Genomic DNA, 573,449 nt, shown 5'->3' with positions numbered 1-573,449 from the left:
CTCCTGCCAGCAAAACCTCATGCAAAGCCCCTTGCCACTGCCCCTTCAGCTGATGTCCCCCCAGAGTGGCAAGATGGTCAAGGTGCCAATGTGTTTGGGGTTCCCTACCAGCTACCACCGCACAGGAGGTTCAGACTCTGAAGCCAGGCCAGGCTGGGCCTGCCCATGCTGCTCTTTGTCTTTCCCTATCTTTCTCTCTCCTCCACCCCTGACCGCAACACACCTAAATCTGCTTCCTCAGGACCCTTTTAGCATGTATTCATTTACCTGTTCATCACATCAACCTGGCGGTTCCCGAGAAGTACTCAGCAGGCATCACCACTCTGACTCAGTTCTACAGCCGAATAAACATAACCCCCAGTGGCCCCTTTCCCTGGACTACACCTGGAAAAAAGTGTCAGAAAGTTTACCTTTACGACCCCAGCTTCTTACAGGCAAAGGGCGAAAGGACTGTGAAAGAAATTGCTGCGTGTACTTTAATTGCTGAGGTATTTCTACTCTTATGTTACTAAATGTAGACAGCATTCAGCATAGCACCTCTCGATAGACCGTGTTATTCGGTGCTAGGTAAGCAAAAGCTGAATATAAGAATGTATCTCTATGCGATAAGCTGAACGGAGTGAGATCATATTTGGGAAACCCAGAAAGGGGGTTGAATTTGGAAGAGACGGAGTCTAGGGTGATGTTTCTTCTTCCTTTCTTTTGCTTTCCATTAGAGCTGATTGAATTTTTCTTTTTTCTTTTTTTTTCTTTTTCTGTTAAGATCCATTGAGATGAGAGGAGTATTGACGGTTGAGTGGTTAACTCAAATTAATGAGCACGTACTTATATCAGAATGATAACCAGGCCCTGTTTCCTTACAACCTCCTTCCCTGAGAACAGGGTCCTCTTCTCAGGCCACCTTCAGGCTCCTTGAACCACTCGACATAGACTTACAACCTGCTTGGTTGCTGCTTTTCATTCAAAACCCTCGTTCTGGCCGCAGTTATTATTATTATTTTTTTAATTTTTATTTATTTATGATAGAGAGAGAGAGGCAGAGGGAGAAGCAGGCTCCATGCACCGGGAGCCCGACGTGGGATTCGATCCCGGGTCTCCAGGATCGCGCCCTGGGCCAAAGGCAGGTGCTAAACCGCTGCGCCACCCAGGGATCCCCGCAGTTATTATTTTTAAAACTCATTTATCAAGTTGAAGCTTATGTGGCGATTGAGCCTGTAAAGGATACTTAGCCTTGGTGCCATTGCTGGGAGAAAAAATGTACATGTCTCTCCTGATTGTACCCCTATCGTCCTCAAAATAGGGCTGGGCCCCTCAGTGGGCGGCCTGGGCCAGCACTAGCCTAATCATCCCTCCTCCTCCTCCTCCTCCTCCTCCTCCTCCTCCTCCTCCTCCTCCTCTGAAATCTTTAGCCTTCACCATGTTGCCATGTACCTTTCTTGTTTCTTTTTTGCTTTTTTTGGTAAGATTTTATTTGTTCGTTTGAGAGACAGAGAGCAGGGGACCAGGGACGGCCCAAGCCAGGGGAGCAGCAGAGGGAGGGGAGGCAGGCCCCATCCGCGGGCTCCACCGCAGGGCCCAGGAGCAGCCTCACCGCCGAGGCCCCCACGTGCCCCTGGCCTGTGCCTGTCCAGCAGGAGGTGGTCGCTGGCAAGGACTTTCTGTGCCCCGCCAGCAGGAGGGACGGGGCGCCCGCCTGCCAGGATCAGGGTCCCTGGCTGAGGACCAGGGCTCCCCGTGTGGGGACTCCCCGTGGGTCTCTGCTCTTCCCCGCCCCAGCTTGGCCTCAACCTGACCAGGCCCTGCCACCGGGAAGGAGGGAGCCCTCAGGGCCGGCGTTCAGGTGCCCCTGAGTAGGGGCATTCGCTGGGGAGAACGCAGAGGCCCCCCCTTTGCGGTGGGGGAGCCTCCCCTGGGGTTTCCTTATACCCTCAAAGGGAACAACCTGGACCAGCCGTTTCTGAGCAAGATGTAATAATCCTCTCCCACCCGAACGCAGCCCCACGCCCCAGCGTTGACGGGTTCACCTCCCTTAATCGCCTGCTACGCGCTGCCAGCTGCTAAGTGTCGTGCACATGTCATTCCATGTCGTCCCCACAGCAGCCCCGTGGGGTGGGCACTCGACCCGGCTCCTCCCTAGAACGGCTGCCTGCCGGCACCCGGCGCCCGGCACCCACAGCCCCACCATGCGTGGCCGACACTCAGCTCTGTGACGTCCGCCAAGCTAGCAGGTGCACGGGGTGGCCTCTTCGTCCCGTTAACTTGTGTCGCCCCGATGACTGGTTTAAGTACGTTCGCCTTCTGCCCGTGGGACTCTCGGCTGCTTGCTCTTTCCTCTCGGGGATCCTCAATTGAAAGTGTTTCCCAGACTCTTTTTGGAGCTCCCCACAAGTACATGCGGTCTTTCTGCCTGGTTTATTGTCGTCGCTCAGGACAGTTGGTTGGAATCGGAGGCCAAGTGTTTCCTCCGGTCGTTGGCCTGCGCCTGAGCGAGCCTGGAAGCACGCGGGCGCCTGAGTTCCACGCCGAGGTCCGCCAGCAAGGCTTCTGCCGCCTTGGGGCTTTATGTTGAGTCGCAATAAGTGACTAAACGGCAAGACTTTTCAATCAGCATATTTGGGGCTCGGTCCTCAAGAGGGGCAGTCGGTCCCCTGGTGTTCGCCAGGGTAAGGGAACTGGTAACGCCCCCGGGTCATCGGCCTCTGTCTCCTGGGGGACGGAGGACTCAGGTCCCAGGCCGAGTCTGGAAGGGGGAGCACGTCTGTGGGGAGCGTCTGGCCTGTGCTATGGAAGGAGCTGGCTCAAAAGGAAACAAATGCTCTCTGAGCAACAAACCAAACCCCAAACGATACAAGCGTCCTCTAACTACGCTAAGGTCTCTAAGCACTTTAGGTTTGGGTGAGATGCCAGGGCTCACAACACGCAGCTGGGCGGCAGCTCAGCAGGACCAGGATCGGGCTACGTGAACCCTCCAGGGATGGATTCCTCTGAGCCAGATGTGTGGTCAAATTTCCCTCTGTGAGTCCCCGGACTCCTGTGACCCAAGCGCCACAAACTGTTGGGCAACCTGGTCCTCGGTGTCTCTGCCGCCGGGCTGTCCCGGGCTCCGGCTCGATCTGGCAGCACAGCGTCGGCTGCTGGAGGAGCTGCGTGCAGGAGGGACAGTCGGAGGCTTCGAGAAGCCGGTAGTGTCCCTGTCCACCCCCGCCCCCCCGGCGCCATCACCTCAGCCATGGGCGTGTTAGAGAAGAGTAGGCCTGCCGTGATTTTAGAAGAACGACTCTTTGGCAGCCACCCCACTGTTTAGCAGCAGAGGGGGCCGTTGTGTCCGCGCCCACAGTGTACAGTTGTGTAGTTTATACGCTGCACACGAAGGCCCAGCAGAGCCGGCAAAGAAGGTCCGAAATCCAAGCTGGGTGTCCTAACTCAGAGATAGGACTTCCTGGAAGAGGTGGCACACAGGTGCCCCGCAAGCTACCGCAGGGCCCACGTTAGATCCCATAGGGCCGGACCCAAAACTCGGGGAAGGATGAGAACAGGCTGACGTCATCCCGAGCCGAGGCACTGTGGCCTTTGTTGCGCCCTATAGAAGTTATACACTTAGGAGGCTGCCTGAAAAGCCTCTGCGGATCCTGCGAGAAGAGGGCTGTGGAGCAGCTCCCGGCGAAGGCAGTGGAGATCTTGCCCCCAAGGGACATTTGGCAATGTCCACAGATTTTTTTATTGTCATGACCGGGGGGCTGCGAGCGGTGCTTAGAGGCCAGAGATGCTGCTAAACACCCTACAGTACACAGGACCTCCTCCCACAGCGGAATTATCTGATCCGAAATATCAATAACGCCCCTGTTGAGAAGCCCTGGGCTACACGATAGTAAGAGGGAGGAGCTTTCTCCATTGGTGGATGTGTGGTGATAATGTGATTATTTTAATCTAATATTTAAGAAGAGCCAGCTGTAGGGGCACCTGGGGGGCTCAGTCAGTTAAGTGTCTGCCTTCGGCTTGGGTCACGATCCTGGGGTCCTGGGATCCTGTCCCCCAGTCAGTCAGTCTGCAGGGAATCTGCATCTCCCTCTCCCTCTGCTCCCCCGCCCCCGCCCCGCTCCTTTTCTCTCTCTCTCACTCGCTCTCTTCCTCTCTCAAATAAATAAAATCTTTAAAAAAGAAAAAAAAAGAAGAGCCAGCTTTATACTTTAAATTTTTCCCTTGAAGTAGATGTTCCTCCCCTACCCCAAGCCTACCCCACCACACCCTCATTTCCTTACCCCTGTCCCCCCTTGTCACAGAGGACAGGATGCTCAAAAGAAACTGCTATATATGATCGTGTGCATGTCCATGTGTGTATGAGAATCAGAAACAGACTAAGAAACAGATAAAAGCACCTAGAGATGCAGAGAGAGATGTGCAGAGAAAAGCAGATAGTAAGGGAATCAAGAAAGGGGTAGATGGAATGAGAGAAAGAGAAAAACCCACAGCGGAGTGACACCTAACTACATTTTTTTAAAGATTTTATTTATTTATTCATGAGAGACACAGAGACAGAGAGAGAGGCAGAGACACAGGCAGAGGGAGAAGCAGGCCCCATGCAGGGAGCCCGACGCGGGACTCGATCCTGGGTCTCCAGGATCAGGCCCTGGGCTGAAGGGAGATGCTCAAGCACTGAGCCACCCGGGCTGCCCTAACTACATTTTTTTTTCCAACAAATACCATCTATAACCTGCCAGTGTGGAAATCCAGTGATACCAGGCGAAGGTCCCTGCATTCTGCAAGCCCACAGTCCCCAAGAGGCAGAGGTAACCGGTTGGACTACCTGGGGAAAGCGGAAAGTTTGCTCTAAACTCGTAAAGCTGGAGGAAACTCAGAGGAGAGGCTGCCATTCTGCAGGATGGGGGGATGCAGGGCGGCCTGGGGGAGGGGGATGGTGGAGGTTTACCGGGAAGAAGCATTTTGTGAACAGGATGAGACGTGAGGATTCTTGGCAGGTGGTTTAGGGAACGGTAGTGGGTCAGGGGGTGAGGATGTGGATGGACTCAAACAGTGGAGAGGGAATGAGGTTGAAAGGAGCAGCTATGACTCCCCATCGTCCCCCAGAGCAGGGTCCCATCATGAGGCCACACTTGCTGTCGTCTACCTGGAGGATGCCCAGAGTTTCTCGTGCAGTATTTCCTCACTTCTTTCAACTTTTACTCAGTGTTTCTTGATCAGTGAGGCCTACCCTGAAAAATTTCAATTCAACTTCCCAGTATTCCGACCTCCCTTCTCTCTTTTTCTATCGTACTCATTATTTAAAAACATACTATATAATTAACTTACTCATTTCAGGTTTGTAGTCCTTGACTAGAGATATAAGCTTCATGAGAGCAGGGATTTTCTCTTTTTGTATTAATGTATCTAGAACAGTGTCATGGACTGGTAAGTACTCAATAAATATTTGTTGAATGCATGAGTGAATGAATGAATGAGCATCGGGATTGGAGGCATACCACCCCTTCCCGAACTTTACATTTCTTTCTTTCTTTTTTAAGATTATTTATTTATTTATTCATGAGAGACAGAGAGAGGCAGAGACACAGGCAGAGGGAGAAGCAGGCTCCCTATGCGGAGGCTGATGTGGGACTCGATCCCGGGACCCCGAGGTCATGCCCAGAGCCGAAGGCAGACGCTCAACCGCTGAGCCCCCCAGGCGTCCCCAGGACTTTACATCGCAGGAGGTGTAATAGTCCTCATTTGGTGCATACCAAAGTACCACAAAGTCCGGTTTAAAAACAGCACACGTCTTTATCCCACAGTTCCTCTGGGTCAGGCATCCAGGCACAGCTTGACTGGATCTTCTCCTTTGGGGCTCACACGGCTACAGTCGAAGTGGCTTTCCGGGGAAGGGGCTGCTTCCAAGCTGCCTCGGATTGTTAGCAGTTCCTGTGTGACTGAGGGCTCCGGTTTCCTGCTGGCTGTTGGCCGGAGTCTACCCTCAGCCTCCAGAGCTCCCCCCACTGCCTTGCCATGTGTGGTTGCCCAGCACGGCCACTCGCCTCCCCAAAGCCAGCAAGGGACATGGAGACTCTAGCAGGATGGGTGCTATGGCTTTCGGTACCGTGGGAATGTCACCGCATACACGCCTTCACCCGCATCCTACCTGCTTTGCGATATTTTATCGATTAGAAGCAAGTCACAGGTCCCACCCACACTCGGGAGGGGATCACACAAAGAAGTGACTAGCAGGAGGTAGGGTCGCAGGGGCCGTTTTAGAAGAAAGCCCATCACAGGAGGTGACAGGTGGATGTGATGCTTCTCCTCTGAACAGTCCCTTGGTTTTATGCACACCCAACCTTTGCCCGTGTTAGAGCTATTTATGTACGCAGATGCATGCATACGTCCCACGAGGTTGGGGACAGGGACTGTTCTTGCTCATCTTTATTTTTTTTTAATTTATTTATTTATGATAGTCACAGAGAGAGAGAGAGAGAGAGAGAGGCAGAGGGAGAAGCAGGCTCCATGCACCGGGAGCCCGATGTGGGACTCGATCCTGGGTCTTCAGGATCGCGCCCTGGGCCAAAGGCAGGCGCCAAACTGCTGCGCCACCCAGGGATCCCCCTTGCTCATCTTTAGAGTCAGCTTCTAACACAAAGCCTGGCACATATGTCGTCAGTTTTGGATGAATGGGTAGAAGGCTGGATGGATGCATGGGTGGACGGATGGACGGAGGGACAGATAGTGAACGGATTTACGACAATGGATGATGGATAAATGGAAGGAAGGCAGAAAAGAAGGAAATGTGGTGAAACAAAGGTGAAGGCAAAGCCCCTAGGCAGAGCGAATGCGGCCCTGCCCTCGCGGACAGAGAGGCCACCCACTGTGAAGTAAGGAGATGTGAGCACTGAGCTACGACCTGCTCACAGTCCCAGCCTGGTTCCTGCAGCTGCTCCTCCTCCGAGGCCTTGTATCAGGGCTGCCAAGACACCAGAGGCAGGCGGTTCCTCTCTCCCAGATCTTCTGTTTCCTACTCAGGAAATAGGAGTGCCAAAAAATCATGAGCGACGTCCAAGTGTTCCATGTATGAAGACCCCAGTGAACCCCTGCAGTTCTTTGTGACTCTGGCAGGTCTGGAGGTAATTTCCTAAGAAATGAGCTGGGAGAAGAAAGCATTCCTTTGTAATCCTGTCCAAGGCTCTAGGCAAAAGCTTTCGATAACAAAGTGCTTTGTGCAATAAATACTGAGTTTTGAGCTAAACTTCTCTGAGCTCCGGCTACAGTGGGACAGTGAATCCAGGCTATTCCAGGCCGCGGCCCCTGAGACCGCGATGGAAGCCCGGGCGCCGGCACTCCCAGTGCTGCGGGCAGGCGCTCAGGCTGTCCTCTCCCCGTGGGGACCGCGGTAAGGCCAGTCACAGGCCCCTGGGGCCAGACTTCCCTGACGATGCCTCGATGCCTCCTGCCTTTTCCACCCGGGAGTGCCTCATGGGCACAAAGATTCTGACATTTTTTTCTGTTCGGTACTTTAGATGCGGTGACCTTGGGTTAAGCCTTTCATTCCCCCCCCCCCTTTGCGTGAATTTTTATGATTTATTCTGCTCACCTGTTCCATGACAGGTAATTTGCTTTATGTCAGACGAAGGTCGTGAGTAGTCGAGGTGAGTGAATTGTGACATGGTCACACTGGAGGCCATGATATTTATGTCTTTATTAATTAGAGCCAGACTCTAAACCTGAGGAACACTATTGTTTTTTTACCAGAGATGGCTGAGCTTTTGCATGGGTCCACGTTTGTAAAAACCTCTGCGTTTTGTGAATCTGGAAAATGTTTGGTGCTTAGTCTCTGGCGGGGTAGATGAGCTCAGAATCTCTGGACAGGGATCCCTGGGTGGCGCAGCGGTTTGGCGCCTGCCTTTGGCCCAGGGCGCGATCCTGGAGACCCGGGATCAAATCCCACATCGGGCTCCCGGTGCATGGAGCCTGCTTCTCCCTCTGCCTGTGTCTCTGCCTCTCTCTCTCTCTCTCTCTCTGTGACTATCATAAATAAATAAAATTAAAAAAAAAAAAAAAAAAAAGAATCTCTGGACATTCTGACCAGGAAGAGAATGTCAGGTTCCAGGGTACGTTACTAACTTTCAAATAAAAATTTTACCTTGGAGTTCTCGTCCTGCATTTTTTTTATAACCCATCAACAGGCCGGCACCTAACTAAAGCAATTTAAAAGAAACCTGGAGAAGCCGCTGAATAACAATGGGATTTTATTTACTGAAGTTGCCCTGAGAGCAAACCAGTAAGAAGAACTTGGAATTTCTAAAACACAGTGTTCATCCTTGTTTTGACAGCAGCGTCCTTGTTTGACAAGAAAGAGGCTTTAATCTGCTCCTCCCCACGTTGGCTCGTCTCCTAGGGTTTAGCTGGGGCTCCTCATCTCTTCTGTAGCATCCCCAACAGAAGGAGCACAGCTCCTCTGGATCCAAAGCCAGTAACCAGGCCTGGAACCACCCTGAGAAACATTAGAAGACCCCATCAGGTCCCTGCTGGGACCTTTGCATCGGAGTCCACACATCAGTCCCTTTTAAAAGCTTTAAAAGCTGACTCTGCACAGGTGGAGAGCTTTTGCATAAAGGCCTCGAGAAGGAGAAGGATCAGGTCCCTGCTGGGCGCTGTGAGGGGGCACAAAAGGAGTAAAGTCCTAGTACTTACACTCTGGTGACAGAGAATTGTTCCAGAGTCAGCAGGAACCCTTGACCAGGGCACTGACCCTGGGGAGTCAGGGAGCAGTTCCAACTTAGGTAGTACCTGGTGCTCATAGCCTGTCTGAGCAATTCATCTGGGGTTCCAGGGCAACATTAGAGAAAATGCAGAGCCATCACCCCGCTCAGCTCCCCAGCACAGGCTGGTCGAGTGGGTTCTCTGTGTAGGGAAAAGGGTGCGCACGTACACACATGCCAGTCGCCTGTCCCAAGCATACCCTGCGTGTCCTCAGCGTCCACCTTTAGCCCAACCCTTCACCCGACTCCTATCCTGTATAAGGGGTTCCATGGCACAGCCCGGGCTCACTCTCGATAAATCATTTGCAGTAGTGTCTGTTAGAATGAAAGACTTGCCTCCCATAAACTTCCCCCTTTCACCAACAGAACAAAAGGAAAGAAAAAGATGAAACTCAACGGCTCCCATTCTCCCACGGAATCTTTTCTGATCGTCTCTTTCCCCTTGAACACGGGTCTCTCGGACCGCTAGCTTTCCATCCCTACTCATATTTCCTCTTAAGAAATTTAACCTCTATGAAGTATCTTTCAAATACACGAAACTTCTAACAAAAACTGCTTTCTTAATCGGTCCATATCCTTTCGACTTTCTAATATTTAAATTTTTTATTTATTTATTTATTTATTTATTTATTTATTTATTTATTTATTTATGATAGAGAGAGAGAGAGAGAGAGAGAGGCAGAGACACAGGCAGAGGTAGAAGCAGGCTCCATGCACCGGGAGCCCGACGTGGGATTCGATCCTGGGTCTCCCGGATCACGCGCTGGGCCAAAGGCAGGCGCTAAACCGCTGCACCACCCAGGGATCCCAACTTTCTAATATTTAAAAATGCATTTGGATACAACGACCTTCTCCCTCTATCTTATCTAGAGCAGGTCCTACCCTCCTGTCCACCCCGGCCCATTTCTCTCTATTTACACACTCTTTTTGTTGTTGTTGTTGTTTCATTTGCGTATTTGATTTTTTTGGTCTGTCCTCCCCTGTTGGGCTGTAAAGCTTCATGCAAGGAAAGACCCCATTTGTTCTGCTCTTCACTGTACCGCCAGAACCTAGCAGAGCACCTGCCATTTAAGATAATCTCATTAAAATATTTGTTGGATGGATGGAGGAAGAAAGGGAGGAAGGAAGGAAGGGAGGGAGGGAGGGGAAAGTTCACAATAAGTGATGTCTCATGGTTTCCTTAGCTAGTTAAAGTGAAATGCAGGGTGCAGCAGAGCAGAAGGTAAGCAATGCCAGATAGGTCGGAATGGGATCTTGGGAGGGAGGAGCAGAGTGCAAAGGAGCTGATAGGACTGATGAGTCAAATAAACGTGCCTGTCACTGGAGGGAACTGTCCACAGGTGGCCCAGAAAGCAGAGAAGCTGAGGGGGCGTCCGGGAGGGTGGGCACTGCGTGCCTGGTCTCAGCTTCATGCCAACGAGGCCAGCTGCTAGGTAAACGACGAGGTATGTGGCTACCGAATGGCTGCTGGTTCACCTCCAGCCTTCAGATCTCGCAGGAGAAGCCTCTTATGTGTGCCCTACCCTGGCCAGCAACAAACCGGGAAAGGGAAATGTGGTTCGGCCTACCCACGCGCACACCCACCATTATTGTGTGAATAAACGGATGACCTCGCGTGGCAGCAAGAGGCACTTGGCCGCTTGGTCTCAGCAGCATGAGAGCTCCAGGACGATGGGCCTGCTGCGTGCCAACTCCTGCTGGGTGGATACCCACCCGGGCTGCCCAGGACATGCTTCGTAAGTGCGATGAATATTGAGTGGATCTGGCCCAAAGTCTAAGGAACCTGTGTGGAGTCTCTAGAAGACCCCACCACCAAAAAAAAAAAAAACAAAAAACAAAAAACAAAAAAAAAGACCCCACCAAATGAAAACTTTCCTACACCGTAGAGCGTGGGAAATCCGTGAGGAACCATTTCCACCCATTCAGCATAAAGGAGCATAAAATGGAACCAAGGAAAAAGCATATTTCCTTCTCTCACAACGCATCCAAGGGGAGCAAGATATACAGCCATCGTAGGGACAGTAGGGCAAATATCATAAATAATTAGTCAATTAAGGAGAAGCCTGGTTCCTGGGAGTCAAGAATCCTGGCTAAAGGGGGAAAGAAGAGAGAGGAGAAGCTAAAAGCATTTTCTTCACAGCTTTCCTCAAGGTCCGTGTGGGGTGCTACACAGCAGAGTAAACCCTAGGGGCCTGGGGAGCTGTGAGCCACGGACGGGTGGGCGCTGCTGTGCTGCTGGCCTGCAACAGCGTCGTGCAGTTAGAGCCAGGCTGCACCCAGAGGTAGCCGGAAAGGCCAGATTCCTGGGATTTTGTCCTGGGAGGGCCTGAGGTTTAGCTCAAATACTCCACCTTTCTCTCAAAAGGTCTTGCCTGAATCCTGGTGCCACCGCACTATCTCTCTCAGCTTTTTGTCTCCCTACCCGTCCGTAAGATCTCAGCTTTGTTTCAAGAGACGTCTGCCTCTCTCCCTCTGTGACTCTATCTCTGTACGTCAGAAATACTGAGTGTTACCCAGGTTCTGTCCGACTGCTGGGATCACTGGCTCCTATAGATGTTTCTCTTTGGGCTCTCCAGCGTTTTCCACATTTTTTGCACTGACTATGAATTACTTCTATGATCACACACACAAAAAACAGTTACAAAAATGCTTTAAAGTACTTTAACTTAGGGTGAGTGGGGCAATGAACAAGAGAACTATTTTTTGATATTTTTAAAATGAATATTAACAACATCTTGGAGCGCCTGGGGGGCTCAGTTGGTTAAGCATCTGACTCTTGATCTTAACTCAGGTCTTGACCTCAGGGTCATGAGTTCAAGCTCCCTGTTGGACTCTATGCTGAGCTTGGAGCCTACTTAAAGATATATATATATATTTATTATATATTATAATATATATATTAGCAGCATCTTACAGCTCCACATGAGCAACTTGAAGTAGATGCTACTTCTAAGACACAATATCATGAGTGAAATATCTATTGCATATCAACAACATGGTGCTTGTACTTTCTCTAGGCATAGCACCGTGGGGAAGGTCATCATCTGCCAAATGTTGTTGGTTATCAACCTGAATTAGACTTTCTTTGATCTTTACACCTTATATAAACTATAAGACTATATGCTCTATTTGTGTGCAAAAAATGCAACAAGAAATTAAAAGGAGTTAACTTTCCATTTATTATGTGTGGCATCTGCAGAATTGCATGGCTAAGAATTAAAGATGTCAGGACATGAAGACATGAAAGATGCAATTATCACCGTGTCCTGGATCTAATAAGCAGTATAAAGTAAAAAAAAATAAAAACCAAATTGAATATTTGAGGCATATTTGAGGACTAAGCTTTCTCTTTTTTTTTTTTTTTAAGATTTTATTTATTTATTCATGAGAGACACAGAGCAAGAGAGGCAGAGACACAGGCAGAGGGAGAAGCAGGCTCCATCCAGGGAGCCCGACATGGGATTCGATCCCAGGTCTCCAGGATCAGGCCCTGGGCCGAAGGCAGGCGCTAAACCGCTGAGCCACCCGGGCTGCCCAGGACTAAGCTTTCTAATTCAACCCTATTTTCAGGGCTGGTTGAAATCTATGACAATAAAGGGGATCAAAGTTTCTTTCACCCAAATCTCCCTAAACAAAGTACTAGAGGTGGCCTCAGAAAAGTGGATATGGAAGATTAAGATCATTCTAGACCTTGGAGAGCCAAGTTTTGTAAGTTTCTTCCTGCTCTAATTCTTGGTAGAGGTGATTCAATAAGAGGTACTTCTGTCCCCAAGTCATAGTCCTGGTCTTCCTCTGCTCCTCTTTTCTCAGGTTTCTTCCTGATTTTATCATGGAGTTCAGCTAGTTTGGTTGAGCAAGGTCCAAAGTCCTCCGGAGGAGTGAAGGCTAGTGTGGGGATAAGCTCACTGCCCTCTTCCATCATTTATATCCAGCTGATATTGGATAAAATGAGCACCTTGGGAAGGGGGTGAGCGGCAAAGATAGAGGGAGAGTCAGGAAAGGGACTCTTGCTGCCTGAGTAGCATGTGGACAGGGAAGGTCCAGCCCTCTTGTGAGGGAAAATCATGGAACCATTGTATGTATGTGCCTGGATTCCAGGTTTGGTTTGTACTAGATGAGAGAATGACCTTCCCCCCATCCCCCACCCCCCACCCAATAAAAAGCCGGGCTAAAGTCACCCAGGCACTTCTCTCTGCCTTCTCCAGATTGACTCAGGGCTCTCACTAATATCCCAGGCCAGTTCTGACCTGATCACTAGAGGCTTACCATTAAAAAACTGCCTTCCTCCTGGAGTCCAAGAGCCTGAGCTCTTAGTGACAATGCTAAGTCATGTGTCTCCGATAAACACTTCCCCTCAAATAATCAGTTCTGCAATTTGGGAGAAAAACCAACCAGATAATTTGGATCCAACAAGTAAACTCACCTATGGAATCATGGACTGTTCCCATCCATTCTCAATCCGTGATTTTGTGCTGGAGAGACAGACCTTTACATTCACCAACTGTCCACTAGATTGAGTGTTGAACAAGCTCATGGGGGTAAGACCATGAGGATGACACAGAAATGAAGTTCTTCTGGTGTCAAAAAGAACTCTGTGAGGACAGGATCCATTTAGAGTTTGACTCCATCTCTTCTGTGTTGTGGTGGGTTACTACAGTTCATCGGGAAAACTGTTCAGAATTTGCAAAATCTCCAAATCCTGCCTTGGGGAGTTTGTGCCTCTTGGCTTCCTTACAGAGCTCCTTTGTGCTTCTAAGATAGGTTTAATAACCACACTCTTGGTTGCACAACTGGTATTGCTCCCATCAGAATAACATAGTGCAGAAAAACAGAACCAGTGTTTTGCATTTCCTTTTCTGATAGACAATTTCATCCGAAGAGAAGAGCAGATGCTATTTATCCATGACTATAGTCCTATCCTGATGTTGGGGCTGAAGGGTCTACAGGACGATTTCAAAACAGAAGCAGCGTCCCCTTGTTCTTTCCAAATGCCTTCCCTCCTCACCCACTAGTCTCTCTCTCTGGCTTTCCTCCCCCATGGTGACCGCATATAGAAAAGAAACAGGGACCCAGTGATTCTTGGTGCTTCCAAGGGAGCCCACAGGCCCTGGTGAGAGCTGATGGTTTGGGGGGTAGAAAACAGTCAGTGGACTTCAGACATTTAAAGATGTAAACAAGTTATGTAAGGATCCAAGGATTTTTACTAGTTCTCAAGCTAATATGACCCTCCCCTGGCCTCACTTTCTGACTTCCCTAACCTTCCTTCTTCCCATGACCAAATCACAGTCATAGAATGTTAAAGTAGCAAGAAAGAGGATGAAACCTTGACATAGGCAGAAAAGGTGCCTTGCCAAGGTCAGCTGCAAGGTCATGACAAAGCTGGGTTTAGAACTCTCCTGTCTTGATTCACAGACCTGCGCTCTTTCCAGAAGCCCTAACGCGAAGAGGATTCTTAACACAAGAAGCAACAGGTGTTAGCAAGGATGTGGAGAAAAAGGAAACTCCTGCATTGTCGGGAGGAACGCAAATTGGTTCAGCCACTATGGAAAACAGTATGGGGCAGCCCGGGTGGCCGCCTTCGGCCCAGGGCGTGATCCCAGAGTTCCGGGATTGGGTCCCACATGGGGCTCCCGGCATGGAGCCTGCTTCTCCCTCTGCCTGTGTCTCTGCCTCTCTCTCTCTCTCTCTCATGCATAAATAAATAAGGTCTTTAAAAAAAAAAAAAGTTTTTTTAAAAAAAGGAAAACAGTATGGAATTTCCTCTAAAAGTTAAAACTAGTATTACCCATGACCCAGCAATCAGACTATTGGGTATTTATCCGAAGAATACAAAAACACCCCTATTTTACAGCAGCATTATCAGCCAAGATATGGAAGCAGCCCATTATTCATTAGTTAATGGATAAAGAAGATGAAATATATATATGTATATATATGGAATATCATTCAGCCATAAAAACTATAGTATCAACTATGATGGCCTGTCAAGATACCAAAATTGGAATAAGGCAAGCTAGCACAAACTTAGTGTATATCGCATCATTGAGAGGAGACTACAGACTGCCAAGCCCAAGGGTCCCGGGGGATCAGAGCACGGTTTAGGGACACAGCGGACATGTGCAGTTACACAAACTCTCCCTTCCCTCTTCCATCTGCAGCGTGATTCATCCCAACACCATTTAGCTCCAGGTCTCTGGGGGCAAGAGGGGCCTTAAAGAGCATGCAGGTTAAGCCACTGTCTAGGCGCACAGAAGACCACACGTGTGTGAAGCAGCTGCAGGCCCAGAGGCGGCCTCCTGATATTCACGGCCACACGTGCGTAGGTCCTGCTGAAGTCTGCAGATTTGGCAGCGACCTGCTTATCTGGTTCGTTCATCAGAATGGGTAGCAGTGGAGCTGAGTCTGTCACATTGGAATGTTCACTCTGCCACCTGAATTATTCTACCGGGCAGGCTACGCTGCAGGCTCCCTAACGTAGACCCGGGAGGTGCCCTCCACTTATCTGATTTTCCAGTCCAAAGTCTTGTGTGTAGCCCTCTGTTCCACAGGATGTCCGAACGTAGCCGTTTATCTCCTGGACCAGAGATGCGCTTCCTCCCAGCTCCCACGGATGCTGTGGGAGGCCTGGTACAGCGACCTGGGCCGGGCTGACCCTGCCACTCCATCTGCTCATGGGGACAGTGCTTCCTTTGTACCATTGTTTGGGGTTTTTTTTGTTGTTTTTTGGTTGGTTTGGTGGTTTGTTTGGTGGTTTTTTTTTTTTGTTGTTTTTTGTTTTTTTTACTTTTCCTTCTCCTCAGTTTCAAATCCAGTCCCTTAGGACCTCAGGACCTCAGCTGAAGCCAGCCCTACCCAAGCACACCCTTGCTCCAGAACTTGTAATTATTCCCTAAGCAGGCCATGACATCTTTCAAACGATCCTCCTGAAGCAGGAAGGTCCTGGGAAATCCAGTCACTTCCCCTCAAATGGAGACACCAGCCTCTGAGAATTCCGTGGCCCTGGACCCTGGTTAGTGGAGAAAAAGGGGCAAGGGGTGAGTTAGGAGGTTGGTGCCTAAATCTTCAGGCCATCAGTGGGGTTCTCTTGAGCGTTAGGGTGAGTCTCCAGGACGTGAAATTCTCAACCCAGGGTGGTTACCGTGACAACAGGAAGATCATCTCAGGCTACATTGTAGAGAAAAAGGCAAAATGTGTGTGTTCATCACCTAGAGTTGTGAGGTGGGAATCTCCTTCAGGCCCCGGGGTCTTTCTTTAGATGAGTCTCTTGAGTCTCGGGATCACTGACTCAGTAGAGAAGTTCCTTCAATGAAGCCCCAGGTCCCAACTCCCACTGACGTCTCGTCACAGAGCATGAGTGTAGGGACACGTGAGCCTTCCCACGGCAATCTCGGGGGTGGCGGGCATTGAGGCATCACCCCTGGGCAGAGGGGATGCGACAGAAACTCAGGGGGGCCGGCGGAAGAGAATGCAGGGCCTAGGTGGTGTTGAAGAGTGACTCAAGGTGACCCTCGTGGGCTGCTGCAAGGAGCAGAGTCGGCGAGGAGTCCCCGCAACGGTGGCGGTGGCGGTGGCGGTGGCGGAGGGCCGGTGGCAGGTTCCTAAGGGGAGCTGCTTTCCTCCTCGTCGTCCCTCTCCCTTTGCACCCACGGTGAGTCTCTCCCACGTGGAAACCTCGAGTTCCCGCCCAGGAGCCTTTGCCATCACCGCCGAGCCTGAATCTCGGGGCCTGGAGGTCATCGAGCGCCTCTGCCTCTCCTGGTCCCCATGGAACAGACAGAAATAAAAGCGGCTTCTCTCCAGAGCTGCACCAAGAAAACCCTGAAAGCCCTTCTCTCACAGCCAGAATGTTCCCTTTGTTACCCTGAGACAGAAGCCACACTTCTGCGAGGCACAAAGAGCAGCCCGACGCGGGAGCCCGCAGACGCCGAGGGATGGGGCACAGGGGGCCGGGCTGCGGCCTGGGCTGGCGCCTTCTCCTTCTTCACAACTGGGCGTAACCAGTTCCGAGTGTCAGGGTCACACTCAGCCTCAGTCTCTCCCACACACTCCCGCCTGAGCGGGCCGGACGCCCTCGGGGCCCTGGGGAAACTAGACGGAGTCCGAGCACGGTCCTGGTCGTCCCCCCGCAAACATCTCGGTCCCCACTTGCATTCAGCAGGTATTCGGCCCGCTCGAGCCTCGGGCCGCATCCCCTTCCCGAACAGCCTCGTAGGGCAGACACGCAAGCCACAGACGGGTGCTGCGTGATGTGAGCCCAGCAGGTGCGCGGTCCTGGGGCCCGGAGGGGGCCTGCAGGGGAGGCTCGCGGATGACAAGCAGGTGTCCGAGCTTCCCAGGTAAAGGAGCACGAGCGCAAAGGCCGGGCCAAGAGACCATGGCTCAGTGGTTCCTCCCGGCTGTACCCTGAGGCCGCCGGCAGAGCTCCCAACAATTACTGTCCCCCAGGCTCTCAGACAGATGTATTAAGTCCGAGTCCTTGGAGGGGGGCCCGGGAAGCAGTCTCGGCCAAAGCACCCCGTGTATATGCCGGAGTTAAGGACCAGTGGGTTAAGGGGGTTAAGGAAGAGTCACTAACACAAGAGCTTTAGAAAAGGAAAGCACAGAGTGTGTTATCAATAGCTCACTCTGCAGGACGCCTGGGGGGCTCGGGGGTTGAGCATCCGCCTTTGGCTCAGGGTGCGATCCCGGGATCCTGGGATCGAGTCCCACGTTGGGCTCCCTGCGTGGAGCCTGCTTCTCCCTCTGCCTGGGTCTCTGCCTCTCCCTCTGTCTCTCATGAATAAATAAATAAAATCTCTAAAGATTTTTAAAAATATTTTAAAAATATTTTTAAAATAGCTCACTCTGCCAATTCTTCTACAACACTGGCTCCTAGACCCTATGCAAAGCACACAAGGCCAAGGGATGACTGGTACACTCCTGGGTCTACAGCAGATCTGCTAGAGAGCCCCCTCTGGGAGATTCAGCCCTAAAAAACCATTTGCCATTCTTAAAGGAGTGTACTGTGGCTCTCAAATCCAATAATACTCTTTTCATGGCTCTGATAAGGACCTACTTACAAATACTAGGTTCAGAAAATTCTAAAGAATGCTTTCGATCAAGCACAAAACTCCGAACACACTACAACACTGCTTTTGACAAAGTATATAGTAAGTCAATGACTCGAGCTTGGCCATCTTCTTAGAGGCTTGGATGAAGACACAGAAGTCCTGCCCTTCAAACTGGGGCACGTGCCAGTCTGAGAGGGAGAGAGAAGACCTTGAGCCAGGAGACCGGCCAATGGCTCCCATCCATGGGAAGCCGAATGTGGAAATGGGTGTGAATCCCAGTTCAGCCACTCCCTGCACCATATTGAGCAAGTTGTTTAACTTCTCTGAGCCTGTTCTCTTCTCCATGAAATGGATATAATCATATTTACCTCACATGGTTGCTCTTGGCTTAAAGGAGATAATGTGTGTAGGGCGCCCAAGGTGCCCAAGATCTATCTAATAGGTGGCTTATTGGTCAGTGACAACTCTTTTAACCAGGATCTATTCTAGCATCATAATTCTAGTATCAGAAACTGTATTATGGGAGTGGAAATAACACAGGAGGTAGAAGGCCAGGCCAGGTCATGGTTCTTCTTCCTCTCCTTCCTCTCTCGAGGCAGCAGCACATGGTTCTCGAGACATCCAGTTGGCAGGGAACTCCTGCCTCTCAGGGTGGTCCCCAGATGCACAGCGGGTGTGTGGATGGTGCAGTCCCCCTACTCAGATGACGAGAGCGTGTGAGAGCCAAGAGTCTGGGTTTCCCTGTCTGCTGGTTGGGGCCCCAGCCCTAAGGTGATATTGACCCCTCTGACTAAAGTTGGGAAACCGCCCTTCACTCTTCCACATTCAGTTGGACTTTGTTAAAAGAAAATTAGTTCCCAGAAGGTATGTTAATCACACTTAACATCAAATTAAACAGGAAACCCAGAGATCCTCTGAGAGTATCCTACCCTTTTTGTGCCATGACCCCTTTGGCTGTTTGGCAAAAATGTCCATGAATGCATAAACTAAAAGACCACAAGACCACAAAGGAATTCAATTATACCGAAATACAATTGCATCAATTTCCCACGGAGTCCCACCCATGCTCTACTATGACCCCTTGAGAGTCAAAGCCCTCACTGAAAGCTTGGGAAGCTCTCCAAGGTCAGTCACCCAGCTATGAGGTGAAACAGCCAAGGCAAGGGCCTCATCTCTCCGCTCCTGAACCTAGGCTCTTTCCACCAATTCACTTATTATTTTAGACAGTTGAGAAAAGGAAAGCAGAAATCTTACAGCTCTGCATGGAAAAATCCTGAATTTTATGCGAGTTGGAAGGTATGGATGACCCCCTGCTGCCCGATATGTATTCAGAAGATCCGACCTTATTTTATAGAGGATTGCAAAACCGGACAAAGATTGTTTCCCAGCAAACATCTGGAAAAACCTAAGGTCACAAAAATTTGAGGATTTATCTAATGCCCGGGTAACTGGCAGCAGATGTCCCAGGTGCACAGATGACAGTGTTGGACTACAGGCTTAGATGGGTGTGTTCAATCCTTCTGCCTCCACACAGAAGAGTCTAAACATTAATCTCTGAACCTGCTACAGAAAATTCAGCTCTCCTGCTTCCCTTGGCAATTTTTAGGAACCAATGAGCAATTATTGTTGTCTCTATGGAGAAGGTTGAAAGGTATTTAACCTGAGGAACCCTGACCCTCCTAGCTGAGCCCTTTCGCCCCTTCCCCTGCAGAGACAATAGAATACAAATGGCCAAAAGCAGGGTTTAAATTTACTTCGGGGTTTAAATTCTCACTGCATCATTTTAGAAAAGTTGCTTGGCCATCTCTTCCTACCTCAGCTTTTTAATCTCTCTCATGGGAACAGTACTAAAGCCTGTCTCTCAGGGTGTGGTGGGGACAGGGAGGGTGAATTTATGGAAGCCCTCATGTAGGATCTGATGTATAGTATTCAGTAGTTAGGATCTATTATGTAATTAGCTCTAGGCTGAACCCCGCACCTTCCCCACTAGGCCTCTTACTGAATAAAGCAGATGTTCAGGCAGGTGTAATTAGTGGAGTGACTATGTAAAAGAAGCACATTCAGCATGATTGGAGCGGACCTGTTTAGTTTTTCAACATATGTTGGCAAGGTAAGTGAGTCAATCACAGTCACACACAGGGAAAATCCTGCATCTTCTTCTCACCAAACCCACATACTTCCCTGTGCCCGTTTGCCTCCCTGCTGCCTCCCTTCTGGTTTCTATGGGCCCAGAACCCTCCTTCTCTCCAAACCCAGCCTCTCCACCTGTGCTCTGGGTCCCGTGCCCTCTCTTCTGAGTAGAAGGTTCCTCCTGCAGTCCCCACCCCTACGTAGTCAACACTTCTCCTCTACTGGATCATCCCCATATGCATGCTCTTAGCATCTCCCTTAACCCCCACGTCTCCTCTCAGCTACTACCAAATTTCTTTACTTTCCTTCAATTTTTCAAGAGGGTTGTTGTCTCCATGTCCCCTCTTCAATGCACTCAAATTGGGCTTTCAGCCCCACTATCCATAGAAACTATTATTGTCCAGGTCACCAATGAACTCCATGTTGCTAAATCCAGAGGCCACTTCTTTGTTCTTATTTTCTTTCTTCTTCTTCTTCTTTTTTTTTTTTTGTTCTTATTTTCTTTGACCTTACAGCAAAAGTTGATTATTTCCTCCTTCTTGAAATGTTTTCTCTCTTGGCTCTGTGATCCCCTGCTGTTCTCTTTTCCTTCGTCTCCTTTTCCTTCTGTCTTCTTTATTGGCTCCCTCCCCTCCCTTCTCCCCTACTACTACCTTTGGTAACCCCATCTAGTCTCATGGCTTTGGAGACCATCTATGTCCTTATGATCCCCAAATCTCCACATCCAGCCCTGATTTTTCCCCAATGCTTCACTTGGATATCCAACTGCTTTCTTAACATTTCCATGCAAATGTCTGATACGCAACTCAGCCATAATTTATCCATGAAGAACTAGAATTTTCCTGCCAAACTTGCTCCTCAGTCTTCCTACTTTTAGTCATTAGCACGAGCATCCACCCATTTGTTCAACCTATGAATCTAGGATTCAGTCTTGAGTCCTCTCTTTCCTTATCTTCCATATTTAATCTGTCAGCCAGTCTTGTCCACTTTATCTACAAAGCATATTCCAAAAAGTTCATCCACTTCTCTCCATTTTCATTAAGATCACCCTAACCCAAATCCATGCTGCCTGAATGACAGCAATGCTCTCAGCTCATCCCTCTGTAATCATCCTGAAATCAGTCTATTCTTGGAAGGGCAGCTTGAATGATCTCACCCTCTTGATTAAAACCCTCCAGTAAACCCTGGGTGGCGCAGCGGTTTAGCGCCTGCCTTTGGCCCAGGGCGCGATCCTGGAGACCCGGGATCGAATCCCACATCGGGCTCCCGGTGCTTGGAGCCTGCTTCTCCCTCTGCCTATGTCTCTGCCTCTCTCTGTCTGTCTCTCTGTGTGGCTATCATTAAAAAAAAAAAACAAACAAACCTCCAGTAGCTTCCCATTGTACTGGAAATAAAATCCAAATTCCTCAAAGCAGGATATATTATGGCTTCCGCCCACCTCTTCAAACTCATTTTCAATCACGTTCTTCCTCACTCACTACTCCAGCCACACTGGTCTTTCTTTCCCTTGGAAACACAAAGTCTGTTTCTACTTTAGGACCTTTCCCCTAGCTGACCTTTCCTGGAATGATCATCCCAATGGTCTTTGAATGACTGGCTCCTTTTATTACTCACATCTCACCTGAAATGTCAGTTCTCAGAGACACCCTTCCTGACCACAAAGCTGAAGCAGCCACCCAGGTACTCCCTATCACATCACCTTTTACTGTCTGGGTGTTGGACTCTCCTCCTCTGGAAGACAGGAGTTAGGACCTTGTCTTTCTTCTTCACCACTACATCAGCAGGATTTAGAAGAGTGCTTGACATACCTTGTTGAAAGAGTGAATGAATGCGTAAATGAATTAGGACCGGAACCTAGGTCTGCAATCTCCTGGTTCAGTGTTCTTTGCCTGGGCCAGAGAAAGTTGCTGCTTCACTCCTTTTTTTATTTTTAATTTTTTTTAAGTAAGCTCTAGTCCCAATGTGGGGCTTGAACTCACAGCCCCAAGATCAAGAGTCACATGTTCTACTGACTGAGTCAGCCAGGGCCCCTCAGCTTTAACAACTTGATTGTTTTCTTGCTGTTCACCAGATGCTTGGCACCATTCAATTGTCAACAGCTTCCAGTTCTTAGCAAGAAAGGAAATGGCTATAAGGGAACAGGAAGGAGAGGAAAGAGGGCATCTGAATAAATCATGAAGTATGTAATCATCCCCACAAAGAATGGGAGTGGAACGTTCTATTATTCATTCAACCATCCAGTATTTAGTAAACATTTACTATGTATCTGGTGTTACACAATTTACTAGGGATGGAAACCCAAACCTACTCTGGAGGATCTGGCCGTCTCCTGCAGTGATGCCTGCCTACCACGCTGTGGTACCCTGAGGACAAGCACCTACGTGCAGAGAGTGAGAATGGCCGAACAGAGTGGGCAGGAAGACATCCCAGAGAGTGGAACTCGTGAGCGGAGTCTCAAAGCGTGAATATGTGTTAGTGGAAATCTTAGTCTGAGTCTTCACATGAAAAGTACAGTTGTATTTTCCCTTGAATTGACAAAAAAAAAAAAAAAATTACTTTAAAAGGGCAGGCAGGATGACCCCGGTATTTGAGAGAACCCCTTATTAATGACATTTTCACCAATGAAACACTTAACAAAAAATGGAATCGTTTTCTATTTTTTTTAAGGATTTAATGGATTTAATTTATTTATTCATGAGAGACATAGAGAGACAGAGGCAGAGACACAGGCAGAGGGAGAAGCAGGCTCCACGCAGGGAACCTGATGTGGGACTTGATCCTGGGACTCCAGGATCACGCCCTGAGCCTAAGGGAGATGCTCAACCGCTGAGCCACCCGGGGATCCTTCGTTTTCTATTTCTCACTACAAAAAGTCCAAAACCAATTCATCTTCCCTGAGGATCTTATAGTGAAACCCTTGAAGCAATCGCTGTATGATAAAAGATCACCCAACCAAAGAAGAACCACTTCCCTGTAAAACCACAGGCAGTGTCCTTGAAGAAATATGTTGTCAGGTAAAAGCAACGTTGGCAGCAGGTAAAAGAATGAAGTAGATCTCTGTGTATTGATAGACAAAGAGATATGTTAGTACGTGAAAACAAGCAAGTTTCAAGATACTGGATATTGTGGCTCCTATTATTATGTTAGGATCTGTGTAGGAATTCCAAGAAGAATAAATGCAAACATAACAACGGTCATCTCCAAGGTGTGGGATTATGAGGCACTTCCCGTTTTTGAGTCCTACATTTTGGTACTATTTTAACGGTTTACAATAAATGTGTACTATTTTGGAATTTAAAAATAAAGGTTCCTTTAGACCATAGGTCTGATTTGTTTTATGAAACTCGTGCTCGGCTCTACATTCCAGAAACATGCAAAGAGAGGATTTCCCTAAATTATATCATTTGCCAACATTTACAGGAAAAAATAAGCTGAGACTCCGAAAGATAAAGTGATTTTTCTTAAGCTGTGACTCCTAGACCAGTACAGTCAGCTCCACAGTACTTGATTAAAGCTGAGGAATAAAAGATAAAATATATTGGGGCACTCGGGTAGCACAATCAGTTACCGGACAGACTCTTGGTTTCGGCGCAAGTTCTGACCTCAGGGTTGTGAGATTGCGCCCTGCATTGGGCTCCACCCTCTGTGCAGAGAGTTGGCTTGGGACTCTCTTTCCTTCTCCCCCTACCACTCCCCACCCTGCATTCTCTCTTTCCTTCAAATAAATAAATAAATCTTAAAGAAAAAAAGATAAAATATATCAATTTCCAACTTACACATTTGGAAACTTTAGCAACATTGCTTTGTAGAAAACCATGTAGCTATTTAAAGGAAAATATCCTTTTTATGAGGTTAAAAAGAGGTTTATTGTGTATTTCTTTAGTGACAGGCAATTCCTGGTGACAAATGTGATGCAGGTAAAGAAGACACAGAGATTTGCAGGCTAGGAGTTTCCCAGAAAAACAATTCAAATAAAGTCTCTAGAATATTACCTCTAGTTCCTTCTGTAGATCTTAGAATACTCAGCAAAATCTTGTTTTCGTTTGTTTGTTTGTTTTTAAGTAGGCTCCACGGTCCAACATGGGGCTGGGATTCACAACCTCCAGATCAAGAGTCACATGCTCTACGGACTGAGCCAGCCACATGCCCCTCAGTAAATTTGAATAGATAGATCCCTTCCATCCAATTTATTTATTTACTTTTTAAATTTTTATTTATTAATGATAGTCACACAGAGAGAGAGAGAGGCAGAGACACAGGCAGAGGGAGAAGCAGGCTCCATGCACCGGAAGCCCGACGTGGGATTCGATCCCGGGTCTCCAGGATCGCGCCCTGGGCCAAAGGCAGGCGCCAAACCGCTGCGCCACCCAGGGATCCCTCCAATTTATTTATTGAGTGCTTATGACGTGGTCTTGCACTGAGGGTACAGCAGTGAATAGGTGAGACGAATTCTCTGCACTTGCGGAGCTTATACACTAGTGGGCAAACACAATTAGCAAAAAATACATAAAATCAGGGGTATGATTTCAGGTAAAGCTATAATAAAGCAGGTAAAATGGTAGTGACAGGAGTACTGTTTTTCAAAGGTCAGGAAGGCCTTTTAAGGGAAGTGACATTTGAGCAAGGACATGGAAGGAGGGAGGCAGAGGGCCAGCAGAGCTCTGAGGGCAAGCCTTAGAGGAGCCCGGCAAGTCAGGGCCCTGAACGAAATCAGAATTCCTCCTTTTCTTGAAAAGGTAAGGAACATCCCAGAGAATGAGCTCTCCTGGTCTGGCATGTCAAGGATTCACTTTTGTTCTTGCTGTTGCTTTTTATGTTTATAAGGCCTGGTGCTAGAAGTTTCTCTCTATTGCTTAGACATTGGAGAATGCATTTTATTTGGGAATAGAAGTCTGCTACAAAGGTACTGTCTTATCCACGTCTTAAAGCATCTGCCTTGGGGCGCCTGGGTGGCTCAGTTGGTTAAGCATCTGCTGGTTCCCCTCAGGTCATGGTCTCAGGGTCCTGGGGTCTAGCCCCATGTGGGGCTCCCTGCTCAGCAGTCTGCTTTGCCCTCTGCCTCTGCCCCTCCCCCTGCTTGTGAGTCCACACACACACACACACACACACACACACACACGCTCTTTCTCAAATAAATAAAATCTTTAAAAAACAAAAACCAAAAATAAAAGTAAAAATAAAAAACAAAAACCACCTCCTGCCTTATCATAAAGGCATAGAATCCAAGTCCTAAGATTCAACGCTGCTCATTCCACAGAGAGAGATGAGGCCCAGCCCAACCTCTGTGGATTGAGCAGCTTAAACCCGCTCCCACCCTAGGCAGGAAGACGCTGCGGAGAAGGTGCTGCTGGGAAGGGCCTGAGGGTGCAGGAGAGGAGGTGCAGGAGATACCTTTGGCGTCCTCAGCTCTTGGCCCCAGCTCTTCCCTCACTAACTTCCCTGTAGGCCCAGGTCCGGCGGAGGCAGAAAGGACAGTCTACTTCACAGTGAGGCGCCCGAGGCCCAGAGAAGTGGGTGGCTTGTCCAGGATCACACGGAAAAGCCATCTCTAGTTCTTAACCTTCACTCCTTTGCCTGAGCCACATTCCAGGGTGGGGACCACATGGGGTGGAAATTCATGCTCCATTTCAGGAAATGAGATTGTTGATCTTTCATTTACACAAAAATGAAAAATAAATACCAGATGCTTGAAAACATGTTGCAACTCATCTTCCTGGAACTTAAAAGTGCATTCTGACTGAGAAAATTAAATTAGAAAATCCACACAGCAAAAAAGATGTTTTGAATGAAACGCACTTTGTCTTTCCCTGTCTATCTCACACACACAGTCTCTCATTGTTTCTTTTTCAGGGAGCAGCTGTGAAGGAAATTGGGGGAGGGAGGGAGATGGACAAAACATCCCATCTTTGTGTTTGGTACAGAGCTAAGCTTTTAGGCCAGCCTTCCTGAACTGGAGGGGGTGTGGCATGCATTAAAATTAAACATCAATGACCCCACGAAGCTTATAAAAAAGCTTGGGAAAAGCCAGTCAACAAAAGAAGGCATCCTCATTTGGATGAGTTTGCATGTGGAAACTGCCTTCATCTTGACAAAAAAGGTAGGTACTGAGGTTTTCATTTTCATTTATGACGAATGATGCTTCAAATAGACACAGGCTTGACTGTTCAGCTAAAAATAGTGACTAACACGGTGGAGGGTTCGTGCCAGCTGCTTTGCAATTTTAGTCTCATTTTTTTCTCAAACACCTTTACAGAGTAGACACCAGTGGTGCCTTTTTCAGTGATGACATTGACAGTCAGCTATCCCAAGCCATAAGTCTAAGGGAAGACGCCGCCAGAGGCCAGGCCGGGGGTGCCAGCCCAATGTTGACTCACCTCAAAGTCTTCTGCTTGCCCTATGCAAACTCTTTTGTGCTACAGAAACAATAAGAAAAGGTTCCCTATGCCGATGCTGTGCTGGATGAAGTCTCAGGGAGTGGTCATCCAACTGGGAATTACAGTAAAAAGTAACTGAAAAGTGAACTGGAGTTCATCCTGTGAATAGAAAATGCGTTTAACAATATGACCCCAAAATATTTTCTTCAAAAGACATGTTTTCTTCTTTTTTTTAAATAATAAATTTATTTTTTATTGGTGTTCAATTTACCAACATACAGAATAACACCCAGTGCTCATCCCGTCAAGTGACATGTTTTCTTCTTAGATCCAATAGTGAAATGGGTTTTTTTCAGACCCATTTACTTGTGGAAATGTGTTTTGTTTTATCACGTGAAATCTAAAAATCTAGTACTTAATGATCTGCTGCTCTTTGAAATCAAGTACTGTGTCCTCACTAAGATGCAGGTATTAAGAGAACAGGCTCCCAGGAGACCTGGCATAAGTTCTGGCTGCAGAGCTACCAGGAAATAGCCTGGGCACGTTAACACCACTGAGTACAGAGAACGTCAATGTAGGATCCTTCCAGATATAGGGCATTGTGGAGATGCAGTGTGTGGCACATTTAAATACTGAGGCCAGGGCTTCTCCGTGGAGAAGTTCAATGAGCGTGAGTACCGGTTCAGAGAGTCAGTGCTGGCCCAAGGTGGATGCACCTTAACTTTAGTAGAATTATTATTAAATAATTTAATATTCAGTTAAAATAGCACCTAAATTATATTTATGTTTAAAATATGTAAACTCCCCTCATTAAGGCAATCTTGCCATTAGTATTAGAAGATGATGCAAAAATATAGGTCACACATACCCGAGTTCACAAGTGTACTTTAATAATGTCATTTACCTTTGATGTCGGATGGAGCTGAGGCCCCAGAGGGAGGATTCTCGGCTTTGTATAGGAAAGAATTCAAGAGCAAGCCATTTAGAGATCTCCCCTCCCAGTTGAGGAAGAAGACACCACTTCGCCTCTAATAAAGGGTTTTAGAAGTTTTTTTTAAATTAGCTAACCATATAAGGAGGGGCTTACTCGTTAACGTTGGCTTTATCATTTACTACGGGGGAGGAGGGGGGTTGGTTATTCCATTGTTTTAGGATCGTGAAATTACCCACAGGGAGCAATTTTAAGAATGTCTGACCTCTGTGGCTTTACTACCAGAGAGAGTGGGGTCTTACGGTCTTCCGTGAGTCAGATCTTGTAATTCTTTTTATGACCTGCCGACCCTTGGGTTAAACAGCCTAAAACTGAAATGGTTTTACTTTGCTCACCTGGTCTCCCGAGTCCTTTCCCTCCTGCCTCACCTTCCGCAGATGCTCACTAAGTGTGGGGTGAACCGGCACGGAAGGGGCCTGGAAAAGAAATTAGGGATGCCATCAACCCTCTCTCTCACAAAAAGTTTTAACCATAGGAATGAAACTACTTCAATAAAGAGGCATCTTTGGAAGAGATGCGAGCAAGAATTAGCCTTGCTATGAAATCCTCCTACGGAGCTAAAGCACAGGTTTCAGCCCACAATAGAACATTTTCTAGTAAGATATTTGTCAGAGGAAGACATGGAACTGACTTTTGCTGTAACTGTCACTGGTGAGATGAGACTCACCAGGTTACGGAGGGAGGTGTTTATCGAAAGCCACCAAAGGTGGGGTACAGAAGGAAGCATGGCTCACAGTCGCTGCAGGACGGACAGCTGGTGATGGCACCCGAGTCCCGGCTCTCTGCCTCTTCTGGTACTCAGCTGCCATCCGTACACCTGCGGGCTCGGGGTTTGGGTAAAGGACCCCTCAATCCCTGCCAGTTTGGGAAGTCCTGTAGAACGTACGTAATGTGTGACCATCCTTTGAGGTTGGATCTTTTGGGCAAGGCACTGAGCTTGGAGCCTACGGAAGACCAAGAGTAAAGCTCCATGGTTCTAAGAATTTCTCGGAAATGTGTGAATTTTTCTAAGTTCAGGCGAATCCATCATCTCCCATAAGGTTAAAGGACAGGTGTTGTGTACGTGGTGGTAGGAGCTGATGGGGAATGGACTTTCAGAAGGCAGGGTCCCACCATAGACTTGGCTTGCTCAAGGGAGGCTCAGCAACCACCCTGCCGCCGCCCCTCCCCCCAAGCTGGCAGCTTTGCTCATTATGTAACTGTTCCTTTGAAAACGGGGCAAAGAAACCTCCAGAAGAAAAGCTATTGATTATTAAAGGTTATTTGGAGGTTTAACCATAATAAAGTGGTTATAGTTATTCGTGTTATGACACATCCTTTTAAATGCTCAGATCTGAGAACATTTTGCTTGCATTGATTCAGTCCTCTTCATTGAGAGGGAGAAAGGCGGAGAGCTGGAAATAGCTCCTGTGCAGCTACAGGCAAGGAGTCCCAAGGGAGAGAACAGTCAGGGCAAGAGGCAGGGAGGGGTGCTTGGGCCGGAATGCCTGCTGCCAGCTCCCGGTCCTCCTCTAGTTGAATGCACATCCATGTCCCCGTCTGTGCAGGGATGAAATAAATAAATAAATAAATAAATAAATAAATAAATAAATAAATAAATAAATAAATAAATAAATAAAATAAATGCATGTCTATGAAAAAATATCCCCAACAGAAGGCCAAAACGAAATTCAAGAAATAATTCGCTGTTTCCGCTTTTCATGGTAACATAGAACTAGCCTTCCTGAAGCCCTGTGCCTGTGTCCGACACAGTCCTAAGGGCTCTCTCCATAGCATCTCATTTAATTCTTGTAAAACTTCGTGAGGTCGGAATGATCATCATTTGCAGTTAATAGACGGGGACACTGGAGCGTAAAGTGGACACGGTTCGGTTCTGCTGAGTGTGGGACAAAGCAGCCTCAGACCAGCTGGGGCCCGGGGCGGGGGGGGGGGGTCCCCGCACTTGGCCTGTTGGGGCCTCGGGCCTGGGGAGGGGGGACGGCCCCCTTGGGAGGCTCCTGAGGCCCCGCACATCGCGCTCCTTCACCTCCACCGCCTCCCTGGCTCCGCAGACCCCGCTGGCCTCCGCCTGGCCCGCCGCGCCCCCCTGCACCTGCGCGTGACCCCGCGGGGTTCCGGGGCGCCCGCCCGAGCAGCGCAGGGCCGGAGGCAGCGCAGCCAGCAGGCCCAGGAGCTGCAGCCCAGCCGGCTCCCCGGGGTCGGAGGGCGGGGGCCGGGGCGGGGGGGGGGGCGGGGGGTGCGGCGCCCTGGGGATGGAGCCCCGCGGCCCTGCGGAGGGTCCCCTGACCCAGGTCCCCCACAGCCCAGGATGCTGACGGCGCTGCTGCTGCTCCCCGCGCTGGCCGGCCTCCTCCCCGCCGCAGACGGACAGGCCTTCCACCTGGGGAGATGCCCGACGCCGCCGGTGCAGGAGAACTTCGACGTGCACAAGGTACGGCGGGGCCGCGGGGCCGGGGCTCGGGCTCCGCTGCGGGTCCGCATCCCCCAGGACCCCCGCCCCGGCTCCGCTCCGCTCCCCTGCGGGTCCGCATCCCCCGGGACCCCCCCCCCCACGGGCTCCGCTCCGCTCCCCTGCGGGTCCGCATCCCCCGGGACCCCCCCCCCCGGGCTCCGCTCCGCTCCCCTGCAGGTCCGCATCTCCCAGGACCCCCCCCCCCGGGCTCCGCTCCGCTCCCCTGCGGGTCCACATCCCCCGGGGCTCGGGCTCCGCTGCGGGTCTGCATCCCCCGGGATCTCCCGGGGCTCCGCTCAGCTCCCCTGCGGGTCTGCATCCCCCGGGACCACCCCCCCTCCCCGGGCTCCGCTCCGCTCCCCTGCGGGTCCGCATCCCCCAGGAACCCCCCCCCCACGGGCTCCGCTCCGCTCCCCTGCGGGTCCGCATCCCCCGGGACCCCCCCCCCCGGGCTCCGCTCCGCTCCCCTGCGGGTCCGCATCCCCCGGGACCCCCCCCCGGGCTCCGCTCCGCTCCCCTGCGGGTCCGCATCCCCCAGGACCCCCCCCCCCGGGCTCTGCTCCGCTCCGCTCCCCTGCGGGTCCGCATCCCCCGGGACCCCCCCCCCCGGGCTCCGCTCCGCTCCCCTGCGGGTCCGCATCCCCCGGGACCCCCCCCCCCCCGGGCTCCGCTCCGCTCCCCTGCGGGTCCGCATCCCCCGGGACATCCCCCCCGCCCCGGGGCTTGGGCTCCGCTGCGGGTTTGCATCCCCCGGGATCTCCCGGGGCTCCGCTCCGCTCCCCTGCGGGTCCGCATCCCCCGGGACCACCCCCCCCCCGGGCTCCGCTCCGCTCCCCTGCGGGTCTGCATCCCCCGGGACCACCCCCCCCCCCCGGGCTCCGCTCCGCTCCCCTGCGGGTCCGCATCCCCCGGGACCACCCCCCCCCCCGCCCCGGGCTCCGCTCCGCTCCCCTGCGGGTCCGCATCCCTCCGGGACCTCCCGGGGCTCGGGCTCCGCTGCGGCTCCGCATCCTGCCGGGACCCCCCGACGGGAGCGCAGGGCTTGGGGCGGCCCCCCGGGAGGCACCGTGCGCACCTGCGAAACGGCCAAGCCCGGGGCAGCACAGGTGCTGCGTCTCCTGCGGACCACAGGCCCCTGCGGGCCCCCGAGGATGTGCGCGGCGCCCCGGATTGGGCCCGGCGCCAGGGGAGCGGCCCTGGCTTCCCCGCGGGGCCCGCAAAGCCTCAGGTCGAGGTCGCGGTGCGGGCGGCGGAGGGGGGCGGGGGCTGTCCCCGGAGGCCGAGGCAGGCCGGGGGTGGGGGGGGCGTTGGGGCTGCTCCCGCCTTCTGTGCCCCAAGCAGCTGAGCCTCGGAGAGCTCGCGACCCACCCGGGCCTCCCAGCCAATGCATGCACAGTGGGACCCAGAACTGCCTTCCCCAGGTGCAGGGCGCCCACGAATTGCTCACGCAGGGCCTGGAAGGGGCCAGGCCTCCCCCAAGACACTTGCTAGGCACCTGCTCGGAAAACATCCGCATGACCAGACCCCGCACATGCGGTCCTTCCTGGGCTCAGGCCCAGCCTTGCTGCCAGTACGTGCACAGGTGCAGGGAACAGCAGAGTCAACCGGCCCAGGGGAAGCACTTCCACCGCTCAGGACTCACGCCCAGGGGCTCCCTCTTTTTTTGAGGGGCGGGTTTTAAAGATCTTATTTATTTATTCATGAGAGACACAGAGAGAGAGAGGCAGAGACACAGGCAGAGGGAGAAGCAGGCTCCATGGGGGGAGCCCAATGCAAGACTCAATTCCGGGACCCCGGGGTCACGCCTTGGGCCCAAGGCAGGCGCTCCACCCCTGAGCCCCCCAGGCGCCCTTAGAATCTCCCTCTTAAGACATTTTCTCCTTCATAGAAAGTTTGGATCTTTTGTAACAGGCAGGACTCGTCATGAGTAATATTAAAGTTATCAGTCACCCACTCCTCAGTGTGAATGAGTGTTGGGACCCTTCGGGGATGGATTAGATAGAGGAGTGAGGGAGGACAGCTCAGAGCCTGAGGGCTGTGGGGAAGCAGCACTGTCAACAGTAACCCCGGGGAGGGAAGAAAGGAGACACACAGCACAGTCCACCTTGCCTTACTCCGGAACTATGATGGGCCCGTCCCTTTATTTCCTGAAAAAAATCGGGAACTTGAATTATATTTCAATGTGGGGGTAAAAATCCCAAGTCATTTCAAAAATGATAATTGATCTATATTTACAAAAGTCCTTTGAGGAGTAAAGCAGGATATCTAAAAAAAAAGTTTTATTGGACTATAAGCCATATAGTTCACCTGCTTAACGTTCACTTTCATTGGGTTTTTCGTATAATCGCAGAGTTATGAAACCATCACCACAATCAATTTTATTTTATTTTATTTTTAAAGATTTTATTTATTTATTCATGAGACAGAGAGAGAGAGAGAGGCAGAGACACAGGCAGAGGGAGAAGCAGGCTCCCTGCAGGGAGCCCGATGCTGCGGGACTTAATCCCAGGACCAGGATCAGGCCCTGAGCCGAAGGCAGGAGCTCAACTGCTGAGCCACCCAGGTGCCCCAAGCTCTGAGGGTTCTTTATATGTTTTAGACACGAGTCTCTTATCAGAAACATGATCTGCAATTATTTCCCCCCATGAATTGTCTTTTCACTTTATTGACAGCATAAAGGTTTTTAACAGTAATGAGATCCAATTTATCTTTCTTTTTGTTGCTTGTGCTTTTGGTATCTAGAAAATCATTGCCTGGATATCTGGGTGGCTCAGTCAGTTAGCGTTTGCCTTTGGCTCAGGTCATGATCCCAGAGTCCTGGGATCAAATTCCGAGTCAGGCCCCCTGTTCAGTGGAGAGTATGCTCTCCCTCTACCCATTCACCCTCATGATCTCGCTCTCTCTCACATACTCTCTCTCAAATAATATTTAAAAATCTTAAAAAATTAAAAATAAATAAATCATTGCCTAATGCAAGGTTATGAAGATTTATTTCCATTTTCTTATAAGAGATTTATAGTTTTAAAGTTTGTCGTCAATTTTACGTTAAACTTTGTATATAATATGATATAGAAGTCCAACTTTACTATTTTGCTAATAAATATTCAATTGTCCCAGAGCTATTTGTTGAGAAGACTGTTCTTTACCCAACCAAATAGTCTTGGCATCCTTGCTGAAAATCAATTGGCCATATATGTAAGAGTTTATCTTTGGACTCTCAATTCTATTCTGTTGTTCTATATGTCTGCCCTTATGCCAGCACTATATAGTATTGATTACAATAGCTTTAGAGTGAGTTTTGAAATTAGAAAATATGAGGCCTTCAACTTTGTCCTGGCTATTCGGGGTCCTTTGCGTTTCCATATGAGTTTTAGGATCCATTTGTCAATTTCTACAATGAAGCAGAGTTGGGTTTTTGTTGTTGTTGTTGTTTTATTTTTTATTTATTTTTGTTGTTGTTGTTTTAAATAAAGACTTCACTGAATCTAGATCAATCTGGAGAATATTGTCATCTTAAGAATTTTAAGACTTGGGGATCCCTGGGTGGCACAGCGGTTTGGCGCATGCCTTTGACCCAGGGCGCAATCCTGGAGTCCCGGGATCGAGTCCCACGTCGGGCTCCTGGCATGGAGCCTGCTTCTCCCTCCTCCTGTGTCTCTGCCTCTCTCTCTCTCTCTCTCTACGTCTATCATAAATAAATAAATAAATCTTTAAAAAAAAAAAAGAATTTTAAGGTTTCCAATTCATGAACATAGGTTATCTTTCCATTTACTTAGGTCTTTAATTTTTTTTTAATTTTTATTTATTTATGATAGTCACAGAGAGAGAGAGGCAGAGACACAGGCAGAGGGAGAAGCAGGCTCCATGCAGGGAGCCCGATGTGGGACTTGATCCCGGGTCTCCAGGATCGTGCCCTGGGTCAAAGGCAGGCGCTAAACCGCTGCGCCACCCAGGGATCCCCAGGTCTTTAATTTCTTTCAACAATGTTTTGTACTTTCCAGAGTATAAGTTCTGTTGTTTCTTTGGCTCAGTTTATTCATAAGTATTTTCTTCTTTTGATGCTATTGTAAATGGAATTTTCATAATTTAATTTACAGAGTTTTCATTGTAAGTGTAGAAACCCATTTGATTTCTGTATATTGATCTTGTATCCCTTAACCTTGCTGATTTTATTTATTAGTTCTAATAGTTTTTGTGTGTGTAGATTCCTTAGGATTTTCTATCATAAAATCCTGTTGTCTGCAAATAGAGATCATTTTACTATTTCCTTTCCAGGATTCTTTTTTCTTTTCTTTTCTTTCTCTCTCTCTTTCTCTCTTTTTAAGAGAGAGAGTGAGAGTGAGTGTACACAAACGGGGAGCGGCAGAGGGAGAGAGAGAGAGAGAATCCCAAGTGAGAGAGAATCCACGACCCTGAGATCATGACCCAACCCCAAATCAAGAGTCAGAAGCCCAACCCAGTGAGCCACCAAGGCGCCCCTCCAGGATTCCTTTTAAACATTGCATTCTCCTTATATGGGCAGAGAAACTGAGACCCAAAAACATGAAAGGGCTTTCACAAAAATATTATGAAACTATAAGGGAACATGACATAAAAAAACAATCTTCCACCTCTGAGTTTCTTCTTTTCTGGAAAATCCACTTCCTCAGTTTTAATTATGGAGCACTAAAGTCACCTTAACAATAATAGAACTATTTTAAATGCTCTTTGTACATTGGAGCTTTTTTTTGAGAATGCCTATGAAACCAATTGACCTTTAACCTTATTTTTTGGTGGTGCTTTAAATGAGTGTTCATTTCAGTGGTTTTAATTGAAAGATGTGCTTTAATAAATGAGTGGAAAATTTAGGTCGTAAACAAGGGTATACGTTTGAGCAAAGAGCCATGTGACTGAAGCAATACTGCCACCTGTTTGCAGTACACTCTCAGTTCAAATTCTGAATTTTTGAGTAATAGATTTTTTTTTAAAGATTTATTTATTTATGATAGACACAGAGAGAGAGAGGCAGAGACACAGGCAGAGGGAGAAACAGGCTCCATGCCGGGAGCCCGATGTGGGACTCGATCCCGGGACTCCAGGATCGTGCCCTGGGCCAAAGGCAGGCACCGAACCGCTGAGCCACCCAGGGATCCCCAAGTAATAGATTTTTAAGTTTCTAAAATGCTTCCAATTAATATATTGACTAAGTAAATATATTCACATGGGTCCAAATTCTAAAGGTGCCAAAGAACATTCAATGACAAGTTCTTTGTCATTGAACCTACCCCTGGTTCCCTCCCTAGGAGCAACCAGTTAAAAACAGTTTATTGTGTATCATTTGGGAGATAGTGTATACGTACACAAATACATACATAAGTGCAGTAGGCAGAATGATGTCCACACCCTGATCCCTGGAACCTGCGAATATGCTACTTTCCACGAAAAGGAGGATTTTGCTGATGTGAATAAAGTTATAGACTTGGAGATGGCCAGAGAGCGTGGATTACCCAGTGGGCTCAGTCTAATTATTGAAAGCAGAGAACTTTCCCCAGCTGTGGTCAGAGAGGTGTGATGATGGAACAAGAGAAAGAGAGATACAATGTGAGAAGGATTTCACCCACTTTTGCTGGCTCTGAAGATGGAGGAAGGGGTTCAACCAGCCAAAGAATGTGGGTGGCCTCTAAAATGTGGACAGGGGGATCCCTGGGTGGCGCAGCGGTTTGGCGCCTGCCTTTGGCCCAGAGCGCGATCCTGGAGACCCAGGATCGAATCCCACATCGGGCTCCCAGTGCATGGAGCCTGCTTCTCCCTCTGCCTGTGTCTCTGCCTCTCTCTCTCTCTGTGACTATCATAAATAAATAAAAATTAAAAAAGTAAAATAAAATAAAATGTGGACAGGGCAAGAAGACAGAGTCCCCTAAACCCCCTAGAAAGGAACACAGTCCTGCCAACACCTTGATTTTAATCAAGCTCACTTGATGTACAGACCCATGAGACCATAAATTTGTGTTGTAAGCTTGTGGAATTTGTTATAGCAGCAATAGAAAATGAACATAATAACCTTTCCCCCCATTTTCCATATACTCTTATTTTTCACCCAGCTCTTTTTTTTCCATTGAATGCATCTTGGATATAGTTGCATGACTCCTTTAAAGGAGGCTATATAACATTCGGTTGTTTGGTTGTGCCATACACATTTATGTACCCAGTCCCCTACGAATGCTCACTTAGACTCTAATTTCCTGTCTTTTGTTCTTACAAATAGCACTGCATCAAATAACCTCATAAATGCACTAGATGTATTTTCTTTGCTAGATATTGTCAGATTGCCCCCCATGCAGGTTGTAAATTGGAGCAGTCTCCATGCAAGGCAGTGCATGGAAGCATGAAAGTACTTGTCTCTCCTTACCGTCACCCACACCATTGCACACTTCCTTTAATGTTGACTCTGTACACGAAGCTATGAACGGAGACCAAGTCCCCAGTGAAAGAATGATATCAATCTTCTGAATCCTGATCACTTGCTAAAAGCCTTTGTGACCAACTCCCTGTCCGGGGTCTTATGAGGAGAATCAACCAACTCTGGAGTCCCAGTTCCCCAGAGTGACCATATCTGGCTTTGCACACAATTCAAAGATGCCTCGTAGAATCACAAAATATTTGAGATGGAACCTTACATCATCTGGACCGCTCCCTCTCCTTTACAGAGCCTAAAATTTCACATAGATTCTGGCTGGAGGGCCCACTGACATCATATCTAAATAAAGGTCACTTTAGGAATAAAATGTGGCATTCGACCAATGCCTGCAAATCTGACTCACTTACTCTCATTTGAATCAATATCTTGCTCAGTTGCTGTCGGGAACAGTGCAGCCCATTTTGCGTGGTTTCCCCAGGAAAGGGCTCTGCTCTAAAAGACGACAATAGGGAAGAGTTAGCAGGTCCCCAGAGAGCCACAGGGTTTTCTCTGCTTATTGTTATCTCTGCAGTATCTTGGACGATGGTACGAAATTGAGAAGATCCCAGTGAGCTTTGAGAAGGGAAGTTGCATCCAAGCCAACTATTCGCTAATGGAAAACGGAAACATCAAAGTGATAAACCAGGAGTTGAGGTGAGTGGCTGCGGTTTCAAAAGCAACACGGTCCCAGAGCCAGCCTGCAGAGAGCTGTCCCCGGGTGACTGGGTGTCCTTGCGGCCTAGCTCAGCGGGGAGGCAGACGTGGCTGCGTCTGCGCTGACTACTCGCAGCAGGTCCTGAGATGAAGGCTTTTGGCAGGCAGGATGGTGGGGACTAGAGGCCACTCGCTTATTTGCAAGACCTCTTGCTGGGCATCTTACTGTATTGTGTACTTACTGTATTGTGTGTTCCCGGCGAGCACTTACACTTATTCTGGGCCTGTTGTGTGTGTGCCCCTGTAAAAGGTACTGGGGACTCAACGGGAATCCAAACTGCAGGGTTCCTGCTCTCCTTGCAAAACAGACACGCTGGTAGCAAAGGGCAAGTGAGACTTTGATCTGATCTGATCTCCAAACCAAGAGAGAAGCTCTTTCTACCTCATCGACTGACAGAGGGCATCCAGCTCGGCTTGAACCCTCCCAGGAACTGGTTGCTCATGGCAATTCATTCAGCCGTGACGACTAGAAGACGCCTGTTCTCATTAAGCAAGAATCAAATACATTCATAGCCACACTCTAGGGTTCGTGAACAGGATAGCCTTTAGAAGTATGCTTTTCTGTTTAACCGAGTTCTATTTCGATAGAAAAATTCATACTTTAGAAAGCAAACATAAACTTTAAAAATGCCCCAGGAAGACCTCCTACCTACCTTCCATCAACAAAGATAAGAGCAGGGATGCCTGGGGCCTCCGTGGTTAAGCAGCTGCCTTCAGCCCAGGGCGTGACCCCAGGGTCCCGGGATCGAGTCCCGAGTAGGGCTCCCTGCAGGGAGCCTGCTTCTCCCTCTGCCTGGGTCTCTGCCTCTCTCTCTCTCTCTCTCTCTCTCTCTCTCTCTGGGTCTCTCATGAATAAATAAATAAAATCTTAAAAAAAAAAGATAAGAGCAACAGTAAACAATAGTGGCAAATATTAAGCATTTCCTGCGTGCAAGGCGCTATTCTGTGAGTGTACGTGTATGTGCACGCGTGCACCTGGGTGGATGTGTATGTAAACGAGCATGCGCCTCCGGGCCCTGAGGCAGGTACTCTTAGTAAGGCCACTTTTCTAGATGAAGAAACAGAGGTACAGGGAGGGAAGGGAACTCGCCCGATGGCCGCACCGCTTATAAGCAACGAGGCCGACGTTCAAGCCCAGAGAGCAGGGGAACGTGGAAGACAACAGCCGCCGGGAGAGAGGGCTGGGACCAGGGCCGTCCCTCCTGTCCCCTGCGGGATCTGGGAACTGTGTCGGCTCCAAGGAAACCGCCACGGCGCAGCCTGGAAGACCCTGCGGCTCCGGGAGGCTTTGCGGCCGTCCTGGTCCCCACCAGGCTTCCTGTGCCCGACCGGGGGTGGCCCCTGGCCCTGCAGGAATCCGGGAAGCAAAGTCACATCTTAGCGGCCTAGAGAGAGAGAAAACCGGCTCATCTCAGAGCCCGGGCACGGCGACCGGGCCCGGGTGCAGGCGCATCGAGGCTGCGCCCCAGGAGTTGTCCTGGTCTGCGACGAGGGTCAGACACGGCCCGGATCGGCCGCTTCCTGACGCTGGGCCCATCCCTGGTCAGGGAGTCAGGGCGACGAGGCCTGTGTCCCCCCGTAAGCCGGCGACCACCGGGGACCCTCCTTCGTGGCCTTGGGGAGCCTGGGCCGGGCGACACGCGGCGTTGGTGCGGGTAACCCTGAGGAAGCGCGACCCGACCCGTCTGTCACCCGCTCCGCCTGAACACACAGACGCGTTTTCTCCATGAACCGATGCTGAGTTTATTACGATCAGAGACGGCGCCTTGGAACTGTTCCGGGCGAAACAGAGCCGGAGAGGGAGGGCGTCCGTGGGGACAGCTGCCGCGGGCTCGTGGGTGGCCCAGCGTGTGTCCCCCTCGGGCCTGGCCTGCAGCAGCACCTCCCCCTTCCCACCCTTCCCTGTCGGCCTCCTCTGCCCCGCCTCGGGCTGCCCTCGAGGGACAGACAGGTGGCCGACAGCCTCCTAGGAAGGGCCCCGACAGGCGGCCCCACACCCCCCACACCCCGTCAGCCTCCTAGGAAGGGCCCCGAGCCCCGGGAGCGCCCTCCTCGCCCTCCTCGGGTGTAGCCCGGGCCTTCGCCTTCTGGCCCAGGCCCAGGCCCAGGGGTCCCGGCGTGCTCCCCCGAAGCGGAGCCAGCTCCCTGCAAAAGGGCACAAGTGCCTCATGCGACCCAGGGCCACCAGTCCTAGACCCCTAGACAGAAATGGCCCTGCCAACGCGAGTGTCAGGCGGCACCGGAGGACGTGCACTTCTCCCCATTCAGTGCCTCTGAGCATCACATGCCTCCCCTCCCCACTGCCCGCCTCCCGGCCTGCGGCCTGCAGCAGGTGGCCCGCACTCAGGCAGGGGCTGCGTGGGCTGCATAGGGGCCTGGGAGCTCGGCGAACGCTCGCCTCTATGGGACACGTGGAGTCCTGTGACGTCACTGACACCCCAGGAGCGGGGAGAGCTTGCAGACCCCCAGCCTCTCAGTAATCACATCAGACCTTGTTTTCTCCTTTGGCTCCGTCTCATTTTTCAAGAGGCGAATCTTCTCAGTGCTTTGGGTTCTTCTGTTGGTTTCCCCTTGTCTTTCATTCCCTCCTTCTGGAGACTGAGAGCAGGAAGTGGTCTTGCAAAACTTAAAAAACAGTCCTAAAGCGCAGGGGCCTAATATAGGATCCAGTCCTAGAGCATTTCAGTCGTCGCTTCCTCTCACTCCTAGGCCTTCTTCCTCCGCTTGAGTCTCAGAGACCGTGACAAAGGAAAGGGGACAGAACCTTCCGGACTAGAAACCACAGCCTTGAGCCCCTGGTCCTTGGTGTCACAGATCTTACCTTTCATCGATTTGTGGCTTCCAATGAGTTAAGGGTCTTTGTTTGGTTTGTTTGAACTCATTGCAGATCTGATGGGACCGTGAATCAAATCGAAGGCGAAGCCACCCAGGGCAACCTTACAGAGCCTGCCAAGCTGGGAGTTAAGTTTTTCTGGTGTAAGTATTCACTTCTCTCGGGAAGTTTCAGGGACAGGAGATATGCAAACTGAAGGCTGCAGCCCTGGGTTGGAGTACTCCTGTCACATCTGAGTGACTTAATACATAATTATTTGTCGAGCACCTACTACATGCCAAGCTCGGTGCTGAGCACCGGAGATGTGCTGATCAGCAAGACAGAGCTGGCTCCTGTCCCAGGGGGGGCTTACACCCCAGTGTGGATATGGACAAGTGCCCCCGCAATTTAGTATAAAAACTACCATGTTTCTATAGAGGAAGCACAGATTGCAGCACATCAGGCCTGAGCAGTAAGAGACCCAGTCCTGTCTTGTTTCCCAGAGGAAAGGGAAGCCTGAAAAATTAGTAGTTAGTAGTGGTATTATTAGCATAACAAGTGATGGGTGCAAAAGCTTGGAAGCAGGAGATGACAAGAGTGAAGGTAAGTTTGAGCCCTGGCTCTGTCTGCCACTTTCTCGCCACACGGTGGGGTTCCCCGAGGGATATCCGGTCACAGGCATTTGCCCTCTGAGCCTTGGTCTAACTGAGGAATGAACACAGGCAACAGAGGAAGCACCAAATACCGGCTTTCCTGTTGATGTAGACACACTGAAGAAGCCAGCTCAGAAACGTGAGACTTCCTAATGCTGGGAGTGCCTGAGGGTCCCTCTCCCCACCAAGTGGCGGACACTGAAGTCACAGCTGCAGAGGAATAACCACCTCCTACCCCCATCAAGACCCCGGAGTGGAGCAGAGAGGAAGCTAAATAGGAATGCTGGGAGATGAAAATAGTTCTTCCCACACACGTGACCATGGGCAACTAACTTCACTTCTGCGCCCAGTGTTGCAAAGATAAATGGCATGACGTGTGCCCCATGAACCGTGGGGGGCATTATACGTGTCAGTTTCTCTTGTTTATTCTTGCAAATAAGAAAGTCAAAGTGCAGAAAAGCTAGATGATGTAGGCAAGGTCACTGGAGACTTGGGACTAAAATGTCGGACTTTAAACTCTCATGAAGGATGGGGATGGGAGTGGAGGCCAAATATTATGTGTACAACCTTCCGAAGGAAGGCTGCAACAGGAGCTAGAAGAGGCAGGAGCTGCCAGCAGGGCAAGCAGAGGAGGAAGAGATTTATTCCAGTGGAAGGGACCAGACGTTTGCATTGGGTCTTCCAGGATGTGTGAGACTTACAGGAGAGGCTGCCCTGAGTGCAAGAAAGGCATAAGGAAGGGCCCCGAGAGAGGAGCCGGAAGATGGGGGCAGGTACATGGAATGTGAGACAAGACTGGGCCGAGCCTCAAAAGCCATGTTAATGGGTTGAAGAGCCTTCCATAAGCAGTAGGAGGCTGTTGGGGTTTTCTAATACAGAGACATGGAAGGTTTCTTCGCTAAGAGGAAATGTCTGGGTAAATGTATCTTGAGAGCTAGACCCCGTGGGAGGAAGACAGCATGTGAGTGCCTGGCTGTGTGCAGGTGGGGCATGATGCCCTCACCAGAGGAGGTGGGAGGACATACGACACGACGCAGGGCTGCGGAGCTCTCAGTCCAGCTGGGAACACACAGTGGAAATCCACAGGTAGCAGCCCCACGGTGAATACGAGCCCTCGTGGGTGAGCCCGGCAGGCAGGCAGCAACAGTGCTAGAAAGGGAAGGCAGAAACAGTGCTCGGTACGGGCCCTACAGCCTCGTACGGGCTTCTGTCCACATGTCCTCTGAGTGTCCTTCTGTTTAAATATTTATGGACGGGTAGAAGTAAGAGCTAGGAGGGGCCGTGTTGGGTGGTCATCTGGACTAGGCCTCTGGTGTTATCCTGACAACCAGTTGGGTCCTTGACACCCAGCCAAGCTCTAACCTCTTACACATCGCCTCCTTTGTCCAGCTTCTCATGGTCCTTCACAAGTGTTGAGATCTGGTCTGGCTGGGCAATCAGAGGGATTATTTTTGAGTGGAGGAGGTGGGATGCTTGAAACCCAGGAAAGCATACCTCACATGACTGCATAGGAGTCCAAATCTTTGGTTCGTATGAGGTCAGCACGCATTTCTTTCTCCCATTTGGCTGTAATTTTTTTACTTAACTTTAGCAAGTTGGGCTATGAGTTTCCCTTACTGTGGACCTTGGCTGTGGAGGTAGTAAGTTCACAGAGGACAGTTTCTGGATTCAGATGGAGAAGGTAAATCCTCCCTCTCTTTCCTTAAGGACCCTTTAATGCTGGGCTTTCGATACTATACAGATGTCAATCAATGCATCTTTGTAGGCCCTTTGTGAGGAAGAGTAAACCTATTACCATCTGATTGACCTTAAGAATATTCTTAAGAACAGGGGAACTTTTGCAGGTCACACAGGAAAACAAACAAAGGGACATTAGCCCTTAATTCCTTCCCCAGGCAGATTCTAGAGGAAGCTGGGAAGTACTGAGTGGAAAGCCTGGGGCCTCTGACCTCGGGTTCTTGACTCTGCTTAGCTAAGTGGCATCTCCACTGGTACCCGTGCTAAGAGCCGGGCCTCCTACAGACCGACCTGTTACCAGGGAGGGAGGAAGGATCTAGAATGATGGCTCTGAGCTCTGGCTGCACGTGGGAATCACGGGGGAGCCTTCAGGGGTACCAGTCACCTCCACATCAGAGTCTGGGGAGGCCTGGAGGGAGGTGGCCAAGGATTTTTCAAAGCTCCCATAGGATTCCCACATGAAGCCAGATTTAAGAGCCACTAATATAGAAGAACCAGGACCCTGGCTTCCAGAGTCCTGGAGAGGAAGGTTCCTCTTGCCCTGGTCCTTCTTAATGCTTAATGTCCCTCCTCTGGTTCTCAGTGATGCCATCAGCTCCATACTGGGTCCTGGCCACCGACTACGAGAACTACGCCCTCGTGTACTCCTGCACCACAATCGTCTGGCTTTTCCACATGGATCATGTTTGGATCTTGGGAAGAAACCCTTATCTCCCTCCAGAAACAGTGACCTATCTGAAAGATATCCTGACCTCTAATGACATTGACATCGAGAAAATGACTATCACAGATCAGGTGAACTGCCCCGAGTCGCTGTGAGAGGCTCGAGGGGGAAACTGCGTTCACTCCACGTTACTTCTTTTGCTTTGCTTCCCCCCCCTCCACCCCCCATAAAGACAGACCGACCCCTGCAAACCGTTGCAAACACCAAAGGGAAATTGGGCAGCGGAAGCCCATGGAGAGAAAGTCAAGGAAAGTTGGCCCAAACACTTAGCCATGCACCACCCTGTTACCCTGCCCGTCTAATAATAAACTTGTTGCTGACCTGCTGTGCTCACAGTAGATTCTGAATTGATTATTGTGGGGTTTTAATTATAAGCTTATGTTTGGAGATCCCCGAACACTTCTGTTGAAAGAAACTAAGCGCTGTGCAGTTGGAAGGTAGCAATTCTGTTTCTGGAAGGGGAAAGCTGATGGCAAAGGCCTCTTGTGGGTGGCCTATCCAGCTGTCCCCGTCCTGCAGTGGGCACTCCTTTAGGCGGAATCATTTGGGTTTTTTGAAAACACTGTAAAAGGTACTAACTATAGTCACCTTCATGGTCTTTGATGTTACTGGACAGCTGTCACAACTTATTTTGTCCCATGAGATAAGAGATAGGCAGGTAACACTCTTGGGGATGACAGTATTTGAGAAGAGGGGCCAAGTGCCCTCTGGTCGGTGGGCAGCATGACAAAGCACAGGACATAAAGGCAGGCAGAGCTGGGGAGAGAGTCTTCTCGTCTTTCAGGACCTACCTCGTTCTTACTGCCTTTTTGCCTGGTAGTTTTCAGACTTTGGGAATGTCAAACCGGAAGCTACAATTTGATATCATATTTATTTAGTAAAAGGAAAATTGTACATTTTAAGATGCTTGGGTTTTTTTGTAACCTTAAATATAGAACATCCAAGAGTCTGAAGAGCTCAAGGAAATTCATACCTTAGCTCAATATTCATGCTCAAAAGCAAAAATCTAGGGGCACCTGGGTGGCTCAGTGGTTGAGCGACTGCCTTCGGCCCAGGGTGTGATCCTGGAGTCCCGGGATCGAGTCCTGCATGGGGTCCCCTGCGTGGAGCCTGCTTCTCCCTCTGCCTGTGTCTCTGCCTCTCTCTCTGTGTGTCTCTCATGAGTAAATAAATAAAATCTTAAAAATATATATATTTTGGGAATCCAGAGGGAAGCATGAGGGCACCGAGTAGCACAAGGAAACATGAGGAAAAGAACAAAAATTCCAGAAGGGAGAGGAAAAGAAAGGCAGAGGGAGAAACAGCAAAATACACAGAGACAGTAGTGGAGAATAGATCCCCAGTTACCTGTGGTCGGCTGGGAGTCAACGCCTCACCAATCTGGTTTTGGCCATCTCTCATTGCCCCCCCAGTGTTTTTCCTAGAGGGTTTGAAGAAAATCCCAGATATCACATCCTCTTATTTTGCCCATAATTGCCCATGTACAAATCTCTAGCAAATACGGGTACTTTTTAAACAAAAAACATAAGGTTACGTGTTATATCCTTTTTTAAATATTTTATTTTTTTTTTTACTCTTTTTTTTTTTTAATTTTTGTATTTATTTATGATAGTCACACACAGAGAGAGAGAGAGGCAGAGACACAGGCAGAGGGAGAAGCAGGCTCCATGCACCGGGAGCCCGACGTGGGATTCGATCCCGGGTCTCCAGGATCGCGCCCTGGGCCAAAGGCAGGCGCCAAACTGCTGCGCCACCCAGGGATCCCACGTGTTATATCCTAAAGGTGCTCAGAGAATGCAATTTCAATGTGATTTAAAGATTGATAAAATGCAGATGACAGGGAAGAAGCATGACAGAAGGGTTCATCATCGGGGCCCCTGGCTGGCTCAGTGGTTCAGCGGCTGCCTTCGGCTCAGGACGTGACCCCGGGGCCCCAGGGCCCCGGGATCAAGTCCCATATGGGGCTCCCCACATGGAGCCTGCTTCGTCCTCTGCCTGGGTCTCTGCCTCTCTCTCTCTCTCTCTCTCTCTCTCTCTCTCTCTCTGTCTTCCATGAATAAATAAATAAAATCTTTAAAAAAATAGGTTCACCATAGTTTTACTTGTAGCAGCCCCCAAACCAAAAGGAGCTAAACCGAAGCTGCCACGAGCAGCCGAGGAACGGGAGCATGAATGGTGGAGCTTGATGCAGTACGTTCACTACAGTCCGTAGTTATGAAGACAGAGCAGCCCCGAGAGAGCTGGCGCCTGCCCACCCAGCCACACTGCCCTGGGGGGGGGGGGGAGGAAGGTCCCTGCACGCGGCCTTGCTGCCTGCAGAGCTGGTAGCTGGGGCACGTGCCTCCCTCGCCCCGCTGGATCGCACCAAGGTGTGTCCACCTGAGCCAGCGACAGCCCATCCACGGGCTGAGCAGCCACCTCTGACTCTTGTGGCGTAACTGGACAGAAAAGATAAATGAGGCCAATTGAATCAGGATTTGACTTTAAGAGATTGGGAGAGAACGACTGAAAACTCCGGAACTGCAAGGTCGTGTGGTTTGGGGCGCTCATCGTTGGTGATGCACAACTGATGCTTACGAGAGTGTGGAAGAGAAATACGGAGACCAGCAGAGACCCCCCCCACCTGCCCTCCCGGCCCAGGGCCCCTAACGAGCAGCTCCAGTAGCTGAGGGCGGGCCACGCCCAGGATCCCATTCCTGTGGAGCTTAGCTGTCTTAGGTTCCTCTCCTGGGATTTGTGCAAGATTAGCCACATTCACATCTTTTTTTTTTTTTTTTTTTTTTTCAGGTAATTTAACGTGACTGCGTGAATGTTCCTTGCAACCAAAATAGCACTAAGACAAAAGTGTTCACATTATGATGTTGAGTGAAAAAAAAGAACGTAGCATTGTCTCTGTGCTATAGTTATGTGAAATGAAGGCATAAAATCAAGGACTAAAAGTAACAGAGAAAATGAAAGCGATTAACGTTGTTAGAATGCTAGAATTCCGAGGTGATCTTCCTCCTTTGTAATTTTTGCTTTCGGTGTTTGTAGCAAAGGCCCTACAGTTCAACCTGCCCTCTGGCAAGGCTAGCACCGAACATGAAATAGGCCTTTTCTTCTAGTAACTACTTCAGACTTCTAGACCCTTCTGGACTGTTCTCCTATCCCACCATAATCCTAATACATTGGAGGGGATGGTTTGTTGTGTGAATATAGGATGTGGTACTAAAGCAATCCTTATTTACTACAACAAGGTCCTCTGTACACTCCTAGGAGACATGAAGGAGGTTATCAAGTAATTCGAAAGTTTGTATTTGCACAGTTGTCTAAACATTATGTAATTTAAAAAAATATTTTGTTTATTCATGAGGGACACAGAGAGAGGCAGGGACACAGGCAGAGGGAGAAGCAGGCTTCCTGCGGGGAACCCGATGCGGGACTCGATCCCAGGACCCGAGCATCAGGCCCTGGGCCTAAGGCAGGTACTCAACCGCTAAGCCACCCAGGGGTCCCTAAACATTATGCAATTTTATAAAAGATTCTCCCCAAAAGCAATCATTTTTACCTTGATAATTATGAAATACTATTAAAATTTTTAAATATTTGGGGGATTTTGTTTGTTTCAAGATTTATCTATTTTATTTTAGAGAGAGAGTACGTGGCAGCAGGGAGTGAGGTGGAGAGGGAGAGGGAGAGAGAATCCCAAAGCAGACTCCCCACTGAATGCAGAGCCCATCATGGGCCCCAACCTCACAACCCTGAGATCATGACCTGTGCCAAAATCAAGAGTCAGATGCTTAACTGACTGAACCACCCAGGTGCCCCATGTTTTGTTTTGTTTTTTAAGTAGGCTCCACACCCAGCATGGAGCCCAACACAGGGCTTGAACTCATGATCCTAAGATCAGGAATCAGACACTTAACTGACTGAGCCAGCCAGACACCCCTAAATATTTGTTAAGTATGGTCAACTTTTTTTTTTTTTTTATGATAGTCTCACAGAGAGAGAGAGAGAGAGAGAGAGAGGCAGAGACACAGGCAGAGGGAGAAGCAGGCTCCATGCACCAGGAGCCCAACGTGGGATTCGATCCCGGGTCTCCAGGATCGCGCCCTGGGCCAAAGGCAGGTGCCAAACCGCTGTGCCACCCAGGGATCCCCAAGTATGGTCAACTTTTAAAAATCTTTTTATTTAAATTCAATTAATTAACACATAGTATATTATTAGCTTCAGAAGTAGAGCTTCCTGATTCATCGGTTGCATATAACACCCGGTGCTCCTCACATCCCGTGCCCTCCTCAATGCCCACCACCTGGTTACCCGATCCCCCACCTCCTTGCCTCTAGTGACCCTCAGTTTGTTTCCTAGAGTTGAGTCTCTTATGATTTATCTCCCTCTCTGATTTCAACCTTTTTTTTTTTTTTAAGATTCTATTTATTTATTCATGAGAGACACAGAGAGGCAGAGACCCAGGCAGAGGGAGAAGCCAGCTCCATGCAGGGAGCCCGATGCAGGACTCGATCCTGCATCTCCAGGATCACGCCCTGAGCCAACGGGAGACGCTCAACTACTGAGCCACCCAGGCATCCCTCAACTTATTTTATTTTTCCCTCTCTTCCCCTATGATCCTCTGTTTTGTTTCTTAAATTCCACATATGAGTGAGATCACAGAATTGTCTTTCTCTGACTGACTTATAATTCCCTCTTAGCATAATACCCTCTAGTTCCATCCACATCGTTGCAAATGGTAAGATTTATTTTTTTGATGGCTGAGTAATATTCCAGTATCTTCTTCTTTATCCATTCATCTGTCAAGGGACATCCGGGCTCTTTCCATAGTTTGGCTATTGTGGACACTGCTGTTATGAACATTGGGGTGCAGGTGCCCCTTCAGACCGCTATGTTAGTATCCTTTAGGTAAATAAGATAAGGTCAACTTTTATGCTAAAATCAGTATTTTGACTAAATACCAAATATGAAATTGAAATGGCCTCACCAAGAATTATCTAACATTTTTTAGCAAAATAAGTGATCTGAAGGCGCTGGCAGCACCGAGGCGGCGTGGCGGCAAGTGCCATGGGGTGGGGGAGCGCTGCTCCGGGCCCAGGTGAGTTAGCAGCCCACTCCAGCGGCCTCTTCCCCGGGCAGCCCCGTCCCCTCGCCTGTATGCTCACTTCTGCGCAGACTGTGGGTGCTGCTGCTTGCATGCTGCTGGCTGACCCCTCAGCCCTCCCGGGGGCCCTCCCAGCCCAGTTTCCCCCCCTTCTCCCCTCGCTTATTCTCAGGCACCCAGTCTCCCGGTCTCAACCAAGGCACGCCACAATGACCTAAGAGAATACATCCATTTTGGGGAGACATCCCGGAATAGGGAGATGGTGGGCAAATGTGGGCCAAAGATTACAAGAAGTCCCCTCCAATTCAGATTTGCTTTCAGGCTTCAAATGGGACCTGCTGCTTTGTCAAACAGAACTGAGTTCTTAGCACTCCCTGTGTTTCCCACACCTACACCTTTGGCACACATCATTCCCCTTACTGAAATCTAGTGCTGTCAAAATCCAGCCCACCTAGTGTACGTTGGTACTTTTGCAGAGCAATTTGGCAGAGTCTAGCAAAATTGAGGATGATATAAGCTCTGACCTAGTAATTCTACTCTTTGGCAAATATTCTAGAAACACCCCACACACGAGCACAAGATGTGTGCAAAAAATCTTCAATGCATCACTGTCCGAAAGACTAAAATAAAACAACCTAAATAAATATCCATCGGCAGAAGAATTGATTTTATTTTATTATTTTTTTAAGATTTTATTTTATTCATTTATTCATGAGAGACACAGATAAAGAGAGAGAGGCAGAGGGAGAAGCAGGCTCCATGCAGGGAGCCCAACATGGGACTCGATCCCGGGACTCCAGAATTATGCCCTGGGCTAAAGGCAGGCGCTAAACCGCTGAGCCACCCAGGGATCCCCCCAGAAGAATTGATTTTAAAATTGAAGTATACACACACACACACTAAAATACTATGCAACAGGGATCCCTGGGTGGCGCAGCGGTTTGGCGCCTGCCTTTGACCCAGGGCGTGATCCTGGAGACCCGGGATCAAATCCCACGTCGGGCTCCCAGTGCATGGAGCCTGCTTCTCCCTTTGCCTGTGTCTCTGCCTCTCTCTCTCTCTCTCTGTGTGACTATCATAAATAAATAAAAATTAAAAAAAATAAAATAATAAAATAAAATACTATGCAACAGTAAAAGTGAGCTAGAGCTACATATGTTATCATATATATAATTTATAATATATATTTACATATATAAATTAAAATATGCGGAAGTATAAAAGCAAAAGGCAAAACATGGAATAATATAGTAGAATACATAAGATGATACTATTTCAGAATACACACATATGTAGTAAAAGTATAATGAAATTCAGAGAATTGTAAGTGCCAAGTTCAAAGTCTTAGTTACCTCCTGAGGTAGAAGCAGTGGGCTGCAGTTGGGCAGGGAAACCCCAGTGGCTTTCATTGCATTGGTAATGGCAATAATTTTCCATGGCTGCTGTAAGAAATTATCACAAACTTGGTGGCTTCTAACAACCAAAATGTATTTTTTCACAGTTCTGTAGGCCTAAAATCCAAAAATCAAGATCACTGAGCCAGAATGAGGGTAACGGGAGGACCATGCTCCTTCTGGAGGCTCTACAGGAGAATCTGACTTGTCTCAGCTTCTGGCGGCTGCTGGCATTCCTTGGTTTATGGCCTCCCCACTCCAATCTTCCAATCTCTTCCTCCTCTGTCTTCACTGGGCAGGTGTGTGTGTGTGTGTGTGTTTGTGCCACCTCCCTTATAAGGATACTGTGATGATATTTAGAACCCATCCAGACAGTCCAGGATAATCCCCTTATATCAAGATCCTTAACTTAATCATACCTGCAAAGACTTTTTTTTTTCTGCCCAAATTTAATATATGTAGGTTTTAGGGATTAGGACCTGATATCTCTGGGAGAGAGGGAACTTGTAGCCTACATAGTACTGATTTGTTTCTTAAGCTGAATGGTGGGAAACAGCAGACATGGTCTCATGGACCTCTCTCTCTATCTTGAGCTCCTGCTATCTGTGTCTTACATGAGACACACTGTGAACCAGTCATGGCAAGAGAGGGCTCTGGGAGGCTGAAGAGCAATGTGATGAGAGTAACTCAGGGGGTGAGTCAAAAGACTAGGAGTTCTGTTCAAAGAGTAGAGTGTATGAATTTGTCATTTCAGAGATGGGGTAATTCTGGATAAGTCACTTATAAACGGACTCTTGTCATTTTTAGAATTTTTTGTGAGTCCCTTTTAAGATGTTAAATTAGAATCTTTGGGGCTCCTGGGTGGCTCAGTGGTTGAGCACCTGCCTTGGGCTCAGGTGGTGATCCCAGGGTACTGGTGTCAAGTTCTGCATCAGGGTCCCCATAAGGAACCTGCTTCTGCTTCTCCCTCTGCCTGTGTCTCTGCCTCTCTCTGTGTCTCTCATGAATAAAAAAAAAAAAAAATTACAATCTTTTAAGAGTGGCCCCTCCTCCAAAATTGAGAAAACTGAAGACTGAAAACAAACAGAAACCTTTCAAAGCGGAGTGGATTGTCTGCTCACTTCTGGCAGTCAAGTTTCAAGCACTGAGGACAGGTCAGAGGAGAAAATTCCAGTTGTATGACATAGGCGGTCACCAGCTCCACCTGCCTTTTATCCAAGCCTGTTTCCAACCGCTCCCAGGGCAAACAGGAAGCCAATGCCCTGAGTCAGCTCTATTCCCACGAGATGACAAATGGGCTCAGAAGCTCCTTGGCCAACGTGAGCAGAGCTGAGGAAGCAGCAGGTGGTCACTCTTTTCTCAGCACGGTTCAGTTATGACTAAGCAGGTGTTTGTTCTTTGCCTGCAGCCTGGTGGGAGCGGGACTGAGGAAGCCAGAGCATGCACCACAGTCAGCGGACTCCCTGCATCCTCCATCCCCAAATGAGGAAGCAGTTGGTGGGAAAATTAGTAACAGGAAACCTCTTTTAGGAGGAATCCGGGGCTCAGCAAGGGGAGCTCTCAGGCCCGACCACTCAGTTGCAGACCCAACGGGAAGAGCGGGGACCTTGCACATGAATTCCAGCAAAAGGAAGAAAGTTTTTACTCCTCCCCTGGCAACAGCCCAGCCAATGAAAGACTGTCACACTCAGCCAATGAAAATCCACTCTATTGTGAACCCCCAGTTTATTCCAATGAACTTTTTAATTTTTTAAGATTATATTTATTCATGAGAGACACACAGAGAGAGGCAGAGACACAGGCAGAGGGAGAAGCAGGCTCCATGCAGGGGCCCTGATGCGGGGATCACGACCTGAGCCAAAGGCCGACTCTCAGCCACTGAGCCACCCAGGTGCCCTCTAATGGATTCTTGATTTTTAACAGCCCTCCCAACTTCCCCCTTTCCTCCATAAAAGAGAATTCTTCTCCTTTTTCTCAGGACTTGTCCACGGTTTTGCAGTAGATGGCTTGTCCTGGACTGTGATTCTCTGTCATTCCCAAAGAAACCCACTTTTGCTGGTAAAATAACCGACCATTTTATTTTTATTTTTATTTATTTATTTTTTTTTCCATTTTATTTTTAAACTTAACTTGGTAATGGGCAGGACCAACCCTATTGGAGGAGGCCATAGACATCTAAAACCTTGAGGCTGACATCTGTGTTATCCTGTCTGAGGGCATTTTGCCCATTTTGTACAGCGTGTTACTGGTGCACGGGAAACAGTCTAAACAGGTCATCTTTGCACTTACAAATTACTAGGATTACTAATGTGAATAACTGTTCTACATTGTCAGGCTTAGATGCTTAAGTCTGGCATGTCATTTGTCAAGTCTCAGCTCAGATGGTATCCCTATAAGCATCTACCTGCAAGCATTGGTCTCCACGACCTTCAATTGCATAACCCTTTCTCTTTCCTTCTTAACCACTTTTTCACTATTTGCAATTTTCTTATATCTTATTTGCTTATGTATTTATTGTCCATCTTTCCCACTGAAATGTAGGCTTTCTGAAGTCAGGAGCCCTGCTTTGATACATAGATAGATAGACAGACAGACAGATATCTTGTATCCTCAGAGGTTAGGATAGTGCCTGACATATAATACACAGCAAATGTTTACTGAATGAATAAGTGAATGAGTGAACAATGAATGGATGAATGCAGAGACTGAATAAATGCCTCAGGACTCAAAAAGAATCAGTCTTGGAAGTGAAAACAGAATCCAAATTAATATAAATATCCCATATCCATGTGCTTCAACATATTCAGCTAAGATTCCTTCCCAATTTACTATTTCTGCTTTGTTCCCATAATATACCACTGTATGCACATTCATATGCACATTTGCACATTCATCATCCAAATGGAGAAACTGAAGCCCAGCAAAGTGAAATGCCTTGAATAAAACTATGTGGCTAGTTATAGTTATGACTAGGACCCTATTTTCTATCAGAGAAGTAATTTACTCATAGAATGATTTGGGATTTTTGCCTCATTTTGTTCCTTCCCTCATAAATAAAACAACAAAACATCTCCTATGAGAAAAGTGTACCACAGTTTTTGTCTCACGGAGACATGGTACAAAGTCAGCGTTACACTCGGCAAGTAAATAACTACATCGGAGGTTGTATACAAGGAACAGTTATCAAGAAAGCAACTTTGGCTAGGCTTGATGACACTCTATGTCATTAGAGATGAGTGAGAGGAGGACTCCCGGGGCTACGAGGTACACAAGATGACCAACATGGAAGTCTTGGACTCAGACACTGGTTATTTTTAGCATTAGGGATATTGTTTCACATAGTTAAGGGGCAATTCTGCTAGGAAGCAAGACACCGACTGATTTTGTGAGGCCTTCCCAGCATCCAGGTCCAACTGGACAAGGACAGATCAGGAAGCATGAAAAATAGGAGCTCCTAAAACCCACTTACCCTCCTCCCATGAGATTAGGCTGCCTCCTTTTGACTGGAGGGGCAAAAACTGATTGCATGTACTTAGTCCATTGATTGAGAAACATTACTAATTTTTAAATATGTCTGAATGTTTTATCTGTGTCCACTTCTCATTTTCCATTTCCAGAACTCATTCACTCATCCTTTCTATCTTCTTGTTCCTTGAAAATGCTGCCCATTCTGAAATCGATTTTGAACTACAATAGAAAAGCATAGCTGTCATTGAAAGGAGAAAGAATTTCAAATAATTTCAATTTCAATAATTTCAAACAAACAAAAACCCTGAGGTGCCCTATCTTCCCATACATAAGTTCGCCATTAACCAACAACGAAAGAATTACACACGGTAAGGGAAGACTATGAAGATGAGAGATTAACCAAACAATAGCCTATCTTTGAGAAATTTTCTTATCTTTCCAACAAACTTCATAATTAACTGATAGTATTCATTATAATTAATAGTATTGCAGCAACCACCTCTAACCACCATCTTAAAGAAAAGCATCTCCTGTAAAGCCCAAAGAGCAACCAATAGCTGGCTTTCTAAGAGTGATTTTAATACGGAATGATGGTACCCTAAGTGTTCAACGCAAGACACACACACAAAAAAAAAATCACAAAGCAAAGCAATTTAAAATTAAGCATACTTATTATTTCATTTTTAAAAAATATTTATTTATTTATGATAGACACAGAGAGAGAGGCAGAGACACAGGCAGAGGGAGAAGCAGGCTCCATGCCGGGAGCCTGACGGGGGACTCGATCCCGGGACTCCAGGATCGCGCCCTGGGCCAAAGGCAGGCGCCAAACCACTGAGCCACCCAGGGATCCCCCATAATTATTATTTCAGAAAAATAAAATAAACTATTCAGATGGTAGAAAAGCTAAAAACAGAATCCACAAAACACGCCAGAAAATATTACAGTAAGCCACCACATTCAATAATAGTCAAGAAATAGCGTGATAGTTTTCTCCCTGAGGGACAAAGAATGGCAACCTGTGCAATGTTTTCACTTACCTGCTCTGAGGACTGGTTTGATTCATTATTTGAATCATGCCTAAGAACTCCAATGGCTCACATATTAGCTGTGGCAGGAAGGCATCTAGTCTTCTTAGAATTACTGCCTCCAAAGATAAATCCAATGTGTCCACTCTAAAAATTGACCTAAGTTATCTCCTTGACTCTCTGCTGTTGGTTGGCCAGCACACCTGTCCTACTAGATAGTGAGGGCCTATTGGGAAAAAACTCTGACATTCATGTTTACATTCTCCACTTCTAGCACAGAGGAGTAAAGTTAACACGTGATTGAGTGTGGAGCCTGGCTCAAAAGTCAACCCTTTTTTGAGCACCTTTTTATTATATCTGTTCTGTTCTTTGTTCCTATATTTTTGGCATTTTAAACACTTTAAAAATATTTTTATCAAAAGCAACTCAAACTTTGTATTTCAAACTAGCTCATGACAGATTTGGAACATCTTATGAATAGTGTTATTGCTAGTTCCCTTATAACTGTTATTTTTCTTTTATTTACTATGAGCCAAGATTTCAAAATCACCATAAAATATACTGGATTCTGAAATGTTCATTATAAATAGTACTTTTTACCAAATATATGGGTGACACAAAGCAAGTTATTTCAAGCATTTATACTTGGGATCCACCAAGAGACAACAGTCTTCAGAGTCTCCATATCCCAATATGTCATCCACGGCAATGTTTCCAGATGTCTGCTATTTGCTCCATCTCCACGCCATTCAGACTTTGCCGCTCAACCTCCATCACGGGTATCCACAAACACTACCTCTTTGAAGGGGAGCGCCATAGAGCCACATCTAATGTCTATGGAAAGCCACCAATTCCGTCAAGAAAAAGCAAACTAAATTGCAAAAATCAAATTCCATCAAGAGAAAACAAAATAAAAATGCCAAAAATAAGGGGGAGGAAGCACAGGATACTCCCACAGATGCCAAAAGGGGTCAGTATGTTAGGCACGCTGCTTTTAGGAGAACTGACCTGAAGTCTACTTGAGTTCCCCAGAATCTACAGAGATAAACAAGAAAATCAATCATCACAACATAGGATTGGGAGACCACATAGGAATAGGAGGCTGTAATTGAGGTTAGAAAGGGCCATTATGGGAGCACAGAGGAAGGTCACTTGACCCTAGCCAAAGAGTCAAAGAGGGTTTCACTCAGGAGCAAATCCTGAGCTGCATTCAGAACAAACTAGAGCAAGCCAGAACTAGAAGGGGGAAGAGGTGGCATCCCAGGCAGGAGAAAGACAGTCACCCAAGAGAACTCCCGTAATTCAGCAGCATCTGGGGTCCAGGGTTTGTGGGGGAGCAGTGGAATATGAGACTAGTAGGTGGCCAAGGGTCCACTCCCCATGAAAACCATGACAAAGAGTTTGGGATTCAATGTGACTGTCAAGGGGAACAATTTAGGAAGTAATTTAACTTGCATTTTAAAAATAAAATCGGAATAACAACTTGTTGATTCACAGTGAAAAGGAGGAAAAAAAAAATGAGTCAAAGTTCTTGATGAAATGTGGAGATTATGGGGCACCTGGGTGGCTCAGTGGTTGAGCGTCTGCCTTTGGCTCAGGTCGTGATCCCACAGCGCCTGCCTCTCCCTCTGCCTATGTCTCTACCTCTCTCTCTCTCTGGTGTCTCTCATAAACAAATAATAAAATCTTAAAAAAGAAAAAAAGGGAAGTGTGGAGATTGGCAAAAGCTTATGAGATGGCAACCACTGAAAGGGGTGGACAGAGATGCATAGTAGCTCAGGAGGGAGTTTTTACCTGCAGAGGTGGGTTGGGGTGGAGGAGTGATGAGGAAGGAAGCAGCACTGAGATGCCTGAAGATGACAGAGAGAAAGAGGCTGCATATCCAGGGAAGCTAAGGGTGACAGGGCTAGGAGACTTCGTGAGTGGAGCAGGCCTTGAGTGTGAAAGAGCTGGCCCCCGTGCCCTTTGAACTCTCTGACAGCTCGCAGAGCTGGGAGAGAAACGCTGCTAGCCTAGCTGGCTCCTAGGTGGCTCCCTAGGAGGGAAGAGCTCAGCCAGGTCCCAGAGCCTGGCAAAACTGAAAGCAGAGGGATCCCTGGGTGGCGCAGCGGTTTGGTGCCTGCCTTAGGCCCAGGGCACGATCCTGGAGACCCGGGATCGAATCCCACATCGGGCTCCCGGTGCATGGAGCCTGCTTCTCCCTCTGCCTATGTCTCTGCCCCCCTCTCTCTCTCTCTGTGACTATCATAAAATAAATAAAAATAAAAAAAAAAAAACTGAAAGCAGAGTTCAATGCCTGGGGATGGGTGGGGGGTAACATTTGTGCTAAATTCTACTTAGAGTTCTTTCAGCATTGACTTAATTTCATTATATCCTAATTTGTAGGTATTGTATCACATTTAGTAGGTATGCTAACTTGATTAACCAGAGGATTTTATCCCTACCCACTTCATATAAATTTTCTTTATTTCTATTCACCCCCCCCATGTAGACAGAGGAAACATTAAACAAAAGCAGTTAATATTTATGCATTTGCTTCGACTTTAAAAAAAAAACACAGGGGCAGCGGACACCTGGATGGCTCAGTCAGTTAAGTATCTAACTCTGTCTCAGCTCAGGTCTCTATCTCACCTCAGGTCTTGATCTGAGGGTCATGAGTTCAAGCCCCACCTTGTGCTCCACATGGGGAGTGAACCCTACTTAAAAAAATTTTTTTAAAGTCAGACGGAATTTATTCTGTAGCCTTAATTCATTGTTTTCTATTTGAAGAGCTCCAATAAGATCAAAGCGAGCTTCAACTATGATTACCCATAAACCTCCACAATCCTACACTGCAGCCCTTTCTAAGCAGAGAATCAAACATGCTTCTGGACCCTTGTGAAATGTGGCAAATACAATTGTTTTTGACAAGTACACTTGAGCAGTGTACTTAGGAAGACCAGAATATTAGGGGTGGGGTAGACCTTCATAACTGAGAAAAAATTAATGTGAACTAAGGTCTTATTTTGGATAGAATTGGGTTTCCAAGTCAGTAAACTATTAATGACAGGCAGTTAGAAGGAACTTTCTAGTTAGTTACCTACAATACAACAATATAGGTACCATAGTTAAAAAAAAAAAAAAATTCTGGGGACGAAACTAGTTTTTACTTTGGCTTCATTTTTAGTTCAATTTAGTTCAAGACGCTGGCCAGAAAATCCCATATGAGAAATGGTGAGAAGCAGATTCTTTTGCACCCTAGAAGATTCTTGATAAGAGATATAAAAAAAGATTATTGGAAACCTTCACCATTTCCTGCTTTATGTTTCACAGATGAGAATGTTTGCACAAAAACCACCAACCCACGTGACTCTTGCTGTTGGTTTCCCCAAACATGAGCTTCTCTCTGCAGTGTCCCTTGTCTTGCTTCCTCCTGACTTTCCTGTCCACAGGGGAGAGAGCTAGACATCAGGTGCTCTTGTGAGAGCTGTGTGTGTCCTACTGAGGGTTTCCCCCCACCTGTGTTGGCCACAGGAGAGCACCGAGGGGCTGGAATCCTATCCAGAGCACCTGCCCATGTAATAGAAACCTGACTGTCACAAAAACAGCAACTTTACTCTTAGAGCAGAGGACCAAAGCTCGGAGAGACCTAATTAAAAGTAGATGTGCGTTTAAAAAAAAAAAAAGTAGATGTGAGCATGTGTGAGCACATGGATGTGAACATGTGTTTTTAATGATGAGTTTTTGTTTGTTTGTTTGTTTGTGTTATTCATGACAGACACAGAGAGAGGCAAAGACAGAAGCAGGAGGAGCAGGCTCCCTGTGGGGAGCTCCATGTGGGACTTGATCCCAGGACCCGGGATCACGCCCTGGGCTGAAGGCTGATGCTCAAACGCTGAGCCACCCAGGCATCTCTTTGGGGTTTTTTTGGGTTGTTTTTTTTTTTTTTTTTTTTTTTTGAAAGCATTCTGAATCTAAAGTGAAAAGAAAGAGGATGCCTGGGTGGCTCAGTGGTTGAGCATCTGCCTTTGGCTGAGATCGTGATCCCTGGAGTCCCAGGATTGAGTCCTGCATCAGGCTCCCCGCAGCGAGCCTGCCTCTGCCAATCTCTCTGTGTGTCTCATGAGTAAATAAATAAAATCTTCAAAAAAAAAAAGAAAAAGTGAAAAGAAAGAAACTACTGCTGTAGTTCAGTTACTGAAACCAAGCAACATCGGGCTCCCTGCGAAAAGTCTGCTTCTCCCTCTGCCTGTGTCTCTGCCTCTCTCTCTCTGTGTCTCTCATGAATAAATAAATAAAATCTTTTTTTTTAAAAAAAAAAGGAGGGGACACCTGGATGGCTCAGTGGTTGAGCATCTGCCTTTGGCCCAGAGCGTAATCCCAGTGTCCTGGGATCGAGTCCCACATTGGGCTCCCTGAATGGAGCCTGCTTCTCCCTTTGCCTGCGTCTCTGCCTCTCTCCGTGTCTCTCATTAATAAATAAATAAAATCTTAAGAAAAAAAAAAAAAAACCCAAGCAACAGGTAGTACCTAGGACAGGGCCTGGCACATTAAAAAGTCCTCAATAAAGACTTGACTGGTTGTTGGCAGGACAACATCTTCCTCAATGCCTCCTCCACCGTGTTCAGTAACCTTCTTTTCTATAATTTCCTTTCCAGCATTACAGCTGTTCATACCACAATCTGGCATGTGGAACAAGATGTACCATCACCTTGTTTTCCATGTTTTTAAGGGTATCACCATTTGGATGGCGAATTTCAGAACAGTTTACTCACTGCTTTGACCAACACTGGTTGAGAGCCTCCTCTGGGCAGACACCACATGAAGCTGTGCTGTTGGCAAGTGAAGGGAGAAATACACCTGCCCCAGGAGGCCCCCAGGAGACAGACAGACACAGAAATATGACCCTATGAGATATAGGAACGTGAATCATTCCTGGGGATCTCCGCGGAGGCAAAGACTGACTCGGCCCGAGTGGAGTGGGAAAGAAGGTGACTTCTGAGCTGGGGGCAATCCCAGGAGGATGGCATTTCACACAGATTGAGAAAGGCATGGAAATGTGAAGGCACGTGGGGTGCTCTGGCACCTTGAAAAGGGTAGTGTGTCTGGTGCAAAGGGCAAAGGAAGGGGTGTGAAAAGAAACAGATGGGGCCAGATTGTGAAGGCCCAAGGAATTGGACTTTATCTTATGCGATGAGCAGTCCCTGAAGACTGAGCCCTTTGAGCAAATGATAAAAGCAGGGAAGGGTCCACTTGCTCCATGCTCAACACCACACCTGGCAAAGCAGAATTGAACTTATAAATTCAGTCTCGTTATGTAACCCAATTTTTGTTTTATTTATTTATTTATTTTTTCAATTTTTTTTTTTTTAATTTTTATTTATTTATGATAGTCACATACAGAGAGAGAGAGAGAGGCAGAGACATAGGCAGAGGGAGAAGCAGGCTCCATGCACCGGGAGCCCGACGTGGGATTCGATCCCGGGTCTCCAGGATCACGCCCTGGGCCAAAGGCAGGCGCTAAACCGCTGCGCCACCCAGGGATCCCTATTTTTTCAATTTTTGTTTTAACATGAGACCAGTGGAATATGGAGACTGGAGCCTAGACCAACCCGGAGACTGTTAACAGATACAAATAAGATTAAATATTTGAGAAATTTCAAAGTAGAACAAATCCAAGGGAGCATAAACATAGTTATTAAAGGAAGGAATCTTCCTAGCATAAACAATGACTGTGCAGACTTCAAAATACATTTCAGGTTTCCCATGAAGTGTTTATACGGACATCATATGTATTCTGAATTAAAATCTATATACTCCCGATTCCATTATGAGTTCACAAAATATTAAAACACAATAGGGCCTGGCGACATTAGCACAATGAAATTACAGTGTATGGCACTGCTTGCTTACTTCTTGGGATAATTTATAAACCAGACCAGTTGACACGTATGGGAAATTTATAGTCACAAAAAAACTGAGTGATTTCTGGCAAGGCACAAAATAAATTTGTGGCTTAGCCAAGAAAATAATTCACATTTCCTACTTACCATTCCCAGGCTCTCCACGATAGTTCTTCTGCCTTCTTTTATCTTTCCTTTTTTTAGCCTGAAAGGTTTTGAGAAAAGTAAATGCTTCTTGAGATTCCCTCAATTTAACCAGTTTTTAAAGGGTCAGGATACATTTGGAAACTAACAAAACCTCCGTATACCTGACACATCTACGTTCTGTATTTGGGCACCCCGGGGGCTCTTGGGGTAAGGCTAAGGAATCTTCTTGGTAGATGTCTTTGATGAGAACAGTGAAAAGTTCCAAATCAAAGTCATTTTTTTAAAGCAGAAAATGAGGAGTGCTTGGTGGCTCAGAAGGTCGCAGTAGTCTGTCTTGGGCTCAGGTCGTGATCCCAGGGGCCTGCTCAGTGGGGAGCCAGCTTCTCTTTCTGTTGCTCCCACCCTGCTTGTACTCGGTCTCTCTCGAGCGAATAAAAAAATATTTAAAAATAATAAAGCAGAAAATGCTTCATCTTTGTTCTCGGCTTTTTCTCTTTTTGAACACTTTTTGTATTTTATTTAAATAATCTTGTCCCTGCTACTATGAATTTCTACCACGTATACTACAAAATCTGTGATTCTCCTGTCCTGTTGGAGGGATTACTTGAAAAGGAAATGAATAATGTGCTATTCTTGGCAGGGAAAGAGGTGCTGCTGACCCGTGGTCATTAAGGCACAACTTTTGGATATTGTTCCAGAGGTCGGGAGGCAAGTACTGTCATTTCTCTGCTCATGGAACCTGGTTGATGACTTGGGCAGCCTGGGTGGAGCCAGCCACTGAAGCCCTTGCTAGGTTTGAAACTCTGTTCTTGGTGAGAAACCAAGCGGTATTGGCCTCAGTTAGCCAATTTCAATGAGCAGAGAACCAAGTGGCTTCGCCACATTAAAAATATCTCCTGTCCTCCTTTCCATATGTAGCATTGAATCAGGCAACCATGATGACGTCTTCAAAAAGAAAGCAGGAATAATTGTGAGATAATCCTTAACCATGACTGTATTTTTAAATACACGATTTGCCTTGAGCTCGCTAGTTACCTCCAGAAGCTGGATCCACGATGGAAGATTCCATCCACAATCCATCTCTTGGCAGCTGAACCCTCAACATTCAGGAAATAATACAAATCCAGCCAAATTTAGTGTTTGGGCTGTTTTGTCCAGATGACTTCCTGTCCTGTAAGAGTGGATCTCGGCGAGGTATAGAAGGAGAGGTCTATTTAGAGACACTTGGAAATCTCTGGGCTACCCTGAGCAATCAAGTGGTTCAATTATTTTAAAATATAAGGAAGGAAAAGCTGTACTGGCACTCACAGTCTTGCAAACGAACATTTTATTATTTTATTATTATTTTATTATTTTTTATTTATTTATTAAAAAAAATTTTTTTTAATATTAAGAAAGTCCTCTTTGTCTGCATTCACTTTGAGGGGGTTGGGATTGGAAGAAATAATACAAGAGACAAAGTTTGAATTTTGATGAGGGAAACTTTTTTTCAAGGTTCTTCAGATAACTCTTCATTACTTCCCATTACAATGTATTTTAATTTATGAACTGTAATAAAACGCATTAGGTCATACTATGGCAGCCCTTTTCATGAGAGGGTCTCAAAGCAAGGCAGTGCTTAATTAGGGGCCAAGTCACAGGTTCAGGGAGGTGACTGTGGGCCCAAGCAGGAACAAAGCAAGTCTGCCCAATAATTTAGAATATGATAGGAGGTTTTGTGTATTCCCTTGAAAACAGGATTACCACTGCTGACCTGGGCTCCTGCTGACAGGGCAAGAGAGGCAACACAGGTGTGAGAAAACGTGGTGGAAAGGCCTCCGGAAGGGAGGTGGCCATCCTGCTTCCCCTTTAATGAGAACCTTCCCTCTGCCCCAGGAGCTGGGCAGGGCTGTTGGGGTGTGAGGTCAGATCCAACTGTGGCGAGGGAAGAGGGCCACCGGGAATCTGTGGCTTGGAACAGAGGAGGGGCCCAAAGTGGCTGTGGAGGGCTCTCCTGGGGAAATCCCTGCGGGCAACCCCAGGGGGCCCTTGGCTGACAAAGCTATTCCTTTCTGCCCTTCCTGCTCACTTCCCCTCCATTATCTTCACTCAGCAGGCCCAGTTCCATGCTGGGATCTCAGCGAGATGCTGGGGGCCAGACAATAGAAGCAGAATGGTTCTCAGGAACCCTGAAGTCATGTCCCAGGAGCAGGGTTCTAAGGACCTGAATTGTGTTGCTCCTTAAGGCACAGAGCCTGTGTTAAGGAGGATGAGATGTGGGTCCCAGAGATAGGAGTTGACGAGCAGGCTGCCATTGGGGTAATTACCCCCGGCCACGTTCTCTCACCCTACTCCCTACCCCGGTGGCCCAAGATTGCTCAGAACCAGGTGTCAGCTCAACCTGAGGAAGAACTTTCTGAGTCAGAACTGTCCACAGATAGAGTGAGCTGTGTTGGCGGGCATGGCAAGCTCCTGGCCTCTGGGTACTGGAGAAGAGGCTAGGTAGCTACTGGTGGGATTGACAAGATCCCTTCCAGACCTGTGGTCTATGAATCCCCAAGGGGCCGGTCTCTTGGAGGCGGCAGCTCTGGGTGAACTGGTCTGCTCTGATCTGGTGGGTCATGAGGATGATAAGGCCTGACCAGGAAATGGTGGTAGGAGAAAGCCTGGTGATGAGGGAGTTGGGAACTGGGGGTTGGAGGAGGAGGAGGAGGGAAAGGGGTGCATAGGGCTGCCATAACAAACTGGGAACCTTTCAACAGCAGAAATTTAGAGTCTTACTGTTCTGAAGCTAGAAGTCCAAAGTCAAGGTGTCAGCAGGACTGGTGTCTTCTGAGAGCTCTAAAGGAGAATCTGTTCCCTCCTGCTCCCGGCTTTCGAGAGCCCCTGGACTTCCTTGGCTTAGAGATGCATCACTCCACTCCTCTGTCATCACATGGTGTCCTCCTTGTCTTCATATGGCCAGCTTCTTCCAGGGACATATCTTATGAGGGTCCCACCCTATTCCAGTATGACCTCGTGTTAATTTAACTAATTAGATCTGCATTTATCCTATTTCTTTTTTTTTTTTAATTTTTATTTATTTATGATAGTCACACAGAGAGAGAGAGGCAGAGACACAGGCAGAGGGAGAAGCAGGCTCCATGCACCAGGAGCCCGACGTGGGATTTGATTCCGGGTCTCCAGGATTGTGCCCTGGGCCAAAGGCAGGTGCTAAACCGCAGCGCCACCCAGGGATCCCCATTTATCCTATTTCCAAATAAGTTTTCACTCCGAGGTACCCCAACATATCTTATTTTTTAAGGTGACACAATTCAATCCATAGCAGGAAGAGACTTGCTTAATCTCTAGCACCTCAACTTTTCCCATCTGTACAGCTCCTGGTGCTGACACTGAATGGAGAGAGGCTGGGTGGCCGGAGTGGACACACTCCCTCTGCTAGCCCTAGCTTCACTTTATTTACAGCGTAGTTCTGAGGTGGTTCCCAGGGCTTCAAAGTTCTGTCCTTTCCTGTTCTCCACAGAATCCCTGTCTCCTCACACCATCCACAACACTCCCAACCTGGACACCCACTTTTCCTGACACCCTAGAATCTGAAGCTCTCTCCTCTCATCAAAGTCCTCTCTGAGATCTTTCCTTCACACTCAGGCACAGAATAACTTGGACTTGGGGAGGGTGTGTGTGTGTGTGTGAGGTTTTGGTGTTTTGTTTTGTTTTGTTTTGTTTTGTTTTTCTCCTTTGGGATTCTTCTGACCCAAGTACCTAGACAGCATCCAAGATTTCTGGCCTATTTCATCCAGTGTTGGACAGCTGAGTACCTTAAGTGAATTTCCTAGATTTTTTTAGGAAGACAGAGTTATGTACCACAATTGTACAAATTTATGCCTGGGATACCTTCCATAGGATCAGGAGCACATGGGGAGAGACCAGACTCCCAGACCCCGGAGGTCCCAAGTCTCCAGTTGTAGGACCACACGCTATGGTTGTGTGACAGTGATGGCCAGGGCGCCCTCCTCGGCCCCTTAGCCGCTCCGACGGTAAACCAGGTCAGGCTATTTCCAGGCTGGCATTCTATGATCTCACAAAAGTCAGTATTCCGTGATTTCATGCTAGGTCTCCAAGGCCCCTGCTAGTGCTGATCTTGCATGAATTTATGGTAGCTGAAAGTTTGCGGGTAAAGGGAAGGGAAGAGGTGGCCCCTACGTGATCCCCCTAGAAACCAGGCAACGGCTTCGTGGAACAACGTCACCGGGAACACAGACTCGGGACGGGGGCAGCGCGGGGGCCGGGAGGGGCCCTGATCCGCTGCGCTGGTCCTGGGCGCCCCGGCGGGGGCGTGGCCAGCGGGGCCGGGGGCGTGGCCAGCGGGGTCCGGGGGCGGGGCCCGGGGCGTGGCGGGGGCGGACTCTGCGCTGGCCCCGCCCCGCCCTAGATATCGCGAGAGGGCGGGTCCGCGCGGCGTCGGCGTCGGCGTCGGCGTCGCTCCCGCGCTGGGGCGCTAGGCCGGCTGTGCTCGGCGGCGGCGGCGGCGGCGGCGGCGGCGGCGGGTCCCTGCGTCGCCACAGCGCTCCGGGCCGTCTCCGCGCAGCGGGCGCGGCCGCCTTGGCCCCGGGCGGGCTCCGCGGCTCCCGGCGAGTGCCTCCCCCTCCCGGCCCGCGCCGGGCAGCGACGCTGAGCCGACCGCCGGAGCGCCGGGCAATGGCGGCCTCCACGGCCTCGCACCGGCCCATCAAGGGGATCCTGAAGAACAAGGCTGCCGCGGCCTCCTCGGTGCTGGCCTCGGCCGAGCAGCCCGGCAGGAGCGTCGACGACGAGCTCAGGTGAGAGCCGGCGCGGCCGCCGCGGGCCCGGGGCGCGCTCCCTCCCCGCCCGACCCCGACCCCGGACCCGGACCCGGACCGCGACTCCGAGCCTCCCTCCCCGGACCCCGAGCCCCACCCCCGGACCTGGACCCGGACCCCGGACCGCGACCCCGGGCCCTGACCCCACCCCCGGACCCCGGGGCTCACCCCCGGACTCGGACCCCCCGACCCGAACCTGGACCGCGACCCCAGGCCCCTCTCCCCGACCCCGGGCCCTGACCCCACCCCCGGCCGCGACCGCGACCCCGGACCGCAGACTGCCCCCCCCCCCCCCGGACCGACCTCGACCCCGGGCGCCGACCCCACCCCGACCCAGACCCTGGGCCCGACCGCGGACCCCCTCCCCCGGCCGCGACCGCGACCCCGGGCCCCGACCGCACCCCGACCCGGACCCCGGACTCCCCTCTGCCCCGGCCCCGCCCCGGCCACCAGATCCGGACGCCACCCCCGGCCCCGACCGCGGACCATCCCCCGGACCCGGCCCCGACCCCACCCGGTCCCCGCCCCCGGGTCCCCGCTCGCCAGCCGGGCCGCCGGTACAGGGACCAGGGACGGTCCAGGCAGGAGCTGTGACGTTGGCCGCTTTCTAACCCTCTTTAAAAGGTGTACGCGCGCACGGAGTGTTTTTTAAGCAAACACCTGACCTTTGAGCTTTGGGGAACTGGGACTCAAGAAAGTTTCAAAGATTCACCTGTTAAGCGTTTGCTGTTTCTTAACCTCGTGTCCGAGGCATCTAAAATTCTTCGGGAATAAAAACCTTTGCTTGGCTTGAGAACCCTTTAGGATCTAGTCTGGGGCCAATACGAGACCCCTCCGTAAAAGAGACCCTTTCCCCCCGTTTGTCTCATGGAGCTTCCACAGTCGTTCCTTTTTAGGGGAGCATTATCGAAGCATCAAGCCACCCCCACGTCTTAGATCGTGGTTTGTCATTATCTCTACGCTAAGAGAAACCGAGAATTTTCGAGTCTTTGGTCTGTATTTAATGGAAATCTGCTTATTGCTGATTAGTTTCGCATCTGCAACGAGTTAGGAGCGTTTTCTAGTCTCTGTTCCTCTTGGAAGACCTAAGCTCAGAACAGTCGGGAGGAGCAGCTTGCAGTGGTCCGGCGGTGTTGGACATACTCACCCTGTAAAAAATGCCCCACAGCATTGTGTGTGATAGGAAATGATCGGAAACGATCCAAGGACTTAAGCAATTAAGAAGGACTCCTGTTAATTATGGTACATTGATGTAATGAAACCACATACCACTCTTTTAAAAAGAGCAAGGTAGGGATCCCTGGGGGGCGCAGCGGTTTGGCGCCTGCCTTTGGCCCAGGGCGCGATCCTGGAGACCCGGGATCGAATCCCACGTCGGGCTCCCTGCATGGAGCCTGCTTCTCCCTCTGCCTGTGTCTCTCTCTCTCTGTGACTATCACAAATAAATAAAAATTTAAAAAAAAATAAAAAGAGCAAGGTAGATGTCCATGCACAGCAGATACCCCAGGTGCAATGCTCAATGGAAAGAAAGTAGTACTGTACGCGTAGTGTAAAATACACCCCTGGATTAGAAGTGCTAGGAGCCTTGGGTGTTACAAGATACTAAAAACACAAAGATTCTATATTCTAGAAACCAGGCTTAAGAGAAGTCGTCGTCGAAATCTGTAAAGTTGTAGAGCTAAAACGACGGCATTTGTAAAAACTTGGAATATTGCAACTGGAGCACACCTGTTTAAATAATCAGTTTAGGACTATAAAAGGAGCCACTCGGGGATCCCTGGGTGGCGCAGCGGTTTGGCGCCTGCCTTTGGCCCAGGGCGCGATCCTGGAGACCCGGGATCGAGTCCCACATCGGGCTCCCTGCATGGAGCCTGCTTCTCCCTCTGCCTGTGTCTCTGCCTCTCTCTCTCTCTGTGACTATCATAAATAAATAAAAATTAAAAAAAAAAAAAAAAAAAAGGAGCCACTCCTTGGTGGTGGTAAATTTATAGAGATTTGTTTTACCTTGAAGAAAACATTAAGTAGGATGACAGCTTAGAATCATGGCCCCTCTGGGATTGGAAAGGACCTTAATGTGTCTCACAACTCCTGCACTCCCACTCTCTTGGATGCTTGACTTAAATTCTCTAACAAGAAATTTTCAAGCCTCTATTTTGGGTACACGGCTTCAAATGGGAATTGGTGAGGAATGATGGTTGTAGGTTACTGAATTAAGAAAACAGAATCTCCCAGGAACATGGGGAAGGCAGGACGACTAAGATAGTTAACAAAGCCAACTTTAGAAAGCTCTTGCACAGTTTCAGAGTATTGGACAGCAAGAGTATCCTCCTCACGGGCATTATGTTATTTAGTTATTCTTGGTGTGAGCTGCTTTTTGTTTGGCTACCAAGTGGCTTATTGTTTTCTTCTCTTTCTCTTCCTTATCTTTACTTATTCTTTTTATTTTTTTTTAAGATTTTATTTATTTATTCATGAGAGACACAGAAGCAGAGACAGAGGGAGATGCAGGCTCCCTGTGAGCCCAATGTGGGACTCGATCTCTGGACCCAGGATCACGCCCTGAGCGGAAGGCAGACGCTCAACTGCTGAGCCACCCAGGTGTCTCTTATCTTTACTTATCTTTTCTCAACTTTCATCTGCCATAATTTCCTGGTCTTAATGGGTTAGCCTCTTTCTGTAATTGGCTAAGGTTTACTTCCAGGTCTTTCTACCTTGAAAGCCACTATTCTAGGCTGCCAGAAGGACAGATTCACATAAAACAGGCCATTTATGCGGATCCCTGGGTGGCTCAGCGTTTTAGCACCTGCATTTGGCTCAGGGCTTGATTCTGGGATCTCCAGATCAGTCCTGCATCAGGCTCCCTGCATGGACCTTGCTTCTCTCTCTGTGTCTCTGCCTCTCTCTCTCTCTCTCTCTCTCTGTGTGTGTGTGTCTCTCATGAATAAATAAAATCTTAAAAGGGGGGGACTATTTGCAAGGTTCCAAGGTGGATGATTTTGATTGACTTATCTAGTTAGAGGGTTAGACAGCACTTAAATCTTCAAAAGGAACTACTAAACTCGAATTCATGGAGGTTCATGAGGTTTGTAATTAACTAGTAAAAGGGGATGGACTTTTTCATTAGTGTTATCTGACTAAAGCAAAGAAAACTTTTAATACAGTACATATTATTTATGTCACAGCTTATGCAAACATAATTAGCAACTTTATGAGAGCCTTTTTGAGCAGAAATGATAAAAGTATAATTGAACCCTCTTTGTAATGTTTGTCATTTAATTACGAGTATTCCCCTTTTCCTATAAAAATGACTGAGAAGGGCAGCCCCAGTGGTCCAGCCCTTTAGCGCCGCCTTCCGCCCGGGGTGTGATCCTGAAGACCTGGGATCGAGTCCCTTGTCGGGCTCCCTGCATGGAGCCTGCTTCTCCCTCTGCCTTTGTCTCTGCCTCTCTCTCTCTCTCTCTACCTGTTGTGAATAAATAAAATCTTAGAAAAAAAAATAAAAAGGATTGAGAATAAATAGTTTTTTTAATTACAATACACTTAAAATCCAGAAACTAGTGAGTGTAGTGTAATGATTTAACTTTAAATGTTGGAACAGAGTATAAGGCAAAAGACTCCTATTATGAAAATGACCAGGATCTAAGTCAATTCTTGTTATTCTCAGTAGTTCTGTTCTATATAATCACCACAAATTCTGAATTAGTGAATACTGAACCATTGCGCCTAGGGGAAGTACAGAGTTAGCTTCCTTCTTGCTCTTAGAACACTCGACAGCACTTTAGCAGTACACTTGGGAGCCGTTTAAAACAACGCAGTCAACAAAACACAAAAAAGTAAAAAAATGGTACTAAATGGACTGCAGAAGAGATACTTCTAGTTGAGAGCTAGAACAACAAGAAAAATATCAATCACCTTGTTTAACAGCTGGGAAGATATAGTGACTCAGAATTTTTCTGGTCCTGTGCATGTCTGTGAGAGAGAAAGTACCTCACGTACTGATTTTGGAGGTAACAAATTTTATCAAGTAGGCAAATTTGCAAATACAGAATCTGCAAATGACTCTTTATTGGTGCCTTTATCAAGTAAAATGCAGTGGTAATTTCCTTTTTCTGTACATACCACTTCATCCCCTCTTCATTAGTTCTGAGGATATTGTTCAACATATCATTGTATTTAACATGAATAGATGTTACCAACGGATTTTTTCTAAGGTCAGAAGTTGAGTTGTCTTATTCCAAGTACCTCTAAGCTTTTTTATTATGTATCTTTTTAGTAGGAAAAATTCAAATATTCTTCAGATATGTTTGTTTATAAAATATCTCATATATTACTATCATTAGATAATGTTTCAAGGCTCACTGTACACTTAAAGTGAGATTCGTATAATGCCATATTTCAAATAGTCTTAAATTTTTTTTAACCTATTCTTGTCAAACTTTTTTTTTGTCTCAGTGCTGTTATTTTCTATTTATGCTTTGCATTGGTACTGTTACCTTCAGTGAATGGTCTCTTGTCATGCCATTTTTTGAGGGTTAGTTCAATTACAGCTGGGTAGAATCTGTAAATCCCCATAATCAGGAATAGATAAATCTCGGTATATTGTATCACAGTATTAGTTAGAACATCAGTGTCATCTCCTATGATGTTAGAACTCCCGTGCTATCAGGATACCTTGAATATGGTGTATAACTTACGAAGGTCTAAAATAATAGATGTATTGAGTAGCTATGTGCATTTCATCAAATACAAAAAACCATTGATTCTAAAATATACCATGATTTTATGTACCACCAGAAAAGAAAATACTATCAGTTATAAGATGCTATCCATTTTAAAATGTTTTCAGAGGGATTAAAATGAGAATGTGCATTTTGAATTGAAGATAAGAAATTAAATGTTACTAAAATCTATTTTATGAGAAGTGTTATTACAGATTAGTGATTAATCTGGGGTAGAGTGCCTAGGTTTGGATACTTTTTTTTTTAATTCAGTTAGTCTGTCTACTACTTAGTAGTTCTGTGACTTCCAGTGACTTGTACATTGTATCCATGCATAGTTTAATTATTAAACAAGTTAACAAATGTAAGGTGTTTAACTCAGTACCTCATCCTCAAATGTTAATCTTATTCAAGTAGAAATAAATACAGGAATCTAATTTTTCCCCCATCTCAGTAGGTGGTTTTATACAATATGCTTTGACATCACTATGTTCTATTCAAATTCTATAGTACTCTTAGGTAATGTAGGCAACTTCTGCCTGAAAACATTGCACTTGAATTAATTTCCTTTAATATAATTTTAAATAAACATGCTTCAACTTCGTCTTTTTCTGCCTCTAAAGGGATACAGGTTCTAAAGCCTCGCTGAGTAAAGTTTTCCAAAAGTGACTTTTTGATTACTGATTGCTTTTATTGTCAACTGTTACTTTAATTGTTCAGTAATTGTGCCAAGCTTCAAAGTCTTGTATTTTGTCAACTTATGTATGTTGAATCTTTATATAAAGAAAAATACCATTTCTTGAAGTGTGCAATTAAACACCTTGAAGCAAAATCCTGCTTCCTACTTCAAGCATGGCTTAAAACTTATCAAATGAGCAAGTCACAAGCAACAAGGAGTACAAGTAGGTCTTTGAGGTGGTATCATATGAGCTATCAGAGTGAAAGTGAGAAGGGGTGACTTTTTCTGGACCAAATTTGGACTGCAGGATATCCAGTCTTCCAAGAGGGAGAGGGAACATGAAACACCAGCGGGTGCTTTCATCCTCCCAGCAGATCTGTGATGTAAGTGGTGGTGCCCCTGTTTTTTCTAGGTAGAGATAATGAACTACAGAAGGTCATACAAGCAGCTTGGCATTAAACTCGCTTTCTTCGCCTTTTGGATTTTGCTACTCTATAACTAACATTAATTCTGCCAAAATGTTATAGATGCTAATTTCCAGATTTAGTGTTCTCTGCTGACAGTTTTCTTCTACTTCACTACTTTCAACCTAAGAATTCCTGGCATGCTTTGTAGCCTAGTGTTTTATGGCCTTATTTTAAATTTATGTTTTTGCAAGATATTGTTCTCTTCTTTAGAGCTGAATAATTCTAAGAATTTCTATTGCTCTTAGTATTGTGTTGAGGAAGTGGAGTAAATCTTTGAATATATGAAACTTTAGTTTATTTATTTATTTTTTACTTTTTTTTATTACTTCTTTTAATAGTGGAAAGTAAACTGCAGGACAGGAAGAATTTGAGTTACATACAATGTGATTATAATGTTAATATCTGACATATATCTTTGGTTTACATGTACATAACATGGTTTAAGTCTTTAAGTTTGAGTAAGTTCTTTATGTTTTCCTACAACATTGTAAGTCTATATATTAATGTATGAGAACTTGCTCATATTTAAATGTAAAGAACTTAGATATATAAGAGAAGGTTTTCAATAGAAAGGCAAAGGATATTAACATAATTCATAAAAGGAAGGGAAAGTGACCAGCATTTTTTCATATTTATAAGGTAATGATCAAAGAAACATAAAATAGTTTTTAAATGATGATTTGTTCCTGCTCAGGTGGAGATAACATATACACAAATACCCAATCTTGGCAAAGTTTTGGTAACTAGTGGGGGCATTACATATTGTTCTCTCCTTTAAAACTATTTGGCAATGTGGAGTGAACCCTAAAGCTCTTGATAAATGTTAACCCAGATATGCCGATCTAGGAAATTATCCTAAAAATATCATTGAATAGAATATGCACAAGTGGGGATCCCTGGGTGGCGCAGCGGTTTGGCGCCTGCCTTTGGCCCAGGGCACGATCCTGGAGACTGGGATCAAATCCCACCTCGGGCTCCCAGTGCATGGAGCCTGCTTCTCCCTCTGCCTGTGTCTCTGCCTCTCTCTCTCTCCTCTCTGTGCATTCTCATGAATAAATAAATAAAATCTTTAAAAAAAAAAAAAAAAAGAATATGCACAAGTATGTTCATTTCTGCTTCGTTCTTGATAGGAAAAACTTGGGTTCAATATAAATATCTAAGATTTGGTGAATGGTTTATTATTGAGTATTATGCAGTTTTTAAAAACTAAAGACTTGAGGGCAGCCCAGTGGCTCAGCGGTTTGGCGCCACCATCAGCCAGGGGTGTGATCCTGGGGACCTGGGATCGAGTCCCATGTCAGGCTCCCTGCGTGGAGCCTGCTTCTCCCTCTGCCTGTGTCTCTGCCCCTCTCTCTCTCTCTCTCTCTCTGTCTCTCATGAGGAAATAAATAAAATCTTTAAAAAAAAAAAAAACAAAAAAACTAAAGACTTGAGATGCCTGGGTGGCTCAGCAGTTGAGCATCTGCCTTCGGCCCAGGGCGTGATCTTGGGGTCCCGGGATCCAGTCCCATGTCAGGCTCCCTGCAGGGAGCTTGCTTCTCCCTCTGCCTGTGTCTCTGACTGTGTCTCTGTGTCTCTCATGAATAAATAAATAAAGAAAATCTTTTTTAAAATAATTAAATAAAAACTAAAGATTAGAAAATACAAATGGCTTATAATAAAATATGTATACTAATAGCTTCCATATTAGTATATGCATTTTTATATGGTGTGTCTATTATTTTATATATGTACATAGTATTTATATTTTTATATATTTTGATAGCGTATATATTTTATGTAATATGTGTTATATAATGAAAGAATTTGCAGAAGTCAAAACTGTTAGTGGGTTAGGGTGGTGGGATTATATCATTATTAAATTTTATCCTCAATTTTTAGAAAGCCTTTCTACTTGTATCCTTTAGTTCTGTTTTTCCTGTTATCTTACAAAACAGATATATGGAGTATTTGGGTTTCCACCCATTAGAGAAGCCTTTTAAACTCCTAATGACCTATATCATTCTTCTATCTTAATTGGTAATGATGAGAAGTTTCCACTTTTAATTCAGTATTGTTAACATCATTTAGGAAATAACTTGTTTCATTTTGAAGTTAGGGAGTACCTAACAAGGTTATTAATATGTGTATATTTTAAAGTTTTTTTTTTTTTAAAGATTTTATTTATTTATTCATGAGAGACGCAGAGAGAGAGGCAGAGATACAGGTAGAAGGAGAAGCAGGCTTCCCGCAAGGAGCCCAATATGGGATTCAATCCTGATCCCAGGATCATGCCCTGAGCCGAAGGCAGACGCTCAACCCCTGAGCCATCCAAGTATGCCTATTTTAAAGTATTTTAGGGCAGCCCAGGGGGCTTAGCGGTTTAGCGCGGCCTTCAGCCTAGGGTGTGATCCTGGAGACCTGGGATTGAGTCCCATGTCGGGCTCCCTCTATGGAGCCTGCTTCTCCCTCTGCCTGTGTCCCTGTGTCTCTCTCTCTCTCTCTCTCTCCCTCTCCCCCTCCCTCATAAATAAATAAAATCTTTTAAAAAAAAAAAAAGTATTTTAAATGTAATGTAATACAAACATGGGAAGGTGTGTCAAATGTAATTCTAAAGTTTAAGAAATTATAAAATTATAAATTATGCATTCTATAAAATGCCCTCTGTAATCGCCTTCCTAGTCAAGAAAAAGAATGTTTCCATCACTTCAGGAATGTCCTCTGCTGTTTCCAATCTCAGTCTTTCCTCTCCTGGCCCCCAACATAACTGTCTTGACTTTTATGGTAATCACATAAGTAAGTATACATCCCTGTACTCTTTAGTTTTGCCAGCTTTTGAACTTTATATAGAGATGTGCTGGCTTTGTTTTACAGTATCTTTACTAGGAAATCTTAATAGGACTCTATTAATACAGGTTTTATGAAACTTTTACCTGTCCTTCTGTTTCTGACTGGCATTTATCCTCAGCTCTCATTTCAGGCATTTGTCTCAGGAGGGAATGTTTTTTTTTTTTTTTTTTAAAGATTTTATTTATTCATTCATAGAGACAGAGAGAGAGAGAGGAAGAGACACAGGCAGAGGGAGAAGCAGGCTCCATGCAGAGAGCCTGGAGTGGGACTCGATCCAGGGTCTCCAGGATCATGTCCTAGGCTGCAGGCGGCGCTAAACCGCTGCACCACGGGGGCTGCCCGAGGGAATGTTTAATTACAGTATCCTGGGTCTCTCTTTGCTTATTAATTGGATTCCTTTCTTCACAAACTTTTTTGAGGGTTAGTTCAATTACAACTGGATAGAATCCGTACCATAATCAGGAATAGATAAATCTCAGTATATCATATCACACTGTTCATCTAGTTAGAACATCTCTGATTTTCCTAAAGCATGTGTACATTTCACCATGATTCATGTCTGCTGTCTGAATCTTTAGAAACCGGGATCCCTGGGTAGCTCAGTGGTTTGGAACCTGCCTTCGGCCCAGGGTGTGATCCTGGGGTCCCCAGATCGAGTCCCCCATCGGGCTCCCTGCATGGAGCCTGCTTCTCCCTCTGCCTGTGTCTCTGCCTCTCTCTCTGTCTGTGTCTCTCATGAGTAAATACATAAAATCTTTAGAAATGTATCTCTTCACTATGAGTTTCCTTATATAGTGCGAGTAGACCTAGCCATTTAGAAAGCAAATCTTTCTAAAATATCACAGAAATTTGTAGATAAGAACTAGTTAGCCAAGTGTCTGAAACTAGACTTAGTTGAATACGAAACTGGTTGCTTTTTAGAAAAATTCATTCTGAATTTTGCATGGCAAGGTGGAAGGCATTAAGTACAAAAGCAGTTTTAAACATTTCTTCAAGACCATCCCAGCATTAAGGGATATTCCTGTTAGTGAAGTAAATAAACCAGATGTTCTTCCTTGCAACCAAAGAACATTATGCCAAAAACTAAATTGTATGTAGACTCACATTACACGCATTTAAGTTTTTGGTGTAATGATTTTAACCATAATTATTTTGATTCTTACACACCGTATTGAAATGTTAAAAAGAAAGTTGGTTCTTTTAAACCAATTTTTTAAATATTAGTAATGAACAGAATAAATAAAATACTGCATTACCATATAGCAGACTTTTTAAAAAATAAATATCAGCAAAAGCAAGAAGTCTCTCCAGAGAAAAATTAAATAAATAAATAAACATTTCTTCAGAATGACCTTTCTCAACCCATTCTCTGCAGTGCTAAGTGAGATAGTTTCAGGAATTTTAACCTAAAACTTTAGATTTTAAAGTCCTAAAACCTTCTTATGTTTGTACGGTACTTTTAAATTTTATTTATTTATTTATTATTTATTTATTTATTTATTTTTATTTTATTTTATTTTATTCTATTTTTTGTATAGTACTTTTATAATTTGATTTCACAGACATTATTTCAGTTGATTCTCACAACAATCCTGTATTATAATAAAGGCTGTTACTAAAACTCCCATATTATAATTTCCATGTAGAGTAAATATAGCCCAAGAGTGGGTGTTGTTGGACTTGCCTGTAGTCACAGGACTAGTGAAAGGTAACTAGAACTTGAACCTTAAACATCTGTCTCCCAGTTAAGCTGTTGTGTTTTTTTTTTTTTACTACCACAAGACCAATTATGTATTAACTCAGCAGCTACACACCTAAAGAAATCAATATTATAAAGAGGGTTTAATTTTCCCAGTTTAGTTCACTCAAGTGTTGTATTTTTGTTTTGTTTTGTTTGTTTGTTTTTTTTGTTTTCTGGTACTAGTAAGATTTAAATTTGATTAGTTGAAATTTCAGGTCCATTCCATGCTGAGTTTAAAAAGGGGAAAAAAAACTAATAAATATTGTTTCTGTATTTCAGTTAATGACTGATATGTCTTAATTTTTAGCTTCTTAACAAGCTTTTAAGATTTTGACTGTTTCGTGGTGAGGAGACATTAGGTAACTTCTGACTGCTTTTTGGGGAAAAGTGGGAGTTGTAGTTTCAGTCACTTGTGGAGTATGTCTGGACCAACCTTTGCCTCTTGATAAAACAAAAGATAGGTACCTGAAGTTGTAGTTGAAGTGTACTTAGTCTGTAGTGGAATATTAATCAGCTTTGAAAAGGAAGGAAATTTTGATTTGTGCTACTGCACAGATGAACCTTGAAGCCATTAAGTGATATAAACTAGTCACAAAAGAACAAATGCTGTATGAGTCTATTTATATGAGGTATCCGGAATAGTTAAATTTGTAGAAACAAAATGGAATGGTGGTTGCCTGGGGCTAGGAGAGGGGAGCATAGAGAGTTAGTGTTAGTGTTCAGCGGGTAGTTTCAGTTGGGGATGATGAAAAAGTCCTGAAGATGGATGGTGGTGGTGGTGGTGGTTTCACAACAATGTAAATGCGCTTTATGCTGCAGAACTACTATACACTTAAAGATGGTTAAAATGGTGAATTTTATGTTATGCATGTTTTACTGCAATATAATATGAAGAAGAAAAAAGTGCTTGGTCTGAAATAGGGACACTGAATACTTTGGAGAAGAAAGCAAGAGAACATAAAAGGCTCACCTGTCAGGAGCAGGCACCTGTATTTTTAAGGTGGCTCAGGGCATGGAGAAGGGAATATGGTGTTAAGGTTTAAGTATGTCATTTTTCAAGAGCATTTCAGAATCTGGGTGTTGGTAGATTTAGGAAGATTAAAAATATCTACGGTAAAACCTCCAATGTGGGCAAATGCAGAAAAGATGTGAATATGTATAAACTCTACATTGATTCTTTTTTTTTTTTTTTTTAAGATTTTATTTATTCATGAGAGACAGAGAGAGAGAGAGAGAAAGAGAGAGGCAGAGGGAGAAGCAGGCTCCATGCAGGGAGCCTGACATGGGACTCGATCCCGAGACCCCAGGACCATGCCCTGGGCTGAAGGCGGTGCCAAACCGCTGAGCCACCGGGGCTGCCTGCCCTACATTGATTCTTACAGTAGTTTTATTTTCAAGTAAGCAACCAACCTGTACACGTAGCAAAATATTGTTGGTTGGCAGAAAGATCTTTGATGTCCTTTTTAATGAGTAGATCTGAAAAGTTTGTAATTAAGTCCTCTAATTACTTAGCACCTTAAAAGCTGTGTAAATATTTTATTGAATGGATATTAATATGGATGTTCATAAAACATTTTTAAGTAGGTTTATCTCAAGTAACCTGAATGTACCATTTCTTAGCACATTCTTATTTTTCTAGATTAAAAAAAACTGAACTGTAATTTTGTTTGCAATCTAAATCTTTATTAATGGTATTTAAATTTAATGAGGTATTCCCTGTAGTTTTATTTTTTTAATCTATATATATTTATTCTATCAGCTTTATTTTTTTTTTTTTAAGGATTTTATTTATTTGTTCATGAGAGAGACAGAGAGAGAGAGAGAGACAGAGACACAGGCAGAGGGAGAAACAGACTCCACGCAGGGAGCCCGATGTGGGACTCGATCCTGGGTCTCCAGAATCACGCCCTGGGCTGAAGGCGGTGCCAAACCGCCGAGCCACCCGGGCTGCCCCCCCTGTAGTTTTATGTTCTAATTCTTTTGATTGTTTCTTGGATAGCTCTGAAAAAATTAGGTGAAGGAAGTATTCTTTTTTTAAAAAAATTTATTTTTTGTGTCTGTGTCGCAGCCTTTAAGAAAGTTTTGAGTGATATGGGGATTAAAAACAAGAGCATCCCTGAACTTCACCTTCCCTCCAACCAGTTCCCTCCAAATTGCCTGCCGCCACAACCTTTGCATTCCCGAGTCCTTTCTTGGTGAATGAAGAACTTAATCCCCAAGCCCCAGGTCCTCTCTCACTGGCTCTCCCCTTTCCTCTGGCCCCCATTCCTGAGAAAGGCTGGCATCTTAGTTTGAACCCATGGGAGAGCCCAGAGTGGTGACAGACACAGAGGGAAAGGCTTCACTCTCAGGGAGAGGGACTGAGAAGTACAATTCAGTGAAGTGAGGGGCCCCATAGCTTGGGGTACCCAAATGGAACCCTGGTACCCCTGAGAAAGGGCACACAGCAGCCTCAGAATCCTCTCATTGCTAATGGTCACTGCTTGATTGTTTGCCCTTCTGCCAACCATTGCAGAACCATGCTCAGACCACATCCTTCTCAAGCCCGAGCTGCTGGGCATTGTGGTTGATTGGCTGCAGAGTGGGTGTCAGGCACTGCAGGCATGTGTTCTCCAGGTTGCCTCTCACTTGGTTCTCAATCCTTGTTAGCTTTCTCTTTCAGGCCTGCACAAGGGTCTCTGCTTTGCATATCTCTTGTAGATTTTTGTTGTTGTCAGCTTCCCCCACCCACTTCTGCAGCAAGGGCCATAGCTTACACATGTTCTTGAAACTGAGCTGCAGAGCCTCAAAACGGCAGATTTGATTCAGCTAAACACCTTCCTGAAGAAAACCCCCCCCAGGGTGAGCCCACATGGGCCTGAGTATATCCCAGGGTGATCTTCTTCTGCCTTAGGCACTGGCAAATTGTTCCTCTTCCTACAGAGATTTGACGCCCTGGGATTCCTCAGGGTTTTGCTCCATCTTCTCCTTATCCAGCTTTACAGCCCCAAGTGGAGTGGCGCTGGGCTGGGCAGGGGTGGGGGAGGCCCCTTCAGAGTCGCTCTCCACTTGAGCTCTCTGTTTGGCTCCCTGGTTGCCCTCCAGGCCACTTTGGGGCACTAAACCCACTCCAACCTGAGGTCCACAGTAGGCCATCCTTTCAAAGAACTCATACGGCAGAAGGGCACAGGGAAATCCCCCACACCTCAGTGCCTGGCTCAGCCCCTGGCCTGATTCCTGACCCATCAGGAGGAGGGTCAACCCAGCTAGGTTCTGATCTTCCAGGCTCATTGTCTCCACCACTAGACAGGGGTGAGCAGGCCAGATTGGAAGCCTGGTGTCCTGCCATGACAACAGAAATGGGAACGGAAGCACCCCAAGCCAGGGGTGTGGAAAAATCTCGTAATTTATTAAACTGTTACCAATATAGAGTAGATGAAAATTTTTCAACTACTGAGATCATGTAGTGTATAAGTAATTTTGCTATTATTACTTCTATAGGCCAGATGAAGACTAAGCATGTCATAATGTAATGGTGTCTTGAGTGTCTGGTAAAAATTCTGAATAGGGTGTTTTTAATATGTGGGCACTAAGTATTCTATAAAATATTTATTTGATTGTAATTACTTATGGCTTTTACCCTATGTCAGTTTCTTTTCCAAGAAAGTATATATAAAAATAGAAGCTAGCAAATAGTTGAATTGTGGGATTTGGATGTTTGTCAATTTTAGATGTGTACATTTTTTATCTTTTACTTCACTGAGGACATTTTTTTCTTTTTAATTTTAGTAAAAAATCCCAGAAGTGGGATGAAATGAACATCCTGGCAACATATCATCCAGCAGACAAAGACTATGGTTTAATGAAAATAGATGAACCTAGCACTCCTTACCATAGGTAATGTTTTGTAGGCATCCTTCCTTTTGTACTTCCAGTTTGCATTCCTATGAGCTTCTAGATAACAGCCGGTTTAAGTTTTTGTTTGATTTTATATTTGTTACCGGAGCACTAATCAATAACCAACTGCATATTTCTGTAATATATAACTTTAAAATTTTGGAGATCTAAAAAAATAAATTAATTAAAAAATAAAATAAAATTTGGGAGATCTAAGAGCGCCTGGGTGGCTCAGTCGGTTAAGCCTCCTGACTTGATTTAGGCTCAGATCATGATCTCAGGGTCATGAAATCAGGCTCTACACTGGGCATGGAGCCTGCTTAAGATTCCCTTTCCCTATCACTCTGCCCCTCCCCCAGCCTCCCTTCTCTCCCCCTCTCTTTAAAAAAAAAAAAATTGGGAATCTATTTTGTACATTATAGTAGTGGTAAGTGTTTATTTGTAGCAACTCAGTGGTCCCTAGCCACTGATGATGCACACAAATTAGTAACTTTTGCCTTCCTTAAAATAATCTTATTTATAAAAAGGAAGATCTGAGGATTGGGCTTGTTTGCTTTCTAAGAAATCAGGGGCTTAATCTCTGCAGAAAAGGATAACTTCGCAGCTTTTTTTTAACCCATTCAAAGATCAAGTGGTCATTATTATTATTCTATGTCCTTATTTTTAAACTGAGATAATATTGAATTTCCGATAATTACGTTATGATTATTGGCAGTTTTGAATCTTCCAGAATTTTTTAAATGAATTGTAAGATTATAGTGTGTGGCAATAATTAATATGAAGACAAAAATACTGTACCAGTAAGCATTATGAAAAGATACAGATTCTAAGTAGTAGAAATACCTAATACAGATCATGCCCAAATTTGCATTGAAAAAGATTTCCAGGAATGAAATGCCTTGTCTATGAAGGAAGGTAATATAAATCCAAGAGTTACTATTAAAGTAGAGTTAAGAAAAATAAATAAATAAATAAAGTAGAGTTGAGAAAGTCTATATTTTGAATCAGTGAATGAAAACTTTGGAAGATAACTTGAGATAACATAACTTGATAGTAAAAACAAGAACAAAGATTTTGACAAAGGTAGAAATAATGGAATAGGTACAGGTGCTGAAACAATACTAATAAAGCTTGAGGGGAGAAATAGACATATCATTTATGAAAAATTTATACCCTTACTTTTCTTCTAATTACAATAATATACTTTAAAACATATATTAAAGCTCTTATTGTGCCAGAAGCCACACTTAGAGCTTTCTTCCTTTTCAGTAGTGGTAGTAGATAGATTTCTCCCATCCTCCCAAAGATGACAAGGGTATCATGTGATGCTTAGCATCCTGGGACCTAAAGATAGAGTGACACTATAGCAGACTTGGTAAGTTCTGCTTATGGTCATCTCCCCATGAGGGTGAAACAAAGAGAAGCATCTACCTTTGTATGGGGATTTTCTATGAAATATTGTTACGATCATCTCCCCTTGGGGATTAAAAGATACCTAAAAGTTATCCTGGCCATGTTTAGTTGAAGTTTTGTGTATGTTTTGGTTTTAAAATGCACCGTGTAAAAAAACAAAACAAAACAAAACAAAAGATAACTATCTACTGGTTAAGCCCAACCAACTAAAGAAATAGGTCTCTTGAATGAAATAAAACAGTTGAACTGAAAAAAAAAAAAAAACAAAAACAAAATAAAACACCCTTCCTTGTCTGTGTTGATTGGAAATCTCTATCCTAAAAGAATTAACATTGAACATGACTCAAAAAAATAGTCGTAGGCATTATTTTTAGACTGTTTATATTTATTTATTTATTTATTTATTTTTTTTAGACTGTTTATATTTAAAATATAATAAATCTGAATGGTATTTACTTGGTACTGCTCCCTCCTCCCCCCACCTTTACCTTACGCATTTCCTTCCCCTGGGAGTTGCCAAAGTTACTTGGTTCCTAAGTAATTGAGACTATATGTATGTGCCGATATATGTGCCCAGCTTTTAATAATTTAGTGCTCAGTTTTACCAATTTCTTTCAAGAGTTTTATTCAATAGAAGAGGATGCTTTTAATAGATCATGTTATATTATCTAAGAATTTCAGTTAGTATACAGAAGTTATTAATGATTTTATATATTGTATGTTTGTATATACTCACACAAACACACACATAATATGTCTATAAATTTTATAACCTAGAGTTGTCTTTAAAATTTCTACAAATTGATAGATTATTTTATTCTCTGTTTAATTATATCCAATAATATAAATGAGTTTATTTCAGCTTTGCATGGAAAAAAGAGCATCATCTAAACTGTAGCACTTATTTTAACATGTCTCCTAAACTAACCAGGATTTTTTTTTAATATAGGTGACTTCTGCTTTTATATACCTTTCAGTGGCTTGAGCATTAAATATGCTCATGTCTGCAATTAAGTGGGGAGAAAATTTTTTATTAGAGGGTAGATTGGGAAAGCTAATAGCTTTTAAATGTGTCCTGAATAAGGTCTTTAGGATCTAATTATGGTATTTTACCTAGACTTAAATACATATTCTAAAACCAGACAATGGTTTTGTTTTATTTTCCAAATATTTGTTCCTTCTCACTAGATGGAATAATTGAAGTATTTTTATTTTTTACAAATGATTCAAGTTCTTAGTATTTATTTTCATGGTTGCAGTAGTGGTTTTTTAAAATCCTCTGGAGGATTTTCTTGATGCTGTATTTTCAGATACTTGCATGGAATAGAAACAATTTAAAATTAAGCCTGGAAGATGACAACAGAGCTATAAATAGGTTGATATTATAACTAAATCAATAGGATTATCATTATTATACCTTGTTTTTCTGCTTGAAACATTATAGTTCAGGTATTAATTATAATGTGCTTGTTCTTCTAGTATGGTAGGTGATGATGAAGATGCATTAAGTGATTCAGAAACCACTGAAACCCTGACTCCAGATATCTTAGCTAAGAAGTAAGTACTAATGACTGTGAAGTATTTTCACTTACACAGTTTTACTTGTTTTTAATTGGACAGAGTTAAAGGTATTCTGCTATATTTGTACACATGTAAATAAAAAGCATGAGCCAAATTTATTTGGGTTTTTCATAGCAACTTTTGCAGTCTTGTTTCTAGATTAAAATCAAAGTATGCAGGTAGCAGAAAGATTAGAGTACTAGAGCCTGGTACACAGATTCCTTATGTCAAATCCCCGTGCTTTTAGTGATTTTTTTTTGTTGTTGTTTTTGTTTGTTTGTTTGTTTGTTTGTTTTTATTTATTTATGATAGTCAGAGAGAGAGAGAGAGAGAGAGGCAGAGACACAGGCAGAGGGAGATGCAGGCTCCATGCACCAGGAGCCCGACATGGGATTCGATCCCGGGTCTCCAGGATCACGCCCTGGGCCAAAGGCAGGCGCCAAACCGCTGCGCCACCCAGGGATCCCTGTTTTTGTTTTTATTTAAATTAACATCCTATGTTTTAAAGGTTGAAGTAAGATGGAGCTGGCTCAGAAGAGCATGGGACTCTTGGGGCTGTGAGTTTGAGCTACCTAGAGATTATGTAAACATAAACTTTAAAAAATTCAAAATAAGAAAGGCAAAATAAGTGGATTAATAAACAAAAAGCTCTATTTCTTTGTTGTACACTGATTTCTGTCATTCTCTGCTGTTGTTCTTTTTGCTTACTGGTTTCTATACTCATTCCTACTTTCTTGCTTTTTATTTTCCTCATCAGGTTATAACTGGCATATTAATGATCTTTTAAATGTTTTTATGAGACTCAAGAGTTGAATGAATGAGACATTCAATAAAAGAATTCAGTGTTGATTTCTTTGTAAATGATTGTTGTATAGATTAGCTGCTGCTGAAGGCTCGGAGCCAAAGTATCGGGTTCATGAACGAGAAAGCAGTGAAGATGAAGATAGTGACCTCTCACCTGAAGAACAAGGTAGTTGATTTCCTTTACTGCTCTCAGCAGTGTGCTAATAATTTTTGCTAAAATAAATCTATTATTTGAAGATTGCCAAGTGGTTTTCCTTTTGAGGAAGTGGATGATGGAAGGTTAGGGAGCAACATTTTTAAAATACAGATTCTACTTCTATGGGTTTATTGGATAGCAGCATCCTTCTCCCCTGCATACACACATCACCCTCCTTGGTTTTACGAATTTGGGAAAAGGTGTTAATTTATCTTTTAAGTAATTATAGGTGCTTCTTTCTTTTTACTTTTTTCTTTGTTACTATCTGTTATAGAATAGATGCTCAGTAAATATTAATGCTTTTAGAGTCATTGAGTGTTTGGATGATCTTAAAATGGATAGTAATAAGAGCTAATTTCCAGTTGCTTGTGCTTTTCTGTTTTAAAATAGTGATGAAGTCTACCAAGTGAACCAAGATGATCAGATGTAGAGTGAAGATCTTTTATAGGTCCCATTGAACAACAACAAAAAAACCAGTAATGTCATAGGCAAGGAGATAAAAGAGCCTTCTCAACAGGGTTGGAAGATCCTCTTGTAGCCCATACAGTTAAGGCATTGCCAGCTACTCATGGTTTCTGTTTTTATAAGTAACAGTGGTTATCTGTGGAGGTAAGAAGTAAAGGAAGAGATTTCACCTTGTTGCTTTTTCCACTTTTTGAACCATGTTGAATGTAGACTCTTTTCAGAAAATAAAATTATATAGTTCTTAAACAATTTTTAAAAGGAAAAACCAAAATAAATAAATAAATAAATAAATAAATAAATAAATAAATAAATAAATGGAAAAACCAAGCCTATTTATAGGAAAAAAGATGCAAGAAAAACACACACCCTCACAAAAAAGAAGAAGAGTTAGTAGTGTGCCTGAAGCCTTGAAATGTGGGTGAAATTTGGATGTTACCTGTAACTATAAAGAAGTTCAAAAACTTTAGAACTGCGATTCTGAATATTTGCTAGTTGTCAGGATCTTTGTCATGTGTAACTCCTAAGATGTAATTTGCTACTCCTGTCTGTCATCTTCAGAGTATAGCTTATTCAACAAACTGTAATGCTCTGAGTGTTATTGTTGTACAAGAGAAAAAAATTTTACATATAGTCTAATCCCAAGTTTTATTATGTTTTGTACCCTCAGTGACTTCCTAACTTAGTATCCAAAAATATACCCCAAAGACCCTTGAAAACAGTTTCAAGTAGAAGTGGTTTCTGGAGCTGGTTTTTAATTTTTTAATTTTTATTTTTTAAAGATTTTATTTATTTATGAGAGACAGAGAGAGAGAGGCAGAGAGACAGAGAGAGAGACACAGGCAGAGGGAGAAGCAGGCTCCATGCAGGGAGCTCAACATGGGACTGGATTCCAGATCTTCAGGATCACACCCTGGGCTGAAGGCAGCGGTAAACCACTGAGCCACCGGAGCGGCCCTGGAGCTGTTTTTTTTTTTTAAATTATTTTCGTAAAAATATGATCTATTGAGAACAGGAATTTATTATTAGCCTGTATTGTCAGTATTTGTTAAGGGATTCCCCCCCCAAAATTGTAATTCTCTGAATTAGCCAGCAGGGGGAACAGTTTGGTTACAATTTCAAAAGTTCTATTCCTACTGGTAGAATTACTCCTGTAGGTGTTTATTGCTTTTACACAATTACATATCTGAAAGTCCTTGTTTATTGATAGAAATGCTTAGAAAAAAAAAGAAATGCTTAGAAAAATTATCTTGTAATTGATAGCATAACAATTAAGATATTGGTTGTAGAGTCAGACAAATATAAGTTGGTACTCCAGGTATAGGTCACTTGTCTAATTTGTAATTTCTCTGAGCCTGTTTCTTCATGTCAAGTTGGGAACTATAAAATTATTTAGAGGTATTGTGAGTATTAAATGAGATAAAGAATCTAAAGGACTTAACACTGATTCCATCATACTGTGTTTAGTAAATAATAACTTCTAATAAATAATTGGTGTATTCTCCATTATTTTACAGAATAGTAAAAGAAAGTATAAAAAAGGTAATTCACTTGTGAAATTTACCTGGAGAGTTGATTATTGTTAGATTCAGGCCTAAAATCTTAATGTCCTTGTACTCTTTGTAGTATGTTGCTCTGCCATACAAGGTTATAGATAAATGAACATGAATAAAGAAGATTAAGACCACTTGTATTACCATCATTCTACAAAATGAATATATTGTGTATTTTAAACTTACATAAAGAATTTGAATATTCCAAAATTAAAATGTATCTATAACAAGCAAAACCAAGTTCAGCATCTCTTAGAATAAAAAAGAAATCATTTTTTTAGACTATAAATATTATTCACAGGAGAGAAATACTGTAATGTCAACTCCTAGGAATAAGAAACTGCAAATTAAAACAGCATCATGAGGATGCCTGGGTGGCTCAGTTGGTTTACCAGCTGACTCTTGATGTCAGCTCAGGTCTTGATCTCAGGGTTGTGAGTTCAACCACTTATATTGGTTGAGCATGTGGCCTACATACATACGTACCTAGTACGTACATACATATGTAAATAAGCAATATTATGGTCTCTGTCTTTATTTTCAGATTAACAAAGATTAGAAAAAATGAGTTTCTCTTTGGGTGTGACTGTGGAGAAATAAGTTACTCATATACTATTGGTGGACATGAATAATTGGCTTGGCTTTTCTGGAGGGCAGTTGAATATATGAGCCAAAAGCTGTAAAAGGAAATGACACTCTTTGATCTAGCAGTCAGTTTCTCAGAGTCTATTCCAATTTGTAAATATTTCTAAGTTCATATTAAGAAAATAGAACCAAAACATAACATGTATTTGTATACTATAAAAACTATAAAACATTGAAAATATACAGGAAGAGATTAGAAATCTTTGACCCAAGAATAGAGAATTAAATGATAACTCAGTGCATTATAACCATTTAAAAATTAGATAAATCTTTTATGTGCATTGCAGAATTTTACTGTATCTTCATGTACCTTATTGTCTAGACTCTGGATCTCTTTATGGTAAAAGAAAGGGTCATACACTTTCTCAGATGATAGGCATAAACTGAACCTTCCCTGGGCAAACTGGGACTTCTGTAATTGTGACTGTATGGTGAGTGAAAAAATAGCATATATAAAAAGTTATTTTTATTTTATTATTATTATTTTTTAAAGATTTTATTTATTTATTCATGAGAGACACACACACAGAGAAAGGCAGAAACACAGGCAGAAGGAGAAGCAGGCCGCATGCAGGGGGCCCGACTTGGGACCCGATCCCGGGTCTCTAGGATCACACCCTGGGCGGCAGGCGGCGCTAAACCACTGAGCCACCGGGGCTGCCCGATAGGAGTTATTTTTAGAAAACTTTTTAGAAAACAGTCTAAAGTCATAAGATGTTTATTTCTGTCTGAGGAAATCAAGTGTTTTTTTTTTTTTTTTTAAGTTTCTATCGCATGTTACTTTGTAATGATAAAAAGTGTTACCTTTTTAGTGAATAGATCTGGTATTAAAGGCAATTAGAACCATTTTTTTTTTCAAAGATTTTATTTATTTATTCATGAGAGAGAGAGGCAGAGACACAGGCAGAAGGAGAAGCAGACTCCATGCAGGGGGCCCAATGCGGGACTTGATCCCAGGTCTCCAGGATCACACCCCGGGCTGAAGGCGGCACTAAACCGCTGCGCCACCCGGGCTGCCCAATTAGAACCATTTTTAAAAATTTATTATTGAAAAAAAGTTATTGAAGTATAATTGATGTTACATTAGTTTTCAGATGTACAACATATCTATTCAATTCTGTACGTTACTTAATGTTCATCATAACTATAGTCACTGTCTGTCACCATTTAGTGTTATTACAGTATTTTTTACCATATTCCCTATGTTTTTCTTGACATCTCCATGACTGACTTTGTTACTGAAGTTTGTAAAACCATTTTGTTTGTTCCTTAATACTGTTTTTTTTTTTTTTTAATACTGGTTTTTATATCATTTGAATACTTGAAAGGCATCACTAAAAATTTATGTGATGTCATGTGGATTTGGTCTTTTTACTGGCCTCTTTTTTTCAATTTGACTTCCCTCTACCATATGAAGTTCTCAAAGAGTAAAACAGATTACAAAAGTAATTCATAAGCCGAGAAGAAAGATGCCTGGCAAGATCTTGGTTGTTTGAAACAAATGTTTATGGAATAATACTGAGATAGATGGTGGTTGGTGGTCTCAGAACTTTTCTTCTCCCAACCCAAATAGAGGCTGAAAAGTGATTGATCAGTATTAACAAGAACTATAAATGTCTGCTTTTGAAACATAAATAAGTGTAAGTCATTTATACTTACAGGTGATTATAAAAACTTGGAACTAAATTAAAGGAGATTGAGAGTACTTTGAGTAGCCTTATTCAGAGATTTCTCCATGCTTTTGTGGCATTAAAGTACTTTCATGAATACTATAATAAAACTATGATAAATGAATTTTAATGCTCTCGTTTGAGAAAATAAACACTTGGCAATTTTATGTCACCTCCCCTTTTATTTACTGATATAAGAAATTGTAAAATCTTAGAACTGTTTCTTTGTAAGTAGTCCTTAAGTGCTGTTAATAAAATATGATCAGTTAAAATATATATATATGATCAGTTATATTGATTTGCTGCTAACCTTATGTTTCTTTGGTGAAGACTATAAATAAAAGAATAATCTAGGATTACTTCACTGTTTCTTGTAACAGCTTTTCCTTAAAATTACTTAGGGAATGAGGTTATGTTTTCAGCTAGCAATGTTTTAAATCGTGGCAGTTTCTTAATGGATAATGAGAATTTATTTTGCTGATAAGCATTTTTAAAGGAATTTTAGTTAATTATAAAAATGGAAGGCTCAAATACTAAAGTTACCCCACAGTTCCTTGACCCAGAATTATTATTTTTTATTTTTATTTTTTATTTTATTTTTTTAAATATTTTTAATTCTTTTTTTCAATTTTTTTTTTCAATTTATTTATTTATGATAGTCACAGAGAGAGAGAGGCAGAGACACAGGCTGAGGGAGAAGCAGGCTCCATGCACCGGGAGCCCGATGTGGGATTCGATCCCAGGTCTCCAGGATCGTGCCCTGGACCAAAGGCAGGCTCCAAACCGCTGCACCACCCAGGGATCCCCTATTATTATAATTTTTTAAAGATTTTATTTATTTATTCATGAGAGACACAGAGAGGCAGAAGACGCAGGCAGAGGGAGAAGCAGGCTCCATGCAGGGAGCCTGATGTGAGACTCAATCCTGGATCCCAGGATCACACCCTGAGCCAAAGGCAGACGCTCAACTGCTGAGTCACCAGGTGTCCCAATCCAGAATAAACACTTAATTTTTGAGTCTTATTTTCTGTGTGTATGCATACCCATGCATGCAGACTTTTTACCTGACATGTATATGGTATTACATAGCTTGTTTTTCCCCATTCAACTCTTTCTGGAGATTTTTCTTATGTCTTTAAATTTTCTTCACAGATATAACTACCAATGGTATTTATTCCTATTTTCCCATTAAGTTGTACTTGAACTGTCTAAAGCAGAAGTGTGTAAACTTTTTCTGTAAAGGTCAAGATAGTAAATATTTTAGGTTTTATGGGCCACATGGCCTCAATTGCACCTACTCAACCCTACCATAGAGCTCAAAAGTAGCCATAAGCATTACAGAAACAAATGAACATGATTTTGTTCTAAATAAGGTGTTTTGTGTTTTTTTTTTTTTTTTTTTTTACGATTTTATTTATTTGGGAGAGAGAGAGAGGAAGAGAGAGCATGAGTGGTGGGGAGAGACAGAGGGAAAAGCAGACTCCCCAGTGAGCAAAAAGCCTGATGTGGGGCTCTATCCCATGACCCTGGGATCATGACCTGAGCTGACAGCAGATGCTTAATCGACTGAGCCATTCAGTTGCCCCCAATAATAGTTTATTTACCAAACAGATGCAGGCTGTAGTTTGCTAATCATTGAGCTATTTCCTAAGCCTACTTTTTGTATCTTGTAGAAAAAAAGCGACAGTTTGAAATGAAAAGGAAGCTTCACTACAATGAAGGACTGAATATTAAATTAGCTAGACAATTAATTTCAAAAGACCTACATGATGAAGAGGAAGATGAAGAAATGTCAGAGACTGCAGCTGAAGAAAGCATGAACACGGAAGAGTCAAATCAAGGTTAGATGTTTCTGAAATTATCACTGAGACACTTGTGATTCTTTGTGCCTAAATAACAACTTTCTTTTGCTTTACACGTTTGAAAAACCTTAGAAAAAAATTTTTGATATTGACTTAATTTATTATGCCAAACTTTCTAAAATTTCAACCCCTTTGGCCAATTTCAAAATAAAGTTTTTATGCCCAGAGTTGATATGATTGAAGACCATATGTATATGGCTGGGATTTTTTGTTTAGTTGGCTTAAACAGTGATGTTTGTCTTCACCTTTTTTTTTTTTTTCTTTTTCAAGATTTTATTTATTCATGAGAGACATAGAGAGAGAGAGGCAGAGACACAAGCAGAGGGAGAAGCAGGCTCCATGCAGGGAGCCTGATGTGGGACTTGATCTCGGGACTCCAGGATCACGCCCTGGGCTGAAGGCAGATGTTCAGTCGCTGAGCCACCCAGGCGCCCTTGTTTGTCTTCACATTAAGCTGTGTTTTGTTTTTGATGTTTCAGATTATATTTTATCTAAATTAAGGTTTAAGCTTTTTAAAAGAAGAGTATTTTTAATAAAACAAGATCTGTTATTTACCATCTTTTCAAGTACAAAGTGTGTAATTTCTAATGTTGATTCTTTTGACTGTTGGATTGACAAAATATGTCTGATTTTTGTTTTTTGTTTTTTTTAAGATTCTTATTTATTTATTTATTCATGAGCGACAGAGAAAGAGAGAGGCAGAGACACAGGCAGAGGGAGAAGCAGGCTCCATGCAGGGAGCCCGACATGGGACTCGATCCCTGGCCTCCAGGATCACGCCCTGGGCTGAAGGTGGTGCCAAACTGCTGAGCCACCTGGGCTGCCCTGATTTTTATTTGTTTTTAAGTCTTGGACAGTCAGTCCTTACAATCTGCCAACTCCTGATCCATCATAGCTAATAGATTTTATTTATTTTTAATTCTGGTATTTAATGAAGGTGAATCTTCTTTATTGCTAATGCACATTTTGTTCCCATTTACCTACTCTTTGTACTTGAAAACTAATGCTTTGTACTGCAAACTGGAGATGTAACTTACTTTATTTGTGGTGCCTCAAATACTTAAGTCTTAGGAAAGTAGATCATTATTATATTATTGTTTTGTTGAACATATAAAATATGAGTGATTTTGTGATAGAATCTGATGACTCTGTGCCTTATTTAATATCCTAATTACAGTATTTTTTATTCCATATTATACGTTAGCCTTTCATTTTGTTTCATATATATAGCATTTCACTTCAGTTTTATTCACCATAGTTTTTTTTAGCTTATATTTAAGTGAACAAACTTCATTTCAAGTAATTATTGTCATATATCTCTCTCTCCCTCTTTTAAAATTTATTATCCATTTTTAGGTGACATACCTTAATCTATCTTTGTTTCCCATTTACCTGTATCTTGATTTATTTTGGGTTTTTTTGTTTTTTTGTTTTAAAGATTTTATTTATTTATTCATGAGACACAGAGAGAGAGAGGCAGAGACACAGGCAGAGGAAGAAGCAGGCTTCATGCAGGGAGCCCGATGTGAGACTCGATCCTGGGTCTCCAGGATCACGCCCTGGGCTGAAGGAGGCGCTAAACCGCTGAGCCACCCAGGCTCCCTCTTGATTTATTTTGATGTATTCAAAATGAATGTTTCTTTGGTTACAACTTTTCATAAATTTCTGCTTGGACTTTCAATATTGATTTTTAGTGACTCTGTTCAAAAACACTAGAAATGGGGCAGCCCGGGGTGGCTCAGCAGTTTAGCGCTGCCTTTGGCCTAGGGCGGGATCGAGTCCCACGTCCGGCTCCCTGCGTGGAGCCTGCTTCTCCCTCTGCCTGTGTCTCTGCCTCACTCTCTCTCTCTCTCTGTGTCTCATGAATAAATAAATAAAATCTTAAAAAAAAAAACACTAGAAATGTCCCTTGTTTGCTGCAAATTTGTACCAGTACCATTGTGTCAAAGATTAAAAGGATTTTTTTTTTTTAAGATTGATTGATTGATTGATTGGAGGTGGAGACAGAGGGTGAGGGGAAGAGAATCTTAAGCAGATTCCACTCTCCGTGCAGAGCCTGACGTGGGGCTCGATCTCATGGCCCTGAGAATGTGACCTTAGCTGAAACCAAGAGTTGGAGACTTAAGTGAATGTGCCACCTAGGTGCCACAGATTTCGTTGTTTTTTTTTGTGTGCTTTTTATTTTTAAGCCATTGCTTTTGTTTTGTTTTGTTTTGTTTTTAAGCCATTGCTTTTGAAAAATAACTTTGGCCTTTTGTCTATCATTGCTGGTAAGATACTAGATTTCACACATTTAGTACATAAATACATTTTTTTCTTTTAAATATAATAGATGGGGGCAGCCTGGGTGGCTCAGCGGTTTAGCGCCGCCTGCAGCCCCGGGGTGTGATCCTGGAGACCAGGGATCAAGTCCCATGTCAGGCTCCCTGCATGGAGCCTGCTTCTCCCTCCGCATGTGTCTCTGCCTCTCTCTCTGTCTCTCTCATGAATAAATAACTAAAATCGTTAAAAGATAATTTTAAAAAAATAAATATAATGATTAAAATTTGTGTTAGCTCAGTGCCTTATTTTTCTTCAGTGGAGACATTTTTTTATTTAGCACCATAAAGTCCACAAGGATAGTAAAGACTATGTAATAAGGCTTAGGGAAGTAAGCTCCTTATTTCTCCTGTAGTCTTTTTGAGCCTTAAAAAATCTCTATGTTCTATGTAGCCCATTACTTTATGAGCATTGTCATTCTCCTCCTCTGCCCATCCTCATCTGTTTTTTTTTTTGTTGTTGTTTTTATAAAAAGAAAAGTAGTATGTTTAGACTCTTAGGGAAATATTTTCTTGTTTTGAAATATTTTTATAACTTTGGATATTTGAGTTAACTGTCTAATTGTGATTTATTCACAGAAATGTTCAGTCTGAAACCTTTTGTTCCATCACCAAGTAGACACTCTTGTTCTGCTCTTTAGAATATTTAGGAAGTATACAGATTCTTTTATGTCAAACTAATCAGCCTACATCAAATATACCTTATTTGTTTATTAGATTTCTATGTTTATCATCCATGGCAGTAAAAGAGGACTTTAGCTCAGGTAGTTCCAAAGTTGGCAGTACACAATAAATTATGTTGATTTTTTTTCTTTTATCTTTGCAGGATCTACTACAAGTGACCAACTGCAAAACAAATCACAGAGTTCGTAGAAAAGATTTGTTCAACACTGTAATTGTTTGTCAGATACAGACCCTGTTACTATAATACACTGCTTCTTGTTCTCAACAATTCATGACTTAAGTACCAAAATGCATACCAATTATTATATATTGCCAAGAATTAAATGACTTTAGAGACTAATTAGACTGAAAATGCCTAATTGATACATATATTCTTGTGCCTAGTACTTCACCACAAATATAGCATAATATCATCAGTCCTAAACTGCGTTACTTTTGTAAGAACACTGGTTAATTTGTATAAGATATTATATAGCTTTTTATGCTTTAGAGGTTAAAATAGTATCTTTTGGGGGGATCTAATTTATTTTCTTCACTTCTAGGTGTGATAGCTCTTATAAAAAGGTTTTTTCTTTTTTTTTTTAAATCAAAGTCCAGTTGGAACAACAGATTATATAAGCTGGTAAATACTCAATGCAAAAAGTATTTTAACATGTATCTTCAACTTGATTTGTCTGTTTAATTGAAAAGGATTATAAGAGTAACTGTTGCATTTTCTGGCCTACTATCTTTAAAATTCCCCTTGAATTTCTTTATGTTTACAGGGGCAGGATTGAATTTTTCCTCATCAAAACTAGCTTTTTTCACAAATAAATTATCAGGTTAAACTTGCACTAACATCTGCTCTGACTGTTTTTTGTACAATTGATGGGCAGACTTTGAGATCAGTTTTTTAAATAAATAAATAAAGTTCTGATACAGTCTCAACATTCCCTTTGTACACCTGTCTTAACCTCCTGCCTTTGTTTCTTACTCCTTTCCACATATACACACATCGTCCTTTACCTTTATAAAGGATCATAAAGATTGTCTTGAAATTAGGAACTCTTCCTTCTCTCACATATTCTATCATTTGCTGCTACAATGAAATTTTTATTTGACTATCAATGCCTATTCTTCTAATACATGGAGAATATTAAAGAGCAGCCATCATATAGACAGGAAACACAATTCAACTGTGGAATTTCTGCACCTCTTTGATTTACAGCTTCTAAATAAATTGCTGTAACTAGTTTATTGTTTGACTTGATTAGACCTTAGAAAACAACAGATTTTTTGCATGATGAGAGAATTGTGTGTAACCAGTGATATGATAGTTCCTGAATGTACAGACAGAAGTAATCCTGAATACTTTTTAATTTAAAAACTTTAAATAGTCCCTGCTTTAAGGGAATATGATAATGTAAACTATAACAAATGTGCTTTATTCTTCTAACACAGTAAGATCTGAATTTTTTTTTCCTGAAATGAAGTGTAGCTCCTGCGTATCTTAGTGATAGTTTCATTTCTAGTCAATTATTTGTATCTTAATTTTTTGTCAGTACCAAAAGAACTCATTATATGAACAGACTTTTAAAATAATTTCTGTATATTGTGTATATGAAATGGCTTTTATTGAAGAGCTTATCTTCCACTTGCAAGTTTATGAAAATACCAATATGTCAAAATAAATAAAAAGTGGGAGAATTCTTTGCTGTTAGAAGAATGTGCCTATCATTTTGAATGACTTTTTTTAATGGGATCCAATCAGAGTACTTCTAAACTATATAGTGTCCTAACTAAACTTACTAGCTCGTTATACCTCTGATATATAAACAAAAGAGCATTTATATCTGCTTTTTGAATTTAGAATGTTGAAGTATTCTTACTGGTTTAAATCCACTTTGGGGAATTTAAGCTTATACATATGTGTATATATATGTTCATGCCACATAGATTTCTGTTCTTGGTATTGTCATTTTGAGTTCTGAGAAAGTATCCACATACTCTTTATGTGGATAAGTGAAGAAAAGGTAAGACCTTTAGTAACTCATTTGTTTGGCTGTTTTCTGTAAACTGTCTTGAAACTATAATCACAGGCAAACTCTCATTTCTGGGTTCAGGAAGTAGGTAATTACCTCAGGAATAAGACATGAAAAATGACAATGCTCAGTAGGATGAAGACTGTTTTCATCGTGTCATGAGTTCCTCATTGATGGGGCATTGGACTGTTATAAAAAATGAGTCTAGGATTCAAGTTAGATTTTCCTTTGGAGAAAGTTATATGTTAGTGTTCAGTTAGCCAAGGTAGATTTTATTTTCAACTTCTTAGTAGCACTTCTACTTAATCCTTTTGTTATCATCTTTTTTGTTTATTCATTTTTCAGTCTGAAATTGAGCAGTGATCCTCTTTAAAATCAATATAGTGGTATGAAAGATTGTTAAGAATAAATTGAATATTGAGGAAAAGAAGCACTATTTTCCCCTAGACATTCACAAATATTTTTTAGTACAGTAAACACATTGTAAGAAACTATAGTAGAATAACAGTTTTCTACCTGTAGATTTTATTTTCTTGCTGTCCGACTGTGTTGGGACCATGTTCTATTCGCCAGATGTTCTGGAAACCATGAGAGGTTCCTCGACTATATCGTTGCAAACTAGTTGTTTTTTGTGATGGAAATGATAACAGGAGCTACCATTTCTTGAAAACCTATTATTTGGGTAGCCCCAGTGGCGCAGTGGTTTAGTGCTGCCTGCAGTCCAGGGCGTGATCCTGGAGACCGTGGATCGAGTCCCACGTCAGGCTCTCTGTGTGGAGCCTGCTTCTCCCTCTGCCTGTGTCTCTGCCTCTCTCTTTCTGTGTCTCTATGAATAAATAAATAAAATATTTAAAAAAAAAAAAAGAAGAAACCCTATTGTTTGTTGTTATCCAGCATGTGTTCCAAACAACCACACAAAACAAGTATTCTTACTAATACTTTGCTGGGAGGAAAAAGCTCTTGGCCAAGTTATTTAGTCTCAATCTCTCATAAATGCTAAATGACAGGATTCAAATCCAGACCAACTTAATATTCTGCTTTTTTATCCATGTTTTTTTAGATGTTGAAATTCTCTTATTTTAGAAGTTCCACCTTACAAATAAACTTTATTTAAATTATTGATAAACATTCTGTGTTTTAAGGAGTAGTATATTTCAAGGGATTGAGTTTTTGTTTTCTTTTTTAAACTGAAAACTTGAGAGTAATTGTATTTTGTTTGAGTTTAGTATGCCATTTAGGAAAAAGCTCAAAAGCACAAATAATCAATGGCAATAGATATCTAAATATATATGATTTGGTTGCATTTGGCAAGCTCATCTTTAAGTGGGTTTCAAACTCAGGACATACTTTTTTCGTAGAACTAATACTATGAAGTAAGAACCAAGCTAGCCTATAAAAATGTAACATGTACCTAAACCAGTGTTTTCCAGTGTGTTCCATGGAACCCTTATCTCAGTATGTTCCATGGAAAGGATTCCAGGAGCAAATAAGTTTTGCACATCATACATAACTTTATTCCCCTACTCCCTTGAAGATTTAAAATAATGTTGATCATCATATTAAAGAGTCTGAGGCATCCTGCACAAATAACCTGTTTAAAACAGTTTAAACTACCATTTTCAAATATATTTCACTGTAACTTCCTTTCCCTCAAGTAACATAGCAAATAGAGGTAGGGGAGCATGATAGTTGGAACTTTCTCCTAATAGAAGAAGAGAATGGTTTACCAGTGAAAGAGGGAAGGCATGGTAGCAGTAACTGTACAGTATTTATAGGTTGTATGTAATTTGTAAAACATAAGACTTTGATTTTTGGTAACTTATGCAAGAAACTATAAAATACATATCCAACAAGTGGATATGTGAAGGTGTGGTTTATGTGGTTGGTTATAAGCTGCTATACTTCAGTATTTTTAAAATTGAAATATAGTTGACATACAATATTCTGTTAGTTTTAGCTGTACAACATAGAGATTTGTCATTTATGTACATTATAAATTGATCGCACCGTAAGTCTGTCACCGTATGTAGTTATTACAGTATTATTGACTGTATTCCCTATGCTGTACCTTACATCCCTGTCACTCGTGTGTTTTATACCTGGAAGTTTGTGCCTCTTAATCCACTTTATGTGTTTTGTCCATCCCCCTGTTCTCCTCCCTGTGGGCAACCATAGTTCTCTGTATATGAGTCTCTTTCTGTTTTGTTTATTCATTTGTTTTTTAGATTCTGCCTATGAAATCATGTATTTGTCTTTCTCTAACTTATTTCACTTAACATAATATCCCCTCGGTCCATTCATGTTGTCACAAGTGGCCAAATTGCTTTATTTTTTATGGCTAACTAATACTCCATCGGATACATATACCATATTTTTATCGATTCATCTATTGATGGACACATAGTTGCTTCCATATGTTGGCTATTGTAAATGCTGAAGTAACAAAGGAATACATATGCATTTTTGAATTCATGTTTTCATTTTCTTCAGGTGAATACCCAGAAGTGGAACTTCCGATGTTAACATTTTTATTTTTATTTATTTATTTTTTAATTAATTAATTAATTTTTTATGATAGTCACAGAGAGAGAGAGAGGCAGAGACACAGGCAGAGGGAGAAGCAGGCTCCATGCACCGGGAGCCCGACGTGGGACTCGATCCCGGGTCTCCAGGATCGCGCCCTGGGCCAAAGGCAGGCGCCAAACTGCTGCGCCACCCAGGGATCCCCGATGTTAACATTTTTAATTTTTTGAGGAACCTTCATACAGTTAGTCGTAGTGCCTGCACCAATTTACATGGCCACCAACAGTGCATAAGAGTTCCATTTGTCCACATCTTTACCAACACTTGTTCTCCTTTTTTTTCATTTCGTTTTTTTGTTTTAATTTTAATTCCCATTTTTAATTAATTAGTTTCATGAGTACAATACAGTAATTGAACTGTTCCATACATCACCCTGTGCTCATCACAAGTTGTTCTTGTCTTTTTGATACTAGTTACTGACTTGTGTGAGGTAATTGTGGTTTTGTGTCATTTGTGTCATCTTCAGTTTCTTTTATCAGCATCTTAGAATTTTCAGGGTATAGGGCTTCCACCTCCTTGGTTAAATTTATTTCTTTGTATCATATGCTTCATGCAATTGTAAATGGAATTACTAATTTCTCTTTCTGATACTTAATAGTGAATTAAAATGTAGCATATTTATGTATATTTTGTATTTTGAAACTTTTTAAAGATTTTATTTGTTCATGAGAGACACAGAGGCAGAGACACAGGCAGAGGGTGAAGCAGGCTCCCTGTGGGGAGCCTGATATAGGACTTGATCCCAGACCCTGGGATCACACCGTGAGTCAAAGGCGGACACCAACTGCTGAGCCACCCAGGAGTTCCATAAAGATTTTTTTATTTAGAGAGCGAGCACTAGTAGGATGATGGGCAGAGGGAGAGGCCGACTTCCCACTGAGCAGGGAGCCCAACATGGGCTCAATCCTGGGACTCTGGGATCATGACCTGAGCTCAAAGTGGATGCTCCACTGACTGAGCCACCCAGCCACCCTGTATTTTGAAACCTTACTGAATTCATTTATTCTAATATTTTGTTGTATGGAGTATTCAGGGTTTTCTATATATAGTATCATGTCATCTACAAATTGCGACAGTTTTACTTTTTCCTTACCAATTTGGATACTTTTGTATCTTTTTTCTTGTCTGATTGCTGTGGCTAAGACTGCTAGTACTATGTTGAATAAAAGTGATAAGAGTGAGGGGGGTTCCTGGGTGGCTTAGTGTGGTTGGGCACCTGCCTTCAGCCCAGGGCGTGATCTTGGAGTCCCGGGATCGAGTCCCGCATTGGGCTCCCTGCATGGAGCCTGCTTCTCCCTCTGCCTATGTCTCTACCTCTCTCTCTCCCTGTGTCTCTCATGAATAAATAAATAAATAAAATATTTTTTTTTAAGTGGTAAGAGTGGATATACTTGTTTTATTCTTGATTTTAGAGGAAAAGCTTTTAGCTTTCTACTTTTGTGTGTGCTGTTAATTTTAGGTTTGTTATATATGACCTTTATCATGTTGAGGTATATTCCCTCTATACCTACTTTTTTATCATAAATGGATGTTGAATTATTTCATGCTTTTCCTGCATCTGTTGAGATGATCATATGATCATTTTGTTAACGTGTTAAATCACATTGATTTGCAAATATTAAACCATCTTTGCATCCCTGAAATCAATTGATCATGCTACCTGAACCTTTGAATGTATTGTTGAATATCCTTTGCTAATATCATATTGAAGACTTTTGCATTAGTGTTCATCAGGCACATTGTCTTGCAGTTTTCACTTTTATAGTATCTTTCTGGTTTTGGTATCAGGGCGATGCTAGCCTCATAGAACAAAGAACAGCTTTGAAAGTGTTCCTTCCTCTTCAGTTTTTTGAAATAGTTTGAGTAGTACAGGTATTGTTAATTCTTTTTAAAATATTCGGTAGAATTCACCTGTGAAGCCGTCTGGTCCTGGACTTAGGTTTGTTGCGAGATTTTTTTTTTTATTACTGACTCAATTTCATTGTTAGTAATCTGTTCAGATTTTGTTTCTTCCTATTCATTCTTGGAAGATTATATGTTTCTAGGAATGTATCCATTTCTTCTAAGTTGTTCAATTTGTTGACATATAATTGTGTTAGTCTCATAGTTGTTTGTATTTCTGTGGTGTTGGTTGTCACTTCTTCATTTTTGACTTTGGGCTCTTTTTTTGAGCCTTGTTTCATCAAGAAAAATGATGGGATCCCTGGGTGGCGCAGCGGTTTGGCGCCTGCCTTTGGCCCAGGCCGCGATCCTGGAGACCCGGGATCGAATCCCACTTCAGGCTACCGGTGCATGGAGCCTGCTTCTCCCTCTGCCTATGTCTCTGCCTGTCTCTCTCTCTCTCTGTGACTATCATAAATAAATAAAAATTATTAAAAAAAAAAAAAGAAAAATGAGTCTGACTAAAGGTTTATTAATTTTGTTTGTTGTTTCAAAGAATCAGCTCTTATTTTCACTGATCTTTTCTATTGCTTTTTCAGTTTTTCTTTCATTTATTTCTGCCCTAATCTTTATTATTGCCTTCCGTCTACTAATTTTGGGCTTTATTCTTTGTCTAGTTTCCTTAGCTGTTCCCTTTGATTATTTTTCTTATTTCTTGAGGTAGGTCCGTATTGCTTTGAACTTCCCTCTTAAAACTGTGTGTGGGGACGCCGGGTGGCTCAGTGGTTGAGCATCTGCCTTTGGCTCAGGTCGTGATCTTGGGGTCCTGGGATCGAGTCCTGCATCAGGCTACCCAGAGGGAGCCTGCTTCTCCCTCTGCCTCTGTCTCTCATGAATAAGTAAATAAAATCTTAAAAACAAAAAACAAAACTGGGACGCCTCGGTGGCTCAGTGATAGAACGCCTGCCTTCGGTCCGGGGTGTGATCCTGGGGTCCAGGGATCGAGTCCCACATCTGGCTAGCAGCATGGAGCCTGCTTCTCTTACTGCCTGTGTGTCTGCCTCTTTCTGTGTGTGTCTTTCATGAATAAATAAATAAAATCTTTAAAAAAAAACTGCTTTTGCTACATCCTACAGATTTTGGAATGCTGTGTTTCTACTTTTATTTATCTCAGGCTATTTTGTTATTTCCTCCTTGATTTCTTCAGTGACCCATTGGTTGTTTAATAGCATGTTATTTAGCCTCCATGTGTTTTGTAGCTTCCATGTTTTGTTCTCGCAATTGATGTCTGGTTTCATATTGTTGTGGTCAGAATAGATACTTGATGCGATTTAGATATTTTTGAATTTATTGCGATTTATTTTGTGGCCTAGTATGGTCTATCATGGAAAATGTTCCATGTGCACTTGCATATGCATTCTATTGTTTGGGAATAAAGTGTTCTGTATATTATCTGTTAAGTCCATCTGGTCTAATGTGTCATTCAAGACCGCTGTTTCGGGATCCCTGGGTGGTGCAGCAGTTTGGCGCCTGCCTTTGGCCCAGGGCATGATCCTGGAGACCCGGGATCGAATCCTACATCGGGCTCCCGGTGCATGGAGCCTGCTTCTCCCTCTGCCTGTGTCTCTGCCTCTCTCTCTCTCTCTGTGACTATCATAAATTAAAAAAAAAAAAAAAAAAACCACTGTTTCCTTGCTGGATTTTCTGTCTGCATGATTTATCCACTGATGTAAATGGGGTGTTAAGCTATTCATTATTGTTATCTGTCAGTTTCCCCTGTATGTCTGTTAATACTTGCTTTACACATGTAGGTGCTTAGGTGTTCGGTGTGTAGATACTTAAAATTATTCTATCCTCTTTTCAGATCGATACCTTTATCATCATATAATACCTAAGATTTTATTTATTTATTCATAAGAGACAGAGAGGCAGAGACACCGGGAGAAGCAGGCTCCCTGCAGGGAGCCCAATGCGGGACCCCAGGATCACGACCTGAGCCAAAAGCAGACACTCAACCACTGAGCACTCAGGTGTCCATATAATGCCCTTCTGTGTCTTGTTACAGTCTTTTTCTTTTTTTAAGTCTATTTCGTCTGATAAAAGTGTTGCTATCCCAGCTTTATTTTTGTTTCCATTTGTATGTAATATACATCTTTTTCTATCCCTTCACTTTCAGTTAGTATGTGTCTTTAGGTCTGAAGGGAGTCTCTTAAAGGAAACATAGATAGGTCTTGGTTTTTTTATTTATTCAGTCATCCTGTGTTTTGTATTAAATTGATTTTATAGCCACCGTTTTAACGAGCTGGCTGGAGTTAGCTTCTCTAACTTTCTACCAAGAATGCTAACAACTCCAGTGAGTGTTCAGAAATGGGCCAACGAGTAGAGAGGCCATTCTCTAGGCATAGCGCACCGTAGTAGTGACAAAATCGCTAATTGATTTTGTCCCACAGGTGCCGACATGTTACACAAAGTTCTTGAACATCAAGTTACACACCAGAGAAATATGTCAAATTGGATGTGTTTTACCTGTGGAGGAGCTGACATCTCAAGTCCATTTATGCTTGAGAGAATTATTGATAGGTGTGTACTTTTTAAAAAATATTTTATTTGGGATCCCTGGGTGGCGCAGTGGTTTGGTGCCTACCTTTGGCCCAGGGCGCGATCCTGGAGACCCGGGATCGAATCCCACATCGGGCTCCTGGTGCATGGAGCCTGCTTCTCCCTCTGCCTGTGTCTTTGCCTCTCTCTCTCTCTCTGTGTGACTATCATAAATTAAAAAAATAATAATAATAAATAAAATATTTAATGTATTTATTCACGATAGACACAGAGGGAGAGGCAGAGGGAGAAGCAGGCTCCACACGGAGCCCGATCCGATGTGGGACTCTATCCCAGGACTCCAGGATCACACCCTGGGTCGAAGGCAGGTGCTCAACCGCAGAGCCACCCAGGCGTCCCAGGTGTGTGCTTTTATTGCCATTTTATTAATTGTGTTTTGATGGTTTTTGTAGTTCTCTCTTCCTCTCTTCTTTTCTTGCTGTCTTCCCTTATGACTTGATGACTTCCTTTCAGTGTTATACTGGATTCTTTTCTCTTTATTTTTGTGCATATACTACAGGTTTTTGGTTTGTGGTTACCATGAATTTCGTATGTAACACCCTATGTATATAGCAGTCTATTTTAAGCTGGCAGTCACTCAAGTTCAAACACATGCTAAAAGCACTACATTTTTCGTCCTCCCCAGTCAGGTCTTAGTAATTGATATCAAATGTTACATATTTTATCTTGTGTATCTCTTAACTAATTATTGTAGATATAGTTGGTCTTACTATATACTTTTATCTTTTAATCTTCAAACCAGTTTTATAAGTGGTTGATCCACTATCTTTACTATATGTTTGCTTTAACCAGTGAGATGTTTTTTCTTTCATGATGTGCTTCTAGTTTTGACCCTTTCTTTTCTGCTTAAACAGGTCCCTTCAACATTTTTTTGTAAGGGCAGGTTAGGTAGGGGTGATGAACTCCTTTAACTTTTGTTTCTTGGGGAGACGATCTCTCCTTCAATTAATTGCCAGTGATAACCTTGCCAGGTAGAGTATTCTTGGTTGTAGCACATATCATGCCGCTCCCTGCTGGCCTGCAGACTTCCTGATGAAAAATCAGCTCATAATCTTATAGGTGTTTACTTATACATAATTAGTTGTTTTTCTCTTGCTGTTTTTAAGATTCTCTCTTAATATTTAACTTTTGACATTGTAATTAGTATGTGTCTTTGTATGGACCTTTTTGGGTTCATCTGGTTTGGGGGCTGTTTACCTCCACAGGTTAGGGGAGCTTTCAGCTATTCTTTCAAATCAGTTTTCTGCTCCTTTCTATCTCCTCTTATGGGATTCCTATAATGGGAGTGTTAGTATGATTGATGTTAGCCCAGAGTTCTATCCTCATCTTTAAAATTTATTCCTTTTTTTTTTTTTTTTTTTTTAATCGTTCAGCTTGGGTTATTTCCAGTACCCTGTCTTCCAGATCAGTGATCTCTTCTTCTGGAGCCTCTAAGCTGCTGTTGATTTCCTCTATTGTATTTTTCATTTTAGTTATTGTATGATTCATCTCTGATCAGTTTATTTTCTTTTTTGAAGTTCTGTGTTCATGTGTATGCTTTGCCCCAGTGTGGTATCTCTATGATCTTTACCTTGGTCTCTTTATCAGATAGATTGCTTATTCCATTGTATTTAGTTCTTTTTCTGAGGTTTTTCTTGTTCTTTTGTTAGGAACTTATTCCTCTGTCTTCTCATTTTGCCCACCTGTCTGTGTAGGAGTCCTGTGAGGCCCAGAAGCACAATCACCCTTGGTAACCAGAACCAAGAGCTCCCAGGGCATTCCCTTTGTGGGCTGCATGTGCCCCCCTGCTGTGGCTGGCTCACAACTACTGTGGGTATACTGTTGGTCAGGGCTGGCCCCTCTTCATCCTGGGCAGGAGCCATTAAATGAGCACTGGTCCCAACCAAGACTGTCTACCAGATGTGACAGGGCAGGAGCTGTTTTGTGCTGTGGTTTACTGGTGATATGAATAATACTCAAAGACTTGGTCTTCTAAACAATTTTCCAAAATGCCTTCTCCCTATCAGCTCTTACATAACTGGTTGACAGGAGCACATCTGCTACACATTAGGAAAATAAAAGAGCAGATAGCAAATGTCTCTGGTCTGTGGCTTACACCCCCAGGCCTTGGTTAGCTGCCCCAGCAAAGTGTTTTGGGGATTTTGGTGGGGGGGTTGACTCATCTAGTTTTTTATTTGAGGAATTATTTGGGGGAGGTAATGCTGAAAGTAGGTAACTGAGGGTGGATTTGGCAAGTATTTAGTCATGATTTTATCTCAACTGCCCAACCTGAAGTTTTTTTCAGTAAATCTGCCAAGTGAGTTCAGCATTTCAGTTTTATTACCAATAGGATTATTGAAATGAAAGAGAACTATAAATTTTTGTTCTCTGTTTAATTCGTTTTGAATTGATAACAGAGTATTTGACTAGAAATAGAAGAGGATTGTGCAGACTAATCTTTTTTATCTTAATATCATTTGACCTCACTTTTTAAGCAAAAAGGGATTATAAGCAGCTTTGCAGTATGAATTGTTCTAAGAAAATGGTTCAGCCTGAAAAAGTCTTAGCAGTAATAGAACTAGCAAACATAGGAATAAGAAAGCTTAGTTATACTTCTTGTTTAGTTTTATTCCCTGGTATCTGGAGTATCTCTTAATATAGGCAATTACTTACAAGACAGTGTATAATTGGCCCTTGAATAATGCAATGGTTAGGGGTGTCTACTCCTTACACAGTTGAAAATCCATGTATAACTTTTGACTCCCCCCAAACTAACCACTAATAGTTTACTGGTGACCTGAAACCTACCAACAATATAAACAATTGATTAACACACACTTTATGTATATGCATAATACACTGTAGTTTTACAAATAACGTAAGCATGGAAAATGTTCATGCAGTTCAAATTGTTGTTCAAGGGTCAGCTGTATTTTCTTTCATCTTCCGACGTAAAAGAGGTACCCAATTGAAAACTAAACAAGCACTTATTGTAGGGCACCATGCCAAGCTGGGAGCTATGGACATGAAAAGGGGTTTCTTCCCTTTAAAGATCTTCAAGTTTATGTGTGCATACAGAGCAGATTTTTACGCAGTTTCCTGAGGACCAAAGTACAGTCTATCTACCACAAAATTGTTACTAAGCAAGTTAGGTCCCACAGAAATCAAAATGTCAAATGATTTTTTTTAAGCCAATTCTGAAATGTTGGATTTCAGAACTTGAATTTGAAGCAGATTATGAACTGTTGTCCATTAAGCCATCCCTAAGTCAGTTTATCGAGGGTAAGGGGAGGATGGGATAAGAAGGTCTGGGTCAAGATCCCAGTTATGGAAGTCCCACTCTAGCTTGAAACTATCAGGAAATGTGCTGTGATCCAGTGCTAACTTCAAGAAGCAAATTACTTTCCGCTAACCTAGTGGGAGCATCTTGAATGTTCCATGGTAAATCACAGAAGTATAGAATCTAATCTAGGAGTCATAAAAACAGCCCTTGGGGGGAAAATTGACCAGATCGCAAAGTTAATTAGACCCAGAGTAGCATTCTCTGTCATCGTAAGCTTCAAGCATTGTACTGTAGACCTAGACTGGAGTTACCCAGAATTTTAAGTTTTGGATGAGAACACACTGATGAATATAAAGTTGGGGAAAGATGTTTATTTTTGAGAACATTATTAAACATTTATATCTATCATATACCCTTTGGTCACCACTAATAGATGATCATGCCAATTTTTTTATTTTAAAGGTTTTTTAACACTATATGCCAAAAAAAAAAAAAACCCACTATATGCCTACAAATGTACTGAGCAATGTGCATTAAAAAAAAGTAAATAAAAGATGGTTTTAGAAAAAAGATACACAATTACTGTGACCAAAATCAAAACATTAAGATACAAGAAGTGGGGGGGGGGGTTCGGAATGTCTGTTGCTTGCAGATGTCCCCACATCGAACAGCACATCCAGAACTGAGCTCTTTTTATGTCCTCTAGCTAACCTTACTTGCACTGTTCCCCAACTCAGCATTCTTCCTCTACGTCATTTCTCAGTGTTGGTTTTGCACATTCTCTCAGATACATAAAACCAGTCCTTTAGTGGACATTTTTGATTATTCCATGATGTAGCTTGTATCTCTTCCCTCTCCAGTTATCTCTTCCCTCTCCAGTTCTGGTCAAGCTCCACTATAATTTGTACTATCACAATTTCTGATTTCCCCACTTTCGTTCTCTCCCTTCCCCATCTGTAACAGCAAGCATCGCTGCCCCACTTACAGCCCCTCAGTGATTGCCGCTTTCTCTGCATGTACTAGTGCCCACCTACCCCTCAGATCTTCCTGTGCCGCTCTCCCACACAATGTCCACAACTAGTGACCCCAGACATAATCTTTACGTATTGACTCCAATTTGTTTTATGAGCATTGATCATGGTGTTTTCTGAAAGTCTTACCCTCCAGGGCCCATTGAAGGAATTTAAGTAAAATATATAAGGGTAGTTACCAGCTTCTGGGTGTGGGCTGTATGACTCTTCCTTGATGCCAAGAGGGTTTTCATTTCTGGTTTACTGTCTTTGTTTCTGGCTGTAATTGCCAAAAATTTCACACGAGGGTGAATAGGTTATTACTGTAATGTAATACTCCTTGAACTGTGCCCACCCCGACCTGTTTCAATAAGGTCTTGAACACTTTTGCAAAAAATGCCAAGTTCTGTAGTCCAAATAAGAGCATGAGTCAAGAAAGTTCTATGAATTTTGAGAACGAGATTTTGAATACTTTGAACGCTTAATGTTCTCTTTTGCCCAAATTCTGGAAAACTATATGTTGATAAGATTCTTTTGAAGACTTAAACTGGAAGAGCATACTTTACCTTATAATTTTATTTTCCTGGTGTAGCTATATAAATACAAGTGAGTGTATATGTGATGGCTTTTCAATTATTTTAAATAATGAAAAAGAGTGCCTGGGTGGCTCAGTCGGTTAAGCATCTGTCTTCGGCTCAGGTCATGATCCCAGAGTTTTGGGATCCAGCGCCGTGCCAGGCTCCTTGCTCAGTGGGGAATCCTCTTCTCCCTCTGTCCCTCCCCATCGCTCGTGCTCTCTCTCTCTGTCCTCCTCCTTCTGTCTTGCTCTCAAATAAATAAAACCTTTAAAAAAATAATGAAAAGATCCATTTGCTGGATTTACCTGTAGAAGATAGACCAATAAAAGACATGTTTGGAACATATGTTTAACATTTCACTCAGTACTCAGTATAGAATTATTCAGTCCCCAGAGCAAGAGGGCTAACATGACCCAGTCTTCATTAGATTAAGCGTCATCTAGATCCTGGTGATCTTGGCGAGAACTGATTTCACTGGGCTTGTGAAGGTGGGGTTGGGGCATTACAGGGGGCTGAGGAGTGAGTGGAAAGTGTGGACACAGAGTTTGATGTGTGGGTAGCTTGTTCCAAGAAGTTTGGTTGTGAAAGGGAAGATGGAGATAGAACAGACAAGGTGGAACAGAGATTTTTATGTTTATATTTTAAAAATTAGTATTGAGTTAAAAGATCGGAAGAGAAGGGTCACCTTTTGTATATAGGTATGAATGTACACATTACTAGATGAAGTTTAAAAAAAATTTTTTTTAAAGATTTTATTTACTCATGAGAGACAGAGAGACAGAGACACAGGCAGAGGGAGACACAGGCAGAGACACAAGAGGCTAGACCTTCCCCTGGGCTGTCCCCCCCCCCCCCCATGGAGTGATTGGTACTGACTGGCAGTTTTCTGGGCCCTGGGTTCCTTGGTGGCCAAGGACCCAACTTCTAGTACAAATGAATAAAAGTTTTTGTATAGTCACATAAAAAAAAAGGGGGTGGGGGGGAGGCTCCATGCCGAGAGCCCTATGTGGGACTGGATCCCGGGTCTGCAGGGTCACACCCTGCGCTGGAGGCGGTGCTAAACTGCTGAGCCCCCCGGGCAGCCCTGAAGGTTAAAAATTTATCGCCAGCAATAACAGTGAAATACCTAATTAGTAACTGTGCTTACAGCTCTGTAGCGTAGCTGCCGCCTTGTCTGTGCACACTGTAAAGCGCACATACTCTTTATTAGGCATCTCACTGCAGCATCTTCTCAGCCTGTTCTTTTAAAGCAATGCCTGAAGCACACCATTGTTTTCTGTAGCGTAGGTTTATGAGAGCCATATTTTCTATTATTTTCATGTCATTTGCCTTCAAAAGATTATCTATTTTTAAACCATTAATTAGTTTCTAAACAGATGGCACAACAACTAAAAAATATGTTTTAGAGTCAGAGGCTTTGGTATAAAGTTAGAACCCCAAACTTTATGGTTCTTTTATTGCATGCAAAATTTTGTTGTAATAAAAATTCTACCGATGGTAAGGGAGGGAAAGGCTATTAAGGAAAACATTTAAAATTACTACTTCCAGTTTTTTGGGTTTTTTTTTTTAATGAAATTTTGGACAGTAGAAGTGGCAGGTCTTAGAAAAAGGGGATATTTTAATGCCCCAAAACAAAGCACTTGAGCACAGAGCTAGACACCTCAGAGCTAATTTTGGAACTCAACAGTGAAAGCAAAATTTTTCAAAAGGCTATCAGAAAAAAAAATACGGATTTAAGTTTGCATCCTTTTATTTAAACTCAATGTGTACAAAACTAAACTCAAAAATTCTCTACCAAACAATGCCATAATGGTGGAGCAGTGTCTTCCTGTCAGCCACGCTGTGCAAAGTCCTACTTGATGCCCTTCTTGCCCTCCTCCTACATCTTCTAAATTACTAAACTGGGAATATTAACTTTCAAAGTTTCACTTTAATGTCTCCTTTTCTAGCTTCTCTGTAACTGTCCTCACTCTGATCCTTTAGTACCCACCTTCCAGCTGGTCTCATGCCTTCAGTACCTCTGTCACCCGTACTAATTTATATTCTACTCCTGGATGTTAATCTCCTTTTAAAATGGATGTAATCATACGTTAAAATATTCCCAGTTTGGAGACCCCGGGCTCCCTGTGGCCTGCAGGATAAAATAAAAACTCAGTGTCCTCAGGTCCTTTATGCTTTGACCCTGGTATACCTTCCCAGGCATATTTCTCTCTACTCTTTGTATGTCCTCTGGGTTGGATGAAGCTGACAGCTCTTTTTTCTCTAAGATAGCGCTTGCTTTTTTTTGTTTTTTCTCTCTCTCTCTCAACCCTCTATCATTCTGACCATTTCTGTCTTTTAGGTTGTTTCACCTCTTTCAATAGCCTTCTTTTTCCATGTGATTTCTTTCCCCTTGAGTCCCTATTACATTATGCTTATTTCTCCCTAATCATGTTCTGTGTTACAATTATTTGTGTACCTATCTTCTCTTTTCTTGGACTAGTCACATCTTATGTGTTCTAACATGTAGGAAAGTGCATGACAGATGTTTAATAATTCTTGATGGAGCCTATGATGTAATGATTTTAATAAATATATACGTGGTCACTCAGATGACCAAAATAAGTTTCTCAGACATACTTGGTCTTCATCCAGTGTTCTGGAAATCCTTCAGAGACGAAAAGATGAAGTAAGTGTCTTGTTATTAATGAAGGTAGCTTTTGGGCGCCACCCTCCAAGGTGAGCCTGGTTGCTGGGAGGATCAACCATGTGATGATTGGGAGGACAGAGCTGGAAGGTGCATCAGCCAATGGCTAATGGCAGTCTATCGTGACACATAAAAACCCAAAAGGACCGGGTTTGGAAAGCTTCCATGTTGATGAACACATGGCATGCCTGGAGAGAGCATGGAAGCCCTGCGCCTTTTCCCGGGCCTTGCCCCACGTATCTTCATCTGGCTGTTGATTCATATCCTTTATCCTATCTTACAACAAGCTGGTAAATACAGTGTTTACCTGACTTCTGTGAGCTGCTCTAACAAATTAATCCAACGTAATAGGAGGCTAGGGATTCCACAATCCATAGCTGTTGGTTGGAAGCATGGGTAACAGCCTGAGGCTTGTGACTAGTGTCTGGAGAAGGGGGTGGGGAGCAGTCTTAGACGACTCTGAGCCTCAGCATAGGCTCTGATGTTCTCTCTGGGTATTTAGTGTCAGAATTTACTTGAATTGTAGGACACTGAGCTGATATCTGGTGCATTGATTGGATGTGGGGGGAAGCCTCCCACCTCCACACGTCGGAGTTGGGTCCAGGAACTCAAAAGAGCCCTAGTGTCAACTTCTAGCTGGATATGGGCGAAGGGACCAAGAAGAAAGATTCCAGTGCCGTGGACCTGTTTCATTATTGGGTGTAAGAAAACATGTCAGCGAAGTTGCCCTTCCTTCCTCTTTAGATCTAGGCACCAAACAAACTTGCTGGATTGCCAAGGTGTGATCTATATGTGGATTCCGACAGATGGGATTTGGGCTGCCACAGACACCCTTATCCAGTGTGGCTTGAGCTATTCAAGTGTTCGAATCCTTACAGTCTTCAAAGGAGATAGGAATTAGTGATAACATAGCCCGTCTCTTGGAGGACTGGAGTAGGTTTGGCCTGAACAGCTGCTTCTGAATGCTGGTTAGCAGAAAACGCAGGGATATTCATATTTTTCAGTAATGTGTGGGTCCAGGGGGATCAGGATGTTAATTGCAGCAGCTGCGTCAATTTTACTTTAGAGCAAAGGTGTCGGAACACGGTCCCATCACCAGAAAGAAATAGCTTCTTAAAGGCACTGGATGCCTGGACTTAGAAAAGTTAAAAATAAAAACAAAAACATGTTTGCTTTTCAAATGGTGGTAAAAATATGTTATGCTTCACACCAGGACTTACTCAGTGTGCTTATTTATCAGGATGTTTTCCTGCGTGACCCAAATGATAAACATCTCTGCCAAGTTTTTATAAATTCCTAGGGATTCTTCACCTGCCTCTTCCATCTCAAGCCATTTACTGATATGAGGAGACTTGTTTCCCAGCATTTTGTTTTTCACATTCATCTTAATCCAGTTTTGAAGAGAATTCGTTTTTGGCTGTTGCTCAATTCCAAGAGAGCAAATTAAGTAAGGTGGGTGACCGAGTAGCTGGTTGGCAGCTGGGTTTTAGAACCACTTTGGTCTTAATCTGTTTACTTCAATTACACGTTACTCTAATTTCCTTTCTACATTCAAACAGCAAAAATAAGACTTTTCTAAATATTGTAAGGGGAAAGTTATAAAAATATAAAATAGGGTTGAATTTGTGGATATGGAATCACACAACTGAAAACAGATGTTGCCTTTTTATTATTACACAAAGATGCAAAAATAGCATCGCCATGGTACACTTACTAGTTTTTACTGATACTGAAGTAACTTTCTCTGAAAAGTAACAAATATAATGAAAGCTTGATATGACAGGTCATTCCTAAGATGCCTCGACTAGCACGAGGTCCTCTGTAGACCTGAAAGCACGGGTTACCAACAGTACTGACAAAGTCTGTGCCTTGGTTTATCAGCCAAGCTAACAATTGATTTCTAACTTCCATCGTGACCCATCCTGTAACAGCCGTATTGAATTTTTAAAATGTTTTTTAAAGATTTATTTATTTATTTATTCATGATAGACATAGAGAGAGAGAGGCAGAGACACAGGCAGAGGGAGAAGCAGGCTCCATGCACCGGGAGCCCGATGTGGGGCTCGATCCCGGGACTCCAGGATCGCGCCCTGGGCCAAAGGCAGGCGCCAAACCGCTGCGCCACCCAGGGATCCCCATTTTTTTGTTTAAAAATAAGTTGTAGGGCACCTGGGTCAAGCATCTGCCTTCGGCTCAGGTCATGGTCTCAGGATCCTAGGATCAAGTCCCACATCGGGCTCCCTGCTCCGCAGGGTGTCTGCTTCCCTCTCTCCTCCTGCCCCTCCACCCCTGCATGTGCTCTCTCTCTCTCTGCATTTCAAATAAATTTTTAAAAATTCAAAAATCGGGGGATCCCTGGGTGGCGCAGCGGTTTAGCGCCTGCCTTTGGCCCAGGGCGCGATCCTGGAGACCCGGGATTGAATCCCACGTCGGGCTCCCTGCATGGAGCCTGCTTCTCCCTCTGCCTATGTGTCTGCCTCTCTCTCTCTCTCTCTCTGTGACTATCATGAATAAATAAATAAAATCTTTAAAAAAAAATTCAAAAATCGTAGATTCTTAGAGAACTGTGCACCGCCGAACTCAGGCTGTTGCACAGCATGGCAAGTTAGTAGTGATGGCTAATGTATCCTGAGCACGTTACTGTGCTCTAGAAATTATTCTAAGGGTCACACACACAATGTCTCATTTAACCTTCAAGGCACCTCTAACACGGTAGGTGCTGTTATTACTCCTGTTTCACAGGCGGGGATCCCCTGTCCGAGGCTACACGTAGCGGTGCACGCAAGATTCTGACTCGGGCTGTGCGGAGCCCGTGCTCTCAGCAGGCGCGCTCCTCCTTTGCTGTTTGTGTTCTTCTCACGTGCGTGATACCCCGGACCTTAGCCACGACGCCGGGCCGGACTTCTCAGTATTTATTAAATGAATGAGTTTAGTTTCTCCCAAGAGGCTGTGACGTAAATAAGGTAGAAATTATATCCTCTTTAGAGTCGAGATGGTCTCAGAAAGATGACCTAAGTACCTCAAATATAGTGGCTAAGAAGCGCTTGGGCTGGAGCAAGGCCGCCTTAGGCCTGGGCATTTTCCACTGCACCGCCCTGGTCTCCTGACGTCGTCTGTTTTCTCCTCTTTGCCTTCAGAGCGGTTACAAAACATTTCTGAAATGATCACCTGCAGCACTCACTGCAGCAGCCAACCACAGGCAAGTTGACTACACTTCGAGAATTCGTACGTCAGTTGTGCTGACTCTTGCTGTTTCTGGACATGGTTGGTCCGTGGCTATAACTGAGCCGTTTATAAACCTGCGTTTCTTTCCCTCGTCTCTCCCGTTCCACGTATGGTCACAGTATTTAGCTAAACCCAAAGTCTGATTAATTTGAATTAATGTATTAACTCCGTGTGGATTTAAATCCTGGCTCCTCTATTTATTTATATGTCATTTCATCTTTCTGGGCCTCAGTTTCCTCATTCGGCAAATAGCGGGAGTAATAGAGGCCGTTCTAATGATTAAATGGATAAAGCACCTGACACATGGTGGTAGTTCAATAAGCAGTGATCCCGAGCTGTATTGCGTGTTCCGCGCACTTGGCGATGTAGGATGCCACCGTGAACAGGCCAGATTCGAGCCCCCCTTCCCTTGGGACCCTCGGTCTAAAAGGGAGTGTTTCTGTCAAATACTTTAAGTCGAGCAGAGAGTATCAGCCTTGGAAATACCCTTGACTTCTCTCACATCCCACACCCAATCCGTCAGCAAATTGTGTCACCTCTACCTGCACAAAACATCCAGAGTTTGACCCCATCTCTCCACTCCCGGTGGTAGTTCGGCCCGGGCCTCCATCGATCTCACCTGTAGTATTCCAATGGCTTCCTACCTGGTCTCCCTGCATCCACCTGTAAATATGCTGTCAAAGGACTTTGCAGATGCGATTGAGGACCTTGAGATGCGGAGACTATTCTGGATCATTCAGGTGGGCCCAATCTAAGTCACATGAACCCTTAAAAGTAGCTGTGGTCAGAGGCGGATGCGGCCACAGAAATGGACATTGCTGGCTTTGAGGATGGAGGGTCTCTGGGAGCTGGAAGATGCAAGGAAACATCCCCCCGGAGCCCCCGGAAGACCCGCAGCCCTGCCCCGCCGACACCCGGAGTTTAACCCAGGGAGGCCTGTGTCTAACTCCTGACCTTCAGAACTATAGACAATCGGGCCACTAAACTTGTGGCCACCGGTTCCAGCGGGAACACACAGCTGACACACTACCCTTCCGCTCGGAGCCGTCCAGTGACTCACGGCAGACGACAGTGACCAGCAGGGCCCCGGGCCGCCTGGCCCCTTCCTTCTAATCTCGCTCCCTTCCAGCCACACTGGCCGCCTTACTCTTCTTGGACGCTCCAGCCGTCGCTCCACGGCGGGCACGTAACCGGCGGTTCTCTGTGGCCGCGTCCTCCCCTGGAGAGCCCCGTGGTGTCTCTGGCCCCTCCGATCTGTGCGCAGAGGTCCCTCCTCGGCCAGCCCTTCCCTGCCGCCTCCCTTGCCCTGCGCGTGCCCTGTCCGCTCGACTCTGCTCTATTTGTCTCCTTCACACTATCACCACCTGGCATCCTATTTAGTCATGTATTATCTCCCCCCTCACCTACCCCCTCCCCGTACCCCCCGCTCCCTTTTGGGAAATATGAGCTCCAGAGGCCAGGGACTCGGTCACATCTGCTCCTGTGTCTCCTTGCACGGAGTCAGTGCTCAGTAGGTCTCATCTGGGAGGGAGGGAGGCGGAGTCCTGCGGGAGCTCGGGGCCTAGGGCCCTAGGGAATGAAGGACACCTGAAGGGAGGCTCGGGTGCAGGAGGGGACTCAGGCCTGGGGAGCAGCACGTGGGAGGTCGCATGGTGGGTCTGGAGGTGGGCGCCCGCAGGGTGGCTCGCTGAGGCTCGGAAAGTATTCTCAGTAGCGGGGCGCGTGTGCCCTGCCAAGGGGAGCAGGGCCTAGCGGCCCACAGTGCGGACGCTGGGAGCGGACGCTGCTCGGGTTCAAATCCTAGCTCGCCTCGGCCTGCCTGTGGGTCTTCGAGTGGGTCCCTGGTCATGGTGAGATGGGCCAACACGCTGGCCCAGAGCCGTCGTGGGGACAAGTGAGTGAAGCGTGTGAAATGTGTAGAAGAGCGAGGCCGGGCTGCGGGAAGCAGGAGCGGCGGCCGCTCTCCTTATCGCTGGGGAGTCGCATGCACAGGCCGGGCAGATGGGCCCTAACGCGGGGACAGCGTGGCGGGGCCCTGCGGCAGCCGAGGCAGTGGGGCGCCCGGGCTCAGCGGTTAGCGCCGCCTCCGGCCCAGGGCGTGACCCCGGGCCCGGGATCGAGTCCCCATCGGGCTCCCTGCGTGGAGCCTGCTGCTCCCTCGGCCTGGGCCTCTGCCTCTCTGTGTGTCTCATGAATAATAAATAAATCTTAGGGAAAAAAAAAGAAATGGAGTGATGAGCCGGGAAAATAATTGTTTTCTGAAAAGGGCTTTACGCAAAGTATGAGACCTCTTGAACTAAGCGGTGATTACTCTTATTTTCAGCGAAGTTTACCCCGTAATTAAGAATGGGTGAGGTGGCTCAGCGGGGCACAGGGCTTCTTGCTTGCGTGGGAGCTACTTTCCCAGTGCGGGAGGGACTGACTCGGGGGTCAGAGACCAGTGCGGCGGGTCCACGCCCGGCGCCCGCCAGGCCCGTGGCCCCAGGGCAGGGCGTGTCCACCCAGAGGCAGCCGCTCGGCCTTGGTCCCCAGGCGTCGGTCTCTAAGCGTCGGTCCCTAAGCGTAGTTGGCCCCCAAGCATCGGTCCCTATTGTCGGTCCCTAAGGTCGGTCCCCAGGCGTCGGTTCCTAAGCGTCGGTCCCTAAGGTCGGTCCCTAAGGTCGGTCCCCAGGCGTCGGTTCCTAAGCGTCGGTCCCTAAGCGTCGGTCCCTAAGGTTGGTCCCTAAGGTCGGTCCCTAAGGTCGGTCCCCAGGCGTCGGTCCCTAAGTGTTGGTCCCCAGGCATTGGTCCCTAAGGTCGGTCCCCAAGCGTGGGTCCCCAGGCGTCGGTCCCCAAGCGTCGGTCCCTAAGCGTAGTTGGCCCCCAAGCATCGGTCCCCAGGCGTCGGTCCCTAAGGTCGGTCTCTAACCGAGCTGTGCCGCCCCGGCCTTTCCGGTCCTGCAGCTGCTCGCGGCGGAGGGTCGTCGCGGTGGGGGGGGGGGGTGCGGGCTCTCGGGCGCGTGGCCCCGGGTCTGGCGGCGGTCAGGGGAGCCCCGGGCACAGCCCAGCCAGGGAGGGCCGCCAGGTGCGCCGCCAGGTAGGGCCCAGCGCGGGCCAGAGCCTCGGGGAAGGAGGCGGTGCAGCCGGCTGCGGGCCGCGCGGGCCAGGTCGCGGCCAGGTCAGGGCCCTGCTCTGGCACCTGCCGGTGGCCTGCGGCGTCGAGGCGGGCGGCGGCGGCGGCGGCGGCGGCGGAGCCGGGCTCTGCCCCTAGTCGGGACACGCTGGGTCCAGGCGCCGAAGCCCAGGCTGGGGGCCCCGGGCTCTGAGCCGCCCGCTCCTCGCGCCTCTATTCTTTACTAAATTGCAACATCCTCCCTTATCTTCTCAGAGAGCACAATTCTGGTGTTTTGAATGTGCAGTTTGGGATTTTTTTTTTTAAACATTTTATTTACTTATTCCTGAGAGACACACCCAGAGAGGCCGAGACCCAGGCCGAGGGAGAAGCAGGCTCCACGCAGGGACCCGCTGGGGACTCGATCCTGGGACCCGGGGTCACCCCTGGGCTGAAGGCGGATGCTCAACCGCCAGGCCACCTGGGCGGCCCCAGTTCGGGATTCATAGCACTTTGGCAAGCATTTGTTTTGGTGCAAAAGGCTATTAGTAACGGCGACATGACAACATTTTAAAAAATGAGTACCTCAACTATAATCCTATAAAAATAAAATATAAAAATGAATACTTCCCTCTGGTGAAACTAAACCTCTATTTAAAAGATGTTTTTGAAGTCATAATTATAATGTAGATCTGTACCGTGCTGTAGGATTATATGTTCAAAGGACTGATAGGTAAAATTTGTCCTCTCCGTTCCCAAACCCTACCTTTTTCTTTTTCTTTTTTTTTTTTAAAAACAAGAAGTCACTTTGTCATTAGGAGAGATCCAAGAAGGGCGCCTGGGTGGCCCACTTAGTTAAGCTACTGGGCTCAGGTCACGATCCCAGGGTCCTAGGATTGAGCCCCACATCGGGCTCCGTGCCCCATGGGGAGTCTGCTTCTCCCTCTGCCCCCTCACTCCCCTTGCTCCTGCGCGCTCTCTCTCTCTCTCCCTCAAATAAAAAAAAATATTTAAAAAAGAAAAAGAGATGCAGGAATGAAGTACCCATAAACCATGCTGGGCAGATCGTTCAGTATAGGTAGCTTCTTAGCTTTTAAGGGACATACTCAACTCTCTTTGTACTATTGATAAGAATTGAAGAAATGTTTTAAATTTCAACCACAGAAGCCAATAGCTTGGTTTATCCATCAATATCAGGTTTATCACATGAAAGAAGACATTTTTTTTCTATTGCCTAATACATCCCCTAGCACCTCCACCTACAATCTGGAGGCTATTAAAGGGAAAGGAAAGATATTCAGAAAAAAAGCAGTTCAGGGGTTCGTGCTGAGGGTTGTCGATGGTTTGGCATTTAAGGAGAGAAACAGTGAAGTTGGTTCAAGTCAAGGCTTGAGTGACCCCCACTTCAATGGCAGCAGGAGAGAGACCTGTTCTTTGTTGCATACCCCTTTGTACCATATGCAAATATTTAAACGTATTTAAGTCATAAATAATAATAGCAACAAGACTAGAGTCCCCAAATATTTCAATTTAAACTTCATTTTCATGTTTGGGAATGCCAAATTTTCTTAATAAAAGCAAAGATAGGGATCCCTGGGTGGCGCAGCGGTTTGGCGCCTGCCTTTGGCCCAGGGCGCGATCCTGGAGACCCGGGATCGAATCCCACATCGGGCTCCCGGTGCATGGAGCCTGCTTCTCCCTCTGCCTGTGTCTCTGCCTCTCTCTCTCTCTCTCTGTGACTATCATAAATAAAATAAAAATTAAAAAAAATAAAATAAAATAAAAGCAAAGATAATAGGGTATATGTTTTGGTGCCCACCAAAAGGAAGTGCTGGAATGTTCTGTGAGACCATACCACATCCTCATGTATAAGCACTTTTCAAGCTGTGGATTCAGCATCTGAGACAGACTTCAGTGGAAGAGCTGCTTAGCTGGCTAACAGGAATAGAAATTAGGCTTGTAGCAATTCCTCCTGGAACTTGAGAAAATATCTTTCTTAACAGGCTGCTTTGAATTCTTTCTTTCACTAATTAGAACAATTAGCCTTGTCCAAAACAAAACCTAGGTTTTTGGCATTACTTTTTACTCTCTTCCCTGTAAGGTGTTAATTGTTTTAAACTTTCATTTTAATTGCCTTATTATTTAATATTTTCAATTCAAGAAATATGCAGGATATAAATAATTAAAACAAATAGATAAAATTTGAAACTCTTCAGGATCTACTATTCTTGGAATAATTAATCTGAAAAAAAGTTTTTCTGATTGTAATAGTAATATAAGGCGCGCCTGGCTGGCTCAGTTGGAAGAGCATGTGACTCTTGATCTTGGGGTTATGAGTTTGAGCCCAACAATGCATGTAGAGATTACTCAAAAATAAAATCTTTAGGGGGCCCCTGGATGGCCCAGTTGGTTGAGCTTCTGACTCTTGGTTTTGGCTCAGGTCTTGATCTCAGGGCTTGAGACTGGGCCCCAGGACAGCTCAGTGCTCAGTGCTCAGTGCTCAGTGCATGGTCTGCTTAGGGTTTCTCTCGCCGTCTCCTTCTGCCCTTCCCCCAACCTAAAAAAAATAAACAAATCTTTAAAAAAGTAATAAAACCTTAAAATATATATAACTGTCTACAACAAAAGAAGAGATAAAGGAGTGAAACAAAACATATAATCAATCATTCCTAGCACTGGATTTTTTTCCTTTTTTTTTTTCCCCAAGAGTAACTTACGTAGTAAGTTACATAGTATTCTACTGTATGAATATATTGTGATTTATTCAACCAATGTATTAGTAAAAAACTTAGGATATATCCTTTTTTCCTCTGGGAACAACACTGCAGCTAACCTGCATATGTATATAAGTCCTGTGTTTTTCGAATTGATACACCTATTTAGCCTTTTGATACCTATGGGCCTAAATGTCCAAAAAAGTTCTATGCTCCTACTATCAGCTTATGAGAACCTCTGTCTGCACAGTGTCACCAATTCTTACTAAAAATTTCCCCTTATACATGTTTCCTGTTTCCTTTTTGAAACTAGTTTATCTTCTCGTGAGCCAGAGCTCTCAGAACTTGTAGCATCGCCAGCCATGCTTCTTTGGAAGAATAGGCATTTCCTCCTGTGTTGTGTGTGCCAGAAGGCAGGCCGTGGGCTGGGATTTGCCTGCTTCATGTAAAGCAAGCCCCATCTCATAACTGCACATAAGTGCTAGTCATGTATTTAATATTATTATTATTATTATTATTATTATTATTAATTTATGATAGTCACACAGAGAGAGAGAGGCAGAGACATAGGCAGAGGGAGAAGCAGGCTCCATGCACCAGGAGCCCGACGTGGGATTCGATCCCGGGTCTCCAGGATCACGCCCTGGGCCAAAGGCAGGTGCCAAACCACTGCGCCACCCAGGGATCCCAATGTATTTAATATTAAATAGTAATTGAGCTCCAACTATCTGCCAGGCCTGTGCCACTTGATAGGAGAATAGTGGTGAGCAAAACAGCCGGCTTTTTTTTTTTGCTTCTCAGGAAGCTTATACTCCAACGGACCATTTCCTAAGGCATTCTTTTCTATCTGTACCATCTGAGAGGGGAGGACAAGTGTATCTTTCTAACTTGCATGTGTTCGATTTCTGAATTCAAAATTTTTTTGCCCTTTTGCATTTCTTCCACTTTTTAATATAACCATTCTTGGTCTGGTCTTTTTCTTTCTGATTTGTCAGGATTAATTACATTAATCCTTTGCCACTGTGGCAGATTTCAGTGCCCCTCTTTGTCTTTGCCAACTGGCCCTTGACTTAGTTCAGGTCCTAGATGACCATGGTAAGTGGAGCTGGACTTGGTGCTTTTAGGAGAAACAGGAAACAGGGTTTCTGAGCCCTGGGCACTGAATCCCCACCTGGTCTCATAAGTGCACAGATCACTCACTCACTGGGCCTTCATTTCCTCACCTATAAAATAAAGGAGCTGGACACAACACGGTTTTTAGGTTCCTTCTAGCTCAGATAATGTTATGGATTTTAGAGTACATTTGCAAACTCAACATGTATTGGATGTTAATGCAAGGAACTCTGCTAGACTGTGAATATACACGGATTAAGGGCTAATAAGGGAACATAGATGTGTAAACAAAGTAATCTATCAGGATGGAGTGTTGAGTGCACAGCCCTGAGACAGTGAGCTCTCAGTATATATATATATTTTTTAAGGTAGCTATCTTGCACTATTCACAAATATTGAGCCCACGTGGGATTAAAGATTTACACGAGAGGAACAAAATTTTGAAGCTTGTATAAGAGAATGTCTTCATGATTTCAGGGTATGAAAGGTTCCCTCAAATACAGAAAGCACAAATCATAAACAAAAAGATAGATTTGGCTACATTAAAAGTAATTACTTCTCGTTATTAAAAATCACCATATAGAAAGAACAGCATCCACAACTGAGAGAAGATAGTTGTAACACATAATTGACAAAAGATATAACGATGTTCTGCAAGTAAAGAAAAAATAACTCTAATAAAGACTGGGCAAGACAGACACGACTAAACGTTTCACACACGTGGCCAATAGCATGCAAAAAGCTGTTCAACCTCATCAATAAGGAAACCTTGTATATGTAAGTTGTAAACTCAATGAGATGATGTTTATACCATCAGATCGGCAAGAATCAAAACATTTGGCAGCACCACATATCAGAGAGGGTAAGGAGTAACGGGGCCCACGCGGGGTGGAGGTAAGACAGCGGTTTAACACTTGGCCATGAGCTATCTCCAGGGTCTACATGCTCCGTGGCTCAGCAATTCCACTCCTAGGTATGTGCCCTGCAGCTATTCTTGTAAATGTGCGCATATCTGTGTGCACGTGCATCCCTGCTGTCCCTTCCTCTTGTTAGAAGGACACCACTCATGTCAGATTAGGGCCCCAGACTTAGAGACAAGAATGCTTACAGCAGCATTGTTTCTGAAAACAACTGTAAACAACTTAAATTCACAGGGGGAATGGATAAAGTATATTCATACTGCAGTGAAAATGAATGATCTAGAATGATCTAGAATTATAGACATCAATATGGGTAAACTCCATAAACATGATTTTGAGCTAAAAAAAAAAAGTACAGGAGAACATATGTAAAGTTAAAATATCCTACAAAAGTAAACAGTATGTTATTTGGGGAGACAAATACAAGTGGAACACAAAGTGAGGGAGTAACAAATGCAAAATTCAAGATATTTTCTGAGAGGGAGGTAATGAGACAATCCGGGAGGAACTTAGTGTTGGGAACGTTCTGTCTCATAACCTGGGCAGTGGGTACAAGGCATGTATTATTCTTTATGCTCTGTATTTCCAGATAGCATGAGCTCACACACACACACATAACACGGGTATGTGGAGTGGGGAGGAGGGGGCAGGTTAGGAAGCAGCATGAGGTAGCACATGCAGGGGCCCGGGAAACGGCACGGTACACCTGGGGAACTATAAGCAGTTTGTCGTCACTTGAGCATAAGGTGTGGGAAGAGGATTGGAGATAAACTCCTTCAACACACACTTGTGTTGCGTCTACTCGGAGCTGCGCGCTGGGCCGCACGGGGGTCACACAGATCACGGGGCCAGTTCCCGCCTGTGAGCCTGTGGGCCGCGGCCTGCGGAGGAGGAACGCTGTGTATTGGGAGCACGGCCGGGGGGCCAAATCCGGAAGGGAGGCTTCCTGGAGCCCTGACCTCTGGAGCGCATTCTGGAGCATGAGTGTGAGCAGCAGTAATCCTGCCGAGGACTGAGGAAGGCTGGTCCCCGGGCGGGGAAGGCTGTGTGTTGGTGAGCCAGATGTGAAGGCCTCAATGAACGGTGGCGCTGGGGCTTGGAAGGTGGGTGCAACGTGGGGGAGACGCGCAGGAGAGCTCAGAGGCAGGCCACAGCCAAATCAAAACGTTAGGAAGCAACTGCTTAGAAACACCGTGTTTCGGGCCCCCGGGGATGGTACTTGGGCGCAGACTGAGCCTCCCACTGCGTGAAGCATGCAGGAGGGTGGGAAGGGGGTGGAAGGCAGGAGGAGCAGGAGAGGGCTCACTGAATACACAGCCAGCAGTGAGAGGCTGAGCATTAAGTTGTGATCTGGGCCCCTCTAACCTAAATCTATCTTTTACCTCAAACCCGTGGCTTGTTAGATGTAAAAAAATGTTATATTCTAAACACTGAAAACATTATATGTTCCAGTTCAATCTCCTATTCTTAGTGAGCTCCTACTACACTGCCAGTGTCTGTGCCAGATCCTGGAGTTACAGAATGAACACTAGCGTTTGCTGAGTTTCAGTGAAGGCCGCGTGCGACGCTTGCCCGGCACCCCCTCTGGAAAATACGACTTAGCCCACGAATCCATATTAAAACAAGCACAGCAAACCTCTCCAGGGGATTCTGTTACATATGGAGCCAGGCACTGTCGGGCACTGTCGTGTGTATCTCACATGACCTCGGATCACCCCGACACATGAGCATCATTCTCTGAGCTCGTCATCTCTGGAGAAATCCATGCACGTGCACAAGTAATCATGCGGATGTGAGTAAGGAAAAGCTCACTCTGGAGAGAGATAACATCCATTTATCCCTTTACCAGACACTAAGTGCCAGCCACTGGGCTCGCTTCTAGAGCCACAAAGACGGAAATAAAGGCTCTACCCAGACGTGCCAGGCCTGAAGATAATCTGGGCATAAAAATCTCAACTTCTAATACCGAAGTCTCTGCTACTAGTCAGGTACAGCAGGTGAGAGAAGGCCCAGGACACAGGGAGCCGGCACGTCACTGTGAGCACTGTGAGCGGAGCACCCGAGGAGATTCCGGTTGAGCCAAGTTTTAAATAATGGACAGGAGCTCGGGGGCAGCGCCCGGCACAGGCCGCCAGCAGCTCTCGCACGGGCTGAGACAAGCCCTCTGCGGGCGGAGGAAGCCCCCCGAGTTGTTGAAGACAGGACAGGTGGATCCAACGGCCTAGGAGATGGGGTCCTGGGGTGCGGTTGGGAGTGTGAAGTGAACGTATGCGAGTGCCTCAGCGGGAGACATCTGAGGTTGAGCCTGTCTGTGTATGGAATGTGCTGGGTGAGACGAGGTTTAAGGTGGGGACATTTAAGGACCGTTTGAAGTGACTTTTTTTTTTTTTTAAGATTATTTATTTACTTATTTGAGAGAGAGAGAGAGAGAGAACAGGAGCAGGGACAGAGAGAGAAGCAGAGTCCCCGCTGAGCAGGGAGCGGGATGTGAGCCCAATCCCAGGATCCTGGGATCATGACCTGAACCCAGGGCAGATGCTTAACCAACTAACCCACCAGGTGCCCCTGAAGTGACAGGAGACAGAGATAAACTTTCTTCTCTTTATGGATAGTACCGCGTCCCACCAGTCATTCTCCAGCTTGAAAACCTGTAGGAGCTTATCTTGTTTTACTCCCTCACATTTGGTGGACCATCAGATCCTTTTGATTTTGTTGCCTAAACATCTTTTGATTGCAAAGGTCTTGGTTGAAAACCTCTCAGCTGCTAACAGTGTTTTTGGTCTCAGTCCTCATAGCTCCGCCCCCTGGATACACTCTCTTTTAAAATTCAAACTGAATTGTGTTACTCCAGGCTTAAGTTCTTCCGATGGCTTCCCGTAGCCTTAAGATAGAATTCCTTAGGGTGGCAAAATGCTTTGTGTCTGGTCACCGTTTACTTCTGGAACTGCGACTAAAGGTCCTTGGGAAAACCTTCCTCACTTTCTCTTGGTTCTTACTTTTTCAAGATTCCTGATGTCTGGAAGATACCAGAACCCTTGTTCCTCCTACAGAAGAAATGACCGTATGAGTCGCTCCCCGGGCTCTAGAGGGGAAACACTGTTTATTTCACCTGTAGACCTCAGAGCCTGCTTTGTGACTGACCTGCATATCTGCTTAATGGACATTATTAAATGAAGAAAGAATAAGTGAATGTTGAAATCACCTTAGCTGGTGGCAGGAGTTGGGGTGGAGGACCGTGAGTCAGAAGGCAAACATGGGTTTACTAGCTGTGTCTTATGGGACCACATCCCTGATACTCTCTTTTAGGGAAATTGCCTTGTCTACTAGTCAGTCACCTGTCCTGCAGCCTCCGTCCTGATCCCCGTTCCTGTACGGATGATTAAATTGGGTAATCCGACCCTCCTATTTGCTCACTGTGGACCTGTGTGACCTGTCATGAAGGATGAGCTGGGTTAATCTGTTTTCTCCTGGGATCTGGGAATTAGGAAACAGATTAAAGTGATAAGCTCCAGGAGCATAGGTTGAAAGGATACATCAAGAATTGTCAAAAAAAAAAAAAAAAAAAGAATTGTCAAAAATATATGAATTGCATAGTGGCCCTGAAATTTATTTTTCTGACCTGCGTAATGTTTTCTAGTATTTTGAAAGTGTTGCCAACATTTGAAAATTGGGGAGGATTCACATTAAAATCTAGCTGTTTGGCTTCTCTTATAAAATCTGAAGGCTTGATATGGCAAAAACATACTGGAGCTGAGCAGTACACAGGGCATACGCTTGCCCCTTCACCTTCACCTTGCCTCTCCCCCGCCCCGCATACTGCTTACACCTGGCCAGCTTCATTCACTTACATTATCTGCTTGGCCCCTGTAGCTGTCTGACAACCAACTTGTTGAAGGAACCAGTAGCAATGAGGATTGTATCCAGGCCAGGCTCACAGGGGAACAGAACCCACACAGAGCAGAGTGGATACCTGGTGAGACTTGGGCAGTTGGTGAGAAAAACTGAGGATAGAGCCACTAGGGGAGGGAAACCAGTTCCCACAGGTGTGTGGGTTCTTCGGCTTCCCAGTTCCAGAAGCTACCCACAGCTACCCTCATCAAAACGCCTGGTTCTTGACATAATTTGCAATGCACTGAGCCAGGCTAAGTCAGCGATTGAGTGGGAAACTGGTAGAGAATAGCAATGAGGACAGTAAGACAGTAGTGTAGCGAGATGACATTAGCCACCCCCAAAATAAGTTCTTGTATGAAGGTGGAATGTCAATTATAAGTTCTCAAGAGTTAGATTCTTGCTAAGTATCCTGGCCAAGGTGGATCAGGGAAGGGGTAGTAAACAACTTCTACTGAAGAGCATACAGTTAAAAGTATCCTCACATGGGATGCCTGTGAGCATCTGCCTTCGGCCCAGGGCATGACCCCAGGTCCCGGGATTGAGTCCCACATTGGGCTCCCTGCGTGGAGCCTGCTTCTCCCTCTGCCTCTCTCTCTGTGTTTCTCATGAATAAATAAAATATCTAAAAAAAGGTATCCTCACAGAGGGGCCCCTGGGTGGCTCAGTTGGTTGAGCAGTGGACTCTTAATTTCGGCTCAGGTCATAATCTCAGAGTTGTGAGATGGAGCCCCACGATGGGCTCAGTGCTCAGCTCAGAGTCTACTTGGGATTCTCTCTCCCTCTTGCTTGTGTGCACACCCCCCTGCCTCCCCCTGCCCCTGCCACTCACACTCTAAATAAATAAAATCTTAAAAAAAAAAAAAAAGTATGCTCAGAGACAATCCAGAGTGTCCTGGGAAGGATGGACTATGGGCATACAGGGTTCCAGAGGTTTTGGAGGAAGGTATTGGGAGGTCTGGGGAGAAGACACTTGTGAGATTTAAGGTTTGATCATTTATATCCCTTACTAATTCTCACTGCCTGTTGAAAAGAGATGTCTGTATTTCAGCAAACTGAGAAGGCTTCCTGAAAGAGGTGGCATTTGAGCCGCACCTCTGAAATGAAACACATGAAAAGGAAATGTTTCATACGTAAACAGAGCCACACCCATAAAGGCCAAATTCTAAAGGAGAAGCAGGCAGTTTGCAGTTAGAGTCTTTATTTGACACAGCAGCAAGGGTAACAGCAGGCAGGGAGACAGGGAGAAGCAGACTCCCCGCTGAGCTGGGAGCCCGACGACGCAGAGCTCAATCCAGGGATCACGACCTCAGCCGAAAGCAGACGCTTAGCTGACTGAGCCACCCAGGCACCCCTACTTCTAATATTTCTTAATTTAGAACATATCCTACAATTGACAACCCCCGTGTGCTTGCTTTACCACAGGGCAGAAAAAAATTTTTTGACAGTGTTATCACTGACTGGATGTACATACATTTAGCTGTCCACATTAAGAAAATGTTCATTATTGACAATTAGCTTATTTGAGTTACTTTCATTGAAAGTGGCATACAGCTGAATTTTAATTTGAATCTCAAAGTGTCATATTAGGCCTTTTCTAAAAGGTTACATTGTGTTGAAGCATTGAAACAATATTATCTTACACACAGATTAGTTGTCATGCATTTGGAATACAATTAAATGTAGAAATGGCCAACTCTCTAAATTTGACACAGAAGGTATAAGTCCGGCAGAGGTTGGCTTGACCAACTGAAATGTCTGAGGACACTGAAAGCTTAACTGTCAATAGTTTCCAGTTATCAAAAGAAGCTGTGCAGATTCCAGGCATATGCAATTTATTTTTTTTTAAAGATTTTATTTATTCATGATAGACACAGGCAGAGGGAGAAGCAGGCTCCAGGGAAGGAGCCTGACCTGGGACTTGATCCCCAGTCTCCAGGATCACAACCTGGGCTGAAAGCGGTGCTAAGCCACCCAGGCTGCCCAGAGGCATATGTAATTTAAAAAAGAAACCAAATTACCATATGATTTCACTTATACATTTAAGTATGTAAGTATGTTTCTTTTTTTTAAATTTTTATTTATTTATGATAGTCACAGAGAGAGAGAGAGGCAGAGACACAGGCAGAGGGAGAAGCAGGCTCCATGCACCGGGAGCCCGACGTGGGATTCGATCCCGGGTCTCCAGGATCGTGCCCCAGGCCAAAGGCAGGCGTCAAACCGCTGCGCCACCCAGGGATCCCTGTAAGTATGTTTCTTAAACTCCTTAAGAATTCCTTAAGGAATTTAAGAATCAAAACAAATAAGCAAAGAGAAAAAATAAGAGAGAGAGATCAAGAGACAGCCTCTGAATTATAGGGAACGAATTGATCGTGGGGTGGGGGGGATAGGTTAGTGATGGGGACTAAGGGGTGCACTTGCCCTGAGGAGCACAGGGTGATATATGCAAGTGTCGATATCTATACTGTACATCCGAAACCAATATAACAGCTGTGTGTTAAGTAGGATTATTATTATTTTTTTAGAATTTTTCTTATTTATTCATGAGAGACAGAGAGAGAGAGAGAGAGAGAGAGGCAGAGACACAGGCAGAGGGAGAAGCAGGCTCCATGCAGGGAGCCCGATGTGGGACTCGATCCTGGGTCTCCAGGATCAGGCCCTGGACTGAAGGCGGTGCTAAACCGCTGAGCCACCTGGGCTGCCCTGTTAAGTAGAATTAAAACAAAAGGTTAAGAAAATAAAAAAAGGGGATCCCTGGGTGGCGCAGCGGTTTGGCGCCTGCCTTTGGCCCAGGGCGCGATTCTGGAGACCCGGGATCGAATCCCACATCGGGCTCCCGGTGCATGGAGCCTGCTTCTCCCTCTGCCTGTGTCTCTGCCTCTCTCTCTCTCTGTAACTATCATAAATAAATAAAACTTAAAAAAAAATAAAAAAAACTAAAATTCTATAAAAAAAAAAAGAAAATAAAAAAAGAAACCCAGTTTAAAACCAAGGCAGAAACATATATACTGCTTGTATAGTCTCAGAAACGTCTCAACATGACACTATTCCTTTTCTTTTTTCCTTTCCTTTTTATACTGTTAATTTCTAATGGTGCAAAAGGAGATCAAGATGCAAGCTCTGGTTATGTAAACCATCATCCCATCATGCTACACTTAGCCAGACGGGCGACACGGTTATGTAAGACTTGAAGCAGTGGAAGTGAGGAGGCTTACATTTATTATTTATTCATTTATTTATTTATTTATTTTTTATAAAATTTATTTATTCACGAGAGACACAGAGAGAGAGTGAGAGAGAGGCAGAGACCCAGGCAGAGGGAGCAGCAGGCTCCACGCAGGGCCCCGAGGCGGGGCTCCATCCTGGGTCTCCAGGGTCACGCCCCGGGCTGCAGGCGGCGCTAACCGCTGGGCCACCGGGCGTCCCCGGGAGGCTTACACCTAGACTTTGACCACAGCACTGAAGAGAGCGGTACCGGGATGCTGGCAGCCCCCGCTCCCGGCGTGGCTTCTCCGTGGCCTCGTGTCCTTGGACTTCTTAGTTCGGCTTCGGGGCAACTGCATCCCATCAGCGCTTTCCCTTCACTTTACAGCCACACAGACGTTCCCATCTCTTTGCCTTCAGGCTCTCGCTCGCAGCCACTCTGCTGCCGTTGCGTTTTATGGACATGCTTCAGCTTGCGCTGCATTTAAGTGTAATGCTTGTTTTTTTTTTTTTTTAATTTTTATTTATTTATGATAGTCACACAGAGAGAGAGAGAGGCAGAGACACAGGCAGAGGGAGGAGCAGGCTCCATGCACCGGAAGCCCGATGTGGGATTCGATCCCGGGTCTCCAGGATCGCGCCCTGGGCCAAAGGCAGGCGCTAAACCGCTGCGCCACCCAGGGATCCCTAATGCTTGTTTTTTTTAAAAAATATTTTATTTACTTATTTATTCATGAGACACAGAGAGAGGGGGGGGGCAGAGACGCAGGCAGAGGGAGACGCAGGCTCCACGCGGGGATGCGGGACTCGAACCCGAGACCCGGGGTCACGCCCCGGGCTGCAGGCGGAGCTAACCGCTGAGCCACCGGGCTGCGCAGGTATAGTGTGTTCATCGTGGTTTCTTCTTCTGCTTTTTTTTTTTTTTTTTTTTTTCTTTTCTTCCTTTTCTCCGGCCACTGGCATCTTAGGCTGGGTCCGACGCCGGCAGCCTGCAGGGCTCCGGGGGCGAGTGTGCAGGGGGGCGGCGCGGGCCACGGGGCAGGGAGCCCGGCCGTCCGACCCGCCGCCTGCGAGCCGGGGAAAGCCCCGGAGGTCTCGGAGCTGCCCCCCCCGCCCCCCCCGCGCGACCCCTCTCCTACCTGCCGGGACCCTCCCGAGCGAGGCCCGCTCGCCCCGCAAACCGGATCCGCGGTCCCCTGCGCGGCAGACGCCGTCGACGAGAGCCACGAGCGCCCCCGGCCCGCCGCCTCCCCGCCGCTCCCGGCGTGCCCCGCGGCCCCACGCGCTGGCAGCTCGGCGGGGCGGGGCCTCCGAGGGAAGCGCCGCGCTCGGCCACGTGACTTCCTTCCGGGGGAGCCTCCGCGGGCCTCCCAGCCACCGGCGCGGCCCGCCCCACCACGCCTGCGCGCCCGGCGAGGGGGCGGGGCGCGCCCACGACCGCGCCGCTCATTGGCTCGCGCTGCCGTCGCTCGGCTGCGTTGCCGCGGCGCCCGCGGGGGCGGGGCCGCCGGAAGCCCCGCCCCCCGGCCGCCGGGCCCGTGGCTGGCTGGCGGAGGCTGTCACTCCCGGGCGGCTTCCCTGCGGCCGGCGCTCGGCTGGGGGCGGGAGGAGGAGGGGCCGGCCTGGGGCCCGACCAGCCGCCGCCGCCGCCGCCGCCGCCGCCGCCTGCGCGGGGCTATGAGCAGCGGGCGACGCGCCCTCCGCCGCTCCGCGCAGCGCTAGTCGCCGCCCGGGTGCCCAGCGCCGCGGCCCGCGGCCCCCTCGGCTCCCCCCCCAGCGCGGCCGGCGACGAGGCGGGGGCAGGATGAGGATGGCGGTGGACTTCGAGGAGTGCCTCAAGGACTCGCCCCGCTTCAGGTACCGGCGGCCTGCCAGGCCCCGAGCCCCGGCGCGCTTCCTCCCGCCGCCGCGGCCCTGCCTGCGCTCCGCCCCCGGCCCCGCCGACGAGGCCCGGCGCCCGCACCCCCCGCCCCCCGTCCAGGGCCCGGCCGCCCGGCGGGTCTGCGGGGGGCGGAAGTGGGAGCGCCCTGCCTCCTCCCGGCGGCTCCGTCCCCGGCTGGGCTGGGCTCGGTCCTCGGCCCGGGGCTCGGTCCTCGGCTCCGTCCTCGGCTCCCGGGCTCCATCCTCGGCCCAGGCTGCGTCCTCGGCCCCGGGGCTCCATCCTCGGGCCGGGCTCCGTCGGCCGAGCCGAGCGGCAGCCCTGGGCGTCCCGAGCCCGTGCGCCCCCGCCTCCGCCTCCGCCTCCGGTGCGCGCCCCTCGGGGCTCCAGAGCGGTTTCCAGGGGACCCCTTTGCTGGGTTCTATCTCCCGGCGCGTTCGTACGGCTGCCCTCGGGCCGCTCGGGAGTAAGGGGGGCCTTGGGACGAGCGTTAGCCGGTGAGCCCCCGGGTCCGAGCCTGCCCAGCTGCAGGCCGAGCGGCGCTCAGGGATGCTTGCCTGCATCCTTCTGGGAGCTAGCTGTGCGCATCCTTTTTTTTTTTTTTTTTAAAGATTTTATTTATTTGTTAGAGACCCAGAGATAGAGAGAGAGAGAGGCAGAGGGAGAAGCAGGCTCCACGCAGGGAGCCCGACGGGGGACTCGATCCCACGACCCTGGGGTCACGCCCTGGGCTGCAGGCGGCGCTAACCGCTGGGCCACCCGGGCCGCCCCATGTTCTCTTTCTTACCACGGATTTCCCCATTCCCTTTACAGTGAAACGCAAAGAATTGGTAAAACCGAGGAACTCCCACTTCTAAGAACATTTTGTTTTGTTTTGCCTTTTTTTTTTTTTTTTTTCCTTTGGAGGAGGGTGTTAATTTTATTCGCAGCTTAGAGCTGTTGTTTGTAAAAAGCTGCATCTGGTTTGATCGCGGTTGTTGGCATTCGTTTTTTGACAGTTTTATGGTCCACGTGAATTAAAAGGACCCAGAGGGGACACGCATGGATTGCCTAGGACAGCTTCTCAGGTTGGAGTGCAGACTGTGGCAGATGAAGTGATTTTTAAAGTATACCTCAGAAAACCCTGCTTTTCGTGAATTTTTGTTTATATGACTTGGCTTTTTTTTTTTTTTTTTTTTTTTTTTTAATGAAGCAGCACAGTATTTTTCCTCTGGAGAATGTGGATTTATACTCAATTTGTTTCACATATTAAGTTTTATTAAAAAAAAAAAACAAGTTGAGAGAAGGGATATGGAAATACTTGTGGCCACTGATGTTCAGAAACTTGTGATGTCTTTGTTTTTGAAATAAAGGAACCATTGAATATAAAATAAGAGGGAAAGATACTGATTAGATCGTATGGAATATTATGGTGAACTTTGTTAAACTTGAGTATATTCTATTTTAATTCAGTATTAGAGATTTTTCAAGCGTTGCTTCTGGTATTCCAGTTATTGTTGGCTGCACATTGGGAAGAGAAGTCAAGCTTGAAGGAACTCCAGTATCTGGTATACGTTTTTTTAAAGCTGCATTAGATTTGCGATAGAAGGGGGGTCTCCCTGGTGACTAGATCAGTTAAGCATCTTCCTTTGGCTTGGTCTTGATCTCAGGGTCCTGGGATCCCCTCCTGAGTCTGACTCTGCTCAGCAGGGAGCCTGCTTCTCCCTCTCTCTTTCCCTCTCTCTGCCTTCTGCTCTGCCTGCTTGTGCTCTTTCTCTTATTCTCTGTCAAATAAATAAAATCTTAAAAAAAAAATGATTTGCAATGGAAGTATGCCAAGAAATAAAAGTCTCATCGCTCACATTCCTAATTTTTCCAGTCTCTATGTAAGTTTGTATAGCATTTGAAAATAATGTTTTAGAATTCTTTTATCCATATGCTTCATGTATAAGAGAAACTTGACTTTTAAGAGTATCTGCATGTTGTGAGTGATATGTTGAAACTTTCGTATTAGAACAGAAGATTTGTGAGGGGTGAGCTTGTTAGTGGTTTTGGTTTTGTTTTTGCTTTTTAAAAAAATCTTAGATTTTATTTAAGAGAGAGTGTGGGAGAGCATGAGCAGGGGCATAGACCGGGTGGGGGGAGCAGCTGCAGAGGGAAAAGAGACTCCCTGCTGAGCAGAGAGGCTGCCTCTGGTCTCCATCCCAGCACCGCGAGGTCACGATGTGAGCCGAAGGCAGACACTTAACTGACTGAGCCACCCTGGTGCCCTGTTTATGCTTTTTTTTTTTTTTTTTAAAGATTTTACTTATTTATTCATGAGAATACACAGAGAGGAGAGAGAGGCAGAGTGTGGCAGAAGCAGGCTCCATGCAGGGAGCCCGATGTGGGACTCGATCCCGGGTCCCCAGGATCACACCCTGGGCTGCTAAACCGCTGAGCCACCAGGGCTACCCCCTGTTTATGCTTTTTGATTGCAAGGCAGCTGCACCATTTATTCCTTGTGGGGTTTCTGATCTGTTGTGCTGCTTTTAAACTAATTCTTACTTTTATGTTCCTTCATACACAAATCTTATGGCATTTAAGTCTGGCATGGGGACATGCCTTAGGTGTTGTAGAATTGATGCAGAAGGCAGATCTTGCTGAAGAAAAATTTCACCAGTGTTCAAGTTTTAATCATTAATTGTCCTGCTAGGTTGTAAAGGAAAATTGGAGGGGAGATTGATGAAATAGGGGGAGAAGGATGTTGCTATTGCAGCATTGTCTGTAGTAATTTGAATAAAGCCAATGGTTACGTTTACATTCCTATGAACATTTTTTTGTTTGTTTTGTTTTTAGATTGGAAGGCACGTTTCATTGTGTAATTTTGTGCATCCAGATTTAGTTTTTTAAAAACCAGTCTAAAGGTCAACATCTTGTTCATCTAAAAATCTATCAGAAAGTACATGTGCCTAAGTATACTTTTTTTAAGTGGGAATTTTCCATTTTGATCAACATTTGTTTGAACAAGTTTGAATTTGTTTGGACCCTAAATTGTATATGCAGTTGGTCTTTAAAATTTTATAAAATTTTAATAAAATTGTGCTTTTATTTAAACATGTGGTTCACACAGGAAGTGAATATTTTATTTTTAAAGGTTTTATTTATTTATTCATGAGAGATGCAGAGAGAGAGGCAGAGACACAGGCAGAGGGAGAAGCAGGCTCCCTGCGGGGAACCTGATGTGGGACTCGATCCCCGGTCTCTAGGATCACTAAACCGCTGAGCCACCCAGGGATCCCCGAATATTTTGTTTGAAACAAAAAGCTGAATTAATTTGTGCTTTCTGAATTGTAAAACATTTTTGCTCTAACTAGTGTTCAAATATAAAAATACTGGCATTTATAAGTCTTCAAAACTTTAGTTTTTACCTGACGCACATTTATGTTTTATCCTTAACACTGTTTGTTGTGTGCCGTTCTGAAAGTTTTTTCATTTGTAGATTTTGTTTCAGATATGGTCTTTATTGGAGAACTTAGGAAAAAAATCTTAAAAAGGTTTTTTGGGGAGAAAGGTTTTAATGGGTGAAGGACTTTGATATAATATTTATCTATCTATTTAGGTTATGTTTTGCTCTTAAATCGCAAATTTACCTTCCATCTTTAGAACAGATAGACTTAACAACTGATGCTTTATGCATGGCAAACATAGAGGGCGAGGAATGTGGGGAAACATCCTTTCATTTCTGGAGTGGTAGAATGGAATTATTAAGTAGATCTATTGTGAACTGAAATACAGGTATCCTGCTATTCCTCATTGCAGCTTGTAATTCCTCATTTAGTGTAATACCAATTTAAGTTGAAATAAGGAAGAACAAGCTGCTATAATATGGCAGACAGATTTCTTTTTTTTTTTTTTTTCAGAGAGATTTCATACTAGATGCTTTTATGGCTATTCTCTCATTTAATATTAAAATATATTGTGAAGTAGGAATTATCTTCATTTTTAAAATTCAAAAAAGAAATCCCAAACTTGATATCTTGAGAAGTTAAAATTAACTTTTTTAATGGTGGACTTTCAAATGTTCGACCTGGTGAATTCACTCTTTTTATGCTGTCTCTCAAGCCACAGGGTTTAGTTGTGTTAATTAAATTTGCATTAAGTTGGTTTATGGTGTTTTTTTTTTAATCATACAGAAAGTTAAAAACTGGTTTTAGGGTATTGCCTAGAAAAGTCTCCCCATCCCATTATTATTTATAGGATATTTTTCTATCATTTCATAGTAATTTTTAGTTTCCTGTAATAAAGCTGGATTTTAGTTTTGAGAGAGTTCAATTTTATTTTCTTCCTAATAGAAGTCATTTGTCCTAACACTTTTTATTGAATAGTTAATATTATTTACACACACACACACACACACACACACACTCCTTTGTATATTTTTCTGGGTTCTACTCTTTTTCACTAATATATTTGTCTATTTGTCAAATACCATTAATATTTTAGTTACAATACTTTTCATAACTAGTCTGTTGTAATATCTGGTGGGACAAGTTTTCCCTTGTCTCCCCCCCCCCCCCAATTTATTTTTCTTATTTATTTATTTATTTTTTTTTATTTTTTTATTTTTTTTAATTTTTTATTTATTTATTTATGATAGTCACACAGAGAGAGAGAGAGAGGCAGAGACACAGGCAGAGGGAGGAGCAGGCTCCATGCACCGGGAGCCCGATGTGGGATTCGATCCCGGGTCTCCAGGATCACGCCCTGGGCCAAAGACAGGCACCAAACCGCTGTGCCACCCAGGGATCCCCCCCCCCCCCCCAGTTTAATGGCTATTCTTAAATATTGTGTTTTTGTAGTACTTTCTTCAATTTCAGAAAAGGGTATGTCATTCTGGTGTATTTTGCCCTTCTTTCTTTTCTTTTTTTTTTTTTTAAGATTTTATTTATTTATTCATGAGAGACACACACAGAGAGAGAGAGAGAGACAGAGACACAGAGACACAGGCAGAGGGAGAAGCAGGCTCCATGCAGGGAGCCCGACGTGGAACTCGATCCCGGGACTCCAGGATCACGCCCTGGGCTGAAGGTGGAAACTCAACCACTGAGCCACCCAAGGCTTCCTGCCCTTATTTCTTTAAAAACTTTTTCTTCTATAAAATTTCAGTGTTGTTACATACAAAGGTATGTTTACAAGAAACATACTTTAGTTTTTTTAAATTTTTAAAAAATATTTTAAAAACATATTTGACAGCACAAGCAGGGGGAGCGGCAGAGGGAGAGGGAGAAGCAGGCTCCCTGCTGAGCAGGAATCAGGTGCAGGGCTTGATCCCAGGACTCTGGGATCACAACTGGAGCCAAAGGCAGATGCTTAACTGACTGAGCACCCAGGAGTATTTTTCTTTTTGTTTTTTAATGATAATTTGCTTTTATTTATTTATTTTTAAATACTCTCTATACCCAGTGTGGGGCTTGAACTCATACAGGAAACATACTTTAGATTCAAAGACACAAATAGGTTGAAAGCAAAAGGATAAAAAAGATAAATCATGCAAACAGTACCCAAAAGAGAGTTGGAATCATATACTAATATCACTTAAAATAGACCTTAAGATAAAAATTACTAGAGATAAAGGACATTTTATAATGATAAAAAGGTCAATCCATCAGGAAGACCTAACACCTACACACTTTCACTTAGCAGATCCCCAAATACTTGAAGCAAAAACTGACAGAATTCAAGGAAGAAATAGACAATTCAGTAATAAGAGTTGAAAACATAAATACTTTCAATAATGGGCGGAACAATTAGGAGAAGATCAACAAGGAAATAGATGTGAGTTATAACACAATAAGCCAACAAGATAATAATAGGTGCATAATAAATGATAGATGTATAATAGATATAATTAAAACATAATCTATACAACATGTCATACAACAAAAGTGAGTTCACATTCTTCTCAAGTACATGTGAAACATTTTTCAGCATAGACTGTATGTTCGGCTATTAAGCAAGCTTCAGTAAATTTAAGTTTTGAGACCATGCAAAATATGTTCTTTGACCACCATGAAATGAAACTAGAAATCAGTAACAAGAAAATCATGGGACGCCTGGATGGCTCAGCGGTTGAACGTCTGCCTTCGGCTCAGGTCCTAATCCCGGGTTTCGGGATCGGGTCCCGCTACAGGCTCTTTACGGGGAGCCAGCTTGTGCCTGTGTCTCTGCCTCTTTCTCTCTCAGTGTCTCTCATGAATAAATAAATCTTTAAAAAAAAATCCAAAAAAATCAGAAATATGTGGAAATTAAGTAACACAGTCTGAAATAACCAATGAATCTAAGAAGAAATCATAAAGGAAATTAGGAAGTACTTTCAGGGTTCCCTGGGTGGCTCAGTTGGTTAGCATTGTCTTTGGCTCCAGTCAGGATCCCAGGGTCCTGGATGGAGCCTAGCATCCAGCCTATCCAGCCCTGGGCTGGACGGGCTGGGTATCATCTCAGGCTCCTTGCTCAGCTGGGAGTGTGCTTCTCTCTCCCTCTGCCTGCCACTACCCCAGCTTGTACACTCTCTCTTGATCACTCTTTCTCAAATAAAAAAAAAAAAAAAAGTCTTAAAAAAAGGAAATACTTTGAGACAAATAAAAACAAAACCATGTATAAAACTTATGGGATGCAGCTAAAGCAGTGCCTGGAGGAACATTTATACCTGCAAACATCTGTGTTAAAATCATCTCAAATCATAATCAAACCATAGAAAGAAACTACAAAAAGGAACTAGTGAAGTGATCTCAAAGCAGGAAGAGGGAGGAGATAAAGACTAGAGCAGAAATTTAAAAAGAGAATAGAAGAACAGGAGAAAAAGTAATAAAACCAAAAGTTAGTCTTTCAAAAAGATCAGTAAAATTGACATCTTCAGCTAGACCGAAAAGAAAAAGAAGACCCAAATGACTAGATTCAGGAATGGAAGGGAGGACATTGCTTTTGTCCTACAGAAATACAAAGGGTTATAAGAGAATATTGTGAATAATTCTATGACAATAAGCTAGATGAAATGGATATAGTCCTAGAAAGATGCAATCTATTGAAACCAACTCAGGAAGAAATGGAAAATCTGAATAGACCTAAAAATATATAAAATATATAATTTTATAAAATAATTTATATAATTTTATGTATATAATTTTACATGTATATGTATATATAAAGAGATTGAATTAATACTCAAAAAGCTTCCTCTAGGGGGCGCTTGGGTGGCTCAGTTGGTTAAGCGTCTGCCTTCAGCTCAGGTCAAGATCCCAGGGTCCTGGGATGGATCCTGACGCTCTGTGTTGGACTCGCTCCCTGCTCTTTTTTCTCCTTCCCACTACTCATGCTGTCGCGCTTTCTCTCTCTCTCAAATAAATAAATAAATAAATAAAATCTTTAAAAAGACAAAAGCTTCCTAGGTGGTTCAGTTGGTTAACTGTGTGCCTCCTGCTCAGGTCCTATCTAAGGGTCCTGGGATTAAGCCTCATGTGGGGCTCTGCTTGGTGGTGAGCCTGCTTCTCCCTCTTCCTTTCCTTCTGTGATCTCTCAAATAAAAAATCTTTAAAAAATTAAATAAAAAAAAAAGTGCCTCAGTTGGTTCAGCATCTGACTCTTTGTCTTGGCTCAGGTCTTGATCTTGGGGTTGTGGGTTCAGGTGTCCTGTTAGGCTCCATCCGGATGTAGAGCCTACTTAAAAAACAACAAAAACAAAAACAAAACTTCCCCCAAAGGAAAAGCCCAGGGTAAGATGGCTTTACCAATGAATTCTTCCAAATGTTTAAAGGTCAGTAAGCAATAATTCTTTACAAACTTTTCCATGAAATAGAAGAGGAGGTATCTCCAAGTCATTCTGTGAGGTCAGTGTTATTACCAAAGCCAAAGATATCACAAGAAAACAACAGACTGATAATCCTTTATAAATACAGATACAAGAATCCTTAGCAAAATATTAGCAAGCCAAATATAGCAACATATCAAAAAGATTGTACATCATGACCAAATGGGATTTATCCAGGAATGCAAAATACCAATGAAAGTAGAATAAAGGACAAAAACTATATAATCATCTTAATAGACACAGAACAAGCATTTGGCAATCCAACACACTTCCATAGTGAAAATATTTAGTAAAGCAGGAATACAGTACTTTCTTAACTTGGTAAAGAACATGTATGGAACATTCCTATATAACATCATATTTAAAAGTAAAAGACTAAAAGTTTTCCCCTATAACCGTGAATAAAAGTCCACTCTCTCTACTTCTATTCCACAATGTAGTAGGGGTAATAGCCAAAGTGTTTGGCAGGAAAGAAAAATAAAAGACATCCATATTAAAAAGAAGAAAAAAAAAAGTAGTGCTACAACTATTTTTACTTTTATTTTTTTAAAGATTTAATTTATTCATGAGAGACATAGAGAGGCAGAGACATAGGCAGAGGGAGAAGCAGGCTCCCTGTGGGGACCCCGATGTGGGACTTGATCCCAGGACCCCAGAATCATACCCCGAGCCAAAGGCAGAGATTCAACCCTGAGCTGCCCAGGTGTCCCTATTTCTACTTTTATTTATTTTTTAAAAGATTTTATTTATTTATTCAAGACAGAGAGAGAGAGAGGCAGAGACACAGGCAGAGGGAGAAGCAGGCTCCACGCAGGGAGCCCGACACCGGACTCCATCCCCGGCCTCCAGGATCATACCCCGGGCTGAAGGTGGTGCCAAACTGCTGGGCCATTGGGGCTGCCCTCTACTTTTAGATTATGTATCTTGTATATAGAAAATGTTAAGGAATCCACCAAAAATCTGTTGGAGCTAATAAGTTTAGCAAGCCAGCAGGATGTAAGGTCAGTGTACAAAAGTCATTTGTATTTCTATGTACTAGCAAAGAAAATCATTCTATTGAACAGTGGCATCAATAATAAAATATAAAGGCATAAATCTGGCCAAAGAAGTACAAGACTGTACACTGTATAGGATTGTACAGGGATCCCTGGGTGGCGCAGCGGTTTGGCGCCTGCTTTTGGCCCAGGGCACGATCCTGGAGACCTGGGATTGAATCCCACGTCAGGCTCCTGGTGCATGGAGCCTGCTTCTCCCTCTGCCTGTGTCTCTGCCTCTCTCTCTCTCTGTGTGTGTGACTATCGTAAAAAAAAAAAAAAGGATTGTACAGTGAAAACTATATAACATCATTGAAAGAAATTAAAGACCTAAATTAAGGGAAAGATATTTCATGTTCATGGATCAGAAGACTTAATATTGTTAAGATTACAATATCCCCAAATTCTCTTCCCTTATAGGCTAAAGGCAACCCCTATCAAAATTTCCAGCTAGTTTCTTTGAAGTCTGGCAAGTTCATCCTAAAATTCATATGGAAATGCAAGTGACCAGAATAGCCAAAACAACCCATAAAAAGAACGAAGTTGGAGGGTTTACTTCCCATTTTAAAAACACTACACAGCTATTGTAATCAAGACAGTGTGGAATTGGCATTTAAGTAAGATATATATAGATCAATGGAATAGAGTCCAGAAACCCTTAAATTTATGAAAAACCAGGTTTTGACAAGGGTTCCAGTACAATCAGTGGAGAAAGAATAGTCTTTTTAACAAGTGGTGCTGTAAACAACTGGACATCCACATGTAAAAGAATGAAGTTAGACCCCTGTATTGGATCTTATCTGAACATTAGGTCAAAAGGGATCATAGACCTAAATATAAGAGCTAAAACTATACAATTTTCAGAAGAAAACAAGAGTAAATCTTTGTACCCAAAATATTTACTTGAATTGTCTTGTTTCCAAAAGATTTACCTTGAATTAGGCAGTGGTTTTTTTAGGTACAATGCCTAAAGAACAAGCAAGTATAGAAAAAATTGGCAAATACGATTTCATCAAAGTTTAAAACTTTTGTGCTTCAAAGGACACATCAAGAATGTGAAAGGATGGGATCCCTGGGTGGCGCAGCGGTTTGGCGCCTGCCTTTGGCCCAGGGCGCGATCCTGGAGACCCGGGATCGAATCCCACATCCCACATCGGGCTCCCGGTGCATGGAGACTGCTTCTCCCTCTGCCTGTGTCTCTGCCTCTCTCTCTCTCTCTCCTCTCTCTCTCTGTGACTATCATAAATAAATAAAAAAAAAAAAAAAAAAAAAAGAATGTGAAAGGATGATGTATAGAATGGTAGGAAGTATTTGCAAATTATGTAAGGGATATGTATCCAAAGAATATAAAGAACTCTACAACTCAGCAATAAAAATGAGCAAATAATCCAGATTAAAAACAGGCAAAGGGGGACACCTGGGTGGCTCAGCGGTTTAGCGCCACCTTCGGCCCAGGGCATGATCTTGGAGACCCAGGATCGAGTCCCGCGTCGGGCTCCCTGCATGGAGACTGCTTCTCCCTCTGCCTGTGTCTCTGCCTCTCTCTCTCTCTCTCTGTCTCATGAATGAATGAATAAATAAAATCTTAAAAAAAAAAAAGCAGGCAAGGATTTGAATAAACGTTTCTCCAAAGAAGATATACAAATGGTCAATAAGCACATGAAAACTACTCAAGATCATTGTTCAGCATATATTCAGTAACCATCTTGGGATTCTGTATTCTGAATCTTCTGGCTTCAAATTGGCTTTACCAGTGCACTTTGAAGACTTAGGTTTTGGCTTTCTCTGGTCTAAATGAGTTCCCATTTTTTTACCTGCCTTTCAGTTTCCAGAATAGTGTTGCTACTGTTACTCTTCTCTTCTTTGTCTTTGTGAATTAGTGCTTTAAAAAAATTTTTTTCTGTCATTTTAATTGGATTTTTGGAGAAAATGGAGGTAAATGGGTATGGCTAACCTACGGTGTTTAACTGGAAGTTTCTGGTGCTGTTGATAGGCAAAGCATAATTCATACTGGAGAACATTGTTTTAGGGTAGTAAATATGGACCAAGGATACAACCACTGGAGGCAGATGACCTGTTGGACTTCTGTCTTTTTCATTTATTGGTAGTGAAATCTGTGGGCAGATTTCTGAATTTTTCCCAGGCTCAGTGAGTGAGAACAATACTGTCTTTCACGGAAGTAGATAGGGAACAACCCACTTAATGCTAATTCCCTTTCCTCTTTCTCTTGTGTCCTTGAAAAGAAGTTTGGATGATTTAGTTAAAGATGCTGGCTTTCCCATGTGGAAGTAGACTATTAGTTGGGAGCGTCTAGAATGCATGAAGAATTAGAATTAGGCATGTTACTTGTATATACGAAAATCGTCTAAGTTGGTGGATTAAGAAAGAATGCAAACAAATGGGCAAACTTCATTGAACTTTGTAGAAGTAAAGCAGTATAGGTCTTTAAAAAGAGCCATTTATAGATTTTATGTGTAGAGTATTTAAGAAAGTAGAGTGAGCAAAAGTAGAGGAAGAAAACAAAACGGAGGACATGATGCCTTGAAGATTTATATCTGAATGATGTCAGAGCAAAGGGTAAGTAAACTGAGAGGTCATGAAAGAAAACTCCCGTGAGGAAGTATATATATGTTTATTTGGGATTATGTGAAGTCTCTTTCCTTTGAATTGTATCTCTAGGAGGATCTGGACATTAAATGAGAAGAAATGTGAGTTAAATTAGTATATCATTATTCCTATTCCAGAGATGAAGAAATTTTCATAGAAAGAGTTGAATTGATTGCCATCTTGTAGTAATTTGTATCTTTTTTTTTCTTTCTTAAGATTATATTTATTTATTCATGAGAGACACAGAGAGAGGCAGAGAGAGAAGCGGGCTCCTCGCAGGAGCCCGATGTGGGACTCGATCCCAGATTCTGGGATCACGTTCTGAGCTGAAGGCAGATGCTCAACTGCTGAGCCACCAGGTGTCCCAAGTAATTTGTATCTTAAGTAAGTCAGGGAGCACCTAGATGGCTCAGTTGGTGGAGCTTGTGACTTTTGGTCTCAGGGTTGTAAATTCAAGTCCCACCTTTGGTATAGAGATTACTTAAAGGAATTTATTATTATTTTTTAAATAAGTCAGGATTCCTTAATGAAATGTAGTCAATTTTCCTTTTACAGTTTTTATATTTTCTGTGATGTCCCAGATATACTCATTTAAATATAAAAACTTTCACTGCTAAAAAACCCAGTGCAGTATTGAAATGTAAAACATGATAAAACAGTTTAATCCAAGGCAGGCAGTGGAGAGAGTCACTTAGATGATTAATATCAAGGATTTAACTTTGTTTTTGTATGTATTTTATTTTTTTAAATTAAAAATATTTTATTTATTTATTTGAGAGAGAGAGAGAGCAGAAGCAGGGGAGTGGGAGCCTGATTTGGGGGCTCTATCCCAGGACCCTGGGATCACGACCTGAGCAGAAGGCTCAGGTGAAAACTGGTTCCCTTGTATGTATTGTACTGTATTGTATTGCATTGTATTTATTTATTTATTTATTTTATTTATTTATTAGTGAGAGAGAGGGAGAGACAGAGACAGAGACATAGGCAGAGGGAGGAGCAGGCTCCATGCAGAGAGGCTGATGTGGGACTTGATCCCGGGTCTCCAGGATCACACCCTGGGCCGAAGGCAGGTGCCAAACCACTGAACCACCCAGGCTGCCCACCTCCTTGGATTTTTGAGTCAATGTTTTGCACTAATATGATAATAAAGAGACTGGGTTTTATTGGTTATTGTCAAGTAATAGTTTTGCATGGATAAAAACAAGATACTTCCTAGCACATTTATCGTTTAATTGAAGACACTCTTTGGTATTTCTTTTAGGGTTTATCTTCTGGCTAAGAGCCATGTCAGTTTTTTTTTCTTTTTTTAAAGATTTTATTTATTCATGAGAGACACAGAGAGAGAAGCAGAGACATAGAGGGAGAAGCAGGCTCCATGCAGGGAGCCCGATGTGGAACTTGATCCAGGACTCCAGGATCACGCCCTGAGCTGAAGGCAGATGCTCAATTGCTGAGCCTCCCAGGCAATCCCCATGTCAGTTTTTGTATGAAAATAACTTTGTTTTTCTTTGATATTAGAAGGCTATTTTACTGAAGTATGGAATAGTAGGTTGGTTTTTTTTTTTTAAAGTACAATGTCATTTCATCATCTTTTGTTCTTTTGTTTGTTTTTTAAGTCATTTGTTACAAGTTTTATTAGATTTATTGTTGCTATTCAAGGATAATGTATCTTTTTCTCTACTTTTTTTTTTCAAAGGTGGGGGAGGGAGAGAGAGAAAGAGGAGAGGAGAGGAGAGGAGAGGGTAGGGGCAGAAGGAGAGGGAAAAACAGATTCTCCAGTAGGCTCCACACCCAGCGTGGGGCTTGATCTCACCATCCTGAGATCATGACCTGAGCTGAAATCAAGAGTTAGATGATTGACTGAATCACTTCTGCTTTTTAAAACATTTTTTTCTTTGACTGGTTTTCAGCTGTTTTACTATTATATGTGTAGGTAGGGTTTCTGTTTTATTCATCCTCCTTGGGACTTGTAGAGTTTCTTCAACATGTGGGGTATGTAGGGTATGTCTTTGATCAGTTTCCAAAATTCCTGGCAGTTATCTCTTAAATATTGTTTCGCCTTTTTCTTTCCTTCTGGGCACTCAGTTACACATGTTAGAGTCTCTTGTGTCCTACACGTCTCATATTCTTTTCTGAAATGATAAGCTTCACAGAAAAGTAGAATATTGGGGATCCCTGGGTGGCTCAGCGGTTTCGCGCCTGCCTTTGGCCCAGGGCGCGATCCTGGAGTCTGGGATCGAGTCCCGCATCTCCCGGCATGGAGCCTGCTTCTCCCTCTGCCTGTGTCTCTGCTTCTCTCTCTCTCTCTCTCTCTCTCTCTGTGTCTATCATAAATAAATAAAAAATAAATCTTTAAAAAAAAAGAAAAGTAGAATATTATCTACTGATCTATATTCCTGTTTATTAAGCTCATCTTCCACTGTATATAATCTCCTGTGAAACCTATCTGTGGAGTTCCTTTTTTTTTTTTTTTAATTTTTATTTATTTATGATAGTCACACAGAGAGAGAGAGAGAGGCAGAAACATAGGCAGAGGGAGAAGCAGGCTCCATGCACCGGGAGCCCGACGTGGGATTCGATCCCGGGTCTCCAGGATCGCGCCCTGGGCCAAAGGCAGGCACCAAACCGCTGCGCCACCCAGGGATCCCTGTGGAGTTCCTTTTTTTTTTTTATTTTTTATTTTATTTATGATAGTCACAGAGAGAGAGAGAGAGAGAGAGAGGCAGAGACACAGGCAGAGGGAGAAGCAGGCTCCATGCACCTGGAGCCCGATGTGGGATTCGATCCCGGGTCTCCAGGATCGCGCCCTGGGCCAAAGGCAGGCGCCAAACCGCTGCGCCACCCAGGGATCCCCCTGTGGAGTTCCTTAATTGTGTTTTTCACTTTTGGAAATTTGATTTGGTTTTGTTTTTTATTGACTCTTTGGTGAAAATTGGCACCTTTGTATTTGTTCCTTGCCTATTTCTCTCTAGTTTCATGAACATATTATTGCCACTTTAAGTCCCTATATAATGAAACCAGTATTTAGGTAATTTGTGTGTCTATGTCTATTTGTTTTTTATTCATTCATTCTCGTCCTCCTCTTCTTCATTTCTTTTAGTGGGCTAGCATTTTTTATGTAATATTATAAGCTGTGTATGAAAAACTGTAAATGCTCTGGGTGATGTTCTCTTTCTCTTAAGATGATTCACTCTTTCCTTTGTTAGGTAGGTAGGGTAGTAGATGATCCTCTTAGTCCAGTCGTGGAATAAGCTTTATTAATTTCCTATTGCTGCTATAACATATTATCCCAAACTTTGTGGCCTAAAACAATACAAATTCATTCTTATAGTTTCAACACAGATCTAACTTGGCTAAAATCAAAGTGTTGGCAGGACTGCATTCCTTTCTAGACGTCTAGAAGAGAATTTTTTAAAATTTTTTTTATTTTTTTTATTTTTTTTACCTTTTCCAGTATCAAGAGGCTGTCCACATTATTTGGCTCATGACACTCTTCTGTCTTCAGAGCCAGCAATTACTGGGGCACTTTCTGTTCTGCCTCCCTCTTTCACTTTTATAAAGATCCTCATGGCAATGTTGACCTACTTAGATATTTCCAGCATTTTCTCCCCACCCAAGTAATATGGTTATTAACCTTAATTCTGTGTGTTGCCTTAATTCACTTTATAGTGTAACCTAACATATTTATAGGTTCAGGGGAATAGCATGTTGACATCCTTCGGGGCCATTATTCTATCTACCACAGTTCCTTCCTCTGGCTTCCAAAGATTAACCTCTGCCCTAAATTTTTTATTTTTATTTTTATTTATTTATGATAGTCACAGAGAGAGAGAGAGAGAGAGAGGCAGAGACATAGGCAGAGGGAGAAGCAGGCTCCATGCACCGGGATCCCGACATGGGATTTGATCCCGGGTCTCCAGGATCATGCCCTGGGCCAAAGGCAGGCGCCAAACCGCTGCGCCACCCAGGGATCCCTAACCTCTGCCCTATATGCAAAATATATTCACCCCATCCCAGCATCCCTATAAGTCTCAAGCCATGTTGCAATTTATATCATCTTCTTATAATCATACTGCAAAATTTTGGTAGTTTTGCTACTTTTTTGTTTAGTGGTATGTGGTACATTTTCTAGATTGTTAGGAAAATTCTTTTTTTTTTTTTTTGAAAATTCTTATGATTTAAAAACGGTTGTATCCTGTTTTATCAAGATGTTACAGCATAACACTTATTGCTTATGCCTGTTTTGGATGTGTTGCTCCTCCACTTTCCTGGATTATAGATAATATGATAGCTAATAATCTCATGCTAGTTACTTTCTTGAAGAGTGTAGGCAAATGATCTTGTAAAATACCCCACATTCTGAATTTGACTGTTTACTCTCGGTAGATTCTGTTTACATATTTTTAGCAAGAATACTCACAGGTGGTAGGTGTTGCATTATTTTCATCAGGAGACCAATGATGTTTGTCTTCTTGTTGGCATTGCTAATTTGGGTCACTGGTGCCATGGGTGGGAGACCAGAGGGAGTGGAGGATTGAAGATCAAAGGACTTGAGCTTGAGAAGGAGCTTGATCTTCAAGGAGCAAAAAGACTAGTGTAGGTTGGAGCAACCTGAGCAGAGGGGATAATGGTAGGAGGTAAGTTCAGAGAGATAGCAGGGACCAGATCAAGTTAGGCCTTATAGGTCATCCATAGAAAAAAGTTTGGATTTTATGATACATAGTGCAATAGGAAGTGCAGTAGGAAGTTATTAGAAAGCTTTTAGCAGTCATGAGCAATTATAAGGCTTACATTTTAAAAATATTTTGACTGCTGTTTGGAAAATTAGTCATAGGGGGCAACAGTGAATATAGAGAGACCAGTTAAGGAAGCCATTGCAAGAAACTAGTTATCAATGTAGGGGAGGCAAGAGATGATTTGGTAGATAGTGGAGATAATTTTTATCATAGAATCAATACAAATTGCTATTGAATTGTTTGTAGGGAATGAGAAGAATATAAATAACATTTTTGGCTGTAGCAACTGGGTGGATGGAGGTATTGCTTTAACTGATAAGGGGAAGGCAAGGGAAGATTAGGTTTGGGGTAAAAAAAAAAATCAAGAATTTGATTTTTGTACTTGTTGAGTCTGAGATAGACACCCAAGTGGACCTGTTAAGTAAAATTGGCACTTCTGCATAGCCTTTTGTAATTCTACTTTACAAGCAGATGCAGTCACCTCTCACACTCTCTTTTAGACTATATGTAAACTGTAACCAAGCTTACTAGCGTTATATCCTTTGAGCATACTTCCTTGCATATGATACTTAGGCTATAGACTTTTATTGCCAAAAATTACTTTCATAATATAGTCATAGATTCTTTATTTTCTTTTTTTTTTTAGATTCTTTATTTTCATGTAATATGCTCTAATTTTTATTTTAGGACTTTCTGTGTTACTGTACTATTGATGAATTGCAAAACTATAAGTAGTATATGAATTGTTTAGGTTTTCTTTTCCAATGTAGTAATTAGAGTCAAACCAAAATCTTTAGGTCCTCTTGGATAGTTTGTCATAGTTGAGAGACTCTGATTAATCTTTTTCTAGGCTTCTTCTCCCTCTGCCTGTGTCTCTGCCCCTCTCTCTGTCTCTGTGTCTCTCATGAATTAATAAATAAAATCTTTAAAAAAAATGAGCTCTTTGAAAAAAAAATGTAACTAAAGCTCCTTAAAAGCTATAAACGGCCATAAAAAATTGTTCCTAAGATGCTTATAGCAATTGAGAAATCAGGAGAGTAAGTGTGTTTTTTCCAAGGTAACTTTTGGAAGTGCATGCTTGTTTGGAGATATATTAAAATTTTTACCAGTGGTTACTTAATTTTTTTTTTAAGATTTATTTTAGAGAGAGAGACAGAGGAGAGAGGCAGAGGGAGAGGGAGAGAATCTCAAGCAGACTCCTTGCTGAGCACAACCCTGGGATCACCACCTGAACCAAAATCAAGAGTCACATGCTCAACTGACTGAGCCACCCAGGTGCCCCTCACACATTACTTTAAATTGTGTTCTAGGGATCCCTGGGTGGTGCAGCGGTTTAGCGCCTGCCTTTGGCCCAGGGTACGATCCTGGAGACCCGGGATTGAATCCCACGTCGGGCTCCTGGTGCATGGTGCCTGCTTCTCCCTCTGCCTATGTCTCTGCCTCTCTCTCTCTCTCTCTCTCTGTGACTATCATAAATTAAAAAAAAAAAAAAATTGTGTTCTAGTTTATCTGTTACTCTGTAACAAATGAAAACTTAGGTACTTGAAACAACCATTAAAAAAATGAAACAACCATTTTATTTTGCTCAAGGTTTGTAGGTCAGGAGTTCGGAATGGTTTGGGCTGGATGGTTCATCTGTGGTCCATGGTCTGATAGTTGAGTGGCTGAGGCTGTAAGATCCACTTCCATATCTGATGTCCTGGCTCTTGGTCTTTCTGTCTTCTCTTCACATGGCATTTCATCCGTTAGAGCTTTTCCTTGTGAATAGGCTTCTCACAGCATGATAGTATTAGAGTAATTGCACTTAAATGGCAGCTAATTTTCTTTTTGTTTATTTATTTTTTAAAGTAATCTCTACACCCAATGTAGGGTTCGAACTCATGATCTCAAGATCAAGAGTAACATGCTTTTCCTACTGACCCAGCCACATGCTTCTTGGCAACTCATTTTTAAGAGACAGGAAGTTGAAACTAGCAGGCCGGGATCCCTGGGTGGCGCAGCGGTTTAGCGCCTGCCTTTGGCCCAGGGCGCAATCCTGGAGACCCAGGATCGAATCCCACGTCGGGCTCCCGGTACATGGAGCCTGCTTCTCCCTCTGCCTGTGTCTCTGCCTCTCTCTCTCTCTCTCTGTGTGACTATCATAAATAAATAAAAAAATTAAAAAAAAAAAAAAAAAGAAACTAGCAGGCCGATTAAAGGCTAAGTTTAGAAGAGATACATCATTTCTACCATATTCTTTTAGAGCAGTCACAGGGGCCACCCAGATTCAGGAGAATAGAGAAATAGAAATATTGATATTTTGCTGGGGGAATGACAAGGTCATGTGGCAGATGACCATGTGTAGCCATCTTTAGAAAATACAGGCTGCTGCACATTGTGTCCAAACGTGTCTTGGCAATCATTATGAGGAAAATTAAGGTGCTGTAAGATTGCATATTTAAAGCTAAAAGCAAGCAGGTTTTGTCTGTCAAACTTCAATTTTAAGAGTTCCTACTCCTGGGAAAGTTTAGGGAAACAGTCCTCATACTGTTGGAAAGAATATAGTTTGGTAGAGCTTTTTCAAAGGGCAAAGTAGTAAAATATCTCAGAACTTAAATATACACACTTTGCTTCAGAGTTTTTATATCTAGGAATTTCTTCAAAGGAACAATAGGAAAAATATGCAAAATTATATGAACAAGGATACTTATCAGATTGCTTATATATAGAAAAAATTATGCAAGTAGAATATTTGCATCGCTACAAACAGTGCACAAAGTTCCTTTTTCTTCTACATCCTTGCCAACACTTGTTGTTTCCTGTGTTTTTGATTTTAGCCATTCTGACAGGTGTGAGGTGATAGCCCATCGTGGTATTGATTTGCATTTTTATGATTAGTAGTGATGTTGAGCATCTTTTTCATGGTCTGTTGGCCATCTGTCGTCTTTGGAGAAATGTCTATTCGTGTCTTCTACCCATTTTTAATTGGATTATTTGGGGTTTTGGATGTTGAGTTGTATAAGTTCTTTATATATGTGGAATACCAACCCTTTATCAGACATGTCATTTGCAAATATCTTCTCCCATTCGGTAGGTCGCCTTTTAGTTTTGTTGGTTGTTTCCTTTGCTGTGCGGAAGCTTTTTACCTTGATGTAGTACCAGTAGTTTATTTTTGTGTCTCCTTTGCTTCAGGAGACATGTCTGAAAAATGTTGCTATGGCTAATATCAGAGAAATTACTGCCTGTGCTCCCTCTAGGATTTTTATGGTCTCAGGTGTCATATTTAGGTCTTTAATTCACTCTGAATCTATTTTTGTGTGGTATAAGACAGTGGTCCATTCTTTTGCATGTAGCTGTCCAGTTTTCCCAGCAGCATTTGTTGAGGAGACCATCTTTTTTCCCATTGCATATTCTTGCCTCTTTTGTCGAAGATTGACCGTTTTTTAAAGAAAATTGTTATTTATTTATTCATGAGACACAGAGAGAGGCAGAGACATAGGCAGAGGGAGAAGCAGGCTCCCTGTGGGGAGCCTGATGGTGAGACTGAATCCCAGGCAGACCTCAGCCATTTAGCCACTCACGTGCCCCTAATTAACCATTTAATTGTGGGTTTACTTCTCTGCTTTCTATTCTGTTCCTTTGATCCATGTCTATTTTTTTTTGCTAGTACCATCCTGTTTTGATTACTACAGCTTTGTAATTTTTTAAAAGAGATTTTATTTATTTGATAGAGCACAAACAGGGGGAACAGAAGAGGGAGAAGCAGGCTCCCTGCTGAGCAGGGAGTGTGATGTGAGGCTTGATCCCAGGACTCTGGGATCATGACCTGAGCCCAAGGCAGATGCTTAACAGACTAAGCCACCCAGGTGTCCCTACAGCTTTGTAACATAATTTGAAATCTGGGACTGCGATACGCCCAGTTTCATTTTTCTTTTTCAAGATTGTTTTGAAAAATACTCTTGATATTTTGATAGACATTGCATGAAATCTGTAGACTGCCTTGGGTGGTATGGATATTTTAAATTTTTTTTTTTTTTTTTTTTTTTTTTATGATTGTCATACACAGAGAGAGAGAGAGAGAGGCAGAGACATAGGCAGAGAGAGAAGCAGGCTCCATGCACTGGGAGCCCGACGTGGGACTCGATCCCGGGTCTCCAGGATCGCGCCCTGGGCCAAAGGCAGGCGCTAAACCGCTGCGCCACCCAGGGATCCCTGGATATTTTAACAATATTTGTTCTTTTTTAATCCATGAGGATGGAATATCTTTTTGTTTGTGTCATCATTAATTTCTTTCATCAATGTTTATTATAGTTTTCTTTTTTTTTTTAAAAACTGGGGACTTTGTGGTATTTTATTTTTATTTATTTTTAAAATTTATGATAGTCATACAGAGAGAGAGAGAGGCAGAGACACAGGCAGAGGGAGAAGCAGGCTCCATGCACTGGGAGCCTGACGTGGGATTCGATCCCGGGTCTCCAGGATCGCGCCCTGGGCCAAAGGCAGGCGCCAAACCGCTGCGCCACCCAGGGATCCCTATTATAGTTTTCTAAGTACAGGTCTTTCACTTCCTTGGTTAAGCTTATTCCTAGGTATTTTATTATTTTTGGTGCAGTGGTTTGTGGGATTATTTTCTTAATTTCTCTTTCTGCTGCCTCATTATTAGCACATAAAAATGTAACGGATTTCTATGCATTGATTTTGTATCTTGCAACCTTACCAAATTGATGTATTGGTTTTATAGTTTTTTTGGTGGAGTGTTCAAGTTTTTCTATATATAGTATATCATCTACAAATATTGAAAGTTTTACTTCTTCCTTGACAATTTGGATGCCTTTTATTTATTTTTTTTTGGGGGGGGTGCAGAGAACAAGAGAGCAAGCAGGGGAGGGGCAGAAGGAGAGGGAGAAAGAGAATCTTAAGCAGGCTCTACCCCCAGTGTGGCGCTTCATGCAGGGCTCAATCTCATGCTCTGAGATCATTACCTGAGCCAAAATCAAGAGCTGGATGTTTAACCGACTGAGCTACCCTGTTCCTTTTCTTGTCTGATTGCTGTGGCTAGAACTTCCAGTACTATATTGAAGAAAAGTGGTGAGAGTAGACATCCTTGTCTTGTTCTTGGTCTTTGGGGAAATGCTCTTAGTTTTTCTCTCTTGACTAAATGTTAGCTGTGAGTTTGGTACATACGAGCTTTATTATGTTGAGGTATGTTCCCTCTAAACCTACTTTGTTGAGGGTTTTTATCATGAGTGGGTGTTGAATTTTGCCAAATGCTTTTTCTGCATCCATTGAAATGATCATATACTTTTCTTTTCTCTTGTTGTGATTTATCATGTCGATTGATTTGTGAATTTTGAACACCCCCCACAGCTTTTTATTTAAAAATTATTCAAAAATTATTCAGACTTAAGAGTTGAAGGGATCAACAAACACCTGTCTAACCTTTGTCTGGATTTTATCAGTTGTTAATATTTTGGCATATTTGTTTGCTCTGTCTTACATACATAAACACATACACACACAGCACATGTGTATACACATACACAGCACATACATTTAAAAGAAAATAATTTGGAAGTGTAGCATGCATCTCCTGAAAATAAGGACATTCTGGGCAGCCCGGGTGGCTCAGCGGTTTTAGTGCCGCCTTCAGCCCAGGGTGTGATCCTGAAGACCCAGGATTGAGTCCAATGTCAGGCTCCATGCAGGGAGCCTGCTTCTTCCTCTGCCTGTATCTCTGCCTCTCTCTCTCTCTCTCTCTCTCATGAATAAATAAAATCTTTAAAAACAAAAAAAAGGACATTCTCCCTCAGAACCACATTATAACACTAATAGTAATTAGTGATACTCACATTTTTCCAACTGTGCCAATAATGCTTTCTATAAATAATTTTTTCCCCTAGCGTCTAATCAAGGTTTATGCAGTGGATTGGTTTTTCATTACCTGTAGCCGACTATACATTTTTTGTTCTTTTAATCCATCATCTCTCACTGGGATGAATTAACTGTTAAAAAAATACTGGATTGTCTTAGTCATCTCTGAGGCCTTGATTTGGGTAAGGGCAAAATTTTCTATCATGTTAAAGACTTTGTTGGCTCATCATAGAGACAATGGAAAGCTCTTAAAAGAATGTGATGTGTTCAAATTTGGTTAGTATATGTAGCATTAACTTCTGAGGCAAAATAGTTTATCAAACTATTTGATACAAAATGAGATAGCCTTGAACAAAACTGTAAAAAATACATTTTTGAGACAATTTGGGAAAGTCAACATGAAATGGGTATATTTGAAGGAATTATTGTGTGATAATGATAGTCCATTAAAATTCTGTATCTGAAAAAAAATTCCATATCTGTTAAAGATCAACAAAATACAATATCTAGGATTTGCTTTAAAGTACAACAGGAAAGGGATAGGACTATATGAAATAAGAATGATCTTGTTTCATTTGTTGAAACTAGGTGATGGGTATGTGTGTTTTATTTGTTTCATAAGAGGCTAAAAAGACATGTCCTCTGACATTTCATGTTTTGACTTGAAAAATGAACTAGAAGGTTTAATTTGCAATGTGAAAGTTGTCTGGTATTGAAAACTTTTATTACTTTACAGGAGACTTCTTTATATAGAGTGTCAAGATCTATATCAAAGAAACTTATTTTAAATATTTGATTAGAAAAAAATAGCAAAAATAATGTTTCTGAATCTCATGAGAAGAATCCAACATTTTAGGATATTAAATAATCTTATTCTTACAGTATTTAAAAACTGCCATCTTTTATGTATGGCAGAAAGCTAGCTATGACAATAGAAAAATTCTGTACAAATTACAAAACTTTAATTCAAACCACCACTCACAGTTGTAGAATGCTGTTGTGGAGATTTCTTGCTTATCAATCAGCTATTGTGTAAATTATGTGTAATCTTCCCTTTGAATACAGCATTAATGCATTACTAGTACTGCTTTACTATGATTCCAAGAGACATAAACAATGGCATCTCTTTTGATTTGAATCCAGCAGCTGCATTCTGGTCGCAGGTGCTGATAGTAGTCACTGAAGTAAAAATATGACAATGTTAGAAGGTAGTGTTTGATTCTAAGTAAGTTAACAGATGATTTAGTGTCAAGGCCTTTGTCCTCTATATTAAGGATGTTTTCTTTTTCTTTTAATGTTGCATTGATAATTTGAGAAGCCATCCATGTGATCAAATAAGCAATTTTTAACCAGAGGTGCACATTGGAATTACCTGGGAAGCTTTTTCTACAATACTTTTGCTTGGACTCAGATCCAGACCTACTGGATCAGAACTTTGGGGACAAAGGTAGTTTGAAGAACCTTTATAGGTGATGGTGATCTCACCCTTTACTCAAGGACTACTGCTCTGTGTTAGAATTTTTCTTTAATATATGTAAATAGATAATGATAAAGCATAGTGATTGTCAGTCTTCTTGTTTTTTACTTTTTAAGATCTTAATTTTAAGTAATCTCTACACCCATCATGGAGCTCAGACTTACAACCTCGAGATCAAGAGTTGGATGCTCTACTGACTGAGCCAGCCAGGCACCCTTCTCCTTGGTTTTTTAAACCTAGTGCTTTCAGGCAAGGGAGTTTTCCACCAGCTGTGTCTACAACTCTATTTCTCCTTATTCTGTTTCTCTGGTACAAGTAAATCATTTACAGTTGCAATGGATAGGCATTAAAGTGTTTTTATGAGGCAAGTGATACAATAGCATTTGTATCCCACTTATTAGTAGCAAAAGTATTGTGTCATACCTCAGCTCCATCTCCACTCCCATGGTAGACAGCCTCATTATAGGACTTTGCTAGATAACCCGTTCTTGTCCAACACAATGCTTCCAGGTATTGTTATTGTGGTGTATTAACAGTAGTCTTCCTAAGATAGCCATTTCATCATTTTTAATTTTATACACAAAAATTCTCAGTCTTTACATTGCCTTTGAGGTACACTTTGCTAAGGCCTTCTAATTTACTTCCTTCTGTGTATTCTGCTCTCTGATTTTTTTTTGTGTGTGTGTGTCACCTAAACTTTGCCATAGCACTTCAAACTTTTATATGTAATGCTCTTTTCTTTCTTCTGTCTTAAAAAAAAAAAATTAGGAGACTTTATTTTTGTTGTACAAGTTTTAAATTTGTACGGTTTATATGGGAAAAATAGTACAATACAAACATTTAAAATAAACTCATACTGCCAACAACTTAGTTTTTCTGTTTTCAGATATTCTGCTAACATTTATATTTTTCTTGTGTGAATGAGATCAGATCCTATTCAGTCTGCTGCACCTTGCCTTTTTTCACTTAACAATGATTTTCATATTTCTTTGTCAGGACATGGAAATCTGCCTTTTTTTTTTTTTTTTTTAAAGATTTTATTTATTTATTCATGAGAGAAACAGAGAGAGGGAGAGAGGCAGAGACACAGGCAGAGGGAGAAGCAGGCTCCATGCAGGGAGCCCAATGTGGGACTCGATCCTGGGTCTCCAGGATCACGCCCTGGGCTGAAGGCGGCGCTAAACCGCTGGGCCACCCGGGCTGCCCGTGCCTTATTCTTTAAATGGCTGCCTACTCTTTAAATGACAGTGTAATAATTATTGAATAATTTGAATAACTAGTTACCTGATGGGTTTTTCTTTTCTTTTTTTTTTTAAGAGCTTCCCTTTGGTACTCCTGGTATATTTGGCTATGATCCTAAAAAGGATCATAATTGTATCAAAGAGAATACATGCCTAAAATTTTAGAAAATATTGTTAAATTTTGCTTCAATAAGAAGAAAAATGAGGGAGGACTAATTGAACCAAATACTAGTGCTTGCTTTCCCTTTTTTTTTCTTTTCTGTATGTGTATGTGTATCATCTTAAAGAAGTAACTTTATTTTTAAATAGGATTTTAGATCAGGAATGGATGTTTAATTTTGTCTTATGCCTTTTTCTCATTTGAGACTGGCTTAGTCATTTTGGGCTGCCATATCAGAATACCGTAAATTGAGTGGCTTAAGCAGCAAACACATATTTTTTACAATTCTGGAGGCTGGAAGTTCAAGATCAGAGTGTCATCATGGTGGTTCTTGATGAGGACCTTCTTCATGGTGTACAGGGAGAGCTGTGGTCCTTTCATCTCCTTATAATAGGGGAACTAATCCCATCATGGGAGTTCCACCCTCATGACATAATCAAAGTCTAATTACCTGCCAAAGGCCCCACCTTCAAACTTTGGAGATTAGAGTTTCAACATATGAATTTTGGGGGAATACAGACTTCCAGTCTATAGCAGAATCATATTGCTCTGACTTATTACCATATTAAATTAAATTAATGGATTTCTTAATATTTAAATATTATAGCCATAAATAATCTTCATTTGGTTATAATTTTTAAAAACATAGTAGCATCTTACTTGTTAATATTTGTTATTTTGCATTGATATTCATAAGTTATAATAAACAATTGTTCTGTCTTAGGTTTTGGTAATAGTGTAATACTGACTTTTAAAGATTTTTAAAATTAATTAATTAATTAATTTAAGAAAGAAGGAAAGTAAGAAAGAAAGCATAAGCAAGGAGTGGGGCAGAGAAAGGGAGAGAGAATCCCAGGCAGCCCAATACGGGTTTCAATCCCATGACTGTAAGATCACGACCTAAGCTGAAATTAAGAGTCAGCCACCTGACTAGGCCACCCAGGTGTCTATACTGACCTTTAAAAATGGACAAATCTGGGGATCCCTGGGTGGCCCAGTGGTTTAGCTCCTGCCTTCGGCCCAGGGCATGATCCTGGAGTCCCGGGATCGAGTCCCACATCAGGGTCCCCGCATGGAGTCTGCTTCTCCCTCTGCCTGGGTATCTGCCTCTCTCTCTGTGTCTCTCATGAATAAATAAATAAAATCTTGAAAAAAAAAAAAAAGAACAAATCCACAAAACCAAATGCCCATTTCTTTTTTCCTGCTGTGGTGTAATTTGATTTTTGAAATTTTTTGTTCTTGAAGTTGTTTTATAAATCACCTCCATAGGACCTTTCTGACTGCCACTTTATGTTAATTTGTCTTACCAAAAAGTATCTGTTATGGGTTGAATTGTGTTCTCCCAGAAGATATTTTGGAGTACTAATCCCTAATATCTCAGTATGTGACCTTATTTGGAAGTAAGGTCATAATAGATGTAATTAAGATGAGGTCATACTGAGGTATGTTGGGCCATTTCTCCATTATAACTAGTGTCCTTAGAAGAAGACAGAAGACAATGTGAAGATAGATGCACAGAGAGAAGCTAGGAAGAGGCAAGGAGGGATCCTCCCCTACAAGTTTCAGAGGGAGCATGGCCCTACCAACATTTTGTTTTCAGACTCTAGATCTGTGAGAGAGTAAATTTGTTGTTTTAAGTCACCTTTCATGGTAATTTGTTACGGGAACCTTCAGAAACAGTATGTATTTCTTTCATGCTTTCAATTTGTACGACGTAGGGTCATGTAAAATATTGTGGGTTTTTTGTCTTCTTCATTCTTTACTTTTTAGTTGGTGCTTTTTTTAAAGTTTTTTTTTTTTTTTTTTTTTTTTTTTTAGCATTTTATTTATTTATTCATGAGAGACATAGAGAGAGGCAAAGACACAGGCAGAGGGAGAAGCAGGCTCCCTGCAGGGGAGCCCGATGTGGGACTCGATCCTGGGACTCTGGGATCATACCCTGAGCCAAAGGCAGATGCTTAACTGCTGAGCCACCCAGGCGTCCAGGTGCTTCTTCTTCTTTTTTTTTTTTTTTTTTTTTTTAATCTTGTTAATGTGGTGTCCCATAATATTTGTTTTTTTATTTACCTTTCCAAATTAGTTCTTGAGTTCAATTCTTTTTTTTTAATCCTGTTTTTTATTGCTATCTGCCTTAGTCTTCATAGTTCTGTCTACTTTTTTTGAAAACAAAATAAATCTAACTTTGTCTAATATTTAGTAAAAAGTCTTCAAGAATATAAGTTTTTCTTTGAGCTTAGCTTTTGTTGGATTTCCCCATTTTAATGTGAAATATTTTTATTATTATTTATCATATTACTGTGTTACTGTGTAGTTTTGATTTTCTCTTTAACTCATTACTGTGGGAGAAAATTTAAAAATTCCTAAGTGATTGGGATTTCTTTTTTTTGTTTACTTCTGCCATTTGTTATTTTCTTGACAGTGTTGGTCAGTCAGTGTGGTTCATTTTATTTCTATTTCATGAAACTTATGAAGTATCTTTGTGGATTAATAATTGAGTTTTCTTTTCTTTTTTTTTTTTTTTTTAATAATTGAGTTTTCTAAAGTGGTCCATGAAATGTTTAGATAGAATGGTATACTCTGTAGGGTGCAAATCTTAGTTGATATCTGTCTCTTGGATCAATTTTATTGATAATCTTATTTTGTTCCTCTCTAGCAGAGGTTGCAAACTGGCTAGCATAATCTTTTTTTTTTTAAGATTTTATTTATTAAAAAAAAAAGATTTTATTTATTCATGAGAGACACACAGAGAGGCAGAGACACAGTCAGAGGGAGAAGCAGGCTCCATGCAGGGAGCCCGATGTGGGACTCAATCCCGGAACCCCAGGATCACGCCCTGAACCAAAGGCAGACAGACACTCAACCACTGAGTCACCCAGGGATTCCCTAGCTTAGTCTTATACGGTCCCTAGACATATATATATATTTTTTTTTTTGTCATGTAGTGTGTCCGTTTGCATAATGTAAAAGTTAATATTGATTAAGAAGTTGCCAATGTTGCAGAATTTGAAGATTTTATACACATATGTTGGTTTCTAGTTCATCAGAAGACCTTATTTCAGCTTCAGAGAGAGAGGCAGAGACATAGGCAGAGGGAGAAGCAGACTTCCTCTGGGGAGCCTGATGTGGGACTTGATCCCAGGAACCCGGGATCACAACCTGAGCCAAAAGCAGATGCTCAACCACTGAGCCACGCAGGTGTCCCATATTTTCTTTTTTTAAAAAGAACTTATTTATTAGAGAGAGGACATGAGTATAGGGAAGAGCAGAAGGGGAAGGACAAGTAGACTCCTGCTGAGGGGGTAGCCTGATTTGGGGCTTAGTCCCCGGATCCTGAGATCCTGACCTGAGCTGAAGTCAGTTGGTTAACCAACTCAGCCACTCAGGCATCTCTTTCATATTTTCTGTTAATTAAATGGGAAATTAAATCAACTTGGAGATGCCATTATTTTAAATCTTTCAATTGACAAAGATGAAAATGATAAATACCCAGAATATAAAGAGATGAGTTTACCAATATGTAGCTGGTGGGAGTGTAATTTGATTCAGCCTTTTTGAGGAGTTAGAGGGTAGATAATATGTCACTGTATAATAACAACAAAAAACTCTTAAAATATTTACCCTCATAAAATATTTGTTTCAGCAATTCCATTTTTAGAATTTTACCCAAGGCTTTTTTCACTTTTATAGTCTATTGCAGCTATCTGTTATATAATGTCTCAGTAGTTTAAATGGTTTCATACATACATACATGTGTTTAGAGGGTAATATTGTCTACAAAACACTTAGATAAAATTAATGTTTCTATATGGACTTCTTGTTTATCCCTTTGATCAGATATTTGTGTAAACACCATTTTTAGGATGGGTTTTAGGGAGACTAAGTAACCACTGAAGAACAAGATAGTTGCAAATTGCAAGGAATTGTAATTTCTTCCTTTTTGAAGAAAGTTCAACCTGTTAAAATCCTTTACGCTATGTTTTGGAGTTTTGATGGTGAACAAGACTCAATCTCTGTTCCATGGAGCAAATGGACACTTAAATTGCAGTATATTATGTGATACAGTTGAAGTTAATCTTATGAGCATATAAAAAAGTTCTCTGTCTTGCATGGTCAAGTAAAGCTTCCCAAGGTGAGGAATGTTTAAGATGACAGATGAAGGACAAGTTAGGAATTGCCAAGGTAAAGAAGAGTTTATGAGAAGAGCTTCTGGCACAGAGCTACATGTACAAAGTTCCAAATATAGGTGAGAATGTAGAGTGGTGAAGATGGGGGCATAAATAAGGGCCAGATTATGGGCCTTTGAGTCACATTAAGGATTTTAAACTGAGGATAGTAGAGAGCCATAAAAAAAAGTTAATTAGGAGGTTAGTGTGTCTTTTTTTTAAAATTTATTTTATTTTTTTAAAATTAATTAATTAATTAATTTATGATAGTCACAGAGAGAGAGAGAGAGAGAGAGAGAGAGAGAGAGGCAGAGACACAGGCAGAGGGAGAAGCAGGCTCCATGCACCGGGAGCCCGACGTGGGATTTGATCCCAGGTCTCCTGGATCACGCCCTGGGCCAAAGGCAGGCGCCAAACCGCTGCGCCACCCAGGGATCCTGGTTAGTGTGTCTTGATCATGTTTTTGCTTATTAATAAAAAACATGTTGATTCCAGTGTGGTTTTTTTTTTTTTTTTTTTTAGATTTTTATTTATTTATGAGAGAGAGAGAGAGAGGCAGAGACCCAGGCAGAGGGAGAAGCAGGCTCCATGTAGGGAGCCCGACATGGGACTCGATCCCTAGACTCCAGGATCAGGCCCTGGGCTGAAGGCGGCGCTAAACCGCTGAGCCACTGGGGCTGCCCTGACTGCAGTGTGTTGATGCAGTTAACTTCACTGGAGCAGGATAGTCCTTTAGAAGGTGGTTGCTGCAACTCAGGTGAGAGGAAGTGATGGTCTACTCTAGATTGTTAGTGGAGACAGAAGTAGGGTAAGCATCAAGGTAGTTAGGTGGTAGAGCGTTAGGACGTTGTGTTTGCTTGGCTGTGAGGATGAGGAAGAAAGAGTCCGGGATGATTCTAGGTTTATGTCTTGATCAAGTATGACAATGTTGTTACTACTCACTGAGATAGGAAAGGGCAGATTTGATGGAGAAGACAGTGCTGAATTTGTTTAGTTATGGTCCATTTAGGCAGAGATGTGCAGTAGGCCGTCTGAAGTGGAGATAAAGATTTGAGATCTTGATACCTATTTCCTTGAGGGTAAGTTGATTTTGTAAGTTGGGATAATTTCCTTTTATAGTTTATGACAGATACGTAATCAGCTTGTGCTGAAAGAACTGCTTGCCAAATAGCAGGCATTTCGAAAATGTTTTGTTGAATATGTTTATTTATTTAAAAGATTATTTGTTTCTTTATTCATGAGAGACAGAGAGGGAAGCAGAGACACAGGCAGAGGGAGAAGCAGGCTCCCTGCAGGGAGCCCGATGTGGGACTGGATCCTGGGACTCCAGGATCACGCCCTGAGGCAAAGGCAGACGCTCACCTGCTGAGCCCCGCTGGCATCCCTGTTGAGTATGTTTATATGTCTGGTATTATAATTGTGAGATTCAACCTAATTGATACTTGCTCTTTTAGTTTCTTTTCAAATTTTTCATAGCATTTGGGAACCCATTGTAAGAAAATTCTTTACTGAAATTTATCCCTTCTGTGGTTAGACATTTAAATTATTTTCTTTTTTTCTCAGCACTACCATGTTCATATTATCTCTGAAATTGCCTGTGGATATCTGCATAAATGTGAGAGCTAGGGAGTGGATACGTATCTTCAATTTTATCAGATATTGCCTAACTGATTTATATAAAGGGGTTATTTCAATGTACACTCCCACTAGCTGTTATTTCAGTGTATTCCCATTAGACATTATGTGTTATATATCTTCTCCTATCTTTGGTATTGTAAGACTGTAATTTTTTCCAAACTGATGGATGTGAAATGGAATTTTGTTATTTAAAAATTTTTTCTTAATTGCTAATAAAGTTGGGCATCTTCTTATGTTGATTATTCATTGAGGTTTCTTCTATAAGTTACTGTTCATAATGCCCCCCCCCGCCCATTTTCTCTTGGCTCATTCGCCCTTTTCTTTTTGACTTATAGAATTTTTGTACAAATGAACTAATCATTTGTCAGTGAAAATCTCGCTACCCAATATATGGTTCATCTTCACTGGTTTTCATCTTAAAACTTGACCTTTTGTGACTTGAGAATTTTAAAATTTACTACTTCATAAAAAACACTTACTTTGCATATATATGTATATACACTCATGCACACATATATATACTTTTAAATAAATGTCAGGCTTTTTTTTTTTTAAGATTTATTTATTTATTCATGATAGACACACACAGAGAGAGAGGCAGAGACACAGGTAGAGAGAGAAGCAGGCTCCACTCAGGGAGCCTGATGCGGGACTCGATCCCGGGTCTCCAGGATCATACCCCGGGCCGAAGGTGGTGCTAAACTGCTGGGCTACCTGGGCTGCCCAATGTCAGGCATTTTTGTTTGTTGACTATAATTTTCTAATTAATTGGTTTGTGTCTTCACATAAATCTTTTTTAAAAATAATTTTTTATTTTTAAGTAATCTCTATACCCAACATGGGGCTTGAGCTTACCACCTGAAAATCAGGAGTCTCATGCTCTACTGACTGAGCCAGCCAGGTGCCCCACATCGATCGATCAATAGATCGGTTTTAATAAGTTTTAATTTTAATAGTGAAAGGGAATAAAGGGGAAAGGAGAGAAAATGAGTGGGAAATATCAGAGAGGGAGATGGAACATGAGAGACTCCTAACTCTGGGAAACGAACAAGGGGTGGTGGAAAGGGAGGGGGGTGGGGGGGCACTGAGGGGGGCACTTGATGGGATGAGCACTGGGTGTTATGCTATATGTTGGCAAATTGAACTCCAGTAAAAAAAAAAAAAAAAGAAAAAAAGTTTTAATTTTAATAAGTTTACTTTTAATTTTAGTAAGTTACTTTTATCTTTCATATATATAAGTTTTTGATCAGTCAATGGTTTTGAATGATCATACATTTTAAAATATTTTACAGTTATAAATGATACAGATAGCACAAATATATGTGTGTTCTTTTTTTTTTTTTTTTAAAGATTTTATTTATTCATTTATGAGAGACCCAGAGAGAGAGACAGAGAGGCAGACACAGGCAGAGGGAGAAGCAGGCTCCATGCAGGGAGCCCGACGTGGGACTTGATCCTGGGACTCCAGGATCACGGCCTGAGCCAAAGGCAGACGCTCAACCGCTGAGCCACCCAGGCGTCCTTGTTCTTTTAAATAGACTATTTTTTAGAGCAGTTTTAGGTTCACAACCGACTTGAGCAGAAAGTACATAGAATTCCCATGTTATCCTTACCCAGCATACTTACAACCTCTTCCCCCGTCTATTTTAGGCATCCAAGTATGGCATGTTTGTTGCAATTGAAGAACCTATACTGACATGTCATTATCACCCAAAGTCCATGGGTTACATTAGGGTTCATTCTTGGTATTGTGGATTCTCTGGGTTTGGAAAAATGCATGACTGCACCCACCATTGTAGTAACATGCAGAATAATTTCACTGCCCTCAAAATCCTTTGTGCTCTGCTAATTTATCCCTCCCTTCTCCTTAACCCTTGATTCTCTTAACATCTCCATAGTTTTGCCTTTTCTAGGATGTTGTATAGTTGAAATCATTCAATGTGTAACCTTTTCAGATTGGCTTCTTTCCCTTAGTATGCATTTAAGTTTCTTGCATCTCTTTTCATGGTTTCATAGCTCATTCCTTTTTAGCTTTTTGAATAATATCCCGCTGTCTAGATGTACCACAGTAGTAAATAAGTAAATAAAATAAATCTTGGATGCTTCTGAAGGACATTTTGGATGCTTCTAAGTTTTGGCAATTAAGAACAAAGCTGCTATAATATTCCTGTATAAATTTTTGTGTAGACATAAGTTTTCAACTCATTTGGATAAATACCAAAGAACATAATTGCTAGATTGTATGTTAAGAGTATGTTTAGTTTTCTAAGAAATGAGCAAGCTGTCTTCCAGAATGGCCATTTTGCATTCTTACCAGCAATGAATGAGAGGTCCTGTTGCTCCACATTGTTACCAGCACTTGTTAGTATTTTGGCCATTCTAATAGTTATATGGTGGTGTCTCATTGTTTTAATTTGCAATTCTGTAATGATTTGATGATATTCATTGTAATGTGGAACGTCTTTTCTTTTTTTCCATTCAGATGTGGCAGCTAGTGCCACAGTTACTTTATTTTTTTTAAAAAGATTTTATTTATTCATGAGAGAGACAGAGAGAGAGAGGCAGAGATACAGGCAGAGGGAGAAGCAGGCTCCATGTAGGGAGCCTGATGCAGGACTCGATCCCAGGACTCCAGGATCACGCCCTGAGCTGAAGGCAGGCACTAAACCGTTGAGCTGCCCAGGGATCCCCCTGGAACGTCTTTTAAAATACGCCTTTTTGTCATCTGTGTATCTTCTTCAATGAGGATTCAGATTTAGGTCCATTTTTGAAATGGGATGCCTAACCAGCTGAGCCACCCAAGTATGCCAAGCAACACTTACTTTTAAATATATGTCAGACATTTTTGTTTGTGGACTATAATTTTCTAATTAGTTGGTTAGTGTCCTAACATAAGAAATGAAGATTGTGGTATATCCCATCAAATAAAGCAGAATCAATAAAAAATTTTTTTAAGAATCAATAAAATTTTAAACTACAAACACTTCCAACCAAAAATATTTATAAAACTAAATCTTCAGGGTCGCCTGGGCAGCTCAGTTGGTTGGCTCAGGTCATGATCAGGTCATGATCCCTGGGTCCTGGGATCAACCCCTACATTGGGCTCCCTACTCAGAGGGGAGCCTGTTTCTCCCTTTTCCTCTGCCACTATCTGCTGCTTGTGAGCTCTCTCTCTCTCTCTCTCTCTGTCAAATAACTAAAATCTTTTTTTAATTTTTTAAATTTTTATTTTTTTTAATAACTAAAATCTTTAAAAAAAGGAAGAAATCTTAAGTGCTTTAAGATCTAAATTTAAGTGTGTGTGTATGTCTGTATGAAACTTCCTTCTCTGGAATGTAACAAATTGCATTTATTCAATTATTTTCCTTACTATTTATGTTGGTTTTTTAAAAATTAATTAATTAATTAATTAATTTATGATAGTCACAGAGAGAGAGAGGCAGAGACACAGGCAGAGGGAGAAGCAGGCTCCATGCACCTGGAGCCCAACGTGGGATTCGATCCCGGGTCTCCAGGATCGCGCCCTGGGCCAAAGGCAGGCGCCAAACTGCTGCGCCACCCAGGGATCCCACTATTTATATTGTTGAAGCAATTTCTTTTCATTCCTCAGTATATTTTGATGATAGATATTTTTTCTTAAATATTAACATTTGAACCTCTTTTCATCACTTTGTATCCTCATATCCTATTTTTTAAAAAAAGTACTTATACCACCTAATATAACATGTATGCATATTTTATATGAGATCCTTAATTGTCCTAATAATCCCCTGTAGATTCCATGAGAGTAAAAACTTAATTATTTTGTTTACTACTATATCCTGGTTTTTTGTACAGTGTCTGGCATCCAATAAGTGTTAAAGAAATATTTATTGAATAAGTAAAAAACATGACTCATATTTTAGTATATAGGCTATTTAAAAAACTTATGGCTGATTTCAGTGGAACAGAATAGAGAGCCCAAAAATAAACCCATGATTATATGGTCAATTAATCTTTGACAAAAGAGGCAAGGATATGCAAAGGGAAAAAGATAGTCTCCTCAACAAATGCTGCTGGGAAAACTGGACAGCTACATGCAAAAGAATGGACCACTGTCTTATACCACACAAAAATAGATTCAGAGTGAATTAAAGACCTAAATATGACACCTGAGACCATAAAAATCCTAGAGGGAGCACAGGCAGTAATTTCTCTGATATTAGCCATAGCAACATTTTTCAGACATGTCTCCTGAAGCAAAGGAGACACAAAAATAAACTATTGGTACTACATCAAGGTAAAAAGCTCCCGCACAGCAAAGGAAACAACCAACAAAACTAAAAGGCGACCTACCGAATGGGAGAAGATATTTGCAAATGACATGTCTGATAAAGGGTTGGTATTCCACACATATAAACAACTTATACAACTCAACATCCAAACCCTCAAATAATCCAATTAAAAATGGGTAGAAGACACGAATAGACATTTCTCCAAAGATGACAAACAGATGGCCAACAGACACATGAAAAGATGCTCAACATCACTAATCATCATAAAAATGCAAATCAAGGGGATCCCTGGGTGGCTCAGTGGTTTAGCGCCTGCCTTTGGCCCTGGGCGTGATCCTGGAGTCCCAGGATCGAGTCCCACGTCGGGCTCCCGGCATGGAGCCTGCTTCTCCCTCTGCCTGTATCTCTGCCTCTCTCTCTCTCTCTCTCTCTCTCTCTATCTGTGTCTATCATAAAAAAAAAATGCAAATCAAAACCACGATGGGCTATCACCTCACACCTGTCAGAATGGCTAAAATAAAAAACATAGGAAACAACAAGTGTTGGCAAGGATGTAGAAGAGAAAGGAACTTTGTGCACTGTTGGTGTGGATGCGAATAAGTGCAGTCACTCTGAAAAAACACTATGGAATTTCTTCAAAAATTAAAAATGGATTTGCCATCTGACTGGATGATTCCACTACTGGGTATTTACCCAAAGAATATGAAAACACTAATTCAAAAAGTTAAATGTACCCTATGTTTGCTGCAGTGTTATTTACAATGGCTAAATTTTGGAAGCAGCCCAAGTGTCTATTGCTGGATGAATGGATAAAAGAGATGTGGTATATGTATGCAATGGAATATTATTCAGCCATAAAAAAGAATGAAATCTTGGGATGCCTGGGTGGCTCAGCAGTTGAGTGTCTGCCTTTGGCTCAGGGCGGGGATCCCCCGGTCCCAGGATTGAGTCCCACATTGGGCTGCCCGTAGGGAGCCTGCTTCTCCTTCCATGTCTCTGCCTCTCTCTCTGTGTCTCTCATGAATAAATAAATAACAATCTTAAAAAAAAATGAATGAAATCTTGCCATTTGCAACATCATGGATGGATCTAGAGGGTATAGAGCTAAGTGAAATAAGCCAGCCACAGAAAGGCAAATACCATATGATTTTCCTCATATATGGAATTTAAGAAGCAAACAAAGGGAGAAAAAAGAGACAAACCAAAAAATAATCTCTCAACTATAGAGAACAAACCGATGATTATAGAGGAGGAGTGGGTGAGTGGGGAGATGGATGAAGTAGGTGAAGGGAATTAACAAGTATGCTTATCTAGATGAGCACCAAAAACATATGGAATTACTGAATCACTGTATTGTACACCTGAAACTAATATAACACTGTTGTTAAGTATACTGGAATTAAAAAAATAATATTTTGTGACATGAAAATTAAATAAAATTTGAACTTATTTCCATAAATAACGTTTATTAGAACATAAAAAATTACTGCTGATTTCAAAAACAATTGTTACAGTCTTATTTTTTTGTTATCCCCAAGACTGATTTTACAATTACTGCTGATTTCAGATGATTGTTATGGTCTTAATATGTTCTTCTTGCCAAGATTAATTTTATGAAAACTTTGTATAGCTGAAAAGGGCTTAAGTCTCTGCTCAGATTTTCAAATTTTATATTCTGAGCCGAAAGTTATGCTACTTTACTTAATAAAGTCTGATTTTTATTTTTTTATTTTTTATTTATTTATTTATTTTTTTGATTTTTATTTTTAAGTTAAGCATAGATTCTTAAGGAGTTGACCAGCAGGTTTAGGTTGTATATGATGTAATCCTTTACCATCAAGACCTAGCTTTAAAACAAATTTTGACATGCACTATCAGTTTTAATGCAGTATAATTATTATGTTACTTATCTGTAAATCTCTTAATGATTTGACCCAGAAATTTCTCTGAAATTGGTTGGTATTAGGAATATGCCAGTCACAGGGAAAAGACTAATGATTAGAGGTTATTGAGGAAATAGCTAAGTAAAATGTGTATGATGTATTTTGATGTGTAGAAATTCTTATTTAATTTATTTTCCATTTTTTATGGTGGTAAAGTACTTATAACATAAAATATTGATTTAACCATTGTTGAGTGCACAGTTCAGTGGTATTAAAGTACACTTATATTGTTGTATACCTATTATCACTATTATCTCCAGAACTCTTTTCATCTTGGAAAAGTGAAACTATGTACCAATTAACAGTAACTCCCCATTTCCACCTTATGTGTTTGTTTTTCTTTTTGAGAGGAGGAGAAAAGCACAGGGAGTAGCGGAGGGAGAATCTTAAGCAGTCTCCATGCCCAGCAGGGAGCACAACAGGGGGCTCCATCTCATGACCTGGAGGTCATGACCTGATCTGAAATCAAAGGTTGGACATTTACCTGACTGAGCCACCCAGGCACCTAGCATTTATTTTTCAATGGACACTAAAGATTTTTTACTGGTCTTGTCCAGATGATGGGTGCTATCTTAACTCTTGCCACTGGGAATGACTTTACTCTTCAGGAATCTGGTTTTATTCCTGTAGTTTTAAATAATATAGTCTCATCAGAATATGATACAACTCTGTGGTCATACAATAAATACATCTATTTAGTGTTGGGCTGTTTCCTTAAGAAACATACTTTTTAATTTTCCTTTTTTTAAAGATTTTATTTATTTGTTCATGAGAGAGAGAGAGAGAGAGAGAGCGCGAGAGGGACCAGAAAGCACAAGCAGGGGCAGAGGGAGAGGGAGAAACAGACTCCCCAACGAGCAGGGAGCCTGATGTGGGACTTGGTCCTGGAATCCTGACCTGAGTCGAAGGCAGATGCTTAACTGACTGAGCCACCCAGGCACCCAGCTTTTTACTTTTCTATAACAATGTTGGACACAGTAATAATAGTTTAAGGTAGTCACTAGAATTTTAAAACTAGGTGATTTCTGCTTCCAACTCATTAACATATGTATTATATCTTGTTATTTAAAATGTTAGGTGTTTTATAAGAAAAAGTTAATGTTTATGTATTACAGTGTATTTTTATTTTTGACCGTGAGGGTAGTGACTTTCTCTGTGGCTCACTGCATCCTAGATTTACCTGGGAGCTTAATGAAGATTAAAATATGTCAGAGTAAAAAAAAAAAAAAAAAAAAAAAAAATATATATATATATATATATATATATATATATATATGTCTGTCTGAGTGGGTTAGAGACCTAGGAGTCTGTGTTTTGTCATATTCACTATTTGGTCAGGGATAGGTGTGGTTACCAATAACTCCAAGAGACTTTCTTACTGCCATCTTTATATGGCATTTACATCTTTTTTTTTTAAAAAGATTTTACTTATTTATTCATGAGAGACAGAGAGAGAGAGAGAGAGATAGAGAGAGAGAGAGAGGCAGAGACACAGGCAGAGGAAGAAGCAGGCTCCATGCAGGGAGCCAGGGAGCAGGAAGAAGCAGGCTCCATGCAGGGAGCCAGGGAGCCTACGCCCTGGGCCGAGGCAGACGCTCAACCACTGAGCCACCCAGGCGTCCCAATATAGTTTAGATTTTAGTGTGCATCATATATACATGTATTTCCATTCCCCAGTATTAGACTCAAAATAGACTTGTCAACAGTTGAGACTTCAGTAGAAACCTTTTATAAGATGGGTTATTAGTCCCAAATTTATATATGCTGCATGTCATCACATAGCACAAATAAGATTTAAGCCAGTTCTTAGGTCTGTAAAGTTTAAGTAGTAGTTTGTGTTTCTTTCCTCCTTGAATTGTGTTAAACACAAAATAATTTGAACTTGTAGGGTGTCTCAGTTTATATTTACTTGGAAATGTCACATTAGCTTGTTCTCTGAAGGTAAATACATCGTCATTGTACACATTGGTTTATTTAGTTCTCCTTTTTTTTTTAATTTATTTATGATAGTCACACAGAGACAAAGAGAGAGAGGCAGAGACACAGGCAGAGGGAGAAGCAGGCTCCATGCACCGGGAGCCCGACGTGGGACTCGATCCTGGGTCCCCAGGATCGCGCCCTGGGCCAAAGGCAGGCACCAAACCGCTGCGCCACCCAGGGATCCCCTATTTAGTTCTCTTAGTTAAGTCATCTATGTCTTTGAATATTTTCCTGTTATTTAGATGGTAACATTAGGTATCACCAAGAGTGTGCAACTAAAATGCTATAGGTCCGCAGGTGTTTAATGGGCATCCATTGTATTGGTAGTTCATTCTTAGCCATTGTAAATCAGTGGATTTAGATCTCTTGAACTATGGAATATGAATAAATGCTCAGCTTAAATATATATATTACTGAAGTTGTACAATCTCTTACCTAAGTTGTACAATCTCCTTTAAAGTGTAAGGATGGTTAAATGTGAGGATCATGACTTGCTTATAGAAAATAAAATTTGAAAAAAAAAAAACAAAAAAAAAAAAGTAAAAAAAAAGAAAATAAAATTTGAAGTATAAAGACCACTGGCTTTTCAGCAATATAGGTAAAATGATTATATTAAGGTTACTATAGCTGGATTATTCACATGAAAGTAACCCAGACTTCTAGTTTTGTTTAGTGCTGAGAAACAAGATTGGTGAATTTGTGGGACAGAATTATAACCCGTCCCTAAAGAGGTAATGAAAATAATTTGAAGTGATTGGTCTTGTGTATATGTGTTGTTTTTAATTTTGAGAGTTTATCAGCAAAGGATAATTGTAGCTATACAAAATGAGTGGTAGAGTAGAATGAAATCAATCCTAATTTTATAGAAAGACAAGTGCAAATTTTGATGTCAGTCATCTCAGGAGTTAGAGCTGGATTTGCAGTTCTTGTATTTATAGGAGTTAGACTGTGTTTAATATTAAGAGCTTTTGCCCTAGACTTCCGGAGAAAGACTGTGAAGATTTCTTTTTTGTATAATTAAGCACCTCTGGGTTCCAGAATGGAAAGGGAAAGAGGGGAACTTACCGATTTGTCATCCTTGTTGATTGTTAAAATGTATTTTCAGTTTCTATTTGAAATTTTTTTCCTCATTTTAAATTCTTGTGCCTTATATTCCTAGGAAATTTTCTGAACTTCTATTTTAAAATATTAAATTAAAAATATTTTATTTATTTATTTGAGAGACAGAGATAGCATGAGAGCACAAGCAGGGGAGGAAATGGAGAAGCAGGCTTCCCGCTGAGCAGGGAGCCTAGGACCCTGGGATCATGACCCAAGCTGAAGGCAGACACTCAACTGATTGAGCCACCCAGGCTCCCCTTAAAATGTTAATCTTTTCCATAGGAGCACAACCTTGGTTCATAAAAGCATCAGGGCAGAAGTGTTTTTTCAACATTTAAAAATTGTATTCCTAACCATTTTGACTTGACTTAAAATTGATGTTTATTCTCAGCCCTTATCTTATTTGATGTGTCTGTAGCTTTTGACATTGTTGATCATTTCTTCTTCCTTGTTAACATTTTCTTGATTTTCCTTCTACACCATACTCTCTTGGTTTTGCTATTATCTCCTTCTTTGCTTCTTCTGTTTGTTTTGCTGTTTCTCCTTGTTTTGCCTGACCTTAAATACTGGAGTGCCCTGGAACTCAGTCCTTAATTATTTTTTTTATCTTTACTTTTTTCAATATTATCCAGTCTCACAGCTGTAAACACGGTTTATATTCATGATTCCTAAACTTACACCCCCATCTCAGACTCCTCTAAACTCTAGACTCATATTTATTCACCTCTTTGGTGTCACCGCTTGCGTATCTAATAAATATTTCAGATCAAGTCCAAACCTGAACTACAGTTCTTTTCTCCCCAGACCTGTTCTTCCCATAGTCCTCTCCATCTCAGTTGGTTGCAACTCTGTCTTTTTGACTGTTCCAGCTAAAAACTCAGAATCCATCCTTAATTTCACATCTATCTGCTTACTGGCATACTTGTACATGTACTCACACACCACATCAATTCATGAGGAAATCCTCTCGGCTCTAACCTTCAAAATCCATCCAGATTAGCATTTTTTTTTTTTTTTTACCAGTGACTGGTGTTTAGTTTAAGCCACCTTCATTGCTTACTTGGATGATATCCAGCTTCCTAACTGGTCTCTTTGCCTTTGTTTGTTTGTTTGTTTGTTTGTTTCTCTACAATCTTCTCCATATAGTAGCCAGAATGATTCTTGAAAGAGTAAGTCATATTGTGTCTCTTCCCTGCATCAGATCCTCAGTGTTAATGGTGATGGGGCTTTCCATTATTTCTCTCATTTCCTCTCCTGCGTCTCTCTTCTTTGCTTGTTCTGTTTCAGCCATGCCAGCCTTCTTGCTATTCCTTTAACACACCAGGGTAACCCATGGCATTGGTTGTTTTTTCCATCCATGACATCCTTTGCATGATTTACTTCTTCAGGCTTTGCCCAAATGTCACTTTGTCAATAAGGACTGGCTTGACCATCCTACTTAAAATTGTAGGTATCCTTGCCCCCTGCACTGCATCTCCTGATGTTTTGACTTTTTTTTTTTTTTAATAGCACTTACCATCTTACAGAGTACTATCTAAATGATGTATTTATTATGTTTGTTGTTTATTGACTTTCTTCTTCTTCTATTGTAAAGTCTAGAGGGCAAGGATCTTTGTTTATTTCATCTGGATATCCCAAGCAATGGATATTTGCTCCTGTTTGTTGTTAGAGAAAAGGAAGGCAAATCTTTTTTCTTCATTTGTCTGAAATTTTCTGGTAGTGTTTTTTTTTTTTTAATTTTTATTTATTTATGATAGTCACAGAGAGAGAGAGAGAGAGAGAGAGAGAGGCAGAGAGACAGGCAGAGGGAGAAGCAGGCTCCATTTACCCGGAGCCCGACGTGGGATTCGATCCTGGGTCCCCAGGATTGCGCCCTGGGCCAAAGGCAGGCGCCAAACCGCTGCGCCACCCAGGGATCCCTCTGGTAGTGTTTTTTAAAGTTGTTTTAAAAAAAATCCTCCTGCGCCATTTTAGTGTAACTATTTTGATTTTTCTTTTTAAATGTTCAGGGATTCTATTTGATTATAAGTTGAATGTAGTTATGGAATCATGTTAATGTAATTTTGTGGTGGTGTTACAGTGAATTCCTCCTTAGAACCTTTGAGGTTTCTTTCCAGCCCTGTTTTAGAAATCCAAATCCTGTATTAGTGTATATTCTGTCTAGAGTGTTACATTACAAGAATTTCCTCTTTCTTTCAACTGTAGAAGAAGTTGTAGGTATTATAATAATGGTTAGGTAAAGGTATATAGACTTATCCTTATATATGGAAAGACCTGACTCATTGTAAATCTATTTTGACATTTGTGCAATTATTTGTGGATTCTTTTTTCTTTTATTTTCTTTAAAGGCTTTTATAGTAACATCTGTATGAAGCTCTAGAGGCAGAGTGGAATGACTAAAATTTGGAGAAAGAGGGAACTGGGAAATTACACATAAACACGTGTGCACTGAGATGCAGGTATAGCCATCATGAGTGGTCTTGTGCTCCAGATTAGGTAATTTTTCTTAATGATGCATTTATCCATCCAGTAAACAAATGTAACTAAATAAACTAGGGATAGATAGCTAAATGGACTATAGTCTCTACTCATGTCTCTCAGTTTAGGCAACAAGACCAAAAGTTGAATTATCGTAGTGAGAGCCAGGTGTTCTATTTGATGTGAATATAGGGTGCTTTGTGGAGCTGGTAGTGGTAAGGTGCTCATTCCACTGAGAAGAAGGCACTTCAGTGTCACAAATTTACTATGTGAACAGTGTCTCTAAAACCCCAAGTCTCTTTATTAGGCTCTTAAATTTGTGTTCTTCTGTATCCTGTTTACAGACCTTATATTGCAGGGTTTTAATGGAGATGAAATACTACATGAAATGCTTTTCTAAACACAGCTGTTCTACTTCCATTAAACAGTTCTGACATTCAGCAATTTGCCAAGAGTTTCTTCCAATTCAAGATTCTGGGGTTGTAGCTCATTTCCTGTTAATGGTTTTTCTCTTCATTAGTTCATATTACTATTCTGTGCTATTAATATAGCAAATGCTATATCATACATGCAGGTGCCCCATGCGAATTGTAAAACACAGTGAAAATATATGGCAGAATTATTTTCATCATGTACTAAAATGGATTCTTTTGGTAACAGGGAACCTGGAAAAGTTATAGATGTGATTTGTTTAGCAGCCTAAGCTATGTCATAGACAGAACCCTGAAAGACCCAGTATGCGGATCTTTACCTTCTCCAATTTGCAGGATATCCTGTGGCTTAAGTGCCATTTTCAGTTCCTGAAAAGGATGAAGGGGAACAGCCATGAAAGGGCAAATATGGTCTCTGATTATAATCTTTGACAGTTTTGTCTGGGCGTGGCCCTAGATGTCCCCTACCATCTTGCTCCTTTCTTCCATTGTGAGTCTGCTGAGAGTCCCAACTTATTTGAAATACGTGGTTGTCTTGACAGTATTATCAGGCACAGTGTTCTTTCCTCAGAGCTGCCTACTGTACCCCGGTTATGAGCCGTGCAGGGGACCGTGCTCTCTCCTCCCTAAGGTACTGACCATGGTGCCGCCAATAGGGTCAGCATTGTAGTTTAACTGCTTTGGGTGAACATTTGATTTTAATTCTTTCAACAGTGATGGTAACTTTTATTTCTCTATGGTCTCAAACTTAACTGCAGTGATACGATTCTTGGGAATGGACTGACTGTAGAAAGTCAACATAAAAAATTTTTTTTTAGAGGTATATCTTCCTAAGTTTATTGTGATTTCACCACAGAAATACCTTTTTCTTCAGGTTTTATTTTTCTGGGCTCATTTGAAGACAACATTATGTAGTAGTCTCCACGTTTGTAGTTTTTTAATCCTCTTTTTTTCTCATTAAAGTGACCTTACCCCTTTTTAAATGACTAGTATCTTCATTCTAACTTTATACCCTTTACTTGCTGGAAGGGACTGTTAACCAGTTACTCAGCACTGTTGATTTATTGATCCCAGCACAATAGAGGCTATCTCTTCCCCCACCTTCTTTTGTGGCACAGTAGTATGATATTAATTCTCACTGTAATTATAGTGGCATTTCACCTGCTTGAATAAGCTAACCGCCTGGACAAGAAATTCAGGCTGTTGGAGGAGGAGGGTGAAATGGAAACATAGCTTTCTATCATAGTACTGATTTTTTTCTGTGGAAAAGATGTAATTTCCCATCTGATCAAAATAAAACATTATTGGTATTTCCTTTCCCTCTCTTTCTCTAATAAATGAATACAATCTTTAAAAACTTTTCATTTACTTAAGAGAGAGAGCACAAGCAGGGGGAAGGCCAGAGAGAGGGACAAGCAGACTCCCCAGTGATCAGGAGATTAAAAACTTTTTTCAGTAAATGTTACCAGGTAGAGAAGTAGAATTACAAGCTGATAAAAATGGTTATTCGGACATGACCCCGAGGTTAAGTGGGTTCTTCTGGGAATAGAGCTTATATTTTAGCCATCTTTTTCTTAGATTTGTTATCTAACTGAGAATTTCTTACTCAGAGTTCAAAATAACTTTTTTGGATGGTTAATCCCCCACTGTTGTGTCCTTTGAAACAAATTTGGTTAATTTATAAAATAACTACTGGGATGTTGCTAGTTTATCAAGCAGGTACCTGCAAGTGGGTTAGATGGCTTAAAGTAGATGAATTGTGTTTTGTTATATCTTAACTCTTAAGTGTAAAATCTTGTTATCCTTAGAAGTTCTAGTTGCTTCTGTTTTGTTCCAAATTTCCAATTTTGGAATGTTGCCTGTGGTGTGATACCAAGTACTAACAAGTATTAGAATTTTATAATTCTCCTGACAATTAAGAGTATCTACTGATTTCTTAAAAATACGTGGGAAACAAAAGGCTTAAACAAGGCTGACATTTTTCTGAACTATTTATAAAAGTAAAAAGCCTTTCCTTTTTGGTTGCCAAGGATGCTCTGTTACTTGGTTAGGTGCGCTTTATTGAGTAGAAATCTGAGCTTTGTTAAGGCTCAACTTTTAAAATTTCTTCCTCATTAAAAAAACCCACAAACGTGCTAAATACTTCAAATTAGTGTTATTAATTTGAGTAACATGATTGCTTTGAATCAGTCTAATGTGTTCTCTCATTACCTTAAACAGTAATAGTATTAATCTGTTACATCGCGTGTTAATGGAGTATTTACACTTCATTCTAACGTAATTATTACTTAATGTGAAGTGTAGTTTTTAAGTATTCATATCTTTTTTCATTGAGTTATTTTCCAAAAGTAAAGTAACATTTAAACACATGATAACTTAGAGGGGAGGAAGGAGGTTGGAGGGTGGACCTGGGGGGACAGGTACCTGAGAAGAGCCAGCACATGGTAACCTGTTTCGTGTATGATTTTTCTAGGGCTGCTTTGGAAGAAGTAGAAGGAGATGTGGCCGAATTGGAACTAAAGCTCGATAAGGTGAACTTTACTTAAAGATTTTAAGACATTAATAGTGATTTGTGCCTTTAGTATTAGGTGATTCATGTTACTTTTTGATTTTATCTCTATGAGGATAAATGTTACTATCATCCCAATTTTACACGCAGGGAGATTGAGGCTGTAGACACGAGAGACTTTGAAAATACAAGTGCCAGAACAAGAACTTGAACAATCTGCCTTCAAAGCTAACTAGATACCCTTGTTGTTTTCTTTTCCATCCAAAAGGTTGCCTGTCTTTTCAGTGCTCAGTGGTTTTCATATATAACCTGACTGTTCTTGTTTATAAGTGTGAATCTGGATACATTAAGTATAAACGAAATTTAAAATACTGATTCCATTTTTTACAGCTAAGGCCAGAAATGCTTAGTGTATATTTAATAATTGATATTAAACGTTCATATTCTATTCAACGGTGAATGTACATTGATTCCTATCTTCTGTATTAATTATTAATCATCTTTCCTTTACCTAAGAAATATTGCTATAAAACAGGAAGAAATATGAAAATGAGTAACACATGGCTTCTGGTTTCAAGTAACCATTGTTTACTGAAATCTCTCTCTTACAATTTATGGAGATAAATCAGATGCACATGCTTGAAGTACCTTTTCTGAAAATAGCTTCTTATTTAATTATTGTAAATGATATGCCGTGTAAAGCAGTGCTTCTCAAACTGTACTGTGCATAGGAAACACCTGGGGATCTTGCAAAAATGCAGATCCTGATTCAGTAAGTCTGGGGTACCTGAGATTCTGTGTTTCTAATCAGATTCCAGATGACACCAATGCTGTTGTTCCATGGGCTGCACTTTGAATAGCAAGAATATAAAATATGCTGAAGGTTTTAAAATGTTTTGAAATTGTGAAACGTATGTGTATATATATATAATGTAAATAGTGTAGAAACTATATAAAGTAGTAGTATCATGTATGTAAAACAGAACTTTTAGAAAATATTTAGTAATAAGTTATTTTTGTATTGTACACTGTAGTTTTCAAAAACACTTTGATTTATATGCTTAGTGCTTATATGCTTAGTTCTAAGCATCTAAATGCTTAGAACGTGTCTATGTTCTTTGATTTTTACAATAATTTTGGGAGGTAGTTGGGACACCTTGGTGGCTCAGAGGTTGAGCATCTGCCTTCGGCCCAGTGTGTGATCCTGGAGTCCTGGGTCGAGTCCCACGTCGGGCTCCCTGTGTGGAGCCTGCTTCTCCTTCTGCCTCTCTGTGTCTCTGCCTCTCTTTCTCTCTGTGTGTCTCTCATGAATAAATAAATAAAATCTTAAAAAAAAATATTGGCAATCAATACTAAGATCTCTAAGCCCTTTCTAGAGTGCTTATTACCCAAAGGGCTAATAAAGGCATCATGGAAATTTTGACATTTAAAAAAATCTTATTTTCCATCTGAATAGAAGGTCCATACTTACTTTTATATTTCTCTAGTTATGATCTTGATTTCTTATAAAATGTCCCTCTCCCAATTCATAGGTTAGTATCTGTCATTTTCCTTTAGAATTCTGAGGAGTTCACAGAGAGGAGAACCAGAGAAGAGGAAGAAATGGTTGTCATGGAAGGTGATGGCACCGAAGGACTAGAGGAGGGGACGGTTGCCTAGGATTAGTATGTGATTTCATAACTTTGTGCGAGGCTAGTTCCACCTGTAATATCACTGTAAATCATGCCACCAGCAGGATAAACTGGCTTGATGACTTAGCTTACATTATTTTGCTTATAATATATGTTACCAGTACTTTTCCTCCTTGTGGAGAGTAGCGCTGCATGCCTGGCTTCGTTCTGCTGGGTCCAAAGACACATCCTTTCTGTCAGCTGTCCTAGCCTTGGCAGCACCGAGGAGCACCTTGGTGCTCGAGACGTGATTTCTGTGTCTGTTGCTTCTTCTCACTGGAATGCTTGTTCCCTGTATGTTAAGCAGATACTCTTTAAACCACAGTTCAAGTACTACCATACCTAGGTTCTTTCATACTTAGTATTCTTTCTTGCACATACTTCCATTTAGATTTACTATATTATTGTAGTCTTGGGATTGTAGCATGGCCTGATAGTTAAGAACACAAAGCCTGGAGTAAGACTGCCTGCATTTGAATCTGGCTCTACCACTTACTAAGCTATTTGGTGTTGAGCAAGTTCCTCAACCTTCCTGTGCCTCAGTTTCTCATCTCCAAAAAGGGTAAAATTAGAGTTATCTGTCTCAGAGAGTTAATATGAGAATATGGTGTTTTAGTATATTTTAAATGCTTTTCGTGGTTCTTAGCACATGGTATGTTCTAAGTAAATGTTAATGATGGTATCTCTTCAACAAATTATTAGCTCCTTGAAGACAGTTTTTGAAGGGAAAAAAACCCCTCATTTGATGTGCACTTACTATGTATCAAGTGCTAAGTTTTACTTCTATTATCTCCAACTGTCACAACATGTTGCAAAGTTGGTATTACACCCAGTTTGCTCATGAGAAAAATGAGACTTAGGTTGTTACTTACTCCGGGACAGTCAGGGATAAGTTGTTTATATTCTCATCATCTGGAAAAGTGCTGTAACATAATGTTTATCAATTTAGTAAAAAGAACTTTTGAATGAATTGGGGCTACTAGCTTGATATTTTTGACTATTTTGATATTTACTCTTAGGGAAGATTTGTAGGCTTGTATTATTGGGTTATACCTGCCATCAGTGTCATCTACTAAGGATTTTTCAGCTGGCAAATTTTCTATCACCAAGTCAGCCTTTCCCCCTGAATAGCTGCAGTATATGTGTGGTTATGCTATATGCAATTCCATTGTCTTTCCAAGTCCGGTAATGGTGACCTCTATTCTAATTCTCATACCTGTTTTCATGGTCATAGCTATGCCTTCCCATTCAAAGTTCTCATCTTGCAACTCTGGAATGCTAATCTCTTAATTTCTTACCTGAGACTCTAGTCTTTCCAGTTCTCATTTCACTTCTGCTTTTGATCTTCTTCTTTTTTTTAAGATCTTATTTTATTCATGAGAGGCACACAGAGAGAGGTAGAGACATAGGCAGGGGGAGAAGCAGGCTCCATGCTTGACGTGTGACTCGATCCCAGGACTGGGGGTTCACGACCTGAGCCAAAGGCTCAGATGCTCAGATGCTCAACCACCGAGCCACCCAGGGGTCCCTGCTTCTGATCTTCAAGCCTAGCTAGCCTTCTAGTATTCCAGTCTATAAACTTCTGATATTTTAGATCCCTTTTAAACTCACTTCCCTTTCAGTGTGGTTTTTTTTTTTAGGGGGGGGGGGCATTTTTAGAGGTAAAATTCACCTAATATAAAATTCATCATTTTAAAGTGTACAATTCAATGTTTTCAGCATATTCACAGTATTGTGCAATCCTCACCACTGTAATTCCAGAGCATTTCTATTATCTTCAAGAGAAATCCTGTACCTGTTGGCAGTCACTCCAAATTTTCTTTGTCCTTCGTCCTCTGGCAACCACTAATCTATTTTCTGTCTATGGGATTTGCCTATTTTGAACATTTCATATAAACAGAATCATAATATGGCCTTTTGTGACTGACTTCTTTCACTTAGCATGATGTTTTTAAGATTTGTCTGCACATGTAACATGTTCCAGTATTTCCTTTTTATGGCTGAGTTATATGCCTTTGTATGGATATGCCACATTTTGTTTATCCATTCATCACTCAATGGACATTTAGGTGGTTTCCACTTTTTGGCTAGTATGACTAATACTGCTGTGAACCCTTTCAGTCTACTCTTAATTTTATTCCATCATATTTTTCTCCTGAAGGCCTTCATTTCCCTTCCATAAGACCCACTCCACAGAATTTTCACTCTATTAATCTAACCATCTGTATTTTCTCTGTGTCATATCTGGGCTACAGAACTCTATAGGAGAAGTTACACAATTGGTGAAACCAACTGGTGGAGCTTCACATTTCTGGAATTTTTGATGTTAAACAAATTTTCCAAGACTTATTCAGGTTATCTTGTTATACTGTTAAACAGCTGCTATACTTCTCTGTTTTCTTATGATTTATCACTTTGTTCTTCTTTCTTAGTACATGACTTTGACTCTATCTTCCTTTTGGTGGGAACACTTTTATTTCTTACTCCTAACCTAGAAATTTAGAATCTGTCCTTTTCTTTTTTCACTTTTCCTCCCATTTGAGTGATAAAAGTATCGTATCCCCTTTCTTATGTAATTCCAAACTCTTAACTTCTCAGGACTTTGCTTTAGCCATCTTTTTCCTTTTCTTTCTCTACCACTCTTTATTTTAAGTAGAAAGTGTTCAAGCTTCCCTGCAACAGAAACAAAACAAGACAGAAAACCAAAAGCAAACAAGAAAACTCTGACAAGAAAATGTAAATCTTTAGTAATTACCATGTGCCAGTAATGGTTTGCCCTAAGATTTTTATGTGCATTATTTTAATTCTTTTTTAGTAACTATATAGTTTGGTACCATTCTGATCATTTCAGAGAGAAGAAACTTAAGTTTACTAAGGTTGAGGTCATTCAGGATCGTTTACGTGGTTAATATGGCAGGATTTTTTTTCTTTTTTTAAGATTTTATTTATTCATGAGACACAGAGAGAGAGAGAGAGAGGCAGAAACACAGGCAGAGGGAGAATCAGGCTCCATGCAGGGAGCCCGATGCGAGACTTGATCCCAGGTCTCCAGGATCAGGACCTGGGCTGAAGGCGGTGCTAAAACCGCTGAGCCACCTGGGCTGCCCTGGCAGCAGGATTTGAACCTAAGCTAACTAAGCCCACAAGCCTTTGTTTTTAACCGTAATGTACCAACCTCTCTGTTTTTATGGAACCTTTTAGTTTAATTTTAAAAAATTATTTAATTTGTGTTGTGGAACCTTTTAATTGTTTTTTAATTATGTAATTTGTTGAATAAGTAGTATTTCTTATGTGATATAAACCTCAAAGTGTGTACCCAGTGAAAAATTAATCATCCTTTAATCTCTTTCCTAGAGGAGAACACTGCTTTCTGTCTAGGATATAGCACTGTAACACTGATAACTGTATATTTGTTGATGACTTCTATATCTGTATCTACAGCATACTCCTCTTTTTTGTTTCAGACATCAGCTTTCACTTGTGTTTGATTAACTTTCCACTTGGCTAATATCACAGGCCCATTAAATTCAGGGCCACCTCACAGGCCTAACAGTGAAATAAAAAATCTTTGCTGGCCAGTTTAATGTATCTTTGTGGAATTAGCAGATGTAGCTCATGGCAAGCAGAGCTCAGGCTGGATTTCAGCTCCTATTTTTACCCTTGGTGGGACGCAGTCTACATAACTGTACACGGGTACTTGACTGTAATTCTTGAATCTGTCTCCTAGTTTTTCTCCCTGCTTACTGCCTAATTCAGCCTGTCATGGTTTTTGGTCTAATCTCCTTATCTTCTATTTCCTTGTCTTTACGTTTTATCATTTTACATCATCATTCTAAGATGGAACTCTGGTGAACTCACCAGTGTCTTCCCATTTTCTTTTATACAAAATGTGAACCTTTTAGCATTGTATACAAGGCTTGTCCTGATCTGGACTTGCATATATTTTCAACATCACACTTTTAATGCCCTACATTTTCATACTGCTTTAAGCTACTTAGTGCCTCTGGTTTGCCCTGCCCACATAGCTGCTGGGCCTTAGCACACACTCTTCCTAGAGTAGAATCTTCCCATTACTCTTGTTTGATTGGCTAATTCTTGTTGGCCTTCAGGGCTTTTTTCAAGTGTTACCTTTTCCAGGAATCCTTCCCTGATGTCCAAAGTCCTGGTTAGGTGTTCTTCCTTTGTTTGATCATGCATGGTTTTTTTTGTCATGCATAGCAGTTGTGTTGCTGCATAGAATTTATCTGCTTGTCTGCTGGTTAGAATAGAGCATCTGAGAGCAGACCTTATGTTTTTAATTTCTGTTCCTCTAGGTCCTAGGGTAACAGTTTTAAATTATACTTCTGAGATCCTTTAGATGTTTTCTAAAGGGTTTATTTTTTCTCTTTACCCCCTTTTTAGTGTTCCCTATTGTCCCTTCTGTATCCTTCTTTCTCACTTCTTTTTTTTTTTTATTTTTTTATTTTTTTTTCTCTCACTTCTTTTTTAAAATATATGTATTCACCCAAGATTTTATTTGTTTAAAGAAAATGTTCGGGAAGCCCGGGTGGCTCAGTGGTTGAGTGCCTGTCTTTGGCCCAGGGTCTGATCCTGGAGTCCTGGGATCGAGTTCCACATCGGGCTCGCTGCATGGAGCCTGCTTCTCCCTCTGCCTGTGTCTCTGCCTCTCTGTGTGTCTCTCATGAATAAATGAAGTCTTTAAAAAAATAAAAAAAAATAATAAAAAAAGAAAATATTCTGTTTGAATGAAAGTAGAAAAATAAGGTTGGAAAAAAGAAAGAGAGGGAGGAAAAGAATTACAGAGTAAGAAAAATGAAAGTCTCAATTTTATGATTAGCACAATGCCTAAAACAGTAGGCATTGGAGAAATATGGTTGGTTAATCAATTCAGGTGTTTGTGTTGGTAGAGTGACACTGAAATGCCTAGCATCACTAATCGAACACACCAATTTGCTCCCTTTTCCTCCAACATACCACAGGTTTTGTTTTTAATTCATGTATTTTTTAGCATACTGCTTGTTCTGCCTGAAGTTCCCTGTTTTTTTTTTTTTTTTTTTTTAATTTTTATTTATTCATGATAGGCACACAGTGAGAGAGAGAGAGGCAGAGACACAGGCAGAGGGAGAAGCAGGCTCCATGCACCGGGAGCCCCACGTGGGATTCGATCCCGGATCTCCAGGATCGCGCCCTGGGCCAAAGGCAGGCGCCAAACCGCTGCGCCATCCAGGGATCCCCCCTGTTTTTCTTCTAAGAGGGGCTTAATAAATTTTTATGGAGTTAATTTATGGGATCAAATTTGACTTAATAAAATGATTTATTGTTGTTACCATATAGCCTCTGGGTTCCAAAGGGTCAACTTTTTTTCAGTACAAGCCTCCTATGAATTTGCTTTGTAAGTCAGAGTTAAAAAGAACAATTTTCAGTTAGTCTTTTTCGGCCTTATTGATGAACCATTATTTATCTTATCTAGGCTAACTTGTAGCTATTGCTAGCACTTGTTCAACTAATTTGTATAATTATTTTCAATCTGGTGTAATGATTTTCTTTTTCAGCTTGTGAAACTTTGTATTGCAATGATTGATACCGGAAAGGCCTTCTGTGTTGCAAATAAACAGTTCATGAATGGGATTCGAGACCTGGCACAGTATTCTAGTAATGATGCTGTAGTTGAGGTTAGTATTTCTAAAATTATTAATATGATAAGTTTAACAAACTATTAAAGAACTATGCATCCATCTACCTTATTAGTAGTTATAATGGTCCTTAAATTTGCAAATAAAAAAAGCTGTGACCTACTGGTATTGTATAATCCTGTTTTCTAGCATAGTTAGAAATTGATGGTTGATTTGCATTGTGAATATAGGTTTACTTCTGCCAAGTGAGCTGAATCATCTACAAGAGGACATGAGGAGGGAGAGAAGGATTATACTTATTAGTAGGAGCTTTTAGGGCAAGCAGAGAGCATTTGAATCTTAATAGTATCTAACTGTATGTATGGGGCTGCCTAGGAAAGTTCTTATCAGGTAGCTATGCTGGGTTAACTTAGACCCTTTGTTATATTATGTGGTATTATGATATTTCTTCCATGAGGGAATAATATCTGGTTAGGTAATGGATGTACTTTGATGTTTCTTTGATTCACAGATTCCTAAGTGGGCACTGATATACTCAGTTTTACCTTTAGGTTTATATGTACCATTATTATTTGTTAGCCTACTGCTATTGATATGACAATACTAATTCTTTGACTATTCTGGGGTTTTATGTTACCTACCACATGTACACTTGTCCTCTTTGTAGAGCATGACCATGAAGTAATGCCATGAAATCATCCTCGGAAGTAAATGTTATTATTGTTTACATTGTAACTTGATCTTTCTGTTAGAAATGCTGAAGTAACATTTTTGTGACCTATTTTAGTGGTTCTTTAATGACCTGTTTTTCTTTTGGTTTCTTTCTCTTAGACAAGTTTGACCAAGTTTTCTGACAGTCTTCAAGAAATGATAAATTTTCACACAGTAAGTGTCAATAAGTAGGTGTTACTATGACCATGTAAATATTTAGTACTTTCATTGAGTGGCAGCATTTTATAAAATTACTTAAGTTGTAATTCAGTTACTTTGATTTGCCAGCTTTTTAGTTGGGGAATTAAAATGTGTGTATGTGTGTGTATGAGAGAAAGAGATATTTTATTTCTCATTCTAATATAGTGAAATTAGTATCAATGAAGTATATACCCATAAAAATTAATTCTTGGTTTTAGTTGTATCTTTGTATTTTTTTTAAAGGTCTATTTATTTATTCATGAGACACACACACAGAGAGAGAGAGAGAGAGAAGTGGAGACATAGGTAGAGGGAGAAGCAGGCTCCTTGCAGGGAGCCCAATGTGGGACTCCAGAATCACGCCCTGGGCTGAAGGCAGCAGCCCAACTGCTGAGCCACCCAGGCGTCCCAATCTTTGTGGGTTTTTAAGGAATTATTTTGAGAATGAAGAAGTAAAGCCATTATTCTAAATTTAGCTATTTCTTTTAAGATACTTACAAATTGGGCAGCCCCGGTGGCACAGCGGTTTGGCACCGCCTGCAGCCTGGGGTGCGATCCTGGAGACCCGGGATCGAGTCCCACATCAGGCTCCCTGCATGGAGCCTGCTTCTCCCTCTGCCTGTGTCTCTGCCTCTCTCTCTCTGTGTCTATGAATAAATAAATAAAATCTTAAAAAAAAAAGATACTTAAAAATTTATCCCCTTTGTCTAATCAGTTGCTAGTATTAAAGACTGCTGTATTCTTTGAGCTATTTATATGTGCATTTAAGATTTGAGGGCTTTTATCCTTTAAGAATGAGGGATGTATACTACCTTTAAAATGTCAGTAAATTTCCTTATAAATTGTGTAATAAAAGTTTACTAAAAATGTGATAGCTTGTAAGTTATATACTTCTTTAAAAATTTTTTTTATTGAGGTATAATTGACATCATAATAGTTTCTTTTTTTTTAATTTTTTTTTAAATTTTTATTTATTTATGATAGTCACAGAGACAGAGACAGAGAGAGAGAGAGAGAGAGGCAGAGACACAGGCAGAGGGAGAAGCAGGCTCCATGCACCGGGAGCCTGACGTGGGATTCGATCCTGGGTCTCCAGGATCGCGCCCTGGGCCAAAGGCAGGCGCCAAACCGCTGCGCCACCCAGGGATCCCGACATCATAATAGTTTCATGTATACAGTGATTCTCTGTAAGGATTCTACATTTGCATATTTGCAAAATGATCACTACATTAAATTCCAGTTAACATGTGTCACCATATATAGCCATACATTTTTTTTCTTGTGATGGGAACTTTCAAGACCCACTCTTTTACCTACTTTAAACATATGCAGTACAGTATTTTTTTTTAAGATTTTGTTTATTCATTTATTTGATTGAGAGAGAGCAGGGAAAGGAGCAGAAGGAGAGGGACAAGCAGACTCTACACTGAGCTCAGAACCAGATGCGAGATCACGACCTGAGCTGAAATCAAAAGTTGGCTACTTAACTGACTAAGCCATCCAGGCACCCCTGCGTTACAGTATTATTACTGTAGTCCTCATGCTGTGCATTACGTTCCCACAACATATTAACTAGAAATTTACACCTTTTGACCCCTACGTCTGCCTCAGGCAGCCACTAGACCCATCTGTTCTCTATATCCTTAAGCTTATTTTTTGTTATTATTTTTAAAATTTTACATCTGAGTGGAGTTGTACAGTATTTATCCTTTTCTGTCTGATATATTTCACTTATCATAATGCCTGCAGGGTCCATCCATCTTGCTGCAAATGGCAGGAGTTCATTATTTTTTTTTTATAGCTGAATAGTATTCCATCGTAGGTGTATGTGTACATATACATACATTTATCTATCCATCTTTGTATCTGTATCTTCTTTATTCATTCATCCATTTATGGACATTTAGGTTGTTTCTATGTCCTGGCTATTGTAAATAGCGCTGCTGTGAACATGGGGATGGAGATACCTTCTCAAGTTAGTGTTTTCACTTTCTTCCGATAATACTCAGAAGTGGAATTGCTGGATTATAGTGGTTTTAAGTTTAATTTTTTGAGGAACCTCCATACTGTTTTCCATAATGGCTACACCAATTTGCATTGTTACCAACAGTGCACAAGGTTTCCCTTTTCTCTGTTTCCTCACCAATATTTGTTATTTCTTATCTTTTTGATAATAGCCATTCTAACAGGTGTGAGAGGATGTTTAATTGCATTTTGATTTACATTTCCCTGATGATCAGTGATGTGGAACATCTTTTCATGTATCAGGCATCTGCATGGTTTTTTTTTTTTTTGAAAACATGTCTATTCAGATCTTCTGCCCATTTTTTAATCAGTTTTTTTTTTTTTTTTTGGCTCTTGAGTTGAATTTTTTTGTTTTGTTTTGCTTTTGATGTTAACCCCATATCAGGTATATGATTTACAAATATTTTCTGCCATTCTGTAAGTTGCTTTTTCATTTTGTTGCTGGGTTCCTTTGTAGTGTGGAAACTTTTTAGTTTGATGTAGTTCTCATTTGTTTATTTTTGCTTTTGTTGCCTTTGTTTTGGTGTTAAATCCAAAAAAATCATTGTCAAGACTTATGTTAAGGAACTTACTGCCTATGTTTTCTTCTAAAAGTTTTATGGGTTCTGATCTTACATATAAGTCTTTAGTCCAGTTTGAGTTAATTTTTGTGTTATATGCTTTTTAAAATTTTTAAAAAAGATTTTACTTATTTATTCATGAGAGACATGGAAAGAGAGGCAAAGACATAGGCAGAGAGAGAAGCAGGCTCCTCACAGGAAGCCCAGTGTGGGACTCGATCCCAGGACCCCAGATCATGCCCTCAGCCGAAGGCAAGTGTTCAACCACTGAGCCACCCGGGTGTCCCGTGTCACATGCTTCTTATAATTTTTAAAAAAGCTTAAAATATATGGCTGTCATATAATTATTTGGTGTTTTAAAAATTTATTAGCAGCTGTTTAGAACAAGAATATCAACGCTTAATATTTATAAAATTTGCTGATTTTTGGTTCTTAGTTTATTTGATTTTCTTTTTTTGTTTTTTAGTCAACAAATTAAGGATAAAGTTATCTGATAATATGTACTTTAACTGTACTTCAAATTTTATCTATACAAAAATTAGCATGTACAAATAAATGCTTCAGTTCCTGACTTCAGTTCTTTTGAATATTCCAGGTGTGGAATTACTGGTTCATATGGTACTTCTATACTAATTCCTTTTTGAGGAACCACTAAGCTATTTTTCACAGAACCTGTGCCATTTTACATTCTACTAACAATGTATGAATGTTCCAGTTTTTCACATCCTTATCAACATTTATTATTTTCCATTTTTTTGGTCATAGCTATCTATCCTAGTAGGTATGAAGTAGCGTCTCACTGTGGTTTTGATTTGTGTTTCTCTGATGCTTAATGCAGTTGAGCATGTTTTCATATATTTATTGGCTGTTTGTGTATCTCTTGTCATTGTTATCGTTGTTGACCATTCAACTCTTTTGCCCATTTTTAAATTGGAATTTTAAAAATTGAATTCTTTGTATTTTGTATATTCAACTCTTATCAGATAAATGATACATAAATATTTTCTCCCATTCTAGGTCTTTTCACTTTTTTGATAAAGTCCTTTGATACACAAAAGTAAATGACAAAAGTAAATTTTTTTTTTTTTTTTTTTTTTTTTTTTTTTTTTTTTTTTTTTTTTTTTTTTTTTTTTTTTTTTTACAAAAGTAAATTTTGATGAAATTCAATTTATCTATTTTTTTCTTCTGTTACTTCTGCTTTTGGGGTCATATCCAAAATCCAGCGGTGCCTGGGTGGCTCAGTATTTAGGTGTCTGCCTTCGGCTCAGGTCATGATCCGCAGATTCTGGGATTGAACCCCACAATGGGCTCCGTGCTCGTTGGGGAGTCTACTCTGCTTCTCCTTCTTCCTCTGCCTGCTACTCTCCCTGCTTGTGATCGTTCTTACTCTCTGTCAAATAAATGAAATCTAAAAAAAAAAAAAAAAAAAAAAAATCCATTGCCAAATCCCAGATCATGAAGATTTATTTATGTATTTTCTTCAGAGTTTTATGGTTTTAGCTCTAATCTTTTGCACCAGTTTGTTTTTTTGATGACTTCTTAATCTCTTTTTACCTTCTAGTGGATTTAGATACCAGCATATAGTCTGTCTGATTTCTTTTTAAATCAAGTGATTGTTTGTATTTAAACTTCTTTAAAAATTTAATATAGTGAGAATTAATTTGGGGTGATAAAAGCTATTGATTTGAAATTAACATGAAAGGTTAAATGTTTTGTTCACAATATGGTGTCTTTTGAAATAGTCTTGTTTCTGATATTTTCTTTAAATCAGTGTAAGTGTTAGGGTGCCTGGGTGCTTAGTTCAGTGTCTGCCTTAGGCTCAGGTCCTAGGATCTCAGGGTCCCAGGATCAAGCCTCACATTGGGCTCCATGCTCAGCAGAGAGTCTGCTTCTCCCTCTCTGTCTGCTCCTCTCTCTGCTCATGTTCTCTGTCTCTCTCAAATAAATAAATAAAATCTTAAAATCAATGTTAAGTCTTAAATTATTGCTTTACATAAGAATACCTTACTCTTTGTTATAGTTTTATATGTGAAAAGTTAATGGTTACGGTAAACACTTGGTAAATAAATTGTTTAAATGTGTATTACATTGAAGCTTTTTTTGTCAAGAAATCTTCAAAGTATTTTAATAATCACTTTCATTTTTCAGTTTTCTGTTTCATATAAAGGGAATAATAAAATTTGCCCTGCCTATATGTAAGGGTGTTATGAGGAACACAGTATGTGAAAGTAGACTCTGGAGAGGGATACTCCTTTCTTTACTGTGTCAGTTGGCATAGATTCAGGAAAACAGAAACCACTTAGGATATTTCTGGGAGATTTTAATGCAGTGAATTGGTTACAAAAGTGTTGGAAGGGCTGGAGGAATAAAAAGTAGTTAAGGTGATGCCACCTAGAGATAAGTAAATATGGGAAGGAGTTAATGCACCTGGGGCTGGAGAAACAAGGGGGAAAGTGGTGTCGGCCAGAGCTGCTAAGGATTGCACGGTTGAGAATACGGTCACTGCTACCTGGCCAGGGGGCCGGGAGCTTGCCTTCTTGCGGCTGCCTGCAGGGCCAAAGGAGCCCGCAGTCCATTGAAGCTGCCCAGATGGGTCACCAGTGCCGCTCAAAGTTGGTGTGGCCCACAGCTGGTCGCTGATGGCTGTGTCGGAACGGAAACAGAAAAGCCAGTGGCTTCCTCTGTGCCCTGCTCTTGGTCTAACATTGGCTTCCACTGGCAGAACCTAACCTCTTTGTACGCAAGGAGGCCTAGGAAGTATCCTTCACAGGTTTCCAGCACCCAGCCCATGGGAGGGTGATGCAGCGGTGAAAACCAGCAATTAACCAGCACACCAGCCATAAAGGCTATAATTTGAAAATATTTTTGGCAGGCATGAGCATTCTGTGTCTTTTCCAGACAAATCTAGTTTTCACCTTCACAGGACGTAACAGGAAGGATCTGGAGTTGGGTGGGAGGGTCATGGCAGGGTAGGGGGACGGCTGTTTTCCAATCTTGGCTTTAATACTAAGAACCGGTTGCACTGAGGAAAAAAATATTTTTTTTGGCAGGCAAATTATTGTGCAACTTAATGATTTTTATCCTTAAAACTTCTTGTATGACTTTTCTTCTTTCCTATCCTCCATATCCAACATATTAGCAGAATACGCCCTAACAATGGTCTCCCTGCCGCCTCCAAGTCTGAACTACTACCATCTCTTGTTGAGGCTTATATCATAGCTTCCCGGCTTGTGTTTCTGATTCTTTTCTTACCCTTCTATAAGGAGCTCTGTATACAGCAGCCGGGGAAGAACTCTTGTTTTATTTTGTCTTACTTATTTGGGAGAGAGCATGATTGCGGGGGAGGGTGGCTAGGGACAGAGGGAAAGAAAAAATCTAAGCAAGCTTCATGTTCCACACAGAGCCCAGTGCAGGGCTCGATCTCACAACCCTGAGACCATGATCCCAGTCAAAATCAAGAGTCAGTTGCTTAACCAACTGAGCTACCCAGGGACCCTGCCAGGAAGAACTTTAAAAATAAAAATTAACTTATAGTATTCCATTGTTCTAGCTTCCCATCACTCTCAGAGTAAAATCCTAACCGTGGTCTACCAAGCTCTGTGATCAGACTTTTGCTGCTAACTCCCTGATCTCATCTCTGCTCTCTTAGCTCTAGCTACTTGGACTCTTTGTTGTTCGTTAACACATCAGAGTAGTTTTCATCTTAGGACCTTTGCACTTGCTGTCTGTTCTGTGCAGAATATTCTTCCTTCATGTCTATGTGTGGCTATTTTCCTTACAATATTCCTTCTCTTCCTACGGATCTCCTTTACTTTATTTAGGTCACAACCTCTCAGAGAAACCTTCCTTGGCCATGCTGTGGTCACTTTATGTTGTTTTACCCTGCCTTACACACACACACACACACACACACACACACACACACACACACACACACGTGAGGATACACACGCACACACAGATGATGTACAAATGTGTGGTTTGCTTCTTAAATGTATGTATGTACTTCATTTATTGTGTCCTCTAAGTTCCATGACTGCAGGCACTTTGTTGTATTAATTTCTGCTACTACCACCTAGAACATTCTTGGTAGAAAGTACAGGATGCCTGGTAGCTCACTGATTGAGTGTCTGCCTTTGGCTCAGGTCCTGATCCCCTGGTCCCAGGATCGAGTCCCACATCGGGCTCCCTGCAGGGAGCCTGCCTCTCCCTCTGCCTGTGTCTCTGCCTCTCTCTGTGTCTCTCTTGAATAAATAAAATCTTCAAAAAAAAAAAGAGAAAGTAGTTACTCAGGGCAGAGTTGAGGAAACTGAGGTTATGAACTTAGTAAAACTCTTTTATTTTTTTATTTTATTTTTTTTAAAGATTTTATTGATTTATTCATGAGAGATACAGAGAGAGAGAGAGAGAGAAAGAGAGAGAAGCAGAGACACAGGCAGAGGGAGAAGCAGGCTCCATGCAGGGAGCCCAACGTGGGACTCGATCCTGGGACTCCAGGATCACGCCCTGGGTTGAAGGCAGATGCTAAACGGCTGAGCCACCCAGGGATCCCTGAAAACTCTTTTAAGTGTTTTTTAAAAAATCATTACATGAATAAAAATTTGTTGAATCAGTGACAGCACACACTAGGAAGATAATTAATGCAATGTTTAAAAATTTTTTCTTTTATTATTTCTGGCACTTGAAAAACTTCAGAATCTCTGTTTTGACTGTAAATTTATGTTGCTTTAAAAATAATTTGCAAAAGGGGAGCCTGGGTGGCTCGATCAGTTAGGCATCTGCTTTCAGCTCAGGTAGTGATCTTGGGGTCCTAAGATCGAGCTCCATATTGGGCTCCCTGCTCTGTGGGGAGCCTGCTTCTTCCTCTCCCTCTGCCTGCCAGCTCAGGTAGTGATCTTGGGGTCCTAAGATCGAGCTCCATATTGGGCTCCCTGCTCTGTGGGGAGCCTGCTTCTTCCTCTCCCTCTGCCTGCCACTCAGTCTGCTTGTGCTCTGTCAAATAAAATCTTAAAAAAAAAATAAAATGCAAACCAACAGGAGATTACTTTGCGTGTCTTAGAGGTCTTAAGACAATAGGTTAGTGAGCTTGTGTGTGTTTATATGTATACTATATATGTATATATAGAAAACTCTTTGATACTACACTCAGATGTTCAGTGCCTTTCTAATTTTATTTGCATATTTTCCAGAAATTTTCCTACTATTAGATACAAGTATGAAATTGTAAGCCTTTTCTGTTTACTTTCTTTTAATTTCCTTTCCTTTTATAAAGTTGTTATGCTGTCTGCTCTATCTGGCCTTTTTATTTCTTGTTAACAAGTACTTTTATTTTTTCCCAGGAGGAGTGACTTGTATGTACTTGTGTCAGAGTTCTTATATTTGAGGCAAAGATTCTTCATCATAATACTGCATACTTCACTTTAACTAGAATATGGACAAGGATGACACATCTCTTTTTTACTATAATATCCCTAATACTTGCCTAATTCTTATCATAGGGAAGTCATTCAGTTTTTCTGAGCTTTATGTTTCTCCTCTATAAAATGAATGGACTTTACTAGATGACTTTTAGTTATAAACATTCTAAGATTATAAAGCATTACTTATTATAAGATTTAAGTATGATCTCAGAACCATTTGGTAAAGTGTGGGAAATGCCTACGTACATGAAATGCTTTATTTTAGTACCATTCTCTACAATGAATTTTAATTACATAGCATTATAGGGTGAGGAAGTTTTATAGGATAAAACAAACTGCTTTCCTAAAATGTAATAATCACTGGAATCTGTGTACATTCCAAAGCAGACTTTGTAACGCTTAAGTTTTGGTGTATCACTTTGTGTCAGGATAAAAAGCTGGGTATTCTATGGATGTCATTTATGAATAGCATTATGAGTTTAAATAAATGTTTGAAATAATAGAGCCATTTGGGTTTTTAGCCAAGTAAGATTAAACATAGATTGGAATGAGATTATCTGGTCATTTAAACAATTATTTGGATTCTTTTGTGGTTTATTTCTTCTGTAAAAATGGATATTGGTGTTCCTTATAGAATGAGAATTTCCTAGGGTTGCTCTTTAACTCACGTCTTTGTAAGATACCAACTCATGACTTTTCCAGAGCAGGTCATGTGTGTTACATTCTATTATGTACTGGAGTTAGCTTGAATACTAACTTGTTTTTCTGGAACATAGAGATTTCTGTAATTTTACTGATGACTCTCTTGGATTCTAATTTGCTATTGATGTAAGGAACTTGAATATCTATTTTACTATTTGCTGAATGAAGCTTTTAGGTTGAATTGCTGCATAAATTCTATAAAATGTGTAATCCCTTTGCTTTGTTTTTTTTATAAGTTTGGGTTTCCATATTATAATTCACTCTCATTCACTCAATAGATGATTTCATGAAACTGTCCTGTCCTATCTGGGTGTTGATGAAAAATGTTTAGATTTTTATTTTTATTTTATTTTATTTTTTAAAATTTTTATTTATTTATGATAGTCACACACACACACAGAGAGAGAGAGAGAGAGAGAGAGAGAGAGAGAGGCAGAGAGACAGGCAGAGGGAGAAGCAGGCTCCATGCACCGGGAGCCTGACGTGGGACTCGATCCCAGATCTCCAGGATCGCACCCTGGGCCAAAGGCCGGCGTCAAACCGCTGCACCACCCAGGGATCCTTGTTTAGATTTTTAAAATTAAATTATGTTAAAATACTAACATATTTAATATGTCACTCCCTGAGCAGAAGGCAGAAGTTCAACTGCTGAGCCACCCAGGCATCTCTGTAACTAGTTTCTTAATCTGATATTGTTGTGACTAATCTCATAAAATAACTTTGTTTCTTATTTTGTGTTTACAGAAGTTTAGAGTACAAATATTTTTCTGTGTGTTATGTGTTGAAGTCCTGTATGGGTTGCTTCTACCATTGATTCATTTAGTAACTTTGATATAAAAAGATAGGTCAAAGAGGAGAATTTGGACCATTGTGTTTGTATTCTGACTGTAATGACTTTTTAGCACTATTTATTGAAAAGTTGGTTCATTATGGCGGGCAAACAACAATCAGTAAAATAGCTATTTAAGTATGAAAATGAACCAATATATGTTTTAAGATTCAGAAATTGATATGTGTGTGTATATTTTTCTACATTCTTAAAACGTTTAAAAATATGTTGAAAGATAATAAAATGAAACCTTTAATAAATAAAATAGGAAATATGAATTCATTTTAGTTAATGCAATAAATGTTACCCTCAAAGTGTTTTTAAGTCTGCAAATGCCCACAATCCCATCTAAGTGATTATGTGCATTTATTTGTTTCAAGTTTTTATTTAAATTCCAGTTAGTTAACATATAGTGTAATATTAGTTTCAGGAGTGGAATTTAGTGATTCATCACTTGTATATAACACCCAGTGCTCATCATAAAGATTATGTGTTCTTAATTTCATCTTGAGAAATAAATGTTTTTTAATAATTAAAAATAAAACAGTGAAATTTCATCAGGAGTCAGAGTTTGGCTAATTAACATAAAAATCCAATAATAATAAATATCAAGAAGTAACTGAAATAAATAATTGTATTCTAATAGAAATACCTCATAACAAATGATATGAAAGAAACAGTCATACATACCTTCTTAGTGGGAAAAATGTGAAAAAGAACTAATAGCAAACATTTGTGAAAATAAAAGCCAAAGAAAGATGAAATATTTTAACAGTGGGTACAAATCAAAGAAGTGATGACAAGCTGTGACTAAAATAGTTTTGGATGATTCAAATGGTAACCCAGGGGAAAGTTATGTAATTTTGTTAAAAAGTAGTTACTGCATTTAAATACTTTACAGAGCAAAGCAGAGAAATAATATTAAAATCTATTTTTAGCAAAAAAATATAATTTTAGCAGTTGGTAATTTCTGAATGATTGTACCAAATAGTTTACAATTTATTGACTCACTATGAAAACTTATAAACACTAGGGCACCTGGGTGGCTTAAGTTTAAGTGTCTGATTCTTGATTTCAGCGAGGTCATGAGCTCAGGGTTGTGAGATTAAGCTCGGTGTTGGGCTCTGTGCTGACTGTGGAACCTGTTAAAATTCTCTCTCTTCCTCTCACTCTTCTTGTCCCTTTCCCCTCCCTCTCTTAAAAAAAACGGCCCCCCAATACCATTATAAACACTAATATCTTATGTATGACTGTTGACATCTTATTTATCTCTGGCTGTTTAACAACTACCCCAAAATGTAGTGACTTAAACCAACTACTGTCATGTGTTTGAGTAGGCCTTGGAGGGTAGGGGGGCAGCTTGTCTCTACTTCAGTTGGTGTTGGCTGAGTGGCTTGTGTGTGGCTGGAGGATCCAACATATTTGGTACATCAGCTGGGGTGGCTAGTATGTCTGGAGTTGGCCAGGCTTCTGTCCGTCCATCCTTCCTTCCTTCCTTCCTTTTATTCATTTATTCATTAGAGACAGAGAGAGAGAGATTGAGAGTGAGGCAGAGACACAGGCAGAGGGAGAAGCAGGCTCCATGCAAGGAGCCTGACGTGGGACTTGATCCTGGGACTCCAAGATCACATCCTGGGTTGAAGGCAGGCGCCAAGCCACTGAGCCACCGAGGGATCCCCATCTCCTGTCCTTTCTAGTCTTTTTTCTGGAGCTTTTCTCTTAAAATGTGCTCTCTCTCCATCAGGGTAGTCAGACTTAATATGATGGCTGGCTTTCAAGTGGGTGAAATCAATAGGTGTAAGACTTCTTAAGGCCTAGGTCTGGAAATCACACAGGATCACTTCTGCTTCTTTTGGTCAAAGCAAGACACAGGGCTACCTCAGATTCAAGGAAAAGGGAAATAAACTCTACATTTTGGCGGGAGAGTGCCATGCACATGGAAGAATGAGAGGAATTGTTGGTGGCCATCTATGTATACTGTCTACTCTATCTTTGAACACACCAGTAGTGTGTGCCATGACCCAAGTGTTTGGAACCTTTACAGTAGAATATTTGACCCCTTCCCCAGAGATTTCAATTTATGTCATCTAGAGTATAGCATCAGAATTTAAAAATTTCTGTAAGTGATTCTGACATGTAGTTAAGTTTGAGAACCACTACTTTAAATCAGTGATTCTCAAACTGTGATTCATGGACTAATAGCTTCAACATCACTTGGGGATTCAGCAGTTCTGGAGTGGGTGGAAGGGAGCCAGCAATCCGTGTTTGAACAAGCCTTCTAGGCAATTCTGAGGTACCATAAAGTTTGAGAACCACTGTTTAGAGCAGGGGCTGGCCACTTGTGTTTGAAGGTCAAAACTAGCTCATCATCCTCCTTTTGCATATAAAGTTTCATTTATATGCAACACATTCTGTTTTTCTGTATTGTCTACAGCTACTTTGCACTACAAAAAGAGTAGTTGTGAGAGAGACCACATGGCCCACAAGCCTAAAATACTGTCCAGTCCTTTACAGAAAAAAATTGTGCTGACCTCTGCTCTAAAGAAGTACTTTATTTTTTGTGTACTTCCAGGGACTGTATCTGTCACGACACTTACTGAAGAGAGACCTTTTTCTGCTTTAGTAGAAGCGATTTAAAGACTAGCTACCTTGATGAAGTTTTCTCAGTGGAGTGGTAGTGGGTGAAATCTGCAAGGCTGCAATCCAGACTAGCTAATACCAGAATCTCTGGAAATAGGAACCAGGCATCAGTAATTTTCAAAGGTCTCCAGGTCATTCCAGTGTGCAGCCTAGTTTGAGAAATAATGCAGTGCTTCCCCCAAACAGACTACTTGGAAGTCTTGGTAAATGAGGACTCTGATTCTGAGTCTGGCTTGGTTTTGGAAATTCTCCTTTTCTAACAAGCACCCAGGTGATATGAATAATGCGGGTTCACACCTGGGGAACTTTAAATTTACTGATTCTTGAGTCTCCCCAGTGTTTCTGATTATCAGCATTAGGGTATTTAAAAGTTCCCTAGGACATCCTAATGTGCAACCAATTTAACCCCTGGATTAGAGCAATTTGTCTCAATCTTTAAGTAATAGGATCACCTAGCAAACTTAATAAAAATACAGAAGTGCGCAGCCCCGGTGGCTCAGTGGTTTAGCGCCGCCTTTGGCCCAGGGCATGATCCTGGAGACCCGGGATTGAGTCCCACATTGGGCTCCCTGCATGGAGCCTGCTTCTGCCTGTGTCTCTGCCTCTCTCTCATTCTCTCTCTCTCTCTATGTGTCTCATGAATAAATAAATAAAACCTTTAAAAATAAAAATACAGAAGTGTGTGTGGTGTTTTTTTTTTTTTTTTTTTTTTAGTAGGGAATGGTATTGGGAGGGAGGGGCAGAGGGAGAGAATCTTAAGCAAACTCAGTGTCAAGCTGGAGGTGGGGTTCCATCTCCCTATTTGACATCATGACCTGAGTTGAAAGGGTTGAAATCAAGAGTGGGATACCCAACTGACTGAGCCACCCAGGTGCCCCAGGGATTCTTTCTTTCTTCAACAAGTTTGGATCTTGGTATTTTCTCTTAGCTTTACAGGTGATTTTCATACTTAAGCTAGTGAAGAATCAATGCTTTAGAGGAATGAAGGGAGAAAGAAGAATTTAGAGAAATGGATAGATCAGGACAGGCAGAGAATGTAGAAAAGAGAAACAAATAATAAACAATCATTTGTATATTGGGGCCTGTTCTGATGATAGCAAAGAAGAGTCCTCTTGATTTATTATTGGCCTGTTTATTACAGTCCTAGTGAGATTAATGAAAAGATTCATTGAGTCTAGGGGTGCCTGGGTGGCCCAGTGGGTTAAGCATCCAACACTTGATTTTGGCTAGGGTTGTAGGATTGAACTAGGAGTCTGCTTGAGACCCTCTCCCTCTCCTTCTCTATCATACTCACTCATGATCTTTCTCTCAAGTAAATAAGTAAAATAAGTAAATCTTTAAAAAAAATTCAATGAGTCCACAGCCATAGCTTCTATATAGATTTTGGAAAGGACAGGAATGATTGTGTCCTGTAGAATTATAGAAGAGGGTACTATGGTAGCTGAATAATGTTTGAATGGATGACAAAGACTTTAAACTACAAAATTTATACTTTGAGCCATTGGGACCTAAGTGGTAGGAGCTGGAAACTTTTCAATGTCAACTATGGATGTGTAGTCTTCTTCCACTAACCTTCCTAGAATACTGTTTGCCATGTGTAAAGTGCATCTCAGCTTTCATCCTTTCCTGAAAGCAGGTGAAATAGTGTTGTTTTAACTGGATTCAGACATGAATGGGGAATAAATGCGAGTATAAGCCATTGGTTTTAAAGATTTATTTATTTATTTTAGAGAGAGAGAGAGTGAGAGAGAACAAGTGAGGGACGGGGAGAGGGAGAGAGAGAGAATCCTCGAGCAGAGTCTCCACTAAGTGCAGAACCTAATGTGGAGCTTGATCCCATGACCCTAAGATCATGACCTGAACTGAAATGAAGAGTCTGCTGCTTAACCTACTGAGGCACCCAAGCACCCCAAAGCCATTGGTTTTAAACAGCTATATGTTGTTTGTGCACCATAGTCCGATCCTTTTTCATTTTTTAAAAAAGATTTTATTTATTTGAGAGAGGGGGAAAGGGAAGGAGCTGAGGGAGAGGGACTGGTGGACTCTGCCAGAGCTCAGAGCCTGAGGCAGGGCTTGATCTGACAACCTGAGATCACGACCTGAGCTGAAATCGAGAGTTCTATTTAAACAACTGAGTCATCCAGGTGCCCCAAAGCCATTGGTTTATTTTTATTTTTATTTTTATTTATTTAAAGATTTTTAAAATTTATTTATTCATGAGAGAGACACACACACACAGAGGCAGAGACACAGGCAGAGGGAGAAGCAGGCTCCATGCAGGGAGCCCGACGTGGGACTCAGTCCTGGGTCTCCAGGATCAGGCCCGGGCTGAAGGTTCTGCTAAACCGCTGAGCCACCAGGCAGGGCTGCCCAAGCCATTGGTTTCAAACGGCTGTACATTATCTGTACACTAAAGTCAGATCCTTTGTATAATTAACAGGTTAAATAATGTATTGTTGATTATTTGTTTTATGTACATGTTGCTAGGAATAATACTGTTAATTTCCAGAAATGGAACTGAACCTTAGCTTTTGTGTTGGTGGCTTCCCTCACCCTCCGAATCTCCCACTGTGGCTTTATTACACTATTCCAGGTTTTGTGGTATAGAAACAAAAGAGAAGACCCGAGATGTATTCAGTTCTGAGGATAAAACCATATTTTTTTGGTCTAAAGCCTAGGTAAAGTTTTTGGGTGGTCCTGAGCACTTTAGATGAGATCTGGATCAGAATCTGCAACTAGTGAAGATAGTAGAAGGCAACACAAGGGAAATGGGGAAATCAGATAAAAGGTGAAAACTTAGGAAAGAGTCTTACAAACTTTATTTGGTAGCTGGCTTCCAGGAACACCCACAAGGCTACTTTTATTTCATTCTCTAGTTCTCTGTAGAGCTTTTTATGTTCTGCATATGAAAAGGACTGCTGTGAATTCAGCCTCAGGCAGAGTACAGGTTAGTGACTAGGAAATGGGACCAACGGGCAGCCCTGTGGAGAAGTTCTCCACAGGAAGATACAGTAGTTAGCTGGAGGTGACCAGGTGGCATGCCACTGGCCAGTAGGAGACCGCTCTTTACTCAGGTGCTTTTGCATTAACAATGTACTTTTCGCTGTAATAGAGGTGTTGAAGATATGTTGCCTAGATAATTGGCAGATTCCTAAAATACTTCTTATCCTTTTCAAATGTATTTAAATTTAGTTTAGGGTAATGCTGTGTCTTCAAGGATGTAGATGGTAATGTTTCTATGGTTGTAAAACAATGACAGTGCTACAGGAAAACATTGTGTTTTTTCTCTCTGGAATACATTAATTTTTTAGACAGCGTTATTGAGGAATAATTTATATAAACAGCGTATTAAAGTACAATTTTGTACATGTTGACATATATAAACCTCCATGTCACCTGAATGAACAAAGTTTTCCTTTGCCACTTTGTGATTCTCATTTCTAGTCATTCGCTGATCTGCTTTCTATCATTATTGATTAGTTTGGATTTTCTATACTTAAATGTATAGAAATGGAATCATTGTATTTTGAGTCAATAGTGTTACGTTAATCATTAATCCATTCTGTTTTATTGCTTAATAGTTTTTACATTGTATGGATATATCATAATTTTCATTTGCCTGTTGATGGATATATTAATTATCTATTGCTATATAGTGGATTACCCCAAAATTTAGTGGTTTAAAACAATAAACATTTATCATCATGGTTTCTGGGCCAGGAGTTTTTAGAGAGGCATAGCTGGGTTGCTCTGACTTGCTGTTAGGGTGTTGGCTGGGCCCCAGTCAGTTGAAAACTTTACTGGGGCTGGAGGATCCAATTCCAAATAGGGCCATGCACATGGCTCTTGGATTCAGGCAGGCCTCAGTTCCTCCCAAGGAGCCTCCTCCCTGGGCTGCCTGAGTGTCCCTGCTACCTGCAGTGTGGTTACTCCTTAACAAGTGATCCAAGAGCAAGGGCAAAGAGAAAGCTGCAATACTTTTCATGACTTAGTCTTAGAAGTCACACATTGTCACTTCCTCCATATTACCATTTGGTAGAAGTAAGACACTATATGACCAGCCTATTCTCAAGGTGAAAGCATCAGACTCTACTTCTGAAGGGAAGAGTGTTAAAAAATTTGTGGACATTATTTTAAAGCCACCACAAGGAACATTTGAGTTGTTTCTGGGTTTAGGCTATTACAAAATAAGGCTGCTTATAAAAATATATGTAAAGTTTATATAGATATATGCATTTATTTCTTCTGTAAATAGCTAGGAGTAGAATGGCTAATTCATAAGGTAGGATTATGTTTAACTTTTTACAAAACTTTGTAAAGTGAAGACTCTACAAAGAAAAAACATCGCTAAGAAAAATTAAGGGAAGAAAAAAACTTATTTTATTATTGTTGTTTATAATAATAATGTTAATATTGTTTCCTGTGTTAAAGTTCTAAAAAGTTTTAACTTCTTCAAAGAAATTAAAGAAAACCTCCCCAAATTTGGAAATTGTTTTCCAAAGTTGGTTATATATTTTACAGCAGCCAGGTATGAGAGTTCTACTTGCTTCAGATGATCAACAACTCTTGGTATGGTCACTTTAAAAAAATTTATTGTAGTGGGACACTTGGGTGGCTCAGTGGTTGAATGTCTGCCTTCAGCTCAGGGCGTGATCCTGGGGTCCTGGGATCAAGTCCACATCGGGCTCCCTGCAGGGAGCCTGCTTCTCCCCCTGCCTGTGTCTGTGCCTCTGTCTCTGTGTCTCTCATGAATGAATAAATAAAATTTTTAAAAAGTAATAAAAAAATAAAAATTGATCATAGTTTTAATTTTCCTAATGACTAATGATGCTGAGCATTTTTAAAAAGATTTAAATTAAAAGATTTATTAGAGAGAGAAAGAAAGCAGAGAGAGTAAATGAGTTGGTGGGGGCAGAGGGAGAGGGAGAAGCAGACTCCCTGCTGAGTAGGTAGGGTCAGGTGGGGACTCCATCCCTGAATTCTAGCGTCTCTGGGATCATGACCCTAGCCCAAGGCAGACTTTTGAGCCACGCAGATGGCCTACTGAGCATCTTTTTTTGTGTTTATTTTCCATCAGCATATCTTTGGTGAAATGTCAGATATGTTGCTCACTAAAATTTTTTGGATATTTAAAATCTTACTACTTAGTTGTAAGAGTTCTTTCTATATTCCAGATGTGTCTTTTGGATAATTGTTTTGCAGATACTTTCTCCCAGGTTTTGGCTTGTTTTTCACTTTTATAACAGTATCTTTTAAAGAGCAATATTTTAAATTTTGATTGTCAATTTATCATTTTCTTTTATAGTTTTCTTTTTGTGTTCCACCAAGAAATGTTTGCCTAGTTTATTCTGTGTTTAGATTTGTGATCCATTCTGAGTAAATATTTCTGTATGTTGCATGGTGGAAGGGTCAAATTTTATTATTTTTTTGAGCATATGGCTTGTCTGTTGTTTGTTCTAACATCATTTGCTCAAAAAATTATCTTTCCCATATTGGCACCTTTCGAAGGCAGCTATGCTCATCAGTATACCACCAGCACCACAGTGTTGGTACCTTTTGTCTAAAAAAAGCGTGTGGGTCATTTTTGGGTTCTGTTTTGTTTCACTGATCTTTTGCCTGTCTGTTCTAATACTACAATAGCCTCGATTACCGTAGCTTTCATAGTATGAGTCCTAAAGTCAGGTAGTGTTAACTATTCCAGCTTTGTTCCTTCTTTTCAAAATTGGCTGGGCTATAGAACACCTAGAAGGTTTTTTACATTTTGGTATAAATTTTAGAATCAGATTTTCACCTTCTAGAGAAAATCTTTTTTTTTTTTTTTTTTTTTTTTTTTTTTTAGAGAAAATCTTACTGGGATTTAGAGTGGTATTGCATTGGATGTATAGATCAATATGGTGAAAATTGACATCGTATTAATACTGAGTCTTGAAACCATGAACACAGTATATCTGTATTTAAGTTTTCTTTAATTTCTCTTGGTAATGTTTTGTAGTCCTAACTGTAGAAGTCTTATGTATCTTTTGTCAAATGTATCCCTAAGCATTTCCTATTTTTTGATGCTATTGTAAATGATATTTTTTAAAGTTCAGTTTCTAATTAGTTGTTACTGGTATATAGACATAGCACTGATTTATGTATATTGACTTTTTTTCCTGAGGCCTTGCTAAATACCAACAGTCTGCTAGACTGTACTAGTTCCAGTAGAGTTTTCTGTAAATTTCGTAGTATTATCTATGTAGCAAATCATATCATCTGTGGATAAAGAGTTTTATATTCTTCCTTTTTAGTATTTTCAATTTTCTTGCTTGATTGCACTGCTAGGATTCCTAGTACTATGTTGAATAGAAATAATGACATTCTTGCCTTATTCTTGATCATTGCTGATAAGAAGCTTTTCACCACTAAATATGTTAGGTTTCTCATATGTGCCTTTTATTAGTTTAAGGAAGTTCCCTTCTATTCTTGGATTCCTGAGAATTTTTTTTTTTTTTTCAGGAACGGATGTTGGATTTTGTCAAATACTTTTTTGTCTCTGTTGAGATAGTCATATAGTTTCTTTGTTTGAATTTGTTAACAGGGTAAATTATAGTCATTAATTTTTGAATTTAGTTAAATCAATCTTGCATTTCCAGAATAAATCCCAATTAGTTATGATATGTTGTCCTTTTTATATGTTGTTGTTGTTATATATCATTGTTATAAAGAATTTTTGCATCTGTGTTCATGCGGGGTATTGAGGGCTCCCTTATCTCCATATCCTCACCAACACTTCTTGTCTTCTTGGTACTAGCCATTCTGACTTGTGTGAGGTGAGAGCTCATTGTGCTTTTGATTTGTATTTCCCTGATGATGAATGATGTTGAGCTTCTTTTCATGTGTTTGTTGGCCATTTGTGTGTATTCTTTGGAAGAATGTCTACCTAGGCTCTCTGCCAGTTTTTAAACCAGATTGTTTTGTGTATGAGTTCTTTTTTTTTTTTTTTTAAAGATTTTATTTATTTATTTGAGTGAAAGTGAGAGCAGCAGAGATCACAGAGGGAGAATGAAAAGGAGAAGCAGACTCCCTATTGCTGGGGAGTCCAATACGGGGCTCGATCCCAGAACCCAGAGACCATGACCTGAGTTGAAGGCAGATGCTTGACTGAGCCACCCAGGCTCCCTTGTGTAGGAGTTCTTCATGTATTTTGAGTATTAACCCCTTATCAGATATATCATTTGCAAATTTCTTTTCCCATTCAGTATATTGCCATTTTTTTAAATTGATGGTTTCCTTTACTGTTCGAAAGCTTTTTAGTTTGATGTAGTCCCGTTGTTTATTTTTCTTTTGTTTCCCTTTCCTGGAGAGAGAAATTGAGAAAAATATTACTAAGGCCAATATCCAAGAATTTACTGTCTATGTATTTTTTGGATATTTATGGTTTCGGGTGTCTCATTTAGGTTTTTAATCTACTTTGAGTTTATTTTTGTGTGTGGTGTAAGAAAGTGGTCCAGTTTCCTTCTTTTGCACATGGCTGTCCGTTTTCCCAACAGGATGTGTTGAAGAGACTGTTGTCCTTGCTGTACATTCTGCTTCCTTTGTTGTAGATTAGTTGAGTAGGAGTTTATTTCTGGGCTCTTTGTTCTGTTCCACTGATATCTGTGTTTGTTTTTGTGCTAGTACCATACTGTGTTGATATTTTGTAGTGTAGTTTGAAATCTAGGGATTGTGATGCCTCCAATTTTGTTCTTCTTTTGCAAGATTACTTTGGGTCTTTGAGGTCTTTTGTGGTTCCATACAAATTTTAGGATTTTTAATCCTAATTCTATGATAAATACTATAAATTAGCTTTATGAATTTTGACAGACTCATACGATTGGATCTCTATATCACTATCTATATGCATGACAGTTTCAGCAACCCTAAAAATACCCTTATGTTACTCCTTTGTTAGTACTCTTCTACACTCCTTGACCACTAGAAATTACTGATTCATTCTTCATCTGTATAGTTTTATCTTTTCCCAAGTGTGATATAGATGGAATCATATGGCTTGTATTGTAGCCTTTTGAAGATGACTTGTTTTAGTTAGTTAAATCCATTGAGATTCATCTATGTTGTTGTATGTATTAATAATAATAATATTAATAATAATAATTAATAAAACGGTTGTTCCTTTTTATTGCTGAGCAGTATTCCATGATGGATGTACCATAGTCTATTTCTTCAAGGACATTTGGATTCTTTCCAGTTTTTGGCAATTAGGAACGGAAGTGCTATAAATATTTGCATACTGATTTTGGTGTAAACCTAAGTTTTTCTTCTGGGGCAAGTACCTACAGTGGGTTTGCTAGGTTTTATGTAAGTGTAGCTTTAATTTTATAGGATATGGGAGTTTTTTTTTTTTTTAAGACTTTCTTTATTCATGAGAGACACAAAGAGAGAGAGAGACAGAGACATAGGCAGAGGGAGGAGCAGGCTCCATGCAAGGAGCCAGATGTGGGATTCGATCCCAGGATCCTGGGGTCATGCCCTGAGCCAAAGGCAGACACCCAGTTGCTGAGCCACCTAGGCGTCCCTGCCACCCAGGCATCCCAGATATGGGAGGTTTTTAACTATAGATTCTATTTCTTTAATTCTGTTTAGGTTATTGATTTCTTATTGAGTGAGCTTTGGTAGTGTTTGTTTTTCAAAGAATTAACCCATCTCGGTTGAATTTATAGGCATTAAAATTATTCTTCAATTCCTTTGATTATCCTTTTTAATATTTGTAGACTATGTGGTGTTGTTATCTCTCTACTTCTTGATATTTGAAGTGTTTTTGTTGTTGTTGTTGTTTTAGTGTTTTGGGGAGGGACAGATGGAGAAGGAGGGAGAGAATCTCTAGAGGCTCCATACCCAGCATGGAGCCAGGGATCTCACAACCCTGAGATCATGACCTGAGCCAAAATCAAGAGTTAGACACTTAACTGACTGAGCTTGAAGTTTGTGTTTTAAAAGTTTTCCTTGGTCGCTTTGACGGTAGGTTTATCAACTTTAAAGATCTTTTGAAAGAACTAGCTTATGGTTTTGTTGAGTTTTGGTTACTGATTTTGTTTTCTGTTTAGCTGACTTCCAGTCTTCTTTCTTTTCTTCTTCTTTTTTTTTTAAAGATTTTATTTATTTATTCGTGAGAGACAGAGAGAGAGAGAGAGAGAGAGAGAGGCAGAGACACAGGCAGAGGGAGAAGCAGGCTCCATACAGGGAGCCCGACGTGGGACTCGATCCTGGGTCTCCAGGGTCAGGCCCTGGGCTGAAGGCGGTGCTAAAAGCTAAACTGCTGAGCCACTCAGGCTGCCCCCACTCTTCTTTATTATTTCCTTCTGCTAATTTAGATTTAAAACTTTGGGTTTAACATATTACAAAAAACCATTTTTTTTTCTCTCTGGAAGTAAATTGTCAGATTTTTGAATCCTGTAATACTCAATTCAGGTGGTGTGTGTGTGTGTGTGTGTGTGTGGTGTTGGTATCTAGGCAAGAACATGACACTTTGCTAGTAGCAAGATTTCAGAGACAACGATATTGGTACTGTTTTTAATGAGGACATAGGAGTTTCTTTTTGTTTTGAATATTGATTTTTGTCTGTTCATCTGACATCTGTTTCAAACTCTGAAGAGTATCTGTAAATTATGAAAATAGTCAGAATTTCCATGACAAGCCCAGTGAAATTTCCTACACATGGAGCTCCTAGAGTTTAATATGTGGAATTATTTAACTGGGGCAAAATATTGTCACGAAGAATAAAATTGTATTCTTGTTTTCCAGTCTTAGCAGTCATGGAAACTAAAGGACTATATCACGTTTACTTGAATTAAGAATGTAAAATATTTAAATCCCTAGGTCTTCCCAAATGAGTAACCTCTAACTAAGATATAAGGCGGTTCTGGAGTAGTTTTTACTTGATGTGTTTTGATATGTTAAAGTAAAGAAATTTCTGTAGTAAATGAAGTAGAATTTGTATTACTCTTTCAGGTTGTTTTTCAAGGCTTGAATTAAAATCGAGAAAATAATTGCTCTGTTGTTTGAACATTCTATTTAAATGGTAATGCAGGTTTGATTTTCCCTGTAATTAGAAATAAAATTATTTTTTAGCCAGATGGAATTGGCTTGAACATCAGTTTCAGTTTCTTTTTTGAAATGCTTATTTTTTATGTAGTTTTCAATAAGAAATAGAAGTGTTATTAGAATTGGGGTACTGGTGGAAGGATGTGTTATTTATCAACCTACATGAAAATTATTTTTTGTTTACTTCTCTGATTGTTTTATGTTACATTTTATCTTTTAGATCCTATTTGATCAAACTCAGAGATCAATTAAAGCACAGCTTCAGAACTTTGTTAAAGAGTAAGTCAATTGCAGTGAAGAGAAAAGCAACCAGTTAATGATCACATCTGGGAGTTGGTATCTTTTGAGAGGAATTTTATGGGTTATGATTTATTGAAAATATTGGAGTTTTTGTTTGAAATTTTGGTTTGTGAAGTGTATATTGCATTTCTTCCTGAATTACTATGTAAGGGAATCAGATTTTGTGCCTTTCAGGGAATCATTTATACTATGAAATTTGTATTAGGATACATAACTACGATTGTTATAGATTAAAAAATAAAATAAATTAATTACCTTTCAAAATCAAAGCAGACTCCAAAAGTGGTTGAAAATACTATTTCTTATTATAGTGGACGCTAAGTTTTCCATTGTCTCAATATGATATTTTCTTTGAAGAGAAGATAATAGAATGTTTGAGAATGAATCATGAAAGTGCATGCTTTTTGCAACATGTGAGCCTTTTGTGTCACATTCATCCCATCTTATACGTGAAATAAAATTAAACTAGAAATAAAAACATCTGAACTTTCCAGAGAGGAACATTTTCCTTTCCCACATTGATAATTCAGTTTTTCTCTTTTAATTCCTGACTGAGGAATATATAAAACTACAGATAAAGTTGCTTATGATGCAGTATTCATGATAAATTACAGATGTTATAAGCTATAAAAAAAGGCACATCTCATGAACATAACACACTGCTGTTTAGTAGGTTAGAATTTGTTGTCCCGTTAGTGATGTGTCAGAGATTCTTTCCAAATAATAGACTAACATTCAGAATCTCCTTCTAGAGTGTATACATGAAAATTTATGGCTTCTTACAAAGGGTTTAAAGTCTTTATCAGGTCTACTTTATTATTATTATTATTAAGGTACTTAACTAAGATGACTAATGAATTAAGGATTTCAGATTTTCAGAATACTGAAATGGAAACCATTACCCTTTATGTGTTTACAGTTCTTTGACCAAAGATTATATGTGTGTTTTAAGAATATATTCATGCCCTTAAGCCCAATAATTTCCCTCAACAACAACAAAAAATGATATTTCTTAAAGTATGGTTTGTAGCTCAGCCATAGTAAGATTTATGGAAGTTTTATTATTTTCATTTTTTAGAGATCTTAGAAAATTCAAAGATGCCAAGAAGCAATTTGAAAAAGTCAGTGAGGAAAAGGAAAATGCATTAGTAAAAAATGCTCAAGTACAAAGAAACAAACAGCACGAAGTTGAAGAGGCCACGAACATTCTGACAGCAACAAGAAAATGTTTTCGACATATAGCCCTCGACTACGTACTTCAGGTATATTTATTATATGTTTTCCAAAAATACTTAACTAAACATGTCATTACTTTTGAATTATTTTACTGAAAAGACTAATGCTGTTTCTTTGAGTTTAAAATTAGGCCATCATCTTTTATGAAGGTTTTTCACTTGTCTGTGTATCTGTGTATGTACATATATATGTGTATACATGTGTCTACCTTTGGTTCTGATTTCTTCCCCTTTTCATTTCACATGATACTTTCTCCCATTTTTAAATGTTGTAAAAAGCATTTTTAATTGCTGTATTTCATTCTGTGGAGTGGCTGTGTTAATTTAATTAATACTGATTATCAGACATAGTGTTGCCAGTTTCTACTGGCAATAGTGAAAATACTTTACAATAATTGTAAATGATAATGACATCTTTCTTTATAAATCTTTGGCCACATTTCTGATTATTTCTTTAGAGTAGATTTTTAGAGGTACCAAGGTATATCATATTGCCAAATGAAAAAATTTCTAGAAATAGTGTTCTCATATTTGCTTTACATGCTGGTTTTTTTTTTTTTTAAAGATTTTATTTATTTATGCATGAGAGACACAGAGAGAGAGAGGCAGAGACACAGGCAGAGGGAGAAGCAGGCTCCATGCAGGGAGCCCGACATGGGACTCGATCCCCGGTCTCCAGGATCAGGCCCTGGGCCAAAGGCAGGCACTAAACCGCTGAGCCACCGGGACTGCCCCTACATGCTGTTTTTTAAAACTAGAGATCAGTATCTGTTGAGTTGCCTGCAGATCTTCTGGTCTTCTGTATAATTGAAATCAGTTTGAATATGATAGGTCTCCAAAGGGATTCAAGAGACATGAAAAGTGAAGGAACACATAAGTTATTTCACGTATACTTGATGTGTTCCTATATCAGGATTTGAAAAACTTTAAAGTTTAGGGGAAGTTTGTCTAAGTCTCCTTTTACAAAGCGGCAGTAAACTCCCCAGAGATTGTTGACTTAATAGCAATTACAGATCATTTCTTTAAAAAAATACATAAATAACCATATACAAATTAGTGATTAAAAACTACTTGGGTAACTTTGCAAAACGGTAGAAAGTGATTTTTTATTTTTTAAGTTTCTATTCAGTAAGTGGGAAGTTAAATTTTAAAAAATGAAGGACATTCCATTTATTAATGAGAGTCTTGTAGAATGGAATGGTCTGTGTTTCCTAGCTATCTCCCATTCACTCCACTTCCTACAGTGGTGTGAGTACTGTCTTCCTATCCCATTCCACTGAAATAGCTCATGCTAAGGTCTTACTCATTAGATACAATTTAATTTTTAACCCATTTTACTATTGTGTTTCACTTTTCAGTGGTAGACCACTCTCTCTTTCTTGAAATACACTTTTGTCTTGATTTATCTCAAACCAGTTTTAGGTTGCATTAACTTGTATTAAGCTTCTATTTTCTTATCTTTCATTAACTTTTGTTTCTTTTCAGTTTCCATGTTGGGCTTCTCTCCTTTGTCCAACTTTCCAACTGCTTTTTCAGTGTTTCCTCTTTGGTCTTATTCTTTTTCTGATCTTTTGAATTCCCTGACAGTCTCATGTCCTTAGCTTGAATTACTGTCATGTATAGATGAGAGAATCTATTTTTCTCAGACATCTCTCTTTTTGTATCCACAACTGAAAATTGTCTTGTTCCAAATGGCTTCTTTCTGCCTTTCCCTAACTGAATGGCGACACCTCTCACTGAATCCTAGAAATCCACAAAGAGAATTGCATCAGATAATCTCATTCTCAGCTGCTGTATCAGAACTGCCTTAAAAAGTTCTGTGTACTGGGGCACCTGAGTGGCTCAGTTGGTTGAGCATCTGACTCTTGATTTCAGCTCGGGTCATGATCACAGGGTCATGAGGTGGAGCCCTGAGTCAGGCTCTGCCCTGGGTATGGTGTTTGCTTGGGATTCTCTCTCCCTCTGTGATCCACACCCCCACTGCCTGCTGGTGCACTCTCCCGCCCTCCTAAAAAAAAAAAAAGTTCTGTGTACTCTTAAGTCTGCTCTTTCTTACCCCTGCTGCAGCACTAACACCGGTCTGTATTGTTTCCTGCCCTCTTACCAATTTGTTCTGTTCTGTGGTCAGTTACACAAGTTTCTCTGGGCAAAGTGAATCATTCTTGCTTCTGCTTCCTCTGTTTTGTCATAACATTATCACACACATTGTTATTAAAGCAGTCACATTTATTGCAATTATTTATCTATATGTCTTTTCTATAGGTTATATCCCTTCCCTTAGTCCAGTGGTTGAAAAATAAATTATCCATTTCCTCTGATGTCCATCCAACAGTTTTACGTTAGGACCTGCACGTCCCCCAGAACCATTATCTTGTTTGATTTTTCTGATGAGAACTCTTGTGTCTGTTCAAACTGTTGTTTGAATAATAGGTTATCCGCAGCCTCTACTTTTACTTAGAGCATTTGAAAGTTAATATTTTAGTTCTCAAAACTGAATAGGCCTTGAAACAGACATACAAAGGAAGTTAGTGCTTCCTTAGGCATAGTTATTTGGCTTTTTCTTGGTATGTTTTTAGTTTTCTGATCAGTGCTTTAAATTATCTTATAAAACAACAGGCCAAATATTCAATGGGAAGAACATATCGAAAAGGAAAATACTCTGTAATCTTTGGACAATATTAGCAAAAAATGAATGACTTTTTTTGCATAAACATCTAATTTCATTAAGTTAATCTATGAGACAAAAATAAAATATTTGCTAGGGATTTCTAGAGTTGGGAGAGATATGCCACAAAGGCAACTTTTATAATTTACTGGTCTTTCAGTAAGTTCAGTCTAATTAAAATATTATTTAATGTCTATTAATTTGGTTAACAAATATTGAGTCCTCACTATGTACCACTTGAGGAATGCAGCTGGGGATAAAGTAAGACCGTGATCTTACGGAGCTCACACTTTAGCTGTGGAAAGACATAAGTAAATAAGAAAATATAAGGTAGTTATGAATGCTATAAAGAAAATAAATAGGGTTGATGTACTAAAGAGTACATAGGGCCTCCTCAGACCTTTCTGAGGAGATAGTATTTCACTGGGGCCTGATTAGTAAGAGGTAGCTTTGTGTCTATCTGGACAGACAATCATGACATGAAGACAGAACAACTAGTTTGCAGGTGTTGAGGTAGGAGTAGTTTTGGATTGTGGTTGTAACATAGAAAGAGGAAAGTAGTAGAAAACTAGGTTACAGAGGTGATCATCACAAAGGGTCATGCGGGCTATAGGAGGAAGTTGGAAGGTTTTAAGTTGGATATAGCATAATCTTATTTATACTTTGAAAAGATCACTGTTTGCTGTGTGGAGAATGGATTGTAGAAAGTCAAGAGTATAGAGAGACTAGTTAGTAGGCTATTGTAACAATCTAGAAAGGATGAGATGGTGGTTGGTCGTGGTAAAAGTATTGAGAAAAGTATTGAGAATTTGCAGTAAGGATATATTTTGAAGGGTCTAGATGAGCAATTAGGTAAGGAAAATGGGGAAAGAAGAAATTCTAAGAAATTCAAATTTTTATCAAAGTGATAGTTTTATCACTACAGTATTTATGACTTATACATGGCCAGTTTTTCTTTGATCTGAAAACAGATGAGTTTCCTTGGTATGTTTAACTGTTTTTGCAAAACGTTGGTCAAAGGGTGAAACACCTGAATTTTGTTTTTATTTACTTTTCTGGAAAAGTATCAAACTATCAGTAAGCAAAGTTTACAATGTTACAATGTAGATTAGTTTTTAAAATAATGCATGAGTGATTAACTAATTGTATTTTCCCTCAGATTAATGTCCTTCAATCAAAAAGGAGATCAGAAATCCTAAAATCAGTAAGATATTTATTGAAATGACGTTTTCAATATTTTAATATGATCTAAGTGTACCTATGTAAGTGTTTAAAACAGCATCATGTGTGTGTATCTATATGTGTGTATCTATATGTACATGTATTTATTCCAGGTTCATAATTAATCTTACAGATCTTTGTATACTTCTTATGTCACTTAACCACTTTTTTGTTTACTTCATGTTAGAGTTATTTATGTTTATCTCCTCTATTAACACACTGTGAGTGCCTTAATATTGACATTTAAATATTTGAGATTGAAGGCATACATAAATTGTATCATTGGGAGAATTTTTCCTCAGGGTTATTGATGATGTATCAACCTTTTGGTTTGTTCTTTAGAATGCCATTTGAAAATAAATGGTATAAAATGTGAGAATAATGTTTTTCCCTGATCCTATATGCCCATTTTTTTATTTGACCTTTTTTTTTTTTTTTTAAAAGCCAACAAGTGGACAGGGGATGGTAGTGGTATGACACTGCACTCTTTCATATTTTGAGAACCTTAGAGATAATTTTTCCTCTTTGTTCACTGAAGTGTTTTGTTTTTTTCCCTGGGAGGGTGTACCTAAATTGCTTTTGGTTTTTGTCCCCACCTAGCATTTCCCTAAATTCTATATGTATGTTATTACTTATCAGGTAACGCTCTTTACCTGCACTTCCTTTTCCAGATTGAGAGTAATGTATGTTAATTGTAGAATATTGGAAAGTAAAATGCACGAAGAAAAAAAATTAAAATACTTATGAATCTTACTACCAGGGGAGAACCACTGTTAATATCTTGGCATATATTCTCATCCTTTTTCATCTCTTTCTGTGTGCATGTATGTATGTAAATATGTATATGTGTGCTTTAAAATTGCATTTAATTTCTTTAAACCAAATGGAAATCATTGCTGCATATGTTTTTAACTTCTTTTGTACAAATCACCATGTGTCATTAAATGTCCTTTATTTAATGCTGACTCTGCTGGCCATGTAGAATTCTATCACATGAATCTACTGGGGGTAGGCAGCTTTTTTTGTGAAGGTCCAGGAAGTAAATATGTTAGGTTTGCAGATGGTGGTGTCCGTGTTGTAATTACTTAACTGGGATGTTGTAATGAGAAAGCAGTCGTAGAAGACAGGTAAATGAATAGCATGACTGTGTTTTAATAAGGATTTTTCTTATGGACATGGAAATTTGAATTTCATACAATTGTCACATGTCATGAATTCCATATCTTCTTTTCATTGTCTTTCAGCCATTTAAATGTCTAAAAACTACTGTTAGCTCATAGTCATCCAAAAACAGATGATAGAGCTGGATATAGTTCACAGATTGATTGAATATGCTAAAACAGATGCCTCATCTTGCTAAAAATAAACATGGATGTTTGGAAGATTCTTTCACTATTGTGATTGAATTAAATTTGTAACCATTTAAAAACGACAAATAAAAATAAGGGTGATTTTTCTCTCACAAATAGGTAAAATGTAGGGAAACCTGGAAAAAATCTTAACCTATTAGCAACATTTTTGGATATTGGGAATGAATATACAGAAACCTCCATATTGGCAAAGTCTGTTGACTCATTTCAGTATCTTGATAAAGAAAATGAACATTTCTCTACTTTGGGTTGTGTTTGGTGATCCTAATAGGTATATAAAGTATGATTGCTTTATTTTGAGAGCTTCATATTTCCCCTTCTAATCTTCTAATATTTTATTTGCAACTTAAAGTTTTGCCAGTGAGTTTGGTTGAAAGGCATATAGATATTTTATATTGTACCTGGGAAAATGGTGAAAGTATTAAGAACTTGATTCTTTTGGTTATTACCATATGAATTTTGATCGTCTGGATATAATCTAAACAACTAAAACTTGGGGCATCTTAAAAATGATAAACCACTTGGAGATTTCTTTTATTTTTTTTTTTCAAATTTTTATTTATTTATGATAGTCAGAGAGAGAGAGAGAGAGAGAGAGGCAGAGACACAGGCAGAGGGAGAAGCAGGCTCCATGCACCGGGAGCCCGACGTGGGATTCGATCCCGGGTCTTCAGGATCGCGCCCTGGGCCAAAGGCAGGCGCCAAACCGCTGCGCCACCCAGGGATCCCTGGAGATTTCTTTTAAATATAACTTATTCTCACTTCACAAATACTTCTGAAATACTCTTTTAAGAAAAGTGACTCATTTTTAATTTTAAGTAGTCTTGACATTTTGGACTCTGATGGAATTTTTAAACCGATAAGATTTTTACAAAATTTCAGAATATCTAATAATTGATTTTAAAATGCTAAACTTTTTTTTCTCTTATTAGATGTTATCTTTTATGTATGCCCATTTGGCCTTCTTCCATCAAGGATACGATCTATTCAGTGAACTGGGGCCCTACATGAAGGATCTTGGTGCACAGGTAATATCGTACTGTATTGCTGGGTTCTGTGTTATACAGTGCTATCTGTATTTTTTTCATTGAGATATGATTGACATACAGTATTGCATTAGTTTAGGTATATAAAATACTTTGAGATATATGTGTGTATAATATTATTATTATTTTTTAAAGATTATTTATTCAGAATGAGAGAGAGAGAGAGAGAGAGAGGCAGAGACACAGGCAGAGGGAGAAGCAGGCTCCATGCAGGGAGCCCGACGTGGGACTCAATCCCGGGTCTCCAGGATCACACCTCAGGCTGAAGGTGGCGCTAAACTGCTGCGCCATCGGGATTGCCCTATGTGTGTATATTAATACACACACACACACGTGTGTGTGTGTGTGTGAGTGTATAGTCAAATGACCACCTCAGAAGTGTAGTTAACATCTTTTAGTCCACGGAGTTAAACATTTTTTTCCTTGTCTTCAGAACTTATAAGATCTACTGTTTAGTAACTTTGAAGTATACAGTATAAGAAGCATTAACTATAGTCACCATGCTGTACATTACATTCCCAGGACTTATTTATTTTATAGATGGAAGTTTGTACCTTGTGACCCCCTTCACCCATTTTGTTCACTCATCCCCCTCCTCCACCTGATGTGGGGCTCTGTTCCCTGACTTGTAGAACTTAATCTATTGGAGGAAATGAGCAAGTTACCAAACTATTACTCCCTGTGCTAAATGTCCTTTCTGAGTATATAAGTTGAGACTAAGCTCATTTGCATGTGATAAATAGAAACTTTAAAATAGTGGTGGCTTCAACAAGATGGAATTTTATTTCCATATGTAAAGCCTGGTATGGTTGTCACTTGCTTTGTAGGGATGCAGGCTTATTATATATTTTTTATTCTACCTCAAGGTTCAAAGTGGGTGATCAAGTTCTAGTCACCATACCTACATTCTAGCTAACAGGAAAGGGGAAAGGAGAAAGATGCATTCTCTCTCTTTATTGATATCTCCTGGAAATTTTAGAGTTACTTTTGTGCATCCTAATGGCACAATGGCTACAAGAAAAGCTGAGAGATACAAACTTCATGCCAGATAATCATGTGACCTACAAGAATTTGGGTGTTGTTTTGTTAAGAAAGAAAGAAAGAGATTGGATATTGGAGGATATCTGGCTGTCTCTACCACGTAACAGAGGATCAAAGAGGTATATAGGGACATACATCTAGGACCTGTAGCCCAGACTTGGGAGGAAGACAAGAACTTCCTCGGCTCTAGGGATCCCCCACATTCTGTGAAGCATTATGTTGCACCCTCATCTTACATTAAATATAATTTAAAACAAAAGAGTTGGATTGCAGTTGAGTAGTCCACTTTATACTTTAGACATTTATTAATTTCAGTTTTGCAGTTTCCCCTCTCTGTTCCCACATAATCTTTCAGATCCTTGACAAGCATCTAAGCTCTGGTGTAGTGGAAAATATAGCCTGGTTGGAGGTGGCCAGTTTGGATATTCTTTCAATAATTCAGTTATGAGGGGATCCCTGGGTGGCGCAGTGGTTTGGCGCCTGCCTTTGGCCCAGGGCGCGATCCTGGAGACCCGGGATTGAATCCCACGTCGGGCTCCCGGTGCATGGAGCCTGCTTCTCCCTCTGCCTGTGTCTCTGCCTCTCTCTCTCTCTCTCTCTCTCTGTGTGACTATCATAAATAAATAAAAATTTTTAAAAAATTTTTAAAAAATTTAAAAAATAATTCAGTTATGAGAGAACTACATCTGGAACTAGGAACATGGCAGTAGGGATAGAAGCAAATAGACTCAAGGGATATTTAAGATACAGCCAATTTTTGAAGGTAGAGGGACATGATGAGTTGAGGTTTAAATGTGTTAAATTTTTATGATAGGACATCTAAGTGGGTATATCTGCAGCTCAAACAAACAAAAAACTAGGTTAAAGGAGTCAGTAGCATATTATTGCTAATTGTAACCACAAGAATGGGTGAATTGACTCAAGGAGAGTTAATAGGTATCCCCAAATCATTTTTTGTATTTTGAAAGCTATTTTTGAAAAATGTGAGTGCTAGAACACTATGCTTAAAGATTTTGATTTTGTTAAATTAAGGTCAAGGGCCACTAGTGTAGAGTAAAAGAATCTATTTCAGACAGGGCCCTAAGCATGACATATTTTTGAGAGATGACTAGATATGAGGAGCTCTATGAGAACATAGATGAGAGAGGAGGTAGAAAACTGGGAGATGGTGGTGGCACAGACCAAGGAAGGAGTTTCTCAAAAAGGAGAGGGTGGTTATCAGTACAAATATTGGAAAGAAGGTCCAGTAAACCTAAGACTGAGAACTACTTATTGGGTTTAGCAGCAAGATTATTTGTTACCTTTGTGAGAGTTGAGGGTCTGAGTGGGAGAAGCTAAACTACAGTGAGTAGATGAATAAGAAATAGACAAGTGAAGAACAAGGAAGATTTTTTCAGAAGTTGTATTGTGAAGGAAAGAGAGGTAGAAGGTGGTGGCTAGAGAGAAATACGAGTTGGAGGAAGGCTTTATTTAAGATAGTAGGATTTATACAAATATACAAGCAGATGGAAATGGGAGAAGTTCAAAAGCAGAAAGATAAGTGATTATGTCTGATGTGGTAGGAGTGGAAAGGATTCCAAACACAGAGGACTGGGGACACCTGGCTGGTTATAAGTACCTGTGAAACTCCTACTGTCCAATACTAATAGAAGTATGTTCTATTAGACATGTTGTGCTCCAGACTCCCTCTTGCTGATCTAGTCCCAGCATGTAGGAAACAAGACTGTCAGTTTTCACATCTCTTCAACTTGTACCTTCCCTAACCCTTTATCACGTTGAGATAGTTTTTTTCTTTATACTTCTGCTCCAACAGAGAAAGGTGAATTTTCCCCCTTTCTGTTGTTATAGCAATGAGGTGGGATGTAGCAGAGGCATTTACTACCAATCTGATAGGCAGAAAACCATCACTTGCATTGCAGTACTAGCATAGCAGGTACATGCACACAAGTTTATAAATATTAGTTGAATCTTAGGGTCTGCCTTGTACCTCTCTTCAATCAGAATGAATAAATAATATTTATATGCCATTCAATTAAATTAAAGGCTATAAAACCATGGCATAATGGTTGTTTCACTCATTCAGTATAAGAAAAAAATATTTTTAAAAGATTTATTCCACAGAGAGAAAAAGGGAGTGAATACATGAGCAGGGGGTTGGAGCAGAGAGAGAGGAAGAAGCTGATTCCCCATAGAGCAAGGAGCCAGATGTGGGGCTCGATCCCAAGACCCTGGGATCACAACCCTACCCAAAGGCAGATGCTTAACTGACTGAGCCATCCAGGTGCCCCCAATATAAGAAAATATTGAGCATGTTTTCCTAGTGCAGCATATACCAGCATTAGCCATTAAATCAATGTTATGTGTCACTAAGGCATATATGCATTAGATCCTCAAGTATAGTATAGTTGCCATCTAAATCAGATATTTATAATAGTGATAATTCTGTTTCAATGTGTTTTCTTTTGGTTATTAATATTCAGCGATAATTAAGATTCTGTGGCCAGTTGTACACCTGAAACTAATATTGTGTGTTAACCAGCAGATTTAAATAATTAAAAACTTTTTTTTTAATTAAAAAAAAGATTCTGTGGCCAAAGTTATTCTCTGCTAGGGGAAAAAAAAAACCCCATCATTTGTAATACAGTGAATGAAGGACAAAATGTTTTTTTTTTTTTTACAAAGGCTTTTTAAAATTATTATTATTATTTTAAAGATTTTATTACACAGGAGAGAGGGAGAAGCAGAGACACAGGCAGAGGGAGAAGCAGGCTCCATGCAGGGAGCCCAATGTGGGACTCCATCCCTGGTCTCCAGGATCACGTCCTGGGCTGAAAGCGGCGCTAAACCGCTGAGCCACCCGGGCTGCCCTAATATTTTGTTTTTAAAAGATATCAATGAAAACATTTGGATATTTAATACTTTATTGTTCTTATTCCTATTGATATTTGCATTTTTATTTTTTCATTTTTCCCACAATCAGTTAGAGGTATGGGGATTCAAAGATGAAATGACATACATCACAGTCTAGAAGAGTAGACTCACATAATTTATAACCCAATTCTTTTTTATTCTAGTGAACAGTAGTTCAAGAAGCCAGGACATTTGTCGTAATACAAAAAAATCATCTTTTCTGATGGAAAGAACAAGAAAGAAATGAGATTTTATGATTTCTTAAATTTTTTGAGCTTTTTAAAAAAGAACTTTAAACAATAGCTTTTTTTTTTTTTTCTTTTTGAACAATAGCTATTTTATACCCTGGTCTTAGTAGACTTAAATTGGCTGACTTATTGAGTGTTTTAAAAAAATAATCATACCTTTTTTTCTTTAATTTTTAACTCAGTCTAATTTTCTCCCTTTATAGTTGGATCGACTGGTTGTGGATGCAGCAAAGGAGAAAAGAGAGATGGAGCAAAAACATTCCACCATTCAACAAAAGGTACTTGAGAAAAATTAAAGGAGAGTAATTCCTATTTTATGCAATTGCTCAATTACTGGTTTCAGCAAGATACCATTGTGTTGGAACAAATCCTTTAAGTTGCTGTAATAATTAAATTGGGTAGATAAAATCTTCCCTTTTTTTGTGAAAAGTAAAAATTTTTTGGATGGTCAGGCAATATTTGAAAGCCATGTTCTTGAACCACTTTGCAAAAACATCAATCCCATAGGATCTTTTTTTTAAAAGATTATTTATTTACTTATTTACTTACTTACTTACTTACTTGAGAGACATCGCAAGCAGGAGGAGGAACAGAGAGAAGCAGACTCCCCGCTGAGCAGGGCTCCATCCCAGGACCCCGAGATCGTGACCTGAGCTGAAGGCAGATACTTAACCAACTGAGCCACCCAGGCCCACAATCTTATCTTAACTAATTAAAAAATGCCTCTTAAAATTTAAACTGCTATTAACAGATTCAGTTAGGATATCACCAACTTCTGTAAAGTGTGTGGGTGAGAAGGGATGGGGTGGAGGGTGGGCAGAGGGGGCGGTGAAGAACATCTCTTTGCATCAGTGTGTGTGTTTGGTATTGTGGACCTAACAGCTAGATTACTCTGAGGCAGCTCTTGCCCTCTCTCATGTGTTGTTGGAATTTCACATGCATTTCTTGTGAATTTGCCTAAGCATAGCTAAATTGATATTTGAAAAATATATTTTTGAAAATGAAAATTAAATATGATATTTTTGTTTTTGTGTGTGGAGGGGTTTGATTATAAGTAACTTGGAACTCAACGTAATAATATTTCATCTTATATAGTCAGTAATATTTTTGTGTGGTAATCTGAAAATAAAAGGAGAGACTTGGAGATTGAATCTAATACGAGTATGTGACAAGGTGCCTTCTGTACTTACCCAGCAGGGGAGAGAGCATGAACCCAAAAGTGGTTTCCCAGGGTGAGGCTTATCCACTGACTCCAAATGTGCTGACCCTTGGAATTTCCCCAAATGTGGAAAACTTGACTGTATAATTTGTGGTGGTGGGGTACCCTATTTGTGTGTTCCTTTAAAAAAAAAAAAGATGCCTTCTAGCATTGCTTTAAAAATCTGTTCCTGTGGTATTGACTAGTCAGATCAACTTTTATTATGATTTACTTAGAATATAAATGACCAGTGAACAAGATCTGACTTAAAAGATGTCAGTGGAAAAAAATTAAAGTGAAGTTAGTAGTACAGGTAAGGAAAATTATATTGACGATGGGTTATTAATATTAAAAGAGAAACATAAAGGGGAAAATTTTCTACCAGACCATCTTTAACTTAGTTACTTCCAGTTATAGTTAGGTAAGACTAACTTCTGTTTTGTTTTATTTAAAGTTAGAGTAACTTTTGGTTGAGTAATTTGTGTTAATGACATTACCATGGAGAGATTATTAAAAATTGGGACCAATCATTTGTAATTAAAATGAGAGATCATGATATTTGTAGGAACTTGTGATTTTTTGCTTAAACTGAATTATTTAATGAATATTGTGTATCTTTTAATATTTGTCCCTGTTGTATACACAGCTCGGTGTTGTACTGAGAATCCAACAGTAGATTATTAAATCTAAAATTAGTTTACTTGATTTTAAGTAATAGGTACCGCTGTACTTTAAAGAAAGTAATGCTATTTTTGCTTTTTTCTGCCCTTAAATGCTGACACAAGGCTGCATTACAGGTAAAAAAAAAAAAAAAAAAAAAAAAAAGGGAAAAAGATTTAGTCATAAAAATTAAGGGAAAATATGTCTGATGTAATTATTTACATTTTTCAAGAATTTAAATTGATCAGTTAAAGAAACAGTGATGGCTATGCACATTCATATACATGTCTTTTGGATATGTGTACATATTCCTGATGGATTTATACCTAGGAGTAAAACTCCTGGTTCAGAGGGAATATATATGTTCACTATCAGTAAATAATGCTAAATTACTTTTCAAAATGATATTGCCATTCCTGGCAGGCAGCTCTGTGTGTGGGTTCTCAGTGTTCTTGGCCACCCCCACGGTATTGTGAAGGTTTTTAATTTTTGCTAATTTTAGTGGGTAGATACTAACATCTCATTGTGGTTTTAATTTATGCTTTAGTTACTAATGAACTCAAGCACCTTCCCCTTATTGGTGTTTATTGGTCATTTGGTTTGAGAAATGTCTGTTAGTTTTTCTTCCATTTTTACATCATGCTGCCTAACTGTTCAGATTCTTCATATCATCTGGATTAAGCGTATCTTGGGGGGATATACTATGTGTTTTTAATTTTCACATAGTTTTTTTTTTAATGTCTTTTATGTTTAGTACTTTTTGTGTCTTGTTTAATAAGTCCTTCCTATCCTAAGATCATGAAGAAATATCTCTGGTGTAATCTTCTAAGTGTTTATAGATTCACCTTTTATGTTTAGACCTTAAATCCATCTGTAATTGGATGTTTGTGTTATGGTGTGAGGTAGAGATCCAGATTCTTTGTATTCTTATACTGGTATGTAGATGATCCAGAATCAGTTATTTAAAAATGTGTTCTTTCCTTACTACTCTGTTGTATCCTCTGATTTACATCACGTTTGTATACATATGAAGTCTGTTTCAGGCTTTCAGTTCTTTTCATTGGCCTTTTTGTCTTAATTGTGCCAATACTATGCTGCCTTAATTATTTTAGCTTTATAGTAAATCTTGATGTCTGACAAAGCTAAGATTCCTACCTTCTCTGCTTCAGAAGTGGATTGCCTAAATTTTGCATTGTTATATAAATTTCAGGAGCAGACTTTCAGATTGCATAAAAATAGCTTTTGGGATTTTGATTGATTGCATTGGATCTGTGAATCAATATGGGGAAGAATTGATATCTTTATTTTATAATGTCTTCTAACCTATGAGCTTGAAATATTTATTTCTTTAAGTTTTCTTTTATATCCTTTATAAGTTTTATAGTTGTACATCTTCTGTTAAATTTATTCATATATACTTATATTGCAAATGTTACTGTAAATGTTGTCTTAAAAATTTTTTCTCACTGTTTACTTTTATTACATATTAAAATTGATTTTTCTGTATTGACTTTGAAACCAGTTACCTTGTTAATAAGGTCTCTTTAATGCTAATTTATTTCTGGATTGTTTTGGATGTTCTTTGTACAAAGTCATATAATCTGCAAATAATATTAGTTTCTTCCTTTCCGATTCTTCCTTACTTTTTGTTTATTATCTTGTCAGCTAGGACCTCTAGCATAATCTTGAATTGAAGTGATAAAGGCCCTTCTTGTCTTGCTTGCAATTTCAGAAGGGAAAGTTTCTGCTCGATTCTCTTTATTGGCCAGTCTTGGTCTTGCCTTCTTTTCCCTCAGCCTCACACCAAAGCTTCCAATTCTGGTGAGGCAAATGCCCTTAAGGTGAAATCTGGCTTCCTTGATCTGCTTACCTCTTTAAGCCTCCTATTTTCGCTTCTCTTGTGCCTTTGAGTATTTCTTCCTAATTTGTCAGCTCATCAATATATTTAAATTATAATATTATATATTTTATATAGTGTTACTAGTTGCTTTTGTTATAAAATCATAATCTGTCACGCTTTAAGTACTATACAGTATTAATTGATATTAATAGTAATTAAATTGAAGACAACCTTTCTCAAAAAATATAGTTGAAAACTAGAAAATTACTTATAATGCACTGTACTTTAAGGAGGTGTTATATTTTAATGTTTTAAGTAGCATCAGGGTCATTAAAAAGCTGCCAGTATTACAAATGAAACCTTTAGAGTGTTGCCAAACTCAGTTATATCTATTGCTGACATAATCCTGTCTGCATAATTAAATAAATTACAGCCTCAAATAAATTTTAAATGAAGGAATTAAGATTTTCCTGATTTTTTTTTTCAAAGAAAAGCAGGAGAAAATGTAGCAATTTGTTTATAGATTCTGTTTCATTTGATTAGTTTGGGTTAGTCCTTTTTTTTTTTTTTAATGGTTAAATTTTGAGAGATGTCAGCAGGGTTTTTGTTTTTAATAAATTTTGTTTTTCTGAATTAGTCTGTTTCCATATTCCATCTTTGTAGACACTTAGGTTTGGAAGGTCCCTAGGTGATTCTCACTCTGCCTGGCTACTAAGGGAGAACCTTCACATCCTAGCATCATTTGCAGATGGTCATCTAGCTTCTGCCAAAATCTTTCTCAAGCCCGAGAGTTTGCTATTCCCTAAAAGGATAGTATTCTAACTTTGATTTTTGGTCCAGAAGTAATTTTGAAAGTTCTGAGGCTGATTTTTAGAATTTTAAAATTGGGGATAGCAGTAGTCTTGCAGTTTTGTACAAATTACTTTTAAGTTCATCAGGAAATCTTTTAATTAAAAAAAATATTATTTATTTATTCATGAGAGACACGGAGAGAGGCAGAGACATGCAGGCAGAGGAAGAAGCAGGCTTCATGCAGGGAGCTCAATGTGGGACTTGATCCCGGGACTCCATGATTATGCCCTGGGCCGAAGGCATGCTTTCAACTGCTGAGCCACCCAGGTGTCCCATTATTTTAGCTTTTTAAAAGAGATTTTATTTATTTATTTGAAAGAGAGCAAGCGAGCAAGAGAGTATGAGTTTGGGGGAGGCCCAGAGGGAGAGGGAGAAGCAGAAGCAGACTCCCTGCTGAGCCAAGAGCCCAGCATGGGGCTTGATCTCAGGACCCCAGGACCATGACCTGAGCAGAAGGCAGATGCTTAACCGACTGAGCCACTCAAGTGCCCCAAATTGAAATATTTTAATATGTTGAAGCATTCTTCTATTATTCAGCATTTAAGTCTCGCCTTTTCTTATGAATATTGTTAATATAATTGTCTTAATACAAAGCTTTTCTGTGATTTGAGCTGTTTCTCTACAATAAATTTGTTGTCTAGGGGACTTAATAAAACCATATGAACTTTTTTTTATCTTGTCTAGGATTTCTCCAGTGATGATTCTAAGTTAGAATATAATGTAGATGCTGCAAATGGCATTGTTATGGAAGGATATCTGTTCAAAAGAGCCAGCAATGCCTTCAAAACTTGGAACAGGTAATATATTTCAAATACTAGTCTTGATCCTTCCGCGTTCCGTTTTCCAACCTTCCCTGTGATTTGGGAACTCTTTCATAATTCTTTAAATTCATAGTTTGTAATAACTTTCTTGAACCCAGTTCACTGAAGATAAGTTTCCCTTCTAGGAAAGGGGATCCTAAGAAGCAAGTGAAAAATGCTAGTACTAAATCTAAACTGTAAAATTTAAGCAAAGTTTAAACTAGGAAGCAGGAATTTTTTTCTTCTTTGGGTTCCTTCTCTGTATGATGTTTATGTACATTTTAATTTAGTGTTTGCTTGTGAATTTTTAAGCTAGGCGAGCCTGATCTTTTGATCTTTGCAATAACTTTAACCAGGACTTTTAGGAAATGTGATTGTTCTTGTGTGTGAAGTATGTGTGGCAGTTGGTACTCCTTTCTTCTAAACTTGATGGCTACCAAAAATGTTACTTTTTGTTGTTGTTGTTAAACTGATTTTTATAAAATATTAATCATGTGAATGTTAAGTATTATAAAATATTTTATTATCTTTTCTTCTAATTTAGTATAATAAAGTAAAATAATTTCAGACATTAAAGCATAAAAAAAAGATTGTGTTGACTCAGCATCATCCTTCCGTCCTTAGTCTTTTATTCAAGGATGCCTCTGTTTTTTTTGGGGGGGGGAAAAACCCAATTTGTAATAATTGAGAGTAACATTGGGTTCTGGTGAATTGATTTACATTATTAGTTGAATGTGTATGTTTTATTTGCTACTTGAACAGAACATGAATTCACTTAATGATAGAGAAGATTGTTTTCTTTTTTAAAAAAAATGGATATTAGCAAAATAAATGAAAATTCTTGGTAAATTTAATTTAGTATGTATTTTTGTTAATTTAAATGAGAACTATTATGTTTGAATATTTAATATAAGGAATTCCTAGTGCACTGATTTTTATTTCTTGGTGATGAGCTTATATGGAAGAAGCATGCACTGCTATTTTCAAATGTCAGTGATTTATTGAACATTTCCCTAGCATTTGATATTGCCAGATATTTATTTAAATGTATGGGGTGTGTTTTATTTGAAATAATTTATCTTTACTTGGGTATGAATATAAGCTGGAAAGTGATTATATTTGGTAGTAAACCTCTTTGAATTATATAGAACTTCTAAAATAATGTATTAATACACAAGGATTAACTAAAGTGGTCTGGGTAGAATTAGTGTTTTTAACTGTTACAAAGTGAAAATGAAAAATTAAAATTCTGTCTTCCAAGCTATTTAAATTAAGACAATATTTTAAGTTTTTCCTGGTTAAATTTTCATAGCCAGAATAAGAAATTAAAACTAAAAAGTAGTGTGTCAAATTTTTATAATAAATAAAGATTTCTCAACCAGTACGGTTTCATGAGGTAATGTTAGAATTGAATTTTAACCTTCAGATTTCAAAACAACCTACTTAAAGTTTAACACAGTGAAAATACAATAAATCCATAGAAACTATACCATTATGTTAAGAAGAAATGAAATGATCTTCCATGGACTACTCCAATGAGAAATGATCTCAGACTTCAAAATGAAGCACAGTAAGTGTTAGTGGAAAATTACATTGCCATTTAGGGCAATAGGAAAAAAATTAATTCTGATTTAAGCATGGAACTTTCATTATTTATTATTTGTTTCATGAATTCTGTTAATTGGCTTAGGTAATAAAGTGTACCTAAAGCAAGTAGGGAATAACTATTACATTTCTCAGTTATAGACATGTTACTTTCCATTTGTAAAGTGGAAGAGACAATATTGGCCTTTGAAAATGAGGCTGCTTTTTAAAGGAGATGCCATCTAATTGTAGTGGGATGGCAGTTATTGATTAGAGTCATGGATTGTGTTTCAACACCCTAATTTTTAGTAAAGAAATAAAGGTGCAGAGAGATAGTGACTCTTTGAAGGTCACACAACTGGTCTGTGACAAAATGGAGGCCCCAAACCTGGCTTTAAAAGTTTTTTTTAACTTGCTGTGGAAATTCCATATAAATTTGTGTTTTGATAAAACAATATGTCAGGTATTTTAAAAATAGCTTAAGAACTATTAAAAACAACTTCCTAGTCTACATTATTAGGAAAAATTATGAACAGCAGATTATTTCATTTTCATATACCTTTAAAAAGAGCATTTTAATGAAAATACTAGTAAAAAGCAGACTTCTAAGGAATGTAGCATAAATTACTTTTTATATAAAAGTCTTCTCACAAAAAAAATTCCAAACCTTATAACAGAAGTTTTAGATATTTTCTAGATTATAGGTCAGTAACTGTGAAAGGGAGAGAAAGAAATCTATTGAATATTATTTAGAACTTTTTTCTGCTTTTCAATTTGGAATGTATGTTAAATTTCTTATGTGAAGTTTATTTAAAAAATCTAATCTCAGGAAATACTTGCAGATACCTTCCCTTTACCCATATATGACTTTAAAGTCTGCCCTCCTTCTTTCTCTTTTTTAAAAAATATTTTATTTATTTATTCATGAGAGACACAGACAGGGAGAGGCAGAGACACAGGCAGAGGGAGAAGCAGGCTCCACGCAGGGAGCCCGATGTGGGACCTCCTCCCAGGATCACGACCTGAGCCAAAGGCAGACAGACGCTCAACCGCTGAGCCACCCAGGCATCTCTGCCCTCCTTCTCTAATTAGTTCTCTATCCAGCTTGATTTCATATATTCAGTTTGATTTTGAATAAAAGACTCTATTTGTAATGTTTGTACCTTTAAAGATCCAGGATTCCAGCTCTTTCAGCATAATGATTTTTCTACCTACTGTTTAAGTATCTTTAGACTGTCTGTAGATTAGTTTTAGGGAGCATTTTTTTCTTGTAGTCACTATAAGGTACCAAGCATAGGATGACAAATTTGCCATTATCTTTAGTTTTATGGAATAGTGGCATGTAATATTTTCAAAGCCAACATTTATTGATTTGTTTTAATTTCAATTCCAGTTACCATACAGTGTAATATATTAGTTTCAGGCGTAGAATTTGCGATGCAAGACTTAAATGCAACACCTGGGGCTCATCACAAGTGCCCTCCTTAATCCCCATCACCCATTTAAGCCATATTTTAAAAAAGACTTCCTTCTTGAGGGAAATGTGAATTTGACTAGGAATTCCCAGGTAGTTTTAAACCTCGCCCCTGTGCGTCATAAAACGTAAACATCATTCTCTATTTCGAAATTTAACTAAAGAGACCGTATTTTGTGTGATGTGATTGAAAGAGTGTAAGGAGTGAGACACTATGTCTTATGTGAATTGTTGAGTTTGTCTTTTGTTGGTTTCAGATTTCTAGTTTGTAGTGTCTCAGATTTTTATGTCTGTAATACATATTTTTCTGAAAACATGAGAAATACCAAAATTATCTTTCCGTATCAGGCCATTTTTTCCATGTGGCTGGCAGCTTTACCTCAGGCTCAGATCAATGCCAGGTGGATTATTCATACCTATATGTCTCTTTTGCTTTCTATGATAAATTCAGAAAAGGTGAAGGAACAAGGAAAATAATTAAATTCTACAATTATCTAGTAGTAAGCTGGTAAAATGAATAAAGAAGCTGAATTATTGCATGCTATGATTAGTCTTTGTTGAACGAGAAAGTAAATATACCTGAAAGTATAAAATATATTAACAGTTTCTTAAAGTATTCTATATGCTGCTAGCACAGGTATAAATTTAACTTTTGTTGGCTTTTTGTTTTAAAATAAGAAATGTATGCATATATTAAAGATGCCCTACTTATGTGTATAGCCTTAGAGTGTCTGCTGTCATTGATGAAAAGGGGGAGAGCAGGTGGGAGGTAGGTTTATTTGGCTAATAATATTTTATAATCTTTGAAATTCTTAATTAGTCATCCCACTTTCCTATGAAAATTGTCATTTGTTTCAGGTTTATGAAGCTCTATCTATAGTGATTGTTTCCCTTAAATTTTTAGGAGCAACTTATTAAGATGAGGAAAAGTATGATTTATATTTTATAGCTATTACTATAGAGACAGAAAAATAATAGTAGAGGTATGCTCAAGTGTGCTAAGTCTTACCAGAACTTTTTATACCATAACAATTGAAGAAAATTTTTGAATATTTCTGAAATATTAGCATTTCAGTTTCCTAAGAGTTAGAATTAATTGTGTAAATGCATATATGTATAAATTTAAGAACAAAATGCAAAATATATTTTTGATTATTCTGTTAGGTTACGAGCTTAAGCTTATTTCTTTAATTCTTGCTTTATTTTCATATCATGCTAGTCCTTTGCTTATTTTGCACATTTGCATTTTCATTCTTTTACCACCTTTCCTTTATGTTTTAATCCTGCCCCATTTTTTCATATGACAGGAAAAAGCCCGATCATATCAGGTACCAAATGGCTTCCTTCCCCTCATTCCTGCCTTACTTCAATTTCCTCTTTGGCACGAGAAAGCTCATAATTAACCTGCATTTCAGTTGGATTACTTGCAATGGATATAATGTCTCTTGTTTTAAATTGGGAAGAAAATATACACATTTCATTTGAGAAATGGAATTATCCTTTCATTGCCAATCACCTCAGTCTGTTTTAATTGAAAATGAAAATAACATTTGATATATTTATCAAATAAATATATAGATATTTACATATCTGTATATATCAAAGATATATATGAGTAATATGGTGCCTTTCTATCTTTTTTTAAGGGAAATAAGCTGGGAAACCCTATTCAAAATTTTCTTTTCTTTTTTTTTTTTTTAAGATTTTATTTGTTTATTCATGAGAGACCGAGAGAGAGAGAGAGAGAGAGAGAGAGGCAGGCAGAGACACAGGCAGAGGGAGAAGCAGGCTCCATGCAGGGACTCGATCCCAGGACTTCAGGATCACGCCCTGAGCCAAAGGCAGAGCTTAACTGCTGAGCCACCAGGTGTCCCCACTTTTCAAAATTTTAAACAGTAGCTAGGAATAATCATATTAGTTTTGCTGAAAGTAAAAATTTTTTTAAAATTTAAAAATTTTCCTAGAGCTTTTTGTTTTAACATCTTGGTCTTTTTCCTTGGGAAAAATTAAATTGAATTTGAAAAATTGTAGCATACGTGCTAAAGCCTTTAATTTTGTTAAATGTTCACCCATTTGGCACATAAATAAATATGTACGTGAATCTATCATTTTTATAGTTTTAGTGAGAAAGCCTCTAGAGATTTAGAAGTTTGACTTTTACATTTTATTTTTGGTTTTAAGTACAGGTCTAGGACTAATGATAAACATGATAAAGACACTTGATTTATTTTTTATTTATTTATTTATTTATTTATTTGATTAAAAAAAATTTTTTTTTATTTATTTATGATAGTCACACAGAGAGAGGGAGAGGCAGAGACACAGGCAGAGGGAGAAGCAGGCTCCATGCACCGGGAGCCCGACATGGGATTCGATCCCGGGTCTCCAGGATCGCGCCCTGGGTCAAAGGCAGGCGCCAAACCACTGCGCCACCCAGGGATCCCTGATTTATTTTTTTAATATATTTTTTCCTCCTCCCTCCCCCCTGTTTGGTTATCTGGAAGCTCTCACATGTATTTAAAAATCGGTAATATCTAATTGTCTATGAACTTAGTAACTTTGGTTTAAAATATTTATTCAGTTATTTCAATTTGGGATAGATATAAAGTGGTGTATTATTTTTCTTAATGAGCCAATAAATTTTGCTTTTTAAAAAAATCTATATTTTGACTTTGTGGTCAGTTTCTGAATTTTGTAGAATATAGAATAGTTGTCAGCATAGTGCTTTCTAAAATTTGTCTTTTTATTATTTAATTATCTTAATTTTTTTTAAAGTTTATTTAAGTAATCTACACCCAACATGGGGCTTGAACTCATAGCCCCAGAATGAAGAGCGGCATGCTTCTTCTCCACCCTCCTCCTCCTCTGGCTTCTCTGTGCCAGCCAGGTACCCCTATTTAATTATCTTTTAAAGTAGCTCCAAATTGCAGGCAGCATGAACTTGAAATATTATTTTAAACACCATAGGGTATGAACTGTCTCATATTGCCTTTTAGTAGAAATATTCTTTTAAAAGATTTTATTTATTTATCCATGAGAGACACAGAGAGAGAAGAGAGAGAGGCAGAGACACAGGCAGAGGGAGAAGCAGGCTCCACCACGCAGGGAGCCCGACACGGGACTCGATCCCGGGTCTCCAGGATCATGCCCTGGGCTGAAGGCAGCACTAAACCGCTGAGCCACCCGGGCTGCCCCCTTTTATTAGAAATATTAATAATACCTAGGATTTTTTTATAGGAGCAATTTAAAAAATTATATTCCATTTTACTTATCTGACTGGAGTTTTGATCAATGTAAATGAATGTAGTTGGCTCTTTTTTTTCTTTTTTTTTAATGGCAGAAGACGGGAGTTAGTGTCATATAACCTACAGATCTTAGTAATTGAAAGTTCTTTTTCTATGTAGGATACATTGTGATTTTGTTCCTTAGGAAATGTTTTCAAAATTAAGATGAATTTATAGTGTCTTCCTTGAGTATACAAAACTCAGGGAAAACTCAAATGATATGAAAGAGTCACCCAGAAGCAAATAGATGGCAGGGGAACTAGGTTTCAGAAATATATGTGATCTATAAAGTTAATAATTATCAGAGGAAATGCTCTTTGACAAAAAAGGGGGGGGTTATGTAGTATTTTGTTATTATTTTTAAAGGTTATTATCCTAAGATGCACCAGTTCAAAAGAAATTTACTTTTTAAAAGCCTTAGAAACATGAAAAGTTTATGTGATTATATGGGTATTTTTCTATTATGCAGTAAAACTATAGTTTTTCATCGAATTATATATCCTTGCTATTTAAAAGTTGTTGTTAAAAAAAAAAAGTTGTTGTTAGTGTAGTTTGCCGTATTTCAAATGATTTTTAAAGACCTACTTTAATCAACATCAGAGATTGTTTCCATTGCATGTCATCCCGTGTGGCAGGGCTGCTCCATTTTCTTTGTTTATAGGTATTTCCTTTAACATTTCTAACTAACTGTGTGCCCCAGAGCAAAGAAACCTAGGAGTTCTTCCTTTTCTAGCCTGCCTCTTGATTTGCACGAGAGGCAAGTCACTTGGTTTTATTTAGATGCTTATTTAACAAATCTCTATTTTAATGGTAAAGGTGATACCTTTTTAAGTAGCAAGAAAGCCTAACAGTCTGTCTAGCTTAAAAATAGAAAAGCATCTAATCATTTTCACAGCTTTGGAGAATTAACTTAATTTTTTAAAATAGAACTTCTAAATATGTCTAAATACAATTTCTAGTGCTTTGTGTTAGTATCAATGAAAAGGTCGAATCTCTGTCTGCTAATAGATTAATAACTAATGTTGACGATAGAAATCATCTTACGTAAAACTAATTTTGAAATAATGTCTCAAATAGTTTTACCTTTCATGCTTGATGAGAATTTTTGCTTCCTTTTATGAATGGCTTTTGGCTGTGATTTTTTTTTTTTTTTTTTGTAAATCTTTAGGTTCTTTTACTGTCTTAATAAGTGAGAATTAGTAAATATGCCGTTTATAGCTTAGCTTTTTCTTTCAAAAAGATTGCAAGTAAATTGTTTGCCTGATAATTTACAAGAAGCGGCAGAACAATGTAGATAGTTAGGTGAATTATTTTTAATAATAACTTTGGTTATTCTGCTTAGAAGTATTTTAAATTAAAGCGAGGTCAAGTAAATTGGCGATTATCTCTTGTTTGATATCAGTTCTAAATGATTTAATTTCCTGTTTTGTTGAACAAACGCTTGCTGAATTAGCTGCAGAAAAGTTGAAAACAAAGCACCATTTATTTCAGTGTTTTACTGTGTACAAATGGATAGTCTTTTTTGCAACATAAATTCATTTCTACCCTATAATAGAAACAGTTATTTTGGGGGAAAGATTTTTAGTTACTTTTGAGTAACCTCAAAAAAACTAAATTTTTACCTTAATACAGTTATTATTTGGTGATAGCATAAAGGATAACAGCTGTTGTCAGGATATAAATTTCTGACCTAAAATTAATAAAAATACAGTAATTTTATTTTCCTAGTCTGTGGTTTTAAAACTGTTTAAAGTTGTTCTTTACTTTCAATAGTATTCTCATTGACATCAGTTTATATAAAACAAAACAATGTACTTCTCAATATATATCTCAAAGCATAATTACTATCAACTGATTTTCTAGTACTTTTCCAAATATTTCTAACAACTGACATAAATTATGTTTATGAAAACTTAATCTATTTTTATTTATTTAGACGCTGGTTTTCAATACAGAACAATCAGTTGGTTTACCAGAAAAAGTTTAAGGTAGGTGTTTTGTTAATTAAGTGAAAACCCAGTGAGTCCCCTGTTTCAGTTCTCTGTTCATCTTGATAAAGCACTGAAGCCCATAAATACTCATGTGTGCAAAATTATTTTTTATTAGTTTTATTTTTAGGCATGTATAAGAGAACTCAAAAGTGGAAAGCATCAATTTTTGATCCTTAAAAGCAGAGTGATACTGAATCTTGAATTCTTAACTCCTAATTTTGAGACGGGTGTTTCTGTGTCCCAGGATTATTGCTTTCATTTCTTCATTTTCTTTGACCAGCTGTGTGACAGGAACAATACTACATTCCATTTTACTATTTTGAGGCTGAAGGAAAAGGGTACCTTTTAAGAAACATCACCTTAGGGCCAGAGGTGATACTATAAAATTGTTAAAGATGACATTAAAATGTAAGCTTGAAGTGATTTAAATAGAAACCTCTGAATTTGTTAATGTTGTTTTTAAACATTTCTTTTCCTGAACCCTATTTTAAGGGTGAGGACTTTTATTTATTGGGAAGGCATACTGAGATTATATGGGACTTGAGAATTGTTAAAAAATAATTAGGAAAAAAATCCCTTATTTAATAGATGAATTGATTTTTACCTAGTCTTTGTGAATGATGTATTCAACTGTACATTTTAAGTACTCACACTTTACTCTTGAGATACACAATCTGAAATTTTATTTGCTTCGTTCTGTGCTAGCAGGCTTACTCCACAGAAGTCCTTTATTCTATTTTTTTTTTTTTTTTTTTTTTTTGAAGTCCTTTATTCTAACTCAGTTCAGGGTTTCTTCTGCTCTGATAAACTTGGTTTTGACTTTATATTTTTGATAAGTACTAGAAAAATGATAGAAGCTTTCTCATTTCTCAGGTATTTTAAGAAGATTGTATAAGCTTCCTTTTTTAGAGGAAAGTAGCTTTTATTATATGTGAAGGGGGACCAGGAGAATAATGGATAATGAAAGAAAATTAGTAGGAAGCTAACATTTGTTGAATACCTATTAATTACCATGTTTTAGACTAAGCTCTTTACATATATTTTTATTTAATCCTTGTATAGCAATTTTATGAGACAGATAAAATTATGAACAGGACACAGTTACCTTTAATAGTTGTATCTATGTTGATAACTCCTATCTCTGATCCTAAATTAGATAAATATAAATCTTTAAAATTAGACCATTCATTCTGAGTAATATTTTTAAGTGTGTTATTATTGGTGGTAGTACTTAATAGCTAAGTTGATAAACATAGGAGTTTTGTTTCCTTTTTGTAGGATAACCCCACTGTGGTAGTGGAAGATCTAAGGCTCTGCACGGTGAAACACTGTGAAGACATAGAACGACGTTTCTGCTTTGAGGTAGTCTCTCCAACAAAGTAAGTGGTTCTAAAGAATGAGAGTTGCTTTTAAGTTTCTGTAGTTTGTTTTAAAGAACTTTACAAAATAGAGAAACATTTGTTTTACTTGTGATTATGGTAGAGAAAAAGGTGCCTTAAAAGTAAATTTTAATAATTAATGATTATAGGTAATAACAGTGAGATATTTATGTTAACTTTTACCCAGTATCATTTTCTTTAAATTTCATAAAGATTATTGATGTGGCTATATGAAAACTTTTTGGGTGCCTTGTTGATGAATTAACATCGTATACCAGATCAATCCATATTTGTACCCAATAGAAAATATTAGTGTTATATTTGGTAAATTTAAAGTTATTTTTTAATGTTCAGGGATTTTTAATTTTTTTTTCTACTAAGCAATTTGTTTCATTTCTACTGATTTCTTCATGAACATACTCTGTCCTAAAGATAGATGAAATAAAACCATTCAAAAGAAATTATTTTATGTTAGAAAATTATTGAACAGCAAAGTAAACATTATTATTATTTTGAGGGGTTAATTTAGTGTCTGAGAAAACAATGTTATTTCCTTTTAGAAGTTGTATGCTTCAGGCAGATTCTGAAAAGCTGCGCCAGGCATGGATTAAGGCTGTTCAGACCAGTATTGCCACTGCTTATAGAGAGAAGGGTGATGAATCAGAGGTTAGTAAACAATATTGTAATACAAAATGATACATTGCCAGAAGTTTTTAATTTTAGTTGCAACATTATATAGTTACAACATTTTTAATGGATGATGAGTTTTATAATTGAAAGAGGTTTTACTATTAAAATCTAGATTTATTTTTATTTCTCTTCACTTTATCATTTTAATATATGTTTAATTCAATATTTGAATATATGTCCTAGGTTGACATACAGCATTCTAGTGTTAAGTATTTTTCCCAAAATATTTTACTATTCTAATTAATAAAAATTAGTGGAAAATGGATGAATAGTAATTAGTAAAAATAAAAAAAGGTAAACTCAAATTGTCTCTGGATTGAAGTCTACCTGAAGATAAGTTGAAATAGAGTGGTGGGTCATAGTTTGGCTTCAGCTTCCCAGTGATTTTATAGACTTTTGAGCAACGCCATGAGTAAGTTTTGAGAAATGGAACTTGCCAATTCCTCTAGTAACTTCCTGAAAATGAGACATTTGTGAGTCTGTACATGTTTGAAAATGTCTTTATTTTATCCTTGCATTTGTTTGATAGTTTGGTTGGGTGTGGAGTTTATAGGTTGGAAGTAATTATTCTTAAGAATTTTAACAGCATTGTTTTTCTAGTTTTCAGTGTTGCTGTTGGAGTCTTTCTTGTTACTGTTCTTTTTGTATTGCTTCTCTCTGGTTTCTTGTTTTCTTTTTCTGGGATTTCTGGACTAATTTTACGATTTTTCTGATTTTTTTGTGTGTTTTTGCTCTGCTTTCTGGACTTTTCTCAGTTAATCTCACAACTTTCTATGGAATATTTTAGTTCTGTTAGCTCATATTAAATTTGTAGGAGTTTCTTTTTGTTTGTTGAATGTTTATACATGTAAACTTGTTCTTTCTTCACGGATACAGTGTTAGAGCTATGGTTTTCAAACTTGGCTGCCGTGATGATAACACAGGGATTTTTTTGAAATCCCAGTACATAGGTTCCACCCCAGGGTAATTAAATGGAGTTGGGACCCAGGCATCAATAGTTTGAAAAGCTTTCTAGGTGGTTTCCATGTATACACAATGCTGAGAACTATTGTGTCAGAGGTTTTTCTTGGCTATCTGGTAATTTGTTCTGATTACAAGTCAAAGACTAAAAACCTCTTGGATGCTCTAAGAACATAGTAAAGACTTTGTTGACTATGAGCCTCTCTGAAGTCTGGACCATTTGCTGAGGAACAACTAGAAAGTTAGGATCTTTGGAATCTTTTAAGCTGATATGATTTCCCAGAGGAGTCTCATCAGTCAGTCTCCTGAAGAGGGGTAAGGGGCTTCTGGGATCTCAGCATTCAGTGTGTATATATTCACTTAATCTTCTGCCTTCTACCTTTCAGGTAAATCCTGTCCAGAGAGATACTCTGTTTTACTGCCTCAGAGAATAAAATAAAATTCTAGTCATTTGTGTTTATGTGTGGGAGCAGTTCCAAAATGCATGGAGTTGGGGAAGGCACCTTGGGATCCATCTGCTCCTTACACAGTCTTTTGTCCCACTTTGATTCCCACTTCCATGGTTAACTCGTTATATAAATCCTGGATGGAGCCCTCTGTGTCATGTAAATTCATGAACTCATATTTACTTACTACTGCCGTTGTTAAGATTTGGCCTTGGTCTGCTCAGTTACCGTTCATCCATCCGTCTTCCAGATTCCAAAATTTTGTTGCTGTTATTTGCTTCTCTGTTCTCCTTATTTTTATGGGCAAATGTCTTTTTTTTTTTTTTTTTAACTAAAGGAAAACACAACAACTTTCTAGACTAGATTACAGTCATCTCACTTCATACCTAGTAATAATTTCTTAATATCATCTATTACCTAGTCACATATGTTTCCAGTTGTAAAAAAAGTAGCATCGTATCTATGACTGGGCATTGCATCTGGTTGTTATGTCCCTCACGTCTTTCAGTCTAGAGCAAGGCCTTTTTTTTGTGACAGTAACTTACTGAAGAGAGAAGTTTAGTTGTTCTATAGAATTTCGACTGATACAATTAAATCATAGGTGATGTGTATACTTCTGTTGCAACAGGAGACACAGAATACTTGGTTATCCAACCATTCATTGCTAATGCTGTCAGGCTTCTGTGTGACACATTCCAAGTGACCCATTGGATTAGAAAGACGACAATATGACTCCTCGACTGTAAAGTTACATTCCCTCCCTTTTTCCCAGTCTACTTTGTTGCTTGGTGTAAGAAGTCTACTTTGTGTTACTTTGATCTCATAAGATCTACTCCCCCTCCAACCATTCATCTAATGGTTTTACAGATGAATTTATGATTTCATTAGGAATTTCAAAATGATAATTTTCTAATTCTGTCATCCCACCTATATTAATTAACTTGAATTCTTATGTTAAATATAGCTTTTGTTTATCAGCTGGAGCTATTTAGTTACTGTAATAAAATACTCAATTTTTTGCTTTCAGTTATCACATTTGATTAGTTTATTAGCTGCCTTAGTAGCTGCCTCTAATTTTTTGGATATTGTTATAGACTCATGGATTTTTGTAGGTATAATAGGTCCCAATTAATTACACTAATTATTCTTTTTTTACAAAATTATTTGAGTGTAGTTGACACACACTGTTATATTGGTTTCAGGTATAGAACACAGTGATTGAACAACTCTATTCATTATCCTGTGCTCACCATATTCACCATACAATGTTACTACAGTACCATTGACTGTATTACCTGTGTTGCACTTTTCATCCCTGTGGCTTATACATTCCATAACTGGAAGCCTTTATCTACTACTCCCCTTCCCATTTTGCCCATCCTTCCATCCCCCTCCTTTCTGGCAACCATCAGTTTTTTCTCTATTTATAGGTCTGTTTCTGCTTTTTGTTTGTTTTTTAGATTCCACATATATATGAAATCATATGGTATTTGTCTTTTTCTGTATGAATTATTTCACTTAGCATACAAAATACCCTCTAGGTCCATCCTCTAGGATGTCACAAATGGCAAGATCTCATCCCTTTTTTATGGCTGCATAATATTCGTGTGTGTGTGTGTGTGTGTGTGTGTGTGTGTGTGTGTGTACACATATTTTTCTATATCCATTCATCTATCAATGGATCCTTTGGGTTGCTTCCATATCTTGGCTATTGTAAATAATGTTGTTGTAAACATAGGGCTGCATATATTTTTTGGAATTAACATTTTCATTTTCTTTGTGGTAAATACCTAGTAGTGGAGTTATTAGATTACATCATATTTCTATTTTTAATTTTTTGAGGAATCTCCATACTATTTTCCATAGTGGCTGCACTAAACATTCCCACCAACCTTGCACAGGGGTTCTTTTTTTTCCTACATCCTCACCAACACTTGTAATTTCTTGTCTTTTTTATTTTAGCCATCTGACAGGTGTAAGGTGATACCTCATTGTGGTTTTGATTTGCATTTCCCTGATGAGGCATCCGTATTGGTAAGGAAGAAGTTAAACTGTCACTATTTGCAGATGACGTGATACTGTATATAGAAAATCCTAAAATGTCACCAAAAAGCTATTAGGATTAATAAATGAAATCAGTAAAGTTGCAAGATACGACGTTAATACCCAGAAATTGGTTGCATTTCTGTACACTAATAATGAAGCAGCAGAAAGCGAAATGAAGAAAACAATTCCATTTATAATTGTACCCAGAAGAATAAAAGACCCAAGAATAAACTTAACCAAGGAGGTAAAGACCTATACTCCGAAAACTGTAAAATACTTATGAAGGAAATTGAAGAGAATACAAACAAATGGAAAGATGCTCTTGGATCAGAATTAATAATGTTATTATTAAGAATTAATAATGTTAAAATCCCATGCTCGTGGATCAGAAGAATTAATAATGTTAAAATGTTCATAAAACCCAAAGCAATCTACAGATTTAGTATAATCCCTGTCAAAATACCAACAGCATTTTTCATGGAACTAGAACAAATAATATTAAAATTTGTATGGAACCATAAAAGATCCTGAATAGCCAAAGCAATCTTGTGAAAGAATAAAGCCGGAGGTGTCATAATTCCAGAATTCAAGCCATACTACAAAGCTGTATGGTACTGGCACAAAAATAGGCAGGAATAGAAAACAGAGCCCAGAGATAAACCTACACTCACATGGTCAATTAATCTATGACAAAGGAGGCAAAAGCAGTCTCTTTTATACAGTGGAGGAAAAGGCAGTCTCTTCAATAAATGGTACTAGAAAACTGGATAACTATATGCAAAAAGAATGAAACTGGACCACTTTCTAACACCATACATAGAAATAAACTCAAAATGGATTAAAGACCTAAATGCGAGACCAGAAATCATGAAACTCCTAAAAAAAGAACATATGCAGCAATATCTGTGATATTGGCCATAGCAACATTTTTCTAGATATGTCTAGAAAGGCAAGGGAAAGAAGAGCGGAAACTACTGGGACTACATTAAAATAAAAAAACATCTGCATAGTGAAGGAAACAATAAAATAAAAAGGCAACCTACTGAAGGGGAGAAGGTATTTGCAAATGATATATCCAGTTAGGGGTTAAGATCTAAAAAATATAAAGAACTTATACAACTCAACACCAAAAACCCTACAAATAATCTGACTAAAAATGGGCAGAGGACCTGAATAGACATTTTTCCAAAGAAGAGATACAGATGGTTGGGCAGCCCGGGTGGCTCAGGGGTTTAGCGCCGCCTTCAGCCCAGGGCGTGATCCTGGAGACCCGGGATCGAGTCCCACGTTGGGCTCCCTGCAGTGGAGCCTGCTTCTCCCTCTGCCTGTGTCTCTGCCTCTTTCTCTCTCTCCTCTCTGTGTTGCTCGAATAAATAAAATCTTTAAAAAAATTATTTTTAAAAAAAGAAGACATACAGATGGCCAACAAACACATGAGAAAGATATTCAACATCAGTACATTTTTTTTAATGTTCAGATTATCACAGCTTTGTCCAATAAAGGCTTGGGATAATACATTTTAATATTTTCTTATGTTTTTTAGCAAAATTTTAAGAAGGAACAAAATTAGAGGTATTATATCCAGATCATCTTGATGAAGAAGCTGGTGGCATTGCTGAAATACCTGTGTTATGAAAAATCATACATTTGAAATAATAGAGGTTATAGGGAAAATGGGGATAGGGCTGCCCTAACAATCTGTGTAAGTTTGTAACTAAAATTACTTGCAGGAACTTGAATCTCAGTAAAAATACTAGCATAATTAAATTCATAATAAATGAATACTACAGTATAGATAGGACTTTACTTTAAAAAATTGTTGAAGATAGCTTAATGGAAGGATATAGTAGGGTTGAGATTACTCAGTCATGGTGACAAAGGCAAAATACATAAAGATCAGAGAATGAATGTAATACACACTTTTAAGTTCAAGCACATGGCCAAAATGAGCCAAAAAGAATGGGGGGAATGAGTGTCATGATTATTCCTATGTTCCTGAAGATGGCTAGCCCAGGTTCTGCTGTGTAATGTACTTTGCTTTCAGCTTCTATAATTTGGTACAAAAACTAACTTTTATAAACTGGGAATGAGCCAATAAGATTTCTGTATTATATTGACGTCTTTTTTCCTACCTGATAATTGCATATGGGGTAACTCACATTATTAACATGTTCTAGTAAAACAAATATTTAAAAAATATCAAAATCATTTCAAAAAGACAAGTTCCAAGTATTGTACAAATAACCCCGCCCCCAAAACTATTTCAGAGTAAGTTTCTAACATGATGCCCTGTTATCCATTATTTTAGTGTTACTTTCCTCACCCTAGAACATTTCTCCTATAAAACCACAGTACTGCCATCATAATGAGGAAATGAGCATGGATATATGGCTACAATTTAATTTCCAAACATCTTTAAGTTTATCAGTTGTCCCAGTACTGTTCTTTATAGCAGAAGGATCCAGTCCGGAAGCACAGGTAACATTAGGTGTCATAGCTCTTGATTTTCCCTCCCTCAGGAATAGAGCCTCAGTCTTACTTTGATCTTGACCTTGATAGTTTTGAAGATAGAAACTAGTTATTTTGTAGAATGTCCTTCAGTGTGAGTCTGATGTTTACTCACTAGGTTATGCATCTTTGGCAGATGTATCATATAAATGATGCTGTGTTCTTCTCACTGCGTACTCAGGTGGCACATAACTGACTTGTCCTGCTATTGGTGATGTTAACTTTGATCACTTGATTAAGGTGGTGTTTGCTAGACTTATGTACTATTACATTCCCTTTGTACGTAATAAGTATTTTGTAGGGGAGGTTATTTTGGGACTATGTGAATATTCTGTTCCTCATCAGGCTTTAAACTTTATTTATGTTAGTATAAGCCACTATTTTTTTTTCAATGTATTATAACCCATTACTATCATTTTTTGTTTTGTTGTTCAAATTGACCCAAGTTTGGCCAGTGGAGCCCTGGCTTCTGTATCCTTTTGACATGTTCCCATCAATCTGAGTTCCTCCTTACTTTCTAGCAAGATGAGGTGTTCCAGGTTCATCTTGCACTTTCTCTGCACCAGTGCTACAATCAGCAGTTTCTACAAAGAAACTTCCTTTTTTGGTGAATGGGTTTTAGAAACAAAAATAAAGGAATATATATATGTGTATATGCACAGACATGTTTATATTTGTTTTTGTATCTGTTTATAATGAAAACCATCTATGTGCCTCTTATTATCTCCAGTTCTAATCACACACGACAGGGTTTGTTCTAATTCTCTCCCTTTCCATATAAATAAATGGCTCCTTTTTAATTTTAACATGTTTACGTATTTGATCAGTCTCCCTTTATGTAACCAACATCCTTCTTTGCTGCCAACTGCCCCTACTCAGGCTCAGGCACCTCACTCTAGTGTTTTCTTCTTCCTGCTGGGGCTCTCACTTCCCTTGGTGGGAATATAATTATAATTATGTAATTGATTTATTCTTTGGTAAAAGGCCATACCATTTCCAGTTATTCACTACAATAACTGAAACAATTTGCTTGCGGTTCATTGAATACCTTGGAAAAACTTGGTATAAAATAATATTTTATTCTAGAGTCTTAATAGTCTCATGTTTATTCCATCTATCTACGATCTTGCATGTTAATTTAGTGCTTCTCTTTTTCTGTCCCCTTGTATCTTGCACATGTGTTCACTGTGTCACTTATCTTATATATATACATATATTTATATATATATATGTATATATGTCATTTCCAATGTTTGTTTCTTCTGACAAGACTAAATGCCAGTTGATGGAGAAACCTGTATCTTTTTATCCTTGAATCTGTAATGCCTAGAACAGTGCCTGGCTTAGGCCCATAATAACCCTTTAATTTATTGGTTGGAAGCTTTTATTTGGAGCATGTAAAGTGTAGCATAGTATTACAGTCTTTTTTTTTTAAACAAATAATTCTTAATTTTTTAGAAGCTGGATAAGAAATCATCTCCATCCACAGGAAGCCTGGATTCTGGAAATGAGTCAAAAGATAAATTATTGAAAGGAGAAAGTGCACTACAGCGAGTCCAGTGTATTCCTGGCAATGCCAGCTGTTGTGACTGTGGTCTGGCCGACCCACGGTGGGCCAGCATCAACCTGGGCATCACTCTGTGTATCGAGTGCTCTGGGATTCACAGGTGGGTAGGCCTGTACGGGGTAGGAGACGTCTTTTGGATAAATACACATAGTAAATTATCGTGTCTCATTGGTTAGAGGACCTTTTCCACTTGCCTTAGTTTGACTGCTGTTTGTATCTTTGTAACTTTTGTAAAGTGAATAAAATTCTGGCTTGTGGAGGGCTTTAGAGGACTTTATTTTACTATTTATTATTAACCAGACGATCTCTCCGTATTTACATATATGTTGGGGACATAGTAACTATGTCCCATTAAAAGAGAAATAATTCGCATAATATGCGAATAAAGACAATAGCTTTATATATTAATATATTTTTTTCCCTCTTAGGAGTCTTGGAGTTCATTTTTCAAAAGTACGATCTTTAACTTTAGACACCTGGGAGCCTGAACTTTTAAAGGTAAAATACATAATTGCTTAAAAATATTTCAAATTTTCACATAAAAGATCAGGATTTTAGAATCTTGATTTATAAAATGTATGAGCTTCTTAATGCTAACAATAAACTAAACTATTGAAACACATCTGAGGCTATTTTGGCAAATCTGGTATTTTCATATGGGTTTTTTAAATTGTGAAGTTTATGTAGCACTTTTAATTGCAAGTCACTTTACCTTTTAAGGAAAACAGTATTCCTACATTTTTATGTTTTCTCAAAAAAACCCCATCAATTCTGTGCCTTAATTTTAATCTTTTATGATTATATAAATTTGTTGAAAATATAATAGACATACCAGCATGCTCCAGAATGGATGGGTATAGCATGTTGTTATGATTGGGCCATTTTAGCATAGGACCATTTGAAGGTAGTAACTACTCAAGGTAGTAGTTATCCAACTAAGACATCCTTTCACCTTGTGTGGGGATCCATATCTATGAAAATGTCATAAATAATTTTAGACCACAACTTGGTTTCTGGTAAGGTTTATAAAACTCATATTTGCTAATGATACATTCCTTTTAATTCCCATCATTTAGTTTGTCATATTGTAAAAAATATATATATTAGTTTAACAATTGTAGTATACTCTGCATTTATTTGTGTGAAATTGTGTTCTTTATGTATTTGTATTTTTATTTCAATCCACAGATAAAACCAGTAATCCTCTCAATTATGTAAAGTAAAAAATTTGCTTTGTGAAATTACCGTATAAACACCTGGATGAAAGTGATAAATTGGCTCCTAAAGTAGAGCCCTATTTAGATCGATTCTATTAATTGTTATGAATTCAAAGGAGAAGAAAGTAGGTGATGAGAGGTAGAAACCTAATTTCTCAACATCACTTTTGTAGCCATGAACTTAATAGATTCAGTTTTTTTTAAGATTATTTATTTATTTATTCATGAGAGACACAGAGAGGCAGAGACACAGGCAGAGGGAGAAGCAGGCTCCGTGCAGGGTGTCCGATGTGGGACTCGGGGTCTCCAGGATCATGCCCTGGCCCAAAGCAAGACGCTCAACCACTGAGCCACCCAGGTGTCCAAGTAGATTCAGTTTTTAAAATTTGGTTGAAACAAGTCTGGTACATTAAAAAATATAACCATGAGCTTTAAACAAAATATTTTGAGATTTGTATATATAAATATATGGAGAAAATAGTTTACTTCCATTTTAAAACTTAACCTATTTGGCTTTAGGCTTCTTTTTTCATTTAATTTACTAACCATTGTGAAAAATATGCAGCATTGTACTAGCCATTGTTGAGGGAAGGTAAGTGAGGAGAAACCCTGTCTTGTAAAAGTGATAGTCTTCTAGCGGGAGGTATTGTTAATGGCAAATGATATTGCTTAGTCCTTGTCTTATTTTGTTTTAACTTTAAACATCTTTGTGGGATGAGCATTTGCAGAATATGCAGAAGGAGTGAGTTAACTGTACTTGCTTTAAGCACTTTTATAGTATTTTTAGGAATTTGTAGCTTATTTTTGTATTTTCCTGCCAAAACAGCTTATGTGTGAGTTGGGAAATGATGTTATAAATCGAGTTTATGAAGCTAAAGTGGAAAAAATGGGAGTAAAGAAACCACAACCAGGACAAAGGTATTATGTGTTCCTTTTTTTTCATAAGCAGGAATATAGCTATGATTTTATTTCACTGTAATGTTTGATATGTAATATTGAGACAGACTATTTAGAAGAGAACAGTACTGTTTCTGTTAAAATATGGCTCTTTCTTGGGTAGGTGTTAGATAATTATTTTTTTGTTGATTAGATAATCAACTATAGGCTCCAGATGAGAATCTTAAAACTTAAGTCTCAACATAGAATGTAAAAGCTCTTAGCAGTTAAAGTAGACCAATTGTGTTATTGGTAGGTCTTTAAAAAGAGATAATCTGTCCATTAATGTCTCTAGGGATCAAGTTTCTATTGCCAACAATGAATGGTTTTACATTGTTTGACTTCGTTCAGTAAATATCTGCTAATAATAATATCTGTACCTGGGTGGCTCAGTCAGTTGAGTGTCCAACTTGATTTTGGCTCGGGTCATGGTGTTCGGGTTGAGGAATTGAACCCTGCTTCTGGCTCCACACTGGGCGTGGCAGCCACACTGCTTAAGATTCTCTCCATAAAAAAGAAAAAGAGATTCTCTCCCTCTCACTCTGTGCCCACCCCCGCCCCCCTCCTGGGCTTTGTTTCTCTTGTTTCTCTCTTTATCTGTTAAAAAAAAAAAAAAAAAATATATATATATATATATACACACACACACACACACATACACATACATATATGTGTATGTGTGTGTGTGTCTGTTAATCATGTAATTTATACATGGCATTATGATGGTAAAGAATTAAAGGTAAAAGGGTAGCTTCTTGTAGGGGAGAGTACTTAGTTGCTGTGTTTGAAATTATACTTCCAGTTCTGTATATGGAAGCTCATTGAATGAAGTTGGCTAAAATGCCCTCAAAGTACATAATTAGTTTTTATTGTTGATGTTGCTTTTAGTCTTTATGGCTTTTTATTTTTAGCATTAAAATCTTACTTGCCTTAATCTTGTGTTGGGTTTTTGTGTTCAACTAAATCTTTATGTATAATCACTATTATTTTAAAAGATTTTGTTATTTGAGAGAGAGAGTACACAAGTTAAGGGGAGGGGCAAAGGAAGAGGGAGAAGTACACTTGGCTGAATAGGGAGCCCTACACTGTGCTGGATCCCAAGACCCCTGGATCATGACCTGAGCCAGAGGCAGATGCTTAACTGAGCCATCCAGGCATCCATATGCATAATCAATATTATTTTAAAGTTATTGCTGTCTGAATTAATATCACTTAAGTGTGATTATTTGCTAAAGTATGGCCAAAGTTATTTCAGACCTCGAATAACCTATTTTAGGCAAAGATTTAACTATTTTAAAAGGATATAAGTAAGAAAACGAATAGAATGGATTAGGCATTTTGTGATCATATCAAAAAAGTTTAAAATGTGACATTTTTTTCTTCTCCTTTAATTAAGAATGCTATGTTGTTTTAAAGTAGCTGTCCTAGGAAAAATCATGACTGACGATAGTGCTAGTTCATTTATTGATGTTATCTATTGGAGTAAAATGAAATCAAAGTTAATTTCTATAAGTTTTTAAAGTTTTCTTGGTAATATTTTCCATTTTGTAAAAAAGCACAGGGGATTTATATATAGAACTGAATGAGCCCAGAAATTAAGAGAATAAGAGAGTGTCATGTTAATACTTGTGATTTTTCATTTAGTTTATTATTTGTTATTTCATTTGAATATGAGATCATAGTTATTAAATATTTGGAAGGGAAATATGTTGCATAATATCACAAATTTAATTTTAACTAATAATATATTTAGTGACTTTTGGGGAAATAATTCGGTATGTAATGGCTTCTTTTCAGTATCAGCCATGCTAAGAGATTAAACAGAATATCATGACATTTTTATGTATACCAGACAGGAGAAAGAGGCATATATCAAAGCAAAATATGTGGAGAGGAAATTTGTGGATAAATATGCTATATCATCATCACCTCCTGAGCAGGAAAAAAGGATGGTCTCCAAAAGTTGCGAAGAAAAGAGGCTGAGCATTTCTAAACTTGGGCCGGGTGACCCAGTCAGGGCGCCTCCCCAAAGTTCAGGTACTATGGCTTACTTGTTGCGTATAGAAATATTTTCTTAAACTGAAGTCACTTTGTTAATCTCTGAATTAGTAGCCATTGCAGATTATTTAAATGCTAAAAATCTGTTTCTTTCTACGTATTCTAAGGAAAAATTGGGTTTCTATGGCCTTAAAACAGTTAAAATTGAATAGTGTCTTGGTAATTCACATCTCTAGGTAATGTGTGTATTCTAAGGAATAAAACTGCTTAAAATGCAAGGGGAGATGGGAATTATAAATCTATCATGGCAACAAGCCCTAAATATCTGATTAACCACCTAATATCCTTCCTATTTTTTTCCTCCTAAATTTCCCCCAGTAATGTTTTTTCCTGCCCTTTTCCCTTCTTATGGCCTGCTTTGTGCTTTGCTAACTTGCATGTCCCCAGTGGTTGCTGTAAATAGCGACGAGGCCAGGCGGGAGTCTCTGTTCTGTCCTGATGAGCTAGATTCACTCTTCTCCTACTTTGATACTTCTTCAAAACTACGTAGTAGTAAGTACTACTCTTGTGGAGCATTCCAAGTCTGTGCCAGTGGTCATTGTGCAGTGTGGCCGTTTCTCTTGATGTTACCCATTGTCTCAGAATTACACATTACTTGCAGTCATACAATACATTAAGCTCTTCACCACGCCTGACATATTATGGGGTAATAAGATGTGTTGCGACTCTGAAGAGAAGTTTATTTTCCAGCTTTGTGGTTGATTCATATTTCGATAAGCTGAATGTTTGAAAAGATTAAAATTGTATTAAATGTGTTCTGGTGGTGGCTGAGTTCATGTTGACGTATCAGAGCTCATTTTCAAACCTGTTGTTAGTTTCTGAGTGGCATGAACTTTAATCACTAGCTGATTTTTCTTTAAAACAGTCAAAAGTAATGATAGTGGGATCCAGCAGAGCTCTGATGATGGAAGAGAATCTTTACCCTCCACGGTGTCTGCCAATAGTTTATATGAGCCTGGTGAGTTCTGGTGAAATTCAATGTTAATTGAGACTATTGGCTGGAAAATGCATGTGCTTTGTCCTTAGTCTTGATTACATAATTTCTAAAGAAGCCTTTTGGAAGCCAAATGAGAAGTCAGCTGTTTCTTTTCCTATTTGGACATTGTCTTCTAGTTGTATGTTCTTCTAAGCCTCATAAGACATGCTAAAAGTGCCCAGTCACTGAGGATACTTTCTTTTTTTTTTTTTTTTTTTTTTTTTTTTGAGGATACTTTCTAATGCACATGAACTATGACTTAATACGCTTTTGGGCTGTTTTATCAGGACAGAGATTAGTAGCTCCTTCCACATTATATTTTTCTTCTGACCTGTTTCGTCTTCCTATATTCTCTCCTTCGTGATTTCCGTGATTTTTGATCTTGCAAATTACTCAGTAGTGAACATTTTTTGAATTACTTGAATGGCTTGTACTGTAAATTGTGGTGATATTGGACCATTCTTGGAGTAAAGCGAGGTTTGGTCTAGTAGTAAAATTCTTCAGGTTTTTTTTTTTTTTTTTTTTTCAACACCAGCTCTTGTTGAGTCCTTAAATCCAGGCTTAGAGAAATACACCCAATTTTAATCTAGTACAGAGTAATTAATCTCGCATTGAATACTGGCAGGACCACAAAGGTCTAGCATACCAATTGATATAAGAGAAGAAGTTTGACTGGTTGGGAAGTGATCAGTCTGTTGGAAATAACATCCTTTTGTGGAAATCTCCAATTCGCTCATTTTGTTAAATCAGTAGTTTCTTTTACATTTTTTTACTGTAGTAAGAGTTCATTTTTAGTTTTTGAATTGTGGTAAGATATACCTAACATAAAATTTACCATCTTCACCATTTTCAAATGGACAGTTGTGAAGCATTGACCCTTGTGCTGCTGTCGCCACTGTCCAGCCACGTAGCTCTCTCTGTCTTACCGAAACTGAAACCCTGTACCTAAGTAACAGTAACTTCCTATCCTTGCCCACCCTGCTTATTTTTACTGGTGTATTTGTGTTTGCTTTTCAGAGGCAGAAAGGCAAGATTCTTCTGTGTTTCTCGACTCTAAACATCTTAATCCAGGACTCCAGCTTTATAGGGCTTCATATGAAAAAAATCTTCCTAAAATGGCTGAGGCTTTGGCTCATGGCGCGGATGTGAACTGGGCTAATTCAGAGGAAAATAAAGCAACACCGCTTATTCAGGCTGTATTAGGGGTATGAATTCATATACAGTAAAACATAAAAAAATCATAATTCATTGTGAACATAGCTTTAGCATTATTTTTTGCTTTAAGATTCGGGTTGGAAAGTAGAAGAAAAAGCTAGTAGTTATTTCTGAGGATCACTTTTGATTACATAAGTTCAAATTTTTTTTTTTTCTCAATGGAAGAGAATTTTGGTGATGAATGTACTGTCTTTTGCTACATCACAGACTACAAATTGAATCCCTATTGAGGTCATTCTTGGAAAGAAAATAATATAATTTGTAATTTCTCTGCTTTTACTGGGGAGTGTTTTCTCTTTTGGGGAAAATGAAACAGGGTATCAGAGTAAATACCTGTTTTTAATAGAAATATATCGATGCTTGCTTTTTGTACATTGTTATCTTCTGTTTTCTGCTAAGGGTTCTCTGGTGACCTGCGAGTTTCTCCTACAGAATGGTGCTAATGTGAACCAGAGAGATGTGCAAGGGCGGGGCCCACTGCACCATGCCACTGTCTTGGGACACACAGGGTAAACCGTAGTACTTACATATTTAAGTAGATTTTATTTGAAAAATTATTTTGAAATAACGTTTTGCTTTGTCTCAAGTTAAGGCCAGTGAGTGGAGTCTGTGAAATGATACTTTCCTATGACCTCTATTGTCATCATGGAATTTGAAATTTTAGAAATCTCATGCAGAAAAAAGCTACTGTTGCTTTTCAGATAAGAAAGTTGCAAAGCCATTTTGAACTTTACTTGCCACTTATATAGATCAGTTTTAGCATTTAAAACTGTCATTGAAATTATGGTGCTTTTGTCAGACAACTAAGTCTGTGTTTGTATTTATGCATGTTCACACATATGTGCATAGCACACATATTTGGGGAGAGTTTTGTAACTTTGGACATTTTAGTTTTCCCATGGGGTGCCTAATGTCCAGTTTTAAAGTAAATTCTTAGTCTCTACTGTTGCTGCTGAGGCTTCTGAAGCAATATTTAGATTCACAGAACAATAAAGCCATGAACATGGATTTTCTAATAGATCCAAGCGAAGTCAAAATGTTGATCTTAAATGAAAAGTTTGTGTCATAGGTGATTGTTTTTAAATAAACTGCCTTAGGATACCCAATTCTTATTACTCCAACAAGCAAGATGCTGTTCTTTTTAAAGTTTACTTAAAACATCTTCAATTTTTAAAAGCATTTTGTTTTTATCATAGCTTACTCTTGTCCGTTAGCAAAAAGATTGAGTTCAATAACTTCATCATAAAAACTTTTGTATGCTTAAAAATGTTCGTTTTTAATTCATCTTTCGCATTTTCTTCTTAAACAACTCTTCTTTCCATTTTTCTTCATAGACCCCATTTGCTCATTCTTCCATATTTTTTTCATTTTTGTCAGTTTCTTCAAGTTATGCTATTTGTGGAATCCAGTGGGAGGATTACCTTCCATTCTTTGCTGGTTGAATTGATGATCGATATGATGTTAAATGATGTTAACATTGCTGTGGCTTTCTTCTTTCCCAGATAATGACCTTGAGTGATTTCTGTCTTATTTAAGCTTATGGATATGTGTATACATCATTTTCTGGTATTACTTATTTGAGGGTAGGGGCCATAATTTATATATCCCACCATGCTACAGAGTACCAAGTTAATTGTGAAAACATCTTGAGATTTGTAAAATGCTGATCATGGTAAATTTTTATTATTAGAGTCAGTGTTCAATAAATAGTTGTAGAATGAGTCTAGAATTTCCTAATGAAAATGTTATTTCTTTAAAAGGCAGTGCTTTTTTTTAAAAGGTGAATACTAATTTTTTTCTTATTGGCAATATCTCAAAAATGCTATTTTCTTAAACAGACAGGTATGTTTATTTCTAAAACGAGGTGCCAATCAACATGCCACTGATGAAGAAGGGAAAGACCCTTTGACTATCGCTGTGGAAGCAGCCAATGCTGATATAGTGACTTTGTAAGTGTTTTCTTTTTACTTGATTATTTCTCATAGGATGTATTTCTCCCCCCCCTCCCCTCCCCTCCCCTCCCCTCCCCTCTCCAATAAAAAATAAAATAAAATAAAATAAATAAAATAAAATAAAATAAAATAATAAAGTAAATAAAATAAAATAAAATAAAATAATCCACCATTGGATAAAGATAAGTTATTAAATAAAAGATAGGGATGGTATAGAGAAAGAAATTCTTACAATAGCGGTCCCTTTTGGGGCCCCTGGGTGGTATAGTCAGTTAAGCATCTGACTCTTGGTTTTAATTCAGGTCATGGGAGGAAATTCTTGTTTTCTTAATCCAGTGCGGCATGTCTTCCTGCTGCCAGGATGAATAACCCAAAAAAGAATATATAACCAAATGTTAACCTTGGGAAAATCTTGGTAACCTATGGTCATTTAATACATCAAAATAAATTTCTACTGTTTAGACATAACATATGCTATTTACATGTCTAGAACTACCTCACCTCAGGGTGAACCAGAATGAATTCATAAGGTACAAATGACATTCCATACCATAGAAACAATACTTTATATAGTTGGCGATTAAAGTATGGCAGGTTGCTTGCTGTAGAGTCTCTGGAGTCTGGAGGAAGGGAAGTAAGCTACTGGAAGTGCTGCAAGGGTCCTGCTTAAACAGAGCTGAAATGTTCTTGTTAGAAATCTTTTATTGTCAGGGAGCCTGGCTGGCTCAGTCAGTAGAGCATGCGACTCTTTATCTTAGGGTTGTGAGTTCCAGCCCCATGTTGGGCATACAGATTTACTTAAAAGTAAAATCTTATTTTTTTTAAAGATTTTATTTATTTATTCATGAGAGACATACAGAGAGAGGCAGGAGACACAGGCTGATGGAGAAACAGGCTCCCTGCAGGGAGCCCAGTGTGGGACTCCATCCCGGGACCCCGGGATCACGCCCTGGGCCGGAGGCAGATGCTCAACTACTGAGCCACCCAGGTGCCTCCAAAACAAAATCTTTAAAGAGAAAAAAAGAAATGTTGTAATTGTCTTCTCTCATGAGAATTGTATAAAAGAAAACTAAAACTAAAATCCCATCTATTTTAGTGGCAAGTACTGGGAAAAGAAAAAAATTGTATCAGTGCATGTTTTTACCTGCTTACATAATTTACTAGTTTATGAGTATATTACAGAACTTCATCTAAAAATCCTTTCCTTTAATTTTAGGTTACGTTTAGCAAGAATGAATGAAGAGATGCGGGAATCAGAAGGACTTTATGGACAGCCAGGTCAATATTCTACTAATAACCATACTGAAATGCAATATAAGAAATGCATTCAGGAATTTATTAGTTTACAGTTGGAAGACTCATAGTTCTTTAGCAAACTGACTTAATACTCTAGAGATTTTATAACTTGTAAATTGTGAGTTGTTATGTATTGTACCTATTGAATTCTTGGGAGTGACTAACTCTCGAGCCTTTAAAAATCCTTAACTATTCCAACTACAGTACACATTGACTTGCTGTGTCCAACTTCGGCTGCTGACTTCTTTTTCTGCTGTACAGATGTCTTCCATATACATTCCTGTGATACGAACGGAATGATAACCTATCTTTATACCCTTACAGCAGCACAATAGTCATTTTCATTTTGGAATTCTCTTTAGCTGTCAAGTGAATATAACAGAGTCGTTTTCTTTTTGTTATTCAGGGAATTTCTATAAATTGTGTTCAGGGAAAAAAACAAATCACCATGTGTTTGGCATATAAAAAGCCAGTATGGAAAATACCTAGAAAAAGTTTATCGAATGAAGAGTTTTGTACTCTGATCTAAAAATAAGTCGTAGGTTTAAAAATAAAATTTATTAGTTTAAGAAGTCCATAATGGGAATGGAGTTAGTTTAAAAGGTATAGAGAAAAGGTCTCACTTTATATTGTAGCTTTGCCCCCAGTAATTATACAGTATTTGTTGGAAAAATGTAAGTATTTAGAACAGTATTTCATGAACCTGATGACCGAGTAAACTTATTAGAGAAACTTCAACTCAGGATCAGTTCATGTCTCATTTTGAGTAATTTTCACCTTTGAGTCGAGATGTCAGGAGAAGGAAGAAATGTTGCTGCTAATCAGATTCCTGTCTTTAAGATTCCTAATCAGACCTTCTTCACAAAGAAAAGAGTAATAATTGGATCTCCAGTTTCATGAATATGAGTATATGAATTACTAGTTTATCTGTTTTAAATTCATTCACATAATAGTAAAAAGATTGCAGCAATTCATGACCAAAATAATTGAGAATATTAGTTTCAATAAGTATATTTGTTTTTTAAAAATGAATATTAATGTATTATTTTAAAAGTGGCCTGGTAATATCATCTATTCTTCCTGTTTATGTTTTGAAATTTTGGTAGTTTAATGCTAGCTTCAACCATTAACTTTTATTTTAATTGGATTAATATATAATTAATATAAATATGGGGGCCATTCTTTTCTCAGCGGACTGTATTTACTATTTATTATTGGTCTCGTTTAATAGAGAACAAGTAAGAACTTTGAGAATAGAGGCACTTCAGCTAGATACTTCTAATCTAGGGTGTCCCACTTTAATCCTATGGATCAAATAATACTATTGAATCATGATATACCAAGATATAAGAGTGCTGATTAAGGGTGAAGTGTCAGTGTTAATTCTGAATTTCACCCATTTGTTTTAAACTTGAATGTTAGATTTTAAATAAGTTATAATTTTGTAACAGATACACTTGAGTGAGAGTATTACTAGGCCGTTTTTGAGGCCTTTATGTTTAAGCACTTTAAAAATAAAAATTATTCAAAGGATATGACCTGATATTTGTGAGGTAAGAGTGTACTTCAGGATTTTAAGTTAAATAATTCTTATTCCTGAAATTTTAAAATTAAATGTTTGGTCAGCTGTTCTTTCCTTAAGCTATTTGCTGATGAAGTTACACCCAACTGATTAGTCATAAGGTCAGTGGTGGACTTTCCTTTGGAGTTGGGAAGCTTGAAAGGACAGGGCCTCTATGTTCTTGCGACTTCTGGTTCCACCCAAATTGCTTGGGCTTCTGCTGCCACCATTTAGGAGCATTCAAATGTCTCTTTCACTGTTGTTTTATGTATAAGTTTATGAGTATACACTTTACTTTCCTCAGTAGAAAAATGAATTTTTCTAATTGATTTGACTGAAAATTTGAACAAAAAAAAGCCTCACTTAAAAAAAAAACAACAAATATTTTTTCTCTTGCTCTCAAATTTTAGAGTTTAAAATAGATCAGAATTCTGGAAATGGCGTATCAACAGATAAAATGAGAGGATGATCTTGATAATAGATTTTTAATGCATTTTGGGGGTCTCATATGTAAAGCGGAACAATTTTATACTTATGCCATGATGTGGTGAAATGGCACAGCAGTTGCTCTCCGGCTACTTTTCTTTTCCTTCATGAATCTTTGGAGAGCAGAAATATTTGCTCAGGCAGTAGGTCTTTCTTTCCCTCCACTTGTCACTCTTCTCTCATTAATTTTGGTTGCTTTATTGAGATCCTTTTTTTTGTTGCCTAGCAATACCTCAGAATTTTGGTAAAATGCAGGTATTTTCAATCTTTTGATAACAAATAGCGCTATCATTTAAAAGTCTCAGATATAATTTTTGGGAATCATGGACTTATTTCTAAGAAACTCCACTTGTGAATCTTCTATCTACAACCATAAGCACCTGAGACTCCCTGTTTTCTGCAAGGCGATATAAGAGCACACATTTCCTGCGGGGAAGATAGATCCCTTTGTATCAGTTCCTATAACTCTTAAGAGGACTGGGTGAGTGAATGTAATACCACGCCCCGCTCTCAATTGTTGGAAACCACTTTGGTGGTTCACACAGTCTTTGGCTCTATGACTCCTCTTGATTGTTGGCAGAGTTTCTCAGTTAGTTAACGATCTTTAGTGAACCAGGGCTGGTTATATGAATATGTTGCTGGCAAAGGCTGATCACTGATCTAATCAGTTCTCAAAAGGAAGCTGTAATCAGCCCAGAAAGGGTGGGATCATATACTTGATCACCTGGGGGTGGGGTCTCACGTGCTGCCATCTCTTTGAGGGGAGTGCGTTTCAAGAGCAAAATCAACAAAATCTTGGATCATCATAATCACTGTTGCAATAGATCTTCTGAATACCAAAAATCAAAGACTATTTTAAACTATCCGTGGACATAAAGCAGTCCACATTTTAAAAATTCAGAACTGTCTGGGCACATAGAAAAGTTAACTATCCGAAGAGAAATAGAATGTGATTTAAGTAATTTAAAGCATATAACTTAGCATTACAAATATTGGTGATTAGTTGCTTACCATTTGTAATAAACTATTAAACGTACTTCTTTGAACCTTCCAGGGCAGCATATTCTGGGTTACTGTTCATGTATTCTCGTGTAGACAAGTTATATTTGCCTTGGGCAAAAGTCTAAATGATTAAAGTTATACTTAAATTTTAAAGAGTCACATTGAAGTTCAGTTTATGTTAACTATACTAAATATCTTAGTCACTATTGTTATTGTAATGTTTGCTTTTTGATAATACATTTTGAGGCCTAAGAAAGGTATTTTATTGATAGTCCATTAATTAGTGTTTCGTTAGAAACTGAACGTTAACAGGAAGTTTTGTGTGTGTGAAGGTGAGACTTCCTTTTGTATTGTACTAACTCTTAAAATGTATTCGTGAAACCAATGATTAGTGTAGCACCAACACTTTCCTTCAAGGAAGCATTTAATTCAGTGAATAAAAGATCTTATAATTTGTTTTGCATGGTACAATGGTTCCACTAAAATGTACTTGTGTAATAGGTACTAGATGATTTAAGAACAAAAGCCGGAAAACCACAAAAAGAAAAAAAACCCCACAGTTTGTTATACAGAATATGCATTGCTACTAGTAGAAGCCATATATTGCCATTGTACTGTTGTAATACTTAAGACTGCTCATCTGGTGCTATCTGTAAACTGTTTGGCATTAGCGTCTGCTTAGATTCTTCTCCCGGTTTCTTCCTGAATGTATATAATGTGTGCCTTTTAAGTTACTTCTGGTGTTGAATGGTAAAATCAGTGTGTTATTTTTGTATTATATTCTGCACTTTACACTTCCTTGGAAAGTAAAATTCCAGACTCTCAAGTTTAAATAGTATTTTAAAAATATTTATAATGTTTACAATAAATATTTTAAATATTTTAATTCAACATCTAAGAATAAGAATTTTTTAATATTTTGTATGTTTTGTTAATTGATATTTAATGTCAGTCTCTTCTCAGTTTATTTTATATCTTTAGAATGGCTAAAAATGGGAATAGATTTGTAGTTTGTCTTTTAATGTGAGAGTTTAGCTTTTAAGAATTCATGGGTGTGATTAGATTGTCTTAACAGTTGTTCTGGTATATCAAATTTTATTTTTATTGTTTTAATAACATAATATGAATTAGATGCTACTCTTAACCAACCTATTAAGATTTTCTTTTTACTATATTTTTTCATTTTAGAGAAGACTGATTGATACAGGTCATGAGAAAATTTCCAGGCCTAAATGAAAACTACATAGAGATTTTAATAATTTGCTTTTTACATAGACTAAATACTAAAAGTGATAAATATTAAAAACATTAAAATTTTTTTATTGAAAATCTTGAGTTATGCTGTTAGACCTTTTTACTAGATCTTTATCTCCCTTCCCCAACATTTTTCCGATTCTCTAGCTTTTGGTATGACACCTATTGCCTCAAAAATCTCGCTTGTTAGAAGCTGACAAAACTTGCTGCACTATTATCAGCTGTAGCAATGAGTATGTAATAAGATGGATGCAAGATATCTTATGGGAAGTACTTATAAAACCATGTTGCAGCAGTAATCATTTAAAGTGGTATTTGATGGTTTAAATCTTGAAAACAGAACTATGCTAAGCTTCTGTGTAAAGCTAATGTTTAACAGGAAATATTCATGATAAAAGATTCATCTTGAAAATAAGATTTTACTTTATACAAACCCTTTGTCCAGGGAATTAATCTCTATGTATTCATATATTTAGTTTCTCACGGCAAGAACAACAGTATTCAGTCTGCTATAGTATCAGTATCTATACTCTGCTTCTCTACGAGCGTATTTGTACGTATATACATATGTGTATTACTCTAATATAACAGACGTCTTTGGTATCTATTCCCCTTTTCTCATAGCACTCTTGCTCATGTGACCTACAGTAAACAAAAAGCTTCTGACTAAATGTGAAACTGACTTTATATAGTCATTTTCTAGGCTTTATTATTTCATAAGCTCAGTAAGCAGTGTTTTAGGTGCATTAATTTTAGTTAAGCATTAAAGTTTGAGTAAAGAATTTCTTTTTCACATGATATTTAAATTAAAATGCCTTTTAACTAAAAGATAAAATAGGCTTTTTTTTCCCTTACCTGATTATCGGTTTGTCTTATTAATAACTTGCATCCATCAGAAGCATTAGTATTTGTTATTGGTCTTTTCTTTTGGCCTTGATCAAGGGAAATATTTATTTAAAGAATGCCTTGTTTACTATACCTCATTTAGAATGACTTTTATTTCTGTGTAAATAAATGTATTTCCTTACATTGCTTTAAAACACTTGCATCTTTGCTCTTTTCTAACTCTGAGCTTTCCTCTGTGGCTGCATCTGAGGTGCTTTTTTCAGGTATAGCTTTTTTTCTTTCAATATATGCTTTTCCAGCATTTATATTAGTCCTTTTTCTTCCAAAAATGCTCATCTGAGCAAAACTTGAATATGATTAATTATAATATAGTTACTAGCCATAAAAAATGAATGTTGTTTATTAATACTTTCATGGAATGCATTATAAAAGTGTCTTTATTTTACTTTCCTGCAGGTGATGAAACCTACCAGGATATTTTTCGTGATTTTTCCCAAATGGCATCCAATAATCCAGAGAAACTGAATCGTTTCCAGCAAGATTCACAGAAATTCTGAGTTTTTTTCAGAAGGGGAAAATATTAATTTGAATGATCCCCTAAAGTGTACATCTGAAATCTCACAAATTTTTACTGCTTTAATACTACTTAATTTTAGTAGATATTGAATGGCTTGGAAAAAAGGTACCCATTCACTGATATTTTTATAAATTAAAACCTAGAGTTCTAGTAGTTGGGAGACGAACTTACTTTAAGACCTCTGTTATTAAAAAAACAACAAAAAAAGCCTGTTTAAAGGGCTATTTTTTATAGATAAAGTCAAATCTAGACTTAGGCCATCTCTAGGTTATAAGATGCTAAGAGTTTGGACAAAATCTCTGGTTTTTGCCAGTGAGTGGTAGCATTGATTTTTTTTTTTTTTTCTATGCATCACGCCCAGGATCATTCAGCCAAACATATCTGCTTCAAAGTGGGAGCCAACAGTCCTGCCTGTCTGAAGAATATGTTTTTTCTTTAGCTTCCCTGATGATTTTTGGTGGTTCAATCTTTTGTTTTGTTTTCTGGTGTCCTAGATATCATACACAAAATATGTAATTTAATTACCATAGCTAGAGAGTAAGTTTCCCTCATTTGCTCATAAATGTAGCGATACTCTTTAGATGTCTGGTTATTGTCATGTACTTTAACGTATGTGTAATGGCTGTACAAATAGACATAACTCAGTCTTTTAGATTTATTTCATTTTATGAAGCAAAAAGAAGCCCTTAATTTTTTTTTTTTAAAACCAAAATCCTTACTTATAGAAGTTGTAGCTGGGTTGGTTTCCTAAAACCTTGACAAATTTATTGATGTAATAAAACTATGAGGTTTTATTGGAGGTTCAGAGGTTACTTGAATGTTGCAAAATTATGCTTTCATCAGATTGTAACTTTCAAAGGAAAAGTTTATTTATAAAATAATGTAGAGCATTTTTATATTTGAAGTTTCTCCTTTTCAAGATAGAGTTTTGCTGTTGAACTGAGTAAAAGAAAAAAAGCCCACTTTTTCTTAGTTTATATTAAAATACATAATGATAAGTTGCTTTTTAACTTTTTCAACATTTATCCTGTGTACATCTGTACACAGTGTACATTACTTTAAATTGGGTGGTTACATGAAACACTGATCTTGGAATTCCAAAACATGGATCTACTCATTTACATATAAACACTATAAATTTGTCTGATTCCATCTTTGATATATCTTGTCAGGAGTACAAAATAAGTAATTTGCCTTATTGTTTCTAATACTGTCAGCAATTAAGTTTAATCTTCTTTTACAAGTTACATGTAAGTGGTATTACTGATACTCAGTTTCTAAATAAATTTTAAAAATTTGGGTTACCAAATAAGTAGAAAAATTATATTTAATTGGGTAGATAAACAAATTTTCTAACATCCATGCCTCTAGTAGCTAGAGTTTTATAAGTTGATAGAATGTCAAATCAGGATTTGTCTAAACAGGAATTAGACTGAAGTAAATTCATGTCACAGAGAAGTTTCCATATTTGGCCAAATTGTGCGCATATAATGCTTATTTTGTAATAATCATTGTATATTAGATAAGCATCAGATATATTTATGAACTATTTCTAAGAAAATGTTAATTTCCAAAACTTGTATTTTAATTGCAACAGTAAGGGGAAACTTAAATCTTCCTTGTTTCACCTTAGAGTCACAGATCATCTGGCTTTGCAGAAGTTTAGTCTGTAACATTTTTTATCAGAGTGTACTCTAAAGTTGTCCAAAAAATTCAAGGATAAGGAAATATGTTAAACATGAACAGAAAGAAAGAGTGCCTGTTCCTTTGTAGTGCCTATTCCTGTTAATCCTAGGGCTTCACTTCTAAAGCTTCTAACCTTTGAGGAAACCTGAACAGTTTTGCTTTGGGATCCAGTGGTTGGTGCTTCAGATCGCCTCTGGGGTCTCTGACTGTGAAGGCGATTGATTGTTTATGACACACTTACCTCCTCTGGCTTGAGTCATGAGTTTTATTAATATGCTAGTAATTAGTGTCTACTTAAATTTAGTGGTTAGAGATATATTTGAAGATGATCATGATTCTAAATATCCTCAGAGAAACTAAATCGTTAACAGTACAGGGAGCCTGGCAGTACAAAAATACATTCCTGTGGCTTGACTTCTTGAATATGCCAAGACCCAGTTTGGATGAAATTTGGCAGAAATGATGCAGAACATATAAGCAAGGCTTTAAAGTAAATTAATAGTTATAAGTAGTTACAAAGTAGATTGGCTCTTACCAAGGTGAATCTAGCTGTGTCAACTAATAGCTTTTATACAGTATGTAACAAACCTGGGTTTTTATTATGCTGTGAACTATTCGCAATGCATTATGAGACATTATAGTATAAACAATGTTAATCCTGCTTTTGGGCTTCATAAGTCAATGTGATTGCCCTTTGTTTTCTTTCCCTAACTGATCTGTTTCTATTGGTTTCTGATTCCTTATCATTGTTCTATTAGCCTGTTGTCACTAGCACATTCATTTAAAAGCTAGATTAACATCAAAATAAGAATAGCAGTGCTATGAAGAGCCCATAAAATGCAGTCCCATGCTAGAACTAGGCTAAAGGTAATGGAGTAGTTATTTGCAGTGTTTCCTTGTAACACTTTTATGTTTAAGATTTCTAAGGCTTTTAAAAATTATCTTTGGCATAATCCTTAGAAATTCAGAAATTTCCAGGGATTCAGTACATTATAATGTTTGCCTAATTTTTACTGGTCTTCACTGTAGATTTTAATGAACTTTGATGTTTACTTTCCAAAACATACAATTTAATTTGGAATATGTACCTTGGTTCTTCATGAGTGCATTTTGAAAAAAAAAAAAAAAAAAAAAAAAAAATATATATATATATATATATATATATATATATATATATACACCTTTACAGTCTGGACTACTTAAGTTTGTGATGTGTTAAGCAATATTTTAAAAATATAATTTTATACTTGTAAAGTGTGGTGACAACAAACCAAATTGTATTTAAGATTAAATTGACTACTCGTTTTAAATAGTAAGACATTCCCATAGCACTCTTATATTGTCATACTAATTTTTCTGTTTGATAGCACTTTTGATCATGGATGGGAGCAGGAAAAAAATGATGTATTTTTATAGAATTATGATGTCCAGAATGACTTCCACCTTCATGATATAGTGGAAAGAGCACTGACTAGTAGTTATTACGCTTTTTGAATTCAGAGCTCCTCACAAACAAAATGAGTGGATGAAGCATGGTGACACTATAACAACATTCTTTTGTGTACTGTTCTGCGCACAGTGTACTTGGACATTATCTCACCTGATTCTGACAGTAGGACTTGAGATGTTAATCTAAGAATGCCAACATTTCTCTTGTTTGATCCTGGGCTGCTCCTCTTGTTTTACAGAGGGGAGTCATTGATTTGCTGGTTGTGGCATAGCCGACAGCAGAACCCCTGTCTGACTGACTACTAGTCAGAGGCACTTTACTTGTATCATGAAATGTTTTGAAATTATTATAAAGTAGCAAAATCTGATAATGACCGCCAGCTTTCCTTGTGTTTTCGTAACAAAGACTCCAAATGTTCTGGAGAACCTGGATATAAAATTACCTTGAAGGAATAGATTAGGATTTGAAGACGTTAAATTGTAGGAAATATTACATTTTTGTACTAACATTAATGAAAGCAAAACATGGTAATTTTAACTCACCATATATTCATCAAATTCTTGATGCTTCCAAATGAAAGGTAACTAAAAGGGGCTTGGATTCAGTTTAGCTGAATCCGTCAGTCTGTAAACATGGTTTTGTGGCCCTCCTTTCCCAATTACATACATTTATCCACTTAAAATGAAATAATAAGGGGAGTGAAATAAGGCTTGATTTAAATATAAACTTTTCTCTGCATTGGTCTTTTCTCTGTCTTAGGTTTTAGATTTTCTTATTTTTCCTCAACAGCCCCTTGCCTTGAGAGTTAAACAGGGAAAGCTTGCTACATTATAAAGATTGCTGGCACCATTTATTTTACACAAAGGCTAAAGGTTAACTTTTGAAAATGATGAGCTACTTTTCTATATGTGTTTACTTGTGCTTTGTGGTATTTCTGGATCATTCCAGTCATAAAGACTTATTACATGTAATATTTCTTGCTACCTGTGAAAAGACATTTTAAAGAATGTATAACCAACACTCCATTTACTTTTTATTAGTATGTAGAGGATTTGTATCTAATTCATGAATGTAGTTTTACTGCAGCTTGTCATTGTAAATGGAGCAAAAAGTTCATTATCTTTATAGTCATTCTAAAATGTACATTATGTAAGAATTGTAAATATTATACTTGATTAAAATACTTTGTATGCTGAAAAATTATGGTAATAAGTCAATAAAAATCTCACCTCTGGCATAGTTTTTTTATGCTCAGACTTGCACTTTATTGTGAACCACAACTGCAGACATATCTGTTAGGAACTGTCCTGTTTAAGGTCTTCTGTTCCTTTCCAGCTCTGTCACATTGACCTAGTTGATCGCATTTGCTGGTACTTCAATCAGGAAATCCATTTTGATCTTTTAAAGAATTTCTCTATGAGCACATAGCTATATGCATTCAATAGCTAAAAATGAGGGATCCCTGGGTGGCGCAGCGGTTTGGCGCCTGCCTTTGGCCCAGGGCGCGATCCTGGAGACCCGGGATTGAGTCCCACGTCGGGCTCCCGGTGCATGGAGCCTGCTTCTCGCTCTGCCTCTCTCTCTCTCTCTGTGTGTGTGTGACTATCATGAATAAGTAAATAAAATCTTTAAAAAAAAAAATAGCTAAAAATGACAAAGGCTTTTTTTTTTTTTTTCCCCTGGAAGTGGGGGCTAGGTCTGATTATTTTCCATTATTATTGGCATCTTTTGAAGTTCCCCATCTAGGCAGCACATTCACACTCAATCCTTTTAGTAAACAAACAAAAACATGTTTTTCTATGAATTGAGATAGAAGGAATGGAGGATTGAAAGAACAGACCTGGAAGTGAATCATCTGCTTTTTCCTTTTAAGTTAATTAAAAGCAGACGCATAAAACTTTTCTGTGTGACTTGCTTTATTCCTCTTCACTTCATTTTCAGAATAGTTCTGTGAAGAAGAGAACCCACACCAATAGTGATCTTTTTAAATGAAAATAACCTACTTCTCCCTATTGCAAAACAATGCTCTTTCATTGTAGAAAAATGTTTAACAAGAAGTAAAAAAGAGGATCATCATTCCGTCATCTGCCAGAGCTCCCAGTATGGCCTCTACTAGCCACATGTGCCTATTGAAATTAATTAAAGTCAGACAAAATTAAGAGTTGAATTCCACCGCTGCATTTTATGCACTCAGCCATGTGCCTAGTGACTGCCATCTTGAACAGGACAGATTGTAGAACATGGCCATCCATCAGTGCAGGAAGTTCTGTTGAATAGTTTTGAGGGGGAAACTTACTTTCTTGGTATATATCTTTCTAGAACTTTGGGTGTGTGTATTTAAGTTGATCTACAATGGGATCATACTGTTATCTGCTGCTTTCACTCACATGGGGAACAGATTTCTTTTTTTGGTGGGGGAACAGATTTCTAAGTCAAGTGTTGTACATCACTTTGGGGGAGGATCTTAAAAAGTTTTCATTATGGAAAATTTCAAACATATACAAAATAGAATAATTTCAATAGCTAATGGCTCATGGCCAACATTGTTTTATCAATAAAACACCATTTTTTCTCTTACCCACCCATTTTTTTCTCTTACCCAGATTTTACTTTGAATCAAATCTCAGACATTTCACTAACAAATCAGTATGTATGTCTAAAAGAAAAAAGCCAATCACAACATTGTATTTCCTTGAACTGTAAAACTACCGTAGTCTATTCAAACTGTCCCAATTGTACCAATGTGCTTTTATTTATTTATTAAGATTTTATTTATTCATTCACGAGAGACAGAGAGAGAGCGGGGCAGAGACACAGGCAGAGGGAGAAGCAGGCTCCACGCAGAGAGCCTGATGTGGGACTTGATCCTGGGTCTCCAGGATCACGCCCTGGGCTGAAGGTGGTGCTAAACCGCTGAGCCACCCGGGCTGCCATCAATGTGCTTTTAAAAAACAGATTCTTGGGGATCCCTGGGTGGCTCAGCGGTTGGGCACCTGCCTTTGGCCCAGGGCGTAATCCTGGAGTCCCGGGATCGAGTCCCACGTCGGGCTCCTGGCGTGGAGCCTGCTTCTCCCTCCTCCTGTGTCTCTGCCTCTCTCTCTCTATCATAAATAAATCTTTCAAAAAATAAATAAAAATTAAAAAACAGATTCTTCAAATTAGAATTCATAGAGGTTCCATTCATTGCAGTTGGCTAATCAGTATCTCGAGTCTCTAAACCTGCAAGTTATTCCTCCGTTTATTTTGAAATGTCTCCACTTGCAGCTGGTGAATACATCCCTTGTAATGACAGCATCATTATTTTTGTTTAACCACTTTATTGACGACTGTTGATTCTAGTCTCTTGCCGTCCTAAATCTAGTTCTGCTTTATCCTTCTGGCTAAATACATTTAATATCAACATTTAAATATGTGAATATATAAGTAGATGTAAATATTGTATCCCCAGGATGAATTCCTAGAAGTAGAAACGCTGATTGGTCAGGGGCGGGTATATTTTTGAGGTTCATTCAATGGGTCAGGTATCCAAGATGTTATGGCAAAAAAAAAAAAGAGAAAGGGAGAGGTACTTGCTATTTCCTGGAGTCCTGCCTTCGTGCGACAGAGACGGGGCTGCCTGGGTCACGGGCGGCCTCGCGGGCCGTCGGGCAGCGCCTTCTCCGGACCCCGGGTGGTGCTGGGTGTTGGGGGCCGCTCAAGGCAGCGGCCTGGGTCAGGGCTTGCGGGGGGGGCGGGGGGCGGGGGGCGGGGCCGGGCCTGGGGCCGCGCTTCCCGCCGTGACCGCCGAAGACCCGCTGTTGGGCGCTCTCGGGGGCGCGGGCCCGGCGCTCCGCGGCTCCTCTGGGCACCACGACGCCGCGTCTGGGGGGACGTTCAGGACCGGAGCGAGCGGGGAGGGGCCCGGGGGCGTCACCGCGGCTGCGGCCCCCCGGGAGCCCTGCTCGCCGCCTCGCGCGCCGGGCCTCTGCGGACCTGGGGTCCCCGGCGCGGCCGGCCCGCGGGAGGGTCAGGCGGCCCCGGCGCCCACCGCGTCTCCTCCGAAAGCGGCGGGTTCGAGCCACGCGCAGGAGCCTCCAGCCGCAGGCGTCCCGCTCGGTCCTCGGGCCGCGGGTGAGGACTCGCGCGTCGTCGGCGCCGCAGGGGCTCCGGGCCGCGGGCGGGTCCCCGGCGCGCCTCCCCGGCAGCCCAGAACCAGAACCGCCCCGCGCGGCCCGAGGCTCGGGGGCTCCGGAGGCCGAGGCCCCGCCCCCTCCCGCGGACCACGCCCACCAGGACGACAGGCCCCGCCCCCTCGGTGGGCCCCCACCCCGGGCCACGCCTATCCAGGACCGGCAGGCCCCGCCCCCCCGCGGGCCCCGCCCCCTCGGTGGACCCCCCCCGGCCACGCCTATCCAGGACCGGCAGGCCCCGCCCCCCGCGCGGGCCACGCCCACATGGACGGCAGACCCCGCCCCCTCGGTGGGCCCCCCCGGGCCACGCCGATCCAGGACCGGCAGGCCCCGCCCCCTCCCGCGGGCCACGCCCACATGGACGGCAGACCCCGCCCCCTCGGTGGGCCCCCCCCCGGCCACGCCGATCCAGGACCGGCAGGCCCCGCCCCCCTCCCGCGGACCACGCCCACCAGGACGGCAGGCCCCGCCCCCTCCCGCGGACCACGCCCACCAGGACGGCAGACCCCGCCCCCTCGGTGGGCCCCCCGATCCAGGACCGGCAGGCCCCGCCCCCTCCCGCGGACCACGCCCACCAGGACGGCAGGCCCCCGCCCCCTCCCGCGGGCCACGCCCACATGGACGGCAGACCCCGCCCCCTCGGTGGGCCCCCCGATCCAGGACCGGCAGGCCCCGCCCCCTCCCGCGGACCACGCCCACCAGGACGGCAGGCCCCGCCCCCTCGGTGGGCCCCCCCACCCCGGGCCACGCCGATCCAGGACCGGCAGGACCCGTCCCCTCCCGCGGGCCACGCCCATTCAGGCCGACAGACCCCGCCCCTGGGTGGACCCCCCCGGGCCCCGCCTATCCAGGACCCGCTCCCTCCCGCGGGCCACGCCCATTCAGGACGCAGGTCCGCTCCCAGGGAGGGGAGACCCCGCCCCCTCCCGCGGGCCCCGCCCCCGGTGGACCCCGCCCCCTCCCGCGGCGCCCCCCAGACGGCGAAGGAGCCGGGGGTTCGCTCGGTGGATCCCCAGCGCCAGCGGGTCGGCGGACAGAGGACCTGCAGCCTCCTGACGTTTGGGGGCGAGGGGGTCGGAGCCCGACTGCGCCCCTCGCGCGTGCAGCTCAGGGCTCCTGCTCCCGGAGGGCCGGCGCCGCGGCGCGTCTGCACGCTCGGGGCTCGGCGCCTGGAGCCGGGTATCCGGGACGGCCGGCGGCCGCACACCCCGGCCCCGCCCCCGCGGCCCGAACCCCGCCGCGTCTAGGACCCAGCGGCGGCCGCGCGGCCCCGCCCCCTCGGGCAGCAGCGCCCGCGGATTGGCTGCGGCCAGCGCGGTCCCGCCCCCGCCATGGCCGCCGCCCGCCGCCCGGGCTCCTGAGCGGCTGCGGGGTGCTGGTCGCCGCCGCCGCCGCCGCCGCCGCCGCCGCCCGGTCCGCGGGCCCCGGGGCGCATGGGTCGGCGCGGCGGGCCCTCCTGCGCGCGGGCCATGGCGCGCCTGGCCGCCGTGCGCTCCCACTACTGCGCGCTGCTGCTGGCCGCGGCGCTGGCCGTCTGCGCCTTCTACTACCTGGGCTCGGGCCGCGAGACCTTCTCCAGCGCCACCAAGAGGCTGAAGGAGGCCCGCGCCGGGGCCCCCGCGGCGCCCTCGCCGCCCGCGCCGGAGGTGGTGCGGGGCTCGGCGGCGCCGGCCGCGGGCGCCAAGGCCAAGGGCCTGGAGGGCGGCGGGCCCGGGCCGGTGGACTACCACCTGCTCATGATGTTCACCAAGGCGGAGCACAGCGCGGCGCTGCAGGCCAAGGCCCGCGTGGCGCTGCGCTCGCTGCTGCGTCTCGCCAAGTTCGAGCCGCACGAGGTGCTCAACCTGCACTTCGTGAGCGAGGAGGCCAGCCGCGAGGTGGCCAAGGCCCTGCTGCGGGAGCTGCTGCCGCCCGCCGCCGGCTTCAAGTGCAAGGTGAGCGGGGCTGGGCGACGGCGCGCCTGCGTCACCGCGCTCGGCGGGGCGGGCGGCGGGCGGCGCCCCCCTACGTCCTGTGGCCCTACGTCACCGCGCTCGGCCGGGCGGGCGGCGGGCGGTGCCCCCCTGCGTCGGTGCGCCCCTACGTCACCGCGCTCTGCCGCGACCCGGACCGGGGCCGCTCGGCCGGCGCGGGGCGGGGGCGCGGGGCGGGGGCGCGGGGCGGGGGCGCGGCCTGTGCGCCTGCAGCTCTGGCTCCTCGGTCTCGGACTTGTGAGGTCGCAGCCGGTCGCCCCGCGGGGTCGGCCGCACGGGGTCTTGCCGAGGTCGCCTGAGCGGGAGTCGCGTGGTGCCCACCCCCCGGCCCGAGCCGCCGGAGCGCCGCCTCCCCCCACGCCCCAGATCGCGGCCCCGTTAGGAGGCGCCGCCGCCCGCGGAGACCGGCAGGGCCGGCCCCGGCCTCGCTCCTCGTCGGGGCCGCACCTCGGGCTCTGGCCTCCGTCGGGCCGCGGGCCCCGCGCTGAGCTCCCGGCTCGCACCGAGACTAGGCCTTGGGGGCCTGCGGGGCCGCTGGACCCCGCCTCTGTGCCCAGGGAGCCGGCGGGGCTCCTCCCGGACCTGCGGGGCTCGGGGCTCGGGGCTCGGCGGGCGCGAGGACGCCGGCCGGGTGGGGCCTGGCCCGCCCCTCCTCCCCCACCCCGCCTCCCGTCCCGCCTCCCGTCCTCCCCTCCCTTCTCCTCCCATCCTCCCCTCCCCTCCCCTCCCGTCCCACCTCCCGTCCCACCTCCCGTCCCACCTCCCGTCCCACCTCCCGTCCCACCTCCCGTCCCACCTCCGATCCCACCTCCCGTCCCGCCCTCCCTTCTCCTCCCATCCTCCCCTCCCCTCCCCTCCCGTTCCGCCTCCCGTCCCGCCTCCCGTCCCGCCTCCCGCCCCGCCTCTCGCCCTCCCCTCCCGTCCCGCCTCCCGTCCTCCTCTCCCCTCCCGTCCCACCTCCCGCCTCCTGTCCTCCCCTCCTGTCCCACTTCCCGTCCCGCCTCCCGCCCTCCCAAGGCGGGGCAGATACGGAGAGGAGGGGGAGAGGCGAGGAAGGCAGGACTGCAGAGTGAAGCCCTGGGAGCCCCACCGAAGTTGTGCTCACACCCAGAGGTCTCTCCTAAGGCTATTTTCAAGTGAAATAAAAATACTTCTTAGCTGAAATGGTTGCAGACATAGATCATAGAACATCATTAGTGACCTTAGATTACATTTTGGTTAACTAAATATTATATTAAAAAATCACTTAACCAGAAAAATCTTGTTTTGATTATTATTGAAACTCTTTCAAAATCTACTGGTTTGTCTCCTAACAGGATGGAAGTCTGTTATTTCTTCGCTTATTTAGTGAACCTCCAAACGTGCTGTGTCCCACGTGCCGGGTTAGGAGCCGCTAGCCTGTATACTCGGTCCATCCATAGCCTCCATACTGCGTCAGAATCACGCGGGTACACTTATTAAAAAATCAGCATCCTGGGCCCTGCCCCACCCTGTGGATCAGAATCCCCCGGGTGGGGCCTGGGGCCTTGGATCCGAATTTGTATGGAGCTATAGAGGCAGAGGTGGGAGGTCACTGCCCTGAGGGATACAGGAGCTCCTGGGGCTTTCTTGCGGATCTCTCCGACCCAGCTCAGCCATCCTTTCCGTGCGGCCCTCCCTGGGAGCACAGTGCCCGCACATAGTGGGTGTTCAGCAAATATTTGGCTGAACAACTCTCTGTCCTGGCTCCCCTGGTTCTGCTGGCATGGAAAGGCTGTACGTTCATCTTGTTAAAATGCTGCTTTTATGCCATTGCTTCCACTCAGAGCTTCCCGACTCCTGGCTAACCATCCTCTCAGGTTATTCCAAATCCTAGACCTACTGTGCGTGGCTTCAGTTTCCTTGCTCAGCCTTTCCTCCCTAGGCTGCGGAAAAGCTGTCTGTTCCCATGGGGTTTTGCTTGCTCTGCTCCTGGGCCATCTGTTGCCTCGTTCTGTTTGTCAAGAGGAATCCTACACTTCTCAGCCTTACGTGGCGACCTGCCTTTTCCATAGCCTTCCTTGCTGTATCAGGTTTGATAGAATATGCCGTGGAACCCCCAAATTTTGGTGGCTCACGCAAGATTGAGCTTTATTTCTCATCTAAAAGTTCAGAGGTAGGCATTCCTGGTGGCATGGGGGCTTCCTGAAGTCAGCAGGGTCCTAGGCTCCTTGCAGCTCTCTGCTTCTCTGTCCCTAGGGAGTGGCCCTTTGTCCTCATGGGCCAGGCTGGCTGCTACAGCGTTAGCCATCACATCTGTGTTGTGGTAGCACGATGGAGGAAGAATCAAGAGAAGAGGACTCAGTTAAAAAGAGGGGTTCAGTTAATAAGGAAGGAGAGGAGAGCAGGTTTGGGGGTAGACGACTGGCCAACCCTGCCCCACCCCTTAGGAGCCCAGCCTGGTTGTGACCGAGCACCTGCTGTATGTGGGACCCCAGAGTCACAGCTATGAGGGACGCCGACATGGGTCAGGCACAGCCCCTGCCATCCAGGAACCCACCCCGCTGAGCGTCACACTCCCATTCATCCTGTCCTGCTGCAGAACTCAGTAGGTTGGGCATGAGCTGGTCCTGAGGGAGTGAGAGGTCTGAGTCTCAACTCCGGTTGGCCAGTCACTAGCTGGGTGGGTAATCCGCCTCGCCTCTGTGAGTGAGGATCCAACACGTACTTCCTGAGTAATTCCAGGACATTTTTCATCACCCTCAAAAGAATAGTCACACACAGAGAGAGAGAGAGAGAGAGAGAGAGGCAGAGACATAGGCAGAGGGAGAAGCAGGCTCCATGCACCGGGAGCCCGATGTGGGATTCGATCCCGGGTCTCCAGGATCAGGCCCTGGGCCAAAGGCAGGCGCCAAACTGCTGCGCCACCCAGGGATCCCCTGGCTTCCTTTTCTTGGCATGGATAGTACTTCATCCTTTTTAATGGTTGAAGAATACTCCATTGCCTGGCCATGCCACATTTATTTATTCATTATTTGATGGACATTTGGGTGGTTTCTACTTGTTGGCTATTGTGAACATTTGTTTATGAGTTCTTGTGTGGATGTATGTGTTCAGGTCTCTTAACCTTTGAGGAAATGCAGTTTTCCAAAGTGGTTGCACCAATCTGCATTCTCACCAGCAGTGTATGAGGGTTCCAGATTCTCCACACGCCCACCAGCACGTGTCGGCATCTTTCTGATCAGAGCCGATCTCATGGGTGGGAAGTGGCATCTCACTGTGGTTTTGATGTGCATTTCCCTAATGACTAATGGTGAGATGATTACATATCGATAAAGACAACTGCATACATATATTTGATATTTTTCTTATATGTTTACCAAAATGCATTTTGCAAGAAACTGGTGCCTTGACTCCCCTCCCTACCCAGAAAGATGTTATAGCATCTCTGGAAACACTTGCATTCTGAAGAATACGGTTTAGAATTTTTTTTTTTTTTTAAGATTTCATTTATTTATACATGAATGAGAGAGAGAGAGAGAGAGAGAGGCAGAGACACAGGCAGAGGGAGACACAGGCTCCATGCAGGGAGCCCGATGCGGGACTCGATACCAGGACCCCGGCATCATGCCCTGAGCCAAAGGCAGATACTCAACTGAGTCACCTAGGTGCCCCCAGTGTAGTAATTTCTGATGTATATGGTAAATGTTATTTCTAAAATCAGTGGAGCGATGTTCCTTTGTGAAGACTTGATAGGAGAATAATAGTGACATTGTTCAGCACAAATAGTAACGTTTGAGAAAGCACTTTACAAACATCTCATTTGACCATCACTGTGACAGGTGAAGGGGTCCCCAAGGTTGACAGATCATGTGACTTACTTGAGCTCCCAAAGTAAGTCGTGGGGTTAGGCAGTGTCATGCTTTAGGGAAGAGGGGACACCCGGGAGAGTGGGGGCCATGAGGGCTGGGCTGTAGCCCACCTCACAATCTAGCTTTCCCTGCCCTGCAGCCTCAAATAATTACATGAATCTGAATAGAGCCTGGGCAGCGACGGTCTCCCTCACCTTCCAGAACACTGCAGGATCACCCCGCTTTGGAGCTGGAAGGAAATTGTGACGTTAGGGGTGTGGTGTCCTCCCAGTGCGCCCACAGACCCGGGTGGAGGGGGCAGTGGCTCATGTAGCCCACACAGAGCAGCGGTTAGAGTCCTCTCTGGGCGACCCTGCTACGCAGCCTCTGCTCCCTCTTGGGTGCACTGCAGGTGCCTGCCAGGTGCTGGGCCCGGGCTCACCTGTCCCCCCGGGCCTCCCTGTGTGACCCCACAGGGCCTTCTGGCTGCGGAGGGAGGGGAGGCCAAGCCCTGCTGGCTGCTGCCGTTAGCTTTCCAGCAGCCCTGTGCCTGAGCCCAGTGGGGTCCGTCCTGGGAGAGCCCCGGGGTCAGGGTCGGCGCGGGGTCCGACCTGGGGGAGCCTTGGGGTCAGGGTCAGCGTGGGGTCCGACCTGGGGGAACCCCGGGGTCAGGGTCCCTGCGGGGTCTGTCCTGGGGGAGCCCTGGGGTCAGGGTCGGCGCAGTGCTCGCTGAGCCGGAGCGGGAGCCAGAGCCGGGCCGCTGCTCCCGGGCTCCCTGGTGCAGGTCCTCAGGGGTCCTCAGGGCCTCTGGGGGCCTGGGCTGCGCTCGCCACCCCCAGGCGCCTCCAGGTCCTGGGTTCACCCCCGCCCCCCTGCCACATCACAGCCAGCTGGGAGGGCCCTGTGGGACCAGGGAGGCGCCTGCTGCTGCGGGAGCTCCTGCAGGTGACCCAGCCGGGTGGAGCTGTGGGGGGTGGCCTGGAGGGGAGGGGTGCCGGGAGCAGGGCTGCTGGGAGCCGGGCTGCTACTGTGGGCAACCTGTGCACCCACCCCTGCATCTGCGGAGCCAGCCCTGTCAGCTGACACAAAGCCTGCTGTTAACCTAATGCGCTTTAAATTAAAGCCATTGGTTTTACTTATTGGGTGATTACTGTTAGGCAGCTCCAAAGAAGTGACCGTCCTGCGGGTAGGAGCGGGTGTCGGACGCTGGCCCTGTTGCCCTGCCCTGGCCTCCTTCCCCTCCTGGCTGGAGCTCCCCACCTCTTCTGCGTGGTGCCAGCCAGGGCAGGAGCACGTGGCTTGGAGCCCAAAAGCAGCCCCTGACGTCTGGGAGCAGTGGGGCCCTGGATGTGATCCCCTGCCCTCTTTCCCCAAACACACGACGTTACAGGCGGCTGCCTAACAAACGGGGGCTTCTCCTCATGGTACCTGAGCAGGTGTGTTGGGAGGAGTTGGGAAAGGCGCAGAGCTTCCAGATCCGGCTGGAGGGCAGCGGAGCTAGCTTGCCAAACTGCATTCTGCCCAGGAGGCTTCTGTCTGTTGGGGCTGCTGTAACAAAACACGACCGACGAGGCGCCTTATAAACAGTAGATGTTTTTTCTCCCAGTTTTGAAGGCTGGAGGTCCAAGACCAGGGTGCCAGCCAAGGCTCCTTTCTGGGTTGGAGACCCCAGCTTCTTGCTGTGTCCTCAGAACACTAATCCCGGGGCGCCTGGGTGGCCCTGTGGGTGACTTTGGAGAGGTGCATGCTTTGCAAGTTGGTAGGATGTGACCCTCCCAACCTTACAGGGTGGGGAGCTGAGGCCGCTGGGCCCACAGACGGGCCTCGGCCCCTTTAGCTGCCGGGAGAGTCATGACCAGAAGGAGAGGGTGCCACCTGGCTGAGTCTGTGGGGCTCCCTGGCCGGTTGGGGTGGTCAGCGCCTGGGCGGCAGGGCTCCCTGCAGTGGGAGGGGCCGCGGAGCCCCGCAGGAGCCCCCCAGGAGCCCCGCAGGAGCCGCGCAGGCTGGCTGGGGTAGCACTCGCCTGGACCCCGCTGTACCGCAAGCCATTCATGCCTTGGGGACTTTGCTCAGCCACTTTCTGTCCCGGAACACGCATCCCTCCCTTCTTTATCGATCTGGCTTTTCGCTCGTGAGGCTGCAGTTCTGGTGGACGTCAGCCGTGGGGGGAGCCGTCCCTGGTTGCCTCCCGGACCTGTTCCTCTTCTCTGCGCTCCCGCTGGGCTGGAGTTGGCCCCGTGCAAGCTCCTGGAGGACGGGGCTGTGTCTTCCTTCCTCCTGTGTTTTCCGGACACAGTGTAGCCCCGGGCTCTGGGCAGACTGCGGAGCTGCTGGGGTCGGTTGGGCCGCCCCAGGCCAGCACAGGTGGGCGGCGCCGTGCGATGCACGCTGGGGTGGTCTCCTGGGCCTCTGGGCGGGCAGTGGGCTGCTGGTGCTCCTCCCCGCCATTCCGTGAGCGTGCTCTGACACGAGTGGGACGTGGCTGGCCAACATTTGCAGTCCTTAACCGCCTATGGAGGCCTCTGGATTTAGAGAAGACTTTCTCGTGGCTTTTAATAGCAGCTTCTCCAGGCAGGAGGTCATCCAGCCTGAGGCCAGCTGGGAAGATTCCGGCGTGTCCTGAATCTTGGCTTTCAGAACGCTCCCCCTTGAATTACTAAGGAGACGTACTCATCCTGGTCTAGGGACGTGGAGGAGGCTCGGCCTGGCCACGTGCTCTGCCCAGGACCCCCGGCCCGTGGGCAGTGCCTGGGGCTGGCACTCGCTGGCGTGCGGTGGGCAGAGTCCTGCCAGGAGTCACGTTCCTGGGACCCTGACTTCCTCTGCCAAGGCCTTTCAGGGTGTTGAGCCTCAGTTTCTCCTCTGTAAGATGGGTAGGGACACTGCAGCCTGGAATAGTGTTGTGTGACTCCCTCACTGGCCTGTGGAACCTGGGTGCTAAGGAGTGTAAAGAACAGGCCCTTCCTAGACCTTTCCTGAATGGCAGGGTAGGAGATGGGGGTGGCCGTGGGTCCTGAAGCCACAGTTCACCTCTTTCTGGGGTGGTTCCTGGGATGGCTCTGAGCAGTGCTCCCTGCTGACGCTCCCCTCCGTCTCTGGGCGAGGTCCTGACTCAGGGGGCCTGTGCCCCGGCTCGGAGTGTGGCCTGCCACAGCTCTCTTCCACGTCTGCCACCACCATGTGAGTGACAGGCACCAGGCCACGTCCCACCCTCAGTCTCCTATGTACTCCTCAGACCGGTCAGCCCCCGAGGGGGAGGTGTTCGCAGATGAGGATCCCAAGCCCAGAGCAGCTTTAGTAGCTTGCCCAGGGCCCTTGGCCAGGGCGCCGGAGCAGCCTTTCCGACTCTCAGGCACCCGTGATGTCGGGGTCCCTCTGCTCTCTGCCCTCGGGGAGCTGGCTTGCCAGCGGCACGTGCTCGGATTCACTGGGGCCCCTCACGCGTATCCTCCCCCCGCCAGCAGGTCGGGAGCCCGCAGGGTGGCTGGTGGAGAGCAGGGGAGCCTCAGAGCCTGCGTGGGGCAGTCTCACTCCTCCAGGTTGTGCCCCGCAGAACCGCCCGGGGCCTCCGGGACCGTGCTGGTCGCAACCCCACCTCCAGGGCCTCCAGGGTTTGGCAGCAAGTCCGAGGAAGCCAGCACCGGACGAGCTGGGCAGGCTGTGGAGTCCCTGCATGTTACCTGGGAGGAAATGGGGGCCCAGGGAGGCCGAGCGACCGGCTTGAGCTCATGCAGCCAGGCGATGGGCAAAGGGTCTGGGGCCCAGGCCGTGCCACGCCTGCCTTCCCTTTTATGTGTTTCTGAGCCCAGTTCTGGCTTGTGCTGGCCTCTGCTGCTTTGTCTTCTGTCCCTGTCCTCTGCCTCACCCACCCGTGAGTGCCCTGTGCGCGCCTGCATCCATTGGCCCTCCGTGGCGTTGCTTCACAGCCCACTGAGCGGCTGCGCCACGCGTAGCGGAGCCAGCCTCCTCGGGCAGGTGCTGGTGGAAGGGATCCCGCTGCTGTCTCCTGCCCAGGCCTGCACCCCGCCTACCACCTGCCGCAGCCTGGGCTCTCCACTGTGTGAGCCGAGCTACCCAGAACGCAGGTAGTGCCGTTACGGGGGAGCCCAAGCACCCTGCCTGGAGGGCCCGCTCCCGCTGAAGGCTCTCGGAGGCCGCTGCTGTTGGACCGGGGCCCAGGGATGCGGTCTGTGTCTGATCTCCGTCCGGGGGCAGCCTGCTGGAGGGGGCGCGTGTGTTTTTTGAGTGATCGTGGTGCTGACTCTGGAGGAGTCTGGGTCGGGATGCGACTCTATCTCCTCTGTCAAGGAGGCGGCGGGTGGGTAGTCGTTTGTCTTCTCTGAGCTCCTTCCTCATCTGCGGAGGGGGCACAATAGTACCATCGCCTCAAAACGTTGTGGGGATGAGATTAAACGACGGGCTTGTTTGTGCCCAGCACATACTAGATGCCTCTCGGGACCTTGTGCACGGCTGCCCTACCCCCAGGAGCGCCCCTCAGGCTGTGTCCTGCCTGGCCCAGCCCTAGAGCACCGCCTCATGGGCCTGCCCCTCTGCACCTGCCCGTCGGGTTCTCAGGTCGGATCCTGCTCCAGGTGCCTGCGCCCATGGATGCTCAGCTTTGTCTTATAAGAGAGCAAGTTTGGCAGAGAGATGCCCTGGCCCACATACTTCATCGTATCCCGTGTACCTGCCAAGCAAGAGTGACATGGTGACGGAGCCTGTTGGGGTGGACCCTGTGGTCCCCAGTTTCCTCCCAGTGGAAAAGGAACAAGCCTTCACTTGAAGAGAACGGCTCGTGCAGAGGAGACAGTGACTTGGAAATATGCCAGCAGGGCAGGGGACCGGTACCCTCTGGTAGTTATTTCGGCTGGTGACTACCTGCTCTAAGGTAAGTTTGACCTGTGATCAGAGTAGTGGAATTTTATCCAGGTAAGGTCAGAGTGACCCCTGGTCCTGGGGACAGGGCACCGGAGAACTGGCGAGCGTTGGTCAGCCCCTGCTGATGTCGGAGTCCTCGCCGGAGTCTCGGGTCCTGATCCCCCTTGGGGGCGGCTGTGCCTGCGCGGAGGAGCCGGTGGTGGAGTGTGCGGCCGCCCTCTGGGAGCACAGCCACACGGTGCCCAGCCTCGGGCCTGCAGTCACATGGAGCCCGTGTGCGGTGAGCCCAGGGCAGGCGCCCCCGGCTCGTCTGAGAGCGTCACTCCGGAGCGTTCCAGTTTAGCACCCAACCTGGCCGGTGCCTCCCTTGGTCGGTGAAGAGCAAACAGCCGAGGAGTTACCTGAGGTTAGTGAGCAGTATTTGCAGAAGAGGAAGACGTTCACGGAGCTTGGCTGCGTGTACTTGTCTGTTTCTCCAACTCCCGGAACGGCTTGCGCTTTGAGCAGAAACGTGCACAGGCTGAGTCTGTCCTAACGCGGCCTGCTCGCCTGGTTGCTCAACTGTGAGAACAAACGCAAAACGGGAACATTTCTCTTTACTTAAAGCAAAAGCCCCGGGAGGTGAAACAGGACCCTGCTGCTGAGCCTCTTGGTTTCTGGAGCCGCTGACCCCGGAGCTCTTTGCTGTGACCTGTGCAGCACCTGGGATGGATTTATGGGAATCTTTGAGGGGCTGTTCTAGCCTGGAGATGCGGGAGGGGATTCTCACTGCCCCTTGAGAGCATTCCATTCCGCGGGGATCCAGGCCTGGCCGTGGGGCGAGCGAGAGAGTGGGCAGGCGGGAGTAGGGAGCGGAGCCCCGAGAACCTGTCCACTGCCTCAGGTAGCGTAGCTGTGCGCCCCGCCCTCAGGAGCCACGTCACTCTGCCGCTGGCACCGGGATCTTGCCCGCCCACGGCGGACTTTTGGTGTAGCCGGGGCGTGTGGGTGTCTGCTCGTTCCCCTCGAGAGCCATGCGTGGGGTTGCAGCTCGAGGATGCTTTCCCATCTCTCTGCCCTGTCTCATGCTTATTGTTTGTATGGCTGTATTGTCCGTTGTCACCCTGTTTCTCCTGTAAGTTGTCCCGGGACTTCCTGATTTTTCACACTCTAAATAAACTCCACGTCTGCGTGTTTCTTTTCCCTCTTTTGGATTGTTCTCAAAGCTCTTCCTTGACTCTCCGTAAGGGACACGTCACAGTTGGAAGGGTCCTGTGCCCATAAGTCGTATCTGAAAATCAGGACTCAGCCCCAGCCGTCCTCAGTACCCACGGCCCACTCTCTTGGCTTTCTCTTATACTGAGTTTTTCAGCTCATTCACATCGCACGATGCTGCTTTGTGTCTTTTTAGTATTCTGTTTTATTTTTTTTAGTACTTATTTTTTTTAAGGACTTTATTTGAGAGAGTGAGAGGGAGAGCATGAGCCAGTGAGGAGGGAGCAAGGGGGGGACCAGACACCTCACTGAGCAGGGAGCCCAGTGGGATCCAGGCGTGAGGCTCCGGCCCAGCACCCCGGGATCATGACCTGAGCCAAAAGCAGACACTGGGCCAACTGAGCCACCAGGTGCCCCAGTATTTTATTTTCTTATACATTAAAAATTTAAGTACAACCCATCAAAATATAGAAAACCCCAGAAAAATGTAATAGATTATGGTCTTATTACATGGGTTAGACAGATGCTAATGTTTTGCCATATCTGTTTCAATTTATTTATTTATTTATTTATTTATTTATTTATTTATTTATTTTTCACATTCTTTTTTTTTAAAGGAATAAGACATTATAGATCTGACTTAGAGCCCACTCCTCCTCCTTCCCCATCCTTCCCCTTTGGAGCGTTCACTGCCACACACAGGGAGCAGGTACGCTTCGTGGAATCTGTATTTTTGTACTTTTACCACATACACACGTGCCCACAAAAACATATATGCGTCTTTTTTGTTGCTTTCTATTTTTTAGACAGACTGATTTATTTTAGAGGGAGAGACTGTGTGCACTGAGCGGGAGGGGAGCAGACGGGGAGAGAGAATCCCAAGCAGAGCCCCTGCTGAGCCCAGAGCCCCAGGGGCTGGATCCAGGCAGAGACACAGGCAGAAGGAGAAGCAGGCTCCATGCAGGGAGCCTGATGTGGGACTCGATCCCGGGACCCTGGGGTCACGCCCTGGGCTGAAGGCGGCGCTAAACCGCTGAGCTCCCTGGGTTGCCCTCTTATGCAGTTTGAGTGGAAGATCCTCGGATCCGGGGGCTTAGGGCCAAAGCAGGGAGATGCCAACAGAGGGGAAGCCAAAGGCTGCTGCTGGCCGTGCTGGGGCGCCCAGGAGGGCCACTGCTTTCTCCGCGACGCACACAGTGAAGGTCCACGGAGCCCTGTGCAGCGTGGCCGAAACCCTTACTGAGCCGTACTGTGCAGCGGGGCTAGTAGGTGCCAGCACTGCCCCGGGGCACAGAGACAGGCCGCCATCTCCCTGGGTAACAGATGCAGAACAGGCCAAGGCTCTTGCCTTGGTGCGGCTCATGTTCTCGCAGGAAGGGGATTAAACGGGCCGACGCATGTGTCCGCTCTCTGCCTGGGACACCGTGGAGGAGGAGCTAAAGAAGGGCTAGGGCCCGCTTCACCTGTGTGTCACTCCATGGCCAGGAAACGAGGAAGATGTACAGGGTCCCAGGAGTCCGAGTAAGTGACACGGTGTGTTAATGGGATAAGAGGCCTCGGGAGCGTGGGACAGCTGAGCTTTCTAGTCGCTAGGCAGGGCCGTCATTGCTGGGGGTGGCTCGGAGTGGAGGCCTAAGGAGCGGAGCTGGCCGGGAGCTGGCCGTGCCCCCAGGAGGAAGAGGGTAGGCCAGGTGGGGGGGCCTGGCTGTGCGGGATCAGCAAGGCCTTGCATGTGGTGGGGGGAGGCCCTGCGAGGCCCGTGAGGAGCCCGGTGTCCTGCCCAGGGAAGAGGCTGCGGTGGGGAGCAGAGGGAGGAGAGGGGCTCCCGGGACACCCCAGGGACAGACAGGTTGTTCACATTCTAGAATCAAAAAGGCCTGGGTCGCCCAGCAGGTCACCCTGGGCAGGCGACGTCCCCTTTATGAAGGCACAGGCACGGCCAGGTGGGCTGAGCTTGTGTCTGTGCCTCATGGGGCGGTGACCTGCAGGTGCCAGCGCCTGGGGGGCGGAGGCATGTGCTGTCCGTGTGCCCGGGGCACTCGGGGCTCAGGCTGCAGGAGGGCTTGGTGCGGAGCCTGTGAGGAGCAGGGAGGTCTAGTTCCCACGCCCGCCTTGGGGAGCAGGCCTTGGGGAGGGCCGGCACCAGGCTGTCCACGCGGGCTGGGCGCTGGGAGTGCATCATGCCCCCCGGAAAGCTGGGCACGAGTACTGTCTCCAGAGTCTGGTCCTTGGAAGGTTTGCTTGGCGGCTGCTGCCCAAATCCCGTACCTGCTGCAGCATCACCCCCCGAGGCGGAGTTTACACTGACTTCGTGAGTCTTTCCCCAGCCTCTCCTTACCCATCACCTGTGAAATCATAGCTCTGAAATGGTTTTTTACTTGTGTTTTCTTGTATTTTACACACCAGAGTCAGTCTGTAAGTATTTGAGTGGTTCGTCTTTGTGCCTCTCAGAATTTTCTTTTGTAGCCACCCCCCCCCATCCCCCCCGGGTGTCGCTGCAGCTTGCAGAGCCCAGGACGAGGGTTCCTGAAGCCTAGGAGAGCCAGCAAGTGGTGGGGGCCGTCCCAGAGGCTGACTGCTCCGAGCTGGGGGCACAGACTGTGGAGGGTCCCCATTTGGGCTCCAGCTGCGTCCCAGCCCCAGGGAGCCGGCTGGGGACTGAGGCCGTGGGGGGAGCAGAGGGTGTAGGGCCGGCCCCCACCCGCGGCCGCTTCCTCCTGCCAGGGTGAGGCTGGAACTCGGTGTGGCCCTTGGGTGTCGCTCCTGGTAAAGCTGCAGTGCTCTCCGGAGGCCACAGGTCGTGGGGGATTACCACCCGGACTGGAAGAGACCGGGGGATCCGTCAGGAACACTGTGCACGTCCCCAGGCACGGACTTCTGGGGGCGCAGAGACACCCCCAGCTCCTCCGGGGCCTCCCAGGACAGTCCTGCCTTCTCTGCCCTTCCACCTCTTCCAGCCTCCTGCTGCTTTCCTTTGGCCTCTTACCTTCTCCTTTGGGCTGGGAAACGTGATATTATGGTAAATTGGCTTGTGCTGTCGGGAAAACAGCATTAGATGTAAAAAGCCAAAAAACAAAATCCAAACCTCATCATTTGTGAAAGAGGCAGTTTTAAGGAATGATTGTGAGCAACCACTGTGTCAGGTTGTCTTAAAGAGCTCGCGAAATGTATTCTTTGGTGAGTGCCGGAAAGGTGGGCAGTGACTGGGGCGTTTCGGACGCTCTCTCCTATGGGGCACGTGAGAAATAGGGGGATCCTCGAAATAGGGGGGCCAAGTGGGGAAAGCAGAGGGGGAGCCAAGGCATGAGAGATCCTGACCCTGGGAGAGGAACAAGGGGCAGTGGGAGGGGAGGTGGGGGCACGGGGGACTGGGGGGCAGGCCCTAGGGATTACGCTATATATGGCAGATGGAACTCCAATAAAAAAAAAAATAAAGTAAAAAAAAACAACAACGAGGGCTCAGCGTCAAGAGGAGGGACCGGGGCCCGAGACCGGGAGCAGGTGGTAAGAGTGGCGGTCGGCCGCGCTGTGCCGTGGAAATGCTGGACTTCTGCCTCGGGAGCCCTCAGCTGTGTCTGGGAGCTCCGGAGGCCGTGAGGCCGCAGCCCGATGTCGCTGTTGGCCGCCCCGGACGCACAGTGCAGGAGAAACCGCTGAGTTTCACTTCTTTATTATTTGCTGCCCACTCCGTTTCTCTTTTGGAGTCGCCGTACGGTTCATCCGTGGTCCTCCTTGGAGGGGCGTCCGGGCCGTTCCCTCGTCTCCCTCCACTCCTCCTCGTGCGTTCCCGGGACATGGTTCTGTCCCAGGGGTTTGCTGTGTTCCTTGGGGTCATCCTGGAAATTCCCCAGGAGAGCCTGGGTGTTTGGAGGCACACGGAGCAGAGCACCTGCACCAGCCTCTTCCTCGCTGCTCTCCTGTCCACAACCTCCATACATTGCTGTGCTAATAAGATCGTTATCGCTTCACCTGCCTGCCACAGACCCTCTGACTGATGGGGGGGGAGGGCATCACGGGGCGGAGACGATGGTCTGGCACCTGTGTGACATCATTCAGTCCTCTCCACTCCACCCGCCAGGCCACATACCCACAGACCCTCCAGCAGCTCCTCAGGTGAGAGGGCTCCGGGCCTCTTGCCACCGTGGTCTCCTTTGGACGTGCTGTGGAAGTCTGCCCACGCCTTCCTGCAGGGCGGTTTCCAGACCTGGGCCCAGCCCATACCCAGAGGCCACCTGATGGGCGTGGAGTCCAGTGGGGGCACCTCTCATTGCCAGAGGACCACCTGCAGTATGATCACTTGGGGGTGGTTTGCCTGCTTGTTTGTTTCTTTCTTTTGAAGAGTTTGTTTATTGGAGAGAGAGAGGGTGCAGCAGAGTGAGAGTGAGAGCTCACAAGAGTGAGGGGGGGCGCAGCAGGCTCCCCACGGAGCAGGGAGCCCTCTGTGGGGCTCCATCCCAGGACCCTGGGATCATACCTGAGCTGAAGGCAGATGCTTAACCCACTGAGCCACCCAGGTGCCCCTCAGGGGTGTTTCTCAACGAAGATTCCTGAGCCTGCCCACAAACAGACTCCTGATGCCTGGGGTGAGGCCCCAGGAGTCTGCATTTTTGCAGGATGCCCCAGCGACAGCCTTTGCATAGTGGCTTTGGAGAGCCTCGGGTGCCTACTAGCCTCCTGCTGGCGCAGCTGCAGCCCCCTGGTTGTGGTTCGAGCCGTAGTCACCCACCATGTGGGGCCTTTTCCAGACGTGCGGGTCTGGTCTGTCTACATTGTGTTTCCTCCTTGTCCCCCCCTTAACCTGGCCAGATTGAGCTGTTGGAGAAATGGAATCTGCTGACATGCTGAGAACCTTGTAGAAGTGAGTTCCAGAACCCTAAGTGCCAGATCTGGTTATCTGGAAACTTCTGATGGTGCAGTTGGGGGTGAGGTGGAGATGAGGGTGGGGAGGCAACCAGACAAGATATTTTTGTAGCAACTGGACACCTTGTAGTGAGGACGGCTTTAGCTTTTGAGCTGTTAGTAAAGTGGGTCACGGGAATGGATTGGACATTCTTTGGGAATTAGACGGGCAGGCTGGTTTTTTTCTTCTTGAGCTGCTTGTGCTTCTGCCTGGCACAATTAAATTACATCTAGGACATCTTGCAGAAGTGCTAAACGTCCTAAGAAGTAGGAGCCGAAACAGGACACCCGCAGCACAGGGCGGGTAGCTCCATGGGGGGGTGAGTTTGCCCACCCACTGGTGGACGACGCTGGTGCTGGTGGTGGCGTGAGTCCAGATGCAGCTGCAGAAGCCTTCCGACCCAGTGCTCTAGGCTCCCCGTGGGACAAGCCGACACCCATTTGCTGTTCCCGTAGCACATAGATTCCAGCCTGTGGCAGGTGCACCAGGGATATTAGTTTTGGGGGGTCTCCCACAGCTCTGTGCCGTCATTCTTCTCCAGCAGCACTTCGGGGGACAGTGTGTAGCCGAGCACAGCGGGCCGTGTCGCCATCCCGTGGCACTGTGTCCGGCGCTGGGGGTGTTGCTCTTCTTCTGGCCGACCTTGCCTCGGTGTTTCCTGGAAACCTGGCATTGTGTGCAGAGCCAGCGCCTGTCACCTTGTTTCTTGGCTCCCAGATCGTGGTGTGACCTGACTCCCACGTGACAAATGAGTTTTCTCCACCAAGTTGAGCTAAGACCTGGCATTGCTTTATGTCTTCTGTGAATGTTGAGGGCAGTTGTGGCTTGGCTTTTCAGGGCCGCGTGTGCCTGCAAGCCCAGGGCCCGGCTGGCAAACACACGTACCCCTGCCCGGCTCCAGACTCGGTGCCATTCTAGGTGCTTTGGTCTCCTCCAGTCGGAAGTGCCGAGAACATGCCGTGCCTGGGGGATCCGAGGCAAGCTTCCCCCTCTGCCCGCATCCCCGGATGAGTCTTTCTCGAGTCTCTCGTACACAGTGGTCTCTCAACTGCGTGTTTTATTTGAACCACAAAGAACAGCTTGAGAACACTTTAGCCTGGATGAATTTAAGTGCTTCTGGAAGTCAGTTGACAGAATTAATTAAAAATAAATGGATGTGCAGAAATTTAACACAGATTTAGTCATCATTCCTGGGGTTTGGATTTCCTAATTACAAGCGTAGAATATTGGTATCAGTGAGCCTTTAAAGATCACTAATAAAAGGAAGACACTAAGTGGCTACAAATACGTAATTACAGGCTGATGAAAAAACCAACAGCTTCATGATAGGAACGTGGATTCTCGTGGGTTAGAGAACCATTTCCAATGACACCGTCCTACATAAATTCACAAGAAACCGTATCCAACTCCTTAAGTGGATGACAAGGATGATGTGTTCCGGAGTATGGCTCTGGATGTCTCAACCCAGGTTGATAAGGGGACTAATGCTGCACATGCACCTGAGAAGCTCAAAAAGAAATCCTTTTGTAAGCTGAGTGTGGGGGAAAATTCATACTTTAAGATTAATAGGATTTTAAGTATTTATGTATAAATAAACTTATAGAAGTCACAAGCAGTGATTTGACTTTTTAATCTAAGTTCCCCAAAATTGTGTAGTCAAGTTGGTGCAAACCAAACCATTGTTTGAGATCTTCTCCTTGGCTAATTGCCTTTAGTATGGGATTTATTTTATATTATTCCTCCTGGTTTTCTAGGTTATATGGTAATTCTTCGTGCAGCCCCTGAGGTCGGGCGTTTGAAAGGTGGGCAGCCCGGGTGGCTCAGCGGTTTAGCGCCACCTACGGCTCAGGGCATGACCCCGGGGTCCCGGGTTCTAGTCCCGCATCGGGCTCCCTGCATGGAGCCTGCTTCTCCCTCTGCCTGTGTCTCTGCCTCTCTGTGTGTCTCTCATTAATAAATAAATAAAATCTTTAAAAGGAAAAAAAGAAAGGGGGGAGGAAGGGTGGGAGGGGTGACATTTTCCCTGTCCTCCCCCCGCCCCAGCTTTGCACCTTCCGTCACTCTTGCCGCACTGCCCCCTGCCAGACACCAGGCCCTGGACCAGACGGGGGCTTCTGAATGTGCCCTTGGAAGGTCACCGTTTGCAAACTGGTTTTAGACATTGGGAGGCCTGGGTGTTTTGATTCTCCCTTGCAGCGTCTGTGGTTTGCTCTTGCTACGTGTCCATGGAACATATTAATCTATCTTCGAGTAGATTTATGATATGAAATATTCATCGGAGCGGGTTCTTCACTGTGCAGCATTTGGAACAATGTACCGAGTACAGTTTGTCCTCATAAATCTATTAGCGCTGATAGGATGTAATTGTCTCCCATGAAGCTCTGGGGTGAGATGGGGCCCGGCTAGAGGAACCAGCAGGCGGCTGAGAGCCGTCTTTCCCAGCTCGGCTCCGGCGGGCTCTGGTCTGAGCGTGTACGTGTGTGTCTGCTTGTGCATACCCACTCTCTGTCCTCCTTTTTAATGAATATGAAGCTTCCATTTCTAGGGAGCCCTCTTGTCAGCTTCTTGTCAAATTCCCGCTTCCAGATGTGCTTGGAGGTGTTAGGAGGCTCCGAGGGAAAGGCTGGCTTATGAGTGAAGACTGTCCTGCGAGGAGAGGGGCCTCGGGGGGAGGGGCGGGGGCAGGATGCTCACACTCAGGAATGAGTGCAGCGTGGCCACCCCTGAACTAGGCGCGTTGTCTCCTTGTCCCAGGTAGTCCTGAAAGGCACGTGGGAGGCAGGCGTTACCATTTCCGTAATCGAGGCTCGCAGTGGGTTAGTAACTTCGTTACCAAATTAGGAAGTTCATTTAGTTCCACGAGCTCTGTGGTGGCCTGTCCTGTGGCCCGGGGCTGGGCGTGGGGCACAGAGCCGTCGCAGCCTCAGGGAATGCCCCATGTGCCGGACATGGAAACAGGGTCTTGTAGAGTCAGGCAGGGGAGCGGAGGGTGCGGACGGGGACGTGATGAGTTATGGAAGGCTAAGCCGGGGCCAGAGCCAGGGTCTGAGCGACGTTGGCAGCCCGGGGAGGAGTTTACCGGACACGGGGGCTGGAAGGGGTTCCCCACGGTGCAGAGAGCCCTGGGGCAGGATAGGGACAGCCTGGTTCGGGTCTGCTCAGCGCCCGGGGAGGGAGGCAGTGCGGGGCGCAGGCCGGGCCTCTGAAGCCTCGCTGGGGAGTTGGCACCGTCCTGATGGCAGGAGCCATTGGAGGTTTTGAGACCAAGGAGGGGGTGAGGGGAATGTGGGTATTTGGCAGGTTATTTGGGAGGCACAGCAGAGGCCGGTGCGGAGGGCACAGGACAGCGGGCTGGGAAGCCAGGAACCTGACGCTGAGCCCGGGCCCCGAGGCGCTCGAGGAGCGGGACGCCGCAGCGGCAGGTGAGGGCAGCGTGGCGGCTTGGGAGGCGCGAGGCTCCTCTGGCAGTTGTACCGGGGACCAGCAGAGCTGGCGGGACGTCCTGAAGAAGCAAAAAAAAAAAAAAAAAATCAAGAAAAGGAGTCGGGAAAGGATAAAGGAAAATAGTTCATTAGGAGAGAAACAGAGATGAATCTGAAAAAGACAGAGCCGTAAGAACAGTGGCGCCCGCTCAGCGTGAGGTTTCTAAGGCTGTTGCCGAAATCCAAGTCGACCTAAAGAGCAAAGCCAACACGTAAGGGAGTCAGGACAAAAGTAAGCTTCTGCTAAAGCAGGGCCTGCAGCGGGCCGGGCCGCGCGCCACCACCATCGCCCTGGACAGCTGGTCCTCGGGGTGCCACCTGAGGCCTGGGGCTCTGGACGCAGTAGCTGGGCGGGGAGGGGGCTGGGCCTGGGGCCTGGGCCAGGGTCGGGGGGAGGGGGGGGCGCGCCACCACCTGCTTCAGGGCCTCCCGGCAGCCTGCCCACAGCCGTCTTTTCTCCTGCTGGCAGGTCCCCGACCAGGCCGTGGGATGGGGGCTCTCCTTCCGCTGAGGCCTCACAGGCTTGTCCTGTCCCGTCCTGTCCGCTCCCAGGGACAAGGGGAGGTCGGAGGGGTCAGCGGTGGCCTCTTGTGAGGGCTGACCACGGAGGAGGAGGAGCGCGTAGCTTCTGGCCTGGGCTGTGTTAGTCGATGCCTCTTGCGTGCGGTGGGGTGTTCTAGACGTTGGGGGGCATGTGGAGCAGCAGAGGAGACCCGGAAGACCTCCGGGAGCACGTGCCTGGTAGGCTGGTGGCAGGGGGATGGATTTATCACGTAGACCCACATCAAACAAGGAAAAGCACCCCCTCACGGGCCTGTGGGTCCTCATCGCCTCCACTTGCTGGTTGTGCCCATGTGGCTGCTGTTGAGAAAGAGGACGCACTTACGGCAGAGACAGATGGGACTTAGAATCTAGAGAGCAGAGCTGAAGCTCCGGCCACCTGGGAGCCGCGTGACCTCGGGCAGTGTGACCCCTTGAGCATCTCTTCCTCATTTGTGGCTGTAATCATCTGTGGCCGTGATCGAGCTGTGATAGGGACGCCTGCCCCCCCCCCCCCCCCGCCAAGTCCCAGTCGTCATGGGCATCGTTGTGCACGCAAGCGTCCCGTCAGTGCCCCAGAGCTGTGTTCAGGGGCTGGGGACCCTTGTAGACCCCGAGCGTTTTTGCAGGAAGTGGTTCCTGGTTCCTGCGTCCCTGCAGAGCGTCTGGGACGCCCAGGAAACGCTGGCTGAACCCGAACGGGCCTGCGGTGGCACTGGGTGCCGTCCTCTCCTGCTCACACGAGTGCCCAGGAGGTGGAGCATCTGACGCCCAAAGGGCCACTGGGAGCGGTGATGCCAGGGCAGGTACCAGCCGCCCAGACGCGCAGAGGGCCCCGAACGTCAGGACCACACGTTTTCACAGGTTTCCTGGTCATCTCAGGCCCGGTGCGGGGATCAGAAGCAGGAAGCCGGCTGCCCCCACTCGTCTCCCACGCCGTGCCCCCACGCAGGGTCCCCGTCCTCACCGCCCAGGAGTTCTTGCTGTCACTCGGGACGCCCTGCTTGTGGCCCGCGGCAGGGAGGCAGCCTGAGCCGGGGTCGGGGCCAGCCCTCTCACCCGCGCGGTCTCCTCGTGTCCTGCTGCAGGTTGTCTTCCACGATGTCGGCGTGCTGACGGACAAGCTCTTCCCGGTCGTGGAGGCCATGCAGAAGCACTTCAGTGCTGGCTCGGGGACCTACTACAGCGACTCCATCTTCTTCCTCTCCGTCGCCATGCATCAGATCATGCCCAAAGGTAACCTGTGCTCGGACGTCTGTGTCTGTCCCCCGGGCGCCAGTGTGGCGAGTGCCCTGCACCCAAGAGAAGAGCTCCCCCGGGGGAGAGGGTGGCGGCCATGCCCCTTGTGGGACTGAGCTTCCTGCGCACCCTCGAGTGGGGTGCACGTGGCTGTGCCCCCCTCCAAGGACAGAGGGGGCCGTGCAGGGTGGTATCCCCAGACCCCAGCAGGGCATCTGGGCTCCAGGCCTGACGCTGCTCCTGCATGCACCCCCTGCCCCCCGCCTGACTCGGTTGGCTCATCTGTGAAGGTTGGGCTAGCGGGTCCTCCCCCTGCATCTGTGACCCTGTCCTCTCTAGTTTGTACCTGCACTTACTTGCCTGTAAAACAGACAATCCAGATGTGAGAGGTACAGATTAGAACCCAGAGCCTTCTGACACTTTGATGCACGGTCCGAGGATTTTCTGGGCCTTGGTCCCCCCCCGCAGGGCAGAAGAGATGGACTGGCTGGTCTGTGACAGGTCCGGGCTTGTGTGGAAATGCTGGCGGGCCTGGTGGTCCTGGGATCAGAACCCAGGGAGGATTCTTGTTGTGGGGTGTCCCAAGCTGCTGGCTTCTCTTCCTCCCAGTGGTCCTGATATTCCCCTGTTCCTGGCCATGGTGCATCGTGACCTGAGCCTGCGAGGGGCCTGGAGGGGAGTTCTGGGGTCTTGGGGAGGCTGCAACCTGACTGTGGCTGGTCGGGTTTCTAGCAGTCAGGCCAGCAGAACCTGATCGCTGGGGGCACAGCAGGGCCGTTGGAGGAGACCTGCTGCTGCGGGCCAGTGGACCAGAAGTGAGGGAGCAGTCGGAGCCACGCGTGTTGGCAGAGGCCTGTAGGCGGGAATTCAGCTTGAAGCTGGGTTTCCCTTGCTAGTGTGGTGTCCCGGGATGCCACAGGGGGTTTTAGCCCACCCCCGTGGCTGAGCCCTGTGTCCACCCCCCAGGGGCCTCTGCACGCTCCCTTGCAGGAGGGCAAGGGCTCCAGGAGATCTGCTGGGTGTGGTCTGAGGGAGTGAGGAGGGCGTGGGGAAGACCTAGCGTCTGTGATTCTCCCCGGAAGCTGGTGCAGCTCGGAGCTCAGGGAGTCCTCCCGGCGGCCCTGCACCGTCATAGCCGGGAGACCAAGGAGCTGACTGGGCCGGGGCTGCGCACCGTGTACGTGACCACCAGGCGTGGGCCCCGGTCAGCCTGACTCAGGCCTGCTTCTCCCAACAGCAGCTCCTGTTCCCTCCCCTGTGCCGTGAGCAGTCGCTCTGGTAGGACCAGTGCTGGCGCCGCGGGCAATGGCCACGGAAGGAGGGTGTTCCCGTCATCCGGGCTTCTCTGGGCAGGCGGACGGACGTGCTAGTCCTGGCCCTGCTGCCTGCCACCTGCATGCCTTTGCGAGCCACCTTGCCTCTCCAGGCCGCAGTCTCCCCACCCACAGAACGAAGGGCCGACCCAGTGAGCTAGTTTGGCTCAGATTTGGAAGAGTCCAGGCCTCCAGGAAGCCCCCCGGGGCTTCTGTGCTTCTGGGGAGCTGAGGAGGGGGGCTTCTGCCTCTATCGGTCTCTCCTCCAGCCCCCCCGGCAGCCCGTCCCGCTGGCTGCGTAGACAGAGCCTGGGAGCAGGATTCTGTGTGGTCAGAGGATCGCAGCTGAACCTGAGACGTCTGGACTCGAGTCGGCCCGGCCAATGACGAGTTCGGGGGCCCCAGCTGCCGCTCCGCGCTCTCTGGCCTTGCCTTGCCCTGGAGCCTGGCCTAGCCCGGGCCGCAGGGCCTGTGGGGACGAGGCTTCAGCCACGGCTTCGCCGTCTTTGCGGGAGACGAGACGTCCGTGCCTCCAAGTGCGGCCGTGGCTCTGAGGGGCCGGCTCAGGTGGGCACAGAGCCGACGTGTTCAACACCGCATCCTTCCCTGGGTTCCGGGGCAGCGACAGTGTGCTGCCAGACGGTCACTCTCCCACCTGCCCACAGGCCACCGGCTAGGGAGACGGTCCCTGCGAGTCACTGCAGCTGCCGGTCACAAAGTGAAGCGAGCGGGCCGGGGCGCCTGCAGCCTGGGGCCTCCGCGGAGCCGTCTGGCCGCCGCACAGCCCTGGCAGCTCCTCTCGGCCCGGAGCTCGGCACGTCCTGCAACTTTTGGAAGGATGCTCACCCTTAGTGCCGCCTTGAGTTGGTCACGGCTCTTTTTTCTGCCTTTTTGGTATTCTTTTTCTTTTTTTTTTTAAATCATAGAAATTACTGATGTTTTGTGCGTTGTTGTTGGTTTTGTTCTTGGTTAATTGGTGCATTTTTGCTATTTTGGTTATTTTATTTCCTTCACAGAGTTCTTTTCTCCTCCGAGAAAGTGAGAAGGGAGCGGGGTGGGTCACAAGCCCTTGGTTCCACCTAGGAAGGCAGGTCACGAAAGCTCGCGTTGTGCAGCGTTCGGCCCAGGAGCTTCTCTCCAGTGCTTGACCCAGGTGTCCCGGTTAGCTCTTCATATGGAGGCCCCTCCTCGCCCTCCCCTTCTGAAGCAGAGAACTGCCCTGAAAACATGTTTACTTTATTTATTTATTTATTTTAAAGATTTTTATTTATTTATTCATGAGAAACACACAGAGAGAAAGAGGCACAGACACAGGCAGAGGGAGAAGCAGGCTCCACGCAGGGAGCCCGACGTGGGACTCAATCCCAGGACCCCAGGGTCACGACCTGGGCTGAAGGCGGCGCTAAACCGCTGAGCCACCTGGGATGCCCCTGTTTATTTTTAAGATTTTATGTATTTATTTGACAGAGAGAAGGAGCACCAGCAGGGAGAGGGGCGGAGGGAGAGGGACAAGCTGGCTCCCCGCCGAGCAGGGGGCCCGATGCAGGGCTCCACCCCAGGGCCCCAGGGTCAGGACCGGAGCCGGAGGCTTAACCCACTGAGCCACCCGGGCACCCCATTTACTCACTCTTTTTTAAAAGCAACATTTATAAGAGTATCTGAAAACTACATTACAATAGAAAAGAGTCCTGCTGCTGCTGCTGCATAAACCTGCACTCCTTTGGTGTCTCCTGATACTTCCCCAGCACGTAGCCTTTTAAAGACTCTGGTGACGTAGGAGTTATGCTGTATATTTAAAACATCCTCAGTCTATCTGTGCCTCACAATATGAAATCGAACATTTAAGCTCAAAGAATAAAAGAAACGGTGCAAGTAAGTGAGGCTGTGTCAGGACACTCAGTTACTGTGACTCATCACCATTTTTTGTGTGATCGTGGTCTTTGAAAAATTTTTGAGTGGTTCCATCGAGCAGATGAACCTCATCACTTCCCTGTCCTCAGCTACCTGGCGCCGTGTGTTCTTTTCCACAGTCATAAACTATACGGTGATTAGTATCCACGTACAGAAAGGTGTTTTCCTCTAATTAGGATGGTTTCCTTGCGGTAACTCCCCACGGGCGGAGTCACCGGGCCGAAGGTGATCCGCACAAAGCCAGCCAGTGTCGGCAGCCTGCACAGGTGAGGGTCTGCAGTTTTCGATGTCCTTTCACCTCTGACCTCTCAAGGGGACCGTGGGCAGCCACATAGGAGTTTCAGCTCAGTTGCTGTCCCCGTGGGCGCGGACCGGAAACCCGAGCCGAGGTCAGGGCACTCCTCTGGGTGGCCTCCCAGCCTTGCTTCTGGTGACCTGTCCCGCGCTCATCCTGATGGCCTGGATGCCTAGCCTCCCACGCGCCCCCGGCCGGCGCTGCCCTTGCTCCTGACTCCCCTCACAGGGCTTCTGTCTCCTGTGGTGTTAGGCTTGTCACCCTCGGAAGCACCCGTATGCAGTGGGAAAGCAAGCATCGTGTGCCCATCTGGAGCCGGCGGGACACAGACTGCAGCTCCACGGACCTGTTAGCTCCAGCTTAGCAACATGGGCTGTGAAAACAGACCTGGCCCATGCTTGTGGTGGTGTCCCCGGGCGGGGAGGGCGGGTGCCCAGACGGTTTGGGTGGGTGAGGCTGGCCAGAGGGCCCCGGAGTCCCTCTTGGCAGGTCCTGTCCCATGCTCAGCCCTTTGCTACGAGACCTCCTTTGCCAAGGGCCCTGTGTGTGCATGATCAGGTCTTGCTGCTGCGTGCGTCAGATGTTTGCCTGGCTGCCGTGTCACAGCTTGAGCAGTGGCCTGGGTCGTGTGGTCTGGCAATAGGGGCAGGTCCAGAAAACCACAAGGGAGAGCCAAGGGAGAGCAAATTACCCAAGAGAAAGGGTAATTTGCACTCCCCAGCCTTTTGGAGCGAGGCTCAGGCTTCTGTTGACACCCCCGAGTCCAGGCAGAAGGAAGTTGGGGGGAGGGAGGCCAACTACCTGACTGAGCCCTGCAAGGGGCACACCGCTGAGACCCCAGCCTAGAGGAGGGCGAGTCCTAGGTTTAGCATGAAGGAGGAGGGCTTCATGGAGGAGGTGGTACTTGAGGTGGGCTTCGAAGGATGGGGAAGGCTTATTGTTTGAAATGGGTAGTGAGCAGTGGAGGCAGTTGGGGAGTTACAGGGTGTGCTTGGGAAGTGACACTCGCCTTGATGACGGCATCAGAGCACATGCTGGAAAGTAGCAAGAGACAAGATGGGCACAGGAGGTTGGCCTGTGCCGTGGGCGCCCGGATGCCAGGCCGAGGGGCGGGCCCTTGGCCACAGGAAACAGCTTCTGACGTGGAGGAACCGAGCAGACCCGTACTTCGGGATGGCTGGTGTGTCGAGACGGGAAGTGGGTCACCGGCAGATGCCGGGGTCCAGCTGCACAGCCGTCCTGAGGCTTGGCCGGGCAGGGCACTTGGGATGGGCTGTAGGGGACCCGCCGGTGGCCTCCCGGGCTTCCGGCAGCAGCGAGGCTGCAGTGTCCCCGTGTGCGCCTGCATGCCTGTGTTTACCGGACACGTGTGCCCCGATGGGGGGAGCCGAGAGCCAAGTGAGACCCCGCCTTTGCACGAGAGCCGGGGGACACACAGGTTACTACACCGGCATTGCACTGGCCGCGGAGGGCAAGTCAGCCCCGAACTTGCAGCTCTCAGCAGCTCAGTGGGTCCAGAACAAGGCGAAGTAGAATTTTAAGAGTAGACAGAGCAGATCGTCTTCCATTTGGAGCTCCAGTGAGGGGACTGTAAACGCCTGCAGAATCATGCAAATATTCCCGTCACAGAACCACTTGCCTAGCAGTCCTTTGCACTTTAGTATGAATCAGCCCTGATTGCTTTCCTCTGTACCCTGAACTGAGATAGATGCTCCTAGGGAATGGGATGAAAAATATATTTGTTGGATAAATGAATGAGGTTGAGGAAGGGTAGAAGTGAAGAAGAAAGGGTAATTTGCACTTCCCAGCCTTTTGGAGCGAGGCTCAGGCTTCTGTTGACACCCCCGAGTCCAGGCAGAAGGAAGTTGGGGGGAGGGAGGCCAACAACCTGACTGAGCCCTGCAAGGGGCACACAAGCGGTGTCCCCAGGCCCGGGTGACAGAGCTAGGCTTTGGCTGTGCTGTGCGCCCCTCGGCTTCTGTAGGCCAGCCTGGCACTTGACCCTTTCTGCCCTGGTTTCTGACGGGGGGACGGGGATAGAAAAATTCTAGTTGATTGACTCCCTGAGGAGCTTTGGGCAGAACCAGCTCCGCACGACGTCGGCGGTTTATGTACCTTGGGCCCGCGTGGGGCTGGGCCAGCTGCCCCATCGGGTCCGCAGCGTCCTGAGCCGGTCGGCCTCCCCGCAGGCTGAGGAGCGGGGCCTCTCCCGACTTGGTTTGTGGCGGGGTTGACCCCGTGGGTCAGGGTCCTGTGGGCGCTGGCCGCGAGGTGTGCCGTGCGCCCGGGAGGGGTCAGGTGGGGTCATCCTGGCGTGTGGGGACTGCCCCTCTGCCTGGCTCTGCTTAGCCGCCCTGTGGAGGGGCGTTGGGATGCGGACAGTGTCCCTGCCCGCCTAGCAACGAAGCGCCCCTCATCTACGTGAAGGACGCTCATGTCCACCTGTAGGGGGCACAGCACGCACTGTGATCCCATTTTTCAGACGAGGGAACTGAGGCACCGGGAGGGGAAAGACTCTCCAGGGCCCCAGCACCTGCTTGAGCAAGGGCAGGACCGGGGCTCCCTGACTCCCAGCCTGGGCTGTCCACAGTCGCTCTCCTCAGTCCTGTGCGCACTGAGAGGGTCCCCACGCGGCCCTGGCTTGGGGAGGCTGGGCTCTCCAGGCATGTGCCCTTCTGGAAGCTTCTCTCTGTGCCCTGCATCAGTCACCCAACAGCTGCAGGCCAGCTCTGCCTCTCGCCCTGTGCCTGGTGCCTTGGGGGGACCTGGCCTGTGCCTGGGGCCTTGGAGGGGTCTGCCCTGTGCCTGGGCCTTGGGGGGACCTGGGCTTTGGGGGGACCTGCCCTGTGCCTGGGCCTTGGGGGGCCTCACCCTGTGCCTGGGCCTTGGGGGACCTCACCCTGTGCCTGGGCCTTGGGGGGCCTCACCCTGTGCCTGGGCCTTGGGGGGCCTCACCCTGTGCCTGGGCCTTGGGGGGACCTGCCCTGTGCCTGGGCCCTGGGGGGACCTGCCCTGTGCCTGGGGCTTTGGGGGGCCTCACCCTGTGCCTGGGCCTTGGGGGGCCTCACCCTGTGCCTGGGCCTTGGGGGGACCTGCCCTGTGCCTGGGCCTTGGGGGACCTGCCCTGTGCCTGGGCCTTGGGGGGACCTGCCCTGTGCCTGGGCCTTGGGGGACCTGCCCTGTGCCTGGGGTGCACATACCACAGGGACGCTGACACTGCGTTGCAGGGCACAGACAGCTGAAGGTGGCCGAGCAGATCCTCGATCTGGCTGTCTCGGCCCCTCACCGCTCTGCGCGGAGGCAGGAATCCCACAGGCCCGTCTTACAGGACAACGTGAAACCCGGAGAGGGGAGTTGGCTTGAGCAAAGCCACCTGGTAACTAAGAGGTAGGACCTAGGTCGTCCCACTGCATGTCTCTCGCAGCCTCTGTGTCCCCAGCTGGTCGAAGGTCCTTCCAGCCAGGCATCCTCCGAGTGTTCCTGGGCACTCGCTCCTCTGGATCTGTGTCGGGTGTGCTGGCCAGGGAGCTTGTGTGTGTGTTTTCGTGCTCCAGAGTTGTTGGAGCTGTGTCCACCCTTCCCATTCGCACACACGTGCGCACGTCCTCACTCTATTTTTTTTTTTTTTTTTTATTTATGATAGTCACACAGAGAGAGAGAGAGGGAGGCAGAGACACAGGCAGAGGGAGAAGCAGGCTCCATGCACCGGGAGCCCGTCGTGGGATTCGATCCCGGGTCTCCAGGATCGCGCCCTGGGCCAAAGGCAGGCGCCAAACCGCTGCGCCACCCAGGGATCCCTTTTTATTTTTATTTATTTATTTTTTATTTATACGTCCTCACTCTAATTTCAGAGTCCCCTTGGGCCCTTGGCACTGTGGGCCTTTGCATCTCCTCCTTGTCCGTTTCACTGTTTTGGATTCCTTGCAAAAATTTTAGATTTATAGAAAAATGATGACGATGGTACGGAGGGCTGGCACATACTCCGTACCCAGTTTCCGTTATTATTAACATATTACCTTAGGGTGGTGCATTTATTACAATTAATAAACCAACATTGATCCATTGTCACCACCCGAAGGCCCTACTTTATTCAGCTCAGCTTAGTTTTAGCCCAACGTCCTTTCCTGCTCCAGGGTCCCATCAGGATACCCCGTTACACTCAGGTGTCGTGTCCCTTCGGCAGTGCAGTCATTGTCCGACTGGCTTTATTGTTTTTCGACGGCCCCGACGGTTCGGAGGAGTACCGGTCAGATGTCTTATCTAGAGCGTCCCCCAATCGGGATTTGTCTAACGTTTCTGTCGTCACGAGACTGGAGTTAGGCCCCATGGGAAGGGCGCGGCGGCCAAGTGCCGCTTTCACCGGGTTGCATCAAGGGCGCCTTGCCGCGTGCCGCGTGCCGAGGGCGGAGGGCGTGTGGTTGGTGGCTGCTGCCTCGAGCTCCCGCGGAGCTGGCCTTTATCAGATTTCTCCACCGCAGGGATCCCTGAGTGGCGCAGCGGTTTAGCGCCTGCCTTTGGCCCAGGGCACGATCCTGGAGACCCGGGATCGAATCCCACGTCGGGCTCCCGGGGCATGGAGCCTGCTTCTCCCTCTGCCTTTGTCTCTGCCTCTCTCTCTCTCTGTGTGACTATCATAAATAAATAAAAATTAAAAAAAAAAAAAATTAAAAAAAAAAAAAAAAAAAAAAAAAAAAAAGATTTCTCCACCGCAGAGTTGCTCTCGTTTGCCCTGCCCCGGTTAAGGACTGCGATGGCCGCTTGGAGGGCGGCGTCCGGCCCGCACCCCCTGCAGCCGAGCGCCGGGGCGGTGGGAGCGCCCGGACCTGCCGAGAGAGGCTGCCTCGCCGGAGGGCGCCCTGCTCCGCCGCGGTCCCCATGTGAGCGTGCGGGGCTCTCCGGGACGCCCAGGCCCAGCGTTCGCGGGGACCCCCGAGCCGGCAGGCGGGACGCAGGCTGGAAGGGGAGTCGGGTTATCACGGGGAAAGGGGTGAAGGCTCAGACGAGCTGGGTGCAGGTGGCTGCCCTGTGACTCCGGAGATTCGCTACCGTAGGAAGTTGCTGGAAAGAAGCCGCGTGGGATCGTGGCTGAAACCCTGGGCCGGGAGCCCCTGCGTGTGTTCCCAGTAGCGCCGTCGCGGGCCTGCTGTGTGCGACTCTGGCTCAGTTACTGAACTTGGCTCTGTCTGTGGTTTCCTTCCCCCGTAAAATGCAGGTAGCCGTTCACCTGTCACGCAGTGTTACAGGTTCAGCGGGGTAGTACCTGCCGTGGGCTTAGGGGCGCCTGGGGGGCTCACTCAGTTAGGGTCTGCCCTCCGCTGAGGTCGTGATCCCGGGTCCTGGGCTCCAGTCCTGTATGGGGCTTCCGGCTCAGAGGGGAGCCTGCCTCTCCTTCTGCCCCTCCCCCCTGCTTGTGACCTCTCTCTCTCTCTCTCTCAAATAAATAAATAAAATCTTAAAAATGAAAGAAAAAAAACACTGGCTGGTTTGGAATCAGGGGTTGACTCGGACCTCCCTGCCCCCCTTCTTGCATCCTGGGTGCCATCACCCAGGGGTCCTGATTTCAGCAGTCTGTTCTGGGGCCTTGTCCTGAGGCTGGAGGCACACAGCTGGGCTCTTTGGAGGACAGTGTTGGGTCCACTTTGGATCTCTGGCACCGGAAGGAAAGGCTGGCACGGAAGTCGGGTAATCCATGGGCAGGTGCAGCTCAGCGCAGGTGCACAAGCAGCGCAGGTGCACAGGGCAGGGCCGGACACCTGCAGGCGGGGACTCCAGAGCAGCGGAGTCCGGGCGGGCGGCTCTCTGTTCATTCGATTCACTCATTCATACTTTGAAATGCTGAGGTCGGTGTACAAATTTCCGAAGAAAGTCTTTAAAATTTCATTGTTTTTCCTGAAGTGAAATTTGACAAATGTAGTAAAAGCCATATTCAGTTCGGATTTCTTTGTTCCGTGCTCTTTGTATTTTCACTTACTACCACGGGAGGTCTGTAATGTTCTCTACTGTTCCTAGATGGCAGCTTTCTAAAATAGAGCGGGGTTTTAAGGGCTGGTTTGTGGAACTCCATAATTTTGTTCAGTTCGAAACCAAATCGGGAGTCTGTAATCAACCTTGAGTTACCCATTAGCGAGGCAGATTGGGGTCTGATGGGAAGGGCCCTGTAGGGGGTGTGGGTGTGATGGAGAAGGAGTGAGAATGTTGGCCTCTTCTCTCCCCGAACCCGCGTCAGCCTCAGTGTTAGGAGAAAAACAGAAACAAAGGGCCCCTAAACTCAGCGAGCTGTTTCGGCTCATTTTCCAGTCTCTGAAATCCTTGACGTGAAAGTGCTGGCCGGCTCATGCCCGGACATAGTTAGTTCTGCGGCCTCTGCTTCCTTCAGGGGTCATGTGGCCTGAGGACAGACCGGGGTGCTGTAGGGTGGGCCTGGGGCCAGCACCCTGGGAGTCAGGGCCCGCTGTGCCCCGTGCCACCCTAGCCGTCGGATGTCGGGGGATGGGGGCTCCCCCTTCCCTGATCCTCCCCAGAGGACGGAATAGGACCTGGATCCAGGCCCCCGCTTACTGGTGGACACAGTCCCATGTAGGCATGTGGCTCTCTTTCCCGCGGAGTTTCCTCCCCACTGTGGAGGCAGGGGAACTGGGCCAAGGCAGGGGCGCCCCAGCACAGGGGGGAGGCCCGCCTGCTCCCTTTGGCTGGAGGATAGCGTCTTCCCAGACCTTGGGCCTCAGCCCTGTTCTGCAGCCCGGCTCGCCAGGGAGTGCTCCGCGACGCCCCGCTAATCAGACGGCGGCCCTTGGCCCTCCCAGCTGCTGCTCCTGCCCTCGCCCAGCCCCACACGTCCCCCGGCTGTCCTGGGCCCCCGGCCCGAAGAGCACCCTGTGCGAGCAGTAACTTGTTCAAGATGCCACCGCCTTGTTAGCAAGTGGGGCTGGTGACCCAGGGACCGGGCAGCTCTGCGTGAGGTGTCGCAGGGCCTCAGCCAGATGGCGCCCGTGCTCTTCCCGGAGAGCTCCGCGACACCAGCAGCCTGGCCTCGAGCGCACTTCCCAGCGCAGCGTGGTTCAGGGGCCCCTGGAGGAACGGGCTCACGTCCTGAGGCTGCGTGTGCTGGGCCCCCGCTGGGCCTGAAGCCTCTGCCTCCGCAGCCAGGGGCCTGTCCTATCGGTGTGGCCCCTCGCCCTGCAGCTTGGCCAACACGTCGTGCGGCCGGGCACTTGGCTATCGGTGCCTCATCAGCGTCGCCCTCAGCGTTTGCCTCCAACCAGGGGCATTGATCGCCACCCATGGGGAGAGCCCGGGGATGGAGACGTTCAGGAGGAGATTCATGTCCTGAGCCCCTGCAAGCAGGGCACCCTGGTGGCACCAACCCCAGAGAGCTTCAGAGCAGGTGACCCCGGGGTCAGCTCCACCAGGAGTCCTCGTCACTGTCTGCCAGAGAACGCCTTCCACCTGCTTCCCTGGTTGCCTGCTTCCTCCACCCACACGCAGGCTCCATGAGGACAGGGTGTCCTTATGTGTTTGTTCATGGTTGTGCTCTCGGTGACCAGAAAACACCACGCACGCAGGCATTCCAGAAACATTTGTCAAGTGAATTGAGTGAGTGAGCTCTCCCCGGGCCTGTACCTGGACGCGTCTGTTTTGCGGGTCCCCCCACACCCCGGAGCCAGCCCGACGGCCCCAGTGCTTTTCCTTTTTTTTTTTTTTTAATTTTTTATTTATTTATGATTGTCACACACACACACACACAGAGAGAGAGAGAGAGAGAGAGGGAGGGAGGGAGGCAGAGACACAACACAGGCAGAGGGAGAAGCAGGCTCCATGCACCAGGAGCCCGACGTGGGATTCGATCCCGGGTCTCCAGGATCACGCCCTGGGCCAAAGGCAGGCGCCAAACCGCTGCGCCACCCAGGGATCCCCCCAGTGCTTTTCCTTAAGCCCGTCCCAAACCTCGGGGATGAGATCCGGCAGCTGCCAGTAAATCCCATGGAACCTGGATGTCGCATGTGGGTTAGCCGCCCCCGAAAGCTTGAATTTTCTGGACAACCCTTTTTTGACGGGCCCCCAAGGCCCCGAGGAGACACAGCGGGGGCGGGTTTCCCGGTGGATCACACGGTGCCGCGATGCCTGCACTCGGGTTGGCGTGACGTGCAGGAGCTCCCGCGTGGAAGCAGGCAAAGGAGAAGCTCGTGGGCAGGAACTTGCCTGAGTGGACACATCTGAGCAAGTCCTGAGCAAAGGTCATAAACATGTGTCTAGAGATCTAGTGAAAACTGTTTTCTGGCAGCTCCATGGAGCAAATCTGAGGCCTTCGAGTCCCCTTATTCTGAAGCGGGACAGCTGAGCAAATCTGTCATGAGATGCTAAGAATAGTACCGTGACGTCGGCCGCTCTGCACTGGTGCCAGAAGCTCTCTGTAAGCTAATAAAAATAGTCGCCAAGCTGATTTCGAACGGTAATCTCTTCCGTTTCAGTCTCCTCTATTAGATTCTGTCTTTTTAAAGATGTTTCAAGACCCTCTTTGAAATCCCTGGCTCCCAGGCGAAGGCAAGTGCCGGTGCTCATTGTGGCCAGGAGGTCGGGTGGCCTGTGCTCTCGTCGTCTCGTCACCGTGACGGGTTGGCTGTCCTCCCAGCATGCAGGGCACCGGGGCAGGTGCCGCCTCCTTGCCCTCGGGAGGCTCCCGTCTGGTTTGGGGGAGAGCCCGGGGGGGAGCACGCTCACCAAGCCAGGGGCTGGGGCCTGTGGCACCGGGCCTGGCTTTAAGGGAGATGGCGTGGGGTTGTCTGCATGGAGAATGGACCGGACGCCGGCAGTTCTGTGAGACTTCAGAGGGCAGGCCTCACCGGGGAGGAGGAGGCAGGTTTGTGCCAGCCTCGAGGGCTGAGGAGTCGATGGTTGGGAAGACGCAGGAAGCCAGCGTCCTGGGCGAGGGGTGTGCTGGGCGGGCGGCCTGGGCCTCAGCCTGGCCAGAGGCCTCTTCGGTGGCGTGGGACTCTGAACCCCTGGGCCCAGGGTGCTGGACTGGGGTCGGCACGGGTGTGTGCCTCTTCTCGCGTCCTAGCTTTGTCCTGGTCCCCCGGCAGGAGAGTACCCCGTTTCTCTACTCCAAGCCCTGGGTGTGCTTGCGGGTGGCCAGGGCCCGTCGCTCAACCACCTTGGGTGAAGCCTTGGCCCTGCTCCTCCTTTCTGTTCCCACCCACTCACTCTGGCTTCACATCCTCTGGGCAGTGTTCCTGGCTATGCCTCGGCCTCCAGTGGGAGAGCTGCAGGGATCGAGGCCCTGCTCCTCTTGTCGGGCCTGTGTTCCCCCTTTAGCATCACCTCTTGATGCTCTGCACGTCTGTCCCATGCTCCGGCCTAAGTGGCTGCCCTAAATTATCCTTGTCAAATGCACACACTGCTTTCCTACTTCCCGGGCTTGGGCATTGCTTCCTTCGGCCTGATCACAGGGCCCCCGAGGGCAGGCTCTGCAAGCAGGTGGCCTCGGCCTGGCCCCTTGGGGGCGTGAAAATCCCATGCAAGTCAGGCATGTGACAGGATGTGAACCTGGGCTTTATAGAATCTGAAAGGCTTGGGGGGTGGGTGAGGACTATCCCCATCGGGTGTGGGTACGAACCTCAGCAGCCAGGTGATCCCATCGGGTGTAGCCTCAGCCCGGAGGGGCTGGTTCTGATGACCCAGTGCTGTTTGAGGGGCGGCTCGTCTCGTCTCCAGGGAGCCCTCCGCACCTTCAGCCTTGGCTTTCCCACTTGGCTCCCTCGTACCAGCTTCCCGCTCCTGAACCAGGCTCTCCTGGCTCCTGCCCTGGTCTCGCTCACACCTGAAGCTCGGGGACAGAGCTGCTCCCCAAGAGACGAGTGGGCATGGGGTGCAATGGGTCACGGCTTCCCTTCCGTGTTGAGTTGGCGTAGGCAGATACAATATTGATATTTTTCTTTGAAGCATCGCCCAGCACGTAATAAAGTTTGTCCGTAGTCCTCAGTCACAGACCTGGGAGGTTCGGGACGCTCAGACCGCGGCGGCTGACCTCGAGTGACCCCCCTCGCAAGCCTTCTGGTCCTGCCGGGTGTGACTTCTAGATGCCCTCCTTCCCTACTCCCCCTCCTCCCCTCCCCCTTCCCCTTCCCCTTCCCTTAGGAGAAAGTCAGGCTCTAAAGGGATTATTACCGGAGGGTGGGGAGTGAGAAAACCCAGTCGGTTTTGCCGATTCTCTTTCTCTTTCCGTCTCTCTAGTCTCTGTGTTTCTGTCTGCACTTCCCCATTTTATTGTCTCTACAGCCACTTTTTAAAAATGTGTTTTTTCCTGTTCCCACGGAACTGAAGCTTGCGGGGGGCTTCGGTTTGTTGGCACTTCCCCTTATCAGGCGGCTTCTCTTGGTTCTCTCCACTTCAGGCCCCGGCAGACTCTTCTGGCCGGTCCGGAGGCCACGACTTGCTGTTTGGTTGCCAGTCCATTCGGCTGGGACGACGGCAGGTGGGGCCTTGAGGTGCCCGGGCAGCCACCTGGGCCTGCCCCTTGTGAAGGGCGTGGGCCGTGGGCCGGCCCGTGCTTGCGGCCTCGGATACAGAGCGGGGTTGATACCTCTCCTTGGGGGGAGATGTAGGTGGATGGGGGCTTTGCTCTCACGGCTTTATTTTTAGCGGAAGAATCAGAAACCCATCCTACAACCACCGTGCATTACAGAGGGTGTTGCAGGTAGCCTGTGAGGTGGCTCCCGGGACCCCTCCTCCTTCTGTTCATGCCCTTTGCTGGAGCAGGCCGGGCTGGTTGACTTGCTTCTAGTGAACAGCCTGTGCAAGGTGGTGGCGTAACAGCGCTGGGGTCATGTTGCAAGAGACTCTGGCTTCCATCTTGGGTACCTTTTTCCCTCTCTGAGCTCATGCTCTGGAGGAAGCCGGCCGTCAGGTTAGGAGCTGCCCCGTGGAGAGGCCGGCAGGAGAGGGGGGACGTCTCCGGCCAACCGCCGGGAGGACGGGAGGCCTGCAGCAGCCCCGTGAATGTACCGTGAGGTGACTGCGGCCTGTGAGCCAGGAGGGCCTGGCCGAGCTGTGCGTCTGGACCTGGGAGATCAGGAAATCATAAGTGTTTGTTGTTTCCAGCTGCTAAGTTTGGGGTTAACTTGTTCCGCAATACGAGAGAGAGACGGCTTTGGGGGGCGTGTGAGCACAGAGCTGTGGGGGTGCAGAGGAGGCACACCCTTGGCCATGGGACCTGGGGAGGCTTTGAGGAGGATGTGGATCCAGCGCTCTCAGCTTGTATGGCCTCTGGGAACCCCCGTGTCCTCAGGAGGAAAGGCAGGATCAGCCGTTTCATCCAGCCTCCTGCTTAGCCTGATGTGTGGCTGGATCTCCTCGGCCCAGGTGGCCTCCATTCACGGTGCTGTCACCTGTGCACGAGGCTGCTTAGCATCCCATATGCTGGTTAGAGAGCACCGGCCAGGCCCCCGGGTGCTCCTGAACCTGTGCTGTCTGAAAGTCGGCTGGGCCAGCTTCTCGCCGTGCCTTCAGTGGCCCTTCCAGAAAGAGGCAGGCCCAGCCTCTGCTAGATGACTCTGAAGACCTGGGTTAAAGCCCCGTTTCCCCTACTGATGATGTGGCCTTAAACAAGGCACTGGGTGTCCTCTCAGGGACTTTTCATTTTTTTTTTTTAAAGAGTTAATTATTCATTTTAGAGAAAGAGCGTGAGTGGGAGGAGGAGAGGGAAAGAGAATCTCAATCAGACTTTATGCTGGGTGCGGAGCCCTTGGTGGGGCTCCGTCTCATGATCCTGAGATCACGACCTGAGCTGAAACCAAGAGTCAGATGCTTAAGCAACAGCACCACCCTAGTGCCCTGGTGGAACTTTTTAAAAATTACTCTTCGGCCTGTTAACAAATACATACACAACTATAGAGAGATTAGCATAATGAACTCCTGCGTGTCCATCACCCAGGTCAGTAGTTAGCAGCTCATGGTCTGGCTCATTTTATCTGTCTTCCCACCCACTGTCCTTCAACCCTGCGTTTTTCTTTTTTTTTTTTTTTTTTCTTTTATTTTTATTTTTTTAAATTTTTTTTAAATTTATTTATGAGAGTCACAGAGAGAGAGAGAGAGAGAGAGAGAGAGGCAGAGACACAGGCAGAGGGAGAAGCAGGCTCCATGCACCGGGAGCCCGACGTGGGATTCGATCCCGGATCTGCAGGATCGTGCCCTGGGCCAAAGGCAGGCGCCAAACCGCTGCGCCACCCAGGGATCCCTTTTTTTTTTTTTTTAATTTTATTTATTTATTTATTCATGAGAGACAGAGAGAGAGAGGCAGAGACACAGGCAGGGGGAGAAGCAGGCTCCATGCAGGGAGCCCAACATCGGACTTGATCCGGGGACTCCAGGATCACGCCCTGGGCCAAGGGCGGCACTAAAACCACTGAGCCACCCGGGCTGCCCTACCCTGTGTTTCTCAAAGCAAGTACCATTTATGATATTTTATTCTCAATACTTTGATAAGTATCTCGGACAGGCAAGTACTCTTACCATAAACACAGTATCTTTACCATTTTGAGCAAAATTAATCATAATTCCTGACTGTCATCTCATATCCAAGCATCATTCACATTCTTCAGTTGTCTTTTTTTTTTTTTAATTTTTATTTATTTACTTATGATAGTCACAGAGAGAGAGAGAGAGAGAGAGAGGCAGAGACACAGGCAGAGGGAGAAGCAGGCTCCATGCACCGGGAGCCTGATATGGGATTTGATCCCGGGTCTCCAGGATCGCGCCCTGGGTCAAAGGCAGGTGCCAAACCGCTGCGCCACCTAGGGATCCCCTTCAGTTGTCTTAGAAATGTGTTTTTATTGGTTCGTTCAAATCAGGATCCAGGCAAGGGCTCTATGTCTCTTTAAGTCTTTCTTTCTTCCTCTCTTTTTGTCATTTAAGCTTTAGTTGTTTTAAAAAAAGATGTTGTTTATTTATTTGAGAGAGAGGGAGAGGGAGAAGCAGACTGCCCGCCGAGCCGGGAGCCCGATGCGGGGCTCCATCCCAGGACTCTGGATCGTGACCTGAGTGAAGGCAGGTGCTTAACCGGCGGAGCCACCCAGGCGCCCCTAAACTTTAATTCTGAGGTGGATTAACATGTAGTTGTAAGAAGCAGTACAGGTATAGAGGTCCTTTACCCACTTTTTCCCAAACATGCCATCTTCCAAGACTGAATACAATGTGGCAGCCGGGATATGGACGTTGCTACAGTGAAGATACAGACCCTTCCATCACAAGGATCTTTCATGTGGCCCTTTTGTAGCCCTTGCCCCCGCCCCTAACCCTTGGCAACCACTAGTCTGTTTTCTGCTTCTATCCTTTTGTCGTTTCAAGAATATTATATAAATGGAATCCTAAAGTATGCAACCTTTTGGCACTAGCCTTTTTTCACTCAACATAATTCTCCGGAGATTCGTTCAAGTTGTTGCATATATCATCAACACATTCCTTTTTATTGCTGAGTAGTCTTTCCTGGTCTGGGTATATCACAGTTCAATCATTTGCTCGTTTAAGGATATTCGAGTCATTTCTAGTTTTTGGTTTTTGTGATTAAAGCTGCTTTGACATTTGGGTACGAGTTTTTGCATCACCGTACATTTTTATTTTTCCGGAGTAAAGGCCTGAAAGTACAGTAGCTGGGTCTTCTAGTTTCACGTTCAGTTTTATAAGAAATTGCCAAACTTTTGCAGGATGGCTGTACCATTTTACCCGCTGGTCACACGTGTTTCCTGAGTCTCTTTTAATCCATGGGTCCTCTCTCCCTTTGCCTCTGTTTCCTGACCAACTGTGGATAAAAACTTGTGCTCAGGTCATCCTGCACGATTGAGACGGTTCCTAGCTGGGACTCTGAGTGCTTTTCTCCCGCGGCAGCATCTGAAAGGGGCATCACAGCACCTGAGGGAAGTCCTGCAGATGTTTATCCACAGCCCCTGTGTTTCCTAGGCTGGCCGGACTACACAGGGCAGGGTCACCAGGGTGGCTGCAAGTCAGGCAGGTTTGGCTTGGCTTTAAAAGACACCGGGGTCAGGAATGTGATACTCAGGTTGCCTAAGCAACCCAGGGACCTTGGTCCCTGCCCACCACCAGGCAGGCTCTGGCACGACCGCTCTGGCTACCAGGACCTGCTTGTCCTTCTCGTCCTGGGCAGACAGCAGTTCTGCTGCCCACACAGAGATGCCAGGGTGTGTGGTATGAGCGTGTGTGTAGCCACAGGTCCCTGCCACGTCGGCTTAAGATGATGACAGTTTTCTAGGACACTATGTGTGGCAAATATGTGAGGCCATTAAAAAGCGTTTTCCTTGACTCCTCCCCTGTGCTGTGTCTAACGTGACAGCAGTTCCCTCTGCTGTCGTCATCCTTCCCTCTCCCTCGCTGCGCTGCTGACTGATGTCCTTGACGTTGGTGGCAGCCTCTGTTCCAGGGGCTGACCTGACTAAACGTCCCCAGGTTTGTTAGTGACCTCAGACAAGAAGCACAGCAGTTTCCTGGCCTCCCGGCCTCATCAGCATCAAAAGCGACACTGCTAGCGTACCGCAGAGGAGGGCGGGGGGGAATAAGTAATAGACTTAAAGGGAAAAAAAAATCAAATGCTGTGCAGAGGAATCCTGTTGGAGAGACAGCAGGTATTTGCACCTGACTTAAATGCCGAGTGGTTGCCAAATCACAAATTTAGAGAATGAGATTTTTATTTTGTTGGATTGGCCTCTGTGGGTTTTCTCTAGCATCAGCATGCTCCTCTTACACATTGCTGTTAATCACAGGCCTGGGGTTGGGATTATGTCTGCTGTTCTTGTGGAGGATATGTGGACCCCAAAAGGGTTTTTCAGTGAAGTGCAGGGGTGGGTACAAGCCACTCCGTTAACAAATAATGGGTCGATGAAGATCCGGGGGGGTGGTGGGACCCTGGCATAAGCATTCATGTTAAGGCAAGTAACGTGAGCAAGAACTGCAGCCAGAGGGCCGTTGGAGGTCTCTTTCAGGCTGTCCTAGCTGTTTCTGTGTCATTGTCCCTGCCGTGTCTCCAGTCTTTGGGCGTGGGGCACTAGTGACTTCCAAGGAGCCAGGCTCTTTCTCTGGTGGCAAAGTTGGGTCCCTGTAACTGAGTGGACAGTCATGAGTAGTAGCCCTTCTGTGGGCAGTCACAACCAGGGCAGTAAGCTTAGAGGCCCTGAGGACCTGGGGGGCACATTCCTTATCACACAGTCCCTTTAACTCATTTCTTATGCTCTGTAACACTTTTTATTTCTTTATTTATTTTGTTTTTTTAAAGGTTTTACTTACTTACCATGAGAGACACACAGAGAGAGGCAGAGACACAGGCAGGGGGAGAAGCAGGCTCCATGCAGGGAGCCTGATGCGGGACCCGATCCTGGATGCCCTGAGCCAAAGGCAGGTGCTAAACTGCTGAGCCCCCCAGGCGTCCATGTAACACATTTATTAATGCCCACCACAGCCTGGGTCGCCGGTGAGAGGTGCTCAGGTTGGACCCTCCATGGTTCTGGACCCTACAGAGCTTACAGGCTACTTAGGGAGAGACCCCGTTCCCAGTTACTCTCTCTCACCCACCCTCCCTCTTCCCATATTCTAGCTGCCATCTCCTTCAGTCACATCTTTATTCTACAATGTGATTGTAATAGTAGGTCCCATGATTTGGAGAAGACTCACCTTGTGCTGGGCGTGTGCCGAGTGCCTTACTGCATGTACTGTCTTATCCCCTGTAAGCCCAGAGGGATGTACGATTCCATAGCTTACCAGTGAGGAAAATGGGGCCTAGTGGGATTGAGTAGATTGGCCAAGGCACAGCCCTGACTGGGAGCTGGACCTGAACTTGGACTGCCCCACCCAGGGCCCACACTCTTTACCAGGATTAGAGGACCAGGTGACCCACAAACATCATGGGAACTTAGTTGAACTCACAAATCACCTTCAAGGACAATGAACAGTGCACAACCAAAAATAACCAAGCAAAAGAAAACAAGGTGCAATGAGTCAGAACCAGCAAAAACAAGAGACGGCAAAAGTAGATTCTCAGAGACTTCAGCTGTTGGACTTATCAGACACTAGCTTAAGAAAATGTCTGCTAACCATGTTTAAAGAAACAAAAGACAGGCCTGAAAATACCTGCAGGAAATTGTCAAAGGTAATCTTGCGTGTTTGAAAAATAACCAAATACAACTTTTAGAGATGAGGAACACAGGGATCAAAATAAAGTTATGGGTGGTCAATTAGAAAAGTCTTTAAAATGCAGATTTTTAATGGTAATCAGTGCGCAAATTGCATCATTCCTCTCTCCCACCCTGATTCTACTCCCCTCTTGAAGGGTGAGCGCTGTAAATAGACGGGCGTTTCATCTTAGGCCTTCTTCTATGCATTTATGAACACACAGGCCAGCACACAACAAAAATTTATTTTAATATAAATGGGATTAGACTCTACATTTTTTTAAATTTATTTTTTATTTATTTTTATTTTTATTTTTTTAGACTATACATTTTGACTTGCAACTTGCTTTGCTCCCCACTTAACAGTGTGATAGACCTGTAGCTATCAGTGCATATAGATGTATCACACTGATGAGGCTCATAAAAATTTATTTTTTGGCTTTTGCTGTTTTATTCGCAGCCACCTCCACATGGTGCAAAATTCAGAAAATACCAAAGGATATACAAAGAAAATAAAACTTCTTACCCTCATCCCCTGCTACTAAATTCTCAACTCCGTGGGAAAGTTCTGTACCTTGTTTATTTTTTTGTTTCACTTAACAATATGTCTGCTGGTAGTTTCAAATCAGTATGTTTGGGGGTGGCCTTTTTTTTTTTTTTTTTTAAAGCTACAGAGTATTTCATTGTACAGTATTTAATTTATCTAACTAGTCTCCTGTTGATGTGCCTTTAGATTATTTTTAGATTTTTTTAATTAGAAACAATGCTAGAGTTACTTTCTTGTACGTAAGTGATTTTACATGTATGCAGGATTTTGCTGGATAAATTCCTAAAGATTTACTGGAAATGATTAGTTCTATCTCGAGATATACAGACTTCCTCGAGGGTGATGGGAACTCTGAGCAGGTAGGATAAGAAAACAAATGGGTTGCACTCGTCCTGCTGATAAGGCCTCTTCTGGGGACCCTGCTTGTTGCTACCCCACACTACTCCCAGCCCAGGAGCAGCCACGTATCCCAGCTCTTCATTCACTTTGCAGATTAATTTCAGTCCCCGGTAATGCAGTTGATCAAAACTTATTTACCAGCAGCAAAGCCTATGTCAGTTGATTTTTATAGAGATTTGCTTTTCTGCAGTGCACCTTGCAAAATGCCTACCAATATTTACTCATCAACTTGATATATTTTTTTTAATTTTTATTTATTTATGATAGAGAGAGAGAGAGAGAGAGAGGCAGAGACACAGGCAGAGGGAGAAGCAGGCTCCATGCACCGGGAGCCCGACGTGGGATTCGATCCGGGGTCTCCAGGATCGCGCCCTGGGCTGAAGGCAGGCGCTAAACTGCTGTGCCACCCAGGGATCCCTTTATTTATTTATTTTTTAAATTTTACTCATCAACTTAATAATTGGTTTTTGCGCTTCCACCTGTGGACTCTGCAGCTTTTATCTGAATTTCTGGAGGGATCAGTGCACTCAGTGGAGATGGGAGGGGTTATTTTGTTTCCCCGTGATGGAAGAGTCACTTCCTGAACTGGCTATCAAGAACTGTGGATGCTCTGGCCTTGAGGACACCATGTAACTTCTTTCTGATGACTGGGATGTTTGTGTTTAAAGATTTTGTTATGTCTTGCATAATGACGGAGCGCCCTGGAATGGCACAGCCGCCGTTTGAATACTGAAACTAATAGTATCTGCTTGTGAAAGTTAATTGAGTTAATATACATATACTGTCCTTGGCTGATATGAGGCATGGGACAAGAATAAGTGTTACTTAAGTGCTGGCTGTCACTGTGCTTGTTAGTGTGGCTTCAGGTGGGATAGTCCTACAAGTCAGCTCTCTGAACATCCAGGCCCTGACCCTTGATAACCTTTCTTACTGGGGAGTTCCCATGACCTAGAACTCCTTCACCAGGCACTTACTTGGCTTTCCCAGGATGAAACACCTGCTTGGCTTGTTCCTAATTGACTTGTTTCTAGAACTCAGGGGGAGTGGGAGCAGAAGTTTCGTGTTGTATGACTCCTCTCTTTGAGCCTACTTCCTCCTTGGAGTTGCTCATCTTGGTTATGAATCATCTGGGCCAAATACCGCCTCCTTAGTTTGCATCCCTCCTTTCCCAAGCGTACTTCTGGGATGCTTTCCTCAACCATTGCTCTGCAGTCAGGAAGTGCATCAAGTTTTCATAATCTAGGCCAGACATAGTTGGGGGAACCAGACATGCATGTGTTTGATTCTCCCAGCCCCCGTTGGATGTTTATTGGATTACCTGCTCTTATGGATTAGTCACACTTTGGCTAGTCTGATTTTATGGACAGGGGAAAGCTAAGGGTGAGCCTGTGGTGAGCACGTGAGCCAAGTCCCCTTGGGTTGGCTGGTCTCCAGCTTGAGTGGCAGGTAGTGGGCGGGTGGGGCTAGGACAAGCTACCCCTGCCTGCGGGGCCTGCGGGGGGGAATACTCTTGAGTTTTCTTTCAATAAGCTCTTGGTTAGGTTAGGGGAGTAAGTGAGGTCACTGCGCAGAACATTTTTTGAGACAGAGAGTGATCATCTGTGTCAAATGCTGATGGTAGGTAAGTACAACGAGGCTTGGATTTAGCAACGTGGAAGTTATCGGTGACCTTGACGAGCGGCTTCTCTGGAGCAATGACAAGTGTGAACGTGAATAGAGTGGATATATAATCGCTTCCCTTTTTGTAGAACATTTAATTTGTATAGATTGTTTTAATTTTTGCCATTTTAGATGACGATGCTTGTGAACATCTTTAGGCACACGGTTTTTCCTTTTGAATCGTATTTCCCAGGGGTGATCATCGTGGTAAGATTGTTGGGCCAAATTATTAAAACATTTTAATATTATGCCATTTATATTTGAATCTCAGTCTGTTCTTTTCAGATTCTCAAAAACAATTTGAAATAGCATTGCATTTTGTTGTTAATAAATACTTCAATTAAAAATAGAAACTGGCTGTTATTTTAAGTGAAAAGCTAATTGAGCCGTGAAAACTTGCTGCCAATTCAGTAGCAGAATGTGCAGAAAGTAATTCCCTGGATGCATATTGATTTTTTTCAATCCAACGTGGTTATGCTGTAAGTAAATTGACCAACCCTGGCTTTTTAAAAGAACATACCAGCCCCAAAGCAAAGGATTTTCCGTCTGCTAGCTCCTCTGCCTGTCTTCAAATGAGCTTCTTTAAAAAAAATTTCCATGACGTGACAGTTAATGACTTGAAATTATAGCCACCTTAGTTTTATCTCCTCAAATATTCCTCATTTGGTATTTTAGTTCCTGCAAGGCATTTTATAATAATCCTCCTTTTCCTGTCTGATGTGACTCTTAAGTTTTGTTTTATGTAATTTGGGCCCTAATTCTTATGACCAAATTCCAAGCAGGTTATTTATCAGATTTAAAAAGAGAAAGCAGATGGGGATCCCTGGGTGGCTCAGTAGTTTAGTGCCGTCTTCGGCCCAGGGCATGATCCCGGGTCCTGGTCCTGGGATCGAGTCCCACGTCGGGCTCCCTGCATGGAGCCTGCTTCTCCCTCCCTCTGTGTCTCTGCCTCTCTCTCTCTCTGTGTGTGTGTGTGTGTCTGTCTCATGAATAAATAAATAAAATCTTAAAAAAAAAAAAGAAAAAGAAAAAGCAGAGACCTCTCCCATCCTTCATGTCTGTATAGCTGTTTGCATGTTCACAGGCCTGGCTCATCTCTGTGGTCTCTCCCTCTCCCTCTGTCCCTCCCCCGCCCCCCCGCACCCAAGATGTGTTACTGAAAGATTGCAGGAGGAGTCCTCCGACTTCTGTGAGTGTACCTGTTGCCCAGGGAGAGTATTTGTATAGTCAGGGTTGCTGGGCTGGTGATAGTGCTGGCAGGGATGGAGAGGAGTCCAGGGCCCTTGTGTGCAGTGGGAGGATGAGACTGGGTTGGTGAAATGGGATTCGGGAGCTCCCACCTTGGCCGCCAGCGACAACCTGAGCTGTGTTGTCTGATATAATACCCAGTGGTCACATACAGCCATTTAAATTTAAATTCATTAAAAATAAATAACGTTAAAAATTCAATTCCTGGGATCCCTGGGTGGCGCAGCGGTCTGGCGCCTGCCTTTGGCCCAGGGCGCGATCCTGGAGACCCGGGAGCAAATCCCACGTCGGGCTCCCGGTGCATGGAGCCTGCTTCTCCCTCTGCCTGTGTCTCTGCCTCTCTCTCTCCCTGTGTGACTATCATAAATAAAAAAAAAAAAAAAAAAAAAATTCAATTCCTTGGTCACAGAAAGCATATTTCAAGTGCTCAATAGCTCAACGTGATTGGTAGCTACTGCCTCAACTGGTACAGATACGGAACACCTGCATCATTGCAGAAAGTTCCGTGAGCACTGCTGCAGAGGGTGTGGCAGTCTCCTGGGCGGTCCGAGAGGCCAGCATTGAGGGTACTTACTGGCAGCCCCTTGGGAGTGGGGTTCTGCTTCCTGAAGTGGAGAAAGCAGGCTGTGGCCTCAGGTTGGAGGGAACAGCAGAACCAGGTGAAGAAATTGAGCCGCACCACCCACACGCTGGTCCGCTGGCTGCGGAGGGAAGGGGACTAGCTTGAGGTCGTGACAAGCCCCTGGCCTCCTGAAGTAGCCGAGATACCCTTTAAGACTGGGTCTAGACCCCCGCAGCTGAAGCCGGGGGTTCTGAAACCTGCCTACCAGAGGGGTTGAGCCCGCTGGGAGGGGTGCCATGTGCCGTGCAGGGGAGACAGCACTACCCTGACCCTGAGAGCTGTCCCGGGGAGCTGTGCGAGTGCAGGTGGCCCGGTTGGGGGCGGGTGGGGGACGCTTTGAGAGTTGGGAGACCAAGACATAAAAGACTTGTCATTCTTGAATCTCTTTGATTTGCAGTTACACTAGGAGTGGCCTTTCCCCCAGGACTCAGGATGGCTCCGAGAACAAAGGGACAAATAAGACAAAGATGGTCTTTTTCCTTTTTTAAGCTAAAAGAGGCTCTATTCAGTGGAAGAAATGCACGGCCACTTTTCAGAAACAGTTCTGGCCAGCGGAGAGCCTCTGGAGAAGGCGTCCCTCGTGGCCGTCCCTGTAGGGCCCAGCTGTGCCTTCTCTGAGCACTTCAAGGCATGCCTGTCACATTAATAATAATAATGATGATAATAGTTAATATTTACATAATATTTTCTGAGCATAGGCACTATTCTAAGCGATTCATAGAAATTCATTTAAGAGAACATTTATGAGAATAAACGAAGTTTATCAATGGAGGGTTCCCAGTGGGAAGGCCCAGAGCCATAGCATTTAACACCAGCAACCGATGTTGCTAAATAGAGCAGCTGCTGTATTTTATGATTTAAAAATAATTTTTACACACATTGTCTTTTTTTTCTCCAAACAGCCTTGTTGAGATATGATTTACATATCGTAAAGTTTACCCATTATAAGTTTACCCATATAAAGTTTACCCATTATAAACGCACAGCTTAATGATTTTGGTAAATTTATAGGGTTATGCAGCTATCCCTACAATCCAGTTTTAGGACCTTCCCATCACTCCAGAAAGTGATCCTTGTGCTTGTTTGCACTTAATCCCTGCTCCTACCCTTACCCATAGGCAATCACTCATCTGCTTTCTTTCTCTATATTAATTTGACTTTTCGAAAATGTCATATGAATTGAATCATACAGTATGTAGCCTTTTGCATTTGGATGTTTTTCACTTAGTATAATCTTTTTGAGATTTATCCATGTTGTAGCACATTCATTCCTTTTAATTGTTAAGTAATATTCCATTGTATGGATATACATCATGTTCATGTATTCACAAGTTGATGGACTTTTGATGGTTTCTAGTTTGGGGTTCTTATGAATAACGCTGTTATGAACATTCGTGTGTATGTTTTTGTGTGAATATGTTTTCAGATTTCTTGGGTAAATTTTTAGGTACCATGAACTGAATGTTTGTGTCTATCTGAAATTCTTAAGTTGAAATTCTAATCTCCAAATATATTTAGAGGTGGCAGGAGGTGATCAATTCTAATAGTTTTTCTGTTTGCATTCCTTGGGATTTTTAACATACAGGTTCATGTAATCTGTGAATAAAGACAGTTTTAATTCTTCCTTTCTAGTCTAGATGCTTTTCATTAGATGATGATGATGATGATGAATATTTTTGCCCTATTACACTAGGTCTAAGTTCAGTGTTCACTAGTTATAAGTACGTTACGGAGTCCAGTAGAGGTGCTCAAACCTGTTCCCAATCTTAGGAAGATGAAGCAGCCTCTCAGCATTTACATATGATGATTGCTACAGGTCTTAAGAAAACTGATTGATGCCCTTTATCAGGTTGAAGAAATTTCCATATTTTCCTGGTTTGTTGGGAGTTTTATCTTATCTATTGAGATGATTGGTGGTTTTTGTCCTTTATTAATATGATATATTACATTAATTAAATTTGAATTGTATACTAACCCTGCATTCCTGGAATAAATCCCTACTTGGCTGTCTTATATAGTCTTTTTTTTTTTTAATTTTTATTTATTTATGATAGTCAGAGAGAGAGAGAGGCAGAGACATAGGCAGAGGGAGAGGGAGAAGCAGGCTCCATGCACCGGGAGCCTGATGTGGGATTCGATCCCGGGTCTCCAGGATCGCACCCTGGGCCAAAGGCAGGCGCCAAACCGCTGCACCACCCAGGGATCCCCTATAGTCTTTTTTATATGTTGGTAAATAGGGTTTACTATTTTGTTAAGATTTAAAATTTTCTTGTGATATATTTGGTTTCATACAATGAATTGTGTAGTGTTCTTCCTGCTATTTTCTGAAAGGTTTGTGGAAGATTGGCATTATTTCTCCTTTATTTATTTGTCATTTATTTATTTTTAAAGATTTTATTTATTTGCGAGAAAAATGCATGAATGGAGGGAGGGGTGGGGGGAGGAAAAGGGAGAAAGAGAATCTCAAGTAAACTCCACAGTGAGCACAGAGCCTGATGAGGGGAGTCCAGCTCAGTCTCACAACCTGAGATCATGACCTGGGCTGAAATCAAGAGTTGGGTGCTTAATCTACTGATGAGCCACCCAGATGTCCTATATTATTTTTCCTTTAAGTATTTGATAGGATTCACTTGTGAAATCATCTGGGCCTCTGCTTTTCTTTGTGGCAACGTTTTAAATTATAAATTCAATTTCTTGTTACAGATCAATTCAGGTTATCTGTTTCTTCTTGGGTCAGTTTTAGTAACATATGTATTTCTATACATTTCTTTCTATTTTATCTAAGTTGTGTAATTTAGTGGCATAAAGTTGTTCTGTAGGGTGGTAATGGTGCCCCTTCTTGCATCGTTTTGTAATTTGTATCCCCTTTCTCTCTCATCAGCCTAGCTAAAGATTTGTCAGTTTCGTTGATCTTTTCAAAGAACCAACTTTTGTTTTCTCAAGTGTTTTTCTGTTTTTTTCTAATTTATTTCTGTTCTAATCTTCTCTATTTCCTTTCTTCTAATTACTTTAGTTTTTGTTTTTCTGTTTCTAGTTTCTTAAGATGAAGGTTAGGTTATTTGTTTGAGAGACTTCCTTTCTGCATAGGCATTGAAAGCTATATATTTTCCTCTAAGCATTGCTTGAGCTGTATCCCACTTGTTTTGATATACTGTGTTTTCATTTTCATTGAGTTTAAAATATTTTCTAATTTTCCTTGTTATTTATTTTTGACTGGTGGGTTATTTAAAAGTATAGAGTTTAATTTCTAAATGTTTGGAGATGTCCTAAGTTTCTTTCTATTGTTAATTTCTATGTTTATAAAGGTTGTTTTATTTATTTTTATTTTTATTTTTTAAGTAGGCTCTATACCCAGTGTGGAGCCCAGCATGGGTCTTGAACTCAACCCTAAGATCAAGACCTGAGCCGAGGACAAGAGCTGGATGCTTAACCAACTAAGCCACCTAGGCACTCCTAATTTCAGCTTTTAAACACAGAATATGCTTGATATGATTTCAGACCTTCTGAATTTATTGAGGTTTTTTTTTTTTGAGATTTGTTTTGTGAATTAGCATATTGAAGCTCTCTTGTACATGATGAGTTTTTCTCTTGTTGCCTTCAAGATTTTCTCTTTGTCTTTCAAGAGTTCAATTATGCTTTTTCTAGGTATAGTTCTCCTTATATTTATCCTACTTAGAATTTTTGGAGCTTCTTGAATGTGTAGATTTTTTTTTTAATCAAGTTCAGGAAATTTTCAGTCATTATTTCTACAAATATTTTTTTCTTCTACATTTCCTTGCCCACTTCTTCTGGGACTCTCATTGCATATATAGGGTATGTTTGATGTTGGTCTCTGAGACTGTTCACTTTTAACCCTTTTTTTTTTTTTTGTCTATTCTTCAGATTGGATGCTTTCTACTTTTCTCTATACAAGTTCACAGAATTTTTCTTTCACCATCTTGATCTTCCATTTGCCCCTCTAGTAGCTTTTCATTTCAGTTACTGAACTCCTTAACTCCAGAATTTTCATTTGGTTCTTAAAAAACTTTTTTAGCCTTATTGAAAATATTTGTTGACTCATGGTTTTCATATTTTTAAGTTCCTTTTGCCTGTTTTTCCCCTAATTCTTTGGACATATTTATAATATCTGTTTTGAAGTTTTCGTTTGCCAAATCTATCATCTGGGTACGTTCAAAAATAGTTTCTACTAATTGCTGTATTCCTTGAGTATGGGTCATACTTTCTTGTTTCTTTGCATGTCTCATAATTTTTTGTTGGAAACCAAATATGTTGAATAACATATTGCAGCTACTCTGGTTTCTGATATTTTCCTCATTATGGTTGCTGTTTATATTTTATTTATTTTTTTTGTTTAGTAAGTTGCCTGGGATAGATCTGTGAAATGTCTCACCTCCAGTGTGTGGCCACTAATGTGTTTGCTTAGTATTTTTTACTTATTTTTTTTTATTTTTAAAACTGGATTCATAGAGATTGTCCCCTGTGTCTGTGTAGCTTAGTAGGCATGTCACATATGTTGTAGATCTTGGTTTTCTTATATTAAATGAGAATAACATAGTACCCAACTCATAAGGTTCTTGGGAGGCTTAAATTACCTAATCAGTATAAAGTACTCAGCATAGTGACTGGTGCATAGCAAGTGCTTAATGCATGTGAGCATCATTATTATTTTCTATTATTTTGTGAGTAAAATGAGGCTCAGGGATAAGATGTGACTCAAAATCTCTGAAAGCTAGAGCAGAGCTTGAATCAGGGCGGTCTGATGCAGTGTGGTAAAATAGCACCTCCTGGTTCTGAGAGGTCTCTGTCAAGTTAAATCACAAAATGTTTAATGTTTACACAAGCCTGGTTGTGGAGGAAAATCAACCACTGGAGTGAGGATTGAAAGAAATTTTGTCCTTTCAACCCCAAGATTCTGTGATTCTGTGATAATGCTCAATGGACAGAAATGGGAGCAAAGAGTTTTACCTGTTGACCCTTGAGCTGGATGGGCCCCTGGTGCTGATGATCAGCATTTCAGACTCCTGAGGATCTAAAGTAGGGGAGACCATGTGCACCCAGGAAGCACCTTTGGCCCTTGGGCTGGAAAGTCCCTGGCACAGCTCATCTCACCAGGGCCTTTACAGGAGTCTAGGTTCCTTGAGAGCTCCCTGGGGCCAGCATACCTTACGTCACCGTCTGCCCAGCTCAGGAAATGAGAGGAAACTGCAGAAGACAGTTTGCAGATCAGATATAGCTGTTGCTGTAACACGTAAGCCCTGCAGTCGCCGCTGCTTCACAGTCTTCTCCAGCCAGCACAGAGGATTGTTTCAGCCTTGCTTCCTGGATTTCCTTCCCCAAGGAGTAAAAGGTCAAGTCCTACATGTGTGGTTTGCTGGCTAGAGACTGTTCCTATTGACTATACCTTTGGAAGTAAACGAGTTTAATTCAGGCCCTTAGATTTTTTTTTCCCTGTCTAGAAGTGCTATCTCTGGGATCAGATCTTTCCTAGATTCAGGTATGTACTCTTACTTTTAAATGTGGAGCTAAGGAAACTTAAGGCATTAGATGAACTCCTATTCTTGGGATGCATTTCATATCACAGTGACATTCTTTAGTAGAACTTTTCTCAGAGAGAAAGGATTTGTTTTTGTTTTTGTTTTAAATTGGGGGTAAAAGGTTGACAATAAACAAGGACATGCCTTTGAAGTGTTTAGTAAGAAAGGAAAGTTTTAAATATTTCCTGGCATTCATCTAATTTGCAAGTGCACAACTTTGTTAATCATGTCTAGGCATGTCCTTAGCCCCAAGTCTCCCTATAATAAGAGCATGTTCACTGGAATGCAGCCTGCATCATTCACTCTGGCTGCAAATGAAAAAAATATCCGTGAACTGGGACTCTACTTCCATTTGCACGCAAAGCAATTAAAATCAAAGGAGCTTAAAGAAATGGTTTCCAGAGGCAGTATTCCATTTCTTTTTTCCTTTTATATGTTGCAGTTCTTGGTTAAGTCATTTCAATAAACATTAGAACAAGATATTAGGGGGAGATTGTGTCTCTGATTGACTATATTCTTACAGTTCCTCATAGTGCTACGTGGAGAGTTTGAAATTTCTTGAAAAAATTGAATGGGGCAAATGGCTGTGGAGGCAGATCACAAAAGAAGGAAAACAAGAGAAAGTTGGGGGTATCAGGAGCACAGCTTCAGCCTCCACAGCCAGCGACAGGACTCGGGTAGACGGAGAAGCTGTCACCAGCACTTCATCCCCTCATTCATTCAGCAAAGATTTCTTGAATTCCACCTGTGAAGCAAACCCTGCCCCAAGCACTAGGGATACGGGGTTAGGAAGACAGGTGTGGTTTCAGCCCTCGTGGAATGTGTCATGAAGACAGACGTTAATCAGCTAATTGAGCAAATGGTTAATTAATTACAGCTGTGACAAGGGCAGTGAAGGGGAACTGCAGGCGCTGTGTTCCTGGGGGCTCGGGTAGGCAGGGCCAGGCCGGGCAGCGTTGAGAGCTGTGCTGAGAGCTGGGGATTTTCTCTTGGGGACGGTGGGATTTGCAGTCGCTGATGGGAGTTTGAAGCCAAGGAGTAACATGGTTTGCATTTCCATCTAGTGACTTGAGTGCCTCTTCGTGCATTCTTTTGTGGGATGGACCCAAGAGTGTGGCCTGGACTTGAGGATCCCGCAGAGCACATCAAAGCCCAGCCGAATTTCTGTGTGTGGTGCTGTGGTGGGGAAGCCAGCTCTGGAAGGTTTTGAAGAGGCGATTGGCAGAGTCTGGGGAGCAGCTCTGCTGTGGCTTTCAAGTCCAGGGGGACCTGGTATGTACCAGAGGGCAGCCCGAGGACTCTAGGACAGAAGTGGTGTGGCATGGCTAAGCGAGAGGGAAGGTTTAACCCCTGTGGCACATGTGGATAGTGAGTGGGAAGCTCTTGGAGAGTCTTCAGAGCTGGAATGCTAAGAGGGCTTCACTGGGAAGCCAGGAGTGGCAAACCTGAGTGAGCGGGAGGGAAGGGGGCATCAGGGCTTGTTGCGGAAGGAGAGGTGGCTTCCAGGTATAGAGATGGGTGTGTGAACCCCTACTCAGAGGAATAAGAGTTAGGGCTCATTTTCAACATTCGGGAGGGACCTGAAGGAGGAAGGTGAAGCCACAACCCCACTGGGTCCCTCAGCATCCAGGGGCGGGTTGACTTGCCACCTTGGCCGGGTCCGTCTAGTTCTGGAAACCACAGGACCTCAGAGTGAGGGGCTAATGTGACTTGTGCCACAGCTTTAAAGTCAGAAGGCTGATTTTATAAACCAGCACAAATTGACCTCATTACTCCTGGTCATTCAGTGACTTCAGACAAACATGGATCAAAGACCTGTCCAGACCGTAGCTGTGCTCCAAGCACGACCAGAAGATCCCCGCGGCTTGTTTTCTGCCCTAGTCTTTCTGTGCCTGTGGTGTTGGGTCTGGGGAATGTCCCTTTGGCATTGTTATCCCATAAGACTGAAGATACTAAGAATAAAGATCTTAGTTCAAAGACCCTGAACATTCCCAAACCCAGTTGTTCTCTGTTTCCCAGAACAGACCTTTCTTCCCAGTACTCCTGCGCACCTAATCCTTTCTTTCCTTTTCACCTTTTTTATTTCCTTCCTGCCTGCCTTTTTCGTTGAACTGAAGTTATTTGTGGAGCTGTCACTGCTCTGCAAGAGCAAGGATGCCAAGGCCCCCTCGCTACGACTTCTGAAGTCTAGAAAGTGACCTGCATGAGATGCCAGCTTTGGGAAAAACGAAACTGAAAGAATTAAGACACAGGGATAAACTGTAAAACTCTTCTTTTTAATGTCTGTTTTATTGGTAGAGGTAAGAGTGACTTGACATGACAGGGAACTTTAGTTTTTTTTCCTTAAACTGAAGGGCAGATACTTCCCTCAGTATTAGTGATTTCCCAGAATACTTTCTCAACCCACAGGGTCGATGCTGATTTGAATATTGGAAGTTTTACAGGCTGTGTGGGTGTTGGGGAGGGGGTTGTGTTGATTGTCCAGTGGGGCACGAAGAGGGAGTGACCTTAATTCTGGGTCAGAAAGGCTCATCAGGTTTCCTGGCGGTGGAGGGTAGGGGTTCTTCTGAATCATTTTGGAGATTTTCCTAACCTCCTGAATTAGGAGGCTTCTCTTCTCTTCTCTTCTCTTCTCTTCTCTTCTCTTCTCTTCTCTTCTCTTCTCTTCTCTTCTCTTCTCTTCTCTTCTCTTCTCTTCTCCTCTTCTCTTCTCTTCTCTTCTCTTCTCTTCTCTTCTCTTCTCTTTTCTCTCTTCTCTCTTCTCTCTTCTCTCTTCTCTCTCTTCTCCCTTCTCTCTATTCTCCTCTCCTCTTTTCTTCTTTTCCTTTCTTTCCTCTTTAAGATTTGAGAGAGAGGCAGAGGGAGAGAATCTCAAGCAGACTCCGTGCTGAGCATGGAGCCTCACAAGGGCTCCAGCTCACAACCCTGTGCATCATGACCTGAGCGGAATCCAAGAGATGGATGCTCAACCAACTCAGCCACCCAGGCGCCCCTAGGAGGCCGTTTCTTAAGCTGATCTGAGGGTATGATGATAGCCAGTGAGAGGAGGTGGGATTTTAATCATGTTTCAGCTTCAAGGCAAAGGCAGGGAAGACGGATACCATTCTTTTAGTCCCCTTACTATGATGCAGTGGTGTTTGACAGTTTGAAATACAAAAGGAAATCAGCAGAAGCATATGGTGGGCTCCCCACGTTGTGCCAAGTGCAAGGACCCTTCTTCATTCCACACTTGGCGTGTTTTGGAAGGTGTTGTCTGAAAACCCTGTGAAGCCAGACATTGTAAAAGTGGAGCGCTGACCATGCTCGTCCGTTCCTGCCTGAACTAACTCGCCGTCAGTGGGAGAACACAGGCAGGGATCTTCACAGGTGGCTTCGGTGCAGGCCTCGTCTGTATGTCTTGGTCTGAACGTTGTTGTTGGACCTCACAGGGCAATTATGGACATGAAAGGAGTTTGTAAATGTCAGGAAGTGTTGCATAAATTAGGCCATTCGTTTTTATCTTTGGTTTTCTCTTTCTCCTCCTCTCCAGAAGATGACTCAGCCTATATTCCAACAGATTTTTCATTCCAGAATTTAGGACAGTGCTCCTTTCCCCAAAACAGATGCCTCACAGAGCTCTTTGACCCTGGGAAGTCACAGGCCTTTAAGACTTTTTGGCCATTCAACCCTCACACTACTTCCGTCAAGCCTTGGCGTGTTGAGGGTGGGGGCCTGAGTTGGTTCCATCCAGATCACCCCTTTCCTGGGGACTGGGGTGAGTAGCAGTTGGGGTCTGGGCCCCATGGTAATTTCACATCCGTCTTGTTCACAACCACAGCAGATCCCCGACCCTAGTCTGGAGGGACTTGAGGCCCCTGGATTCCTGGAAATGCCTTGACCTTCTTCCAGTGGCTACAGCAGATGGAAGCCAATTTCTCTGAGAACCTCAGGGCAGACCGGTCCTAATCTGAGTCCCAAGAGTTCAGTGGGAACAGCGATGAAGTTCGAATTCCCAAGCTCGAACCTCTTATCCCAGGTTCATAACAAACTGGTTGTTTGAACTTCACTGATTTGTCATGCTTGAGCCTCAGTTTCTTGATTTGTAAAATGAGGATAATCATGTATATCTCACAAGGTTTTCCAGAAAACAAAGATGAAGTACCTGAAAACATGATACACGCTTTAGAAACATAGTTCGTTTTTTTTCTATTCTCTCTCTAGATTTTGAAATTCTTTTGTCCTTGATACATGCTTTAGCATCAGGCACATTAGAAGGTTCTCAGTAAGTCTTTTTGGGTTTAGGGAGTTGTTTTGGCAGACCCCAACCTACCACCTTAAATTCTGACCTTTCATCGGGAGGTAGTTGCTATTGTTGGGAGGAAAAAAATAAATTTCACATAAAGGGATGAAAAATGTAAGGTCTTTTTTTTGTTTGTTTTTGTTGTGTGTGTGTGTGTGTGTGTGTGTTCTTTTTGTGTATGTTTTTTAAATTTCCTTCCTTCCACCAATGACTTTTGTATTAAGATCTTCACCCCTTGATGGTGAAAGCAGACCTTGGCTCATTGCTTAGGCTTCCAGGAGGCGGAAGGAGAATGCAAAACCCAAGCAGGATGTTTTTTCTGCAGAACCGTTTATAAGCTTTTGGCAGTGAGAGTAACACAGTGGGCGTGATTCTGCAGCCTGAGGCCTGCCTACTTGAGCGTAGGGCTAATTGATTTATCTGGAGGATGATTTGAGACTTAAAACTTTTAGAATGGAGATGCTACGTTCCAGTTCCCTGTGTGGTAGAAGCACGAGTGCTGCTCCAGTAAACAGGTTGCTTCGCTGTCGCCGTCAGATAATAGTAGCGGCAGCAATGGCTGGTATTACCCGAACGCTTCTTAGATGCCAGCCGCTACTCTAAGTGCTCCGTGAGTGCGAACCCCTGACCCACACAGCCACTGCCTGAGGTCAGAAACTGGCTACCAGAGTTTTCCCGTCTTAAATATAAAAAATCCAGCACAAACAGGCCAGATGACTTGCCCATGAGGATACGCCTGGTTGAGTGGCTGGCACAGTATTTGGAAAGAAGACGACTAAGAATCAGAGATTTGGGTTAATGGGTTAACGTGCCCTTAACAGTGTCTGGCCCAAGGCAGGAACTCTGCCAGAAGCAGGCTTTCGTCATCTTGTCCTGGAATTAGACTGGAGAAGTAGGGCGTCTCCTGCTGTAGAAAGCGTGTTTGTGATAGTGTATTTCACTGGAGATCTTGGAGGACCACGACTCTCAAGAACTATGCCGCAGCTCATTTGGAACTGGCCTGCGCAGTCAGCCAGGGAGCTTAGTCTCTGAGTTACTTAGCTAATTCATTCATCTGCCCCCCTATTCACACCTACACTGCAGTGGGTCGGGGTACGGCTTGGGGGTGAGAACCACACACTGGCTTAAACCCTGCCCCTGCCCGCACCCACCCATGGGCACTCAACTGCTCCAGGCCCCAAGCACCCTGCTTTGTGAAGTGAGGATAGTAATAAAATACCTATCTCCAGGGTTGTTGTGACAACCAAATGAGTTTTTATTTTTAAAGATTCTATTTATTCCTGAGAGACACAGAGAGAGAGAGGCAGAGACCTAGGCAGAGGGAGAAGCAGGCTCCATGCAGGGAGCTCGGTGCGGGACTCGATCCCGGGTCTCCAGGATCACAACCCTGGGCCGAAGGTGGCATTAAACCCCTGGGTCAGCCGGGCTGCCCCCGAATGAGTTTATATACAGGAGTAGCTTACAGCGGTACCTGGCACACGGTTAAGGAGTCCTATTATTGTTGATATTTATAATTATTTTCCTACGTAATCCCTTATCCCTCAGAGAATTTGAGATGTTCACTAAAATAACACAAAGTTAAAGAGCTAAAAGCAGATGGAGGCTTAGGACCACGGCTAAGTGTATAGCAAGCAGAAGCGTAGCCCTCCGAGAAAGACGCCGAGACAGCGAGCTTGCGGAAGCCAGTCGTCCGCCCTGCAGAGCCCCGAAGGGGGAGCGCGTCCTTTACTCGGCTCAGCACCAGACAGGAGGAGGCAAAGCTTTCCCAGGCCTTGCCTCCTGAACTACACGAGCACCTTTGTTTCTCCTTTGGTGGAGGAAGATGGGCTCCAAGTCACAAACACCTGGCCCACTGCCCGGGTCGGCGGGAAGTCTCGCTCCCTGCTTTACTCTCCACCCCCGGCTCTTTTGTGCAAACAGCTCGATGGTGTCATGTTTTTGTTTGTGGTCAACTTTCTTTAGCCAGGCAGGGCTGAACCGTGTCACATTTAAAAAAAAAAAAAAAAGAATAGCTAAGGGTCTTCCAGCACCTCATGTTTGGAATGGCCCAAAGCCCTGTGACGGTGGCGGGGTTCTCGTACCCCGTCCCTCCTAGGGAGAAACCCTGCTTGCTGTGCTTCTGGTGATACTGCTTGACATGCACAGGGGAGGGGCACGGTGCCTTTCCAGCCGGCTCCCTCAGTCGGGGGGTGCAGGTGAGCCCCGTCCCGTTGCCGTGGTGCCGACTGCTCTGGCCGCCCTCACAACTGCTGCCTGGGCCTCGAGCCAGACAGGGCCACACCGTGCCTGGGGGCCCGCAGGAGCTGTGGGGCTGGCCCCGGTTTGCTAAAGTCCCGGGGCTACAGAGCCAGGAAGAGGAGCAGCTCCCTTAAGAAGAAAAAGGAACAGGAACTGTTCAAAAGGGGACAGTGAGATGAGAAAAGCATCAGGAAACAGCTGGGAAGCGAGGGAAGCTACAGCCAGAGGACATCAGTGTTGGGGACCAGGCAGGCCAGAGGGAGGACTCCCCTGCAGACGCTCTCGGCCCGGCCAGCCGGGTGTGCAGGGTGGGAGTGTCCCCTGTGGTCGCTGAGGGACTGTGCCCCTCGCAGCCCGGCTTCAGTGTACAGATCTGGGCACGGGACTTCGCAGCGGGGCCCCCGGAACGGCGTGGCCAGCCTCTCCGTCCTGCACCCCTCCATCTGCCCCCCGCCCCCTCTGTAAAGGTCGGGAGCGCTGTCCTGGGGGCCCTGGAGCCCCGGATCGCCCTGCTGTAGCTCAGGGGCTCCTGGCCCTCGCCCGCGGCTGCGGCGCTGCGCCCCTCCCAGGCCCGGGGAGTGCAGGGTCCCGGGCTACGTGGGAGGCAGCGTGGGGAGCCCTCTGGGCGTCCTCAGGGGCGCATACCCGGTGACTCAGCGGGGCGTGCAGGCGGGCTTCCTGGCCAGAGCCGCCCGCTGGCTTTCCGGTGTGTGCCTACCCCTGCTCCTCGGGGAACTCTGGGGAACTACCTTGACCGGCCCCCTCGCGGGAAGGACGGACCGTCCCCGCCTAGCAACTGCCTTCCTCTGGGTGAGCGGGCTCGTCGGGCTCGTCGGTCTGCTGCTTCCCGGGGCTGATGGTGAGCTCCTGACCCGGCGATGCCCTCCCGGGGCTTCTGTGTCGCCCGGCCGTGCCCTCGTGCCCGTGCACGCGCACAGGTCTCCTCAGCTCCCTGGTGTCTGGCCGGGATTCACGTTCAGCCTCAATGGGACGGGACTGCAGAGCCGTCCTTGGACTTCCGGACCCTTCTCTGGTCAGACCACCGGACGCCGCGGTTCTGGGCAGAGCTGCGGCAGCTGTTGAGTTGGGTCCGAGAACTTCAGGGCCGGAGGGATCCTGGTGCCTCGGTGGGTTCTCAGGTCTCCCTGGGGCACCCCGAGAGCCACCGCCTGGACTCCTAAGGCGGGGAGCTGCTGCGGCCGAAGACGGCCTCCTTCATCTTGGGACACGTTTGCGTCTCAGAAACTTCTTTCTTGCACTGTCCCAAACCTGCTTTTAGCTGTTGATGCTTGTACCGACTCTGCCTCGGTGGAGGAGCCTGGCTCCTTTCCTTCAGGAGTTCAAAGGCAGCTTTCAGTCAGGGGAAGCAGCCCCAGCTCCCCCGTGTGTCCCCCACAGGAGACACCTCGAGACTGCCCACGGCTCGGACGCCCGCTTTTGGGACGCGACTGTTGGTCTCTGCTCCTCTTACAGTATGGGGCTCAGGTCTGGATGCAAGAGGACCTCAGGGGTGGCCACTGTGAGAGGGACAGCTGCAACCTGGAGCGCGGAGTAGGGCCGTATCCTCACCTCCACGTGTGAGGCACCATACCTCTGTTGATGTAGCTGCGTGTCAACCGGTAGTTGATGGGCTCATCCTGCTAGAGATAACCGCACTTGCGGTTTCAGCAGAGCCCTGCCCCCGCCCCCGCCCCCGCCCCCGCCCCCGCCGGGCGGCCTCGGACCACATAACGGAGGGGAGACCTCCTGGGGTTCTTGTGGTTGGCGGTGGGGTCGGGTGAGGGTGTGTGCAGGCCCGGGCTCCGTCGCTTGAACTTCCTGCTTGTGCCCAAGAAGGGGGCACCCAGCAGCTTGCCCAGGTTTCGGGACAGGAGGCGAAGAGGGAGGCACGGGGCTCGGGAGTCGTGAGCAGTGACATGTCAGCGGAATCCCGCTGCGGGTCCTGTCTGCGCGCTGTCGGGCGGTTGCGAGCCTCCCAGGGCGTCCTCAGCGAGCGTAGTCAGCGGGCAGCTCTGCAGGGAGCGTGCTGCCTTCAGCCACTGGGGTCGCGCCCAGAGCCCCCGGATGCTGATCCCGGGGGCCGGCGCCACGGGCTGCAGCGGGAATCGGCGGCCTCAGCCGAGTTAGGTCATGAGCGCGCGGGGATCCCTCAGGTCTGCACGCTCAGCGGCCGAGGGCCCGCGGGAGCCCTTCGCAGGCCGAGGAAGGGGCAGAGCTTCCCCGGAGGAGCCCGGCGCGGGCTGTGCGGGTGCAGGTGCAGGCCGCCCCGACGTGCCGCAGAGGGGACGCGGCTGTGTCCGCAGGCCGGGGACTGGGTTCCAGGCCGGGGCTTGGGCGTCCTTCGGTTGTCCGGAGCGGCCGCGTCCTGTATCTGCAGCCACATCCTCAGCGGGTGTCCCGCAAGGTGCAGACCATTGCCAGAGGGACCGTGGCTTACTCGTGCGGCCAGGGCCAGCTGCGGGCCTCTGCTCTTTGCCCGCTCGGAGTCCCCGGGTGGGTGTAAGGCTGCGGTGTCATAGCTTCCCGGTTTCCTCAGCCCCTTTGCCATCAGCCTATCTGCAGCCTGAGAGACACAACAGGCCCGTCGGACAGTCCGGGGTGTCGGAGGTGGCACGTGCCGACGGCTCCAAGCGTGGCCTCCCAGAACCAGGACTCACGTCGGCTCTGCTCCGCATCCCCTCCTGGTTATTCTCAGATCGAAGGGCTGCTAGAGGAGCACGAAAACATCCGAATTACCTGGAGGGGATTTAGACATTCCGCGTAGCCCTCCTCTACCCAAGGTTATGATACGCACTCCAGGGCGGGCAGAGGGTGTCCCCCTCCCTTACAGGCCACTACTGGAGTGCGACCCTGCCGTTCAAACTATGTCCTGTCTTTAGGTGTGTGGGCAGGTACAAGGCCCTGTGTGCTCACCTCCTCCGCCTTGACTGAGCTACCACCTGCTGATGCACGCGCACGAGTAGGAGAGGCCGGGCCAGGCTGTGGTAACACATGCCCCGAAATACCAAATACCAGCGCTTTCACACCTACTGTTTTCCCCTCCAAGCAAATTTCGTCCTGGATATACGACTCCCTAGGGCAGCAGCTTCCTCTCAGGCAATACCCCCGGGGTCCAGGCCACTTCCGTCCCTTCGCTGCACCACCTGGAGCTCACGGCCGGCGAAGACGGATGGGGCGTGGGCGGCTGCTCACTGCTCCAGTCTGGAAGTCACACCCACCCTTGCTGCTCAGGGTCCGCTCCCCAGGAACTGGTTAGACGGCCGCCCGACGACCAGGAGCCAGGAGAACGGGATGTGGGTGAGCACTAGCAGCGCTCCTACCTCCGGTTCTGCCAAACACCTGCTTTCAGAAAGTTTCCATTAGGATCAGTCCTAGAAATCTCCATCTGAAAGTCCCACGGGGACATCAAAGTCAACATGCGTCACAGCAGTGACTGTTTTCCTCTCCTAAGCTTGCCTTTTCCTCATCTTGGCAAATCACGGGTTGCCTGCGCCAGAAACCAAGAGTTCACCTTAGCCTTCCCTTCCTCCCTCGTTCCCCCGGGACTGTCGGATGGTCTCACCAGGTCCCACACGCCTCTCTCGACGGCTCTGGCTGGTGCTCAGTCCATGCAAACCGCAGGGCTCCTGCAGCCGTAAACCTTGAAATCCTGACATTCCGGTTGGTACGTTGACGCAGCCCCTACCGCCCAGCCCGACCTCCCATCCTGCTCTGGCATTCCAGGAGCCACTTATCCTTTGCTTGGCTCTACTCTGTGCTGTGTGACCCGTAGGCCCTCTTGTTACTTGGAGGGTCCTGCCTCGTGTCTTTTAAGTCCTTGGTTTGAGGATTGCCTCCCGGGTGTCCTTCCCTGATCCCTCTCCGCAGGAGAATTTTCTATTTGCCTCTATGGCCCTGAGAACACAGGCTCTGTGGCACTCAGCTCCTTAAGTGGATAGCTTCCCCACGGCGAATCTGGTTCTGGGAGAGTCTTATATTTCCTCCTTTTAAAAACGATAGTTGTGGGGCAGCCCGGGTGGCGCAGCGGTTTAGTGCCGCCTTCAGCCCAGGGCGTGATCCTGGGGTCCCGGGATCCAGTCCCGCATCGGGCTCCTGGTGCATGGAGCCTGCTTCTCCCTCTGCCTGGGTCTCTGCCTCTCTCTCTCTCTCTTTCTCTCTCTGTCTCATGAATAAATAAAATTAAAAAAAAAAAGATAGTTGTGGAATATGCCAAGCACTAATGTTATCCGCCCTCATGGAGCCTACAGTCTCCAGGGAGAGGCTGACCATAAGTAAGTAAACAAATAAGTGTATAATTACAAATTGTGAAAAGTCCTAAGAAGAGAAAGAATGGGGGTACCTAGAGCAAGAGTGTATAAGCAAGTCCTTGGGCTTGGTCCTTAGGGTCCTGATACGAGGACCCATTCCTTGGCCCTGTGGAAGGAAGGAAAGACACATCTTTTTAATTTTCATTTTTTAAGATGTTTTTTTCTTTTTTCTTTTTTTAATTTTATTTCTTTATCATGAGACACAGAGAGAGAGAGGCAGAGACACAGGCAGAGGGAGAAGCAGGTTCCATGCAGGGAGCCCGATGTGGGACTCGATCCCGGGTCTCCAGGATCACACCCTGAGCTGCAGGCGGCGCTAAACCGCTGTGCCACCGGGACTGCCCAGATTTTTTTTCTTTTATTAGAGAAAGAGTAAGAGAGAGAGTGAGCATGGGGGTGGGAGGGGCAGAGGAAGGGGGGGGAGAACCTCAAGCCCATATCCTGTGAGGAGCCCGATGCAGGGATCACGACGGGAGCCAAAATCAGGAGTCAGACACTCAAGTGACTGACCCACCCGGGTGCCCCGAAAGGTGCATCTGTTGAGGGTCTGCTGACCTGAGACTAGATGGGGTAGGGTGTGTGAGGTTTTCTTGACACCGGCTGGCAAGGCTGGCTTCCTGGCCGCCATGGGACTTGGTGTGCGTGTGTGTGACGCTGACACGGGACGGTCCGCAGGCTTCATAGGCAGTCCCCGGGGAAGTGCCCCGCGGGCCTCCTGGCCAGCCCCTGGCGCAGTGACTGCGCGCCTGCAAAGCGAGGGAGCCCGGGTACTGTGCCCAGGACTGTTCCCCCCACACAGGGGGTCTCACCAGCTGGGGGAGGCGTCCCAGCACACAGCTGGTGCCTGTCCTGGAGGGCAAGGCCGTGCCGCCCTTGGTGGGGAGCAGGCAGGGAAGCCCGCTTCATCCCAAGAGGCTGCTTTAGCTGCGCTTCCCTGCAGCCCGCGTTTCAGCCGGAGGCGCTTGGCCGCCAGGGTAGAGATGCGGGAGCGGGGAGCTCTGGGGAAGTAGGGCCCGCTGGTCGTTTGAAGATCAGGAAGGAGAATGAAAGAGCTTTGAAATGATGCTTTTAATCACTGAGAAAATAGGATTCGGGTAATAAAAATACCATCTCATGCCAGGTTTTTAGGCGTAAGTCGAGTGTGCCCTGAGAAGTGGTGCTTTTTTGGGCCGTTTGGCATCAGGCAGCCCCGAGGTCAGCTGCTCCCCCGCGCGCCACCCCCCCCCTCCCCCGCCCAGGGGATGTGCCATGTCGGTGGTTGTGGGGCTGGAACTGGGACGGGCCCGAGGGACCCCCAGGCCTAGCCCCTGGCCCTGCAGGTGAGGAAGTGGACTCGGGGGCCACCACGAGGCCGACCGCAGTGACCGGGACCCCGTGGGCCACAGCCGCTCCCTGGCCTCACCAGAGCCACTGATGCGGAATCAGGGAAGGTGCCATTGGGTCAGTGGCGCGTGTCCAGCTCCAGGACACCTGGAAGCTCCCCTTACCTTCCCACCCAGCGTGGACCAAGGGGCTGCCCTTCTTTAGGGCCGTGTGGAGGCTGGGCCTAGTGGGTGGCTTGGTGAGCACTGGTGCTATCCTTTGTTGGGTTTCTCTGTCCCAGGAGTCAGGAGGGACCAAGTGGCCTGACCTCAGAGCAGCACAGAGGGCCCCGGTTCAGTGAATACGGTCCCCGCAGGGCCGGCCGGGCCCCCTCCCCGGCGTGTCTGTCTGTGCGACGTCGGCAGGTTCCTGGTCCCGGGGAGGGGATGGGCCAGGCACCCCTGGGCATGGGGACCTCAGCTTCGTTTCCCACCCCCCAGGCGGGGCTCCCGCCAGCCAGTCCAGAGCGGCCGAGGAGCTCCGTGGGCAGCAGCGCACCAGGCTGAACCACGGCCTCCGCTGGAGCCGCGTCCTCTCCTGTCCCGACTGTGACAACTGCCTCTGAGCCATCTCCCCGGCCTGGCCCCCCAGGTGGCTTGCAAGGGCTTGCGGGACGCGGGCCTGACCCTGTGACCCCTCTGCTCAGCAGATCTCTGGCTCCCTGCCCTCACGGGCCCCCAGGCCACCTCTCCAGCCTCACCACCCTGTGCCCCCTGCAAGTCCTTTACTGCGCCCGGTGGGCTTGCTTCCTGCCCTCCCAGCGGCCTTCCAGGCTCTCACGGCCCTGCCTTCGCCGACGCCAGGCTCTCCCACAGTTCCACGTCCACACAGAGGACCTCTGGTGCGTGTCAGTGCTTCAAAGCCTGTTGTGGCCTGCGGTGTGCACCCCTCAGCTTCAGACGCAGAGGCCCAGCCTCTAAGGTCACGTATTTGGAGATGGCCTTTGAGAGGATACGAGGCTCCTAAGGGGGGGCCCTGGTCAGATGGGACTGGCGCCCTTACGGAGGAGGGAGAGACGCAGGGCACGGTGTCTCTGGCCACCACAGAGGGAAGGGCGGCGAGGACACAGGGAGAAGGTGGCCATCTACAGGGTGGGGGACCCTCGGCAGAAACTGGGCTGTGGACTCCAGCCTCTTGGACTGTGAGAAAATCCGCGTCTCCTGTAAGCCGCCCGGTGTGTGGGGCTTTGTTACGGTGGCCTGAGCTGGTTAAGACAAGGCCCGAGAGAGCGCCAAGCCTCCAGGGTGCCCGACTCTGTACGCGCAGCACCCCTTGCAGCACTCCCCTGTGCCCCAGGTCCCCCTGCTGCACCCCCTGCACCCCAGGTCCCCCCTGCTGCACCCCCGTGTGCCCCAAGTCCCCCTGCGTCCCAGGTCCCCCTGCTGGACCCCCGTGTGCCCCAGGTCCCCCTGTGCCCCAGGTCCCCCTGCTGCACCCCCTGCACCCCAGGTCCCACCTGTTGCACCCCCCTGTGCCCCAGGTCCCCCTGTGCCCCAGGTCCCCCTATGCCTCAAGTCTCCCTGTGCCCCAGATCCCCCTGCTGCAGCCCCCTGTGCCCCAGGTCCCCCTGCACCCTAGGTCCCCCTGCTGCCCCCCCTGTGCCCCAGGTCCCCCTGAGCCCCCAGTCCCGACCATAGGCATCTGGGGTGGTGGTTGCTGCTGTTACTTTATCTCTACCACTGGGCTGTGAGCAGTTCCAGGGCAGAGGCCTCGTTCTGCTTTGCCTAATCAGAGAGCCAGATATTATATCGGACTAATAATTGAATGAAAGTTGAATGAATTAACTGCCCCCCCCCCCACGCCTGCTTCTTTCCAGGTGGCTGCTAGGCTGCATAGAGACTTTTATGGCCACTTCTCTGGCGTCCCTGCTCCTGACGACCACTTAACCTTAACCGGATTCCTCCTGTGGAGAGATATGTGGGCGGGGCGGGGGTGGAGGAAGGGGCCCCGCAGCGTTCTTTTCCACCCTCATTATGCTCCGGTTTGGGTGGCTTTCCCAGCCTAGTTGGCGGGCAGCTGTTTTGGCGACAGCACAAAGGAGAGCCGAGGCCGGGACCAGCCCTTAGCCACAGGGGCTGCTGGGGAAGGGGACGGTGTCTGTGTCCCTCTGCCCTCCCTGTATGGCCTTCCTCGAGGGGCCACAGGTGCATTGCCGACGGAAGTGGCCCCCTAGACGGGGGAGCTCTCAGTGGAGCATGGAGCACCCTCCCTGTGAGCCAGGTGCCCGGGGCGCACGTCACACGCGATGCCAGGACCTCTGGCCAAGGACGGGGGCCCAGAGAGGCGCCAGGTCTGCAGCGGGGGGGCTTGTTTGGTCAGGCCCCGTCCTGCCCTGCCGGCGGCCCTTGGTGGGTCTGGAGCCTGCCCCCTGAGCGCCCTGCCCCCCCAGCCCCCCTTCACTCTGATACGATAGGGCCAGGCCGGGTTATTCATCAGCGGCCTTTCTGTCTCTTCCTCTGGATCTTGCCATTTCTCTTTCCGTCGTTCATGTCTCCGCTCAAGTGCTGCTTGTTCCAAAGGCCTTCTCTGTGTCCCAGCTTCCCTTGCCCCCCAAGTCCTGTTGCCCCGCCGCGCCCCTGCTCAGCTTGCTTCTCCCCGCAGCGCCTACTGACTGGGAGTGACACGGAAGCGGGGCCCTGCTCGTCTGCGGCGGCAGGTGCAGCAGGTGCGGCAGGTGCGGCAGGCGCGTGGCGGGGGCTAATAGACACTCCTGGGTGAGCAAACGAGTGCGGCGTCGCCCGTTATGAACAGGGAAGTCGCCGTGCGTGTCGGAGCTGCGGTGTGTGGCTGGAGTGCGGCGCGGGGTCGGCTGAGCTCACGCTGTCAGCCCCTGGGGCCGTGTCTGCGGCAGCGGCGTTGACTTCCCGCTGCTCCTGTCGCAGGTCAAGCCTCTCGTGAGATGCAGGAGGAAGCTTTGGTGCAGTTCTGGGGTTTCCGGGTGCAGAGGGGGCTCCAGGTCTGAACAGGACGTCGTGGCTTGGCCTGTGCCGAGGGGCTTGGGGCAGTTGGGAAGAGCCTGGAGTTTTAGAGACCGTTCATATTGAAGGAATGGAAGTTGCCAGGCATCACAGCTGTGCTTAGGGTATGCACATGTGGGGGTATGTGGGGGTGAAAGGGTTTTAAAAAGAAAACAGGATGAGTCCTGGCTTCCACAGGAAAGGGACATCCCTCTTCCTTCTGGTATGTGTTCGCTGCTCCTGTGACCACGGAGTCGTGCCCGGCTTGATGATCGAAATCACTTGGGAGTCGTCTTAAGCTTCATCGGCTCTTCTGTCACTGACCTCGAATGACGTGACACCAAGAACGCCGCAACGGGTGCTCTGTGGACTTCGTCTCTTGACATCGGACTGGAATATTCATAAATAAATTTGCCCTGACCCAGTCCTCCAGTGGCCAGACTGCAAACACGGACAGTGGGAAACGGTCTGCCTCAGTGGAGGAGAGAACGGGGCAGGTCAAGGCCTCCTTCCGAATAGAGCAGCGTGGGTTTGGACAACAGCCGGCGGCCCAAGCCCTGGACACCATCCCGCCAAGAACAGGTTAAGATGTCGTGTTTCCATAGGAATTCTCAAGTCTTGCCCCCGTACAGGCTTGCAGGAAATTAAACCACAAGAAAGGCCAGGCTGAGTTTCTTAATCCACCCCGAACAATGAAATTCGAAATGTGGGTTTATGGTCAGAAAGTGACCGGGTAAAAATAGTGGCGCATGACTCGACAAGGGAGCCTCTTGGGCTCCTGGAGCCGCCGATGCGGGTGGCCTTGCCGGGAGAGCCGGGACAGGGCTCACTGCCTGCCTGCGTCCGGGAAGCCGGGGCCGCCCGGGGACCTCCTGCCCGCTTCCCCGCTTTCTCCATACTCCATTCCGGGGGAGCCCAGGCCCGGCTGCCGTCATCAGAGGGGCCCCTGAGCGGGGTTCGGGTACGCTCTCCGCCTGGGACCGTCCGTGGCAGCCTTGTTACCTCAGCCTGGCTGAGCCTTTTAGCCGCTCTTTCACTGTCCCCATAAGAGAGGCCCACGTGGGAGCCGCCCTGCTGGGAAGCGCAGTTGACCCACAGATCCGTGAGGGGTGAGCATACGCTGTGTGATGACGCTGACTCTGGGGGGGTCTGTCGTCGGCCGCAGATAACCCGGCACGAGTGTGGAGACTTCGAGGTAAACCTATTCAAAGGGAGCGCGTGGACACAGAGGGGCTCAGACCCGAGCACCACTGAGGCCTGCCGTGCATCCCTGCTCTGTCGCCCATTAGCTTTGTGACCTCGGGCAAGTCCTCAGCTACTATAAACCTTCGATTTCCACGTTTGTTAAATGGAAACCTGGAGATTTAAAAGCATTGCAGCGGCACGTAGGAGGGGCTAAATCACCGTCATTTCCATATGCACTGTCTGTTGCCGTGGACAACGGCCGTAATACGGCGACAGCAGCGGCAGCGGCTGCAGCAGGAAACACATAAGGAAAACGCTCCTGGGTCTGCAACTTCTGAGGCTCGGCACGACGTCGTCCGTGTCTGACCCTTTTCCCCACTGTCACATACTTGGCACACCGAGGGGACTCTGGCTTACTTGGCCCGGCGTGGCTGAGGTCAACAGGGCAAGGCCTAGCTTCCGGGCCTTGTGTTCTTGTGAGCACGAGCTGCTGGGTCCTGAGTGAGGGAGAGGAGCCGCCTCCGCTCAGAGTCATGGGTGGCAGGGCGGGGAGTCTTGGAAGGCGTCTGTCCTAACCCTTCTGTCTTTACCATCCAGGGGAACTGGTGCCCAGATGGGGGGCGGCTTGCCCGAGGCTGGACTTAGGGGCAGAGTCAGACCCAGGAGCCCGGCCTCGGCCCCAGTGCCCTGTCTACTCACACTTGCCTTAAAGTTCCTCAAGCCCAGGCATTGCGTGTCTTACAAAATAGGGGAAAGCCGGGGTGCACGGGGTGGGTGTGGGGGTGTTCCCTTCTGAAACTCTCCGTGATGCTCGTTTCTCTCTTCACTTACTTTTGTGGGATGCGCAGGGGCCCCCTAGCCTGGTGCTGCTGGAGGTTTTTCAGGAGGGCCGTTGTCTAGCACCCCCATGGCAGGTTGCACCAGAGCCCGCCTTCCAGCCAGGGAAGAAGTTGCTTGGCACGACCTGCCGTGAGTGGGGGGGCCAGAAAGTTCTTCCTTGCAGTAGAATGCCAGTTAATAAACACAGAGGGAGGGCAGCCCGGGTGGCTCCGCGGTTAGCGCCGCCTGCAGCCCGGGGTGTGATCCTGGAGACCAGGGATGGAGTCCCACGTCGGGCTCCCTGCATGGAGCCTGCTTCTCCCTCTGTCTGTGTCTCTGCCTCTCTCTCTCTCTCTCTCTGTGAATGAATAAATTAAAAATATATATATTAAAAAAATAAACACGGAGGGAATGAAGGCCTTGGAAAATCACCATTTGGCGATAACCGTTACAGTAATAATTTATTCGGATGAGAAGCGTTAAGGGGTGGGTGCTAAACCAGAGCAGGCAAGAATTTGTTCCGCAAGAAGGTATTTTTCCTGGTCTCGAAATGTTTCCCCACATTATGCCATTGTCACAGTTCCCAACGGTAACTTTACCGTGATCCGAGTTAGCATCATCCATAACGGGGTAGACTGACATGCTGTGCCCCCGGCTGTGATCCAGCAAGAAGAACACAGCATTGCTTCTGAGCTCTTCTTGGCAGAGATGCAAAACCTGAATCCCATCCCGAGAAAACATCAGACAGATGCCCGTCGAGGGGGATTTTACCAAATATTGGCCTCTGCTCCTCAAATGGCCACAGAAAATGAGGAAAGACGGCGGAAGAGACGTGACAACTGTACGTCATCCTGGACCAACCACAAATCTTCCTTTTGTTTTTGGACAATTGACAGATTTCGAGTGGGGCTTAAGTGGCAGCAATGTATAGTGTTGATTTTTCTGGTCCTGGGGGGTTGTACTGTCATCATGAGGGTGGCCTTGTTTCTTAGGAAATACACACGGAAATATATTTTTTTTTAATTTTTATTTATTTATGATAGTCACAGAGAGAGAGAGAGAGAGGCAGAGACACAGGCAGAGGGAGAAGCAGGCTCCATGCACCGGGAGCCCGACGTGGGATTCGATCCCGGGTCTCCAGGATCACGCCCTGGGCCAAAGGCAGGCGCCAAACCGCTGCGCCACCCAGGGATCCCACACGGAAATATTTTAGAGCCTGAATTCTTTTTGTGTTTCGCTTCCGTTTTTTTCGCTGTCATCTGCAGTTATGTCAGTTTGTCATTACATTTCATGTCTTCGATTAAAACTTAGAACAAAAAAACTTAAATTTTACTTAATTAAAAAATACGGACTAATTAAATGAAATTAAAATTTAATTAAAGCAGGGAAATGGATTAATTAGTGCTTAGGTGCAGTCCAGTAGATAGAATCTTTTCCATCATAAGGTCTGGGATGGGAACAAGCTAGAAGGAGGGTTTCTTGAACGCCCCTGCCCCACAGGAAGGCAGATTTGTGTTTTAAATGGAAGTTAGAGTCAAGTCTTGGGACCTCTCCCTGTTCTTGGGCAGCTCTTAGTACCCAGCAGCCCCGGGCTCCCGGGGGGCTCCCTTCACCTGGGCGAGCCGGGATGGAAGCATGGGAACGCAGATGGTCTTGGTGGGGGAACCTATAAAATGAGGACAATAAACCCTACACGTAAGGATTAAACGAGGTAAAACACATAAACTACCTCACTCAGTATCTGGCCTTTGGAACCTCATTTTATAGGTGATGATAGAGAGTTTTTTTTTTAATGGAGCATAAGAATCAATAAAATAACATGACATTTTGGCAAGAGGCCTGGCTCAGGAGACCAGGAACCCGAAGAGCTGTTTGCCCGTTGGCCAGGTCCGTCTGCAAGCTGTCACAGGGCCACAGGGGCTGCTCCTGAAAAGACGAAAACCTTAGAAAACCGTTTTTTTTTTTTCTTCTCTCCTGCTGCAAAAGGTAAGGGAACGGGTAGTTCTTCGCATAATAAGTCTCAGAAAGGTGTTTCTGGCTCTCTGTGGGGTCTGGCCATCTCTGGCCCGGTTCACCTTCCTAGTGACCATGTCTGGATTCTAAGAGACACACGTTGGGGCACAGGGTGGAGAGCCAGGCTGGAAGTGAAGTGTGAGGCCAGATGGAGGGCAGGGGTTCTTCGGGGTGGGCCAGTAGGGAACAGGTGAGGGCCGAGCAGACGGGTGCTGGCGGGAGCACACCTGCGGCTCCGCTGCAGCACGGGGACTTGGTGAACGGGGGAGGGTGTGTGGACGTGGGTCAGGCGCCGTGCACGGGGTCCTGTGTGACCTGGGCTAAGCTTCATCCTTTGGGCCTCGGTCTCCTCGTGGGTCCAGTGGGGACAGTTGCTGGTGCCAGCCTGGGAGTGCTGCTGGCCGCTGCTCTCTGTCCATTCTCTCCTTTCTCATTTATAAAGCGAATCCCATTCATTTGGGAGCAGCACTGCGCCCGGTAGAAGGATTAATTTCGTAGCTTCCCTTGCAGCTAGGTGTGGCCATGTGACTAAATCCGGAACCTCCAGGATGGGTGTTTCAAGCATCTGCCTTAGTGCAGGGGGCAGGGGGAGGGGACCTTTTCCCTTCTTTCCCCTTGTTGCCTGGAATGCAGCCAAATTGAGCGGATCCCAGTAGCCGTCCTGCGCCATGCAGTGACCTTGAGAATGGAAACCAGATCTAGGAGAAGAGAGTGGAGGCGCAGAGGGCGTCGGGACCTTGATAGCTGTACCGAGCAGCCTTGCCATCCCTGGACGGCTTAGCTTTGCCCTTATGTGTTATTCAAGCCAGTTGCTTTCCATCTTCCCTTAGAGCAGCTGGACCCAACCCACACGAATGCACCTGCCCCCAGGGTCGTTGCAAGGTTTCAGCGAGGTAAAAGCATAAGAAAGTTCTGTGAGTGGGAAATGCACTGTGAACATTGCCACGTGCTGTCAGTCCTCTGGTTGCCGTCGTCATTTGAGCAAAGCACAGGGGGCAGGGCGGCAGCAGACGGGCCCCGACAGGCTGGCAGGGCCGGGCACGAGTGCTTGCCAGCAGGGCACGGGGGTGGGGGTGGCAGGCGGCGGAATAGAACCTTCGTCAGTTTTCCTCATTGTACTTGGATCCACAGATACGGCCTGGGCTCAAATGCCGGGAAAGAGGGAGAGGGTGGTTGGGGGAGGTTAAGGCGAGGGCAGGGGAGATTAGAAACCGGAGCCGGGGGCCCCCGCAGCTCCAATAAAGAACCTCAGAGCGAGCAACTTGGAAAGTTGATCTGCTGACCGTTTGGGCGGACCAGCGGTAACCGTATCGCTGCTTTCAGAAGACACCTGTGAATTCTGCGCCGGGAGGACGGCTCTCCAGCTGCCATCCCGCGGGCCTGTGAAGGACGCTCGCTCGCTGGTGGAGAGCAGAGACCAGGCCCGAGTCAGAATGTGGTCGTGCCCCAGTAGGAAGCAGGGCTTAAGCTTTTGCAGATCAAAGTAAAGTCTCTAGCAGCAACCCCCCCCCCCCCCCCCCGCCCGGGAGCCACGCTGCAGAGAGGCCAGCGGGGGCGCGGGCATCTCTGCCATGGAAATGAGAGAAGGGGGGGGCGGTTCTGACTTCCAGACCTAAAACCCAGTTTCCTCTGCAGATTGAGACTCATAAAGAAGTACATGAGCTATAATTTCATGCTGGCAAGAGAGATGAGAGGAAAATGGAGACCCGGTGCTGCGTGTGTTGTTGTACATTATATACGTCCCTAAAGTTCTTCAGCCAAGTTGGAAATAAATTGTGTCCTATCCCGAAAGATATGATTTATATAACCAGTCACCGAAGGCAGGAGGGCGAAGGAAGAAACGCATGTTTACGCTGCTGCAGAAGACAAAAAACAAACAAACAAAACAAAAAAACCCACAAAAACCTGTCGTTTCATAATAGTTTGTTTTGCCTTGTCCACAAAACGGGAGCCCGTGGTCATAAAGAATGTGAGGGCCAGGCCATAGCTCACACTCCGTTTTCTATGCTTAATTTTGAGAGGGGGCGAGGAAGGCTGGAGAAAGAATCTGTTGTCCGGCTAATACGTAAAGCTGACCGTGGTCATTAATTTCGAAGCCTGGGCCCCCAAACCTTTCGCCAGGGCTGCTAACAGGTCCTATGAATCATTCTCAGGGACCCCGGGTCCGCCCTCAGAGGCGGGGTGGGCTGCTGATGTGCACAGCCGCAGCCGGGGGAGAGCCAGCAGAGCCCGCCTGCCGCGTCCGGCCGTGCGGTGGCCAGGGGGCCAGGGTGGTGTGAGCGGGGAAGGGGCTCGTGGGCCATGTCAGCAGGTGTAAAGCGCCCGTCCTGGGCCTGGCCCACAAACCCCTGTGTCTGCTCCCCGGGAGGCACCGGAGCAGGCGGGGGGAGCCCCAGGAGTCTGTCCCAGGCCTGGGCCCCGGGGTCCACCATGACCCTTGGTGGCAGCCGTCCCCCGGGGTAGCCAGCTGTCCTGCAGCTGGGCCTGTGCGGGCGCCGTCGGGGCACCGCTGAGGTCTGCGTGGTGGTGGCAGGGCTTCCATCGCACGCCTAGACCCCGGGCAGCAGGAGCCCGGCCGCTGCGGCTGGGCCTGCCCCTCGGGCCCGTCCTGCACGGGGGCCCGTTCCCCGTTGCCCTGGGCTCCGCAAGCCGGGGCGGCCCGGACTGCAAGTACGAGGCCGCGGAGGGCGAGAAGGCAGCAGTGCCGTCCCCGGGCGGCCGGGGAGACGTGGAGCTTCCTTCCCAGGCGGCTGCCCGGCCCCAGCACCCTGACACCCCCTGGACCTCGGGCTGTCACGGCGTCCCCTTCTCCCCCACCCTCCCGCGGTCACCGACAGCTGGGCCTGCTGTCCTGAGGGGCCGTAAACGTCCGTCCCCGGGCAGCTGACGCTCATGCGAGACGGGAGGGGAAAGAAGGCGCCTGCGTGAGCCCGTGTGCCGGCCCGGGCTCGTGTGCGTGCCCGTCCTTTCCTCGTCTGTCCGGTGTGGAAGGCGCGTCCGCGAGGAATAGTCTCCGGGGACGGGAGAAGGAAGGGGCGAGGAAGGGAAGCTGCTCCCCGCTTCTGTTTGTTCTTGGCTGTCACCAGCTACTCCCTCTGGGCTGTAATTCCATCCGTGGTGTGTGGTCAGATGACCCGCCTTGTGACTGTGCCTGGGAGGCTGGCGAGGAGCCGTCGCGGGCCCTTCCACGGGGAGTGCTGACCTGCCAAGTCCCAGCCGCCCTGAGGCTGCGCGCGTTGCCTGTTGCGATGCGCCGGGGCGAGGCGTGGGCTGTGTGGCCCAGTGCTTCGAACCCTCCCGAACCCCGGGGACTCCTCGCGCCCTTGGAGGCTCGTCTTTCCTTTCGCCACTTGTTAGAAACTGGAGCCCGGGAGGGTGAGCTGAGCGGGCTGGCGCCTCGCAAGGCCGTACCCACCACCGTCTTTGGCTCTGCCCTCTGGGGTTGACGTTCGGCAGGAACCGCGTCTCCCACCAAGAAGCCCGCCGAGGTCCTCAGCGTCCTTCCCCACGTGGGGTCGGCCCACATCAGTGACTCCCGTCCTACGGTCGCACGTTTACCGGTCCTGGGGTCGAGGGGTCTGTCCCGGGACGCAGCAGGTCTTCCGTTTCAGCCTGCCGAGGTCTTGCCAGACCGCCGTGCCACGTGGGAAGCAGCGTTTGAGGCTCTGAGGGCTGCCCCACGAGGTGACGCTGCCAGGAGCTCCCCTGCCTGTGTCCACCGAGGGGCCGGGCCGGCGGCGGCCACACTCCTCCCGGGACGATGGCCAGCGCGAAGGTGTTCCCCAGATGCCTCCACGCCCTAACGCACGCCCGGCTTCCTGCCACCCTCGCCGTGCGGTCGGTAGGCTTGAGGGCCCGGTTGACAGGCCCGTCACCAGCCGATGGACGTAGCGGCACCCACGTCCTTAGGTCCACCTAGAACAGGAGGGGGCCGAGCGGCGGGGCGGGGAAGGGGCACCCAGTCTCACTCCTGGTGCCGCGCTTGTTGCCGCAGGCACCGGGCCGCTGGCTCCTGCCTCCCTTGGGACGTCGTACGGCTCAGCGTGCGTTGTCAGGGAAGTGGGAAGAGTCCTTGGTCCTGTTCATTTCCTAGCATCCCTGCCTGATGCTAATGCGAGGATGCAGACGGCCGTTTCCCAAAAGCCGCCCAAGGATGTGGTCGCAGAGGCCTCTTTCTTCTTGAGCTACTCCCGCTCGTCTTCAGGTTCGCGTTTTCACGGTGTGAGATGCGGATCCCCCATGAGCCACGGGCGAGCCTTGTGCACAGCCCTTTGGGCCACAGCGTTTCCTGCTCTTGAGTTCATGGCCCCCGGTGGGCGTGGGTAGCGGAAGAGGGGCACCGACTGACCTGAGAGCATCGGCCGGCCGGTCGGGACACCCGAGTTCTGGGACCAGCTTTGCCACTTAGCTCAACACTGTGACCCTGGCAAGTCCCACGGCTTCTTTGGACCTCAGTTTCCCCGTCTGTGTAATGGGTAGGTCAGCTCTTCCTTCAGATCTGTTATCCTAGATTATTCTGTCCTCTTTGTCTTTTTTTTTTTTTTTTTTTTTAATATTACCATTTTCTCTTGGGATCCTGACACGGCAGACGTTCACGCAGCCTGGATGCCGGCCGCTGCTTTGAGTTTTGTAGACGTCTGCTCCTTTTTCTGAGACGTTCTTCCCCATGCTTTAGAGATTTCATCTCCTCTTCGCTTTGGAGTCATCTGTTCTTTCCATCTCCGTGGTCCTAAGGGCTGTCGTTACAGCTGCCTCCGACCAGCCCCCTCCTGGGCCCTCCCTGTGCTTTTCCTACCATGCACCAACCTTGTCTCCTCCTCAGGGGAGCCGCCCCCGCCCCTGCCCCGTAGTCCACGGAGAGCCAGGGGCCGGAGGAACAGGGCCCTTTACGCGAATCTCGCCCTACGCCGTTCCAGCCTTCCTCGTAGGCATGTCCCTCTCTCCCGCGGCGACCGTCACAGCCTGGCATCTTCACAGTCACAGAGCAGAGTAAGCGTCTGGACAGAGGCCCGTGCAGCGCCGCAGGTCGGGCTCTCAGAGCAGAAGCCAGTGTCCCCGGGCCCGGCCCTCCCTCCGCCGTGAAGACGTCCGTTCGAGGGCAGCCGCTGTCTTTCTCCTTCCAGTTCACCTCATTCCGTGGAGTCCGTCTTGGAGCAGCAGCGACTCGTAGCAGAAGCAGCTACTTTATAAGTGGGGAGTTGTGAAACGGTAAAAGGCTCCGGATTCCCGGGCGTGTCCAGCTTTGCTCCCGGCCAGTCCCCAAGGGGCAGGGCGGTGCTCAGACTGACCGATGGGCTTCTTAAGGCGAGGCCAGGGCGAGGCCAGGGCTCTGCGCAGAGGAAGGGACTGGCCTCTGCAGGAGCCGTGCCTGAGCTCTGCCCTCCTGTGCGTCCCCGTCCTCGAGGAGCGCTCCTGTGGCGGGGGACACGCGGGCCACGGGGCAGGGCCCGTCCAGGCCTTCGGGCTGCTCCTTGTACAGCAGGTCGGACTCCTGTGACCTCAGAGCCCGGGGAGTGCGCGTGGCACACGGCAGGCTCTCAAGGGAGGCTGACGACGGGCCTCCCCATCACCCGGAGTCTCTATGCATCCCCGGAACTGCGTGTGGGGACGGCCTTAAGTCTCACACTGTGGCCAGCTCGTCGCTCTGCCGTGTGTCAAGGTCCTGGGCACTGCTGTGCGGGCCTGCGCGGGCGGCAGGGGAGCCGGACCCGCGTCCCTGGGGAGCCGGACCCGCGTCCCTGGAGCTTCTCTCTGCTCGGAGCAGATGCCGGGCCTCCAGACACGACGTGCTGGGCTTTCAGGCGAAGCTGACCCAGGTTCAGGTCCCAGCCCCAGCTGATTTATCGCAGGGCCTCGGACTATTGTTTTTGACTCTTCTAAGCCTGTTTCTTCATCTGGACGTCAGAACAACTCCGCATCTTCAGGTGGTTAATGAGAACTGAGCTGGTGCCTGTGCGTGCCGGGCACTCCCACTCACAGAGGGTGCTTCCCTGCGGCTGTCGTTGCTGCCATCGACGGTGTCCCCCCAGGGCCAGGACGACAACCTACCCCTCCTCCCATAGCCCCGTCGGTCCCTCTTCGAGGCCTCCCCTCTCTTGGCCTTTGTCCCCTCCGCCCCCTTCACCGACAGAACCTGCGATGATGGGGTTCCTCACCCCGGGACGACGGGATGGCAGTGCCCCCGGCCCTGTCTCATTGGAGCTCTGCTCCACCCTGCACCAGAGCAGCCGGGAGGAAAACGGTGACTGCAGGTGGTGCGTGTGCCACGGGGCCTCCCCACCGTGACCTCTCGAGCGCTAGGACTCTCGTTCCCACGTCGTCTCCTGGGACACGGTGTGGGTGGTCCTCGCAGGGTCGCCTCTGAGAGCAGCGGGGGCCCGAGGCCCTGCCCTGTAAGCTGCCCCCATCCTGCACTGCTGGTGCAGGGCAGCTTTCCGGGGGACAGCCGAGCCACTGCAGGGGCCCCGAGGCCTCACCTCCCTGGCTCCTCGGTGCAGTGCTGGGTGCTGTGCTTGGTGGGGGAGAGCAGCGGCTTTGCTGGACGGGGTGTGGGTGCAGGCAGGCGGCAGGGTCCACGCGGTGGGCGGCCCACCTCCTGCAGCCCCTTCCCGCGGGGCCCGGGAAGCCTGCGTCTGGCACCCCCACCCTTTCCCCTGGCCTGGGTGCTGCGTTCTCGCCAAGCGTCACTGATTATTTTCAAAACACTCAGGTCAGACGTCAGCTGTGCCACAAAGGAAAAGAGAACAAGAACAGATGAATCAGTGTTTCTGGAATCGTAAGCTGTGATTTCTTCCTAAGCTCATTGAGAGGGGGCCTATTGAATTCCACACACATTCCTGCGCGTTGACCGACTGCCAAGCCTGCGTATGAGTGGGTGGAGGCCGAGGTGCCACAGACACGGTCCCCGTCCTCACAGGGCCTCCGTGGGCAGCTGTCCTCTCAGGACACGGGCGGAGCCTCACGTCGGGGGCCGGTGGTGGTCTCTGGCCTCATCTGTCTGTCCCTGCCCATATGTCTTCCTCCTCCAGGAAGCCTCCCCTGACTACCTCCAGCGTCAGTGATGCCCCTGCTCTCCAAACCCTGGATTCCCGCGGGGCCCTGCAGCCTGAATACGGGACGCTGCCCGCCTGTCCTGTCATCTGCCTGACGTGGGGCCCCGGAGGCCCATCGTATCACCCCCCACTTTGACAAATGAGGCAGCTACGGTTTAGAGGAGCCGTTCTCCCAGGGTCACAGAGCTCAGCAGCAGCAGAGCTGGACCTTGCACCCGCGTGTCCCGATCCCCACCTTGGGCCCCCTCCTTGGTCTCCAGCATCATTTGACCCTGAGCGCCCCCTCCCTGGAGCCCCCAGAGCCCCTGATCCCCACCTTGGGCCCCCTCCTTGGTCTCCGGCATCATTTGACCCTGAGCGCCCCCTCCCTGGAGCCCCCGGAGCCCCTCCCTTTTCACGTCCGCACTAGGGCCTGTCTCCTTGCGTCCAGGCAGCCGCGTGTCATTGCTGGTGGGGGACGCCCCGGGCAGCTGGGCCCCAGCACTGCCACTCCAGAGCGGAGTCAGGCTTGCGGGGGACGGACAGAGCCAGTGCCTCCCCCTCCCTCCTCACCCTGAGTCTGCAGGCGACAGGGGCAAACGGGTGATGCTGAGGCTCCGTCTGTCTGATTAGAGCCACGCCGTCTCTCCGTCGTGGGATGGGGACCTAGCCGTGTCCGGGGCCTTTCAGCTGTCCTGGTGGCATCCAGGCTACACGCACACGTAGGCTGGAGAAAGTCTGAGTGGGGGGTTGCCGGCCCTCTGTCCTATGGGGTTGCCTGTGCCCCAAGGAGGAGCCCCGTGTGCCTTGGGCTTTCCGTGGGGCGGCCCTGGAGCGTATTGTGCGGACAGCGGGCCTGACACGGAGCATGGGGCCACCGGGTCAGGAACCCAAGGCCTGTCTGCCGGTGGAAGGAAAGGTGGGCAGTTGTTTACGGACACTTGGAGCGGGGTGGGTCGCTGGCGGATGACGGGCCTTGGTGTCCAGCGACGACTGTGCATCGTGCAGTGACGGCGGGAGCGATCCCGTACCTGTCTCTGCAGCCTTCCCTCATTTTCTGCCCGTGGTGGAGCCTCCCAGGATGTGTGTCTGGCTCTCATTTTCTTTATCTTTCCTCCAGAGATCCTGCGGATAATTCAGCTGGACCTAGACCTGAAGTACAAGACCAACATCCGGGAATTGTTTGAGGAGTTTGACAGTTTCCTGCCGGGCGCCGTCATCGGCATAGCGAGAGAGATGCAGCCGGTGTACAGGTACGTGGCCGCCGTGAGGGCCCGGGCCGCCCCCCCTCGCCTCCCGTGTCCTGCTGCCCACGGCAAAGCGGGATTTATTGGTAGGCGGAGTTCGCTTAAACCTGTGGGCGAGCGGACGCACCTGTACTTGCTGCAGACAGTGGTGCGGGCAGGTGGTCCCCGCAGCCGTGAGGCCGCCTCGTCCTCTTGGGGGAATTTGTAAGACTTTTCCTGTAGAAAGCCGGGCTGTTTTGGTTGTTGACTCTGGTTAAGCTCAGTTTTGAGATCTCGGGCTTTCCCTGGTAAGGGCCGTGTCAGGCTGGAGCTCTGACTTGCCGGGCTGACGAGGAGCCAGGTGTCCTGCCTCAGTCACCGGTCACCCCCCCGCCCCCCGCCCCGTGCGAGCAGAGCAGGTTCTGTCTCAGAAGGAGGGAAAGCCGCGCAGCTCTTCGATGCCTGGTCGCAGAGGAGAACGCATCATGCATGACGCAGTGCTTTGTGGCCTGACGTGCGCGCCCGAGAAACCCCGGCGCCTGAGAGCCGGGAGACGTGGTCGGGGGGTATCCGCTGCAGCGTCGTGCGCCGTAGGCAACAACTGAGAATGACTTGAATGTCCGTAGCTAAGAGGACGGGCCCATAAAATACGTTTGTCCAGCTGGGTGCCGTACAAATGCAAAAACGAGCCAGGGGCAGCCTCACGCCCTGCCAGACACAGCTAAACGTGGCCCTTAGGTGCACCCCACGTGGCAGCGATGGGCCCCTGGGCCGGCACGGCGCTCCCTCTGCGGGGTGAGGGCAGGGAGGGGGCAGGCCTCGGGTACACATTGCCTCTGGGGCGCCTCAGTGTCGTTAGTTCTCCACCTGGGGGCCGTGCACACGGTTACACACACTCTCCTGCGTGCACTGCAGGTCTTACAGCTGAAACAAGGGAAAGGAAAAGCAGAAGTCCCTACAAGCCTTTGCTAAAAACTAGACCCGTGGTTCTGGGTCCAGAGAGCTCCACGTCCCCGAGGATCCTCCTCCGGTGGAGCCAGAGCCCACGCAGCAGCAGCAGAGCCCACGCTGCCCTCTTTGTTCTCAGAGCAGAGCCTCCTGCCAGCTCCCTGCAGACGTTCCTGGAGCCGGGCCGTCTTTGGAGACGAGTGACCCAGGAGCCTGCACTTCCCCTAAGAGAGCGGGGAGTGACAGCTCGCTTGCTTGTGACTATTTGCAAGACGCAGATCACATAACAGGAAATTCCTGCAAGACCTCTGAGTGGCCTGATAACTCCGGGCCTTGTGGGCTGTTCAGCCTTACATCACACTCCCCAGGCTGCCGCCCCTACACAGCGGAGCCTCGCACTCTGCCGGGAACAGGAGGGGAGGCCTCGGGCACACATTTGCCACTTGAGCTCATAGTGGCCTCCGGGCCTCATTCCCTCACCTTGATACAAGGTGGATCTTAGTTCGGGGTTCTTGGCTTCACACCTGGAGGGCGATGGAGGGAGCACCGAGCTGAGAGCCCAGAGCCCTACGGGCCGGCCCTGCGCTCTGCGCTTGGGGCCTGGGCTCCTCCCACGTGAGGATGGGAGCAGGTGTGCCGCAAGCCCTCCGTCCACCTGCTCTGGCACCGTGACGCCGCCCTCCTGACCCGCCGTCTCCTCGTTGTCTGTCCTGTGTCCTGAGGCTGCGTGTCTGCTGGTGGACCCCTCGCCGCTCCCTAAGGGCCAGGGTCCCCGGGATACTCACACCATGGTTAAATGCAGGCAGAGCAGTGGCGCCTTCAAGCCCTGGCTTGGAACCTTCCCATCTAATATAAGTGGAGAAGACATGATCCCATTTAAATAGAGTTGGCCAGAATTCATGTTTTTGTAGATCTAGGATTTTACAGTGAAACTTAAATCAGCTTAATTGTCTGGACTTCTCAAAAGAAATCTCAGAAAGATTTTTAGATCCAAAATGAAATTGAATTTTTCTTGCCTTCAGTCTTTAATTATCATGACGTCCAGTGAGAAAACCGAGGCCCCTGCAGCTGCTGGAGGAGTCTGGCCTGTTTGTAGGGCTCATGCGCTCAGGATCACCAGAAACAAACACCCCTTTACGCACTCCCCCCTCCCTCCCCCGCTGAAGTGCTTATAAAGCCTTTAATAGCTAAGTCTGCAAACGACCGCGCCGCACAGACGTGCGCCCTACTGGCTCGGCGCAGCTGCCTCTGAGCCTTTGCCATCTTGGGCTGGGGCTGGGAAGGGTTTGGTGCCGGTGGGTCAGACGGGGAGTGGACTGTGGGTTTTTGTGGAATTTTTGCTGTTTTCCGCTAGAAAACTGGAGACTCCAGTGGCCCCAAAGAAAAAGTGTTGGTTGTGTGTGTCTTTGGAGCCTGTGGCCGGGTACAGGTGCTTGTGGGGAAGGGGTGGGAGGAGACCCGGGGCGTGGACGGGTAGCAAGGAGATGGAGCCGGGCCCTTCTCTGGAGCGGCCGCCGCGGCCCCACGCCTCTGACCTGGCCATCACCGCCGGAGGGGCGTCCCGGCCCGCGTCTGCCCACTGCCCACCCCCTGCGGTCCTTGAGGAACCGGGAACCAGTGGGAGTTCCCGCAACCACGTGGTCTCCCTAAGTGGCCGAGTGGGAGGTGGGCAGGGTCTTTATCATAAGCAACATCTGCTAGCCTCTATGAAAAGAAAGGAAAATCCGGAAACAAAACAACAGCACAGGAGCAAAAACTTGACTGACGCACCGAGTGCATCTTGCTCTGGAAGTTCACTGAGCAGAAATAAATCTTGCATCTCCTCGACTGTGTTATGTTTATAGGCCCTTGCCTGACAGTTACTGTACTTCAAAAGGACGCACGTTAAGTCATTTTTATGGTTGTTTCCCCTCCATTGTGTGCCACCAAGAACGTTAGCAGCTTGGAGGGGGGTGGAGGAAAAAGTAGTTCTCATTATTCATTTGACAAATAGCTCTCTTTGCCTTTTTCTTTTTTAATCCCCTTCCCCCCCCCACTTCCACACCCACGTGTATACTAAACTCACCGTGCGGGGCAGCACGGGTGGCTCAGCGGTTAGCACCGCCTTCAGCTCAGGGCGTGACCCTGGGGTCCTGGGATCAAGTCCCACGTCGGGCTCCCTGCATGGAGCCTGCTTCTCCCTCTGCCTGTGTCCCTGCCTCTCTCTCTCTCTCCCCGTCTCCGTCTCTAATAAATGAATAAAATCTTTAAAAATAAATAAATAAACTCACTGTGCTTCCTGGGAAGTGACAGACTGTGGGATGCTGAACTAGTGGTAGAGGCACCTTTTTCTATAGGGTCCCTGTTAGTATTCTTTTTTTTTCTCCTTTTTTTCTTAATTTTATGTATTTGATAAAGCGAGAGATTGAGCACACAAGCAGGGGGAGCAGGAGAGGGAGAAGCAGGTTTGGAACCTGGTTTGCCAAAGACGGACACTTAACCAACTGAGCCAGCCAGGTGCACCCCCCCCCCCGCCCCCCGTTAGGATTCTGTTGAGTCAAACATCCCGTGACCTTTCTTGTCTGCAGATTGGGAGCCGCGGTCATTTCGGGTGGAACGGCCCTGTCTTGGCCCTTTCTCTGCCTCTTTGTTGGAGAACTAGACCGCCGGACAGGTAACTCCTCGTAGGTGACGTGTTCACTCTGGGATACACGGCCGAAGGGGAGAAGGGCCCGATGCTTTCTCTGCAAACGGGCAGCTGTATTTTACACACACGTCAGTCCAGGATACCGTTTTGAATCTGCTTCCTTATGAACGTAGGACCGTAGGACCCTCCTTATGCAGAGCCTGCGACACTATAAATACGTATCCGCAGGCAGAGCAGATGCCGAAGATGCAGATTCCTTCTTGATGCCGAAGAAATCCCATTTGGGCCGTTCTCAGAAGCTGTGGATTTGTGAGGCTTTTTGCAAGTCACTTGATTCCCTGGCCTCGGTTTTGTTTTATTTTTTAACGTGTAAGTGGGGATGACTACACCTGAAGCATAGAATTACTGGGGAACGTATGTGAAGCAACGTGCAGGAAAGCTGCGGTCGTGGGAGACACTCAGTAGAGGGCACTTGCTCACTTTCCTCCCGTAATCCTCCCAGCTCTTGTTTGTTTTCTTTTCGAGATGGTTCGTTCTACTGGATACTTCTGCTCTACCCCAGGAAACCATACGGGGTTGTCAGTTAAGGCACACGACATTCACTTAGGTTGGATTTCAGAAAAACAGCAAATAATTGCCTTGTGTACGTATACTCCAAATACTGCAGGGGACATGCTTCTACAGAGCAGTTATATGCTGTTTATATGGAATTTAAATCCACAGACACCCTGTTTTTTGTTGGTTTGCATGTTTTGCTAAACCTGGTAGCTCTACCCCTACCCAAGAGTTAAAACCTCTGTTTAGTAGAAGGGAGTGATCCGGCTTCTCTACAAATCCCCAAGTGGGCAGGAGCACAGCCTTATGGAAGCAGGAGCTTGTAAGGAAAGCGGGGTGCAGGGTGCGGGGGGGGGGGTAGGCGGCCGCTCTCAACGTTTCCGCGAGGCACCAGGTCTGAGGGTCACCGCTCTGCAGCAGCGCCCGGCTTGTGATCTGGGTCCGCGGGGAGGGCGCTGGAGCTGGGAGGCCCGGCTTTGGGCCGTGGGGTTCCTGCTGAGCCTGGACCGAGAGTGAGTGTGAGGGTGAGCGTGAGCTTGAGCGAGCCTGGAGCTGGGACCACGGCCTCTCCTCCCCATCGTGGAGCTGGCCACCAAGGAGCTGCTGAATGGGAGCCTTGTTGGCGGGGCCGCCGGCTTCCGGCTCCTTCTCCGTTGGCTCCGCGGGCCCGCTGTGTGCTGTTTGAGCCCGAACCCACCATGAGGTGGAAGCAGCAGGCTAGTCCTATCAGCTGCTGATAACACACCTCTAGGCAGGAATTTGCTTTTGCGTCCGGTATTGTGATAACGTCTGCTCTTCCAGCTCTTTAGGCCACGCGGTTTTTATCGATAGCATCTGTGCCCGCCTGGCCCCTCTCCGGGTGGCTGGAATGCCCAGTCTTTCCGCAGGTGTAGCCTTGACCCATCGAGGGCCTCTGGGAGCGAGTGAGGACTTAGCACAGGGCTGGGAGACGGCCGTGCGGGACGGCCCCACCTGTGCCACTTGGTACTCATGGTGGGGTTGGCTGGAGCATGGAACCGCCGTGTGCGGGGTGCCTGGTGGAGACTGGCGCTCCCGACTGGTCGTGGCCGTTTGTCTCCTCCTGGCTCAGCCCCTTAGTTAGGGCTGTGACCCAAGGGAAGTCCCTTAACTCCTGGGGTGGTTCCCTCGTGTGTAAAATAGGAGCGACTGACGGCGGAATTAGTGCCACTATTTCGGCGTCTTGGCCCTTGAACTCCCTGCCTGTGTGTAGGACCTCCCTGCCATATAAACCTCCTGCCCTTTTTGGAGGACAAGAGGGCCGATCCTTTACTTCCTGCCCTGGTGGCTGGGGTGGCGGCTGGGGTGGCGATGCTGGATGCTGTGCACCGTCCTTCCCTCTCTCCCTCCCTCCCCTGAGATCAGCACCGTGAATTTAGTGTCTATGCAGGGAGGTTTTTTTTTTTTTTTTAATTTTTATTTATTTATGATAGTCACAGAGAGAGAGAGAGAGAGAGGCAGAGACACAGGCAGAGGGAGAAGCAGGCTCCATGCACCGGGAGCCCGACGTGGGATTCGATCCCGTGTCTCCAGGATCACGCCCTGGGCCAAAGGCAGGCGCTAAACCGCTGCGCCACCCAGGGATCCCCTATGCAGGGAGGTTTTATGCTCTCGCCGTATACCCGAAGCTGCGTGGGCTACTTGCAAGACAGCGTTACAAGGAGGAATCAGCCGTCCACAATAAAGGAGGGAACTCTCAGTCTGGTCCGTGGGAAACCAGGAGCTCGGAGAGGGGGAGCTGCGCAGGTGGAAGACGGCAGCGTGGGGGTAGCCAGCAGGGAGGAAGGAAGGGGGCCGACGCCCCCTCCTGCTTCCCACAGTGTCAACCAGGGTGTCTCAGTGCCCTGCAGAGGCCCAGCTGCTGTCCACACCCCGGTGCCCCCCAGGGCTCCAGCCCTGCTCACCCACCACCAACGAGCTTTCTGCTCCACCAAGACGTTCACTTCATTGTTTTAACCCTGCTGTCCTTTGCCCTGCTGCACTGCTTGAATTAAAAAAGAAAAAAAAATTCAGGGCAGCCCCGGTGGCCCAGCAGTTTGGCGCCGCCTTCAGCCCAGGGCGTGATCCTGGAGACCTGGGATCGAGTCCCACGTCGGGCTCCCTGCATGGAGCCTGCTTCTCCCTCTGCCTGTGTCTCTGCCTCTGCCTCTCTCTCTCTCTCTCTGTGTTGCTCATGAATAAATAAATAAAATATTTTAAAAATTCATTATATAAAAGTAGTGTATTTTCATTAAAAAATCAAGAAGTATATGAGGACTCTTATTTTCCCAGAAATTTTCCGCCAATTTACCAACACGTATGTGCGCGTATACGTGGATTCATACTTTATACCCTTGTGCATGTTTTTTTTGGTTCACTTACCAGTGTATCTTGGCCACCCTTATACCCAACTCAGTATTTCTGGGAAAACTTCAAACATATGCAGAAGGAGACAGACTCCCGCAGTTCGCTGGGTGCGCGAGTGTTGCAGTGTTCATGGAGCTTAGGCATCCCCAGCCCGTGGCCAGGCCGGTTCCATCCCTACTCCTCACCTCTCCTCTTCCTCCCTCCTCTGGATCTCTGTTGTCTTGAAGCACGTCGCAGCCCGTACATACCACTGCACCTGTAAATGTCAGCTCTCATCTATTATTTGTTTTTTTTTGTTTTTTTTTTTTTAAAGCATCCTATTAGCTGTCGCCTGGTCTGGAGCTGAGGAGGGTTGTGTGAATTCATCGTGTCATTCTGTCCTCAAGTCCCTGGGTCTGAAATCCTCACTGGGCACGAAGTTCTGCTTCATAGGAGATGCCCTGCCGCCACCACCCCTTCCGATCGTAGCTTCTCTTTCCATCTGACACCCGAAAAGGAATTGCTTGGCGCTTGTGCTCGTGGTTTTTTTGTTTTATTTTTTGTTTTCTTTTTAATTAATCAAAATTGAGCCTGTCAGTTTCTATTAGAGTTCAATCTGAGTGACGGAAAAAAGGCTGCTGCCTTTTACATAGTGGCTGAGAAAGAGGCTGAGAGTTTCCTCAAGTCCCCGGGCCCCTGCAGGCCTCGCCCGTGTGGTCCAGAGGCGGTGATGGGGGCCCCCCAGGAATTATAGGAGGGGAGGGAGAGTCCTGCCCTGCAGTCGACATAAAAATACCTACTATGAGGTGATCATTTTTTACTCCCACCACTGGGAAAATGTGTTTTAAAAGGGAAAAGAGGGAACGCCTGGGTGGCTCAGTGGTTGAGCGTCTGCCTTCAGCTCAGGGCGTGATCCCTGGGTCCTGGGATTGAGTCCTGCATCGGGCTCCCTGCATGGAGCCTGCTTCTCTCCCTCTCTCTCTCTCTCTCTTTCTCTCTCTTATAAATACATAAAATATAAAAAATTAAAGAAAAATAAAGACCCAACAGGGGCAGCCCAGGTGGCTCAGTGGTTTAGCACCGCCTTCAGCCCAGGGTGTTGACCCCAGGTCGCACGATCGAGTCCCGTGTCGGGCTCCCTGCGTGGAGTCAGCTCCTCCCTCTGCCTGTGTCTCTGCCTCTCTCTGTGTCTCTCATGAATAAATAAATAAAATCTACAAAAAATAAATAAATAAAAGGGAAAAGATGTCTACAGAAGCGCAGAATGGAGCTGTGTTCCTGGGAATGTTAACCGTGGCCCCTCTGCCGCTGTGCGCCTGGAGCTGTGGGCATCCAGCGCCCGCCGAGGGCCACGGGCTGCGGGCAGGCTGCTGGGGGCGGGCTGTGCTGGCCCCAGGGGGTAGAGGGTCCTGACGGGCACAGGAGGGCTTCCCTTCCCGGCAGGCACAGCTCAGGTCGGTGTGTTTCCTCCTGCGTGTTAGCCGTGCTGGGGCACCGCTGAGCCCATGGAGACCCGTCGCCTGGTACCCGAGCAGATGTCTCGTGGAGGAGGGAGAATGGACGGGGGGGGGGGGGGGGGCACGCTGCCCGTTCTCCTCAGGGTGCAGGCCAAGGCCCAGGCATCTAGTAGATGCCTGCTGAGTCCACGAAGGAGCACTGGTTGATTCGGAGAGAGCTGCTTCCCCGAGCCGTGCCGGCCGCTGCCAGGGGAGGCTCTGCAGCCCCACCGCCGCCCTTCCTACACACAGTGCTTCCCTGTGCTTCCTTTTAAAGACAGTCCAGGGGACACAGGGTTATTCTCGAGTTTTGCTGGGCTCATCGCGTGGGTGAACTTGGAGGAATTCCGAGGGAGGAGACACGGTCCCTGCTTTCAAAGCGATCACAGCATGCAGGCAGTCGGGCCGCTGAAGCTCAGTGGCGACTGAGTGGCGAGTCGGTGCTGTTACGCTCGGGTTCCCTCCGCCGGGCCCGGAGATGCCTGCCGCAGAGCCGCGCCCCCGACTGTGGGGCACACGCCGTCCCTGGCTGGCTGTTCCGCCTTCCGAATCCCTGTCCACCTTCTGAAAGGATTTGTGGAAGGGAAGTGGGATTGCTGGGTGAGCACAGCCTGCAGGAGGCTCCCAGGGTGGACCCGGCTCTGTGCACAAGAAAACGCTCATGCAGTCAGCTTTTGCCGAGGGTCCGGCTAAGCAGTAGAGGGAAACTGAACCCTGCCCGTCGGAAGTTTGTGGCCCCGTTGGTGGGACGCTCCACCGGGAGATGAGCCCGGGCAGGTGCTCCCCACTGAGGCCCCCCAAAGGGTCTTACTAGAATTTGTTTCTTTTGCCAAATAAACGTCTCATTTGCAATCTAGGCAGCAAAAAAGACTCCTCTGTAAGCCTCTTCCTGGGGGGGAGGAGGGGATCACCGTGACTCCAGGGCCACCTCGGCTACGCATTGCAGCCGCCCTTCGGCCGTAGGGGAAATGGGTACGCGGCCTCCGGGTCCGCTGCAGAACTAGCCGTTGCAGAAATACCAAGTTTTAAAACTGGAGCTGAGTTTGAAATGAACACTTGGCCTCCTAGGCCTGAACTGGGTAACTCAGCCCAACAGCAAGGAGCTGCCCGTAGGAACACTGCTCCAGGGACCCAGCCTTCCCAGGTGTGTCTGTCCTCAAGAATTTTCTATCATTATTTGTAAAAGAGGAAGCTTTTTAGGAACCAGAATTGCTTTCTGTGTATCATTTGGCCCTAACGTTTGATATGTCGTTGCTGCTGGAGGTTGCCGGTCCCGACAGACTTCTAGAAATGTGAGGTCGGGGAGATGCTCCCGGGGCCTCCCTCCGGTCTGTGTGGCGTGAGGCACCCGTGCATTTGGCTGCTTCTCTGGTTCCACTGGGTTCCTGTTGGGAAACACTGCCACCCTCCATAAAATGAAGCCTGAGATCTGCACAGACCCTAAGCAAGGGGAGCTCTTTCCCTGACTCAGACCGTTTGATATGGTTTGACCCAAGAATCGTGACTTTGGAACCGTTTAAAGAGGGCGATGTAATCGTAGCATTCTACTCGTCTGGGCAGCAAACAAGACGTTCACGTTCTCCATGTGAGGGTTGTTCATTGGTGATGAGCTTTGAGAGAGTCTGGGAAGTAGTGTCTAAGCAAGGTAGGGACATAATGTCGGCTCATTTTTTAGAAGGAAGAACTAGAGCGGGGGGAAGAGCATCTCCAATTCTTTCTGCCTGTTCCTTCCTGCCGAGACGTCATCGGGGTTTGGAAAGACTATGGTGTGGTTTTGGTCATTCAGGTCACCGCTCTCCTCACACCTCACCTTCCTTCAGCTGCTCTCAAAGGTCAAAGGCATCCTACAGATGAGCTGAGTAGAGACCGTCTTTGGGGCCTCTGAGCCCCCAGGAGACTGAGATGTCCAGCCAAAACCTGGGAGGGGTTTGTGGACCAGATGCAGCATCCGGACTGCATGTGATGGGCTGCACATGGAGGTGCCCACCAGTCCCCTGCCCAGACCAGACCGGACCAGACCGGACCAGACGGGCCCCAGTCTCCGGTCCATTTGCCATATCACATTCAAAAGCATGTGAAAGTGAGTAGTCGTTTTGTATAAAATTGTTACATGAGGGGCACCTGGTGGCTCAGCGGTTAGCGCCTGCCTTCAGCCCAGGGCGTGACCCCGGGGTCCCGGGATGGAGTCCCGCATCGGGCTCCCTGCATGGAGCCTGCTTCTCCCTCTGCCTACGTCTCTGGATCTCTCTCTGTGTCTGTCATGAATAAATAAATTTAAAAAAAAATTTTTTTTTTTTTAAATTGTAACATGAGAGGGTATTGGGTAGGCTCTCAAAAGGGGATCATCCAGTTAGCGTAGCACATTGTACCGAGCACGAGAAGAGGCCATCTGTGATTCAGAAACTCAGGATACAGGCCACAGCAGTTTAATTTCAGGTAAATGCCTCCAAGAAGTAATACAAGTTTTTGAAGATTCAGAAACAGATTGTGAAAGACAAGGAAGGATAGAATTGAGTGAAACCCCATCTGTGTCTTGGGTCTTGACTGATGTTTCTGATGTTCTCGTTTGTTTTGCATGAATATGGGCCCAGTGCTGCCAAACCTTTGTGTTTTTTTTTTTTTTTCCCAAGAGAAGCCAGAAATCTGTGTTGTTAATGTAAAAGCTTCTGATCTTTAAATATTGACCAAATATTACCAAAATAGGTAAACCAACAGTCTGCTAGCCGAGTGACATGGTGGTGCACCAGATTCAGCCCAAGAACTGCCACGTTGAGGCTTTGGGTTTAACATTCACTGAGGCAAAAATTGACCAAAGGCTTGTACCATTTGGCCTGGACCTTCCGAAGACTTTGGTTGTCTGGTCCTTGGATGCTGACGGCCACAGGTTTGGGTGTTTATTTTTTTTAATTTTATTTATTTATGATAGTCACACAGTGAGAGAGAGAGAGAGAGAGAGGCAGAGACACAGGCCGAGGGAGAAGCAGGCTCCATGCAGGGAGCCCGACGCAAAACTCGATCCCGGGACCCGGGGTCACGCCCTGGGCTGAAGGTGGCGCTAAACTGCTGAGCCCCCCGGGCTGCCCCAAGTAGTTGAATTTTATTGGTAATTTAAAATTCTATCAAATGGGGGCGCCCCGGTGGCTCAGTTGGATAACTGTCTGCCTTTGGCTCTGATCATGATCTCGAGGTCCTGGGATCGAGCCCCATGTCCAGCTCCCTGCTCAGCAGAGAGTCTGCTTCTCCCTCTGTCCCTCCTCTGCCCTTCTCCGCCGTTCATGCTCTCTCACATGCTCTCTCTCAAATAATTAAAATCTTAAAAAATATTTTTTCCATCAAATGTCTTTCTAACCAGCCTCAAACTTACCTAATAGTAAAGTATCAAGGCCAAGCATAATTCTTGTCCAGAAATATAACTTTGGAAGAAAATAAAAAGATCCCCAGACTTAACCAGTTATCAGAACTGGCAACTACTTTAAGTGTCCTGTGTCTTCAAACATCTTTAGGGCAGCCCGGGTGGCTCCGCGGCTTAGCATCACCTTCAGCCTGGGGTGTGATCCTGGGGTCCCGGGATCGAGCCCCGCGTCGGGCTCCCTGCACAGAGCCCGCTTCTCCCTCTGCCTGGGTCTCTGCCTCTCTCTCTGTGTCTCTGTGTCTCTCATGAATAAATAAATTTTTTTAAAAAATTAAAAAAAAATAAAAATCTTAAAAAAAGAAAAGATTCCGTTTTCTAGATCTGCCTGACCATAGTAAGTAAAGACAAACATCATGAGAAATGGTTCTGGGGGGAAGTACAGCATAGGTGGGGCGACCGTTTAATTTCACCAATAAATCATTGTTTAAGCTACAACCCTTCAGGTGTGGACCTGGGACACTAGTAGGGGTTCCACTGGGACAAGTGTCAAGCGCACTCTCCTGGACCACCCGGAGACGCGTCTTCACACTGAGCTCCGGGGACAGAGCAGGAGAGCAGGGAGAGACGGAGGGAGGAGACCCGGGGGGGGGGGGGGTGCAGGGCAAGGCGGCCACGAAGGCCGAGGTACCAGGGTCCGAGATGCGGCTGAGCTGGGCAGCGGGTCAGGACCTGCCATGTGCTGGAGCCCGGGAGGGGATGTCGGGTCATTCCGGGGCTGCCGTTTGCCCTTTGCCTGGACTCCCAGGGGGAAGAGGAGAAGCACCCGGTGTCTCTGAGTGCACCTCCCACGCCTGCCCCCACCTCTCCCGTGGTCCAGGTGAGCCCACGAGCTGTCCCTTGGCCCAGCGTTGAATGGAAGCTCAGGCTTCTCTGCGGGGTGGTACTAACACCACGGAGAGACTAATTTGCTGCTTTCGAGGGCTCACCACTGGGATTGGGCCATACTTGCAAGCAGAAGGAGTCAGGGGAGACCAGTGGAGGCGAGGCAGCTGCCTCTCAGGAGTGCAAATGCTTGGTTTTCACCATTGATTTTTGCCGGGTCCCAGAAACGCCCGAGCGCCCCCCTCACTGCGTATTAACCGCACGTCAGCGCTTCGGCAGAGCTGCTCCCCGTCAGCCCGTGCCTGGAAAGGCGACCCTGCGCTTTGGTGCGTGCCCAGAGCCAGCAGATGGCCCGTGCAGGGCAGCCGGGCCTCCGCAGGCCGAGGTGCAGGGCTCAGAAAATGCCCTCCGTGCCTGCCAGATGGGCTCGTGGGTACGTCTGGAGCAGGATCTCCCGAACGTCCTGGGAGAGATCAGCAGGGGCCACAGGTGACAGCACAACCCACCTCTGGGAGGGGGAGGGAAACTGAGGCCCACACTGCGGATTTGCCCCTGCGGCCCGGCCTTGGCATTAAAAGATAGAGAAGGCCGTAGGCAGTTGATGTGAGCTCGGGATGCTTTTGGGGAGTGGCCCTCGCCCCTCATCTTTGGGCATCTGGGCTTGCGCAGCCCGGCTCGGTGGCCAACGGCTCAGCTGTGAAGAATGCTGGGGGGTCCCCGTTAGTGGTCTCCGTGCCTTCCCTCAGGGGTATACGGCCTGGAGGGCTGACCCTGCCTGCAGCACAGGGCCGGGCACCCTCTGAGGCGTCTGTGGCCACCGGAACGCGCAGGCGCCTCCGGACCTTGCCTCCTCCTGGCCTTCATTCTGACACCGGGGCCCTGGCCCCCTCGCACCGCTCCTGCCTCTCGGAGGCTCCGCAGCCCGGCTGTCCACCTGGCTTTCAGTTTCGTCTCAGGACGGACGGTCTCCTGGATGGCTCCCAGCGGTGTGCTCCACATCACTCCGCAGCCAAGGGACGGCCGCCCCGTCCCTGCCCCCAGATTCGCTGATGCGACTTCCCGCCCCCAGACTCTTGTGAGCGCCCACGCTCGGCCACTGGCGTCGTGCTAATTAATTAATTAATTCTAAAGCCCACTCGCCACGTGGGCCCCGCTCAGGGCTCTCTGCAGCCTCCCACCTGCGCCCCCACCTCCGCCTTCTCCCGCTGGCTCCCCTGCACCCTTTGTCTCCACCGTACGGGCCGTCCAGGCGTCTCCCGGGTGGGCCTCGGGCATGCTCTCCCCGGGCCTCGGCGGCTCTCCCCCCACCCTGCCCTCTCTTCGCCGTCCTCCTCCCGCAAGGCGCAGTGAGAAGCCGCCATCTCGGGAGAGCTCCCCAGGGCCTCAGTGGTCCTAGCCGTGCCCCCCACTCCTCAGCGCTGACTGCTCTGAGGCCACTCAGGTCATGACCCGGGGCACAGGTGCTTCCTGTGTGTGCACGTCTCCCCTGCCGGGGCTCATTGCTCTTTCAGGACGGCGCTAAGCATCGTCTCCCCCCTCCCAGCCTCACAAGGCCGGCCTGGGGGCCGCGCACTGCAGCCCTCCCTCCAGCCGTCATCCCGCTCTGGGTCTCTAAGAACGTGCTGGGATTTTGAAGGCTGGGCTACTTTTAAATAACGGCACCAAGTATCGGGAGGAAGCAGGGGGAGCTGCCCGTAGCCTTCGGGGTGAAGCCAGATCGTGCGTTTTTCTGGGGACGTGCATGCTCCTGTTGCACCGCGGGGTGCGCAAGAAGGTGGGGAACTTGTGCGCCTCCGGGTCCCACCACTTCCCAGCCAGGTGACCTTGCGTGACGTATTTAAAGCTCCGGTTTGCTCATCTGGGGGTGGCGGCGGCGGGTGCAGCTTTAGAAGCCAGAGGATGTGTCCTGACTCGGGAAGGGAGCGTGCCGGGCAGGAAGAAGGCCACCCCTGCCCTACGTGCTCATAGCCGGGAAGCCGTCCCGGGCCCTTAGCTCCTCACGGTTTATGGGCCGGTGTGTGCCCTTGGCCATGACGGAAAACGTGACTTTGCTTCTCTGTTCCGCGGTGCAGAAGATCAGTGTGGGAGCGCGATGGCCGCGGGGCAGCAGGTGGCCGGACGGGAGCCAGCGGCGAGTACACCTGGGCGTCGTGGCTTGCGCACCGAGAAGTGGTCACGGCGGTACGGCGTCAACGATTTCCGAAGCAGCGCTACTAGAGGCCTCGGGCTTCTCCTTGTAACGTGGCCGTCCCCATGCGTCCTCCCCAGCGTGCCCCACCGGTGTCACACCCCGCTTGCTGTCTGTCTCCCCACGCTCTCTTGTCACTTGGGGCCCCTTCTGCGCCCCGGCTTCTCCAGGCCGCCCGGTGGGAGCCCTTTGTCTGCCTCACGCGGGCACCGTGGGACGGAGCAGCTATGGAAGGCCGCACGTGACTTGGCCAAATTGAAGACGGGCCACCTCCTTCTAGACGCTTGCTCCCTAGCGCCCGTCCTCATTTGGAGAATGTATCTTCTGGATCCAGACTCTTGTTTTTTTTTTTTCAAGATTTATTTTTTTATTCACGAGAGACACCGAGAGAGAGGCAGAGACACAGGCAGAGGGAGAAGCAGGCTCCACGCAGGGAGCCCGACGTGGGACTCGATCCCGGGTCCCCAGGATCACGCCCTGAGCCGAAGGCAGACGCTCAACCGCTGAGCCACCCGGGCGCCCCAGGATCCAGCCTCTTGTGATTCAGATCTCGTCGTCCCGTGCACTTCCGTTCCAGAGGCAAAGAGCGTTATTTGCTTTTTTGGGGCCTGCACACCCTTGACGGGCAAGCTAACGGCTGACCCCCGAGCAGCTCAGGGCTGCCCTGCAGGCCGTGGGGCCTGAACCCCCTTCTCTGGGGATTCACAGAATGTACTTCCATGTTCGCGACAATCCCAATCTTCCCCTTAAACACCGCAGGGCACCCAGACTCCTGCGTTGGTGTTTGAACCCCGTACAGACTGTCCCCCCCCCACCTTACAGTCCACAGTCACATTTGGCAGAGGCTGGATTCCCGCTTCAGCACGTCCGGTCCCTCCGGCACAAACAGCCTGAATGCTTCTTCCTTGGTGCGCAGGCCTCCCCGGCGGTGCTGCGACGAGTGTGGAATGCACGACATCGCGGGTGTCTCTTCTTGGGGGTTTTGATTGTTGGGGAACGCGCAGTCGTATAGGTTTTCAGGTGGATGGAGGCAGGCTCCCCAGGGCTTTTACACCAGAGAGGGAATGAATGGTTCTAGTTATCAAGGAACATGGGCTGCCTTTTTTTTTTTTTTTTTTGGCTAGGTCTGCAGCCTAACTTGGATTAAAATTTCTCTTACAGTTTTGGAAATGTCAGAGTAATGTTTGGCTGCCGGCCTTCCACCCGCCATCCAGCCGTCATCCCCCTAAGACGACGGGAAAGGGGTGCTGTGGGTTTCTTCGACTCTGATGAGCCTCAGCATCCCCCCTGACCCTGCAGAAGCCCCATCCCGCTATTTATTGCCTATTTCTACTGTAGGGTCCTTCCCACGAGTCTCGGCCTCCTGGGGCTGGGTCCAGAGCCCGTGTGGGGTCCCCAGGGAGCTGTGGAGGCGTCGGTGTGTCCTCAGCTCTGGGATATCGGAATCGTCAGCACCTGGCCGCTCTCCTCTCACTGAGATGCTGGACACGCATCCTTCATCCTGCCGAGTGCTTTTTGTTCGATGCAACGACAGAGGGACAGACCCGGGCTGGCTTCATTCAGGCCACATTCTCTCCCGTCAGCCTTGGTTTTCCTCTTTTATAAAACGAGAAGGATGGATGGAAATGTCTTTCCTAACGTTAGCAAACAGTTACAGATCCTGTTAGAATCGTTGCAGAGCCTCGGGGGTAGGGGACCCCCCATCTTTCCTCCGGCCCGAGGTCCCCGACGGCGTATCTGACTTACCAGGTCCCAGCTTGATCGCCTCCTTCCGTGGGGGAGTTTGCTGCTTCCAGATAGCCCATTAGTTTCTTTTCTGGACAAAGCTCACTGGAGTGTTTTTCTGTATATTAAATTCAAACAACCCGCTTCCCCGTGGTTTCTCCACGTCCTCCTCCTCCCCACGGGGGTCCTTCGGAGACTCAGAGTCGCAGGGAGGCTCTCATTCCCTTTGAGGCCTCTTTTGTGCGGGCTCATACCACCTCCCGTCTCCTCCCCTCAAGGAAGGGCATTGACTTCTGAACGTCAACAAGTAGGAAACGCAGGTGGAAGGCCTTGGCTGTTGACGCAGACGCCCGGAGGCAGGAAGAGGGCCTCTCTAGAGCAAGGCCGCGCAGACACACGTCTTCCCTGGGGAGCCAGGGTCCCGGTTCATAGCTGCCCGTGTCCCACCCAGCCTCCCGCGCCGGCCTCGTCCTCTGCAGGGACACGGAGTGTGGGCAGACTCCGCGGGGCACAGTCTCCGGCCTCGCTCTGCGCACGCAGCTCAGGAGCGTCGCGTAATGACTAGCAAGGGTCATGCCCTGGCTCGGGGCACAGGGACCAGCACGGTTTCCAGGATGCCTGGGCCCACGGGAAGGAGGAAGGCACAGAAAAGGAAGGCTTGGGAAAGCCAGTATCTGGAGGACACGTTTGAGCTTTTTGGGAGCCGCCCGGACTCAGGGACTCTGAATCCCCGAAAGCAGCGCTGAGCGCCAGGTCTGGCCACACGGACCACGTGCCCCTGCTTGCCCTCCTCCCTTGTCCTGTCGCCATCTCCATTTGAAGGAAAGCGAGCTACTTTTCCGTGGCTGCGTCCTTGTTCCTGGCGGAGGGGCTGGCTCGGCCATCTCAGACCGTGGACCCCGCGGAAGACGGGCGTCCGCAGCTCCCAGCAGGGATGTGCAAGTCGGGCCGGTCTTTTCCAGGCCGTGGTGCTCCAGAGCTGCCTTCCCTTCTCCCTGCCAGTCCGGGTGGGGGCCTGTGCCCTCAGCTTCCCGGCCAAGGGTGGGAGGTGCATTTTCACATCTGTTAGCTCTGGGCTGGGAGCCGTGGCCGTCGGGCATTTCTCACGGCCTTGGGTGGGTCTCTCCGTGGCTGCTCTGAGAACGTTCCGCCTCTCTTGTCACCTAAAAGTTAACTTTCATATTGGAATGCAAGTGAACTGAAACCCTAGATGCCTCTGGGGTACGCCTGGGCTGATCTCCAGGGATTTGGAAAAACTGGAGCTTTCTGTGCCCAGAGTTGCGGTGCAGGGCAGTCGTCCTGTAATGCCTTCCGGGCCCCGCGAGCCTGGCCCACTGGGAGGTCCGGGGGGCAGGGGTCCTAGCACTCGCCACGAGGAAGGGCCCAGCGTCTCGGGGGCGGGGGGGGGGTTGCTGGGTCCCCTCCTTCCTGTCTCGGCTGCGGTGCCGCAGCCTCGTGGCAGGTCACACCACAGGCTGGAGTTCCGTGCCTGGTGCCGTGCTCACCGCCTGCGTGACCTTGAGCCGTTGGCCTTCCTGTGTCCTGGCATTATCTGCAAAACAGAGACTTCCTCGTGGAGGGTGGGGGCCGTGAGGGATGAATAAGGGTTGTCGGGTGCCCGGAACAGCAGCTGGCGCAAATGCGGCGTGTGACTATCCGTAAAATAAGTGAAGCCGTTGCGCCAAAATACACAGTGTCCACCGAGAATCTGCATCCGAGAGCCCTTTGCACACCAGACCGTCTGCCTGTGGTGGTTTTTCCTAGCAGAGGTGATTGAAATATGGAACATTATCACGTGAGGCGGAAAAAATGACTTTGCGTGATGCAGGCACATTCTTTTAGAGTCCGGGAGATGCCATCACTCCTGGGACGATTTCTTCGGTCACGTGCGGGCCCACATTTCCCGCCCAACTCTTGGACACCTGCTGGATGCACCAACATTTATTTTCTCTTTTTCCTACTTTGAGAGAAAGGCCCTGCCCCTCTTTTCCTCCCACAGAGCTGACAAAGCCGTCCACCTGCACATCTGGCCGCCGGGACTCTAGCGTCGCTCCGGAAGCATCACTGTCCCCTCCTGGCCAGTGCCCCACGGGGGCAGCCACCTGTGCGTCCACCGGGACCTTGAGCCGCCTCTTCCTTCCCTTCCGTGCTCCCCCCAAGCTAGCTCCCCGTCCGCACATCCTCATCCCATCTGGCTCCCGGTGTCCGTCGGTGGACAGACACACCGACCCTCCGCTTCCACTGCCGGCAGATCTGGGTACGATGCTGTCAGATTCTGTTTTTCCAGAGCTCACGTGGAAGGTTTGGTTTATAGAAAGTGGCTACTTCTGTCCTCATTCGATTAGAAAATCCCATTCATCAGAATATACAGGGTTTTTTTTGAAATTTTATTTATTTGCTGGAGACCGAGAGAGAGAAAGAAAGAGAGAGCGAGAGAGCGAGCGCGGGCAGGGGAGGGGCAGACGGAGAAGCAGCCTCCCCGTCCAGCAGGGAGCCGGCGCAGGGCTCCATCCCAGGCCCCCCGGGACGTACAGTTTGGGAATTATTCGTGGAATTAAGCAAACTGAGTTACAGTCTTCTTCGGTTTCTTCAGTGGCAACATGAGAATCTTACTGTGCGTCTCACAGATGTGTTGGAAGATCAGGGGGAACCTTAAAGAGCTACCTTCCATTCCAGAAGGTTATTTTTATTATTAGACGTTAAGAATTCAACTTTTTGGGCTCTCCTGGGTGGCGGGGGCAGCGGCACATCTCCAAGTAAACAGGCAGTGGCGACGGGCAGCGTCTCCCAGGCTCGTTCATCATCACCGCGGCGAAGGCTGATGTCGGTCGTGCCTCCAAAACTTCGCTTTCGTCTGTGGCAGTTGAGATCAATGAAGAACGGGGGCGCCCGGGTGGCTCAGTTGGTGAAGCGTCTGCCTCGGGCTCGGGCCGTGATCCCGGGGTCCTGGGATCGAGTCCCGCATCGGGGGGGGGGGGTCCCTGCTCAGCGGGGAGTCTCCTTCTCCCTCCCCCTCTGCTGCTCCTCTCTCTGTCAGATAAATCTTTAAAAAATTAATAAATTAATGGAAAACAGAAATATGCTTTGTAATAATAATAGTAACAAGAAAAATTTTATACTTAATGATTATGCACCGTGTGCCAGGCACCCTTCATGGTACTTGGATGCTTAATTATCGTGGCCCCACGAGGTTAATTCTGTTTCTATGCCCGTTTTACAGGTGAAGGAGCAGAGACACAGGCAAAAACACACGCCTGGGGTATCCCAGCCTGTAAATGTGGGCGTGAGTTCGAATCTAGGGGCTGCTCTCATCGCTGGGCTGCTCTGTCTCTGCCCCCCGTCCGTTTTACAGAATTTGTGCAAAATGAGCAAATGGGGGAGGCAGGCCCCAAGCCTCGCCCACACACTCTGTGCTGCGGTGCTGCGTCCCCTGGTGAGGATGGTCTGCGTGTGTCGGGGCCACGGGCAAACCTTTTCCTTCCTCGGCCGCCCTGGCCCTGCCCGGCCTGCGCTCAGGGAGCAGCCCTCCCTGACGGAGGGTCCCGTTTCTGGGTTGGAACCGTTGCTGCGCCGCGGACGCATGGCCACGGTCGGGGAGTGTGGGGACGGTGCCTTCTTGCAAATGGAGCGGCGCTCTCTGAAGATGCGTCTTGTTGCCGCAGCAGATTCGAAGCCATCCTTTGTGACTGCCGCTGGGTGCGTCCCGCTGCTGCACGCCGGGTGCTGTGCGTCTGGGACCACTGGCCGCGGAGCCAAGGCCTGCCCTTGCCGCTGCTGCTGCTGCTGCTGAAAGACGGGACTAGGGCTGAGAACCCCATCGAGGCTGCGAGCACACCCGGCTGGCCGCGGCCTGTGTGTCCCCTTCCCCCGTGAAGGCCGTGGGGATGGGGAAGGACAGGGGAGAGCGACCTTCTCCAGCTGGTTCAGGTTCTGATTCTGGGGCGATGGAGCGAGGTGAGGCCGGCCGTTTGGTAACTAGGTTGCCCGCGGCAGAGAGAGGCTGCTGTCCCCGCCGCGGAGGAGGACGGGCTGATGGAACAGGTGGGCATGAGGGAGAGCGCTTACTGTGGCCGCTCCGGAGGGCGGGCTGCAGCGAGGGGCCCGGGTGCACCCCCGAAGGGTGGCACCCAAGCCTTGCCAGCCGCAGACTTCAGGCCTCGGCTGGCTGTTGTACTTGCAGCTCCCAAGCGGTGCAGCCCTGGGGCCCTGCTGCCCTGGGAGCCTGCAGCCCTGGGGTCCTGCTGCCCTGGGGTCCTGCTGCCCTGGAGCCCTGGGGTTCTGCCACCCTGGGCTCCTGCCCTCCTTCCTGCCTGTAGCTGGAGGACAGAGCCACGCCTGGGGCGGTGTGAGGCCCCCTTCAATCTTGCTTCACCCCGATCTTTCACACCCATTCCGGCCTGCTCCCCTCCCCACACCCTGGAACTGTATGCACAGGAGCATTCGTTCAGGTTCTCCAAGGCTCCGGCCTGGACCCAGTACCCCAGACTCCTCTGCATCCACTGCCCTCCTCCTGCCCCCCAGCTCCACGTTGAAGTCCTCCTTGTTCTATGAGCCGAGCTCAGGCGCAGGCGCAGGCGCAGGCACGTCCACGAGCCCTTCCCTGTGCATACCCCACCCTGAAGCTGGAGTCGCCTCCCCTTCACTCTGTCCCTGAAGCTCCTGCTTGTGCTCTGTGGACGCGCTTACTGCCTCTTGCTCTGGTGTCTCCCCCGCCTGACAGCCACGGCCTTGAAGGCGAGAAGGTCCACGTCCCTCATCTCTGTGCCTTACACCCAGCCGCTCTCTGCCTAGCAGTTGATCAAAGACAACAGGCTGCACAGCCCCTGTCCCTCGAGAGCCAGCTCCAGCTGCTCCGTGGAGGTGCTGCTGGCTGAGCCCTGCCCAGGGGGGAATGCTGGAGCCTACCCAGCAGCCCTCCCAGAGGGACCCAGGGGTCTACCTGGAGCTCCTGGGACTCGGGTGCGTCATACTGAGTATTCGCCGAGGTGGCAGGAAGGCGGGAGAGACCCACACGTGGCCAAAAGGCATGTGAAACGACGCTCAACCTCCTTCGTCATCGGGAAAACGCGACTCCCTGCCACGGCACGATGGCTGCGACGAGGGAGGGTCACGGTGGCGGCAAGGACGTGGAGAAGTTGGGGCCGTCGCGCCCTGCCGGCGGGAACTCCGACCGCTGCGATCCCCTCGGAAAGCGGGCCGGCTCTTCCTCAAAGTCGGACACCGAGCTCGCATGTGGTGCTGCCGTCCCATCCCCCGGGCAGACGCCCGAGAGAACGGCGCACGAGGGCCCACCCAGAAACCTGTAGGCGCGTGTGCACGGAGCAGCGTTAAAGGTGAGCGCCGAAGGGCGGGTGGGCTGGCGGGGCGACGTATTCCCGGGATGGCACGTTGTCTGACCCTAGAGAGGAGCAAAGTTCTGACACACGCTGCAACGTGGAGGAGCCTGGAGCCGTTCTTCTAAGGCCACCGCCTCCGTGCTTCCGTTGACGTGGAACGTCCAGAAGAGCCCCAGAGGGTTGCGTGGAGGCTGGTGACTGAGGGTCACGGGGCTCCTTTCTCAGGCGGTGGAAACGTTCTAAGGTGGATGGTGCCGATAGGTGCGTGGCTCCGTGAATATGATAAAAACCATTGAACGGAAGAACCGCGTAGTAGCTGCGTCATATGGCGTAGAGCTGTCATCGAAGAAAAATGAGGAGGAGGAGTTCTGTCGCTGCGGCCCAGCACGCGCTTCAGCGTGCACGCCCGCGCCCGTTGCCCTGGAAGGAGACGGCGATAGCATCCCGCCGGTCGCCCACACGGTATTTTCTCCAGGATGCAGGAAGCATAAGCACTGACAGGTCCGTATGAGGTCATTTTTTAAGAATTTTATTTCATCTTTGTGAGTTAGCTGCCCTTTTACTTTCCAAGACTCGGCTTGCAGTTGGATTTCCTCGTTGGCCACCGGGACATGACGGCTCTAGTAATCTTCCGGTGCTGGTGGTCGCTTCGTCGCTAAAGAGACAATTAAAAGAACTTAGAACTGCCGAGAGCTCAGGATGCAGCGTGAGTGGGGAAGACACTCAAGGGTGCAAGCCGTGGACCCGTATCCTGAGGGTTTGGCCGACACCTTGTCTCTTATCAGAAGACAGGCAGGGTTTGGTTGACCAGGAAGAGAGGACATTTGAGGTCAGGGCATCCCGGGTGCTTTGGGGCACCGTGAGAGCTCAGTCCAGGGTGCCGGCGTAGACAGAGCAAGGGTCAGACATGGAGCACCCCATGAACCACACAGAGCACCTGGACGTTACCTAGTCGTGGGCGGGGAGGCCTGGCTGCACTTTCCCGTTCGGAAGGTCACGTTGGCCGCGTGATGGAGACCAGGTTGCAGAGGAGTGAAGACGTGAAGGCCCGGGCTGCGGGCGAGGTTTAAGGAGGGGCAAATGGTAGGCGGGTGAGAGCGCCACAGGTCAGGGATGCCACCCAGGGCTCTGGCCGGCACCTTCCAGCGGGTGATGGTACCTGTTAGTCAGCCGGGAGGTGCTAGTTGGTCCTCCGCCTCCCGGGTGGGGAAGGGGGGGCGGTGCACACTGAGCCACCAGCCCTGGACCCTATGCCAGAAAGCGACAGTGGTCACTGGATCCAGCACCGGCCAGCAGTGAGGCACGTGCGTGCTGGCTTCAGCGGTTCCGACCCAGCCCACAGGTCCTGGCAGGCCTGGACTCCTGCACACGTGTGGCCCCAGGTTCACCGGCTCTTGGTACAAGCAGGTGGGCTTGCTCATCTGCAGGCTTCCTTCCGGCTCTGATGCTCTGTCGTTCTTCATGGTGGGAGATGACGCACTTGCACGAGTCCCCCTTTCGATGATGTACGTGGTCATTTCAGAGATGCTTCAGAATCCATTTCTGGTCCTGTCCTCCCTGGTAGAGGATTCCCGGAGCTCAGATGTCGGTCTTGCTGTCACACCTGCCTTCCCAAGGCCGCTCTTTCAAGCACCAGTCTCAGAACATTTGGATTTACTGGGAAGCGGTCGGAGAGGGCTTTTCCTAAAGCAAAGGCTTCTCCTAAGAGGCGATGCTCGCCTGGGGTACTTCACATTTCCCCACGTTTACATCTCAGGCCCGCCTCATTTCAGTTCTTGGCCTGGTTCGGAAGATCCACACGGAGAACTGCCCTGAGTCGGAAGGGCCCCCTCTGCCTCCCGGTGGGGTTTTTGGCCCCTCTGCTTTATGGCATCGTAACTGCATCCCAACCAGGCAGCAGAATCCAATCCTCTGCCACCAGATTCCCAGTGTTTTTCCACTGGGCGAGCAGGGCAGCCTGAGGGTCCCCGCGGCGGGGGCAGCGTGGCGTGGTTGTTGAAGTGTTTCTCCAGGGAGAGCGGAGTTGGCGTCCGACGAGGGAGGGGAGGGACCTGCTACCCTGCCTCACCTCTCCCTCGAGAATGCACATTCCGTCCCTGCGAGCTTCCTTGCCTGGAGGCTGCTCCGTCCTGTGGGGCCTTTGCCAAGATTATCACAGAACTGAGGAACGTCAGAGCTGGAAGGCCCAGCCCCAACCCGCGAGCTCTTCCCTGCAGAGTGGGGATTGGATCTCGAGCACCTTTGTGTCCCCAGCGCTCAGCACGACCTTGGCACAGTCTCCGTGGACGGTCCCCACGTGAGTGAGCGGAGAGCAGAAGGGCGGCCGAGCTGGTTTCCCAGGCAGGGGACAGCTCCCGACCTGCCTTTACCAGGTGGCCCAAGCTCTTAGTGCCTTGGGCTCCGCGTTCTTGGGGACACAGCGTGGCTGCGGCCAAGGCCCGCCCGGTGGGTGGATGAACGCAGGCCTGACGCCCCTGCACGTCGCTGCTGCCGCTTCCGTGGGCCTGGCCCCAGCGGCCTTTCACACGCCCCTGCCCTGCCCGGCTGCACAAGGCGGCCTCACCTCCGTGAATTAGGAGTAAAACCCCGCTCGTTGGAAAAACAGAAAAGAAAAAGAAAACAGCGTCAGCTTGCTCAGGGGAGATCTGTGATGGACAAAAATCTAAAAATAGTCATATGGGGGACACCAGGGGGGCTCAGCGGTTGGGCTTTGGTCCAGGGTGTGACCCCGGGGTCCTGGGATCGAGTCCCGCGTCGGGCTCCCTACATGGAGCCTGCTTCTCCCTCTGCCTGGGTCTCTGCCTCTCTGTGTGTAAATAGATAAAATCTTAAAAAAAAAAAAAAAACTATATGGGGGTGTGTGTGCGAGATGTGGCTGTTCCCACCACTGGTGTGTTTCGTTTGCTGACGGTGGAGCAGTCGTTCCTGGAGGGCGTTTTGCGGTGCTCCCCGGGGTCTTTCCCCGTGGTCTCGGGGGTGGTTGTGAACTTGCTAATGGCTGCTTGAGTCAAAATCCTAATTCACATACTTTTATTGATTGAGTTATACCTTAGCCCCCACCCAGTTGTGAAGGTTTTGTGTAAGTATGTGTAGACAGAGTGAGTGGGGTGGGGGCGGGCAGGAGGAGAGGGCATCTTTTATTATTTTTAAAGACTTTTTAAAGATTTTATTTATTTTACTTATTTGAGAGAAAGAGAGAGAGAGCTTGCAAGCATGGGGAAGGGCAGAGAGAGAGAAAGAGGGAAAGAATCGCAACTGGACACTGTTCTGAGCGTAGAGCCCAGTGTGGGGCTTGATCTCAGGCCCCTGGGACCAAGGCCTGAGCTGAAACCCAAAGCCAGACGCCACCCAGGCGCCCCAACTGGCAAATATTCTTTTTAAAAGATTTTATTTATTTATTCATGAGAAACACAGAGAGAGAGAGAGGCAGAGACACAGGCAGAGGGAGAAGCAGGCTCCACGCAGGGAGCCCGACGCAGGACTCGATCCCGGGACCCAGGGTCATGCCCTGGGGTGAAGGCGGCACCAACTGCTGAGCCCCCAGGCTGCCCTGGCAAACGTTTTTAAGGTGGCATCTAATAAAGGAGAGCTAGGCAATGCTAATAAATAATAAATGAATGAATGAATGAATGAGTGAATGAATGAATAAAATTAAAAGATGCAAAAAGAGCAAGTAAAAAGTTGGATGTTGTAGTTGCTTTGACTGAAGATTCACCTCAGCAGTTGTTAGCATCTTCGAGGCCAAGAAAGAAAATACACACGGTGAAGCGTGTGGCCCGTTTTGCAGCAGGGGCCTGGGCGCCCAGTCAGAGGCCCTCGCCGGCTCCCGACCAGCCGCAGCTGCGGTGAAGTCCTGGGAGAGCTGATGGGCCCCGGGGACCCGTCCGCACCTGCCGCGGGTGCCCCGGTGACCAGCCCGGGGGCCGGAGAGGCTGAGCACCCCCCCGTGGCCCGTGCAGCCTGGGAACTGGGGCGGGTGCTCTGTTCGGGGGAGGGGGGACCGGGAGACATCCGCACCCACGTCTGGGTCCCGGCCGGAGTGAGCACCCACGCCGATGGCAGCCGTGTCGGTGACGGACCCTGGGTCGGCCTCTCCCTTTCCGTCCCTTCCTCCCTTCTCCTGCCTCCTAGGATCACCCCACACTCTGTGCACCAATCTCCTGTCTCGCTGTGCCCCGGCCCGCCCGCCTGCCCGCGCCCCACAGCACGTGGCCAGGATACGGGCATAAGCGGAGCACAGGGGACCGGGAGCCCGACGGCCGCCGTGGCCGGGCTGCGGGGACCACGCTGGGCTGTGCCTGCTGAGGAACACTTTGTTCGAGAAAGGGCGCATCTCCTGGTGTCAGCCGGGGGCCCAGCTCGGGGCTTGATAACCAAGTCCCAGTGTCCCGTGTCCACCGGGCGCTGTCGTCTGTTTCCCCGGCCCCCATCCAGGCGCTCAGGGCACGGGCTCCCTCGGGCCGTGCTCGCTTAGCCCCGGCCCCAGGGCTGTATCCAGGCCCCAAGGGCAGCCCCCATAATTCCGTGTTCACCTGTGGACAGCCACCCGAGCAGGAGCGAGCAGCTCCTGGTTGTGCCGCCACGTCAGGGCAGGACCGAGGGGAAAACGCGTGGTTTGGGCTCTTTGTCTTGCCCATGGCTGCCCTGTTTCCAGTGTTTTCCAGTTAGAGACTCTGTGGTCCGACCCGTGCATATGGACAGAAGCTGCTGTGACCGCTGGAGCTTTCCCGACGCGGGGCTCAGCCCCCGGCCCCGGACGGGCATCGTCACAGCCCTTTGGTCCGCCCCCCTCCCGCCCCTGGCCACGGATTCGGACTGTGGGCACCTCAGCCCGTTTCACCCCAGATTTCAGTTGCAAAGTAATGTCGTTCCTTCAGTTTGTTGGAATGAATTGCATGAGGCGGCCTGGGGCCATCTGGTACTGCCGGGGATCGGATGCCCCGGAATCCTGCCCGGGGCTCGTGCCCGCTCCCCGCTCCCCGCCCCCGGCCCGGGCCGCGGAGCGCTCCATGCACCCCTTGTGTGGACCGCCCTGCTGAGGACCCTCCTGTCCGCAGGCTGCCTCCTGCCTCCGTCCTGAGCCCCGGGGGGATGTTGACGGGAAGGAAGGGAGCCCAGGCCCCAACTTTCTCCCCCTTCCCCTCATCCCTCACCTTTGTGGGACTGTTCTGGTCAGAGTCGTGACCGATGAAGCGAAAAGCATCATTTTTCAGGACCCAGACTCCATAGCACTGCAACTTTCCATCAGCACCGTGCCATCTGGGGCGCCCGGGTGGCTCAGGGCTTGAGCGTCTGCCTTGGGCTCAGGGCATGACCCTGGGTCACAGGATCCAGTCCCACGTCGGGCTCCCTGCACGGAGCCTGCTTCTCCCTCTGCCTGTGTCTCTGCCTCTCTCTGCGACTCTCATGAATAAATCAATCAAATCTTTAAAAAAACAAACAAACAAAAAAAAAGTCCTGCTGCTCGTCCTGTTCTTGGGGAAGAGTTTATTTGTGTGGCTCTGGTACCAGTGTCTTCCTTGCTGCGTGGTCACGTCTACACCCATCTTTTCTCTCATTCCAGGCTCTTAGCTTCCTGCAGGCAGGGACCGCCCCAGGCCCCATGAGTAACTACTTAGCAAACTGTAAGACGGGCATGGATCCGGGGCTGGCCTAAAGGAAGCTGGGATGCCATCTGTTCCTGCTGCCCCTGTCTGCTGCTGCGTACTCCGGACAACGCGTGGCTGCCCGCTCGCCCTGCATCATTGATAGGAAATGCAGATGTGGCTTACGTCCAGAAAACGTGGTTCCCGTGCTGGCTCCCACTGCAGCCCTTCTGGAGCCAGCGCCTCCCACACTCGAGTTGGCTCCAGGGTGAGCCGGGGCCGGAGCCTGGCTGTCCTCATGCCCAGCAGGAGGGGCCTCCCCGCGGTGCTGACGAATGGTTCCGTCTACTTCTCCATGGGGCTCCTGCATCTGGAAACGAGAGGGCTCGTTCTGACGGTGGCTTGGATCCTCGGAGGTACATACTGAGGCGCACGTCCATTAGTCTATCAGTTGGCAGCGAGTTGCCAAGCGCGGTTTGCCAGGCCCCGCGCCAGGGGCTGGGGATGCATTCGCGAACAAAAGATGCGGCCCCTGCTGCGCGGAGTTCACGGCGCAGCAGGGGGGACAGAGCGGCATTAAACATGACGTGCAGGGCCAAGCCGGAGGGTGTCGGGGCTCGCGCCTGCGGTAAATGCTGACCGTCTCCCTGCAGGTGGGTCCCAGGGCCTGGATTCCCGACCCACTGGTTTCCCAGAAGCATGTCCGTCCCCAGCCATCCGGTCGGATCCTGGAGAAAGCCTTGGAGTTTGCCCTAAAGCACCTGCAATGTGCGCAGCCAGCATGAGGCACTCTCCTGAGCTCCGGCTCACCCTGGGGCCACTCCGGCCCGCCGTCTCTTCGTCTGCAGATCGAGGGCCGTGGTCTAGGGCCGCATTTCTTAGGGTCAGTTCTGGGGAATACCGATCCCAGGACGTGTACTGGAGCAAAGGGCTTCGTGATGGAGTGGGTTTGGGAAAGTGAATTCTCCATATGAATATATGAGCTTCACCGTCCTCTTCTAGATTCCCGGAGCACATTAAAGGCCCTCAGAAGTCCGCGAGGACGCCGTCCGGCCTGGCTCTCTTGAACCTGGATCACTCGCTTCACGTGGCACCTGCTTTCCCGAGGCTCTGAGGCCCCAGGCAGCCAGGTGGGCCGGAGTGCCCTGCGTTCCCTTCCGCCCTGGCACCGCCTGAGCAGGGTGGTGGTGATGCTCTGGGCTGGGGACGGAAGCCCGTGTGGGGCAGTGGCCCCGACCCTGCAGCTCCCGGCCCTCCTTCCCCCTGCGATCATCCCGCCAGCGTCCAGGGAGACGGCTGACCGAATTTCCTGCCGTGGGTTCCGGAGACATTTCCAGACACCGACCGGCGGTGCCACTGCCTCGGAATCCACAATCACTCGTCACTGGCCTCAGAACGACCAGCTCGCAAAACCATCTGTCACGGGACACTTGAGCAGGACTCAGAGGCCCATTAATAATTCAAGCGACGAGCTTCTTCAGACCCCGGCCTTCCAGCTCCTGGGGCTCACTCGTCCTGGGCCCCCAGAGATGTTCCGGGGGGGGTCCTCGGCCATGCTACAGACGTCAGTGCCCCCAGTGCTGGCCCCGCATCCCCAAGACTCACCCATTGGAGGAGGGACGGTTGGTACAGGTTCATCACGCTCTGATGGCATCGGCTCGCAGGTGGTGGGCGCCCCAGCACGCGGCTCTGGCTCTCCGAGGTCGCTCTTGCAGCATCCCCAGCCATTCAGGAAAAAAAAAAAAAAAAAAATAGAGGCTTTTTTTTTTTTTTTTTTTTTTGCAAGTTAGAGGTACCTAAAAATATTGGTCGAATTAGTTCTAGCTGATTAGATCCGATTCTCATCCCCATTTAGTGGAATTATAGAACGTCGCAGCTGCCTGGGAACATAGAAATCATCTCCTCCAACTCCAGCATTTTTCAGCGTAGGAAAATGAGACCAGAGCGAAGGGACTCCTTCAAGGTCGCCCAGCTGGTTCGAGGCAGAGCCAGGCCAGTACCCGGGCTCCCTGGCTTCCAGCCCCGTGGCCTTCCCCGCCCGTCCCAGGGCGTCTTCCTGGGGGTGCTGTGGCCCATCCTGGGCACCACACGTTGGATGCAGGCGTTCGCTTCCCTCGGTGGCTCTGTGATGCCGGGGGCAGCACGTCTGTCCCGGCCGCCACACCCCTGGGCCGTGAGGTGGGTTTGTTGCGTGCCATCAAGAGGGTCGAAATGAAAGAGCGAGCCCCCTCCGCGCTGCTGTCCGCCGCCCCCCCGACCTGTGATCAGGGCTGGCCGTGCCCTCTTCACATCCCTCTCCCCGGCGTCCCGCAGACTCCAGCTGGAAGCAAGCCTGGAGCCAGGCCTTCCCACCCCGTCGTAGGCTCTGCGGGGCCTGGCTCCGGGGTGCTCCCGTGGAGGCGCCTTTCTGGCCAGATACTGAGCCCGTTCGTCCGCCTCTCCCTGGAGCCTGGAGAGAAGGCGGAGGGGCGGGGGGCGGGGTCCGCCTCCCATCTGCGGAGAGTGGGGGGATGACTGCTGAGGCCCTGGAGGTTGGGTTTCTCCTGGAGTCCGTGCTAGAGGTGCTTGCAGAGATGGCCGGGTCCAGCACTGACGCTATAGACGAGGGCATGAAGGCGGGAGGGGGGCGGCCCTGGCCCGAGACCCCGGGGCCAGCCGACAGCGGGGCGAGGATGAAGCCCAGGCTGCCCGCTGCCGCCTCCCGTATTTCTGCTGCAGAACCTTCAGCCTTCCTCGTTCGGGGTGCCGTTCTCCGGGGCAGGACCAGTGTGTCTCATTGCTGAAACCCCGCTGGTTAGGAAGTACAGAGTAGGGTAAAGGGGCAGAGGGCGTTCCAGTGCGGCCTACGGGTGTCTTACAGGGAAGCGCAGGTGAGATGAGATGGAAGGTCAGCTGGGGCCGTGCAGCCGAGGAGCCTTCCCGGGCCGAGGAGCGAATGCCCGGAGCAGCTGGGCTCTGCGGGATCGGGGGGATGGGGGTGGAGGGGCCCAGAGCAGGTCAAGGAGCAGAGGCGAGGCAAGCAGGGGTCAACCCAGGCGTTCTGTGCCTCCTCCCTGCACTAGACGGGGCCTCCTGTCTCCTAACCTTTTTTTTTTTTTTTTTTTTAATTTCTAGCTGGGGCTAGTGCTTGGCCACGTTTCTGCCCAGAGGCTTAGGGAGATGCACACAGGGCCCAAGCCAGCCTCCGTGGAGGGTCGCCCGTGCCCTCGGGTGGAAAGACAGACGTGTGTGGGCTTGGTAGCCTCAGACCCTGGGTGTCGCCAAGGACAGGTGCTGGCTGGGCTGAGGGTGCCTTGGCAGCCGGGTGTGCAGGCCACAGGGGAGGACGCGGCGGCCGGGCGGCTGCAGCCGTGGCCACCCCCTGCAACATACCAGGGGAGCACTGCCTGGGCCCCGGGGCTGGGGCTCCTGGGAAGCAAGTCCTGGGACCCTGACTCTGGAAAATGGGCTGGAGAAGGGACACGGCATGAGGAGCTGTGCTGGCCTGCGGCTTCGGCTGCCTTCTGCTCCCCCTTCAGGGCTGCCCAGGCCCCCCCATAGCAGATGCTCAGTCACTGAGCCGTAGGGAAATCCTGGATGGAACCAGAGTGATGGAAGCAGGTTCTTGCCTTGGCTTTTGCAATTACCAAGTGCTGTTCGTGGCTCTGGACTCTGGGAGGACGCTCAAGGGGCAATAGTGATGCTGACGGAACCAGTGGCTTCTATGGGCCCTGCTGCTGGGGTGCACCCCGCGCCAGGCACTGTGCTGAGGACTCCGGGGAATGCCATTTAGCCGTCATCACGCTTCCATAAAGTCATTATTAGTGCCCCCCTCCCCCCATTTCCTAGATGAGAACACTGAGGCACAGATTGGTGAGCCCACTCGAGGCCAGCCCCCGAGCCAGGAAGTGATGGGGCTAGGATCCCGCACACAGTGTCGGGCTCCCTACCAGGCCTGCCCTTGCTGTGGCCCCCGTGGGGGCATCTGAGCCCCAGGGGCAGCGGTGGCCCTCGGAGGGAAGGCCCACGGGGACAAGGGGGCAGCCACGGGGTCAGGGTGGGAGGCGGTGGCCTTTGAACAGATGGTCCCTGCGGACTCGGCGTCGGCCCTAGACGGAAGTCGGGGTAGAAACCTAAGCTCCTCGTGTTCGGAGAGACCGTGTGAGCTTGGACTGGAATCTGATCCCGGAGGAATGTGCCCGGGCCCCGGGCCCCCCGCAGGAAGCCTGCGTCCCGAGTCCCGGGGCGCGTGGGGACAGGCCCGGCCCCCTCCCAGCCTTCCCTCCTCGGCCAGGACCCTCAGCCTTGTTGTTCCAGCGGCCGGAGCAGGTCTCCCAGCTGCTGTTCCTGGAAGCCTTCCTGTGGTCTCAGGGCCTTTGAGAGGAGAACAGGGCAGCTAGGAAAACGGGGGAGGCACAAACGTCTGCGATCCTTGCGCCCGTGGAACAAAGAGGCGCTCAGGGGACGCAGCACGCTCCCCCGGCCCTCGCGGCCTCCCCTCCCTTCGGGAACATCCCGCCGACGGTTCTGGAATGTGTGGGTCCCGGGGCCTGGGGCTCCCCTCGGCGCAGGGCGCAGGTCCTCACTTGGGGCCTCGTCGGCCAGGGGGTGGCTCGGTGGCGTCCCCCGCGTCCCCGGCCGCGCAGCTGTTTCCAGGTCTGCTTGGGTCGGGGTGCGTCACTTGGGTAGTAGCGTCGCCTCGTGTCCGCGTCGTGTGTAGACGTCGTGGCTTCACCCTCAGACCAGAGCAGGGCTCGCGGCGGGACCGTGACGTGCCCCGTGTGGACGCGGCGCCCTCAGGGCCCCCAGACCCCTTCCTGGGCTCTCCTCCGAGGCACGCGTCCCCAGGGACCCCGTGCTCTTCCCGGGCTGCGGGTTCCGACTCCCCAGCCCTGAGTCTATCTAGTCCTGGATTGATTCCGAGTCGGGCCCGGGCCCCGTCCACCTTCGGGGGGACCCGGTGGCATCGCCTCCCCTGGTCCCCCCGTCGCGGCCGGACCCGCCGGGCGCTGGGCGAGGGAGGTGGGCCGCCGAACTCCGTGCCAAGACCCGGGGCCTCTTGCCGTCGAGGGTGGGGGGCTTCTGGGCCGCCTGCCTCCCGTCCAGCCCGCGGCTGCTCGGGCGCACACTCGGACGCTTGGGGCCTTGTCGAGTCGGGCCCAGCCCCGGGCTGCCCTGCAGGAGACGCAGCCGGGCCTGCCCCAGGAAGTTCCCAGGACGCCCGCTGCCCGGCAGTTGGTTTGTCGACTAGGGACAAAACCAGAAACGACTCCAGGTGTTTCAAGCAGAAGGGGTTGAATGTTGGGACCAGGTGCTTACAGCATGTTGGAGGGGCTGGAGGCGCAGGTTCTAGGCTGGGCCTTGAGTGACTCCTAGATGGGACAGACAAGCACCCACCCCGTAGGTGCTTCTAGGGCCTCCAGGAGCCTGAAGGGTCGACACCGTCCATTGGGGCCCGAGGTTTACGTTGCTGGACAAGAAGCGGCTGGCACTGGTCTGTGCCTGATACCCGGGAAGTGGCGCAGGACGTCCCGGTGCAGGGCGACGGTGACTCTGGAACCGGCAGCGCCAGCCAGAGGCCGCCTTCCCCCCCCGTGTCCCAGGCACGTTGTCCGGCAAGAGCCAGCCTCCGCCTGCCCGAGCGAATGACTGCGCGGAGGCCAGACCTCGGTCTCTCCCTAGACTGGGCTCTGGCACCTTCTCCCAGCTCCCCGGGCAGGCACCAGGACCCGGGCCCTTGGTCTTGGGGGAGCGAGGTGGGGCAGCCGTCTGCGGGGCCCCGGGTGGAGCACAGACCAGGGGGTCGGCACCCGCAGCTTTCCTGGGGAGCGTTCGGAAGGGGCAGAGCTCGTGCGGGGCGGAAGGTGGAGCAGAATGCAGAGATGCTCCTGCGGCAGAGCGCCGTCCTGGTGACGTGGGTTGGGGGCTGTGCTCTGAATTTGTGTGTGTGTGTGTGTGTGTGTTTCTGAATTTTGATCCCCGGGGCCTGTGTAAGTGGCTCAGTGGCTCCAGCCAAACGGGATGCTCATGGTCCCCTGGGGCTGTGCCGGGCTCTCACCTTCTCACCTCTGCTCGTGCTGTCACCCGGGGGCTTCTCTTCACCCACCTCCACCCTGAGCAGTCCTCTCTGTGTTTCGGGGCCAGCTCGGTCACGCCTTCATCGTAGGCTCGGTGTCCAGCAGCGGCAGGCGCGCCCTCTTGCCCGGTCTGACCCTCAGGGCACGTCTCTTTCCGTTTCTCCTGGCTTCCTCCGCTTTCTGCCCTTTGGTCCTGTGGCTGCCGGGCAGGCCTGCCCCTCGCCAACGTCTCTGTCACCTGGGAGTGTCTTCCAGGTCAAGAGTGGTCTTGTGGGTTTTTTGTTTGTTTGTTTTTGTTTAATTTCTTATTTATTTATTTATTTTTAATTTTTTTTATCTTGTTGGTTTTTTATTTTTATTTATCTATTTTTTATTTATTTCTTTATTTTTTTGTCTTCTTGGCTTTAAGAATAACGATAACCAACCACCCTTAGCTCTCTGGAGTGGACGTAGCATGCCAGTTGAGTGATTGATATCAGCACCCACGTCATTGGCATAACAGCAGATTTGTTTATGCGGCGACAGTAATGCCAAGGAAACTGCAGAAGAAATGAGTTCCTAAGGCATTTGCAGCCCATCTTTTTTTTTTTTTTAATTTTTTTCTTTTTTGCAGCCCATCTTAACGTACGTTCTGCACACATGGCGTGCGTGCGCTATTTGAAGCAAGCTTCCGCCATTCAGCAAGCAAGTGATGTCTTATATTTACATATTTCGCCCCCTCCCCGCCCCCAGGAAGCATGCAAAAAGGACAGCTTACCTCTATTTTAAGTCTTGGAGCTGAGTTTATATTTCCAAAAATTCTAGCGGGTCACACGGCGCCGGGGCTCGGTGGGGACAGCATCTACCAGAGGCCCGGCGGACAGCCCTCGCGGCCTGGGGGCGGCAGGCTTCTGTTGTGCGAAGGCACCGGCGGTGGTGGGTGGGTGGGACGGCGACGGCACGGTGGTGTCCAGAGCTGGTCCCGCCAGCCCGTCCCTTCCCTACAGGTGTTCACGGTGCCGGACGCGCCGCCACACCTGCTCCTGGAGAGCTGTCCCACCCAGGAGCACCCGGGGCCCCCAAAAGCAGCCCTGCTTGGCCTCCCCCTGTCCCCATCTCGTCCTCCCTTTCCCCTCCCCTCTGCTTCCCCGGCATCCTCTCCCCCCTGCCCCGCCCCACCCCTTCTCTCCCCGATTCACTCATTCACTACAAATTCGTATGTTGAAGTCCTGACGCCAGTACCTGGGAATTAAGTCATTACAGACACAGGCGAGGTCATGAGGCTGGGCCCTAATCCAGGATAACTGCTGTCTTTATAAGAGGGGGAATTTAGGGCAGCCCCAGTGGCTCGCGGTTTAGCGCCGCCTTCGGCCCAGGGCCTGGTCCTGGAGACCCGGGATCGAGCCCCATGAGGGATGCCGGGGAGCGTCGGCACACGACCAGAAGCGAGGCAGGAGGCGGGAGACATGCAGCGGCCGCTCCTTCCAGCCCCCAGGACGACCGACCGCACCTGCCCCGGACCTCAGACTCCAGCCCCCGGGACCGTCGGTGCCGGACACAGAGCCCTGGCAGGCTCACGCCCCCCCACGCAGCCCAGCCCCGGGCTCAGCATTGCAGCTTGCGCCCCTCGGCTCGGCTGGCCGGCGCCTCTGCTTGCGTGGGAGCCCCGGGCGCAGGCCCTCCTCTTAAACCCTGAGCTCCTGGCGGGGGATGGAGATCCGCGGAGAAAAGGGAATGGCTCTGCCGTAGCGCAGGGAGCGTGACCTTTAGGGGCAGACGGACTACGGTGATTTAAAATCTGGACTCGGCTCCTTCACTTCGCCCTCCAGCCGGGGTAGCTGCAGCCCGACCCTGAGCGAGCCCCGCAGCCCGAGCTGCGAGCGGAGCGGCGGTAGCGGCCCCTCTCCGGAGACCACCAGATCACCCCTTCCTGTGGCCTCGCCATGGCGACCTACGGGCAGAACTGCGCGCGGCCAATGTGTGTTCCTCCATCCTATGCTGACCTTGGCAAAGCTGCCAGAGATATTTTCAACAAAGGATTTGGTTTTGGGCTGGTGAAACTGGATGTGAAAACAAAGTCATGCAGTGGTGTGGAATTCTCAACGTCTGGTTCATCTAATACAGACACTGGTAAAGTTACTGGAACCTTGGAGACCAAATATAAATGGTGTGAGTATGGTCTGACTTTCACAGAAAAGTGGAACACCGATAACACTCTGGGAACAGAAATCGCAATTGAAGACCAGATCTGTCAAGGTTTGAAACTGACATTTGATACCACCTTTTCACCAAACACGGGAAAGAAAAGTGGTAAAATCAAGTCTTCTTACAAGAGGGAGTGTATAAACCTTGGTTGTGATGTTGACTTTGATTTTGCTGGACCTGCAATCCATGGTTCAGCCGTCTTTGGTTATGAGGGCTGGCTTGCTGGCTACCAGATGACTTTTGATAGTGCCAAGTCAAAGCTGACAAGAAATAACTTTGCAGTGGGCTACAGGACTGGGGACTTCCAACTACACACTAATGTCAATGACGGGACAGAATTTGGAGGATCAATTTATCAGAAAGTATGTGAAGATCTTGACACTTCAGTAAACCTTGCTTGGACATCAGGTACCAACTGCACTCGCTTTGGCATTGCAGCCAAATATCAGTTGGATCCCACTGCTTCCATTTCTGCAAAAGTCAACAACTCTAGTTTAATTGGAGTGGGCTACACTCAGACTCTGAGGCCTGGTGTCAAGCTTACACTGTCTGCCCTGGTAGATGGGAAGAGCATTAATGCTGGAGGCCACAAACTTGGGCTTGCCCTGGAGTTGGAGGCTTAATCCAGCTGAAAGAAACCTCTGGGAATGGTTATCAGAAGATTTGGCCTTAATATATTTCCAGTGTGACCAGCAGGCTTCCCCTCCTCCCTCCCCCAAGAAGGTGATCAAAACAAAGGATGATCTGAACAAGAGCTGTATTTTAAATATTTAGACAGTTACTTGTTAGCTGGTTTCTAGTTAAATTGGTTATCTATCTAGTTACCAATACTGCAGTCGTGCAGTCACCTACCTATACATTATTTAAATGTATTTAACTGTTAAATGCGCTACCCACCAATAATGAAATAGACCTTTATGAAAACTGTGCAATTGTGTGCATGTTTGTTTTTATGTTCCTATTAACATTGAAGATTGCCATTGAACCAGAAGGATCAGTGGAAGTTTTAAGATGAGGTTAAAAAATTTCTGTTAAATTCGGCCATCACTAGAATTACTTTTGGTATCCCCAGACATTACAGATTATGAATAAAAACAAGTATACATAAAAAAAAATAAAAAATAAAAAAAAATAAAATCTGGACTCGGCGATTTTTTTCCATCCTTGACTTCCTTGAGACCTCGCCATCCGATTGGCTGTATCGTTGGGGTGGCCGTGAAAGCTGGAGAAACTACGGGAGAGCTCTGAGCACACCTAGCGCCCGAGACGCTGGCTGCCTTCCCTGCGGTCGTCAGCGCCCCGGAGCACGGCACCAACCGCGGCGTGTGGCGAGGGCCTTCCCGTCCGCTGTCTGGGCGGACCTACCCCGGTTCCGGCCTCGCGCGTGCACATGCGTGTGCGAGACCGAGGGCGTCCCATGAGAATGCTATTTTTTTCTTTATGGGTTTATAAAATTTTTCGGCCTTTTTACTTTGAACACTTGGTTTACAACCAAGAAATTGATTTTAAAAAAAAAACAAAAAACAAAAAGGAAAAGTATTTTACTAAGTCTCGATTTAAGTAAAGCAAGACAGTCAGCAGTTTGAGAACAGTCGAAGGTTCTTGGGAAAGATTCCAGTCTATCTGGCTCTTAGGATTCCTTTTATAGCTCGCTACGCGCATGCATTTTCATAAATGTAGTGCTTTGCGTTTCTAACTAATGTTACTCCTCGGTGGGTTTTAATGTGCGGTTATATTTAATGAAGAAAACCCAGAATGGGGACGCCCAGGGGGGCTCAGCGGTTGAGCGCCTGCCTTAGGCCCAGGGCGTGACCCCGGGGTCCTGGGATCGAGTCCCATGTCGGGCTCCCTGCGTGGAGCCTGCTCCTCCCTCTGCCTGTGTCTCTGCCTCTCATGGATAAATAAATTAAAATCTTTAAAAAAAAATAAAAAAATAAAAAAACCCAGGGTGAATGGCAGAGCAAGGCAGTGTGGTGGGCCCTGCGTGGACCTGGGACTGGGGTGCCGGTCACCCCCCAGGAGGCTGGGCCCCACGTGGGGACGGTGAGAGGGGGCCGCGGAGATGGGAAGGGGGCGGCTGCAGCTCCCCCCAAGCGCCGCGCGGTGCAGCTGTGCGCGGGGCGAGGGGCGTTAAGCCGAGTGACCCGGGTCGGACTGTCCGGCAGACGACGGTCTCTCTGCCGGCAGCGGGGGCGGGCGGGGCTTCCTCTGCCCACGTCCCCCCGGCTGGGAGGGTGCCCTGGAATCCAGATCTGGATCCTCTGCTTGAGGCGGGAGGCCTGGGAGGGCCGGCGGGGATGCCGCTTGCCGGGCTTCATCTGCCCCTTGGCACCACCCCCTGGGCACTGCCTGAGCCGCCGCCTCCCCTTGAAAGGAGTTCGCAGGCCGCTTTTCCGTCCCGTTGAGCTGAAGGCGTGGGTGGAAGGTCGGACCCGGCAAAACAGAACAAACGCTCTCTTCTCTGTGCACAGGCGGGCGGGGGGCTCTGTGTGTTCAGGATTTATTTTTATTTTCTAATCCTGTTAGCGACAGAAGACGACTCTAAGGAGCCCTCTGACCTTGGTACCGCCGGGGGCAGTTGTCTGTGGTCTGTGGGTCCCCGGCCGGGCGTCCTCTTCCCGTCTCTCCTCCTCCCCTCCCTGTAGGGGCTGCAGTGCCCTTGGGGGGCGGGAGCGCTGCTGCCTGGGGTCCGCCCTGGGGACCCACTGCCCGGCCTGTTGCAGCCGCCGAGGCACTGGGAAGGCAGCGGGGCAGCAGTAGGACGAGGGGGGCGGCCACCCTCCGAGGTTCTCGGTGCAGGGCACCCTAGACCCTTCCTGCGCGGCCACCCCCTCCTCTCCAGGAGGGTCCACACCTCCCCAGCAGGGGTCTCAGCTGGGTGCCCTCCGAGGGCCGGCTTCTCAGGGCTCCTCCCCTCCGCAGCTGGGATCCCTGGGCTCCGGAACATTCCAGCGCCTGAGGCTGAGACACCGTTTGGAGGATCCGAGAGAGGACGAGGCTCATCCCCTGAGATGGGGTGTGCTGGAGCCAAGCTGGGCCCTAACCTTCTCGGGGTGGGGGGGTTGGGGGTGCAGAGTCCAGCAAGAGCGTGTCTCTGCCGTTACCATCAGTGAATGACGGACGTACGTGTGGCTTCCGCAAGGTGTGACTGTTTTTCTCATGGTGATAATACAGTCTTCCTGGTTATCAGTTTATTGGTGACAAGTTGGACAGTTGACATCAGGAGCCCACGTTTCACGTACGCCCCCTGTCCTACAGGATCAGTACCCGGGGCTTCCAGTAGTGAGATGCTCCACGTCAGTGAGAGGCCTGAGAGTAACCATCCTCGCACTCGCCGAAATGCTGTCACTCCAGGAAAGGGGAAGGCTTTAGGCTCATCGAGGAGTAATAGTATTAGGGTTTTGGTTTCATTGTTTTTTATTTTTATTTTTTAAAGATTTTATTATTCATGAGAGACACACAGAGAGGCAGAGACTCAGGCAGAGGGAGAAGCAGGCTCCATGCAGGGAGCCCGACGCGGGACTCGATCCCAGGACCCCAAGGTCACGCCCTGGGCAAAAGGCAGGCGCTAAACCCCTAAGCCACCCAGGGATCCTAATGATTCTTTTATAAAAAACAGAAATTCAAATAGAAGTCTGCTCTATAATCTTGCAGATGAGCCTATCACAGAGCAGAACGTTAAAGTTCTATTACTCTTTTTTAAGAGATTTTTTTATCTATTCATTTGAGAGCGAGCGCGCGCATGAGCCGAGCAGGGGGCAGGGTCAGAGGCAGAGGGGGAAGCAGGCTCCCCGCTGAGCAGGGAGCGGGGTGCGGGCTCGATCCCAGGGCCTGACGTGAGCTGACGGCAGGCGCTTAACCGACTGGGCCGCCCAGGCACCCCAAGTTTTAGAAATCTTCTAGAAAAGTCACAAGTTTGTATACGCGGCACCGGCCCGTGTTGGGGTCCCTCCACACCGGCCCCTGTCGCTCCCCCGGGGGGTGTTTTAGAAGCCCTGGTGGGTATTTCTGTGCGTGTGGGGTGGCACCATTTTATGAGCCTTGTGATCTCACTTCGCTATTAGGGAGCAGAGGTCCAGGACCAGAGTGAGTGTGGTTATCGTCGCGGATGCAAGGGAAGGAGAAACGCGGAGTAACCCGCAGCTCCTGGCTGCCAGTGCGGCGCCTCGGGACTGCCCAGGGAGCTCCCTTCATGCAGGTGTCCCGGGGGGAGGGGGGGTCCCACCCGTTGCCCCCGGCTGGGGCGACCTGCAGATGTGCCTCCTGAATGTGCAGCCAGAGCGATCGGGAAGCCACAGAGCCCGGGGAAGGGGCTGCCGACGGGCGCCCAGCAGGCCGGGCGGAGGGTGCTGTACTCCCCGTAACGGTGTTTGTTTGACGTGCGTGTGCTGCCAGCCTCTAGGCTCAGGATACTGGACGGCGTCTCCTCGCAGTGCGACGTCGGGTCGTGTTGGGCTCGCCGTGCTGCACGCCTGGCCCTGGGCGCCCTGGGCCTCCTGGGCCTCCTGGGCCTCCTGGGGCCAGCGCTCCCGTCCCGTTGCTGCCCGGCCTCCCGGCCATCGAGCCTTTCGTCCTGCGCGGCGGCCCCACAGTCACGCCCGGCGCTCCTCGTCGTAAGCTGCATTAGACGCCCCGTGCGGGGAGCCAGCGGCCCGAGCCTGTCCCCGGCCTCAAGGCAGCAGCTGGCCGCTGTTCCCGCCTGAGGGCCGACGCAGTTTTACAGAGAGGACTCATCTGGCAGGAAGAGGGTCCGAGAGCAGCTGTGGGGACAGAACTGTCGCCTCTGCCCGGCACCTCGTCTCCCAGCCACTTCCCTGCCTTCTCACCGACCTGTCCTCCCTACAACGGCACACACGGGCCACGCAGGGTGGGGGACCCCTCACGCCACCCTCATGTGGGCCGTGCGGCCTGTTGGCAGCACCAGCATGAGTGCCACCCCCCCCGCCCCCCATGGGCTCCCTTCCAAGCCCTGGGTCCCATTGAATGCATAAAGGGAACCCAGATGACACTAGGAGACCGTTTTTATGGGAAAATGCTCAGAAGTCCCAGAAACGCCTTGGAGCTGTGAGCTGTTGGAGCGTCGAGCTCTGCGGCGGCTGGAGGCCGGGGGCACGCGGTGCGGCTGGGCCCTTAGGTGCCCGGAGCCTCTGCGGCCCTGCTCAGCTCTGCTCGGGAGGCGCGACCCCCGCCTGCTTTCTTCTGCGACCTAACGGCTCTTTTATTCCCTGAGGTCAAAGGGTGCTGCTGGGATCCGTCACGTGACAAGATTATGTTGTTTCCCCAATTCCTTCCCCTTGATGGATTCCAAACGTCTCGAGCATCATCGCCTTTCCCCCCGTTTATCTCCATCTAGGTAAAGGCAGGGACGCAGTGAATGTCAACAGCCTTTAAAAGGCAAAGAACTGAGATTGCTGGATGGCTCAGTGGTTAGCGCCGCCTTCAGCCCAGGGTGTGGCCCCGGGGTCCCGGGATCGAATCCCCCGTCGGGCTCCCTGCATGGAGCCTGCTTCTCCCTCTGCCTCTCTCTCTCTCTCTCTCTCTCTCTCTCTCTGTGTGTCTCATGAACAAATAAATGGAATCTTTAAAAAATATATTTTAAAAAGATTAAAAATAAAATAAAAGGCAAAGAACATTTTCCCTTTTTAAATTTAACTCCTCGCCTCACCTGGACGGGTTCTTGTGGGGCCTGAGCAAGTGCGACTGAGGCCCACACAGCCTCTGACAATCCAGAACCGACGAGCGCCGCTGCCGGGTGGGCCGCGGGCCTGCACTCCTGTTTTGTGTTTTTTGTTTTGTGGTTTTTTTTGTTTTGTTTTTTTTTTTTTTGCAACCAAACTATCGAGTGGCCAGCACTGAGGAGCTCGGCCCGGACTTGTGGCCCCAAATCCCAAGCTGTGTCCCTGAAAACCCCCACGTCCACACAGCATGCCCGCTGCCCCTTCCTCCACTGCCCACGGCGCCGACCGCCAGGTTAGCCCCCGCCTCCCCGTCGGGCCGGGCTGTGAACGGAGCCGTGCCTTTTTCGTTCCTTGGCAATCTAAAACTTTGGCAAAAATCAGAAAACATTCCCTCTAACAGACATATTTTCTGACATATCTCAGTTTCGTACGTCTCATCTTGACCAAGGGCCAAGGGTTCTCATTTCCATTCAGAAAATATGTTAATCAGAGAGACACCTAAAACCACCACGTCTTACCCAAATCTCTCAGAAATGTATAGTGTGCAAAAGGGATATCCCTGGGGCTAATTACTGTTCTAAAATATTTAGTTAACCCCCGACGACGCAGCCCGGACGTTCCCGCCACGTGGGAGGGCATCCACCGTGCGAGGATGGTCCCCAAGGCCAGAGCCTGGGGCCGTGGGAGAGGCCGTGCACCCCGCGCTCCGGGAGACGCCTGCCTCTGGGGTGTCGCGCCCATGGGGGCCGTGCGGCTCCAGGAGCTTAGTCTGGGAGCTTCCCAAGGTCCCACGAGGAGTCTGGCCCTGAAGGGGCTGTTGGGTGAGCCAGGTGGTCGTCCCGCACTGGCCGCCCTGCGCGTCTGTCTGGACAGAGTGGGCAGTGAGGGCCCCGCTGGGCCTGCGTACCTGTGGGCAGGTGTCTGCTGGCCTCTGGCGAGAGGGGACGGGAGCACAGGGGCCGCTGGGCTGCCCAGGGCGTGCACGTGGGTGCGTGCCGGGTGCCGCCGTGACAGGGGCCCTCCCCGTCCCCCCACCTCCCCCCCACCCCCTTCCCAGGGTGTGTCCGCAGCCGAGGCTGCTGCTTGCGCTTCCTCCGTCGGGCTGAGAGCAAGCAGGAGCGTCGCAGCCTCCGCGGAGTGGACAGCGGAGCAGCCCTGGGTGTGGTACGGGCCCCGTGGGATGTGTGCCTCCCGGGTACGAGTGGGCGAAGACACGCACCTAGCTGGTTTGGATGGGGTCAGGTCGGGGGCGGCCAGCTACTGCTGTGGGGAGGAGGCAGAGAGAAGGTGGCCGGGAACCCTCGAGGACAAAGGGCTGCCCCTCAACCGGCCGGAGAATATTCCAGAAGTATGGCTCCAGGAGCAGCGTCGACACAACGGCTCTTATTTTCAGAGGATGCTGATCACTGTCCTCAGGTGGTGGCTCGGACTAGCATCTGTTCCGCTCTTCCCGCCCGTCAAGTCCTGGTTGGCTGTCGCGGGGGAGCCCAGGCCCCAGTGCCCGCCCCCCGGAGCCGGGAAGCCACAGGGGTCTAGGCAGCCCAGGCGCACCTGCAGGACACCCCAGGGTCGCTGCCACTCCTTGACCCTCGTGAGGAGCCTGCAGGGATCGTGGAGCCGTCTGGGGGGCGCGGAGGAGAGCCTTAGACGGGGGCCACCTCCAGTCTGAAGGGGGAAACCCCTCCGGGGAGTCAGCGCCACGCCGCAGGGAGGCGGAGAGGAGCTCACCGGCGCCGGGTGGGGCCCAGGCTGGCGGCCGTCCGGGCGGACGGAGCGGGGAGAGGCATGTTGGGGTGGAGCCCTCGGGGAAGCAGGGCCGGCACCTCACGGCCGACCCCTTCCCGTGCCCCCAGCCCCAGCCCGCCCTGCATTCGGGGAGACGCACAGAGGCGACAGAGAGCCCCCGGGTGCTGGTGCTGAGGCCGTCCTGGGCGACGGGGTGTCGAGAACCAGAGCCGCAGCGTATCCGAGCTGGGACGGCCTCCCTGTTCTGCAGGGGAAGACGGGGCAGGGACCCAGCCTGTGTCACTGTGCCGAAGTCACCGTGATGGGGGAGTAGTCTTCGCCACCTGTGCTGCACCCGGAGTGCCCGGGAGGGAAGCCCAGGCAGGGGCTCCTGACCGCTCTCCGTCCGCTGCTGCCGGGCCCCGGGCGGCCACACGCTGCCACTGAGTAGTCCCTGAGCCCCCGTCCCCCACCCTCGTCGGGGAGCCAGCCGTGAGCTGCCCTGGGCCTGGCAGCGGCTCGGCCTCTCCTTCGCCCCCACCCTGCCTCCTGCAGGCCACCCCCACCTGCACCGGCGGCTGCCTCGCCGCACCCCTTGGTCCCTCCGGCATCGAGGCAGCCCCCCGAGCGCCCTCCCGGATGCTCCTGGTCTGGGCCTGCTGCCCCACGCCTGGCTCCCCCACTCGGACGCTGTGCTCGGGCCTGGAGCTGCCTCCCCTGCAGGCCTGTGGCCCCGCCGGAGCCAGCCATGCCCAGGGACCAGAAGGGCCCTCGGTTTGGCGACTGAGGTTTGGGGGAGGAGCCGGGACTCCAGGCTGCCTTTGAGGAATTGTTTACTTTCAGAATCAGGCAGCTCTGATAAGCCCCTGGGATGGTCCAGCCTAGCGTGTCTGCGATCGAAGCTGGCCTCAGAAGGACAAATTGTTTTCTGGGTTTCCTTCTTTTTTTCCTTTCTTTAAAAAAAAAAAAACAAAACAAAACTGAAGGCAATGCAGCAGAGTGCCAAGGGTGAGGCCTCCGGCGGCCAGGGGCAGCTAGCTGTGTGGGCGCCGGGCAGGCCAGGGGCAAGTTGGGTGTCTGGGTGGCCCAGGGCCAGGCACATTTTGCCCAGATGTAGTCTCCATACACAGATGACCCCTCAGGCACTGCCCTTGGGCGAGGAAAGGCTTAAAAGGCCGAGAAGAGTCTTCCTGCATCTTGGGGAATCACGGAGCCGTAGGAGGTCCCAGCAGCTCAGAGGCCTGAGGAAGACGGGGCGCCAGCTCGGGGGCTGCCTGGAGGAGGGGGCCGGCCCAGCCAGCCCTCTGTGCGCCTCTCCCCTGGGCGCGCGAGCCCAGTGCCCACAAGGACCGCCTCTAGCGCAGCAGTCTTGCTCCTCACTCCCGGATCCCCCAGCTTGCCAGCCTCCACCCATTGCTCTGTTGATACGCGGAAACGGGTTTTAAAAGCAAAACAACAAAATCCACTCACGCGCTGGTGCCACCTTTATTTTTATTTTTATTTTTTTAATTTTTATTTATTTATGATAGTCACAGAGAGAGAGAGAGAGAGAGAGAGAGAGGCAGAGACATAGGCAGAGGGAGAAGCAGGCTCCATGCACCGGGAGCCTGATGTGGGATTCGATCCCGGGTCTCCAGGATCGCGCCCTGGGCCAAAGGCAGGCGCCAAACCGCTGCGCCACCCAGGGATCCCTGGTGCCACCTTTAAAGGAAGATCAACTCTTGACGTCCGGTGATCATTCTGGACATGGAACCATAGGCTTTCAGATTAGAAGGGGAGCCTAGGGCTGATGACCCTGTGTCACAGAGGCAGGAACTGGGGCCTCGGGGAGGGAAGTGACGTGCGCAAGGTCACCCTACATGCGGTTGCAGAGCGGGTGCGGGGGCAGGCGTGTGTTCGCAGAGAACCCACATTGCTTCTCACCAAGTGTGACCCGTGTGCACGGCTCCCATCATCTTGTGCCTTCTCCAGAAAACCCCTCCAACAGCCTCGTGTCCGTGCAGGAGCCCCGAAGCACAAAGAGCTTCAGTACCTTTTCCGGGCTCGTAAGCGGAGGGTCGGGATTTGCATCTGCTCCCAGAACTGCATTCTCCACCCTGTGATGCACCAGTACGTTTTCAAGGCAGTGGGATACTAGTATACACCTGCTTGCCCGCCCTCGTCCCCCTGCTCCCCCTGCACCGTCCCCCTCCACCGCAGACCCAGACCGATCATCCCCGGGGTGGAGGGCGGCAGGGCCGGGCCGCCCTCCTGGTGCCTTAAGCTTCCAGGGAACCGTTGCCCAGTTCCCCCTCCCCGCTCTCCCTTCCCAGGGCCGTGTTAAAATGCGTATGAAATTTATTTATTTATTTATTTATTTATTTATTTATTCATTCATTCATTCATTCATTCATTCATTTTGAAATTTTGAAATCTCTAAGTGCCCGTGCATGTACCTACTTTACCCATTTGCAGGATAAAATGGCACCGTCGCGACTCCCGCGGTTTTCATGTCTTTATAGAAACACTAACAATGCCGTCCTTTCTCTTCTGAGCGCGACCCTTGGGCCAGCAGCGTCAACACTGCCTGAGAGCTTGGCAGAAGCGCAGCCTCTGACTGAGAATGTGCACTTGGACGAGATCCCAGGGAGCCCTCACGGGGTGCAGTCTGCCCGGGAGAGGCCCCCGCGGGGCAGTGCCTGCGCCCTTGCTCTGTGGGTGACCAGGGGGACGGCCTCGCCCTCCGTCTGTTGCCCCCACGCGGTCACTGCCCTTACCCCGACCGAGTCCGTGCCACCGCCCGTGCCACCAAGGCATATGGCAGCGAGCAGGGGCAAGCAAAGGTGCAGGTCAGCTTCAAGCAAGTGTGAAAGCTTGCAGACTGTTTTTTCTGGGCTTGAGAAATAACAGATTTTGGTGCAGCCCGGTGGCCTTTGTGCCTGGCTCAGCCACGCCCACAGTCTCCCCAACATCCAGCTCCCGTGTAGCAACAGCCCCTCCGTAGAGCGAAGGGTGTGGGGCTGGATTGCCTGGGCTTAATCCTGGGCCCAGGACTCAGGCCCGCGTGTGCTCCCCCGGCCGCCTTACTGCACACGACTGCGCTGTGCCCACTGTCCCCGAAAGCGCCCTAGCGTGCGTCCTGGGCACTTCTTTTCTGTGTGCCCTGGTGCTGTGGGCTAACGGGGGATTCTGAGGGCATCTCTCTCCGGCTTTGTCTTCACCCGGATGCAGGTCCCTCCGTCAGCCTCAGTTCAGGGGAAGGGCAGGACTGTGGAGCTAAGCCGGGGCCTGGCCGCCCGTGCCAGGCCAGCTGCACGCGGGTATTCAGCAGCCCCTCCGGCCGGCTGCATACCCTACAGCCCCCTGGGGAGGTCTCAGGGCTTCCACCAGATTGCAGCTCCTCCCTAGTAGTGAGGTACAAGCCTTGTATTTGGAGGCCGGACATCTTCCAGCGCCCCGGCCAGGAGGGGCCTCGCCAGAGGACCGCGGGCGTGCCTGGGTCGGGTTACCATCGGGTCCCTTCATTGGTCATCTCTCACGGTGGCACCTTGCCGTGGATACGCATTCCTCAGCTCATGGGGCCAACATTTCTATGTCGCTTTCCCCGTCCTCACCCTGCGAGAAACGCAGGGGTGCAAAACAAGTCTCCTCCAAATGTGTCTCTTTGATGAGATGGACTGTTGGGGGCTGAAGGCGGTTGAGATTTGCAGACTCCAGGGAAATTTTGCTTCTCTCTTAACTTCCTAGAAGAATCTAAAGGGAGAGTCTTTCCCACAGTAAGCGTCATTACCAGGGACACATTTTATCTAAACGATCCGTCTGTATGGCGGTGAACCTCTAATCACTAAACGCCTCTCTTTTATTGCACCCTCCGCCCCTTTGATGCCCCAGCCCTGCTCCATTCTGTAGCTCGGGACGCCATGGCTCCTGCACGTCACCTTTGTCTCTGAACCATTCGTGTATATCGGGTTCCTGTTCGTACAGAATTAATTGTCGTTTTCTCCTGTTGATCTGTTTCACGTCACTTTACTTCTTAGACTGGATGGAAGAACCGTTGAAGGATAGAAGAAAGTTTTTCCTTCCCAACAGAGCCCTGGCTTCCCCCAGTAAGGACCCCGGTGGCTCCAGCCCACAGGACCCAGGCACATTCTCCCCCCAGCTGCCTTCCTGAACTATTGCTGTACCACTTTTATTCACCATTCTCCTCCTTTAAATCCTACCATCTGATTTCAGTACCTTTTTCCTTTGTTCATTCTTTAATCCGTCCATCCACCCACCCACCCACCCATCCACCCATCCACTTATCCATCCACCCACCCCTCCATCCATCCATCCACCCATCCACTTATCCATCCACTTATCCATCCACTCATCCATCCGCCCATCCACCCATCCATTTATCCATCCACCCATCCACACACCCATCCACCCACCCACCCATCCACTTATTGATCCACCCATCCATCCACCCACCCACCCACGCATCCACCCATCCACCCACCCATCCATCCACCCACCCACCCATCCATCCACCCACCCATCCACTTATTGATCCACCCACCCACCCATCCACCCATCCATCCACCCACCCACCCACGCATCCACCCATCCACCCACCCATCCATCCACCCACCCATCCACTTATTGATCCACCCACCCACCCACCCACCCATCCACCCATCCATCCATCCACCCATCCACCCACCCATCCACCCATCCACCCACCCATCCATCCATCCACCCACCCACCCACCCATCCACCCACCCACTTATCCATCCATCCACCCACCCCTCCATCCATCCATCCACCCATCCACTTATCCATCCACTTATCCATCCACACACCCATCCACCCACCCACCCATCCACTTATTGATCCACCCACCCACCCACCCACCCATCCACCCATCCACCCACCCATCCACCCATCCACCCACCCATCCACCCATCCATCCACCCACCCACCCATCCACCCGCCCATCCTCCCATCCACCCACCCATCCACCCATCCACCCACCCATCCACCCATCCATCCATCCACCCATCCATCCACCCACCCGCCCATCCTCCCATCCATCCATCCATCCATCCATCCATCCATCCATCCATCCATTTGAAACTTAGAGTTCTCAAGGGCCTGCTGTGAATCAAATGCCCACACCAGGCCGTCAAGTCATAAAGGTGAATAACACACGCTGGTTATTGATGCCAGGGCTCCTGCTTCCACTCAGACCTTCCACACGCAGGCAGATCCTTTATCCATCTCTATTGATCCCTCATTGCCCTTGTAAACCACTTCTCTTTCTCAAACCTTTATTGGTACCCAGGTCCCTCTGTCTCCAGTCTCTGTAGTTCCCATTTCAGAGCCTGTATCTTCTCATTTATGTCCTTCCTCCAGTCTCAGCTGTGTCCTGAGAGTTCCCTCATTTTGAGAAACTCCTCTGTCTGGTTCCTGTGACCCTGGGCAGTGTTTCATATCTCCCTGCCGTATTTTGTTCACCTGCAACATGGAGGTGATACTACTTATCTCGTTTGTTATCAACAGTAAATGACGACTTAAAACTGGGTCTGACACATGGGTACGCTCACTCAGTATTGGCCATCACCGCGATTACCCTCCTCAGTGTCCCCACCCCACCTCTCACCCTGTATTTCGTACCTCTGTAGTCTGGCATACCCATCCCTTCCCTGGGCAGGTGGACGTCCCTCCGTCCTAGTGCCCAGCTCCTTAGTCTCTGTCACTTACTCTGCCAGAAGTCTGTCGCGTTTCCAAGTTGCCATCCTCTGCAGCTTTCAGTACTATCACATTCTCATACGCAGTGAGGTAGGCTGGGTGGGGAGCCAGGAGCATCCAGGGGACACTATCTAGGAAATAGGGAGCAGTGGCTCCCAGGGGCTCCCAAGGGGCACGCACAGGACAGTGCAGTCACAGGGGACCCATCCAAGTTCCCCGTCACTGGAGCAGAGTTTACGGAGGATCAGCCAAGTGGGGAGCTCGGGTGGGGTCTAAGACCCATGAGGCCGTGATGAGGCCATCACCGCAGCCACTGGAACTATTGTGGGTGCATTTCCCAGCTCCTCTTCTCCCGTCCCCTGAATGTTGGAACCTCCCAGTTCCCTCATGCCTGCCTCATCCTCATGTCTGTGACCTGCATCCAGCCCCCTGCAGGGCTCCCCACATCACTGTTCCTCTGGCTGGCATCTGTTCAAGACCAAACAAGCCGTTCCCCTTTTTATCCTCCCGGCCTTGCCCTGGCTGTCACCGTCCGCCACCCCTGTTGTAAGCCAGGCACGCAGCCCCTCAGGGCTCCATCTGCCTGCTTGAGCCCTCCAGTGCCCCTTCGTCCATCATCTGCCCCTTGTCCCTCTCCAAGCCCTCCCCGTGCAGCCCTCCAGGGCCCAGCACATCATGCTCTGCACCTGTCCATCAGGTTGAGTGACCGCACGCTCCCCAGCCCACCCACCTGTACTCCTAGCTCTGGGCAGCAGGGGTGGCAGGGAGCCCCTGTGGCCGAGATGTCCGGGCAGGCTGGGCATGGGCCGTGGTGGGTGGGCAGGACACCTGCCTGCTCCCTGGATGTGTGAGAAGAGGACTGGCACTTCAGAGAAGGGCATCCTGCCCTCCCGTGGGCATCGGGAAATGGGAAGCTCTGGGGCCTTGGCCATGCCAAGCCTTCAGAGGCCTCGCACAGATCAGCAGCCCTTCTCTGGAGGAAAGAAGGGCTGTGGGCATTTGAGGGCCGCCAGGCTCAGGATGGGTCGGGCCATCTTGTGGCAGGCCCGGGGCCTTCCTGGCGAGGATGTCCGCCCTCTGTGATTCCACTGCTGTGCCAGGTTTCACAGAGATGGCTGGGCTTAGCTGGTGCAGCCTTGGGGATGGGACAGTGTTGGCCACAGTCTTTATTCTAGGTGTCATGAAGCGGGATGCTGTGTCGGAACAGAAGCCCCCGGGTGGTTTGTGGCTGCCTAGGTGGCTGATCTGGGGTCCTCGCACACCGTGGGAGGAGCCTGGGCGTGGTGGGGTGTCTGCGCTCCTGTGCCAGTCAGGGCCGCCCCTCACGGGCATGCGTTTGGCAGTTTGTGCCCACGTTTGCTCCTGTAGACCGTGGCAGCCGTGTGGGTGTCTCACCCCCACCCCGTTATGGCCGAGCAAACCCAGGCCCTTGCCCCTGGCCTGCTGAGTCCAGGGGCAGCCCCTTCATCCCACGACTGACATGGTAGGTGCGCTCACGTCAGGGTCTCCTCTCCTTGCTAGCCCACCACTTTCCTGAGGGCAGGATGCCGTACTTGCCATTCTCTCAGTTGGGTCGGGTACGCGCTCCATTAACTATTTGAGTGATTGCTGATCGATTAGCCCCTCAACTCAGTGTGCTGTCTTGGGTTCCTGCATGTCTCACTGAGAACTAGGAGCTGCGGGATCCCCGGGGGGCTCAGCGGTGGAGCGGCTGCCTTCAGCCCAGGGCGTGACCCTGGGGTCCCAGGATCCAGTCCCCTGTCGGGCTCCCTGCGGGGAGCCTGCTTCTCCCTCTGCCTGTGCCTCTGCCTCTCTCTCTGTGTCTCTCGTGAATAAATAAATAAGATCTTTAAGAAAAAAAGAAAGAAAGAAACCAGGGGATACCGCAGTGTGGGATTTTGGGCATCTCTGTCTCCTGGGTCTCAGCCCACGGGGGGTGGGGAATCCGCTGAGGCGCCCTCCTGGTCTGGACAGTGTGAACACAGGGGAAGGTAGGCTGGGTGCTGTTTCCCTTCGTCTCATTGCTGGCGCGTGTTTCGGTGAATCGTGGGCCCCCTGCCCGTTCACGTGCTGAAGGCCTAGTTCCCGGGGCCTTATTTGGAAGCAGGGTCGTCGCCGATGCAGGGGGTGAAGGGCGGCCCGTGGGGTGGCTGCTGCTTACAGGGCGGAGAGCTGGACCTGGACGCACACACGGGAGGCGTGAAGATGAAGGTGGAGGCGGCGAGGCCTCTGGGAGGAAGCCAGAGGCCGGGGAGACTGGAGCTCCGGCGCGGCCCTGGGGAGCCCTCCCGCCCCGGCCCACGGATGCAGGGGCTCAGTGGTCTTGTCGCTGGGAGCCAAGAGCTCTCGGGGAGACTCGGCTCAGGCAATGACCGCTACCCTGGAGCGACCGCCGGCTTGGCAGTCGGGAAACGGCGTCCGGGCAGGTGTGCCGGGTGATCGTAGCCCTTCCCCCCTGCCCCCCAGGCCCCCAGCGCCTCTCACTGCCTCATTGTGTCAGACGGGCGGGCAGCGCAGAGGGGCCTCAGGCTGCCTAGCAGGAAACCCCGTGGCCTCCGTGCAGGGAGGGCTGCACAGGGGGCCTGGTGCTGGTTCCTCCGGGCGGAGGGCCTTGCCTCCCTTCCCGCCCCCCCCCCCCCCCCCCGGTGCCCCAGGATGCCCCTGCTCTCCTGCCGGCAGCCTGGCCCCAACACCCCCAGCCCCACCCGTGCCCCCTGCCCCTCCCCGGGCCTGTGATCCCCTCCCAGCTCTGAGTGCTACGGCGGTCGGACAGTAGGTTGCCGGCCCGCAGACAGGGCTGGTATTTGAGAAGAAGCACACGTTCCTTCTGAGGCTCTGCGCCATCCACCTGCTGTGCCTCGCCAGCCCCGTCAACCACTGGGGTGCCCGGCACCGCGGCCGGGGCCTGCGTATTGAGCTGGGAGAGGCCGTGCCTGCCGGGAGGGCAGGTGTGCACTCTGGGCCTCCGAACGCTTGGCACCGAGTGGCCTCTGCTGCTGCGGGGCCCGTGCGGTGGCGGAGGAGCAGGTGCCTTTTCTGTGCAGAGGCCTTCGCGGAAAGCAAAGTGCTCAGCCAGGGCACGGGGCCGCCCTTCCCGCGCGTGGCCACAGGCCGGGCGATCTCCGGGCCTCAGCGTCCTGGTCCGCCCCATAGGAAGGCAGCTCAGAGTCTCCGTGCGTCTTGGGGTTCTGGCGCCCGTGGCTCTCCTCCTGGTCCCGCCACCCCCAGCCTGCAGGACTCCGGCAGCGTTTCCGCGCAGCGGGGCCAGAGGCCTGACGTGCTGTCAGGGGCCCGTGGGGGCCGCTGTGGCCCCGGCGCCGAGGAACGCCCTAGGGGTCGGCCGTCAAGCTTCGCAGTGGCCGTCCTGCTCCTGGCAGCCTGTGTCGTCTCCGGCTTGGCTCCCCAGGGTGGCGGCTCCCCAAACCCGAGGGCCTGAGTCCACTCCCAGAACCTCGGCCCGGGGCAGGACTGAGGGACGCTGCCCTTGCTCTGAACCCAGCCCCGCATCACCCAGAGCTGCCCCCGGCCGCCCCCCGGGAGCGGGGGATGGAACACCGGGCCGCCGGGCGCCGCTCTTCACCCCCGGCCTCCCCCCTCGGAGGACTGGAAAACAGCGTCCCTTCCAAGGCAAACAAGAGCGAACTGGTCCTGGGAGGCGAGCGTGGGCACGAAGGGAGCCGTGTTTCCTGACCGCAGCCCTCGCCCGTCAGACCGTCCAGACGGCGCGCTTCCTCCGGCGGAGGCCCAGCCTCGCTTGCTCTCGGCGGCTTGGGGCTGAGCGATGAGCACTGGGGGCCGAGCCACAGGGAGGAGCCTGCCCGTGACACCATCGGGAACCTCAGGAGGCGGAGCCCTCTCTACTGGAGAACCAACAGCCTGAACTCGGTCTGGGCTGGCACGGGCTTCTGGAACATTCTTAGGGAGCCTTATGCAGACGGCCCAGGCCCAATGCATGTTCCCGTCCTCGCTTCTCCCCCCTTGGAAGCGAAAGTGGCAAATGCTGAGCCTCACAAGCTGAGAAAGACCAACCCAGGAGAAGATCGTGCAAAGATGGGGAGGTGCAAGGGCCCTGGGGTGCTGGGAGGAGAAAGGGTCATTCACGAGAACCTGTGTCCTTTCCCGGGCACGCGGCTCTGTGTTCCCTGGCCAGGCTCTGGTTGCCGTGGCAGCGATCACCAGGGAGGAAACCACTGCTTTCCAGAAGGGTCTCGAATACCTTTTTCCATAAAAATGGGTTTTCTTCATGAAAATTAATGTACTAGTTTTTTATTTTTCACTTTTTTTTAAAAGATTTTACCTATTTACTCATAAGAGACACAGAGAAGAGAGAGAGAGAGGCAAAGACCCAGGCAGAGGGAGAAGCAGGCTCCACGCAGGGAGCCCGACGTGGGACTCGATCCCGGGACCCGGGGTGACGACCTGAACCCAAGGCAGGCGCCCAACCGCTGAGCCCCCGGGCGCCCCCTGTAGTCGTTTTTCAAATGGTCCTTTTTGTGATTGTTAGTTAGGGCGTAGGGAGTAGAACCAAGTTAGAGAAGGCCTTGCCCGTACCTGAAAGGATGCACTTAATCTGTTTTCCCAGCAGCCCCCCCGCCCCGGCACTGGGGAAGGACTTGGGGCTCACAGTGCTCGGCCTGCATGAGGGCTTGCTTCCCGCCGAGGCCGTGTGTGAAGAGGAAAGAGCCTGTGCCCTCGAGCGCGTGTCCCAGGTGACACTGCAGGGTGGGAGCGAGCCTCCGCAGGGCCCGGGACTGGGGCAACGTCTGGAGGCTCCCGGACCCAGAGCCCGACACCCGTGCTCACACCCGGGCTCCTGCCGCCGCCGAGCCCCGCCAGTACCTCTGCACACCCTGCGGGCCCCTCGGCCCGGCTCCCGGGTGACGCCGTCCGGGTGGGCACCGCGGCTCCTGCCTCCCTGCCGGCCGGGTCCCCAGAGCCTGCGGCCTCGGGGGCACCTGCCAGCCTCATGGATGCGGCTGCTGCTGCCGGGAAGCCAAGGCCCAGGTGACAGGGCTGTGCAGCCCAGTGGGGCCCGCGAGCCTCGGCCCCGTCCCTGTTGGGGTGTGACGGCCCCGGGCTGCCCGGGGGACACGACAGGGTGCGCCGACCCTGCATCCCCTCGGGGCCGGGCGCACGGGGCTCCATCCCCAGCTGCTGCAGCTCCTGCACCCGCACAGGTGACGCGGAGGCCGAGGACCCGCCTGCCGTGGCCCTGCCTGGGGACAGCGAGCTTCAGGGCGCCCGGTCCCCGGTCCCCGGTCCCCGCTCCAGGCTGTGCAGCTGCTTCTGCACACACCCTGCGGCCTGCTGATTTCCTGTCCCCTTGGCGAGCTGCCCTGGGCCCCGGCCGGTGCCGGAGGATCCCCAGCCCAAGCCCCAGCCGCATCCCCGGCGTCCCTGTCCCCGTCGAGTTGTCCCCTGCTCGGGAGGCCCCGCCACGGGGGCACCGTGCATGGTGCTGAGGCCGCAGAGGTGGTGGCGGGGAGCACACCACCCTCCCCTCCCCCCTCCCGCCCCTCCTCCCCTCCCGGTGCCAGGCGGCCCAGATCCTTTCAGTAAAATGTCAGCGGCTTGCGGCCTGGACCCAAGGTGACCATTTGGAGGAAACACGGTCAGATGGACCAAGCCGCCAGAGGCCCTGGGAGTCCGTCACCGCAGGCTCTTGTGGCTGGAGGGGCTGCAGCCTCTCCCGGGCTCTGGAAGCTTCTGTTTGCCGAGGTTGTCATCTCCAGGCAGACGCCGGAGCTCGGCTCCTCGCAGGCCGCTCACGGCGGAGTTCAGACCACAGACCTGTCCTCCCCTGTCCTCCGCTGCGAGCGCTCCCCCTCCCCTTCCTGATGCGTGATGCAGAGCCTCCCCAGTCCCCGTGGAGCCAGGCTGGGAACCGGGGTGGATCTCCGGGCCCCCCGCCGCCTTCCCCTCCACCGCCCACTTCCCTGCCCCGGATCAGGAGGGTGGGGAGGACCCAGGGAGGCTCAGGCACGGCCCTTCCAGGTCCGAGGCCTCTGGGGGGAAGGGGGGTGTTGACGATGGGGGTGCTGTCCTGCCCTCGTCCCCACGAAGGCCCGGCCCGCCGTCTCTCCCCCTCCCTGCAGTGCCCGGCCCGCTCCGCCCCTGCAGAGCCCAGCCCCAGCCCGGGAGCTTCGGGAGGGCAGGAGGACAGGGTGGTCAGCGCTCGGACCACGTCCCCACAGGGAGGCTTCTGGATCTGTCTTCCCTTCTCCAGATGGAAGCGTCTGGACAGAGGACTGGAAGGGTCCACAGACCTGGGTCAGATTCTAGGTCTGCCTTGAGGGAAATTGGACTTGAGACCTTCCCTCCAGGCAGCCGGGTTCCAAGCGACCGCTGCCGCCTGCCCTGGGCTCCTTCACGCCTGCAGCCCCCGCCCGGCCTTGGGGCCTCGATGAAGGAGGCTCCGTCTAGCAGGGGCTGGTTTTATTTCAGCCTGAGCTCGGCTTCCCACCTCTCAGCAGGTCGCTGCCCACAGGTGCTTCCCTCCTCCTCCCCCTCCTCTCCTCCCCTCTCCTCCCCTCCCCTCCTCTCCTCTCCTCTCCAAGGTCACAAACTTAAGGTGTTAGAAAGTTCCACCCGGATCGTTGCCACCCCAAAAAGTGGGATGGCAGGTGCCTAGGTTTACTGGTCCACAGTCCTCAGCCACCCACTAACTGGTGGCAGGACCCCGGGCGACTACAGAGCCTCTCTGTGCACCTGTGTCCCCAGCGGCGATGCGACACGGGAGGTGGGCACGCGGCCTGCTGCCCCCCGAGCCCTGTGCCCGCCTGAGCCACAGTCACCCTGCAGGTGCCACGTGCTGGGAAGACCCGAGGCTTGGTGAAGGCCTGGGTCCCCGTATGGCTGTGCCGCGACGCAGACCCCGACCCTCAGAACCTGTGCATCCCTGCGCTGGGCTCCGAGCAAACGGCTTCCCCGTCCCCGGGCTGGTCGTCAAGACCCGGGAGCGCGGGGCCGGCGAACTCTTACCCACGCCAGCGAGGCTAAACCTGCTCTCTCTCCCCTTCCCAGGCACACATTCTGGCAGTTTCGCCACGAGAACCCCGGGACCCGGGTCGGGGGCCCACCCCCCGAGGGGCTCCCTGGCTTCAACAGCGGAGTGATGCTGCTGGACCTGGAGGCCATGCGCCGGTCCCTGCTCTACGGCCGCCTGCTGGAGCCGGCGCAGGTGCAGCGGCTGGCGGACAAGTACCACTTCCGCGGCCACCTCGGGGACCAGGACTTCTTCACCATGATCGGCATGGAGCACCCCGAGCTCTTCCACGTGCTGGACTGCACCTGGAACCGGCAGCTGTGCACCTGGTGGAGGGACCACGGCTACAGTGACGTCTTCGAGGCTTACTTCCGCTGCGAGGGCCACGTCAAGATCTACCACGGGAACTGCAACACCCCCATCCCGGACGCCTAGGAGCCTCTGCGGCTGCGGGCTGCGGGCCGCGGGGCAGCGTCTGGGCCTTAGGGGCGTCGTCTGTCCCAGCCCGAGGCCTGGCCGCGCTGCAGGTGCTCCTGGGGGCGCAGTGCCGCGAAGGGCGGACGCAGACCTCTGGGCGAGAGAGCAGGTGTTTAGAGACGAGAACGGACAGGACATGCCATTCCTTGCCCTCGGCCCCCAAATCTTGAAATCCTTTCAAGAGCCGGCCTTTCTCAGACCAAACATGAATTTATTTTAAATGGCCAAGCTTCCATTTTGCCAGAGGGAACAAGCAGCACTGCTGTCGCTCCCAGGGAGCTCTGAGGTCCAGCGCCCCGTGGATGCCAGCCCGCCCGGGAGGCTGCGTGCGTGCGCCCGAGATGCCCACACGGCGCGGCCCGGGTGGAAGGCGGCTGCCGGCTTGGGGTGCGGCGTGGGGGGCGAGCAGCGGCGCCCATGGAAGCCCGGGCTCGTTACCGCAGCTTCCCCAGCCTCCTGCTCCCAGCTGCCCCCCAGAACGTCACGATCCCTCCTTCCCCCCAGTCGGCCTCGGGGACCCCGGGGGCCCGGGAATCAGATCCACCCTCAAGGAGCAGAGCTCGGCCGCCCGCGGGGACACGCAGCAGAGTCGCGTGCACGGAAGACGCCCTCCATGAGCACCCCGCGGTTCACTCCAGGACTCACCAGCGTTCAGGCTCTTTACAAAGTCATCCCGTGACCCTCGTATCGCAGCGCATCAGACCCCGTACCTTAGAAGGAGGTAGGCTCCTCTCTGGGCGCGTCCCCTCGCAGGATGCAGACAGGAAGCCCCCGGCGGCCCATTAGGTCTAGTCGGGTTCTTGGGGGAAGAACTGTCGCTGGATTTCCATCTCCTTTTATTTCGGTTTCATTCACTTTTTTTTATTATTATTATTTCTCTTCACCGTGAGTGAGAATAGCTAATAAACAACCTTTGAGAACACAGTGACTATGTCGTCTGTTCTCGGGTCACAGTTTACTGCCACCCGGAGGGCCTGAGTCAAGAGTGTGGTCACCGTTCCTGAGAGCCCCCGGCCCGGCCCCGCGTCCCCGTGCCTGAGCGAGCCGAGCTCCCGGAGGGTGTCTGCGGGCCCCGGGGGAGCGTGGCTGGGACGGGGAGGACAGTGGTGTCCTGTCGCTTCATTCTTCGTATGGGCCAGCCCCGCTGCTCCTGGAAGCAAATCCCACCCTCCCCTCCCCGTCTCACCGCCCTGCCCCGAACCCTCCGGTCACGTCAACTCCTGACGGACAGAGCACGTCTCCCACTGGACTCTGTTCTGACGGAATCGTTCTGTCCTCCTGGGTGCTTGATTCCCTATTTAGAGCCACTAGTCACTGAGTGCCTGCCGTGTGCGAGCATCGTCTTTGGGGATTTACGCACACCCTTGGTAATGCTCGTGAAAACCTCATGGGGGCAATTCAGAAATCCTACAGTTTATTGTAAGTGAACGCCAATAAAAAAAAAATATACAAAAAAAAAATTAAAACTAAAAAAAAAAACACAAAAAAATAAAGTTTATTGTAAGAAAACAACAAGAGATGTGGACAGAGTCATTATCACACCAGTTTTTTTTAAATAGAAGACACCAAAAATTAAATAAGTAAGTAAATAAATAAATAAATAAATAAATAAATAAAAAAATAAAGTAAAATAAATAAAATAAATAAAATAAAATAAATAAATAAAAAATAAATAAATAAAATAAAATAAAATAAATAAAATAAAAAAGTAAAATAAAATAAACTGGGAACAACCTAAAATGTTGACTAGGGGAGTGGATAAATTATGCCACACCGATATAATAAAATAATCTAGGCATTAGAATCCTATTTTTCAAGAATATTTAATGCCTTGGGAAATGCTTACAATGTGCTGAGAATGCAAAACCTAGGATCTTATGTACAGAAGGTCGTAGGTGTGTGTGTGTCTATGTAAAAAGAGAGCCTGTTCCTCTATATTTAATCAGTTCAACTCCTAGAAAACTGTGTGTTTTAAAGGCCACATTCAGAAAAGAAAACGGACGATTCTGTCGATGGGAAAAACATGGGTAATACGCGGGAGGGTTTTAGACGGGCAACAACCGAGGTGTGTTTCCTACACGGACCCTAATAATTCAGGCATTTCTGTAGCTACGAGAGCCCTTTGTTGTTGCAGAGAAAAGACAGTGTACGTGTCGATGAAGATGGGCCGGAGCCAACCCCAATCTCCTCGAGTCCCGTCCCCATCCCCATCCCCACGGGGCCGCGTTCCGTTTGCCCGATGGAAACTCCCTGTGGAGCATCTGCCGGCCGGACGGAGCAGAGCCGAAGTCTGGGCCGGGGCTCGGAGAGCGCATGAGCTGTGCCTCGCAGCACCTGCCTCGACTAACCGACCCCACCTCCTGATGCGTCCAGGCCCGTCTGCACATGCGAGGCCCAGGGAGGGGTCGGCAGGCAAGCAGAAGCCCCTGAGCAAGCAGGGCCTGTGGTGGAGAGGACCTCGCACCCGAGACAGAGGCCTGCCCCTGAGTCCGTGTGCGCCCTCACCTGCCGGGCGATCTCGGACAGCCAAGGCCACCTCTTAACCCACGTCGACACTGGTGACGGGACGTGTCCAGCCCAGGAAGCGGAGGACACGCAGACGCAAGGGGGTTCTGAGGGTCATGGCTTAAAATACTCTTCCCACGTGGTGAATGGCAGCCACTGGGGGCACGTCCTTTAGCCCGGTGGGGGACCCGACGCTTGCCCGCAGGCGGTCATGTTTGTCGGCCCCCACTCTGCAGGGGCCCGGGCTCGTCTGGGAGGTCAGGGCTCCTGGGATGCGCCCTCCCCGCTCCGGGCTCAGCCTCTGCATCTGCCAACACCAGGGCGCAGAGGACTGGAGCTGACCCCCCGGCACACGTGTGGGCACCACCCATCTGCGCTCACGCGTGCGTGTGGTCGGGACTCGACATCCAAGGCGCGACCTGCCGACTTTGGCTCATCATGCTCCAGCTTGAACTCGTGACCGTTCAAATGGAGATTTGCACACGGGGTAGGTGTGCGCCCTGCCCCACGTCCCAGCAGGCACAGTGAGGGATGCAGGGCCGCGGCCCCTCCGCCTGTGGGGCCCTGATGGCGAGGACAGCGGGGCCTTGTCTAGGCTCGGCTACGCCACCGCCTCCCGAAGACCCTCCCCGGCGCTGCCGCGTAGTAGAGGACGCGTGCCCCCCACGGTCTCACCCTGCGGAGGATGGGGTCGGAGCCCCAGCTGGGGAGGCCCGCGGGACACGTGCACGGCTGGCCGGCCGCTCCCCGACGCGATTGCTGTCCTCGTGAGAACAGGGCACTTGGACGCACGGACACACCAGACGTGCACGTGCTCCGAGGAGGGCCCTGTGGCCACACAGTGAGGAGGGACCTCGGCAAGCCGGGGGGACGCTTCGGAGGAACCCAAACCTGCAGGGGCGCCTGGCTGGCTCCCTTGTTAGGCACCTGCCTTCGGCTCTGGTCGTGACCCCGGGGGCCTGGGATCGAGTCCCAGGGTGAGACCGTGGGGAGCCTGCTTCTCCCTCTGCCTCTGTGCCCCTCGCACGTGTGCTCTTGCTCTCAAATAAATAAATTGAATATTTTTTTTTCTTAAAAAGGAAGAAAGCAAACCTGTAGACCCCTTGACCTTTGACTTCCAGCCTCCAGAACCATGAGACAGTACCTTTCTGCTAAGTCCCCCTCCCTGCCCCACCCCCATCCCCCAGGGGTCGGGGGTATTGGGTACCGTGGTCCCAGCAAACTGACACACTTCCCCAGCCGGACGCTTCCGGACGGTCAATACACTGCGATTTCTGTCCACCTACCTGTTGGCCATCTGTACGTCTTTGGGAAAATTTCTATTCAGATCCTCTGCCCATTTTTTAATCAGATTGTTTATTACGTTGCATGAGTTCTTTACATACTTTGGATAGCAACCCCTTATCCTGATTTGCAAGTATTTTTTCCCATTCCACAGAGGCCTTTTCATTTTGTTGATGATTTCCTTTGCCCATTGAAGCTTTTCGGTTTGTTGTCGTCCGGCCTGCTGATGTTCGCATTTTTTGCCGGTTCCTCGGGTGTCATACCCAAAAACTCATTGCCGAGACCAGTTTCGAAGAGCCTCCCCCTGTGTTTTCCTCGGAGAGTTTTACCGTGTCAGGTCTTGGGTTTAGTCTGCACCGCATCAGGAGTTCGTGTTTGTGAGCCGTATAGGATAGCGATCCGATTTCACTCCGCGCGGGGCCGCCCAGCGTCCCGGCACCCGTTACCGGAGACCCTGCCCTTTCCCCATTGAGTCCTCGTGGCTCCATCGCCAGTTGTTAGTTGACTATATACGCAGGGGCTTGTTTCTGGTCTCTCTGTTCTGCTCCACCGGTGTTTGTGTCTATTTTTATCCAGCCTCATACTGGTTTTTTAAGACATTTTTATTTTTTAGAGAGGGAGGGGGAGCGGGAGGGCCGTGGGAGAGGGAGAGAGAGAATCTCAAGCAGGCCCCTTGCCCAGCACAGAGCCCGACATGGGGCTGGATCTCAGGGCCCTCAGGTCATGACCTGAGTGGGAATCAACGGTGGGCAGCTTAGCCCCCAGGTGAGCCCCCAGGTGAGCCCCCAGGTGCCCGGGCGCCACACTGCTGTAGAGCTTCACTGTAGGGTCTGAAATCAGGCAGTGTGATGCCTCCAGCCTATTCTTTCTCAAGATTGCTTTAGCTGTTGGGGCTCTTTTGTGACTCTATACAAATCTGAAGATTGTGTTTTCTATTTCTGGGGGAAAAATGCCGCCGGAATTTTGAGAGGATTGCATTGTGTCCATAGATGGCTTCAAGCACTATGGACATTTTAGCCGCGTCGATTCTTTTGATCCATAAACACAAGAGATCTTTCTATTTGTTCGCGTCCTCAATTTCTTTCACCAGGGTCTTGTAGTTTTCAGGTACAGATCTTTCACCTCCTTGGTTAAATGTATTCCTAAGGATTTTATTGTTTTTGATGCTATTGTGAGTGGGGTTGTTTTCTTTCTTTTTTCCAGAGTTTCGTTGCTAGCGTACAGAAGTGTGCTATATGTTGATTTTGGAATCTGCCATTTTGCTGAATTTGTTGATTAGGTCTGACACTTTTTTGGTGGAGTCTTTAGGATTTTCTATATTAAAGATCCTATCGCCCGCAAACGCAGACGGTTTTAGGTCTGCCTGTCTGATTGGGAGGTCTTTATAAGTATTAGTATTAAGACAGACTGTGTGGTTTGGTTCTGTGCTTCTTGCCGGCCAGCTTAAAAAGCAAAACATGGAACATTATATAAAAGGTGTGAACATATTTCCTTAGGAGAGATGGTACTTTTGTTGGCACCAAATTTAAAAATTATTTTTTTTTAAGATTTCATCCATTTATTCACATGAGACAGAGAGAGAGAGAGGCAGAGACACAGGCAGAGGGAGAAGCAGGCTCCATGCAGGGAGACCGACGTGGGACTCGATCCCACAACCCGGGGTCACACCCTGGGCTGCAGGCGGCACTAACCGCTGAGCCACCTGGGCTGCACAAGTATAATATTTCATTGTGGTTTCTTTTTCTTCTCTTCTTCCTTTTTTCCAGCCAGTGGCAACTTAAGGCCGGGTCAGACGCCGTGCACCCTGCAGGGCTCCAGGGGCGAGTGTGCAGCAGGGCACAGCAGGATCACACCCCAGGCCGAAGGCGATGCTAAACCACTGGGCCACTGGGGCTGCCCTAAAAATTATTTTTCACCTAAGACTTCCATAAGGAAAATAGGGGCGTATAATAGACTAATTTCTCAGCAAAAATTTCGTAGCAAATGCACAAAATCAATTCTGGTTATTTCTTACAGTGACTGTGAACAAAATAATCCAGAACAAAACATTAAAGCATAGGGGATCCCTGGGTGGCTCAGCAGTTTGGCTCCTGCCTTTGGCCCGGGGGCCTGATCCTGGAGACCTGGGATCGAGTCCCACATCAGGCTCCCTGCATGGAGCCTGCTTCTCCCTCTGCCTGTGTCTCTGTCTCTGTCTCTCTCTCTCTCTATGTCTATCATGAATAAATAAAAAATAAAATAAAAATCTTTACAAAACATTAAAGCATAGACCAGTGAAGAGGATGCCGCAGGAGCTGAGTTCCTGTGACCCGAGCAGGAGAAGCCAGAAGTCTAAGATTTCATCGGTGGTCCCTGGGAGAGGAAGCATTTCCTGTATGCAGGGAGGCAGAAGCCATTTTCAGCGGTTAACGTACAAGGAGGCAAGGAAGTGGACGTGGACAAATCCGCATTCAGTTAGGTTGGTGAGGGTGTGGTAAAAAGCTTCTAGCGACTTTCTATTTCCTGTGATTTTGTCCTTCCTGGCACACAGGAAGAACATTTCCTATTTCCACGGAGATAGGAGGGGGCTATCTGTTCTCCTGCTGCCCCAAGTGGAGGAGGTCTTGGGTTGAGAAGAGGGAGCCACAAGGTTAAAGCAGCCTGCCTGGCTGGGGCCCTGCTTGGAAGACAGTTGCTCTAGAAAGTCACATTGACCTGTAGTGGACTTTGCCTGAATGAGGAAAAATAAACCAAGTCTTTGTTGTGTTAGATTTGGGGCTGTTTGTTATAGCAGCACAACCTAGACTATCCTAACTAATACGAGAAGGGTGAGGCAAGAGGGATGGAAGAGGCAGCAGGGTGAAGAGAGTCTATTTTTAAGTGTAGGAAGGACCTAAACATACTCACAGGCCGAGGAGGGTGGCTCTTAAGAGGTGGAGAAGTTGGAGCTACGGGAAAGCGAGGACCTGCCTGGTCGTTCAGATCTGACACAGGGCAGTAGGGGCAGTGGGGGCAGTGGGGGTGTGATTTCCAGCAAGAGGGGAAGGTTTCCTGGTTCTGGTCCAAGATGGTGACTTACGAGGCTCCTGAAGTCACCTTCTGCCGTGGACACGTCGAATCGGCAGCTACGCATGGAGCAATTCTTTATGAAAGAAATCTAGAAACCAGCTGAGCAACTCCTATGTACTGGATGGGCAAGAACATATCTACATCAAAATGGGTAGAAAAGGCTGAGAAACATTCTCACCATAAATCCCACCCAGGGGAATCCCTGGGTGGCTCAGCGGTTTAGCGCTTGCCTTTGGCCTAGTGCGTGATCCTGGGGTCCCGGGATCGAGTCCCGCATCGGGCTCCTGCATGGAGCCTGCTTCTCCCTCTGCCTCTCTCTCTCTCTCTCTCTCTCTATCATGAACAAATAAATAAATCTTTTTTTTAAAAAAAAACTATCTTCTAAAAATATAAATAAATAAAAAATAAATCCCACCCCCAGCGCAATGAGAGGAGGGGCTACCTTGGGACACGAAGAGAGACACTTCTTCCTCGGGCACAGGAAGAAGGAAAAACATAAGCCACCAGAGAGAATTGGAAGGAAGGAGCGGGGGAGCTAATGGTTTTTGTCTGGTTGTCTTGATTTCCTCAATGACTATAGGAGGGAGGATGCCTTGGCAAGAGACGGGAGAAGTAGTAGGGTAGGGTTTTGAGACAAAGGGGACAGGTTTGGGGAGCTCCCAAGGGGTGAATCATAGGGTTGGGAGGGAGTGGGAGGACCTGCTACAATGGTTTAGGATGATTTTGTAGAAAATCTGGTTTTTGGCAAATGGTGACCTTCCCCGGGAAATCTCTGTCTCCTCATAGCGGGGAAAGACGGTCCCTTGAGCTCCCCATCACGGCAGCTCTTGAAACAGAGTTCGTGGAGCCAATTGGTAGGGATATTGTGGAGGAGATTCCCGAACTGGATGGACTAAACAACCTCCGAGTTCTCTTCCAACCTTGAGATTCCGCGATTCTGCAACCGATTCACCAAATCAAATGACTTCCAGCCTCTGCAAATTCCAGTGGCCTGTCCTTCAGCTTCCCCAAGGGAATGGAGTGAGAAGTGCTGTGCGCTCAGAATGGCACTCTCCCTCCCTCCCGGCCACTTCTCCTAAGTGTCACATCATTACGGTGGAGCAGATGCACCATCCTGCGGACCGACAGGCCGGCACGGTGTGCACGAAGCAGGCATGATGCAACAGCTGGAGGTGGCATCTCGGTTTGACACGTACTCCTCTTGTTTGTTGGTGACTTTCTGAATTTTCTGTTCCTAAACTCAGCATTTCCCCTGCTGACTCTGTGTTACTCAAGTTTCGTTCTCTTTAGAGAGTCGTATTTACCTCCTGTATCTTGGAAGCAGATTTGCAAAGAAGGCAACAGGTGAGAGAGGCGAGGTCCTCACTGGCTCCAAGGGTCTGACGAATCTCCGACCGATGGTGGGCCCCTAGCTGAGCGCCGGTTACCCTATGAGTCCTGGGATAATATGGAAGAAACAAAGACTGTTCCAGTGTCAGGATGCTTGCTTCATATTGGGGTGGAGCTTTATGTTCCCAGCCTAGATCAAGGGGCGAGCTTTTGAGCAGGTTACCCCAAGGCTCGTTATATTGGTCACAAAACCACTATTTTGCACTTCTGTGCTAGTTCCGTTGACTCTCCCCAACTACTTCATCACCATGACAGCCCATTCCACCCACGGCCAGCAGCAGATTTATTTTCGGGAGAACTGGGAGACATTAGCTTGCCCGTAGAAGCCCCAGCCCGAATCTGGAGATGTTTGTCCCAGGAGGTCTCCAGTCTCCTAGTCTGCGTGTAGCATCTTGCAACATAAATCATCTGCCCAAAGAACTGAAGTACTTCCATACAGAGTGGGGCCTTATGCCACTCTTTGGCCTAAGAAATACTGCTTGGGCCCCCCTCAAGTCCAGGGTCAGTAGATTAGGGGATATCAAAACGGTACAAACCGTACGTGTCAGGGGAGAGGTACAGGGAAAATGTTCTAAGATCCAAGGGAGAGCAGATTATCACCCTGTTTACAGATAACAAGCTGACATTGAAAAACAGCTTCATAGCTCCTAATGATCAAGAACAAAAGGGCAAAAATGTTAATAAAAAATTCCAATCACTCCCTGCTTGCGTGGGGAGGCAGCAAAAGCCTATTTTCCCACCTAACGTGTTGGTTAAACTCCCTAAATGCCATGTTCCACCTGAAAACATCAGGATTAAAATGGGAATCTATTTATTGACACCACCCTCGGCTATTTCCAAGATGGGCATTAAATGGTTTCTTTCTTTTTTTTTTTTTAAGTATAATTAAATGGTTTCGATTAAAAAGCCAGAATCCATATGACTCTTTAGCCAGGACGGAAGGAGGAGCTCGGCAGCCAAATGGAAAGATGAAAGGACTGTGCCCGGGTCCTAGCTGGAGCAGAGGCCTTGCAGCAGCGGGCAGCGGCTCTTACAATCTGCCAGACCCCCCCCCCCGCCCCGCATGGCGCGCGGCAAAGAGGTAGCTCAGTGGTCATCGCGCGGGTCATCGGACAGGTACCGCGGAGCAGCGGGTGGCCAGGGGCATCAATGCGCATTCTGGAAGGTCCCGGGAGAAGACGGACTGTAGGAAAGGGACGGCTAAGTATCACTTGGGCCACAGACGCCGGATGACGTGCGGCGAAAGTCCTAAGTGAAGATCCAAGTGTGGCCACAGGTAGGAAACCCGGTGGCCCCCATCGTGAAGCGAGGACAGGAGCCACAGCGGCTGGAGCGGGGCCTGCTGCCGGGTGCGGCGGCTGGGGCTGGCCGATGGCAATGGCCTCGATGCGCACGGGGGCGGGAAGGGGGCAGCGAGCCCGGCCGGGGCCAGTGCGGGTCTCTGGTGGCCACGTGCCCAGGGCCGAAGTGTACCCCCACCCCCATTTACTGAGGGCACCTCCTCCTCCGCCGCCCTGGCTTCCTGCCCTGCCGGGCTGCCGCCTGCGCTCCGCCCTCCGTGGGCCCTCTCTCCTGTCTGGCCTCATTGTCCCCTCCCTCCCCCGTCCAGTGACAGTCCATCCAGGCAACGCCTACGGTCGTGCCCAGCGCCAGGGCTCACCGAGCCGGAGCCGTCCTGTCTTCTAGGAGCTGCAAGAGCGTGAGGCAGGGCTTGGTTGGCCACCTCGCTGGCCGACAAATCCAGGTTACAGGGCGACAGGGGAGTGGTGGTTCTCACACGGGTCCCACCGAACCCCAGGGCACCAGGAAAGATTGGCGGAGTCTGGGAGGAGAGAGGGGAGGCTCTGCGGTGGGGCTTAGGCCGCGGGCCAGGGCGTCGTGATGGAGCTTGACGGAGCTGTTTTATATTCTTATGAGAATTCACTGGCAAAAAACTCAACTCGCTCAATTCTAAGCCATTTTGAAATTTTGCAAATCCCTCAGCACCTAAGCTTCTGTCAGGGAGCAAGCGTCAGGCCGTTGAGGGTCATTGCGTGGGGCTCCCCGCTGAGACTCGCTTTGCATCCGCTCGAGGCCTTCAGAGCACTTGATGGGTTCTGCAGAGAATTATTGATCCGTCAACCGCCTTCGAAGAGCCATGGAAGCCAGAGCCCCGCAGGCCTTCGTGGGTCACACTGTGTCCTCACGGCCCAGACGGCAGCCAGGCCGGGAGGAGGAGCCCTGTCACCCTGGAACAGGCCTGGGTCCAGTCTTTGGCCGCGGGTACCGACGGGGAGGGAGGCACGTCCCCTGAGATCCGGGCCCCCCTTCCCAGCTCAGGCCTGCACAGGGGTCAGAAGGGGCTCCCCCATCCCCGCTGCCTCCTCCCGAGCCCTCTCAGACCCTTGCCCAGTGAACCTCGTACACCCAAACCCATCACGGTGTCTGCTTCCTAGGGGGCCTGAGCGCACACCGCACGCGTTTCTGCACCGGCTGCCCCTCTGGTCGCCCGTCGACAAGAGCCACCACGGCCCGGGCAGGAGGGCACTGCTGCGGCCACGGCTGGCATCCCCTGCCCCGCGGCTGCCAGAGCCTGCAGGTGTCACGTAGAGCCACATGGCACCTGGGGCAGGGGCCTGGCGGGTGCCATCCGGACTCTGCTTGAACGTCAGGGGCGCTGCCCCCACTGCCCCCGCTGTGAGTCGGTTGGAAGGCAATGCAAATTGCTGGAAAAGTCTTCCTGACGTTGCTCGGTCCACAAGATGCCTGACTCCCTCCTCCGGGGGGACGACCGGCATAGACCATTCTTTCATTTCTTCTTTCTTAAAAGGAGCGTTACCTGCGAGACCTCCCCTCCGACCGACCCAGGCTGCACCCAGGCTTTGCGCGGTGAGGGGTGGCTTGCCGGAGGCGGCCCACGTCTGGGGGAGGCGGGAGGTAATGAGACACAGGAGGCGAGTCCCCAGCAAGGCCCCCCAGCAGGCCGCGAGCCCCAGCATTCTCCTTGGCAATGAAACAGCACCTTTCCCTAAAGAGAGAAGAATCGCTGGGCTCACCCGTGGGCCAGCGGGCAGGCTGAGCCCGACTTCCTCGTGTGATCTTTTTGTTTGTTTGTTTTTTTAAGATTTTATTTATTTATTCATGAGAGAGAGAGAGAGAGAGGCCAAGACCCAGGCAGAGGGAGAAGCAGGCTCCATGCAGGGAGCCCCATGTGGGACTCGATCCCGGGTCTCCAGGATCACCCCCTGGGTCAGGCCCTGGGCGTGAAGCAGGCGCTAACCACTGAGCCACCGAGGGATTCCCCGTGGTGTGATCTTGACGTATCACTCAAACCCCCTGGTTTAGAACGGGGTGATGCTACTGACCTCAGGGGCCTCTTGGAGGATCAGATCACTCGATCTTTGCAGGATGCACTTTGTGAAGGACGACCGCGGGCGAAAGCTCAGTGCTAGGAGCTGTGGGTCCTAGATGCGGGCGCTAGGTGTACGCTGGGTTACCCCTCGGAAGGCACGCTTGCGTCCTAATCCCTCGAGCCTGCGTGTGTGACCTGACTTGGAAGGAGGACCTTTCAGCGGTCCTTCGTTCAGAGATCGCGAGATCATCCCCGCTGAGGCGGGGGGCTGTGCAGCAACAGCCTGTGTCCTGCTCAAAGACAAACGGGGTCCTACCCCAGACCTCAGCCAGCCGCTGGGCGCTGGGCGTTGCTGCGAAGGGCGTAGGTGAACCACAGAACGTCAGCGGGACCAGAAGGTCCTAACAGTGCGATCCTTCCTGCGGAGCCGCGGCACAAAAGGCCTCTTTGCTTTTGATGCTCCTGTCTTGGTAACTGGAAACACCGCATTTTGGGAGCAAAAAGAGTCGCAGAATGAATGAAACATCATATAACATCTTGTACGTGTGAAGAAAAAAGGGTCTGCCTTTGTCCATCCCCTCCCGTGGGTCCTGGGGCTCTATCCCTTTCCCATGGGTATGTGGGCTCCATCCCCTCCCCTGGATCTGGGGCTGCATCCCCTCCCCTGGATCTGGGGCTCCATTCCCTCCTATGGGTCCTGGGGCTCCATCCCCTCCCATGGGTCCATGGGCTCCATCCCCTCCCCTGGATCTGGGGCTCCATCCCCTCCCGTGGATCCAAGGGCTCCATCCCCTCCCATGGATCTGGGGGCTCCATCCCCTCCCATGGGTCCAGGGGCTCCATCCCCTCCCCTGGATCTGGGGGCTCCATCCCCTCCTGTGGGTCCGGGGGCTCCATTCCCTCCTGTGGGTCCCGGGGCTCCATCCCCTCTTGTGGGTCCGGGGGCTCCAATGCCTCCCACTGCATGTAAAAGCCTTCCCCACAGACCTTTGCCCCAGGGGCCCTGCCTTCCGAGGCCCAGAGACAAGTTACTAACTCATCTGGGAGAAGTTACCGGAACCCTCCTGTGAGGAGCTGGTGACAATCAAAATAAAGTATTCCCAGCCTGCCAGGTTGGGTTCTGCTGCAAAAGATTAGAGCCCAGGAATGATGGCCTGGACACTTGGGCACCAGCACAAGGTCTCTCTGAATCGCCAGTGACCCCCGTGAGCGGTACAGCTTCCCTGGTGCTTCACATGTGGTCAGGAGCAAATAGAACCTGTCTGCCCACCCGGGGCGTTCGCTGAGGTGCGCCGTGGGGCACGCGGACCTGCCAGGGGTCCAGACCCAGCGTGTGCTCTTACACTAACAAACCCTCACACACCCATACGTGGACACAACCACACGTACCTGCCCATGAACCAAGGTGTTTGGGAACGCTCAGGAACCCAGCAGAAGGCCCTGGACTCAGTGGGTGCTCAACAGTTGCCCCATGGGAACCCTGAAAAGCAAACCAGCACACCCTGAGGTGGAAACCATATCCCCGAAAAAATAAGCCCCACCCTCCCCCGGAGGATCAACCAGGCTCCCCTCATTCATTGCTGTAATTAATATGTGGCACAGCTGCTGGACGGAGGGCTGAAGCTTGAGTTGCATGAATGCACAATTTCAAAAATGTCAACAAGCTCTGATGGCTGTTGTGATCAGAACACTTTGGTTAGGGGCACCCGGGTGGCTCAGGGGTTGAGCACCTGCCTTCGGCCCAGGGCGTGACTGGGATCGAGTCCCACATCGGGCTCCCTGCATGGAGCCTGCTTCTCCCTCTGCCTGGGTCTCTGCCTCTCTCTGTGTTTCTCATGAATAAATAAATAAAATCTTAAAAAAAAAAAAGAGTGCTTTGGCTAAATAGGCAGAGGCAGCAAGAAAGCTGATGAGCACAAAGCATGTCAGGTGCTCATTTACCGGGAAGCAATCACCCCTGCAGTCACACCTTTGGCTACCGTGCAGGCCAGCCCTGCTGTGACAAAGGGATGAGAAGTCCCTGCTCCTCCCCAGCTCCCCTAGCTGGTGACCCGCTGCCTGCTGGCTTCCTCCCCATCCATCAGGGCAAGGCGCCCCTGGGGTCTCCCCTCTCCTGATACAGCCCTACTATGCCCTTCTCTCCTGCAGGTGAATTCTGCAGATACATACTGGAGTTCTGCTGGGGGGGGGGGCGGGGAGTGGTGCTGAGACCCCAAAAGCTAGGACTTGTAAACTGAGGCCTTCACCCTCAAGAAGCCCCCCATCAAGCTGGAGAGAGAGGCCAAACCTCCAGAAACTCAAATTCTTCTTGTGGGCTGAGGGCTGGCAAGACTCAGAAACAAGGGCTGTGTGAATGAACGTGGCATTGACCAAGGGCTAGGGGAGAGGTGGAGGTTATGTCTGCTGGAAAAGTAGGGAAGGATTGGCTCTGGTGGCCCCCGAGCCCGGTCTTGGAGGACGGGATAAATGTCAAAAGAGAAGCTTACGTGGGGGAAGAGAAGCAAAGGACACACACGGAAGGCTGGATGGTGTCCACATGAAGAAAGTCAACACCTGCCGGGGGTGCCGGGGGCCTGACCTGCGGATGGGGAAGGCAAGGACGTTCTCTGTTGAGGCCACAGGAGGAGGTGGGACGGATCACATAGAGCCTTGAACAGCAGGTGGAGAGGTTCGAGCCTTTTTCTGTGCGGCACCTGGGAGCCAAGAGAGTCTGTTTTATCCAAACCAACCCCAGCTAGTCTTTGGTCTGCCATTACCCCCAGGTAGCAAGGTCAACAGCAGCAGCATGGAGGTGCCAGGACGGGGAGAGAGGGACGGCTGGAGTACGGGGGGCCCAGGGGACAACCATGTCCCAGTATGTTGATACTAGATTCGCACCGTGAGCCAATGACTTTGGTCATCTGGATTATATGCCCTGGGGTCAGTGGGCCCCCAGTTGAGGTGCGGTTCTAAGTCCTCTGCTATTGTTCTCTGCCTTATAAAGACCCCCGGAGAACTTCAGATGAGGACTGCAGTTTTTGGACCTGGGTCAGACTGTACCAGGCACGGTTCACTGACCAACGCGGGGTCACCTTATATAAGAAAGTTAATGTGTTTCTGGAAAAAATCTTATTGAACATGACAGAGTAGAAATTCTATGAAGACCTACGGGAGAAATTTGTCTCAGATCTTAGACCCCAGAAGAGCTGATCCCCCCACAACTGGTTTCTCCAGCATATGTCTATACCGTTAGTCTTGTAACCAACTCTATTTCCTTCCTCCAATTGGCTGCTAGGAAGCTCAGAGGCAAATTTCAGTCCACTCCTAACAAAGCATGCCCGGTTTTTCTCTCCTTTCCAGTTTCCTCACTTAAGTTTTTTAAAATCTTGTGCCAAATTTATGTTTTGTTGGCCTCCGAGAATCATATGAAACATGGAACACACCAAAAAAATGAAAATTGATTAATAATAGTCCATTCTGTTGAACTGGAAAATTTTGAGAGAAGATCTGGTCCTGTTCTCTAAATTATAGAGAATGCATTTAAAGCTTCAAGAGGAGTGAAGGGTCAGGGTGCCTGAGTAAAGTGGGCGCAGGGCCTCTACCCAGGTGCTCTATCCCAACTATTTCTCTTTCTGCTCTGTCACCATGAACCACCAAAATCCAGACGAGGATTTTTCCAACCATTTCTATGCAGTCTCATGAACCCATCTTTAGAAGAATCAACTCATCCTGCTACCCTTGGCTTCTCCTCAGGGATCCTCTTGGCATCATGGGTCGGGTGAGCAGCACCCTCCATCCAGAAGCAGGGCGAGGTGTGATCTTCTACATCACAGTGGAGCAGAATGTGGGCATTTCGGAAACAACTTGTTTTAAACAAGATCATTCAGATGTGAACTCTAGACCCTGAAGTGGGGTAGCCTTGTGTGCCCGCTGCGAATCCGAGCCGTGGATGCTCCGTGTCACTGTGCAGGAGAATGGGGGGCGGGGGGAGGGGGCGGGGCACGGGGTTTTAGGGCAATCCTCGAGAGATTGAGAGAGAGACCGCATGAGTGCTGGTCCTCTGCCACCCGAGCAGCAGGGAATCAGCCCCTCCACCTCGCCTCGTTTGCAAATTGTAAATTCCCCAGGGAAGAAAGAGCTCTCTAGCGCGAGAAGTGGTCAGGGCTTGGGAAAGAAATGATGCTTTTAAAACAAATTAGACTGCGTCTGATTGGACAGGCAGCTGCCACCTCATCTTCCCCTCGAGCTCTCTGGGGCTCTCTGCCTCTGAGGCCTTCCATCCCTGAGCTCGACAGTCTTTCACGAGTTGTGACGGTGGCTGGCAAAATGCAGTCTTTGTCCTCTCGAGGCCTGTGGGCTCCCTCGGGCTAGGAGGCCAGGTGGTGGGGGTCCCTCCAAGAGGCTGGGAAAGGCCTGAGCTCGTGTCTGGGCTCCCAGCTCGGCAGCCCTGTTGTCCTGCTCTCACGGTGCACCCAGAGCCGGGCAGGCAAAGCCAGGATGGGCTGCGGGCTGTGGGGACTCTGGGCCCCTGGAAAGCGCTGCTCTGCTGTCTCCAGCTCTTGGCCGAGGGATCACCGCTGCGGGAAGCCTTCCCTGACCTCCTGCCAGTCTCATCATAACATCGACCTCTCCTTCCTGGCTCTTGTCATAGTTGTAGGTGATTCTGTGTGATTGTTCATTTAATGTCTCTCGTCTAAGGAACCGTGTGCTCTGTGAAGGCAGGTAACATGGTGGCTCTTGCTCATCACTGTGCCCATCCCAGTTTGGCTGAATGAATAAATGATTGAACGAGTGGATCTCTGAACTGTTAAGCATCTCTTGTCCCTGATCTCTTGAGTTAGGCCCGGTGCCCCATGGGGCCTGGCTGGGAGAGGAGGTCTCTCTCTCTCCTGTTAACTGGGGCAGGTGCTGTTCCAGGCAGACGGGCCCAGGATGGGATGGCCGTGGTTATGGCAGGAGACGTGAGCCTCCGCCCAGAAGGCGGTCCTGGAGACGCCTGGCACTGAGCAGGAGGTGAGTGAGCAGTCAGTTGCACTGGAGTCTGGCCCAGGTGTCCATTTCATAAACATGATGATGAGGCAAGTAGGTACAGCTCGGAGTTTGTATACGTGTTTTTAAATCTGTGGTTTTTAAAGTACAAAACTAATGAAGGAGGAGAAGAAACCTGAGTGGCCACATGAAAACCTCTTTAATAATTGTGGAAATGCAACTTTAAACAGCAATGCGATACTATTTCTGTCCATCAGCTGGGCTAAAAGCAAATGGCCTGATGGTGCCAGTGTTGGTGAAGAGGTGGGGGAGGCCCTCGTGGGCCAGGAGGGAGGAGGCAAATTGGTAAACTGCACTGAGAGCTCTTTGGGGGTATAGGGTTGACCTTAAAATGTGCACACCCAAGGACCGTGATCCCTTTCTAGATACATATTTTAGTCTAGAGCCGTGGTCTTCAAACTATAGTTCACATCTAAACCACCGGGAGGGTTCGCTACAACAGAGTGCCCGGGGCCCACCTCCAGGGTTTCTGATTCAGTCTGATGTGGGGCCTGAGAATTCTCATTTTGCTTCGTTCCCAGGCAATGCTGACGCTGCTGGTCTTGGGGCCACACTTGGAGAACCACTATTCCGGTTAAATTCTTGCTTATGTGCACAGGGAAACCTGCCTAGTGATGTCCATTATGCTATTTTAAAAAAAGATTTTATCTGTTTATTCATGAGAGACACACAGAGAGAGGCAGAGACCCAGGCAGAGGGAGAAGCAGGCTCCGTGCGGGGAGCCGGACGTGGGACTCGATCCGGGGACCCCAGGATCACAACCGGAGCCAAAGGCAGACACTATGCCATTTCTTATAGCAGATATGAGAAAGAAACCCAAAGTCCATCTGTGGAGACGAGGAGAAAGATACTGTGGCATATCACACAGTGGATTATTATATGGCAGGGAAGTGAATGAAACAAGTCTGTTTCAGCATGGGTAGCTGTAAGGATGGGTGTGAGTTATATATATATAGTATAAAACTGTTGTATTGGTAAGTTCAAAAACAATTTTAAAAATCCAATTCTAGATAATTAATATAATACAAGTGCTACAACACTGGATGCACATCTCATCCTTAAAGCTGCTGTCTCTGGAGAGGAAGGGTGGGAGGTACTAGGACTGGGGAAGGAGGATATAGGGGCTTCTAGCCAGCCTGTTGTTTCACTCTTTAAGAAAATAAGATCTAGGGATGTCTGGGTGGTTCAGTGGTTGAGTGGTGAGTCTTTCAGATTTCTGGGTTTTCACAGTTATCTATAACAAGGTGATGAACATCTTAATATACCAAGCTTCGTTCAGGTTCACTTCCTGCTCCGCCTGGGAGCAGCAGGGTCCCTGAATTTTGGGTCACAAGGCAGGTGATCCTGTCTGTCCCACTGGGCCTGGGATAGGGTGGCTTAGGGTACCAGTGACCCAGGTCCGTGCAGGGATGGGTCTTATGGACCATTAAGTTTCTGGAGCCCTGCAAGTCCTGAGCAACCTGTGCAGCTCATAGGGAGAGCCTGCAGGGCTCCTCCTCCCTTCAGACAGGCTTTTGGCATCTCTCTGCTGCACAGGGCCCATGTGACCCTGGGACGGGGACCTGAGGCAGTTGGAGATGATAAGGCCTGATCTAGATGGAGAAACAGGCACAGCCACAAATATTACAATTTAAGGTATCAAGTGGGAGCAGACCCAAGCACGGGCCTCTGGACTTCTGGGAGGGAGTAGTCAGCTCTGTGCAGGGAAGGTAGCTGGAGAGTTTTGGGGGAAGAGATACATCAATAGTAGGTGGTTTTTTGGGGGGGGATTTTTTTTTTTGCAATTTCAATCTTTTTGTTGGCTTTATTGAGGTGTACTTCACACATCCCATCGTTCAGCTGTTACAAATGTATAAGTCAGTGATTTTTAGTAACTTTACCAAGTTGCACAAGTATCGGCAGAAATCACTTTGGGAACCTTTTCAGCCTCCCAAAGATCCCTGGTACCAAGTACACTTAATCCTGACTCCTATCTCCATCCCTAGACAACTACTAACCTACTCTCTGACTCCAAATGTGCAGGATTATGTTTTAAAGGATGGAAACGGGACCTTAAGTTAATCACACGGAAAGTGTGAGACCGAGGGACATAGGAGGTGACCTCTTTATACAGAAAAGCATATAGCCTCCGTCCAAACTTTGCCATCTGGGGTGAAATTCTGAACATGGAAGCTTCACAGTCAACACTCTGCGTGCCTTGGAAGCATGGCTTTGGTTAGGGAATACTTTTCTTCCTTGTACTTTTGGGTGTCTGGCTTCCTGTTCTTCCCATGTCCCTCAGCTTGCTCAGGTGGATGCAGTCCTGCCCTTGACTTTAAAAACACATTTAGCTGCGGGTTCTCTAGCTCAGCAGCCACAAACCAGCTGCTGGGCAGTCCCTGGAGGCGGCGGGAGCTCCAGAGAATGAGACAGAGCCCTGCAACCAGCACAGGGAGGGTCTGTACTCTCTTGCCATCACCTGCCCTGGTCCTGATGTGATGCGGGTCCTTGTAGTCTCTGCCCTACTCAGACCCAAACAATGGTTTGAGCAGATCACCTGTGTTTAGTTTGCCTTTGTATTAACAGGTGGACTTGGAGATGCTTTGGGTCGTAGACTTTAAAGAAACGTACCCCCCGCCCTGCCCCACCTAATTTCAAAGTAATGCAGACTCAATACAGAAAAACAGCACAGTACAACAGAAGGCAGGTCGCCTCTACGGCTCACCTGAAGACTGGCTGCTGCATTTGGGGGGTCTATGCTTCCTGTCTTTTTTCCTCACCTGCCTGGTGTTTTGTTGGCTTTCGTGAAGTCTGCACGGTGGCAGGGAAGGTGTTTTGGACAAGCCTGTGCCAGCCAGGCTCTTACTGGTCAGGGAGGCCAGGCCCTGGGGTGGGAGGGACACCAGCTGGGGCTTGGACACCGGCTGCTTCTGGCACTTCAAACCAGTGGTTTAACCTTGATCTTCGTTTTTCCCTCTGACGATGATCCAAATTCTTGGCTCCAGGGAGAGAGAGAGACCATCTTCCTGAAGCATGATCTGCCATGGAAAGCAAAGATAGTCCACCTGAAGCTATTAACAGCTCTGAGTTCTCTCAAGAGTATCTGGGCAGCAGGTTGCAACACAGCTGAGATAATTCAATTTTTTTACAGAAGCTATTTCCATTAATCATTTATTAATGACTCTCCCAGCTGACACAATTAAGTAGATCTAGGATTTAAAAAGGGCCCCATATTCATTTCACATCTATCTAATTACCCTGAAGTTCATGGTCCTGGAAGGACGTGAAAATGGCCTCATTCTTCTCCTTTGTGCTTTGCGTTTTTCTCTCGACACTTGGCTTCGGCCCCAGCGGAGGCCGCCTGCGGGGTGGGCATGAGTGCATGAGGATCCCGAGCCTGAGTTGGAGCAGAGGACAGCGGGATGCAGGGGCTGCCACGGGGCTTCTCCTGTGTCCGTGTTAGGCCCTTTAGGCGTACGCTCCCGTTTAATCCTCCACGACCTCTGAGAGTTGGAAGCTAGCATCCCCATTCTGGACACAGGAAATTAGGGCTCGAAGAGGCCGTGCGACTTATTCGAAGTCACACAACTGGTGAGCAGCAGGGCTGGGCCTGGAGTCCAGCTGTTGTGACATCAGTGTCTTGGCACGTACCCTAATCCCCGCTGCCAGGAACTCATGCGGCCCAGCCTGGCACGCTCCAAGAGTCTGCCATGGAAGTAGAACAACCAAACAGTGTGGATTTTCCACTGCTATGAGAATAAAACACTCCTTTTTTTTTTTTTTTTTTTTTTTTTTTTAAGGAATAGAGGTAGTAAGGAAGGAATTCCCAGAGAATCTAGTGGAGTCGGCGATGGGGAATCTGTGCCCACCCTCCTTCCCTGGGCAGGCCCTGAAGGTTGGACTGACTCCTGCTCTGCAGCAGCCCTGCCCACCAGGACACTTGGGTCCAGGGAGGTTCTGTTCAGCCTACGTGACCTGAGACATCTGTCATCTTCCTGCACCAGTGGGCGGGGAGGCAGCCCCAGTCTGGACCAAAGGAAGGAAGCCAAGGGTCTGAGTAAGCGTGAGGCACAGGGGTGACTGGACCTAGGACGGCAGGTGGGGCTGCCCCACGGGCCCGGATGGAGGAGCTGGGTGGTGCCTTGGCCGCCCGTGCTCTGGGGCAGTGGTGCTCACAGGGAGGGACACAAACCTCTGCAGGTAGCGGCTGCAGCCACGGGGGCTCCAGCACTGGGTGTCAGAAAGGACCTGACGTCCAGGGCACTCTTCCCTAGAGCAGGTGTCCTGGAGGCACCTGGCTTCACTCTAACTCTCCCTCCTGGAGGAAAGCAAGAGATTTCCTCCCAGGTTATAATCAAACCATCCCAAACCCTCAGGCCATAAAGCTTTCCGGGTCCTACACACACCTCTGTGAAAGGGGGAAGCCTGGCAGTATAAATGGGGAATCTGGGCTCAGGCTGGGAAATTCTGGATCCAGACACCGTAGATAAGAGTGTGATGGCGGGAGTACTAATGATTTTTTTTTTTTCCCCCAAAAGACAGAGAGCAGAGGGAGAGGGAGAAGCAGGCTCCATGCAGGGAGCCCGACGCGGGACTCGATCCCGGGACCCCGGGGTCACACCCTGGGCCAAAGGCAGGCACCAAACCACTGAGCCACCCAAGGATCCCCCAAATCACGTAAATCTTGATCTAATTTTAGGACACTATCTTACATGATTTATTCCAAAACTTATTTTCCAGTAGATTTTATGATATTCCTTGAGATGCGTTACTTTTCTGATAGGAAGTAAGTCTGATTTGGTTGATAGCTTTAACAGTAAGGTATAGAATGCCAACTTGTTTGAGAGATATTTTTCAGGGATTGATGAGCTAAATTTGCAGTTTCTAGGTATCGTGAAACATTCAAAACAGGTAATAAAAAAAGCATTTTATTAAAAAATACTGTGTGGTAACGGCTTAATTAAATTAAACCCACCCTACCTGAAAATAATAGTTTAAATCAGGTTCCTCTAAGGGAAAGAGTGACAGGTGTGATTAATAGTCATTTCATCAGTCCTAATAGAACCCTTTTGGTACGCTTTCCAGAAAGTGGCAGTTGATAACCAGAAAGACGGAGTATCATCCTTTGGCAAGTGAGGTAGTTTCCAGTTTCCTTGTCTCACGTTGACTCTAAGGCAGGTTTTCTGGAATCAGTGCCACTATTTAAATCCTCTCTCTCGGGGATCCCTGGGTGGCTCAGCGGTTTAGCATCTGCCTTCAGCATGACCCCAGGGTCCCGGGTTCGAGTCCTGCGTTGGGCTCCCTGCATGGAGCCTGCTTCTCCCCCTGCCTGTGTCTCTGCCTCTCTCTCTCTCTCTCTCTGCGTCTCTCATGAATAAATAAATACATACTTTAAAAATTTTTTTAAAATCCTCTCTCTCTCTTTACACCCCCCACCCCACCCAGTGGATTTGTGGGTTCCTCAGGTTACCTGTGCATATGACACAGCCTCATCCCATCCTACCCTGCAGAGGACAGAGTGTCACCCGTCGGCCTAAAATACACCCTCCTCCTCCGGGATTGCTTTTCTCTTCCTCCAACCGTGTGTAGAGATCGCTCATGACCACAGACCCTTTGCAGCGCCTCCTATCAAGAAGTGACGTCTGTCTCCCTACTTCTTTTTTTTTTTTTTTTTTTATTTTAATTCCATTTAGTAAACATCCCGTGCGATCTTGGTTTCTGCAGTAGAACTCCGTGACAGCGCTCACGGCAGCACGCAGTGCTCACCACGAGTGGCCTCCGGAACCCCCGCCCCTGCCCACCTCGCTCCACCAACCCTCGGTTTGTTCCCCGTCATCTAGTGTCCCTCACGGCTTGTTTCCTTCCGTCCTTTTTTTCTCTGCCCCTTTCCCATCTGTTCATCTGTTTCCTTTCTTAAGGTCTCCCTACTTCTTAAAACTTGCCTTAGGTCTTGCTTCGGCCAACAGCATGTGGCAGGAGTGATGTAACGTGGGTTCCCACCCTAGGCCTCAAGAGGCCTTGCGGTCCCTGTTCCTGCTACCTCGCAATTCCGCTGTCCCGTGAATGCTAACCCGGCCGTCAGGCCGCATGGACCCCAGGACCCCCTGGCTGAGGACGTGCCCAGGGCACGTGTGTGAGGAGTGTGAGCCCCCCCGGCTGCAGCTGGCACTGCCCGAGTGAGTCCCCACGATACCAGCCCAAACTGCTGGTGCACGGAGGCGTGAAGCGTGGACCGTCGTTTTAAGCCACGAGGTTTGGGGATGATCCGTTAGCTGCTGCAGAGAAACCCGTTCACGAAGATTCGTGCTCCTGCTCCTGGGAGGGGGCCGCTCGGCCAGTGACGACGCCCCCCGGCTCCCTCTGCCCGCAGGCACGGCCGAGTGACGGGGTCCCCCTCGCCGAGTCTGGGGGGAAATGATGGGCAACACCTCGGGGCTGAGGCTTTGGAACTTGATGGGGCTTCTCAGCGGCTGGTCCTGGGGGACGGTGGAGCCCGCGGCCCAGTGAGCGTGGGTTCTGGGGCATCGCGTGGGAACTGGCCACGGTCAGGAATGCCGGCGTTAGACCAGCCCAAGTGTGATAGACACACTTGTGTCACGCGAGGCTCGGGAAGCTTACGTTTACGGAGCGGATCCCTAAGGCGAGGGCGCACGGTCGTGGGTCAGCGTGTCGGACACGGTTCCAAGCATGTCACACGTGCTAACCCCCTGCGGCCTTCCTTCCCGGGCTTCCGCGGAGGAGCAAGTGTGCGCAGGGCTGCGGTGACCCTCCCAAGGGAGCGAGCAGGTCTAGACCTGGAGAAGCTGCCCCGACCAGGGCACTAGGCCCTGCTCCCTGCCCTGCCACGACCCGCTGGAGCCTCAGATGAGCCCCTTCCCCCGCCGGCTCCCCGTCCCCCCATCCGGAAGGCGATGGGGAATGAGGAGGCCACAACCTGTGAGCTGTCCTCCACAGCTCTGACGGGCCCGGCCGGCGTCCTCTGACTCGCAGTATCCAACCGGGACACGGGACGAGGTGGCGCAGGCAGTGACGGGCATGCGCAGCAGGGCAGGAAGGAAACCCCGGCCCCTCAAGCCCCCGGACACCCGCCCTGGTCTCCCACTGTACGTGCAGACAAGGAACTGCCAAGGCCCCCTGACCGGGCGAGCCCGGGGTGCAGGTGTGTGGCGTCGGCACAGGGTGTCCCTCAGTGGACCCTGGGCCTTGTGTGCCCCTCGGCAGCACCCCTGGAAGGGTCCTACCCAGCGATGGGCCCGTTCCTATTGGCTGGGAGGCCTCCGCTGAGGGGCTGGCGGGGTCAAGGCCGTGCCTTAGCTGCGGGAGTTGCAGACAGCAGCCCTCGGAAGCAGGAAGGCCGGAAGTATCATGCCTCCCCTCCTCCCCGTGCAGCAAAGGGGGAAGCAGAAGCCCAGAGAGGCCAGGTTACTCGCCCCAAATCGTCTACTAAGTCAGGGCCAGACCTAGGGCCCAGCTGCTGGCCCGGGGCCTTTTTCGTCATCTCCCTGTCTGCTGGGTTTGGGCTGGGGTTAGCAGGTTGGTGCCATCGGGTCTTGTTTTTCTAGTGCAGAGAAGAATTTTGCACATACGGCAAGAAGTCCTTACTCTTGGGAAATGCCCCAGAAATGACCGCAGCTGGAGAGCATGGCCCTGCGGGCCCGCTGACCCCAGGGCCTTCAGCGGCCCGTCCCTCCTGTGAGGGCCTTGCACAAGACCCTGCCCACTGGCCTCGGGGGTGGCCGCAGCGCCTCTACCTCCTCTGAATCTCTGTCCAGCCAGAGCCCTGCAGACCCGGGCTTTGCTCCTGACCTAGCGAGTCTCCAGCTGCACTGCGGTGAGGAGCCCCCACGTCCTAATCTTGGGGTAGGGGGTAGACTGGTCTCTGAGGTCCCTGGGATGCTCTTCCTGAAGGAAGCGGAAAGATCTTCTGGATTCAAACTGCTTTTATCTTAGCAAACTCTTGAAGCGCACCCAAAAGGGGTCCGACAGGACACGCAGGGTTACCGACGTGATCCTATAATCGCACGCCGCGTGCAGGGCGGACAGAGTGTGCGGGGCAGGACTAGGCCCTGGGCCCCAGGATGGGAGTCGGGCTGTGTTCTCGACTCCTGCCCTTGGTTTGCTCTCACGCTTTGCGTCTTTACCTGGATGCTGGCACTGCCATGGCTGGTCCCGCACTTAGGCCCTTTACGGGGCAGGTTCACACCTGGAACCTCAGGTGCGCTCCGGGCAGCTCGGTTCTCCGGAGCGCCTCTGCTTCTGCCGGAGGGACATGTGAGCTGTGTTCCAGTAGCTGCAGGCTGTCAAGTGGGGGACACTTTGCACCGAGGCCGCTGTACCTGGGGAGGAATTTGGCGAGACGAGGTCCTGAGTCACCTCGACGCGACGACTCGGACCTGAGGAGCTTCGCCTCAGCCACATGAGTCAGGACCTTCCCGGTGACTGTGACAGAAACCCAGCTCACACTTGTCTGAAAACAAAGGGGGGAATTCTTGGTTCAGGAAACTGGGAAAGACAGGGTGGAGGGGACAGGGCACGACTGGATTCCGGGCGCAGCCGCGTGGCCAACGGTCAAGGATTCCTCTCCTTGGAATTGGTCTTCATTCTTTTCTACGATGGATAAGGGTGTTTTGTGGAGGGGGGAGGAGGGAGCAGCAGCTGCAGGTAGCCTGGTCTGACTCTCGCCAGGGAAGGCCCTGGAACAAAGGGGCCTCAGTGTAGACGACGCCAGGCAAGGCTGTAACTGGCTGCTTTCCACCCTGCGCCCGCCTCTGGGGCCAACAGCCTATCCAGGCCTGGTGAGGGCCACAGGGGACCGCCACTGGTGGACAAATAGAGGGAATGGGTCACCCAGGAGGGGCAGTTTTGTAAATGAGGGGGATACTGCTATAGGGGGGTCAGGGGGTGTCCCGGGAGAGGCCAAAACAACAGGTACGTGCTAAAGATGTCCTACCAGGCCGTGTCCAGAAAGGGGACACAGAGAATTCAGCAGAGGGGGCTGTTAGGCATAGAGCCGTTAACGGGGTGCCTGGACGCCGCCACGGTGGAGCGGAGGCACCCCCGCGGGAAGCGGCCCCTTCCTATGGCTGTGGGAGCAAAGGGGAAACTGAGGGGCCTGGAGGAGGCGCCCCCAGAGCTGGAGCTCAGCTTACAGGGGGGAGGACACGCTCCAGGGGCCCAGCTGCCCTCCTCTTGGAGCAGGGGTGCCAGCCAGCTCCCAACGGTGTGTCTTGGGGGGCAGGGCGGGGTGACACCGGTCCCGCCAGAGCTGGAAATGCTGCCCAGGGGCCTGGCTGAGGCGTGGGCCACCGGGCAGGACCGCAGCGGCCGGAGAGGCGCTCAGACACGGGAGGTGCACAGGAAAGCCAGGGGCAAACCGGGAAGAGCGGGTTCCCCCCTCCGGTGGCTGTTGCCCTCCTGCGCCCCGTCGGCGGAGCCCAGCAGAGCCCAAGGGTGGACGGGCCAGGCCCCGGCCCAGATCTCCGCGGCCCAGATCCCCGCAGCCCAGATCCTCGCAGCCTAGATCCCCGTGGCCTACAGCCTCATGGTGCTTGACCCCCTCCCTGCGGCCCCCGACTCCCTGGTGGCCCGTGGCACTGCACCACCAGCAGACGGCCAGCGGGGCAGGGGCCGGGGGACAGGCCGGCTGCAGCTCTGTGCTCAGGACGGGAAAGCCCCCGCCCGCAGATGGCGCCTCTCAGCTCCACTGGGGTGCTCGCCCCCCGGCCTGGTTAGGGCTTGTGCGCACATTTGTGTCCTCTTGAGCTCCTCCGGGGTGGGGCCATGTCTCCCCGCTCCGGCCGGGCTGTGTCTGGGGCCCGTGCTGGGTCAGGGAGCCGAGGGCAGCTGGTCCAGGAGCCACCGAGGCAGCCCTGGCGGTGGCAGGCCGGGGGTCCCGAGGCCCAGCGAGGGGTCCCAGCGGGCGGCTGGGACGGATCAAGGGGCTGGGCCCGCTTTCCCGCCAGAGAAGGTCATCACGAACCCAGTGCCCCCCACCCCAAAGGAGGCCAACTGGGCCCCGAGGCTGGCACGGTCCCTGGACCCCTTGGCTCCTCCGAACCAAGCGGCGGCCGCCTCCGCAAGGCCCAGGAGGAGTGGCTTCTACTCTCTTTTCCCTTCTTCCTTTTGCTACTCTGATTTGTAACGAGTCAGTCTTGAAGGAAGAGTCCAGTGCCTGGCAACGTATAGAAAAGAGGGCCGGGGATCCCTGGGTGGTGCAGCGGTTTGGCGCCTGCCTTTGGCCCAGGGCGTGATCCTGGAGACCTGGGATCGAGTCCCACATCGGGCTCCCGGTGCATGGAGCCTGCTTCTCCCTCTGCCTGTGTCTCTGCCTCTCTTTCTCTCTCTGTGACTATCATAAATAAAAAAAAATAAAAAAAAAAAATTAGAAAAGAGGGCTGGGAGGGGACAGGATGGTCCCCCGGCAGCCCCGGGCCCCCTGCCACTGGCCTGTCCGGCCCCCGCACTGCGCAGCCGGGCACAGACCTTCCCCGCCAGCCGGTCCCCTGCCCTTCCCCGGAACTGGCCGGGGGGAGGCGGGCTGGTGGACAGGTGTCTGAGTCCAGGCTTCTGGATGCTTCTTCCTGGGGCCCCGGCACATGGGGGCTGGGGAGACGACCTCCCCTTCCCGTCCCCGCTGGGCCGCCTGAACCAGCTCCGGGACACCGTGCTCATAGAGCCGCGTGACTCGGTGGCCTGCCTGCATCGGAATCCTGACGCTGGGCACCTGGGCGAGCTGGTTAAGCTCTCCGTGCCTCAGTTTCCTCATCAGAGTTATGGCAAGGCTTCAGCGAGATCAGCAGGGTTCAGGGTGCGGCACAGCACTTGGCACCGGGAAGTCCGTCAGGAGCAGGGGGGTGCATGGGTTTCCTGGGGGCGCCTTAACAAATTACCATACATCGTGTGGTTTACGGTAATGGAAACTTCTTGCACACGGTTCTGGAGTTCCTGAGCTCAAAGTCAAGGTGTCAGCAGGGCCCCAGGACCTGGAGGCCCTAGGAGAGCCGCGGCTGCCAGCATTCCTTGGTCTAGGGCTGCAGGCTCCGGGCTGGCTCTGCAGATCTCTCTCTGGTCTGTCTTCACCTGGCCTTGGTGTGTGTGTGCGTGTGCACGTGTGTGCGTGTGGCTTCAAATCTCCCTCAGCCTCCCTCTCAGGAGACCCGTGAAGCACTCTGGGTGCATCCGGATAAGCCAGGGTAGTTCCCCCATCTCATGGTCCTGATCTCATCACACCCACAACACCCTTTTCCTTCCACACAAAGTAACGTTCACAGGGAGCAGGGAGCAAGCAGGCCGTGGACATGTGGGGGACGTGCGCTTTCCCTCGAGTGACAAGCGGGAGCGGGAGCGGGGCAGAGCCGATCCTCGGTTGTCTGTGCCAGGGCAGGCTCGGCGGGGGCAGACCCGACACGAAGGCACCTGGGCCTGCTCTGGATCTGGGCGCTCGCGGCAGCCGCTGGAAGGAGGTGAGGAGGGCATCGGGGAGAGGGCAGGGAGCCAAACTGAGTGGGGTCGGAAGCCCCAGCCTCAGGCCACTGTCCTGGGAGCTTTCTTTCTTTCTTTTTTTTTAAGATTTTATTTATTTATTTGAGAGAGAGAGAGAGAGAGAGAGAGCATAAGTAGGGGGAGCAGCAGAGGGAGAGGGAGAAGCAGACTCCCTGTGCAGGGAGCCCGATGGGGGGCTCGACCCTAGGACCCTGAGATCATGACCTGAGCTGAAGACAGATGCTTAACCTACTGAGCCCCCCAGGCGCCCCTCAGTACATCTTTTTAAAAGTATCTCTTTTGCCTTACTCTTAAATGATAGTTTCATGAGTTCTAGGATTGTAGGAAGAATTCGTAGCCCCACAGCCATCTGGGGTTAGTAAGCCTCCTTCCACCAAATCCCACCCTCCCAGGAATGCTTCTCTTAGCCCACGTGCTCAGCGGGCTGTGCCGGAGTCAGCAAGAGCTTCTTCACACCGTACACCAATGCCCTTAAGCCTAAGCGTATTAAGAGAGCAGAGGAAATGCTCCACCCCGGAACCCCCTTGCGAGGTATTTTTCCTCAGCACTTTGAAGATACAATTCCATCGTCTCCTGGCGTCTCTGTTGATGACGGAAACTCTGCCGTGCATCCAACACCCATTCTGTTGCAGGTCTTTCTCTGTCTTTGTAATTTATTTTTCGTAGATGCGGATTTATGTTTATCCCACTTGGGGCTTGGTATGTTCACTCAATGGAAGGCCATGTGTTTCTCCTAAATCTGGAGAAATCTTGTGAGTCGGGCCCTTCCTGCTGCCGGAGAGGATCGGCTCACCTCGATCACTGTGTTTCTGTGGTTGGCGCTGCCTCGATCCTGTGCTAAATGCCTACGTGAACCCCCAGGGCTCCACTCAGCACCCACAAAGGCATCAGTACTGGCACCTACTTCACGTACGTGCTAGTTGCCCAATAATTTGGGCAGGTAATCGTGTTGCCTTTGGCAAAATTAGAAGCTGCGTCACTGAAAATAACCCTGCTCCAGGAGGAAGCGCTACTTCTGCCTCCATTGTCCATCTTGGCTTCTGAAGTAAGCTCAAGCTACTGAAATCCAAAGTGGATTAAAGAGTGCAGTGGTTAAGAAATTACAAATCCTGGGACACCGGGGTGGCTCAGGGGGTGAGCTTCTTCCATCTTAGCATCTAGAACAGCCTGTGGCCCTTAATACGGTGCTGGATTTATGTCCCGCACTAGATCAGGAGCCCGGGCAGGGTGGAGGGGGGTTGCGTATGGCACGGGGCGAGGTCCGCCCCCGCTGGAGGGACCGTGTCCTGACACCGTGCAGAGCTGCCGTGCGTGGAGGCCAGAGAAGCAGATTGGGTCTCAGTCAGCTCTGCCACTAAGTTCTCTACGCCAGTGCACCCCTTCTTCTGTACCCATGGGACACTGTGCTCACTGCCACAGCACCCCATTGACAGATCTCTGGGTGCTTGTCTCCTGACTGCAGGGCTGGGTCCCCTGGCCACCCCTGGATGAAGGGGTAGCTGGGAAAGCAGGAATTTCTCAAGCCCCTTCAGCAGGCAGTGGCAAGGGAGGGGGCTGCTAGGCTGCTGTGTCCTTCAGCCCCGTCCGCCCACAGGTGGGGCATCAGCTCGAGCAGCTGGAGGTCCATGCCCGGCTGTGGCCCAGCCTCTTGGGAGTTACCTCACCATCAGCGGAGACCCCTGGCCCCTACCAGAGCCAGCTGTGTTGGGCAGCTGTTGCCAAGACCCCCCCCCTCCGACAGAGTTACGGGGCACAGGTGCTGGAGAGGCAGACCCCACAGAGGTGAGGCGTGAAGTCATGTTTTCTGGATGGGCTCTGACTGGAGGCTCTGAATGATTCTGGAGGTGGATCCGTCTAATGGGTGGTGATCCGAATTTAAATTCAAAAGTGCTTGAAACAGGTCAAGATTGGGATGCCCGGGTGGCTCAGCGGTTGAGCGTCTGCCTTTGGCTCAGGGCATCATCCCGGGGTCCTGGGATCGAGTTCTTAATGGGGCTCCCTGCACGGAGCCTGCTTCTCCCTTTGCCTGTGTCTCTGCCTCTCTCTCTGTGTCTATTATGAAAAAATATATAAAATCTTAAAAAAAAGAAAAAGAAAAAGAAAAAGAAGGAGGAGGAGGAAGAGGAGGAGGAGGAGGAGGAGGAGGAAGAGGTCAAGATTACCGTAAAAATCTCATCCAAAAATATCAGTAACAACTAAAAAGTTCTGATAGGAAAGTTGGTATTTCGTTGCTGCTGTTGAAATGTACTTTTCTCTGTATCTCATCATCAGTCACTAAAATCTAACCTTCCCATTAGCAGTGCTAAGTACCTGCTGAACATTCCAGTAAGTAAATTAATTTGGCCAAGGATTTGCTTGGCAAATTGAGTTCTGTAAATCGGCTCTCAGTGAATTGGTCTCTCCGCTCTCTGTGAACCGGCATCTTCTCGGTTGACCAGACTCACCTTCTGGATGGGGGTAGGGATGGGAGTGGCGGAGTCGGGGTACCCCCGGGGGGTGAGAGCCAGCGCTGTGTCTAGGGAGTGGAGGGGTGAGCAAGGGCCGGGATGGGCCTCATGCTGCTGCCGCTGCCAGGAGGAGCGTGCACAGCCCAGCCTGGTGACGAGAACTTGCCGTTGGCCCTCCCGGGGCTCCCACCGGAGGAACTCACAACAAGAGACACTGTGCTGGTGCTTGTCCTCGAAGCACCTGCAGCTGGGAAGGGTTCGGAGGCCCGAGGGTCTCTTCCTTCTCTGCAAGGGGGTGCTGATGCTTAAGGACTTCAGGGAAGACCACTTGCAAAGGTGTGGAGGACCTGAGTGGGCAGGACCCGCAAGGACGAGCGCAGCCCAGAGTGAGGAGCGGAGGCAGCCTCACCCATTTGCTGCGGCTGGCCTGGGGCAGTGGGTGGGAGGTGTAAAGCTGTGGTGCCTGCCGCTCTGCTGGGCGGACCCCGGGAGCAGCCGTGGGTGCGTAGAGGAGGGGGGTCGTGGAGCAGGCAGATGCCTACCACGCCGCGTACCCTAAGGCCACGATTACTTCCAGTCCCTGCAGAGTCTCAGTGTCGTAGGCAAAGACACTGTTGTGTTGGTTTTTTTTGCAAATGATCCCCAAGTGTTAGGTGTGTATGGGAGTGGGCCAACCGGGGCGCGGCTGTGAATTAAAGACGGTACTTTGCCAGTGTTAGAGCCTCGCTAAATTGGTGCATTTCTAAAAACAAAATACCTATTCGGTGATTGACTTGATCGTTCATTACCGTTTCGCCTGCCAACCTACACAGCTGCTTGAGGACAGCGTAAGATGTACTTAATCACTGTTGACATTTTTCTAAGTGTAGTGTTGGCTGAGATTAGAAGTTTTATAAATATATATATATATTTTTTGTGTGTGGGTAAGAGGACTCTCTTGGCTGGGGATGTGGAGTAGTTTATAGCGTAAGTAATCTAAGAGCACGGTTACCGTGTGCTATTGTGGGCTAGGAAGGGTTTTATTGAATGGCTGTGTCTTAGGAGGTGGAGCAGATGCAGGACCCTCCAGAGGCCCTCATGGTGTTCGGTGTGTGTCTGTGGCCACTTGTCTCGGCCAGGCCTGAGATCCTGACTGAGTCAGATGGCTCTCACCGTTGGCTTTAGCCCTGGCTCCTTGTCGTGTCTTTTCATAGCATCCCTCGCTCCAGCACCCACATACCCTGGCCCATCCCCCAAAAAGGAAAATCCCCCAGAACATCTCCAGCAACATATATGGGAAATAGTCCTGATTTTATTTAAGAGCTTCACATTGAGCAAGAGATGCTAATTTTGTGGGGGAATATACCACACTGGAAAAACAGCGTTCTTAAATATATAGACTTGCTCAGAGAGGGGTTATTGGAGTGGCCCCATTGCCCAGACTGTGGGATTTACTGGGGTCTCCAAATAGAGAGGAAATGTATAGATTGTCAGTGGGCATATTACCTACCTGTTGCTGCAAAACAAATCACCCAAACCTTAGGCTTACAACGCCAGTTATCATTTAATATCTCTTGGGTTTTCTCTGGATCAGGCAGCCGGGAGCAGTTGGCTGAGCAATTCTGGCTCAGAGAGTCTTCTGAGGCTGCAGTCGATGTCAGGCAGGGCTGAAGTCATCTGAAGGCCCGTCTGAGGCTGGAGGCTCTGCTTCCTGCGTCGGTGCCGGTGGGGGCTTCTCGGACAACTAGCATATTTTTCTGGGCATCATCAGGGCACAACATGTGTTTAAGCCGCTCACACAGCTGATCCCAGGTGGCTGTCATCTCATTATAGTGTAAGTGTTCTATTGCACGGGCGTTCATGATAAAGGACACATTCTCAGGAAAAGAAACATCATCTTTGGCTCGTCAGACTCCTTAATTGCAACAGTGGAAAGCAATTCTGCTGATTTAAACCCGAAAGAAACTTATGAGCTTGGAAAACAGTCTGGTACAGAGAAGACTAGGAGTGGCCAGTTTCACGGCCAAACCACAGCCCAGAACCAGGCTGGGAAAGAGCCGTTGTCGCAAGTGCTGGGAAGCACAAAGCCAAGCTGGCATCCCCGCGACCCCACTGCCCTCCCCGGCCCAGGACACCGAGCACTCAATGCTGCGGCTCTGCTGTCCCTGCCGCCTTCCTGGGCACCGGATGTCACGGCTGCGGGCTGCCATTGCCTGAATGCTTCTTCTGCTGACCCACCTGTTTTTCATCATCATACCCTGGCTCGCGTCTAGGGCAGGCGAACCTGATTGGCTGAGTCCAAACCATGTGCTCCTGTCCTAGCTGGAAGGGAGGCTGGAAAAAATACAAATCTGGCCTTTCTGGCTCCACAGTGGGAGGAAGGCTCTGCTTCCTATCAAAACTCGGAAGGTGGTAAATTCACAAGCATGGAAAGGGTTCCAGATGCTGGGCCCTTCATACAATAACAACAACAACAAACGGACAAATGCTTTCTACATTTCCTGCCTGAAGAATGACATTAAAAAAAAAAAAAAAAAAAAAAACAAAACCTGGAAAGCATGTGAAAAATTGACCAGCGCTGTCTTGTTAAAAGATCACAGGAATGTCTACAAAAAAGGCCAATGAAAACTAACATCAACGCAAGAAGAAATGTTTATAACCCCGTAATAAAAGGACAAATAATCGATTCAAAAGTCAGAAAAGGACTTGAATAGACATTTTTCCAAAGAAGATATACACATGGCCAATAAGCACAGACAAAACTGGGCAACGTCATTAGCCATCAGAGACATAAAAATCAAAACTACGGGCAGCCCCGGTGGCCCAGTGGTTTGGTGCCGCCTTCCGCACAGGGCCTGATCCTGGAGACGCGGGATCGAGTCCCCCGTCGGGCTCCCTGCTTGGAGCCTGCTTCTCCCTCTGCCTGTGTCTCTGCCTCTCTCTCTCTCTGTGTGTGTCTCTCAGGAATAAATAAATAAAATCTAAAAAAAAAAAAAAAAAAAGAAGTGAAGTACTCCTATATACTACAACACAGATGTACTTTAAAATCATTATGCTAGGTTGAAAGAGACCAGAAACCTGGTCACAAAAGACCGTACATTATATGAGTCTAGTCCAGAGTAGGTAAATCTGTAGGGAGGTAAGAGGTTTGTGATTGCTTAGGGCTGAGAAGGGATTGGGGGTCTGGGGAGTGACAGCTTAAGAGTACGGGATTTCCTCTTGATATGATGAAAATGTTCTAAACTGTGGCAATGGTTGCCTATATCTGTGACTATGCTCAATATCCTCGAGTTGTACATTTTAAATGTACATATAGCATATGAATTATATCTCAATAGAGCTGTTATTAAAGAGAAATACTTGCTCATTATAGAAAAGTCAAAAGGAAGGGAAAATGAAACTACTCAGTGTTATCATTTGGGGGTATTTCCCTTCACCCTTTCTAGGGAAAGTCTTTTTAAAAAAAACTATCTTATGTATTTTTAAGCATAGTAAGTATTTAATTTTATCTCTTTTTTTTGTCCACATTTTTTTCCATTCTTGATAAATATCGTTTTAATGATCACACCATGTATTTCACCAAGTGGATGCTTTGTATGCTCCTTAAACATCCCCTACATGTTGGACATTCCATTTTCTCCTGATCATAAATATGCTTTGATGAACATCTTTGTTGTGAAGGTGACTTGAGGTTTTAAGATTGTTCCTTAGGAGAGGTTCAAATGGTGAGATTATTGGGTGAAAGTGCTTGAATACTTTTTAGATTTTGATGCTTAGCGCCACTTGCTATGCAGAAGAAATATACCAGTGTGCCTCTCAAAAGATGTTTTAAGAGAAAAAAACATGCCCCATTCCCCTATGGGTTAAACTAGGCGCTCCTTTCCTCTAATCTGTTTTACCCTTGGAAGTGGATTCTCACTGTAATAGATGCAGTCAACACTAGTTTTTCTTCCCCATCTGGGCCCCTGAGTTGATTGCTATCTGGGAAACATTCAGGACAACAAATTGGATTATTTAAAGACACGAACGCATTCAATAGCCCAGGAGACGTGGTTGCAGCGACAAAATCTGGAAGCCGAGAAGCACCTAGACAAGCACTAACTTACTTAGCAGATACACTAAAGCTGAATACTGAGTCAGTAGTGGGAGAAGCTAAGAAACAGCCCAATCTGGGGATTCCGAGTGGTACCGGGGAGGAGGGGCACCTGATTCTTCTGAAAGTGACAGCAAAGTAACACTGAGGAGGGGAGGACTGGTTGCAAACTGATTTAAAAAGCGAATAGATCCCAAGATGCCTCCCTCACTCCATGCAGCCTGACGCCTATCGGTTCTGCGCCCGTCCTGAAGACTACTGTTTATCTCTGGAAAGGGCAACACGAGGGGCCGGGCTGGGGCAGCTCAGGCCCAGCTGCAGGCACGGTGCTGGATTGCAAACGTTTAGGTGGAGAATGCAAGTCGCTCCAGCCTTCTTCCCCTACTTAGCTCCCAGGAAATGGCAGTCAGTTGCACACACTCCAGGCAGGAGGCTGATGAATCTTCTCCAGGACCCGACCGACAGGAGAACCCCTAAACATAATGTTATCCAGACTTTTCCAAGAAATGGCCTAGCCAGATCATCTTACAGTGAATCCTACAGCCAGCAAGCCATCACACACTCAGTGCCCACGGTCAGCATTTTTCTGCTTTACTCTTATCTGTGATCTACTAAAAAACAAGGTCTATCTCACTGTGTCCCCAAGTCATTTAGGGCTCGTCGTAACGTTTATGTATTTATTTATACTTTATTGATAGCTTGCACATAAATTATTAAGTTAATCTCTACATTTTGGTCTTACTTTTGGTGTCACATGTGAAAGGAAACATTCCTCCACATATTTCCTAACTGGTTTTTGGGTATTTGTGTATGAAAGGTATTGCTTTTTGTGTTTGTTTCATATTCTACTACTTTATTGAGCTTTTTTATGTATGCTAAAATTTTTCAGATGAATCATGTGGGTTGACGGTTGGACCATCTGCACGTGATGGTAGCTGTGTCTCTTCTTCCTTTTCTAAAGCTATACTCCTTATTTCGGAGTCATATGCGTTGGCCCCCAATCTTACGTCTTAATTAATAGCAGTGGTGGTAGCCAACATTCCTGTCTGTCCTTGACTTTAGTAGGGTTGCTTCTAAGAGTCTTGCCATTAGGGACTATGCTTGAAGTTGGTTTAAGAAAGATATTCTTTATTGTATAAAAGGAATATTCTTTTTACAGAAATTGATGTGACTTTCATCAAATGTCTTAATAGCACTTACTGACACGTTCATGTAATTTTTCCTTTGACTTACTATCAGTGCTGCATACTTACTATGCTGTGTTGAATAAATTAAATTAATAACATTCCTTCAGTAACCGTCTTCTGAGTGGATCCGTTAGACACATGGTGGCAGTATCATGGTTTTCTGGATTTCCATCCTCAACAGGCACACCCGCTCAGGCTCTCCATCCGGGACTCCTTCCACCCCCTCCAGTGGTCCCTGAAGATCCCCATCGGATGGAAAGGTCATTCTAATCTCTTCTACTCAAATGTGGCCCATGGGCCAGTAGCCTCAGCATCGCTGAATAATTGGAGTTTATTCAAAATGCAGAAGCTCAGACCCCACCCTAGACCTACTGAATCAGAGTCTGACATTTAACGAGACCCACCCCAACCCCAGGAGATTCATATTACCACGAAAGTCTTAGAAACGTGGCTCTGACATAGTGTTATAATGGCTTCTCCCGGTTTCTTTTATTAACAGGGCAGCCTTCCAGTCCCATCCAAGAGCTGTTCAAAGAAGTCCTAGGGTGTTTGTGTGTGTATAAGAGAGGGAGACAGACAGACAGAGTTAGAGAGACATAGAGCAGGCCTGGGAATCGCACCCTTGGGCTTGAGCCTCTTCAGCATCCCTGGGCAATTATCATAAGTAATCTGGCACCTGCATATAAGCCAAGCTCTCAGTGTCTGTGGGCTGGGAAAGAGTGTCCTGAGGTGACATGGAGAGGACAGCAGAGCGGAGAGTAAAAGAGAGTTTCCTAGGAAGGCCACCTGTAGTTTGCTTCAACCAACAGCAGATGGTGGCCGCCAAAGTGCCTGAGTTGTTGGAGAAGGGACGCTGGCTGGTTATTTATCTCCGGACTTTATGGTTAGCAGCTGCTGGAGGCAGGATTTCCTCTAGTTTTCTTGGGATGCTGAATCTGGTAAAGAGACTTAGGCATCATGACTGTGTGTGTGCACGTGTGTCTTCTTTGGAAAGTGTCCCAGCTTTGGGGGGTGGGGGGTGGTGAGGACAAATTAGGAAGCCCTGGAGGAAGTTCACTGTGAGATCCATAAGAGGAGTTAGTGATGAATCAAAGATGTCCTCAACATGAATCACAGCTGCAGGATGGTGTCATCATCTCCTGACACAAAATCGATTCCCCATGCTTCTCCAGGGAACTCCAAATGGAGCCAGGGAAAATGAAACCAGCAGAGCAGAGTGCACAGCTGTCTTTTCTACTGACACTTAAAGTTCATATGAGAAAAAGCTATGATGCAGAACAGCTTTTTATCTCCGGGATACAGATTGGGTCAACTTCAAAGAAGCTGCATATCAAAAGCATTTTGCTGTTAAATTTTACAAGTGAGACCAGAAGCCATCACGTAAGGCAGTGCTAGAAGAGTGACTTGATGGTACAGCTCTGACAGTACTGGAGGGGGAAAGACCAAAGAGTGTGATTAATCAGTTGCTTTACAGACAGGAGAGGAATGGAGGTACGGGAGAAGCACGCCTGCCCAAGAGTCACAGACCTGGAAAAGAACCTTTGAAGAAGTAAATGAGAAAGAGAGACCATTTATTGAAATTCTACCACTGGCCAGACACTGTGCTGAGTGCTCTATAGCCACATTTCTCCAGCTTTAGTGTGCTCATGAGTTAGTTAAGAGACAGAGTTGGGCTTCAAGTTCAGATCTGTTGGACTCTAGAGGTCACACCCAAATATGCCACACTGTCTTATGATCCCCCCATAAAGTAAAGAAGTGTTCCTCAAATTTTAATGTACTTACCAATCACTGAGGCTCTTGTTTGCATTTTTTTTTAAAGATTTTATTTATTTATTCAGGAGAGACACAGAGAGGGAAAGAGAAAGGCAGGGACACAGGCAGAAGGAGAAGCAGGCTCCGTGCAGGGAGACCGATGTAGGACTCGATCCCGGGTCTCCAGGATCACGCCCCGGGCTGAAGGCAGTGCTAAACCACTGAGCTACTGCGGCTGCCCAAGGGGCTTATTTAAATAAAGATTCTGATTCAGAACATCTGGGGTGAGTCCCAAGAGTCTCCATGTCTAACAAGTTCCCAGGTGGTGCAGATACTGCTGGTTCTTGGGCCACAGTTGCAAAAGCAAGACCTTAGAGATAGGTCACCTCTGTTCTAGTGATTTACAACCTCAGAAGCACACAAGCTTTATCTGGGGCTCCCAGGCCCAGGTGGTTTTTAGAAGCTCTCTAGTTTGTTCTGATCTTCCACCAGGATTGAGAATTGCTGACCTGGCCCTGTGGTTCTCATTCAGAGTGTGGGCATGGAGATGGTGTAGAGGTGTGGGGTAGGATATGACTTACAATAGTATCATCTTTGGAGCTGTTTCAATCTGTAGGGTACGTACAGTTTCCAAAATATGCAGGCCCCTCCGTCTTGAGAGTCAATGTGTTTTCTAAACACACACCCTTCTGCCTACTTCCTCTTGACACTGAGAGGCACTAAAGTCATTAAAAAGGGCAGCTAGCCTTGGAAGAATCAAACATAATTCCAGAAACCAGTAAGAATATTTTTTAAAAATTATAATTAGTGTCTTCAGAGATATCAAGAGGATAACAAGAGTAGACTCGATTCCCAGACGTGAAAAGTTATCTGAAAATTAGAACAAAGATATTTTAGTAATTCAAAGCATGACTGATGAAATTTAAAAATCTGGTGGGATAGCTGAATAATATAATGGACAAGACTGAGAACCAAATTGGTGACTTGGAAAGGAAATCACCAGAATATAGAGCGGAAGTACAAAGAGATTAAATAGCAGAGAAAAGTCAAGAGACAGGGAGGACAGACCATAATCTGTCCAATAGGAGTTCTAACAGAAAACGGACACTTTAAAAAATTAAGGAAGCGTTTCCTCAGCTGAAGAAAGCAGGAGTCATCAGGTTGAAACAGGCCACAGAATGTCAAGAAGGATTTATGAAATAAAGAGCAACATTCAGACACATTCTTATGTAATGACAGAACTCTGAGGACCCAGAGAAAATGCACAAATGCTTGTAGAGCAAGGAAAAATTGGTACTTTGAAAATAACAAGATTCAGACTGATGTGAGATTTCTCCTCAGCAGGTATCCTGGATGCTAGAAGCCCATGGTCGGGTGTCCTCAAAATTCTAAGGGAAAATGGCTTTTAGTAAAGAATATAGGATTTTATACCTTGCCAAACTGTCAACAAGAGGGCATACCCAAAACGGTCATTTTCAGGGATAGAAGCAATTAAAATGTTACTCTATTAGCTTCCTGCGGCTGCCGCAACAAATTACCACAAGCTTGGGGGCTTAACAGCAGGGACATTTATTCTCTCACTGTTATGGAGGAAGAATTTTGAAATCTGTATCATTGGGCTGAAATCAAGATGTTGGCAGGACTGCACTCCCTCCGGAGGCTCTAGGGGAGAAGCCATCCTTGCCTCTTCAAGCCTCTGGTGGTAACTGGCATTCCTTGGTGTGTGGCTGAGAATCTCTCTCTGCTCCATTTTCACATCTCCTGCTCTGTGTCCGTGTGAGAAATCTCCATCTGCTCATGTCTTAGAAGGCCCCCTATGATTGCATTTAGAGCAATTATTACCCCCATCTCAAAATCCTTGACGTAATTACATCTGCAAAGACCCCTGTTTTGCTGCGTAAGATAACATTCACAGGTTCCAGGGATTGAGATGTGGTTATCTTTACCAGTTACCAATCATACACAGGAAATGAAGATCACTCTAGCAAAAAAATTTTTAAAAATTAAAAAAAAATTCTTAAAAAAAGAATTTTAAAAGAGGATGGCATGAGAGACAAAAAAAAAAAAAAAAGGAAAAATAAAGTGCACGTGGAATGGACCCAGAAGAAGTGAGGAGAGCCGATAGGGAACTGAGTCTCCACTAGACTCTGCTCCGTAGCAAACCCTCCTTCAAATGTCAGAGGTATCAAGGCGGTGAATTACATTTCCTCTTCCCTATGGATCCAGCCATATTCTTTGGATCTGCAGGGAATAGTGTTCATAGAGTCACAATGATGCTGTCTATTGGCTTTTAACTTTTAGAATTACTTTATGGACAAAATGTGGAAGCTTACTGATGGCTACAGAACACAGTGCAAATGTTATAAACCTTGCAATTGTCAATATATATATATATATATATTATTAAAGTGAGAGTTCATAAGAGAGAAGTAGAAGGAAGAGGTTCACTACTCTCCTGCATGTTGATGGGGGGAGTTCATGGATGAGACAGCTCCTTAGGCACATTATTTATAGTAATATAACAGGAACTGCTAAAACAACTTTAAAAACTAATATAACTAACCAAAGTTTGAGGTCAAAGTGTGTGGGAGGAGAGAGGAGAGCGTCGGGGTGCGGCATTCCCAACCCTCCGTGCAGGGCCCTCAGCAGAAGACATCTAAGGATAAGCCAACAAATCAAGGTCTAGTTGTGTTTTCAAATTTTACAACAGAAACTGTCATAAGAAATGAAATGGAAGCTTCCAACAGAGGCGTCCTCTGGGCAGTGGTGCTGGGTTTGGAAGAGGATGGGTGGGGAGAAATTTTACTTTTTGCTTTAGAGACTCTCTTTAAAAAAAAAAACAAAACACAAAAAAGATATATAATACTTTTAAACAAAGCCGATTGCCTGAGAGATCCCAAGTCTTTTGCCATATGGCGCATCCCGGGACTCTCTGAAGGGCACAGGACAGTAATGCGGATTCATGTCCCCCCAGGGAGGCTAGAGGCACGGGAGGCAGGTCAGCCTAGAGAAAAAAAGCCATGTGGGGACCGAGAGCCCGCGTCAAACATTTGGGGGGGGTGCCATGAGGTCAGAGGGCACAGATTTGTTTTTTTGGCCTCAAACATTGGAATTCGGATCAGGTGGGACCTTTAGGAAGGCCTCAGCTTTCTGCAAGGAGCACAGGGACAGTGTCCCCAGGACGTAGTGAGTTCTCCATCCCTGCAGGTGTCCTAGATCGCGGCCTGGAAGGCGTGCGGGGACGAGCAGAAGAGAAGACAAAGAACGTGCGTGTGTCTGGAGAAGCTGGGAGGCAGCGCTGGAAGCCGCCGTGCGCCGACCAGGGCCGGTGCCTGCGCCGAGCCCAGGTTCCTCCATCTGAAAACAGGATTGAGACCCGCTCGCTCATCGTGTGGTTACCAGGCTGACGGGAAGGGAGGCCGGATGCTGCGGGACCTTCAGTGCGCGTTGACCGAGGGCGGGTGTCGCGATGGGGGCGCGGTCGGCGCTGGGGAGAGAAGGAAGGAGCCACACGGGCTGGCACTGGGCACCGCGGCGCCGGGAGCCAAGGCCTGAGCCCGGGTCCCCCACCTGGAGCGGCACAGGAGGTAGTGGCTTGCTGTCGCGCCGAGCCGCCCCCAGGAAGTCCTGGACGTTACTGTGAGTCGGGGGTTACACAGAACAAGGGGCTCCTCGGCCAGGCGGGTGACAGTGTGATCTGGGGACTCTTCGAGGAGTGTCGGGGGCTCAGCGCAGTCCTGTGACTTCAGACTGGGAAACGCTTGGGCAGTAGCACCTCTGCAGCGTGGAGGGCGGCATCGGCAGCTGCCCCACCTGCGCCTCTGGATGCGCCCGTCCCCGCCTGCGCCGTTGTCGCCGTCCCCCCAGCGGGCAGCCCGGGGCCGGGCCGGGCCGGCGCCTTGCCATCCAGCCCAGACATCGGCAGCCACCTTGCTGTCCCGAGGCCGCGATCGAGAGGTGTCCGGCGGCGGTCCCCACGGCTGACACTGTCCCTGCAAGGCCACAGCTGCCCCGCAGCCAGACCCCGCCGCACCCTCGGCCCGGACCTCACGCTGGGGGTGGACAGGCCGGGGTGTCTCCTCCTCCCCTGCAGGTGTAACTGCGGGCTGCCCTTGCCACGGCCCAGCGCTGCTCCTAGAGCCGGGGAGCCGGGGAGCTGGGAGCCGGGGAGCTGGGAGTCAGGGGGCTGGGAGCCGGGGTGCTGGGAGGCGGGGGGCTGGGAGCCAGGGGGCTGGGAGTCGGGGGGCTGGGAGGCGGGGAGCTGGGAGCCAGGGGGCTGGGAGGCGGGGGGCTGGGAGGCGGGGTGCTGGGAGCCAAGGAGCTGGGAGGCAGGGGACTGGGAGCCAAGGGGTTGGAAGCCGGGGGGCTGGGAACTGGGAGACTGGGAGGTGCGGTGCTGGGAGGCGGGTGCTGGGAGCCAAGGGGGCTGGGAGCTGAGGGGCTGGGAGCTGGGGTGCTGGGAGCCGGGGTGCTGGGAGCCGGGGTGCTCAGCGCAGGAGCCCCAGGTTTAGCCGCACCTGGCAGGGCTGGTTGGGTGGGTTCAGGGCCCCCGAGGCGCCCCGGGACCTGCTCTGACCCCATCGATTCGTGAATGCAGCTGGTCAGAACCCGCAGTGGGGCCTGGCACGGAGCAGACGCCCCGGCTTGCTGTCCGTCCCGGAGCCCACGTAGCTGCAGCCGCCCTGAGTGCGGGGAGGACCTGGGGGCCTCCTGCCTGTACCTCTTGGGGTCCTTTCTGAACCGCTGGCAGCGCCTCCACGGGTGCGCGTCCGTGGATTCCCTGCGCGCTGCCTCAGTGACCTGGGGATGAGCCCGCGGCTCCCTCCCGTGACGGGCAGTGTAGACGGGCAGTGGCGGTTCCACATCCTGCATGGGCGGCGCCTGTCCCCCCGGAGTCCGCGGCCGGTGGCCTTCCCTGCGCCCAGGTGTGCCGTGGGGGGTCACAGATGCCTGGTGCCCTGAGGCCGTGGACTCACACAAGCCGGGGCTGGAATCCGGGTTCGCACTCGGCGGCCTCGTGACCTTGGCCGTGATCCTGACGGCCCAAGGCCCGGTTCCTCGTCGGCCAGGCGGGTCTGGTGACAGTTGAGAGGTAGAGCAGGAAGCGCAGGTGACACGCGTGGCCCCCGGCCCGGGGGGAGGTGTGTGGGGGTGAGCAGGGCCCCGGGCCGTGGGGCGGGCTGGCGGGGGGTTGGGGTGCACATACCCACGCACACGGCTTTCAAAATGCCTCGGTAAAGGAGTTAGGAAAAATAATGATTACTCTTCAAGACATTTAACCAAGTCGCCCGTTAGTGTCATGTGGCCGCCAAGCCCTTAAAGAGGGGCCGACGTCCTGTGGGGCTGAGGCGTGAGCAGCAGCTGCGAGGGTCCAAGTGGCGAAGCTCGAGGCAGGGCTGGTGCTCCCCACTCACCCCCCGCCTCCCCACACATGTCCTCCCACAGGGGAGCTAAGGCCGCGCGGTCAGGGGACAGCAGGAGTGGGAGGCCAGGCCCTCCTACGCTGAGTGCCCTGAGGACCGCTCCACGGACCGAACCGTGCACCCCCAGACCCACGTGAACTCGAGGTGCTGTGGTTTGGGGACCACAGAGGCCTGGGAGGGGCTGCTCGGAGCAGGAGCTGTTAACCACGGGTGGGGCCCCACACAAAGGGGCATGGGCTCCCCAGCCTGGGAACCGGCACAGCCGGGGGGGGGCAGCTGGGAGAGGTAAGCGTCTGACTGTGCGCCGGGGCCGAAAATCACGGCATCTGGCCCTTTTGTCCCGTGGCGCGTCCCCGACCACGCTGACCACTCTGCTACAACCTCCTCCCCCTGGATCGGATTGATAGCAGCCTCTTAAGTGGCCCCTTTGCCTCCAGACGGGGCCCCCAGCCGTCCCGCAGCACCCCAGCTCCCAGTCCTATTCCCATGGGCCCAGACCCTCGGGCCCCCACGTGCTCCACGTCCTCGCAGAAGACTCAGGCCCTGGTTCTTCAGTGAACAGGCGAGTGAGCCTGTGCAGGGGCGGGTGGGGCCAGTCCCGTGATGCGTAGGGGCGTGGGGGTCGGAGCTCGGCTGTCGTGGAGCCGGCACAGCCGCAGGCAGGGAAGGACATGGTCAAAGCTATTTGAAATCGGAGGTCGAAGGGAGAGGAGGGGCGTGCACGGGGCCCAGATCCCTTCCCCACGATGGGAGTCAGGGGACGGCCTCCGCCCCTTGTGTGTCTGCTTCATCTGTTTGTGAGCGACTTCCCAGCGCAGCTTTCTGGGCCTTGCTGAGGATCCTGGGGACGCCGGTTGGAGTGTCGGGACAATGCAAGCCAAATGATGTAAGAGGCACAGAGGCCGAAGAGACCCCGAGCAACCTGGCCCGCATCCACGCGCCTGAGAGTCAGGGCAAACCTGCGCCCCGTGTGGCCCCTCCCTGAGCTCGGCCCCCCGGGCTGCTAACAACAGGGTTAAAGGAGGGAGAAGCTGCTTCCTCCCTTTCAGCAAATTCTGTGAGAAGTTTGCTAGGAGTCCTCCCGTGTCCAGGGTCGGGCTGCAGCTTGGCGGCTGGCCTGATGCCCACAGCCACGGCGGCCCATTTTGCTAGGAGAGGATGAGCAAGAGCGGGAGGTAGCAAGGACTGAGCACCTTGTCCCGCCGGGGCCTCTTGCATGAACGCCCACAGGGGACCGGACCCGGGCCGGGAGCCCCTGACCGAGATCAACCGCGCCCTGTATTTGCCAGGTACCTGTTTGCATATCCTGATGTTGTGTGAGCATGCTGGGTTGTTCTTCAAGATTTCCAAAGCCCAACACATCTAAAGCGTAGCAGAAACCGGCAGTTCACAGCTCATCGATCAATTACACAGACAGTTTAGATAAAATCAGCAAAAACACGACGTATTGAAGTTCAAGTGCTGTGCTGGCAATGATGGGCCAGAAATACAGAATTGCATCACCCACATACTAAACGCTTGTGAAATAAATAAAATGACGCACAAAGGTTTTTCCCATGGCCTGAAATGAAAGCCCAGAGAGAAGAGGACGCTCCCTGAATGGTGGCCGCGTGGTGTCCAGGCAGATGCCACCTGGGTTCACAGGACGGCCCGTGACGGGGTCTGTGCAGAGGGGGAGGGCCCAGGCGGGGGGGCCACCGGCCAGGGGGCAGCAGGGCTGCAAACAAGCCCCGCGACAGCTGAGGCTTCAGGAGCAAGTGAGGAGGTGGAGGAAGCAGCGTCGGATGCAGCAGAGGGTGATGCTGGTTAATGCTGGGTGTCGGCTGCGCACGGGCCTCCGCCCTTTCCAGGCACGATCGACTGTCACGCTCACCCGCTTCTTTTTTTTTTTTAAGTTTCTATTTATTGATTCATGAGAGACCCAGAGAGAGAGGGAGGCAGAGACCCAGGCAGAGGGAGACACAGGCTCCATGCAGGGAGCCTGATGGGGGCTCGATCCCGGGACCCGGGGTCACGCCCTGGGCCCAAGGCGGGCGCTCCACGCTGAGCCCCCGGGTGCCCCCCTGCCCATCCGCTTCCGAGCGGGTGATGCCGCTGCCTCCACCGTGTCCGTGCATCAGCGGGGAAACTGATGCCCGGAGAGCTGCAGTGACCTCCGCAGGCCCCGGGGGATCTGACTCCCGAGCCCCGGGAGTGGCCGCCGTGCCCGCTGCCCCGACACGTCCCAGGCACGAGGCGTCAGAGCACTGACTCCCCTTCAGTCCTGCTCCGTATCACGCCCTCCGTTAAGTGGTTTGGTTTTTTTTTTTTTTTTTTTTTTTTTTTTTGAGAAGGCAAACATTTGTAATGTGTGTTTACGTACGTATTGGTGCTAAAATGATAAAGATTTCCGTTTATGGAAAGCATACTTGACTGAAATTGCTTGAGGAAACTGCCCTTGACCCCTGCAGCTAATCCCTGGGGCACGTCTCAACCCCAGGCTGCGTACCCGGGCCGGATGGGCCTCCTCTATAGCATCAGCCTTTGAAGCCAAACCAGAAAGGGACAGCAAGCTTCCCTGGATGCGAGGAATTCACAATTACATATGCAGTTAAAAGCATTTAAACTGTATTTTGGATATTAACCCCTGGTCAGATGTATCATTTACAAAAACTTCCCCCGTTCACCAGGTTGCCTTTTTGTTTTGTTCATGGTTTTCTTCACTTTTTACTTTGGTGTAGTCCTAATAGTTTATTTTTGCTTTTGTTTCCCTTGCCTCGGGAGCCGTATCTAGAAAAATGTTCCCACGGCCCATGTCAAAGGGCTTACCGCCTCTATTTTTTCCTGGGAGTTTTATGGTTTCAGGTCTCACATTTAGGTCCTTAATCCATTTTGAGTTTATTTTTTCTGTATGTTGCAAGAAAGTGGTCCAGTTTCCCTAGCACTATTCTCAACATCAAATAAAAAACCCCACAAATAATCTGATTATAATTGGGTGGAGCCGCTCTGGAAAACAGTATGGAGTTTCCTCAAACAGTTAAAAATAGAGCTACCCTATGACCCAGCAACTGCGCTCCTAGGGATGTATCCAAAGTATACAAAAACAGTGATTCAAAGGGGCACCTGCACCGCAATGTTCACACCGGCAGTGTCCACAATAGCCAGACTGTGGAAAGAGCCCGGATGTCCATCAACAGATGAATGGATCAAGAAGGTGTGGTGTTCATATATAAAGAATATTGTTGAGCCATCAAAAAGAGTGAGATCTTACCATTTGCAATAACATGGATGGAACTAGAGGGTATAATGCCAATTCTGCCCCTGAAACTGATAATACAGTATATGTCAACCAAAAAAATAAAGAATAAAAAAATGAGTAGATGACTTGATCAGATGTTTTTCCAGAGAAGACATACAGATGGCCAACAGACACACGGCGAGGTGTTCCACATCATTCATCATTGGGGAAAATGCAAATCAACACCCTAATAATGTCACCTCACACAAGTCAGAATGGCGAGCATCAAAAAGACAAGAACAAAAAAAAAAAAAAAAGACAAGAACAAGTGTGGGTGAGATGTGGAGAAAAAGGAACCTTCGCCCACGGTTGGTGGGAATGTAAACTGGCCCAGCCGCTGTGGAAAGCAATATGGAGGGTTCTTCAAGATATGAAAAACAGAAATACTACATGATCCAGTAATCCCAGCAATACTGGGTATTTGTCCAAATCGAACAAAAACACCAGCTTGAAAAGGAGCCTGCTCCCCCATGTATGCTGCAGCATTGTTTACAGCAACCAGGCTATGTCCATTCATCCATCGGGGTGCCCACCGATGGCTGAATGGACAAGGAACGTGCAGACGTTCACAGGTGCAGACATATATACACGTGCACAGACATACGTGATATATCGTGGAATACTGTTCAGCCATAAAAAAAAAAATGAAATTTTGCCATTTGCAACAACGTAGATGGACCTTGAGGGCATGATGCTAAGTGAAATAAGTCAGACAAAGACAAACACTATATGGTCTCAGTTGTACGTGGAAGCTAAACAAACAAATAAATAAAACAACACCAAAAAAACCCAAGTTCATACGTGCAGAGACCACATTCCTGGTTGCCCGAGTCAGGGAGCGGGGAGCGGGCAAAATGGGTGAAAAGAGTAAGAAGGTACAAACTTCCAGTTATAAAGGCAAATGAAGCCTGGGGATGTCATGGACAGCAGGGTGACTGCCGTCAATAATACCATATTGCATATTTGAAAGTTGCCAAGAGAATAAATCTCAAAAGTCCTCATCACGAGACAAAAATTCTGTAATGAGGGGGCCCGGGTGGCTCATCGGTTAAGCATCTGCCTTCAGCTCAGGTCATGATCCCGGGGTCCTGGGATCGAGCCCCATGCTGGGCTCCTGGCTCAGCAGGGGGGTCTGCTTCACCCTCTGCCCCTCTCCCCGCTTGTGTGTCTCTTTCTCTGTCTCTCACTCTCAAATAAATACACAAAATCTTTTTTAAAATTCTGTAATTATATATGTTGACAGATGTTAGCTAGACTTATATGGGGACCATTTTGCAACATATACAAATCTTGAATCATGCTGCATACCTGATATTAATATGGTGCTATGTGTCAGTTATGCCACACGCAGACACACACACGCGCACACACACAAAGTTAAAATGAAGCCGTTAGAATAGACTGTAATGCAATCAGACTGGAGTCCTTTGGAGAAGAGGACATTTGGCCACCCCGACACGAGGGCTGCACCGTGCACAGAGGAAGGCCACGTGAGGACCCAGCTGAGGGTCCCCAGTAACCCTGCTGACACCTGGATCTTGGCCATCTAGTCTCCAGAACCGTGAGAAGATGCATTTCTGTTGTTAAGCCACCCGTCCGTCCGTAGCACTTTGCTGCAATGAATATTGTTTTCCACCAGCGCGCACCAGCATGGGAGAGCATCGCCAGTTTCTCCCCCAGGCACCTACTGGCAGCTCCTCCCATTCATTCATCCTTCCCCCGGAGAGCGAGAGCGTGAGCAAAGTCCCACCCACTCTGTATCTAGCTCAAAATTTAGGATCTTCACATGCCTTAGAGTAGGCAAAGGTCTTTTATGTCCAGGCTCCCGGCTTCTTTGGCAATAGGATTCTCTCAAAAACTGAGGAGCTTTCTATTCTGTTTGCCTCTAGGCCATTCCGTGTGCCAGTAAAGGAACCCCCCCCCCCATTCTGCAAGTCACAATTCTCAACTGCCTTGTTTTTATTTGCTGCCTCATGCCCTTATTTCTCAGCTTAATGGTGGTTACCCTGAGGCTGTCAGGCTTTGGTAGGAAGGTACAGCCTACGGATTGATTTTTGCTGGTTCACTGTGTTCAGCTGAGGAGATTCACTGGGTCTACACTGCTGACATTTGTTTTTAAAATCAGGCATTGGACAGTGTCTGAGAATAAAACCTTCAATGCATTAAACCCTGGAGGTTTGGGACTGTTTGTTATAGCAGTTAGCTCCAGCACCCACTAACACAGTGGGATTAATTTTATCGGAAGAGGTAGAAGGACATGCTAAAGGGAAAGATGGTTTCCTAAAGGAGGATTTTTTTTTTTAAGATTTCATTTATTTATTCAAGAGAGACACAGGAGAGAGGCAGAGACACAGGCAGAGGGAGAAGCAGGCTCCACGCAGGGAGCCCGACGCGGGACTTGTTCCTGGGACCCCAGGATCACACCCTGGGCTGAAGCGGCGCTAAACTGCTGAGCCACCCGGGCGTCCCAAGGAAGGATTTTTAATCGCATTATCAATATACCATTGACAAATAAAATTGTAATATAGTTAAAGTATGCAACCTGATGGCTTGATATATGTGTACGAAGGGACTCCCCCATCAAGTTAATGGACACATTCATTGGAAGAGACACTTTTTCTCCACTGCTGCAAGGGCCTGAATTTCTGATTCTATTTCATTTCCTTTCGTCTTGCAAACTGGTGAGTTCTTTCCTGAGCTCGTCTTTTTCTTGTGCTATCTTGTTGAATGCAGCCAATAACAACCAAGACGCAGCATTAATTTCCATCCTCTTTTTCTAAAGCCTGTGTTTTTGACTTCCAAGTTATCATAGGCAACAGTTTTGTGTTTTTTTTTAAGAGTTTATTTACTTATTCATAAGAGACACAGAGAGAGAGAGAGAGAGAGGCAGAGACAAAGGCAGGGGGAGAAGCAGGCTCCCAGGACCCGGGAATCATGATCTGAGCCAAAGGTAGACACTCAACCACTGAGCCACCCAGGGGCCCCCATAGGCAACAGTTTTTATTGAATGTTTTGTCTCAGCACAACATGGATCTCCAGTTACCTACCTGCTACAACTCTTTCCTTCTTCCTCCACTACAGCATGGCATCGTATTTTAGCTTTTGTTACGGGAGTGCCTCACTTCAAGAAACTTGTGTTAATCAAGGAAGGCTAATTGGTGAAACAAACAGCATCCAGATCTGAGTGAACATAATATAAGTCAATACAAAATTAAAGTTTGGGGCAGCCCAGGTGGCTCAGTGGTTTAGCACCACCTTTGGCCCAGGGTGTGACCCTGGAGACCTGGGATCGAGTCCCACGTCGGGCTCCCTGCATGGAGCCTGCTTCTCCCTCTGCCTGTGTCTCTGCCTCTCTCTCTCTCTCTCTCTCTCTCTCTCTGTCTCTTATGAATAAATAAATAAATAAAATCTTTAAAAATATTAAAGTTTGTTCTTTCTCATGTCCTGGGACAACCATTGACTGAGAGGTGGGGTGGAGGAGGGAGAGCTCTGCTCCATGCTGCCACTTAGGGACCCAGGATCCTTTCATTGTGTGGCTCAGGCATGTGTCAGGACACAAGACACTGTTGTGCCCAAGATCGCGAATCCGAGAAACCACCAAGGAGCCGACACCGATGCAAACACACGAGGCTCGAGCTTGGGCCCAAGTGTACCCGACACAGCGGAGCAGGGACTTGGACCCCGAGACTAAGAGGCGTAGCAGCTTTATAGGGGCCAGTGGCCCATGGGATACGCAGAAAGTTGCACAGTCATGTCGGTCCACACGCAGGCGGCTGATTGAATTACCCCTTACCCTATAGGATCCACTTGAGCTGGCCTATTACTTTGGTCAGAATCGGCGCACAGTTTTGGGGGGCACAAAGCAGGGTTACATTGTTATGAGCCGATTTCCGATTAGAGTGTGCCCAGCGGCTCAACTAGGGTGGGGCAGCGCCTTAAGCAATAAGCAGGTCATGTGGGGGTCATACGGGAGGTGGCGGGGGCAGCACAAAATGGAATCAGTCCTGCTCTGCTTGTCCAGGGGTAGGGGATTGTTGTCAAATTTCCTGGGTCCCACAGACACTTCACTGGATTACGGCATCTGGTTGGCATCGAGGGAAGGAAGATCATGAAGAAGTTAGTGGGAAGCTCCTAAGACAAGCCTGCAAGGACTTGTCCACTGATGCGAAGACCTAGTTACGTGGCCCCACTAGATGTGAGAGCTCTTGGAAGCTCAGTCTATGTTAGTCCAAGAAGAAATGCAAAGATGGAAATTGGCGCACAGGAGCGGTCCCTCTCCACTCTCTTCCTTCCCTGTGGTGTGTGATGGACACGGGGGCACACACACAATTCTGCCTTCAAGGAAGCACCGTTGCCCCAGCTGCCGGGAGCGCTCTCTGCTGACAGCCCTCAACTCTCGGCCTCTGTAGGAATTGTCGTCAGCTGCAAAGAGCCACCTTATCCAAGGTCACCATCTTCCCGAGGCGGCCAGCATTCAGGGACTGATCGGGCCACGAGTTTTATGGCCTCGTCATTTGGACCCCAAACAGCATAGCTCTGGCATGGGGGTCACCAGCTCCAGTTCCCTTGGGGTTGACCAGTGCCATGGTTGGGTTTGTTTTGTAGCTGGGCTTCTCCCTCTCTCTAACTGGGGGGGTCTCCCCCACTTTCTGCAGATATTAATCCCAAGGTTACTTCCTAGTAAACATCCTGTACAGGAAACTCCATCTCAGGGTCAGCTTGCTTGGAGAAGCTCGCCTGCAACAGTGGGTATATATTGTCAGTACTTTTTTAAATTACTGTACTGTTTCGCCGTTTTTCGCCATGACCGACCCCGACACCTGTGCCAGTCATTGTCACACAGCGTGTGCTCACTAAAATATACTAGTAAGCGAAAGTCTATCTAAATGTACTTGCATATTTGCCATTCTCCTTTGCCAGGCAGGTTCCTCTCTGAGGACAAGGACTAGGAGGTCATCCTCTCTGTGTCACTAGCCTCTAAGTGCCTGATGCTTAACCATTACTCAAATGAATATGTTATTTTGGTGAATAAGTAAATACTACGAATAGTTGGAGAATAGAAAGATCCTCCTAGACCAGAAGTCAGTCCAGATACAAACACATACGCCACAGGTCACCTCGAAGGACAAGAAGAAACTACAGAAGGCCTCTGCTTCGATTTGGGGCCATGCATTACCCGTTCCGTTTTCAACACAGGCACGCAAATAGAGATGGAAGTCCAGAGAGAAAAGGGGATAAAGAAAGGTTTTAGGGGCACCTGGGGGCTCAGTGGTTGGGCATCTGCCTTCGGCCCAGGGTGTAACCCCGGGGTCCCGGAATCGAGTCCCATATCGGGCTCCCCGCATGGAGCCTGCTTCTCCCTCTGCCTGTGTCTCTGCCTCTCTCTGCGTCTCTCAGGAGTAAATAAATAAAATCTTAAAAAAAAAAAAAAAAGGTTTTAGTTGGAGTTGAAACAAACAGACTAGATGATTGATGAGGCTAGGAAACCAGAAGGCAGATGAGAAAATAGACCAGGGAGGATTTGTGGAAAGGGAGGGAGGGAAGGTGAGGAAAGCGTGAGAGGAGGCGTCCAGCGGGACCTTGGCCTGGGGCCTCCCCGACCTTTCCGGCCGCGCTGTCCCTCCACGGCCTCGCCAGGCCCCCTTGGGGCTCAGAGGGGCGCACGCGGGCCCCGCAGAGTCCTCTGGCCCCAGAGCGTCCCCTGGGCTCTCGGGGCAGCGGCTCCGGCTCCGGCTCGGCCCCTGAGAGCCTGTGGGGTCTGCGGGGCCGGACAGACTCTCCCGGCTGCCGGCCATTCCCTCGGGCTCCCCTTCTCTCCTCCGCGGGGTTGCGCCGGGTGGTGCCCAACATAGAACACGGCTGGGGCAGGCCGAAGGCCTCCTGGTGAGCGTGGCGGGAGGCCAGGGAGGCGCGGACGCGGGGCCTGAAGGCCGGTGAGGACGGCAGCACGCGGGCTGGTGCGGCCGCAGGGTCACCCCCGCTGCTCTGGGACAGGCACAGGGTGAGCGCGACGCTGCACGGGCGCGCCTGTCCCTGCCCGGCGGCTCGGAGGCCTACCGTAGGCTAGCCGGGGCCCGAGGACGGTGAGACCTGCAGTGCCCCGTGGTGGGCTGGGGACAGGACGGGCAGGTGGAAGCCCCCGTTCCACCCACTTGGAGCAGACCGAGCTGCGCGCTCCCCGTGCTCACAGTGTCTCCCCCTTTCGAAGAGGGCGTCGGTCAACAATCTTCAGAGTCCTCCCTGATTTGCTGACTCCACCCAGACACCCTGGGCCGACTCACCGGCGCCACGGTGGGTCCCTTGGGCGCAGGTCGGGCCGCCCCCGGGCGGGAGGCGGGGGACTCTCGGGGCTGGGCAAGCAGAAGGGAGGGAGCGATGGGAAGGCAGGTGGCGGAGCTGGGTGCAGTCAGGCGGGACGTGCAGTTTCCCAGCAAGCGCTGTTCTCTGCACGGGAACCCGGGAATTGTGTGCGTGGGGCAGCGCGTCCCAGCGTAGGGTCCCCCACGGTCTCCAGTTTGGGGACCACCCCCTTGTGATTGTAGATCTTCCTTGTAACAATTTATTGCGGACTTACAAAAAGCTACGTGGAGCTCTAACCTTTTTTTTTTTTTTTTTTAAGATTTTATTTGTTTATTTGAGAGACAGGGGGATTGAGAGAGAGAGAGAGACGTGAGCAGGGAGGAGAGGAAGACGGAGGAGCAGACTGTGCCGAGCAGGGAGCCCGACGCGGGGCTCGATCCCAGGACCCTGAGGTCATGACCCGAGCCGGAGGCAGACGCTCCACCGACTGAGCCCCCCACCCCCGGGCCTCCCGGAGCTCTAACACTGTTACATAAATTTGTGCTACGGTAGCACTTACATTAATTGGAAAAAAAAAATACTGGTCCATTTATACCTGAGAAATTTTTATTCAGAATTCAAATTGAGTACACGGGTGCCGGAATCCTGCGTGCCCGCAATTCCCCTGGCCCCCCGGGATGGCTTGTTGGCTGCGGGCTGGCGACCGAGGGCCCGGGACGGTGCTTTTGAGGTTTGGACTCCGGATGCCGGAGATGCCAGGCTTGGGTCCGACCGTAGATCGACAGAGCAGAGAGCAGCCTCTGCCGCGAGCGCCCCTGACTCTGCCAGATGCATGTCCCCAGCTGGGTCGGGGACGAAGGGCCACAGTCCCAGAGACCCAGAGACCCCGGAGAAGGGGCTTCAAAGGGAAACCCTCCTGCCTCTCCGCATTGGGATCTGCTAGCGGGGGGCCCAGGCCTCCGCACTCGCCTGCCTGGGCTGTGGGAGGAGGGAGCGGCCTGGAGCTGCTCCGAGCCCCTGGGGATGGCGTGGGGGGCGGGGACGGGCCGGGCGGGGTGAGATGCGAAAGCTCCAGGGCCTGCAGGCCTCTTGCGTCCCCTGGCACCGGGTCGCCGACCAGGATCGGGAGCCCAGGAGCGGAGACGCAGGGAGGTCCTCGAAGCTACTGGGACCCCAGAGGCCTCCCTGCCCCACCCCGGGCAGCTGCCCTTCCGGGTCCTGCCCTTACGTCCTGGAGCCCGGCGTTTCCACGGCCCCGACCAGACCCCGTGGGGGCCCGGCCCGGATTCCAGATTCCGCTCCCCCAGGACCTGAGGGCCCCGCAGCAGAAGTGACGGTGCCCGCGCTCAGCGCGCGGCTGCTCTAAGCCCCGGGCCCAGCCCGCCCCCGGTCCCTCTCTGCTGCGGCCCAGCGCAGCCCCGGCCAGTCCGCACTGGTCAACGGGCCGCAGCGGCCCGGCCTTGGGAGCTGGATGCCCGGCGAGCCCAGCGACGCTGAGGAAGGCAGCGGGGACGAGTGCAGGAGCGACGGCAGGACAGGCCACGGAGGCCGCCCCTCTGTCCCCACGGTCTGCGCCGAGCTGGGCGGCCGAGGGTCGGGAGCGGCCGCCGGGAGGTGCCCAGGACACCTGTGCCCCGCGCCGTCCCGGCCTCCGCACGTCTTCGACCCCTCTCAACCCTCGGGCTCCACTGCCACCCCTTAACAGTTAGAGAATCCGAGGCCCGGAGACATCGAGGGACGTGTCTAAGATGACCCGGTGAACAGGGGTGGATCCAGCATTGCCGATCCCGAGGGCAGCACTGGCTCCGCTCTTTCTGCCCAGTGTTCAAGACGCCGCCACCAGCCTGAGAACGCTGTGCCGCCCTGAGCCCGTCACCTCCGTGCCCGGGCCCGTCAGCAGGAGGACGGCGACGCCGGCCGGCACTTGCCGTGACAATCAGCACGGGCATCTTGCAAAGTGCTTGGGCGGGGTGGGGGTGAGAGCCAGGAGACGCTGACAGAGCAGCCCGGGCAGGGTACCAAACCCGGGGTGCCGAGGGGTTCCCCGAGGCCTCAGTGCAGAAGGAAAAGGGAGACCGGAGCTGGGGACTGGGTGCTGGGGACTGGGTGCTGGGTGCCAGAGCTGGGGACTGGGTGCTGGCGAGCGAGGCCTTCCTGGGCTCCTTCCCCCTGAGGATGTCGGGGGTCTCCAGGGAGAGGGAAGCACCTTGGTAGATGAGACTCTCAGGTCCCCCACTCCCCCCACCCCCGCATCTCTCAGCTGCCACGCTCGGCTGCAGGCTTCTCGCCGTGCCCCAGGCCTGGCCCAGCATTCCCTTCTGATCTCCGGGGGGACGCAGCTGGGGCCCCAGCAAGAGGCAGCGGTTCTTTTGGGAAAGCAGCTGACCTGGTCACCCCCTTCCTGCCTGTAAGGCTCAGATTTGGCTTTGGTGGGCGGAAATGTTTCCTTAGCCTGGGTGAGCAAATAGGTACATCCCGACTCACGGCTCTTCTAGGTGACCGTGCTCCTAACAGCGCACTGATCCTCCAAGAGTTGAAAGCATGTGACTTCCTATTTCTTGGAATGACAGGAGCTTTGAGATGGAAGTAAGCCCAAACTTTGTTGTTGGTGGTTTTTTTAAATTTTATTTATTTATTCATGAGAGAGAGAGAGAGAGAGGCAGAGACACAGGCAGAGGGAGAAGCAGGCTCCCTGCAGGGGGCCTGATGTGGGACTCGATCCCGGGCCCCCGGGCGTCATGCCCTGGGCCCAAAGTGGCACTAAACCGCCGAGCCCCCCCGGGCTGCCCCGAACTTTATGTTTGACTCCTGGTAACGTTCGGATCTTCTCCATCCCATTCCCCGCAAGCTTCGCATCCCATTCCAGCCTCCCTTCAGATGCCACCTCTGGTGCGGAACTCACTGTATCTGCAGGTCAGTTCCAATGAGAGGGCAGGTCCTCAGGGTTCTCACAGCCAGACGCTAACTGTTCCAGCGGAAACTCACTACCACGAAAATCTGGACGAGGGAACGATGACCATCTGGTTAATTAATCCCGAAAGGGGCTCAACAGTTAACCTCTCAGGTGTCAGGTCTGAGGGACTTTTGCAGACCATCTGGTATGGCTGCTCGACTTTACAGAGGCAGAAGCACCTCCCCTAGGAATGGTCAGGATCTTCCTTGGATTGCACCGTCAGCTGACACAGGCGGAGCCCTTATTACATTCCAGAAGCTTTGGTGATTGCTTCAAGCTGCATGACTTCACTTAATTCAAGCCGTTATGATTAGACACCTGCAAGGCGGCTATTGCTCGTTTTAACAAATGAAGTGACCGAGACTCGAAGAGGTGAAATAATTTTTCCAAAACCACAGAAGCTAATTCATGGCAGAAGCAGAACCCGAACCCAGGCCTGTCTGCTTCCAAAACCCACGTCCTCAGCTACCCTGCAAGTCTCTTGCTGCTAGCAATATCCAGCTTCGTGGAACTTAACAGTGTTGGATTTTCTCCTGCGTAAGAAATCAATTGGGACTTATTAGAGGAAAGTAAAGAGTCACGTCAGGCGGTGAGTTCGTGTACAATGTCGAGCTTGGGCCTATGCAAGACAGAAAATGAGAGGAAAAGACATCATCAAACGATAGGAATCTGGTCCAGTCGATAATTTGCTGCTCATCTACGCAGCTAGCCAGTTCCTCCCTAGCTGGTTTGTGTGTGTAGTTACATGCCGAAGGCCGGAAGGGTACCTGTTATTCTCATCAGGAGACTAATTTGTTTCATTTCCTGACTCATTTGGTCTCCAGGTGAGATCATGAGATGTTGGAGATGCCTAATATTTAGTTTATAAGTACAGATCTCCCAAAAGGTCTTTTTTTTTTTTTTAATTTGGAGTGAAAAATTACCGTTTAGCTGGAAAAGAAGTTAACATGATCTTATTTAAAACAATGGAAAGAACTTTTTAGCAATTATTGGAAACTAACGTTCCCTGAGGCTAAAACTTTTGTTTAATCAAAGCTACAACTTGAGACTTTAGCTGTGGGAATTGATCAGTTGTGGAGAGACTGCCTTTGGGTTCTTGAGGTTTTTGGTGCTGACTTAAGTTTCAGAGCATCCCAAGGCACTTGTCAAAGTTCTCATGTCCTCTCCTGTCCCTTCCCAAAATAGGCAGGAGAGGAAGTTGGCAAAGCTTCTGCATTTCCGTTTGGTTCCTCAAAGAAAATCTGCTTGGTTAGAAGGTGGGATTTCTTATTAGCTAGAGGCCATTTGGTTAAATAATCTTTTGCTCTGCCCTGAAGTCGTATCACCCTTTGCTGCTGTCTTTCCTGTTGCGCCCTGATGGGGCCACCTTTCAAAGAAGCGAATCTCCAGGATCCAGAGTCTCTTATTGGCCTCCTCCTGCCATCTTGGAGAGAGCTTTTCACCAAAGCTCCATGTCACCCTTCACCCAGGGCTGGTGCAGCGGGGCTGGGGGTTCAGAGGTTCCGAAAGGGCTGGGCTCTCCTTTTATTGCCGTTCTGGCAATCTGGAAAGAGATTCTACAGATTTCTATGTGCAGTGAATACCCACAGTACATGCATTCATAGGTATTTATAGCTATTTCCATGAATCTCTGACTCTACAGATTCATTGGAAGCTAAGAGTGAAATCAGTAAGTCAAATGGCAATTTGGTTTAATGATTGTGATATACATCGAATTGCTGTCTCAAAAGACCGTATCAGTTCAAACTCCCACTAAGAGTTTCTGACTCTAGGGTCTATTTCCCTCCTACCTTTGTCAACACTGGGGAACACCAGACTTTCTCATCCTTGCCAATCAGAAAAGTAAAAAATGCTGTTGGGTTCTTTAAACTTATTCTCCCTTGTTTAGGAGTGAGGTTGAAAATCTTTTCATGTATTTATTAGTCATTTGTTTTTATTTTTCTGTGGACTTCTCATGCCCTTTGCCACCCCACCCCCCTTTTTTTGGTATATTTTTACTGAACTGCAGGAAGCACTGACCTATAAAGTTGATGTGTTAAAATGTAATGGGTTGGTATTAACGCCCTTCTCCTAGCCCGTCTCTCCATGACACATGTGATGTCCACTGACCTGAAATTAAAACAGGCAGAGGAGAAGTCTTTGGTGTCCCTTACCTGCACACTACCTTTGAGACTTGATCATCTATAACCATGAGAATTTGGTGTTCCTGATGATCTCCAGTTCCAAAGGAAACAGACTATCAAGGGATGGAAAGACTTAAAAGAAGAATGTGAGGTGCTCTGAAACCAAGCCATCCTGGATCCAATCTGTTATGACAAGAATGAGATCCATATAAAAAAAAAAAAAAGATGGGGGGGGATTCCTGGGTGGCTCAGCGGTTTAGCGCCGCCTTCAGCCCAGGGCCTGATCCTGGAGACCCAGAATCGAGTCCCACATCGGGCTTCCTGCGTGGAGCCTGCTTCTCCCTCTGCCTGTGTCTCTGCCTCTCTCTTTCTCTCTGTGTGTCTATCATGAATAAATAAATAAAATCTTAAAAAAAAAAACCTTCCTTTTAATCATTCTAGTCAGCTGGCAGAAATCATTCCTGTTCTTAGATACTTGGGATGGCTAAAAAGCATAACCTTAGAAGAAACATTGCCTTACGCCAGCTTAATCGTTCCTAGTATTTAATATTTAGTATCACATACTCTCCTGTACTTTGAGGAAATCAGACCATAAATAAGACGTGGGTGACTTGCAGCTCGCTGAAGATCTTCGTACTGCTTACTTGAATTTGGATAACCACACCACATGCCCAGTGATACCAGCAGGAGGATCCTTTATTGATTTCTCAATTGAATATATTTCTCAGCGCACTGTGATTGTCTTATTACCCTCCTCACTCTATATAGGTGATGGAAACACATATATCCTTTGATTTGATCATCTGTGTTTTCAGAACAGATTTGAGTACTAATTGAGAATTGAGATACCTACACACACACACTCCTGATTCTTGCTGCGTGCTATGCCCGTGAATGCATTACTGACTCTATCTGTATGTTGTTGTCAACTTCTCTGTTGTTTGGGAGATAATATTTAATGAATGTATGGCATTTGTAATGTAAGGCACTGGTGGGAAAAAATTCACTACACTCTTCATCCCTACTTCCTGCTACTGAAAACCAAAGATAAAGAGGAAATATTGAAGGAGGCAAGAAAAAAAGAGATATTAAATACAGATGAACAAAGATAAGAATTACAGCGGGTCACTCACAAGAAACTATGTAAGCCAGAAGACAATGGGGGGGGCATCTTAAAATGACACATTCAGAAAGGCTTTTTAAGCTAAACAAAAGCTGGGAGAATTCATTACCAGCTGACCTGCATTATAAGACTGGATAAGTTTCGGTGTTGGAAGGCTCATACTTGTTCCGCTTGAGGTTCCTGAGGATTTTTGGATGTGTGGCTTAATGTATTTCATTATTTTTAGAATTCTTTTTGGCTGTCTTCTCAAATATTTTTCCTGCCCTATAATTTTTCCCTTCTCCTTCTGAGATGCCTATTACTCATGTAAGGGATCATCTGATATAGTCACATAGCTCTTAGATGCATTCATTCCTCTTTGTCCTTTTTTTTCTGTTTCTCTTTCAGTCTGGGTAATTTCTAGTGACCTATATTCAAGTTCACTGATTCATTCCTTGGCTGTGTCTATTCTATCGATGAGCTATCAAAGACATTCTCCATCTCCGTCACAATGCTGTTTATTTATAGCATTTCTAACTGATTCTTCCTTAGATATCCATCTCTCTGCTGAAATTCCCCCATTTTTTTAATGCATATTGTTCACTCTTTCCATTAGACTCTCTAACTTATCAGTTGTAGCTATTTTAAATCCCTTGTCTATTAGATCCAACATCTGAGTAATCTTGGAAACTGTTGATTGCTTTGTTTCTTGACAGTTGTTTTTTATTGCTTTCTTCCAGGGGTTTCATAATCTTTGATTAAAGGCTGGACATCCTGTGCAGGACAATAAATATGAAGCTAGATAATATTTATTCCAGGAAACGGGCATACCTTTTTTTCTGCTAGGCTTCATGTGTAGGGTTTGAAATTAATCTAGTTAGCTAAACTGGTTTTGGGTCTTACTGTTGCCATGGTTACCTTTAGTGCACTAGTAGCTTCAAATTTCTCTAGCTTTACTTTGTGCTTAGGGTAAGTGTTTTTCTCAACGTTCCTGCTCCATCCTCAGCTCTGGGCCTTTCCTGTGTACCTCAGAGAGTTTCTTTCTTCATGCTCTTGCTCGCCCCTCAGCAGCAGACTGCTGTTTCTGGTGATTCAGTGTCTCTCGGCCTGAGTAGCCTGCTGGGGGTAGGGGCAGGGTTTTTTTTTATTGTTCTGATCCAGCCTCAGTCTTAAGCAGTTTTGATGTGCCCCTTGATTTTGGCATTTGAGCTTTCTCAGTAATCTTGTCCCTCCCTGCTGTGGCAGCCAAACCCTGCCATGTATTTCAGACTGTTCCTGTGCTAAAGAGAGTTTCCTGTTCTCCTCCCATGGGGGCAGAAGACCTCTAATCATCTGGACCCTAGTTGGTTTCCTGCCCCTCCTCAGAAGCAGAGGTTTTCATCTTGTACTCTTTCCCCAGTTACAATGGGTTCCCTGGGGTGACAGGATTTGCCCTTCCCTTGGTGGCTTAAGGCCACAGGGTAAAAGGTTCTGGACAGAGCTTTTTTCCCCTGTAGCATCAGCTGCTCCTACCTTCATGACTGCAGCAGTGAGGAAACTTTCTCCTGTTGTTTCACCTGTCCCCTACCCCCACCCCATCTTTCTTGAGACCACCTGGTAGAGATTCTTGAAGAGTTTGTGAATTTGTGTGAATTCCTCTTATGTCTGTGGTTTTGATTGTCTCGACGTCTCCCAAGCTAGCCCACACTCAAGCTCCAGTGATTTATTTAAAATTGTAGCTGAATTCTTCTTATACCTGGTATGTCTTCTTCCCACACCCTGTCACAGAAGAACCAATGACCATATTGTCTCTTCTCTGAAGATTCTGTGTTTTCTTAGATTTCAGGCTACTTTGTTGCCTTGAAACCTCAGCTCTTTGATGGGTTTAGGAAAAGTTATAATCTTGGAGTTTGGCTGGCTTCTTGTTCCTAGGATAGGAGTAGTACTATTTCCAGTTCCTCAGCATGACTCAGCAGTACTCAGTCTCTCTAGAGCATTAGGCTTATGCACCCCTCTCATCTACATGCTCCTTGGGGAGCCATGTCTTAGTTATTGTACCCTCAGTACTTGGCATGAGGAGGGTATCACTAAATGTGGAATGAAATGGGCTTTGCAGCTGGCAGCCATGAGGTCAGTGAGGCAGCTCAAAATGTTGGCAAAGAGAGAGTGTTCCAGGAAGGACCAAAAACCATCACAAAATTGTCTTCGGAAATTTTTGTGCCTCAGATTCCTGTATCTGTGCCCATTTACGCTTGCCCTCCCTCAATGCCCTTCTCTAAAGTTAGGATCTAATTTGAGGCTGTATCTATCAGAGGGGAATGGATGAGTCAGTTAGAGACTCTATCAAAGTGTTGAGGACCCGGAGAATTTTGATTTATGTATCTGCCAAGTTTTTATTGAGTTCTGTCTTAGTGCCAGGCACTTCTAGGTGCTCCTTGATCCTTGATCCTAAGTCCACTGGGGGCTCTATATGAGTCCAACTGGGTGTCTATGAGTTGGGATAATCTAACTTGATAAACAACCTCAAATTTTCAGTGGCTTAACCCAATCAACATTTATTTCCCATTGATGGCAGAATTCAATGAGGCATCTGTGACAGCCTCCCAGGCTCTTTCTAAGGTTGAGCTCAGGGCCTCTCCACGCATCTGGTTGATGATTAAAGAGACCATGGAGAAGACACACCTACTTCTTAAACTTAAAGACACAGAAGTGAGACATATTGGTTTTATTGTCTTATTTGTGAAAATTAAATCCCCTAGTCCCCTCCTAGATGAAAGAGAGACTGGGAAACACAGCCTCTCACAAAGATACTGCTTTGGCAGCAGCTCTACTGTAGAAGGGGAACATCAGTCTTTGCTGATGTTTGCTGTTTTTGTCACAGTCTTGGAGAGATTGTGTGAGCTGATCAATGCTGTTGATCAGTTGGTTCTAGCAAGGATTAGATCTTGAAAAGACTCCATAGAAATGCTTCACAGCTATCTGGAGCTAGAAGATATTTGGAGTGGGACCTTGGGAAGTTTAGAGTGTGAGATGAGGGGGACTTGGGATGTGAGCAAAAAGATAGGTGATGTGTGAGTTGGGGATACTTGGGAGCATGAGCTAACCATTTCCTAGGTTTTGGCTACATGTGTGCTAGCTTGCCATATTAAGTGCAAGTTCTTCTGTCTGGCATCTAATGTCCTTCTTAATCTTGCCCCAACGTACTTATCTAGCCTTTCCCCACTACTCTGCTTGCATCACATACCTCACCATCTTCCTTACAGGGCAGATCAATATTCATTCATTCCATCCATTCACTGATTAAACATTGTGCTAATCTCCAGAGAAGAGCATAAGAACAGATAAGTCTCCATCTTTAGGAGGTCACCTTGCTTATGTGCTCTGACCTTTTCAGAATGAGCCCTTGCTGGGAACTCAAAATGCTGATACCAGAAAACTTCCTTCCAGGGGAAAATATTCTTTTATTGCCCTGTAGACTCTCTAATCTGGTTCTGGCATCACACAACACAAGAGCCCCCTCTACAGCTTTCCAGCAGTGGCCATCTAGTGTTTGTTACTGATACGCCAGGGTCAGGGGTTTCACTACTTCCTGAGGTACCCAGTAGCAAGAACCAAATCCTGTTTCCCTTTTGGTTCTGCCTTGGTCCTCTGGGGCCACACAACACAAATCTGCCCTTTGGTCCACAGGGGAGATCTTCAGAGATTGGGTCTTCTCTTCAGAAAGACCTCTCACCAGACAACCCCTTCTTGAGCTGAGACTCCACCCATCTTCAGTTCTATTAAGTACACTCTGGGGGTTCTCCAGCTTCCGTGGCCCAAAACAACATGCCCATTGCTATCCTCAGATGCATCTGTTCACAGATCCCTGCCCACGTGCTGAGTGATAACAAAGTGCTGCATTAAAATACAGCCTGACTCGATCTGATAAAGCCAAAATTGAGTAGGAGAGGACTGTGAAAGGCTCCTTGAAGACACTTTGCCTTCTTGCTCTTGATGACTTTAAGAAAGATTTTGCCTACATTTGAGCATATTCAGAAATGGGTTTGCAAAATGTTAACCTGAGTTTTCCAGAAGTCTTAAATTTGTTTTTCTCTCTCTGCTTTGTCATTTAGAGCATTCTCCAAGCAGCATTCTTGTAGGAAAAAAAAAAAATAGTTGGAAACTTCATACAATATACTTTGATGCTGTAGTGGGCAATAAAAATACGGCATCTGTTTAATTGATTCTAATTCCCATGGGAAACGTGTGTGAGCAGCATTTTAAAAGCTCTTGCTTTGCCTTTGGCTTCTCTTTATGTCCCATTTGAGTAATTTCCTCTCACATCCTTCTGTCCCTGGCCTAGAAGCCTGGTAAATAAGCAAGCCTCCAAGAGATCTAGAGAGCCAGCAACATCCTGGAAATCTGGGGCCACAAGGTTAAGCACAAAAAATGCTCTTTCCAGGAAGGAATGACGGAATCTGAGCAACGACCTTGGCTTTCAATCAGTTCTCGTCCAGCTTTTCCCACTCTTTTCCTCCCTGCCCGCCCCTGCCCGCGCCCCCGCCGCTGTCTTGCCCAAGTCCGTCCTGCCGCTGGCGTGGGCCTCAGGATTCCGTGTGTCCCCAAAGCCCAGCTGAGCCACGCTTCCTGCCCGGCTCTGAGAAGAATGCCTGTCAGGAAGCTCAATTATTTCGAGAATGTGAAATACAGTATTTTAATGGAGCCATTTTTCACGTCACTCTAGAAGAAAGGATGTAGCGTTTGTTGTGGTCTATCTGCAAATGAGTCTTGTTCACACCGGGGCACCTTCCTGGTGTCGACACCGCGACCTCCTGGTGCTTTTCTCTCCACAAAGCAAGTCTGGCCGCGGCGTAGGCCCCGCAGGTGCCGTCCAGGGAACCGGGGCAGGGCTGGCAGCGGAGGGCCCGGCCGTGGACCCCATCCCGCGGCTCCGGGGCGAGCCACGCTCCAGCAGGACGTCACGCAGCGGGTGGAATTTCTGTCTAGGGACCGCGCCTGGTCTTACGGGGAGACCACGACGTCAGCGGCAGGCAGGAGACACCGGTGCCCCTCGTGCTACTGGCCTTCCACCAAGCCGATAAGGTATTCGATAGCACTTTACTTTTGGCTGATATTCTTCCCATGATGAGTTCTTGGCAACAAAAGACGGTTCCCGGGAGTCAAATTCAGTGATTTTCTCTGTCTAGGATGGACCGTTGATCGAATTCTTCGTTAAAATAGGTTTACATTGGTCACAATAATGACAAATAAAGTCAACAATTAAAAAGGCAGAGTGGAAAGTATAATTCTCACCTCGAGGCTACTGAGCGCCAAATACATCACCTTGGAATTAAAAACAAAAAAAAAAAAACCCACTTCATGTAGCAGTCGTTGGCTTTCCCAGAGGAAACTGAATTATACAGACATACTTTGGGTATGTGTGATTTTGCTTAAAGCATGTCTCCCGGCTCAGACACCTAGTGCAAAACCCAATCAAGTCAGTGAAATGAATCATCCTTACTCTCTAAGCACTTTGCGAAAGAGAGCTCACTCTTATTTGAAGCCAGGAAAGAAACGCTTTTTTGAATCACAGCTTCCTGTGCAGCGTTGAGCCCTAGCATTCTTTCATTGGGAAGTAAAGGCAGGGAAGGGAATGGGGTAGGGAAAAGCCGAGTCACTGGACTGAAGGCAGAGTTTTCCCCTTCCTGTGTCTTGCGCTGGCTCAACCCCAGCCCTTGTGCCTGCGTCCACCTGCGGAGAAGAAAGTGTAGAGGTCCACGTAGACCAGGAAAAGGGGAAGTGAGAACGTGAACACATATCCTGGAGTTGGACGTGTTTGGGTGCATGTTTTGCAGACGTGGAAAATGTTGATAATGGTTTTTTGACTTTGAAGATGCCTTGACCCCTGCTGCATCAAAAATGGACTTCACCAGCTTGGAAGAGCAATGTGACTAGTGTTGGTAATGTCCAAACCAATCGCTTCAGCCACCCGCCCCTTTCCACTCCTGCCCCCCTCCTCCGCCGGCAAATTCATGGGAAGTCCCACCCCACTCAGGTCTTCTCATCTGGTATGCTCTAGGAACTTTCCGGCATTCTTAGCCTGAAGGATCCTGGTATGGACTGAAGAGAGGAGGGTTCTGCTCGAGGAGAGAGGTCTGCTCCTCTGCAGTCTTACAAGCCGACTGAGGGGTGGATCTACCTGGAGTCCTTGCAGGATCTCAGCTTGACCTTCTGATCATGTGATCTTCAAAGGCAAGAAGGGTCAAGGGGTGCTTCGGGGCTCTTCCCCCCCAGGAGGCTCCTGGATCTGTACAAACCCCTTCCCAGAAGAGGGCAGTGGGGTGGAAGAGGGACATGCTCGTGATTGATTTGGAAAATCTCCAAGTCTGTGACTAATTCTAGGCTTAATCCTTCCCTACTCCCAAGTAGAATTCCGTGTCCGTGGTGGGAAGGTCTCATAAGACACAAGGAGACATGAATTTTTCCTGTGTCATTTACTAGAGAACTCGAGGCTTGTGGCAAATACTTTAATGCTCAAAATTTATTCCAGAGAAATTTACCTCCGCCTCAGGTATCTGCCCCAAGGAGAGGAAACACCTGGTAGTGGTAGTAACATTAGTTTCAGGTCTGTGCACCCAAGCACATGCAAGTCACAGTGTATATAGGTGTATACGACCTACTTTTTAATAGCATGTATAACTACTTTTGTTTTTAGTATATATAACTACTGTGATTGGTGCTTTTTGCCCCAAAACATTTTATTTTAAAATTTTCAATCCAAAAAATAATAATAAGAAAAAATAAATAAAATAAAATTTTCAATCCTATAGAAAAGTTTCAAGAAGAGTCTAATGCTGTATACTTATACTCTTCTATACCTATATACCCTTCAGCTAGATTCACCAATTTTTAATGCTTTACCATTTTTGCTTTGTCTCTCTCTCTCTGCATACACACATACCCATTTACATATATTAAAAAGTGTATATATGTACACACACACACTCAATTTTGTTTAACCATTTGAGAGTATGTCACAGACATCATGATTCTTCCCCCTTTATACTGTGTCTACAAGGAGGACCTTCTCCTACATGACCATATCATTTTGAGGAAATTTAACATTGATACAAAACTATTGTCAAGTGTATAATCCATATTCAAGTTTTCCCAGTGGCCATTATAGCTGGATTTTAAAAATATCAGAATACAACCAAGGATCATATACCGCATTTAGCTGCCATGCTCTCCAGTCTCTTTTTATTTGGAATAGTCCCCTCAACATGGGTTTTCATCTTTCGTGACACTGACATTTTTGAGGTGTCTAGGCAAATTGTTTTGGAGAATTTGAATGTGTCTGCTTATTTCCACATGATTTGTTTTATGTTGAACATTTTCAACAGGAATAGTACATGGTTTTTTTTTTTTTTTTTTTTTTTTTTAAAGAATAGTACATGGTTGATACCGTTTACTTCGCTGGCGTCTCACGAGAGGAGCAGCACTGAGATGTCTGTCTGTCCCATTATAGAGGACAGCGACGTGTGACCGTTCCGTCGTGGTGCTGTTGGCCAGATTTCTCTTCTGCAACTACTATATATTTCAGTTGGGAAGAGTATATTGAGAGAACATTCTAAATACTAATAATTTAAAAAGATACTGTTAAAATAAATAAATAAAAATAAAATAAAAAAGATACTGTTAGGAACTGGCTCACATAATGGTGCCCTTTATCTCCCCTGTTCCCTCTGTTTCCTGACAGGATTCCACAGCCATCCACAGCACTGCTCTGGCAGGAATGCACTAGTCCGTTTATACAGCTGCCCAGCGTTGATAACCGGCCGGTTGCTTGTCCACACTGACTCACATTGGATCGAAGGCCCTCATTACCCTCACTGGTTTAATGATATTCTCTGATTAAACTTGGCCAGCTGGCCAGCCTAGAGGGAGCCTCTGTGGACTTTTCCTATCTCTCTCTGGGTAGGGACTGACCTGCTGCTCCAGCCTCTTTTGAAAGAGTCCTGTTCATATTTGCTTTCCTCCTTTATAGAGACGACAAACAAGTGGATCGAAAGTACAACTCATTTTCCAAATTCATCTCATAAACATGACACAACATTAAAAACACACCAAAAAGACTGAGGAATTTAAAACGAGGGAGATTATGGTGTAGAAGACTGGACTGGGAGTCAGGGCACCCGCGTTCAAGACCCAACTCTTGGATTCATAGACCATGTGATTTTACCATTTACCTCTCTGAATTTCAGAACTGTCATCTCCAGAAATAAAATCCTATTTATGACAAAAAAAATCCTGTTTATGTCATTAGTGCATCAAACAAAAGAAATCAGGTGAAGTTCCACTGAATTGGAGGATCACTTTAGGTTATGTTAGTAACATTAGCTCCGTGAGGAGCACCTCAAAGAAATCATTGTACCCATCAGGATAGTCCTGGGGATGACTTGGTAACAAGTTCTTCCCCAACCTCAGAGACTTAATATAACCCAAACTTCTTTCTTACACTGTATATTTGTAGGATTGGTATGGCCCTGCTTCACCTTGTCTTTACTCCATGACCTGGGTGGAGAATAAAGCCCCTGTGTGGGACATTGCTGGTCTTACGGAAGAAGGAACAGAGATGGCAAGCTACATCCTGGGTGTTAGAGCTTCTCAGTGGCCAAAATAAATCATGCGACCATGCCTGTCATTACTGGGGAAGGAGGTGCCATCCTCCTGCTGGAGGAGCATCACACGAGGGGCTGTGAGATGTCTGGCCACCAGCAGCACGGTCTATAGCAGAACTCATCCTCCAAAGCATCTGGGAAAAAAAAAGCTAAAAAAAAAAAAAAAAAAAAAAAAAGCTTGGTGATAGGCCTTTGGGCCCATCTATGTGGAAGTATTTTCTCAATGTTAAGTCACCATAAAGCCGTAAACAGATTAATCAATCAAGTATGAGCTCCGACTGTTAATCTGTAGTCCAGCTACTTCTCACATGGCTCTGCAGTGTGTTCCAGACCAGCAGCAGCAGGGAAGCACTGATTTAATGATTGAAGGTTCTCCAAACAACACTGGGGAGGCCGGCTAGGCTCCTAGGTGGGGAGCAAAATACTCATTCTGCTGATTTCACAGGCTTTCTGGGGGTTGAATATGATGTCATGTGTAACAAGACCATGTCGCTGCCAGCAGGAGCTCCTGAGGAGTAGGGAGTAGAGTTTACTCCCCTTGGGATCCCCAGCGCCTAGCCCAGGGAGCATGTAGTAGAATCTAAATGAATGCTGATGAGATGAATGACTAAATGAGGACACATGCAAGGAAATTGAGTTAGGGTAAGAAAAAAAAAGCCCAAATCTATATTTGAAAATGATGGTTAAACTCTTCTTATGGAGTCAGCATAACCTTAATTGAGAAAAATGATCAAGGTGGAAACATTACAAACCAACACTTCTCATGAAAATGAATCCAATAGCCTTAAACAAGGAGCTTTACTCATGGTAATGCAGTAGCTCGTATTGGGCCAACGCTCCTGAAGCAACAATTATACACTCTGAAGAAAATATTTAAAAGAATAATAGTCGAAGACACCTAAGAGCAGATAGAAGCTGGAGGAGGATTCACGTTTAGAAGAAAGGGGTGGTGCAAGGTGAGCCACTATTTTTTTAAAATAGTTTTTTATTACATAAAGGAAGAGTATGAGAGAAAATAAATGAAAGCAAAAGAAAACTTTAATTTTTCTTATTCTTAAGTGAAATAAAAGGTAACTGTTTAAGTAGTAATAGTAAGGAGGTATTGGGTGGATACAGCTTTGGGTAAGTGAAACAAATGACAGCAGTGTCATGAGGGATGGGAGAGAAAAATTAGGAATCCCCTGTTATAAGAGACCCCTCATACATGTAAAGTGGTATAATAAAGGTATATCCAGATTAGTTTAAAAATGTATATTGCAAACTCTAGGGCAATCATTACAAAATGTAATAAAGAAATATTATGTTAAGAGAAGAGATAAAGTGAAATCATATGAAATGTTTATTTACAACCAGAAAAGCCACAAAGAGGGAGGGAAAGAAAACCAAAACAAAGGACAAATGTAATAACAGAAATAAGTTACAAATATGGTAGATATTCATCTAACGCTATCCATGATTAATTTGAATGTGAATAGTCTAAATGTATTAATTAAAAGGTTGTCTGAATAAAAAAAGACTCAACTATGTCACTTCAAGAAACCCATTTTATTTTTTTTTGACATTTTAAAAAAGATTTTATTTATTTATTTGAGAGAGAGAGTGTGTGTGAGCACAAGCTGGGGGAGCAGAAGGGAGAGAGAGAAGCAGACTCTCCACGGAGCAGGGAGCCCAACTTAGGGCTCAATCCCATGACCCTGGGATCATGACCTGGGCTGAAGACAGATGCTTAACCAACTGAGCCACCCAGGGACCCTGAAACCCACTTTAAATATAAAAACTCAGGTTTGCTGAGCACAAACAGATGGAAAGAGATATACCATGCTCATGTTAAATGAAAGAGAGCTGGGATGACTATATTAATTTTAGACAAAGCACACTTCAGAATATAGAAAACTATCAAGGATAAAAAGCGTCATTACATAATAGTCAAGGGATCAATTAATTCTCCAAGACATAACAATCCTAAATGTGTGGGCACCTAACAACAGAACATCAAAATATGTGAGTCAAATTCAAAGAGAACTAGACAAAATCCACTATTATAGTTGGAGACTTCAACACACCTTTTTCAGGAATTGATAAATCAAGCAGATAGAGAATCAGTAAGGGTGTAGTTGACCTGAATGGCATCATCAATCAACTTGATTTATTGACATTTCTAAAATACTCCACCCCAAAGCAGCAGAATTTATATTCTTCTCAAGCTTACATGGACCATTTGTGAAGATAGAGCACATCCTGGGCCATGAAACAACCTTAACAAATGTAAGGGAATAGGAATCATACAGTGTGTGTTCTCAGACCGCAATGGAATTAAATTAAAAATCAATAACAGAAAGATAGTTGGAAAAATCTCCAGATACCTGAAGATTAAACAATACACTTCTAACACATGGATTGGGTCAAAGAAGAAGTCTCAAGAGAAATATTTTTAACCAAATGAGAATAAGAATACAACTTATCTAACTGTGTGGGATGCAAAAGAAGGACTGCTTACAGAGACATTTACAGCATTGAATGTATATATTAGAAAAAAAAGATTTAAAATCAATAATCTAAGCTTCTACAGTAGGACACTAGAGAAAGAAGAGCAATTTAATACTAAATCAAGCAGAAGGAAAGAAATAAAAATTAAGGCATATATAAACAAAATTGAAAACAGAAAATCAATATAGAAAACCAACAAAATCAAAAGCTGATGTTTTGATTAAAAAATCAATAAACTTGATAAATCTCTAGGCAGACTAACCAGAAGAAAACCCCAATATTAGAAATAAATGAGGGGGATCCCTGGGTGGCTCAGCGGTTGAGAGCCTGCCTTTGGCCCAGGGCCTGATCCTGGAGTCTCGGGATCAAGACCCATGTCAGGCTCCCTGCATGGAGCCTGCTTCTCCCTCTGCCTGTGTCTGTGCCTCTTTCTCTCTGTGTGTCTCTCATGAATAAATAAATAAAATATTTTTTAAAAAGAAGCTCAGGCTCTGGGGAAAGCACATCCCCATTCTTAGCGACAGCACCTTTCTTCTCTGCCTTCTTCTTTAGGTCCCTCCTTTGGCTTGAGGGTCACTACCTCCAGGAAGCCTTCCCTAATCCGCGCCTCCTCCCTGTTAAATACTCCCATCGCCCCCCTATTCCTCTGTCATCAACATCGGCCTACGTGTCACTACTCGTTCAGTGTTTTGTCCACAGGTTTCAGGCATCTGGAAGGCAAGGATGGCTTGAGCATCTCTGCGTCCTCTTCACAAGACACGGGCCAGCCCAGACGAGGCATGCGACAAAGAGCTGTCACGCCACATGAATGCAGAAGCAAGAGCCTGATCTTCACAGGCCGGGAAGCAGATGTCGGGCGAGATAAGGCTCACCCAGGTCACCACGGCAGCCACGGCCATGCCCCCAGGCCAGCGCCCCCAGGACAGGGTGCCACTTGGGTTCCGTCCCATGGTCGGCGGGCAGGGGAGCCGGCTGGAGGGCCGCCAAGGCCAGAGGGCACTGGTCGTCAGTCAGGAGGTTTGGAGGGGTCCCCCTGCCCCACTGGGCTCCTTCCTACCTGCGGCCACTTCACTGGGGCGTCATCCCCTGACACTCATGGTTTCTTGGCAAAAATCAGAAGTGTTGAAAGGTTGACACCGTCCGATGCCGCCAAGCGCAGGCCCGTCCGCACGCTGGGAGGCCTGGGAAGCCTGGGAGGCCGTCAGGGGGCTGCATGGGCCACGGACACGCCAAGGCCTTTGGGGGCGGCTCGGAGCACAGTGGCTGTGGAACCAGCAACCGAAGGTTAATGGGACTAATCACAGCTGCATCCTAATAATAATAAGCACAGCTGCAACTTTTCCTCCCGACCCCTTTTTGTTTGCCTTTAAATTTCCCTGAGTCTCCCTCGTGGGGGAGGCGCGAGGCGGAGTCGAGGCTTGCCAGCGGGTCCTTGCTGGCTGCCCGTCTGACCCCGCTTTCTGTGCTGCCCCCTGGACATCTCAGGGATGGTCTTTGCTGCACGGATTTGGGTTCCGTTAACATCTGACATGTCCAGCCGGGAGCTCCTTGCCTGAGATGTGACCGGAGCCCAGTGACGAGTCCGGCAGCTGCCTAGGCCCCTTGTCCTCGGGACACTCCCGGGCCCCATTCTGACCGAGAGCCACCCACCTTTGGAGCCTGGTATAATTTTTGTGCAAGGAAACAGGTTTTGGTTTCAGTTTGCATAGACACCTCCTGGGGGGCACTCCGGGTGCCGAGGTACGTGGGCTTGTTTCTTCCTCCCGTTTGGTTTGGCTCTCTTAGGTTTCTTCTATTTGGTCACTTCCAAAGAGGGGCTTTGGGTTCTCTTAGCCTCCTTTACTTGCTTGATTGAAAAAAGTCTGACTAGGAAGCCATTTGTTGGGGTCACTGAAGCTCCAACTTCTAGGAAGGAACCAATGCTCACGGAGGTCCTCGGGGCCCCAGCTGGTTCGTTTGTTGTGGCAGCTTTTGGGGTCTTTGAATAAAACCAGCCATGTTCTAATTGGAAAGTAGGAAATGATCATTCAGTCCCCACATGCCTCTCTCTGGGCTGTCTTCTCCAAAATTGGGCAATCTTCTTATTTATTTTTTAACACTGCCTGGCCACAATATTCATTAGACTTCATTGAAAAATGACAAGTTAATAGATCCATAAATTATAATTCCATCTTGCAGTTATATTTGTTGTGTAAAAGGGAGATATTTGGAAATTGGGCCTTTAAATTTTGTTTGTATCTTGTTTGTGTATTTTTATGTGTGTCCATTTATGTTGTAAATGTGAAATACTTTCTCTACCTCTGGACGGTATTGCTAAAACTAATTTGTAAAGGCTCTACTCAGTTGATTTAAAGGCAAGCGCCTATAAGAATGGGGCATTCTAGAGCTCAAAGGTACAAACTAACCCAAATGTTTTTCAAGCTCTTGAAAAATATGCAGTATTAAAGCTACCTTAAGGTTGTTGGTCATTTCCTTAGAATTATCAGCATTAAATGTAAAACTTATTCCACCTGTTAACTGAGAGTCAAGTAAGTTCATGTTACCTCCACTGCAAACTTTTCAGAGAAGAAAAAACCTCTTAAAACTTTGTCTAATGTCTAATGAGGTTCTATGCGTAATCTAAGAACAAAACAGATGCGAATAATTTTAATAAGTGAAATAATAAGGGAAAGGACTCTGTGCAAGGAGGATGAGACTGGTTATTTAAAGAAGGAAAACCTACAACAAAATCTGAATGTAAAAAGGAAAGTTGTAGAAGGTTTGTGAGAAGGGAATCTTTGGCAGGGACTTGTGTGCGTGGTTGGGATACTAAGACTATGGAGTATGGAAAGACGTTTACTAGGATGTGATCAACACCTGGAAAGAGAAGGACACACCAGAGGGCAAGGTTAGTCAACGTTGTGCACTAATACGATATCAACAGAAGTCTTAGCTGCGTCTCTGAGGAGTTCCAAAAGTCAGATTACCCTTCGGAACCATCCTAAATTGGGGCTAAAGGGATGGACTTTTGCAAGAATCACTGGAGATGTGACCTCCTGGGAAGAGAGCATGCCCTTGGCAAGGCAGCCCCCACACCCGTGGCGTCTGAGAGGTAAGGGCCATTGACTGCATCCCCCACAGCTGAGAGCCCTTTTCTCCTGATGGGGATCCTGGTCAGTGTATCATGCGCCCACCATGAGAACTCAGATCCATGCAGTCCCTGGATGTCTTTGTCCCAATAAGGACATACGGACATGGGAGAGGACTGAGAGGAAAAAGGAGAGACTGCATAGATTTTTTTAAAAATTCATCTTCTTGGAATGAATTGATTCTTAATATCTGATATATACTCATATAAGATTAGAATTTGGTTTTTCTGTTAAAATGACAGTTTTCTAGGGGGTGACTGGGTGGCACAGTTGGTTGATTGTCTGACTCTTCGTTTCCGCTCAGGTGGTGATGGAGGTGAGATGGAGCCCTGCCTCGAGCTCCGCACTCAGTGTGGAATCTGCTTGAGGTTCTCTCTCCCTTTCCCTCTGCCCCTCGCCCCAACGCTTGCGCACGTGTGCACTCTCTCAAATAAATAAATAAATAGATTTATTAATTTATCTTTTTAAAATTTTCTGAACATTTAAAAAATAAAATGACCGTTTTCTTAGAATATTGGTCTAAATTATGAACAGAAGGTTTTTTTTTTTTTATCTTTAATCTGCCTGGAAAAACAAAGTTCTGATGGTTTGTCTTTGTTGGGTCTTCGACTACTTAAAGTTGAATCTTCTCAATATTAAAAGAGTTAAATTTTATTAACATCTATGTAACCCTCTACATTGCCTTTTGAACCTCATTGCTACCTTGGCTATTAAGTATTAAGTTGTATCATCTGTAATACTCTTTAGCATGTGCTTTAAAACTTTCTGATATTTCAGACAATATCACAAAATTCAACTTCGAATGAAGTCTTTCTGGCTTGTTTACTTAATATATCAAATTACATGGGAAACACTGTCAAATAACTGATAAACTTTCTTGGTTTATGTTGTATGGGTGAAAGATATAACAGCTCCAGGAATTCCTAAGGTTTTGTTATGTCGCACCATAATTATTGAAGTGTGCCAGAGTAGTGACCAAATTTCCTTGTCAATTGTGTTATCATTGAGGCTTGTCCTCTATGGTTATCGCTTTACTCTGATGTTCTTGCAAAAGTGTTTCAGCTTTAAGAAAATTCATAGAATGGATTTTTTGACAACTATAGGTCTTCGATAATTTCTAGAACTAGTGGGAAAACTGCACTCAAAAAGACGTGGAACTGAATGAATTGAGGAAGAGAAGTTGTCGAAGTCTCAAATGCTAAAGATTCCTTTTGTAGATTGAAGCAAATTATATTAGCAATAGCAAAGGATAGAAATCAAGGGCTTGCAAGGCTTAAAGGGTTTCCAACTGATGGAGTTCTCACTTAAAGACCTTTATGCCATCCAAGAGACTCAAGCCGAAGAAAACCAGCTTGGACTCATTGTCAACTCACCCTGTCATTTTTGGTCATGAAGTTGTTAAAGCAGGTTTGGCATTAGCACTCTTTGAAGGAAGCCAAAAATATGCAGATGACACCCCAAATGAAGATCATGACCCCTTACTCTCTGAAAATGTGACTGCAGTAAGAACTGGGAAGCTAAGAACTGTTAGCAGTTCCATGGTAGCTTATATGAATAGTCGAGATTCCAATACTTCTGTACTTGAAGTGGTTTCTGAAACCATCATCCGAAAGATTAATGGTGGTTCCTGGAGAAACAGTAGATCCAATTCCCCACCAGCTTTTTAGAAAGTAAGTTGGTTATTCTCGACAATGTCTACCCAAGGCAGAAACTGCTCAGATCCTTTAAGGTTTTTACCTTGAGCTCCAGAAACGGAGCCAATGGTTAAACAGCTCACCAGTCACTACCACACACCTGGAATCTCTGATTTGTCTAACAGAGGCACAAGCAAGGTTAGAATGGAGAGAGAAAGCAACCACAGAAGATGCTGAGGGTTTCAAATTCATCAACTCTGGCAGATTGCCAAAGAGCTAAACATTCAGTTTGTTGACATAAAAGTTGGGAAGAGGGGGAAGGAAGAGGGGAAGAGGGTTTTATTTATTTTTAAAATTGTATTTATTTATTCATGAGAGACAGAGAGGCAGAGACATAGGCAGAGGGAGAAGCAGGCTCCCTGCAGGACTTGATCCCAGGACCCCAGGATCACGACCTAAGGCAAAGGCAGACGCCCAACCCCTGAGTCACCAGGGTGCCCCAGGGGAGAAGGGTTTTAATCAATAAAAATAACCCTTCCATAATTAACCCATTAAATGCCTTCTAGGTGGAAGCATCCTTGGAGGATTTTTAATCTCCTACAATATTACACCAACAACCATTCAACAGATAACTATGTCATTTTGTCTGGAATCAACAGCCCTCACTGTGACAATCATAGTTCTAATAGGCATTAGAACTCAACCTCACAACACAAAACTTTATTATCCTTCAAGCTTATTTAAATTCTCAAATCTCTTAGGATATTTTCATGCTCTTATATACCACCATAACTATGGTCCCATAACTATATAATGCAGCGATCCCCACAGCTTCTTCATTAAAATCCTGAATCCCCATGTCGTAGACCACTCAATCTCCTATACCATTGAATTTAAACACAATCTCTACATCATCTTCCTTTAAAACATTAAGAGCTACCACGATGTCTGTTACCATCCCTGAAAGAAATATTTCTAAAATGGTCTTGTTAGATATTCAAATCTCAGTAGCTTTGGCCACTGTATAACCAAAAACCACAAGCATTGCCCCTAAATAAATTCAAAAAGCTGTTAGATCTAAAAAATAACCCCCCCAAGTGCAATACAATACTGTAACCAATACCACCCCTCAATCCTAACCCACCATACATCAGAGAAAGGTTTGGAGAAAAACCTACAAAACCGATTATAAAAATATTACTTAAAATAAGTACAATATACATGATTATTCCCCCATGGAACTTGACTATCATTGATGACATGAAAAATCATTGTATGTCAACTACAAGAACATTAACGACCTACATCTAAAAATCCTACCCATTGATCAAAATCATTAACCTTTCATTGCCTTCTAGCCCATCAGACATCTTAAGAGTGATGAAACTTTGGGTTCTCTTTTAGGAGTTTGTTCAGTTCTACAAATTTTAACAGCCTCTTCCTATCTACACATTATATATCAGATAAAATAACCGTCTTTTCATCAGTAACTCTTATCTGCCAAGATGTAAACTACGGATGAACATCAGCATACATGCTGATGGAGTCTCCATATTTCTCAGCTTATTTTTGTATGATATGTGAGGCAAGTACTGTGGGTCCCACACCTTCTCAGAAACATGAAACATCAGAATAATCCTTATAGTGAAAGCCAAAGCAGTTATAGGCTACATCCTACCATAGGAACAAATATCTTTCGAAGGGGCAACTGTCATTACATGGATACTAGCCTAGTAGAACGGACAGGAACACGATTCTTAGTGGAGAAAGTGATCTAGCCTGATTCTTTGCCTTCCGCTTCATCCTCCCATTCATTATTTCAGCCGCTGTAGCATTCCATTTACTATTTTTCCATGAAGCAGGATCTAATGGGTCATTAGGAATATCGTCTGAGTCAGACAAAATCCCATCCCACCCATACTACGCAAGTAAATATATTCTAGGACTCTTATTCCTTATTCTAACACTATCTGCTCTAGGACTGTTCCCACCTGACTGCATAGGAGACCCAGACAGTTACACCCCAGCCAACTGCCTAAATACCCCACGACATAATAAACCAGAATAATACTTATTTGCCTATGCAATCCTTCACCCGATTCCTAATAAACTAGATTATTAGCCCCAATCTTCTCTATCTTAATTCTAGCAATTATTCCTTTCCTTCACATATCAGAACAGCAAAGTGTAATATTTTGACCCCTAAGTCAATACTCATTCGGATTCTTATAACAGACCCAGTAACATTAACATGAATCAGAGGACTAGTTGAGTCCCCGTTTATCATTATCAGTCAACTAGCATCAATCCTATACTTTTTCATTATCCTATTTCTCACACCCATTACAAGTATCATTGAAAACACCTCCTTAGGAAATGACGAGTCTTGGAAACTGGTGATGGAGGAGGACAATAATTCTCCCTGAGACTCTAGGAAGAAGCAACAGCTCCACCATCACCCAAAGCTGAAATTCTGCTTAAACTATTGCCTGATACTTGCCTTTAAATAGATAAGCACTACTCTCTGTGCCATGCCAGTATTAAAGCCAACAATAAAAAAGACCACACTTGGGTAATTCATGCATTGGTGCCTACCACATTACAAATACATATACCTACACTCCTACATACTACATGCTACACATAATTGTACATTAATGATCTGCCCCATGCATACAACTTGTAAATCAAACCCTCACCCATAATAGGAGTGGCCATAAGAGCTTCCAGTTCACAGCCTAAGTTCACTGGGCCCCAAGTTCACTCCCATTTTGGGAGTCCAGCCAGCCTCTTCCTGAGGATGTGCTATAGTGACTCATGACCAGCCCTCATAGGAGAATAACCCAGAATCTATTCACCAAAATTTAACAATAGCGGCATTTTAATCCTCTCCTAGGAGTGACAGACGTCACTGCCTCCAGGGGAAGAGGAGGTGTTCCACCCAGCTGCATCCTCCACGAGGTCTCCCTTCCTTCCAGGTGGGTGGCAGGGTTGGCAGGATGGGGCAGAGGTGTGGGTGAAAGGTTGTGTCACTTTTTCACAGAGAACTTTAAAGGATGCCATGGTTTGTGGGATCCTCTGAGCCGTGGGCCCTTGTGTGTAAAATAAGAGGTTGAACTAAATAAACGAACCCTAAATGTCCTTGCAGTTCATAGGCTTCAGGGCTCTGAACATTCCAGAGCCCCTATGCTAAACTTGAGGTTTTTTTCTGCTTCTGAAGCATGAGTTGAACCTGGAAATTAAGGTAATGGAGCCTTAAGGAGGGGCGATTCTTCTAGCGGATTTCCCATCAGCTGTAGACAAAGCTGCTCTTACATCCTGGCCCCAGCCAGCTTAACTTCATTCATTTGCTAGGCATGTTCCATGACTAGAAACCCAAACCAGGAATTGGGATTTCTGGGAAAAGAGGACACAGCCAAACCTTCATCTCCTGCAGGGCCCTTGCCTTCAGTGTTGGGCCTCTCAGAAGAAATCAGTTATTGAAGATGTGGAATGCAAGGATGGCTGGAGAAGCCACAGGAAACCAAGGGAAGATGTTATACCAATGGCCTGTCACCTCTTTGAAGACAGCTCCCAAAGCAGGATCTCTAATGTCAAGCTCTCTCCACAGCTCCACCTGGATACTGATGGGTGTCTCACACTCAGGATGCTCAAAACAAGGATGTCCCACCCCGTACAAACCTGTTCTTCCTCCTGTGTTCTCCCACTTTAATGTCATCACCGCTGTCTCTCTTTTTTTGGTGGAGGTGGGGAATTTCCTACATCGGATCCTTTATCCTATTTGGAGGAGATTCCAATAAGTGTGAGTTTCAGGGGAGCCAGACATTCCCATACTTGCTTCCTAATGACTGGGGCACGAGCATAAGACAGGCATGGCCATTCAGACCATGCCAAAAAGGATTTTAGTTCCTGAGAGTGACACAAGGCTAGAGATTATTCCCAGCAGCAGCGGAGCAAGGGTCTGATGGTGGGATGCTCTGGCAATGACCTGACCAGGCTGCTCTTGTGGTATGACCTGGATCTCACCTTTTCCTGGTTTCTGCCCGTTGGCTGAGTGTGGTTCTCCAAACTTTACACTGATTCAATGAGCTCTAATTAATGTATATCCAATACATTCCCTTTCCTCTTAGAGGTCCAGAATTAGTTTCCACTGTTTGCAATGAGTCCTGGCTGGTACCCTCACCATTCCCTCAGTCGCCAACTCGGAAAGCTGGACATCCTTTCTGATTGTCTCTGGTCTACTGAGGTCCACTGATCCCACCCCATGATGTCACCTCTACGGCCCCACAGCCATCCAAAGCCAGGCCCTCATTACATTTGCCTACTTCTTCTCTCCTCTGCCTGATGGTTCCTCTGGTTTCTGGGATCTTCTTAACCATGAACACCTTTGGATCATAATCCAGAAGCCAGCTGAATCCTCCATCAGGGTTTTTGGCAGAGGTGGAAGAGAAGAAAACAGGAGAAAAGGAATGTTTCCAGCCACTCTGCATGGAGAGGGAAGTGAGGAGGCAACACCACAAAGCACAGGTGCCACTCAGTGTCACCCTGGTAACTCAGTCTGCCTGTGGTCCTGGGGCAGCAGGAGCTTATCCCCAACATGGCACTTTTCCTTGTTTTCTAAATTCACATCAATGAGAAGTATTAATTACCCTTAAATGGAAATAAATTAACTTAGGAAGATGTAGTTTTATCCTGCTTTTATAGCAGCCACATTCCCTGAGGATGCAACAATTGATTTTAAATCCAGATCAGCCTAATAGGCTTGGACACTTTGCTGGGTAATGGAAATTAGCGATGGCCCCTAAAAAAGGAAGGCTTGCTGCCAACTGTTGTTCTTGCACATTTTTATCACTGTGGATGAGGTAAGCCCAATCATGGGTGGAGAAGGCCCAGCAGCACCAAGCTTTTTATTTATTTAGTAAATATTTACTGAGTATCTGCTTTATGCCAGGGCCTATGCAAGGCGCGGGGGATGCAGTGATGAATGAGACAGGCTTGGTCCAGACCTAATGAAGCTTACAACTAAAGGCATAAAAATGCCTTTTAAGGGCTTCCTACAGTTTCTTTTTTAAAAGATTTTATTTATTTACTCATGAGAGACACAGAGAGAGGCAGAGACACAGGCAGAGGGAGAAGCAGGCTCCCTGCAGGGAGCCCAATGTGGGACTCGATCCTGGGACCCTGGGGTCACGCCCTGGGCCGAAGGCAGATGCTCAACCGCTGAGCCACCCAGGCGTCCCAACTTCCTACAGTTTCTATGCTCAGCTTCCCCCTACCTGGGTCTTGCTAAAGCTGGCCTTCATAGGTAGCCAGGCCCATGAGGAACCTGGTGGTGAGACATCAGAGAGCCTCGTCTAGAAGCACCAGGACACCTGGGAGTGTGGACAACCCCAGAAGGGAGTCGGCTTGGTTGGACTCATGCTCTCTGTCTCCCCAGGCTATTCCTCCAGAAAGACATAGTTTCATGGACAGAATTGGTCCTAGAAAGTCTGTGAAGACTCCAGTCTCCAGTGCCTTCTTCCTGGGACCACCACCTAGGGTTAAATTTAGTAATTAAAAACACATGACACTCAGTTAAATTTGAATTTCAAATAAACAACAAACAGGTTTTTTTTTTTTAGCACGAGTCTGTCCTATGCAATACTTAGGATGCATTTATACGTATGCACAACTTAATTGGGTGCCTGTCTTTTGTCTGGCAACCCTACCACCCCAGGAGGCTGCCCTGGGCCCCCAGTAGCCCCGATCCCTGTCCTGGAGCAGTGCCTCTCCCGGTGCAAGAACCCAGAATCAGCCAGCTCCCTTTCCAAATACACTCGTCAGGAAAAGTGCTCAAGACGAGTCGGCCGTTAGCTGGCTGTCCCCGGGAAGGAACTTCAATCCAGCCCCCTCGGCAGCACGGACTCTAAGCAAGGAACGCACCCTTCTGAGGAGACAGCAGAGGTAGGACACAGTCACTACCCTATGGAACCTAGAGACTCGCAGGGAAGTAGAATAAGCTATTCTAATAATTGTTAGACAAGGTGGAAAATGAAAAATGACTCGGGTGCCAAAGGAATGTAGGGAGGAAGAGATGACATTTGCTTTGCAGGCTGGGAGTCCTGAGGGCGTATGGAGGAGGTGGCATCTGTAATTGAAAACACCAATGACAAATCCATGAAATCACATCACAGCGTGGACGTGGTCATTACAAAGCTTCCATCTGTGCCCACAAGTCAACCACTTGCCATCCTTGACTTAGAAACGTGCCTGATGCTGCCAAGAGGAGCCTTCCGGAAAGGACATGCCAGGGGAGCATTAATATAGACCCAAATAGTGAAATAGGGCCTGTGTGTTTGGAGAAATCGCACGTAGCCAGAGTCTGGGGTTCCATGTGTGACGTGCAGCTGGAGAGGTGACCCCAAAGGTACATCAAAGACGGTATGATGGCAGGTCTAGGACTGCAGGGAGCTGGTGCTCCTATTAGGAAGCTGTCTCCCGATGGAGCCCCGCGTCCCCCGCCTCCCCCCCACCCCGGGCCTGCACACCCGGTGGACACTGGCTGTGCTGAATGAGGACGTGTTGATCACGTTTTTGGTAAATATTTAGACATCTGAGGTCTTGAGCAGATAACATTTCAGAGCCTGCTTGTACAGCATCTAATAAGGGAGCAGAAAGGCTTCTGGTTCATTGCTTCCTGGTTAATATGACTAAGCATCGTCCGACAGGCAAACATTTAGAGCAGGAGCGGGTGAGCCCAGCCCTGATACCACCCTGGAGGTGGCCAGAGGAGAAAGCCAAACCCTCAGAACCGCCTTTTGCAGAGTTGGTGTGCAAACTTTTGCAAAGATGGTGTCCGACAAGGGGCTGCGGGTCCTCAGCTTTGGAGGGACTCCTGCTCTGTGACCCGTGGCAGGGACTGTTCTGCACGCTCAATGCTTTGCACCCGGATGCCCCAGCCCTGAGCTCTCTGGAGACGGAAGAGCTGCTGTCTGGCTAATGGATTCTCCTCAAGCACGTTGGACACAGGTTCCAGCTGCCCCCCAGCTGGCCTGTTGGCGGGGCTGGGCTCCCGAGCGGGACTCAGAGGGGGTCTGCTGGGGAATGTTTGTGAGAAATTAAAGTGACATTGTGAAGTGAGTACACATCCCAGGAGGGGGCCGGCCTCTTCCTCTCTCCCCTCCTGCCCAACAGCCTCGCTCTGAGGGAATAAGGCATGAAAGTGTGTCTGTGTTCCTCCAGAAACTGATTTAAGCAGCCTGCGGATTCAGGCCTGGTGGGACCAGGGTCCTGGACCCCTCCTGGATCTACCCCCCTGGTGTACTCTTCCCCTCAGACTCCTCTGGGCCCGGAAGGAGAGCAGTAGAGACAGCACCGAGGGTGCTGAGGCCGGAGATGCACGCTGTGCCCCTGTGCCTTCAGCTGGGCCCCTGCTCCTCCCACGGGGTGATCCAGACCTCACTTCCCTTTTTTTCACCCTGTCTGCCCTCAGATCCTGATCCCTCCGCATATTAGCTGTCCCTGGGCCTCCGTCATTAAGTCTTGGAGGACCTGGCCCTGTTTCCGTCAAGCACGATGTCCCTGCTAGCAGGGCCCCTGGCTTCCCCAGCAGGGCATCCTCCCCCATCTTCCTCCTCCTCCCTTGCCCTCCTCCCCCACCCTCTCCCTCCTCCCTCCCACTGGGCAGGCTGAGCTGCAAACCACAGGAAGGGCTTGGGTTGACTTGGCTGCTGAGGCCCAGAGCTGGAGGTGAGGAAATCAGGAAACCCAGGCTGGATTCCAACATGAATTGGAAAGATCTCCATGAGCCGGGGCATTCGATAAACATGGCTCCACAACCTGTGAATGGCAAGGGAGTTTAAGATTCCGTTAAACTTTAAAATTTCTGTTTTGAAGCACCGCCCTACCAACGGGAAGCAGTGTATCCTTTTATTAATTCTATAGACACAACCCATGCTCACGGAGGGGGATAGAAGCAGGACAGAACAGTGTAAAATGAAAAGTGAAGCCCCTCATGCACCCCGATCCCATATTCCCACTCCCCGGAGGCAAACTGATAGCAGTTTATTGGGGCAATTCGGTTTTAAAGAAACAAAATTCAAGGCTGAAACTGCAGGATGCGGCCAGACCCCGGAGGCGGTGCCAGGCATGAGCTCCGAGCTGCGTGGCAGGCTGGGCCGTCCGCCCAGCTTGCTGGGGACTCGGTTTTGTCCTTTGGGAAATGGGAATAATCGTAGCATCTACCTGAACGGTTGTGGAGCTCCGCATGCTCTTCAGCTTCGGGAATGGCCGGGAACCTGCAGAAGGAGCTGAGGGTCTCCTCGCACACGCCCTCGGCCCCGCTTTCCTCCAGAGCCAACAATACTCACGAGAACCCCTCCCGTGTGCAGATTATGAGCCACATCGTGGACACCCCGGGAGGCAGACGTGAAGACCCCAAGAAGCAGCCCTTCGCCTGACGTCCAGAGCCGTGTCCCAAAGCCAAATGGGCCACTTCTCCGGTCCCCCCGGGGGGCCGCCGGCAGCCTGTCTGGGCAGCGGAAAGGCTCTTGTGATCCCCGGTGTGCGCCCCCCCCATCCCAGGGGTTCTGGCCTTCGGAGTTTGGTGTGACCCCTGGGACGGCAATCAGACCTCTCGCAAAGGGCTGCAGATCTTGGTCTTGGGGGCAGAAATGTCTTTGATCAAGAGTCTTCCTTCTTCCCTCCCTTCCTCCTCATCGAGCTTTTATAGTTTTAATCACACTCATCGCTTATTATTTTGTACTTAAAAAAATGTATTTCTTTTTCTTACTACAAAAGCGATACCTGTATGGCATAGAAAATATAGACAAAAAAAAAAAAGAAAGAAAGAAAATATAGTCAAGCAAAAGAAAGTAAAAATAAATACCCCGTGCAAGTGTTTTCTGCCCTCCTGGAGTGTCTTCCGTGCCCCCAACTTGACCAAGGGTGCTCGCCCATTGCACAAAATCTTCCCCCGGGGGTCCCCGTCCCACCCCCACCCCAGCTTCCGCCGGTAAGCTGGCATCATGTGAGACTTGCCAAGATTTGCAGGTTTATCGGCGACTGATTCTGAGCTGCAAATGCTAATGTTAAGTGGTAACAGCACGACTTGGTAGTTTCTCAAGCCACTGCCGGATTTAACCACTAAGTTCATGCGAAATTTGATGAAGTTCTTGGAAAAGTCAATTTGGCTTGTGGACTTGAAAATGCGGCGCTGCATCCGTTCCAACGCTCTTCGATGCACTACCAGGGGGTTGTTTGAGCAGGAAAATCAACTTATAGAGTTTCAACAAGCTGTTGCCATGCGTCACAGAACCTGAAGGCCAGTAGGAAGAGAGAGGCATGGAACAGCCGAGAGGCAGCCACTGAGGGTCACGGGAAAGGTGTGTGCCCAGGGCTGTGGGAACACCCAGAACCTCGCCTGCGGGGGGAGAAGGCCTGGCAAAGCTTTCCCGAGGGACTGGACATCCAGCTGGCCCCTGAATGAACACTGAACAAACATTTCGAGGTGCTTAGGTGGAGAGGGGGTGGCAGGGGAAGAGGTTTGGCAAGTAGGCAGGTCTAGCCAGTGCACAGGGAGTGGGGAAGGGGGGCGGGTGGGCATGAGACACAGTGGGGAGGGGTCCACACAATCGAGAGAAGAGGCTGAGGAGCGGGTTGGAACCCTGCTATGAAGGGCCTCGAGTGCCACGCGGGAAGGCTGGGTCTGTGTGGGTCTGGGCCTCTCGGCCCCCGGCCTCATTCTGTACCTGTCACAGGTGGGATCGAGGTAGAAGGGCTCAGCCTTGGAAACCCCCAGGGGAAAGGTTTGAGCCTATAGAGGGAAGAATGGAACAGATTGGCATTGGGAGGAGGAGCCTGGGCCCCGCTGGCTGGCACCTCTACCAATTCCCTTCTGGGTTTCTCCAGAGAGCTCTTGTGTTTCTCTTACCAGGTGTATGTTCTTAGCCAGGTTGCTTAAGACTCTACGGAAACACACACACGCTACATACACACGAAGCAAAAGGAAGCAATTAGTTTGCTGGGTTTTTTTACAAGAATTTGAACCTGGGAATTTAGAACTATAGGAAAATATACCAGGAGACGGGGAAAATAGAAGGGGAGCAGGAAGTAAACAGGCGAAACAAGGAAGTAAGATGGAATCTCCTCAAAGTATTAACTTTTGACTTTTTAGAAGGTTTTCTGCTGCTTTCTGACTTGGGGACAACAGAAACAGAGAGGCTCTGTCATAGGGACTTGGTTTCCCTTAGGTGGGCTTTGGCCGGCTGGGGTCCCTGAAGGTGAGGCATTTCTGCAGCAGCTGTGGAAGCCCTGCGTTCCCTGAGTTGATGGGGGAGCTGGAAGGAGAGAGGGGAGCCAGGCCTCTCCCCCCTAGCACCCTTCCCCACCTGTGCCTGTCCCCCTGCAACCTCTCACAACCCACCATCAGGAGGGAACCAGGAAGTCCCAGAAACAGGTGGTCCTGGAGGCTGGGCGGCTGGTCCTTGCTCTCTGAGCTGCTGAAGCCGTGTGGTCAGGGCTTGCGCGCGTAGGGGAAAGCCGGGGCCTGGCAATCCAGCCTCCTTGTCCTGGCCCCTAACATCCATAGCTGGACGCGGAGCTCTAGAAGGGACTCACTGGAGCCTGGCTTCCCTGGGGACGTGGTGTGGTGATGGGGGGTGGGCAGCGGGCAGTGGAAGGCTGTCGGGACGCTGCTCTCACGGGAGCCAGCCTGTGGAGAGGGAGGGCAAGGACCAGGGCAGGCCCACTTGCCTCTGCTTACCATCAACGTTACTTCTAAAATGGACTTTGTCCTAGAATTTTGGAAGGAGGTAGAGATCAGAGGAAGAAGACGGGTCCTGATGGCGTGACTGGATACGGCCTGTGGCCCAGGCCCTGGGGATTCAACGAAGGATAAGACCCGCCTCTGTAGTTGCTCTGAGAGCTTTATTAGCCCTTCACTGCCCCCAGGAAGCAGAGGGGGGCCGCTCAGCGCCCCGACACCGGGTACGCCCGTTCTGTGTGATCCTTCCTGGACAACCTAAACCTGAGGATTCCGCGTTTCGCCAGAGCCCGAGAATAGGATTGAACGAGGAGCTCAGTGCGATGGTCAGATCCACACCCCACTTTGCTTCCAAACACACAGCAATTCCACAGACAGACGTAAGACGCCAAAGACTGGGTCTGTGTACATCCTCCCCCCCCACCTTGCCTTCCCTGGGCCTTCCCGGGGGCCCCTGATCCCAAGTGGATTTGTCATTTCTGCGCTAGGAAGCGTTTTCTCTGAGCAGGGACTGTGTAGAGTTCAGCTCCGGGTCATGATGCCTGTTCGCTTGGTGGGAGGGAACACATCCTGAGCTCCCCATCCTTGGGCGGAGCTGCTGGCTCACATCTCCGAGGCCAACCCTTGGCAACGCTGGGAGGTGTGTTCTGCGTGGTCGTGGGCATTAACACTCAGGTCTAGGGGGAAGTGACAGGGAAGTGGATTTGAGCCTCTGGGGTTGGAATTAGTCACTCCTGGGTTCTTTCTTCCCCAGACCCTGTGCTCCCCAGCTTCAGGTCAGTGGGTCAAGCACCAGCTAGCATTTTCCTGTCTTGACCAACGGCACTTTCTCCCCGTGGGTCTCCACCTTCACCACCTCTGCGTGCCGCTCCCAGAGCACCGTGCCCGTGGGGGACACCTGCGCCCGGGGCCCGAGTCCAGGTGGGGAGTCAGGGTGTCCTGAGCTCCCTGCCACAGCCTCATGTTTCAGATGCGAGTCGCAGGGGAAGGGCAGTGAGGGGGACAATGAGAGGAGCTGTGCATCCTGGGCCTGGGCCACCACGGCTCCTCTTGGGCCCTCCAGCCAGGCCCATGTTCCTCATCTGTCGCACGGATCTAGTGGTTCCTGCTCCGCAGCAGAGTGACCCCGCGGCTGGCCAGCCCCTGCGGGGGGCCGTGCTTTCTGCAGAAGACCAGGGACCGGGTGAGGGAGCACCTCCCAAGCTGCCCTGGTTTCCTCTCCCCTATTGCACCGACTGACCTTAACCCAGAAATCGGAGATTCCGGGGGAGGCACCACCCCGGCTGTTAGACCAGAGCTGCGCCTTCCTTTCGGCTCCTCCACCTCGAGCTCCCAGCAGCTGGGGCCGATCCAGGGCCACAAACGGCTCGCGGTCAGAAGACAGCTCCCGGGCCTGCCCCCGAACAGGACCCTGGGACCTCGAGGCCCGGCGACTCTGCGCTGACGGACGCCTTCTCTCAGCCGCCAGACCCCTCAGCTTCCAGGGGAAGGTCACCCAGACGGTCTTTCGAAATCCACTTGTAAAGCAGAGTCTGGTTCTTTCCAGTTCTTTCTTCAGATCCAAATGAGCTTTCCAAGCTAAGGAAAGACAAAGCGGAGCTCAGCCCAGCGTGGACCAGCTGAGAGCTGGGGGGGAGCTGATGTGGCCCAGACACGGGCACCCGGCGACGGCCTGAGAGCGTTTGCCGCACTGAACACGGTGCAGGTGGGGCGCGGGAGGTGGGGGGTGGCTCAGCGGCGGAGCCCCTGCCTTGGGCCCAGGCGTGACCCTGGGGTCCCGGGATCGAGTCCTGCACCGGGCTCTCTGCATGGAGCCTGCTGCTCCCTCTGCCTGGGTCTCTGCCTTTCTCTGGGTCTCTGTGTCTCTCAGGAATAAATGAAAAAATCGTAAACACACACACACACACACACACACACACAGGCCTACCTCACTCCATTGTGCTTCCCACTGCTGCACGTCGCAGATAATTGTGGTTCAGGTGGATCAACGGCCGCGGTGGCCCTGCGTCCAGCAAGTCTGTCGGCACCATTTCCCAGCAGCATTTGCTCCCTTCGTGTCTCTGTGTCACATTTTGGTAATTCTCACAGTACTTCAAACTCTCTTTTTTTAAAAAAAAATCATCATTCTATTCGCTATGGCGATCCGTGACCAGACCACAGCTCACTGAGAGCTCAGATGATGGTCAGCATTTTTTAGCAATAAAATATCTTTGCATTAAAGTCTGGACTTGGTTCCCTCAGGCTTTACGCCATTGCACACTCAGTGGAGCAGAGCATCACGTAAGCACAGCTGTTACCTGCCCCGGGAAACCGAAACACCCCTTTCACCTGCTGGTGGCCGTACTCGCCGTCCCGCGGAGTCTGGGACCCAGGCTGCAGTATCGCGGGGCTCTGCCTGTAAAAGCTGGCCCCAAACTTTGTTAAATTGAGGAGCTTCTTTTCCATAAAGACTTGGCCTCACAGCCCGTTATCGTTAGAAGTCATCAGCTCCAGAATAGTCTCCTCCGCGGGTCTGCTTCTATCCATAGCCCGTGAACCCAGGGACACACCTGAGCTTCAAGCTCCGTGGGCATCCCCTAGTAGGGGCTAAGGCTCTTAAGAGATCATGAAATAGATACAGAGTTTTTAAAGTCTGAATTTGCTTTCAAAACGTGTGACTTCCATCTACCCCGACAACTGTCCAAAAAATAACCTTCCCGATTCTCTTCTGTCCCTCTGGCTCCTGCCTCCCTCCCCACTAGCAGCTTACACCACCCCAAGATCCCCTCCTTTGGTTTCCCAGAGATCTAGTATCTGCCATAGGCTGATCTTAGATAAAAGCATCAGGTGGCCTCAGACACAGTAATTAATGTCTCAGAATATCAGTTTCATCATCTGTAAACTAGAGATCATAACGGCGCATGCGTCCTAGGGCAGGAAGGAGTAAACGTGCCAATCTGAGAAAATGATAGTGTCGTGCATGTAGCACACGCTCAATAAAATGTTGGCTCAACGGTTGGGCGCCCGCCTGCAGCCCGGGTGTGTGGTCCTGGAGTCCCAGGATCGAGTCCCGCATCGGGCTCCCAGCATGGAGCCTGCTTCTCCCTCTGCCTCTCCCGCTGTGTCGCTCATGAATAAATAATAAATAAATAAAATCTTTGAAAAAATAAAATCTTTGAAAAAATTGAATCAATAAGCCAAGGTAGCAGGCTGAGCAGATCTGCAGCTTGTTGGCCGTTCCCTCCCCGGGGGAGGCGCAGCGCTCCTCTCCCGCCCAACTCCCCCTGCAGCCGCAGCCCCAGCAGATGAGGCCGGGAGGCCTGACGCTCAGGGTCTGTGTCAAGGGTGCGTGGGGCCAAGGCTATTGCGGAAAACATTCCTGGTTGTCTTGTCTTCCCTGCCCAAGAGCAGGCCCAGGCCACGGTACCCCAATATGAAGAGGGGACCCCCCGTCTGGAGTCCTGATCCTCTCGGTCGCCCCGCGGCCACCTGGGGTGGGCCGAGCTCTCCGGAGCCTCCCCCTGCGGAGCGCCCCGCCCGCACGGATGCGCCCGAATCAACCCGCGGTCAAGGTCCCGTGAAGACCCAGGGTTCACACCCCTCCGAGAACGAGGAGACGGCTGTCCTCACGCAAGAGCAGCCCCCGCCTTCCGGGGGTGACCCGGGCCTGGAGACGTTGCGGGGGCTTCCGAGGGGCCCGGGCAGAGCTCCCGGAGGGAGGACGTCGTGCAAACCCCGCCGGGAAGGATGATCCGTGCAAATGAAAAGGCCTGTCACTGCCCAGTCTCCAGAGGGAACTCGCCTCAGCCCAACATGCGGCGGCACAGGAGGGCCACCCACCCCGAGCCCGTCCCCGTCCCCGGTCCCGCCTGGGATGGCCCCGCAGGTCGCCCCACCACGGCCCGGCACCCCGGGTTCCGCTGTGCCCACCCCAGGGGGGGCTGCCCCTCTGCCGACAGAACGGGAGTCGGCTGGCGCCCTGCGACCCAGGGGACAAGGGCGCTAGGTGGGACTGCACCTGCCGACTGCAAGCCAGAGGGACCCGCCAGGGTTCAAGCCCCACCAAGGGCTGAGGTCAGGCCCCGGTGGCTTCCTGTTCGGGGGGGCTCTGCAGGGACAGTCACAGCCCCCCTCCTTGAAGCAACACGGGACTCGCAGGTCTCGGCCTCCTTGGTCCTGTTCTACTGCCCGATGTGCCCACTTGAGAAGGTTCCAGGGGCATCTAGGGCCACCGACGTGCCGTGGCTGCAGGGGCTTGGCGGCGCCTCCAACGGCCCCCCTCACGGCTCCGGTGGGAATTGGATGCCCGGGAGAAAACAAGCTGGCCCAGAGATAAGCGTGTGGCTGTGCGAATGTGACCCGGGTACGAGGTGGAACAGAGTCACCCAGACTCAAGTCCCCCTGGGGCCTGGGACCGGGACCCGCCAAGGCGTCGGTGCAGATGTGGTCAGTCGAGTCGCGGTCGCACTCGGGAAGGTGGCTCCAGGGCCAGGCGACGTCCTCACAGCAGGGCCCCGGGAGGGCACAGAGGGAGGGCGGGCACGTGACGTGGGGTGGGGGTGCAGGGGGTCCCCCTAGAGCCCCGGGGCAGCGTGGCCTGCTCGCGCCTTGCTCCAGACTCTGGGCCTCCGCAACCGGGGGACAACACACCTCTGCTGCTTTAAGCACCCCAGTTTACTAGGGCAGCGCGGGGACTCCCCAACCCACCGGCCGGGGCTCTTCGTCCCATTTATGCTGAGAAGCAGCAGCAACACTCAAGCGCCGCCGAGCTCTGGGCCCAGGTCCCCGCTGGGCGGCCTCCGGGCATTGGACCCTCACCGCCAGCGCCGCAAGGACGCGTGATTCTAGAAGGTAGTAGGCCTTCTCCTTCACTTTCATGGCAATTTTGGACAGTGATGGGGTCACGTGACCCAGAGAGCTGCTGGCGGGTTGGACACACGGTGAACCGTGTCCTTCGAAGCCCACCCAGCACCCTCCTCCGGGGCCGCTGCTGTCACCGGGTTCTTGCAGGGCCTTCCGGAGCTACTCCACAGGTGACCCTGCAAATCAGCTGACGTGCTCTCCGCCACCAGCACACACACACACACACACACACACGCACGCACGCATGCACCTTTTGAAAACACAAATTGCACTTGGCTCCGTGTCTTGCTTGTCACTTCTCAATACATCCTGGCACTTGCATCCTGTCCCCGCAGCACTGGACCCAGACGAGCCTCCCAACTTCCTGAACTACCCCCTCTCTGCGACCCCTCCTTCTGGCCTTTCTTTGGCCTAATTGGTCATCCTTGCTAAGGTCCTTTGTCTTCCTTAGTCTAAGAGCTGGTGACCTTCCTGCCGTTACTGAGCCCTCCCCTCCCCCGCCCCTCCTCTCACTCTCTCCCAAAGCCACCCCCCCCAAAGCCCTGTATGCATAAATTCATATATTAACATCCTAACGCCCGATGCGATGGCATCAGGACCTTTGGGAGGTGATGGGGTCATGAGGGTAGAGCCCCGTGGTCAGACTAAGACCCCAGAGAGCCCCCTTGGGCCTTCTCCTTGTGAGGACACAGCGAGGCGAGGGCCGTGCAGGATCGGGAAGCAGGTCCTCGCCAGACACCAAATCCATCAGTGCCTTCACCTTGGACTTTGAGCCTCCCGAGCTGTGAGACAGGAATGTTGTGGAAGCGCCCGGGCTACGGCCTTCTAACTGCAACATCCTGAACAGCCTAAAACAAGAGAGGAAGCTCCTCCTTAACGTGTAGGTCACTCGATCCCACGTAGCCATCCTCCGGCTCCAGTCGGCCAGTCGTTGTCGCCTCCTCTGGCTGTCTCACCAATATCTCGGTACTTACGAGGTTCATCAGAAATCTAGATTCCCCCCAAAATGCCCTCCGCCTTATCAGCAGGTGCCATCTGCTTGTACCGACTGGCTTAGGCCCCACCAACACAGACGTATCTACCTCAGTCGTCAGCGAGTCCCGAGGGGTCTATCCCCCATGACAACACTTGACCGTCCCCTTCTCCCCACCTCCGTTGGCGCCACCGTGGTCTCAGGGCTCACAGCAGCCTCCTGACTGGAGTGGACTCCGCCTCTCTCGCCCCGCTGGTCTTCCCTCAGTTTCTTGACAGGACCCAGCTCTTTCTGGCCCCAGGGCCTTTGCATATATGCTCTTCACCCGGCAGGCCCTTGGCCTGGTTGGCTCCTCTTCCTCTGAGATTCAGCTGAAGCGTCACTTCTCAGTTAGGTACCTCCTTGACTCCCTTGTTAGTCTCCACGTCAGCTTAGGATTTGTTTCCTTTATAACGCGCATGGCCGTGATTGTGATTACATTGACATAAATTTGATTTTCTACTCTACCTGCCCCCATGTCAACTCCATGATGGTAGGGCTGCATCAATCCCGTTTGTCAGCGTATCCCTAGAGCCCAGCAGCCTGTCTGACACATCCAGGGGTTTTTGTTTTAAAGTAGGCTCCGTGCTGGGCATGGACTTGAACTCATGACCCTGAAATCAAGATAGGGGCTGAGTTCAAGAGTTGGACGCCTAACCAACTGAGCCACCCTGGTATCCCAATGCATAGGGGTTTTTTATTTTCTTTTCTTTCTTTTTTTTAAGATTTTATTTATTTATTCATGATAGACACAGAGAGACAGAGAGAGAGAGGCAGAGACACAGGCAGAGGGAGAAGCAGGCTCACACAGGGAGCCCGACGCAGGACTCGATCCCGGGTCTCCAGGATCACGCCCTGGACTGAAGGTGAAGCGCTAAACCGCTGAGCCACCCGGGCTGCCCTAGGGGTTTTTAAAAGAAAGATCCATTGAATGAATAAACGAATCCCATTTCTTTCATCACATTTGGAGAAACTGAGGGTTACAATGGTAGGACAACCTGCCCAAGGCCACACAGCAAATACATAACAGAAGCCAGAATTTGACACTAAGCAGTCTGAACCCAGAGACGGTGTTTATAGGCAAGAATTTGTGATGGGGCCGATTTGTCACTGGGTTACATGCAGGTGGTACCTACCAGCAGAGGAGGAACAGAATCCCAGACTCTTCCTTCTCTTGAGGGAGCCATGACAAGCTTCAGATCCTAGTACTGAGTGGGGGTCAGGAGATGGGGTGGGGCTGACCGTAGACATTGCAGGTGCAGCACCTGTCCTCAAACCTCCCCCGGTGTCCTTGCAGAGAGAACCAGGCCTCTCCAAAGGCTCAGGTCCCCCTGACAGTGTATGTGTTAAGGATGTTGGGGGAACTGGGGCTGTTGTTCTTACAGTAATTTGTGATCTGCTTTTAGAACGGCTGCCTCTGCCCTAAGGGAGACTGTTCCAGAATTGGTTTTGCAGAAGGCTCAAGCCTTTTACACATTCTGCTCTTTCCTTCTCCCGGAGAGAAGTTCAACCTCTGTTAAGCAACTGCACTACCTAGGGAACTATGGAAGGCAAGGAGCCGCCGCTGGGGAAACCCTGGCAGTCCTTGACAGCGACCCCTCCAGCTGCATCAACAGGAAGCGCTGGATCGTTGCGCCACTTCTCCGGCAGGGGCGGCAGGCGCGGCCCACCAAGGAGACGCTTCTCCGAGGCCCAGCAGGCAGGAAGTGCATTGTGTGCTAGGAAGCGCATGCTCTTCCTTCCTTTCGTCCCTGCGTTTGTATAGAATAATTTCATAAGCATATCCCTTCTCCGTTAGGGGCTGGGGAGGGGTGAGGACAGGGAAATAGAGCTGTTCCTATGTCTTTTTCTTTGTTTGTTTACCCTGAATGTTTTTGAAATACGAGATACAGAAAACCGTACGTATCATAAATATCCTGGATTAGATTATCGTTCGCCAAATATTTGCTGGTCTCCCTGGACTCCATGAGAGAAGCATATCTCCCGACCGCACTGCTGCTGGGCCTGGCCGTATGACTTGCTTTAAGCAATGGGATACGAGCAGCAGAGGATACCAGTCTCCAGCCCGGAGCTTAAGAGGCCCGTGTATTTCCTTCCACCTGCTGTGGGCTCCTGCCTATCACCGTTAGAGAGCTTGCCTTGAGTAGCTGCCAGTTTGAAGGAAGAGGAAGGCATGTGGGACAGCCTTGCCCTCATCCCACTGCTTACAGTCAAGACCAGCTGAGCCCCGTCTGGAGCTCTACCCATACACCAGTCAACACGAAGTGAATACTGACCGTCTACCTCTGGGTGTGAGGGGGCAGCCACCTAACATCTTGAGTGCACAGCTTAATAAATATTCACAAACTAAGCACACCACTGCAACCAGCACCAAGATCAATAAGCAGAGCACCAATCACACCCGAGAAGCCCAACTCCCTGGTACCCCATTCCAATACTCTGCCCCTCTCTAGGTACCTAACAGCCTGACTCCTTTTTTTTTTTTTAATATAAATTTATTTTTTATTGGTGTTCAATTTGCCAACATATAGAATAACACCCAGTGCTCATCCCGTCAAGTGCCCCCCTCAGTGCCCGCCACCCAGTCACCCCCACCCCCGCCCTCCTCCCTTTCTACCACCCCTAGTTCGTTTCCCAGAGTTAAGAGTCTCTCATGTTCTAACAGCCTGACTTCTAATAGCAGAGAGCAATTGTGCCTGTTTTCTTACTTTAAATAAAGGAAACATGCAGAATATACTCATTTGTATGTAACTTCTTTCACTCACCATCACATGTACATGACTGATCCAAATATTACTGCCTGTGGTTGGAGTTCATGCATTTCTGTTGTTGACTTATGATTTTCCCATTGTATTGTTATGTGCATTTGAGTTGGTTTTTTTTCAGGTGTCACGAATAGCGTTGTTATGAATATTCTTGTATATGTCTTTTGATGAACACATTTGTATATACACATTTCTGTTGGATCTGCAGTAGAAGCAAAAGTGCACAATGACGACGACATATGTGTATCTTCAGCTTTAGTAGATACCGCCAAACGGTCTCCCAAAGTCGTCGTATCAATTCAACTACTCCCAGCTCCTGAGAATTCTGGTTGTTCCACATCCTCACCAATACTGGGCATCCCCCCTCTTTTTAAGTTTGGCCATTCTGTTGGGTGTGTCGTCAGACTGCATGTTGGTTTTAATTTGCATTTGCTGATAATTAGGTCCTTTTTCGTACGTTTACCGATCATAATTCTGATGTTGGCGGAAGCAAGTCAAACGGGATTTTTCTGATCTGAGAAACATCTGTTACCTGCGCTCCGTTCCATTTCCAAGTGCCTGTGAGACCTGATGCACACCTGATTGTGTACCCCGTGTTCCCTAGCCATCTTCCGGCACTCTCCATCCAAGGACCCTTCCTCCTCCCAGCCTTTGCTTTCCTGGATTCGCTATGAAGTCAATAATGTCCCTCAGATACTTACTACCTTTTTTTTGGATTCACTGCTGCTCTGCCTTTGAAGTCACAGCCAGCTCCCCAGTGGGCTAGCATCGCTGAACATACTTTTCCGATTTGTTTGTGACACCCATCCAGCTGCCGGCCTGCCCAGCAGAGAACCAAAAAACATTTTTTAGGACAACATCCTGTCTTTGTGAAATTGCTTTGTAGAGAGACAGCTGTGAAAGAAGGCTATTGGGCCCCTCTCTCTGGCAGTGAAGTTTTAACTCAATGCAAAGCATAGAAAAAATAAACATCAGACATTTCACATCAACCTGGTCAGAGTTAGGTGATCTTGCTTCTTAAAAATGTCTTTTTAGCATTTCACATCAGCAAGTGGACTTAATGCTCCTGCTGAAACTGGAGTGATTAGATTGGAAATAAGTGCCCTGGGGTTACCTTCTGTCTACAGAAATGTCAATGGTTTATTCGCATTTTGAGAAGCACATAAATGTCACCATTTGTGATTTTCTTTTTTTTTTTTTTTTTTTTTCATTTGTGATTTTCGAATTCAGGTGAAGTGTTTTTCAGGGGAGATGCAACCAAAATGGTTTTATCTTCTGTAATCCACATGGAAGACATTGTTCAGGCCAGCGTTTGCACCTCCTTGACATGTTATTTGTGTTTTCTGACCACTCACATTTATAAGATACCATCCTGTGCCCTGTCCCCAGCCAGGGGCATGGGGTAAAAGGATAAATACCCTACCATTCGAAATTCTTTCATCTAGACAAGAACACTTAACTCACAATATTTTATAAGATTGGCAGGTATTTCCAGAACCAAAATTGGTGTTGTTTTTTAAACATTTTTATGTCATGCCTGTTCTTCTACTCTGACCTACCAAGATGTTTGCCTCGGCCTGCCACCTTTGGGGCTACTGTCCCTTGGTGACAACAGTGTACCAGTTCCCTGCTGAGCAGGGATTCTCAATCGGGCTTGATCCTTGATATTTTCTCGTCTGGTTCTCACCAGGGACCATCTATTTATTCACTACCTTTGCTTTAAGCTGCATCAAGTATGTATAAATTGGTGTCCAAAATCTGGAAAACAAACAAACAAAAAAACAAAATCTGTTTGGTATGGTTCCCTGAAATCCGCAGCAGGATGTGCACATCATTTAGCCTGACCTTGGAGATATTTAGAAACGGCATCTCTTTAAATGGAGGGAGCATTTATTGGGAACTTTAATCAAATGTCAGAGCCAGTCCATTTTACTTTCTTCATTTCAAAAAGAGTTATGTATATGTCTCAAATTGTAAAGAGTCTCCTGCCGTATATGGGTCACCTGTGACATGGAATCGTCAATGAATTCATGACACAGAATTTTGTGTTTTCCAAAATATTTCTACCAACTCTGGTTCTTATTATCACAAAATGTCTTTTTGCAACTGCTCTCAAGACCAGGACTTTCTAAGCTTTTTTGTTTTTCTTGGTTTTTTTTTTCTTTTTTCTTTTCTTTCTTTCTTTCTTTCTTTCTTTTTTTTTTTTTTTTTTTTTTTGAGAGAGCTTGGCAAGGGGAGGGCAGAGGGAGAAGTGGGCCCCCTGCTGCGTGGGGAGCCAGATACCAGATTCAGAGCTCCATCACAGGAGCCTGGGATCATGACCTGAGTGTGAGGCAGATGCTTTACCAACTGAGCCCCCTAAGTTCCCCGTAAGATTTCTGAATGAGCACCTATCGGTAAAACCGGTTTGAATATCCACGTTTGATAAGTTTTATTTATTCGTTTGCTTGTCTCCCAATTGCATCCACAAAGAGATGTGGAGTAGGAGCCCACATTCTAAAGAAAGCTGCTGAACATATTCAAGGGGGACCTCGTGACGGCAAGACTTGTCCAGAGTTCACCAGGCTCGCGGCCTAAATAAGTCAGGACTACACATTTCAAAAAGGTTATTGTGGTCTGGGAATTCATAAAAGTAGAAAGGTCTTTTGCCCTCCTGTCTGCTCCCCGTGGGGAAGGGGATGGAAGAGGAATACCTGGAGGAAAGGGAGGTGTGGAATCCACCGTCTGGCCGCAGGCTTGCTGGGCTCCTGAGGACAGCCCCGTCACAGGGGGACATTGGGAAAGGGGTTTCAGCATATCTCGCTGTGAGCACCATGACAGGAGCTTTCCACGCAGCCGGACAAGGGTGAAGTGGGAGCCGGCTGGGGCTGCCTGTGATGTGGGACGAGGAGAGAGGCTGAGCGGGAGGGCCTCACGGGCTGGCTGGGCCTGAGCCCCCGGAGGGCTCCCAGAGCTGAGGCTTCTGGAGGGACATCTCCCAAGAGGCTGGTCTATGGGGCTAATGAGATCCCAGTGATAAAAATTGGAGATTTATGGGAACTGAGAAGGGGGCTTTGCAAGAGGTCATTCAGAGAGGTCACTACTAGTGACGGAAGCATGAGTGCGGGGTGCGGGTCTCACTGTGGGGGGGGAGGGAGAGAGGGACAGGGACAGCTCCAGATGACACATGGGATTTGGTGGACGGCTTAGCCCCACAGAGGGCACCAGTAGTGAGATTAAAATAGCATAAGCGATCCCCTGCAGGTCCTCAAGCCGGGAGTTAGGCCTGAAACAGGGAAGAGGAAGATTATTTAATTGGATGTGAGTCTAAAGTCTTGATTTAAACTGGCCTGAGGACAGCCTGGGTGACCCAGCGGTGTCAGCCCAGGGCGTGACCCCAGGGTCCCGGGATCGAGTCCCACGTCGGGCCCCCTGCATGGAGCCTGCTTCTCCCTCTGCCTGTGTCTCTGCCTCTCTCTCTTTCTCTCTCTCTCTCTCTCTGTCTATCATGAATAAATGGGTAAAATCTTTTAAAAATAAAAAAATAAACTGGCCTGAAGTTGAGACCATTTAGAAAGCTGAGAGTGACGGGAAAGCTGAGGCATCTGTCTAAAATGTGATCAAAAAAATATAAAAAAATAAAAATAAATAAAATAAAATAAAATGCGATCGAGGCTAGAAAAAAGAGATCCAACAAAGGCATGCTGAAGGCGGCAGTGGGCAGACAATGAAGCTGTTTCCAGCTGGCAGCCTACTGAGATTAGCCACTCGGTAAAGTGGTTACTTCAGCAAACCTCGAATTCCTCCCTTCTTCCCTTCCTTCCTTCCTTCCCTTTTTTATTCTGATAAAAATAAATGTAGACAGAAGTCCTAATATTTCCTCTTGTGCCTTAATACATCGTCTCATGCAGACCCAGGGTGGGAAGCCCTTGGAAGCCAGTGCCCTCTACCTGGTATGTTCAACTGGAACCCAACCTGGCCCTCCAGGTAGATGAAGGCCGCTGGAGACCAAGTGTCCACCCAGCTCAAAAAGCAAAAGTTCAGGAAATGCACCATCGTCTGCTTCTAACCCGCCTGGCCCCATTGCCCACTCATTCTTCCAACATGGGTTTCCTGGCTGCTCCCAAGTGCCAGCTCTGTGCTTGGCTTTGGCACCTCGGTGGTAAAGAAAACAGACAAGTCAGCTGCCCCTTGAGAAGCTTATAATCCGAGCACACTAGAAATACATAAACATATACTTTTACGTCGTGGGTAGTGCTACTGCAGCGGCAGTAAAAATAACAACCCAAGAAGCCCAAGAGGACAGTAATAGACGATTGTGTGCATGAGTGCGCGTGCTACACACTGACAGGGTGCGGGTCCCCTGGCAAACCCCTACCCAGCTACTCTAGCTGCTAAGCATTAGCAAAAGGAAAACCAACGATTATTACGCACTGGATCGGGCATCTGTATTTTAGAGAAGCGTGTTCCTGGAAGGGGAAGGAGGACGAAGAGTGTGTGCGTTTGTGTATTCACTTAAAAAGATCATTTTGCCTAACAAACGTTTGCTGAGATTCTACACGTTGAGTGAGGAAACGTGCCGGGTGGTAGTGTGGAGAGAGATCCACTAGTTCGGTCTGGGCCAAAGTCTCTGGGTATTTAGGATCGTCTGAGCATCTCTGCCCCATTTAGAACAGCTGAACAGGGAGTGTGCCTGTAGCCACCTGGCCCGAAAGTGCCACAAAGGACGTCACAGGAAATGACTCGGATTTCTCTCCGAGACACGCCACCACTTAAGGCTTCGGCTTTGGACGACCGTCTGCTTGGCTCCTGGGCTTCCCAACTCTTGGTCTAAGGTGTGAACAATGCCGCATCCCCACGGCGCCCTGGGGACCCCCAGATGACCGCGTGCCTCGTTTCCATCTTACCCCTGCCGCGTGACCTCGGCACTAATGTCTTCATTTTACCGATGAGGAAGCTGGAGCACAGGCAAGTCGCGCCCTTTACCCACATTTCATGTGGAGCCAAGCTTCCGATGCATATTTAGCCCAGTGCGACCCTGGTTTTCGTAGTTGTTTTACCCCCAGTACCTCCAACCGGACCCTACCTAGACCTTGGGCATATTTTTTTTTTGTAAATTTATTTTTTATTGGTGTTCAATTTGCCAACATATAGCATAACACCCAGTGCTCATCCCGTCAAGTGCCCCCCTCAGTGCCCGTCACTCAGTCACCCCCACCCCCTGACTTTGGGCATCTTGAGGACTGAGACCATGTCTCATTCACTCATGTGGACTCCAGAGCCCAGAACTGTGAGGAATAGCATCATCTGTTCGTTCATCCATCCAAAAATACATTTACTGAGCACGAATTGGGAGCCAGGATCCGTGTCCTATGGCCATTGGACGTTCGAGATATGGAGGAGGGAAGGGAAAGAGAAAAGGGGGGAAGTTCAGGAGCAGCAGCTGGACGCACATTCGGCGGGGGGCAGGGACTCTGGGCTGCGCGGGGGAGAGGCCGCGGGGGTGCAGGGGGGAGGCCTCCGGGAACCCCTGGCCCTGCGCTACCCCGTGCGTGTCATTTGCTACAAGCCTTCTCCGGGCTTCGGTTTTTACACGACTTCCCAATGCTCCTCAGGTTATTTTTCAGTCGTAGAAGCTTCGTGAACCTAGCGGACCGTGTGCCTGCTCATCCCTTTCACTTGGGGGACCTTTCGGCACCTCAGGTGAGTCCCTGGAAGGAAGGAGCGGCTCTTCCCCCGAGGAGGGGTGATGTCCCAAGACTCGTGCATGCACTTCGCCTCTTACACGACTGGGCCTGAGTGCTAACCAGACTCCCTGAGTAGATAAGTAGCCCCGGCCCGTTGCATTTCCCAGTTTCTCCCGTGGACCCGCTGCCGTCGTGGCCAATCCTTATGTGCCCTGGTTTAACGGGGGCTCCAGAAATTCCTGGGCGCCTGATGACGGCTGCCCTGAGGTCGCCCAGGCCCCCAGCAGTGGGGGGCTCAGGGTCAAGGCTTGGGCAGCGCCTGCCTCGTAGGAAGCGCCAAGAGGTATCAGCTGTCCCCATTACCGTCACGGGTATTAATAGTGTTATTTTCCTTACTCTTATTTTGCTAAAAGGCAGTTTGGGGTTTTGTCTCTACCGGGACTCAGAGACGCTGAGGATAGGATTTTCCAGCGTTTTCAGTGATGCCTGGCTGCCCCGGACCCCCATGCAGCCTTCTAAAGCGATCCGCTTCGTAATCCAGAGGTCATTTAACAGAAATAAATAACATTTTATGAGAGTTCACGGTGTTTGAAGCACTTCCATGCCTTTTTCTCCTCTTTGGATACTCACAACAATCTCAGGGGGGTAGGACTCTCCGTTTTACAGACCAAAAGCTGAGGTTCAGAGAACTGTGGCCGCCTGGGTCACACGGGGTCGCACGGTGATGTCCCTGATGGAGCCGGCTCCCCCAAAGCTCCGTACTCCTGCCCCTGGTGACTGCTCCTAGTTCCCAGGAGGCACTTAGGCGACACACACGGTGTCCCCCGGTCAGGGCCGTAACCGGGCCTGGGACAGAGGGAGCCAAGAAAGGAGGAGGGCAGATGATCTCACCTCCTCTAACTGGAAGCCCACAGCCCTCACAGGAGGCGGGAGCTTAATATGAACCCATTTAGTGCGGGGCAGATACCTTCAGTGAGCATTTTCAAGGGAGGCAACTCCGGACGGAAAGACTACTAATCATGATAAGGATAAAGGGGACCCCCCTCTCTCACTTTTAATGTGATCCTGAGTGACAGCGATAATTAAGTTTGGCAGTGACAATATCAAGCTGTGCTGTGTGAGGAGCCCTGTTACCCGTAAAACACCAAACTCAGTTGTTTTTTTCAAAGATTTATTTATTTATGATAGACAGAGAGAGGCAGAGACACAGGGGGAGGAAGAAGCAGGCTCCATGCAGGGAGCCCGACGTGGGACTCGATCCCGGGACTCCAGGATCACACCCTGGGCTGAAGACAGCGCTAACCACTGAGCCACGCAGGAATTTTTCCCCCAAACTCAGTTTAAAGGAATGGGTGTGCATGGGTGCACACTCAGGGCGGGCTGGGGGCCTCCGGGTGCCACGGACACTAGGGTCTGCCCAGTGGGGCAGCTCCCAGTGCGTCCCAAATGCCTCTCCCACGCCGAAAGCCTCTCCTTAACTGAAGCGTCGATGGCTGAGTCTCTAGGGGACGGGCTGTGTCTCCTCTGTGTTCCGGGATTAGCAAGAAGTGGTGCCAGGAGGAGGAAGGCACACGCGATGTTTTACATTTGTCACTTGTCCTGCAACGTGTCACATGCTTTTTGTGGGTTCCCCAAACTGGAGGGTGGGTTAGGGGGGTGCTTCTCCTTACATTTTCTTTCCTCGTCCTTGGCGACTTGGATGCTCGCAAGAGGATTTAGAAGGGAAGCGGGCTCTCTGTGCCCCCGCGAAGAATAGAGCAGGGGTCCACAGGGAGGATGGGTGTCCTGCCAGGCTAACCAGATTTTTATGTTGCAAGGGAAAACCCCAAAACACATCAACATACGTGAAGTACATGTCTGTGAAACATTGGAAGAGACCTTTCCAAGCGGGGGCGTCAATTTTTTAATTAGAGTTTTATTAGCATTATTAAATCAGCAATCACAAATGACTGGCTTCTAGACCTTTGTTATTTTGTCTAGCGTTGCCCAGAAAAAGTCACACCAGTTCCCAGGAGAAAAGTGGGTTCCGGGAGGCCTTTATGTCCCAGGCAGCTTTGGAAGAAGCTGTGGATTCTGGGGTCCACGGAGGACCCATTTCATGGCTCCGGTGATGTGGGTCGGATCCTATCCGAATGGCCTCCGGGCTGAAACTCGGCAGGGGATGCTCCCCAATTAATCGTGTTTTGAGATGCTCCTCTTTCTCAGCCTGATGCCCTCATTTGACCATGTTCCCCTGGGCAAGTCCCTCTTAGGTTCAGCGCCCGAATGTGCGGGGACCAGCATTTGTTGAGCGGTTCCTAAGGGCCAGGTGCCGTGCCCAGTGCTCTCTCTATACTGCCTCGGTTCGTCACTATACTCACCCATATGAGGCATCTACCGTCATCCACTTTTTGCAGGAGAAGCGAGATGCCCAGGGTGGCCAGCCTGGAAGGCCCCAGGAGACGGCGGACTGGAACGTCCCGCGCGCGGCTTGCCGGGCTCCTCTGCGGCCTGCGTTCCAGGAGCAGGACCCTTCCCTCCTTGCTCCAGCCAGAACGCCGCTCTCAAGGTAGCCGCGGGCAGACTGTTTTGGCATCTCACATTACTGACCCAGAGTGAGGAGGACTCCAACTAAACACCATGCACCAAATAAATAAATAAATAAATAAATAATAAATAAATAAATAATAAATAAATAAATAAATAAATAAAGCACCATGTACCGAGCCCTCTGCTAGGGCCGTGCGAGAGGCGGGAATCACTCCTGTGGCTCTGGCACTACGTTGCTGTGTGACAAAGATTTTATCTTTCCCTGGTAAGACGGATAGAGCTCCGGCTTTGGAAAAAGCATTTGGATTCAAATTCTACTTGCTAGTTGTGCGATTTTGGCGACTTACTGGACCTCCCTGAATCTCAGTTTTCTCATCTATAAAGTGGGAGTAACAATAGCACAAAGTCTTCTTCATAAGCCGCGCCGTGAAAATTAAATGAGATCACTGGGATGAGAGCAAACCTTCAATAAATGTTAGCATCACCGAGTACTCTTCATAAACCTATGCTAACGGCTCCTAACCCATCCCTTTAACAATACGGTCTAGAACTTTGTCCAGAACGAGGGACTTCAGACTCTTCTATCAATTTATTTCAGAGTGTCTCTTCACCATCTTTTTGAAAACAGGGCAGGATTTGCCGTTTCTGGACGTCAGCTCCTTTTCATAATTCTCCCCAGATCATCTCAGGTGCTTTAGCGAGCACATTGTCATTGAGTAACCGAGGAATGCATTCCATCCTCACCTGTGGGAGGTAAAAAAAAAGGTTCTGGGAATGGCAGGGAGGAGAAATCTTTCATTTACCGTTGGTCCCATGTAACTCAGCACCTGCTATGTAGCAGGCCATGTATACCTTGGCACCCATGACAGGAGGCCCCATGGAATGTGCGGATGTGAAAGGTACCACCTCTGTCCCCGTGGAGCACACACTTTAGGAAATAACCAGACAATAAGACACAGAGCATTTCGTGTCTGAGAAGCAGTACCTCCAAGGAAACGTGACACCCAGGGGAAGGGGAATGTCTTCTCGCTTGGGCATCACAAAGAAAGACGAATTTGGGCAATTTCTTTAACCTTTCTGGAACATGGACAACTTTGCACCAGGTTTTGAAGAGTGAATATGGTTTAGGGGAAGATCCAAGAAGGGAAGGGGCAAGTCAGGGCTTATGGGGAAACACATAGGATGGGGCAAGTAGTCCTGTCTCGTTGGATCTCACAAATTATGTGAGAGAGAGAAATAAGAGGTAACTTAGGCGCATGCCAGAGTGTAGAGATCTTCAACATCAGGCCATGTTTATCTTTGATGAGGAGCCACTGACCCAGGATTTTCAAGGAGGAGTGATATGATCCCAGCCTAGAGGTGTTCCATCGATCAGACAGGAAAAGGAGACCAGAAGGAGGTGGGCTAATACAGAAGCGACTGGCCAGGTGACACTTAGAGGGGTGGCAGTGACAAGGAAGGTGGGAAAGGCGACAAGGGTGATGTCCGAGACGTGCAGCTGACAGACGGAGCCCTCTGAGTTCCCAGGCAAGACCTGCCAGCCCTACACGGTGGGGCCTTGCTTGACCTCTCCGAGCCTCAACTCCAGTGGCTGGAAATTAATGACCTTGAACCAGAAGATTTTTATTTTTAAGATTTCATCCATTTATTCACATGAGACACAGAGAGAGAGAGGCAGAGACACAGCAGAGGGAGAAGCAGGCTCCCTGCAGGGAGCTCGACGCGGGACTCGATCCCAGGACCCAGGATCATGCCCTGAGCTGAAGGCAGGCGCTCAACCACTGAGCCATCCAGGCGTCCCAGAAGCTTTCTAAATGTCCTTCCAGCCCCAGCCTCCTCTGACTCTCTGCCTGACATTTCTACCATTGCCCTTCACACGCACTGGACAAGTGCCTTGGATGGGGAGGGGGGAGGCCCCGAGCAGCACCCCAAGTCACACTGCCAACAGCTGGTGTTTTTTCTTTTGTAAAACCTTGCAAAGACTCCCAGCTAATTAAGTCAGTTCTGTTTGCTTTGACTTTACAAATCTTCCCAAGCCAATGATGCTAAGACAAAAAAAAAAAAAAAAAAATCAATGGAGCCAAATAATAAATAATAAAGTCAAGAATACGTAAGCATGTTGTTTCATTACAAGGGTGACATTTCAAGCCGGGGAAGAAAGAATAAATTCACCCGGAAGGCCTGGAGCAAATGGCTGTTTGAGAAAATAAGTAAATAACATTCCGTCCCTACCTCACTCTCTGGACCAATATGAATTCCAAATGGTTTCAAGAAAGAAATAAAAAAGCACTAGAAGAAAAAAATAAAACTGCTAATGACCCCGGAGGCCGGGAAAGTCCCTCTTAGCATGACACTAGGGCCGTTACGATGAAGGAAGAGACTGATAGATTTGACCATACAAGTATTTTTAGATTCTACACCCCAAAGACCCCAAAGACACTCCGCAGCGTGCTATCAGCCCTTCAGGGAAGGGTAGGAAAGCCTAATTATCTCAGCGTGTCACGCTGGACCCGTTACTGAAGGAGGTGATGACAGGAGCTTCAGAGAAAACTCTAGGAGGGAGGGAAGCCTGCAGCCCAGGATGGACCACGGGCTCCCCAGGAGGGTGCCCTGGGAGGAGCCTGAGCGCGGTGCGAGTCCGGCCCTGTCCCACCCTCACTCCAGGTGTGCGACGACCTTGTTGGCTGTCAACAAAGCCTTTACCAGGTTTGCTTTGCCTTTTCTGAGACTTAGAGCCCGTGGCAGTCTGTCCGTTAGGAATGAAGAGGTCCACCTGGCTCCAGATGGCCCCTTGGGCCCCCTCCCAGGAGCTGCGGGAGCTTGTCTTTCCTGTTCTGCCTTCACCACCTGGGGAGCATAAGGGACGGATCTGGTGTCACACTGGCTTCATAGCCCCCCGCCCCGTGCCAGGCCTCGGTGCCCACAAGAAACACGATCCCACCTGTTCTGGGGAACACCTGGGCCGCGCGCCTCACGGGCTCACTGGTAGGCGGCTGGAAGGCCCCGGGGGGAGAGCACTGCTGTTGGAGCCAGCGATTCCTTGCTGGCTGCCCCTCCCCGAGCGCCCCTTGCAGAGAGCAAGCCCCCCTCCTGGGCCCTCCCCACCCAGAGGCTGCAAGCCCCCTCCTGGGCCCTCCCCACCCACAGGCTGCTGGCCTCCCGGGAGCAGTGGCCTGGGGCGCGGGGCCTGGATACTGCCCTGCCCTCAGCTCCAGAAGGAGAATTTTAGAAGCGGCCAGTGATAGAGCCCACATGGCTCCTGGGAAAAGTTCTCGAGGTGTTTCCCCAGACGGACTTTACATACACCTGCTTTCACCTGGCGAAGTGAGGAGTGGTGGCCCAGGAGAGGACGGGGCGACGGGAGCTGAGGAGCCTCCTGGAGCCAATACCTGTCCTAAGGGAAGAAGGAGCCGGGAATGTGGGCCTTGAATGAGGGGCAAAGTCTTATTGGAGCAGCATCTGGGTTCTGACTTGACCCCTGCGTAGGTCTCTTTTTAGATTCATGTTTGAGCTCTAGGGGAGCTACACCCAAAATAAACCCCAACTTTAGCTAGGCCAGCTCAGGGTCATACACAGGGCGTAGCAGTCAGGACTCTTCCCTGTGGGCAACAGAAACTGAATCGGACTATTAAAACCAAGAAGGAAGGTTGTAAAGGAACACGTGGCCCACACACAGCCAGCCGCGCGACTGGTCACTGAGCCAGAGCCACCTCTGGAACCACAGACACGAAACCAGCCTGGAGAGAAGCCCGTTGTCTCCTCCACTGCCCAACTCAGACTGCTAAGCAGACCCTAATATTACCCGTCTTGGACACTGGATGCCACCGCTGCCACTACCACCACCACAACCACTATCACCGTCACCACGACAATCAGCACTATTATCATCACCATCACCACCACCATCATCACCACCACCACCACCATCACCACCACTATCACCACCTCTACCACCACCACCCCCTCCATCACCACCACCACCTCCATCATCACCACCAATACCACCACCACCACTACCATCCCTATCACTACCACCATCACTACCACCACCACTACCACCACCATCACCACCACTACCACCACCATCACCACCACTACCACCACCATCACCACCACCATCACTACCACCCCCTCCATCACCACCACCACCTCCATCACAAGAATTTGCCCCACCATCAAGGAAGACTGGGAAATGGAGTATCTGTCCTCTTCAGTGTCCCGATGTATATGTTAGGGAATTCTCTCAACACAGGTAGTTGTGGAAGGAGGCAGTGAGACCCTGGCATCTCGGAAGAAGGAGAAAGAGAAGAAACAAGAAACACTATAGCTCAAAACAGACACTGAAGAAGTCAGTTGTGTTCTCTGGGCTGCAGTCTTCTCTTCCATGAGGAGGCTCCAAATTGCCGTAAGTCACGGAGGCAATGAATGTGAGACTCTGTTACCAACTAGAGCGTGGACAAATGGAGTCGCCATTGTCATTGTCATCATCATCAACATCATCTTCTTAAACGTTCTCTTCCGCGTGGAACTTGGGTCTTCAGGCTCCCGGCACAGTGCAGACTGAGGGGATTGGCAGAGAGATTCCTGTCTCCACCGGAGTCTCTGCTTCTCCCAATCCAGGGTTCCTCAACCTCAGTCCCTCTAACATTTTGCACCAGGTAACACTTTGTTGTCCAGGCTGTCCTATGCATTGCAGGATGCTTAGCAGCGCCCTAGGCCTCTGCTCAGTAGATCCCAGCAGCACCACCTGCCCAACTGCGACAACCAAAAGTTTCTCTAGACATTGCCAAAAAATGCCCCGGGGGTAGAATTACTCCCAGTTGAAAACAATTGCTCTAGTCTCATCCTTAAGTTTTCCGCAATCCATTGCCACCACATTGTCCTAGAGACGAGGTACTCACGGGGTCGGGTCTGCGGTGGCCTCAGCCTTCCTGCTGGCCAAACTGAAAAAAGACCTAGATTACTCCTCTGGAGAAAGACCGACCCTCCCAGTTTGTGCCAGAAAAATGAAGGACACTAGGACCCCCTCTTTGCTCCTGCTGACGGAGGCCAGTGGGGGTAACGAACGATTCTCTGTCGCCTGGTATTCATTCTTTATTGCCCCGCACAACCTCATCTCTTGGCCTCTGCGCACTCGGCGTGCTCCCCCTCACCCCAACCACTCCCCATTTGCCCGGATCTGACCTTGCTCCTCTCCTTAAATTGGTCAGCATCTCTCCCTTTCCACAAGGCTCAGTGCCCTAATCTGGGACCACATTTTACTCTGTACTCCCCCGTGAGGTGCAGTTGTAGTGGGGGTAGGGTCGGGGTGGGGCAAGCCACAGGCTGGGCTGGGACGCGCCCTGACCAACCTTCCTATGAGAATCCTCATCAGGGGGACGGAGGAGGTCATCGCTCACTTCATCGCTCAGCCCCGTCTTAATTAGGACCCTCAGGAGAGATGCCTGAACCACTGCTAAGCAACTGGTCAGTTTTTTTTCTACGGAACCAGAAACTAGGTCACTGACCGGGTTCGTGTTTCTTATTAGCTATTAGAAGGTTTAGAGCCAGATCTGTGGCTCATTCAGAGCATATGTATTTTTGTTTCTGGTTCTTCTAGTGAAGTCGCATTCCTGGCCCCATTTTGTGCCCTTACCCCTATTTTGTTTCTTTCATTCCTTCTTTTAAATTATGCGCCTTCGTTATATTTTATGTAGTAATACTTTCTCGTACAAAGCAAGATTTAAACAAGAAGTTAGAAAAAGATAAAGTACCTCTTTCTCTTTCATATGAAACCTATGAATTTCCATGTCTTATGCTCCCCTAAAGTAATGTGAACTTCCGGAAAGGAATAGCTGCATCAGGTTCATTTCCTCGCTCGCCTTCCCAGTTTTGCTCCCTGACCTTGCATTCAGCCCAATGCCTGTTATACAAGGACATACAATAAACATTTGTTTTTTTGTTGATGGCTGTTTCTCTCAGGCACAAAAAATATTCTTTCCTTCTTTCTTCCTTTCCTTCCTTCCTTCCTGAAAGGTAGAGGCATAAAGGAGGAGACAAGTACACTCTGGGAAAAACTCCCCGTTAGGCCCTTCGATGCATCCCCATCTTAGGAGCTTACCCTTAAATTTCCTTCTAACAGATAAGGCTCTAGACCACATGCTGCGAGCAGCTCTAGCCAGGAGAAGGGGAAATCGGAGGCTATGACCCTCGGGCTGAATCCCAAGACTCCATCGGTGGTACTGGTCTTGTTCTGGGTTGCCACATTTTAGCCTTGTCTGTTCCCTGTCTTCCCTTCAAAATCACCCTGACTTTTCACCTGCATGTAGCCTTCCTTGTATTTTGCCTTCTGTGGCCACGCCCCGTCACACAGAGAACAGGAAAGGGCTGTGCTCAGTGAATACTGTTGGATGAGTGAATCTCATTTGAACTCCCCAATGCTGCCGTGAGCTAGACAGCCGCTAGAAGTATCATCACTGGCCTCGTAGATGGGAAATTGAGGCTTAGACACATGCTCATCAGCAGAGTCAGGAACAGAACTCTTTATATGGTCCATGAATCTGCTGGGGGTGCAGAGTGGGTCTCCATTAAGCATGCCTCAGCCTGAATCAGGGCCTGGGCTTCAGGTCCGGCCGGTAGACCCAAGTCCCGGCACTGCAGTAGGCTTTAAAGAACCATTCATTTGTTCATCTGTTCATGCATTCACGGGCGACACTCGTCCATCAAACATGGGACCATGCCAAGCACAGCAGAGGATACAAAGATGAATACCACCATCCATGAGCAACTCAAACTTTAGCTTAAAAAGCCAAGCTTACAGACAGAGGCGTGATGCCCGCTGTCGGCATTCACGGTGACTCTCCTCCAAAGCTCCCTACACCTTGCATGTGACTTCATCAAAGCGATTTTCATATTAGATTGTAACTGTTTCTCGCCAGTTTTGCCCCTGATTATGATCTTCTCAAGGGAAAGGATGGCTTTTGTTTTAACCTTTACATTCAGAACCTTTTGATCAGGCCCTGGTGCCAGCCAATAGCCGCTGAGGGGGCACTTGCAGGGGACTTTGGGGCGAGGAGAAATGGGAGGAGCCGTGGAAGACATCACAGAGGAGAGGAGTTTTTCATGGGGTCTGAAAACTGAGGAAGGGTTTGCTGGTAGAGATGGGGCAGGGAGCAGCGCTCCAGGCCGGAGGAACCCCAGAAGCTGAAGTAACCTTAGGGAAGCACTTGCGCAAACTTGTGCCGACGGTGCAGGTGCTGCGCAGCCCTTAGGTGGACTCCTGCTGTGTATTGTTCGTTAGGTGTTCAAATTCCCTTGGTGATGACTTAAGTGAAGTTGTTTTGACGTAGGATGAACTTGTTTACGTTGAGGGGGCGGCATCAGGGTGTCGTCATGGGCATCTGTCGTCTAAGCGTGCAACCGCTCAAATGTTGAGGCTACCACTGGGGACTCGGCAACGAATAGCACGTGGAGGAGAAGCTATGACAGAAGAGACGCTTAAACTTTAAATCGGGAATGTGTGAGGACTCGGCCAGTGTCCGGTCTGGGCAGGGCTTCTCTTTGCTGGCCTACGCAGATCTCTGGAGTTCCTGACACACTTGCTCCTGCCGTAGCGGCCGCGTGGCCGGGCTGCCCCTCCCGAGTACGAACCTCCCGAGCGGCAGACCTGCCCCCAGCACCTGTGCGGCCAGCGGCTGCAGCAAGGACCTGAGCCGGCAGGTGACCCCCAGCCTTTAGTTGGAAGGATTGACTTCGCCATACTCCCAGGAGGTTTCTGGCATCGCTGACACCACCTTATGACAGAGGGAATGAAGTCGTAGAGAGACTGAGGACCCTGCCCAGGGCCACGCAGCTACCATGCGGCTGCAGTGGGACTGGGACGCAGTCCTGGGGCCTCCAAAGCATGAACGCTACCAACCTCTGCGTCATGTAACGATGGCCCGTGTAGGAAGGGAGAGGCGATGACCTCCACCCTCCACCTCCTTCTCAGAACTCTGGAAAGGTTGTCGCTCCTTCAGTCACCGAGACCCCTGGGGTTCTGGGATCCACAGTATCTCAGTCATTTGCCATGAACATGCAGCAGTGGAGGGCAGTCAGGCCTGAGCACTCCGTGTAGTGGGACCTTCCTTCCTTTCCACTCACTGACCTGCTCTGTGGCTGCCCCATGTTCTCCTAGGTGCTGGCCAAGGAGCTGAGGGGTTGGGGACTGCTTAGGTACCTGTTCCTCCCCACCTTAGTCCAGAGAGCCCCTGCCTTTCCTCTCTAGGCATTTGCAATCTATAGGGAAGAGGGCTGGGAAAGGAAGAAGGAAAAAGCCAGTCGGCCCAACTGCAGTGGAAAATGCCAGCCACTCATTCCTGGTGCAGGATTCTGGTTGTCATCACATCCGGGGGCTTAGCAGTGCAAGGGGAGTGAGGCATATGGCTGGAGGAGCTTCTGCCTCAGGCACTCATGGTGCCTCTACTGAGATCAGGGTGCTTTGTCTCCCAGCTGTCTGCACACTAGGCCTCATCCTTCACTAACCCTCTCACAGTGTCACAGGAAAATGGGACAGTGCGCCTGACCCTGTTAGCGAGCAGTAATCGATATGCTTGATTGCTGGGTCTCCCTGTGCACCAGACATGACGGAGGTGAGTTTACAACGTGTTCATCTAAGACCTGCCGTGGATCAGGCCCTGAGCTGGGCTGTGTGCTCGGGTGGGGGGTTAGAGATGCCCAGAGAAGGATCTCAGCTGAGAAGTTCACAGATATGAAACAGACACCATCCGCTGTCTATTCTCCGTTTCATAACAAGAGATTAGTTTTAGTGGATATTAGGGAATCACCAGCATTTGCTGAATATCTGTCCGACATATGGAATATCTGTCATCTTAATAACAACCTTAAATTGGATATCACTGTCCCATTTTACAGGTGAACAGAGCCTCTAAGAAGTTAAGGGTATTTCCCAAGGCCACACACTCTGTAAGTGTCATAGTTAGTGGCTCAAACACAAGACTTTCTAGCTCCAACTTAAATGTGCATAAGAAACCTTACCAAACAAATCTGCTCACCCTTCTTTTCCTGGTCACCTTCCCAAAACTTCCCTCCCCCCTGCAGGAAGCCCCAAACCCCTTTTCTTTTGTTGGTATTTAAACCCAAGTTCTAACCACCCCCTGACTCACCACTCAGTGCGCCCGTAGGTACATGTGTGATACAAATGTTAATACACTTCTGTTTGTTTTTCTCATGAATCTGTCTGTGGCCGGTCTAATTTATGGGCCTCAGCTGGAGAGAACCTAAGACAATTATGAAGGATAGCAGAATATTCCAGCCCAAAATATGCCTTCTGGCATAAGGATTATTTGGAGCTGATTATTTTGAGAAACAGGGACACAGGAGCTCTGAAAACAGAAGTACAAAAAAGTGGAAGTTGTCCTTTGGCAAAAGACATTTACACTTAATGAAGGAAATCTCCATTTGTAATGTGTCTCCCCCTTGTACCAGAAGAGCAGGACGACCATCAGGAGAGACCCTAATCAAAGAGAAGGCTCCTACTTAAATCTGCAAATTATACCTTAACCTTGGTTATTCTGCTTTTTCCGGTAGTAACTGGCCTCCTCCTCCCCCATCTTTCTTTTGTCTTTAGCTAAAGATGGTATTTGAACCAGTGGCTTAGTCTACCTCAGTGAGTTACTCATTTTTCCCTGGGTGTCTCCCAGTATACCTGCGGTATACATGTTAATAAGCCTGTTTGGTTTTCCTCTTATTATTCTGTCTTTTATTACCAGGAGTCCCAGGCAAGAACTCAGAAGGGTAGAGGGAAAATTATTTTCCTCCCCTACAGGTAGAGGAAGTGATGTTGACTCTTTCACGGGATCTTCTTTTTCTTCTGCCATTAGAGACAATTGGAGGAGAGTGTTGAGAAGCCCCAGACTCACCTGAGCAAGATGAGCACGTAATGGTGGTGAAGGTGGTGGGGTATCTCCTCTAGATTGGGATAGATGGGAATTGGTCTGAGAGTGTTCTGATGCATGTAAGCAAGGGGCAGAGGAATGAACTGTGGGGCCCTGCAAATCTCTTCTAACCTCAGGCAACTCTGTTAAAGTTTCTATCTTCTTGTTCCTTAGGAAATTTTTCATAAGACAACACTCTCACGTAGTCAGAGGACTAAGATATACCTTTCCTGGCCTTAGTGGACCTCTCACAGAGGTGTAGAAAGCTGATTCTGTGTGGTTACTAGGCTGATTAGCACAGCAAGGCAAGTTCTCACCTCCCCAGCCTCCTAGTCTGTACCCCAAAGTAGTTGCCCTCACTGCTCCACGCCCCATGCTAGGACACCACTCTCCTCTTGGCTTTTCACCATTTCGGCTGCATGCATCATGTTTCCTTGATTGCACGCAATGTCTTTCTTTGCTAATCAAAGTTTAGCTAATCCATGCTGGCCTTTGAGTATAGATTATATTAGCCATTCTATTAATATCATTATCAGTGATTTCTGAACTTGTCAGGGCCCAGAGCAGGGCCAGGTCATGTTGGCGGAGCCCAGGAATCACTCTGAATGTTGGTGTAAGGCTTGCCAGGGGCTGCTTTCCTTAGAAGGGTGGGGCTGGGGGGCAGCTCTACCAGTGGGGCTGCCCGGGGTATTTGCACTTGAAAGGAAACAACACTATCAGCAACTTCACAGGCCCCTTCGCAGGAATATCAGTCATGACTGACACTTCAAGTTGAACTTCACAGCGTCCAGAAAAGAGTAGGGCAGAGTGTCTCACATCGCATCATCCTTCCAAGCACAGGGCCCATGGCTGCAGCCCCACCTAAGGGGTGGACCCATTATCTAAGCCCCACTTTGGTGGGCTTAGGGGGGCTCCTCCAGGCTGGGGGACGGTGTGGTCAAGCCAGAAACCCAGGCTTCTTAGGAAGAAACTTGGGAGGGAATTAACCCATTGCCCTATGAAGCCTTCCTTGACTCCTCTGGCACCTTTTCCTCAGACTCTCAGGCTGGGACTCATGCTTTGACATGTTGTAAGTTGCTCAGATGAATCAGGCTTATCTCAAGCCTAAATCAGGCAGCAAAACTGGCTTCCTCTTTCAGGGGTTGTAAGAGAGTATAGGACGAGGCCAGGGAAAGCTCTGGTGTTATGATGTTTAAGATAGAACTAGGGGTAGTGGAAGGGGAGGAGGGCGGGTGGGGGGGGTGACTGGGTGACGGGCATTGAGGGGGGCACTTGACGGGATGAGCACTGGGTGTTATTCTGTATGTTGGCAAATTGAACACCAATAAAAAATAAATTTATTATTATAAAAAATTGTGAAAAAAGGAAAAAAAAAGATAGAAGACACTCTGTTTTCAAAACTTTCAAGGCTTTTCAAAAGTCTTCAAGGTTGGCATGGTCTGAATGCGCGTACTCATCTCCTCCATGGCCCTGGGCTTGGGAGCAAGCACAGGTGAAGATGTTGTTATCAGCTCATTATCGCCTTTGCAAAAGTCATCACCGATTGAATTCAAGATGGTATAACGAAGACCGTTAGACCTCAAAAATTATATGTCTACATAAAATTCACTTTCGGGAGGGATTTTTGTACCAACTTAAGGAATTACTAGAAGGGAATCACAGTGGGTGTAAGGCATGGAATTAATCAAATGCTGTGATGTTTAGCTTGATTACAGGTTAGACCTCATTACTGCAGGTTCAGCGTTGACACAAGCTCTTTATTGCAAGAAGATTCCAGACTCCAAACATCAGCAGCTTTGTGTGAAGCAATAAATGATTTGACGCAATCAAAGCGCAAGATTGCAGAAGCATTGAGGCATTTGTTGCCTCAAAGACATTTTGGAATAAGATGAGAGAAGAAGGAAGGAAGGAAGGAAGGAAGGAAGGAAGGAAGGAAGGAAGGAAGGGAGAAAGGAAGGAAGAAGGGAGGGAGGGAGGAAGGAAGGAAGGAAGGAAGGAAGGAAGGAAGGAAGGAAGAAGGGAGGGAGGAAGGAAGGGAGGGAAGAAGGAAAAAGGAAGGAAGGAAGGAAGGAAGGAAGGAAGGAAGGAAGGAAGGAAGGGAGGAAGGAAGGAAGGAGGAAGGAAGGGAGGGAGGAAGGGAGGAAGAAGGGAGGAAGAAGGGAGGAAGGAAGGAAGGAAGGGAGGGAGGAAGGAAGGATGGGTTCCAGTTTTTTATGATTCATGGTTAAGAAATCTGACCTACTGAACACTTTCTAGTGTTCTCTGAAGAGAGGATTCTGGGAAATGAGATTCCCAAGTACTTCACTATAACAAAGCCTCTTCAGGAATCCTTCAGGAATTTTCACCATCAGTTTTCCTTTTTTCCTATTGAGATGATCTATTACTTGGCTGTCCCACATTCTGGTCCTACAGACCCTGCCCCAGAGTTCTCAAAGGAGAGTTTTTGATTGAGTTTTTTCACTTCATATTTGTCTACATATAAAGGAAAAAAGACTCAGGTGAGGGCTAGCCTTCTGTTTTTCTACAAATTCAGAAACCATTCACCTTCTTCAAACTCATGGTCTCCTGCGGGCATGACCTCAGTGGGTGTGCGTATGAATGCGACACTTGCCGATTATTTCTGCACCACTGGAGAGACGTGAAAGTATTTATCCTTGCTTAGGTGCGGCAAGGGTCAGGTCAACACCAACATGACTACTCATTTCTATTTCACCTTGAGGAGAATGTTCTTTCAAGAGCAGTTAAAAACAACGGCCTTATTGGGATGACTAAAAACAGTGTAAAAGCTGGGGGTTATTTAGTCTGGAGAGAAAGAAGACTCACACGGACAAGAGAGCTGTCCCCAAACATCTGATGGGCTGCTCTGGGTGATGGAGATTTGTTCTGTGCAGCTCCCATGGGTAGAATGGGGCTCAAAGGGTGGATGTGTATCTAGGGAGCCTCCCCCAGGCTCAGCAGGTCAAGGACGGAGGTACTTGCTCCCCATCTGCGGGGTTGTCTGAGCCAAGGCTGGTAGTGTATGTACTGGGCACACTGCCAAAGGGACAGCACTCTGGGGTGACAGCCCTCCTCCAGCTCTACACATCTGGGATTCTACAGCCATCTTGCCCAAGCCCATCTTCTTAAGTGTAAGAAGCCTCCTCAAGAGCTATATGACGAGTTGAAGAGTGTGGCAGGGCTACCAGATGACAGGGAAGGTCAGCTGGATTCTCGCCCAGAGCCCAGGAGGGAAAGTTCCAGGCTGAGTATACACCCATTTGTGAGTGCCATAACCAAGGCACGTGTGTGGGGGGCCTCCAGAACACAGCGTCACGACTGGCTGGGGATCAGACGTGCTCCATGCGAGGTGGTATTGGAGATGCGTGTTGAGCGATGGAAGGATTTTTGGGTGGAGAAAAGGAAGACGATGTGAGTCTCTATTATAATCCTCTGGGAAATATTTTCTCTCCTGGGTGGGTGGATGACTAGGAATACAAGGGTTTTGGTGGATTTTGTTTCTTTCAGGTATCCAGAACCCACTCCCCACCCTAAAAGGTGTGTGTGTTTGTAACTGTCCCCTTTAAGGTCAAAACCAACCCATCTATCAATGGGCTCTGTGGACAGGGGCCAGTGGAGGGACTAATGGCGAGGAGGTGAAAGGTTCGAGCTTCAGCAGAGGCCAGGTGGCATGAAGAGGAAGGAGATTGCAAAGGGCTAAACCTGACTCATGTGGTACGTACTGATGTCACCAATACAAGATTCCCTGCAACAGGCGCTGTGTTGGGAACAGTGTACCCTAAGATGAGGATAGCAGGGTGTCTGCCTCGGGGAAGCCTCATGCAGAGCGGGTCTGTGGACAATAGTCATGGTCCAAGCAGACGGATGCAACTAGCAAGAAAGGCCACGAAGACCAGCAGGCCCACGGCAACTCCAAGGAGGGCTGATGCGCTCTATCGCTTGGGATACGTGGACAGTAAGGCTGGCAAGTCACTCACTCCGAGTGCAAGTGGCAACACATACAGGAAGCCACTCAGCTGGAGTCCTTGACTCCTTGCGTTGGATCTTTTTTGGCCACACGAATGGTCCAGCCTCCTTCCTTAGATAAGAACTTTCCCCACAACTTCCCAGTCTCATGCTCACCCACCCTCTGTGCCACCCTTGTCGCTGGGTGGCCCTGGTGGACAGGGGTGCTTCTTTGTTTTAGGGGCTGATCAGCCTTCTGGTCTTTCTACCTGCTGGTGAGCAGTGGACCTGATCCTCAGGAATGTCAATAGCTGAGTGAGAGCCACGCTCCTCCTCAGGAAACACAGTCATGTGGACCTTTAACCTCTAAGCGGGGGAAGCACAGTAACTCATGGGTTAGACCCAGATCCATTAGTGAGCAGATCCCCTATTGATCACACATGGTCTCTGACTTCTTCTGGTAGATGTTCCAGCTTCGTAATCAATCCATTGACCACAGCTATTGGCTCCTGCTACAGACTGAATGATCGGGTCCCCCCGCCCCAAATTCATGTTTGAAATCCTAACCTCAATGGGTGATATCAGGAGGTGAGACATTGGGGGATAACTAGGTCATGAGGGCGTGGGATTTGCACCCTTATCAAAGAGGTCCGGAGAGCTCTCCACACCGCCTGCCACGTGAGATCACGGGACTGTCTGTGGACCAGGAAGCAAGTCCTTTCAAGACCACATCTCAGACTTCCACCCTCCGGGACGTGAGAAACAACGTCTGATGTTTATAAGTGACTCGGTCTGCTGTGTCCTGTTGCAGCAGCCGGAGGGGACTAAGACCGTCCCTCACTCCTCTTTCTCTCTGTGGGACTGTAGGTGACCTAGCTCTTTTCCAGGGTTCACTGCAAGACTCAGTGACATTGATTTTATTTTTATTTTTTATTTATTTTTGTGAAATTGTTTTTAGAAGACAGACTCAGGGGGATCCCTGGGTGGCTCAGCGGTTTGGCGCCTGCCTTCGGCCCAGGGCATGATCCTGAAGTGCTGGATCGAGTCCCACGTCGGGCTCCTGGTATGGAGCCTGCTTCTCCCTCTGCCTGTGTCTCTGCCTCTCTCTCTCTCTCTATGTCTATCACGAATAAATAAATAAATAAATCTTAAAAAAAAAAAAAAAAGAAGAAGAAGAAGAAGACTCAGGTGGCCTTGTACCAGCCTGTCCTTTGCTTCACCTCTGTGGGTTACTCCAGGGATCATAGAGCCCACTCTACTATCCACATGAACCAGTTTTTAACCCTCTGTGCTTTGCGGGAAGGCTCTTCCTTTCCTTGTTTTTCTTTTCTTTTTTTTTTTTTCTTTTTTTTTTTTTTTTTAATTTGCATGCTCTCCTCTTTCTTCAGAGGGAGGGTAGATGTTTCGGTGTATGCAGACATCACAGTTCCAGATAACTTGGAGGGAGCAACTTGGATTCAGTTATTTATTCTTATTTTTGTATGACCACAGTTAAAACCTCTCCTGCCAATACAACTGTTAATATTCTTTTTTTTTTTTTACTTTTTGTAAATTTATTTTTTATTGGTGTTCAATTTGCCCACACAGAATAACACCCAGGGCTCATCCCATCAAGTAATATTCTATAATAACATGGCAATTACCATGCACCGCTTCAAACAACGTCACTTAAATGTTCATTTTCGCAGTGAGAATCGATCCCATCAGAAATACCAATAGTACTTTAAAGAGGTATTTTTTTTCTTACTGGGATGAAAGCTGTTGTGAGTGCGGCTGTGAGTAAAGCAGAGAGGAAAGAAGGGGAGCACGGGGTCACCACTTGCTCGGATGCCAATTCGGCCGTCAGCTATCAGGCCAAGGGAAGGGCTAAACCTAAGGGCTGGAACAGGAGGAGGCCATAACAGCTGGACTGTGACTGTGGATACCGGAGCCGCTGGCCCTGCCTGAGGATCAGAAAAGCTTTTTGGAGGCGATGTCACTACTCCCATGAGTCTGCAGTTTGGAGAAGCTGAGGGTGGAAGGGGAGGGAAGAAGGGCTGAAGGGGGAGGATGACTGGCTCACATCCCCTTTGCAGACTCCATTCCCGTGCGCGCTGGACTTGCTGCTGCAGGTTGATGCCTCCCGTTCCCCCCAGAGCCCACCACCAGTGACTGTGAATAAACACACCAGATCCCCCTCTCAGGTGGCTACAGCTCTGATAGGGGTCGCACATTGCACCCCAGAGTTCCCCAGTAGAAGCAAGCCCTAGTTGCCCACAATAGGAATCAGCACATTAACATTCCCTTAACTGATTTCCTGCCTTTTCCCCACTATCCCCACTGGTGTTTTCTCGGTCATCCCCGCCACCTTCCCTCCCCAAAATATTTGCATTTGAATCCGTGTCTCAGGGCATCCCGGGTGGCTCAGCAGTTTGGTGCAGCCTTCAGCCCAGGGAGTGATCCTGGAGACCCGGGATCGGGATCGAGGCTGGGGACGGGCTCCCTGCGTGGAGCCTGCTTCTCCCTCTGCCTGTGTCTCTGCCCCTCTCTCTCTGCGTCTCTCATGAATAAATAAATAAAATCTTCAAAAAAAAAAAATGAATCCATGTCTCAGATCTGAAAATCCACCCTAAAACAAAGGATGTTTCAGTAGCTGGAACAAACACCTGTAGGGTGATGAGTTGGGCTTACTTGGGAGCACAAGTGCCCCAAGGTGGCCGATGGCTTAGAGGGACAGCAGAGGATGAGACTAGAATGATTGGGGCTGTGATGTGAAGCACCCGAATCCTGCACGAGTTAATCTAACCTTCCCATAATGAATGGGAAACCCTGGTGTGTGGGGGGGGAGGGGGTGACTAGGGCGTCAAGCGTCTGCCTCTGGCTCAGGGTCCAGTCTCCCGGCATCTCTTCAGCCCGTCGCTTCTGAATCACCTGCTTGTTAGCGGTTCCGTCGGATGCGCCAAAGATCCATTGAGCTCATGTTTGCTTTTGAGGAAAACACGGGCTTTCCTCTTGAGCCTCTTGAGCTTCTGTGTGAATAGGGCCGGGATCTGGGGGAAGGGCCAAGTTCTTGCAACAGCGTGAGCTGCTCCGGCATTAACTGGATTCTTCTCCCTACGCAGAAGAGGGTGCGTGGCTTCAGCCAGCAATCCCAGTTCTTACAGCCTCGGAAGGGATGCTTGATAGGAAAGTGCTCTTTGTAGCCTCACACGGCCCTAGAAAAGGCTCAGTTCACAGGGGGTACTTAGCTCACCTGGGGACCAGTAGGAAGAAGCTTCCAGCCTGTGCTGGGGAATCGGACGGCAGCCGCCGGGGACACGGATGTGTCGGCGTTGCTCACAGGGCTCTGCCGATGAAGGATGCCCACCAAGTACCATCCTATCCCCTGAGGGCCACCCCGGCTTGGAGAAGGTCCCCAGCCCTGGTGAGTACCCAGTAGAGCAGCCGAGAGGTGTCCCTACAGAGGCCCAAGGCACTGTTGATGCAGAAGAAATGACGAGAAGAGAGGAGAGGAGTGTGTGCCTTGCTGGCAGCGGCGCCGGCGCGGCCCACAGGAAAGCAGGTGGCCTCGCCACGCAGCTCGGGGAAGGCGAGGGCCGTCATGGCCCAGCTCGCGTTTGTCCGGGGCTGCCCTGGAGCCAGCCCCTGGGCCAGGTGTGGAGGGGGAGTGGGACGGGAGCCACGAGAGCCTGAGGCATTCACCATCGCTGGAGGGGCTCCAGGGCAGACGTGCCGGCCAGCCCCGTCATCCTGGGGCTCCCAGCTCCCCTCCAAGCTGCTCCCCCGGAGCACACGACACCTGCGGGCAGGAGCGGGGAGGACTGTGGTCTGATCTGTTCGAAAATATGATTTGGGCTTCAGCGTAGCCCCGACCGTCCTCCCAGCGTCGCCTCCACGTCCACCCCCTGCATCAAGCCGTCGCCTTCCGCTCGGCCGCCGCCAACCACCTGCCCTGCTCTCTGGCTCCTCCCGGAGTAGCCTCCGCGGCTCCTGGTGCTCCTGGTGCTCCTGGTGCTCCTGGTGCTCCGAGCCTCCTGCACGGATCCCTTAGGTCCCTTAGATCCCTGTCTTCCTGCTGGCTTCCCATTGACCTCGGAGCTCCCGGGGAGCCAACCTCAGGCCTCTGCGTCCGCCGTTGTCCCTGCCGATGACGCTTATCCACTCCTATAACAATGTTGCCTCACATGCAGTGGCTTCAAACAGCACAACGTGTGGTCTCATAATTCCTGTGGTCTCGTCTCAAGATTCGCCTGGAGAAGGATCCTCCCAGCTTACGTGGTTGTTAGTAGGATTCAGGCCCTTGCAGGTGGTCGGACCAAGGGAAGGGCCTCAGCTTCTTGTTGGCTGTCGAGACGCTGCCCTCATTTCTAGTGGTTCTTGGCCAGAGCCTGCTCCTGCCTCTTTGCCACGTGGGCCTCCCAGACATTAGGCTCCTTTGTTCAGAGCCAGCAAAGGAGTGGGTCCGGGTAAGACGGGCATTACAACCCACGTCATGTAATCATGGACGCAGCACGGGGCAGTCACCCCTGCATACTTTCTTGGTTAGAAGCAAACCAGTCTTGCCCACCATCAAGAGAAAGGGAGCGTGCAAGGACGTGAACACCAAGGCGAGAGGTTATGGGGCCATTTGGCATCTCTCTGCCACACCTGCCTTTCTCTCCATCTCCCTCTCTACTCTACAAACCTTGAGCCTAAATAGGATTTTGCAAAAGCCTCCTTAATCCACCCCAACCAGAATTCTCTTTTCTGAGCTCCCACGGACGTGGCTTTGCTAAAATCATCTCTTTTGGTGTCTCATGCATTCAGTCTGGCATCTAGCAAATACATTTTGAGGATCTACTATATGCCCGATGCTAGAGGCAGCGCAGTATAATGCATAAGGCTGCGAGCTCTGGAATCAGAAGCTCTCAGGCCAAGTCTTGCATCCCCTTGCATCAAAGAGTTTGGGTAAAGGTTTAAATGAAATCACCCATGTAAGAGGCTTGACACAGAGCTGGGCTCATACTAAGAAATAAGTAAGGATTAAATCTCCATGTAAGTGCTGGGGGAGCCATAGTGATTCAGTGGGACGTTGTCCCGCCTTCCCAGAGCCCACGCAGCCTGATTTATTTTTTTCATGCGTGTTTGCGTGTGTGTTTCACCTCCCAGCCGGCTGAGGGCACGCCCCAGTCTGTCACTTCAACTCCACTTAGCACAAGGTCGAGCACACTCGAGGCTCCCGTGTCTGGGTCTCCAACCAATGCCCATTGGCAGCCTATCGTCGTCAATACAACCAGTCGATCCAATGCCAGTCCTCGCGTCACCCCAGCACGGCCTGCAACTCTGCCCTTCCTTCCAGCTCCATCTGTCACGGGCTGTGTGCTCGGATGTGAAATTACAGAATGGGGGAGAAATTACAGCTGCCTCGTGTTCTGCATTCCTCCTCCCCTGCTTGCTGTTTGGCAAATGCACGCCCTGTGGATGACTGTCCCCGCGTGAGAACTCAGGGAGCCGGGCAGGGAGTGGGTGTGCCGGGGTGAAGGGCACTGGCTGGTGGGGAGCAGAGCCAGAGCCTCGGAAGCCCCATGCTGGACACTGGCCCCTTACTGCTTGCTTGCCCGGAATCTAGCCTCTCCCTTCCTCATCTCCAAGAATCCTGGCTGTGTGGGTCTTCCTGGGAGGTGGGGCTCTGTCCCACAGAGGACCATGCAAAGGCCCAGCCATTCCCCTTTCTGTGTCCTGCCCTTCAGGGCCTGGATGCTGAGGCTGAGTTTGGCTTTGGGCTGCTGGCTTTGGTTTGCTCAGGACAACCCCGGCCGTCTCCGGTTATCTCGGGCGTCCGAGACTGGTAAGACGGACCAGCCCATCAAGCACCCTTCTACCCCATTTCAGCTTCTGAAATGTCTGCCTGTCTTGGGGCCCAGAAGGACGTGGTTTAGAGCTGGGTCAAAGAGGGTATGTCCCCTGCACACAGCATTGTCTCAGCTCACGCTGGGCTTCCCAATTTCCTTCCTTCCTTCCTTCCTTCCTTCCTTCCTTCCTTCCTTCCTTCCTTCCTCTCTCTCTCCCTCTTTCCCTCCTTCTCTCCCTCCATCCTTTCCTCTCTCTCCCTCCATTCTTCTCTCCGTCTCTCCTTCTCCCTCTCCCCCCCTCTTCTTTCTTTTTTGCAGAGAAGCTGAGGGAGAGAGTAAACCTGTAATCAGCTGCCTTCATTTGCTCTTGGGCCTGCACCCAGCCCATCAGGACAGTGTCCCCAGCATTCACATGCCCCATGTGTCACCAGGGGCTAACTGCAGCCTCACAGTCAGGGAGTGGGCGAGGCAAACTTGGCTGTAAGAAAGTCAGAAAAGCAGAGGGTTTTTTTTTAAGCAGCTACTTGTAAAAATGAGGATTCTCAAACTGGAAAAAAAAAAAAACTAGAAATAGAATCAAAGAGTTGGACTCAGCTTCAGGAGTTGTCCAATCAGAAATTCATGCTGCGGCCCAGTAGCCCCCACTTCCTTGCTATCGGTACCCCAGCCTGGTCAGGTACGGGGCACCCGTGACTTCATGGGTACCCCCCATGCATAGGGACTGATTTAAGCTAATTCCTGTCTTTTTTGCCAGTGAGTGGCTGAGGCCCACCAGTGTGACTCTATCCGAGCCCGTGACGTGGAAAGGGAAGCCTGTGAAGGCTTCTGGGAAGATTTTCTTCATTTGTAGAAGAGACAACACTTGCTCCTTCCCATTTTGGGTGTAGTTGTGCGAGAAACTGTCACTTGCAACTGTGGCTGCCTCCTTGGGAAAACCCAGAGAATCCCAGAGAGGCTGTCCCCGGGCCCCGACGTCCTTCATGTGCTGCACCATCCACCAGTGGACTCGCCGCCTGTCGGGATTATGTTAGGTGACAGGACTCCTTATTATGATAGACAAATTCCTTATTGTTCAGGCAACTTCTAATTTGTGATTCTGTTCGTTGCAGCCTCAAACCTCCTCCTACTCGACCTGGTTGCTCACACTCCCTTCCCCGGCCTCCGCCAGACCCCAACCCCCCGGGATGGAACGCTCACTGCCTTCCCGCCTCGCCTTGAGGCAGCTGAGGCCTTTGGAAACAGCGGGTGTCCCCTCTGATACCAAACTGGAATCAGGTCCTTGCATGATTTCTGCCCTTCAGATGCAAAAAGAACAAGTCATCCTCTTTCCCAAGACTTCTCTGTAGGCCCCTGAGAACAGCTTTCACGTCCATCTGTGTTCTTGGCTTTTTCTACTTTTTCGGGTCACTTGATCCAAGGCTGACTCAACCTCCCACCTAAACCTATTACCTTACAGATGAGAAATCCAGGCCTGAGAGATGGATGGGTCTGCTCAAAGTCACACAGCGGGCCAGAGGCAGAGCCCCTCGAGGATGGAAAGCAAACTCTGATAATGACACGGAAATAATATAGGCAATAAGGGTTATTGATCATTTTTGGTTGAGGAGGAATCAGTCAGCTTCATGAGGAGAGGTAGCATTCGAGCTTGATCTTGGTTTTTTTTTATAGAAGCGTTTTTTTTTTTAAGATTTTATTTATTTATTCATGAGAGACACAGAGAGAGAGAGAGGCAGAGACCCAGGCAGAGGGAGAAGCAGGCTCCATGCAGGGAGCCCGACGTGGGACTGGATCCTGGGACTCCAGAATAACGCCCCAGGTGGAAGGCAGACATTAAACCTCTGAACCACCCAGGCACCCCTCGAGCTTGATCTTAAAGTATGAGTAGTATTTTAAAAAGAGAAGAATCCATAAGTAAATGCAAGAATGGCCTCTGCAGTCGTGTCAGCATCACCCAGCGGAGTAGTCTTCTGGTGCAGAGCTGAGCCTGAGCACCTTGAGACAGCTCAACCCTTCCAATTCTTAGAAAGTTCTTTCTTAGGCTAAACTAAGGCCTTTTTCTGTGTCTCTCATCTGTTGGTCCTAAGTCCGCCTTCTAAGCCCCTAGAGAACAAGGGCAACTGCTTCATCCCCACAGCAGACCGTTGCCATGGGGCGGGTCTAAGACTTCCCAAATCTCTAAAGCTGAATACCCCCAATTCTTCTGGTCATTTCCCACCAGGCTTTGCTTCCTTGTCCTGGTCATTAACCTTGGAACCTGCCCCCAATTTATTCACATTCCTTAGAGTTGGTTGCCCAGAACTGAGCATAACACTCCAGAGTGGTCTTCCCAATGTAGATGGAAACCATCTCCACCCGCACAGCTTAAGGTCTACGTTATTTATTCTACGATCCTCATCAACACAACTGAACTGTGCTAGAGAACTCTTGCCCAGCAAGATAAAAGTAGATAAATTAGTGTAAAAATACCAGTAGCCACAAAGACAGAGAGTGATGCTCCTTAGTCCCAATGGCCTCCCTTACCCTGTTCATGTTCTCTCAGTATTTTCTCGCTCGATGTTGAGCTTTAACAAGTCTGCCTCCAAAATGGTCACACTCCGTTTTTTTTAACACACCTTTAATTGCCTTTTCTTTTATCTTGGGGGAAATTTCGGACCACAGTTTCTGGGCTGCCCATGTTCCACTGGACCAGCTGCAGGACAATTGGTTTTATAAATGAATATCCTAGGAAATGGATTCCAAAGCCTCCTGCCTGGTGTATGACCTTGAGCTGCATGACCTTTTGCAAGTCCCTCCCCTTTGTCACCCCAGTTTCCTCCTCTGTCCAAGAGGGCCAGGGACGGAGGGTCTCCAAGGGCCTACCACCCCTTAAGGTCCTGCAGTTATCTGATTCTATGCCTAAGAGAGAAGGAAAATTTTATGTTACTGTTTTAAATTATAAAAACGAAACAGATCTGTGAAACAAAAGTGTGCAAAACCTAAAATGTTCCTTCCTTCTCCCACCAATCCCCCTGGAGAGGGCATTTCAGGGGCAGTTTTTGGCAAGTGCACTCAGTGCATGCTTTTTTGATGTTATCGACCCCAGTGATACCCAATTCACTGGGACAACTAAGGGCTATTCTGAGAAGGACCTGTGTGTGTTCTTACAGTTTCTCTTCCCCCGGGAGGAAAATTGCAGAATTCTTCATGTTGCTTAAGAGTTGCGTAATTCTGCTGCCATGACCTCACTTAGGTCATTGTCAGAAAATAGAACGCACGATCCTGGCCTTAGCCCAAGACTTAGATGTGCAGGGAACAAGACATTGGGAGAGCCGGGGGCCAGTGCCCCTATCTCATGGCAGCATGGCTGATATGCAGGTCCAGAGACTAGGGCCCAGGGCCTAGGGCAACGAGAGTGACCTCAGCACTTTCATCATTCCACAAACATGAACATCATCCTCTTCTGTGTGTCTAATGATTCCATCAATTGGAGTTAGACTCTGTGGCAGAGAACTGAGATGATACAAATTGCTGGAGAATAATATAGAGATGGATTTTTTTATTTAACTTCAATTAGCCAACATCTAGTACATTATTAGTTTCAGATGTGGAGTTCAGTAATTCATCAGTTGCATATGACGCCCAGTGCTCATCACCTTACGTGCCCTCCTTAATGCTCATCACCTAGTTATCCCGTCCCCCCACCCCTCCAGCAACGCTGTTTCCTTCCTATAGTTAAGGGTCTCTCGTGGTTTATCTCCTGATTTCTTCCCATTCAGTTTTCCCTCCCTTCCTCCATGATCCTCTGCACTGTTTCTCATATTCTACATGTTAGTGAAACAATATAAGTACCTTTCTCCGATCGACGTATTTCACTCAGCATAATACCTTCTAGTTCCAACCATATTGATGCAAATGATAAGATTTCATCCATTCTGGTGGCTGAGTACTATTCCATTGTGTACATAGACCACAACTTCTTTATCCATTCTTCTGTTGGACACCTGGGCCTTTTCCACAGTTTGGCTATTGTGGACACTGCTGCTATAAACATCGGGGTGCAAGTGCCCTTCAGATCACTACATTTGCATCTTTGGGGTAAATATCATCTGCCATCCTGGGGAAGCGACCCATTAGCGACAAAAGGATTGAGGGCCCCGACTGCTAAAGTTCTCAGCCACCTACTTGTCTCCTTTGCATACTCTCCACAACTGCCTCAAGGAGGATCAGATCCAGGGGAAGAGGAAGAGGAGTGAATAGAATTCAGTGTGTCCTCAGGAGGGAGATCTGAACGCAGCCGTAGGGATGTGGGTGTGAGATGTGGCTCAGTGTTCAAGGAGGGGCAGGTGTTGGGAGACGTGTGCAGAGGAGGGGAATGAATTGGGCTATTTAGAGGGCAGAGGCAGGGAGGAGGGCTGGCCACAAGATACTCTGGGGGTGGAACAAGGAAACTCAATGAGCAACAGTTGCCTGAAACTGGCCCACGGTGGCATGCAAACTGTACCACACCAACAGTCTAGGCCTCAGTCCCCAGAGGGGCCTGGTCCTAGAGAAGCTCACTAGGGGTTAAAGAAGCGGAAGGCAGAAAAACCCCAAGGTGTTCAGATACTTGCCATAATACCGCTAGCTCATTTGTTCATCCATCCACTCAGTAAATGTTTATCGAGTCTTTTCATGTGCTAGGCCCTGGGGTATAGTGATAAATAAGAGAGACATGGCTATGCTCTCATGAAGGCTTCAGCTTAGTGAGACAGGTTTACATGAAGTTAATCTCAAGGTGAACGTCCAGGCAGGTAGGTGGGAATAGAGCGCCGGGGGTCTAGGTGTGGACAGGTCAGAGAGCGACCAGCACTGCAAACCAGAGGGCAGATGGAGCAGGTGCTTACAAAGAAGTAAAGTGTGTGGGGATGGGATTGAGGGCAGTTGTTGGCATAATCCTGGAGAGAGATGACAGTCCTAGGGTGGGGGCTGTAGCTTCTAGAAGAGTCTAACAGGTACATCTAGCCAAGGTGGTACTGGATTAGACATGTCAGAGATGGAGAGGGGGGAGTCACGGACGATCCCTAGGTTTATGGTTTTGGGTTGAGTGAAGTTGGGGTAGAAGTGGGGAGCAGTGAGGGAGATGCCTCACATGGTCTCAGCAGCTCCCAACCACATGGTCACATGACTTCTGATTCAAGATGAAAGTGCTTCCTCCCTACAAAGCCACAAGGAAGGGGCTAGCAGTCTCTCTGCTCCCCTCTAGGATTCATTCATCCCCAACGTTTCCTTCTCAACAATGAGTTGAGATAACCAAATTAGGAATTGGAATTTGGAAGGGGAGACTTAGGAATACTTCCTTACAAGGAAGGTGGGTGAACTCAATGGGAGGCAGGGTCCCCAGGGTCCCAGAAATGACAAGAAGTGGGACAGTGCAAAGAATTTTAACAAATCTTATAGGACAATCCATTCTTTCCATGATCTTACCTGGAAATGGATATTCTTATGTGCTCGGTTTCTTCATCTGTCAAAGGAGGCAATCATCTCACAGGATTGCGGAGAGAAATAAATTAGAGAAGGCATATTGTAGAGCACCGTCCTGAATACAGCAGGTATTTGGTAAACATCAGCTTCCAGCCCTTGGCCTCAACCAGCCCCTGCAGAATGGAGGATGTTATGGATGTTATGTTATGAACACTGAGTAAAGCCAGTACCTTGAGGTCCCTGACAACCTGCACAGTATTACGCAAACAGGTATGATTACTAAAGAAATGATGGTGATTTATGACAACAATTATAATGAAATGTGACCAGCAGGGTCAGTGGACTTGTAAACAGCAGAGATAGCCTGCACCCCTATAGGTACCGTCGTCCCTATACAACATATATGGGTGAGAGCAGAACAGCTGGCTAGGAAGAGCTTGGACGTGGTCAGAGGGACTTGGAATCGCATCTTGATTGTGCCACTACAAGCTGTATGACCTTATGAGTCTATGTCACCTCTCTGAGTCTTAGCCCTTCATGTGCCCAATATGGACAACGATGTCTAGCTCAGAGGGTGGTCTGCAGCAAGCAAGCTAACACGTGGGGCTCCTGGCACACACCAGGAGAAGACCACACAGTGTCAGCTGCAGGTAAAGGGGTAGGGCCCTGACCCTGCAGTGCATCAGGGTCCTCATCTGTGGAGTGTGGATGTTAATGGATCTGCATCCTAGAGTTTGATGATCAAATCATACAGTGTGAAGAGAGTACATAGAATAATACCTAACCTCGTCAATGCTATTTGTTACCAGAACAGGTGTTCCATCCCTACTCTAGGCCTCCTCTCTTACCTGTGGCACGTACCTGTGGGAAGGAGACTCCTTTAGTGTAGGAAGGTCCCGGATTCCAGACTTTTATGCTGTCTCACGTCCCTGTAGGGAGCATCTCTCTCCAGCCTGGAAGTGGTTGGGGAGGTGTGACCGGACTCTTTTGGTAACTGCGGCTGAGCCTGTGATTTTTTTTACAATTCTAAGGCCTATCATTCCACTATAGGTGGTAGGGATAGCTCCTGTATATGTCAGGGCTCTATGGAGCCAATAGGATACGATACATAGATAGATGATAGGCAGATAGATGATAGATACAAGAGATTTTGAAGAATTGGCTCATGTGATTTTGGAGGCCTTTTAAGTCCAAAATCTGCAGGGTAAGTCAGCAGGCTGAAGACCCAGGGGAGGGTTGCAGTTTTAGACCAAAGGAAGTCTGCCAACAGAGCTCCTTCTTGCTCAGGGGAAGCCAGTCTTTGCCAGGCCCTCCAGCTAATTGGATGAGCCCCCCCCCCCCACATTGTGGAGGGCAACCTGCTTTACTCCAAGTCCACTGATTTAAATATTAATCTCTTCCCCAAAAACACCTTCACAGCAAATATCCAAAATAACGTTTGACTAAATATCTGGCCACCACCATGGCCCAGCTAAGTTGACAGACACATAATATTAAGCACCATAGGTACTTTCTTCTACTTTTCTTCTTTATTAAGTATTCTGGATTCAAACCAAGGCTTTGAAAGAAATGGAAATACTCTTAACTTCCCATAGGCCTGAAACGGACTTTAGGACCCCATTAATGCTCACTTACCTGCCTTGAGATGACTTAGTATCAGCCTAGAAATCAGTGATTCCAACCGGAGACAGAGAAGCAGACCCAGAGAAGGGGAATAATTTACCCAGGTCCCACAGCAAAGCCAACCCTACAGCCTGGGGCTCCCAGTCAGCTCCATGTTCTCCGAGCAGGTGCTGACTCCGCTCCGTAAGCCCCCCAAAGGCTCTTTGATGTATACAGAGGCCTCTCTCTGCTCACCACCATACCTCTGAAAGATCAGCTATTTCTAAAGGGAAAAAGTCAGCCTCTTTTTCTCCCCCAAATTCATTGTCTTCTGCTGAGCTGAACTAGATTGAGAGGATCAATGACATTAACTGGCACTGAGGAGACATTAGTGATTTTCCCCCTTTGGATATGACAAGGCTTCCTGAAGCTTATAATCAGCTAAGCTATTTTATCTCTTCTGCTGAAGCTTCCTCAGAACATTCACAGGATCTTGAAGCAGGAAGGGGCTTCTAGAAGAGTTTTGTCCAGTTCCTTCACTTTGCAGATGAAGACACAAAGGACCAGGGTGGGGAAGTCATGTGCCCCAGCCAGTAGGAAATCCAGCTAATCAGCTGCCCCAGCAGTTTCTCTCCTTTTATTTGGACCTTGGTCCTGGGGAGGAGGAGCCTGGGCTGGCTCAGGCAGAGGAGAGGTAGAAAAGAAGGCTCCATTGGAAGCCACTCCCATAGTTCAGGTGAGATGTGATGGGGTGCGGGGGTGGATGCAAGGTGGATAGGGAAGATGAGGGCTAAACTTTGAATGCAAAGACCATTCCAAGAGAGAACTGATGCGGCGTAGTGACTGGAGTCAGAGAGAGGACAGACTTCGGAGCTCCTGACTTGATTGCTGGGTAAATAGACATTCATCTTGGGTGAATAACCAGGACCAGGAATGGGTTGGAAGTAGAGATCTGGAAGGATAGGCCATGAGCTCTATACACATCAGGGGAGATATTTATGGGATGCCCAGAAGAGCCTGTTTGGGATGTGTGGGCAGTGGGATGTGTGACCCGAAGCTCAGAGCACGGGACCGAACATGAGATGTGGAATTCCACCAACATGTTCTGGAAGCTGAACTCATGGGAGGGAGGATCTGGTAGGGAGAGCCCCTGGCCGTGCAAGAGCAGAGCCAGAGCATCTCCTGGGTCTGTTTGTTCCATGAGGCCACATTCCCAACGGAAGATGACACAGCATCACAGAAACCTCCTCAGTTTCCGTCCCACGTTTTCATAGTCTACACCTTCTTTGATCAACATCTCATCCATCTCATGATATAATACTGCCCCTCCCTGCCCCGAGAAGCCGATGACCAAATGTCCAGGAGCAGCAAGACTCTTTGCTGCTTTCTGTCTTGATAAAGAGTTTCCTCGGAGTTGGGAGAGCTTGGGAGAAGAAGATGCATACGTGACTGGCACCGCAGGGTCTCCCCCACCCAAGGTGCACCAGGCTGGGTAGAGCGTCTGCTGAGTTCTCTGACTCCTCCCAACCCAGGCAGGCCCAAAGCCGAGCAGAGAGACAGAGGCAGCCACTGAGATGGTAAATGGCTTTCTCCCGTGCCCTAAGTGCAGCGTTAAGAACCAATGTCACTCATTTGTCACCTTGAGTTCTCGCCAGCGCTCGGTAATTCGTGTTAAATCCCAAATGAGTATGTGTGCGGCTTCCTGGCAGCTTTCAAAAAAATAGAGGTCAAGAGCAAATGAAAGCATTTCTGAGATTTCTTAGATCAGGTGGCTTAACCTTTTTTTTTTTTTAATTATATTTAAATAACTCACTCTAGAAATTCCATTCAGAAGGACTGTGGCATAGCCGCATGAGTTGACAAGTCTCCTTCTAAATTATGCATTATTTATTCAGTGCCAACTATGAACCCAACAGGTGACGAGCTAAATTAAACCTCCTGGCACACGCCTGCAGAGTTCAGAGACGAGGGGGTGTCAGCAGCCTAGTGTTGAGGTGAGCCCTCTGAGGAGGACGGAGAGTGTGGCTGACGGTGTTTCCTTGCCCTGAGCGGGGAGGGGAACTTGAGTGCACCCCGTGTGCCCGGCAATGTGCTAGGAGCCGTCCGTAAGTGAGGACACTTGCTCTCCACTACAGCCTGTGAGATGCGTATCACTGCCCCTATTTCACAGGTGAGCAGGTGGGGGCTTCCAGGGTGATAGTCACTCCTGAAGCCCCAAACCCAAGTCTCCAGTTCAAAATCCAGAGCTATTTTCAATAAATGATGCATTAGAAGACGCTGGCGGCTACTGCTAGTCTCCAAGATGGACCCAATTCATTTATCTGTGTGGACACCTTTGTGCAGGTGTCTCCATGCCCAATCTAGGCTGGCCTGTGTCACCAAACAAATATGGCAGGGGCGACGCTGCGTGGCTTCTAAAGCTGGGTCATAAGAAGTCTTTCAGCTTGTTGATCTTTGGAATGTTTGTCCTGGAAACAGTGAAGGGATTCAGAGCAAAAGCCCCCCCCCCCCACACACACACACACACTGAATGTGCCACTTTGGCATGTGGACTATTTGGCGCTGAAGGCAGTTGACACCCTGCAAGCCTGGGAGATTTCGCCCCTCCCTTAGCTCGCTGGAATCTGAACGGGGACGCCTTTCCCAGAATATGAATTATTACCAGAGGCAAGTTGTACCTAGAGGACCCACCTGCATGGCAAGGCAAGCATCGAATTACCAAGCACCTGCTCTCCTACTGCCGTGCGAGCACCTCCCTGCCGGAGCCTATCCGACTCCTGTCTCAGGATGGCGTGTGCACCTCATGTTACCTTTCTGTCTTTCAACCTCTCGTGTATGTGGAGCTCCTGTGTGTGTGAGATTAGATTTTATTTTTTCCTTCAAACTGTCTCATGTTGATTTAATTCTTAGACCAGCAGGAAAAACATTTGAAGGGTAGAGGAGAGGTCGTCCTCCGCAACAGGAGCCAGATACCCTGTCGGCAGTCTGACGTCTCCGAGCCCGCCATGCTGGGAGGAAGCCCAAGCTAGCAGGTGGAGGCTGCAGGGAGAGAACAAGGCTGCAGCCGCCCAGGGTGTTCCAACCATCCCCACTGAGGCACAAAAATAGGGGAGTAAATAAGCCATTTTGAATGTTCCCATTCAGTCAAGTCTTCAGATGACTCCAGCCCCTCAGCTGTCACCCGACTGCCACCACAGGAGGAACCCCAGGTAAACACTACCCAGCGGAGCTCAGTCAACCCTCAGAATCGTGAGAAAGAGGAAGAAATGTTTATTTGAAATGCGCAAGTCTTCGAGCTGTTTATTGCACGGGGATGACCGAAACAGTTGGGTGTCAGGACGATGCTGTCTCTAGCAGTCATTGTGACCATCTTTATTAATGCCTGCCATGTGTCAGATGCCATGCTAAGCGCTCTACGCTTATTATTCCATTTGATTTTCATCAGAACCCCATGAGACAGCATTTATTATTATTCACTGTATCTACTTTACATATGAGAAAGGCTCCAAGATGCCGAGTAATATGCCCAAGGTCACACAGCTGGTGGGTGGGAAGTCAGGATTCAAACCCCAACAATGCAACCCTAGACCTCATCGAGGTCACACCGTGGTCTGCTCTGTTACTAGATGCAGGTGAGTCGGGAACTTCAGATCTAGGAGATTTGCCTTAGAAAGTCTCACTTTGTCCAGAAAGCTTGTTCTGGAAGTTTTAGAGGAGTCATCTGGGTTTGTGTTGAGTCTTCTGGGGACAAGCTGCCAGGACTCTGTGAATTCATTCACACAGAGAAACAAATGGTTCTGACCTTTTCTTTTTAAAATGTTTTTCAAGGGAAGTAGTCAGTGCTGCCAGCAGGGTCTAGATTGATAACATCAGATGCTGAGAAGTGGAGCCTCCACCCTACGTCGCGTCACTTGGTACCTCAGGTCAGATCAGCCAGAGACACAGCAGGGCTTGGAAATGTCACATCGATTGCCTGTTCAGAACACAGTCTCCCTCCCTTCCCTCCCCGCCTTCTTGCTTTCTTGTCTGCGGGGCGTTGGGGGCTGTGTTAGATGTCCTGTCCCCAGAACAAGAGATAGAAAAAGGAGGAATCCATCCACATCACATTAGAGGGCAGATGTGAGGACAGGGAATAAGGGTAGGGGTGGAGGACCAGGTCACTGAGTGCAGACATGTGGCCAACACCACTGGATCCGGCTGGGCCAGGTGTGGGCGGCAGGTCAGACACGTGGTCCCTGCACCCCTGTGACGTGTCCCCCATGGGCAGCTGGGCGCAAGCACTATGGCTCTGACCGCTGTGGCTGCTCTCGTTCTGAGGCGAAGTATCGAAAAGTGCTGCCCCCCAACATGTGCTTCTGGTTCTCTTCTCTCCTACTCCAGCCAGGCGCCTCCACGGTGCCCGCCCTCCGTGTGCACAAGCCTGTCTGTCCATAGAGCATTTGCTGATGCAGCCACCAAGTGAGGCACAGGAATGCCACCGGTACATGCTGAGAAGCACAAGCCTCTGCTCCCAGGAAGAGACACTAGCCTGCTGGGAACGTCCTCCACACTCCGGCCTCCCAAGAGCCCCCCGCCTGCTCCCCGCCTCCCCACCCCTATCTGGATTCTGTCCTGTTCACCTCAAATCCTCTACCCGCACAGCTTCCATCACAGTTGGGAAGGCTTTTCTTCACACCCCTGTCCTTACGATTCCCAAAGGTCAATGCTTTAAGCCTACATTCACCATTTTCCCCTATATCCATATACCACATGCATGATTAGTTATTCACTAGCTTCCTTTAAATTGGCTGTACTTTATACATTAATTCACTTTGAAAGTGAAAACGTGGGATAAACAAAAACCAAAATCACTTGCCATAAATAAAAGATACCAGAACAAACGATGCAGTAAAAAATAAGTGTCATTAAATTTTAGTTAAATATGGCTGCCTGCCAAAGTCTAGGCTTGAGATTTATCCTATATTTATTTACTAACAGGAATGTTACCGTCTGCTACAAATGCACCAATGGAGACTCTCTTATTAATGTAAACTAAAAAAAGCAAAGAGAGTGGAAAAGGGCAAAATCTTCTTGCCATGCAATTTAATGCTGTGCAGCCTTGTGTTCGTATCCACCCAAAATCATTTCTCCTCGCACCCAGGGCCTGTATTTCATGCTCTGATCATCACTGTGCCAACCAAAGACCAGCTCAAAGGCTTCACTGTCTCCCAAAGTCTTTCCTTACCACTCCTGCCTCTATCTTTCCCTTCTTTCTTTAAATATTTATAGTAACAGATACCATATTATACCATTTATTATGGCACTCATTTTAACCTTTTCTTCTGGGGCTCTGTGACCTCTTTTTCCAGGGTCTCACACTCCTGGAAGGCAGTAACTGTAAACTCCTTTTTTTTTGGTGCATAACTGTGTGAAGCGAGCGTGGTGGGGATTTCACACAGTATCTTTCACGCTGCTGAGCACAAAGGTGATGCTTGATTTACCCTGATGAATTAAATGTAATTCCTTGTTCTGCTACTTATAATTGTGTTGCTTTTAAGTTGATTTTATGCCATCATCTCATATAATATAAACCAAAAAGCATAAGATAACCAGGAATACACCTAACCAAAGAGGTAAAAGATCTATACCCTAAACACTACAGAACACTTCTGAAAGAAATGGAGGAAGACACAAAGAGAAAAATATTCCCTGCTCCTGGATTGGAAGAATTAATATTGTGAAAATATCCATGCTACCCAGGGCAATGTACACGTTTAATGCAATCCCTATCAAAATACCATGGACTTTCTTCAGAGAGTTGGAACAAATCATTTTAAGATTTGTGTGAAATCAGAAAAGACCCCGAATAGCCAGGGGAATATTAAAAAAGAAAACCTTAGCTGGGGGCATCACAATGTCGGATTTCAGGTTGTGCTACAAAGCTGTGGTCATCAAGACAGTGTGGTCCTGGCACAAACACAGACACACAGATCAATGGAGCAGAATAGAGAATACAAAATTGGACCCTCAACTTTATGGTCAACTAATATTTGATAAAGGAGGAAAGACTATCCATTGGAAGAAAGACAGTCTCTTCAATAAATGGTGCTGGGAAAATTGGACATCCACATGCAGAAGAATGAAACTGGACCATTCTCTTACACCACACATGAAGATAAACTCAAAATGGATGAAAGATCTAAATGTGAGACAAGATTCCATCAAAATCCTACAGAAGAACACAGGCAACACCCTTCTTGAACTTGGCCACAGCAACTTCTGGCAAGATGCATCCATGAAGGCAAGAGAAACAAAAGCAAAAATGAACTATTGGGACTTCATCAAGATAAGAAGCTTTTGCACAGCAAAAGAAACAGGCAACAAAACTACAAGACAACCTACAGATGGGAGAAGAGATTTGCAAATGACGTATCAGATCAAGGGCTAGTTTCCAAGATCTATCAAGAACTTATTAAACTCAACACCAAAGAAACAAACAATCCAATCATGAAATGGGCAAAAGACATGAAGAGAAATCTCACAGAGGAAGACATAGACATGGCCAACATGCACATGAGAAAATGCTCCACATCACTGGCCATCAGGGAAATACAAATCACAACCACAATGAGATACCACCTCACACCAGTGAGAATGGGGAAAATTAACAAGGCAGGAAACCACAAATGTTGGAGAGGTTGTGGAGAAAAGGGAACCCTCTTGCACTGTTGGTGGGAATGTGACCTGGTGCAGCCGCTCTGGAAAACTGTGTGGCGGTTCCTCAAAGAGGTAAAAATAGACCTGCCCTACGACCCAGCAATTGCACTGTTGGGGATTTACCCCAAAGATGCAGATGCAGGGAAACGCCAGGACACCTGCACCCCGATGTTTCTAGCAGCAATGTCCACTATAGCCACACTGTGGAAGGAGCCTCGGTGTCCATCGACAGATGATGGATAGAGAAGCTGTGGTCTGTGTATACACTGGGATGTTCCTCAGCCATTAGGAACGACAAATACCCACCATTTGCTTCGACATGGATGGACCTGGAGGGTATTATGCTGAGTGAAGTCAGTCAATCGGAGAAGGACAAACATTATATGGTCTCATTCATTTGAGGAATATAAAAATTAGTGAAAGGGAATAAAGGGAAAGGAGAAAAAATGAGTGAAAATATCAGTGAGGGTGAGAAAACATGAGAGACTCCTAACTCTGGGAAATGAACAAGGGGTGGTGGAAAGGGAGGGGGGCGGGGGTTGGGGGTAACTGGGTGACGGGCACTGAGGGGGCACTTGGCGGGATGAGCACTGGGTGTTATGCTATATGTTGGCAAATTGAACTCCAATAAAAAATTTTTTTAATTTTTTAAATTTTAAATACTGTCCCAGATCAGATCAGCATATTTATTTCATGCGACGTGCAGTACACACAACTCCGGCGTAACTGGCAAAATCACCTCCGTTTTGTATAAAGGTCGTGGTGCCCAGAGTCACGGTCACACACACTAGGGAGGGAACGCGCTGGAGACTTGTAACGGACTAAGTTTACCTCTTTCTCTCTTACCTATCCAGTCAACCACACTTGACAGAGCGCCTACCACATAACAAAACTAGTAAACTCTAGAGGAATAAAGACAAAGAAGCGGTTGTTTCTGATTTAGAGAAGCTCATAATTTAGAAAGAGAGATGACCTAAAAGCCGGTCATTACAGCTCAATGCAAATGTAATAATGCAGTTCTGCACATGGAGCTAAGGGAGCCAGGACGGAGATTTGGACCCTGACTAGGAGCCCTGGAAAAGTTTACGCGAAAGAGGTGACCTTCGAATCAAGCTTTGAAAATAGCCAGACGTGTCAGGGAAAGGGCATCCCAGGCCAAGGACTGAGCCGGAGCAAAGGCTTGGAGGCTTGCCTCTGTTCTGGAAGTGGTCGGCGACTAGGGGGTACAGTGTAGGATATCTGGAGAATGGACGGAGACAGAGCTGGAACGAGAAGGGGCCAAACGGGGAAGAGCTCTGTGCTGTTGTTGAAGGTCTTTAAATAGGAACGCGTAACACAGATGGGTAGTTGTCTACTGTGATTACTTATTATCTCCTTCCTTCCTTTTTACAGAATCCTGCTGTTTAGCTGGAACCATGAATTTCCAAAACCAAAGGCTGTATTCCTCAGCTTCCCATGTAATCAGGGGCAGCCATATGAATAAGTTTTGACAAAGAGGTATAAACAGAGCATTGTGTGGAACTTCTAGGAAGGCTATTTAAAAGGAGATGAGCTAGCTAGATGAGCCCTGATTCTCCCTTTCACATTTCCTCTTTTTTTTGGTTCACAACTGGGACATGAGATTTGGAGTTCCAGCAGCCCTTTTGGACTACAAAGTCCCCTTGACAACAAAAGTCAGACCAAGGAGCACCTGGAGGGCTCAGTGGTTGAGCGTCTGCCTTTGCTTGACCCTGGGATCAAGTCCTGCATCGAGCTCCCTGCGTAGAGCCTGCTTCTCCCTCTGCCTGTGTCTCTACCTCTCTCTCTGTGTCTCTCATGAATAAGTAATAAAAATCTTAAAAAAAAAAAAAAAAAAAAAAAGGAAAGAAAGAAAAGAAAGCCAGACCAATAATGACAGCATAGAAAGAGGAGTCACGAACCCTGTGTGTCATCTTCTCTTTTATGGAAGTGAAGCTTTTATGTTATTTAAATAAATGTCACTTGGGGAGCTTTATAATATCCAGCCAAACCTTATCTTAGTGAATATAGGGAGTCATGGTCTCTCTGATTTAAAGACGATGTCTGACAACTCCGATATCTGGATATGCTTTGGATCTGCTTATGTCTATTTTTGTTCTCTTGGTTTTCAGTCATTTGGTCCCGCATCCCGGTTCCCTTGGCAATTTTCTATTGAAAGTCAGATGTTGTTTAGGGCTGTACCATCCAAAACAATAGCTACTAGCCCCATACAGCTATTAAAATTAAAATTAAATAAACTGAAATTGCGTTCCTCGGTTGCACTAGCCACGTTTTACACGTTCAATAGCCCAATATGGCTAACAGCCACTGTACTGGCCACTGCATATTATAGGATATTTCCATCATTGCAGAAAACAGACACTGTAGGAATAGAGATTATTTGATGCTCTGGAGGATATTATTTTCTTCCAGAGAGGAAACTATCATTTCTGATCAGCAGCCCGGCCACAGGCTCCTTTGGTCTGATAGATCCTCTACTCCAACTTTGGTCTTTCTGGCCCCGTGAGGTCGTTGAATTCTCTGCTCAGCTTCTCAAACTCTGAACTGCTACTTACAAATGGGCAAATGCCTCAAGAAGGGCTATGTGCCGGGCTTACCCCTTTGTACTTTCCTTCTTTCCAAAATCTTGACCCTTCACACTTTGGGTCTTGGTAGCTCTCCAAATAACTTCAAATGGATTTTTAAAAAACAATACATTTTATCTAATTCCCAGTTAATTCTGGCAGAAAGATTAGTCTGATACGAGCCAGTCTGCCACAGCTAGAAGCAGAAGTCACATCTCTGTTTTAGGCACGGGGGTCTGGGGGCAGCACAGAGAGGGTCTGGGAGGATACTCTAGACAAGAGGCAGGGAAGGTTTGAACTAAGGACAAGCAGAGAGAGAGAGGACAAATTTGAGAAATCTGCACAATTTTGGAAAGTGAAGTGGAATCAGTCCGGGATCAGATGTGGGGTATGAGAGCCGGAGGGGAAAAGAAGAAATCAGGAATGACTGCAGGTCGTGGCCCTTAGGTGTCTGAAGCAACAGGTTGGATGCATCCTTTTCAGGTGACTTAAAGGAGCTGCACTGGGGGCAGGGGAACAATTCGTTCTGGTGGCTTTAAAGGTGGCCCCATCAAGTGTGCCTCACGCAATGCCCTGTGCCAGGGGACACTGGAGGCAACACCCGCTCTGTCGGGCCGTAGCAGTCCCTTGGCCCAGCTGCTTTGGTAGCACGGTTTTGGTGTGATTCTGGCTGCTTTTCTTCCCCCGTCCAGCCCTTGCTCTTCCCCTTTCTCCTCCTCTTCTCCCTCTTCCCCAGCTCCTCCCCTCTTCCTCCTCGTCTTCTTCTTCCTCTCCTCCTCCTCTTTTTCTTTCTCCTTCTCCTCTACTTCCTCTCCCTCCTCCTCCTCCTTCTTCCTCCTCCTCTTCCTCCTCCTGCCCTACCTCCTCCTCTTCTTCCTTCTTCTCCTTCTTCCCTTCTTGCCCCTTCTCTTCCTCCCTACTCCTTTTTTTTTCTTGCTTCTCCAGGCTTCAAGGCAATTCTGATACCCTTTGAATGAACTCATTTTCTGTTTCTGGAGTCCATTTCTGTTGCTTGCAACCCAGAACTCTGATGGATAAAGAGTTGTACGCTCATAATATTCAATTTGTATTTAACAGGAGATTTTCTCCCCATGGATTAAATTTCTTAATATGGCTTATAAGCACACTTGTCTTATCTTTTATATACGCTCAGATGTGATAAGAAAAGGCTAGAGTGTAGAGATGGAGCAGAATGGCTATTTCAAGCAGTGGTAGGCGGTACAATAAATACCTATTGCTAGTTGAAGTCATGAGAATAGCTGACATTTCCCAGACATCGGGTAGCCTGAGAAAGAAATAGAGTTTGTGGGTTTTTATTTAGTCTCTCCCTTTCATCAATCAAGGTGAGATGTTCCCTTCTGGGGATGCTGAGCTAATTCCAGGGACTCAGGATATATGACTTCCTCTTAACATGCCGCTGTGCTGGTCAAACAGAGGCCAGCCAAGCATTTACCCTTCAGCGTGGCCTGAATGAAACTTTCTCCTCCTGGGCACTACTGGTCTGACCTGAGTGCTAGCATTCTGCTCCCTCTAGGGCCTAAAGACTGCCTGGAGAACAGAGCATTCAGTCTCCCTGGAGGCAGGTGCCCTAAGCTGGAAGCCCAGGGGCCAGAGGTCAGAGTTAGAGGGTTTTGCCCCAGCCTCAGGCTACCGATTGTGTTGCTACCAGCTGGAAATGCCTAGAGGCACTTACCTGAGCTTGGGTTACCCTTTTGGAACAAATGTTGTAGCTGGACTGGCCCTTCTTATTATGACACTCTCAGCAGTAACCATCAGGAAACCTTGTGAGACAAAGTTTATCACTCACAAATTCTGGAGGGTACAGCATGGCTGGGGCCACACAATGAAGTTAAGAGTAGTTAGAGGGTGTAGGGGTCTGGGATTCTGCTTTCATTAGAATTAGGGTTTTGCAGTTTTGGTCTTTATTAATGAATTTAAAACATAAAAGCAGAGGGAAAAAAACAACAATATAAAAAGCAGGACTTAAAGCACAGGAAGAAAAAGAAAAATATGACCAAATGGTCAGTTATCTACATCAACCAAAGGATCTTTAAACAAAGAAACTGTGGTGGGGGGCGGGCGGGAGGGAGGTGGCACTTGCTGTATTTAATTGTAAGGCTGGCAATGTGCTTATTGGAGATGCTGTCTCTGAAGTAGATGCCTCAGCAATCAAAGTTTAAGTCAGGTACTTGCATTACAGAAAGGAAATCCAACTGTCAGGGCTTATAATGACCTCCACAGTGTGGCCCTGGCGGCCAGCAGACCGCAAGGGTGACATGGAGGTTGCCTGCCACCTGGGCTTCTGCTGTTCAGAGGTCAGTAGGAGTCAGATCCTGGAGGTTCCTGCTGGCCCTATTCAGGCATTTGGACTACTTTATCCCATGGGCACCGAGGAGTCAATAGGTTAAGTCACATGAAGTGCACTTTGGAAAGCTGACTCCAGTGCAAACAGATGGCAGGGGATCTGCTGGCTGGGAATCGACCTGAGAGGTGATGGCAGATTTGCACAGGAGAGTGTGGTAGGGAGGGGGATATGGGGGAAGGATTGAGAGATATTTAAGAAGCAGAAATGATAAAATGTGGGCAAGATCTACGGTGACCACTGGATGTTCTTCTCTAAGGCAGGTCCATAGGAACCACAGAATGTGGAGGAAAGATGATGAGCTCAGTCTGGATATGGTGGTTTAAGGTATCTGTGGGACATTCAAGGCAGTCAGGCTGTGAGTCTAAGGATCAGAGGCAAGTTCTAGGGGAGAGATTTGGGTTTTGGAGTCTTTGGTCAGAGTTGTGTTCTCTGAACCACCCCTACACCAGACCCCCTGGTAAGGGCCTGGATGTCTGCATATGAATTGCCCTTGATCTCCTGAGGCTGGACGCCCATTCACACTTTCTTATGCCATCTTCTGCTAGGAACCCCCCCAACCTCCAATATGGCCCACCCTGTCCAGTAGGTGGATCGTGTCTGTAGGCCCCAGTCCTCCCAATCCATCCCATCCTGCCTCTTAGGAGCTAGAGTTCTAGCCAAGCCCAGCCATCTCAGTCCTCTAGGTGCGAGAGGCCAAGGCTCACAGTCTAATGGGGCTCCCAACTTCTCAGAGTTGACTACATAGAAGAACCACACCCACCCAAAAGAGCCATAAAATCATATGCAACAGAGGAACAATTGCCAAGGGAAATCTGTGCATGCTGGAAGAATCTTGAGGCAAGTAGCACCTACCCAGGCTGCAGCACATGGGTCGCGGCCCAGCACTTGGTTCCCACCAACGCCTAATTCACTATTTACCCTTCTCTCTCCTTGCCAGCACCCGGAGCCTCCAAGTCAACCTTTGCTGCACTCCTGATCGTGCTTTACCTTGCAGCCTTTCCTCCCTGGGATGGGCTTCCCCGTATCTCCTTCCCGATGAACTAGGACACATCCTTTGGTGGGTTTCACTGTTACCTCTTCTCGGACGTCTTCCCTAAGCCAGGATCAGTCCCCCATTCCCTGGGCTTCAGTGACACTCTGGGCAGCTTCATACCTGGCAGCACCTAGAACATCACTTGGAATGATGTGTTTGCAGGTCTGTCAGACTATAAACTCTTTGAAGGCCTTTTTCATCTTTCTATGTCTGGTACGTAATCCAGGGCCTCATACCTACAAACTTGATAACTCTTTGTTATTAAGATGTCCAATCACCACTTTAATTCAACATAGTGCTGAATGTCCTAGCCAGACCCATTAGGCGAGAAAAAGAAATAAAAGGCATCCAAATTGGAAAGAAAGATGTAAAACCGTCACTATTTGCATGTGACATGTATTATATATAGAAAATCCTTAAAACTCCATAAAAAACACATTAGAACTAATAAAGTTGGGGATCCCTGGGTGGCACAGCAGTTTGGCACCTGCCTTTGGCCCAGGGTGCGATCCTGGAGACCCGGGATCGAATCCCACGTTGGGCTCCCAGTGCACAGAGCCTGCTTCTCCCTCTGCCTATGTCTCTGCCTCTCTCTCTCTCTCTCTCGCTCTGTGTGTGTGTGACTATCATAAATAATAAAAAAAAATTTAGAACTAATAAAGTTAGTAAAGTTGAAGGATACAAGAATCAATACACAAAAAATCTGTTGCATCTCTGTACACTCATAGTAAACTACCAAACAGAGAAATTAAGAAAACAATCCCAATTACCATTGAATCACAAAGGAATAAAATACCTAGGAATAAATGTAATCAAGGAGGTGAAAGACTATATATTAAAAACTAGAAGACAGGGGATCCCTGGGTGGCTCAGTGGTTTAGCACCTGCCTTTGGTCCAGAGAGCAATCCTGGAGACCTGGGATCGAATCCCACATCGGGCTCCCGGTGCATGGAGCCTGCTTCTCCCTCCTCCTGTGTCTCTGCCTCTCTCTCTCTCTCTATGTCTATCATAAATAAATAAATAAATCTTAAAAAAAAGCTAGAAGACATTAATAAAATAATTGAAGAAGACACAGTGAATGGAAAGGTATTTTGTGTTCGTAGGCTGGAAGAATTAATATTGTTAAAATGTCCATAGTACCCAAAGCAATCCACATATTCAATACAATCTCTATCAAAATTCCAAGTGTATTTTTCACAGAAATTGAACAAACAATCCTAAAATTTGTATGGAACCACACACATACACACACACACACACACACACACACACACACACACAAATAGCCAAAGCAATCTTGAGAAAGAACAAAGCTAGAAGCATCACACCCCCTGATTTCAGACTCTATCACAAAGTGACAGTAATCAAAACAGCATGGTATTGGCATAAAAAGAGACACACAGACCAAGGAAATGGAATAGAGAGCCCAGAAGTAAACCCATGCATATGTGGTCAATTAATTTATTGCAAAAGAGCAAAGAATATACAATGGGGAAAGAACAGCCTCTTTTTTTTTTTTTTTAGAACAGCCTCTTTAACAAATGATGTTGGGAAAACTGGGCAACTGCATGCCGAGGAATGAAATTGGACCACCGTCTTATACCATATACAAAAACTAACTCTAAGGGAATAAAGACTTGAGTGTAAGACCTGAGACTGTAAAACTTCTAGAAGAAAACACAGGCAGTAAACTTCTTGACATAGGTCTTGGCGATGACTTTTTCAAATCTGACACCAAAATCAAAAGCAACAAAAGCAAAAATAAAGAAGTGAGAAACGTCAAACTACAAAGTTTTTGCACAGAAAAGAAAACCTTAACAAAATGAACAAGCAACCTACCGAATAGGACAAAATAGTTTACAAATCATATATCTGATAAAGGGCCATTACCCAAAGTGCATAGAGAACTTCTACAACTCAATGGCATAAAAACGAACAATCTGATTGAAAATGGGCAGAAGATCTGAGTAAACATTTTTCCAAAGAAGATATACAGATGGCCATCGGGTACATGAAGAGGTGCCCAACATCATTAATCACAGGGAGACTCAAATCAAAGCCACAAATCAAAACTATAAACCACAACAGCCTCAGACCTGTTAGAATGTCTTTTTTTTTTTTTTAATCAAAAAGAAGGAATAACAGGTAATGGTGAGGATGTGGGGAAAAGGGACCCCTGGCGCACCGCTGCTTGGAGTGTCAACTGGTGCAGCTCCGTGGAACAGTATGAAGAGTCCTCAAAAAATTAAAAATCAGACTACCACGTGATCCAGCAATTCCCCTTCTGGGTATTTCCCTGAAGAAAGTGGGCACAGCAATTCAAAATCCTATATGGGGGATCCCTGGGTGGCGCAGCGGTTTGGCGCCTGCCTTTGGCCCAGGGCGCGATCCTGGAGACCCGGGATCGAATCCCACGTCAGGCTCCCAGTGCATGGAGCCTGCTTCTCCCTCTGCCTATGTCTCTGCCTCTCTCTCTCTCTGTGTGACTATCATAAATAAATAAAAATTTAAAAAAAAAAAAATCCTATATGATCCCCATGTTCACTGCAGCATGACTTACGGTAGCCGAGAAGGGGAGGCAAGCCAAGAACCCATCCACAGGTGAGTGGACAGGGAAGACGTGGGAGACGGACGTACATACCAGGACGTTGCTCAGCCACGAAAAAGAGTGAGATCTTGCCATTTGCGACAACAATGGATCTTAGGAGCATTATGCCAAGTGAAATAAGTCAGAGGAGGCCAGACGCAGCACGATCTCTCTTCTATGCAGGATCTTTAAAAAAAAAATCAAGTTCATAGATACAAAGAACAGATGATGGTGGCAAGAGGCAGTGGTGGGGGCGCAAGAAATGGGTGATTCGTTGGGGTTTTTTTCTTAGTCTAAATATACTGAATAAAAAATTCTTTAAAGCCAGTTTGTAGGGCAGCGGGCTGGGGGTGGGGGGGCCTCAGCGGTTTAGCGCCGCCTTCAGCCCAGGGCGTGATCCTGGAGACGCGGGGATCGAGTCCCACGTCGGGCTCCCTGCATGGAGCCCGCTTCTCCCTCTGCCTGGGTCTCTGCCCCCGCCCCTCTCTCTATGTCTCTCATGAATAAATAAATAAATAAAATCTTTAAAAAATAATAATAATAAAATAAATAAACAAAACCAGTTTGTATGTAGACATGAATAAAATGATTATACAAAAGCACCTGAAAGAATCACAGTCTGACCGATAGCAGACGCGAGTCTGGTCCGAGCCGCACCCAGCACGCTCCCCGGCCACCCTGGGTGGGTCACTGTCCCCTCTTCAGCATCATCAGCCGTAGGATGAAGGAGGTAGGACCCCTGGTTCGGATGGTCCTCCTGGGCTGTCCCTTGACCTGCCGGCTGACCTCACCTGACTGCTTGCAGTGGGCAAATAAAGACATTCGCAGAGAAACGAATTAGAACTCACAGCCTTGAGGACCTAACGACCTCGTCAAACCGGTGGCCACAGAAGTCAGGGGGAGCAGCCGGGGGGCTGGGACGCCCGGCAGGTGCAGGAAGCGGGGGGACAGAAGGAGAACACGCATGGCGCCTACTGGGGTCCAGTGGGGAGTTGGCTCTGGGGGTCAGGCGGGCCCCCTCCCTCCCATCGTGCGTGGAATCCCTTGCAGCCTTCCAGAAGCGGGGGAAGCCTGTTTACAGAACATCCACTGAACCCCCTCATCTTCACCTGGAGAGACGAAGACTGACAGGCCTGGCCCGGGGCCTCGGGGGCGGTGGGGGACTCCTGACTGAATCTGGGGTCTTGGCAGGAGTGCACATGTGTCCTCCTGCTACCTCCCGGGTGCCCGTGCCGGCCTCCGTACGCAGAAGGTGTTCCATAAATGCTCAGCAGGGAAACGGATGACCCGCCAAGGGCCTGGAGGGGTGCCGTGGGGCGCGCCTGCTGGGGGCCGCTGGCCGGACGCCGCTGGGCCCGTGACATGAGCTGAGTCTCCAGGGCGCCCAGTGGCTGGAGGCAGTCGCGGTTTCCCAGGTGGCCCTCCTGCCCCATGGGGGTAACTGTGCTCCCCGCGGGCGCTGCGTGGACTTGCCGGGGAACACGGGGGCGCTGGACGGTGGCAGGGGCCGCCTGGGGGGTCTTTGTCGCCAGCAGAGGACACGCAGCTGGGCCTGGAGGGACCGTGTGGGGGTCGGTGCGCCCCCCCACCCCGCAGCCCCGGGACCGGAGGGCGCAGGCCAGAGACCCGAGGGCGCAGGCCAGAGACCCGAGGCCCGCTGCCCCCGGGAGACTGAGCCCCCGGGCCGGCGGGTCCCCCCTGCGGCCTGGACATCCCGCGGGGCAGCAAGGCTGCCCTTTATGGCCCCGAGCCACAGGGGCTCACCGCGACGGAAGACGTGGAATCTTTTTTAAGGTTTTACTTATTTGAGAGAGACGGAGAATGAGAGACGGAGCCTGAGCGGGAGGGCGGCGGGGGGCGGGGGGGCACTGAGCAGGGGGCCCGGCGCGGGGCTGCCTCCAGGACCCCGGGCTCAGGACCGGAGCCCAAGGCGGATGCTCCGCCCACAGAGCCCCCCGGGCACCCCGAAATGACACAGAATTTGAGCCTTTGAAAATGAGAATTTTGAACAAAGAACCAGGAACAGGAGGAAAGTAGGAAAGGGACTGGGATGCGCCGCGAGTGGAGCCCTCTGCCTGACGTGGCCTCATGGCGCGTGTGCGTGCGTGTGCACACGTGCGTGTTGCTGACACATGAGGAACCTCAGACTCAGAAATACCGAGAGCTTGCCGTGCTCCCCGTCCAGCGGGGGCGACCCCATGTGAGGATATCCCAGGCCCCCGGTTTTGGGGCGCCCTGAAGTCCATCCCATCGGCTCCCCCCCACCCTCTCAGTATTTAATTTGTTTCCATTGCATCTTTGATTGATTTGTCCCCATCAGACACAGGCATGCTTTGCTCAGGCCTCTTGAGCGACAGACGCCACCCAGCCAAGCTGGTTTCTGACTATTTTAAGACTTGGGGCTCAGCGGTTAGCGCCACCTGCAGCCCAGGGCGTGACCCCGGGGTCCCGGGATCTAGTCCCGAGTTGGGCTCCCCGCAGGGCACCTGCACTTTGAAAGGCGATCTGGAGGCCGCGGCACAGGGCATGTTGGGGACATAGGTGGACGCGGTGGACGCGGTGGACGCGGTAAACACGCCGTCCTTTTCTGCCCGGCTCCCGTCCCCCCTCTTTGGGGACTTGGCCTGCCTGCCCCGGTGGCCTGCTGAGGCTGCTGAGGACAGCCCTCTGGCCAAAGCCTCAAAAGAGCAGTAGGATGTGTCCTTCCCTGGTCTTTCCTCCCCGGGGAAGTACGAGGGATTTAATGTGGTTCCTAGAAAGCAGACACGGATGGCCACGCCCGCCTCTCCCCACCTCCCCCCAGGACGAGCTGTGTGCAGGAAGCTAGGGCCACCCCTGCCCCCGGCCCGCCCTCGCGGTGTCTCTATTCCTGGGGTCCTATACGCGGAAGCGGGCTTGCTCACATCACGTTCTCCAACAAAAGGCTCAGCCCCTAACGCGGAGGATATTTTGGTCTCCGTGGGCCTTATTCCTCGCCTTATTCCCTGTCGGTTTAGAAGTCAGAAGGAGAAGATGACGACTGTTTTTTCCAAAGGTGACGATGCTTGACGCGAGCTCAGCCAAAAGGATGCTCTCTCCCGGGGTGTTAGGTCTCGAGACACACGGGGGCCGAACGTGCTTGGAGCAGGGTCATCTCTAGGCTGTGTGCCTGCAGAGAGAAACTTGGGCTCGGATCTTGAAGAACAGACAAGATTTGGGGGCAGCGATGGAGAGAAGGCAGGATGTGCACAGACCAGGAGGAGAGAAGCCCAAGGAATGTTCAGAGAAGAGTCGAGCCCCTGGCTAAACTCCACCGCCAACGTGGGTGCACAGGAGACCTGAGGCTGGGGCCCGCTCTTGACGGACACGGAACGCCGGGCATGGAATTTTGATCACAAAATGTGGGAATGTGAAGTCGCTGACCGAGAAACAGAGGCTGATGCCTGCCTGTGTGGGTAGACGGACGCCACATGGGCACTTGCAAAGGGACCGGAGTTACAGGCCACCTCTGCCCCCTTGCCAGCATGTCCCACACCCCACAGTCCCATTCTCCAGGCCTTTTTTTTTTTAAGACTTTATTTATTTATTTATTCATGAGAGAGAGAGAGACACGGCAGAGGGAGAAGCAGACTTCCTGCAGGGAGCCCCACGCGGGACTCGATCCCGGGACCTCGGGATGGAGTTGAGGTAATAATAGACGAGCGTCTGCCTTCAGTGGGGCCAGGAGGAGGATCGGATGGAAAAGGAACACGCAGACAGACTGTCAACGCTCTGGGTCTTTGAAGCAGTCCATCAGTGTCGCTTATACCATAAAGAGATGCTCATTAATTAACGAGCTCACCAACTGATTAGGAGAGGGCCGTTGGCAAGAGCACGTCGGGAACCAAAGCCATAATAAGAAAAAGAAGACAGAGAAAAATGAGATGGGTACCAAGGAACGGGAAATGAGACCTCAGCCCTGGGGGGCCAGATTTCCCTGATGACCCCATCTAGGACCCCATTAGGACCCATTAGGACCCATTAGGACCCATTAGGACCCCAGGCTCCCCGGTCTGGCGCGGGCCACGCGAGCAGCACCAGCACGCTCAGTGCAGGCCCCGCGGAAACCCAAGTTGCTTGATAATGACCCGTGCCCCGGGCTGGCAGGCACGGCAGTCCTCGCGTGGACTGGTGCCATCAGGCTCTGTCGTCCTGGAGGGCTGGGCAGGATTGCTTCCGGCTTACCGCCTGCATCCCATCCTCTAGGGGAAAATACTGTCTGCAAATTGCCTTGCCGTGGAGGGAGGCACCCAACAGCCTGGGCGGAGGTGAATCAGCCCCCAACAGCCACACACCTGCGGGCTGGGGTGCAGCGTGCGGCTGCCCGGGGCAGCTGGGAGGAAGCCCTGCTCTCTTGCCACGTAAAAGATATATTCACACGCACACGCACACACATCCGTCACCTCTCCAGGGCCACTTAGCCAATGCACACACCATTGAGCAGCCACTGTCTCATGTCGTGTCACGAGCAGCACAGCCAGCTCCCTGCCCCCTCCTCGCCTCGGTCTGGCTGCACAGTCGAGGCCAAAACCGACACAATCTGAACTGACCCCGTCCGTACAGGGTGTTTGCACCAAGCGCCCACCCGCCTTCAGGCCTGCGCTGGGCCTCCTGGGCCCTCGGAGCCCCTTATGCCGGGGAATTTAAATGCGTCAACCACAGACGGGAAGTCAGCTGCCCGAGAGGACAGGGCTCTGCTGACGGCGGTCCCCTGGCCTGTGGTCTTTGTGGGGATTCCAGATACAGGGGCCTGTACGCGTCCCGACCCTGCTCCTCTCCCTTTCCGGCTACGGGGTCTGCTCAGTCTGCAAAGAATCTTTGCCCTTTGCCAACAGGCTCCATCCTCAATGGCCGGGTTCTCTTTCCCAACTTGCGGTCTGGAAATCCTGTTCCTTCTTCAAGCCCCAAGAGGAATCTCCCTTGTTTCCCCCGGTTGGGACGGTTGGGATGAAACAGCCTTCTGCCCCCCCCGCCCCCGGTGGCGCCCAGACCCTATAGGGTGTGTTGGGGCTGTGCGCTCCCGCCCTGGCCGCGGCCTCCGAGTCTCAAGTCTCTCCAAGGCACCGGATGAGGCTCCTGCAGGTCAGCAGAGGCGGAGCAGGGCACCCTGCCGGCCGGCGGCCCTCGGTCCGGGGCAGGCCATTGGGACAAGGGGAGGCCTCCAGATTTGGGTTGAATATGCATGAAACTGAGAAAAGGGCAAAACGATGAGCGAGCTGAAGCCGTCAGAAAGAGAGCGACAGTTCTGTGAGACTTCTGCATTATTTGGGGCGGAGACAGATAGGGAGTGGGTCCAATTCTGTCACGACTCGGAGGGAGCTCGTCCAGACTTAGCTGCACCGAGTCCAGGTTTGTGTGATTTGAGTTTGTTGGTTTTGAATATTTGAGGCGATTCCATCCGTTGCCCTCCTCCAGCGTCCCGGGCATCTGAGCTACGGTCCTGTCACGAGGATGCGAGAAGGCGGCTGCGTCTCCAATCCCAAGGGACCCCCACAGGTGGGTTTCCTCCTTGGCCCACAGTGAGCGAGAGCGTCACCATTTAGACCTGAAATATTTCCTTACACAAAATTTTAATGATCGTATTTGTGATAATGAGATGAGGCCTCCAGTGCAGCGGGACAATTAGAACATTTTACTGCAAATTGCAACCTGCTGCAATTGTTTTTTGTTTAGTTCCTCAAATAGTCTGGATCTTATTGTTTATCTGTAGATGCAGCAGCAGAGGGGAAATGAGCACGAGCCGCCCGGGGCTGCAGCCCTAATAGCTGTTGCAGCCCTAATAGCTGCTGCAGCTCTAATAGCTGCTGCAGCCCTAATAGCTGCTGTTCCTGCCGCACCACCCGCACCAGCACCACCTGCCCATGGCCACCATCTCCAGGCCACACAAGAATCCTGCAAAAGAAGGAACATTTTCTCCATTGTAAGACTTAAAAACAAGCACAAAACACTGAGCCCCCGAAAGAATATGTGATTTTAGCTCAAAACTGACGCCAGGATGCAGAATCGGAGCCATCCGCCGCTGAGGCCTGTCCCATCCCTGCTCACCTCCCGCCCCGGGCCTCTCCTTCCGTGAACCCAGGATGACTTTTGCACGGGAACAGGCAGCAGCGTCCAGAATTCCTGAGCCCGAGAGAGGCACCGCTCGCATTAGGCCCATCCGGGGATCTCGCCGGAGAGTTTATGGAGGGTCGGGGCTCCTCGTATCCCAAAGGCCCTACTGATGGTTTGATATCACGAAAAGATTTCGCTCTCCTCGCTCCACCCCCCAAAAATGGGTCATTAAAAGGCAGATCAGGACAGTGTACGATGTCCCCTAGAGTGGGAGCCCTGGTTTCTTTTTTAAGGCCCACGCAACTGCTCTGAGATGTAGGGGAAAGCCGGGCGGCGAGTGTCCAGGGTCTGTCTTGTTTCACAGGAGCGGAGCGGTGCTGCTGTCCCCGGCCCGACTCCGCGCCCCCTGCCCGTGGGGGAGGAAAGGCAGGCCGCCCTCAGGAGGGGAGTCTCCGGCGTCTCACTGTAGGAGGAGACTCCAAGCAGTGTCCTTACTTTAAAGGAACACGAAGGCAAGAGCCTTTAGCCGGTTGGACCCGAATCCTGTATGGGGCGGGGGGCACCGAGGGAGCTGGGACTCAGCCCACCTCTCCATCCCCAAGGCGCGCCCCTGGGAGAGGGTGATGCGTGGGGCGGGCCCTCCCCCGCAGTGGCCCCCGTGCCCCAAGCTTCATCCCCTGATTGAACTCACTTCATTTGGGGGATGGGCCACCCCAACACGAGGCCCGGGAGGGGGTCCCGGGGAAGGACGTGGGGCTGGACAGCACCACCCCGGCTCCCACGGTCCCCCTGGCCTGGAGGACCACGGCGCAAGGGACTTCCCATCCCTTCACGTGCTCGGACCCATTAGCTCCTGTTAGGCCGCGGCGGGTGAGGCCGTTGGGGGTGAGCGGCACCTGATGCTTCTGCTGGGTTTCACTGAAAACCAGTTTGCGCCCCCCGCCCCCCGCTTCTGGCCTGTTTGGCCTGGGAGCTTTGAAGTCGGCAAAATCTGTGTATTCATTGTTTTCAGAATCTTTGGTCACTCGGGCAAAGGGAGCTCGGATCATCGGAGAGGACGCTGAGCAGGAGTCCCGAGGCCACACTCGCTCCGGGTCCCGGGCACTTCCAGTCTTTCCACAAACCTCGTCGTGTGCAGCGGCTGCAGCCAGATGCCGTGCAAGGGCCTAGAGGGACGGGACGCCTCCACCCAGGACGCCGGCGGCCCCTTTACGTGTCCATTTCCTTTATCTGAACTTTGGAAAGCAGGAGCCGCGCCCCAGCCTCCGTCAGGAGGTCGTTAGCGTTGAGCGGGGGAGTCTGAGCGGGGCCCTCGGCGCATCTGGGAATGCACGACGGTGGCTTCGCTCTCCCCCATCCTCATCCCGACGTGTCATCAGGAGGTGACTGTCAGATTTCCATTTTTGTTTAAAAACAAACATGAGGGCAGCCCGGGTGGCTCAGCGGTTAGCGCTGCCTTCAGCCCAGGGCATGACCCCGGGATCCCGGGATCGAGTCCCACGTCGGGCTCCCTGTGGGGAGCCTGCTTCTCCCTCTGCCTGTGTCTCTGCCTCTCTCTCTGGGTCTCTCATGAATAAATAAATAAAATCTTAAAAAAAAAAAAAAAGAAAGAAAAAGAATCTTATCTCCCTTCTCTCCGTTTCCTCACCCACCCAAGGTGAGGACGGATCTGGCAACGAGCCTGCCTGAGCCAGTGGCCCAGGACCATGGGGCCCCAAACATGGCCCCAAACAGCAAGAAGACAGGTGGCTGGCTGCCCCGGGGCCCCGGGTAGGGGCCTGTGAAGTGGCCTTCATGCCTCAAGAGCCGGGGTAGGGCAGTGGCATATGATAAAGGGCAGCAAGACTCTGGTCCAACTGGCAGTAGCGACCCCAAGACAGCAGCCGCCGGCTGAGGCTGCCTGGGGCCGTCGGGGGGCCGCCACCCGCTGCCCACATTGCTCCCATCTGGCCCCGGAACGCGTGTTGCCGCTGCCGAGGACTCCGGCTTGCCCTCAGCCTGGAGACGACCGTGCCACCCCTCAGGGACAACACCTACCAAGACGGGCCGGGCCCCGTGCCTCGCTCTGGGACAAAGCCGAAGGCCGCGCCGCCCCCGAGCTCTCCACAGCGGTGGCAGAAGCCTGGCTGCGGCCGTTGGCTCTTCAGCTTCCCTCGCCCCTCGGGGGTCCCTGCCCGAGACCTCCCCGCACACCCACGCCCAAGTCTCCATCTCGCAGCGCTTCCTGGGGAAGCCGCTAAGACGGCAGTGCCCCCGGGACGCCGACCCCCAGGTGAGGGCTCCCAGGGCAGCCCCGGGCCGCCGTGAAATTCCCTCTGAGACTCCCGCTGGTGGTAAGTGGGATGCAGGGCTGGTGGGCGGGCAGCGCCGGCAGGGGCAGCATCGCAGGGCATCGATCCTGGGAGAGGGTCGGCACAAGGAGCAGGAATCAGACGGCCGCCCCCGAGCGCCATGACTGTGTTGGCCCAAGGCCGGCAAAGGCTGAGGGTGGCTAATCGCCATCCTACGGATGGGTGAGGGCAAGTACGAGCGTTAGCGCGTAAAGCGCGTTCATTTCCTGCATCTGGAGGGCAGGCGAAGCTCAGCAGCAGGCTCAGGGCTTAGTCTCGAGCGTAGCTGAGCTCCAGAGGTGGGACTGCCGACCTCAGCAAGTCTACAAGGCCACCGGCGTCATGCTTGGGAAAGAACAAGGACCTGAGACTCGGCATAGGGACACCTGGGCCAACGCACTTGAGAACCATGAAATGCCTTGAACCTTCTGGGCCTGTGGAATGGCTAAAAGTATCGTGTGTCGCATCTTAGAAGGCTAGAAAAGGGTCAAGTGGAAATCCCAAAAGTGCTTGGCACACAGTAGAGGAAGGGAGCCCCGGGCTAGAGAGGCCTACGTGATACGGAGCCAGAAAGCCCACTAGCCACCTATGCGCCATTAGAGGCTCTGGGAGCTCCTCCATCTGCCAAGGGGATAGGAATGGTGATGGGTGTCAGCGTCACTGGGACATCGGTGCTCCCCTCAGGCCAGGGCTGACGGCAGAAGAAGCGGGTGCAGAACGGGGCTCCCTGGGAGCAAAGGGGACAATAGAGTCTTGGTGGAGTAGAGACCCAGCTGCTGGCACTTAAGACCCCGGAGGGGGGCGGGCAGGGAAATTATCTTAAGGAACAGTAAGGGGCAGCCCGGGTGGCTCAGCGGTTTAGCGCCTGCCTTCAGCCCAGGGCGTGACCCTGGAGTCCTGGGATCAAGCCCCACGTTGGGCTCCCTGCATGGAGCCTGCTTCTCCCTCTGCCTGTGTCTCTGCCTCTCTCTCTCTCTCTCTCTGTGTCTCTCGTGAATAAATAAATAAAAGCTTTAAAAAAAATAGAATGGCTACATTTAAAAAAATTAAAAAAAAAAAAAAGGAACAGCAAGGATGGGGCACCTGGGTGGCTCAGTCGTTAAGTGTCTGACATCAGCTCAGGTCATGACTTCAGAGTCTTGGGTCCTAACCTTGGGTCCAGGCTCCCCTCTCAGTGGAGGGTCTGCTTCTCTCTCTCCCTCTGCCCATCTCCTCACTCATGCTTGCTCTCTTGCTCTCTCTCAAAAAAATAAATAAAATCTTAAAAAAATAAAAATAAAAAGGAACAGTAAGGATGGGTTGGCAGTCAAGAGGCCTAACGAGCGAGCTATGGAGATCATGGAATACAGCTGTTTTAGGGGCGGGCGAGGGAGGCAAACAAGGATATTAATCAACCTACACAACAACCACCACAACAAGATTAAAAAAAAAAAAAAAAAAGAACGACCAGGAGGCTGAGGGTGGCTGCCCCTATTAAAAAAAGAGCCACAATCCCGGCTTGGAGCCACAGGATACACAAGACAGGGTGTGGAAAAAGTATTTATGATGACAGGTCACAACGCTAATGTGATCCCCCTCGAAAATGCAAAAATAAAAGGGCAGCTGATGTGGGATGACAGATGGAAGGGACGGAGAGAGGAGGGAAGTTTTAATATCCTTATCTGTCACGGCGAGAAGAGGGCAGATAGTCCCCATAGTGACAGAACGAGAAATAGAAGCTCAAATATATTAGTTGAATTTACCAGTAAAGCAGTAAAGCCAGTGCCGTAGATACCCTGGAAGGGGTCCCTGGGGGGGTAGGAGGTCAGTGACCTGAATATCCGTCTGCCGAGGCAACAAACCCCGTCTAAAGTTAATGATTGAAGCACTGATCGCATACGCGGAGAGTCGGAGGCGCGGAGGTAACGGCTAGGAAGTTCTTGGGAAAGACCCCCCGCCCCCCAACCAAATGGGAATGAGGCACTCAGTTATGGGGCTCGGGTGGACAGAGGTGGGGCTCACACTTGGCCTATTGCTTTGCTGTCGTCAAGCTCCTATTTTTAATCGAGTGCATGCATCATTTTGGTGCATTTTAAAATCACTGACAGGGGATCCCCGGGTGGCTCAGTGGTTTAGCGCCTGCCTTGGGCCCGGGGTGTGATCCTGGAGACCCGGGATCGAGTCCCACATCGGGCTCCCTATGGAGGCTGCTTCTCCCTCTGCCTGTGTCTCTGCTTCTCTGTGTGTGTGTGTCTCTCATGAATAAATAAAATCTTAAAAAAAAAATAAAACCATTGTGCAAAAAATAAATAAAATCACTGACAGTAGAAAAGGAGATGAAACAGGAACCCTCGTATCCTCCGGCCAGGAACGCTCAGCCCCGTAACCAAAACCGGAGTGATCGTGCGTGAACTCTGTCCTCGGTTAACATGGTCGTTAGAACGAGGGGGAATTAACTGAAAGGGGCTGGAGGGAGACGATGAAGCATGAGGCATTTGCTTGGCTTCAAATCCAAGAAGCAAGGAGAGGCTCAGGGTTGGAACATGGTCCCGGCCGGGTCGTGGCGTCAGCCCGCACAGCCGCCAGGAAGCTGCCGGGGCCGGACAGGCCGGGAGCAGAGCCTGGAACCCCCGGCGTCCGGGAGCGCGGCCCCCTCGGAGGGGACAGGAGCTGTTCCAGCCTCAGGCTGGTCTCACTTAGGGGATGAGACGGGAGGCCCTGGCTGGGTGGCCGTCCTTCCTCCTTCCGCCCCTTACAGTCGTGCCACACACCTCCCCGCGGCCAGTCACTTGCTTTCAATGAGCCTCAGTTTCCTCATCTGTGAAATACAGTCAAGAAAACCTCCTCCCGGAGGAGCCCGGGGGCGGGGGGGGGGGGGGTCGGTAAGAACAAATGCCCAACGCGGAGCGTCCTGCATGCCGGAGAGCATCACCCCCCGTCACAGGCGGGCCCATGGGCTGACCTCCAGGCCAGCGGGGCTAGAGGAGGGGAGGCCCTGGCTGGCTGGGAGGGGGCGGGGGACTGGGTGTGGCTGGGCCAAGAAAGAGGCCGGTGACAGTGTCTGTACGTGGGGGCCCTCCGTCCGCCCCCGGGCTGGACGCCTCACAACTTCGTAAATAATCAAAAGGCACTGGATCCTAGAATGGCTTCTCTGTGCTGATTTTATTTCCTAGGACAGCTCGGCTTGGCTGTTTTCAGTGTGACCCTAATTTCTCGGCTGGATGCTAGAGGCAGAGGGAGGCTAAGTGGCGACTTGCCCAGCAGCCCTTGGTACGGTCACTGTTCATAGGGCGGAGGTCTCGGTGGCTGATCAGGACCCCTCCACGGTGGTCCTCTAGCAGGGGTCAGGGGAAGCTACGAGGTCTGTGGACACAGACACTCGAAACTGTATTTCCCCCCGGAACAGAAAGCCCCACAGCTTATGCGGAGTCTCGGGTTCTCCGTCTGCAAACGGGGTAAATCACACCCGGCCTAGCGGGCTGTTGAGAGGCGCACAGCACCTGTGGATGGTTCTTGGCAATGCCTGGCACGCCAGAGGGACTCGCCGTGTGCTGCCGTCACTATATTGTCACCGAATGGAAACCTACAGTCGGCAAACTCCTTCAAAATCCTCCCTTGAGGGCAGCCAGGGTGGCTCAGCGGTTAGCGCTGCCTGCAGCCCAGGGCGTGACGCCAGGGTCCTGGGATCGAGTCCCGCGTCGGGCTCCCTGCGTGGAGCCTGCTTCTCCCTCTGCCTGTGTCTCTGCCCCTCTCTCTCTCTCTCTCTCTCACAAATAAATAAATAAAATCTTTTTTTTAAAAATCCTCCCTTGATAGTTTCTTTATAGACTTGGGCTCGCAGAGCAGTTAGATTTCAAAACGTACGGGACCGACATCGAGGGCAACGACCTTCAATCCTCCAAACAAATGCGGGAGACGTGGAGAGGACGGGAGCCTTATTTCCATTTCCGGGTGAGCGGACTGGGTTACGGACGAAGGACCGACCTGCTGATGCTCCTGCCAGCCCGGACAACACCGTCACTCTCGTCACCACCCAGACCCTCGATGGAGCGTGTGCTCGGCACCAGCCGCTGCGCCAAGTGCCTTGTACACGACGCCTCGTCTTCTCCTCACAGGAGGCCCGCGAGCGAGGGCCCCCCTTTCCCCATTTCAAGAACCCATAAACTGTAGGTTGAAAAGTTGCTCGATGTCACACGTCGAGAAAGGGGCAGAGCCAGGCTCACAAACAGGTTCGGACTCCTCCAAAGCTGCTGCATCTTGTAGATTATATCTCCCCAAAGTCACCAGCGGGAGAGAAGGAAAACTGGCCCCAACCCTAAACCTTTTGGCTCCTGGCCCACCAGCCTCGGCCAACAGGAAGACTCGAGGGACCCCCCACCCCGCCCCCGGCAGAAAGCAGGGGCCTCTGGCTCTCGCTGTCGCCCCCACTCGCCCAGGCCCAACGCCCTCGATGGCCCCACTGAGCGCCTTCCTCCGGCCACAGAGTGGGGAGCCCGTGGGCTCAGGGAGGGGGACGGGGCTCGGGGAGATGTGCACAGGGACCAGCGGGGTGCCAGCCCCCATCCGACCCGCCGTGGAGCCCCTCCAGCCGGGCAGACGCCCTCCACACAGATGCCAAGGACAGGCCTTGGGGACCGGCACGCGGGCCCTTCAGGGAACGGCCGGCTGTCCCCTGCCCACGGCGCCCTGGTGGCAGTGACAGTGATGGTGCAGGCAGGAAGGTCAGTCCATCCGTCCACCTGGGGCGGCCTCGATCCTTCCCATCCCCGCCTCTGCGCAGTCACAGCCTCCGTGGGCTCATGGTGCCCCGGCTCCCCAGAAAGGTCACTGGCTCCCCGCGCTCCCAGGAGGACAACGGCTCGCTTCGTGCTGAGCCCGCCCCCACCTCTTCCCCGCCGGCCTCCGCCTCGCCCCGCTGCCTTTAATAGAAGCCGCTAGAGAGACCTCACATCCCCGACCCCCCAGAAAGAGGGCCGCCCCACCGAGGCCCTCCCACCGGCTCCCGGGCTGTGCCCCCGACACCTCCGGGCCTGCGCAGCCGCTTGCCGCCTGTCCCTCCTCTCAGCGTGACCCTGAGCACAGTGGCCACGCTCAGCAGCCCCTTCCTCACCTCCCCCATCCCTTTAAACTTACTTGTTAAAATCTCTTTCATATTATTTCTCCTTTGTGGCCCCTGATGCTCCAAAATTCAGGTGCACGTGCTGCACAGCTGCTCCGTTCTGGTTCATTCCTGCAGGTGGTTGTCTGGGGGTGTGGGGGGCACTGGCCGTGGGTCAGGCCCGCGTCCATACCGGGCAGCGAGGCTATTGGGGCTCACTGGTCCCGGTCTGGTTTGTTTGGTTTTTTAACCTTTTATTTTTTTAAGATTTTAAAAGAGAGAGGGACAGAGACACAGGCCGAGGGAGAAGCAGGCTCCCTGCAGGGACCCTAAGCCAGGACTCGATCCCAGGACCCCGGGGTCACACCCTGGGCCGAAGGCGGCCGCTCCATCCATGACCCCGGGAGCCTCTCCTGCTCTGCTTTGATGTGAATCTCGTGCTCTAGGGTTTGTACGTGTCTCGGGCACGCGCCTCCTCCACGTGTCGCTCCCTAGCTGGGCAGAGGCTTGGCCTCCCTGACCTCCCCGACCTCCCCGGCCTCCCCGCTGCTGACCCTGGACCGCGGTGCAGCGTCCCCGGTGTCCAGCCCCAGAGCTCTTGGCCTCCCGCGCTCCCTCACGGCCCCACAGATAGAGTCACGGACGGACGCTGGTTCCTCTACGAGTTGGTGGTCGGAGGAGTGAGGTTCAGAGCACCGGGGCCCGCGCTCAAGACTCTGGAGCTGCCCTGGTCGTTTCTGGGGAATATCGGTGCAAGTGTGGAAACCATAGAACCAAAAACATCAGTGGTCACACTAAAAATATTCCAAAATTTAAGCTACTTTTATGATTGAAAAAATATATCATTAATTCATTTGTAATGAGTCTGTCTTCCTCCCCCCTCCCTCCTTCCTATGTTCTCTTTGTTCTTCTTCTCTCCTCTTCTTTTTGCCGTTTCTCCTCTTTCCTCTTCCTGGGCTTAGTGGTGTGAAGCGAGCTCTACCTTGACGGATACTATTTTTCTCTAGCAAACCCTCGGCTTTTCCAAAAGCATAAAACGTCACTTATGCTGATTGTCTCCTTAATCGTTTGCTTGCCCTTCCCTTCCCTTCCTCCTCCTCTTTAATTTTTCAACACGGAATAACCGCAAAACAAATGAGAACCAAGCCAAATAACCCATTAATTAATTCATTTTCAGGTGGTGAAAAAGCACCGGTTTCGGCCAGCAGCCCGGTCGCTCCCCCCGTCCGGCGTCTGAGGGCTCCCCTGCCTCAGTTTCCACCCAAGGGCGCACCTGGGCTACGGTCTAAGGGCCTCGGGAGATGGAAATGCCCTGAGTTTTCCCAAGGGGTAGTTTCCCATAAACTTAATCAGCTCGGGGGCGCGACGTTCCTCATCCTTCAGCCCCTGTGCCGAAGGCGGCCCTCAGCTGTGCTCTTCCCTTTGGGGGTGAAGCACATCCATCTCGCGGGGCTACCGCTACGCACCCCTCCCCACACGGTGCGGGGAAAAGCCATCGTTTCCCCCAAGCCCCCCTTCTCCCCCCGGCCTGGCTATTCCCACCTGGTTCTATCCCCGGAAGGACTGACCTCAGCAGCAGCACGGCCAGAGTCGGAGTCGGCCCCATGACTCGGCGGCTGGGCCTCTCTCCCGCTGCCTCCTGCAGAACTTGCAGATTCCTGGCCCAAGACCCCCTCGACTATTTTGTTGTCCCCCCACCCCAGGGTCTCACGAAATGCATTTTAATCTGCTTGATTTGCACGTGCACCTGCATGCCCCCATCTCCTCCAGAACGTATTTTTAGGACGAGGTGGGAGGACGGATTAGCAGAATCAAAGGAGCAATTATCGGGTACGACAAGTCTCCGAGGTTGGGTAATCCCCAATCTAATGTACGTGGCCCTTGCTGAGAGAGGAGACTGTCGAGAAGACAAAATTCTGAGGGCGGGGACTGGGGAGGAAGTCACGTGTTGCTAAACACCAATTCAAAAAATGTGGCTTACAATAAATAAATAAATAAATAAATAAATAAATAAATGAAATGTGGCTTGTAAATAAATAAATAAATACAATGCGGCTTACCGATAAATAAATAAATAAATGAATAAATAAATGTGGCTTACAAATAAATAAATAATGTGGCTTACCAAAAAATAAATAAATACATAAATACATAAATGAATGAATAAGTAAATAATGTGGCTTGCCAAAAAATAAATAAATAGATAGATAAAATGTGACTTACAAACAGATTAAATTAGAGGGAGTGATTATTTACATTCCCCTTCTTACTTAGGATTGTCTTCAGGCAGCGTGGCCCGGTGGCCAGGAGCCCGGCCAGGCTTCCGCTTGCCAGCGGGGCCCACAGCCTCTGACCTTCAGGAATGAGCACAGACGCCCGACAGCAATCCCGGCGGGAGACGCCTGACGAACGGTCGCACGGCCTCTGCTTGCATCTCTCCGGCACGGGGAGCTCACCACCTCCCAAGGTAGCATTTCAGCGCCCTGAAACCTGCCGCCTCCTCTCCCTCCAGGGTCTCAAGGGGTAAGCGAGCCCGTCTTGCACCCGTAGACCCCGGGCTCCCCTCGGCGCTCTCTGCTCCTGGATCCCTCTTCCTTCCGTTGCCACGCGTGAGGCTTGAATGAAAGAGAAACCCACGTGATCACACAAGCAGTCGGGGCCAGAGAAACTCACAGAGGCAGAAAAATGGTAGCCGGGAGCCTGCGAACTCTCCACATTGCAGAGCGGCGGCCCGCGTGGGGCTGCATCTTTGGCCAACCCAGCGGGGGACGGAGGGGCCGCTCAGAGGACTTCAGCGGAACCAATGCGTCGGAGCCAGTGGCCTGGACTTCCTAAGAAATCCAGTCTCAAAACAAAAAAAAAAAAAAAAGAAATCCAGTCTCGCGCCGACGCGGTTCCCAGTCCATCATACAACAGGCGTGCGAGGGCGCGGGGCTGCCAAAGCCATCGGTGTGGCTCCGTCTCTCAGTCCTTTACGCACAGAAGTGACGAGAATGTCTTTTTTCCCAACCAAAGGCCTTATACAAGGCTAAAAAAAAAAAAAAAAGTTTTAGCCCATGATAGCATGTCATCCAGGTGTTCGTTTTTTATTTGGACTTAAGAAGCTTTTCGGCCTAAAGAAAGCAATTTCTGTGTTAGAAAATTCTGGATGTATTTAAATAAATAAAATATACCGAATTTGGATTAAAAACATTTTTTTTCTTTCTTTTGCAAACATGCCCTGCCATTTGTTAGTAGAAACAAGAGCTAGTGTTGGGAGCTGGAAGCTGCTGGAGGCAGCTCATGGCTCCCGGGAGCTGGGAAATCCGGGTTGGAGGCTGCACGGGAGGCACCGACTCCGCAAACTGACGGGCCAAGTGCGGGAAAGACGCCCTCGAGCCACCTCCCTAGAGGCCCGACGGCAACCGGAGGCTGGTGCAGCAGAGATCCCAGGCTGTGCCGGCAAACGCCCTTCCCGTTAACGTTAACCGTGGCCGCAGGGCCTCCGAGGGGACCAAGCGCACCCGGAGCGGGGATGCCCTTCCCAGGACGCGGGGTCACGGGGCGGCACGCCGGCTCCTCGGGTCCTGGGGAAGCGCGGGGTCCGCCCGGCGGCCAGCGCCACGGTCAGGCTGCGACGTGTACGCATGTGGCCTTCGTGAGCGCGTCCCGTCGAGGCTTCGTGTTTGTGCACGTGTGGGCTCGCGCCTCGAGCGTCCAGCAGGGACGGACCACGTGCTGGAACCAAGTGTTTCGGGCAAACTTTGAGTCGCTGCTTTCGAGGCATTCCGTGTCCTTCGTATTTGGAAGGAACGTTCCGGGGAAAGGAGTGGGCAGGAGCACGTGGGGGTGGCCAGCCAGGGCAGGGAGGGTTCCTTCCCCTTCAGGGCACCTTCCTGGAGGGGGGGCAGGTCGGAGAGCATTCCCTGTCCCAGGGCTCGCCTCCCCCAGGCCCCGAACCCCAGTCTCGGCCTCCTGGGAGCACCCCCATTCACTCCCCGCCATCTGCCGGTGCATCCCCTTTGCCTCCCGACCCCGAGCAGCCCATCCCCCTCCGGCCCTAGCACACTGCCTGCGCCCCGAGCTCCCTGCTCCCCGCTCTGTGAGCCCCGGCCCATCTGCAACCCCCACCCACGCCCGCTCTGGCTGAGGTCAGGCCCTGGAGGCCCCCACCCTCGGGCTGCCCGCAGGGCCCTCTGCTCAGCACCTGCCCCCCGGTTCTGGAGATGGTGTCGTCTCCTGGAGGCCTGCTCCCCCGAGCCCAGGCCCGTCTCGGGCTCCCCGCCTCCCTGGCCCTCCACGTTGGGGTCTGTCCATGTGCCATTGCCCTGAGCCATCCCCAGGTCACCGTCACCCCCCACGGCCACATGTCCCCACGCTGGCTACGCATCAGAAGGAGGCCCGGCATCCTACAATATCCTACTGAAACTGGGCTCCATCGTGCAGCAGCTGAGCCGGTATTTCTGGGGATGGGGCTCAGGCCCTTCTCCTGAAAGCTCCTGGTTGATTTGGGCAGGAGTGAAGGGGCGAGAGCCACTGTCTCCTTCCAGACTCCGTCCTCCTGACGTCCTGTCACTCCTGCCCCCCGCCCCCCGCAGCCCCCCGCATGGCGAGCCCGGGGATCGTGCTCTTCCCTGCTGAGACCCTAAGGGCCTCCTGCCCTGTCCCCGCCGCAGTCCGGCCTCATGGGCCTGCTCTCCCATGTCTCCGGCCTGGCCCAGCCTGCTGCCTCTGCCCGTTTCCCTTTCCCACTGGGCCTCCAGACCCCCACGGGGAGGACCCCTTCCTGGAGCTTCTGGTGGCCTCTCCCAGCACCCACCACGCACTGAGGGCCGCGTTCCGTCACTGCCGCCTCCCCAGGGCAGGGATGACATAGCTTGGTGGGGCCTCGGCCAGAGCAGGTGCTTGGGAAATGTTTGTTGAATGAATGAACGAATGGAGGGCAGTGGCCCGGGTGGAGGCTACAAGGGGGGCGCTGAGCCCCTGCGAGGTGTCAGGGGCACCCACCTTCCCAGGGCTAGAGGCTCGGTTTTGTACTCCGTAGCCTCCAGGGCCTTGTAGGAGCACAGACAGGGCTTCGGCGTCCTCAGCTCTGGCCTGGGGGCTGAGAGCCGTTGGGCAGGGGCGGCACGCGGCTCGGGGGGCGACGGAGACCACCTGGGAACCCCCGGTGACTTCAGATGGGAGCGCCAAGCAGCCCTGTGGCAGGGGACGACGTGGGCGCCGAAGCCCGGGCCCTCGACTGTCCCCAAGGCCCACCAGGGGGTGCACGCGGTGGCCTCTGCGCGCCCGCTCCCGAGAGCCCCGTGTCCCGGCCGGTGGCCCACGCGGGACCTTAACATAGTGCTGGGAAGGTATTTGTAGGTCCCCGTCCTGAGGCGGCTGGAGCCCGCGGCCCCCCGGACGCAGCATTGTTCCAGCGCCCGCTTGCCGGTGCTCCAGGCAGCTGGTCTGGGGCTTCAGGGCGTGAAAATATAGACAAAGTGGGGGAAGCTGGGCTCTAGCCACAGGGCACCCCCCGCCCCGCAGCACCTGAATGCTGAGCCCGCGAGAAGGTTTGATGAGAGCCCTGGCGCCTGGAGAGTCCGATGGCAGCTGTGCTGGGAGGGCTTCGGGGCGGGGCTGGGCCAAGGGTGCAGCACCCATCTTCTGGGTCAGAGGGAGGGCCGGGCGCGGCCCCTAACAGCCCGAGGCCCCAGACAGCGCACTGAGGGCTCCTTTGGGTCCGCCTCTACCCCCGAGGCCTCTGCGGCCTTGCCAGCGCCCCGGACTCCACCACCGTGAAGCCGGCAGGTGCTTCTGGAGACATCCCCTGGCTGGCCCCTTCTACGAAGCAGCAGCATCAGTCTGAGTTTACACCTGCTCGCAGCTGGCGGCGCACCGGGGCCCAGGCCCCAAACCCTGGTACCGGGCCGTGTGAGGCTCTGTGCACAGGCCGCCCTCTCGGGCTCCCAGAGGGCGCGGGGATGCACGGGCGACGGCCGGCAGGTGGGAGCCTCCCCAGGACTGGAAGCAGCTGCGGGGGCCCAGCGCCTGGCCTCCAGGGAGGACGGGGGCGGCCGCATCTGGGCTCCGTGCTGGGAGGCCTGGGGCAGCGCCTGGGCAAGGGCACGGCCGCCCGTCCTCCTGCTGCCACCATGGGCAGGACCCGTCCTAGTCCCTCAAGCGAGGGGCCCAGCGGGCTTCGGAGCGGCTGAGGAGGAGCTAGTGAGGCTGTGGCCCGCGGGCCTCCCTCACCCCCTCTGGGGTCCGCGGGGCGGACGCCCCGGAACCACGAAGCAGGAGGAGCAGAGGCGTGAGATCCCGCGGCACATGGTGGCCGTTGTTTATCCCCCGTAACTCTTGCATCTGTAAGAATGAGAACAGTTCTACGTAAATGGGAAAACCCTGCACGAGACGCGCTTTTAACTCGCCTTAAATCATCAGAAATCCGAGTCATTTTAACTACTGCGCCCAATTCCGCTGTACGAATGTCCTCTTACCTAGATGACACACGTCGGAGCCATTCCAGCCACCAGAGGGGCAGAAAAGAGATGCTGCACCCCCCCCCCCCGCCCCGGGCATACAGCTGAGGACCGGTGCCCCCACTTGCTGCTTGCAGCCCACCGCAACAGCCTCCTAGCCTGGGGCTGCAAGGACTTCACACCCCCTGCAAGGGCATGATTTGCAAATCACTGCAAACCAAAGGCAATGATTTATGTGATTTTTTTTTTTAAGTTGCAAACAGCTGGGTAACCCACAAAAAAGTTTGTTTCATTAACTACTGTGAATAGCCAATGGTTCCTAACCTTTTCCAAGCATAAGCCTTTTTAAAGTAAAAAAAAACAAAAAAACAAAAAAAACAAAAACAAAAAAAAACAAAAAATCCCTGAGTCCTGATAAGTATCTATCGAGCACCTAGTACACGCCGGTCTCCACCGAGATGCTAGGAGCACCACGACAGCCACAGGTTCGTCCGCCCTGGAGCTGGCCTTCCTGCCACTGAGGATCGTGGCACAGCAGCGTCCCTTGTCGCGCCACAGAGCAAGGAAAGCGCGTGACACCTGGTGTGAATTTACAGCTGCTTTGTTTTTTTTTTTTTTTTTTTTAATTTTTATTTATTTATGATAGTCACAGAGAGAGAGAGAGGCGCAGAGACACAGGCAGAGGGAGAAGCAGGCTCCATGCACCGGGAGCCCGATGTGGGATTCGATCCCGGGTCTCCAGGATCGCGCCCTGGGCCAAAGGCAGGCGCCAAACCGCTGCGCCACCCAGGGATCCCCTACAGCTGCTTTGAAATGAACGTTTATCTGCCAGTCACGGTCGCAACTCTTGCAAAACCACGGGTATTTGCAAAGCACGGCAGTCCTCTCGTCAGAGACGACGCTGGACTCATAAGTGGATTCGTGGACCCCCTTGCAATAACGTTGAGCCTCTCGCCCCTCGCCCTCCACGGCAGCCCCATGCCCAGGGTTCCAGACGGTCGTCCTGAATTTCTAGACACGTCATCCTCATTCTTGGAATCTGCCACCCGTTTCAGCTCTTTTCAGGCCCAGCTTCAAGCTGCACTTTTACCCCAATCTTTGGAATTCGGCGAATTTATGAGCTCTGCAAGGAAAAAATGGTGGAGTCTTCACAGAAAAGCCTCCGGATACCCATTAGGAGGCGATACAGGCGGGAGCCCCTCAATCCCCGGGGGACGTCGGCAAGAGGCGTTGGCAGTGGGGCTTTGGGGACTAAAATTGTTTCCAATTTTGTCCTTAATGCTATCTACGGATTCTAAGAGGATCCCCTTGGGCATGATGGTCCGTGGACGTCGCTTATAGGTAACACAGAGACATAAGAGAAATTCTCGAAGAAAACATGCTTGAGGCAGCAGCACCTTAGGCCACAAAAGGTTGAGATTTAGGTTCCAGGATCTTCTATGTGGGAAAACTGAAGTGCCCTATGGAGAGATGTGGCTTGCCCAAGTTTACAAGGAGCTCGGTACTCGGGGCTTCCTGCCAAGGTTTTCTCTTAACTGTGTCACCTGCTTTAGAAGGATCGCTCCTGACATCAAGACCTGAGATTTATCTATCCCAGAGAAATTATTAATGAATGAATGAATTCAACGCTTATGGAGGTCTTCCCTGCTCTAAGCCGGGAACTGTGCTAGCAACTGGGGATGCATAATGAATAGGATGGCATCTGGGTCTCAAAGGTCTTACATGCCAGTAAGGGGAACAAAAGATTAAGCAGGCAATTAGCATCCCCTCCGGCAATGGACCAGCAGAGGGGAACCGGGGGGCTCGAGGAACGATTGCTGCAGAAAGGATGTGGTTGCGGGAAAAGGCATTGATGCTCTGCCCCAGAACCCTCACGTGGTGCCTGAGCAGGGTCTCAAGATTGACTAGGGATTAAGGCGGGGCAGAGCAGCGAGCTCCAGGCACTGGTGCAGCATGTTCAGGGACCCGAAGCGAAAGCAAGTGTGAGATATGAGTAGTTGGCGAATCAGTGTAAGAGAACGAGTGCTCGGGAACATGCATGTAGCTAGAGGTCCACGGGATCAGGCTGGGAGGATTCCGTGGACCGGGCTAAAGGGGCTTGGATATTTTTTTATCCTGAGGTCCAGGGAAGCCATGGAGGGGCAACGGCGACCTATCAGATCTGTGGTTCAACAGATGGGCCTGCAGGTGTGGAAACTGAATTAGAGGGAACCAGAGGAGAGCCGGGCAAGCTGGCCAGGGAGCCCCGGAGTGGCCAGGCGGGGGCGCGGAGACAAGCAGATGTAACCAAGCAGATGTTAAGAGGAAGAGTCAAAGTGCCTCCGTGAATTGCTGGAAGGGCCTGTTGATGAGAGAAGCCCCATAATTTCTTGCCCGTGAAATGTAAAATCCTTTAATTAGTAAGATAGGCTTACTGGTTCACCGAGAAACCTGGCACAGGAGAATGTGTAAGCCGCCTGGCTGACGGGGCTCCGGCCGCCTCTCACGGCCTGTCCCTCTCCCTCAGGGTCATCAGTTCGGCCCCCAGAGCGCCCACTGGGAATCTTTCATGGAGAAAACTAGTAATGAGGCTGCAACAGACAGAGGAGAGTTCCAGGTGCATACACGGAGGGCCGGACAGGTGTGCAAATGCTATGTGTGTATCTTATACATATATGGCGTACATATAGATAGATTTCCCCTCAAGAATACGTACATTTGTAGGACAACTCCTAAAGAATGAGTCACAGCAGTGCTCTGCCTCCCGTCCTGAAAAACCCCTATAGTGTCCTGGAGGACAAGCCTCAGGCTGAGTCCCTTAGATGTGGGGTGCAGAAAGGAGGAGCCCGGCAGGCAGTTCCAGTTGAGCCAGAAAAAAAACAAATAATGTAGCAAGATATCTACACATCAGGGCCGGGTGTTTTTGAGATAGGCGAACATATTGTAAACAGAGGATAAGAGCATGACAGAGCCGGAGTTAAGGATCCCTAAGGGCGCCCACCTGTAGGCCGCGTACGACGGAAAGGGCAAGGCTTGGCCACAACTCGGTAGCGGGACTCGGAGGGCTGCGACCGACCAGCCTGCTGATGTCTACTCCCAGCGTATGGCTTGCCTGGCACATAAGGGCACTAAACGTGGAGGCGTGAATAAGGAGGAATCACCTAATAGAGCAGATCCTCTGTCTTATAAGTTCCGTAAGGTCAAATACTGACCTTTGACCTCCTGGAACTTGTGCAAGGGTCCTTGGAGGGGCGAACGCAGGTGTGAGTCCTGACGGAATGAAGAGAGTCCCTTGGTGCTGAAGGGGGTCATCTGCAGGCTACTGGGGTCTCTCCTAAGCTTCTGGGGGCAACCCATCCAAGAAGAGCTAAAGGAATCCCAGGCCCCCTGAGTTTCTGGATCCTGTAAAGAAGATCCCCAGAAATGGACCCCCTTGGGCATCCGTCAGGGTCCTAGCGAGACAGCAAGGAAAGTGTACTGCAGCCTTCCCTGGAAGGAGGCACGTCGGGCCAGACGGTGGCTGCGAGGGAGCAAGGAAGCAGGGGGTGTGTCTGTGCGTGTGCATGTGTGCAGGGGCGCCCATGGGTGCTCACAGGGCTGACGCTCTATGATTAATGAATGCATTAAAAATAAGACTTCTGGGCAGCCCGGGTGGCTCAGCGGTTCAGCACCTGCCTTCAGCCCAGGGCGTGACCCTGGAGACCCGGATCGAGTCCCACGTCGGGCTCCCTGCATGGAGCCTGCTTCTCCCTCTGCCTGGGTCTCTGCCTCTCTCTCTCTCTCTCTCTCTCTGTGTGTGTGTGTCTCTCATGAATAAATAAATAAAATCTTGAAAAAATAAAAATAAATAAAAATAAAAATAAGACTTCTATGTCTATTTGAGGCTTGATTTAAATTCCTTTCTTGAGATCTGTTAGAAAAGGTAGCCGTCACTTAATGGAGTTCCGCAGCACCCTCTCCGACCAACAAAAGAAGTAACATCTAATTAGCGACAGGTTTGGAGAACAGATCTTCCCGCCTATTAGAAATATAGGAAAATACTAAAAACTGATCTGAATGGGAACCCAAAGAGCCGGAATATCACAATTGGGAGTTTGTTGCAGAGGATTTTTTTTTTTTTTTTTTTTTTTTGCTTCTTTCTGGCTTGTTAGTTGAGTATGTGGGATGATAACCTTCACATAAAGATACTCTGGTGGGAAAACAGTGTGGACTCATGAAAAGTTCCCAACAAATAAGTATAAATGGAGGAAATGAAGTTAGGGAAGGAGGGAGTCTGTACAGTATTTAAGAGGCACTTCATTTTGGTTGAAAGGGCACAGGCGGGAATGATTCAAGGAAGCTGCCTGCATTCACGAATTCATCATCCTTTGTTAAAAGTCTATTTAATGAACTTTAACGTCTGCCATGTGTCCTCTACTGAGATGAGGGCTCTGGCCGTACAGCCAAACCTGTATGGTCGTTGTTCTCGTGGAACTTCTTAGTCTGAAGAGGGAAGGAGAAACTCCAGGTGACTAAAACAGCAAATGCTTTTATAAAAATAAACTCAACACAACAACAACAAAAAAATAAAAATAAAAAAATAAATAAACTCAACAGATGCAAGACGGAGTAATGGGAAAGGCCCACCTTGGCTTGGGCGTCCTCTTGGGGAAAGTCACATTTAAGCTGATACCTAAAAGGTGAGAAGAAAATAAAGAAAGAAAGAAAAATAAAAAAATAAAAGGTGAGAAGGATTCAATCCTGGGAAGAGCTTGGGGAAGGCCACGCCGGCAGAGGGAACAGCATTGGCAGCGACCTACAGCAGAGAAGAACTTGGCGTTGGGAGGAATTGAAGGGAAAGGACAGAGTGCCACGAGCATGGAGGAGGAGGGATGGGAGATGGAAGAGAGAAGGAGGAAGAGGCAGGTGGTACAGGGCCTCGTAGGCAGCAGAACACGGCCTGGGTGATGTTCTGATGACACTGGAAAGTCACCCGTGTGTGTTAGGGTAGAGGTGTCACGGGCTTCAGGCTTTTCAGCATCTGGCTGCTCTGTGAGGAACAAGCTGGAAGAGGCCAGAGCAGAGGGAGCGAGAACAGGGAGATGGTTGCAGTGGTTCAGAGCAGAGAAGACAAGGGAGGCATCTGGGTACGAGTAGGCCAGGGCAATATTTTTTTTAATTAATTATTTTTTTAAAGATTTATTTATTTATTTATTTATTTATTTATTTATTTATTTATTTATTCATGATAGACATAGAGAGAGAGAGAGAGAGGCAGAGGCACAGGCAGAGGGAGAAGCAGGCTCCATGCAGGGAGCCCAATGTGGGACTCCCGGGACTCCAGGGTCGCACCCTGGGCCAAAGGCAGGTGCCAAACCGCTGAGCCACTGAGGGATCCCCCCAGGGAGATATTTTAAAGCCAGAACAGGCATGACGTGCAGGACGGGGACAGGACAAGATCAAAAGTGATCCCTGCACTTCAAGTTTGGGCAGGTGCTTCTTCATTTGTTCAAATCAAGGAAAAAAGTGACCTGATGGGGGTGCCCGAGTGGTTCAGTCGGTCTATCTTCAGCTCAGGTCATGATCCCGGGGTCCAGGGATCAAGCCCCCCATCCGACTCCCTGCTTGGTGAAGAGTTGGCTTCTCCCTCTCCCTCAACCCCTCCCCCGGCCTGTGTTCTCTTGCACGTGCTCTCTCTCCCATAAATAAATAAATAAATAAATAAATAAATAAATAAATAAATAAATAAATAAATAAATATCTTAAAAAAAATAAGTGACATGCACATGCTCTCTCTCTCCCATAAATAAATAAATAAATAAACAAATATCTTTAAAAAAATAAGTGACATGCACATGCTCTCTTTCTCCCATAAATAAATAAATAAATAAATAAATAAATAAATAAATATCTTTAAAAAATAAAAGTGACATGATGTAACTTTGGAGAAAATGAGGACTAGGACAGCTACCACAAGTGGTAATTGAGTAGTGCTAACTCTGCGCCCAACCCTGCAGCAGGTAGGAAACGGTTTCACAAGGCCTGAGTATTTCTCATTCATTCTAAGAAGCCGGGATTATGGTCCTGCCCTTCTGGTTGCTGGACTGGCAAAGTAAATAAAATTGAGCTCACAGCTCATGAAAATAAATCGTGCACTGAGTGGGTCATGATTAAATTAGGACGAGAAGGGTGGTTATTTTAAACTAGGATTTTCCGCCTATCGGAAAATCTTGGGGGAAGGATCATCGCATGATGAAATCTGGTTGCCAAGTGATGGAAGAAGATACAATTAGCCAGACAAAGAATGTAAACTTCCACAATGGGAGCTTCAAACCAGAAAGAAAAGAATTATAACAGGAGCGGAAAATGGAAAGATGATCTCAGAGACCAAAACCTTCACAGGATTTAAATGCGTGAGAGGAAAAGACCCTTCATCAGCAGAACCTGGGTAAGAAAAGCCTCACGGGCCCAATCCAGGAGGAAGAGAGGAATCAGATGATACACCGTCGTCTTGGGGTGAAAGGGAGGAATGAGAGGACAGCGGCACACTGGCAGATGGCTTCAGGGTGGCCGTGATGCTCACTCTGCCCCAGGAGGGGAGGGAAGGATTTGTCACCATGGTCCCTAAAGAAGCTGAAGGGCAGGGGCGCCCGGGTGGCTCGGTGGGTTAAGCGTCTGCCTTCGGCTCAGGTCATGACCCCGGGGTTCCTGATCGAGCCCCACATCAAGCAGGGAGCCTGCTTCTTCCTCTCCCTCTGCTGCTGCCCTCCCCCCCCCCCGCTTGTTCTCTCTCCCCCCCTCTGTCAAATAAATAAATATTTTTTAATTCTTTTAAAAGGAGCCAGAAAGTGTCTATGCTTCCTGTGCCCCTACCCCACCCTCACCCCCTCCTCCCTTCTGCCCTGCAGAGCCCTGTCCCTGGGGCTGGGCTTCCCTCCCTTTCCTTGGCTGAAGGGCCTCCCTCTTCTGCAACCGTCACGGCGTCGTCAACAACAGTGACCAGCACGGATCCGTCAGGCGCGGGGGATGCACGGTTGCATGAGCAGCACCATACAAAGCAACCCACAGCCTGTCCAAGTCCCCATGTCGAAGGGCTCGCCTAGCAACGAATCGACATCAATTAACCCAGAGACGCTCGCCTCAGGGAGAGGACATGGAGCCAACTGACAGAAGTTCCTCCCCCGAGAGGCAGCCTGGACTACGGACAGAAGCCACGCCAGCCTCGGGGAGCTGAGGAAGCCTCCCAGCCGCCGAGAGCAGGAAGCCAGGGACGCCAGCCCCGCTAACTACAAGGAAATGAATTCCACCAACCAGAGTGAGCTTGGAAGTGGATTCTTCCCCAGTCGAGCCTCCAGATGAGCACACGGCCCGGCTGATGCTCCAAGTGCAGCCTTGCGAGACCTCGAACAGAAGGCCCAGCAGAGCTGAGCCCTACGACTCCCAGCCCACGGAAACTGTGAGATGATACGATGATACACGCGTATTCTTTTAAGCTGCTTTGTGGCAATTTGTCACATGGTGCTGGAGAACCAGCAGCTTCGTGGGTGTAGGGAGAACTAAATGGAATCCTTCCCACAGAGTCTGACACACATTAGGGCCTCGGGACTGTTGGCTGTTCCCAGTATCTCCATCACACCTTTGTAGCGCCAGAGACCAGGAGGGGACATCTGTGGCCTTGGTCCTTTGGGGAAGGCTCACAAAAGGGCAGACCTTAAGGTGAGTAGTAAAAAGGAGGACATCTTCAATAATGGGTGAGAGGATGGCGTGGAGAAATGAGAATGGGAGCACGGGTGAGATCCTACCAGGGGGAGTACAGAGGTGGGATGGCAACTAACCAACCGTCTCCTTCATTCATGCATGCACTTAAGGCTGCTGCTAAGAGCTGGGAAACAAAGGTTAACAGGCCCAACGGCTTATAGGGCAGTGCAGTACTTATAGGGATTTGCCCTGCACTCGGTTGGAGAATGTGCTAGACTCAGACTAGACTGAGACTGAGAAAAAGGAGTGACGGCTACATATCTGGATAATAAGTGTGGGCCTAATGGAGGATCTATACAAGGGGGAGAGGTGGTCCAAGAGTTAGGGGAAGGTCAGCTGGGGCATCCCTGTCCTCGAGCACACCTTTGCGTGAATCAGAAAACCAGGCCCCTGTGACAGGAGCAGTTAGAAAGGCATGCCTGGGGTAGCTGCAGGCAGCCTCATTGGCACTAGGCTCACCAGCCAGGAGATGCACTTATGCACGATAGAAAAGATGGCCCTAAAAAAAAAGAAAAAAAAGGATGGCCCTTCCCATGGAGGGAGAGATCCGGCTCCACACCGTGGAGCAGGCCTTGGTTAATGGAGCGTGGGCTAGACTTCAGCTCCTGCTTGCCCTACTCAGCTCGTGCCTCTGTGCAGGACGTGCCAGGGCCCTCCTAGGCCAAAAGGGCAAAGGCTCTGGATCCAGGGGCCTACCCCCTGCAGTCCTATTTCCCAGACTAACAGTGACTCTCCCTCCCCCATCCTCTGCTCGTGCACGAGTCTGCAAAGTTCTCTGTATGTTGCTCATCTTGCTCCAGCCAGACACCAGTCTATGAAGGAAAAGGTCGGGCCAGGTGCCCCCTACGTTGCTTCCTCCTCCTGCAGTCTGCCCTTCTGACACTGTCTGCTCTGAGAGCCTGGGAATCCTGTCCTGGCATCCCCTACAAGGTCCAGCCCAGGGTGAGCCCCAAGAGTCCTTATGATCCAGTCCTATGTACCCCTTGGGGGTGGGGACGCCGGAGTCTGCTCAGGATCGTGAAAGGACGGGGTGATTACAGATCGGTCGTCCATCTCACGGTGCAAACCATGAGAACCAACAGCATCGCTTGCAGACAGTGTCACAAGCATCCATGGCCAGTTGGCTGCTGATTCCAGGGTCACGGAGCCCAGGAAGCCTGGAGGGCTGGATGGGAGGGGATACCTGCCCACTTACAAAAACAGTCGCTTTTTTTAGAGAATGAATCAGCTTCTTTAGTATCTGCAACAACTTAGGCCAGTTCGGGGGCGACTGTGTACTGTCCTCCGCCTCCGGCCCCTCACCCCCTGCCTCTGAGGGGGAGCCTTCTTCAGCTCAATTGCAAGTGTGAGAGACTCCTCAACGCTCCTGGGCCTCGCTCCCCGGGCTGCTTTCTCTCACAATCCACCTTAAGTTGCAGAAGGAAATTATTCCAGGGGAGGGGAGCTGCCGGAGCTAAGTCACCAGTTTGTGGACAGGCAGTCGGAGGCTGAACTAGCCTTTATAACAGACGCTAAAAATCAGCGTTGTGTACTCACATTGACCTCGATCATTCAGAGAGCCCCTCGCAGCAACAGCGCGGAAAGCATCCAGTCAACAAAGACTTTTTGGACGGCGGCGATTTTACCAAGCTGGAAAAGATAAAGTCCCCGCCCTGCAACCACAGGTCATGGAGACCAGGGACAGGGGACCCCATAGTTGTAAAACCGTGCAGAACCCGGTAGGTGAGACAGGAGAGACGCCGCAAATGTTTCGAGGCTTCGCACCGGTCGGCTAAGAAGTCTTGAGAGAGAAGGTGACGTTCGGGGTGGAGGGATGGGCGGCGTGTCTGCAGGCCTGGAAGGGAGAGCAGCGCAGGCGAGGCCGAGGGAGCCGTCGAGCGGGCACAGCGCCTTGGGGAAGCTCGCGGTTTGTGCAGAGGGCAGCGAGAGGCGGCTGGGGGCGGGCACGGAGCCCGAGGAACGAAGCCGTCCAGTAACTCGGGCCGGAAAGCCTGTGCGGCCAGGAGAGGGGCATCGGGGGTCAGGGAAGCCCGAGCAACGCGGAGGAGGCCACCCCCGAGCGGGCCGCAGACGGCTCAGTCAGCGACGGGCTGGAACCAGCACCGGGCCGGATCCCGAGGGCCTGGACGGCTGGGACAGCAGGGCCCTCGGAGGTGTCGCAGGACAGAACTGAAACGTGCACACGCGTCTTTGAAATCGCGGATCCCGACAGAAAGCAGAGCCTTGATCGTGGAGCGAAGAAGCAGCCCTCGGACTGCTCGGCAGTGACACACCCGCTCGCGTTTGCCAAAGTCTGGGTTATGGGCAGCAGCAGCCCCGCTGGCTTCGCGGCCGGGGCCGGACTCAAACCGTGACCAGACCAGGAACGGGAAGCCACGGAGAAGCACTTGCAGCTGAAGTCAAAAGACTGAGCCTGTGGCCCAGGCTGGGCGACTGGGGGCAAATGGCTTTTCCTCTCAGGACCTCCGGGTCTCCATCTGTAAAATGGGACCATGTGGGGCCCAGTCCAAACCTTACACGGGATGCTTCTGTGAGTGGCAAGGGTCGTGCAGAGGTCTGTGTCTCTGTATGAGCCAGACACGGTCCTGACTGCCTTCATACACATTGAAACTCACTTGTTTCTTTTTTTTAAGATTTTATTATTTTTTATTTATTTATTTTTTTAAGATTTTTTTTTAATTTATTTACTCATGAGAGAGAGAGAGAGACAGAGACACAGGCAGAGGGAGAAGCAGACTCCACGCAGGGAGCCCAATGTGGGACTCGATCCCAGAGCTCCAGGATCACACCCTGGGCCTAAGGCAGACGCTAAACCACTGAGCCCCCCAGGGATCCCAAGATTTTATTATTTTTTAAAGATTTTATTTATTCATGAGAGACACAGAGAGAGAGAGAGAGAGGCAGCTTTCCAGTATTTGATGGCTTGGCCAAGATATTTCAGTGGCGACACCAACAAGCAGGATTTTCAAATATTGGGTAAGGGGATATGTCGTTATTTAAAGAACGCACATAACTCCGCCAACCAGTATGTTTCAAATGACGGAGGTACGGTGTTAGGAAAAGATGCATTCACAGCACAGGATAAAGGGATCGATTTTAATGTAAGAATGCAAAAAGTGCAAGCTGTTTGGGGGGCCCGGGCGGTTGAGTGTCTGACTTGGTTTTGTCTCGGGTCGTGATCTCAGGGTCCTGGGATCAAGCCCTGCTTTGGGCTCCAAGCTCCCTTGAGGTCCTGTCTCCCTCTCCCTCTGCCCCTCCTGCTCGTGCACGCTCTCTCTTTCTCTCTCTAAAATGAATAAATAAATCTTTAAACAAAAATACACAAAGTTGGGGATCCCTGGATGGCGCAGCGGTTTAGCACCTGCCTCCGGCCCAGGGCGTGATCCTGGAGTCCCGGGATCGAGTCCCACATCGGGCTCCCTGCAGGGAGTCTGCTTCTCCCTCTGCCTGTGTCTCTGCCTCTCTCTCTCTCTGTGTCTCTCATGAATAAATACATAAGGTCCTTAAAAAAATTATTTAAAAAAATACACAAAGTTCATTTATCTGGTTTCAGATCCCGCATTATAAGGAGACTTTAAGAAACCACCACTCCTTGAGTTGAGATGTCGTATAATAAAAGAACACCCAGAGTTATCTAAGAAACCTATTAAAGGACTCCTTCCTCTTTTCTGCCACATACATGGGTGAGACCAGATTTTCCCCGTACTTGTCAACCAAGCAGCATAGTGCAACAGGTTGGGTGCAGGAGCGGCTATGAGACTCCGGCTTCAACTCTTCAGCTAAACATTAAAGCAACTTGCAAGAATAGAAAATAGTGCCACACACACAAAATAAATAAATAAAATAAAATAAAATAAAATAAATAAAATAAAATATAAAATAAAATAATAAATAAATAAATATAAATAAATAAATATAAAAAAATAAAATAAATATAAATAAATAAAATAAAATAAAATAAAGTAAAATAAAATAAATAAATAAAAATTAATTAATTAATTAAAATAAACA

General features: G+C 48.0%; 5 protein-coding genes, 1 long non-coding RNA gene, 1 other non-coding gene and 1 pseudogene across 25 annotated transcripts; 6 read left to right on the top strand and 2 right to left on the bottom strand.

The window, feature by feature from the left end:
- The first annotated feature begins 25,744 nt into the window (after positions 1 to 25,744).
- On the top strand, positions 25,745 to 43,155 carry APOD (apolipoprotein D). The gene is made up of 5 exons (XM_072812082.1): positions 25,745 to 26,012; positions 29,583 to 29,711; positions 36,701 to 36,822; positions 39,770 to 39,858; positions 42,668 to 43,155. Exons 1-5 carry the CDS (start codon positions 25,971 to 25,973, stop codon positions 42,901 to 42,903), a joined length of 618 nt encoding a protein of 205 aa, XP_072668183.1. The 5' UTR covers positions 25,745 to 25,970; the 3' UTR covers positions 42,904 to 43,155.
- Positions 43,156 to 64,322: 21,167 nt separating this feature from the next.
- On the top strand, positions 64,323 to 93,806 carry PPP1R2 (protein phosphatase 1 regulatory inhibitor subunit 2). Of its 5 annotated transcripts, none has more exons than XM_072812078.1 (6): positions 64,323 to 64,618; positions 78,842 to 78,949; positions 81,842 to 81,919; positions 82,786 to 82,892; positions 88,926 to 89,093; positions 89,385 to 90,249. In XM_072812078.1, the coding sequence occupies exons 1-6, from the start codon at positions 64,497 to 64,499 to the stop codon at positions 89,399 to 89,401; spliced, it is 600 nt and encodes a 199-aa protein (XP_072668179.1). In that variant the 5' UTR covers positions 64,323 to 64,496; the 3' UTR covers positions 89,402 to 90,249. The 5 variants fall into 5 exon arrangements, with proteins under 5 accessions (XP_072668179.1, XP_072668177.1, XP_072668181.1 ...); XM_072812076.1 differs by lacking the exon at positions 89,385 to 90,249 and adding an exon at positions 92,259 to 93,806 and having other exon boundaries at positions 64,328 to 64,618; XM_072812077.1 differs by lacking the exon at positions 89,385 to 90,249 and adding an exon at positions 92,259 to 93,806 and having other exon boundaries at positions 64,332 to 64,618; positions 82,798 to 82,892.
- LOC140624982 (POU domain, class 5, transcription factor 1-like) lies at positions 77,360 to 78,401 on the bottom strand (annotated as a pseudogene).
- A 33,132-nt stretch (positions 93,807 to 126,938) lies between the features above and the next one.
- Positions 126,939 to 128,191, bottom strand: LOC140625197 (uncharacterized). Its single transcript, XR_012024571.1, has 2 exons — positions 128,051 to 128,191; positions 126,939 to 127,389 (listed from the first exon to the last, which is right to left on the bottom strand). It is a non-coding gene; the product is annotated as an uncharacterized lncRNA (long non-coding RNA).
- A 413-nt stretch (positions 128,192 to 128,604) lies between these two features.
- Positions 128,605 to 259,777, top strand: ACAP2 (ArfGAP with coiled-coil, ankyrin repeat and PH domains 2). Of its 8 annotated transcripts, none has more exons than XR_012024360.1 (25): positions 128,605 to 128,768; positions 174,202 to 174,259; positions 181,460 to 181,579; positions 182,372 to 182,425; positions 204,929 to 204,987; positions 206,087 to 206,270; positions 210,068 to 210,112; positions 212,432 to 212,527; positions 216,948 to 217,022; positions 221,979 to 222,091; positions 226,460 to 226,480; positions 230,373 to 230,424; positions 231,706 to 231,806; positions 232,367 to 232,472; positions 239,915 to 240,123; positions 240,452 to 240,521; positions 242,067 to 242,158; positions 244,029 to 244,213; positions 244,622 to 244,726; positions 245,100 to 245,192; positions 246,228 to 246,415; positions 246,825 to 246,934; positions 248,264 to 248,374; positions 249,594 to 255,085; positions 255,279 to 259,777. XR_012024360.1 is itself a non-coding variant. In XM_072811932.1 (25 exons), exons 1-25 carry the CDS (start codon positions 128,716 to 128,718, stop codon positions 255,377 to 255,379), a joined length of 2,463 nt encoding a protein of 820 aa, XP_072668033.1. In that variant the 5' UTR covers positions 128,608 to 128,715; the 3' UTR covers positions 255,380 to 259,777. The 8 variants fall into 8 exon arrangements, 6 of the variants coding, with proteins under 6 accessions (XP_072668033.1, XP_072668034.1, XP_072668038.1 ...); XM_072811932.1 differs by having other exon boundaries at positions 128,608 to 128,768; positions 249,594 to 249,655; XM_072811934.1 differs by lacking the exon at positions 128,605 to 128,768 and adding an exon at positions 171,275 to 171,315 and having other exon boundaries at positions 249,594 to 249,655.
- On the top strand, positions 217,927 to 218,088 carry LOC140625276 (U1 spliceosomal RNA). The gene has a single exon (XR_012024629.1). It is a non-coding gene; the product is annotated as a U1 spliceosomal RNA (small nuclear RNA).
- A 4,345-nt stretch (positions 259,778 to 264,122) lies between the features above and the next one.
- XXYLT1 (xyloside xylosyltransferase 1) lies at positions 264,123 to 499,916 on the top strand. Of its 8 annotated transcripts, none has more exons than XM_072811803.1 (5): positions 264,123 to 264,638; positions 284,569 to 284,716; positions 341,728 to 341,860; positions 418,790 to 418,928; positions 464,107 to 464,387. In XM_072811803.1, exons 1-5 carry the CDS (start codon positions 264,138 to 264,140, stop codon positions 464,149 to 464,151), a joined length of 966 nt encoding a protein of 321 aa, XP_072667904.1. In that variant the 5' UTR covers positions 264,123 to 264,137; the 3' UTR covers positions 464,152 to 464,387. The 8 variants fall into 8 exon arrangements, with proteins under 8 accessions (XP_072667904.1, XP_072667905.1, XP_072667903.1 ...); XM_072811804.1 differs by lacking the exons at positions 418,790 to 418,928; positions 464,107 to 464,387 and adding exons at positions 345,349 to 345,434; positions 397,249 to 398,611; XM_072811802.1 differs by lacking the exons at positions 418,790 to 418,928; positions 464,107 to 464,387 and adding an exon at positions 499,700 to 499,916.
- Positions 376,690 to 378,041, top strand: LOC140624871 (non-selective voltage-gated ion channel VDAC2). The gene has a single exon (XM_072811809.1). It carries the CDS (start codon positions 376,848 to 376,850, stop codon positions 377,730 to 377,732), a length of 885 nt encoding a protein of 294 aa, XP_072667910.1. The 5' UTR covers positions 376,690 to 376,847; the 3' UTR covers positions 377,733 to 378,041.
- Positions 499,917 to 573,449: the final 73,533 nt, after the last annotated feature.

The sequence above is a fragment of the Canis lupus genome, chromosome 35 (assembly GCF_048164855.1).
Source record: "Canis lupus baileyi chromosome 35, mCanLup2.hap1, whole genome shotgun sequence".
Classification (NCBI taxonomy): domain Eukaryota; kingdom Metazoa; phylum Chordata; class Mammalia; order Carnivora; family Canidae; genus Canis; species Canis lupus.
This window is presented reverse-complemented; position numbering and strand designations above follow the sequence as displayed.

Bases quoted from the DNA above. Each gene is read 5' to 3' on its own strand.
- APOD (XM_072812082.1), top strand. From the start codon at position 25,971: ATGAGTTTGCATGTGGAAACTGCCTTCATCTTGACAAAAAAG. The intron at 36,823-39,769 runs GTGAGTGGCTGC...AACTCATTGCAG, and splicing joins GTGATAAACCAGGAGTTGAG to ATCTGATGGGACCGTGAATC. The intron at 39,859-42,667 runs GTAAGTATTCAC...TCTGGTTCTCAG, and splicing joins GGGAGTTAAGTTTTTCTGGT to TGATGCCATCAGCTCCATAC.
- PPP1R2 (XM_072812076.1), top strand. From the start codon at position 64,497: ATGGCGGCCTCCACGGCCTCGCACCGGCCCATCAAGGGGATCCTGAAG. The intron at 64,619-78,841 runs GTGAGAGCCGGC...TTTTAATTTTAG, and splicing joins AGCGTCGACGACGAGCTCAG to TAAAAAATCCCAGAAGTGGG. The intron at 89,094-92,258 runs GTTAGATGTTTC...TTATCTTTGCAG, and splicing joins CACGGAAGAGTCAAATCAAG to GATCTACTACAAGTGACCAA.
- ACAP2 (XM_072811932.1), top strand. From the start codon at position 128,716: ATGAGGATGGCGGTGGACTTCGAGGAGTGCCTCAAGGACTCGCCCCGC. The intron at 217,023-221,978 runs GTACTTGAGAAA...TATCTTGTCTAG, and splicing joins ATTCCACCATTCAACAAAAG to GATTTCTCCAGTGATGATTC. The intron at 245,193-246,227 runs GTGAGTTCTGGT...TTTGCTTTTCAG, and splicing joins CAATAGTTTATATGAGCCTG to AGGCAGAAAGGCAAGATTCT.
- XXYLT1 (XM_072811801.1), top strand. From the start codon at position 264,138: ATGGGTCGGCGCGGCGGGCCCTCCTGCGCGCGGGCCATGGCGCGCCTG. The intron at 284,717-341,727 runs GTAACCTGTGCT...TCTTTCCTCCAG, and splicing joins GCATCAGATCATGCCCAAAG to AGATCCTGCGGATAATTCAG. The intron at 341,861-397,248 runs GTACGTGGCCGC...TCCCCTTCCCAG, and splicing joins GAGATGCAGCCGGTGTACAG to GCACACATTCTGGCAGTTTC.
- LOC140624871 (XM_072811809.1), top strand. From the start codon at position 376,848: ATGGCGACCTACGGGCAGAACTGCGCGCGGCCAATGTGTGTTCCTCCA.